This window comes from Drosophila biarmipes, chromosome 3L (assembly GCF_025231255.1).
Source record: "Drosophila biarmipes strain raj3 chromosome 3L, RU_DBia_V1.1, whole genome shotgun sequence".
Taxonomy (NCBI): Eukaryota; Metazoa; Arthropoda; class Insecta; order Diptera; family Drosophilidae; genus Drosophila; species Drosophila biarmipes.
The window spans coordinates 8,779,536-9,326,858 of record NC_066613.1 but is presented as its reverse complement, the minus strand read 5'-3'; the positions used below and the strand labels follow the sequence as shown (position 1 = coordinate 9,326,858).

Here is a 547,323-nt window from a genome sequence, read left to right as displayed (position 1 = left end):
TAAAAGTAAGTGAGTAAACTCAATTTTAGTTTAACATTTTGAAGAAAAAATAGCTCTTAACAATGTCCTATTTACCACTTCATCTTTCATTAATACAATCAGAATCTTCAACTCATTTTACCAATAGCTGAAAAATAAAAATAATAATTTTTATGGAACCCTTAAGTAAAAGTAAAGAGTTATTTATGTAAATATGACTAGGTAAAGCTTGACTAATTGTCTTTACAATTGCAATCATATGTTGATAACTTGTATCTTTTCCAAACCCCGTTTAATTTTCGACCATTTCTAAGTTGCTCCCACTGTCGGAGTCGGGGAGTCGCTCTCTGCCGATGCTGCCCACCGTGCAGTCGCTCGGTTCATTCGCTTCTTTCGCTGCAGTTTCGTTGCTGCTGCGGCGGCTGCAGCGCTGCCTCGGCCGCCGCTCTGCCGGCGTCGCTGGGTTGCAGTTTTCTAATGTTGCCTGGCATGTTGGGAATGGGCATGGCTGCATGGAGCCGGAGGGGAGGAAGCGGAAGCGGGGAGAAGCTGCAGTGGGCCTGTGCTGTTGGCTGGTTTTATGGTGCATCTTCAAATGTTTGGCCTGCACTAGCTGCATCCCGCTCGCTCGCCCGCACCCCTAGCCCCGTCCCTTTCGCGCTATTTGCGTCGCTGCATTCAGTTTCAATGAGAGATGTTTTCTTCTCGTTTTCGTTTCTGTTTTTTCATTCTTCTGCACTCGGATTCGCTTTTGTTTTTTGGTCATGCAAAAATATATACAAAACGTTTTCCTCTCCTTTTTCCGCCGATGAAATGCAGATCAGAATCAATTGCACTTTCGCTTTGGAAAGGATTTTAAGACGCTTGGGCGAACTTTAACCTCAGGGAAGGTGAACTTTTTTTAAATTTAAACTAATATATTTATTTTTTTTTAATATTTTAATTAGGTACTTTTGAGTGCGTTAGAATGGGGAATTTATTTTGGCTTTAAGAAACTCTATTTTCTAACATAACATTTATTTTAATTTTTTTTAAATCACTATTTTAATGGCATTTTTTATTGACAGCTTGATCTAGATTTTCAGCTTAATTTTGCTATGTGAAATATAATATTTAAGTACACAGAGGTTTAAATTAATGAAAGCATTAAAAGTTAACTCCATATATCTTAAAAAGCAAACCAAACATGCCTATAATAGGCATTTTACACTTAATATTTAAAATCACAAAATGAAAAAAAATTAAATTTAAAATAAGGTACCTATGGCAACTTTAGCTTGGTCCAATAATACTTTGATATCCCATGAAAACACAACTTCACCTCATACATTTCGCCTTGTCTTTCCCCTGAACTTTAGCCTTCGATGGCCAATCCTTTTTGGACACCTCGAATTTGCAAGCAACCTCGCCGCCTTCATTCTCCCGAGGTAATCCATAATTTCCAAAAGAAAGACATTACTGCAGTTGGATCTGCGGCCCACCCCCGCCCCTCCCCTGGCCACCTCCATCGGCGGTTGCAACTTTCAAACGAGTTTAGTACTTGCACCCTGCAACGGCGAGGCCAACGCGATGCCTTTTGGCCAGGTCCGCGGCATCTTGGCCAGCCTGGGCATCCTCGCTCGGGCCAAGGAATTTGACCGACACATTTACTCCGGCGGTTTCGATTTTTTCGGCCTCCGACTCGGGTTCGGATTCGGGTTCGGATTCGGGCTTATCTTCTCCACAGGCAGCCCATTGCATTTTTCCATGTTGGGCATTTTTCGATTTCTTCCTAAAATGTTATTTTTGTTTCATGCTTCGGATTTTGGTCTTTTTTCGGCAACGGCAACGGCAACGGCAACGAAATATTTCAATGTCTTAGCGGCCAACTTTCGTTGGCTTTGTGCGCGTATCTTATTTTTATTTACTTCGTTTTTCGCTATCAGTGACAAAACTTGCTTGGGCTGCAGTCGCTGCACCGCGGCCGCAGCGCGGTCTGCGCCGCTGCCGACGTCAGCAGTTTGTGCTGCCGCAAAATGCAAGTGGAACTGTAGTTTTAATTTTGTTTCACTCACCGGATCGATCAAAATCGAAGATGGGAAGCGCAGTCAGGGGGTTTGGTAATACTTATTCAGCCTGCACTATTTTCCTTATTTTACTAACAGTCAAATAAAACATATAAGGATTAAAAGAGCTCCAGTTGGCTTAGGAATGGTAACATATTATTTGCTAATGATGGTCTTGCACTGAATTGAAAATATTAATATTATAACTATCATATGGAAAAATGAATAATGTTACGTATTGAATAAGTTTCCTTTTAACTTTAAGAGCAATCTTTTAAATTATGGGATGATCAATTAGTTTTTCTGGGTGGAAGAAAGAGTACCATTTAAATGTTCCACTAAAGATACTTCTGCGTTAATCCAGAATTGTTCTATATTTGATTTTACTCACGTTAAATGTTTGTTGTCTGATTTTCTATATTTATTTATCTAAACAAGAAGCCACGAAATAGAAAATCCTCTACTATGTTGACAAGCAATTTAATTATTTTTTAATTTTAAAATCACTTTAAGTGTGCTCCACTCTGTTCAGTAAAAATAGATCAGAATAGATGAATACTTAACTGTTTAGGAACACAAGTTTAACACACACTTTCCTCCTCAAGCCGTCACAGTAGATAAAGTGCAAATTTAATTTAACAAATGAATAGCTGAGTCAGAAGAATTTCCCCGTGCTGTACTGTTGGTGTCTTAAAATCAAAAGTGAAATTCCCCATAAAAGTTACTCAATAAAACGAAATCATTTTCGCCGCGCTGCATTTCTTGTGGCAGTTGAATTCCCCTTGCTGCTGCTCTTGATTTTGTGTTTTATAATTTTTTGGGTGCATTAAACGGCAAATTGTTTCGTGGGATCAACACAAAGTGCGTTGATCTCTCGGCTGAAAAGTGAATGAATGCAAACGGTGACGTCGCGCCGCGGCATCGCTGCTGGCGTGGGCGGCGCTGCCTGGTTACGTTGCTGGCTTGTCGGCTTGGCGGCGTGGAAATAGCTCGAATGTGACTAACAATTAATAAATTATTAATCGTGGTGAATCATGTTTTTTCCTCTTTTTTGGGGTGGGAGGGGGGAGTAGTGCTTCTTTTTGGAGCAACTCCCGATCGCCATCTCACTCGCCAGCCCGCTCTCTCACTCACCATTTCACTCCGCTCGACGCGAAAGCAAAAGCAAAACAAAAATTCATCAGCGTATTGCCCTCTTACTCCCCATGCACTGAGAGAGATTACACATATTTATTATACCTGAGGTAATTATTTATGTGAAAAATTAATAATTTCAAATAACTAATTTATATAACTGCATAAATAACAAATTATATATGTACCTTTAACTAATTTCAAATAGTTTCAAGGTACATTTTTTTCAATGCGCGAATTCTTTACCATTACAAAGAGGTTTCTTATATTTTGTGGTCTATAACTAAATATGTACATTTAAATATTGGTAATATCGATCCGTTAACCTATTAAAACCGGGATCCGACATTTTTCTCTCTGCATCTATCCCTCTCTCGCTCGCCCTCTCGCGCCGTCCCTCTCTGTTCGCTTGAACTCTGCTTTTGACCGACGAGGCAATGTTGTTCGTTGACCTTTCCCAAGTGTTGTTGCCATGAAAGGAGTGTAAGTGAGTTGTGGGCGCTGCGCCGCCGCCGCTGCCGCGGCCGACGTCGCCGCCCTCTGCCCGCTGCAGTTACGCAGCAGCGCCTAGTTGTTGTTGCCGCGTCCCGCTTTTGTTTCATATTTCGGCAAAGTTTCCTTGGTCATTAAACTCTTTAATGCAACGACCTTCCAGTGCGATCGAAGCGACAACGCCGCGAATTTCAATTGAAGTCTGGGGCCTGAAAAGCTTTCGGGTTTTGTTTTGCTCTTCCACATTTTATTATATTTTGTTTTATTTATGTCGCGCGAAGGAGCTAAGCGTTGTTGACAGAAGTGTAGTAGTGGCGTTTTTGGCCAGGTTAGTGCCTTGAATCTGAGCAATGAACCTGCGGCGGAGAGTGAAGGTTCCTCGGCGTTTTCGGGGCTTTTGAACGCTTTGCTGAGGTCAGGGATGGGCTTAAAAGCCGAAGGACTTAGCCGACTCTGAATGTGGTGGAAAATTTGCAGCAGTTTTTGGGAAAATTTTCTAGATTCTTCGTATTTATTTGCGTACTTTGCTGACACTGAAGTTGTGTTTTAAGGGAATACAAATGAACTTATTACAAGTATTTTGAATCAATTTTGAATGCAGAGCACGAATGAATTCAGGAAATTGTAAAGTTCTTATTACTTTAGTTCAGCATTGATTTTTTTTTAGAAAAAATTACAATATTTGAACAAAAACGGGTACTCCAAATAACCTTAGGTGTTTCTCTATTACTTAACCCTTATAATTTACAATTTAATTTATTTAATTTACCAATAATTTAATTATCAATAAATAGTAATATTAATAGTTAACGATAAAAATATTATTAAATAAAATATTCTATAAATTTAAGGATTTCAAGAAATTGGATATCGTTCCTTTCCTATTAATTCTAAAACCAAAAAAAATGTATTAAAAAATTTAAAATTTAAAAATGTAAAATATGTATTTAAATGTAAAACATTTTATTTTTTTCTTTTCGTACGCACAACCGTGTGCAGTACATCGACGTTCATATTTGCCCGCCAATTTGCAGTTCCCTGCCCTTTCGCAGCCAGAAATTACCTCACAAATTGTAATATGTTTCTTGTGAGTAATTTCGCACAATGAAAAGTAAAATTTGCGGCTGGAGTGGCAACAACAAAACAACAAAAACAGCAGCAATAACATAAACAAGCAAACTCTCCCACCGTTTTGCGGTATTTGCACTTTTGCGTTAAACAATTTGAATGAAATCAGAGCGGGCGAAAAACAAGAGAATTCCATGAAAGAGTTTTGAACGAAAGAGCAAGTGTCGGGGGAAGAGAGTAAGAGAAAAAAGCTTCGACCAGAGAGTGCACGAGAGCAAATGCACTTGCACATGCATGTGATCTCACAAATTTGCACAGAGTCCGTGCAAGTGTGTGTGCTTTACTGTAAATAAATTGTTGTTGCCGCGTTTTGCATGCATTTTGCCGGGCGGGCTTTTTGTTTTTCGCCTAATGCTGCTCGGTGGCTGAGAGTGTGTGTGCGAGAGAGTGTGCTCGAGCAGCTGCAGCTGTGTGCGTGCAACAGCGACTAACTTGTTTTTGTTGCCGTCGCATTCGACTTTTTCAATGAGTCAATCCTTGAAATGTTGACTTCCTGATACGCATATGACTATTGAACAAGTTTGCTTTGTTAGATTTTTTTGAAGGTTGCGTATTTTATTCACAAACACACTCGCGCACACTCATGCACTGCGCTGGGGCACGTTGAGACGGACGGACGGACAGACAGACATAAAAAAACACATTAATTTTCGTAGTAAGATGGGCCCCTCGCTTTTGTTTCTATTATTTTAGCTTTTGCCTAGTGCTTGACTTCTTGTTCTTCTATTTTAATATTCAATGCACTTTCTGTGGCGTAGAATGCATTTTTGGCAGCTGAACACAAAGCTAATGACTAATATAAACAGCATAATTGGTTCAATTAAGTCATTAAGGCAAGTTATAAGTAAAATAAGGTGGAAACTTTGCTTTATGTACAGAAAAGGTTATACATTTTAATATTTAAACATCTTAATTTTTGAAGAAAAACTTTTATTATATGAACATTAAATATGCAAAATAATACGTTTTTTAAAACCTGATATTTAAAAATGAATACTTTGAAAGTGGTTGTGGAATTTTCCATACCTTTATAAAAAATGTCTCTGATTTTTTGTACAAGATTTTGATCAAATAGTTCTTGAGGGCACAAATTCAAACTTCTTCGATGCATTAGAAAACTCTCAGTTACATAAAAATCTTTTGGATTTTCCCCTGCCTTTGCAGTTCTGAGAGGCCAGGGCAGAACAATGGGATCAGCGAGTGGCACAAATATGTCAGGCGACAGCTTCTGGGGGACCTGACTCAACTTTTCCTTCGCCGCCATCTCCATTATCCACTATCCATTATGCATAATGGCCGCGTCTCGTGTGTCTGCTGTTTCTTGATCGCACTTTTTATGGCAGTGGCAGAATAATTTTTCCATTTAACATTTTTTCTGCTGCCGCTGTTGTTTATGCTTATTTTGTTAATTGAATTAGAATTCATTTTGTGTTGTTGCCGCTTTGTTGGTTAAATTTGGTTTCTTCTTTGTTTGCCAGCCGTCAAGAATTCGGGTATAGGTTTTATAGTGGTGACCCAAGGTCGCTGGTTTCCCATGGTTAAACCCTATGCTTTGCGTTCTGCTGTAACAATGAGGCCAGCAGCAGCCAACATACTAAATATTATGCATACGCACCGTGCGCCAGATGCCAGATGCCAGTAAGATCGCGCCCATAACGATAATGACGATAATAATTTGGTAAATGCTTTTTGAGGGCAAATGCGGTCCAAAAAACAATGCCCAACCAATTAACAAACCTTTACGAATTAAATGTTTCAGTGGGACAACAGGGCGTATGCGCAACGTGGTGTTGGTTCTAAGATTTAGGTGTGATTCTAAGGGTTTTCGGGTGACATATAACTATGGAAAATTCCATTTGCCTTAAGTACCTTTTTTAACGAGAAAGCTATGGAAATATTTTCAATTAAATTGATTTTTCTTGTAATTAGCTACTATCATTTGTCTCGCCCCCCTTATGTTTTTATTTTTAAGTCTCCCTGACCGATTTCGTTAACTTTGTTCCCCTTTTTAGTAGGTGTAGTGCTTCTCCCAATGCAAATTAGTCACACATAATGAGGTGCATTAACCAATTGAGTGTTTTTCTTTCCACATACGTGTTCCGTTCAACGAAACCGAATTTATGGCTAAAAACTACATAAAAGGGAAGGAGACTCGATTACAACAACATTCGCTACGCCCTTGGCCAAAGGGGGCTGCTACCTGTAAGAGCAACAACAGCGCCCTACAGCTCGGCCATTAGTGCGGCATTAGCGACTGTCTACAGACTGTAGTCTACGGTCTGCCGCCTGCCGCCTGCCGCCTGCCGTCTAGACCCCCAAAGCGACGACCTTAAACTTGAATCGGAATAGCAACAAAAACTGAAAAACGGCAGCAAAGAAGAAGAAGCAGGAAAGAAGGTCACCAGAAAAGTACAGAAACAAAAAATAGCAAAAACAATAGCATTGTGGTTACAACAGAAAACGAAACAAAAAGAAGAGCACGAAACTAAGGTTAAAATTTGCCACTTGCTAAATTGTGACTAATAATAATCAAATGACTAAAGCTATCTACTAAATTGATCAAGGAAAGCGCTGGTATCCATAAGATACTTCTTTTGCATGGGTTTGAGATGCGAATTTCTTAAGTAATTTAATACAAGACAGCCACACATTTCGAAAAATATGTAAATTAGTTAAAAAGCTTTAAAATTTTAAACCATTTTTCTCACAGTGACCTTGAAACCGTTATCCAGAAATAAACTAATTAGGCACGAAGCTAACTAAGTTAATGTTTTTTCGATTTCGAGCTTGTCACCAAAGCATAGAAAAACGCAAGCTTTTTTCGCCAAATCGGAAGTGTCTCAAGTCAGTTGGCAAAAACAAAAAACAAAATACAAAACAAATACGAATCCGAACAAAAAACAAATAGCCACGAATGTGGCTAACTTTTGCGAGACTGTTTTTCAACTATCCGCAAGCTACAACAATAAAAGCTGGCAGAAACAGCGATCTTGAGCGGCACGTTAATAATATTTTGTTCAATGAAAAGCCGTGTGGTTGTTGCTGCTGCCCGTTCCTACAGTTGTTCGTTGTTGTTGCGCTCCTAAGTACGACTCGCCTATGTTCTTCACGCACACACACAGCGCAGAAAACACCAGTCGACACGCATTGGGAGCTGCATACAAATTATACAGCCAAAGCTTTTATTTTTATATTATTTTATACGTAGCCATGACAGTGTGAGAAGGTCACCACCACTCACACACACAGGCGCACAGCTACACGCGAAAACGCTCGGAAACTAAACGCACACTGGCACAACAACAATGCAAAAAGCTGAGCGCAACAACAGCCACAACGCACACACATTTACGCAGTAAATAGAAATAGACAAAGTCAAAGAAGCCGGCGCACTTCGCGCTCCTCTCCCGTTCCTCCTCGCCCCTGTTTCCCACCTTTCTGATTCTCTTCCTCGCCACCTGTCTCTGTCTGCGACTGTAGCCCTCTCTGTCTGCCTTCTCTGCATCTAACGCATTTTGCATAGCTTTACTATAGTCTATATAGCAAAAGCTCCTCCATAATTTGCAGGCGTCAAAAGCTTCGATGAGTATCTTTTCGTCTTTTTTCGAAGTGTCGATCGAATTCTATGCAGAAACGGGCGGTGCGCGGTGGGGGGCGTTCTAGGAAAGATCATACAAGATGGGATATGCACTTACTCAGATATATGTTTTTGGGATATTTTTTGGAGACTGTAAAACTGTAGAGTTAACGATTCCCAATACTTTTTTTTTGAGAGAGTTTAAGTTAGATTAAAATTATGCATAGTTATAAAACTGTAGTATACAATATTTTAATGGAAAGGAAAAGCAAAAATATTGACATATATAGTACAATTATCCGGGAGGTCTAATATAACTTGTTGTGATTACATTTCAAAAAATTTACTTTTTGTTTAACAACATTGATAAGGTTAACAAACGATATTATATTAAATATCATTTCCCAATAATATTTAAATCAGCATACTACTTTCAAAATGCAACAAATTTATGAAGCAAATGTACAACGAGCTTTGAAATCTGTGATCTCCCGCCAAAAGTAAAGTTAATGGGAACACCCTCTGCCGAGTTATCTTGGCCTCTGCCTCCGACTGTCGTCAACCGGTTTGTCAATGTCTCGCGCGTTTTTTAAACAATTCAAACCTATGCAGCGAATTTGTGTTTATTTCATATTTATTGATTGGCCACTTGCCGTGTGGTTTCTTCTTGGTTCTACTTGCAGAGGCCGCACTGCGAGCCGACATAGGCGACACTGGGAGCCGCTTCCTCGGGATCCGCTCGTCCTCGGGGCCCCGCCCAGCGCCCCGCCCCCAATGCCCCAGCGCACCTTCAAACACCATAAATGCGTGCCAAAAGCAGCAAACTGGGAACTGATGCAAATTTGGTCAAAGCCATCGAAGTCGACGCTAATGGCAATAAAACTCTATACATCTACCGCATTCGCTGTAAGATAAAATCGCCCAAGTCGGCTAACTCGGAGACAGCTCCCCCGAACTTCCCCGTTTACCTGTGACAAGTGCGGTGGCCACAAAAGCCAAGTTCAAAAATATCAATCAATATTACAAACTAAACCCAATAAAATGCGCCCGAGTGCGCCGCAAAGCAAATACAACAACATCAAGTGGCGCATCGGTCAATGTGCAACAAGTGAGTCGACGCAAGAAATCAATCAACTTTTTGACAACTTTACACTGCCTTACGGTTAATAGCAAGCATATTAACTTACAAATTAATACGTAGTTCAATATACAACAAATATACAAACAGCAAAAACAATCAAAATTATATATTTACACCAACGAACCATTACCGAATAAGTAAATACGCAACCAACATTCAGCAACGTCGAGGATCGTCGAGGGACAACGACAACTAAAAAGCGAAAGGTAAGTAGTAATAAGTTATTGGAAAGAATTTTTTAGTTAGACCATTTTAATATTTAGTCAGTTTATGGTTTGTGAAAGTTAGAGTCGTTTTTAAGCAAGTCAATTGTGCAGCTCTAAATATTTATATTATGCAGTTTAATTAGGCTCTTTTTAGTATTTATAATAAAAAATAATTTTTAGTTAAAATAATATACCTCGGTAAAATAATATCACTTTAAGTTTAACATTATCTTTTAATCGACATTTTGAATATTAAAAATCAGTGAATTTGAAATTATTTTGGTGTTTGCTTTCCCTTTCCTGTACGTGGCTAGTAAGTGAGTAAAACTGATTTTTTAAAGAAATGTGATAACAGCAATGTCAAATTTGTTATTAAATTAACTCAATTTGTTATTTTTAATATTGAAGTATTTTTATATGAATAATAATAGTTAAATGCTTAAAGCAGACAGCTTACCTTAGGATAAAATCTTATAAGAACACAGATTAACAAACATTTCAGTAATTTTCTTTATGTTTTTAAAAATAGAGTACTATTAGTAATATTCCGCAGGGATAGGTTATTCAATATTCTTCATTACTTTATTTCATTTTTTATACTAAGCAATTACCTATCCTAAGTAACTAGTACTAGTAGCTTTTTTCGAGTGGATGTCTTGACTTCCGAATGCAAATTCCAAAGCGCAGTGTCAACTGTGCCAGCTCGGCGGCCTAAGGTCACCACTCCCAGGGAACTGGAAAGCTTTCAACTTTCGCGAGCAGAACCCCATTTGTGGAGAGCTCTCGATCACACGATCACTCGATGGCTGGGCCCGGGGAGTACGAGTACTGGGTGTTGAGCGCCGATCACCTGGTACCGAATACCTCGTACCGCTCACCGGTCAATCGACGATCGCCGATCGGCGGGCGATAGGCCGCACCCAATCGGGAATTCTCATTGCCAGCCACTCGCAGGGGAAACCAGGAAGTGGTGGCGCGCTGCACAGTGTAGATTCTCGGCTAAGTACACAGGCCAGCGGCCAGCGGCCAGCCGCCTTCCCATGCAACCCGGGCTGCCCGCCGATCGCCGCGCTAATCAGAGATTTCGTATACGCACTGTGGCTCTGTGATTACTCGCAAATGGGAAATGGAGGGGAGTGGCGCGGGGCGGCGAGGCAGAGCCAGGGCAACCAATATTTTGCATAAATGTTGAGCAGCTCGGGCCAAATGTCTAATTATAATTCAGCCCGCGGGGAGCGGCGAACAGTAAACGGGCAAATGGCAAACTTGGCGCCAGCCGAAGTTGAAGTTGAAGTGGAAGCTGAAGCTGAAGCTGAGGCTGGGCCTGTGGGTTTTCCATTGGCTTTTCCTTTCGTGCTTCTCGGTCTTGCTGCTGCCTCCAAGTTTTCTTTCGCTTTTTCGCCTGAACTTGCCGTTTGGCTGGAAAGTGAAATAGTTGCGGCGGCTGGCAGCGCTGGTATTGAATAATGAAAAACGAGTTTTCCGCTGCGCATGCGCATCATAATAGCAATGGCAACTAAGCTGTGGAAAACCCGAAGAGGCCGAAAGAAAAGCGGCGATAGGGAGCGGGAAGGAGGACCGACGATGACGCGGGTGCCAGGCAGCGCAGTGCTGTAATGTCTGTGCGGCATGTGGCAGTTGTTGCAGCATGTCGTCGCTGCCGTCGTCGCCGCTTCTATTGTTTTTGTTCTGCTGACTTCTAATGCCGAGATACTGCGAGATATATTGTTCCTTTGAAGACGTTGTTGTTTAATACTTTCTTCTTTTTTATCGTGCATTAGTTACTTGGCATCTATTGCTTGTAATTTTATTTTTCAAGATCTCATGTAGCTGAATCTATTGCAGCTTTTGTTTGCCGTCGTTTCCCCTTCCTTAAATACTCAAGATATTATTGAACAGATCCTCTAACTTCTACTGGAACATCGATTTATTTTATTTAAACTGATAGAATATTACTTAATGCTCTTAGTAATAGGAGAACTAAAAAATGTAATATCCCTTTTATGTAAAATCTTAACAGATTAAATATATTGTTATTAGAGATTCTTTTTAATCTCATTATATATTAAAGAATTTGTGGGTTTAAGATCAGATTAAATTGGTTGCTAATAGAGTGCATCTAATTTATTACAATTTTTAATTTAAATTAATTTCTCAGCTCTGAATATTTAAGAACTATAAATAAGGTCAGTCCTAATGCTTAGCTTAATGTAAAAATACTAGAATGTTAGATATTTTTCTGAAGTCGGATCGCTTCTGCTTATCTGAAGTGTTTGAAACAAGGTTACGAATGTGAAGTATTCCTTTTTACTGCTTTGGGGGCAGAAGATGATGCACTTTCTTGAATCACCGATGTTATAATATACACTTTAAGCCAGCTCCGGCGCTTGGGGCCGCTGTTGTTGTTGCCGAATGCGAGTGCTTTCAAGTTTGCTGCAGTTGTGTTTTCTATGCGCATTTTTCTCTCCGTATTCCGCCTCGTTTGCTTCGTAGTTCAATGTTAACGAACTTTTTGCGCTGCGACTGCATGTTGTTGCAGTTGCTGCTGCAGTTGCTGTTGGTGTGGCAAGCGCGGCGTTGCTGTTGTTTTTGGACTTTCACTTGTAATGAATTTGGCGAGTGCAAAACTCGTTGCCGCTGCGGTTGTTGTTGCTGCCTGCAGTTCAGTAACATGTTATGTAAAAAGCATTTTTCCAGCTCTGCTTCTATTTTCGTTTTTCTCTTTCTTTCTTTTTCATTTATTTATTTTTTCGCGCAGTTTTCAGTTTTAGTTGCCACAAAATTTGTGCTGCACGTCTTTCTCCCTCGGTGGACGTGGATTTGGATGCAGCTTGCCCCGATCGCCGAGTTTTCTTTCCGCTCTGGCTTTTATGTTGTAATTCGCAATTTCTAATGTTATTGAACTTTAAACACAAACACGAAATAACAAAAAGCATGAAATACGAAAGACCGAGGCGGCCGGAGAGCGGGGCGAAAAACTTTGATTCAGAGGAAAATTAGTTATAACCGGAAGCCACAAGGCAAAAATTGAAACAATGCAACGCGGCGACTTTCTATATTTTCATCCTCTTCTTGCCTTTGCGCTGGCGAATACGTATCGTTGCCTGCGGATCGGCTATGTATAAATGTAAATATTTTAATGGATGCCCAATGATGCGGCATTGTTGGGATGCAGATGCAAATTCAGATGGCCTGGAATTTCCCCAAGAAAGTATCTGTGTGCGGTGCCAATGCAATTAAAACGCCTTGATCGCAGATAAGATGACAGTAGGATTAGTGAGGTGTAGGAAGAAAATTAGTCGAATAAAAAACAAGTTACATAGCAGATAGTTAGTATCTTATAGATACATTTATAATAAAAAGCAAAAATGGTTGAGATTTTTAAAATACAATTATACAATTACAAAAATACGCTTTATTAACTTGAATAAAATAATTTTGAAATGTAATATGTTATTATATAAGTTGGGATTAAATACATAAATACATTTTCTAGGCACATTACTACCATCACTTGCTGAATAAAGCATTTTTCTTCCTTTTCAGACTCCAAAACAAAGCCAAAACAATATTAAAATTAAAATTATCTATATACAAGACGAGGGGATTTTGAAATCTTTACAACTTGAAGTGCGTTGATAAACCCGCAACTTTTACACACCGACGAGGAACCTTTTGTCTTCACGTTCTGTGCGGTCTTGCGCCCAGAAGCAACCAAGACTAAAGCCTAGCCAACTCTACAAATTTTGAAACAACCAAACCAAAACCGTCTCATACAAAGTGCCTACAACAAAATTTCCACGCAAATCTTATGAACAATTGTGAAACGAGAAGAAGCCCAAATTTGATACCAAGTGTGATAGGTATACAATATCGAACTGGAATAGGGAGTGCTCGCGGCGCCACTGGCTGACACTTTCCTGGTTTGAGACGCGAGGAGAACCCTGGACCTGGGTGGCTTCAAGATTGAGCAGAACTTTCGCGACTGGCAGGGGTACTCAGGAAACGGCTACACGCTGGCAGTTAACAGTATTTGCAGTGCAGGCTTTGCCCTATCAGCGATGCCCTTTATCGACGATGCGCTGCTCTGGTGTCCGGATAACGATGGTCGTCTTGTTGGAGGTCTAGACTTGGGAACATGCATAGCCGTAAGTACCTCAGGGGTCCCAGAGATGCTCCCTGTATGCCACAGATAGTGTGCGATAAGTGTGGAAGCCCTCGCTCATTTTAAGTACTTCACAAAAATCAGACTCTAAAAGGATATTGAAGTAAGAAATAATACTAAAGTATCGACACAATTTTTCGTATTTTGTAAAATATCATAATCTAAAACTTTTTTACGATCTAGTTTAAATTTATTTATTTATTTAAAGAAGTATTTAAAGCTTTACTCCCCTTCAGAATGCGTGTCACTTTTACCGGTGTAAAGTCAATATTTGAATATTTACAAGCTTTAACGTTGAACATTTTGTGTGCAATTTCAAAAGAATTATTTTACAGAAAAAGTTAAAGATATAGTTTTCAACATATACAAGTTGGGTTGCATAAATAAAATATTTTCAAAATTATTCTGGTTAAAAGCAAGAGGTAGCTCTACTTAAAGCCCTCCCCTACCCCATTTTCACACTCGTCCCTCCTCTTCCAGGATGATTCTACGGTGACTGGAACGGAGAACCTGAACCCCTCGATCCAATCCGCTGGCAACCCGAGCAATCCGCAGCAGAGCGTCGGCGGCGTGGGAGGAGGAGGCCTGGGGTCCGTGGGATCGGCCGGAAGCGAACTGAACGGAGCGGCGGCCCGCAACGTGAACGTGGTGGTGGAGCCCCTCTGCTCCGGCGACTCCTCCGACGAGCTCTTCCGCAGCTTCTCCGAGAGCAACTTCGAGATCGAGAGCCTGCTGTCCGATTTGGCCACCGTCGAGGTGAAAGTCGAAAATGTACATCCGCCAAGAACAGAACAGAGAAGTTTTACAAACGCCCATAATACATGCCATTGCCATACAAACCATGCTTATTTAGATCTGTAAGACGCATTTATATGGATTTTTCATCATTGTTTTGTCTTTCCTCTCTGCTTTCCGCTCATCTCTCCCCTCTCCGCTGCCACAACTCCTGCTCCTCCCGTCGCAACCAAATGCTTCCCAGGAGGAGAACAACAACAACGTCATCACCGAGGATGACTTCGCCAGCGTGGCGGCCGCCGTGGTGGCCAACGATGACCTGCTTGCCAAAGAGAACGCCCAGCTGAGTGCCCAGGGCCTGGTGGACTCGGTGGCCGCCAGCCTGGGCGGCGACTCCGGCGACGCCGGCGGCCAGCAGGCGCTCCTGGCCTTCGGCTCATCCAGTTCGGCCGCCTCGGCGGCCATCGCCGCCGCCGCCGCCGCCCTCTGCGGCGACCTCATCAACAACAACAGCAACAACAATGGCGGAGGAGGAGGTGGAGGCGGAGGAGGCGCCGCTCCCGGCGGCGGAGTGGCTGGCGACTGCGCCACCAAGCTGGAGTACGCCCTCATGGGCGGGCAGGCGCTGGCGGAGGAGCCGCGCTTTGGCACCAGCGCCGCCGCCAACCCCCTGCTCGTCGAGAAGCTCATGTCCAAGTGCCTGAACATCGAGAAGCGACTGGATAAGCTGAGCGGTGAGTCCCCCGTTTTATTTCCTTATTTGAATGATATCGGATAAAAAGTGGATTGGGATAAAATTGAAAATTGTTAGCGAACTTTTCATGTTTTCATACAATTCTAAAGCAGCAGAGTTTGAATCAAACAAATCGACAGCTACTAATTTTGAGGGTATAATGAACTGAAAATTTCCATTTTATTTTTGAATCGAATTTGGAGGCAGCTCAAGCGTTGTCACCTTTTCCGAATACTTGCAACGATGCCATGACCAAGCGTCTACTTGAATTTTACATGCATTTTATACTTCTTCGGTACTCACATAAGTGGCGCCATCTACAGCCAGTCGATGTACAGAGTAACGTATTCTACATGTTTCTTACATCAATCTCACATGTATTTGACACTGGCTAGAGTGGCATCTCTGTTAAAACAGTTTTGGAAGTATTGATAAGAGCTTAAAGTTTTGAAATCATTCACAGTTTATGGTATTGCGTCTCGGCTAAAGAGCTTCTGAAAATGAATTTTTGTTTAATTTTTAAGAAATGGGAATTAAACAGGATATTTATTTAAGTTCCTTAACGAAAGTTAAAACTTGTTTCTTGGATTTCTAAAAAAACCAAAAAACTTTTGTTTTTAGCTGGGCAAACTTCTATTGCAAGTATAAACAACTTTTAAGATGTACACAAAGAATACAAAGGAATTGACGAGCAGGAAATTTATCCTTGAAAATTGTGATCATGAAAATATGTATTTTAACTAATTGAATTTCCCATCTGGCCGAGGAATAATTTTTATTGGAACCCCTCCCTCCGGAGGCCAAACTGTCGGCGAAACAACTGGCAGAAATAAATAAAAAGGCCAGTAACTTGTTTATTAAATCCCGACAGGATGTCCTCCCCGCCAGGCGCCGCCCAACGCCCCCTCAGGCCAGTCAACCACCTAACGACCGAGCCACCGAGCCACTCAACCACTCAGTCTCAGACCGAAATACAAATGTCGACGCTCGGTTGTTGCCTCGTCGTCGTCGACGTCGACTGCCTAAAAAGTATACATATCTAGGGACGACGGGCCGCCCGCTGGGAGGTAGGGATTTTCCAGGGGGGCTCGGGGTTGGGGCTTTCTAGGAGGCAGACAAATAACCGTCTATTGACACGAAAGGCAGACGGAGCCCCGGTTTTGGGAAGCGTCTGAATGCCACGCACACAGACATACCCAGCGAAAACCACCCACAGGCCTTGGGCGCCTCCGCCCTTTTCTGCGGGCACCTACTTCCTTTTCTTGGCAAAAGGAAAGCCGAGAAAAGGCAGCAAAAGAAAGAAAACCCAGACAGGGCCCAGCGAGGAGTCGGGAGCCCCGCCCCGCCCCGCCCCCAGCCCTCGCTGCTCGTTTTTGTTTTCAAAAGTTTCCGAATGGGGCGAAGCCAAGTCAGACAGTCGGGTCAATAAATTTTGCGTGTGGAAATTGTGCGCTCAAGGTCAAAAGGATATTTGCCTCGCTCCGTCTGTGTGTGCGGCTGTGGTTGTGCGTCTGTGTGGGTGGTGCCTGGGTCGCTTGTAGGAAATGTTAGCAGTATATACGCGCATATACACGCATTTAGGCTGCCGTCTGCCCGGCCTGCGCCTGTGTTGGTGCTGCGGGACGCAGACAAAATGGCCGCCCGCACTCCTTCACCGCTCGTCGGCCATTTTGCCGTGCGTGTGCGTGCGGGGTGGGTGTGTGCGTGCGGCAGACAAAGAGCCGACTGGGCGGGTGTGGGTGCGGAGCTGTGCGTCCTGTGTTCTGGGTTTTTGGGTTCGAATCGGGCTTTCCGGCAACCTTGAACTTGAATAATTTGGCTGAAGTTCAGGCCGTAAACGAGGCGCTATCATTTGGGGCCTGCGCCCTGCGGCCACCCACTTATTCTGGGCACAGCGAGAAAAACCTGTGTCGGCGGGGCCACAAGGATGTGTATTAAATAAAATCAAGCAATGCTTTACTCTTGAGAATTTATGGTATACTGCACTATAATTCCCATCCCCAAACATCTCATAACTTATCTAGTAGCTAGCGTTTCATATAAAATACAAATTTACTATACTACTAGGGAGAAAACTTAAAAATAATTGAAATCATAAGAGATTCCTGTGGAATTTACTCATTTAAATGGCTATAAAATTTTCAAATAATCAACTTGGTGTGCAGGAAATAGTTTTTACATAGGAAACAAATTTAAGGTGCCTTCTTTACATTTTAAAAACACTTTTATGGGTAAAAAATTATTTTTTAAAGTCTTTATAAAGCCTTTGAAATTTTTATTATATATGTAAATCCGAAGGATTCCAGTTCATTAACTTTTGTTGCATACTTTTAAGGCTAATATGCGTAAACAAAATCTTAAGATACTTCACTCAAATTTTATATTTTTTAATTAGTATACATTCTAAACAATTATCCTCACCAGTTCTTAACTTAAAGAAACATCGCTTTTGTTAGTGCCTTGTCACTTTGCCAAGTAATAGATATGAAATATGAGCGTTGAAAGCCATTTATTTTGGCACAGTGTCATGAACATTTATTTTGAGGAACTGGAGGACGAGAAGGTCCTGTCGCTGCCCTTTTTGTGGGTGCCACGGCTGGGTTCAAGCGCCGCACGGCCCAAGCATTGAACTCTCGATTTCAAGGATACGCCAGCGATTCGCCTCCGCCTCGGATTCCGACTCTGATTCAGATTCAGATGCTGACTCGGATTGGAACTCGGATCCGCAAGCCAGGCGGTGGCGGTGGCGGTGGCAGTGGCAGGCATTGAAATGCGCTCGAGCCGTTGACATTGCGAGCGGTCGTCAACGCTACCGACGCGACGTACACGACTAAGATTGTTCACTTTGCAGCGAGTTCAGCGTCGGCCCAAGGTTCTTTTGCGGCGGCCACAGGCAGCCCCTTGCCACCGACACCCCTTCCAAATCCCCTGCAGCCATCTCTTGGGCCGCTCTTCGAGTCAGACTCGGCGACTCGCTATTAATGTCAAGGGGTTCCACACGACCAAGCCGCCGTTTTTGTTCTTTCTACTACATATATTTTTGAAAAGTGCGTTAGTTTCTGCGTTAGTCCGCTCACTCGAGGCGAGGGCCGGGTGCTATGGGAAAATCGCTGGCTGGGATCTATTCAATTGACAGCATGATTGGTAGCCAGCGACTCTGGGTACATTTGATTGGTGATAATTTCAGCTATTCATTTGCAAGTGCGCGGCTTGCATGTCTATTTGTGCCTCGATTGTTAGCCACAATTAGAGAATAATTGTAAGTTTTGATGTCAGGATCAAAATAAACCATTATCGCCGGTGGTTTATTTTAAAAATAGTTTTGCTATCGATATGGCAAAACTATATTTACTATAAATATACCTATTTTATCATCCTTTTTCGATTTATTTTAGGATTGTTTATTTTGGTTTCTTTCTTTAGGGATTTGTAATTGTGGGGTGTCAAAAAGTAGGCAGTGCTTTTATTATGCACGCTTCTTCCTGAAGAAAATAATTGTAGTTCTGGGCTTAAAATAAATTGTTGCATACTTTCGGGCACTCAAATTATTTTTAAAAGGGATTTCAAAACTCTATTGTCTTGTGTGAACCCCCCTGTATATTAATAGTTTTATCCAAAAGGATTTTCTACGCAGATTAAGGATTAATATCCTGCATTACAAGTCCCTGGTTTCTAATTAAATTTGGACCTGCATTAAAATGCTATGTTGCATACAACACACATTTTCATGTCTTTCGCTCTGCAATTTCCCAGCCCGAAGAAATTACACGTTTCACTTTCCGTGGCAGTTGCAGTGGCGTTTCCAGCTCGGGCTTCGGTTTCACTTTCGGTTAAAGTCGCCCGTCGCCAGCCCTGGCAGCACTTAGCCAGATTATTTATTTGATTACTCCGGCTGACATTTTCTATTCTACGAATGCGAGTATGTATCGTTTTAGCCACTGCTCATGGCTACAGCTCGGTGCACGCATTTCTTGGCTGCCTTTCGGCTTCAGATTTGGATTGCCAATTTGAATTTCAAATCATGCTGCTGTAGTTGCCGTTTTCTTCTATTTTTTCATTTTTCGCCTCTCAAATGTGCGTTGTTATAACCAAATCAGGATTTCTGCGTGCCCCGGCCAGCAAAGCTGGCAAAGCGTCTAACAACAATTACAACGACAGCGGCAGCGGCAGCGACAACGACAGCAACAACTACAGCGGCAACGACGAACAATTGCAGCGGCAACACAACCCGGGCAACAACAACTAACGATGTCAGGGGCGTTCATTTGTCCATTGCCAGCCAGCAAACGAACTGAACCGAACCGAACCGGGCCGAGCACGTCACTGTCACCAGCAGCAGCCCCTGCCCCCACTTGCCACTGCCCACCCCCAAGCCCCTGAGTCCCCCGGAATGCCCCCCAAAAACACCCCGAAACAACCCCTCGCCGCCTTTAAAAATCTGAGTGCCAAACGTTGCCACTGCAAAATGCACTTTGCAATTTTGTTGATTGCTTTGGCATTTGTTGTTACTGTTGCTTTTGTGTTTTCACATTTAATGCGCCTGCAGAGGGTACTCTGGTTTGGAGGCAAAGTTGGCGGGACTAGAAAGGATATGGTAGGGAGACACGATTGCTTCATATATCCATGTATCTCAGGATAGTTATTTCTAACTAGATTAAAATTTGGGTCATTTTTAAAAATTTATGTTTGTTTAAATTTGAATTTTTTGATCATCGTTTGATTTATACCCCTCTAATAGAGACCAAATTCTACTTACCAATCTTGTTATAAAATAATTGGGATCAGTTTAAAGATTTTTGTATCTCAAAAAACTGCATTTAGTTGACAGTATTTTTAGATACTTTTGATCGGAAATAGATGTCGTTTTAAAGATTTTCCTAATAGGTTTAAAAACGATATTAGGTCGTTTGCATTATTAGATCGTTTTCATCAGAAATTTGTTGAGATGCATAGATTTAAAAATACTTATAGACCTCTTTAGTTTTTAAGAGCATTATATTTAAATATATATATCTAACACAAAAGGTTAGACAAGGACTTGAAGCAAATTGAAGACACTGCTTAATAATTTCCGCTTCAATTTCAAGGGTGTCTGAGCTTCGACTTGGCCAGCTCAACTTCCTTTCTTGTTGCTGCTGTGTTTTCTCGATTGCTGTTTTTATTTTTGTATATTTGTTTTGCGACTTATCTAAATTCGCTGGCCTGTTGTTGCTGCTGCTGTACGCATTGCAGGTTGACCGCCGAGTTCAAGTTTTAACGGATATCGTTTAGTTGCTGCTGCTGCTGCTAATGTCGTTGTTGCTGTTGCTGCCGCGTTCTCGTTTTTTGGCAGGAGCCTCGCCTTAGCCTCGTTATATAAGCAGCATTATGGCTCCGCGCTCTTTTGTGCTGCCAATGAAGTCATTGCGAGCGCCATTTTGTCAAGCTGCAGATTGATTAATGGTCCAGTGGCACTTTTTCAGCTCGCGGATGGAAACGCCTAATTAGTTTTTGGGATGGGCTGAGATACTTCGCGATAATTCCGCTGGGAATGGGGCTGGAAAAGTGAAGGAGCCCGAACTTTGGCCTTGGTAGTAATTATTTTATACATTTATATTATTACTCTTAGTATCCATACTTACTTAAGTAACAAGGAGTTTATTGTTATAGCATGTCAGTATTGTGCAGAAATAATTGGGTGTAGGGTTTCCAGTTTGGTAACCTTTTCCCCTACCCGGTTCATTATTCAATAGAGTCTCCCCTCGTCTGGTTTCCTCCGTGCAACCCAAGCAATCCCTAGTCACAGGACTTCCTCCGCCCTTGCCTTGCAGCCAGCGCTCTCATTACATATTAATCAGATTCAATGTGTATCGAGCACACACAGACCCACTAGCATCCCATTGTCGCCCCTCGGCTGTCCTAATTGCACTGTAACCCATTAACACAGCGGCATCATGCAACCAGTTGGGCAGCGCATTGTCTGTTTTTGTGTCTCTGGGACCCATAGAAAGGGGCCGGCAGCGCAAGCTGTTTTGCACAAGTTTTCACCTTCACCTCATCAGCAACAAAACCAAAACCAAAACAATAACAACAGCAAGAGCAACACAGCCACCGCATCGGAAAAGCGCGAGTGGAGAGAGGAACACAATAAAGCCATAGGATACAGATGGGGGAATCGAGATATCTGCTCGTACATATGTTTGCATTTTCTCTGCGTTTTATGTTCAACGGGCAGTGGCAGAGAAAATATGCAAAATTCAGATTGTTCCTGCTTCAATTTACCAGTTTAAGGTTTTTCATATACTGTAGCAAGATACTATAAAAACTAAAAACTTGATTTTAAAGATATAACAAATAAAGGAAAATGTAAGGTGTTAAAGCAAATGTTTGATTAACCTCGGCTATAAGTGTTTAATATTCCTAGTACCCAAATAAAATATCTCCTACTACCTATTCTATCACATGTTCTAATATTTCCTTACATTTTTGGTACGAAATACTTTCTAAAACTTCTATTAGCAAACCTACATCTTAAAGTAAATATGTAACTGAAAGTGCGAAATATGGTGGTAATAAATATGTTTAAAAAGGTATTGTTCTATCTTAGTAAAAGTGTGACAAGGTTATTTCCCAACCAAAAATGTACATTTAACATATTATTTGTTTTAAATTTATTGTTTTGGTAGTGGCTATCCGGTTTTAGGATTCTTAATCCCGAACTAAACTGGGCTTATGCTCCAGTTTTATCAAATAAGATTGAACAAAAGGAAAACCATATCCACTTTGAGCTACAGAACGGTCGCGGGTTTCTTTTATCTGAAGTTAATTTATTAGTATTAGTATTTAGCTTAGTATTTTGGTAGTGGCTCATCGCCCCTACTTGGGGCCCTTTGGGACCGACCCTGAACTAAACCGGGCTTCGGTTCCAGTTTGCGCTGGGCTTTGATTGCATTAGAGCGTGTGCCGCCCGTCGCATCTCGTTAGAGGCAGAAATGAAAACAAAAGCAAGGCGGCAGAAGCAGCAGAGGCAGCAACAGCAACATCAGCAACAGCAACTGATGATGATACAACCTTACAAAATTCTCAGTCGCAGTCTGCGGTGCGATCCCCCAGCCGCACCACCCCCCAAGAGCCACCCGCCGCCCGCTCTGCCCATCGCAACGACTTTGAATGCTTAGCCGCTGAACTTGTCTTGCACACAGCACGACCACAGATGCAATCCGCGAGATAGAGAGCGAGCCAGCGAGCGAGCGGCGAGAGATAGACACCGAGATAGAGATAGAGAGCGGGCACAGGGCAGCAAAAGTAAAAACACGGAGAGGCCGGGGAGAGAGCGCGACAAACACATTGATAGCTTTATTTTTGCCGTAGCGTGTGTGGTATGCAGCCTTGAATTAGTTCGCTGCACCCGCCGACATACACACAAACAAACAGGCAAACACACACACGGCGCATATAAATACACGCGAAACTCGCAAGCACACTCACACAAGCACACACTCGTATACGAATGCCATATAAGAGTTTCGCGGTGTGCGAGAGCTCTGTTTTGCTCTGCTCCCCTTTTGCAATGCTCGTTGATCCCCTCACCACCCCAACGACCCCTGCCCCCGCCCCTGCGCGCCTGAACCCACCCAGCACATCCCATCCCACCCAACCGAAATGTGGAAGGAAAGAATCTACTGCGGCGCTATAATATATACCAAGAGACACACATACGAACGTCGGGCATCCGAGTTGTCGCTTCTTGTTTGCATATCCCATTTTCCGTCTTTGGCAAACAGAGTGTTTGCTGCACAGCTAAAAATTTGATGATCGACTGGGGGACTTGTTCGGTGGCAGAGATAGTCTTTGCGGAACCACCCTTTACTTTCTTCCTTTCTATGCCTATTTTTAATGATCCTATACTATTAGATGTATCTTACATAATATATCTGTGAAGTATAGAACGACCAGTGTATCTTTTATCTGAACTTATTGCAGTTTTTGTATTGATCAATCAAGATACTGCCTTTCTCTTCTACTGCAATCATTTGATCATTGTAGATACCCAGATTGATTTACCCCAGATAATCACTATTAATGGCTTAAAACATAACAATTTATGATTATTACTGAAGATTTGCAGATAGGTTTATAAAAATTTATTAAATTAAAGCATAATATATAATGTAACACAATCTTGATAGTTTTATAAGTTCTTTAAGTTTTTATACAATCAACTTTGAGTTATAGATAAGAACACATAAATTCATTTATAGGCAACGGAAGAGAATACTTATTAAAAAGTATCTTGAGTGAAAGTCCTATTTTTCAGCTGACTATTCTCATAAAATCCGGAGTTATTAAAATTAGTAGCCTAAAAAAATACAATCCTGAGTATTCCAAAAGCTTTTATTGTCAAATGGTCAAACTATTGTCAAATATTCAAAATATATTAGATTTAAATAGGACCCACATTCTTCGATGTCTTGTCATGGCCTGTGTTATTTTGAGGAATGCAATTTTAAGATGTTCTCCCACACAGGCCCCACTTCCACCTTTCCCCTTCTCCAATTGATCGACGTGTTGCCCCTAATTATTTCCTCCTGTCTGTCCCACGCCCCCACCTTTTGGACACGATCCGTCATCTGCAGCGTCTAGCCTTCTGATCGTGCCGACACACATCTGAATCGAAGCGCTATACCATGTATCTTTTTGTGGCAACGGATATGCACGTCTCTGGGCACTCTCCTTTTCGCTTGTGTGATTGGGAATTAGCGAGTGCCGGGAAATGGGGGAAAATAAGCGGAAAACCGTCTCGCATCGTATGTGTGTCATAAATGCAGAGACTAATTGGCTGTGCTGTGGCGAATTGGAGCCACTTTTGAGCAGGAAAAACTAAAAATACGCTGTAAGCTGGAAAAGGTCGGGAAGTAATCCTGCCAGTGCAAAAGGGTAACCATGGAGAGTAAATATATTGCTACTACTAGCCATTCGCTATGCGGCAACATTGTCTATGGGTAAATATAGTGGCTTTTTGCGACTCTTGCAGTTCGGTATTCAGATCGACACCCAGACACATCGACACATGGGGCTTGTCCTTCAAAGCGAATAAACAGATTCGCGAAAAACGAAAGCGAAACTGCGTGCGTAAGAGGTGCACAAGAACAACATCGCCATCAGAGCCAACTGCAACTGAAAAAGCAATGCCAACGGCCACTGCAAGTGCAGAAAATATTAGGCGGATGTCTGGCTACATTGTGTGCATCTATAATCCGGCCAGGTATAAGTGCATGCCTCCACACATTAATATTTATAGGTTGCAGGAACCGAGAACGAGACTAGTCCAGGTCGGTGAGTAATCACGGATGTGGCTTCGTGGAACCCCCGCATGAACGGGAGTGCATCTAGTATAGCCGATATAATGGGGAAGTCAAGTGCCGGCCCTAAATCCCAAGTGCTGTCACTCGGTTACCTGTTGTCGCTGCTGCCTCTGGAAACCCGGAGCTGGAAACGTCAGCAGCATGGCCCGCTCCCCGGCTGTACGCGATATATACATTTATATACGTACCCAGCTGTGTGCATATTTTAGAATGTAATTGTGCATCTGGCCTAGACCTAGAAAAGGAAATTTTGTTGCTATTATTATGGCTCGTACTCGTGCATTCGCGTTTCGTTCGCTGCAGTTCGCAACTCGCAACTAGCTCGTTCGCTGGCCACGCCGTCTCTTTCGCTCCGTGTGCCATTTGTGTAGCACTCATTATTTGTTCTCCTTCCTCGCAAATTAAAAATATGCCTAAGCAAATAAAATGCATTCAATGTGTTTATTCGTATATATAGTTGTCTATGTGCTGGCACTGGTGTACGAGTCTCTTGGCATGCTTTTTGTGTCTCTGGGTAATTGTGCGTTAGTTCGCACTGTACAGGGTGTTTTGAGCTGGCGATGGCTGGAAGTATTTTAGAGATTTACATCTTAGCTTTCTCAGTGGGTTATAAATATCACTTTTAGAACTCCATTAAGTATGCTACGTAAAACTTATTTCGAAAGTCCCTATAATATTTTAATATTCCTTATTTTGGGTTTTAAAATCGTTTATTAACACTCCCTTAAGTATGCTACGAAAAATGTTAGTTCGAAAGTTGAATCAAAAAGACGAAAGCCAGACCTATTTTTTACAGCATGCTTTTATGCAGCTTTATGAAAGATTTCAAATCCCCTGGGATTTCTATGGCACCACCAATCAATTCGAATATCTAAAACGTTTTAAGCCCCACACAGTTTATTAAGATCCCTGGCATTTCCGTACAAAGACGTTTTAATGAAATACCCATAACCGCATTTCCGATAAAGCACAGTGCTCTCAGCACCCCTTATCGCTACCAATCACCGACTAGCAGAGACATTGGCTTTCAAATACACGCCAAGAAACAACAACAAGCGCGCAAAAACAACTGAAATTGGCTTCAACTGCAGTTGCAACGCAATGAGAATTTCAAATAAAACAAAACTGTGCGAAAACAAAGCCAGCCAAAAGAAGAAAAACGATCGGAAAACAAGCCCGAACAGCAACAACAAACAATTTAAATTGAAAAAATGTTTTTTTGCGCCTGTTTGCGCTACCGTCAGACAAATGGCCATAAACGCCGCCTAACAGAGTCACGCCCCCGCCCCCTTTTGCCGCCGATCGATCTCCGCGCCTCAGCCCGTTGCAACATTGCGGTGGCAGTGTTCGATACGCGCAACATTCTATCAAATAAAATGCGAAATTACAAACAAAAAGTGCACTGGGAAAACGATCATAATAATGGAGATTATGATTGTTAAAAGAATACCTCATTAATTTTTTGGTTGATGGCAAGCTAAATATTTTTTGAGGGGTAATTAGATCCAACTAACAATTGTTTGTAAAAGAGAAAAGATATTCGACTGCTATACAAAATCTTAAGAGTTTTGGAACCTTTTATCTAGCAGTCTGAAAGTATGCTATGAAAACTAGAAGGCTTCTTTATGGCATTTAACGATGGTTGAAATTGGTAAAGAGATCATATTATACTTTCAAAAATATCTTATAAATATCTTTACTGATTATTCAGCTTTGAACATACAAAATATTATTTCGGATTAGTTTGTAATTCTTAGACATATTTTAATGATGTTATTGACAATAATTTGAACATATAAATTAAAATCTATTTTATATTTTAAGATTCTAGTTAATAATTTGTATCTCATCTTTTTTAAACTTTTGTGGTCCCAAATGAATCTTTATAAAAGTATCTAATTCTATCCGAAATAGGTTAGATAGTTTCTCTGCGTGTGCCTGGGATCCGAGAGAATGGCCCCGGCAGGGGGTGATGGCAGGAGAACGGGGCGGCAGGAGGGGCCGGGGCCAGGAGAACCCAGTGAACTGCCCGTGGGGTAATGGCGAAGCTAACGACAATTCATTGCGATTCTCGAGTGGCAGCGGCGAGTGCCGAACTCGTCGTCGGCGACGATGTTGCCGTTGCTGCTGTAGCTGCAATTGCTGCTGCTGTAGTTGTAGTTGCAGTGGCGAGCGGAAGGGGCCGTCGGGGGCCGTCGGGGGCCGAGGGGGCACGCATGTTGTCCATGTCCCCATTCGAGTCAAGTGACGTGTTATCTGTCGCCTTCTCTCAGAACTTTGACTTCTATCAGTTGAATGTCGTTGCAGTCGTCGACGCCGCCGCTGTGCAGTTCGCCATAGCAATTGCTGTTGCAATTGCAAAATTTGACGCTGCTGCTGCGCTGCTGCGCTGCTTTTGTTTCTGTTTCTGTTCGCCTTTTTCAAACGCTGCCACCGCTGGCATGATCGACGATGCCAATCGATCTCACTCGGGCTACCGTGTTGGCAGCAGACAATGTCTGCCCCCGCCCCTGCCCCGCCGCCCTGCCACTCCCACTCCGCCGCGTTTCAATGTCAGTGTGTCTATTATGCGCCATTATGATTGGTATTATTAGCAGCATGCCATGGAAAATGAAAACTGCAGGCTGAACACAGCCGACTGGCAGCGGCAGCACTTTCCCTCTCGTTGCTTTCCATTTGCAGCAGCAACAACTTCATCATCATCGCCATCAGCATCTGGAAACTGCAACGGCCACTTGCAACCGACTGCTATGCAGTAATTATTGCACGATCAACTCGCCGGCCATCCATGTCGGCGAAAACTTTCCTTTGCAACATATTAATAAGACCCGCTTAGCGCAGGCCGGGTGTGGCCAACAAAGTGGTGGCACATACAGAAATTTCCTACGCCTATGGAAAATGTTTTAATTAGCAAAAGTAAGAGGTGGAATAACCGGAGTGCAGATTTATTTTCCTTGACCATTGCATTTTGGGAGTTTCATTCACCCTCCATGTTGTGAAAATCTCTAGAGATTGGGAGTCCTCTAAATATGTAGGAACAACTTATAGACCTTTTTTTATAGAAATTGCTTTATAGTTTCAAGGGCACCCAATTTCATTGTGTCATAACCTACCCCAATTCTATAATGCCTTCTATAATGCCTTTAAATAAAAACAGTTTTATAATTTCTAAGGCCCTATCTTATACATTTTTTGTGACATACTATATAACTTTGTTGCGTTAAAAGTGCCTTAAAATTTCTAAGGCATTCTTCCTTACATTATTATAACCTACCTCAATAATCGATTGCTGATAGACTACTTTATATATTCTAAAAACATTTGTTACGTATTTTCATTGTATTATTTAACCTGGACTGTGCCTTTTTTGAGAGTTATTTGATATAGATTTTTTAGACATGACCTAACTCAATTTTCACTTCATAGTTCAATTAGCTTAAGCCATAGCCAATGCCTTTTCTAGGTGTAATTGAATATCAAAGAATAATTGTTATCAAATAAATGAAAAGGATATGCATAAATATATATGAAAAACTTTTCTCGAATGCGGCATAAAAATGGGATATCAAATAGTATATATTAAACCAAATTACTAGGAATTTATTTAATAATTGATCTAGGTGCTAGGTGCTAAATCTTGTTCAGAATCTTTTAATCTAAGCAATTCTTGGAACATTGTTGCAGTTAGCCCCACCGATAAGATACATTCCCTGCGACCCTCGTGCGATCTTAGTTACTAGCAGCTACTAGCGAGTCGTCTGGCGGATGGGCATTGCAGCGGGCTGCGCTGGCGCCGCAGTAGCCGCAGGCAGCGCTGCTTCCGTCGGCGCTGTCGCCCCTACCACCCCACCCCTCCCCGGCGCGTACCGCGTACCGCCTTACCTCTAACGCCGCTGCCCCAATGGCTGCGGTTGACGGCCGTACAGTTAGACGGACGTTTGCTTCGCTTGCACTTACAGCTCACAGATACACACACTCAGGCCGCGCACACACACACCCAGGCGAAGTGCATTATAATGGCATTGAAAATCGTTTTCAATAAAACACGTAAACAAACAACAAAACCGAAAAGCCAAATGAAAATGAAAACGCACGAAACACACAAATGCAAATGCAAATGCAACAGCAACAACGCGAGTGTGAGGCGAGGCAGAAGAAGCTTTGAGTTTGCACTTTTAGTTAATAGTTTTTATAAACAAGCTCGTTTTCTTCCATCCATTTGAATTCATTTTTTCGTTTTTTCGATGGTAATCACGCCTGATAATGTGTGAGAATTTCGCCTGGAACCTATGTTGCACTTGTTCGGCTGTTTCAGTCTTTTTGCTGCAAATCCCGCTTGGTTGGCTGCTTTCGACTATAAGTATGTTGTTTTGTGTTTCTTTTTGGGAATTTTCCAGTCGAAATGCTCTTTTGAATTTACATTTGTATCTTGCGGACTCACAATAGCTTGAACTTGAAAACGGCCGTTGTAGTTGTTGTTGCCGTTTGTTATTGTGCAGTTTAATCAACTTTTGTCTGTTTGGCGACTGACACTGGGCGAGGCGGCGACTGCGGAGCGACGCGGACGGGGACGGGGACGGGGACGGGAGACTTCGAGAAATGTTTCCATTGAATTTCAATATTCATTAGAAGCCGACGATCTAGGGGGCGGTCTGGGAAGGATATGCGCGCAACGAGCCGGGGTGATGGGGGGTCAACTATTGGACTTGCGCAAATGCGACAATGTCATGAGCAAGCTACGGTATAATCAAGGCCCCATTATGCTAGGTCTAGAACACTGGGGATCTACATAAACGAAAGTGCGAAAATGCAATAAATTATTTTTGTGACGTTTTTTCCATTCCTAATCATTCTTCCGAAATTCCTTTTTACTTCCCTCACACACAATATAATACAAACATTTAATCAACTTTTACGTAGATCACTTTCTTTGCGTATACATATTGGGAATAGATAGGCCACACATTTTAACACATTTGTAATTCAAAAACATTTATTTCAATTTTTTATAAGTAATCTGCATTGAGATTACATTCTTTTAGTGCACGTTTTAGGATTAATCAAATAATATGGTGTGATGTATTCATATACCACTCCAAAATGATAAAAACAATTATTAAAAATAGGTAACAAAATTTGAAATTATACTCTTTTAGTCTGAGATATTCCAAGTACGTTTTTCCCAAGAGCCCTCATGTGACCCACTATTCTAGCAAGTTCGATACGAAACCCTCTGGGGAAACCCTTGCTGGCCAGCTCGAACTGCATTGATATTTCAGATCGAGTGTCGAGTGAGCGAAAGTAAAAATTCAAATTGATGGCTTTCGGAAATCGAAGGAAAAGCGGGCAGCAAAACGGCGAGTGCAAACAACTCTCGGCACTCCAACGCGATTCGTTAATTAAAATTAATACTTTCCGCCACGGACGTGGACGTAGCTGGCAAATGATTGTGCCAAAAAATAAAGCAAAATCAAATAAAATAAAATGTAAATAGCAGAAAAGAAAAGAAATGAAAATCGGCGAATGTGAAACTGGTGGCCATTCCACATGTGGCCAGCGTTTTCTTTTCGCTTTTCCTTCGATTTTCTGCATACGCTGGTTGCATGACCAAGAAGTCAGTTACTCAGTTAGTCAGTCAGTGTAACCCGATCCGATCCGCTGCGATCCCATCGGATCCGAGCGATGCGATGACGATGACGACGCCAAAGCGGCCTACTAAGACACTTTTCCCCGGCCACCACTGCAGACTGCCAACTGGTTTCGGCTTGGCGCGGTCTTGCTCTTGCTCTTGGCCAAAAGACACCGCCGATACGACCCGAGCCATGCCGTGCAGCGTACAGCGCGGAGCATTAGAAATTGGCCAGCAGATCGATGCCTGGCTTCACACAGAGGAAAACCGGCGAGGAAAACTGTGCGAAATTCACTTTCATTATGAATGGCCGAGCGGCCGAATGGCGCTGCATACAAATGCGGCTCGAGATTCGCGCTTGCCGGCCACTGCGACGACCGGGGGACTTGGCTTGGTCATCCAACCTGGCTGGCCAAATCATGGGTTTTCCTTTCTATCTCATCGCCGGTCCTCGGTTTCCAGTCGATGTTGTAGTTGCTGCCGCTAATTGACGGCCTAAACGCTGTCACTCAGTGGGCCAAGTTCGATGCAGGCCATGGTGGTTATTGTGATCGGTTAGGAATTGGACAGTCCGGGGTTGAGGACTAGCTGAAAAATAATTCACTGATAAATTACTTTTTATATTTTGAAATTATTTTGATTTCTGTCTTTTAGTTTCATAAATATTTAGTTTTAAATATTTTATGAAATATCCTTCAAGTATGATTATATAAACATTATGCAATTAATATACTGAAATATATTTCTCAATTTCAACCAATTAACGAAATAGAAGATAAATTCTTTGATTATTAAATTAAAGTGTTAATAATCTTTGAATTCGAGATTTTAGCTCTCTTAAACCTATCTAAGGAAAAAAGGAACGTAACTCATACAGAAAACATACATCCATAAAAATATTCTTACTTTTAAAAGTATAAATTTATTTAATAAACAAATATCGCAATCTTAACTTGCTATCTGTTTTTATACTTCAAATCTTTTTGCTTACCCAAGTTTAAAAATGTTTATTTAGAGATATAAAAAAGTAATATACATTTTATACGATACCTCGGTGGTTTGAAAAGAAGCTAACTTTTGACAGATTTTCCCCCTAAGCTTCCTACTGAGAACCCCGATCAAAAGATACTTCCATCCGCATCTCCAATGTGCCCGGGCTTCAGCGGCTCCATTAGGTTTCATGACGCTGCCCCGAGGGCCTGTCTACATGGACCCGCATGTGGCACTCAGCTGGAGACCATTACGCTTGCCACATCAAATCAAATGGCTAACTGAGCTGCGCATAGATGTTGCAAGTTGCTGCTGTAGTTGTGGCTGCCATTTAGCGCAATTGACGGCAGGTCCCAGGCCAAGACAGACTGCAATTGGAAGTCGCCAACTAACACATTTCAGGTCTTCAGCCACCGCTCCTCCCTCCCGCCCCATCGACTGCCCTGCTTTTTTCCTGCGCGTTTCCATTTCGCATTTTCGCTTTCATTTTCTTTTTCTGAGCAAGCGAAATATTTTTGTGTTTTTTTATAAGCGAGAAAATCGAAAGTTTTTCCCCAGACCATAATGCAAAAAGAAAGTGCAAGTGCAGCAGCTGAGGCTGAAGCTGCAGCTGAGTCGGCGGGGCTTGGGGGGTGGCTCAAAGGAAAGGAAAAGCAAAACAATGCCAATGGGGCGTATGAGCAACTTGTTTTCGGGCCAAAATGTAGGATGAATGCCATTGTTTTGCGCCTGACGACGACGACGACGACGACGAGTTTTTCCAGCTACCACTCGGAGTTTTTCATGGCGATGTTGTTGTGCCATTTTCGTTGTCAAGTGCAAGTGTAGCTGGGTTTGCTGGTCAAATGAGCAGTAAAACAGTTACTGCGATGGCCAGCAGCGGAATAATGTTGCATGCAGCACCTCAGCAATTTCCTTTCGGTCTGCTCCGTCTGGCGCTTTCGATTTCGTTTAATTAAAACGCATAAAAGTTGACTCCAGCGCTCGGATGTCATTGCCTAGGATGGGATCTTAGACGGTGTCCCCCCCGCACAACAATCTCTTGGCTCGTCATTGGCAGTGAGAAGCAGACATGCGGCCAAAAAACACTGGTTTCTTATCATTGACATTGGGGGAAAAAACTTGCCAGCATCAGCGTCAAAAACTTGTCATCATCACAATTCTTAATCATGATGTGAAGTCTGCACTGCACTCCGGTATTTTCTGTGTCTTTTTCTCGTACGTCATCTCAATAACAAGCTAAGAACTCGCGCACCCAAGTCGCGGTCAGGGTTCTGGTCTACGGCTCTTGGCGGCCCGAAAATGTTGACACTTGTAATGGCCGCTTTACATGCTAAGCAAACAAGCGGATTACTCATACGCCGCGTTGGCGCTGCAATTAAAGATGACTTGTGGTTGTTCTTGGCTCTGCGGTCCCTCGTTTTAATTCTTTTTGCTGCTGCTGATGGTCAAGACCAAGCTGCACCCATTTCGGTTTCAGTTTGGCCAATTCGGTGGCTGAAAATGGGGAAACAATTGGAACTTGCTGAAGGCTGCGACAGAGAGCCAGTGAAAATCTGCTGAATTGGGTGCTTTTTTGGCTGTGGCTTTAATTTCCAGCAGCAAAAGGTGAATGCCATTCGAACATGTGTTCGGTGTTTTCACTCTCCCTCTTGAGGGCCGCAGAAACTTCCTGAAGATTCGTAGACAGCTCTTGGAATGTATACAGAATGTATATTTGGTCGCTTTTTATTATTCCCGTAAATACCCATAAATATTAAGCAGAACTGACTCATCGTTTGGGTAGCCCACCTACCGATTCCTTTCCAATCCATCAGAAACCCTCTTTGACAATGTAAAATGCATCAAACCGAGCGTTAAAGCTCCATTCGCCAACAGGTCACGAGTTTGCAGTTGGTATCGGGTATCCATCAGACTGCAGCGTCTTCCTAATCTCGTCAAGCATCAAAGTCGCAATCATCAATTCGACGACATTATAAACGTCGCTCGTTTAACCCACAAGGGTCCTTTTGCCCCCGCAGTCCCCTTCCATTTTACTCGGGAGACAAAGAAACTATACGGACAATTTTTCGACAAGATTACGAGCGATGAACAAAGAGATATCCCCACTTCCCCCATCGAAGCCGTAACAATTACAAAGTCTGCTCTGCTTCTATTTTTGCACTGTCGGAAAAGTATGGAAATGTTATATTTACATGGGTGGAGAAGACATTGATTACCAAGTACAACTTTTTTATTTTGTCTAGGAATTTTCGATGGTATTGCCTGTTCAACCTTCGATAACCTCGGGAAACCTAAAGATGGGAACATAAACTTCTTCAGCTTAGATGTTTTCTAATTAAAAAATTTTAAAATACATTAAATAAAGCTAGTTGAATTCAGAGAAGAAATTCTTGTATAAATTATTTAATTCACCAAGACTTTTAAACTTTTCTTGATACCTATTTTGTATTAGATTAGAATATGCATGTGTAAACAGCAAGATAGCTGCACATTTATAGCGAACAAATCACAACCAAATATACCATTAACAAACATTTATCGGATTAATAATAACCATTTATAATTTGGAAATTTTCTGTGAAATATTTCAAATGAGGCCTCAAGACAGAAAGCGAAAAATAATACCGATCGTGATGGTCTTCCCTCTAATCCCAGTTGTTTTCGGAATATCATTGTGATGTATAAGAAAATAGAAAATTCATGTTAACAAATCCCAACCGATTATAAAATGTTATAATATCAAATATATATCAAACATATTTATGATTTACTATGTTATATCCAGCTTGGTAAACTAAATAAATGATTATGAATTAGGTTGCTAGGTGTAGATCATTTTAGCCAAGACTCCTAAACGGCTGGCGAACAGCCTCACAAATCCTTTAATCCCAGATTGAATTCGAATCGCATTCAGATACGTAGCAAGAAAGATAGCTGCGTGTTCACAGCTAACAAATCCCAACTGATTATAACTTTCGGGTGACATTTTGCCTGGTGTACCTTAACTTCTTGGTGCGAAGGCGAGGAGGAGCAGCAGGTTTTGTCGCCTTGTCGTTTCCACCGTAATCCGGCGATGAGGAGGAGGGCTGGCGGCTCGCGGAGATTGCGATTGTGATTCTGTTTCTGTTTCAGCTCTCAGCTCCAGTCTGCAGGTTAGTCAGTCAAGTCGCTTTGTCAGGCAGTCAGGCGCTGGGTCGTTCGGCATGTCACTCCGGTCGGGGCGACAAATTTCGGAGGGTTTGAGTGCTCGGCGCGTGTATTAGATGATATGAGGTCATTCACTGCTGTTTACACCGAAGACCTCGCCTCCACGTCCGCCGACGCAGCCGACGCTGCTGCGCTGCTTTCCTCGGCTCAGTTGCCGAAATTTCTGGATGACGCTGCGCTCAATATACCATATACAAATACAGCTCGGCTGCCGCGGCTCTGTGTTGGTGGGACCGTGCTGAAAGCTACGCCCGACCCGAACCGAAACCCCAAACTGTTGCCCTGCTTATACGTTTCCGACATCCTCCTTGCCCATCGTCCGCCTGTCTGGCGGTAGGTGGCGCTTTTGTCGTCGTCCAGCCTGGCACAGTGGCGCCAGGATCATTTTATCCCGTCTTCGAAGTGCTGGGGATCATAAATATCGTTTATCGAGAAAAGCGACGAGCTTTGCAGTCTGTCTTTCTTATCAAATCTTTATTGTTGTATAATACACCGTGTTTAAAACGTGTTTTTAATTAAGGGGCTATCTGTTTTAGGCCGATTTACTGTTGTACAGATTATTTAAAGGTATTTTGTCTAATGTATCTTTATTATATTTATGTTTCACTCTGTATAATTCAACAATCAATGTAGCAAAGTATGTCATGGATACGATCCAGGATATCTCAATTAGTATAACTATACATATGCATTTGGAAGTCCTTTTTTTGATTATCTTTGAGACCAATCTACATTTAAATCATTACTCTTCACTGAATATAAACGTTTGTAATAATTTTGTAATCTTAAAAATTGAAACTTATTTGTAATGAAAAAGCTTGTATCAATGTAGTTGACACTTCATTAATTATTGTTCCTAAAACACATTTATCTCAGTCTCATTAATGCGGGCTTAGTGAAATCTCCCAGACGGACTTCCCAGAAATCTCGTAACGGAAATGTATTCCAAGTTCTAGTGTACACCGATACTTTTCTTCAATGCGAGCATTTGCCTATCCTCAGCGTGTTGATTGGTTTTCCAATCGAAGCAACCAGTGTGCAGCATTTGTCGTTAGCTGTTCAATGACTTCTGTTGAAACATGAATCGACTACACAGGCGACACCCAAACCAATCCGAGCCCTCCGATTCCTATTCCGATGCCCAAGGAGTCGAGGAGCCGTGGCCAAAGGAGGAGGCAGGGTGGAAGCTTCCAGCAGGCGGAGCAGAGCCACCTAATGCGCTTCCTCTTCAACAAATTCTTTTACGACTGGCTGTCTGTCTGTCTCAGTCCCCGCTCTTTCGGCTTCTTCTGGAAGAGGAGCCGTCGGCGGCAGTCAAACCCCAAACGCTTCCCCCAGGTCCATTCGCTAGTCCCAAACCCTTGCCTTTGTTGCTAAATCTTACACGGAGAGAAATGTTCAACACAGGAATAAAACAAATGGTTCCAATTTCTTTTAAAAAGAATTCCCATATTTAAAATACCTCCTTTCTTAATATTTGTTCATTGATAAGTGCATTTAATATTATTATTAGTAAATATCAAAATAATAATTATAAACCGTTTTCAAATTGGACTGATAAGCTGATAAAATCAAAACTGAAGAGTATTATTAACCATTTATGGCAGGTGAAAAATATCTTTTAAAAATATTCCCAAATGGCAGCTCTATATATACTAGACAGTATCAAATGTTTGTCCTCGATTTTTTTTTCTAAGTGCATCCTTAGATGTCGGTACATTGGACTCATTTCGCACACACACACTGGCACTTCGACGCCGCACACAGACAAAGCGCTATTGCAAAAGTATGTCTGTGTCGACGTCGCCTCATTTAGCTTCTCCTTCTGCCTGCTGTCCCGCCACCTGCCACCACCCCCTTGCAATCCCTCCCCACACGCCCGGCCCCGCCCCCTGCGTCTACGCCCTCGCTGTTTCTAAAAACAAAACTCTTCCTTCTGCCGCTCCTCCATCGCCTTCTTCTTCTTCGCCGTCTACTTGCTCTGCTTCCTTTATTTGCAACATACATTATATGCCAACCCAGGGAGAGAGGGGGAGAGGGGAGGGGAGAGAGTGCTGCCTGCCCGCTCGCACACTTGCAATCGCAATCGGCAAAGTAAATGGAAAGGCCCCCAACAACACTAAGCAAACGGAAAGTGAAAATTTGCTCCACTGAAACAGACAGCGAAAAGAGAGTGAGAGCGAGAGAGAGGCCCTCTCACAAAGCCAGGGAAAAGCACTTACATACGTACACTTGCATTGAGTCATAATCGTGCCGATTGCAGCAGAGACGTCGGCTCTCTCCCTCTCCTGTCTCTCCTTGCCCACTCAACCTCCTCCCCTCGTCCTTCATCCTTCGTCCCTCGTCCTTCTCGCAGTCCACACGTCGAGCGCCTCTCTTCCGAGACAACATAGACCAGATGATCGCTTAGCCCTTTTGACGTGGCCTGACCCATTTGGCGAGCCACCGATAGCCTTCTCCAGAGAATCGGGGAGAATCGCGAGGAGCGGGCGGAAGAAAGGGGAGCGGAGCCCTGAAAGTGGAGAGTGGAGAGCACTGGGTCTGGGTCGCTGGCTGCGATTGCGATTGTTGTGTTACTTTTATTTTTAATCGCTCCCGATGTGCAGTGATCTTAAAAGGGAAATAATCAGCCTTTGTCGGGGCACCGGGAAAGTGCTGTAACTCATGTAATGAAATTAAGAGCATCGCAAGCTAAAAATAGTCCCTGTGATGTTCGTATCAAAGTGGTTTGTTCACCAGAATCAATGATTTATTTACCACAACTATTTGCCTAACCCTTTTTTGCAGTTGGTTACTAAAGGGATTATTAATAATTATATTAACTAAAAATGATATTATAAATAATGTGTTTGTTTTTTAATAATAGTTTTATGCTTGCAGATTTGTATTCTATTTACCAATCAATATTCTTTATTATGTTAATTAACTATTAGATCTTGTAGGATATGGTATGCTTAGTAAGCAGTATTAAGTGGTTAACTATTACCTTGCAAATGGACTTGGCTTTAAAGCCCTAGTATGCAGAAGCATCTAGAAAAAGTATCTTGGGGTTTTAAGTATTTATCGATATTAAAGAGACTTTAGGGTTCTTTAAGGAAGAACATAGTCTAAAAGCCATGTTTATCGCTCCTGTATCTTGTGTTTTCGAAAGATATTTCTCTCTTAGAAATTACAAACTTAGTTGATCTTCAGTTCCTGAAAATGGCAAGTTGGATTGTTTTTTTCCTGTGCAGCTGAAAGTAATCCTAACTTGACAACATTCTGGAGGGACTTGCTACTGTGGCTGCCCCTTCCCCCTTGCCAATCCCCTCGAGAGTTGCATGCAAATGCGCATGTGGCACACAAATCCCCAAACATGCACACACACTCACTCATACGTGGCTGCAACTGGGAGGGGGTGGGGGCAAAGAGGAAGACGCAGCTCAGAGAGAGCGCCAAACATCTCTCGATTACGTTTGTTTGCCATTTTTGCGCTCTCTGGCAGCGCTTTTTGCAATACCCGCGGCAGAGCAGCGGCGGCGGCAACGTCGTCGTCGGCTCGGTCGTGCAGTCGTTCAGTCGGCGCAAGCGAGTCGAGCGAGCGAGCCCCATTCAGTCCGCCGGATTGCCACCTCTCTCTCCTCGCTCTCCGCCGCTCCATCGCGCCCCTTCGCTCTTTTGCACCTGTGCAAGTGTGTGTTTCTCCCGCGGTGCGTGCTGTGTGCGCGAGCCTGTGTGTGCGTGAGCGGGGCACTGGGTGCACTGGTATTGGGGCATCGGTGAGTGGGGCGCGCGCGCGCTTTTGCCTGCCGCAGCATCGCAGTCGGCATCGCAGCCGGCGTCGGCGCTGGCGTCGCCGTCGACGTTTGTTGTTTGCGCCTAACAAACACTCGCAGCGGTTTTTGTGCTGACTTTAGATTTTAGTTTTGCTGATACCGTAAGAGATAAATGACGTGCCGCCGCGGAGCGACGAAGTAGCGGCCCAAAACAGAAGAAACAGAAGCCCAGCAGCCAAAACACAAACTGTTAAACAGCAAAAAATAAGAGAGAAAAACAGAAGCAACAAGCCAATGTTTGTTCGGCCCACGAGCAAACATAATGTAACAGCTAAGAAATAGCAAAATGTGTCTAAGTTTAAGCCAGCAAGTTAGTCCAAAAACGTCCGCGATTAGTGCAAAAGAGTTCAAAATGTTATGAAAGTTTTCGAAATCAATCAAATACCTCAGCCGCAAAAGGAAGTAGAAACAAACAAGCAACGAACCGAGTGCAAAAACTTAGTGCAATTTCGCCAAAAGAAAGTAAATCCCCCCGAGAGCAGGCATAAGAATCATGTCTAGAGTGTGAAACGCTGCGTATACGCAATATCGCCGAACCTTAGCGCAGACATCACGCATACGCCGCGTCGTGCAAAATGATTATGGTGCAACATTTGGTGGCCGCCTCGGCGCACAACTTCGCCAGCCAGGCGGCGGCGGCCCTCGTCAATGTGTCCGGCTCCAGTTCCAGCTCTAGTTCCAGTTCGAGTTCGAGCTCCTCCTCCTCGCTGTCCCTGTCGTCCTCCTCCTCCAGCTCCTCGCTGTCGTCCGCCACGCCCACGCCGGTGGCCTCGCCCCTGACGCCCACATCGCCACCGCCGGCAGCGGCCGCCCCCGCAGAAGCCTCGCCGCCAGCAGGAGCTGAGTTGCAGGAGGAGCACCAGGAGGATGCAGCGGAAAAGGATCGGGAGGAAAAGAAGCAGGAGGAGGCGGCGGAGGAGCTCCAGGGGGCGGAACCAGGTGCCATAGTTGATACCGAGTCAGTGATGGCGCGGCAAAGTCCAAGTCCAGCTGCGTCCACCAAAGTCCCCGAGTCACTAGAAGAGATTTCCCCGAAGTCGCCGCCACCCAAGAAGGAGCAGGAGCAGGAGGTGGAGGAGGAGGAGTCCGAGTCCGTGGCCTCCGACTGTCGCGAGTTCAAAGTGCTCTACAATCACCTGCGGCAGCAGCAGCATCACCACGCCCCCTCTCCCGCCCCCTCATCGCCAGACAAGACGCGCAGCACCCTGGACGATGTGTCCAAGATCCTCTGGGAGCGCAAGCAGCAGCTGCAGCGCAGCTCGGTGATCACCGCGGCGCCCACCTTGCACCACCAGCAGGCCCAGCAGCAGCCGATGAGCGACATCGAGGACGAGGAGACGCTGGAGGACGTGGACGACGCGGACGCCGACGTGGAGGCGGATGCCGAGGACGAGGAGCTGCTGGAGCAGTACCAGGACGGCTACGACTCGCCGCTGGACCTCTCGCTGGGCAGTGCCACCAGTGTGGCCGCCTCAGCCGCCGCTGCAGCCGCTGCCGCCTCGGCGGCCAGTCGCAGGAGGGGACGCACCTACTCCGGCACGGAGTCCGACGACTCCGCGCAGTGCGAGCGGGCGAGGATGCGCCTCAAGCCGGAGCGCAAGGCGGAGCGATCGGCGGCCTACAAGAAGAGCTTGATGAAGCGATACTGTAAGTGGCCAGATACCTTAAAGAAGTGATTAGATGTCGATTTGCAAAGTTCCTTACTGAAAAACATTTTTATTTTGGGATCTTGAATTTAAATTTAGATCTTAGAAATATCCAAACAATAAATAATTAAATATTTTTATTCGTTAATGGATGTTACTTTAACCAAAAACCATGTTAAAGTTCAATATCTTATTGAAACCACTTCAATGGATAGTATATGTCTAGTAAATTTCAAATTTTTTCAAATTATTTGCTACTGTGTCAGGATTGTATTTACTTTTCAATAATTAATAAGACTCAAAATAGCAGTTTCTTAGAAAATACATAAACAATTTAGTGATTAAAAATATGTTAAATACACAAACATATTTTCATAAACAAAATCAAGTTTATGAGATGCCTCGACAATTTATTCTTATGCAGATCAAGTTCTTTTCCACTCTACCGAAAATAGACCCCATTTAAATTTATGGTCAACCATGGTGACTGTCTGTTGTGTTTTCATACGAATAGCATAGTAATTTGGAGGCAGTGAATCAGCAGTCCGCGGCCCAACTCCCCCATCTTTCACTGGCCAAATTGTGAAATGTCAATTTGGCAAGAGCAAGAAATGTTTATAACGAAAACAATGCAGGGAAAAGAGAGGGGCAGCCAGAGGCGAAATAAACATTATTTAAAATAGCGCAATTTCCGCCGGCGGCGCTGCGTTGAGAAGCGGTAGAAGCGGCAGGGGCGGCCGAGGCGGTAGAAGCAGCGAGTCTACGTAGACGGCTTCGTAACAGTTTCCTAACCCACCTCAACAATTTTATTGATTACTTGCGGCGGCAAACGCCGCGCGGAGAGCACGAAAAGAGAGCGGCCCGTCTATAAACTATTGCGCTCAGCTGGCTGGGCTTCTGTTTCTGTTTCCGTTTCGCTGTATGGGTATCCGTATCTTTGGCTCTCCGCTCGCTGCATTCGCTAGTTTGTAACGCGTGTCTGTGAGTCTGCCTTTTGGCTTCGGCCTGCCTGTGTCTTGGTGTGGAATAGTTTCCCAGTCACTTGCTCTAAAACTGCCACAGCAACTCGCCAACTCGCAGTGTCTGCAGCTGTATCTGTGTCTGTATCTGTAGCTGTGGCTGTGGCTGTGGCTGTAGCTGTGGCTGTGCGTCTTGCACTTGCTACATACCCACATGGCTATACGTTACACACATAGATACGTATATCTGGTAACCCTAGCCAACAACTTGTTTCCTCTATTTGACTTTTACACGGGGCGTCGTCGTCGTCAGCAAAATCCAGCAGCTCCCGGGCTGCTGCTGCTGCTGCTGCTGCCTTCACTTTTGCCGAAGTTTACCCCACTTTAGTTTGGGTTTTCGCTTTGGCTGTGACTTCGATTTGGCCCGACTGGGAGCCCTGGGCTTCGGATACACACCAAACCGCCAGTTGCAGTTCTTGGCCAAGTGGCTGGCGGAAATGCTCCTCTCGCTCACATCTCGCATCTGGCCAAAGTGGTGGCCGCCAACAGATTTATGCTGAGTGGGAATGGGGGAGCTCTGAGGCCCTACTTGGAGGGGGAAAACCGAAAGTGGGAATCTCAATCTTAATCAAGGGGAAGTTAAAGTTAAATTAAGTTGAAGGGCTTCAGCATTCGACTACTAGAACATTCAAATGCCAGTTCTATCTATCTACATAACAATATTTGCAGGTCCCGTAAAAATAACCTTGCTTGAATCTTAATCAAGAGAAAAATTCAGGTACAAGCTATGCAGAGGGTTAGCCAACCTAACGATTTGCTTAGCCAGCAAATCGGCATTTTATCAGGCGTGAATGAAAAGCAAATAGGTTGGATATCTAGAGAAATATTTAACTATGGCGAAACTAAATGTGAGAACTGCAAGCTTTTCACAGGTGGAGGCAATCAACCTAAAGAATTCAGATTAACAACACTTATTTAGGCACATGGAATGGAATTATTAGGATTCATAAGGCTGTTTATATTTACTTAGTTATTATTAGCTGATTAAATATCTTGATAAATGTACGTATTCTGATGTTCCTTCAACTATTTAAACCGTTCGCCAATCGATTTGGCTCGATTCCCCATAAATCGAGTGGCTTGAAATGATTGGTAGCACACGAAATCTGCAAGTGGAACCCCCTTGACCGCCTCGCTCCAAAAACCCGCAGCTTCTGTCGAAACACTCCCGTCGGTCGGTAAATCTCTCGGGCTTCCTTTTCACCAGACTCCATCTCGGACGCATTCATATTATTTGTTTTTCGCACACAAATTGCTCGATGATATATATTTTCCGCTTGCGACACACTAGCATTTTCATCTTTTATTTATATGGGTTTTAACCTTTTCTTGGTGTGTTTTTTCCATTTTTCCCGTCGGCCTGTGTGCGTTCCTCATGACTTCATTTTGTGGGGCTTTGTTTTGGTTTCTGGTCTTACCTTCAACCTTTCGACGGCGGCCGCATTGAACCACCCACACGAAATGAGGCACACGAGTGGAGGCAACTTTCAATTGCGACATGCGGCGGAGAGCGGCGGCTCTCTCTACCGCCGTGCCGCCCCTTGCCGCCCCCTGCCGCAGCGTATCTTTACATGACAAACCAGCTTGAGCGTCTGTGTTTGCTCACTGGCTGGCGAGTGTGTGTGAGTGCGCTGTGGGAAATAGTGGAAAAGAGCGCCCCCTCCGCAGGCCGCCCCCCGCCCACGGCCACCCAACTCAACGCTCTGTTGCTTTTTTTCAGGCCTAACGCAAAACATTTTGAGGTAGGTTGGGAATAGATTGGCAACAACTGCGCACACACACCAGCTCACACACTCACCGACACACACAGAGCGTGCGCGGAAAAACTTAAATTTCTCGTTTCGTGGCAAGAAATTAGCAAATGATTTTCCATTTTTTCTTCTTTTCCTCTTTTTTAACCCAAATACGGCGGCGGCGGCGGCAGCGGCGATTTTTTCGCATTAGAATTATGTAAGCCGCCGCTACCGCTGCCCCATATAAACAGCAGGCCTATGCGCTCGTTCGTATCTTTCTCTGGCTCAGATTTTGCAATCGCTCGGCTCTCCTCATAATTGGCCAACGAGGTTCTGCTCACGGGGCAATGGGGCCTATCTCCTTATCGGTAGACCAGGAGACAATCCTGGTGGCAGGGATTATGTCACTGGCGGGCCACGTAACTCACTTACAAAATCGGATTAGCAAACTCAAGAAATCGCACTGGGCAAATGTCCCCCGCTCGCAGTGCAGCTGATGTGGCCATATGGTCAGCGGACGGCGGACAGCCGAGTGCAATGGGTTGGGTCAAGGCCCAAACTTGTTGCTGGGAAACTCGCGACAACGAGTCGGATACGTAACGCGGCTACCTAGAACTTGCTGCGGTTGCCGAAACTTCCGTTTTCGGAGCTCGCGCTTGCATTCTTGGTAAGCCAGCTGCCAAACGGTTGTACAAGCCCACACACTAAAGTATCTGCTTTTATGCATTCAACTTATACTAAAAGCTGTGCCAAGAAACCACGATTGATGTATTTTCTGCTCAAAATAGAAAAGACAGCGTGCCTGACATGGAAATTCAGTTGCCAAACTCTTTAACTCTTGTTGAAAGTTCTTTAAAATTGAGGTAATAGTTCAACATTTAGAACTAGATCAGTCGTAGTTCAGAGTTAATTTGTTAAATTTTTTAATTGCGCTCATAAAAATAGTTTGCTTTGTCCAACTGCCAAGGTAATCATTTTATTGAGAACTTAAACCTTTTCCTGGGTATCTGGTTAAAACTTAATTAATTTACTTGCCAATACCCGAGCCGAATTATTATATTGACTTTCAATTAGCACTTGTAACCGCATAAAAGCGTGGCGCGTGACCGAAAAATGGTTTTTTGTTTGTCTGAATAGAAAGTGTTAATTTAAACAGAAGCTACCAGAAGTGACACAACATTTTATAATAATAATAAAGAAACAAAAGCAAGCAGGGGCCATTGTTGATGAATTATAATGCTTATGTGAAACATGAATATTATTATAATTAAATTTTGCAATATTAAAAATATTTTTAAAAGATCTGCTCAGCATATGATGTATAAAAAAATATTAATAAAACATATGTCAGCGAGTAAAAAACACGCATTACAAAATCTCACCACAAGCTCGGTAGGCATATAGAATCGTCTCGCCTGGAGGCAAATGCGTCAATCTATATGCACATTATACCACACCATAAAACGAATAAAAGTACTTAATGACAAATTAAAACAAAGATTCGGCCAAAATAAAGTACAAAACATCGGAGAGTATATGGAATTACTTTATATTTCCTTTTGTGCGATGATACGAGGATTTTCGAGTATAGAGAAATAGCGGCCGTAAAAAATGCAAAATAACAAATGAATGCAAAAAATAACAAAACCGGGAGATTGGAGCGGATTCTCGTATCATTTCTTAATGCGGAAATATTGAAGAAGAATTTCTGCTGTCTATATGAGGGCGCGTGTGTGCGGACTGGTATTAAATGCATATGTAGCTAAACAAACATACATTCGAACGACGATGAGAAATTGCCTGATATGCATATGTCTCGCTGCCTGCGAGTGTGTGTGCAAACAATGAGAATCCGGCGTCTGTGTGAGCAGTGTGCCTGCGCTGGTGTGCGTTATCCGCGAGACCTTGAACTTGAGACTGAATTTCCAAAAAGCGTACACTCACACAGATACACGCACACACAAGGCACGAAAAAAGCGAGAGAACAACAACTGGCTTTATTCTGGCCACCAATACACGGGCGCCTGTGAAAGCAGCGACGCCGGCAGCGGCATGAAAGCCAAAATAAGTCGGCAGAACAGGAATTTAGAGAGCCGAAGAGAGCCGGAGCAAGAGAAGGCGAGAAGGCGAGAAGTGGCGAAAAAAGAGGAATCGGGAATGGGAATGGAAATGGAAACGGGAACGGGAATAATGGGGATCGTGCAAACGAGGCAGACGGAACCCGAAAAATATACCTACGTACAAAAAACATTTTGGGGAAGAGACATTCACGCCAACAACAAAAACAACACAATTGCCAAACAAACACATAAATTATAATATTTAAATATAGAACTTTTGCGTTGTTGTCGCCCGTTCCTGTTGAATTCGCTTTCGGCCTTTGTGCATTTTACTTTCGTCTGTCGCCGCTGCATTCGCATCAACTCGAATTCAGCTTTCTTCCACCACACCCATGACTCTATTGTTTTTGCCATTTTTTAGCACCGCCATAAATTGTGTTATTATTATTATTGGTAATAAATAAATAAGCATGTATCCCAGTTGAGGCACATTTTGATTCCGGTTTGGCGCACAATATGCGCCGCACAAGTGAAATTATCGATACCCAACAGTTTCAGTTGCTGTCGCTCTTGGTCCCGGCCATTCGGGGAATTCGTGTGGCATCCATCGCGGGTTTTTGTAATAGGTTTTGTGGTGAGTAGAATTTGAATAGGTGTTTTTCGCTGGTAAGCAAGTAGGGCAAGGCAATGTTATGATGGATTGTGTGGTTTGCAGGGAGTAACCCAATAAAAGTCGGCGAATCTAAATTTGAATCTATATTCTTCTGATAAGATACATAAAATAATTTTAATACAACACAGCTGCAATAAAATGGATATCCTTAATCCAACAAGTATAAACAATTAATAGAAAATTACACCTTTAATACACTCATAAAATACTTAAATAAAATAAAAATGTAAAGGATTTTCGATAGTTTAAACTAAAAACTTGTAGTAATTAACTTCCATTTTTTGTAGAACATATTCCCCAATTTATATTGTTTTATAACTTGATCGGTCAAACCAGAGCCATAATCCACGCCAGCCTCTCTGAATAATACAATTTCATTTGCCTACTTTCCACTGATTAATGTCAGATGAAAACACGCTGTACGAGATAAAAGCCGAGCTCAATAGGCAAATCCCCCTTCAGCCGGGCCCACACAAATTCACTTTCCGTTTCTTGCTGCTTACCAAACCGCCCACAACTCACGGCGTCGGCAGTGGGGCACATCGGAAAATAGGCCAATAACCAAAATGCCATAAACAATTACAAGCTGTTGCCGCCGCTGGCCTGCAGTTGTTGTTGGGCAGACAGGCGGGCGGCTTCTACGGCTTTCGGAAACGCTGCGAAAAGTGTAAACAAACCCGAGCACGCCGACGACGCCTGAGCAAAACTACAGCCAAAGCCCAAGTAAAACAAAAGGCACAGCGGCTCCGCGGGGCGGACTAATCATCGAGGTAACCAGCCACGATGGCCCGTACCTACATTGACCTACTATTGCGGCAAATGCTGCGCTATCCGCCGGAATTGTGATGTAACTGTCCCAAAATGCCGCGCACATATCAACGAGCCAGTTCAAGTCCAAATTCGAATTCGGATTCGGATTCGGCCGCAGAGGAGTAAAAACAAAATAAAAAAACAAAATAAAAAATAGCAAAACCCACCGCTCACATGCACACGCGTTTACCGTTAATTTCTTTGACATGTCCCCGTGTGTGTGCGCTGTTTTTTATTATTTTGATGTTGCTCGCCAATTTTGCTTTGTTTTCTCGTAATATGTTTAATTTTTCCCTCTTGTGTATTTCTCTGTGTGCTTTGTCGGTTGGTTAGTTTCTGCTGGTTTTATTAGACCGCGTTTTTAGAGGTCAGCGCACATTTGGCGCAGCATTGCAATGCCTTGTAGCCTCTATTACCACTGGCTATTTGTCTTTCTTTCCGCCGCGTTCGTGGCTCTGTTTGTTTATGCACCATTAAAGCTGAACCTCCGGCGGCCCGATTGTCCGTCTCGGTTTTCGCCTATTTTTACCACGGGGGCGCCGCAGAGCAGGTACAGTGAAAGCCCGCGCGGAGGGCTGTTGCTCCTCATTCAGGAAGTCCGTGTATATTCTGGCCTTCCTTCCGCCGTACAACGGGGCGTATGCCTAATTTGAGCGGTCGTATATTACTCATACGCCTAGTATGCCGCACAGGAAGTGACCGCTCACGTTCGCTGCGCAGGGACGTAAACTATTTCACCGGGAGTAAACACCATAACTTGCTTTAATGTTTCCAGGAATTCCCTAGTGCCAGTATACAATCCAGGAATTATTTATTAAAAATCATGGGCCAAAAATGGTTTGCATAAATATTTTTTGGAACACATAAAACGGAATATTGTTCTTGGTTTACTTGTCTTTTTCAATAAATTTGTTTAGACACCGCCATGTCAGTGGTCTGTCACTGGAGAACTCTACCCAATCCCACGGATCGGCGGCCACCTGCAACAAATTACGCATACGCCGTGTATGCCGCAGTACAAAACAACACGTGAGCACTTCCCCACGGAAAAACTAAACACCTAAAAAAGAAAAACGCAGACAAGCGCAGAAAATCGAGCCGAGTGACGGGCATTTCCGACATTTCCACTTCGACAAGCGATTAAAGAGCCAAGTAAATAGAGGGAAATTCTCGCAACGTTTTCGTTGGCGAAAATTATATGTATAATTTCCGTTAAAAAGTGGCTGCTGTTGCAGCAGCAGGCTAACTGTGGGTGGCTAGGGGGCGGTGGGTGGTGGCTGGTCGGGGAGGGGAGGGGGGATCTGGGCTGGTTAACCAATGCAACCGCACAGCTGTTTTGTTGCCGCGCGATTTCCGTCACGACTTTGGCTTTTTATTTTTGTGGGTAAATACGCTTTTGTGCCGCTGCTGCTTTTGAATTTCTTACATATCAAGAAAAAATATGGGCTTATATATATTTTTACATGCTTCTCATTCACCCACGACGAGTGGAGCGGCGGGCGGCAATCAAAACGAGACGGCTACGTCGCACAGTGGGGCAAGTAAATGACTAGGGAAATATTACACTTACAAATTTCTAATAATTTTAAATTATTAGAGATTTATGTTAATTTCCAACTAGATATGCTTTTTGTTTTAATTATTTAGTTTTATTATCAAAAACATTTTAGTTCAAATTGTTAGTAGTTACCAATGTAATGAGTGTCAATTATAATAACACACCCTTTAATGGCTACACCAAACAAAAAAAAATAAAATATAAATATTTACATTTAGAGCTTTTTAGTAAAAAAAGTATTAAGAACTTGAAAATGTGGAATGGTAACATATAATTTTAGTCAGGTTTAAGCAAATAAGCTTGCCAATAAGCGCCTAATTGGTTGAAATCAAAAGAGTGCTGAACCCGAGTCAACTTGAATTTCTACCACCCTCCACAGGCCTCTTGGCCCACTGTGCGACTGGGCCGCCGTGTATTTAAAAAGCTGTAAAAAGCACTCGCACACAGCCGCAACATGCAATAATGCAGCCAGCAAAGCATAAATTGTAAACTCGTCGCCGCTGCCGACAAGCCTTGACCTGATTTCTCTTCCTCTCTTGCTGCCACCCGTCTGTGTGTGTGTGTGCTGTGTGTGAGTGCTGGGCGAGGGTGTGTGTGAGTATCTGTGAGAGTGAGTGTGCTTGCAAGCTTCATTGCTCCGCTGGCTTTGACGTTTTCCTGCACACTGCAGTTGCTGCGGTGTGTGTGTTTCTGTGTGTGTGTGTGTGTGTGTGTGTGTGTGTGTGTGTGTGTATGTGTGTGTGTGTGTGTGTGTGTGTGTGTGTGTGTGTGTGTGTGTGTGTGTGTGTGTGTGTGTGTGCGTACCGCTTGACATTCAATGCAATTTTTGCCTCTGCTTATTTTCATGCCGCTGCGGCTGCTGCATGAAATAAGTGAAAATGCACTTTTACTTTTCAGCTGCAGCAACAACAACAGCAGCCGCAGCCAAAGGAAAGTGAGAAGCTAATTTTTTCCGTTTTTTCTGCCTTTCCACTGGCTCGGTTGTTGTTAACGGTTGCGAGTTCATGGCTCGCCAAATTGGGGCATTTCAATTGTTTCGTTTCGTTTGGTTTCGCTGTGTTTCCTTCGTTTTCCCCTCTTTGCATACATATTTCGGCCGACATGACATTTCTATGAAATTATGATGCGAATTTTTGTATTATTAGCCCGTTGGATAGGCATTTTGACAGCCGTGAAGAGGACAGGGGCGTAGCCAAGTGGCTGGTGGGCCAACAAGGCGGGCAAAGGGGCAGCGAGGGCCTGCAAATATTTCGCGCTGAGGCTAGGTATTCGCTTAATTGGAACAGCAGCGGCGACTGGGGATTCGAAAGAGTGGGTACACATTTCTGGCGATTGAAGCACTCGCAAAACTTAATTCAGACTGATGTTGCTGAAGGATGTTCAATTATTCAGCTATTACCTTTGAAGACAGGGGTATTCATAGTGCACATGCTTACTTAGGCTCATTATAGCAGAGGCAATCTTTAATTTTGAGTGATGTAGCCGAAGGATCTATACATATCCAGATAATGTTAAGTAGCTTAACAACACTTAAAAGCCATAAGTATAAGTATAAGTAAGCATTAATAACTGATTATCTTATAAAATATAATCCTCATAACAGTCTACATTATATTTAAATGCTCTCATAAAAGGCGAATGCAATTAGAAAATACTTTATTAAAATATAGACAGCATTTTAAACCATCTTTCCCCCTTTTTTCCCTTTTCAGACACTGAAATTCCTATTGTCAAACAATCGACGAGTCCGGCTCCGCAGCAGCAACACCAGCAACAGCAGCACCTGCAGCAGCACCAGCAGCAGCCGCACAATGCGACATCCTTCTCCGGCGCCACCGCCCTGCTGCACATCAAGACGGAGCAGAACGCGCTGCTCACGCCGCTCCAGCTGCAGCAGCAGCAGCAACAGCAGCAGCAGCAGCACGGCCTGCACGGGGCAGCGGGCAACGGTGGCAGCAACAACGGCAACAGTGCCCACCAGCAGCAACAGCCGCTGGCCATACCGCACCGCCCGCTGCTCCACAACCTGCTCAGCGGCGGTGCCATCCACAATCCGCACCACAGAAACTACACGACGGCCACAACAGGTGAATATACGCAGAAAAGGTTTTGTTAATCTGTAATGCTTAAAAACAACATGGTCTTAAGGGGGTTTTAATAACTATTTCAGTGTTTTACATAAGGAAATTAAACGTTCTTTAACATTTTGATAAATAGTATAAACATTAAATATTGCTATTAAGTAATGAAAAAAATACTTTTTTTTAAGTGTCTACAGAAAATTCCAGTAGATATGCTTTATCAAAAATACTTATATGTAGCAGCCTAAATACACATTCGCAAGGACAGAAATTTTACAATACAGTTTAAATTACGAAAGTATTTTTGATTATGGAGAGAAAAAGAATTATTAAACGTAATTACAGATTAACTTATGTATAATGTTAAGAAACTAATGCTGATTTTAACATGCCAGAAAGGGCAGAAATAGTTGCAACCATATCCATGTAATATCAAAACAGATCACGTTTTTTCGAGTGTAACTGATTGTGAGGCGAGCGTGTCCAGCAGCAAGGTGAACCACTGCACCACTGAGCCGCTGCACACGCCCTCGACTCGCTTCGAGCCATATCGATTGCTAATTGCCCCTCTCCTGGCTCGTCCTCGCTCCGCGCCTCCCCATCCCGTTCGCAGGTTCATTTCCGCCCAGTCCCGCGGACAGCGGCGTCTCCGACGTGGACAGCTCCAGTTCCGGCGGCCAGCCCTGCGCCGACGAGCTGAAGGCGCGTCTCGGGATGCCGGCGGCCACCTCGGCGTCGGCCGCAGCAGCGGCGGCGGCAGCGGCAACGGCAGCGGCACACCTGCACACGGGCACCTTTCTGCATCCGAATTTATACCAGAACAATGCGGCGAATTCGCTGCGGAACATATGGAATCGCAGTGTTGGGGGTGAGTATGCCAGTATGTCTGTGCTAAACGTGGCCAGTTCCAGCTGTGTGCAGGATAACTTTACTGAGAAACAAAGATTAAAGCTATTACGCCTTAGTCGATATCACAATATAAGGTTATTTATAGGGAAAAATAAAAACATAAAATGCCTCAAAATATACGACACATATGTCTACATTTATACCCAAGTAAAGTACTTATCATCAAGTAAAGTATAGCTACATTTTTCAAATTTTTGAAAGTATTTTTAAAAAATCCTTTATTTTCTTAGATACATTAGATTATTAAAAACACAATTTTGCATAGCAGAAAGGAACGACTCTGTTCCGGCCTCAAAGAAGAAGATATTTACTACTATATACCAAAATTCATCAGATAAATCATGCTGGGAAATTGTAAATTATTTAGATATCTTTTCTAAAAAAAAAGACTATATTAAAAAGAAAGTTTTGTTAGCAGGAAAAAAATATACTTTTCTGGTTTCAAAAAGTTGGATACAACACATTATAGAACAGCCTGTAAAAGTTCACAATTAAGGAATCTAACCTTTACTGGTAAATAGCTTTAGCTAACGATTTGATATCAGCCTAGAACCGTTTTATCTCAGCCAATTAATCCTATGACCTAATGGGACATTTGCATTTTGCAATCAATCCGAAGTTGCTATAATCTGTTGCATACATAATGCACTGCTAATCCACATCGCTCTTTTTCACAAAAATGTCAGGCAAACAAGGCGCACACACACACACACACAGGCACTCGCACGGACAGTACAATCAATTGCAATGCGACTGTGTTGCACTCGCTGCTTTTAAGCTCTCGGCCAGCTGAGTGTGTGTGTGAGTGCGCGTTGCCGTATAAAAATCTGTGGTCATCGACACATTGCCTTTGCGCAAATTGTGAAGGTCACAACGACAGCGACAACGAAAGCAACAGCAGCAGCAGAGCAACAACAACAGCAGCCCCAATGTGGCAATAACGCTGCTCTCCCGCTCTCTTCTTCCAGAGAGTGAAAGAGAGGGAGAGCGGGATAGAGAGAGTGCCAACACCAACGCAAATGCAACAGCGACTCGAATCGGACACACGAGCATCACACGAACGTCGCAGCGTGCGTTGCTCTCTGTGCAGAGTGTCGCTGTGTTGGTGAGAGAGTGCTGCTCACTTTTGTTTTTATTCAGCTTCAGCTACGGTCTTCCCCCACCCCACTCCGCTCTCACCATCCCCACCGCACCCCACCCCCTTGCAACACCCCCTTTGAAATGGTCCATCGAGTCCGAAACCGAATCCAAATCCGAAACTGAATCTGAATCCGAATCCACCGACTGCCAACTGGCTGAGCCGCGAAATTGGGCAACGGCAACGCCGGATGTAAAAAAAAAATTTACTAAATAGCACACAAAATTATACCTGTGCCACCACACAGCAACAGAAGCGGTGTGAAATAGGCGCGAGCGATCTGCGATATGGGTACCATGGGACGGATTGGCTTGTCTACAGGCAGATTCTCTAGATAACGCTCTTTAAATTTCAAAAGACCAATTCATACGAGTATATGAAAACTGATATTTCCCTGGTTAAATCACAAATCGAATTTAAGCTCCGAGCCATTTTGATAATAACAAGAAAATCTAGAAAAAATATATTCTTCAATTCAAAAATATTTTAATTTATGTGAGGCTCACCAAATTATATTTTAGAATTTTTGTTCAATAAGCTCGTAGGAAAAACAAAGTTTTCGTAGGGAATAGAAATCACTGGATATTGTGCCTAAAAGTATGCAACGATCTACGTACCAAGCGAGGTTATAACATAAAATAACTTCTTACTCAATATACATATGATAATATAAAACTTGTTTACAAAAAGTGATCGTTAAGAACTAAACATTTTAAGTTATAGAAAAATGCAATTTTTATTTTTAGAAAAATTTACACAGACTTAAGGAATACTAGAACAAAGCACACAGTTGGTATAGTTGTTATAGTTGCTAGCAAGAACAGGGCCATTGGCAGATTTGGTTTTTAAAATGAACTTTCAGATCTGATGACAGATTCAACTTTGGTTAGATGACTTACTTAAAGGGCCTTAGAAAGATACATTATCCTGTGATTTTGAGTGCCACATTCTTCTCTTTTTCTAATCCACATATTAACCTTGCCTTGCAGTGCCCGACAACTACTACGGAAGCAGTGCCGCCGGCAGCGGGGGCGGCCAGCCAGGTGGGCCGGGCAACCCCCAGGCACCGGGCTACCTGCCAACGTCCTACTTCAACGCCCCGTCAGCAGCGGCGGCGGCGGCGTCCCAGCGTGGCACCACCATCAACGGCTATCATTCCCTGCACCAGCAGCAGCAGCAGCAGCAACAGCAGTCGCAGCAATCGCAGCAGCAGCAACTGGCTCACCAGCAACTGTCGCACCAGCAGCAGCAGGCGTTGCACCAGCAACTGTCGCACCAACAGCAGCAGCAGCAGCAACAACAGCAGCAACAGCAGCAGCAGCAACACCCGCACTCGCAGCTGAACGGTCCGCATCCGCACTCCCATCCGCATTCGCATCCGCATCCGCACGCGGGCCAGCACACGCATTCCACAATCGCTGCAGCGGCAGCGGCAGCGGCGGCCTCCGTGGTCAGCAGCAGCAGCAGCGCCGTTGCAGCGGCGGCCATGCTGAGCGCCAGTGCAGCGGCAGCGGCGACGGCAGCGGCGGCGGCGGCGGGCGGATCCCAGAGCGTCATCCAGCCGGCGACGTCCAGCGTCAGCTACGATCTCTCCTACATGCTGGAGCTGGGCGGCTTCCAGCAGCGCAAGGCGAAGAAGCCGCGCAAGCCCAAGCTGGAGATGGGCGTGAAGCGGCGCAGCCGGGAGGGCTCCACCACCTACCTGTGGGAGTTCCTGCTGAAGCTGCTGCAGGACCGCGAGTACTGCCCGCGCTTCATCAAGTGGACGAACCGGGAGAAGGGCGTCTTCAAGCTGGTGGACTCGAAGGCGGTGTCCCGCCTGTGGGGCATGCACAAGAACAAGCCGGACATGAACTACGAGACGATGGGCAGGGCGCTGCGCTACTACTACCAGCGCGGCATCCTGGCCAAGGTGGACGGCCAGCGGCTGGTATACCAGTTCGTGGACGTGCCCAAGGACATCGTGGAGATCGACTGCAACGGCGTGTGAGGTCGGGATAGGAGGATAAGGATGCCTGTCCATATGGGCACGGCAATGGGTTCTGGGTGGGGTAAATCAACCGGCTAGCGGCAATAGTGGCTGAAGGCCACGCGAGTTAGGGGCTTCTTGTACATGCGTTGAGTTTCTCGAGGTTAGCCAGCGATAAGCATAAGATACACCTAGCGGATAGTCCCAATACGCGTACGCATATACTTATAAATATATTCACACCCTGTGTCCTGTACCCTATACATACACCCAGCTAAACCGGCGGAAAATAATGATCTATTCATTGGCGTTAGTGTTGTACTGTAACTGTAGCTCTAATTGTAAACCGTATCTGTAATGAATATTGTTATTATTGGTTATTATTATGATTATACTATTATTATTATTACTGCTATTGCTGCGGCGGAAGAGGGCCGAGTTGATTCATATTGATATTCGATAGATGTGTGTAATATGTAAATGAGTGCGACCCATATAGCTGCAAGAAATTCTCTATCTCTACTGATCTAACTCTAATGTATATGAGTATGTATATGCCTAGCCTAATGCCCTTTCAACTGTCCCCAGCCCGCTGCCCAAGGACAGCACAGTGCAGAGGATGTACCCTTACATTGTACACTCCCTGACATGCGGATCTGGGCGATCCGTGGGTGTCTGTGCTTGGGCTATTGTTTTTGTTGCTTATTTTATAAAGAAGAGAGATGGAAATTTATTATTTCATAGTTTTAGCTACTTGTACGACTACGTTAGGCTATTTATTTAAGTGTTTCTCCAGCTAAACCCATTAACTTCCCCCTACCGCAAGTAAAATCACACGCATCCTAACTGGAGCTAGGACCCAGACAACTGGTGGTCTAAACTTTCTTGTAATTATTATTTGATAAGTTTTGTATATTTACAACACCAACAGCAAAAACTCACAGGATAACCGGAAGTAGAAAGCACTCCCTGAGCCATCGTTTAAGCAGTCCTAGAACACGAACCAACTCCTCTTTCTCCCGTCTGATGTTTATTTATAAAGTTAAACTACCGTATTCTTGTTAACGTCACACTGCCACAAATCGAAACAAGCCCTATGGACCGGAACAGATCCCAACAGACAACCGAACAGAACCGAGATACTGACCGTAGTTTCTACAATACTGCTACCGCAATCCTCAATGCAATAACCACAACTTCTACAATAACTTCCAAACACTGCCCAAAACGTGCAATCTCTTTAAGGGAAACCTTGAATAGGAAAGAGAATAAAACCACTCCTAGTTCTTTAATCTATTTCTTTAATAGTTGCGTTCTCTAAGTACCTTTATCTATTATTATTATTATGTGTACGTGAAGATGAAATCTACAATATATCATTTTGTTTATGATGATTGGTGATTGATGATGCAAATAAACAAAGTGAGTCTTGAGTTCAACTCTGTTCATTGTAAACAATTTTTTATGATTATTTTTTATTTTTTAAATAAAATTATTATTTCAATGTGTGCATGCGTTTTATTTTCGTGAAGCCCAACAGAACAAACACAAAGTAAAAAAAGGAGAATAGCACTTAAGCAAAAGATAAGATACAAATATGGAACCCGCTACAAATTTGGAATCTAGATATACCTCCCATGAAAAGTACATAAAGTTACAGTGCATAAGTTACATTATATTCAAAGTCTATATAGGATAGTCGAACGGAGTGCCGATATTTGAGGCCGAGATCGAGACACATATTTTAGATAAAGTCGCATTGGTGTATTTTGTAGTTCTAAGTCACAGTATGGCATTTGACACCACTTCGCGAGGTCTCAGTTTATGAGGTTTCCCCACAGATCATGGATTTACATGTACGTCTACTTATTAGCGTAGGGCAGCGCATCTACCATTACCTAGCGTAAATCAGTTATTAGTTGTTAGGGTTGAGTATTACGTGTTATAAGGATGCTAGCTGTAAGCACACCCACAAACAGAGGCAGAATCGAACCATATAAGCGAAACGTCACGACTCGAGTACAACGAAACCAGTAAACAAGAATCTGAGCCACAATCCGAAGATACAGCTTTAAATCGAGATAGTACTTCCCGAATGGAATTTCCCGATTCCCAGAAAGACTTTCCTCCACTTCGATAGCCTAAAACAGTTGGAAACCCCAACCCCAAAGCATTTATACATGCTAAGCACGATAATTGTACATAAACAACTTCTGGACCTCATGATTCCACTTGATTATAAACGTATTTTATATGTATACACCAATTATTTGTTGGATTGGACAACCCCGAATGCTGGATAAGACCAACTAAATTAAATATAATGAATACCCATGCCGTTTGGCGGGATTTCTGTACTAGGCTAAGACAACATAACTTTCTATTGGTAACTCAAAACGAAACCAACTACATAGCTTTTAAATCGAATGTGCGATAATTTCAATTCACTCCATGGCTGAGAACACGTATTGGCCCGATTTAGATAAATATGTTGTATGTACTAACATTAGTTACGATTAGTTTTCGGCTAACTAACCTAAGTTAAGTTTTTGCACGTTTTTTTGAATTTTTGTTGGATCTTTGTACATTTGACAGACACATTTTAATAGTCTGCGATGAGAAATCAGCTAAAGCCAGCCACAATATATCTAATATATATACTTTAACGCGTACGTAGTAAGGAAACGCAAGTTGGATCGAGGACATGGTATGTAGGTGAATTTTATGGTTAGAGAAAAGCGCTAGCGGACGGATTAGATTAATTTTTATAAGAATGCATTACAAAAAGGAAGCAAGAGCAGCAGTCACCAGCTAGCATAATTATTTACTGTTATGAAAACATAAGAGTTTTAAGGATTTTAGCTAAATTTTGTATATTTTAATCTACAAACTATAAAATATATATATTATCTGTTTTATAAATAACAATAAACGAAAATGTGTTTCTATGTCAGTTTTATATTGGACTCTGAAAATTAGGTGATAAATAAGAAATCTCGTAAAAAGGTTTGAAAAATAATATTAAAAGGGGAAAACAAATTTTTTTTAACATTTAAAATCCTTTTTATTTAAACTGAACTGGCACAAAACCATGGTTTGAGACACCGCTGTCCTCTTTTTCTATTTAGTATATTTTTGGTATTTGGTATCTATAGGGTAGGTTATAGATGAAATCCACCAACAGATGTTTGAACACATTGTGTGCCCACTTTACACCGACATGTGATTAGCAATGCACCATGTGCACTTTTTTTAATTTTAACTTTTTCAAAATGTAAGGTTACGGATCATGTCAGCGGATGATAGCAACAACGTAACTGCCGATTTTTTTTCGCGCTGAAACATGCAATATAGAATTTCTGCCTTTATAAAAATTTGCAATGTATTGACACATATGTATGTTTACCCATATATATCTGTGTTCTCTTAGTATATTTTATTCAGTGTGAATGACTTTTTATCACATTTAACATTCACATAGTTCTAACACTAGTTACAAATCATATGTCGATCGATCGCAAGGGAAAATATATTCCTTAGCTATATTACATATAGTATTTCTTATAACCATACTTCATATATTCATATGTTTCCAATGAAAACAGTAAAAACTGCAAATAATATTTAGTTTCTGTGAAAATGACTATTATATAAGTCTAACACTACTTATATCGATCGATCGCAAGGGGGAATATTTCCGTTAGCTACATTACGTATAATATTTCTTATAACCATATTTCATATAGTCATACATTTTTAATTTAAAGTTTTTTTTAATATTAATTTTGACACGTAACAGGTCATGAAAGTAAAAACAGACAAAAATATTTAGTTTCTGTGAAACTATCGTCGCTGTCACTTTTCGGAAAATATCGATAGCACCAAACCATCGATACCGACTTGTCACAGTCTGGCAACTCTGCTGACGGCCATACTTGAAAATACATTTTTTTCTGCAAAGTTTGTCATTGTCACTGTGTGAATGGAATCTGTGATGCGTTGTGGAATTAATAACGTGCAGTAAACGACCCGTAATGGTTCAAGTGCCCTACGCGTCGGCGAAAGCAGTGCGAATAACTATGAATTGATACGAAAGTTGCATAACACGTCGCCTGGTGTCGCGGTTAGTGTGTTTTTCGTCTCGTTTCGTTTCCGCCGCAGTCGCAATTTCCAGAAAACCTCACCACACCACACCACCACCACCACCGCGCACGCACACACACACACAGACGCACGCAAGGGCAGAGACGCGGCGGCGGAAAAAGTGTGCGGACCGTGGATATAGCCCCTCGTTCCCAACCCGAATCGGAGTCCCCATCGAGTGTGGCGTAGCCAATGTGCTGTGCGATCCCCGCTGCCCCCTCCGTACCGCCGCCACCCCGCCACTGCAACAACGACGCACACGGACACGGCCACGGACACCAATACCAGCGCACCCCAGCACGGCCGACAAAGAAAGAGCGACCTCTTCTTTGTACAGTTAGTTCCTCAGCGGAACGGCCTGAGAGGGGACTACTTGCCTGTCCCAGGGCGCAGGAGGTTGCATGTGAGCCACGGAGGAGGAGCCGACAGCCCAGACCCTAGACCCACACCCCGAAACCCTCGCCGCGAGAGAAACCACACAACCATGAGTCTCCTGGCCACGCCAATGCCCCCGGCGGCCAACGCCTCATCCTCCTCGTCGTCGGCCGCCTCCGCCAGCGGGATCCCGCCCAGCGCCAACAACAACCTGCCGTTCGAGAAGGACAAGATCTGGTACTTCAGCAACGACCAACTGGTGAACTCGCCCAGCCGCAGATGCGGCATCAAGGGCGACGACGAGCTGCAGTACCGCCAGATGACCGCCTACCTGATCCAGGAGATGGGCCAGCGCCTGCAGGTCTCCCAGCTGTGCATCAACACGGCCATCGTGTACATGCACCGCTTTTACGCCTTCCACTCGTTCACCCACTTTCACCGGAACTCCATGGCGTCGGCGAGTCTCTTCCTGGCCGCCAAGGTGGAGGAGCAGCCGCGGAAGCTGGAGCACGTTATCCGGGCTGCCAACAAGTGCCTGCCGCCGACCACCGAGCAGAACTACGCCGAACTCGCCCAGGAGCTTGTCTTCAACGAGAACGTGCTGCTGCAGACGCTGGGTTTCGATGTGGCCATCGATCATCCGCACACGCATGTGGTGCGCACCTGCCAGTTGGTCAAAGGTAGGCACCCACCATCCGACCCAAGCCATGTTCCCCTCACATGTCAGATGGTACTGATTACTGTGGTATATTTTAGCATGCAAGGATCTGGCGCAGACTTCGTACTTCTTGGCCTCGAACAGGTATGGCTCTATGCTAGCAATGCGCTTCTCTATGGTGTAGTCCCTCCCGGAGATTGACTCCTAACTTGAAAGCGGCAGTGGTATAAGCGGTGTGTGTGTGTGCGGGTGAGGAATGAGCCCAATCCTCTCCAGAAAGTGGTCAGGTGGTAGGGCACCCCTTTCCAGGTTCTGAGCAACAGTGAGGCAGCTTTTCTACCTGCTTCTTTCCTCGCTTGTAGCTAATAGACCCAGGTATCTGGCCGAGACAAAGAAAAGGTGAGGACCCTAAGTCACTGAGCGAACAAGGATAAGCGGGTTCTTTATCGCAGCAGGCAGCCAGGCTGTACAAATCCCGCATCTTAACACAAAGGCAGTGTTTTCCCGGTCCCTTGGGTCAATTATCGCCAGTTGCCTGCAATAACATTGTAATTTGTATCGGGAAATCCGCGAAATATGAACACTTAGGCTGTGATTCCTAGAAAAGGATGATGGTTAGTTGGCATACGCGAAAATACAAGTATTAACCACTGTAACCTTCTTAACATCTGCAAAAAAAGATAACCTTTTCGATTTATAAATCCTTGGAAAATGTTGGTTACCCGCAGAGCGCCGGAAATGTTTTGTTTTTGAAAAACACATATTTCAAAATCTTGAGCTATCTGGGGATAATGGTTTCGAGTTTGTAATCCCCAAAATAGAAAAGAGAAATTCGATAAGGGTTTTGAATCATTCTAAAAAGACGCAATCGGTGGCATAAGTGATGAAATCCCCCTGCACACACTCACAAAACTACACTAAGTTCTAATAGCATAAGAAACGAACCGTCACTAACTTGACCTCACCATCCTGGCACAGCCTGCATCTGACCTCGATGTGCCTGCAATACCGCCCCACCGTGGTGGCCTGCTTCTGCATTTACCTGGCCTGCAAGTGGTCCCGCTGGGAGATCCCCCAGTCGACTGAGGGCAAACACTGGTTCTACTACGTGGACAAGAGCGTCTCGCTTGATCTGCTAAAGCAGCTGACTGATGAGTTCATCGCCATCTACGAGAAGAGCCCCGCCCGCCTCAAGTCCAAGCTGAACTCCATCAAGGCGATTGCCCAGGGAGCCAGCAACCGGACGGCCAACAGCAAGGACAAGCCCAAAGAGGACTGGAAGATCACAGAGATGATGAAGGGCTATCACTCCAACATAACGCCGCCGCCGGAGCTGTTAAACGGCAACGACAATCGGGAACGGGAGCGCGATCGGGAGCGGGAGAGAGATCAGTCGTCGCTGCTGCCGCCGCCGGCGATGGTGCCGCAACAGAGACGCCAGGATGGCAGCCACCCGCGCCCGTCCTCGGTGGGCGGTGTGCAGGGCAGCAGCTCCTCATCGTCTTCCTCCAACCACAAGATGCCAAACTATCCTAGTGGCATGCCCGATGCGCATCCAGGTAAGTGGATCCCCAGTTCGGCAATGAAACCATACGCTAACCTTCCGCATTGCAGACCACAAATCGAAGCAGCCGGGCTACAACAATCGCCTGCCCTCCAGTCACCAGAGTAGCAGAAGCAGCGGACTGGGCTCCTCGGGGAGCAGCAGCAGCCAGCGCAACAGCTCATCCTCGTCGTCGTCGAGCCAGCAGCCCGGTCGACCGTCAATGCCCGTGGACTATCACAAACCCTCGCGTGGCATGCCACCAGTCGGCGTGGCCATGCCGCCGCACGGCAGCCACAAGATGCCTTCGAGCTCTAAGCCTCAGCCGCCGCAGCAGCAGCCGCCGCCCCCTCATCCATCCGCCTCCAACTCATCTGCACCGGGTATGTCCTCCAAGGATAAGTGCCAGAGCAGCAAGATGTATCCGAATGCTCCGCCGCCATACAGTAATAGTGCCCCGCAAAACCCGCTTATGTCACGTGGCGGTTATCCTGGCGCCACCAATGGGTCTCAGCCACCGCCTCCGGCCGGATATGGAGGGCATCGCAGCAAATCCGGCTCCACCGTCCATGGCATGCCGCCCTTCGAGCAGCAAATGCCTTATACCCAGAGCCAGAGCTACGGCCACATGCAGCAGCAAGTGTCGCAGCCCCAGCAGCAACAGATGCCCTCGGAGGCAACGCAGCACTCCTCTCAGTCTAAGAACTCGCTCTTCAGTCCCGAGTGGCCCGATATCAAAAAGGAGCCTCTGGCGCAGTCGCAGCCACAGCCTTTTAACGGACTGCTACCACCTCCGGCCCCACCGGGTCATGACTACAAGCTGAACAGCCATCCGCGCGACAAAGAAAGTCCCAAAAAGGAGCGACTTACGCCCACCAAAAAGGACAAGCACCGTCCTGCCATGCCCATGGGCAGCAGTGGTAGCAGTTCCTCCAGCTCAGGATCATCGAAACCCATGCTTCCGCCTCACAAGAAGCAGCTGCCCCATGGCGGGGATATGCTGGCCAATCCCAGTGAAAGCGGCAGCCTGAAGCGGCCCAACGAAATCTCGGGCAGTCAGTACGGACTGAATAAGCTGGAAGAGTTGGACAGCAGTAGCATGCCGCGCGAGAAGCTGCGCAAGCTGGACAATGCAAGTGGCCTCCCGACTTATCCCAACTACGAGGAAAAACACACGCCTTTGAATATGTCCAATGGGATAGAGACCACGCCGGATCTAGTGCGCAGCCTGCTGAAGGAGAGTTTGTGTCCCTCGAACGCCTCGCTGCTTAAACCAGATGCATTGACCATGCCTGGACTGAAACCACCGGCCGAGCTGCTGGAGCCCATGCCCGCTCTGCCGACGACAATCAAGAAAGAACCGGGAGTCACTCCCCTGACCAACCTGGCCGGAGGCCCCGCTCCTATGGACCTGGAAGTGTCCACCAAGCTGGCCGCGGAGATTAAGGAAGAGAGCAGCGGCAAGTCCGAGAAGAAAAAGAAGAAGGACAAGCACAAACACAAGGAGAAAGACAAGTCCAAGGACAAGACGGAGAAGGAGGAGCGCAAAAAGCACAAGAAGGACAAACAGAAGGATCGCAACAGCAGCGGCGGCAGCAAGGACAGCTCGCTGACCAATGAGCCCCTGAAAATGGTGATCAAGAATCCTAACGGCAGCCTCCAGGCGGGCGCCTCGGCTCCCATCAAGCTCAAGATCAGCAAAAACAAGGTTGAGCCCAGTAACTACTCTGCAGCTGCGGGTTTGCCGGGAGCTGCTGGCTATGGATTGCCCCCGTCTACGGCTACCACGGCGTCCTCCGCCTCGATCGGGGCTGCTGCTCCTCCTGCACTGCCCCCATACGGCGCCGGCGGTGGGGGATACAGCTCCTCGGGAGGCAGTAGTTCCGGTGGCAGCAGCAAGAAGAAGCACAGCGATCGAGACCGCGACAAGGAGAGCAAGAAGAGCAAGAGCCAAGACTATGCGAAATACAATGGAGCTGGTGGCGGCGGCGGCTTCAATCCCCTCGTCGGTGCTGGCGCCGTTCCCAATATGATGGGAGGAATGGGCGCTCCGCTAGCGAGTGCCGCACCACCATCGATGCTGTTGGCGCCCACCAACGCTTTACCGCCCTCCGCCGCCGGGCTGGCACCGCCCCCCATGCCCGTCTACAACAAGAAGTAGTGGTAGCGGTCAGCGGGTTAGTCCTTAAGTCTCACTTTTTGATATATGTATAGAACCTCAGTAAGTCCGATTGTAGGCTAGTTGTTAGGTTTGATGGTGAGGTGCGTTACTGATTTTAGTTATGCGCATAGCTAAAACTCTAAAAACGAGTCGAGTCGAATCGAGAGGAGATGGTAGGAGCGAAGTAGAGGAGAAGGAGGTCGCGACGGGGCTGGCCGTAAACGCAAAACTCAAAACGCGAGAACTTTTGTACAGCATTAATTAATTTATAATTATAATAAATAGAGTACGTTAAGCCCACATACACAAACATAGACTAGTTGTAAGTGAGTTGTTGGCGAACGGAATCCGAGACGCAGGCAGAATATTCACAGAGAGCAGCAATGGCCGTCTAGCATTTAAGTTAGCAAATCAAATACCCGTAACACACAATGTAAGCTGTACATAGCCACTCACAACACACACTCACACAAATCGAGAGGTATATAGAACCGACTTCCGCTTAGCAAATATACTAAATACGGCCCCAACTAATGCAAGCCAGGCAGAGTAAGAATTCAGAGTAACCCACACGGAGCACATGGGCAGGAGCAGGAGGAGCAAGTAGTTGCGCCGGAGGATTGAGCATAGAGGTTAGAGGAAACGAAAGCCAGCGCTTTGATTCTAAATTGAAGACGCCAAACTACATAATAAATTATTTAATTAAATCCTAGTTGCTAATCCGAAAATGAATGAAGAAGTGTATCATTAGTTAGCAAAGTTTTCTATCCTTTTTGAACGATTGCCTGTTTACCAACCGATTCCCAAATTCATTTTCGACACAGCAATAATACGGTAGCGTGTTTTCAGTTTTCAATGAAAATAACTAAGCAGATCTGATTGTTTCAGCGGAGGATATTATGTTACACGATCGCCTGGAACGTTGACGTAGCTTTCATTTGTTTTTAATTTATTTTTAAATAGCATTACGAAACAAATTACCACAAAACAAAAAAACCAAAACAAAACAAAAACAAACAAAAAACCCCAAAACGAAAACATATTATGCAAGCGAAAAAAAAACCGAAAACAAAATTTTGAATAAAATAAAATTGTTGTGCAAGAAAACAAAAAGGTTTAAAAATTATGTAAAAGCAAGCGAAAACGTTGTAAGCAAACTAAGCTAAGCGAACGAAAAACTAACAAAAGCTAAAGGAAGAAAAACAAAAGTTAGGCATATAGAAAACTAAGTGAGCTCTATATATTCGAGGCGAAAATGAGAATGAAATGAAATTTTATGTAATTTTCGACTAAGCAGAGGTTAAGCGAACGTTGCGCGTTTTTCAGAACTATTCGTACTCGTATATTCGTATTCGATTTCTCTACTACTGCATTAAGCTGCAAGCATATATAGCTCTAAACACACCACACACATCTATACACACACCCCACTCACTCGAGATCATTTACTTTAAGTTGGGAACCCGAGAAACCCGTTTCCAATCGATCGATCTCCCACCCTCGATCGAGTGAATGCGTAATTTGTATCTAAGGTTAAAATTTTCTTTTACATACTTATTCTTGGCCCCATACCCCCACCCCATCCCCCGCCCTCGCCCCTCCTAACTTAAGTTTGTACATACTTAGAAAGCAAATGGAAAACCCGCGCTCGGGAGGCGGGCAGGTGTCGGGTTTCATTGGGACTGTTTGGTTGTGCGTTCGAATATGGAGCACTCGACACCTGCCCGACTCCCGAGGGCACGAATAAAAATCTTCAAAACCAGGCAAAAATTCTAAACAAAAAACAATAAAATCCAAAAATAAACAACAAAAAAATCAGGAAAAAATTAAATCAACTGCGTTTCTCTTGGGAATTATTATGGGGATACTCTGTTATATTTAACTGAGTAGGTAGACTTTCTCAAAGATCAAATGGGGCAAACTTTCATTTTTATTAGAATATTTCCACGCCTGTCATAGGCTCGATACTTAGCTAAATAATTTTACTTAAAAGATTAAAACAAGCAAAATTCTTTTATAATTAAGGCGTTGAGTTGGCATGCCACAAGTGCACTAGAAAAATTCCCAATGTAAGATTCAATATCTGTCAGAAAAGTAAAAACGAAGATAGAATTTTTGGAAAGACAAATTCATATCCTCAATGTAACCTTAGTTTATCAAATCTTTACAAGTCGGTTGTCACGCTATTTAGTGACAAAGTCCGATTGAAAAACCTTATAGGGAAGAGTGGACTTAGCAGCTTCCTTGGCCAATCTAACGATCAGATGAAGACTGCAATCTCTGGATAAGAGGACGTCATTTTTTCGAATACCCAGTTTTTTGTTCAAAAATAATTTAAAAAAATTGTTAATCATCCCTGTTAAGTATTCATGTTATCAGTATGGATGATCGACGGTTAAATACATTTATTTGTTATGTTACAAAAAAATATATATATTTAACTCAACGTCAAAAGAGTTTACATAAGAGTATTGCCACCTACTTCTTTAAAGAGGGGCAGTTTAAACATCGATTTTAGAAAGTTCTATTAAGTCTACAAATTTAAAAAATATGGTTCCTTGATATCGAAAATATGTTTATATGTTTGTAGCTTTGTTCTCTATCGATAATATTGAAATGTGAACTTCAGGCATGAGCGATGACGTGCTTGAGGATCCACTCCAAGTAGCTGCTGATGCGCGTGAACACGGCCGGAAATCCCACCTGGCAGCCCATGGAGGTGCCAAAGGAGGTGGAGCCGATGAGGTAGCTGGAGTTGCCCTGCTTGTAGACCAGCGGCCCGCCGGAATCGCCGTGGCAGGTGGACTTGCCGCTGGTGGTGCTCATGCAGATCATGTTCTCCGAGACAGCACCGCTCCAGTACATGCGGCACAGGGCGTACGGCATCACGGGCATCTCCACGTACCGCAGCACGGGCGAGACCACTTCGGAGGCATCGCTGTCGCGTCCCCAGCCGGAGGCAAAGGCTCGCACGGATTCGTAGGTGGGAAACTTGCCGTTCAAACGACGCGGCAAGTTGGCGGCCCTTATGCGATCCGTGAAAGTCACAAAGCTGGGCAGGCGGATGAGCGAGATGTCGTTGACCACCGTGCTGGCCGTGTAGTTGGTGTGCACTATAATGCCCGACTTCTGGACCACGATCCTCTTCTGGCCCTCCTCGGCCTCGTCGTGGATGTTGATGGCGCCCAAGTAGACCGTCACGGACTGGGCTCCATCCATGCAGTGGGCCGCTGTCACTATCCAGTAGTGGGAGATCAGGGTGCCGCCGCACCAGGTGCTCGAATTGCCGTAGGAGACGTTCAGCCCCGCCTGGTAGGGGAACTGACCTACCTCCGCCAGCTCTCCATTGGTGATAAAGGGGTCAACCTCGGAGAGGGAGGGAGCAGCTGAGCAGGAGGCTGCCAACAGGACACAGAGAAAGAGCATCATCATTTTACGTCTATTGGGAATAACTGAGGAAGGGAGACTGCCTCAGGGTTATATAGGAGCGGGCTAAGCCCCCAACTATCACCCCTTATCACTGATAAGGACGCCCTCGAGCATCGAGCACCCTAGACCAGTGGGATTATTGCCATGGTCACACAAAAACAATTGACTTGAATAGCCAGCTAGCAATGAATCACTGCAGCTGAAATCTGCACGTGAGGCTTGATTTTATTTTCGGTCTGAGTAGGGTGTTATAGACCTGGTTTAATCTGGCCTACTTCTTCTTCAGTTAGCACATGGTACAAACCTACAGGCTTACTAAATCGATGGCAAATTCCCCACATTCAATTGTTTGGTAACCGTCAATATATATATTGTACCTTTATGTACATTTCTAATTGATATGGTTATCTTTTCTTGTAATTTCACCACCCACCTTTTATTTTCCAAAGAATTTGTAGCTTACTTTTCTGCATGTATCTTAAAAATAGAAAGCTTTTAATTGAGTCGGTTCCTTAATAGTTTTTATATTCTTTTGACTAGTCCCAAAAATGTGCCAATACTTACTTTCAACCAATGAACTATAAACCTTTTTAAAGATATCAATTGGAGTTTTCGTAATCCGGAACAAGGTCTTCTGGCCAAGTGCTCCTATCGGAGTCCCGTGCTAAACGAAAGCAAAGCATATGTACTTTGAATTATTTCTGTAATCAAGTGGCGTTCAGATCAGTCCGGGAAGATAGTCCATAATCTGGTTATGCCCACTCTTACGTCTTTTAGATTAACCCATTGAGGGGGCCGCAAATATAAATCCTCATCCAGCGCGTCAGTGGTGCGAAAAGTGGAGGCCAGAAAACATGCAAGTCAGAACGGCCTTAGTTTCGCTGCTAATCGCAATTCAGGGAAGGTCGATTGCCTGCCTGGACCTGGGCCATGGCGCCGAAGGGCGAATCGCTGGCGGGGAGCTAGCCGGGGCTAATCAGTTTCCCTACCAAGTGGGCCTGAGTATCGAGGAGCCCAACGACCTGTTTTGCTGGTGCGGAGCTAGCTTGATCTCTGACCGACACTTGCTAACGGCGGCACATTGTGTTGAAAAGTAGGTATTCAACTGACAATCAGTGACTATACTAAGTTGCTTTATTACTATTCCCAGGGCTGTTGCCATCACTTACTACTTGGGAGGAGTGCAGCGACTAGCACCCCGACAACTCATCCGATCGGCTAGGCCTGAAGTGCACTTGCACCCCGCTTGGGATTGCCAAACCCTGGAGAACGACATTGCGGTGCTGCGGTTACCAGAGGAGGCCCTTCTCTGCGATTCCATAAGACCCATCCGGTTGCCAGGAATCTCGTCTAGCGGCACTAACTACGAATACCTCCCCGCAATCGCTTCCGGTTGGGGCCGCATGAACGATGGTAAGAAGTGTTATACGAGTATTTAGTTTTATTTTACTTCCTTCTTCCTTCCTCCTATTAAAATCGATTAGTTTCCTAATTTATCAAAGCGTAATAATTCAAATACTTTTTATAAGGATGCGTATGTTACCTTTATCACAGCAAGCATCTCTTTTGTGAATAGTTTCTTGATAAAGTGCACTGTAAAAATGTTTAAGGTTCTAGAGCTGAAAGTTAATGTTTTCCGTATACACAGAATCCGCTGCCATATCCGACACCCTCCGCTATGTCGCCCGCTTTGTGGAATCCAACGAGGACTGTGGCTACGCCTACGACCACATAAGGTCTACCAACATCTGCATGGACACAACCGGAGGAAGGTCAACTTGCACGGGAGACTCCGGCGGACCGCTGGTCTACAAGGATCCCAATGAAAACATAGATGTTCTGATCGGCATTACCTCCTACGGCAAGAAGTCGGGCTGCACCAAGGGATACCCATCGGTGTTCACACGAGTCACCGCCTATTTGGACTGGATAGGCGAGGTGAGCGGGGTTATCTACTCATAGAGTGGCCCTTGAGGGCTGATCAAACAGTGCTGGGCACTGCAATTAAATTAAATGTTGAGCATTTTAGTTGCGACTGTTGCTTTCATTTCGGGGGATGGGTCCGAGGGAATGACACTCTGAAAGAGACGCAGTTTGTTTTAGAAATTGGCAAAGATAACTAGCTGCTTCCTTTGCCTATGATAAGAGTTATGAACTTGTCGCGTAGCATACTTTTAAGTAACTTGTAAAAATTGCATTCGTCAACAGGTTGGTGAAAGGCCATTAAATATAATTACAAAATTATATATAAATTATTTATTTACCTTAATGAGCAATACTTGTATCTATTACTCGGCAAATTTATTTTATTTAAGGGGTTTGTCACCAAAAGGCTGAAATTAAAGTCTTGTTCTTCAAAATCAATCATATATTTTAGAACGTGTTCTTAAATATTTTTTGTATAAATTTCGAAAGAATATCAAAAGACGAATGTCAATTGAAAATATGTGAATACCTTTTGACAGCATACCAGATAATATGGGAATAACTAACTTTAAAAATAATATATATGATTTTTATACCCCTTAGTCGTAGAGTAAAAGGGTATACTAGATTCGTCGGAAAGTATGTAACAGGTGGAGGAAGCGTTTCCGACCCCATAAAGTATAAATGTTCTTGATCAGGATCACTAGCCGAGTCGATCTAGCCATGTCCGTCCGTCCGTATGAAAGCTGAGATCTCAGAAATTATAAGAGCTAGGATATTTATATTTGGCATGCAAATTCCTACGCAGCGCAAGTTTATTTCATCGGGGTGCCACGCCCACTCTAACGCCCACAAATGACCAAACCGCTTAAATCTGTCTGCCGGTAGGTGGCCGCTTTTCTGCGGGTATCTGATCGTCGAAGCACCTGGACTATAGCGTTCTTCGTTGAGCTTTACTAAAATCAATGAATGGCATATCAACAAATTATAGTTATTGCTATAAGACAGTCAAAATAATATGCGCATAATGAATAGTCATTATTCTTTTCAACCTATTCTAATTTCGCCCATCATGCAGACCTTAAACTCAAACAAATACAAATCACTATAATCTTAACTGATATCGTTATAATTGTTATAAACTCGATTCTATTGGAAAGATCTCAGGTGTTTATATTTTTTTCTTTGTCGATGGATGAAAAAATCCCCAATTTCCAATTGTGTTCCTGTTATACTATCTCACCGCTGGGAAGAATTTTGACGATTCACGGCCCCGTATCTGAGAATTCTCAACGAGCTCTACCGATGAGAGGCGCAGATCAACTCCCATATCGCTCGAAAGGCGTTACACAAGGAGACCTGGCCACTTGAACAGGTGCCCGAAGATCAGATAGCGATGGAGACGTCACTTGATTGGGGACCGTCACGGCTATAAAAGCGGCGGGATGAGTCCGAGTGGGACATACTTTCCATAGGTAGCTCCAACATGAAAGTTCTCGTTGTCTTCGCCTTGGCTTTGGCCTACGCCTCCGGATCGGCCCTGCGCTCCCTGGACGGACCCAACGGTCGCATCACCCACGGCGAGGATGCCCGCACCGACCAGTTCCCCTACCAGGTGGGACTCTCCCTGAAGATCGGCTCCTCCTCGGCCTGGTGCGGTGGTTCCCTCATCGGACACGAGTGGGTTCTGACCGCCGCCCACTGCACTGACGGCGTCGACTCCGTCGAGGTTTACCTGGGCAGCACCGTGCGCTCCAGCCCCAAGGTCAAGCACCACGTGAGCAAGGACAAGATCATCATCCACTCCGACTGGAACAGCCGCACCCTGAGGAACGACATCTCCCTGATCCGCATCCCGCACGTGGACTACAGCAGCGCCATCCACAACGTTGAGCTGCCCAAGGAGGAGTCCCACTACTCCACCTACGACAACGATGAGGTCATCGCCTCCGGCTGGGGCCGCACCTCCGACTCCGCCAGCGCTGTCGCCGCCCACCTGCAGTACGCCCACATGAAGGTCATCTCCAACAGCGAGTGCAAGCGCACCTACTACTCCACCATCCGCGACTCGAACATCTGCGTGTCCACTCCCGCCGGCGTGTCCACCTGCAACGGCGACTCCGGTGGCCCTCTGGTGCTGGCCTCCGACAAGGTCCAGGTCGGTCTCACCTCCTTCGGATCCTCTGCTGGCTGCGAGAAGGAGTACCCCGCCGTCTTCACCCGCGTCACCAGCTACCTGGGCTGGATCAAGGAGCATACCGGCATTTCCCGCTAAGTTGTTGAGGTTTTGATTAAACTATCTGATATTTTCAAGCATACAAATCTGGCATTTTTGGGTTACTAAAAGGGCTGAACAGAAGTCGGGTATAAGGGATATTTTTCAAATATATATAAGCAGAACTATCACCTCTCCGAATTCAAAAAACAACTTTCGGTTTGAATTACTTAACTTTAACCTCTTTTATTGGTATTATTTTCGTAATGTCGCTTTCCTATCTGGCTCTGAATCAGAAGTTCCAGTCCATGCTATCTTTACCACACTGTGACTTTAAAATTTAATTTTGATTGACTTTCGATCGGTCAATAATCATATTATCATATAGGCCTCCTTTTGCAGAGTTTCTCTTCGCAATAAACATTTGGAATGTGTCTGTATATAATTAACATTTACAATATACATTGATTGCATTTTTAAGGTTTTAGTTTATAGGCTTCTTTTTTATATATATTTGATGTTTGTCTTTTTATTAAATAGTAAAGAGCGACTTTTACGGACTAACATTATCATTATTTTGAATACACGTACAATTATACAGAATAGAAAATTTAATTTGTTTAAAAATATGCATCCATCAGATTACAAATATTAACTTGCATTTTTTTTTTAATTTTTCGCCTTTAGGTATTTGCTGTGGGCATGTATAGAGGAATAGCGCATACAAATAACAATTATAAAAAGGTTTCTCTGCATACATACAAGATATACTTTTGACTCTATAGATTAATAGTTAGTTGGATTCCTCTCTCGTCTCTCTTAGTTTGTAAAATGTTCTACACTTTTTACAATTGTCGGCAATGTAATAAATATATTTATATATAATTTGGACTCTTTGTTAGGTTTTTGTGGTTCACCATGCGCAGCTTTATTTGAATCCTTCTCTCATCTGCTTGTATAAGGTGTAAGTGTTGTGTGTGAGTTTTGGCGCCTAGTTAAAATACATACGAAATAACACTAAACTAGCAAAAATGATTATAATACAAAAGCAAACGAACAAATAAGTACACGATCTGCTGGCGGTGCTGCTCCAAGTGGATGCAATGAGGTTGCGGTTGTGCCGCTGATTTCGCCGCTGCTGCTGCTGCTGCTCAAGTCGTTGTTGTTGATCTTGTGGTTCATGTGATGTGTGGAATCGTTGTAACTGCTCCTCCTCCCGGCGCTGCTGAAACTGTTGCTGCACCTCCAGCCAAAGCCATTCGCTTTCACTCCCGTTGCCGGTGTTATTAATCAACTCCAGCGAATCCTTGACTGCCCTCGATGGCCTTGATCAGTTTGTCCTTCAGCTGCAGATAGCCCTCGTAGGGCGGCAGGTCCAGACGGTTGAAACTGTGAAAGAATCTCGTTAGCTAGGAATTTTCAGTACCGTAAGCGGAGGTCTTACCAGGTGTGTGCCCTTGGAAAGTTGTTGGGCGTGCCCCACTTCTCGATGGTAAACATCTGGGGGCCATTGGAGCCGTACAGCTCCTTGAAACCGTTCATGGGCACGCGCGATGTGCCCGTCACAAACTGCAGCAGGCGCGAACGCATCTCGTTGGAGAACGAGAGCACCGCCCGCCAGAACCACTGGATGATTATGTGATTCATGTGGTAGTCGCCCTTGTACAGAGTATTCTCGCGCCAGTCCTTCACATCGATGTTCTGTATGCCGCACATTAGCAGCTCCAGCTCATGCTCATCGAATATTTTAATAAGATTCAGGGGGATAATCGATCCGAAGCCGTCCAGGAAGGACGACATCTGCTCCTTGACACGTGCCACAAAACGCCATTCAATAACCAGTCTGAAGGGAATAGATGGCAGATGCGTTTTAGCCTTTAGAACGACATTTATGCCTTTTCACACTCACTTGATGTATTCGTCCTTGTTGTCATTTGTCACGTCTATGTTGGCGCCGCCCGGCTTCAGTTCGTGCTGGCTCTTCTGGCCGAAAACGTCCTCATCCAGGCAGAAAGTCAGTTCCAAGATGCGCGGATCGTTCTCCTTGATCCACATCAGCGAGTTGTAGTACTCCGTGTCCACGGACTCCATGTCCTTCAGGTCGATGGGCTTCTGCAGCATCATCTTGTAGAATGGACGAATGAAGAAGGCATCAAGCAGCTTTCCGTGATACACAGCCATGCCCGCAATGCGGCCGATAAATCTGTGGAGTAATACAGCTCTTAGCGAGGGGATTTACTTTGAGAATGGTAAATGCTTACTTGAAGTAACTTAAATGCTCCTCGTTACACAAACCGCTGCCATTGTTTATCTGCAGCGTATAGTTGTCCATGGCCGAGTACTCGAAGAGCCCATAGTACGGATTGAACATCTCTTTCGATAGTAGATAGAACCATTCCCTAGCAAGGCCTCCGTAATCTGGAATCCAAAGACAGGCATTTTTGTTTAAATTTAACGATATAAGCGTGTTTTACTCACCTAACCCAGTTTCCCCCTCGAACTCCACCCATAATTTAGTCTTTAGTAAATCGGTTTTGGTTACCGAGCTGATGATTCTGTAAGAATCCTCCAGTATCGATGTACGGCGAATACGTATTTCAAACTTATTAGGTACATTGGTCTGGGGGCAAGAAATAAAGTGAGTATACCTTTTAATTGGAAATCGGTTCTTAGTAATACTTACAGGCTTTCTAATATGACTCTTGAAATACTCGTATTTCTGCTTGTAATCCCGGGAGTAGGGCACAGCCTGTCCGGCAATGTTTGGATTGGACAAGCGGGGATCCTCCCACTGCGTGGTTCGCGTGTCTGCAAAGGGAGTTCAGTTAATGTAATTGCGAGGGATAAGAGCATATGAATATAACCCACTATGATCTATGTAGAAAACGCGTCCGTCGGTGTGCACCCGCTCCTCCCAGCCCTCGGGCAAGGGACCCAGGTCGTCCTCGACGCGGCGCGTCTGATTTGGCATAGGGCTGGCCCTTCCGTTGCGGGGATCAATCCATGTGGTCCGCCGGGAAGCGTGGTCAATGAAGAACGTCCTGCCGTTGGGGGCCACCTGCATGGACCAGCGCGGTGGCAGGGGCTCCTCCTCGCCACCAGCATTCTGCAAGACAAGATCGCCAATAAGCATGAGCCACTTTGCCTCAAAAAGGACTTTGCTGTATCCTTGGCACATGCAGATAGAATAGCTCGAACTCTATTTACGTTTTCGTGTGCATTTAGGATGGGAAAATAGAGGGGATTCGACTTTACTTGTTCCATTGGGGGCACAGCCGCGTTGTCTTCCTCGGAATTGCGTCGGGTGGACGGAGCTGAGATGTCGGAGGGATTGTGGCTGTCTGTGTGATCGGTGTCTTCATTCTAGTCATTGGTGGATGGTGGATTATTTTATTCATAAACGTATACATATGGATGCATTGCATTGCGTAATGTATTTTGGTTTGTCGTTTTTGGAAGAAACAGAAAAGAAGTGTTGATGAAATTAAAATCGAATTCTCAAATGGCAGATCTTCTAAGAACACAAATTAAGCCACACATGCAAACATAGAAGATACTAAAACTAATCGAGTAACTTAGGTTTAAGCTGAAAAACAAGGATACACAAAGCTGCATGGAAGCAAGATGAGGGTAAGTACTAGGAGTCAACTTGGTTAACATGCCACACAGATGTGAGGAGCAATCGGTATGGACTCGGTCTGCTTACCACTCCGCCGGCTGAAAACCCCATACCCCAAAACAAACACAGATATGTGGGATTTTAGCTAACACTGACAGATTTTGAGACGCCAAATAGTTGAGAATTTCCAACAGAAGCAAACGATTGAGAGAAGACAAGCAAGTGTTTAGACTACAAGTGCAATGATACGATGGGTGCTACGTGCTGACCGATGGCTGATGTTGCTGCTGCAACTGAAGTTGCTGGTGTCCTGGCCCCCGATGTTGCAGCTCCGGCTGGCGGTTATCCACATCAAGCTACAAGTGAAATGAGTGAGGTGGGTGGGTTGGAATCGGTTCGAGTACGGGAGGGATGAGTGTGAGTGCTAAGGACTTGCTAACCCATATTCTATTCTGGTGCTGCTGCTGCTGGAGCTGCTGTTGCCGCTGCTGATGCTGCTGGATGTGCAGTTGCATCTGCTGTCGCCGCCGCTGCTGCTGCCGTCCCAGGCCGTCGGCCATGTTGCCCGCGGCCCGCCGCGTCAGCAGATTGGTCATGGCCACATCCGGCACCCCGGGCGCCTCGCGCACCGGCCGCAGGTCGTTCTGCAGGCTGGTCGCCGATATCTCGGGCTGCCTATGGGCGACAGGATGTCGCAGGGAATTGTAAACAAAACTGAGGTCATGAAAGATAGAGCACAACGGATGGCGATTAGGCAGCTGGCTGCGAAGTGAAGGAGCCTTGGGGGATCGGAGGGATCTTTTGGGATCGGACAGAGTACCGACAGAAGGCTGGGTGGGATCGGTTTGGATGGGAGTGGCTAGCGCCAAGGCTTAGCGGATGATATTAACCTGGTATGGTCCACTGTTGGGTCCGTCTGGACGCCCTCTGGGCCGTGCAACATGGCAAACCCATTGTTGTTTGCTGGTGTGTTGGGTTGTGTGGTCGTTGAGGGTGTGGTGGACGCCGTTGATGCTGGGGTCGTTGCTAAGCCAGCAACATTGTTATTGTCCTCTAAACTATTCCGACTGATGGTGTCCTACGTACATACAGGGATCGGTTAATGGTGGGTCACTAGACGGCTAGAAATCTACGGTGCTAACTGGGGTCTAAGCAGAAACCTGATGACATGTGGCACAAAGATCTACTGCAATATGCATCTCGCGATGGGAAACTTAAAAGAAGAGCGTCCAAGTGATACCAAACGACTAACGTCTTATCAAGAAAGTAGCAATACGCGTCAATAAATCTAATCAAACTTTGCCATTACGAATATGCGTCTCAGGTACAAGTTCCTATCGAGTATATCACAGGTGTGCGCGCTTCGGGATGTGGCCGAGGGCTGATCTGGGTCAGGGGTCGGAGGCTGTGGCTCCACACTGTCCTGCTCCTCATCGCCGTCCTCCTCGGACGGCTCATTGTCATGCAGCTCGCCGCAGTGCAGACAATTGGCCTGGTTGTTCTGGAGATCCACCATCTCCGCCGCCCCGTTCACATCCCCATCTTCATCCTCATCCTCGCTGCTCTCCTCGCTGGCCAGGGTCTCCATGTTGGCAGCGTTCCTCGACCTCTGTGGCTTGTGGTTTGGTTGTTATTGGGTTAGGCGGTTCGAGTGCGTTTTGTGTGTGCGTTGTGTAATGGGTTTGTGTTCGATGTTGAAATTTAAGAGATCATGCACAAATATCAATCAAGTCGATTGCTCATCACACATGCATAAGTAGTTATAAATATAAGATTATAAGTATAGAGGAATTTACAAGTTTTCCCTGTGACAAGCCTAGAGTGAGGCCCCCCAGGGGTTCTAGATCGAGGCTTTTCCACTTACCGCCGAACGTCCTGACTCCGTTTCGTCCACGCTGATGTGAAAACGTCTCTGGAAATCCGAGGCCAGCTGGTCAGTGGACTGACTACTGTTGCTCGTTAGGCTGCAGGGAGATTGCTATGATTAGTCAGGGTAAAGTAAGGCAACTTTATCTCATCACATCTGTCTATTACAAAAATAACATACTGTTTTCATACATTTTTGAGTCTACACTTTGATAGACACTGATTTAAAAGAAGTAAATAATACTTTGAACTTTTCCATGGGATACCCTTCAATACTTAAAACAAAATAACCCGAATTAGCAAACATTTCCCTCAAAAATCAATTTTTACGCCACATATTTAAATCATATAATATCCAAACGCAAGCTAACCCAGGGAAACCAGAAATGGTGATGTCTCAGTTCTATTAGTACTCTTAGATTGTGAAATCCAAGAAGAGGTGTATATTTACAGCGTTTCACTGTGTTATTAATGCATACTTTCTATTCAGACAGAAGTGATTTTCCCATAAATCCCCTGTTGAAATCAAGAGAAATTTCCTCCCGATTTAGAGTCATATTGCGCCCTGCCAACTTACACAGTAGGTCGCTCCCATTGCGTCGTCCTTGCCGTGTGGTTCACGTAGTACGTGCGCCCATTGGCATCCTGGCGCTCCTCCCAGCCAGCGGGCAGGGCGTCGTGGCCGCCAGTGGGAAAGGGATGCTGTTGCGGGGGAACACCACACGATTATTATTTGCATTTCAAAGGGGACCACAATAACGACACTCACCGGCTGCGACAAGGTCTCGCCGGCATTGGAGGCCTCCACGTGCTCCCACTCGCCGTCGCTGTTGCCGCTGGACGGCTCGCTCTGCTCCCGCGTCTCCCGGATGAAGGCGTGGTAGATGCGCAGGGTGCCCTTGATGCGGGATTTGGCGCTGCTGGGTGGAGGGCGTGGGGGAGAAGGTAAATATTAATGAGCCAACCAAACAGGTGCACAGACACCGCCACAACCGCCAACACCTGGCCCACACAGAGGACACACATACGCACACGACTTTAAACAATAAGTATCATACTAAGCGGTAACTAAAAATAAACTCAACGGCGAATACACGAATGCATATACAAGTGGGATACTGTGGATGCGACGCGTTTCACAACTTTAAACCGCTTTCCCTTTAACAAATGTCAAACTTGGAGAAATTCAGGCGATAAGAACCAAACTTGTCTAAAACACTCAACGAATTTAATCAAGAAGATGTGCCAGTTTTTATTTCCGGTCTTGGATGAGTCATTTTAGTTAAAAGATTATGACAAACAGATATTGCAATTAGTCAAGTATAAATTGAAGCCAGACCAAAAAGTATGGATAGTCACGTAAGACGTAATTTTCTATAGGCTTAAAGTTGTGAAAAGCATTCAATATTGAGAAGCGGTTCTATTCTAGTCTAAGGGCAAGTGGAGTGTTCTACTACGATGACGACGGGTACGTTTGGAAATTATAATGGCAATTGAAGACTGCACTGGGGCGCAGGGGGCGTGGCGACAAACAATAAACAAGGTGAGGTCTGAAAGCAAAACACGTAACTCTATAGCACTACAACGGAATCTCTATAAGTTGGGGGACTTAAACAAGATCTTAGCTCCGTCACCAATCTCTATTAACAAATCTGCCTTAGTTTTGGTTATGGGAGCAATTCTTTGGGCTTGTCTTTGACTTTTATGTCTTGTTTTGGTACATAACTAGATAGTATGGCTATGTAGTTGTGTGTAAATCAACTGAAATTAAAGAAACAAAATCAAACTGCAAACGATATAAACCTACCCTACTGACCTGCGCGGGCGCAGAGTGTAGCTTTGGTCTCCGATGGTGCGGCCCTCCTGCTCCGTGGGCAGGTTCACCAGGGTCAGCTCCACCATGCCCAGGAAGTCGTCGCGTGTCAGGCGATTCTCGTCAAATACTTGGAACACCAGCTTATGCTCAGACGGTTTAACCTGGTCAAGTGGGGGCGGACAATCAGTTAGCAGGTGGAACAGCTACTTAATCGGTTCGCTGGCTACTTACTCTGAATATGAACTCTTCGTTCCAGATTGGGTTCAGTGTCTGTGGGGAAAAAACAAATGGAAGGGTGGTATAAGTAAGTTTCTCTTGTATTACTCGAATTATAATTACAAATTACTTTCAAGGGTGTAAGATACTTAGGAGAGTGTAATCTTGATTTTTCAACCCATATTTCCCTTCTACTCCACTGAAATCCAAACATATACATTCATTTTCCTTGAGTATAACTGGCAATACATTTTTCTGGACTTTATAACTGTGTTAATGCAACTCACGCTCAACCCAAAGACAGATAAGCAGGGTAATAAATAAAAAATTATCTAAAAGAGCAACGATTTTCATTTTTTCCCCATTATCAAAACGTTTCTTCTATCTATTTAAAGGGTAAAACTGCTAGTTTCTTTAATTTCGCAAGCGATTCTAACTATTAAAGGTCTAATTATTAGTTATCTCAAGAGGTTCGCTGCTCTCCAAAACCTTTCGTATTCAATAAACATGTCTTTGATCCCGAAGGCAGATATCTTAGCATTAGTCACAGAGCCCACATTGATAAGCGCTGTGTAGTTTACATTTCTAATCGCAGAACGAAGGCCAAGAGGTCTTCCCCTAGACACTGTTGCACCTTCCGTTCGGTAGTGTGGCAAGTAGCTCCGAGCATAATCGATAAGATAAACTCCGGCAATGTTGCCTTGTCAGCCAGTTAAGGCGGGTTAATACTTTCAGGGGTTCCATTGTGCTCACCTTCTTTTTGGTCTTCGTCAAAACAGAGTCAATGTTTATATCACCGTTGATTGTGTTCAAATCGATTCTGACATACGGGTCGCTGCGGACGAGAGAACTCGTTTTAATTATCCCCTCCGTAATTGGCTTAATTAGCAGCTGATTCACTCACCTGGCGCCGAATATATCCTTTTTGGCCAGCGACTGGCCGCTGAGCACCACGATTCGCAGGTGACACGAGTCGCCAGAGTCGTTCTGAAAGGGGAAAATAAAAAGAGAAAACAGGAAAATTAGTGAAAACAGTCGACACACAAATGAGACACTTGTGCACGCATCGCTGGGGAAAAACAGCGGACGGCAATTCAGTGCCGCAGAGGAGCCAGCTGGCTGGCATCGAAAATAAATAAGCCACAAGGCATGGCCACGCGGCGTATACTTAATGTCCGCGTTACGCATACGCCGCGTGGTCTTGCCTGGATGAAATTTCAGGCACTCGACGGCCCTCGTAACTGCTCGCTGAAGGATCTGCATTATACATTCGCGTGCATAATTGTTTTTTCGTTCGTGGCTAGATAATTTTCACGGCCTTGACACAAGCACTGCCACGGAGGAAAACGAAAATGGGGCCTGGAAGTTCAAGAGAGTCATCAAGCAATTGTCTAGTGCAGAGAATGCGGCCCACACTTGAGCTAAATTGCGTGTAGTGATTCACTTTGGGCCTCGGGGCTCTGGGGCCCAGAAATGCGGTTGCGGCCCAGTTTGCAGTTGGCATTCCTCGTTGAAATGCGAAACACAATTTTAGGCAGCTCTCTAAAATACATTTTCCCATCCAAATGTACTTTGTGGCCAAATTAAGGTGGCTTAGGGTTCAGAATTGGGTTAATTGAGCGAGAGCTTGATGCCAGACCTCAAAGTTGAAAGGCTTTTCGTGTCATAAATCTGGGGAATTATTACGAGCTTTAAATTAACGTTGAATTATTTATTATGCCAGATTTTAATGAGAGATTTGTGAATAAATTGTGATAAATTAGCTGAAACGCAGTATAAAATTATAGTGAGAAGAATTTAAGAAGAAATTATTCTTGATTAATTTCCGCATACAGATTATTCCTCTTTATTTGGATTTTCCAATTAAGAAATTAGCTTTCAATTGTTTGTAGCTTAACTTTGGTTTATTCATTATGGTATAATTAAAAAAGAATTGTGATAAAATTGGTAATCCAAAAACAGTTCTAAATACGACATTTATAGATAAATAATTCCTGATTATTTTCCACTTGGAGCAATTGTGATAAATTTGTTAAAACATAAATAGTTTGAAATTATACATTTCACGCTTAAGCCGCACTAAAAGAGAGGAATTAATATTAAGAGGAATGTAAGAAGAATTTAATCCAGAATAATCCTCTGTATATGGATTTCCTAATCAATAGAATTGTGATTAATTTGATAAGCTAATAATATAGTTATTGTGTTATTTAAATTAAAATTTGACTTAGCACTTGTAGCAATTATGATAAATTCTTAAAACACAAATAGTTTGGAATTCACGCTTAAGCCGTACTAAAAGATAGCAATTTCTATTAAGAGGAATTTAAGAAGAATTTATTCTTGACTTTTTCCCACAGAGATTACCCCTTAGTATATAGGGATTTACCAATCGCCTTTCCCTTCTTGTAGCCTACCAATCCGATTGGAAATTTCAATTAGCCAGAGCTTAAAGCCATCCCATTTTTGCAGGTTCCTTTATCCTCCCAAGAGGTAACCACACGGCAAATATGGCAACACCTATAGCACCCACCCACTCTGGGGCAAACGTTGAACAACAAACTTTCTGCATTCCTGGAAGTAAGGCCAACCCCATTTCATCTACCCATCTCGGCTGAGAGCCAGCACTTGTATCTATTAAGAGGCTTTCCCATGAAATATTCAATTCGCCGACATTGTTTATAAAGTGAAGAGCAATCCGAGTCCCCCGCCGCCCCTTCCTCGGTGGCTGACCAGACGGCGCCATATCTATATCTCTAACCGACCCCCTGTATCAGATTTCAGAGGCTCGCATGTTGCGGCTGGTTGGCTTGTTGGCTTGCTGGCCGCCCCATGACCCTGGCTGGCTTGGTTTTAGAAACCCATTTTACATGTGCCATTTCGCACACGCTCTGGGGAACTATTCCATTCTGGCTCTGCGCTCGTTCCGTTTTAGCGACGGGCTGTATTTTTATTTATGCGCTGCCAGTTCCGCATTTTCCGTGAACTTGTACTATTGATTTTCACCGCGCGGGGCTGGCTCTTTAAAATAGCTGCGGCTTTTCCCACTTGTGCAATAATTAAACGTGCACTCAAAGAAAGGGGGAGGAGGAAAAATGGACTTTCACATAAATGTAGGGATAAGTAAGATACGAACTGAATTACGAACAAACATTTTTCTAACAGCCTTTAAAAGTATTGATACAAATGGTTAGAATTGGTATATTGACGACTGCTATTAAATATTTACTAAATGAATTTATAGGTTGACTTTAAGTCTAAATAGCAATGCTAGTCACATATTCCATATACAATTATTCATTTAAGTGCCATCTGTTTGAAAATAGATACTATTATTTATTGTGTACAAGTAGCTGTCCCTACATGCTAATACTATATAGCTAATAATACTATAAAGCGCTCATTTTATCGACTGTGAGCGAAGTGAGGCTAACGCGCAATATTAAACGCCAGATGCCCCGTTGTGGGGACTCGATTATGGCCTGGACAAGGGCCCATCAGTCAGCCCAAGCCGGTGACCCTGGAGTCGAGTACCCCTCCAAGGTCTCTCCAGGATCCATTCGCATGCCCTCACAGCGCCTGCAGCTGTCACAGTTCCCTTCCCTGCCCCAAAGACTGACTAAACCACGTCGGGGCTGGCATTAAATTGATTTTTAGCCACTAAATCTGGGACCGGGGAAATTAGCTTAAAACTGTTCTTGCGGTTTAAGCCTGTTTGCCACTGGATTGATAGGGGGTGGGGGATTGTGGGGCATGCCAGGAAAAGCGCTGTCAGTCGTAATGATCCACATTGCGATGCACTGGCATCTCATCTGCCTTTGATTGACTGGGCCGATACAGTGGAACTTCTCTTTATGAAACAATCTAACTGAATTTTAAATTTAAGACAGGCTCTTCCTATCTCAGGGTTAGGTTTGGAAAAATACAAGTCGTTATAAGTAATGGCTCATAATATTTTCAATTATCAAAAGAAAATATTACCCTGCTTAATTTGGTAAATTATTTAATACAAGACAATCACTTTTTACAAAAAGGGAATGGATCTTAAGATATTTAAAAACAGATATATAACACACTAATTGTTTATAACATAATATACAGAAAGCGACATTATTTATAATAATCGACTTAGTGACCCATTTATTTTATATATTAAAAGAAAGGAACCTTGAATATATATCTCTATAAACAATTACACTTAGGCAAGCCAGTCTGTCTGTCGGTGCACTAATCACAAAACGCACCGATACGGTTTCGATTTTCTTGGCTACTGGAAAGCTGAATCGCAGCCGAATTCGGTTATCAATAGGCGCAGAGCCAAACGCTCATTATCGGAGTTGGCAAGGCGTTGACTTTTGCCATTTGGGTGACCATGTGACACACAACCAGCCTGGCGCCCTGCTCCGCCTCCTTGCCACCAATCCAATCGCCCACTTTTCCCCCACACTCCCCCAAGGCATTTCACATTCCCAATAGTTTCCCTCCACTTTTATTTCCGTGCCAAGTGAATGAATAATGAATTATAAAAATATATAAGTGAATAGGCATTCGGTTGTGCGCTGATAAGCAAAACTCAGAGAGAGGAAATGTTGGCAGCAAAAAGAAGTCAAGGCGCTCGACGGAAGCCCGTTGTTGCTCTTAACGCTTCATCTGCTGTTCAAACAGAGGGCTTAAACGGAGATAATAAATACCAGTCAACAGCGAACTTAAACAAGCCCGAATCCCAATTGTTGTCTTAAATGCACACGAAGAGCAGTGGCCTGAATCATCCTTCGAACCAAAAAGCAGTGGGCCCTGTAGCGATGGTCGGTGCCATTAACCTAATTGATTGGTTACTGCCCCCCACTTGTCACCATTGTCCAGGGGTCAATGCAAATTCATTACAGAAATTGACATCCTGCCATGCATCTGGGTTGGATGATGGATACTTCGACAGTTTACAAGATAAAGGCCTGAAGCATCTGAGGGGTTTGTGCGGCCACAAAAACTATCTGATGAATTAATTTTAGAACCAAAACCAGAAGGAACCGACTGCCAAGCGGACAAAGAGAAATTATTCAATTAATAAGGAATAGCGTAGGTATATGTACGGCGAACACCCTTAAGGCTATAAATATATTGTGGAAATGCAACGTGATATATGTCTATGACGCTCGTAAGTACAAAATAGGCTTCTGTTATCGGACAGATAGATTGCGCATTAATTTAATGAAAATTTTGCATTTCCTTTGTTTTTCACGGATTTGGGGAAAATAATTTGGGGAAACAAATTAGGCAATCTGAGGTCAAAACACCATTGATCGAAAATTTTTGTAGTTCAAATATTATTTCAGAATGTTAGTCCTTATATTTTAGCTATAATAAATGTATTAATATTATCTCTGGGGGATTCTGATTCGCTGGCTATTATTATACATAAATATTGAAAAATAATACTTTTTAAAAGTGGATTCGGGTGAAATTGATCAATTATCCATTTAATGGACATTCCTCGAAATTGTATCTTTTAACTACCCTATCTATCGAATTAAAATTCTACGGCAGCTTATGCTCAATAAAAAGTCGTTAGAAACGGCCAGTCAATTCGAAGAAAAAACATAAAATAAATAATTTTCCAGACTACACAAATTTCGCCAAAGGTAATTTCCCTGATTTTGATCAGATTGTCATCCTTCAAGCCGTATCTATTACCAACATAGCTTCTTCGACCTGGAAAAGTCCAACGTGGTTGGGAAACGAGACCTTGAGATTAGCATTACCCGTTTTTCCGATCGAATCTGTTACTTTGCAGTGTTTATCCGTACACTCTCAATGCCGGGCGGCCTTGGCCGGAAAATCTCAAGAGATAGAGCCCTGGGATCGGACGGGACAGGCTGAGCGATGCGGTGGGGTGGGAGGGCGACACGTGGGGCACATCAAAGGCGGCTCAATTAGCGGCCGAAGAAAATGAGCACACTCACACACACACACCTAAAGAGGCTCGAGCATTTGCATATGCACCATTTTCACGGACTGGCGAGAGAGAGCGGAGAGCGGAGAGCGGCGCTGCTCTCGGCAGTTACTTACATCACTGTTATTGCAGCCGTGGATTTGGCCATCTTCGCTCGTCACCGATGGCGATGTGGTTGTTGACTCGGCCATTTTGACTGCGCTGCGGATTTGGATTTGGGTTTCGACTGCCTTTTATACTCTTTTATTCACCCCGACTCCTCTTCCTCTGTTTACGTTTGGGGTTTGTGTTAATTTCGTGCACGCCTCTCGAACTAAATTGAACAATAAATTGCGGGGTTATAAAGGAATTAAGGAGGGAGTTACTGGCCGCTTTTGGCGGTTTTAACTGCACAAAACGGGTTGGCCGAGAGGAATTTCCTCTATTCTTTCAGCCTTCTGCGTTCTTTTTGCTCGGTTTTCACTTTTTGGCGCACACAAGATTTATTTTGGTATCGCGACGAGCTTTTTGCCTTCTGCTGAGCTGCAAGCTGCATACGGCGACAGAAGGGAACAGGTTTCACAACAATCGCCGTTTTGTTTTTGTTATGCTCGTTGCGTATACGTAATGTTGGTTAGGGCCAAGGGGCAGGGCGCAGTCGGGCCTCGCACTCCCGTCCCCAGACGCCCGACATTCCTTTCCTCTTTTCGGCAGGAATGACTAATAGGGGCGTTCGAAAAGGCGAGAGAAATTGGAATCAGTGCTTCTGATTTCGATTTCAAGATTCCCCGATTTGCCGAGCAGAACTGTTGCTTGCCGATACGTACGCCTATTTACTTTTTTATATAATTAGCACATTTCAGGGTAGGGTGCAATAAATTTATCTATGTGTGTAATCCGCCGCCGAGTGTGTGGTTGTGGCCCCTATATTTATAATTCAATTATTCACTTATTTATCTTTTATTAACGGCCCTAAGCGATGGAAACAATAACAACAATAACAAACGTCACACCAACACTATTGCGAAAACATGTTCTGCGTAAATGTCTGCCTCTCTCGCTCGCTCCGCAGCGAGTGTGTGTGCGGTTGTGAGTGCGAGCGGAACAGCAACAGCAACACTGGTCGGCGGCCGCGGCGCGAAACACGGAACTGGGCGCTTTCGCGTTCTAAGCTAAAGTGAAGGCAGCTCCCCGGATGGTGGGACCAGCGCGTTCGCGGCCCCAAAAAGCTTTCAGCGCGCTTAGTGTGACCGTAGGTGTGGCACGGATCTTGAGACTCCACTGGTGTATATGGTAGGTGTACCATGACTACAGTCACTTAATGAAAAGTGTTTATCAAAACTAGATTTACACCTTTTGTTTCATAAAGATAATAGGCAAAATACACCTGTTTAAAACGAAAAAGTTAGAAATATTAAAATTCAGGGTCATGAAAAAATTAAGGAGACTAGAGGTCTGCTGTATTTGAAATTATTAGTATTTGTATTTTCAAAATTAACTTTTATACGCTAAATATTAAGGTCAGTGAAATAAAAAAATTGTTTTGAGGGTATTTTTTAAGTAATACCAATATTTTAATTTTCCTTATTGCAAACTCCGACATAATTAAAGAAAAAAAACAAAGTAATATAAGTGATTAATAAATGTTAGTTCTGTCAGTCATTTACTAAAGTACTACACCTTCATTTCGTAACTTAAAAATATGTATTTTTAACAGTGAAATAATATTTTCTCAACCAAAAATACCGAAATCAAATCTATAAACACGCTTTCCAACACTGATCGGGAAGCTTTCAGCTGGCGGCCAAAAGCTTTTCAAAATGACAGCGCTGCCCACTCTCTCTTCTGCCCCTTACTCTCTCCCATTTTCCGTCTCACTCCCACCGTTGACAGCTGCCATCGAACAAGTGTCCAAAAGCAAAACAAAACAAAAACAGCTGATCGGCCGCGGCGTGCGGTGGTGTGGGTGGGGGCATCTGAGTGTGCGTGAGTATCTGCAGCTTGTATCTGTGTGCATGTAATAAAAATTGGGAATCCCCATTAACATGAACACTGGCCTGCTAAGTAGCGCATAATCAATTATAATTGACATTTGACTGCCGGCGCTGCTGACGCAGCGGATCCAATTGAAACTAACCGCCATCAATTGACCAGCTGTTGACTGATAAGCGGGCCATTAGGCCAATCCGCTAAGCAAGCTGTGACGTTGAGCCACTTGACAGGTGCGCTTGGCGACGTCACCACTTGCCGGTTGACGCGCGAATTGGATTAAATAACCATAATAACCGGCTCAATTAGCGGGGCCATCCAACTTTGGCAGGCCCATCCGAATTAATGAAGACAAACACGAAAAACACCTTCCCCTCTCGTTTGGTCGGGAATTTCTAACCTTTCTGACAACGCCTAAATAGGTAAGCAAACACAATTTGGTCGAATAGACACTCAATGGAAAAAAATTAACTGGGACCAGTGCCTAAAAATAGTATTTTATTTTTCTTAAAATATGACTGAAAATATTAAAATGAATAGAAAAAATTTATCCGATCTAAGTCAATAGTTTTAAATCAAGTTCTTTTTAAAATTAAATGTACCATTACATTTTAATTTCTTTTAAAATAAACTTGAGACGATAGTTTTTTTCTGTGTAGCAAAACGCAGACAGTTCACGCACACAGCACTCGAAAGGCGGCGGCCAAGAACCGAGTTGATATATTAAATTAGCTCAGAATACGCCGATGACTGCTCAAGTGGCTCGCATCTTTTGGCAAATTAAGATAAATAAATTACTTTCCGTTCACTCTGAGATGCCCGGCGAATAATTTGTTTACACAAGTGAGCCAAGCAATAAAAGCAAATTCCAGACACTAAATAAACAACACTTGCTGCCGATTCATGTTCTGACCACTGTTTATCTAGCACTTCTCAGATGCTAGAAATGTGCGGGGGATGCTTAGAGAAATTTACACACTATCTGGGTTGAAAAGTGAACTCTTTTTTCAAGTATGAGCTAACACTAGTAGACTGAAAATGTTGTGGATCACCCCCTTTTTGTATAATTTATATAGGTCTTTTAGAGGTCAAATTATTTCATTAAGTCAAGAAACATCTTAAAGTATTATCGATGTATCTCTTATCTCCCTAATGCAATAGCAAAGGAAAAATGCGGTTATTATTCTTTTTTTTAAGAATTTATAAGTGGAAGAGTAAAATACGACACTCTGTAAAGTTACAATTATTTCAGCTAAGTAATCTCCGACCAATGGATCGAGTAACAGTGGGTAAAGATTTAGGGTTTTCCCATTTAAAGCAATTGTGGATACCCCATTTGATCAAGTGAACGGGGTGGCCCTTGTACACGACTCAGCTGTTTGGCAAGCTACAGATTAGATTATCAGGGAAAACATCGTATAAATAGAAACACCAAATAAAGCAGAGGCGCTGATAAGAACAACCAAATCCCCCAAGCACCACTCCATCACGAATTCTTGTTCTATTTGACACACAGAAAATAATTTTGGATAACGCTTCTTGGACTTTTAAGGGCGATTGCAACCGGAGCCTTCTAAACGGATATAGGAAATTCGCAACATTGTGGGTTAGCTCTGATTAGATTGTAATTGATGAAGTAGTTTTGGGTATTCTTGTATGGTTTCTTAGGATTGCACTAGGAACTCAGATCATCAAAGATGTGGGATTTTAAGAGCCATAGCAAACATTTAACTATAAAAGAGCAGTTAGATTTGATAGTTAGAAAAGGGTTAACAGTTTTATATATTTTGGTTGTAAGGAGCTATAAAATTATATAAACGAACCTAAGAAACTTTCAATTAACCATTAAGAGCACACTGCAAATTATAAACCAAATATCATATTATTTGTTTAGGATTGCGACCCCTTTACATGGTTGTTAATAGTGCAAGGCAGAAGATTTTGAGCATTTTTCGTATCCAGGCGAGGTGGAAGAGCAAGACAAATCATTTTTCCGAGTGCACTCCATTTTGGGAGCCCCTTGCACTTATATAAACTTACCACCGCCGCCAACGATCGACGTGGCGTGTGTCCGTTGCCGAACTCCTGGCGCGATTGCTGTTGTCCAGCAACAGAGGCGGCCCTCCTGCGGGGCGGCGGGCGTGGCACGTCGCCGCCGCCCGCCGTGGCAGAGGAAGACGAGGGGGCGGGAAGGGCCGAGGCGGCCACACAGCCGCTGGAACGTGCCGACATTGTTGTGTTGTTGTTACTTAGGAAGCTTCTGCAAAGAGAGAGGGGAGCATGTGAAAAGCGGAAGTGCAAATTAAGCGAGAAAGACACGAATGGCGAACGAGAAGAAAGAGGCTGCGACAAGGTGACAAGAGGGAGAGGGAGCAGGGAACAGGGAACAGAGGAGAAGAGAAGAAAAGCGAGCAGACAACAAAGACGGCAAACAAAGTGCACAACGGTACTTGTGCTAGATGCCATCTCTGTCTGCCGCCCTGCCCCCGCCAGCGTGTGTGTGTGTGCTCGTGCGCCAGGGTGTGGGTGAGAGAGCACAAAAGCCAAACATTTTCCTTGATAATTAGCCAAGCGCGAAGAGTTCAACGCCATGTCTTCGTGCCCCGTTTATGGTTTATGATTATAAAGTTCCGACCAAGTTTTCCACTTACGTTCACAGACACACACCCGCACGGGGCAATATAATTTGCCCGATTTATGTGTATATTTTGCGCTGGTATGGGTGTGGGTTCGCCTTTATCCACTATTTGCGGAAAATCATCACGTATTTCTCACACGGCCAATTATGCACTGCACTATATCAGCGGTTTATCACTCGGACCGCTGCAGCGGCTCACATGCCCTGGTCGCCGAAGTCGGGCGGCTAAAGCGGCCTATATGTGCGTCGCACGCGAGGTAGAAAATAAAAATTAAACACCGGACAGGAAAAACACAAGACGGCAATAGGTTCTCGCTCTTCCTCTTCGATTTTGGGAGCCGATATCAACCCGTTGATAGTTCCGTCTTCCTCTTCGATATTAGGAGGCGCTATTAATCGATAGGGTAGGATAGAGCAGTTCACAAGAGTTAATCTTTAATTTGCAAGAAATTAAATTACACACGCGCGCTTGCTGTTCATCTCGTATTAAAACACATAAAATTGTAAATTACAAAGTAAACGAAGTCAAAGAATCTGAGAATTGTTTTCTGCTAAAAATGTCGATTCCAACATGGAATAATCGATAGTTGTACACGAGTCTAGAGCGCCAATATATCCCCCTGATATCATCACTAGTGTGGTGACTTATTTCAAGCAAATTAAGCCGCCTTAAAATGAAATGTAAACATTAAATACTTTTGCCGCTCAAATAAATAAGAACATTTTTTAAAACACTTATTTGAGTGTGTAGCTAGTCAAAAAAATACCTCCAAATAATACCAATCCACCTGGCGTCCTTACAGTTAAATGAAGTGCTCTTGAAAGGTTATAAAATAGCTTTTCCAGCTTAATACAACTAACTGCTTAGTCAAACTAAGCTAGTCATGTTGCATTAGTAACATTTTAAGTAAATTTCAGCTTTCACCACTTGTAAATAAATGAATTTGCCACGCAGCGAGTTTGGTATTTGTTTGGTATTTTCCCACCACAGACGAACGGCCATACGCAAGCAGTGAAAAGAGAAAAACCCGAGAAATCTAATAAGTTTTAGCCCAAAAGTGTTGCAGTTGCTGGTGCATTTAGCGATTTAAAGAGACACAATTCACAGACCCCCGACCCCAGAGCCAGAAAACCCAGAACACCCGACATTTAGCCATCCAAACACTGAAATCAACGGCTGTGCAGCAGCAGGAAGAAGAGGAAGAGAGGTGCGTGGTGCGTAGTTAGTGCGAAATTGCGTATTAGGAAAGAAAACAACAACAAGCGGGGCTGCGAGAGCCAGCAAACATTTAGCTTTGAGGAAAACAAACACCGGCCAGCGACGAACAAACCAACAGCAGTGTCGCATCCGCAGCGCGAGTACCGAAAACTGGTTACATGGGTCCGACGGATCAAGACTGGATCGGCTGTGCGGTGTCTATAGCCTGCGACGAGGTCCTGGGCGTCTTTCAGGGCCTGATCAAGCAGATCTCCGCCGAGGAGATTACCATCGTGCGGGCCTTCCGGAATGGCGTGCCGCTGCGCAAGCAGAACGCCGAGGTGGTGCTCAAGTGCACGGACATCCGCAGCATCAATCTCATCGAGCCCGTGAAGCAGGATGTGGACGGGCACACGGCCCCGCCCCCGGTGCTCAACAAGCCCACGCCTGTCAAGCTGCCCCACTTCTCAAACATCCTGGGCAAGCAGCAGCAGCTCCAGCTCCAGCAGCAGCAGCAACAGAAGCAGCAGTACCAGGAGCAGGATGCGGAACAGGATCTGCCGACGACGCCGCGGTCAAGGGCCAACGGTCATGGACGAGCAGCAGCAGTAGGAGCAGCACCAGTTGCATCGGGCTCTTCGGGGTCACGTGGCAACTTCAACTCGGCACTCAGCGACAAGATGCAGCAGCTGAAGCTCATCGAGACCAATGGCTCCAACGGCACCCGAAGGTATTATGGTTCTACAAATGATTGGTGGAAAGGTAGCCCTAAATAAGTCTAAGCTAACATTTAGCTAGATGAATTTGTAAGAAAGTGCACAAGTGACACAGGTTCATCATTAAAGCATTTCGAGATTGTACAGCCCTATCTTAAAAATCAATTCACAAAGTTAGGATCCATTTATGATTATGATGATTTGTTGAAAAGGTTGATTTCCTTGTTTATTTGAAAATGTAGTTTACAGGAAAGAGTTTAAATTATTTACCCACTAATTAAATTAAAATTGAATATTAAAAAAGGATAACACAGAAAATATTTTGTAAGTTGTATTTGTTGCCATTCCATTCAACTCTTATTCTTCTTTGCCGCCTAGAACACCGCAGACATCTCGTGCGCCCAGTGCCCAGCAGCAGCCGCAGATGTCGACGACTCCGAACAGCGTGGCCGCGTTCTTTGGCAACATGATACCGCCAAAGGTGGAGGTGAAGATGGGCGCCTACGTGAGCAACACGCGGGAGAGCTACTGCAGCAGTAGCGGAGACAGCGGCGAGGCGACTGGGCTGTCCTTGGGCAGCAGCAGGCCCATAGATATCGTTAGCAATGGAGACGGTTTCTACAAACAGACGGCAGCCTCCAGCTACGGAAACACAAATGGCAATGGCAGGAGGAACGGCAACGCGAACAACATTGGTAATGGCAACGGAAACGGCTCGTACACCAATGCAAATGGCAACGGTAACGGCAACGGAAAAAACAAGCGGAATAGGGTGCGACGGGAGAGCAGCATGCGGCAGCAGCAGGTGCAGCAGACCTTTGGCAGCGAGGCGGACGATCCACTGATCCACGAGGACTTCGATTTCGAGGGCAATCTGGCGCTGTTCGACAAGCAGGCCATTTGGGACGATATCGAGTCGACGCACCAGAAGCCAGACGTTGTGCGGCACACAGTGAACAATCATCATCAGCCGGAGCAGAAGTATCGGCACGACGAGAACATCCTGGCCAGTAAGCCGCTGCAGCTGCGCCAAATCGAGAGCATGTTCGATGGCAGCAAGGACTTTGTGACGGACGACGGTCTCATTATACCCACGATTCCGGCTTATGTGCGGAATAAAATCGAGTTGAGTGCCGAGAAGGCGGGCCTCTCGCTCCAGAGGCAGATCGACATACTGGCTCGTGGGGCCAGTGACCTGGCCATTACACTGTTGGGCGGTGCCAGACGTTTGACGCCGGCCAACAATCATCAGTGGCCGAAAATAGCCATCATCTGCGATGGCGTAAAGAACATGAGGTTAGCTGGATTTGTCAACGACTTCGAGGCTGAGAATGTAATTAAAAGTTAATCCTTGCAGAACAATTAATGTTGGAGCAGCCACGGGTCGCCAGCTGGCTTCCCATGGCCTCACAGTACTCCTGTATGTGGAGCAGGCCAAACTGTTGGAGCAGAACAGCAGCAGCGCAGAGATTTCCTTGTTCAAGGCAACTGACAATGTCATAGTTCACTCAGTAGATGGTAAGGTGACCAAAAGATATGTAAACAAACTTTTTTAACATGATGTTTAATCTTCTTGAAGCCTTGCCCACGCCAGATCTTGTGATATTATCGACTAACACCGCTAATTTATCGGATTCGATCAGGAAATGGCTCAGTGTAAATCGGTTAGTGGGGAAAGATATTAAAGCTAAGAGCTCCTTAACATTCTCTACTTTATTAGCGCTTCGGTGCTCGCCGTAGATCCGCCGCCGTGTGGCATTAATGAGGTGGCTATCAAGTACTCAATACTACCCATACTACCATTGAATGGCATATCAACAGCATCATCATCCTCTTCGGCTGCCGCCACACCAACGCCCATTGCTAGCACTTCGGCAGCAGCAGCGGCTCACAAGTCAGTCGCAGCAGCATCAACGAACAACTGTGGCAAATTGTATTTATGTAATCTAGGTATACCGGATAAATTCTATCGTGATTGTGGCATTAAGTACAAAAGTCCGTATGGACATAAATATGTGATACCGATTCACTCAAAGGACTGAAACAACGACAACAACAAACAAAACACAAACACCAACATTTACAACAGCAATTAAACTGCAGCATCAGCAAAACCAGCAAGCAAATACCATTAAAACCACAAAAAGCAAGCACACACAAAACAATAACAATGACACATCCGCACACTTGTGATGATCATCAAGTCCAGTTTCCTGTGAATCTAGCTCTTAGTAGTCTTCTCTCATACATTACTCAAGTTAAACACTTTGTTCTACGGCGCGTACACATATAGTTTTTAGGATAGTTCATGCATCAGCCCTTAACATATGCCTAGTTATTATGTCTATTTCTCGGAATTAATTCAAAGCTGCCCCGGCCAAATGCCAAACTACGATTAGTTTTCAAATTGTACCCTATAGACTATTTTTTCATTTTATAACACTTTATTTTTTGTACAGCCCTCGGTTCTGAAAGCTAGTCCGCATTTACAATTTTCAAAAGCTTTATTTTAGGCGCACGTTTTAGCAAATTTTCGAAACATTCAACCCAAATTTGAGAACCCCATCAGAATAATTAAAAGCAGATGCTATGGCCTTAATTTGTTTCGTATGCCCTCTCCTTCCCGCAAGTGGTCTTCATAAACGTAATCAACAAATCAGGCGATAAATTGTTTGTAAATAACTATACAATTCTATGGGGAAGATAAGATCATGTTAATTATTATCAAGTATGCGCAATAAATGCCAAATTCAATGTCTAATTTTAAGCATAAAATCAAGAGCAAAAGCAACAACTATTGTTCGATGTAATACGGAATACAAATCCAAGTTTAAATCAAATCAGATAGTTAAGTTAGTTTCGTAAGCATAAGGTGTTTAAACGTTTAACAAACCATAACAAACAAGGCAACACTGATAAAACGAGGAACACTTTATATTATACATAGACGTATTTAAGATGTGTCTTTAAGCATAACTAAACAAAGTCGAGAGCATAATTTTTTACCCATCGAATACTAAAGAGAAACCACAACACAATACTTATACTCTAAACTGTAGAACGATGAATTTTATATAAGGTTAAATCCAATCTAATAGTGCAAAATTTTAGAAGGTTGCACTCAGCAAGGCAACCAAAAACTCAAAACCAACAGCCCAAACTAAAACTACTTGTTGTATAAATGATAACTATAATTGTAAAGAGATACCAACACACGTAGATTCTAAATTCCAATCATGTTGATGATCATCTGCAAATTCAATTTCCAAAAACCATCAAATTTATTGTAAAAGAGAGTTGAATGCGGACCAATCTGCCGCCAGGCGGGTCCCGCAGTGACTGTTTTGCGTTAGGAGCAGAGAAGATGACCAGACCTCAAAGGGATGTTAGTGGAGAGCGGATGAGAAGGTTTTCCCAATACCACAGTAACAGCAACAGATTTCACAACAAAACGAACACACGCCAACACACGGAGAAACAACAGACATCCCGAGATTTTGGTAACGCTTTAAAATTGCAAAAACATCTATTTTCGGGCCAATGAAATTGTTAATCGAAGAATGAAACCTAATTTTAAATGTATACATAAAAGACAAAATTGTACAGAAAATTCTCTTTTGGAACAAAAATCAAGCAGAAAAAAGAAAGCGGAGCAAAAAGAAATCCTTTCCAAACGAAACAGCAATATTAAAAAATACAAACAACACCGAGAAGCCTTCTCATGGAAGAAAACAAACACCACGGCGTTTTTACTTGGGGTTACTATCTTTTCAAGGAGTTATAGGGTATTTACTCCAAAAACAAGTGGGGTATTTAATTTACATATTTCCTAAAATTTAAAAATCCAATTAAGGAACATGACTTCCAACTTCTGTGTCTCCGAAATGATTAGTCCGATCGATTCGGAGTTTTGGAAATATAATCTAGACAACTTGAAGTAATTTATTGAAACAAAAACCTCCTTTGCTGACCAATTCTGGACGAACTGTACCCATTAAGGGTTTCAATTTAAACGATCCCTTGATCCGTTGTTCGACCCTTACAAACAGAATTTTAGTTATTCCTGATGGGCATAGATAGGATAGGATCTGCCAGGTAACGCGAAGTTGGGAGAGGCTTCTGGTAATTAGATCCACACTCTGGTTTTCTTATCTCGTTGCTATATTTGGCCTTTGAGTTATCTTGTCTCAGGTAATCTTGTTAGGTACTTCATCTGGAACGTATACTCACCGTCATAATTTGCTACCATTTTGAGATCTCCCGCGATAAGGGTTAACTTCAGTTCCAGAACGGCAAACAATTGCAATCAATTTGAAATAACAATTTGACTCGGCTATAATTCAGTGCAATTTTATTACATTGCGCTTAGATCCGTAAATTTTAGTTATAATTTAGATCTAATTTGAGTGTGTTGTGTGGTGTATAACTTAAAAGTGAGTAGAACAGTGTGTTGACTTAGGAGTAGAAAACAATACATTTGTTATAAAGACGTAAGGTAGTTAGAAAATCTGTTGGCGTTTTCGATTGATTCTTACCCACTGTCAGGGCCAAACACAAACAACTCAATTCACTGCTCTCACAACTCCCACTATACCGGCTCGGCTGCCGAAAGAAACGAGCCAAGCACAGGGCGTCAGCCGTCCTCGATGGTTCAATTTGCATTGCCATGTGCCATTTGCCTGGTTGTAATCAGAGATTAGTGCCCCGAATACTCACATAAAGGCATGTCTGTACTGATCTGAGCCCCCGCGGCGGCATCGAGTCTGTGGCTTAAGCACCGTTTGGCAAGATAAACAGAGGTTTGGTTAGAAACGGATTTCGATTGCCTCTAAACGCTACGGGATTAATGTTTTTATTTTATTTTTGGTTGGGGGTTGTGTTTTGATTATTTATTTTCAAGAGAGAGAGAGGAGGAGGAATACGTACGTTGGGGTCTGGATCGCCGAGAACCCTACAAAGCCTGGTCTGCTTACGGGAAATCATATCATACGATAGTCGTTATATGCATACGTACCACAGAGTCGTGATCTTCTAGCATTAATACGTACCCAGAACCGAAAACATAAACGACACTCTCATAGGACGATTCGAAAGGAAAACGTCGGCCGGAATGGATACGTACCCAAGCTATATTATCTGGATTATCTAGCATGTAAACGCAAATCTGCCAAAACAACTAACAGCGGTCTGGTTTAAAGGATATAGTCACCTCGCCATACTCAATACGTACCGAAGCTGTGCGAAAGCGGCTGCGAAAGTGTCGAGCTTCAAGTAGAGAACGCTTTGGGGTTACAAATCAAATCAAATCATATCAAATCAGATCAGAGCAGTGATAGAGTGTCAGAGTTAAATATGCTGGAGGCTTACCCCGAACGGGACGACAGCGATGCCCAGCACACGTTGACTTCGACCGGGAGAATGTGATCGCGAGCTGAGAAGAGTACGTGGTCGAGTGGTCTGGTTTGGTTGGGTCTCAGTCGGTGTAACCAACTTGTAGCTAGCTATACAACACACAAAATATCAAATATTAGAGGTATCTCCTGCTCTCCTGGGCCTAATAATTTAGTCTTCTGAGTCCTAACCGAGTTACTCTAAGCTGAACTACAATCGGCAACACTGCCTTGGGTTCGCTGGGTTCGCTATTTTCGGTTGGGTTTCTCTACTTGTCGAATACTTTGGACTGGACGGGGGCTATCGAATCTCAATCGCATTGCTTCGGGTGCACATAACGCATCTCTTACAATTTTTCGCTTGGGTCAGGGGCTGGGCTGGGTTCGGTTAACACGGGAAAGCAACAGCGTTGTTCAGCTTTATTGGGTATTGGAGATTGGAACGCAAGATCAAAATAGAAATGATTAAAAATTTACAATCGTCTCTGCACATTGGAGCGCCGAATGTGTGGCTCTGGGTTGCTTTATTGATTAGCCTATGAATATTCGTTTGCTGTTGTTTTCAGTAGTTCAATTGTGGTGGCATTGTAGTTGTAGTTCATGTGATTAATGCTACGTACGTGCGCTGGGCGGGATTCTAGCCTAGCGGCGGGAGTAGCGCTCGCGGGAGTAGGAGCGTCTGTGCTGTCCGTTTCCACCGCCGCCGCCGCCATCCCTGAAGTGGTTGAAGTTGCGGCGTTCCCGTGGCGACCGGTCCCTCGAGCGTGAGCGGCGTCTGTCATCCCGGTGATGGCCACCGCCTCCTCCACCGCCGCCCCTGTCGCCGAAGCGTCCTCTGTCGTTGCGGCCGTGGCGCTCCCGATCCCTCCTGCCATCGCGTTCCCGCTCGCGGTGATCTCTTCCATGGTTGTCCCTATCATCGCGCCGTCCTCCGCGTTCCGCGGCTCTTTCGGGTCGCTCTGGGCCATCCGGCGCCTCCTTGGGCCGCTCGCCACCCTTCTCCTCCGCTCCGCGTCCGTTGTTGGGTCGTTCGCGCTCGGCGTCCCGTAACCGCTGGCGTTCCCTGGAGCGGGAACGGTGTACGCGGGAGCGGCGGTCCAGTTCACGGCCACCTACAAAGTAGCGATTGCGGCCACGGCCCTCGTCGTCGCGGTCCGTCATCTTACCCGTCCGCTTGAGTTCCGCCTTGCGCGGCGCCGCCGTCTTCTCCAGCTCGATCAGCTTCTCGCGAATGGTGAGGAAGCCGAGATGCAACTTACCACCAAAGTGGTCCGCCAGCCGGATGTCGTTGTCATGGATGCCCAGGTAGGCGGAGCAGACCTCGCAGACGCGCAGCTTCTGCTGCTGGTAGGTGGAGGCGGGCATGCTCGTGCGGTACTCGTGCTCGGCCTTGATCTTCTTGGCGCGCAGCTCCTCGATCTCCTTCATCAGCTCCATGCTGTCCTCCACTTCGCCGGCCTCGCCGAGCGCCTCGGCCTTGGCCAGCTTCCTGCCGATCTCCTCGGCCAGGCCATGGACGGCGTTGGCCTTCTCGGCCACCTCGGCGGTCAGCTCCTCCTGGGTCTCCTTCAGGCGCTGCTTGGCGGAGTCGGTGCGGCGGTCGCAGTCGGCGATGAAGGCCTGCAGGTGCTCCATGGCCTCGATGTCGTAGTAGTAGTCGCGCGTCTTGGCCGCACTCTCGTAATCTGCGCGGAAAGCCAGGTCATGCACTTTGGGACACTCACCGAGATCCATGCGCGTGGACGCCAGGATGTCGTGCGGGCAGCAGTCGAGCAGGAAGGACTTGCAGACCCTGGTGTCCGAGAACTTCAGCTGGCGCTCGTCGCCATTCCGCGTAGTGCCCATTAGCTGGTCAAGCATTGCTCGCATCTGATCGGTGGCCGACATTTTGTTGCTCGGCGCGCTCATTTCCTTCTGGCCGGTAGCGCGTGAAAAGTGCTGCGGCGGTGGCAGTGACGGCTATCTCGCAGGCTATGTGACCGCTAGCGTGCGATGCGTGTGGAAATCTCGATTTTCACTCACTTTTTTACCACCTAGGAAAAGTCGTGTGTGAGTGTGCGTGCGCTGGACTAAAATGGGGTAGTGCTGCAGAGCAGTGTTGCGAAGCGCCGGCGGGGCGATGTATCGGTGAAGAGTCGCGGTTTCGGTCACGGAAATCACGGTGTTAGTTTGTAGCGGAATTAATAAGAAGAACAGTATTGTATAGTATGTGTTTATATTGTTGTACTTTCTGTATATAATTATGTGTTGCAATATGATAATAATGAATTCTCAATGTAAAAATTTCTTGTAAGGGGTTTTGTAGTTATGATGCCTGAACGTTCCTAACATATTCTCCTTTAAATTCGGGTTCTTATTTATAAACAATTTATCTGTGCAAGCTTTTTCGTAAAATGTTGTACACTTTAACAGAAGCAGCTATAAAAAATAATACAAATATTCAAATTTCGCCTTGCCGTTCTAAAACTATCGATGGGTTCGCCGCTTCTTGTGCTAAATATCGATGGGCAGGCGGTGCCATCGCTGAACCACCCCCCTCGGCGTTGTCCAACACTAGGCAGCAAAACGTTTTCATTGAGGCGATATTTTTTTGTTGTTTCCTTCGTTTTTCGGCGAAATTTTGTTTTTAAATTAATTATACCCCGCTCGCTCGCTGGCGCCCACGATGTCCGATGACGACGATATACAGTACATCAAGCGGCAGCGCACGCTGCACTACGGGTCGCTCGAGGAGTCGGAGCGAAAGCGGCAAAATGCCGCGGCGTCTGGGGCGACGGCAGCAACAACAACAACGGGAACGCCGGCATCGTCTGGTGCAGAAACCAGAACAACAACAAGCACAGGCGGCCAACTGGAGGACATAGATTCCGATGAGGATTACGAGGAGTCCACGAAGAAGACGGGCAACTCGAAGCAGGCAGGAGCCCCGCTGCCCACTGCCGCCACACTGGCCAACAAAATCGACGATGACTACTTCGACTTGGAGATGGAAATGGAGCGCGACAAGGTGGCGCTCCTCGAGGAATTCGAGCGCAAGAAGCGGGCGCGCCAGATCAACGTCTCCACGGACGACACGGAGATCAAGAGCAATCTGCGCCAGCTGAACGAACCCATTTGCTACTTTGGCGAAGGACCAGCAGAGCGGCGGAGGCGTCTCAAGGAACTCCTCGCTGGCCTGGGCGAGCACGCCATCAATAAGAAGCACTACGAGGAGGAGGAGCGCAAGCAGCAGCAGCGCGAGCAGGACCAGGCCACGTGGTACCACGAGGGACCCGACACACTGCGAATTTCCCGCCTCTGGCTGGCGGACTACTCCCTGCCGCGGGCCAAGGATCGCTTGGCACGGGCACGCGAAGCCCTCGAGGTGCCCAGTGCCACGCGGGCTGGTCGGATGGTGGAGATGCAGAAGAAGCTCCAGTCGCTGGCTCCACTCTGCTCGCAGGTGGGCGACACACGGCCCGTGAGCAGTGCCGCCTTCAGCGCAGACTCCACACTCCTGCTGACCGGCTCGTGGTCGGGTCTCTGCAAGCTGTGGAGCGTGCCCGACTGCGAGCTGAAGCAGACGCTACGCGGACACGCCAGCTATGTGGGCGGAGTGGCACTGCGGCCAGGAGTCAAGGCGGACGAGGAGAACGTGGTGGCCATGGCGTCCGGCGGCCACGATGGCGCCGTCAAGCTGTGGGGCTTCAACAACGAGGAGTCTATCGCCGACATAACCGGTCACATGCCGCATCGCGTCTCCAAGGTGGCCTTCCATCCATCCGGCCGTTTCTTGGCCACCGCCTGCTACGACTCCAGCTGGCGGCTTTGGGATCTGGAGCAGAAGACAGAGGTGCTGCATCAGGAGGGACACGCCAAGCCAGTGCACTGCCTAAGCTATCATTCGGATGGCAGTGTCCTGGTCACCGGCGGACTGGACGCCTTTGGGCGGGTGTGGGATCTGCGCACTGGGCGCTGCATCATGTTTCTGGAGGGCCACCTGGGCGCCGTTTTCGGCGTGGACTTTTCGCCAAATGGATTCCACATTGCGACGGGTTCTCAGGACAACACCTGCAAAATCTGGGACCTGCGGCGACGCCAGCCCGTCTACACCATTCCCGCCCACACCAACCTGATTTCGGACGTGAAGTACCAGCAGGAGTGCGGCAGCTTCCTGGTCACCTGCTCCTACGACTCGACCACCAAGATCTGGTCCAACAAGACGTGGCAGCCGCTGAAGACGCTGCAGGGCCACGACAACAAGGTCATTTCGGTGGACATCGCCTCCAACTCGCAGTATATAGCCACCACCTCGTTCGACCGCACGTTCAAGCTGTGGTCGCCGGATAGTTGATTTTGATACCATTACTTTATTGTACTCGCCTGTGAGCGCACGCAGACAATCTCCATTTGCGATCTGCCCGACGGGCACGACCAACTCATCCTCTGTTTTTGTTATTTCAGAGACAATAGCCCAAGACAGTTCTTGCAACCATTTCAAGTTTTCGTTTTGTATAACACAATTTGTTGTTTTTGTTAGGCGAAAGGCAGATGCAGCGATGTTGCATTTCGTAAATTTAAGATTTTTTATTGAAATTGTTAATAAAAAACGCATTTTTGGTAGTAAAGTGAGTTTTAAAGGGTTGTAAACCATAACTTTCACACACGGCTGGGATCTCATCGAAAACGCCTCTCGAATCCCAGTCAAAAACACCTTGGCTTATTACTTGTATATAGTTTTCCGTTTAATTTCTTTTCGTATATTTTTGTTGTATGACAAACTTAGACAATTAGTTTGAATTTTAACTAAAATTTAACTACCACAGATAGGTTGCAATTACATACATACATGTAAATGTATATGTCTAATATATTAATTACAGATATACATACATCGCGATATAGCTGTTACATATAGTTACACATAAGGATTTATCAATTTTCCTGCCCTTCGCACAATTTCGATTTTGGTTCTTCGACGTTCAATTACGCTCTTGCATGAAGGTTGATAATGTCTAGAACTTCATTTCTTCGTTTCGCGCTGAGATTTACACAGAATTTAATCGTATTTCATAGGCTTTATGTAGAATATGGAGCTGGGGTTGGAGCGGGTTCGGGGGCTGGACGAGCGCGTTCTAATGTAGATTTGAGTGAGGTCTCCCGACGCTCGAAGATGCCACTTAACTAAATACATAACTCTTGCACTAGGCTAACAAACTAGACAAAATGATAACTAATTAACAATTAAGGTAAACGTTTATTGGAAATCCTGCAGCAGGTGCAGGGCTCGTCTCCGTCTCGCTCCCCCTAGACCGTCGTGTCCGGCGCCGGGGTGATGGGCTGCTTGGACTCGGACACCTCCAGGGACCTGCCGTTCGGCGTGGGCCCGCCCTCCTGGGGGTCCTCCGGCGCGATGTCGATGCGGTGCGCCTTGCGCCACACCACCAGGTCCATCAGGAATGCCAGGAACATGATGCCAGCCGTGATGCCTGGGTCAAGGGGAGTTATTATTAAATATGTGATCAGATATTCCGTACCCATATCCAGCAATATTAAATAGTTTTAGTAGAAAGTAGAATTTCATTGTACTCTATCCCCTCGGACTCACCTAGGAAGTATTGCCTGAAGGTGTCCGCGTCGTAGAGCGAGCAGGCTCCGTGCTTGCCGCACACCGACTTCCAGATGAGGCAGGCGGAGTCCACCACTGCGCCGTAGATGATCGGGCAAGGAACGTTGCCGAACAAGCCGATGGCCGACTGTATCACCCCCATGGCCATGGCCTTGTCTGCGGTACCAAAGTTTCGATTAGTGTAACATCTGGTTCCGAACCGCAAAAATACTACCTTTGGGGTGTGTGCAGCGCATGACGAGCAGCATGCTGCCCACCTCGGAGGTGGAATGCATAAATACGCAAATGGCAAAGATCAGTATAAAGTAGATGAAGTTCTTGCAGTCATTATCACAGTAACCGTTGACCGCCTCCGGAGCTGTAAGTTAGTTGGGAGTCAAAGTACTGGGACATGCGGTTGCCTGGATTGATCTCACCATCTGGAATGCAAGCACAGTCGGAGTAGAGGGTGCGATTGTCGCTGGGCCGCAGCGAGGAGCTGCTGCACCCGGCGTGGCAGGCCGAGATGTACATCTTGCCGTCGGCGCAGATGGGCGCAAAGTTCTCCTTATCACAGGTACAGTTGAGAGCGGCGCTGCACGTGGGCTCGATTAGAGCGGGACTGAAAGGGGAGAAGAGTTAGTAACTAGAGATTATAGAAATTTTACGTCGGCTTATTTATAACTTATCAAGTGTTTTTCCAATTTAAGATGTTATAAATGAATATTTTAAATACATAAAATCATCATGTGTTTTCTATGTACCATCCGATTTGATTAAAAACTATATTGTTTTACTTTTTAATATATATGAAGTTCTCTATCTTCGGGACTCACCTGTTGCCATCGCTTGGCTTGTAGCCGGCAAAGTCGTTCATGCTGCAGCCGATGAACATCAGGATGATCATGCCCGCCGAGTAAACCAGGGCCGTGAAGGCGATCCACGCGGCCACGCCCCTGGCAGTGGGCTTCCGCTTCAGGATGAACAGGCCCGAGATGACGATGCCGATGCCCATCACCAGGATGCCGCAGAAGGCGGCTATCATGTTGGCGTCGTAGGTGGCCAGCCGGAACTGGGTTTCCAGATACTTGGGCAGGAACGTGTAGAGACCGGCGATGGGCAGCAGGTGGAACACACAGGAGGCGGTGCGGAACATCAGGATGTCGTTGCTCAGCTGGCGGCGCACGGTCTTTGGAAAGTCTGCAGTAAGGTAAAGTTATAATTTATAATGTAAAAACCATAGTCTTACAAAGTAAGATCGCCCAGATTGTGAAAAAAGGGATTTATAAGATAACAAAGGACTTTACCAGAAATATGATATATAATACCAATATAATTTTTAAATAATATTTATGCAATGTTTAAAATTTTGAGAATTGAAAGCGACAAGCAAGTAATGATATCCTTTGAAAGAATTTCTTTCCTCATTCGTGATAGAAATTCATACAAAAGTATTTTGGTCCGACTTTTACTCTGTACAAAAGTCCTTCCCATCCCCCCACGCACCTTTCAGCTTGGGCTTCTCCTCGGGCTCAGCTGGAGCAGCCGGAGCGGCCGCCTGGCCCTGCGCCTGCTGCTTGCCCCTCAGCTGCTTGGGGAACGAGAACATGGCGATGGAGGCCAGCAGCATGAGGCTGCCGATGGCCACCGGTCCCAACCACCAGGCGCCGATCCAGCGCGGATCGGTGGCGTCGAAGCCGGGGTTCGAGAAGTTCACATACCAGCGGGTGCAGAAGCTGCCGAAAATGAAGCCCGAGGCGGGTCCCAGGATCCTCATGCCTATGGTGACGGCCATGTACATGGGCGACTGCTTGCTGCCCACGTTGTCATCGATGTACGGAATGCCCAGGGTGGCCACGGCCGTCTGGCCAATGCCGGAGCTCAGCAGGCTGCCGAAGAAAATGCACAGCACGATGACGGTGATCTTGGAGTGGGAGGCCTGTTCCAGCTGGCGCTCCTCGTTGCACTCGCTGCCCGAGAGGGTTTCGTTGCCGCCCACGGTGCACAGATTGGGATTGGTCTGCCAGAGGGAGGAGGAGGACTGCTGCGGCTGCTGCAGGATCACACTGGAGTGCATCAGCTGCTCGCCGAAGATGAAGTGCGGCAGGGCGCAGGAGAAGGCGGCGATGGAGAAGAGGACCATGCCGCAGGCTATCCACCTGGGGCGATGTCCGCGCCCGGCGAAGTAGGTCAGCAGCATGGCCGTGCATATCTGACCCATCTCACTGGCACTCAACAGGATGCCCGTGGTCTTGGACTTGATCTGGAAGAGCTTCTCGATGGTGGTGATCACCGACACGAAGTAGGTCATGTACATGCCCTGCAGGATGTAGGCCAGCAGGAAGACCACCATGAAGACGTGCGTGGAGGCGAACCTCCGTGCCCACCGGGGTCGGCAGCCAAAGAGACCGCAGCTGGAGCTGGACTCCGCGGAGGAGCTGCCATTGAGGTCGGAGTCGAAGTCGGACTCCTCCGACTCGCTGGACCGAGGGGGCAACTTGTAGTTGCCCGTTAGGGGAGCCTGCTCGTGGGCGTACTTTTCGCTGAGGCTGTGCCCGTTGCCAGTGCCATTGTTGTTGCTGCTCAGCAGGTTGCCGAGTCCGTTCTTCAGCTGGCCCAAATCCTCGGGGGCCTTCCACTCGTTGTTGTTGCTCGGAGTGCTTTCGTACAGCACTGTACTCGGTGGCAGGGTGGTCACCTCCCCGTTGTTGGCGGCAGAGCCGTTGTTGCCATTGTGCTGCGACAGCAGGGGTGTGAAGGCCTGGCTGGAGTCCCGGCGTCCGCCATTCTGGTGATAGCCATTCCCGTTCAGCTGGCCGTGCCCATTGCTGGGCTTCCCTCCCAGCGATTGCACCTGGGTTGCCGCCTCCACATCGCCGTTGCTCTTCGTCATCTTGGCCTTTTCCGGGGGTTTCCAAAAACTGAGTGGGGTCTTGGTCTAACTTGGGGGCTCTATTGATCTCAGCTGTGTAATCTCAACGGTGCGGTTCAGTGGACTTCCTCTATGTCGTCTTGGTCATTGCCCGTTCCATTTTCCTATCGGGGAAATGGGGTTCCGCATTTAATTCAATGTGCGATGGATTGTTGGCCCAGAAAACGAGGTAGATTGGTTGATCTGGTCTCTGATAACAGTTCTATATTCTTTGTTGCAATATGGCAGTGTTGTGTCTGAAAATAAGAGAGGAAGTGGGTGGTAAAAGAAGGCGGGGATAGGCATAACACAAATATTTAGGGGTATTACCGCATAATAAATGAATTATGAAAAATTATTTTAAAATTAATGCATTTTAATAACATTAAGATTTTAAATGCCAGTGTTTTATACATAGGTAATTATTATTTTTAGATTTAAAAAAAATAAGTTAATTAACACGGAATTATAATGGTGTTATTAATAAATATTATCGTATCCAAAAATATTTCAAAGGGTAGGGTAATTCAATATTTACCCAAATAGGCAGTTACAAAATATACAAATATTATTTATTTTATCAATTTTTTAGATGCTAGATTGTGTTCCTCCTCTCAACCATAGAAAGCTTCTTCAAATGACAGAACTCATTAGTTGTATTGTATTGTTACAGTATGTATATTATATTGTAAACCACATTTTAAAATTCAAAGACAAAGGCAAAATATAAAATCTCACTTTCGGTTGCAACAGTTTTCAAGAAATTATAATTTTTTATTGCCTGTATATAAATTAATATATATTTTTTTTTTGAAGCTACACTCCACTTTCCGATTTAAATGGAACTATATCGCTGAAATCCCAGTGAAGACTGGGACCAAATCGGAAAACCACTGAGCACACACACCTTATCAGCGACAAACCCATACAAATGCACTTAAAACGCAGTCGTGTGAACAGCATGCGACAAAATTCTAGCAAAAGCTGCAAATTGTACTGCAATTGCACCATATTTTTGGAAAATTGATAAGAAAATCGTATAAGTTCAAGGTTAAGCTGATAGGAAATATCATTCGCACGAGGCGCTTGGTACACATATTTAGAGGCTATTTAGTTCTCACGGCTATATTTAAAACAGATTTAGAAACTTATACTGTAGGTACTCAAGTGTGAAGCAACCTATATCTCTCGGGTAAAACATACAAAACAAATTTATATATGCAAAACAAATATTAAAACAGTTTGTCCAAATTCCCCTCTACTCGTATCTCATTTTTGGCTCTTTTTATTTTTTTGCACCGCAATTTCAATGTCAAATTTTCGCAAATTTCGTTCTAAATAGTTGTTGTTTTCGTTGTTGTCTCAGTCATTTGCGCTTGTGTGGGCGTATAAAAAGCAATGACTGAATTCAATTTCACTTTCTACAACGACAGCCGCTGGGCTTCATTGCAATCACAATGGACTGGCTGCACTCGCAAATCTTATCATTCTGCCGACCTCGCTGATAAGGAAAGTGAAATTTCTGCTTGGTGTTGAAGGGAGGTTGGGATTGTCAGCCCGCACTCCTAAGTTCACCAAAATATAAGCATTAATATATACATGTTATATTATTATTTCTATCTATTTTTTGCCATTATAATAACATCAATCTGAAAAATAAATCGGAAATAATAATATTTTTTTGGGAAGGTATTTAAAATATTTGGTACCTATTTTTGGATTTCTGCAATAAATATTTCTTTGCATACTTTTTGGAACTATTTCTAAGGATTTAAAATTGCAGAAACTTTTTTCTTACATTTTAAATTCCGATTGACTACTGTTATTTATATTTAAATCAAGGTTTTGAAATCGAACAAAAAATACTGTTTTTCTGGGTGTAATCGAACTACAAGTTGTGCAGCGGAAAAAGGAAATATAAAAGTACTTCTCTCTTTCCTTCTTGGTCCCCAGGCGTCATAAACTTTGCCCTTGAAATTGTTTTTATTTCTGCTGTTGGTTTATTTTTTTTTCTCTGTTTTTTCTTCGATTTTATTTATTGCGCATTTCGCGATTTTGATTTCTGTTTGAAATACTTGGCTGTTGTTCCCTCGGAATGCGTGTGAGTCGAGGGAACATTTATTTATGCATAATTCGAGATGAATGGAAGTAGCACGTGCTCAATTAGCAATTTTGATTTTGTTTTTTTACAGATGTGCAGTGCTAATATATGGTTTATGACCTGAACAAATTAGAAAAAGGCAAGGAAATAAGGTTTCTGAGATGAAAAGCCTTTTGAGCTCAACATTTTTTGAATAGCTGTAATAGTAATTTACCAATGATTATATATTGTTAGACAATTTTAATGAAGTTACTTGGTTTTAGCTGGAGTTTAAGTTAAAAGTTCATGCGTTAGAGAAAGCTCTGGAAACTTATAAGAGAACATTTCAGGGTTTGGCAAATATCCAGACATAGGGTGAAGGCTTTATCCCGCAGGTCGTGTATCTAAGATACAAATATAATACCAATCGCTCAACATCTAATTTGTTTTACACTAATGAGTGGCTAAACCACTGGAGAAGTGTTCCAACATGTGACGTCACAACATCTCACAGAGTAAATTTCCGACTTTATATAGAAAATAGAGCACTTTGCGATAAGCCATTGGCTGTATCTGTATCTTTATTTCGCCGTCTTATCTGCCTCACACTTTCCCACAGTGTTCTGTACTTCTTCGCGAATCCAACTGGTGACGTAGACGGGCCCACAAAGCCAGTACTTTAGTGCTTTAGTACTCGGTTGCCACTTATCGCTGCGTAATCCTCCCCGCTCCTTTGCCCCTTTCCCCCTGACTTGGCAAAGAAGCGTCCTAACCATGGAGCTATTGCGATGCACTTGCTGGGCCCTGGTCTGAACCTGAACTCCTGCAGTTACCTGTTTGGTTAGGGTTTTGGCTTTGGTTTTGGTATGGGTTGGCTTCACCTGGGGTTCTACTGCGGGCAGGGCGCATTGAACCCGGCTGGGAGCAACCGACCAGGTTGCGAACTACCACCAGATGCTTATGTAATCCACCCGACGACCATCTATTGCCTTTAATTTGGCCTGATGGATGGTTAATTGTTCAAATTGCTGCAAGTGTTCGAGTGACAGCCAAAGATTGCCGATTTATCAGTGTCAATCATAATAAATGCAATTAAACCACCCGTTTACGAAACTATCTACGAGGATAGGCCCATCCCGCTGTACTCGAGGTACGGGGCATACTGGTTAGGAGATCGATATGTAGATTGTGGCAGAGGTTTCCATTTCAATTGGGCCCGCAGCTGTCGTCATAAACGCAGTGTGGGAAATCAACTCTTGGGTTCACACCACAGTGCAAGGGGGCATTTTAATTAGTTACAAGAAAACTATTCTATCGATCAGAAAATGTTTAAGATTTCAACAGACAAAATAGTTGATTGCATTTGTAATAACTGGTTGGAATACCAATATATTATAAAATACAAAACATCGTAATATTTATATTTAATTTACATTTTTGATCATTTTAAAATGTTAAAATGTTATTATTATAAAAAAACATACATTCTTTTCATTTTCTTCAATTTGTAAATCTATACAATATTTCTTCTCATTTTAGGCCTTTAAAACATAATATAGTGTTAATTATAATTATTTTTAAGTATATTAGTTGCGTATTTTTTTTCTATCAAAATTTTCATCTTATAAGATGCACTCCCTTGCTGTCTAGTGTAACAAGAATGGCAAAGCTGGCGAGGAAAGGGGAGTTGCACTTTTTCTCCGCTCATAACGTGTGGATTTTCCGGTTTTCCCGGCCACTTGCAACACGTCTTCCCTCTTCCGTCTTTGGTCTGCGCTTTTCCTACTACGTAACCGAGTTATGTGTGTGCACGGGCCGATGGCAGTGTATCGGTGGGCATTTGAATTGCGCAAGCGCAACTATTGCAAATTGCATACCAAGCAGCCAGTGGCTGATGTTGCTGCGGTGGCTGTTGCTGTTGCTGCTGCTGCCGCTGCATGCCAACATGCAACAAAACCAGACACGCGGGCAACGTGCTGACTAGACGCTGACAGCAGCAGCATCGCCGCACAGCAGCAACATGGCAACAAACAAGTGGCCAGCCGCAGCCAAAAGCCAGAGAAGAAAGCCCCAACAATGGCTAGAAGCGGCATTGAAAGTAAATTGCACACTCGACCAGCAACAGATGCCAGTTGCAAGTCCAAGTTGAAGTCGCAGTGGAAGTCGAACCTGCTGGAGGAGCTCGGAAAAGTGGTTTGTCCACATTTCACTTTTAGCACAGAAACGATTTAGAACCCGTGCTATCGGCTGAAATCTTTCGAAGCTGCAAATCGCGGAGAAGAAATCCATTCCATCAATCGCGGGAATTGGCCCTATGTTCGCCCCTCTACAATGTTGCCACCGCAAGACACTTATTTGTTTATTCTTATTTCCCCCAGACATTGAGTCATTTTCCGGGCTCGACTCCCTAGGGTCTCCGATTCGCTGACCAATCAGATATGTCCGTTTATTGTGCTTTGACTTTGACCTTCACATTGAGAGCTGAAATTTGAACCAGAAGCTCGAGTTGTGTAAACAAACTGCTGGGCAGACACAAGCAATAACAAAAAGTTCGGAACGTGGCTGTGACAAACGATTATAATATAAACACGAAGCTGCCCACTTATACACGAAGTGTTGTTATAACTTATAATTTTTCAACCTAATTCGCGACGAAATTATTTCATTTTTGGGCCAGCAACGGCGTGACTCAATTTTTTGGTTATTTCGTTTATTTGTAATTCCTTTAATCCTATTATAAAATGTTAACTTCATTTTTACTCGCCCCACATCAAATAAAATCGTCGTAAAACCTTTCAGGCGGCAAATCTCGGATTATAAAAATTATATTTCAAAGCGATCAAGATACCATAAAAATCCCACTCCTTGGCGGACATTTGAGCATGTGTCTTTCGGTACTTCAAACTGGAACAACCATGTAAGACGTCTGAATTTGGTACGTATATGCACGACCTGAGGAACATGATTCATGGCAACACGAAGAGTGTGGCTTTCTTACCGAAAAACAATGACAGAAAATACTTTAACATATTTTGAGCAGCTAGTAAAAATGGGAAATAAATTTAAAGTTAAAACAATATTATCTCAAAAAAGTTGGTATATTGGTTTGCTTTGAAAGGTATAATCATTTCCCATGCGATATTTTCGAGCTTGCTCATGTGGGTAAATTTATTCGCCTGCAATTGAGTGTGCACAAAATACTTTTTTGGACAGCAGTTTCTTTTCTTTATGCGCGCAATATTTTGGCGAAAAACCAAACTTCCTTTTTGACGGCGCTTGTTAAGAGTCTGAGAAAGGTAAAGACACCAAAGTGAAACAAAAAATAAGCGAAACGAAAAAATGAAGAAAAATTAACAAGCTCAAAATGGCAGCCAAGTGTGCATAAATTTTTAAAATGCCCGCAAAAGTCCAAGCCGAAACAAATTCAAAATAAACAAAATCCGGGCGAAAAAACTTAATGAAATGCAATCAAAAGGCATTCGAAGAGGACTGCATTAAGTGCGAGTTGGACCCGGAGTCCAGTGTTACCTGGTAGCCGCTCTCAATCTGCAATCCTCCAGGTCCCCGAATATCTCGCCCGCAGATCAGTACATGGCGCTGACGTGACGTTCTCGACGCAGCCGAAAAAAGACATTTATTTCCCTTCTGAATACTCCTATATAGGTACGCACAGAGGTACTGAATAAATGCGAGTGGATTGCTTTTTTCTTCGCCAGGGAACAGCTTACATTTGTCATCTCGAGCAACCGTGGAACTACACCCCTTTAAAGTGCTCTCCCCATACATCTGAAATGGTTTATAAATCGTTTTCCTGATCCTTTGCTAGCTGTTATTGATCTCAAGCCTTTCAAATGCCCAAACATTAATTTACTGTCAGGAGTTCGTATATAAAAACTAATAAGCAGTGTTCACTTATAAAAAACGTGGTAAAACCAAAGACTTAAAATTAAATGTTACATATATTATTTATTTATATATGAATAGTATATTTTATTATTTATTATATATTTTAATATGAAATTCCTGTCTATAAATAAATAAAATGTTAAAAACATGTTGTATAATATATATTTTAAGGTGTATTTTAAATTAAATAAATAGTTTTGATATTCAATTGAAATATGTTGTAATAAACTTCGAATTTTTGTGTAGAGATACACTTGAACTTTTTTCAATAATAGCAACGATTTTTTTAAAAATATATTTACCCACTGTACTGACTGGCAGGAGAAAAGAAAGCTTGTTTCAAAAGCACACAAAAAATTCTTAATTTAAAACAGAACAGAACCCTGTGTCTGATTGATTGACCCGCTGATTTAAGCGGCTTTGGGAAATCAGGACTGCAACTGGCGGACCTTCGGGTGAGGTGTTAACTGGTCTTAAATGTCCCGCCGGTCGCGATGTACCGTTACGGGCCTAATTGAACTTTTATAAATTGTTAACTGTCCTTGGCCGATTCACCTCCTCTGCGGGACCGGCTAATTTGGCATAATTTATTGTAGGTTCTGCATTGATTTTTTCCATTAGCGACCAATTATGCGGCTAAGCCCGGTCATGCGCAGAAATTTTGACTAATTTGCATAGTATCTTTAAGATGAATAGTCATTCAATGGTCCGCTCAAGTGTTTTGGCTCTCGGAGTTAGTTCACTCGAAGTGTCAAGTGGCTCCCCGGGCAAAGAAAACGGGCTCACATAGATAGAGAACCATGGCAATTCGCCCAGATACAAAACCCATTCTATTACTCATGAGTATTTGTTTATGAAAGTACTTAGCAAGTTTTTTCGCCCCTCGAGCTCACCCAAAAATCATTTCAATTGTTTAACGTACAAAAATCCCTGCATAATTTTCACTCAGTGCGTGTTTGTAATTTTTATTTATTCAACTTTTTGGCGTTCGTAAATTTCCACTTGCCTTTTTTCGGTGTTTTTTTCTTAGCTCTTTTGGCGCCTGGCTTTTTGTGGCGTTCCATTTTAAATTAGTTGTTTACTTATAAAGAACTTGAATGGGGCTTTTTTTGTTGTCAACTTACGTTTTTGTTAGGCTTGAGTTTCTGTGGTTGGTAACTGAAAGAATAAAGAGGAAGGGGGAACAAGTTAGATTTATTTTTAAGTATGGCTTAAGATTAATGACTTCTATTTGATATTCTTTTCAGCTTTCATGATAGTTATCTATTTATGGTAGACTTTATAAGATGCAAAAATATTCTTTTATTAATTTATTTATATTTTAAGATATTTTTTAATCAACAAATTTTGAGAGTGTTGTTACAAAGTAAAGCTTTAAAGTATGGCCTAACATAACTTATTAAACATGGTGGCTTTCAATTGTTTTAACAATTTGATGTCCATAAAATTGGCGTCGTAAAGTTGTACCCATATACAATCAGGCGTAATTAAAATTACTTGTATAAACGAGCACGGCGTTTAGTTGGGTCATAACAATTACAGCCAGACCGATTAACAACAGTTTGCAATGCGTGTGAAAAAATGCAGCGAACATTACTGTTTATTAACTTGAGCGGTGCGAAGCGAGGGGCGACAGGGAAGCCTATTAAACGGGGGCAAAGTGTACAATAAATGTAAAATGCAAATCTTGTCTGGGGCAAAAATAGATGCTGACGCCTTGGCGAAAAAACAAGAAAAATTGTATAAAAATAAAGATAAATGGGCACAGCGCCTCCGTCTGTGTGTGTGCGTGCAGCGGACAAGCAGAATTGCATTGAGATAGGTCAGTCACACACGCACACACAGGCACAGTCGCCGAGTGCAGCGCACTCTCTTCTGCAATCGAAGCGCAGTATCTGTGTGTGTGCCATAACTGCTCTAATTACGCTACCTAGGGGTGGTATTCCCATTTTCGTACCTCAGTCGTAATCCCCTCCGCGGCAGCAAGAACCTCGAATTGCAGGCCATAAAAAAGAAAACAAGTTTCTTGCATCCGCGCATCCATGTAAAACTTACACAATCGCAGTGCGCTCTCTCGATTCACTTTTCTTTGTGCAATTTCAATAATTTGGCGAGAGACCAGAGAACGGGCTGCACAAAGCTCTTCGCGAAAGAGAGGAAGTGCATCCGAGAGACAAAGAGAGCGGGAGGTCTCTTTGTTTACTTGCACTTTCTGATGCACTTTTTGCAAGAAATGCAAGAAATAGTAGTAGATCAGGAGGATCTTATGTTGACTTTGGGAAGATAACAATATGAAATACAATATCTAAGTCTTTGTATAAGAAATATTTTAACACATTTCCAAGTTACTCATCTTGGGAATGGAATTTGGTTTATGGAGAAATACGCATTTAAAAAAGATATTTTATTTTTTGAGAATGAAATTAGTATCTCGATAATTGGCTCTTTGAAATATCAAAAGACAATCCTTTGTTAGGGATGGAAAATAAATCAGCTTACTCGTTTCGAAATCTAACGTAGATGCTCGTGGATTTCTCTCTCATCCGCTGCTCTCATTTACATCCCCTGTTTTTCTCACTTTCCGGACCTAGGACAACCAGAATATAAATGTCTGAGGCGGGGAAAGCCGGCCAAATAAAAATGCCACCCCAAAAAGCTTCATTTTTTGGCAACCGCTAAGAAAAGCTATCTTGAAAAAAACGGTTGGGAAGCCAAGGAATACAGGCAATATGAAACTTATTGCGCAGTAGTCAAAAAAGATTGGGGCGTCCTTCGTCTAGACAGGCAATTAAGGGAATGGGACAATCTTAAAGATACAAAACTTCCAGCTCTACACAGGCTATTTAAGGAATGTGACAAGCTCTTTACCATGGGAGCGGCCTCATTGCCTTTATGATGACATAATTAGTGAAAGTGAATTTGAAAACAAGCGTACTTCCAGAGTAATAGGGCTTCGCAGGCGAAACGAAATCGAAATTCAAATTCGAAATGAAAACGAAATTATTGCAAAATCTAGACACGCACACAGGCAGCGACTAACGGTGGCTCTCTCCGGCTCTTCCTCTCTGGTTTTCCCGGCGCGTGTGTGTGTGAGTTTGCGAAAAGTGCATTGACTTGTCCGTCTATGGGTGTATGGGTGCTTGATCGCCGCTGTGTGTGTGTGTGTGTGTGAATGGCATGTGGCCAAGATTGCAATGGCCAATTCCGAATTGTATTTCGTCTGATGCAGTTCGCTACTCCCCTCTTTATGGCCAATAAAATGTCATAAAGTGGGGTATTTGCCAAGCTGTTGGGGGTGTTCATATGCCGACCCGCGGGGCGTCTATTTCATTTTAAGTTGGGTGTGTCCTAGGAGTGAATCACGGGTCCAGAAATAGTTTAGTTCAAAGGAAAATATGTTCACAAAATGTGTAAAAGAGTGTAAAACCAACGTATATCCTATCAATATTCAATAGCAATTAACATTTGGTAAAATTTATTAAAGCATTTATTTTAACTACTACTTTAAAAGCAACTAATTCAAATGGTTACTAGACCAATTAATACAAAAGCCATTAAAGTGTTTTTATTAGCGATTAATAACATATGGTTGTTATATTGTTTTAATAAATCAAGAAACTTACTTTATGTATTTATTTATGGATTACTTAAAATAAATGTTATATTAAATCAGGGATCTTACTTTATTTACTTATTTATGGATTACTTAAAATAAACTATATATTTCTGTTTGTTTTAAGCTTTTCTATTCAATTTTAAGCAAGCTAAGCTGAATTTTTTCATTTTTCACTGAGTTGTCAGAAATAAGTTAATCTTCAAACATTACTTAATGGCTGTTTTTTAATTTTCGTATTAAATATTGAACATGGTTAGCTGGATCTAAGATTTAAAATAAACTTAAAGGTTTTGTAGGGTTACTATCGAGCTCCACCACCTTGTCACACACGGCGTATTATCTATTTGAGGAACCCCATCGCGTATACGCCCATTGGCTCACAGTATGCAATCTTAAGAGACGCGTATAATCGAAAGCCATGCCCTCTACTGCCCCTGCCAACATTGCCGCATCCGTCTCATTGTATCCAATGTGCGAAACGCACGAGAATAAGAAACTAGTTTAGTAGGAATCCGCGAGCAGTTGCATTGTGCTCGCAGAGTTACGTGGCGCTTAATTGAATAAGTGCCCTGGCTTGCTGCGGTTGGACCGGGCGAATGTGTGCTAAATTGATTGAGCTGCAACGAGTGCCATAAATTAACGGACAAACATGGAACAAGTCTGCAGCGGGCTGCAAATCGTATAATTTCCACAAAAAATCACAAACGAAAAAGCCGAGCCAAAACGGAGACAGAAAGCGAAAACTGGGTCAACCTGATGCAGAGCGGCCTACGCAGCTCCAGTCAGCCACATTCACATCCACCACCTCGTTGTCTATCCGGCCGCAGACGCTACAAATATGTAACTCAAAAAGATATGCAGCTGTAGATGCATGCCAAAAAACAGAAAATGTAGAAAAAAGATGAAATAAAATAAATAAAGACAGAGGCAAATGGAAAAAAGTGTAAGCCACGTTTCGCTTCATTTGCTCGCACTGGAAAAGCAAAAACGGCAGCCACACGACGCCAAATTTATGTCTGCTGGATTTCACCCACGCAGCTGCCAATAGAAGCAGTAGGAATATCCGCTGCACAGGCAGCCGATTAAGTTTAAGCCATCCTCTTGGGATTAACCACCTTTTATATTCATAATAGCAGAGCAGTTATTAAGCAGCAGGGGTTGCTGATCAAGTCGATCAGAACTGACTTTAAAGTAAGGACCATCTTAGTCGAAAGTACTTGTAAAAGTGCCTACCATGGCAGTTTATTTACTTAATTTAAATGCAAAGTTTAATTGCAAACACCTATTCGCCATACCCCGTGCCCACTGTACTGCTGAGGGAGATGGAGAGATTTGTGCTGCCCACAAAATCGTGATTCCGCCAGTTGCCGCCGCCGCCTGCCACAACGTTCACTTTCAAAATCAGTGAAATGTGACCAAAAAAAGTGAATTGATGTTGCATTGTGTTCAGCTGTCTGTTTGTTAGCTATTCGCATTATTCACTTGGCTTACAAATAGAGGTTAATTTATTGTGACTTGATTGAGTCGAGCATGCGCCTAAAATATGCCGGAGAAACTGCCACTGCGAAATTTATGCAATTATTTGGGGATTTTTTAATGTGCATACGCTATTATAAAATGATTTTATATTTTTAGGGATTATTTTTACCCCTATATCCCTAAAATTTGTTTTAAAAATGTATTTACAATTGTAAGAAAAATTAAATTTGTGTTTTTTAAGCGTATCATTGATACTGGACAACGTGGTTATGAGTAAACAATTTTGATGAGAATTCCTTTCGAAACCAAATAGCAAGAGTTGAAATGACTTCCAGTAAGCCAGCAGTCTTGGTCCCTGATATGTTTTATTTATAGTTTTCCTGCTGTAAGTATGTGTGCTCGGGGTTAGGTTATCGTGGTCCTACCACATTGCGAATTGCTTGTCTCAATGTCAAGTTTTCCATGCTATTTGAATCAATTACACTGGTCCAGAACTCCACTCACACACTGGCACGGGTTGCAGATGCAGATACGGATACTGCTACATATTCATGCTGGCGATGGAGATAAACATCCGAGCGAAGAAACCAGATGAAAACCGCGCGCTGCATCCGACAACGACCTTCGGCGCCGATCTGACATTGAACACTGGCCTTAAATGGAGGCATGTAGGCACGTTGTACAATGTACTTTGTAAGTTGTACATTGTTCGGGCCCGGTACATGCTGTTGACATCGTTTATCCGGAGCATACACCGCAAAAAACATCTATCCACAGTCATTGGTATTTTTCAAAAATAAATACTTCTCTATTTTGTACAGAACTAAAAAGAATTGGATTTTTATAGGTGCACAATGTGCACTACACATAACAAAGTTCCTAAATTATTCAACCATTATACAACTAGCTTTTAATCGAGCAGCTAACAAAGAGAACTTTTGATTTTTAAATCAAAGTCAAGTAAAATAGGTAATATAACCTTTTCATTAAGTCTAGTCAATTATTTAAAAATTAGGAAGTATAAGGCCTCAAGGCATTTAATAATTGTAAATGTTTCAATTACATCCAATAACTATGAATGTTTCAACTACACCCATTCGATTTTTTTTGGTGCATGCAAAGTGTGTGTTTTGCTTAGCGCTTTTCGCATTTAGCCAATTAACCGAACGGTGCCGAATTCACTTGGCTCTGGAAATGGAAATGGAGTTGGAGATAGAGGTGGAGATGGAGATGGAGATGTCGGTGACGCGCGCACATTCCAATCCGCAGCGATACGATCCAATCCGCTCCGCGTTTCAGTCGGCACTTCATGTTGCAACAAGTGCAGTTGCTGCTGCTGCTGCTGCCGTTGCTGCTGCACTTGACTTACTTGCCCGGCGGTGTTGCATCTGGTAACTGCCATCGCCATCGCCATCTGCGCAATGCATTTCACTTTCATTATGATGCAGTCAGTTTTTGCCACTAAAAATGGCGACGGGGCAATGCCAATGTGTGGTTTTTCCAAGCCGAAATGAAAACCAGTCGAGGCTGAGGCTCCATCTCCGTCTCCGTCTCCCCCTTCCCCTCCGCCACCGCCTCCGCCGCCGTCCCGCTCGCACTGATTGGCAACGGCAACAGCTGACAGCTGCACTCACCTGGAAACTCACCTGGACTCGGCTCACCTGGCCTACCTGTGTAGGCGTCGCTTTTCGTCGGCTGGGTTGCTGTGTGTGTCTTTTGTTTCTGCGCGGCCTCGAATGGGTTTCGTTACTTGTTTTTACTTTCTTCTAATAGATCGTTAGCTGTGCCATGAACTTGCAATTGATTGCTTATTGTTAAATGAAAATGGAAAGTCATTTTCCAGGCATTGCTTTTCCTTTTTCGTGGCTTTTCATTAACGACGCCTTTGTTGCCACAACACCGGCGGTGGCAGCGGCAGCGGCGGCGGCAGCGGCTTTCCCGAAAAATGTGCAAGGGGGTCAAGTATTTAACGTATTCTTGACTTGCGTCGGCCGTCTTTATTGATTTGCCAGCTGAGCAAACGGAAAGCGAAAGTAATTACCCTTAGTCATGCCCTCACATAGATACACATACACTTAAAAGATACGTATGTGCCTGGTGCACACCCAAATGCCGGGAGATATAGTCGTGCTACGGGTTCCCATAAGAATTCCCCAAGAAAGCGAGCGATAAATGCAGCAACCCCCAATTGCATTAACAGACCCTCGACTGTACGGTTGTCTGTGTGCCGGCGATTGTGTTGCAGTGTGCGTAACTCGCCGCCCCTTCCTGCCACGCCCTCTGCCCCCGGGCACACACGCAACAGAATCAATTTTTATTGGTTACACAACAACGACGCCAGCAGCGAAGGAAAAGTCCATTGACCCCGGCGACGACTCATGACTTTTAGTACTTCTCGGCATGCACTTCATAAGGAGTATGCCGAATTTACCCGGTCTTCTTGCAACCGAGGGGGAATACTTGTGTATTACATTGGTTAAATAGGTACTTCCAGTAACGGGGGAAGAACTAGATTGGCAAACTTTTTTATTTTTTTATTTTTATTATTATTAAGATATAATATAGATGGATATATTATATTGTCGCATAAATTCGAGACTCATACCCTTGACTTCTTATCAACATTGCATTTTTCATCAATTCAAAATCTTGAATCAATGAAGTATACAAATATTATACAAATCACCTTCAAACTTAATATGAAAAGAGCAAAACAAACTTTCTTTGGAAACCTATTAGTTCTGATAAACTTTTATAAAAATATAATTTTATGTAGATTTATCACGATCGTTTCATATATTATATACTAGATGAAACCTTTCTTATACTGCTTTCTTTAACAATCAAATTATTTTTTAAATAACGACATTCTAAGATTGTAAGCTTTATATTTCGGATAGCTGAAATAGCCTTAAAAACAAGTATTAAAACATCTGAAATCCCATAAAGAGCGTGAGCAGTTCGGCTTAATAAGCCGCTCCAGGCTTCTTAATATTTTCCTCACTCTTGCTGCCCGCTGTTGTGTCTTTTCAGTTGAGTTACTCTGAGTAAATAGCCAATGCATCGGCTACTGTTTGTTTTGGTCAGGGGCACAGATCTCTGGGTTTCGGTGGGACCTCGAACTCCGGAGGAGGATCCCTCGCTAATGGGAAAACAACAAGGGCCGCTGAGTGAAGTGCGCTTTGGTAAATACATTTATTTATTCACATGAATCATTTTGTGACCAATTTAAAACTCGTACTCGCGTTCCCGCTCAGAAACGCCAGGTGCCCTGAATGCCGCCGCCGAAGTTGTTGCGGTTATGGTCGAAATTGCGGCTGGCCTGGGCGTAGGCGTCGATGCTGCCGCGCCCATCGTGGCTGGAGTACAGATTGTGGTTGTACTGGAGACTGGCCTCCCGACCCACCTGGTGGTCCTTGCTGGCGGACAGGACCAGGGAGCCGCCCTCCGGCGATCTAGCGCGGCGAACCAAGGGAGCCTCCTCGGGAAGCTGCTCGGAATTGGTCCAGAACTCCTCGAGATGTGGTTGGGGATAGGAGGCCACCAGAGCCACCAGGCAGCAGGCGACGAAGATCACGATTCCGCTCTTGTTGGAGGACATCTTTGCTGGATAATTGCTTGAGACAAACTGATGAAGAGCTACTGGTGGTTCGCGCTTTTATAGGATCGGAAAACCTCTCGATGGGATTCCCCTAGGCGGGGATTTATTCTTGAAATTGCTTTGCTCTTTATCAGCTTGGGACGGTGGTTTTGTTCCACAGGTTCATCCCAGTCGGGGATCCTTATCAGGGGTATGTGACAATAACAGCGGACTGCAACTTGCAATCTGAGGTGAGCCAGCAATCTTAGAGCAAGACGCTCTGGGTATCATGGTAGGGGAACCACTTAAGTAATATAAACCTATTTTTACATTAAAAACCTAATTTATTTTGGCAAAACTCTGTCAAAATAAATATTTTCTTTTTGTGGATCTCCTACATAGTAATTAAAGGAAATTTTCTTAATTTTGTGGGCTCTTTAATAACCAAGATAGTTAGGCAAATAAAGTATTTAGATGTAAAGGTGCTTAGAAATAGCTTAGATAACGTGTATGACCTTAAAGAAAAACAGCCTGGCTCTAATTATGATATTACCACTTTCTAATGACCCGCGGGATTGCTTAAATCGTGGGAACTAGCTCCCATGAATGTGTTTTATTAATAGATGCATTAAAATATCTCAATATATGTAAATCCCAGCTGATATCACTCGCAATCACCTGGTTTCTAATCGGCCGAAAGAGGGGCGCGCTCTGCCATAACTTTTCTTTTCTAAACGCATTCAAATGGGCCTACGCAACAGGCTTTCTGAGATAACGCCGCACGCACCGGCGTGCCCGAGAGCTTTCAATAAAAAAACACAAGAAATCAGACGAAAAACCGGGGAATCATAAAAGAGAATTTAGTTCAAATGGGTTCGTTGACACAGAAACGAAGAAATCAAAATGTAGTTTTCCCGTGCGTGCGATCCACGCACGATTCACCGCAGAGCCGGTGGATGGTACGCTGCTCGTATTAGTTATCAGGGCGGCGTCACTGATTAGTGCCCCAAACCCGAGTCCCACGCCGGGGCATACATGTGTGAATGCCTAATCGCAATCGATCCGAAACCCTCGCAAACCTCGCCGTGAACTTGAATTTGAACGGCTGTGAAAGTACTATTGCTATGTAGATGTGTAGATACTTCGAAATTCCGCCGAGTGCTGCGGCACTCTCTCGATTCTTTGCGGCGACGAGAACTGATTTCTAATCTATAGTACATTTCGAGTGCGGTAATTAGATGTGCGTACCGCTGGCGAGCGCTCTCAATGCGAAAGTCTTTCTTTCGGTCCATAGATCACTTGCGGGTGAAAGTTTTTGCACTGGTACGCCTCGCCTCTGCGACTCCGTGTTTCTTTCATTTACCTTACTGGACTGCGGCCTTATCTATTGAATATCAAGTTCTGCATTTACATCTTTTGTCACCCGTGGCTATTTATCGCACAAAACTTACCGCGGGCCCACGGGGCGTATACACAACGTGAAGTAGAAACCGAAGTGGGGAAGCAGAAGCGGAAAAAAAGATAGAAAACTTCGGAGACACGTGTCGATATCTGAGACATCTTGCCGAGTCATAATTGTGAATTTTTATAGATCTCCCCGAGAATTCGGCGGCCTCTCGGCTAGAGAAACAATTAAGCCGAAAAATATGAGAATTCATTGAATGAAAGTCTATATGGTGTGCGTATCGGCGTGTTTGCCGTTCGGACGGCCATTTGTCTAGGCCCAAAAAGACGGACGGCACAAAATGCGTGGCGTACGCACGCTTTCAAAATAAATTATATATGCGGCGATGATACGATTTTATATAGACAAATGCGCTTTTACATATGCTGTATATCCGCCCGTCTCTGTAGGTATGTGGCGGTGTTTCGCTTGCTGTTTTTAAAAAGATTTATTTGCCAAAAAATATGACGCCGAGAAGAGCCGTAAAATACTGTGTGCGGCTGCCCCTTTTTGTGTGGTTTTGCTCTTCAACTTTGTCAACAAAGGAGGAGGAAGGAGGGCAGTGCAGATTAAGATGAACAAGAGGAGGGCCAGGGCGGGCGTATCTGTTGGATGTGGGGAACTTTGAAGTCTCTTCCGGATGTAAGGGTCTCTCGAATTTCTATGGAAACCAATTGGTTTAATTTTGGACTTTTTAAAATAATATTCTATATAATAATTCAAAGGTGATCAATCTTCGTTGTCATGAATTTATAAGATACTTTAAGTTTATGTGTACTTATTTTATTATTACTCATTTAAATGGCTTAATATAAATATTTGCATTTATATTATAAATAGGTATAGTTCAACCACTTAAAATTCAAATTTATTATATTTCTCTATAAATGGATTTCGTGACTGCAAACTTGTGGTGTTTAAAATAGAGGTTTGTCAGTATAAATTAATATATAATTCATGTCATCTAAGTGAATAGAAATTTAGGTTGCCAAATTTAAAAAAGCAGGTTTTTATTGGCCTTCCAACTCCACTCACATACAACTATCAGAAAAACTTTCGCTTAGTCATTTAACAAAAAGGGGTTAATAATTTTCAAAACTACATTCGAAATATATAACTTTATTATAAAGTAATATAAATTGGCACATCTGTTACTGATCATTAGTATTATATCTATGATAAGGACAGATACTTTAAGGCCCAAGCATTAAGAATCCATAAAAGTTTAAACTGCGAAAAATCGAATATAATTCGGAAACATTAATATCAATTTGATGGCATCTAAAAGCGAAAGACCCCACGAAGAGCAGAGACTGGGCCCCAAGACCGGGGACTCGCACTGCGGCGAACGGCGAATCGAGAGTGAAGAGATGTGGTTGCCGTAGTGCTGTGCTGTTTTATTATTATTGTTGTTCGTGTTATGCGCTGCGTTTAAGTCAAGTTCAAGGACTGTCAATTAAATTGAAATCACTTGCTAAAGACGCGTCGCAGCGGCAGAGGCGCAAAACAAGCTTCCAGATGAGTAGAGCCCGGATTTCGGGGCGGGTTGGAGACCCGTTTCCCCTGTATCTATGTATCTATGGGGCTCTGTTTTTCGCTCGGCTCTGCACGCAGCCCGTTTACATTATTATTGCCGCCGCTGAGCTGCGGATGCTGCGTAGTTACAGTGCGGTAATTGTCGCTGATGATCATGATTCGTCTTCCCCGGCCGCTTCCATGGGCCGCCTCTTCTAGGCTGCTCTTGAATGGCTCTTTTGTATGTCATCCCGGCTTCGGGCAAGTCAAGTGCGACTTCTGGTTCGTTAATCGCTGGCAAACTGTTGCCATCCAGGCCCCGACATACAAATACCTCTCAAGTGGGGCTTTTGTCTGTCCAAAAGAGAGGGCGTGTCGCCGGAGAATGTGGGAACTCATCTCATATATCCATGATTGGCATGGGGAATCGGGGCTTTTCGAGTGGTCTGGGGAGTGTCAGGCAAGTGAATTTCAAGACAAGTCCAACGTTTGAAAATGTATATCACATGCTCTTGATTAAGTGTTTCCTTATCTGCCGAACTACGCAAGTAAATGGTCCATCTGAGCCGTATTTTGTAATTTATTTATTTGTAGATAAGCTTTTGGAAAAATATATATATAAAATATGATTACATACTTGTATCTTTGAGCACAGTTTTTCATTTTAATATATTTATGTATTAAAAATATGTTAATATATTTAAGGTCCAAAGTAGAATATAAAACAAATGTAAAAGGCAATTAACTTTCCTAATTTCTGCGTTAGTGTAAAGTACAGAAGACGATATTATTTAGGGCAAATGTTTCTTTACTGGCTTCATAATATGTTTCTCTTTGATATATTCAACATCTGGCTGTAGTGCCGACTGAAGTCGGACGACTAAGGCGGTAAGCACGACCCCAACCCAGCCCAACTACAATGCACGGCCAGGGGCAATTCCTAACTGTGTTTTTAGGCCAACTTTCAGTTTCTCGAAATGCGAATCGAGGTTTTCATATCAAATGTGGTCACAGCCAGCGGCCCGAGCCGCTCAAAGTAAATGCATAATTAATGACGATTCGGCTGTACGTATTTGCTTCTCCAGTTGATTAGCATAATGCCAAATACAAACACCACCATATAAAATTATCAGCCCCGACTTGTGAATAAGACTCACTGGTGTACAACTTTACACGTGCTCTAGCGAACGAATAAAGGAACACCGAGCCAGTAAAAATCGATACGAGGTGACTAAAGTTCCTGAACATTTCCTTTGTGTCCATCGATGACTAAATGTTTTTGCTTCGCCTTTTCGGGACCAAGAAATGTACTTTAAACGTCAGGCAGATAAAACAAATGTCAATCCATCAGATACGAAAAGAGTTCAGAGGAAACGGAAGTGCTGAGGCGGGTTACCGGGAGATGTGGGGGTGTTCGATCTATGTGGAAGTGCCAGTCAATATTTGGCCAATAAAAGCCATTTTCGATTCGTTTCGTTAATCCATACACAAAATGTGTTTTTGTTTTTGCTCTTCTTTCGTTGTTGTTATTTTTTTTAGAATATTTTGTATGCCAAGAATTTAAATTAGTAGTAAATCTGGTTTCTGATTTCGGGTTCGTTCTCTCGGTTCCCCCAACTTTTTCTTTTGCTGCGGCTGTCGCTCCTCTCAGGTCTACTCGATTCTTGTTTTTGTCTGCCGCTTCCCATCCGATTTCTTCATTTTTCTGCGACGTTATTACAGGTGAATTTTGTAGTTTTTTCCCTGTTGCTGCCGTGCTTTATTTTCTGGACCTAGGACGCTTGGCAAAAAGAGCGGAATCAGAAAACAAATTAAGTGAGTTTGGCTGAAATCGAAATGCTTTGGGCTATTGATCATTTATTGCCGGCGGAGGCGATGGAGTCGAAAAGAAACAGTGGAAAAATATGGGAATGGCGCGGCGGACAAAGTCGGATCCGAATCTTTGGTTGTGGGAAACACCATATAAGGTAAGAACATATTTGGCGTTTGATTGCATATGTATTCCTTTATTTTTCATTGAAAAAGATATATCACTTTTTATTTTTTATATTAAGTTTTTGTAGGGAATCATTTTGGAATGAACTTTGTACATTTCAAACCGAATTATTGCCAAAAGCACTCTTTCAACATGTTTTTAGCTTGGTAAACTAATAAAATAGAAAAATAATATAGAGCCCTATAAAAATAAAACAAATGAATAATTTAACATTTGTAGTACTCATTTGACTTTCTCTGTGAGCATGAGCAAAATAACTTAACTTCATGAATTTTAAAAGTTTACTTATTTCTTTTTATATTGTTTCCGAAGGAACGTAAGTTAAAAAGTATTTTAATTCGTGAAGCAATTATTTTCTGTCACTTTCATATGGGGTCCGGCGTTTGTTAATACGCTTTTAGGTGTTTAATTTGAGGTCCCAAATTGTTCTGTAAAGTCAATGTGTGCCCATTGAATGGGAGCAACCAAATATATATAAATGGATAATAAAAATCGGTGATAACGAACCCGATGTGGGTCAGACGGAAAAGAGTGTTTCTTTCTGGTTTCTGGGCAGAACAAACACTCTTATGATTGAGGTACAAAAGTGAAACTCGGTGATTCTGAGCCGATCGTTGCGGCATAAACATTTACATTTGATTAAACAGCGTTTATTGACTGTTTTCGTTTTTGCTTTTGTTCGACTTTAATGCATTTCGCCGATTTTCGGCTTTCGTTTTGCGAGGACAAAAAGAGTGCAGGAAAAAACCCAGGCCAACCCAACCCAAACTCTCGTATCTGTATCTGCATCTGTGCATCTTTATCTGTGCGTATTTATTTTGGTTTTACGGCATGTAATTACCGGGGGAAAGAGGAGCCACAAAATACAGAGAATACAGAGTGTGTTTCGTATTCTTTGGCTGGCGTTTTTCTCCTCGCGTCTTATCATTATTTCCCAGTGTGTGCTGTGCGCTTTCTGATTGCTCTGCCCCCTTTTAACCTTCGTATTTAGGAAATTTCTTAACCCATTACGATTTCACTCAATACGGCGTATGATTTTTGTAGGCCGTCCAACAAAAAATTACATGTTTCACTTTCTCTGGCGCCTGAACCGTCCCCCCCTCGAAAAAATAACAAGAACGGCGTTGAAGAACGGAAAGATAAATGCTTAGACATCGTCTGGCCCAGTCTATGGGATTTCGAAATATCTTTTCGGGGTTTCTGTTTTGTTTTTCCCCACATCAATCAGAGAATGTTTCTCTCTTTTCATTTCTTTTGTGGCAGCATTGAAAAGGGAAATTTCTTTAGCCCAATTAAAAGAAAAGAAACAAAATCAGGTTATTCCATGGATTTTGTGTTAATTTCGGGGAGTGCATGTTGGTTTGGCAATGTTCGCCTTCTTTTCACCACAACATTTAATTGCAATGTTTTCAGAAAGTACTGGAAAATAAACAAACCTATTTTAAACACAAAATTACTTTGAGAAAATGAATTGCAAAGTTTATAAATAGCTTACACCAGTAAATTCTTTTAAATGTATTTTAAAATAATTAATTTATCTGTTTTCTGAAGTGAAGGCCAGCTGTTCAAGTTCGGATTCCATCCATAAAACGTGGGTTTTTTGTAAGACCACAAAATGCTTTTATAAAAGCCTTACTTACTCTTATCGCTCCTGATTCGCTTTCTGGTTCTGTTGATTTTTTCATTCAGAATTCGATACGCAATTTACGCGTCTAATTGTTGCTGCCTCCATTCGCCGCACGGTTTTTTGCTTTTCCATACACAGAATTTTTTTTATTTAATTGCACACATAATGGACAAAATTAAATGCTATATTTGTACGTTTGTGCGTTGAAAACACGAATACAGCCAATTGAAAATTGTATTTGTTTGTGTTTCGGTAAAACAATTTTTCGAGCACTCACTGAAAATGGATTTGGCACTTTAATTCGCAATCACGTTGCTTTGTGGTTTTATAAAGATTTTCTTTGTTATCAAATGTTAGACTGTGCTGTCGAAGCCTTTTAATAAAATGGATAAATCTCAAAACAGGAGTATTGTATAACGGTTTTCAGATTGTTAAAATTATTACAATTTGACTGTATTTCGAGAAGGAATCTTACAGTTGCTTTATGGATTTCCTCTTTTAAACGGGGAGCTTAACTCTTAAAAATGTTTTACTTCGATAAGAATAAAAAATGTGTAGATATCTTTCAATTAATCTTTTTAAACTGGATTTTTGGACACAGTATCTTTCAGTTGGTTTTTCATTCGAGTGCGTGTGGGAACTGGAGGTATGGTATTGAAAACCGAAAACGAAACCGATTCGGAACGGAGCCGAAAATACGAACGACGCGTGCACATACAGCGACGTCTGAGCGGCAAAAACTCGAGAATAAGCAAAGTGCGGCTCAATTTATACGACGAGACGAAAAAAACGCAGACAAGAAGATACAGATACAGATACGCGCTCTCTTAGTGTTGGTGTGTCTCGCAGATACTTCTAGCCGCCGCTCTCTTGCGCTCTCTTCGCTGTGGGGGTGGTCTTCGTAAGAGAGCGCTCTTCTCCGCCGCTATCTGCCGCTCTCACGCGCTCTGTGTGTTTTGGTTATAAAAGTGTAGTAGATTTTTGGCATTTATCTGTTGTTATTTTGTATTTGCATACGCTCAATATGCACGACCCACATTGTTGTTGTTGCTTGCCCGCAGGCTATAGAAATAATACGTATACACATGTGTATTTATTTAAGCTGGCATATACGCACCGCACTCGGGATCGAGCAGAGTGGAGTCGAGTTCCCATATAAATAAAAACACAAAATGTACATATTACCGCTCTCGCCCTCTCTGCCTCTCTCTCTGCCTGGCCCGGCCTGGCCCCCACTCAGACTCGCACTCACACTCTCACGCACCCGCACACATACCGTTGCACCGCCTGAGTTCCGCTGCCCGTCGGCACAGTCCGCACACGGTAACAATTCGAATACGAATACGCAAAACGGCGAAACGAACTGAAAACAGCCAAAACTTTGTGCCTCTGCCCCACTCGCTGCCTCGGTCGCAGTCACAGTCGACGCCGGCAGCGCAGCTGTTTGGGGCTGTTGGGGGCTCTGCTAAGGCCGCAGCGCTGTTAGGGCTCTGTTAGCTGAGTGGCTCTCGCTGTTATCAGTGGCGTGGGCTCTGCTTTCAGAGGGAGATCAAGGGACCCACTTTGTTAAGGTAACTCTTGGGATAGATGTTTTTGGGGTGCTAAATACTAGATAGGAGGCAATTTCTGAAAACAATTCCAAAACCTAATTTGAACTTAGTTCTTAGTGATGATGCACACCCTTAGAAGGAGTTTGAATACATCCAAATCTAGAGATTTATAAAAGGTATTACCTTGAAAACAAGCTACCGCACAAAATATGTTTTAAGTAAATTTTACCAATGTGAGGTTGTGAAGTTACTTTAAAAAGATGTGTATTTTGTTGTAGCTTTGCTTACTAACTTGTAGTTGTGAGAGTAACTAAAGGTTGGGCCCATTTCAGTAATGTATCAGTCAATTAGAGAATAACCAATAATTTTTAGTTAATTTCTTCTAAATTAATTTTAATAACAATGTAATGTTACTTATAAGCCACAGAACCTGGTTAACCCTCTAGGAAAGCCACTGAATGAATTGTACCACTTAGGGGGAGTAGCTAAAGCAGAAAGAAAACAAGAGTGAGCTACACTTCCAGTTCGTGACCGGATTGATTAATTGATTTTCCTTGTTATCCGATACAGCTTTTGCTCCTGGCAAGCGTTATCCCTGCATCAATATTATTAAAAAGAGTTTGAGCCTTAGCGGAATTGATGAGAACAAACAAACAACAAACTTGATTGATAATTTACTTCCATCAACGACTTTCTGTTTGCCAAGCGATTTCACGATTAAAGGGTTATCGCTAGGGTCCAGTTACAATGTAGGCAAATGACTAAAAACAATTTTAGCGAGCATTCCATGGACTGCATTCGATGAGCTTATGGTTGCGAAATTCCTCGAGTGACTTTCTGGCCGTCTATTAATATTCGCATGTGCACAGTATCAATAGCGTATTGGGCGCAAGGTCGTCTGGCAGTCGGGCGGATAGGCAAACTGTCAGATACACGCACTCGTGCAAAGTCTATTTGCAGTAATCAAGCGAATTGAGTGCAGCACAGACGCTGGCCAGCCCGTATCTATTGGATATTCTTTGGCGAACTCCAATCGATATTGCCCCGACTCGCAACTAGACGGCTAATTACAACGACATGTTAGACGCGAAAACAAGTCAAACACGCTCGCTCGATTTGAGTAATTAATTAATGCAGACATCAGCCATCGAGCGAGAGCTAAAAAACAAATTCACCTCGAAATGTGCATTGAACTCGGGCGGTTGCTTCTCGCCGGCCGACCGCAGAATGTTGTTTTCCCTTTTTCGTAGCTCGCTTTTTGTAACCAATTCTAGTTGCAATCCGCTGCCGATAACCCGCAGATGAACCCCTGGGTGTGGGTGGGGGTTGGGCTCCGCCTTTCGAGGGGGAAAAGAACCCAGGAACTCAGAGCAGCTGATGCAGACGTGTGTGTTTATGTTGATGTTTCAGCCTGTAAACAAACGGCAAGCAAATAATGACAAAGTCGGAGACGAATTCCAAAAATGTTCGTTATTGTTTGTCGTATTGACTGGGCTTATCGCTAACCGTTGTCAGATCGAATAAACACTCACATCTATATGTGGTGCATACAATGTGGCGTTGTACATGCAGTGGAACTTGCCTAAGGCGAACTCTCATTTGCCGTACCACAAACAATTTCACAGAATATTTAAATTGTGCTATTAAATGTAGAGAACATAGATACATATGTCATTATTTTATTTATCTAAAGTATCTTATACATTGTTACAACAAAAGCTTTAGAGTTCCACAAGTCATTTTTTCGGTTTTCAAACTTTTAGAATAACATTTATTATAAAAACAATATAGGAGTTAATATATATCTACAAAAACCTCTTTAATTTCTTTAAAAAAGAGCACCAATAGGCAGTTTTTCCCTTGGTCTTAAGTGAGTTCTGGGGACTGAATAAACTTAATCTTACTTAAAAAATACGTTCCCAAACTAAATGTAGTTTGTGGCATGATAGAAAAGTGTGTGTTTGGAGTGAGAAACTCCTAATCTTGACTTGGGACAGGAAGCACGCCGATGGATTGCAAAAGCCCGAACCCAACAGAACGGGCCTCCAAAGTGTGTCAGTTGTGATAAGGAACCTCAGGGGGAGGGAAAACTATTGTATGAGATCTGAGCGGACTCAGTGGGTTCGCCATGATTCTGTATACAGTTGCCTTCCTTATAAGAGCACTCATTCCTCCCACTCCGCCTGCCCACTCCACCAAATGTGCCTGCCATGACTAATTAAGTAACCAAAAAATAAGAAAAGAAGGCGAAAAAGCTGCTCAAACTCTCAGCATTAAAACGTGCCGACAACTTTGTAAAGGCTGCCAAAAATGCACATTTTTATTTATATTCTCATATACGATGTTGGGACATGCTTTCGGGAGTTGAGTTCGGCTCGGAGGGGTAGCTTAACTAGCCCATGAAGCTCATAATACTTGGGGGAAATTAAGGTATAGCTCTTGTGTGAATACCATTTTATTTTAATCACCAAGGTGCAAGAGGAACCTGTATACAATAATGGGAGCAACAACTAGCAGGTTACAATTTAAGTAGGCCTGAAAAGTACACAAGTACACATTATAAGTACAAGTTTAACTAGGCCAAAGAAAAACAGTGTATTTGAATAATAGACAGTCATCTCTTTGACTTGACCAACAGATAGCGTTCCTGAGCACTTAAATGACTTATAAAATGCACCCGCATTAAAAACTGTCCCTTCAACCCCGAATAAGTGTATCTACAAGTTTGTTATCAGGAATAAATATTCGTGTCCCTTCCGAGTGTGAGCTGCCATATGCATTTTCGATTCCTGGACTCTCTGCCCGTGTGAATCATGAGCATTAAGCATAAAACCGACATTTAGCTGATTGATCTTAATAAGAATTTGTGCGGCAGGGCGGAGCACTCGGGCGGAGGATTGCTAACGGATCGTTGGGACGGGTCAATAACATGTACGGATACGCACGCTCCTCCTGCCCCAGGTCCACCTCCCAGTCCCATATGGGTATCCGAATCGCAGTCCCTGCCTCTGAGGGCGTTGCTGGGCTGCGCCTGCGCAACATAACAAACTTTGTGTTTGTTTCCCCTACTCGGTGTGTGCAGTTTTTAATAACTCAGAGTCAGAATCGAATTTCGGGTGAGGAGAAGGAGCTTCGGCTGGAGTTCCCTTGTCGGAAATCGGAGTTTGCCTTCGGTAAGTTATGGTTCTGAAGGTTCTTTATCCACATTTCTCGCTGGTATATCTTTGATATCTCGCTTTATAGCTGTTATATCTTCGGTTTGCACTTAGCCCGGCGCAGAACGGATGTCTGTGCTCGATTGTTAATTGAAATTTGTCGCCAAAAAAACCCTTGGAATCTGCAAATCAAATTTCCGACCGCAGTGTCTGGCCTGTTGCATATTTCATATGTTTTCATTCTTGTCTAAAGCCATAGCTCTATGCTGATTGCTCTGCAGATTTATGCGCAAGTGTTTAATCCAGGGGGTAACAAGGAGAACGCGCAGAAAAACTGTGCCAAAAAACAGCAGAACCTTTTGTTCGCAGATTAATTCAAATGGGTTGCTAAAATTCTAGATGCAAAATCACCGAAAGATATTGGAGAGCACTTAGGTATTCACAAAAATTGTTCACAGAGATTAACGATTGGGCGACACCATAAATCAGATCAAAGTCTTTCCTAATAACTACGTATAATTTACGGGAGTGACGGCATATTCTGATGGGTATCCTAAGTATGGCAGACTCACAAACAAAAACACCATAAATCAATTCACTTTTATTTGACTTTCCAGCTGCATTTGATTTTTGCTCTCGGGGTGACCAAGTTGCGCAACATCTCCTTCGCTCTTCGCCGTCTAGCGAGCAAATTAAATCAAGCTGCAAAACCGAAACCCAAATAAACAGAACCTGATTTTTATGTCTGCAATTCAAATTAAGTGCAATTAAACGGAAATTGATAGAACAATTCAAACGAACTCAGTCTGGTCGTCTTCACGCTGCACTTGACAGCGTCTCTGCCTTCCGATTGCCTTCTCGTCGTCCTTTGAGTATCTCAAGTTTCGTCTATCCGAGGTCTACGCCTTTGAGGGAGGGGAACAAGCCTTGGGCTTCTGTTTTGAATTTGGGGTTCGCCCGTCTGCTCCCTGTCTGCCTTCGAGGTCCCTTTGTGTTTTTCGTTAGATCTTAGTCAAGTTCTGACCTTTTTTTATGTTGTTTGGGTTAGTCTGCCGAAATTCTGGGTCTTTGTTTTGATTTCGCATTTTGATATCACTTTTCGGCATGTGCAAGGGGGACGGGGATCGCAGAGGCTTACCCTCTAAGCAGTATGCTGTATATGTAGAACAAGCTGATTTTATAGAGCTGGCAATCAGTAGCTAGTCCTGTATAATTTTATGAACAAAAATAAATAATCTATCGTCTTTTGATAGGTAATAACGATAAGTATACTTATTGAAGATGTTATAAAACTAAAATCATAGTTATAGATATGTACATTTCATAACATATACTTTTTACTCGAGTAAAGGAGAGGGAAATATTTGCTTTTAAAAGTGTGTTAATGGTAAAAGAAAACTTTTCTTAACTATAAGTTTACTGTTGGTACCTTACCTAAATTGGATTGGGTTAATGTTTGTAACTTTTTCTATTTATTTATACACATACAAATCCATTCCGCCGCTTATTTTTTCTATTATTCATTATTTTTCTTCGGTAGTTTTTCTGCCTAGGATCAACTAAGTTTTTATCAAATGCTTTTATTTTCTTCAGAAGTTTATTTATGATATTTATTTTATGTCGCACTCAAAAATGTATTAAAGACATTCGATTCTAGCGAAACAATGAAATGTACATACGGTGCAGCTCTACCAATTTGTGATTTTACAAAATTGTATCTTTTAGCTTTAGGTAGATAGGACAAGCGTTTTACAAATAATTAAAATCACGAACATCTTCCTAAAAACTCTTTATAGGTAATGTAAAATATTTTTTATACCTTCCTCTAAAAAGGCGTGACCAAACTATAACTGTACATTTTATCTCGAGCTTTTCGCGCATCTCTGGCGAAAATCGCTTGGAACTTTGGGAACCACTCGTCTCTTTCACTCCCCGTCTAGCCGCAATCTGTTGGATGCCGAAAAAAGTAGCCAGACGTCTGTCTACGTGTGCTGGTGGGTATATAGTATCTGCTGTCTGGACGTTTATTGTACAGCTGACCTTGAATTTATGGAAATTGCATAAGTGGGAACAGCTTTGTCATATTAAAGATATACTGGCACGAAGAGCCTTAGAAACCCAAAGGCAAGTGACGGTGATGGTGACATGGAAGACCAGTCCCTGGCATTGTGCTGAAGGACTCCGAATCAAACGGGTCGAGGAAGCATCTTGAATTATGCGATACGGGGGTTTTCGAATTTATGGGCATTCAGGATATTAATATTTCTTTCGCAGGGGCAACCATCCATCTTCCACATCCCGAAAGCCATCCGAAATCCGCTTCCTGGGCACACACATTTCGCAAGCGCTGCCAAATGAATTACCACTTGCGAAGGCGAAGCACAGGCCGTGGCCAAGAAAACAAATAATGATCAGCCGCACATAATGCATGCATATCCACGGGCACATCGATAACCCTTATCAAGTGTGCGGCATCGCGGAGCCGAAAATACAAATTATGCTTTACAAACAAAAAAGACTCGGAAACCCCCTGTAGGTTGCCAGAAATTGCACTACTCTACCCTTCAAATACCAGTGAAAAACATTTAAAAAACATTTCCCAAAACCTGTAGATACCCTTTGGTTGCCCAAATAAGCCTCAAAAAGTGTCTTTTAAATAATTAATATTTATCCATACTGTGTTTTTTAAAAATGCTTTTAGAGTGTATATTATGAAGAGAAAATTTAAAGGGTGTATATGTGCCTGTAGGCTCATTTTGTGCGCCTGCGTTGTTCGCTTCCAGCCTCCAATGACGTAGTGGGCGTGGCAGTTTCAGGTCCGGTACAACCCATACAATGTGAAAACTCTCACAGACTTTGGCCAACATTTGCCCACCTTGAACCTGAGTTTATCAAATTGCTGTAATTTTGTCTGTATTTTTAAGTAATTTTTAATATCTGAAATTATTTGGGTAGTACCCGCTTGAAGAAAAGGTAAAAGTTGTTAATTTTTTCACTTTCGAGCGAGCTTTAGGCACTCAGAAAATTTTTTGAATGTTTTAAAATTAATAGGCAATACTAAGCCATAATTCAAATTCACCAGGTCTTTTAAAATTCAAATGTTCAATTATAATATCTTGATTTCTTGAAACAACGTTTGCCTTCACTTAATCGACAAAATTTACGCAAAGTTCTTTGAATAAAATTGGGAATCAAAACGGATCCAAGAGTTACAAAATTATCGTTTAGAATGACCAGGGGCGCGAGGATATCCAACGACGGATTGTCCGGGATGCAGAATGAAGGACCATGTTTTCGAGGAGCACCAGATGCGCGCCAGAAGAGACAAAAATCGAACGTGAAACCGTCCAGAAAACCACTGCAATCACTACAATTGGCCGGTCGAAATTTGAGCCCCACTAGTTTGAAGAACAGAGGAATCCTGAAGTCTGAGGACCTAAGTGCCCTGGTGCCGCGGGACTATAAGTCGGATAAGTACCACACCGATCGCCAGAACCTGGCAGATATAATCCTGATGCAGGCGCGGCGCATCGAGAAGCAGAAGCGGGAAATGCAGCGAATAAAGGTGCACTATGAGCGCCAGGTGTCCACCATCAAGAGCAATGCTTCTTTGCTGGAGACCCACCTGCAAAAGCTGCTGACCAGTGTGCGCCAGGATCGGGCCCAGCGCATCGGCGATCACTACCAGAACATGTCCAGTGCCGTGGAGAAGCTGCAGAGGTGCGACCTCAAGTCCAAGCCACAGTCCGTGTCCAACCAACTGCTCATCAAGTTCCTCAACTCCAAAGCCAGTACGCCCTCCTCCAGAAACCCTAATGAAAAAGTGTGTACCTACAGGAATAGGTTGTGAATTGTATTCCTGTGTGTACATCACCTTTTCATTAGGTTTTCTGGCCAGTTCCTATTCGAAATAAAGGCTAGGAGTAGGAATTATAATATATATAATAAAGTATTCTATTAAAATGTTTGTGAAGGGCGCAGTTAGTTTTTATTAATGAGTAAGGGTCAGGATGGTCAAAAAAAACGTTTTCTAAATTAAAGAATACATTACTTTGCTTGAACAAAAAAACGATTTGAAAAAGATTAAACAATATTTAATAACAAAAACATTCCACTTCAGATGATTTAATTTAGGGTGGGTTTTTCTGCATAAAAAAAATAAAAATAAAAATATAGTCTTTATGCATTTGTTTTTTGAGAATTTACAAATACATATGACTATGTTTATTTTTTTATTAACTTTAAGGACTTTTATATTATTTTACGAGCGAATTTGTATTACCCATTTAACCAAAAGATCACATTTATTTTTTAACTTTGATTGCATGTAGTCAATCACAGTATGCGAATGCGAGTACCTTCAAAATCCCAGTGCCTTAAACCATTCCACAATAGACAAGCCGTGTGTTTCGGACTGCCAAAATTCGAATCATCGCGTAAAAGAGCCTCCAAATTTCCTTTCCCCACCATTCCCACTTCCGTTACCAATGCCGACATACGACAGGGCCAAGGCCCGGCTGGAACACGAGGTGGTCCTGCTGCGCCGCGAGGTGGCCACCCTGCGCTGCAAGCAGAGCCTGAACCGCAAGACCCGCCGGAGCCAGGCGGTGGTGCAGGCGCGTCTGGAGCAGCAGATCCAGGAGCTGCAGAACGAGCTGAACGCCGACCGGGTGGAGCGGGAGCGCGGCGGAGCAGATAAGTGCTGCGAGTTAAGCGAACGGCTGGAGAAGATGGACGAGCATGTGGTGAAGCAGGAGCAGTACATTGCCTTCCTGGAGGAGCAGATCAACGAGACGCGAGCCAAGTACCAGAAGCGCATGCTCGACGTACGCCAGAATGCCGAGCTGGTCGAAAGGGAGCTGAAGAGGGTGCGCCGCGAGATGAAGACCATTGCCGAGCAGGCCGGCGAGCTGGACCGCCTGAAGAAGGAGGCGGGCTTCCTCGGCGACAAGCTGGAGCGCCGGAACACTATTATTGCCAAGTACGAGGCCCAGCAGGAGGAGATGATGGGCGTCATGGCGGGTCTCCAGAAGCTGTTCGATAAGAAGAAGAGCAGCAAGGCGGGCCAGCGCCGCAGGGTCCACTTCAGCGAAGAGGTTGAGTCTGAAGCCACCGCATCGGAGCAGCCACCAGTCCCCAGGGAGAAGCGCAAGTCTTCCAAGCGGGGGCGGGACAGCTTCGACTGCCTATGCTCGGCACTAAAGAAACAATGTAGCATCCAGGAGCCTCCAACTGGCGATCAATGAAAGTGAAGAAGGATCTGATGTCCTGACCCTAAACCAAGCTGATTTCATATCCCAAATTTCAGTTTGGCCAGCAAGGTGCTTCTCCTAGAGCACCTCATCACAACACTTTTTTAGTAATTGAATACCTTTGTAACAGAAATAAAATATCTTATATAAACAGTCGGTGGGTAAGTGAACCAAACGGAACTTCAGTCAGCACTTCGACTTCGATGGGCGGCGGAGTTCCAGGAAACTCCCCGTTGAACAAGTTCATTGACAAGCTTTCGGAATATCCATTCAGCAGTAAAGAACAATCGGGTTAATGATCTGGCTTGGGGGCTGGCTTTATTTTGGTTTATTTTGTGAGCTAAGCAATTGGGTTGGACACTTGGAATAGTGAGCCAGTTGACTAAACCTTATGACGTGATGAATGGGGCTAAGAAATATGCATATCTCTTAAATTTGTTTGGGTTTATTTTGACCGCCTAATGATTGGATAATGGTTGACCTAAGCAGCCAAATCGCCAATGTAAAAAGACGTTTTTGAACAACTACCAAGGAGTATAAACTTAGATTTGCTTCCCAGAGAGGTCTGTACTTAGTACGACCAAGATAGTTCAAGAATAAATTAGAGAGAAGAGTTTAAAAGAATGAATAATACCCTTAAAATGTATTAAGAGACCTTATCAAGACTGGTAGGTGGATGGTTTACCTCTGGGCTCTGAGCTAGTGCCTCGACTTCTAGCCCTGTAAGCCAGTCACGTTTGCTGGGTGTTCTAATGCAATATTTCAGCATAAGAGCACGTACCACTGGATTGCATAAATACTGCCACTGCTGGGCCATGAGTCAATGCGGGATTGCAGAATGAAGCCCGCTGAACTCGCGTGGGGCGTCTATTGAATTCTAATGCTGCACCAGGAAGTGCGTGCAGACATTGGGCAATCAATCGACGGTCAATTGAAATCGTTTGTGGGCAGCAATTGGGACTGATTGGAAATGGCTTCGCCGTACTTCTCCGCGGGCAAGTGGGCCAAAAGTTCAGCGGCTCTTCGGTTGACAAAGCCGGTCCCAAGTAGCACTTACTTCGAGCACTGGCAAGGGCTATCTAATCGCCAGACGGGCTGCCGTGAATCACAGTCGCCTAGTGATGAAATTAACCAATTCTGGGCTGGATCTGTTTTTTGGCATGTTCCGTAGGAGTTTCGGGGCAGTCAAACCAGTTCGCCCGGCCTTCGGAAACAATTTTAATGCGTTGGGCGTGTTTCTGTGCACACACCTCCGAAATAAACCGACGACCCTGAGCGTCGAAAAGTACACAACTGCTAGCACCCAAAGTATTACACATATATCGCACGTGACGTCACTGCTGCGAGGGGTGCTGCGAAAAGAACAGAACTGAAACAAAGGTCAAGGCGGTGGCTGGATGTGTGGGTTGTTATTATTAGTCCTTAGCGTACATTACATTATTGGGTAAATTAAACACTAAACAGGCGCCGTTTACGTGCCAGAGAAGCTGCGGAAGTTGTTTTTCAGCAGCAGGACCACGAAGAAAATGCCCACGGCAATCGACAGCAGCTGCACGTTGACCACCTTCGAGTCCACCAGGGCCTGCAGCATGTTGTAGATGCTCTCGCTGCGCACCTCGTTGCCGCAGCAGTCCATTAAGTAAAGGTTAACAACTTTTATAACGAAACGTTAATATTTTGTTTGGACTGCGATCAGCTGGTTGGGGGAGCTAGAGGTGGGACTTTCTGTTTCGTTGTTCATCGACTATCGATTGCTTATCTACGCAGGTGGCAACGCTCTATGGGCAGGTGGCTTGGCTAAGGGAATGGCGGGTAGCGCTGATTGATCACTGTCGTTAATCTAAATGTTAAAAAATAGTAAATGGTATTTAAAAATAGTATGCAATTTACCATAGTGCATGTGATCGCATAGTTAGGTATGTGCTTGATAAAATCATGCATTTATGGAAAGTTCATGCAAACCGACAGATGCGTAGAGTGTAGAGACCCTTATAATAGAGCATTCTTACTTACTTGTTCCTTGTGAACACCTTACCGTTCATTAATATTTCAGATTTTCTTCCAAAAGCCTTTGTTTCCCCTAATTTTTCATGGTAATTCGAGGTATGGTGCCATGGTATCTTATAAAATAAGACCAGTATTAAATTTGTTTTCCCAGTTTTATACGTACTATTACTACTTGAAAACTACATAAAATGTCCACAGGGGAATCCCCCGCAATAACGCTAACTAGCAGGAGGTCGAGCCAAATTGGAGAGCTTGTAGACTTTAGCTGAGTGCCAAACCAGAAAGCGTTTGGCACAGCTGATTGTTCAAAAACAAATAACTTTTGCAAATAATGAATAAAATATAACTGACAATTTACACAAAATTACGTGTGAACCTCCTGGACCTCCTGAACACAAAGCCATTGCAGTTTAGCCTTCCAGCAACCGAAACACACAACTCTCTTGAACTGTGGGTCTAGTTTTATTAATTAGTTTAACATAACTATTTGCTAGTTGGGGCGCTTATTCGTCGTTCGCGTAGTCAGCGGGGTTCTTGCGCAGCAGGGCGCTGTGCTGGCGCTCGGTCAGATCGTAGATCAGGTAGCCGGCGATGAAGGCTGTGAATAGGGAGGATTATTGTGGGACTTAAGGGAAATACACAGGGGGTACTCACGGGGCGCCACGATGAAGACGTTGGAGCGGAAGCGGCGCACCATGTTGGGCAGGCCCTTGCTGATCGCTCCGGCGAAGGCGCGCTGCTCGAAGGGGGAGAGCTTGTAGGTGACGATGCCGTGCACCTTGGCCAGGTTGCCGAAGTGCTGGCCGTTCAGGATCGAGGATAGACGCATCTTTCGGGGGCTGCGGCGGGGAAGAGAGCAGAGCTTCGATTAGCAACCGCACAGGAAGTGCACCAGGATTTGGATGAAGACACAGATCGTTATTATAAACATTATGGCACTGGGGACCAGAGGTTATGTAATTCTCGCACTGCTCCGCGGCAGAAGGCGGCCGAGTACGTCTGGCGCTGGGCGCGATCGCTGCACTTTTGGCAGCCCATAATTGTGCATATTTTTAGAGCCAGCACCTGTCATTGCACGGATTATGATGCCAAATTTTACCTTGGAATTCGACTTTTACGCTGCAAATTTTTTCCTGCTCTCGACCAGTGTGACCGTAGGTGGACCGCTAGACTACACCAAAGGGAAGGTTTTATTTTTGAAAATTGGCTCTAAATTTGCCACGGTTTGATGGTTGTAAGCCTGGATACTCGCTTAGTGTTGCTGACAGCCGGCATGTGAACTTTTGTAGACTTTTAGCGGGGACATACGCCTGTGTGTTAATTTACTTTTTCTATCGATTAATCGTTTTTCAAATTTAAATATTGTGTGCAACGACTTATTTTTTAGTTAGATAACATGATGTAACATTTTTAATAAGACTTACCGTAGAAGTAGTGGTATTAGGGGAAGAAAACTTGAATTTCGTTAAAAAAGAGAATTGGTTTGCACAATACTTCGGGCTAAACAAGTAAAATTACTGACAAACGTCGTTAAAGTGTAAAATCTGTGGCTACTATTTCTTTTGTTAGTTGATAAACAAGACTGTACAATAAGGGTTCCTCCTTTAATGTTATACACTTCTTTAAAAGGACCCCGAAAACTGCGAGTAGGTGGTCCTCCACATGGAGAAAATAATTTCTGCTGAACAATCAGTTTGTCATTGATATTACTTTTGTAAGAATAAATTTAGGATAAATATTTGTTGGCTTTATTTAAGGTTAACATTTGTACAACTATGAGATGATGCATCTTACAATTTAACAATTATTTGCGCGAGCAGGACTACACAAATAGACAAGATTTCACATAAAGGGCGGCTACCTCCGCTCACAAAACGTAGACAAAGGTCCAGTACAAGGCGTTGAAGGCCAGAAACATGGCTGGGAAGAGGAATCGGGACCGCCGATCGATCCACATGGCGATTTCCTGCGGGGTCATGGTGGTGAAAGTGGGCGGCGTGTCCTTCTTGTCCTTGTCCACATCCACGATGTGGTCGTTGCTCGTCCGGTCACTGCAGATGGAGGCGGTGTCGGCGCACTCGGTCTTGATGATGGGTAAGTTGGGCTGAAATAGATTTTGATTTAAGCATTATAATATCTTGAAAGGGAGATATTTCCTAAATACTTACATGTACTGTTAAGTAGTTGTTGAATGCCGGGTTCACAGTGCCATTGCCGTTGCGAACGCTCTCCGTGCTGGACACAATGTTGTCCAAACTGGAGCAGGACCTTGCCCTGGAATCGTTGCTCAAACTTCCGCCGATCTGACGTCGAGCAGGTCGAGGGGTCAGAGTCGACTTTATGATGTACTTGCTGTTGACCTTCTTCAACTCAATGTTCTCCTTGCGGCGCCAAATCGTGTTGACGAAGGCGAACTCCACCAGGCTGCCGAAGATGAAGAAGGTGCAGCCCAGGAACCACACCTCCGACACCTTTATGTAGCTCACCTTGGGCAGGTTCTTGCTTTGCGTCGAGGAGAGCGTGATGAACGACAACATGGTGCTGGTTCCTAATTGAAAATTTTGAAGTAAGTTAAATGGTACAAAAATTCTTACTGCTAAAATTAAACAAGGTGAGTTGCAAAGTAGAAACCACAACTTACCCAGCATAATGCGCGGCGGAGAGGCATCCGCCTGGAGCCAGAAGGACACCCAGGATATGGCCACGATCATCATGGAGGGCAGATAGTAGTCCAGCAGGTAGAAGCCGATTTCTCGCTTCAGATTGACCGTGAAGCTCAGCGAGCTGTACGTGCCAGCTGCAAGATATCAATATTTAGAGGGGGTCCCTGGGGAACTTCCTTTTCCCAGCCTTACTGAATGCTCCATGGCGCAGGTTAATGCCATCTGCCTCCACCAGCGTGGTGTTGTGATAATAGGCGGCCATGTTGTACTCGGTGATCCTCATGTCGGGGTCGAAGGAGATGGGCTTGTCCTGCTCCCATTCCAGCACCAAGTCGGAGGTGTTGTACATCCCTGAGAGCAAAAGAGGAACTGTATTAATATCTTGAAGTTCCCTACAATTTCAGTCACTTACAGCTCTCGATTATGGTGGAGCAGAACTGCTGGTCAAAGGGGAACTTCTGGAAGTCCATCCAGCAGTACAGGCTGGCCTGCATGCGGGTGGAGATGATCACGTTGCCCTCGGGGGTGAGCGAGGTGAGCACGTCCTTCTCGTCCGTGCCCAGGATACTGGACTCCCGCTCGTTGGCGAAGAAGATGTGCGGCATCCAGAGGCGCTCGCTGAGGTGCTTCTGCCCCATGATGTTTCCCTCGCGGTTGTAGTTCTTGTAGGCCAGCCTCATGTCCTGGAACCGCAGCTGCAGGAGGGCGTGCATTTTGAACTGCAGCAGGTCGGAGTTGAGGTTCTGCAGGAAGTACACGTAGATTCGAGTCTTCACCACGATGGGCAGGCGTTTCGAGGTCACAGGGTCGTATTCTGGGGAGGGGATATAATGAGTTGTATGAGGTTCTTTTCTTCATATGATATATATCCAGAGCATACCGATTGGCCTCTCTAGTCGATCGTAGCGGCAGACATGTGTTAGTCGCTGGATGAGTTGGGTCTGCTGCAGGGTCGTTGCATTCGCCAAGGAAGGACAATCCTCATCTTCGTCCTGGTCACCAGTGGCTCTGAAAAATTACCAAGAATAATGTTACTCATGGTAAAAATGTTATTCATCTTATGAAACGCCTCTTCACTTATTTTTAATTTGAATAAAATATAACTGAAGCCTGCAAGTGAATAAGTCACTTTTAACTTACACTCAAGCAGGTTGTAATATTTCAGGCTTCCTTAAAATACCCAATATATCTAAGCTGCCAATTATTGCTGAACTCGTGGAAAACCCACTAAATTTTAAGTACTATTTCATAACACTGAAGGAAGGCCTTTCAAAACGCAGAAAAAGTGAGACCCTTAAATTAATGACATATATTTTCTACAAAATGTAATCAATTTTGAAATACACCATAAATTATTGAGGTAATGACCTGCATAAACGGCTACTGTACTTAGAATAAGATAAGTAAGGCTGAAGTTCGTAAAAGCCTTATGATGATTTAGAAGCTTACAAAAGGAAGACCGAGAAAGCCTGTAAAGCTGCCCACGTATAAAAACAATCTTCGCCCTCTGACGCAATGATTCATATTTAAATGCAAACCGGCTTTCGTTTGAAATATGGAACAGATCATTAAAGGCTGTTTACTATTTTTGCGTTAATTCCTATTAACTCTTCTGAAATAAATGGGTTTCGGGCCCATTTCCAGATAGCCCTCGAGATGATTTCTGGGCTCACACCCTCCTCCTACGGAGCTTGCCTCACTGAGCACCCGGCAGCTGTGCAAGCTCATTTGCAGCCACCTTAAATGTCGAACCGCAGAGCAAGTGGCTGAATAAAAATAAATAATAGCAAAATATTTGTCTTCTCATACGGCACTCGTTATTTAACCAGCGCCTTACTTCTATTTTCCATATTTTCAGCGTATTTGCTGGCTTGCGCAACAACAAGAAGTGCTTAATTCAATTAATCCAGTTGACCTGGTCCCGGGCGGAAAACCAATTATGGCCTCTTGATAAGGCGGCAGATCTTGAACTTATCCGATAAGAAGTATCCGTTCCGCGACCTTTTTGGCACATCAAAGGCCGAAAGCCGACCGTAAATATTTTTCGGTGCGCTTCCTATTGCGCACTCGGATCTTAATTAAATTCTAATCTGGGGATTTATTCACGCGAGCTGGTGGAGATTTATCAATGGCTCGGGGAAATTCCAAGAGCATAAAATGTATAAAAACCCACTGGGCCCAGGATGAATTTCCCAAGACAGGAAATGTGGCACAACAAAGATACCAAATTCTTTCATGCGTAAGCCCGCTCTTATCAGATTCCATGTAAACACTTTGCCCGAACATCTTTGGGTCGCGTATCAGACAACCCTTTTAGAGTGCCCTTATCGAGGTAATCTGGCTGGGAATTTTCGACCAAGAATTGTTATTCCGTTCCACCATATCTGTCGTGATCTTTTGATGGGAGGGTGGTGTTCAAGTGCCCTTATCAGAGTGTTAGAAAGTTCAACAAAATACTGCTCATTATAGAAAGCGTAGCAAGACAAAGGTCTCCGGTTTGGAAAGTTACTTGCCCCTGCCAATCGCAAGTAGAGTAGCAGCAGTGAGGCTAAGTATAGACTCTTCTGCAAAAATGTGTCTTATCAGGCACTGCTGGTACTCCAGGCAGCAGACATGCTCATTTGAATGATTTATCAGATGTTTGGCCGGGTGCTTCCCGGCCCAATCTGGTTGGAACTCACCCCGTGGAAGCCCGGATGCTGCAGCTGAGGATCAGCGTAATCCACAAGACCTGTCGCAGGCTCTTCATGTTGCAGGTGTGTCACTAGGTGGGGTGGTGGTGGTTCTGCCGGATTCGAGGGAGCTCTGTACTACTGCCTTCGTGGCCGCGAGCGAAATGATTTGGTTTGGCTGGCTTGTCAAATTATATGCTCATGTTTCACACGATCTCCTCGCACATTCACTTCACACATTCACTTTGCAATTAATGCAAATCCACGTCGCCGGCGGTTTTATTTACGAATTTCCCACTGCCTCTCGAGGACGAGTGCCTGTCGCTCCGGTCTCCGGTCGTCGGAGGTGTGCGATCGCGCTGCGTTTGCGCCCCCAGAAATACAGAAATGCCGCAGAACCAGGTGCCGCTCGGCTTTTCTCTGCTCCGCTGCTCCGCTGCTCTCGACGCCGACGCCCGCCGCGCACTGACTTGGGGCGGTGGAGCCCTCGCCTCGGCTTTTTCGGGCCTGATAAGACCAGGTATCAGTGTATCTGCTCTCCACTCTCAACTCCCGAACCACTCGGCGACGGCGGCTGCAGCAGTAGGGATTGTTGGCTGGTCAAGAGCTGGAAGGCAATAGCGCAGGGTCGATGGCGGATCGCCTCACTTATAAGCATTCTATAGACTGTATACTAGACGTGCTCGCCCGCGTGCGTTGCCACTCGGAGAAAAGTATCTCAGAAATGGGTTATTAGATATTTCCTCCTTTACTTGCATGTAGGTTTAGGTATTACATAGGTCTTAATTTTGTAATTACAAATTGTCTTCGAGCTTTAGCATCTAATATTATTTGAAATATATTTTCATAGGGAATATGTTGTTTGGTAGTATGATCTGGCTCTATAAATCATATCTTCCATATTCAACCATTTATAGTCCCTTTTTATTACCATTTATGTATACCTACTTGGACCTAAAGGAGTCTATAATATAAAGAAAAGGAAATAAGTTTTTCCTTACAGAAGTACTATATTAAATATTATTTTATTATGGATACAGCGACCCAAAATTAATCAAAGTACTCAAGCCAAAAATACCATTACAATCTAGAATTATATTTTTTAAAGTAGATTAATAACTCGAAAATCAAATCACTTGGCTAAATGAGCTTTTCCGCGGTGCACACTCGGAAGCATCGTAGTTGCGTCTGTCGCAAACCGGTATCGAAGTCGCTCTGGAAAATGCACCGAGTCAGAATAAATAATCGCAGCATTTGTGAAGGCACTGGCAGCATTTCTTGACTTGGCTCCAGCACGAGCATACATATCTCGGAGGCTGTGGAGTGCAGCGAGTGGAGGAGCAGTAATGGCCCGGCAAATGGCCCGGCTGTTTGCCCAAGTGTCCGACCACAGCACCCGCGCTTCTAATTAAGCCTGTAGTGTTTGCACACGCTCTTGGCCTTATTAGAGTTCCGCTCCGCCGCTAGATGATCGATTCCGAATGCGAATGGGCTTCCGAATCCCACGGGGGGTTCAACAAACGCCTGTGTCCCCAAACAACGAGCTATTCAGGTCTTATCAGACGAGCGCGCGATGCGGTCCTCCTGGTTGAACGATCGGCCCAAGGGATTATGCTCTGAGGTCGGCGCTAACAGGCCCACACCCTAGCGTCACAATATTGTTAACAATAATAATGAGCTGGCGAAGGCAAGACGCTAGCCGCGACGTGACACGGAACGGGGAGCGCGACAATAGTCGCACGGATGACAAATGGCCCATCGCGCAATGAGTTAATATCGTTTTGCCAAACACAATTAGTTGCCCGGCAGACAGTAGTCTGAAACTTGAGTGGATCGTGATGGTGGCTGGTTATGTTTGAATGATCTATTCGCCATTCGCAGCTAGACAAGTGGCTTACGAGGGAGTACAAATTCACTTGATTTTAATTTGCAATATTACTTAATTTGGATGCTGCGGTGCTTGATTTCTCAATGTTACCTTCGGATTCTGCACTGCAATCTATCAGCGAAAGCTATCATAAAAGATATCATTGCTTTCCCAATATGGTATAATATTTTCTAAGGTCCTAATACTTTGTTTTTAAAAGCCTAAGCTGCTTTTTCCCTTTAGTTAACTTTTAGTCGTTGGGAATACAATTTAAGTATGATGTACGTAGGCTAAAAGTTTCCTTTTCCATCTTAAATTTAAAGTTCCTTGAGAAATATATTAATGTATCCCTCGTGAACAATGCAAGTTAAAGCTTTCTTCCTTCCTAAAATAATTCTTATTGCATTTCACTTGCGTCAATTCCCCGCCGGACTTCTCCCAGTTTCTCACCTCTTATCGGGGTTATTTTAGGAACTTTAATTAAATGAAATGCTCGAGGCTGAGCAAATTTGATCTGCGAATATTCAACAAGAAGGCTTATTTAATTAATGTTCGCATTGCCAAGGCAAACAAGCACTTGTGCTCTATTCCGCCAAATTGGCCAAGAAAGAGCAGAGCTTGGCCCCTGCTTATCGGTATCTTCCCTGGCCCATTTGCGCCTGTTTACCGGAGTCATTGCCACGGAATATGTACCCACAACCAGCCCCAGCCGGAGGAGGTGTTGCTTGCTAGGGCCATTTAGAGGTTAAATTGATATTTGCTTCCACTTTATGGGTCGCTGGCAATGGGATTGCGTGTTTGCCCGCAAATATTGGCCGTTTAAGTGCGGCAATGAAGTCCTGGTTAGCACGTGATGGCGTGATTCGGGTTCGATCCTAGGGGTTCCGCGAGATCGCGGATCTCTGGCTTTGTCGCGCCGGCAGATGACTCACCTGGCGAGCCACTGGGGGCTGAGGTGGTGGATTCTTTATCGCAAGACAACATCGGCTCCCTGGCAGGCAGTAGACAGTTGCTTGTGTTTGGGTCGTCACCGCCAATAAACAAGGAGGAAAAGTTTAATTAATTAAGAACATGGTGGGGCTATGCAAATAGGAGCCAGCGTCAGGGGCACTGGGCAAATATCATAAATAGAAAGCCAAATAATCAAACAATCGAAATTAAAACGTGTAGTATTACCGCCGCGATAATCAGGCCCCAGTTGAGGTCTCAAGTGGGTGTCTAAAATTAAGCGATGACAGCCGAAAGAGCCGAGATGGTCAGGCAGGTCTATCTTTTGGTACTCTTCGACGGTTTTTAATAATATTTGGGGGCTCTATCTCCCTCCTGGTAGCCCAATTGAGGCACTAAACTGTTATCACGGGGCGGCGTACGTTCGCCTTCAGTGACGTCTGTGCTTTCTTATTTGCTGCGCGTCCTAAAGTAATGTTTAATATTTGCTCTTGCCACTGGGGCGTATGCGTAGCGCGCTGTCATAGCGGAAGCTGCTGTAAAATGTCAGCCATCCCGCGCTGAGTCAGTTAAAGTCGGAGCGGCTGGCTGGCGGAGCGCCGTATCTCCGATCTGGTGAACACGAGTCGGCCATCTTTCCTATAGTTATTGCCAATCTCGAACATCGCATTGTTTACAGCAATAATTTCATGCTATCAGCCAGGTGACAAGACAAAGAGTGTAAACGAAATCGAAAGCAATTTTCCTTCTTGCCACACTTTATCAGCGGCGTGACATCTGCCATCTGAAAAATAAAGAAAGGCACCTTATTCACGTGCTTCAAAACATCCCAGCACACCATGACAGGCTGCTCAGCTTTGGCTGCCCAAATACAATATCTAAATCTGGGCTGGCACAAAAACCGGAGCGGTAGTGAACCAATAAATCAGTTTCCTTTTTCACTCTGTTTGGGGAGTATGCCTTGACAGACGGCTTACGTGGAGACGAAAAAATCTAAATAAATTAGCAGGGCAAAAAAGCAACTCAGCTGGATATATATAGAAGCTCGTATCACTAAAATCGCAAGGCACTTGCCCAGAAAGTTATCCGACTACACCGAAATAAATCACATTCGGAATATGTTTAGCATTGTGGCAAAAACTAATAAACAAGTTAACATAGAGTACAGTTGAACACTGAAAGAATAAAAGAACAAACTGTCGAATAGTCTTCCTCAAAAAGCATGTCATATCAACAGCCATTAATAGCCAATAGCAATCAATGATGTATGGATAAAAAAGTTTACTTTAACATAACATTCAAAAAGTTATCGAATTCATGTACTAATCAATATTATTAAAGAATTTGGTTAGCTGGTAAGTTCATAATAACAGACCTAGGTAATCGTGTTTTGGACATACTAGACATATTATCGTCTATCAGCATATATAAGAACTATCTTATTATACCTCATAAAAAATAAGCTCTAGAATAACGTAGCTCATCCTAAGTGAACACAGTTCTTACCTGCGGTTGCCGAGTTTAAAACTATTTCTTCCCGTGCACACAAATGAATACATCAACGTTTCAGGGCGATCTTAGTGCTTACCACGTAAATTTGTTTATTTCTAAACTGGAAGTTCCAGTTCGATGCGTTTCAGTACGTCGAGAACAGATCTATAGTCGCGGATCCGCTGGCGAGCGGATCGAGGAATAACGACACATTACAACGACATTATCCAATAGGCTAACTATGAGCTAACACGAAAACAGCCTGCCATTGAAGAGCAGTTGGTTAAGTTACTTCGCCGGACCGGCCTCCTCGCCGCCGGTGATCGCCGGGGACTTGGCGAAGTCCTGGAACGTGTCCTTGACCTTCTTGAGACCCCTGCCCGCGTAGCAGGGCAGCATGTGGACGAAGCGGAAGGAGTTCTTCACGCCCTCGTTGTAGTAGTGCTTGGCCAGGAAGCGCATCTCGCCGGTTCGGGGCAGCTGCGGCACCTCGAAGGGCAGCTGCTTCTGCACCTTCTGGACATACGGGCACAGCTCCGACTTCACCGTGTTGTAGAGCTTGTCCGCCTGCTCCGCGTCGCCCCAGATGCCCACCTGGCGTGTGTAGTAGACGGCTCCGGCCAGCAGACCGCCGCGCAGCAGAAATCTGGAAAAGATCGCCAGAGTATTGCCCATTTAGGCTTACGTAAGCTTCAAACAAACGCACCCGCACTCACCCAACAACCATGTTGATTCGTTTGTTTTGGGGAAGAGAGAGTGACAGTCACTTGGGGGCTTTGCTAGTTTCCAAACACCGGGAGTCTGGTCGTTTTCGTTAAGAATTTGGAAAATTTCCTGTTTCTACTTCATATTATTGTCGGAGTGATGGAGATGGGTAGGCACCCACATAAGTATCGATATATCGGATAAGCAGGTACATGAGAATGGTATGTTAAGCGCGGTCTCAAACCATCAAAGAGCTGACTAGGTACTTAGCTGGATCTCAAACCAAATTTGATTTCAGTGGCGTAGACGGAATTTGGAGCGGGGATCCAGGAAAAATGTAGCATACTTTTTTAAACAATGATTTACACTTGAAAGGGGGTAAGTAAAAATTCTTACTATGCCTTCACTGGCAATCTCCGTTAAAATCAGCAACCGTAAAAACGACTTATTTGTGATACTGCGAAATATTTACTTCAAGCTTTACTTTTTACTCACAAAGAACAAGACAACCAGAAATTTCAAAAATCGAATTAAATTATATTAAATTGGTTAACTTTTATTATGTGAGGCAGTGTTTGTTTTACATATAAATTTCATATTGAACGTAAGTATATACAAGTGTCACAAGTTTTTATTTTTCTATGGGATGATTGAAGAATTTATATTATTATAATATTATTATTATTATCATTTATATTGTTTATCAGTCACGATGTTCTAAGCTGTTATACTCTCTTCCCAACGAAATCCACCCATCATCTACCCATCCGTTGAAAGGATGCTCCGTAAGGTTGTGTCGTTTCGAAAATTAACCAGTTAGTTTCCATGCAAGTTTGACGGACTTGAATGTTAACTTTTATAAGATACTTTGGCAATGCTTTTTCGATGGAACTCTAAATGTTTTTTGACAGTCAAAATTGAAATATTTACTACAAAAATCTAAACAATGATGATACGGAAAATTTGAAAATGAGAGGCGCCGAGCTACAGGTTTGATTTGATTAGCCATAGGTCTTCAGATCGGATGTGATGGGAAGGTAGATATTGGATGTGCTCTGTGGGAAACGTTCCGAACGGCTGAACTGAAGCGAATAACTTACTTCGACGGAAGTGGTTGCCAGTGAACTGAACGTCGACATAGATTAACTGCGTTTCCTCGTTGCGATAAAAGCCCTTTATCGGTAGTTCTAGTTGACATTCAACTAATTAAGACCCCTAAGGGAAATATAATTTTAACACACTTTGGAACAAAAATTTAAAAGATTCTGTTTGAACTATATGTAAATACAATACGATCGGCAGCCGTTGTAAGAAATTTACGATGACACTAGATGCTTTGTTGGAGTTTCAAGTTCGGCTCGGATTTAAGCGCCGACCGAAGTTGGCATTTGCCCGCATTCATATTCGCATTTGCATCTCATTAACAACCAAAGCCGCTAATCGGGTGACAGGCCAAAGCGCTTTTGGCGCCTCCAAAGTGGATACTCTTCTTAAAAGAGATAGTTTGATTCAGCAAAACAGTTTGTTTATTTGCAGGATACGGAGGAAGTCGGGTTACTTAGAAGACAAAATATTGATAAATGTTTTGCAATAACTATTGTGTATTTACCTGCCCCGCGCGCATATCCGCTGGGTAGGAATTAAGAGATTCTAAACAGACAACCTTGTAAAAATATCAATACTTTTAACAATCTTGTATTCATCATAAAGTCCTTGATTACACAAGATTTATATGCTATTAAACAGCGGAAGTGTCTGCATTAGTCGGTTGAATACCTTCTCCACCTCCAATTTCGGCTAACAATTTATATACCTATTATGAATTTAAGTCAAGATTAGATAGGAAGAGAGGCATTGTGGCAGCATCTGTAAGTCGCGATTGTTGATCTGCGATTTCTAGGGCGCAGATAAGGAGAATGCGTCACAGATCCCCGTACAGGTGGTAGAGGTTATAGAGCACACGAGTCGTAAAGCCGTAGTAAAAACAAACAACGGACGAGAAACGCTCGTTAAACTCGGTCAAATTCATATTTTCGGATGAGCGAATTTAATTAATAATTCGGAACTGCGAAGAGACACCTGTTTGGCGGTGTTGTAGGTGTAGGTCAGTGATCGGTAGGAGTATAAAACGGTCTGTCGTCGAACCAAGAGACCAGTTATCAATAGCACCTCCAGCAAAACACCCACTAAAATGTTCAAGAGCGTGAGTCTGATTCGGTAATAGCCATATGAACAGCTAACCAATGAATTTTTTCGCAATCAAGGCCCTAATCATTTCCCTGTTCCTGGTGGCAGTCGCCAGAGCTGCCGATGAGTCCCAATCCGAAACCATCAAGTACCGGAATGAGATCAAGCCCGACGGCACCTACAGCTGGGAGTTCGGGACCTCCAACGGAATCGACGCCCAGGAGAGTGGTCTGGGAGGAGTTCAGGCTGCTGGGTCAGTGAAATATACGGCTCCCGATGGTTCGCCCGTCCAGCTCGAGTACACGGCCGATGAGAACGGATATCGTCCCGCTGGAGCTCATCTGCCCACGCCACCTCCTATCCCGGACTACATTCTCAAGGCTCTGGCTTATATCGAGGCGCATCCCTTCAAACGAATCCAGCTGAAGAAGTAGTCTAAAATATAGGTTTTAGATTAAATAGGTATAGCAACATTTTGTGTACATAATAAAATACATCTAGGAATTACAATTTTATGTTTGCTTCTTTAAATTAAAAGGATTCGGCAAGCCGAAGATGTAGCATAAAAACAAAATATTAAACAGGAAAATGTAATAAAATGTTTTGTAAATATCAACACTTAGCTTACTTTACGGAAATAGTCCCTTAAAACGAAATTTTTCTGCAATCCACCAAGAAAGAACCGAAACTCGCCTTGTGTTTTCTTCTTTATTGGTTGTAAATCATTGTTAAATTGCAACAATTTGTGATATAATTTAGCGTTCCGATAAAAGTTCGTTTGTCGGCTTTAGTTTGCAACTAAAGTTCAATTGATAGATTGACGAAATCATAGATTCAACTGCCAGACTTTGCTTCCATTGAGCTTGAATTAAAATTTTTGTTGCGCGCTTTTGAAGTGCCAAAAATCATCGAAAAAATGTCACATAAAATTGTTCAACTCGTTTGTATGTATCTTGTATCTCTTAAATCACATTGAAAACATGCTCCTCTCCTAGCTTTGTTAATATTATAATCGTAATTGTTGTTAATTTTTTTGTTTCTGAAAAGTACAACGTGCACATATCTTAGTAGTTGAATTAGTTCATAATATGTTGTTTGCTGGCTTCTCTAATTTTTTCGCATTTTGTTTTTTACAATAAGTTAACGTTTATCTTTATACTTCCCCTGCAGTGGGTTTTATCTTCTTGCATAGGCAACTGTTGTTAATAATATTAAGGTTTTCTAATGATTTATTTCCGTCTTCAGTCCGTCCGTCAGCAGTCCGCTTTTTTTTTTTGAAAATGTAGATTCAGAACGAAATCGCTTCGTTAGTCATCGCTTAAATAGTTTTCGTTTTATTGTTTAGGCCGCTTAGCATAGTTAATTAAGATCTCCTTTGCGCTTGTTAAAGCCGATTCCAATTGGTTTGCTTGTTACAATAATCAATTAAGATGCATTTTGAGTAAATTATAAAAAAGAGTAGAAAAATCTAATAGATATCTTTACTTTTGGATTTTCTTGTTAAGTTTTAGTTTAAGTTTCTTTTTAGTGTTTGCAAAAAGTGCTATTCGCTCAAAAATTATTACATGTTGTTCCGTTTTTTGTGTCGTATTATAGTTCTCGAATAATTTAAGTTATAGCTTAGCATTGATCGAGTAGCGTTTTTGTTTTCTTCACCTCCTCTTCACTCGCTCTGGAGTAAACACATAAATTTAGTTCTGATACAATTACTAAACACATAAATGAACGCAGTGACTTAAACTTAAACGCAAATGGGGCTTTGTGGGGGATGCGGGTAACATAGGTATCGCTTAATAAACATAATCTAGAAGACTGCCTGTCTATTTGTAAATTTCCAAAATGTCAAAATGTGTATGGTTCTCGGTATGGGGTTAGAGTTAGTGTTGAATTAGTCTCGGGGTAAGGTGTGGTGTGCATGTGTGGATCCAGTTTTCTGCTTTCTGCTGTCTTTATGCCGTGGTGGGTGATGCGGCTGGGGTGGCGGCATTGGTCAACTTGGGCGGATGCGTGGCGTTCACCACCCGGTTCGTGTTGTCCAGCGTCTTCGAGTGCTGCAGCTGCATCAGATAGTGCTGCTGCGTCGGCTTGTGCAGCGCTAGCTGCGAAAGTGCATCGTCAATGGTAAACCACTGGCGCTTGCGGCCGATGCTCCGCGAATCCTCCCACTCATCCAGTTCCTGGGTCACGTTCATGACGAACACCTCGGTGCGATGCATGTGGTCGTTGTTCTGGAAGAAAGGACAATAGTTTAATTACTTTGGCCGGAAAGAAGCTTATTACATTTAAAGGGTGAAAGGAAAAAGGTAAATCAATTACGATTTCTCCTTTACCAACCTCGAAAACACCCAGACAGCGACCCAAGTCACCAACGACGCCGGCTTCCTCGAGCACTTCGCGGACAGCGGTCACCGACGGCTCCTCCTCGGGTTCTACACCACCTCCTGGAACGATCCACAGCTCCGGACGACGAGAGGAGGTTACCAAGAGTACCTGGATACAAGTGACCATGTTAACAATGATGTTATATGTATATATTTTAGTATATAATTCGATTTCGTAAAAGTGCGAGATTAATAACGGTCTCTTATATAGTCATAATCATTAAATCGGCAGCTGCTTAGCATCAATTTACTGTCATGCCCATAGAAGTTCCATCGTAACATAAGAGTGCTAAAGAAGTCCACTTACCTCCGCCTCATTTTCGGATTTCACGCAAATACAGGCAGCCCGTCGCCTGAATCCATCCTTGTCGTAGATACGAGTAGAGTTGGGCTTCTCCTTGACCATCTGGGAAACAGAGTAACAAAGTAAGAATAGTCGCACTAGCACTTAGTTAAACCTGCCTGATAACTTCCATTACTCTACCCCCTTATGTACACGTTCAAAAATAACAATCGCTGATAAATGCTAAAGCTCTTCATATATCATTTTATAGCTTGACGCCTTTAATTTGAATGTGCGGCACATGAAAATCGTGATTCCAGCCTTATCAGATGTGCGATTGTAGGACCATCGGTAAATTGCACCGCCTGTCCGTCCGGCTTATCACATATCAGCCGGTCTTTCTCCGGCGGATAGCGTGCCGTACTCGCTCGCCGATTGTGTCGGTCATGAATGGTAAGTGGACTATTTTATGGCATTATTTTTACAGCTGAGAGGAGGATAAGCTGGACAGGATTATTTGCAGGCGGATCTTCAAAAGATCATTGATCAAAATGTTTATCCAATAACATGATATTTGCTCAGTCAGACCTTGACAATACCCTATAAATCTACTTTTCTAGTTCATTAATTCGATTAAATAATTGATTTTCTAAAAATTAGCAATCTTTTAATATAAACTGTTTGATGATTAATTTAACTTTTTTATTTATACCAAGCATTTTCTAGAATCAACGTTAATATTTTTTATTTGTAGAGAAAGATATTAAGTCCTAGAAACTTGTACCATTATGTTATGCCGATTGAAGCGTCGTTTAAAGTATAGAATTATTGCCACTCGCCTGCTATATAGGGTGTAAACAGTTGTGCCATTGCTCCTTAATCGCAATTCGGTTGGAATTTGGTAAGAAATTTGAGGGACACATTCACATCTTAGAGGTGTCCAATAGGAATATATTTAGGCCTATTGCCTACTTCTTAATCTGTGGGGGAGATATATCTATGTACCCTATAAATAGCCCCTGCTCTAGGTCTATCATTAGTTGCTAGTTTTAGGGTATCATCTATGTCTATTTCACCCCGTTTTTCATCCGCGAGCTTACGTTTGCAGTGGTATTCGCTGATAGCAGATGCGCGTTGTTGTCTTCCTAGGCACTTGTTCTCCGCCTGCTCCTCGCTCTCCTCTTTGTCCGCACTTCTTATCGCTCTCTGCCCCTTCTCGTCTTCCGCTGCAACAAGTGTTGCGTGTGTGTGTGGGCTGTTGAAGTGTGCCTGTGTGTTCGTGGGGAGCCGGTCGCTTTTGCTTCTTGCGATTTTCTGCTTTTCTGGCGATCTCGTGCCGCTTTTTCGCAGGTGATTCTTGGCCACTCTTCGCCTGCCGCCCCCTCCTCTTCCGCGCTCAACGGAACACAAAGGGAAATGGCGAAAACAAAATCTAAAGACGACAATTTCTGCGCTCGCACGTCACACGAGACGTTGGCTTGTATTGGTGTTCGGTGTTCGTGTGCCGTGCCGTGTGTTTTTGTTGTTTTGAAGTAGTAACGAAAAAATAACTTTGTGATTGTGTGGGTGGGGAAAAGCGAGAAACAGAAACTTGTTGAAATTATACGAAAAATAAAAACGAGAAGAACCGAAATGAAGAAGGAAATAAAGCGCAGACAGGGCAGAATTATTTAACTACTTTGCAAATATTGCATGTTGTTGTTGTATTGGTTTTACACGGGAGAGCGTGTGACGCGTTGAACGTGTGTGTAGTGTGAGAGCAGCTTTTTCCTCGTCTCTTTCTCTTTCTATATTTGTCCTCAAACTTGAGATCCGCTTTTAGATCTCAGCTCAAGTTTTCGCTATTTCACAGCTCCTCTTTCGCCTTTTTTCGCCGTTATCCCAGCGACACACATGCACACATGTTTTTGCTTCCCATTGCCTCGACAATATGCGCGTGTTTTCCGGCTGCTCTGCTTGCAATGGGCGAAGCTGATTGGCACACGGCTGCTGGAAAAGCGGAAAACGCGTGCTTTTCACCGTTACGTCGCGAACGAAGCCGCGCGGCCTTTTTGGTGGGTGGGTGGTTGACCGATTTTATATTATTTGTTTAACTAAGTATTAGTATAAGCTAGTGATGTAAAGAAACATCGAGCACCGATGTTTTTGGCGATATTTCTCGATGTGTCGTCAAAATCGACTTGTCTCGGTATCGACTTTCGAATCGATGTGTTAAAATCGACTTAAGCCCATCTTCAGACGGTTTAACATCTGACTAAGCCGATACATCCTCCAGACATAGCAGAGACACCCTTGCAAGACATTATCATATTTTGATATATCATTGCTTGCCCTATTTAGTTTTAATTTATTTAAAAAAAAAAGCTGACAAATTACAGGGGCTAAAAAAATATTATTTATCTTTAACAACGATGTAAACAAGAAAAGTATTTGAACATTTGTGTACCCGTTACTCGTAGAGGAGTGGTATACTAAATTTGTCGGAAAGAATGTAACCGGTGAAAGGAAGCGGTATATAAATTCTTGATCAGGGTTACTCGCCTAGTCGATCAGGCCATGTCCGTCTGTCCGTATATACTCTGAGATTTGGAAAACTACAAAACGCAGGGCAGTCGTACTTAGCATTCATTCCTGAGCTTGAAAAAGCCCCTCAACGGCGCTTAACCCAGCAATTAAGTATTGCCATTATCTTAAAGATCAATTATGTTGGTCCACACTAGCCCACCTTTGACCCACAAGTGGACATAGCTTACCCAGGAATTAAAGCCTCTTTAAACAGTGAATGGATACGAACGCTACACGTCCATAGTGGAAACGGAGCCTTAGCTGATACATTCTTAGCGGAGACACTCTCCACAAGAAACGGAGTTCGTATTACAGGCACTTGGGGTGCAAAAAAATTTTATAATTTAAAATAATTTAAAACTTTAAAAACTGATTAAATTAAAATGAATAAATAATTAAAACTAATATATGTTAAATTAGGTATTATAACGAGGGTTTAATAAATAATAACGATTCAGTCGATCTTATAAACCCTCTTAAGCGGGTAAAACGAGTGAAGGTTTAATAATTATCAGATACCCATTACTCAAAGACAAATATAGAGAAAGTGAAGGAAAAACAAAATTTTGCTTTCAAAAACCACATATTATTTTATTATCTTGTTATGGAATATTTGTTCTGATTGTGTATTTATTAGTTTTTGATTATTTTACACAAACTATGCCTTTTTTGAAAACGTGTAATTTTCGAGCTATATATCTCCAAACTGTTATGTCTAAGGTGATCTGCAAAAAAAAATTGATAAGACAATCAAATCTGCTGATTTACCATATCAGGGAATGTTCATAGTAAGGTGATGAGCTTAAAAGTGGCTCAATGTTCTCACCAAAAATTTGCTTTAAAGAGAAATGTATGAAATATAAGCCAAATCTTCAAGAACAAAATAACCTTAAGTTCTATTTAAGCATTTGAAACCCGCATACAAATCCGCATGATTTACAAGCTCGAAGCCCCAACGCCGCCCAAATAGTCGCAAATTTTTGAGTTGCTGCCAGGAAAATTCCGTAAGGATACTCCGAGGAGAGCAAGTATGAGGAGTACTGTGGGGCAGGTCGAAGGGGCTGACTTTATGACCCAGGCACAGGCGCAGGGAGCTACCCAAAATTTGTTTCTTGTCCTGTTGTCTGTTGCTGTCGGAGGTATTGCTGTAAGCTTTTAATGCAACTACTTAGCATGGAGGCTTTGGGGCAGGGAAGTCCTTGGTGTCCTTGGCTCGCCTTAACCATTTTCGGGGAAACTCCTCCCCCGACTGGCTCCTTTTCATTTTCCTCCTCCGATCTCCTGGCTCTTTTTGCTGCTGCAGGCGAAGCAAATTGGTTATTTCTTAATGCATTTGCCATTTCCTTTTTTGGCTTTTCTTAGACAATTTTCCCCGGCCGCTTGTCGCATGAGTTATGGCCACTGTATCCATTTTCATTTCCATTTTCTTTTGGGTGACCATGCAGAAGTGTTAAGCAGTTTAACGCGCTTTTTCATGGCAATCCCGGGCTTCTTCTCCGTCTGCACTGGGCGACACTTGTTTAGATGTTAATTCTGCCAAATCGATCGCTCGTTCCTGCCCGACTTCCTCTTCCTGCCCCGCCCACTTCTCCGACGGACAGGCGGCATGCCCTGCTGCACATAGATTCAATGTCATAAATTTGGCAAGAGGCGTCGCTCTGGCTAAAAAACTTTGCCTATTTGATGCGTTCGTGTGACCTCAACCAGATAGGAGCAATGAAATCAAATGTGGACGTGAGGAGATGGTAATGGACCCCCGGGACTTCGGGGGAATGGTGAGCTGGTACTGGAAATTTTAGTGGAGAGTAATTTCAGTGTTTAGGCAGCACAATAAACTTAGCTATGTTAAGGTGTTTATAAATTTAGTGATCAAGCCATCTCAATATAAGAAATGATTTTAATTAAAGGTTGAAGATTGTTCCTTAATGAATTCCTTTCCCATTTTTATAATAACATTGTTTAAATGGTTGCATAAAAATGGTACTTACTTTTGAAAGTATGCCTAGTGGGTATTTGGAAAAGTATGGTTATCAAATAATGGAATATTTTAATATTTATTTTTATTGTTATCAAAAATGTTACTTAGACTATGCATTATATTTATTTTATTATTAGTACTTTTAACTGGTCTTATTGTGCTGGTTGAAAATTATTTTTTTTAATCTGAGCTTAATTTACATTTCTTGTGGGGGCTATACTTCTTAACACTCATTGTCCGACTGAAGCATTTCCCAAAACTAGCTCCAAAATCCATAGACCAAATCAAATTGCACTTACTTCCTTCCTGCCTTCATTTATTTTTGTTTCGCCATTTCACTATTTTTTCGTGTTTTCCCCCATAAAATTGTTTTTCCTTCCCCGCTTTACTATTTTTTCGTACGTTATCCTGCGGCTGTTGTGGTCAACGCTCGTTCGTCCTGTCTACTGTCATTGTCGTTTCTGAGTTTTCCTCTAGCATTTTTTCCTTTTTCCCGGGAAACTCCTGACCACGTGGCGAGGAAACTTCATGAATTCAAATGAACCCGATTCCCTTAAGTTACTGTTAATTGAGCCGGCAAATGGGATTCAATGCGAAGAGACTTTCCAAACTTGCTGACTCCTGGCGCAGGTGTCGCAATCTGTCGTTAATTCCCTAATCCCACTAATGCCACGCCCCTGTCATCGGATGGGTGCCCTCGGCCGCCCCCTTTCCTGGCAGCATATTGTTTCATTTGAACTCGGAAGGAGATGGTCGCAGATAAAGGACATGGAGTCACCTACAAACGCAATTTGGCAACAAATGCAGCAGGAGGCACAGCCAAACAAGCAACAAACCTGCAACAAGAACAACAGCAATGGAGTGCCCAGAATTATACAATTTATGCGATTTACGAGCGGCTCCTTCGCCTGCTTGCATCCAGTGATGCCCCTTCGGCCTTATTCATAATACATTTAATATTTTATTTTAATATCTATTGAATGAATAAAAAAATGCATAATTATTTATATACATACATTTAAATTGGTATCATTGTTTAAACCTTTAAAATAATATGAAAGAATATATAAATATTGAGTTTTGCTATCTTACATGAGATATTTGAAAAAATATTTATTGTCCAGTAACGTTATATTATATAATAAATATATTTTTAAATTATATATTTTCTATAACTATTTAAAACCGCTTAACAAAACAATTATCTTAGTCTTATCTTATTCTTAAAGCTTAATAACTGGGGGCAGTTGATTTATAATTTTTGTAGTTATAGAGAGTATTTTAATTTCATAATATTTTAAAATATATATTTCTTTTCCTGGGGCATCCCTAGCATCACTGCCAGTCGGGAGTCCTTTGTCCTGCTTTTTTAGCAGCGGGCTGGAAACTATTTCTATTGTTGCGGCGCCGACAGCGCCTGGGCAAGGATATGCCGTATTTCCGTTTACATAATAAATTTGCTAACCACGTTCTGTCCTCGTTGGGTCCTCCCCCTTTTCCTCTCGGCTGTCCTCCCGGCCTGCCCACCCGCTTTTCCTGTCGCTCTTCCTCCTCCAAGTGAACTGCGGCATCGCCACCAGCGCCGCCATCGCTTGGCATCAAGTGCCTTGTGGTCTTCTGCATCCGAGGATGGGGTTAAAGTTGAGGTCGGCGCAAAAAAAATTTAGACAGCCACCGCAGAAGGCGAAGACCTCTGCGATTTCAGCGCTTTACAAACTTTAACGTGGTGCACTGACTTTGGCTGCTGTGACAATTGCTTGCCTTCTTCGACGGAAGTCCGACGGCGACAACTACTTTTGCTTGATCACTGGGCGGCCGCTGGTCCGGTGTGGCCTCTAATTAATCTATTAAATCGAAACCACAAACGAGAGTGCAAAGCGCCTACAAAAAACCAGAAAGGAAGGCTATCTAGGCAAAACGAACTTTTAGGTACCCTTGTACAATATTTTACAGACTTTATATTTCTTTTAAATTAGATATATATAATATTCCATTCCAAGGAAATAAATCTTGGTTAGTCGACGGTTTTTATCTGAGATTATCATTTGCCTATTTGTAAGTAAATACATTTTATATTTATATTTCATTAGGAGGTTGATAGTTAAAGATTTTATTATATAAACACGACAGTCGCCTTTGATGAACTCTAACTTCCGCTCAAACTCCACATACCCTCTTCCCAGGGTATGAGTAACTTATATCCATCATTGAGGAAGTTGTCTCCGCTGGGGAGTTGATTTGAATTGGCCCCAACCCGATCCGTCCAGTGCAGCCCAACTGGCCGCTTCCGTTTTCCGCTGGAAGTGAAATCGTTCGCGGCGGATGCCATAAAAATGCCAACTTAGTGGGCAGGTACACATGGGCACTCGATACGGGGCGTGGCAGTCGCTGCTCCCAGTTCCCAGTGCTCAGTGGCCAGATCTCTCCTCTTCCCACACAGATAGCTCCTTCGCGAGACCCCTCTTGCAGAATCCAGAACCCAGACCCGTCAGCTGTCCCGGGGGTTCAACAACCGATCCTGGCTGAGCTGCCGTTCGTTCTACTAATGGCTTGCCACACTTTACATTAGCGTCACAATTTATTGGCCGACTGCTGCGCCGGCGCAGACGCATCACAGACATTGCAGCTGCACAGCGAAAAATGCATAGAACATCAATTCCATTAGATATTATTATAATAGTTATCATTAAAAACGAAAGAAAAAGGGTGTATATATTGCTTTTAATGTAATGTAACTCTTCTGATCAGACACCTTTTTTCTAAATCCAAATTTACTTTACTAATTTTGAGAATAAGTTTTATAAGATTACAAATACATTTTGTTTTAAATTGTAAATGATATAATTAATATTATTTAAGCAAAGAAGTTCATATCATTCTAATATTTAGTTGTATGCTATTTAACAAAGTAGAGAAAATATAAACAAATTTAGAATATTTATTTTGCTCTATGTTACAATAAAAATAATACCTAGCTTTAGATTGTTTTGGTACTTTATTTTAGAGCGCAGATATTGATATTACCTGTATCTATTTTTTGTTATTTTATTGTAGTGCATTAGCATTCTAGCAAAGCCAAAAATGTTATGTTTAATTTATGGAAATACAAATTAACTAAAATATTAAACTTTTAATGACTTTAACTTTTTTCAGTGCCCTGCTCGGCCCACTTGGCCGCCTGCTCCACGCATTGCTTGGTAGCTAAAATGGTCATAATAATAATAAAAATTTTCTGCAGTCGCCAACGCGTCGCAGTTGCAGTTGCAGTGGCTGCTGCAGGGGCCGCTGCAGTTGCAGTCGCTGTCGCTAGCGAGGCGTTTGAGCGCATGTTTGACGCATCAATGATGACGACCACAACTACTCCGATGATGATGATGATGATGGCAACAGGTCCGCCAGGCATTCCCCATTCCCATTCGCAATCCCGATCGAATCCCATTCCAGCTGCCCAGTTGAGCCCCCGACTCCAACTCCAACTCCCCATTCCAGACCCCAACTCCCAACTCAAAACTCCCAACTCCCAACAGTGCGTAAGCTCAGAGGCGACCGGTTTATGTCAAATGTATTGACAGGTGCATGGAGCCGGGCGACGGCTGCTCCAGATCACTGAAACAGGCTCAAACGGTTCGGTTTGCAGCGGCGATGGGATGAAGGTGGCTAAAAGTCGATGCGGGGGCACTGCCTGGCTTCAGTGCATCCATCACTGTCGACGAGGGCTCACTGTGACCGGTGGCTTGGGTATTTGTGGGTAAGGGATCATGTTGTAGGAACGGTTGGAAATATACGTTTTTTATATTGTTTTTAAGTTCAAACAAATGTTTTGACATTTTAATTTGAAAATATTTAGATTATTCAAAGCCTTTGTATTATTTTGTAGGACATAATGCATTAATTTCAAGATTTTTTATTTATGATAGTATAAATCCATTTTTCTAAAGGCTTAGTGTAAGAATATTAAAAACAAAAAATGATGGCTATAGACTATTTATATCAATAAATTGAAAAGTCCTAATTGATTACCATTGATTACCTCTCAGCAAGAGCCTTGACCATTATTTACTAAGCTAATAGACTTAAAAGTATTAAAATTTCCAACTCCATGTCCCTAGACTCATTAGAATTGACAACTCCCCTGTGAACTCTGGGGACTTCTTTGAATTTGACTCGATTTTAAATGCGCAAAAGAAAAGAGCAAAAAATAATGTTAATACAGCCATGAATTTATGTTTAATAAATGCACTGCTCTCGCGATCTTTAGTTTATGTTTATGTTTGTGAGTATTCCGCATTCCAATCGGTAGCCTTCGCCACCCACCTCCCTCCACAAAACCTCTTTAGGAAGGGGGAATAACACCCACAAAAGCCGGCGAGTGTTCATTGTGAGGCCGCAAATAGCTGCGCTGGTCTCCTCAACTCAAGTTTGATTTTGATGGGTTCACTGGGAGAAAAGGGGTATTAAAAGGCTGAAAAAAATAATGAAAGAACTTCAAACTAAAACCTTGTCTTGGTTAGCAATTGGATTTGAAATTAGCAGAACAAATCGTAATTGTTAATAGCAAAAGCAATAAACTTGTTTTTTAGATAAAAACCATTCACAAGTAAAAACTAAAATAAATTAAATTTAATATATAAAAATAAAATGGCCATTTTTTCAAAAACATTTGTATTGTTCTATAAAGTATCTTTATAATAGAAAGATGTGAAGATAAAGTATCCGTATAAAGATAAATAATATGGTAGATATATTCTTTTTATAAAAATATTTTTCCTAGTGTAGTTTTGACTATGTTTGGGTGGGGTTTTGGCTTTGAGCTTGACTTTGGGCCGTGGTCCATCGTTGGCGGCTTCTTTGTGGCTTCGGTCAGTGCGGTGCAGTTTTTAGATTATTTGTTGCTGACAGCTTCATGAAATATTTATTATTATGGTCCCTCGCTCCGGCCGAGATCTCCGCCTCAGTGCCCGCTTCCGCAGGCAGGTGTTGGTGGGTGCGGGTGCTGGAGCTGGTTACCGATTTCCGATGCCCGGAGCTCGACTCCTGGGGCTCGAGCCCCCCGCACATAGGCAAAGCAGTTCTGAGGGGGCTGCGGCTACCAAAATTGAGGTGTTTGCCTCCTTTTGCAACTTGAAAGCCAGAATGCCGAACGAATGCCGATGGATCAAAGAGTCCGGGGAACAATGCTGCGTTAAAGGTAATTGTTTGTCAATTACTCGACTCCCGAGACGCAGCGAAAGCCAACAGCCGAAAGGCAGCAGTAAAGCCCAAAGGAGTCGGATCGAAAGCGCGTGGCCACGTCTCCCGCCCCGCCCCGCCCCTCCAACGGGGACGGAGTCCGCTCCTCTGGGCCAATTATAGGCAGCCAGCTCGTTAGCATATACCAAACCGTATCCGTACGCCAATCGGCATCGGCAATCGCTGCCGATAATCGCGAGGAGTGTAAAATTATTTAATTCCCGCTTATCGCAGCTGCCGATGCCGCTGCGGCGTGCCTGCGTCCCCTCCTTAGTCCAAAATCCGCGAGGAGTGTGTGAAAATGTGTAGCAGTTGGTAAGACAATGATATCTGAACTGGCATTTGGCATGGGCATAGCTTTGAGATTTGCCAGCGGTTCGGGATGAGTGGTCTTGGGCAGGGTATTTTGGGCGGCGTCCTGGGGAATACTCACAAAGGTTGCCAGAAGAGGCATAAAAGTAATATAACCTAAATAAAAGTTCTATAACCCAAATAATTTGATGTCCGTGGTCCTTACTTTTAGACAATTACTCATTTGATAATTTTTTCCATTCTATTCTTATTTCTATCTAAATAAAATTACTTTATAAGGTTGTTTTGATACACATTATTATTCTTGATATACTAGCCACTGATCCTGAAATTATAAAAACCACTGTCATAAAAAAGGTAAGATGGGTGAAGGTAAAGGTAGGATTATCTCTTCACTTATGACACTATTATTGAGAAAGACTGTACTAGAATTTCATTTTCAGGATCGTTTTGTCTAGCTTTTTAATGTTTGCCGAATCTAATGAAGACGTGTTGTACGTTTATAAAAGATTATGATGAAATAAATTTATGAATTATTAAATAGTTTAGATTAGTATTATTGTTCTCAATACTACGCTATAATTTAATTTTAAAAACATTAAAGACTTATACTTAGATACCTTGTTACTCCTTATAAAAAAATGTTGAAGGGTATCCTCAAGTCCTGAATCTCCCACAGCCAAAGCTGAGTTGGGGCATTGTTGGCCCGGCTGTGTGTGCCAGTTTGTACACAGAAAAGTAATTTCGAGCATGTCGCTGCAATCAGAGGACGCCGCCGCCGAAGTGAGAGATGCCAGCTGATATGGCCCACGGTGCACAGTGGCCTCAGCCAGTTGGAGGTGTTGGCCCGGACAGATGCAGTGCGGTTCCTGCTCCTTAATTGCTTGCGATTTTCAAACGCTGGACGCACTCGATTTATCACTCGGACGGGATGCCAGGGACCCGAGTGAAGGTGCTACATATATCGCCAGTGACAGTTTATTGGGCGATAACGATAAATTTACAAAGATTTATGATGTGCAGCCTGGGAATTGCCGCCTCCGTCTCGCTAATTCTAACAAATTAAATGAAAATCCCAAAGTTTATTGATCACTTCGCCTGCCTTTGCGAGTAATGAGCTTGTCCCACTTAATGAGGCCAGATCGCACTGATATCAATTTGTTGTCATTGTTGGCGCAACAGAAAGACATGCGGGTGCAGCAAGGGTTAAGCATGGAAAACCCTGGAAAATTGTGGCTGGTTTTTTGTAGTTCGGCCAACCCTTCAATCGCTGCTGAACTTTGATTTGAATAAATGGTTTTGTAATTTACTTCACTTAGCTTGTAAATTAGGATCAAATCAGTTGAATTTTTATTAATTAATATTTTTAAGAAATACTGTTACCCCTTTGAGTTCAACCCAAGAAATACTGCGATTCGCAGGGTCAATGAGTAACAATCAAGTAACACCAAATTCGATCTGTAGGAATTGGTGGAAAATGGGGGCGTCGTTTAGGAGTCTCCCCGCGGAGGAGGCGTGGGTGTCTTTTCCCCAGACGCAATTCCCAACAAATTATGCAAATTTCCCGGCTCCCCGCCCCCCCAGATCCGGGTTTCCAGTCTGGCCGTCGTCTGCTCTTGTGGGTGGACAATGTGACACGCGTCGTCGTGAAAAACAACAGTTTACTCGCCTGCCAGACTCCCAGTCCCCTCCCAGACCCAGATTCCCATTCCGAGCACCAGCTCCGAAGTGTGACTCCAACTCCTATTGCTGCGGCTGTCTGAGCTGCTCTTTGGGACCCAAAAGCCCAGACGGACGGCCGTGCAGACAGTTTTTACTGTCTTGGCTGCAAAATTTATATTATTTCAAGCAATTTGTCATCGTTTTGCCAGCGTTGTGAAGAAAGATGACTCCGCTGGCGAATCATTTACCTCGGTGGACAACGCGGGTTTTATTTATTTAGTTGCGATGTTATGAGTTATTCTTCAGGCTGCCAGTATCTTACTTCTTGCGGGAAGTTGTTTCCAGGTGGTAAATGATTTCGTGCTTGGTATCTGGCTCAAGCTTCGATTTGAACTATTTTCTTTACCAATTTTCCACTTAAAATCTGATGCCCTGCATAGAGAGTCAAGGGAAACTCAGAGGAATGATACGATAGATCTTGATTGTAGTGATACTTGTAGGAATTCTAAAGTAAAGTTTATGTACCTTCATAAATATTTAATAAAGGTTAGGATCTTCTATAACCAAATAATACATTATTTATATGTATTAAACGGTGTCTTTGCTTATAAGAAATAGTTATCTTTTGATTTATTTTGTAGGGTATTCCGAACTTCGATAATGGCAGTTTGGACCTCCCTCATGTGTGCAGATGCTTACTCCTCTTGATTTTTTGGCGTGGAGCTCTTTATGCGACATTCAAAATATGTGGCACATTATAAGAGCTTTGTTGTTGCTTGTTGCTTTATGCATTTACATGCATTTATGAGTTATTAAATCTTGCGGATTTATGAACTGCTGGTGGGCGTTGAGCGACGACACGCGAGCTGGGGAACTCTGGGGCGTGGGTGCGGCGAGTGACAGGCGGTTAAATCAAATTTAATGAGCGCTTGAGTGTGGATAGGGAAGTACCTTTCCCTTCCCCTTCCCTTTCCCCATCCCCCTCCCTTCCCCTTAATCCCGATGCCCGCTTAATCTCCTCTCTAATTTCCTCCTCCTCGGCGAGTTCTATCAAAACTTTTTCTTGGCAGAGGCGGCGGCGGCGAAATTGAAATTACACTAATTAAAATGCAATAAAATGTCGCTGAAATTGCGGCCAATAAATCATTACGATCCGAGGGGTGGGCGAGGGGGAGAGGTTGAAGCGGGCGTTGGTTTCCACGGACAATGGCCAGGTTAACCCTGTAGTAAATTTGAATTTGGTCCGCGATTTATTATTTGGGTTTCTCATATTTTTGGTCTTACAAAAAATGAAATATATCTTTTTAAGCTTTCTTAATCATGGTATCCTATAATTTTTAAGCGATTTTTATTTTTAGTATTACTAAAATTGTTTTTCTGAAAAGATATAATGAATATTCATATTATAATAATAACAAATAGATATATAAAATACAAATTTTAATAATTTTAATGTATAATTAAGGGCAATAGTTATTTAAAAATTACTTTTATAATACCAAGTTATTAAGGACGTTTCCCGGAAACCCCCTTGATAAGAACGATAATAACTTGTGCCAAGTTCATTCACACCTCATTAGAAGCTGGTCCAAATCAATTGCAATAAGCGGAGGCCCAAGTGGTCCCGAAGTATTTGCCATAATCCCCCGGCATGTTACACATGTGTCACTCGGGTATGCAGAGGGTTAAGACCCCGGTGCAAGACCAGGAACCGAGATCTCGAGGTGCGAGAGCCGACAAAGGAAATGTGACTGCAATTTGCTTGAAAAAGCGATGCGCTCATCATCATTAGAGTGTTCCGACCGCGGCTCACCCTCTCGATTGCCCCGATATGGTCCGACTATTTGCTTTATGATTTTGTTAATTCAGCCATTCAGCCTTAGATCGGCGGCCATGGGGACCGCAGTCTGTGGGAAAGAGCCTCCTCCTCGGGACGCGAAGCTGATTAAAATTGCGCAGAGCTTTGGCCAAATATTTTAGGTGGACTTCTGCTCCTGCCGCCGCTCTGGCAGCTAGCTGAAATTATGCGCAATTTGGCAAACAATGGCGTCTCCATTGGATCGTTTCGGTTAATCGGCAATCAATATATCTCAGGGGCGGGGTGCCCAAAGGGGCGGCCGCAGGGGCGCAGCTGCCAGAGGCGCGCCCATTAAACATAAACAAAATTAAGTGACCATTAAAATGCCATAAACTGGCGGCGTTCATGGCCATGTCGCTGGATTAACTTCGGCTCGAAGCTGCGAGCGCCGAACTGCAAGCTCCAAACTCTCAGCCGCAGAGTGGATCCTTTGCACTCAGAAAAAATATGCTTAATGCGGGCGAATTGGGAATGGAAAGGTAATCGGTCTCAAGTTTAAAACACGCAACAAAAATAATCAAAATAAAATGATTTATTTAATGGTCATATTAATGAACAAGAACAGCCTAGAATTTACCCATAGTTAAAACAGAAGTAATGAAGTAATTTAAGGATTTTTTCGTTTTTCTTTTTTGGCTTTTTGATTAACTTAGTTTCTGGCCTAAGTATTAAAAATTGAACAACTTTTAAAAAATGAGTATTTAACTGTTATACAAAATTAATTGTTAACTAGTTAAGCTGAGTTAATTGATGATTGATACAAAATACATTTTTTGTTAGATGTTAAGCTGAGCTGACAATATTGACAAATAAATTGTTAGCTAAACATACTCATGATATTGTCAACTAAAAAGCTAAAATAAAAGGGCACACTTTCAGTTATTTTTTTGATAAAGTCAAAATCTAAATTGAATTGTCAAAAAATATATTATTTTGACTTTTAGTATTTATTTGAACAATATACATAGAAATCCAAAAAAAAAATTTCCACAAATGATTCAGTTTAAATTGCTGAGCTTTGGCATTTTAAAATGATGATAATGAATTGTCTAGTGTACCCACAATAATATTTAAATTTGCTGGCAGATAAGAGGTAAGATAAGATAAAATAAGATAAGATAAGATCGGTAATTTGCCCAAGTGTATCTGTCCTGGCGTCCGCCCCCTCCTCCACACCACACTTCCCCCAGCCCACTCGGCCCACATAAATCGTGTACTTGCCGCTTGTAGCTTTCAATTTGTGACAAGCCGTGGCAGAGTTGCAGGACAGGAGTCTCCTCTACAAAATGGTGCGTGGGTGAGGTGCCATGTCCCCCTCCTGCGGCATCCCCTTCGTGCGCCTGGCCCACGCCCCTGCCCCCCTTGGAGTTGTCTAACCGCTTACGCAAAAATGTTTCAATTAAGCTGGGATCGGAGTGGGAGTTTTGGCAGGACCGGATGTTAAATGCGATCCTGAGAAATGGCAGCGCGGCACGCAAATCATCAGCGGCCAGTCGCAGCCAGGTGCCAAGCCGCAGGGAATCTGCCCCGCTCACCCGGCCCCCCGGATGACCCACTCTGGTTATCGGCCTGATTGATTTATCGGCCTCAACTCCCAGCTAATTGAGTTATATTAACCCCGGTCGGTCGACTGGCCAAAGCTCTCACACTGTCGTCATCAGGCATCAGGCAGCGTCATCATAAGCATCGTCGTCGTCGGCCTCCGTTTGACGTTTGACGTCGAGATTGGGGCTCAGGCAGGGGCTGGGACTTAGGCCCAGACCTGGATTTATATGGCTAAAACGCGCCATTAATTGCCGGGCCGAGCGGTAGCTGCATACGCGGCCCATGGCGCTCCGGCACTGCCTTTAATATTTATTGTCAATTATTGCTACTTTAATTGTCAATTATTAAAAACCGCTGAACACTGCGAGAAAGTCCAGGCAGATGGTTTCTAAAGCGGAGAGAAGCCTAATTCTTGAGTTTTTATTTGGAACTTAATTATAATGCATTAAGATATTGCTCTTACTTAAAAATAATACAATTGTCAAAACTTAAAGGAATGATATGTATTTCAGATAAATGTTTATGGCCCACCTAAAAATGTAAGTTATAATAATAATAAGTTTTTATCACCTGTCTGGAACTCAGGTCATAAGGAGCCCCTCCCATTTTTTTTGTTCATGCACTGCAAATAATTGTGGAAAAGGTGTTGTCTAAAATCTCAATTACTAAGTTCAGTTTTCATATCATTTTAGGTGAAAATTCAATATAAGTTATACATATAAGATTTAAAATCTCATCAATAAATTTTTAGCTTATTCTACAAAATTGCTTTCCTGTACATGCAATATTTTTTATTGATTGTGGGAAGTACCTACTGTTAAACTTCTTTAAGTGCCCAGTGGGCAGTGTGAGAAATTCGGCGCGTTACACGCTGCGTATGCGCAATCAGTGCGTAACCTCAGGTGCGAGGCTGTCAAGGCTGCGCCCATTCCATCACTTCGTCCTCGTGTTCGCTGGGAACTCTCTGATGCGTCGTCCCCCTTTCGCAGCTCATCAATTATCCGAAAAAATCAGCAGCTGGCGAATTCCCTTCCGCGGGAATGAGGAGTATCTGGGGCAGGCAGCCATTTCGGATATTTCCTCCCATTAGACTGCTCCAATTTCGGGCCGCTTCTCCCCTTTCACTCGCTTTATTGAGTTGTAAAACGAAGTCAGCGTCCCAGTTGGAGGCTGCTGGTCGCAGGTGCCAACGCAATTCGAGAAGCCTGACCGGCACAGTTTGATACTGATATATACGCCATACGTAAGTTGTGTACACACTCATGATCCGGCGATCCGGCGATCCGACGATCGGACCATCTGCAATCAGCAGCTCCCGATTGCGATCGCCCATCACTCACACTCCTCGTGGAGGAGAAAGGGGAGCGGCACCATCCAAGGTGAGTTTGGAGGCCCAGCCTTCTCATTACTTACACAGCTTTTTGGGCGGAGAAAGGGGAGGGTAAGCAGAATTAATAAAGAAAATGGTTGCCAATCTGAGGTTCCAATTTCAAAGGCTATATCTTTAAGTGGAAAGCTTGTTTTAAAACACTTGTATTACAATAAAGCAAGAAAATTGTGTATGATATAAATACTTCAGTTTATGGTTTCCTTACTTATTTCCATTTGTAGAACTTTATGCTTAACTAAATTATTATAGCCATCACTTTTCTGAGTGCACTGCTTGCAAGATCTATGAACCATGGCGAATTGCTGATTTACTGATCGCTGGCGGTATCTAATGTCAGATTTATCGCACAATTAACATAGTTCCAAACATTTGGACAATTGTAAAAAATGCAAAGCCATTTGTCTACCCATTCTCCGGCCTCTTGTTTGCCATTTTTTGTGGGTGCCAGGGCCAGGCCAAAAAGCAATAAGCCAAGGCGTAAATCAACAGGAATGGGGTGCAGGGCTCCCGTTCCTGAAACCGAAACCGAAACCCAAACAGGACTAGTACCAGAGTGCCAGGACAGGCCGCAGCAAGACATGGTTAAGCAGGCGGCTGCTCCGCAAGGCACCTGGCCTTCTAATCAACTCGGAAACAGGACGACCTGGAGCTCCTGGCACATTCATCGCCGCCGGCCGCCTCGGCTCATAAAAACCAAATGAATGGCTGCTCGGCCAGGAGCCGGACCAAGTGGCGAAAAAATGCGAAACAGAAACAACACAAACACTTTACGACAAGCCGCACAAATTGGAAGCTCTTTTTTGGACCAGGACTCTTGGCTTATGATGCGCTGTAGAATAGGGTATGACAGCTAGGTGAGGAGGTTGGTTCGAGAGGATCTATAGGGGCTTCACCTACTATAGGGAGTTGATATATGGTATGTGCACAAACGTCTTGTGGGCTCATTGCAGTAAATGTTCTTATAACAAGGACTAGATTATTGTACTATTCATTTCTTATCCTTCGAGTTTTTTATTCATTCATAAGGTAGTTCAATCCTCTTCTAATATATTATAACCTCTCAGTAAAACTACACTCCTATTTTTTCTCTCTTCCCATATTTTAAACTCTAGTTTTTAACCATCCAGAGATTATTGTACTTCTACTAACAAGCGATATGAAATGACATGATATGAAATGGTGGGGTTGTAATGCTTACTGAAGATAAAGCTTATATTGTTCTTAAATATAGTTTTAAAATATATTCCTATATATTAGCTAGGGTATCTCGCTGTTCGGTGACCTACCCCCACCAGTTTTATGACCCGCATCATGTTTGATGCTGATGACAAAGGCCGGAGCGGAATGGAACCGAGTTGAGCTGAGCAGTTCAGGGAACATGGCATTCTTGACCCGGCATTTGCGTGGCCCCCTCCTCCTAGACGATACGTCTTCTGGGCGGATTGGGGGCCCACATCAATTTGATGTTTCTGCTCGACTCTCTCGACGCAAGTGCAAATGAAATGCAATTTTTGGGAGGCGCTTATCGCTCGTGTTTCATCTGCTTGGCGGCTGCGGCGGCGGCAGAAATTAAATAACGCAAAAATGCACTTGTCAAAGCGCCAGACGAGAAATTGAAAACTTGTAGGAGGCGGTGGTGCTGCACTTGCCCTGCCGATGCCTTCCTTTCCTGCTGCTGTGGTTGCTTTTGACTGCCGATTCCAATCGGTCTGCGGCGGGTGCCGCGCTCCGTTTGGCAGCGCCAAAAGAGCCAAGAAACGCGATAGGAATCGCTCATTTCACCCGCCTGCACTCCCAAAAATTGTGGCAGAGTTATTAAAATACATAAATTAATTGGTTACATTGAAAAATCAATAATATTGATATGGAAGAATTCCTCGTCCCTGCAAAAAATTAGGTAAGGAATGAGTTACAAATCGCTTTTAGTTAATAACAAAGTTTATTAAGATAAAATTTATTAAAAACATTAACTTAAAATAATACTAGAATAAAATAAACTTCTGCCCTTTGAAGTGCGTGCTGAAATATAAGCATGTGAAGGTAATTATTATAAAATAGTAAAATATCTGGTTGCTTATATAACCAAATATTAAGAAGTGTGTATCCACCCAAATTTATCATTAAATATTTATCAATCTTACACATATTATTTTCTGTGTCGTGCACTGGGAGCCCGGTGGGGCATTGGAGGTGCCCACGGCGGTGAACTCGGTGGGGCATTGGAGGTGCCCACGGCGGTGAACTCGGTGGGGCACCGGGGCCCCGATTCCCACACTCACGCACTCGGATCGCGGGGCAGGCGAGCGTTTCTAAATCGATGCCAAATGCATGCCAAAATGACTCAAAGACAAACCGCAAAAGACTATAAAAGATTTCTTTTCTTGTTCGATATGCCAGCCAGAGATAAGCGCTCGTCGGCCGGGGGCAGTGCAGGGTTAAGGGGCGGTGGTGCAGAAGGCAAAGCGCAGCTGCTGCTGCATTAATTACACCGCGTTGCAGCCTCGCAGAGCGGGGGGTGGGCAGGGGCGGTGGTGCGGCTGGCAGGTGAAACCGGCTAGATGGGGTCTCTCGGGGGTTTCTTCTTGGGTTTCGTGGTCGCAGCACCCGCATAGCCCGCTCACCACAGCCCCACTGCACCACTGCTCCACCGGAGCGATCTTCCTCCGTCAGACGCAAATCCACTTCGATTTACCGCAGCTGTGCTTCTCTGCCGCCCATAAAATTTAAAGTTCTCCGAATGTCATTTGTTGTTAACAGCCGCAAAATTGTCGGTGATTGTTTAGGCTTTTAGAGTCCCACTCGAAGAACAAATCAAAGGAATAGCAAGTTACTATAATCCTAGAAGAGTTTCTAAGATTATGGCCTGATCCGTAGACAACTTCTTGCGGGATAATTGATTTTAGACTATACGTATAATAATAAAAGCGTTAAGAGATACAACAAATTAGGCAACTAGTCATCACTTTTCAGGATTTGTGGCGTAGCTTCCTTGGATGAGGTTGTATTGCTTGCTCATCGCATTTTACCTTTACATATGTCCATAGTAAACAACCATATCGATTATGGAAAATATGGTGCCTTGCACCAGAATGAGTACACCGAAAGTGATCATAACGATGTCCTTGACGAGCTTCCACTTATACCGCCCATAGGAATACCCCTCTGGGTAGTTCAGGCAAATCTCCATGAAGGCCGGAAAGACGAGATTCAGCAGCGACAGGGTCAGGGCTCCGACCAGGGCCAGCAGAGGACCCAGATCCGGGAAGGCGACTCCATTGAGGGTTGCGAGCACTACAAAGCCAATCCGAAGAATGATTTCCTTCAGCACGGCCCGCTTCAGGTCCCCACGTTTGTTCCAGAAGTGGGTCATGATGATGTTAATCACTACATATCCGGAGAGCGGAAACGTCAGGAAGATGTCCGTCGCGAGTATTATTTGGATCGCAAGGCTCAATCTGAGAGTGAGAGATTACGTATTTTACTTTCAAAACTAGAAGTTTGTGATTAATTATGATTTGAAATTAAAGATTGAAGCTGTTCTAGTGATCACAAAGGTGTTTAGGGATATCTATTGATAGAACTGAAGCAGCTTATCCATTCAACTCACGGTTCTTCCGGAAGGTTGAGGGTCAACGAAGCTGCTATTCCATCTCCGTACCGCCAGTAGCCGAAAATTCCGAAGATAATGTAAGAGATGACCACGACTATGGCTGCAATATCCAGGACACCGAACCACCCGATGAACTTTTGGGGGTGAGCCATCTTGGACTCGACGGCGATAAACTTTGGAGCAAGGCATGAAGTCGCTTGGAGTTGCGTAGGAGGAATTCCTTCATCTACTTACCACCCCCACTGAAGAAATGGAGAAGAGCACTATTCCGAAGAATTGGGGAAGCCTCATGGGATCGCCGAAGAACGAAAGATCGCTAAAGGGCTGCAGATCTTGAAAGATGTAGTAGAAAATCATGGCGAATCCAATGTAGATGAGGATGTTGGCGATTATATTGAGGGGTACCAGATACTTTAGGTGAATGATACAGAAGAAGGGTACGCTCAGTAGCCCAAATATGGCGATGTAATACCGCAGGTCCCCGATATCGATGTAGCGTTCCAAGACATTTGAAAAGTTGCTGGAGACGAACACCAGGTAGACCACGCAGATGCCGTAGTGCGCAATGCACAGCGTGATGTCCGCCACGTAGCCCGCAGCCGTGGCTATGTACCTGAAGCACTTGGGCCCCTGGGCAAAGGAGTAGGCCATCGAGTCCGGGAAGTTGGTGTACCCAACCTGCGCTCGCCGGGAGCACTCCACCATGCACATGATCTGCAAGGGAGCATCGATTAGGGGCCAGCGCAAGTGTTGATCAGTATTACCAGCATTTGAATGCCGTGGATGAGGACGAATGCAGTGGCTATGAGGAGAAGCGGGCCCAGGATGGTTCCCGCATACTTGAACGCCATGGGCAGGGCCAGGACACCAGTTCCCACGACGCACTTTATCACGGAAACGAAGGCTCCAAAGTTACTGAAAGTATTCAATTCAATTTCGATCCCTACTTCAAATAGGAACTTACGATATTGGCTTGTCCACATTGCGATTTGCATACGGATCGTAGGCACTGCAAGGGGCGAATCAGTCTGGCTCTCCTATAACACCGGCACATACTCACGTGTCCGTCATTAAACGAGGGGAGAAGACTGATAATTTTAACTAAGACGATGATGACCGTTTAAGGGACTAAGCAATTTGGATGTGAACAAGTGGGCACAAAAAATAACCTTTGTGAAGTAGAACAGGGAATATGACATTAAAGTGAATGAAAATGCTACGTCTGATGGTTAGGCCTTGCGGATGGTATGGTGTTTTTCAAAGCCTCGTGAATAAGGTATTTTCTAGCTAGGCAACTCCTCCGACATTTCCGTCCACATTCATTTACGATGCATAATCAGGCTTGAAAGTACTCTTTCTATTTGTTGGGGTCGTCAGTCGGGGCTGACAAACGATTGCCCCCGGCTCCGCAGAATGCCTTTTGCCCCCAGCAACTCGCATTCGTCCGAGACACCCACGACCGGAGGCAGACAAACATTCGCGGAACCTAACCCCCGACTTGGGGAGTTGAGCGACTGATGATGCTGCCGGCTGACCTTAATCACAAATTTGCATGTTGCAGCTGCGGCAGCCACGGCGGCAGGTGCACTTGCCTGGAGTTTTGTTGGAGTTGCAGCCCCCTTCCGTCGCAGTCCGCCGTTTTCTAGGTACACCCACATACGACGACCTTAGGAAAACCAGGGGTTAGGGGGTAGGGGGTAGGGGGAAGGGGCTTGGGGGAGTGGCAGCTCATTGACTTCCATTGATGGCTGGGCAATAAATTGCTGTCGCCGTTGCCGTTGCATATTTTCTAAGGTCGCCTGAGCGGAAAACCCGTTGTGGCAGGCTGGGAAACGACCAACACCCGCAATTCCGATTCGATTCGATTATGTTTTTTTGCCAGGCTTTGTTTTTCTCCCGCGCCGGTGACTTGCAGCTGCAATTGCGGCAACAACTGCAACTGCAACTGCGACTGCAGCTTGATTTATGCGACAAGAACGGCCGCGAAGGCCGTTGCCCATATGGCAAAAATTGTCAACACACAGCGGCCCATAAAAGCAGCGGCGACGAGAGATTCGAACACGATACGTGGCCACCGGACAGATACGGATTCGCGTCTGGGAGAGCACTGCAAAAATGGCAAGCCAATTTCGAAACTAATTTAAATGTGGAGCTCTGTTGAAAAAAATGGATTTCATTCTGGAACTACTAACTAATTTAAATCTTTCCCGAATATCTCCAGCAGATTTATGGGTATTAAACTTTAATTGGAAAGTGTTAGAAATGTACAAGGTATTATTTTATTTATATATTTTAAATATATCCTTGTTGAAGAAACTGCAATTTATTGTATAAAGTTTACACTTTAATTTTCTTATAAAAATGTATACATGGAAGATGGGATTGCTTTTGCATATGAGAATTGTAATATTAGGTGGGACGAGCAACATAGTTATTGTTTTTTGAATAAATATTTTTAACAATATAAATATAAAATATATAAATAATATATAGTTATAAATGTGTTCTTATTTTTTTACAAATTAAAAAAAAGAAAGATTTTATAGCGAAAAAATAAAGTATCCGAACAATCTTATCCTATAAGTAAATATCATATTTTTCAAATCAATACACAATTATAATATTTTAAAATTTGTTCAATATACTTACAAATATGTCAGAAAAGCCTAATTTTTTTTTTTTAGAAAAAAAACTTCCACATTAAAGTATAAGAATATTTTATTGTATGTAGTTATCATTGTCAGAATATATCTGAAAAGTATACTATTTTTGATGATAGAGTACAAAATTAGGGATCCAAACGATCTACTATTTTAAGTTATAATCCCTTGTAAAAATCAATATTTGTAAAATTGCTAAAAAAAATTTATTCAATATTCTTGTAAACCTATCTGAATGGAAAATAGTGCTTTGATCTACTATGACATTGCCTTAATTTTCTATTTCGTCCAACGGAGTGCCCCACGCACCGGTTTCTCCCGGTGTATGTCCAGCAGCAATCAACACATACTGATCATATGCAAGTGGTAAGTGGTCAGCACAATCTGCGACTGAGGCTGTCTATTAATTAAGCGGCGTAGCAGCCACAAAAAATGAAATGCTTGGCCTGCTTGGTTGGCTGCCGTTTTGGTCGCTGCACGTTCACCCGGCTACAAATTGCTCTTGCCACTTTGGTGCGCCAATCGCCCGACGGATCGTTTGACCAATATGCTTATCGTGGTGCCATAATCACTATCCACGGCCCAAGGAGCAGGACCAGGAGAACTGAGGACAATGTCCAGAGAAATGGCCAGTGCAGGCATTCCGGCCTCATCCGCTTAAGTCGCCTCATAATTGTGCGTCAAGATTTCCCTGGAAAAACTCAGCAAGAAATCTATGAAGACTTGACCATGTTTATGCTCTGCGATGCCTAATAGTCTGTGGTTTAATTTTTTATGCACTGCACTGCCTTTTCTTCGGAAACTGTAATAAAAACTTTACTTTAATGTTTCTTTTTTTACTAAACATTTATTAATTAGACGATCGTTGGAATGTCGCTCCGCCAATAGCTTCATTAGTTGCAATTTGTTCAACGCCTTTCCATAAGCAATTTAAATGTGCGTAATTATTTAAATATATAACAAGTTATTTTAAACAACATTTTATTTTGGATCCCCTAATTTCTACCTAGAAATAGTATTAATATTGATTAGATCCAAGCCTAGCATCAATTTCGCTACTATTGAATTATTTCCGTTCCCATGATATACATTCTGTGAACCATCCTCCGCTGACCTCCAGATGCCTGGTTCTCTGGCCGGTCCCCGTCTATTTTTACAACCGTTGCCAAAGCAATTGAGCTCGCCCCTCAACGAGTTTTGGGCTCTTGCGGCTCCCTTCACTCTGCGCCTGTCTAACATTTAAACATTCAATTAACCAGCTCATGACGAATCGATGCGTCGCAAGGCATTAACAAAGCGGCCCAGCGAACTTAAACGAAAATGCAAATTTTCCATTAGCACCTGACTGCCGGACGGGGCAGGGACGGCGGGGCCATCCAGGCGACCACTGATTCAGGTGAGCTTGGCGAGCTTCTGGCCGCAGTCTCACCTTCGTTTTGGCGAAGGACGCTTAATTACCGGGCTTGGGAGCTGTTAATGACTGCCGCTGGCCAGTCTTGAGCCTGGCCTGCCGCTTGGCCAGTCTTCTTGCGGGGAACAGCTTCCGTTCCCAGGCTCTGCACACCCAGTTGGGGGCCCTGGAGCCCCGGTTGTCCCCTCGCCAGCGCCCCGCGGATGTCTCCTCCTGTTTTTCTCCAACGCCACGGGGCAGACTTCCGGCATAAAAATGTGTGTCATAAAAGAGCCCAGGCTGTCGCGTGGAGAGGGGTTTCAGGGATGTTCGCTGGGGTGTCGGCACCCAGAGGCTATTGGCGGTACAGGGTAAAGTGGGTTTTTGGATACCCAGTGAAGGGGCAGGTTGAATTGGAGGAAGTATGTAGAAGTCAGTTAAAGTCCCCAAAGTACGTTCATTACATCCCTTTACATTTTTAATGTCTTAGGTCAACATTAAGTTATGTTATTTCGTTATTTACATATCGTAAAGTTTATTTTAAACTATAAAAATAGTTAAATGAGTAAAAGCCAGTTATATTTAAATATGTCTGCTACATATATTGTCATATTTCATATTTCTATAGTTCCAAGTGCTTACTTCTTAGTATTAACATTTAATTTACATAAAAACAAGTAAGTGGTGGAACCTCTTAGAAGAAGTCCTTATTAAAGGTTACCCTTCAGGAGAATTACAAACTAAGGGGTATAATTTAGTGCGGTCCCCGCACTCCAAAGCCCCTCAATGATGTCAGATTGCTGTGGACTCGAGTTAAGCTCTTTCCTAACACTTAAGTTCGCCTGCCTAACCCCGATGCCTCACATCTGCAATAGCGATATATATATTTATTTAAAATGCTTCGCGCTGCGCTTGAGGTGCTCACCCGCTGACAATAGGTGGCGCTTTAGAGCATTTAATAGTCCATCCAACCTCGAGGCATAAAACTTTCTTTCGCATTTCCTTTCCCGTTGCTCTAAGTGCGATTCTATAATCACCCGATGGTCAGGTGCAGGTGCCTTGGGCTGGAAGCCCCAGCCCCTCACCCCTCTCAACCGCGTCGCCCCCGACTCTTTCGTTTTTACTCCAGCACGCACGCAATCAAGCGGCAAATCAACAATTTTCCATAGCAAAACAGGCAACGGTTTTTATATTCAGTTTTGTGCGGGTGATTGACGCTTGTTGCATGCAACCGTTGCACCAGCCAAGGCAGCAACATCAGGCAGTCGATATTTAAGTGCTTTAAACCGCAGAGTTAGTTGGTCAAGAGGAGTGAAAGGGGGCGTAATGGGTGGAGGGGAAAGTGGCAGAAGAGGGGCCTTTGTGCCTCGTCGGGCGCCACAAACAGGTGAAATGTTTGCCAGATATCAACGGCTTTCGGCTTCGGCTCCGGCCTTTCTAACGCCTCTCTACGTATCCCCACTCGACCGATGCCCCATTATTCCCTTGATGCCACATGCGTGTGTCAACATGCGTGCAACAAGTTCCCACTCCTCCGGTTCCTCGGGCTCCCTCCAGTACTTCCAGTGCTTTTTGGGGCGCGGGTGCGCTACACTTGAAATTTATTACAGCTCGATTGCTTGTATTTACCACATTTTTCTGCACCCGATATCGATCAGGCAGCTACACAGTTAAAAACATGGGTTGGGAAGAGCGATTCTTAAAAAATTATCTTGGCTATTATAAAAAGAGGGAACAACTGATAAGAGGTTGTAATATATATAATAAATAATATTTCGTTATTAAATATATATTTAAAACTAAAAAAACTTACCTTCTTCTTTTCTTATATGTTTAAGCAAAATTTTTTTAAATCTTGGTAAAGATTTTATTTAGTTGTGAGGAAAACCAAATCATTAATGAGAAAATTATTAATTTTGGTTTTAGAAAACATGAATTTAAATATGCTGATATCATTAAAATGATCTTTAATAAGAAAATTAAATATTTTGTTTTAGAAAAATATTGCTTAAAATTTTATTAAATTTCATAAGGAAAAAATAAGTTGGTAAATAGGCCATTTTCAATACATATCTACGTTTTAATAGTAGAAGGCTTTTGATAAATTTTGTCCATATTTTTATAAGTTAGAAAAAGGTTCCAGTCTTACAGAAATTTGTGTTCATAGAGCAAATTTAGTTATTAAAATAAACTTGCTTTAGATTACTTTTTTGAGTGTAAGATCTAGGAACAGTTTTTTTATCTAACAGCTTTTAAATATATCTTTATCCCTAGAGGGATAAAATGACTTAACGCTTAACTCAAGATTCAAAAAGACTTTAACTAATAAAATCAAATATTTATTATGTTAAAAATTTCTAAACATTCTTGCAACCTTTTCTCGCAGTGCCCTTTAAGACCGTTGCGTGGCCATCGTGTCATCGCCCACAACAAGGCAGCGCCATCGCCATCTCCATCTGCAATTCCTCCGCTGCGAGCGTGGCCTCTTGTAAATTAGCATATCGTGCGCGTAATCTGGCCAACAGGAGGCACCGTCTCCGACTCCTTTTCTACCTGCATTGGACTCCACATCCCATATCCCACATCCAACCCCATATCCCACATCCCATATCCATGTCCTGCTGTTGCGTTTGCCTTTGCTGTTTTTCGGTTTTCGGCATGCGAAGGCGTCGTCACGCAATGTGCGAGTACTTTTCTTGACCACTGTGTGGGCAGCTGTTCCTCCTTCCCGACTTCTTAACCCTCCCCGCCCGTTGTTGCACTTTAGCTTAATGACATTTTATCTGCTGCTACGGCGGCTGCCAAAAAAACAAAAAAGAACCGAAAAAGGAGGGAAATCGCGCATACGCAGTGTTGGTTATGCAACATAAAACCTGCCAGAGATTTCGTTTTTATGCAATTGGCAACGGAAATTGTGGCCATTGCTTTTTATGCCATTTTAATATGCAAAAGTTTTCGGCGAGTCTCTAAAACTCAACTCCTGGGAGAGGCGAACTCCTCCGAAAATTCATACTTGTCTATGCATAATGGCTGCCAAAAACTTTGTGTCCAATGGTCAACTTAAAAGGGTTGGTGGTGACACCAAGAAAGTGGATTTAATTTCGTTTTTATTGAGTTCAGCAAATCCAATTAGCCGGCGAACTTAAAGGATTTACCCCAAAACATCCTCTACATTTTATTCATTTCTACGAAAGAGGCAAAGGACTAAAGAGCAAGTTGCAGGTCCTGCGACACGTTGAAGCCGCATTGTTAACTCTTGACTTGCCTTAAACTTTCTGACCCAAGTTTCGAGTCCTTTCGTGTCCCCTGTCTGCCTTTCTCCACCTTTCTCCGTCTTCCTCCTGCGCTGTCTCCTGGCGGGTGTTTCGCATAAAAAATGTATGCGAAATCCCTGCACTGCAGCTGCAGCATTACGTGGTTAGCGAATTTATTATGCAGCAGTCGCCGCCGCCTCGTGTGTGCTGGGGATCCTCCAAAGTTTCCCCTGCTGGGGGAGGATTGTGTGTCAGGCCAGCCCTTATCAACTAATTGCCTTTTAACAAACAAATCGTGCAGCAAATCATATTGAACCCGGGGCATTCATTAGAGCGGGTGCTAACAGATGCACTCGTGGTCGAAATGCTAGTGCTTTATGGTGAGCTACAAAATACCTTTATATCCATTAATTGGTATTACCCAGGATATTGATTCCATTTTAATCGATTTCAAGAAAGTTTTATCTTCTTAATATAAAATATATATATCTCGAAAACATTATAACATTAGAAAGATAAAGTAACAGAAACATAATAACAGAAATGCAACATGCCTTTGATAAACAAGTATTTATGAAGAGGTATGTATAAAGTTGTTATAATGCCTCAAAAATCAATCTGCTTTCACTTCCAATCAAGTCCCATATATACACAATATCCCCGCCATTCTCCGAGTACGAGGTACCGAAATCCTAATCCGCTGAGAACCTTTTCGGGCTCAGCACTTGCTTAAAAATTCTATTTCTTAAACGTGCCCTGCAATCCTTGCGGCAGGCCAAGGCTCCTCGGGTCCTTCCACCGAGGCAGTCAGCAAGGCAGACAGTCAGCAGCCGCCGTCCATATATATTCAGTACGTATATTCGGATGGGAATACGGGCGCACAAGGATATTCCAGTTCTGGGGCTGTGAGAATTTAAGTGTTTTGTACGTGCGCCAACAGCAATTGGCAAATTCAAAGGCGTGTTAGCATGCCATCAGCAGTAGACTCCGGCTACCAGCGACTCCTGGGCCAAAAAGTAGGGGGGCGGGGTCTTGGATAAACTCGCCCAAGGATTCCCACACACCAACACACACATGCGAGCCCAAGAGGGTGTTTGCGGGCGAATTATCCTTTCAATTTGACTTGGCATATGTGTGTGGTGGCTCAGAACTCCCTTCCTATCTCTCGCAAAATCGCATTTTAAATTTGAAATGTCTTGAGATTTCTTTTCTTGGCTTTCCTCTCCTTCCCCAGTTTTCCCGCTGCCCTTGTTGCCAACTTGGCTTGTTCTTTTGGCCATATTGACGTATGTGGCGAGTTCCGTTTTCATGGGGATGTTACTCTTACTTGAGGGAGTACAATATGTCATAATATCATCCTCTAGGCAAAAGTTTCGAACGTTCTAATAGTACGCTAATAAGTAAGGTAGCTTACCGTTAAAAAACATTAATTTAAATGTATTTGCTATATCGTATTTATTTTGAACGCAAACTATTATTCATATTTGTTGCAGCCCTACTAAATATTTTGATATTTAGATTTTAATAATCTAATAGTTGTATCATATTTATATACCTTATACTAAACCACTTTTTTATATTATCTAATTCTAATCGAAGGGCATTAAAAAATTGCCATGATATCCCTCATAGATTGCCCCAACTACCCTTTCAGTCTGTGGGCAAGTATCGAAATTGATTTATATTGAAAAGGGTTCAGACTTTGTCGGGCCACTTCCTGAGGTCGAGAATCCACGGAGCGGAAGTCAAATCAATTGCCCGCCCTTTGCCTCCCAGCCTACCGGCGGAGGAGCAGTCACGTCCCGCCTTCGGAAAAAGCGGCAGCCCATATAGCCACATCCTCATCCAGTCGAAGTCTCTGGCCACATGGATAATGCTGCCGCAAATTGCGGCAAACGAGTTTGCAACATTTAATGATGATTTCATGTAGGTGCCGCCAATAAACTCAATGCTAAATATTCCATTATTAATGTCGTCGCCCCGCTCATTCGATTCCATAATTAGTTGGCCAGGCAACAGGTTGTTCGGGCAGGTTGACACATCCACGGTCTGCTGGCCCCTCCACTGCTCGGTTGGTCTATTGGCCAGTTAGTCATTTTCCGGCTTGGACGATTGGCTAAACGCTTTATGGCACAAAGTACCGTTGACAAAGCGCGATTCCGAATGCGCCCTGCAGGCCGAAACATTGCCAACTTTGTGCAAAATGCAAATGCACTTCGTACTACTCCTCTCACATCTGATGGATGGCAAATGGACGGCGACGCATCTGAAGTTTCGGATGGTTCAGTCGGCGGGGGATGGGGTTCTGCGGCCTGGGGAGGTGCTACATGGCGGTGGGAAGTCTGGGGAATCGCGTCGGGGCTGGGCCCCGAGTCACTGAACCGCGATTAGTCATGGCGATTGGTGTGTGTGCCAAGCCGGGGAGTTCTGTGACCAAACTGCGATCGGTTATGACAGGCTAGAATATGGTAATGTCTTTGGATTGTCTGATATGTTGTTATATTTCCCAGAAACTCCCAGAACTGGTTGTTACATTCTCCTGACCTGGGTATATCTCAAGATTAGATTTGACATGTTTATTTGGTAAGTTCATCTGGTATTGTTGGAGGAGATTTTGTACAAAACATTTTTTTAAAAGTCGCATTAGATTTGTTAGAAAGAAAATGTATCTATAAGATAAATAGCTCACCTTTCAAATTTCATTGATTGATAATTTATTAATCTTGTTACTTACAATGGCTGGGTAAAAATAATTATAATCACAGTTCAAAGTTTTATACAAATAAAATACGATTTTTAATTATAATCAAAAAACCGTTAAAACCGATAAGATAAAAAATGTAAAGCTTTAATTTCAAAATATTTGAATAAAGCTAAATTGTTTTTAAAAAACTACATTAAAATATTAAAAATAAATATTAAAATATTATTTTAGAAATTAAAACAAACAAAACTTATCACTTAGTGACAAACGACTACTAAATCATATCCACGAAGAAATGAAAATATACATTAATCGAATGGTACTCCAAGAATAAGAAAAATGTAATAAGTGTATTAATTAAGTTTATAATATAATACAACTCAAAAGTTGATATCAGAACTTTTGGTTGTTGAAGGTGCAATCGTCACTAGATTTTTACCTCGTCGACAGGAGTTATTGCTTGATCATTTAGACTTGATGATCCTAAGGTATAAAAAACTTTACAAGATTTGTCACGAACTTTATTTTAGTTGGGCTTAATAATACATTTAAATTAATAATTAACATAACTAAACTATATCTTCACCAAATAAATTGCTTTCATATTTATTATCACAACTATAGATGCATTTCTAGAAAGACCCATTTAATTTAGTTTCAAGTTAATACTTTTTCTTTCTAGAGATTGAATTTAATTTCCGCCACCGTATCCTTAAAGGCTTCTTTCGATTCCATAACTTCGCCATAGCAGTGATTTCCCTAATTGAATGCTCTACGGTAGCCCCGATTCCAATGCCCATTGCAAATTGATACCTGCCGGACGATAATGGACGCTCTCTGCGGGTCGAGAAATGGCGGTTCATAATTCATAGGTGGTTGGGTGGTTCTCAAAGTTGGGTGGTTCTCAAAGTTGGGTGGTTGGGTGGCTAATGCCCCGTGCAATTATGCAGGAGGAGTAGAAAAAATAGAAACGCCAAGGAGAGAGCGAGGCAATCGCCTCAGCGCCTCCATAAAAGGCGAGCCCCGAGTCGAGTGGGCATATTATTTTAATTTAATTGAAACATTTTTAGCCCGGGGCACGGAGACGGGGCCAAGTGCGAGAATGAGAGAGACAATCGATTGAAGTGCCGATGTCGATTTCGATTCCAATGCCATTGATTTGCATCCGAAGGGAAGTAAGGGGTGCTATCTGGTGCAGCCAGGGGAATTCTCCATGTTCCTCCGCTTGTCGCTTGTCGCATTGACAGACGTTCCTCCTCCAGCCTCCCGCCGTGCTCCTCCTGCGCCCAGAAGATTGACAAACTACAACGCAGACGCGTCTGCATGTTTGTTTAATTTTTTACTTAATTAAATTTGAATTTGTAATTTGCGCTCAACTATTCGGTGGAAAAAAGCGCTGACTAAATCTGCGGACCACATGAGCAAAGTTGTTCGTGGTTGCTGCTCTTCATGTTGCCTTAGCATTGAAAATGATGTACAAGTTGTTGGCTGCGTTGGTGTGGCAAAGAGGCCTGCAGAACTCAATGGAGGCGGGGGTTAAGAGAGTGGGGGTTAAGGGGCGAGGCCCAGGACGGAGGAGCAGTTGTCTGCCGTCTGAACATTGCACTTTCAGTGGAGCAATGGAGCGGAAAAACCACGATCGCTGAATACAGAGTTTTATCACCTTCAAGGTACCCTGTACATAGGTTCATTAAACTAAAAAAGAGGTTTATGAGCTTAGGAATTTAGTTTTTACCTTTGCCAACAGTAATGAATAGGAGGGGGAAGTTTACAGGAAGCGTATTTAAAAATACCCCAAATCTATTATCAGATTCCGTATTTAAGACTATGTAATCCCATAAGAATGATCAGTTTTCTTAAATATCGAGAGTTCCTAAAACTGAGTTCCTAAAATTTTAAAATTGTAATTGTATAAATTTTAAATAGTGTATTTCAAATCAAACTAAAATCCCACTTTAATATACCCCTATTCCTACTATTACCTCTTATCCCCAAACGAGACGAGAGCCAGGGAAACACTCCCACCCAGAGTCGCTTGCACTTGGCATAGCATAAGATTTATCACATTGTTCCACAGATTGTCTGCAGATCTTTATATATACACCATATATATATTTATATATTTGTACGTGGGACATGCACCCGCACCAACCACAGGCAGGGAAAATCGCAAAGAAGAGATCCATTCCCGGGGACATGTGTGAAAAGTGGCATCCCAGAAGAGCCTCAGTCTGTTGAACTTCAGAGACGAAACTATTCGAGGAAACTGAATCTGCGTCTGCGATTTGCAATGTAATGAGCTTGATATGCATTCTCCAAAAAAATATCTCCCTAAACAGATGTAAGGGGCGTTGAAGCAGAGGGAGTATCTGCAGCCAGGGACAAGTGTCATCCTCCCATCCGTTGGTCCCTAGTCCAGATAAGAAAAGTGCTTACACTGTCATGCTGATTTAAGAAACTAGTAATAAAATAAATGTTATATTATTAAAGAATTATGTCGAAAGAGACCCTGATTTATTAAAATATAATTTATTCCTTTTGTTAAACAAATATAAACAGACTGTGGTCTTTCTCCAAAGCTCCCCAACTCGTAATAATAAATTATTTGATAAAAGATTAGCATATATTTGTGGATGATATACTTATTAAAATAACTAAGGAAAGAGTTATAAATTATTATAAACAAATATTTTTGGATTTAGATTTAGAATTATAGTATTACAAATTATATGTAAGTAAGATATGACTTTGAAATAATTTTAGTGCACTCATGTGGGGGAGTCTGCTGGGGAATACAGAGAAGCCGGAGTCGGTGACTGACTTTGCCTTGTTGCATGTCAAATTGCATTAGATTGGGACAGTTCTGGGAAATATTTCCCCCCTTCTCTCACTAAAAATAGCCGATGGAGAAATCATTTAGAGGCTGGCTGTGACGAATTTTATGTTTCAATCAGGGAGCAACAGAACGGAGGAGCGTCTCCGTCTCTCACTCTGCCGGTGGTCCAATCAAATATTTTAATAGGCCTGCCCGCCAATCGAATCGATTCGGATTGTGTCGGATCAGAGTGGATCAGTCGCTGGCTGATGGCTTTCCCAGAATTAAAATTAATAATCGAAACCATTTGATTTCAATAATTCGAAAGTCTGAGTCGGTGGTCGCTCACCCACTGAGCGCCGAACCACCGAAGCCCCGAATCTCCGAACCGCCTTATCACGGCACCACTGGCCCTCCAATCCCAGTTAATTACTTTTCACTGCACTTGACTTTGGTCACACGCTCAATTTGGCTTTTCTCACCAGGGAAATCTCGGAGCCCCCTTTCTCCATTTCTCCTCGGCAGCCGGGAAACACGCAGAGATAAACCCGCCTGGCGAGGTGAGAGGCGGGTGCAGAACTAAGAGGAGCTGCGAGCCCAGCCGAACCGAACTGAGCCGCATGTTAATTTTCCGCATGCTAAACTTTTAGCACAGTAGCACCTAGAGATGGCCCCCTTTGAAGAGGTAATTAACTTACAGATCCAAAGAATGTGTTTGATATATTAATAACATCATTAGATATTTAGATATTTTAAAAATTGAATTAAACCAATCGTTGTACCTAATATTTAAATAATTTTAGTAATGGTGTATTGATAAACTCTTAAGTTTTATATAGTTTATATATCCAAATGCCTCACAGGTTCGTAACTATGGCTAGAGTGATTTATAACTAAACAGCATAAAATATCCGACCACACCCTTTCTAACAACTCCTAAATATATACAATTACTTATATTTAAAATATCATTTGGGAATCAACAATATCTCTCAAAGTTCTGTAAGGTAAACATTTTTAAGTATAAGCAGTTTTATCAACTTAGGAGGTTTTCCTTAATATAGTGCTTTAATCAAGATATCTGTACAGTGAAACATTGTGTATAACATGTATTATTTAAAATCTTCTTTATGCTATTTTAAATTATTCTAAACATACAATCAGCAATTTTAAAATTTTTTTATATTTTTAAAATATTTGATTCAGTTACGCCCCGAAAAGTTCCCTCACGATCCCATCTCCTGCTGGTCATAACCGCCTTGGCTTCGTAGGCTGTTCGCCGGCTTCGCGGGTGCTGGGCTGTGAGATGTGGGATCTGGCATCTGAAATCTGGCATCTGGGTGTGGGCACTGGCAATGGTCAACGGCAGGACTCCGGCCCCAGCTCCAACTCCGCTGGCAGCTCCATCTCGGACATGCCTAAATCGCAGCTAAATTGTTATCTACGAGTGCAGCGTGTGCGCCGGCATTTCGGTTTGCCATTCGGCCATTTGGCAGTTAACCATTTTACCATTTTGCCACTTTACCATTCTAGCGTTTGGCCGGGCAACGCAGCCGCTTTGGCATCTCCTCGCTGGTAATTAAAAACACATTCAATGTGCGGAAAATCACAGGCAGCGGCCTCCGCTCGGCCAATTTCCATTTGCCAGCCCCAGAGGCCGCCGCGGATGAGGCCATTAACTCTTGTTTGTTGCAGCGCCAATTTGACACATAATTCCATAACTCCATGCTCCGCGGACCACGGACTGCTCCTCCCTCGAATCCTCCGAGCCTGATGCATTTATTTGCTTTTTGGCAGTGCAAACAATTTCGATTTATCGTCAGAGCTCACGCGGAGCATGCGTAGCCTTTAACTGCGGCTAGAACTCGGACATTGGCTCTTTCGGCCATGGTTAAATCTGCGAGGAATGGTAAAAAAGCGAGGTTTGATTTTGCGGATGGGGAAACCTTATAGAGAGCCTGTGTGGCCCGCTGCATTCGGGGAATATTGTGTGTGGGTCGTGCGGTTTCTGATCGTAATTGCATTTCATTACATGACTGGTTGCCTCAAGGTCGTATCGGGCCAAACGACACATACTTAGCCTGCACTAAAAGAAATATGTCAAAAGGCTTTCAAACAATTAAAAATAGTATTATTTATTTAACAAATTAAGCTTCTTGCTTCGGCAGAACATGTATTAAAATTAAAAAAGTATGTCGATCAAGTACTTAGAAAATGTTAATGCTGGAATAAAAAATTGATTAATTCATTTTTATTTAAGAAGATATTGGCACTCTCTATATGAAAAATACTTATTATTCGATTTTAAATAAATATATATCATATTTTGTCACATCATATCATAGCATAAGCTTATTGGACCATGGAGGTTGGGTTGAAAAAATAAGATAGTTGAAATGTACATATTTGTTGAGCTCCTTATCTTTTTTTTTTGGTTTTAAAAATGATTTCTGAAAATTTCCCGAAGTGCACCCATTTTCAAATTCTATGCTTATATACCAGACCATTATCAACTGCATATTTGTTTTATTGACTTCATTGTCTTTGCCCCAGGCGAATGGGCAGTTGACAGCTTGAAATCGAATGGCAATCAAATCGGGAGACAATTGTTGACAACCGGCTGAGCAACGATATGCAATTCTTATTATTCCGCAGCCCGAAGACTCTGAAACTGGAGAGAGGTTTCTCGGTTCCCCTTGCTTTCTTTTACAGCAACGGGGCTTGCATGTCTCTTTGAGGTATTTTTGCAGATATTTGAACTCCATCAACTCTCTCTCTATTTTCTCCTATAATTACCTTCAGTATTTCCCTATTTTTATGGATGTCAGGGATAAGCACAAACTTCAACTGACAGCTTTTCGTGGCATGGCAGACTGTCTACGGCCGGAATGAAGTGTTTTACGACATATTTAAATTTAACTACCATTATGTACATTATCCACTTAGCGCAAATTGCCGCCCCCTGATATATTAGGCAGCCCAGAAAAAGAAATAACAATAAAAAGTTAAAAACAAACCCGAAGAGAAGTCAAGTGGAGTGCACAGACTGGGCGAAAAAAAGAGAGCAGAATTTGTGACAGCTCGTAAATAAAAAATTAATTTCTCTGCTCGTTTTTTCGGCACTTTTTTCGTGCGGCCAGCACGCGATGATGACGCGACAGGCGAAACTCCGCCTCCTCCTCGGACTTCCTCATTTGGGCCTGTAATTATAATGGAGCAGACGGCAAAAATTACCCAAAAATATTTGCAGCAAATGTTTTTTCTTGTTAATATCATATAGAATGCATTGTTCGTCTAGATTGGGGATTTCAAGCAGGGGATAAGCCAAATATTTGACGTTGGGAGCTGCCGACGTCCAAAGCAATTTGCTTGGGACCACACGGCGTATGTGTAATCTATGCAAAAAGAGAAGGGGGAGTGAGTCAGTGGGAATGGTGAAAAGACACATGGAGATGGGGATACTCGGGGATGGACACCTATTGCTAACTTCATTAGGCGCCAAATTAAGCGATAAAACTGTAAGAAATTCATTAAGCAAATTCTCATGACCAAACAAGGCAAACTACAAACGATAGACAGAAGCTGCCGAGCTGGGGAAGAATCTGCTGAGGTGGAGAGGAGGAGCGCCAGATGAGGAAGCCAAAGAAGCAGCCACAGATTAGGCCCTCCAAATTGGGGAAAGGCCAAGGAACCGATCGATCGAATACTCTGGTAATTATATTTGGGGCTGAAATAGTAATAATAAAAATAATACTCTTCGCAATTTATTTTGGATTAAAAACATCAAGATAAATTATTTTATTTAATAAAACAGTGGTTATATTTCTTAGGTCTTTACAAATTTGGTTCAAAAATTCTGCTTTCATGGTAGCAAAATATTAATAATATTTATTTGAATGTCGCCAAAGCTTAATTAATGTTTTTTAATGGTTTCCTGGCATGCAAAACCTGCTGTTTTTACTTGATTTGTTGCTGTGTTACAGAAAAAATTTATTTTCTGAGCATGGTCAAAACCAATTTATCAATATTGAAACGTCGAACGATTAACGGAAATTAAATTTAAGTTTTATATTCATTTTTCCTGTTTTCCTCTTGGACTGCCCAGCTTGCCGACTTGTGGTTAGGGTATTGCAAAATGGAAAGGCAGCGCAAATTTGTTTTTGCCGAAAAAGAGTTGCGCAGGCGCAGATTCGATTGGGCGAATGTTCAGTCGGCCCGGTTCAGGTGGTAGAGGTGGTTTTGCTGGCGGCGTGTGAACGCCGTCTCGGCTCTTTGTATGTAAACTACACGCATGTACAGACGTACTTTCGATAGCAATCTCCGCCGAGCCGGGGCTTTTGGCCGGATTTTGCTCTGCGCCGAGAGTCGGCTCTTTCATGGCAGTTGCCATTAATTAATTGAGCGCAAGCGCGAGCCGCTCACTCGCGATCATCATCGGGTGTGCGTGAATGCACGGGGAGAAATTACGAATCTCAGCTTGAAACGTAAAATTTTTGTGAATAAAATCATTTCATATCATCAAAACGAATGATCTCAACCTGATATCTAGTCAATTTTATTTTTATTTTAAGTCTCCTTCTTCAAGCATTGTCAACAAATGACTTAAATTAGGGCTCACTAGTCTAATCTCAATTATACCAAATGCAAAATTGAATCATTTTGTTGATTGTATTTTTGTATTCAGTATTAAATATTAACTGCTTATTATTGTACTAATATAATAAATGAAAAAATGGAACTAATATTATTGTATTTTTCGCCGTGTGGATCTTATGGCTGCTGCAGATGAGATGAGGCTTCTGTCAGGCCTTCCTTTTGTTTGCATTGCCAATTGCAATCTGGCCGACAGAATCTTGGCCAGAGGCCTTCTCCGTGAGCCGGGCGTCTCCCTCTCTAATGGCCGATATCCGAGCTAATCCATTTAATTATTATTTATATCAAGATTGCGCCGATGAGCTTGGTGAAATTGGCGACGACGACGCCGCCTTGTCTGTTCTGTTCCGGCGACCCAAGGGTGCCACTTCGGCGCACTCCCGAGGTCTCGGGGCCTGGAGACTGGGATCTGGGATCTCCGAGAGCTGAAAAACCGCATTGAGAAATGCAATTAAAGTCATTTGCTGCGGCAATGGCGACATAAAATGCCTTCGCTGCGGCGTCGGCGTCGTCGTCGGCACTTTTTGCATGCCGCGCGGCCTTTTTTTATGCTTGCGCAGCAGCAGAACGAACAGGATGCCAGCCAAGGCAGCAAAAACTGAGCTTTTTGCGGGGGAAGGACGACAAAGGCGATACCCTGCAATCAGCCGGAGGAGTCCAATGCATGTGTGGTAGCTTAGGTTACAACTTGCTTGAGAATTCATGGGATTTAGAACAATTGGTTTGTTATTTTTTTATTTTTATTCAATGCTTCCAGATGCACTCGTACTGTTTTGTATACAGATCTCTTGGTAATGAAATGTTATGTGTTAAACTCAAAAATGTAATAACAACTATCCTAAATTCATTGCATACTTTTAGACACATTGAACACGAAGTTAACATATATTTTTTTTAGGCCCGTTTCATAAACTTTTGATGGGCAGTTAATCTTAAGGATATCAATATCGATCACTATTTAATAAAATTTAGCAAATTGAGAAATGTTGCTAGTTATAAAACGTATATAATGTTTTGTTTTAGAAGTATCTTAAGATCTCCTCACCAATATAGCATCTGATCCCATTATTCTTCCATAAAACTTCACCCAGTCGGGTACACCCCAATCAAACGGCGTAATGGGTGTGCCGGCAGTGGGTAAAAAATGCGACGGCAATCGCCGCCCGGTCGGCAGTCGGTGGCTGTTAAAAACCTCCTACTTTTCCTGCATTTCCGCTCATAATGATCATGATGATTGCATTGCGTGGCTGATGGGATTTGAATGTGGCCGGACTCCTCCCGCTCGCCGGCTGCCCCCTTTCTCTCTGTGTAATTTGCCAGCATCGTGGGAGCGAACTTTTTCCTTTTGAACCCGACTTTTGACTACCAACTGGGCATGGAAATCTTTCGGCGATGGTGACCGACTGCACAGGGCTTAAGCTCCGGCCAGCTGCACCTGTTACCAGGTGCGAAGTGGCCAGAATGACCAGTGGTCCATAAGTTAGCCCGCCGATGGCCAACAGTTGATAAGCACGCGCTGAGACAACAGCTCGTAAACAGTAAACTTTTGTCTAATAAATTCAACTCTTGCACTTAGTAAATTTCCACAGCTCGCATTATATATTTTTGAGCACTTCATCATCAAACGCTGGCTTGACTTGGCCTGTCTTTTTTATGCACAATTTACTTTGGCCAAAAGTCGCATAAATCTCGGCCCCAGAGACTCCAGAGCCGGCGACTGGAGCTGCAAGCCGAAGTTTTGTAGCTCCGACTCTGGAGCTCTGAAGGTAAATGCTACCCACAATCCGCACACACACAAAGCACTTAAGTGCCATAAAAGAGATTTTTATTATGTCTTGTGGCAGCATCCGAAGCGGGCAACCAAAACGGGAGGCAATCTATTCCCCACTCCCTCGCCAGAGATGCTCCAGGATGCCCTGGAGGAGTAAACATTAGCTTAGTGAAGGTTAGCCAAAATAAACGAGGAATAAACTCGGTTCTTGAGTACCCAATAAAATGCTCTACAATTCATTTTGAGTGGGTTCCGGGTTCGCAACATTAATCCTTCATTTGTAAGGTCAATAGTAACATTGTATATAAAGAATATAGAAAGGGATATCCTTTTCCAACATACCACTTCACAGTTAAATAATATATAAAACAGTTTAATTTACCATTAAAATGTTCTCTTTCCCAAATTGGTAGCTAAAAAATATTTAAAATGTTTTAAAGTCCCCATAATTTTGCCCACCATAAGCATTAAATATTTAATAACATAAATTTAATACATTATACATTATAATGGTTAATATTTACGCTTACAATGATTTATATCTCAAACCCCACTTTAAAGCTAGTGAATTCCCTCTTCTGCTTGATTTAATATATTTATTTACTGAAGATGTTGCTGCTGTCTCGATGATTGGCTTGGCTGCCGTCTGTCCCCAGTCGCTGACTTGTTGCTCATCCACCTACAGCCCGCAGACTGAGCAACCTTCTCCAAGCCGAAGCACACCATCCCAACCCATCCAATCCCATCCCATCACATCCATCTCATCTGGAGGCCCGTCCTCCTCGGCTCAAGACCCCGCCAATCTGTCTGCCGGCAGCTTATGCAAATTGCGGCATTGTGGGTGTCAGCTTTGGGCTCTCGCTCCCGAGTGACGTGGCTGATAGACTTGTTGGCATTGTTGACATTTCGTCAGCACTCCGAGTGGCTGAGTGAGTGGGTCTGCCACTGGCATTCGGTACTTGCCACTTGCCACTTGGCACCCGGCGCACTCACCGCTTTTGGCATCGGAAATCGGAGCCCGCAATTGGTGGTCATCATACCGGTCCTCGGCCACTTTGGGTTGTATGTCTTTCTCACCAGATTTGTGGTTTCCAGCCAAGGCAAGGGGCTCACAGGACACACTTCTTTGGCTTCAACCGCAGCTTCTGGGGTGGAAAATGTCGTATTTTTAAGCCAGGATTCTGTGTTCTGGTTTATCCGCCTTTTGATGGCTTAAAATAATCTCTTTTTAACTGATTCTAGATGACAATGTACTGTCTACAATAAGATCTTAAACCATTTGTTCTTTACCTATATCTATAAGATATTTTAAAAGTTCTGCGATAGGCTGCAAAAAAGGTTATATATAAGTAAAAGCACACGTATCTCCGTATCTTTGAGAATCTTCATGGCCATGACTCTTTCTCACACACCTTTCTCCGCCAATAAACTTCAAAGTATGGAGACAAGTTCCCAGAGGTCAAGTCCCATTAGACACCAATAAAAGATAGATAATTTCGGCCTTTGATATTCCCGCAACGCACTGACTGATCTCTCAATCCTTTATCCGTTAGTGCGCTTTTCGGCAACGCTCCTCCCTTCTCCAATAAAGGCAAATGGAAAACTCATTGCGGCTTTTTCATTAGAGTTCATTAGTTGCAATCAAGCTGGCCAAATGGACAAGAAACAATTATCACGGTAACGCCCAGAGCCAGCCGAAATGCACCACCGAGAACTCAAGCCCGAACCCGAGCCCAAAGACAACTGACTCCGGCATCGATGGAGCAGCCCCGCCAGCCTCAGAGTCGCCACCCCACCATGCCACACCATGGTCTCCAGCCACCATACAGAAATCCACTCCGGTCCGGCCCGACATCGACAATCTGTTGACCTTCGCCGACTCTGACGCCCGCCCATAGACAACGGGCCAGAGACAGCCTCGCCGTCTTTTGTGGCCAACAAAGTAACAAGCCCGGGTTTCGGCCTGTCCACGGACTTATATGTAGTTTGGCCGGCGCACTAGCACTAGTCTCCTGCCACACCCGCCGCCCCTTGCCAAGTGCCAAGCTCCAACTGCCAAGTGCCAAGTGCCACCTGCCCCCGCGCCTGCTACCTGCTGCACCTTATCCACCTCCCACTTCTAGTACTCTTGGTCTGATCTGCACCGAGAGAATTGGGTGCCCGATGTGCTATAAACTACAAATATCAATAAACTAAGATTAATGCCATTAATTGATTGACCAGTCAATCTTATATATCTAATTTTAATATTACCAAATTTAATAAGTATCTGTTAACTAATACATTTAGAATTTCAAAATTAAGTAAGGTATACCAACTTTACTTGCCCAATGTTTTAGCAATTTTAATATAAATAAAGCTTATAAAATATTTCGCATACGAAAACATGAGAATGAAATAAGAAATTGATGATTAAATTTGAATAAGTGAGAACTTATTCTTACCTGCATATCTTAAGATAAGTCTAGTTATATGTGAAAAAATTTTAATCAATGATTAAATAATTAGGATAATATAAAACCAAATTTACCAAACTTGAAATTTTAAACCGTAAAATTCAATTCAATTTTAAATGAATCAGAAAGGATCTAAGTAACATGAACATTTCATAATTCCAATTCTTTGAATTTAAGTATGCTATTGTACCCATTTTCTCTCTGTGCACCGTCTGCAGTTTTGGGGTCTGAAGTCTCCAGTCTCGATCTCTCTCAGCTGCGTCTGCGTTGCTTTCAATGGCGTTATTTATGTTTATTACCTCTAAGGTCGTTCGTTACTCGACAGTCTTAGCCGGGCCAACTTGTTGTTGCAGTTGCTGTTGCCGCGGCCGTTGTTGTTGCCGCTGTTGTTGTTGCTGTTGCTGCTGTCGCCGCTGTTGATACTATTTTGTACGCAGATATCAGTAAATTTAGATTTAAAGTGAATGCGCGCGTTGAGTGTCAAATGCGCCAAGTGTCAAAAGACAAGTTGTTGTTGCTGGCGGTGTTGGTGTTGCTGTTGCTGTTGGCATGTTGCTGTTGCCGTTGTTATTGGCGTTGTTGCAGGACGTATTACAAGATCTTCGCGTCCAGTCCCAGTCCGAATCTCAGCCGACAGACCGCCACCCGCTTCCCCTCCCCTCTGGGTGTATTCCAGCTCAAGTATTTATGGCCAACTTTTGCACCTGTTGCTTTTCAGTGGTTTTGTTTTCGGCTTTTCAGCCGCACAGTTATGCTGAAAAGCTGCTCCATATATGGTCCGGGCATAAATTTCCAATTGTTTTGGTGCCGCCCGCTTATGAAGACATTCAATTGAGCACAAAACACAGAAACGCATATTTTATTTACGACCCTCGCGAACAAAACAAACACAAATCCGCGAAAAGCGGCGAGGAACGCACTGAGATTTTCGCTGATGCCGTTGTTGTGTGCTAATTTTATCACTTTGTGTGTCGCTCTGCCGTCACGACTTCTGACAGCACATAAATACTCATAATTTATTAATACGGTAAATGTTGCATGCAATCATTCCACCGGCGACAAACCGACCGGGCTTGGAGTTGGGCGGGCAGGGGGAAAAGCGGGGGAGGGGAGCGGCCAGGGAAGCCGCAACAAGTGGCCCGAATGGGGCAAGCTTTTGCGGTCCAGCTACTGAACCCGCAGGATGGTAGCTTATCGAGGGCTCTCATACCCTAATTGAAGGATGCACAGCATTGTTCAGATAAATCCATCCGTAATATCTCCAAAATGCGGTTTACGTATCTAGATAACAAATAACATAAGTATTATATTTATAAGATGCAATTTCACCCAGTATTTCTCAACTCACATATCTTTTCTTTTGGATTGTTCACGGTTACTAACGATTTTCAATCATAATGTGTAATTATTAAATTAAGTCCCCATGCAAATGTCAATCCTCGTATAGTATATTCTTCCCTTAAAATTAAATAATCCAATCAAAAGTAAATGAAATACCCAAGAAAAACAAAGCTAAATAGTTAAGGGAAATTTGAAGAGCCAAAACTTACTTCTATTTAGCCTGCAGTATTTTCTTTCATAAGAAACCATATCTTGATGAGGCTTACCTTAAGAATATATCTTGATGAGGCTTACCTTAAATTAAAAAGGGTATCTGGAAGACAAAGTTAGTAACTTTAACTGGAGCACGAAGCACGCACAAATAAAACTGCCAGTCAGGAGCAAGGTGAGCGGAAAGGGGAAAGCGGAGCGAGGCCCACTGACTGCATAAATAATAATTTCATCATTGTGCGGCTGGGATGATTTATTTGGCCTGGCCATAAAAGGATTTGCTTTCGAGGCCCGTCACCTCTTACTCGGGCGTCCCTTTCTTCGAGCGCGGAATTTATTTCTCGTTCCGATTTCGATTTCGGAACGGATTGCACTCGATTGCTAATTCAATTTTTTGACTGCTCCGCCACGCTGAAGCTCCCTGAAATCCCAGAAACTGCCTGAGACTCCCTGACACTCACCGACAGTCTGTCACTGGCTTCCTGAGCGCGGAGAAGACGACGACGCCTGGCGGGCAAAAAGCTTTGGCGAAATATTTATAGCAATAATTTATTGTAGTTTGGAATTTATTGTCTACGACACGTTTCGATTGTTCCTCCGTTTGTCTGCCGCTTAGAGCGGAGAAATTTCCAGGGGCGGTGGCCGCGAGGGGGATCAAAGGGGAGCATCGCTGCCAGGCACTTAGCGAGGAGGCGACTGCATCATTTGACACTTGCAAGATTTATAGTCGCTGCCGCAGCCAGCATTTCTAAGATGCCAAAGCCCAGGCAGCGCGCAAAACTAATGGAATCTTAATTTAGCAAAGCCAAAATAAAGGCAACACCAGCAGCAATAGCAGCAGCCGCCACTGAAACAACAGCAATCGAAGCGGCCGACAGCAACATCAGCGAATTCCATTTCCATGCTTGTTTCTTGGCACCCGCGAAAAGGAAAAGGCGAACTTGTAAATTGAATTAAAGTGATTGCCACTGACGAAAGGGTTGCGGCGTGGCAGGTGCCCCTCGAGCCGCAGGAGGCATTTCTCTGGGCCACAAAATTAACGCCGAGTGCAACATAATTACAATATAAATGCGCTTCGTTAACCTGCTCCTTAAAAGGAGTAGCGTCTGAGGAGCCAGAGTTCGAGGTCTCAATGTCAGTGGCCAAGCGGATAATTGGCCGCAGAGGCAGCCGCAGCAGCAACAACTCGCAGCTGGGGGAGATCTCCTCCAATTTGTGCGACTTCTGGCCAAACTACAAGAGCCACCCTCGTCGAGGAGTCGCTGTCTTGCTGCTGCGGCTGTGGCTGCTGCTGCTGCATTATGCATGCTGATTGAGCAACATTTTTGCGCAACCCACTGACAAAACAACGCGCCTATCGACAGACAATCAACAACGGCAGCAGCAGCAGCAGCAGCAGCAGCAGCAGCAGTTGCAACTGCCGCAGCAACCACAACCGGCAACAACCACATCCTTTCCACCTCCGCGTCCGTTATGCGGAGCACTTCCTGTCCAAGCAATCTTTCATTCATGAAATTTGTTGCCGTTGTCATTGTTTGTGTTGCAAATCAAATGCCCGCCAGCAACATGGTCGCATAAATTGCTGTTGCTGCCGTGACTGCTGCTGCTGCTGCTGGGGCAACTGGTGCTCCACTTTGCCACCAGCAGCAGCAGCAGCAGCAGCAAATCTCTGAGGCCGCGTTTTTTCGGCTCAGTTATTTTAACGAATTTATTTGCCGCAGCTTTTCATGGTCAGCGCAAACAATTTAATGTAATTTAAATGACGGGCCCAGGACGCAGGACAGAGGATGGGATCAGATGGGACGGTATGAGATGGTATGAGACGGCCTGGGATGGGTCTCTTCTGGGGACAGGAACCGAGGACGGCAGACAGCAGGTGCAGTTGGGATCGCCGCGTCTGTGGGAGTATGCAGTTCGTTCGCATTTTTCCCTGGCGGCTCCTTTGTGCAGCAGCAACAGCCTCAGAAACAGCAGCAACAGCGACATTGACGACATCAGCGACAGGCGAATGTCGCTATCAAGTTCTGTCTGCTGCCCTCGGTTTATTTTTCTCCTCTTTTTGGAACGACACATTTTAATGATGAGTCGAGTGGAGTCGCCGGGCCGGGTCTTCCTCTCCGAGCTCAGACTTCGAACGCGACTTGCCTCGATTTCCTGAGGCTTTCTGCCCGCAACAAGGAAAATGCTAATTTGTGTGTGTCGCTTTCGATGTTGTCCCTGGGTTTGGCTTTAAATACCTTCATGAACTGAGTAGCAGTCCTAAACGGAGGAGTATTGATTTTAGGCTTCCAAAATTTGAAGCCGATGCTATAAAATATTTTTTACATTTTCTCTTCGAAAAAAAATTGTACTTTCATTGCAACTCCTTTATCTATATTAACATGCTTTCTCTAAAAACATTCTAAATCTGGATTGTTTCAGGGTTTTGTGTAAGTTCACTCTACTAAATGGAATTTATGATATGTTCTAAAAATTTATCTTACGTTATTTTCATGAAATATTAAGGCCGGCACATTATTTAGATAATACCTACATTTTAGGTAATGCTTTAATTTGAAAAGTATTTAATTATAAGATTCCAAAATTTGGATGGATTATAGAAAACTATTATAATTAATAGGGCAAATATTTTAAAAGCTTTCCAACGAACATCCGAAAGCATCGTTAGCGCTTCAGGGTATTCTCAGTTCTTCAGTACCGAGAATAATTTAGCGGCTTTTTTGTTTTGTCCCTCCTTTCCTGGCTTTAATCAGTCATTCAGTCGTTTGCTTAAATTGAGTCGCCGTCGTCGTCTGGTCTCCGCATCTGTATCTGTATCTGTGTATCTTCTTGCACTCTGCCCGCTTTCCAATGCCCCGGAGCTGCTGGCCCAAATTAAAGAAGGTTTCTTCTCCGCCGAGCTTGCGTGGGCCGGGCCTGGGAATCGATCGATGAGAACCGCATGGGGATCGCTGTCGCATGCTTATTAATAACGCGCATTAGTCAGGTGGCTAAGCAGGCGCAAAAAAGGGTTAATTAGTAACTGATTTCGGGTGCTAATCAAGCGGGCCATAACTAATGGGAAATGGAAAAGCTCCAGTTCCCAGCGCCCCGAGGCGTTGCTCCGGCCATCTCAGATTGTCACTAAATTATGCACAATCAATGCATCACCAATTGAGGTTTTTCCGAACCATCGGGGCGGGGAGAAAGGGTGACAATTGATTTCAATTTGCAATCGAATTGAAATGAAATCAGTGACAAAACAAACCTCGATGGAGGCGACCACTTACACCCGCATCTCGCATGGGGGAGGGCCATTTGTGACCGTGGAATTAATTGATGTTGCTGCTGTGCCGCGATGTTGCTGCTGCCAGTCGGCGAAGGGGGTGACCATTGCCGGTTAGAATTGTGGCTGGCCATTTGTTTCACTTTGGAGAAAACACACAAAAAACCTTTGATTGCTGGCGTGCAGGCGGGTGTTGCTGCCGTCGCTGGGTGTTGCTGCTGTCCCTGGCACTGCTGTTGCTGCTGGTGTTGTCGCATTGCCTTTGGGAAACAATAAAATAAAGTGGCAAACAAACTTGGCAGCCCACTAACAGCAGCAACAACAAGCAACAACGAGCAACATCAACACCAGCAACCGTTGTTGCTGCTGGGTGAGAGATTTTTTCTCGCTTTTATTGCTTTCTTTCTTTTTCTCCGCTTTCAATTGACTCATGCGGCAATTGTGTCAATTTGTCAGGCATTGATTTCGATATTGATATTGGAGGCGGAGTGGCGGTCATTAGAGTTTATGATGCGGGTGAGCCGCCTCCCCCTGTAACTCCGTTCCCTTCTCCCCTTTTTGTGGCGACCATGCTCAATTTCCATTTTACGCGTTCGCTGTGCAATTAAGTGATTTATCATTGAAGTCTCCCTCTGATGTTGCTGCTGCTGGGTTGTTGCTGTTGCTGCTGCTGCTGGCTCGGCCAACTTAATTTTAGCGGCAATCAAGCAATAACAAGCTGCAACATGCCGTGTTGCACGATTGCCTTTGACTCCGCTGCTACATCGGCAACACCAACAACAACACAGCAGCAGCAGCAGCTGATATCGATAGCTTTGCCTCGACTTTTGCCTGATTGCATCTGTTGCAGCAACAACAAAAATTACAACCGGCAACAACGCGGCTGCTGCATAAGTTAAATTGAATTTGAGAGGAAAAAAGAGTCTCTGACTGGTTGGCTCACCTGATCGGCCCCCGTTTATTTTTGTTCGGCTTTTCCTTGCAGTTTCGGTTTCAAGTACGTGCTGCAATCAGCAACACCTACAAAGCGCAGGTGGAGCCGAAGGAGGCAGGCGGAGCCAAGGCCCAATGATATCGCTGGCTGCCCATCAATTGACGCAGCCACCCACTGGACCCCCTTCGGAACCCCCGCCCCTGCATACCCCTTGAGCACAGGCATTAAATAATTTTACACTTTGTTTGGCATCGTTGGCCGGAGAGAAATGCAAAAATCGCGCGATAATCGGCAAGCGTTTGGCAGTTAACGAGACGCAAACTCGATGGCTACGTGGATGCGGTTGCGAAGTGCAGATAAAAGCAGGTGGGAGCGGGTGGCTTGCACAGAGAGAAACGGGGACCTTTATATCGGTTATTTTATACCATTTACTATCAAAATCATCGTATTATGCTCCATTCTCTTAGTGTTTTAAGGGCTCGTAGTTTTGGCTATCAATAAAGGGCAATATTTTTGACACTATCACCAAGATTTTGAAACAAAAGAATTTTGAAGCATACTGAATCTTTAAGTTGCATGTTAAGACTTAACTTTTATGATAAACAAAAAAAGGCACATATTGCTGAGGGATACTCAATTTTTAAAGCAACATAGTATCGAAAGTGATTTAAATTTATTGTAACGAATTGTTTACATGAACGGTTATATTTTATTTACCACTTTCAAATGATGCCTTCTTGTAAAAACTGGCACAGTAAACCATGTTAAAATTTGAGATCTTAAAATCATTTTAAACTTTAAAAAGTCAACAGTTACATGAGCAAAGAAAACCTACGTCTGTCTCGCCTTTAAATCCTTTAAGTTTTAACCGCAAGGACATCTGGGAATATGTTGAGTCGTATCTATCTAAATCGGCTACTATTTTCCGTGCGATTTTTCATCTTTTGCGGCTTGTACGGCACGAGCAACAAATTGCCCATTTTGCAGGCCGTGTACGTGCGGCAATTTTCGAATGACATTTTCATTAGCAATTCGTTTCGAAAATTGCAAGAAAAGAGTTTCCCAAATCGTCTGGGAAATGTGTCAAATTGGGGATGGTGCCACGACTTGGGAACATTAACCGGGCGATTTATGAACTCTGAAAGTGTGCAGAACCATATCTTGAATCGGATCTACATCTTGAGATGTGACCTATGGCTATGCTTTCCCGCTTCACTCATTAAACTGCTGCCTCCATTCAACTTTTGGCAGACTCTTTCTTTCCCCAGCGCGCTGCAGAATTTAATTAAAAATATTTATTCAAAAACATTTTGGGTGGAGCATGTGTGTTTCTTGTTTACTTTCGCTTAGCCAGCACAAATGTTCAAATTAGCAGCGACAACGACTACAACAACCACTATTAATAAAAAGTCTAGCAGATGAAATGGCAAACAAAAACGAGAGGGCCAAAATGAGAGCACGCTTTTTTGGCTTTTTTCGCTTGTTTGCCCCGCTTGGCTTTGTTTTCTTCGCTTTTTTTGAGTTGCTGCTGCAGCTGTTGCAAAATCTTTGCCGCTGCTGTGGCAGCCATTTTCCGCTGGCCTGGCCACTTAGGTGAGCGGCAACAAAAGACATCGCGAAATTAATTTTATGCACAGCAGCAACATCAGCAGCAGCGGCAGCAACACAGAAATTGTCATCCGAAATGGCAGGAAAAACTTTGCGCCAACAACGTGACATGGAAAATGTTTTTGCGCGCCTTCAGAGGGTTAAGCGGGGGGTGCCGTTGCCCCAATCTAGTGGGGGTTGGGTCCACCCCTTTTTGGGCCGGGGGTGGGGTGCGTTTTCCACAAATTAGCCTACGTTTTTTTATAGTCGCCGCCGACGACTGACGCTAATTAGCCCGCGCCGCCAACTCAGCAGCTCACCAGCACACTGGGGGAAAAACGTGGTACTATCAGCTCTACGTCTGCTTAATATTTCACTTAGTTCCTTATAAGGACAGTTAATCCAGATTAATGATATTTTATTTTGATTATAATTCAAAAGGTATATGTTCAAACTTGGATCAGTGATCATCAACTAATACAAAATGAAAATCCGTAAAAAACTCCAAGGGGTGTTGACTGAGCAATTTCATTTTACCTTGTCTGTATGCCTTTTAGTAGACCGTTTTTTATATAATAAATAGATTGTTGATGATTGTTGGATGAAGTACAGGCCAGATAGCACTCACAAATGGATCACAATCTGTGCGATTTTTTCCCTCTGCAGCACCACCAGAACCACCATCAGATGGCTGCACCACCGCAGCGCACATTGGCGGGACACTTATTATATCATTTTTGCTCTTGGCAAAAATCGGAGGGAATGCAGACGACATTTTGCGGTTTTGTCACAGTAATTGGACATATTAATCTCTGTTCACCTAAACTTTTCGCTGAGGGATAAAGGGCGGGGGACTGAGGGATCGGGCCTTGTTCTCAGCCTGTTGCCAAGAATTGAAGGCGGCGATGGCGAGACGGAAAAGAGCGTTTGGCTATGCCTATGGGGAATTTATGGGTCTGGGAGATATATCATTTATTTCACGAATGTATTGACTCGCCATTTTAGGAACCCATTGTAGACAATATTTGACAGAAGCAATTAACATTTCGTTGGGGGGAATATTTATACTACAATTTTAATCATTTAATTGCTTTATTTATTACAAACAAAAAATTAGCTATACTTTGAACATAATACTATTCAAGAGCTTTCTGTTGGCCAAGCCTCAACCTCCTCCAAGCAAATAGAGTCCCTCATGCCAACTCCGCTCTAACGTTTTCCCACGCCTCAGCCGAAGTCTGGAGTAATTAGCCGAGGAGACAGCGCCAGCCTAACGATGTCACTTTATCAACGGATTTCGTATTTCTTTTATACTGATCTCACTGTCTTTGCGCCCTCCCCGGGATTTCCGCTCCGGTCCTCGGCTGCAACTTCTGCAAGTTGTACCGCTAATATGGAATACGCCTACTCCCAGAGACCGAGACTCCCAGTCCAAGTCGGACTGAAACCCAGAAGAAACTGCAGTAGAAGATAAAGGCCGACGAGGCAGTGCGTCCTTCCCTTTCCGGCCCCTCGGAACCCTGCTCATATATCTGCCCCTCGCCACACAAAGCGGAGCACTTTGCATTAGCGACATAATTTATCTCGCCAACGAGAAGTCAAATGAGGCGGAGGACGCGGGGTCGGGAGGGGAATTCTTCATGGGAGGAGGGGGTGTGCTTCAACTGGAGGATGACCACGCAGACGCAGCGGTTCCTGCGACTCCATCGTCGGTTGCACCTGCAGCCTTGCCTCGTCATCTTGCCGCTGTCTTGGCGATGTTGCTGCGGTGCTGTTGCTGCTGCTGCTGTTGCGATGTCGCTGCTGCCGTTGCCGTCTTCATCGTCGCCTCGGACTTCCAAGAGCCGGCTTCTCCTTACTCACTCTGCATCTGTCGCGCGGTCTCTTTCACACCGTGCCGAGGCTCCTGTGTCCGTCTCTTTTTGTCTCTTTTTTTGGGGCGCAACAAGTGCAATTATTAAAAATTCCGGAATTTGCTGTTGGCGGGAAGGCGAGCACTGAAAGTAATTTGATTGTGTATTATTTTTAGGAGACTTTTTATTTAAAATGTAAACAGAAATCATCTAGCTAACTTAGAAGGTTATATAACTACGTGCCGATTTCTGAATGCCTGGTTCTTATTTATCAATTCTTAGTAAAAGTTGATTTAAGTTTAAATTGGTGGGAAAGAAAAATTACCTCTTTATCAATTTTCGGAAATTATAATTTATTTAAATAATTTTAAAAAATAACAGATCAGGAAAAAAATAATAATAAAATTAAGAAATCGGAACCAAATTTAAAGGAGTTTCGTATGCTGCGGTAAGAAATAGATATTTTAATAAATGTATTTTAATAAATGAATCATTAGCACAACATTAAATTTCATGTAAATATAATAAAATTTAAAAGCTATTAGCATCTAATTTGGTATACTTTTTAGGCTTCCTATTATCTATTATACAATTTAAAGACTTTTTAGGCAATATTTTATGCTTAAAATATATTTTATTGCAACACATTTTTTTACAGTCTTTTTAAAAAGACAATTCTGCTATAAGTTTTTTCAGTGCATTCTGGTCTGCCTTGAGGTCTGCGTATGCCGCTGCGTTGCGTTGCGTGGGGAGCTGTTTCCAGTTGCTTTCGCAGTAAGCGATCCTTGCGATGTCAATACCGCGGATGCCCCATCCCGATCTGCAGCTCGCACTGCCGCGATTCGGGGCAGTGCGACTCGGAGGAGCAAGTGCAACTGGAAGTCCTCGCCTTGGGTTGGGTTCGGTTCGGTGCGGCCTTCTTACGCATCAAGTGCGTTGGTTTTCGCATTAATTATGCCGCAAGAACGAGGCAGCGGCGGCGGCGGCGATCGAAACCAGAAATTGATGTGGCAGCTTCTGCTGCGGCAGCCCCTTCAGCGCGGGGCCCACGAGCATTTAATAACATTGCCACAAATCAATATATCATTGGCGGCTCTCGACTTACTTTCTTCGACTGCAGCTCCGCCTGGCTGCTGACTTCCCACACTCTGGCTTCTCCACTCGAAAAGAAAATCAATTAAAATATCTTTCTCCTGCGCGCAAATAAATTTGCCATAAAAATTCCACTAAATCATTGGCAACTTTGTCGCTTTTCCTGCCCATGCCAACTCCAGCTCCAGCTCCAGCTCCGACTCCACTCTGTTCCCGGTTTCTCCCGAGGAATTAGCATTAACATAGCAACAAAGACGGGAATTGTCAGCGGAGATTGATGGCGCTGGAGTCCCGTTAGCGAGGTAGCTGGGAAATCTGTCCCGGGTCAATTACTTCCTGCAAAAACTGAGGAAAGTGGGCTTTATACCAGCCAAATAAATTTGACGGTATATAAACAATAAGCAATAAATAATCAAATACATAAAAGTATCTTAAGCGTATATTACTTTACTTTCTGCCTCTACTTGGAGTGATATGTATCTGATACCAGTTCTGCTCAGCAAATATGCAAAAATGTGTGTCCTTCAACTTTCAGATCGATTTAATCTCTCCATTAATCTTCTAGTCAGCTTCTCAAGTCGACAATTACAGGTTATGAGTAATTAATCCGTAATTACTTTCTTTGTGCGATAGAGCCTGATTAACCCGAAGGTATTCTCGGCTGCTGGCTAATTGATTCAACGGCCAAATGTGATAAACGCCAGCCTCTATGAATTAATTGCCATGGCTAAGTTGCAGTTGCTGCTGCTGCTGCTGCTGCAGCTCTTCATGTTGCTGCTGCTGACTATCGGCAACGCCCAGACGGCTCGAAAGCGACAAGCGTAACAACAACTGCCCACGGGCCAGACCAAGTTCAAGAGCAGCCAGCGCAGAGAGTAGAAATAAAATAATAAAAAGCTAAATAGAATCATAATCGGAGGAGGAGAGCTGCCACTTGTCCAGTGGCCCACAGGCTCTGTCCCATTCTGACATGCTGTTGACACACACAGCCCAAGTCGGCTGCCAACCGAGCGGCGGACATCCCACATAACTTGGCCAGACTCTGGGCCATATATTTGTCTGGCTTGTGGGGCATTACTCGGACCACCTCCTCCTTTCGGGACAATCAAATCGCAATCACCCACGACATTAAAGCGAATGCGGGGATCGAGTTCGAAACGAAATCCTCGCCGTTCGCATTAACAGCTCATTGGCACTACTGTAGGGGGTCTTTTGATCCCTTGTTCTCCTGCAAATTGGCGCCGCCAACGCTTAACCCTTTCCCTTTCTCAGCCTCCCGGCCCCCGCCACTCCCCAAGGCGGACGCACATACTCTCGCCTTCCCTTTCTCTCCGCGAAATAAGTTATAAATTTTGCAACCGTTGATGGCGCATATTATGATATCATTTTACAACTTGTGCAGCCAGGCTCCAAAGGGACGGGCTGCCTAGAGGTGGCATGGTGTCACGGTCTGGGGCTCCTTAACCCTGAAAGGTGTTTGATTCCGATATTTAATCTGTACACAAGTGTTTGTATACGGGCATTTTATGGTAGACTTTTAAAACAAATAATATCTCATCAACTTTTCGGCTTCCTCGCTCACAAGTTAACCTAAACGTAGGCTTTAAGATCTAATTTTCTTAACGCTTTCCAGCTTTAATAGCTACTATTATAAGATCTATATTGACATTGTAATTGCATTATAAGGATATTTCATATAATATTATTCTGTTCTTATTTTTTTAATTTTTTAACTACTACATGACAGTGTGAAATGCCATCTCTAAGAGCCTTATGCAAATGTCTCTGCTGCTGCTGCTGTGGCTCTGATGCTGTTGTCGTGCCTGCAAATTAATGTTGCTGCTGAGTTTAAGCGTCTCCACCAGTCTGTCTTCCCCCCGCACACCTCCCCTGCCATCGGGTCTCAGCTGCTGTTCTTGCGACTTCGCCTGTTGTCATTGTGCGCTTGACCTTCCCCCACTTTAAGAATTATTGTTATTATATGCGCTGCGGCGATAAAAATCGCAGATGTCCAGCTGCCCCTTCGCTGCCCTGCGGACTCCTCCTCCTCCGCCGCTGGAGACAACCCATGAAATACGGCCCGGCACCCAGAGAATCCCGGAGATACGTACGTGGTGCCACATGCATCTGCAAATATGCATCTCACTTTCCGTCTCCGTTGCTCCGCCGCTGTATTAAAAATAATTATAATTGCTCCCACGATTTTCTGACTCTGTTCCAAGAATGTTGCTGCTGTTGGCCACAATTGTTGCTGCTGCTGCTGGCCATGTTGCTCCTGCTGCTCTGGAGCTCATGTTGAGGCCATTCCATTTTAACGCATATTAATTTCAGGATTTTATACTCTGTTATTTTTATTGTGACATTTGATTAATTGACGACATTTAATTACAGCGAACTCGGCTTTTTCCCGCCGCCTGTCGCCTTCGCTCCCTGCTTATCGCAACTCATTTATCGCTGGAAAAATTATGACGCTGCTGATTGCCAAGGCCTTTATCTGATCATCATTTCCCTCACGCTCTCCTTATTTTTCAGGCCTTTTCGTTGGCCCTCTGCGAGTGGGTGAGTTTTAAATAAAACTCTTTATGGGCGGCAGCCAAATTGATGACTCATTTGTAGCCGTTGCTGTTGCTGACGCGTCTGCAACAAGTGCACAAATTGCCGCGAATCGATGATTAAATATTACAAGACAATAAATGCTTTATCTTCATAGCGGGTGCTAAGCAAATTGCCAGCTGCCAAGAAGGAGATTATGAGCCAGACACGACCACACAGTGCTTTCGGTGCGACCGGGCGTATACGCAATGTGTGAACGCACTTGGAAATAAGGAACTAGCTCGGCGAATTTTTTTTTTAAATATTGTAAGCAAAAAGTAGTATCACAAATACTATTTTAAACAATTTAACAAACAAAGAACATAAAAGAGAAAATATTTAAACACACTTTTTAAAACATATTACAAAATTCTAAATTAGCAAAAAACATTAGGTTAAATATCACAGAGACTTAACCCTTGGTGTTTTATTTGTGTTTGATTCCTATTGCATTTTGAGTAAATATTACTTTCCAAGTTTTCCCCCAGTGTAGGTGTTTATCCATTATAAAGCAAGACAAATGAGGCCAAGGAGCTGCTTAAATCCCGCGAAATGTTAGTTCTCAATGGAGCAGCCACGGCAACCTCTTCGGCAATTTTAATGGCCCCTCAACGCATTTATTTTGCAGTCACATTAAGATAATGTGCCGCTTGTAAGGAGGCTTGAGGACTCCTCATCATCAAATGCATCGCCGATCAGCTGCCATTGATAAACGACAACAACCGCACGGGCAACATGTTGCTGCCACAGCAGCAGCGGCGGCAGTTGCCCCAACTGACAGCCAAAAAAATGGATTGTGGATTGTGGGGCCTGGAACCTGCAGCCCGCGGACATGTAACATCCACGCGTTCGCGTTCTAGAACATATCACATGATAATCTTCATGCATCACTCCAACGTCAGCAACATTCTGCTGTTGTTGCTGCTGCTGCTGTTGTTGCTGCTGTTGCTGATGTTGCTGTTGCACCGGAAGCATTTTATTGCCCGTTCGCGATTCGCCTGCGCTGATTATTCGCGGGCAATCGTAAATCCCGCTTTTGTGGGGGGCACGCGCGATCTTGCAACAGTTGCTGCCACATCGGGAGCAGGTGGGCTTTTCCCTGCTTTTTTCTTTTCTCTCTTTTCCTTTTTTAGGTAGCTGCAAGTCAAGGAGGTGCGAAATGGCAAAACGCCCGCTGGCATTGAATTACCAGACAAAGTGTGGCCTGCCCCGAACATTAGATGATGTTGCCACAGATCGCGCAGGTCAACAGCAGCAGCAGCAACAGCACGCCAGCAACGCCAAGAGCACGGCAGCAGTCCGAACGTGTTGCTGATACAATTTGCTTGATAGGCGCACATTTTTACGCTTCAGCGCGGCTCAACTCGTGCTATCTGTGCGAAATCTAATACATTTTGTTATGGCCACAGCTCCGATTCGAAAAAAGGGGGAAGGAGCTGGAAAAAATCCAAACAAAGGAGCTGAAGGAAATCAGCTTGCTGAAACAGAAGCGCCGCATTGCAGGGCCAGAGTCGCGTACGTGGTTAGCAAATTTGTGCGGCCAACAAACTGGGGAAAACGCCTGCAAAACCGGGAGGAGCAGGAGAAAAAGGACTTTCCAGGACTTCTCGCCGCAACTGGCGCCAAGTGTGTTTTTTGGTTAACCCTCTGCCCCGCCAGCATCTCATAAATTGCATAATTTTGACTGACTTTTGTTGGCATTGCAGTTTTCTTGGCCCGGTCGTAGGTGCCTTCGTTCAGAGTCAGCCGTCTTTTGGCAGTTTCGCAGAGGAAGCTAAATGGGAAAGCTCAGTGCCAGCCAAAAGCCGAGCCAGATTTGCACAATTTATTCGGGAGTCGGGAGACATATGTGCTATGGGCTTTAAGGATGAACAAGTAAAACATTTTATAAAATTCAGTCAATAGGTTTTAGATTAAATGCACCAAAATCTCAAGTGAAAGGGACTGGTATACAATCCTAGGGGATGCTAATTCAATTTAATGTTCTAGATATATGATTTTTGCTTAAAATTTAATATTTTTAATATAAAAAATGATATAAAATAGTTCAAAATCATTTAGCTTTAATTCACTTTTTACATACTGACATAAATATTATGTGAAACAGGACAAAGCTTTACATAAATGACTTGCCAATTTGTGTAATATACATAATGAATAAAAATAATTTGTCAGATCGTTTATTGTTTTTATGGTCTAGTTAAACAATTTTAAAAATAACCTATTTACCTGTGAATATTAACATTTAATAGATTACTCTTCATGAGTCGGAAATAAATAAGAACCATTTACCATTTAACACCTTGTGGGCCGATACTAAAATGGACTGCAGTCCAAGCGAGCCCCACAGAAGTAGCTTCTTTTATTGCCCCAAGATCGCCAGCTCATCACTAAACCAAACTAAACTCAAGATTACACCTGTTCTTGATTACACATTTAAATGAAACCTCGTGTACAATTAAACGGCAACCTCTAAATCATGGCAAATGGCTTCGCACCTGACAGAAAGTTACGACTGATTCGAGCACCTTGCCATTACTTTTATTTGCCAAAGATTGGCGAACATTTCCGCTCATCTCGCCCCACTCCACTGGCGGTCGTATTATTTTCCCAGGCCTCTGTGGCAGACACTTCCTGAACACAGAACATTGGCCGTTTGGAAAATCGCCAGTGACAGTTTTATGGGTTTTCAAACTGTTTTATGACACGCCAGCGCCGGGCGCGCGAAGCTTTGCCCATAATGAGCGACTGGGACACGTTGGCCGTGCCGCTTGGCCATTGCTCATACGCCATGTGGAACGCGCCAATCAGACACTTGTCCGCCCACGCTCGGCTCGGCATCGGCATCGGCATCTGGCCGTCTGTCTGCTGCTTAGTTTTGCAAGAATAATGCGCCCAAAATTGAAACGAAAATGATAAATGTGCTACAGATACAACAGGCAGCCAGTCGCAGTCGCAGACTCAAGCTCAAACTCGGATTCGGATTCGGATTCGAGTGAGGCACGCACAGAGTCCGCGGTCTCCAGCCCCATTGCGCAGGCGTTTTTGACAGTTTTTTAATAATATCAGCAGTGCAGTGGAGTGGGTCCCCTTTTCCCTGCGGAGCCGACCAGATCGGTCTACCTTTGCTGCCCCGTATCACACATTCTGCTCTGATTATGCAGAGAAAGAAATGATCACCATAGTACTTTAAAAATTGAAAATTAAATTTTAAAGTGTCTCATTATAAGTAAAAAATAAAAAGCCATTAAAAGATTCTATGATAAAAATGTTTGAGCTAGTTATGGCTAGAAAATGTTTGTTAAATAGACTTCCAGGGAATGTATTCTAAACATTCATAAATCACTTATTTTGTTCTAATAATGACTTACGTTTTTAACATTTCATCAAACCTATAAAGAGGGGAAAACCCCTTTAAATTCAGCCCTGTTTCATTAACCAGCATTTTTCTCTGCGTGGCACTCTCCTCACTCTGCCTGTGCTTTTTGTTTAATTTTTATTTGTATCTCATTTTGGCGTAAATGGCTGCAGACACGGGCGGAGCAATGCAATCCGCCTCGGCCGCTGCCCCTTTCCCTGCGTATTGCATGCCGCACGACATTTTTCGCTTGGCGGTGCGATAATGAAATTTTCTGACACTTTAACCAACACTTTTGGGTGCCAGCTCCATGGCGGGGCTCCATGGCTCCCAGCACTACGGCTCAGCCCGGCTCCGCTCCATCCGAACCAGCAGGCGGAGCTGACAGGTGGGCAGTGGCCCGACTTCCAGCGGTTGATAAGTCAGAAAAGTTGTTTCCTCATTATGCTGATAAACGCCCAGCACAAAAAGAGGAATGTCATCCGGCGAATTGAGCCTGGTTCAGCCGAAATGAAGTGACCTGCTGCCATCTGCAAATTGATTCGTAGCTTATGCGCTAAATATGACACATTTCGAAGGGGGAAACTCGGGTGACTCACTATCTTTTGGTCTACATGCTATTAAGCATGGAACAACATAGATGCCTCTGATGAAAGGTGTAGTATTTTTTATAACCGAAGTATTTCTTATAGTTAAATTTCCTTTACAAAATGATGTTCCACTCCCGTAAATACACATATATAATCCTATATTGCGGGAAATAATGAAGCATTACTTAGTTTTTTTATCAGGAACAAATGTAAATTTACTTGTTATTTATATAACAGAAGGCAGTTTTGCCAATGAATAATTTTCTTGCTAAGCTTTATACGTTATAAAAAATCCTCAAGGACCTTATGGCGAGCCACCGTGCCTGTTCTGCGATTCCAGTTCACATTCGGAGTCAGATTTCGGTTGCGGTTACGTGCTTTATTACTTATGAGGTGGTTTCCTCCACCGCCAGGCCTTCCGTGTAATGACATGTAATTAAGCGTTTATTTACAGACAGCTTCGGTTTGTTCCAAGGGGCGTGGCACGGCTGCGATGGGCGTAGCGCGGGGTGGCGGCATTTAAGCAGGCATTTAACGGACGTAGAGCGGCCAAAAATTGACAGTTTAAAAGCGCCCGACCAGATTTCGAAAATAAAACGCTTTATTGAGTTCACAAAATTGACGGGTCTTAACTCAAGGCTGAGGATATTTAAACCTTAAGGATAATAAGGTTTTAAGAACTCTTTCATCCAAAAGGTACTATTGACAAGGAATTTTATTTGGTGCAGGGTGCTGCCCAGTAAATCGACTATACATTTCTAATCCGTGCTTTTAACCCCCCTCGATACGATTTCTGGCAGATCCGAGACAAATTCTACTGGCTGCGCGTGGGCGAAAACCTCCCAGCGTCAGCGCAACGACTTATTTGTTATTACGCTTTAATTTATTTGCCTGCAGTCGCCGATTGCCATGAGTTATAGTATATGCATAAGCAGATCTGAAGTGCATATATTGGTGGTGGAGCAGACATTGGGCGGACGGGCGGCAGCCCAATCGAAACCCTGGTCTGGGATCCACGCGCCGGCTACATTCGAGTGGTGTCGTTGTCGCCGAAGTTGTTGGTGTCGGGTGTCTGTATCTGTATCTCTTCTGTTTCTGTATCCGAATCCGAATCGTGCCCGTATCTGCGTCTATATCCCCACCTCGGACCGGATCGGGGTTCTTTTTGGTAGGCAGACAGCTGGCAGTCATGTGACAGGCGGCAATAAATCAAACGGCAAACGACAAACGGCAATTGGCTTCAAGTGTAAACTAATTTCCATGTCGATTTATAATAACAACTTGTTAGCATTTTGTATTTCCACTGCACGAAACTTCATTAGTCGGGGCGCCAACGCAATCCCACATGGGAACATTTCTAGGCTTACGTACAGATGCGGGGAGAAAAGTAGAGCCAGGGATGGCTCCTTGAATTTGAGGGTTCTCTGTTTTCAAATTGTATTTTTCGATTATTTTAAAAATGTGGAGTTACCTTTATTTAAATTGATAAATATAGGCCAAACATTTTTTAGGTAATAATAAGATAAAATCTTAAGCTCTTTGTACTTTATCCTTAATATAAAGATCTTACATTAAAATACGTTGCTTTAATAATGGAAAGCTCAATCCATATATTGTACCATATATGTAGATTATATCTTTTCTATATCATATGAATATTTATTTCAAAATCAATTCCTTTATTTCTATCTTTACAAAAATCTATTACCCTGTCCGGCACTGTAAGTTATACTCCCAGCAGCTCTTTTTGATAACTTTTTTGGCCTGTTGATTTATGCAAATTTCTTTCCTGGAGCCAAGTGGAAGCTGCGGCCAAGATCGGCGTAGATAAATACCCTTCAATCTAAATGTAAATGGCTCCGCATGTAATTGCCACAAATTGCCACTGCAGTGACCAGTTTGCGTTGGCAGAATGTCGCTCGTTGTTTTCAGCTCGGCTCGCTCTTCTTTTTCTGCCGTTTTTCTATGGCCAAAACGGAGCCCATTGGCCATGGTAGTACGGCAGCGTAGTAGTCTGTGCCATGGTGTTCTTGCGCCTTTTTTAATTACCCGCAGGATGCGCGACAACAGCAAACAAATTGCCTCAATTTCCAATGTTGTTGCTCGTCGTGATTCATGTGACGTAGATGGAGCAGCAGCAGCAGCATCAGTGGCTGCAGCAGCAACATGCAACAGCAGCAGCAGCAGACGTCTAACGGACTGTGGGCCGCTTCCCTCCCCCGACGCAACTGTAAATAACGCGTGAAGTGGCCAAACATGCGTGGCGGCGGTGGCCGCGGCTAACGGGACTCCATTGGCCAGTGGGCGGCAAGTGAGCAGCGCCTGGCAACAAGCGATAAACAAACGCCACGCCAAGTGTTGCCGCCAGACACCAGCAACTAGCAGCAACAGCATCTGCAACAGCAACATGTTGCCGGTACTGGCCGAATGTTGCGTACAAAAGTGTGTTGCAGCCTGCTAATGATGATGATGATGACCGTGTTGCTCTTTCAGGTAGGCGGCTGCCCTGGTTCTGGATGATCACCAGATACATTGCGAAAAACACATTATGCATATATCCTTTTAGAAATTTACATACAAAAAACGGAGAAAAATGGTGGAGATTTTGTCAAAACAAAGCAATTCTTTTTGAAGTACATAATTTCAATTCATTATATTAAAATGACTGTTGCTTAGGACAAGCAATTAGTAATAAACATTTCAGAGACAAACATAATATAAATTTAAGCATACACAAAATATATTATATTTTAACAAAAGTAGATTGAACTTAACATAATAATGTAGATGAAAGGGCCATATTTCGTGTAGTTTTAAGGAATATGATTATAATAGGTATTGTTTATAATATAAAAGGAATTGTAATTACAAGTTAGCATATTCAAAAAACTATTTTAAATATGTATCAGTTTTTAACTTACATTTTTTCATTTATGGAACTATTTTCCAGAACAGAATTAATCATTACGAATGGTTTTCCTTTTTTAAGGTTAACCTTAAGGTGAATTCTAGAAACATTTTAAAATATTTCATCCTTAAAATTACCAAAAAATCTTAGACTTTAAACACATTTTGCCCGCATTTTTAAGTGCATTTAACCAAAACCCGTAAATGAGGGTGCAATTATCTCGTCAGATAAGAGGGAGATGTTTATCGCTCTGAAAACCGATCAAAGATAGCGCGACCAATGAAATGACTGATGACCGTCATTGAAAGCTTAGAAGGCCTTCACCCGCGAGCAACATCACCTGTGCCCCGCAGCAACATCTCGTGTGCACCGCAGCAACATGGCAATATCGCACATGGCCTGCTGACAACTCACATTGTTTGCGGCCCCTTTGAGTGCGGAAAATCGAAAAATCCAGTGCAGACTGCGTTTCCATCGAGAACGGAAAATGGAAAATGTAGTCGAGTCGGAAAGCGATGCGATTCCAGAGCCACCTTGCGAAAGCCAGCCTGCTTAGCGATTTGATTTATGGCGCAAATAGATTAAGTCAGCGTATCTGCTGGATGCTGCTTAATTAATTTGTATCTGCTGCCAAATCGAATGCCTCGAAATGGCGAACTGCACCCTTTTCCCCGCTCCTGGCCCGGACTGCCCCTTCCGATTCGATACAGTCGTTTAACATGTCACAGGACCGGCTTTTTCTCTTCCGTTTGTCCGAGGTTTTGTCCTTTGGCAGCTATAAATTTTACGCCTGCTGCCTGTCAGCCGCACTTATTTATTTATTTATCTGCGCCGTACTGTGCGTGAGATTCATTCGAGTCCATGGCCTGTGTAGGCCAGCGATGTCAAACGAATTTGCCGTTGGCAGGAAATCGTTGTTTTTGCATTCGGGCCAATCACTTAGCCATTGATTGGCCCAGGAGCATATGGCTCATCAATGGGCCCAAAAGCCGACGTTCGACGGCCAATTGCCGAATGCCGAGCTTTTGTTTAGGCGCTGCAACACGCAACGAACGCACGGCATCGAGAGCCAACAATAAGCCAAACAAAACTTAAACAATGCCCGATTTCGAGCAATCAATCAAACAGCTGCAACAGCAGCAACATCGAAACCCTGACGTGCAGCAACTTCCAGCAAGAAGGAGGACTCTTGATGGGGAGTCGAACAAAGGGACACCCTTGAAGGCTTAAGTCCATCTAGTAAGGTGAATATATTTGCAAAATAAAAATAAAAATTTTTAATGAATTCCAGCAAATCAGTGGTATTCATTTTAAAGTAGTCCCCCACCAACGTTTTTTCCAATGCTCTAAGCATACCAAATAATCCTTTTTTGGTATAGCCATAATTATTATTATTTCCTTGCTTTAAGAAACGCATAAATCACTAAAAAAAATATTAGGATCCTTTATGCATACATTTTTATTTTTTACCCACTGTCTTTCAAGTTCAGCATGCCCGATTAATTTATTTATACAGGGTACGACAACAGCAGCAGCAACAGTTGCTTGTGGTGGCAAGCTGTGGCGTCTGCACCTATTGATGTTGCTGCTGTAGCTGTTGCTGCTGCTGCTGCTGCTGCAGCGTGTCTCATGTTGCGCCTAGGTAAGCAAGGTGTTTCGGTTGCCCCAGTCCCAGACGCATTCCCATTCCCATCCCCGTTCCCACAACAGGTCCCACACAATCAATCAAGCCGCCGGCAATTAATCAAATATCTCCAAACATAATTAGAGATGGAAAATCTAATGAGACCGTGGCCCGAAGACGAAGACTCCACTCGGGGCGACTCCTTAACCCTTCGCCGGTTGCGGGGGCAGCGTGTTAAATTATGAAAAATGAATGCGTGGAACGCGCTTTTAATTGTGCTAATGTTGCGTTTCGAGTGCCAGAAGATATAGGCCCCCCACCTGACCGCATCCCATGGCGATCGCTTCCTGCGGCGATCGTGTCTGGAGTTTTGAGTTTGGAGTCGGGAGTCTGCAGCCCGTAGTGTGGAGTCTGCAGTCCGCAGTCCACAGCCTCTGTCTGCGTCTTTGTTCGCCTCGGGTTCACTTGGAAACACTACCTCGGGCCGGGACTCGGCTGCCTGTCCAGCTGCCCCTGTGATGTCCCGCTAATCTCAATTTGTAAGTTAATCGGAGGCGCTGCTTGACTCGGCCGAAAGAAAAACGAGCGGGCGGCCAGAAAGAGACGATTTGTGTTTTTTGGAAATACGAAATACCCTATAGGTGGGAGGCGATGTAAAAATGGAGTGTTTATATTATAGAAATATTTCCTGAAATCTGGAAAGAGGATAAGTGAGTTATATGTGCCAAAGAAACCCATTTCGAATTTGCTACTTTAAGAAACTGACATTTATTTAAGTTCAAAATAACAAAATATTTATAAATATTAAAAAATTATTGAAATAATTTTATTTGTTGATAAACATTAAAAACATTTATTTTAAACAGCACCTCACACTTCGTAATATTCAATTTGGCAATAGTTCATACGATTAGAGGAGATTTAAGCTTCATATCTGATATCCAACTGATTATATTTCATTTTTGTATAATCGATTATTAACTAAATAATATTGTTTTATCTTACATAATGATAATGTATTTATCACATTTTTATTATATTATCTTTAAGAAAAAACCTTCAGTATTTACAGGGTTTTCCCCGGTCGAGACCCCCAATCTCCAGCTCTCCGTTCCCTTTCATTACTTTTATTGTCGTTGGCGCAGAGCGAATGAACTGTTCGATTGTGCGTAGCTTGATTGGGCCCGACTGCTGGGGGAGATCGGGGAAAGGGGCTCGGAATCCCCTTCGAGATGGAGCTGGAGTGTTTGTAGTGGGCGCGTCTTGTAATTAACTCCGCTGGCACATAAACCAGCCGGCCAGACCCGGCCTTTCATACATAATTTTTCATGAAATTGGCCGCGAAAGTGGTTGCAGTCCATTGAGAAATGGCTTTCGGTTGGCTGTTCGACGGCCGTTCGCTGGGAACATCAAACCAAGGCATCGCGGGCAGGTGAACAATGGACAGAATCGCTTTCGCAAGCGGCTGAATTTATTGATACGTAACCTGAGTAGGCATATTATTTTAATTAGGCGACACTAAAGCGTCGCTATCGAGGCCGTCAGATCGCGCCAGATCGCGATTGAGAGATCGTCTGGAAAGGCAGAGTCGCAAAATCTCAGACGGAGACTCACAATCGGTCCGTTTATTGGCAAAAGGTGGAGGAGATCGCGACTAAACTGCAAACAATTAGCATAAGCTCTGCCAAACTTATGAAGATAAATCTTAGTTTAAGCGAAATATATTTAAAATACTTTCATAAATTGTATTTATACGATACGAATAAATTACGAGCTCCCATTGACCAACATTTTCGAAAAGTGGAACATGCCAGCGTTACCAAAAATATGGAGAATAAAAGTAATAAACAAAACATTTCATAGTGCTCAACAATGCTAAATTTATTATTTTCTAAAAGAAGATTCTGCCAGAATGCAATACTAATAAATTCCGATAATAAATTAATTAAATGTGTACAAAAATAATCTTAACCTATGTATAGAGTTTCATCAGACATAATTTAGATTAAGTTCATAAGTAAGTAATAAAGTAGAGCAGTAATGATGTATCTTACGTATCGGATGTATCTTATTTATTATGTTTCTATCTTAAGCCTCTCCCTTTCCGAATATTTTAAAACGAAATGTGCAACTCAAAGGCCAATCTGTGCTATTTGTCTGAGTGCATTCCCCGACAAGTCTTGCCTTCCAGCTGACACTTGACAACATATCCGATTCCGAGTTCGAGTCTGGGGCTCTGAAATTGCGTGGCAAGTGCGATTTGGATGCCGATCGGAGTCCCGATGCGATCCCGATACGATACCCACTCGGAGTCCGAGTCCGAGTCCAATCCGATCCCGTCGGCGATGCTTGTCTTTGTTTGGTTTGTCTCTGGTTTGTCACTCGGATTGATACTGATGGACTGACAGAGGATTTCCGCCGGCCAGCTCAGATCACTCTCTCCTCCACCGGGCGGGGATCCCCGCGCGGCTCTCGGCTGCCAAAATGTCTGGCCTAGCCGGGCTTATATAAATCTCAAGCATTTTATTGTAGCGCGTTTTATTAAAAGGCCGTAAACATTTATTTTATTTCATAAATTAGAATTTTAAGAGGCCGCGAGATTTGCATAAGAGCATGTAAATGTCATTTGATTGGGGCTGGCCTTGCCTTTGTGAGCCCGGCCCTAACGGTAGTCGACGGTCCACGGGTCCGAGGTTCAATGGCGAACCCAGACACTGAAAGGCGCCGTAAACAACACTAACAACATATTTAATTTAATAATATTAACAAAAGCCGATCATCGGCAAGCCTGAGAACAGATCCATAAACATCAAAGCCGTCGAAAGAAAGAGACTCAAACGCGACATTGCCGGCCTGATTATGCGGGAGGAGTGTCTCTGGGGGCATTAATTAGCTCCGATTTAGTCGCGGCACATAATGCCGATATATCTATATATAAATTTATAATATTCCCGGGTGTATCTTTGGCCACGGCGTCTACTTAGATACACATCGCATTTGACTAACGGATTGAAATGAATGAAATTTGATATGCACAACGAGATAGCCCCAATCGAGCGTGGAGAGTTATTCAGGGACAGAGGTCGAAGGGGGAGAACCTAAAAATATATACTCAAACTAGATTTGTATAATCTTATATGTTATAGTCTACATAATATACGGCCCATTGATAGAGGAGTATAAGAAAATCCTTCTCATAAGAAGAAAAACCTTCTCATAAGAAGGCATTCCAATAACTACCCCTTTTAGCCACGCCCCTGCCTGCCTAGTCACTTAATTTATTTATTAAGCAGTCGCAGATAGTCGAGCTTTTGACCAGACTTTTTGGCATTTCTCTCCCCTCGACCGGGCTATAAAAATAAACTTCGATTTTGATAGGGAGTTGGATGTTGAAATCTCGTTGTCACTTGCTTATCAGCGTCAGGCCCTTAAGCCCGGGCGTCTATTATTGATTTTCAAATGCTTTTTGGCGCTATAAATCGGTGAACGCTGCGCAGACCGAAAGTAACAAAACCCAACAAAGCCCGCAGAGACAAAAGAAGCACAACAAACGCCAAACACCGAAACAAATGATGGAGTGACGGGCATTTTTCAGGTTAGTTAGCATAAATAGATGCGCAGTGCAGATACAGATACACAGATACGGCCAGAGATCCCGGCCCGAAGACCTAACTTCTATGCGGTGTTGTGGGTGAAGCTGCCTGCCGCAGGAAACGGGGGCAGCCGGGGCTTAGGCGAGGGAGAGATCTCAACGGGTCTGCATAATTATAGAGGCATGTGTGCATAAAATTTGTAGCATCATTAGGCTGCACCCCCGGCCAAACACATACCAGAAAAAATCCAAAAACGGACCCGAAACCGGCGTTGGGTTTAGCCAAACAAAAGCGAACCCCAAATAACATTTTGGCTTAAAGGCTTTTCAAATGAATCCCTCTCGGTTTCGGGGCTCGGAGTCGGCTAATGACCAGGCTAATCATTATGCCTAAGCTAGATAACGACGGAGTCTGGAGTCAGAAATATTTTGACAGTTTCACGCTCAGCCCGCGAGTGCTATATGATACTTTAATTATAGGCCAACGCTGCCTGCTCCGCTCTGTGCGTTTCGTTTAGGTTTTTTCGACTTCTGAGGCTCTTTCTTGGCCAACATGAAGTATAAATGTATAATAAATAAGAACGGGCAACGGGTCAGCGGCGAGCGGACACAAAAAATTGTGTTTTTCGAAATTCTTTTCAGAAAAAATATTTGAAAGAAATCTTTTTTTCGTCGGCGGCGGCTGCGGCGGCGGGCCCGAGAAATCTTTCAATTAAAATTTGCATAATTGTGGCAGCAAAATAAAATTTTGCATGAATTATGTGACTACTTGGGCATTATTTTCGATCGACAAAAATTGTAGCTCATAAAATAAATTCCGAAAAATTGACAAAATTATAGTATCGACTGTTTACAACGAGTTCCAAACTGGTTGCTGTCTTTGCACAACGTGAAACCGATCCGTAGCCCGAATATATGGCTATGTCTTTATTATTATAAGCAACCCGCCTCCTTTTCAATAAATAAAGCCCATATGCATGCTACGGTCGGTGAGTGCTCACGTCTTATCTATCGAATTAGCAGCTGAATGGTACCATTATATCCGCTATATCTCCCCGATCTCGGCCCGGGCCATTAGAAGATATCATATTTTTATGATTGTAGCTTTCCAAAAGCTAATTTAGAAATAACTGTCAAAATTTCGGTCTTCGTTGGGGGTTTATTTACAGTCTTCGAGGGCTCTTACGATCTCTCTCTCCTCCGGCAGAGATTTATGTCCCCGCCATAACTCTACTCGTCTCATTCGGGGCTCATGTTACGCAGGTTGAGAAAAACAATAAAACCGCAGAAGAAATGTCTCTGAAATTATGATTTCTCGTACTAATTTCCCTTGTTAATAAAAATATTTTAATGCCTTGCATAAATATCGAATGGCGAAGGCGGTTAACCCAAGGCGGACCAAAATGGCATTGAAGACAAGTTGAAAAGAGTGTAAGGTGGGCAAAAACAATACCTAATTTGTTTAATCATTTTAAATGTAATCCAATGTTACTTTTTGTCTTTTTAGTTCGGTTAGATATTTTTCCATTTCATTTCATTTAATTTTTAAAACCCAAAATAACCTGCAGCATGATTTTATTAGTTTTGCTTACTTATAAGATTATTGTGAAGAACCTCATTGCTAAAAATAATATTAAGAAATTCGTCAAAAATAGAGGAAAATATTTAATATATATTTATGTTGTCCTTAACTTTGTAGTTACCTTAACTTTCGTTTAATTGGGAAAAGTTAGTGTGTTGCGAGTGGGCTACTATATTGGTTGAACTATCAAAACACTCAGCAAATAATATATAGAATATTGGGCAATCTTCATTTATTTATTTTTTTAAATAGTTGGTTTTTTGAGTATTTTAGACCTCAAACACCCGCCTTCGGTTGGGCGAGGTTAACGCAATGACAGTGGGTTAATGTGGGCCTGTTGTTAGCCGCTTTCTGCTGCCGCCGGTGGTCCGGCGTTTATGGCCGCCTGCCAGTTGCTGGTTGGCTTAGACGCTGCGACCGGGCCAAAAGCGACCACACCCCGCCTTATGCTAATTGCGGGAGAGACGGCAACAGGCGGGGAAAGAGAGAGGGCAAGTGTGAGGGTGAAAGGGCCGCATAATCAGACCATCAGCAGCTCTTTTCGCTGGCTGTTGATAAACTAATTTGTTTGATGTCTACGCCAAATTGCATATGTGGAGCAAATATTCGTGGTGGCTCTTGGCCAGAGCGGGCACAATGACCACTAAAATATTGTATGAAATTGACCAAAAGTGACAGACAAATTGGCTTTTATCGCTCGGTTTTGTGTGTCGCCCGAATCGGCCATATTAGCCCGTGAATAATTTAACCATCCAAAGTGGAGCTAATGGTGTTAGTTGTCGTGTTTCATGTGTCTATTTATTAACACTGCCTTTGTCTAAACACGAGTGTGGTTGTGCATCAATTTACGATGTGGCATCCCATAAAGAATTGCCTGAATAGCCAAATGAGTTCAATCAGCATCCATTTCAACTGGCCGCTGATAAATTTCATATTTATGCTAATGCACTCGGAGGTGTATCAAAAATCAAAAATCAGCCGAAGCCACACCATGCGACGCACGCCGCACGCCGCACCACTTTGCACCACCCATCGCTCGGGCGCTATTCTGAAATTCAAATATCCGTCTGCAATCCAAATATATTTAATATATTTCGGTGGCCTGCGGTGCAGCATCCGAAGTTCGCTATAAACTCGGATAAGTTATACATCCGTCGCTTATTTGGGGTAATCTCATACCGCACATCCGCCTGGAGAAACTCGGTCTGCGCTGGCTCTAATAAAGTATATCAAAATATATATATGGAACTCATGGTATCCATTTCGGACTTACCAATTTCCTTTTAGTCGGTTCGAGATAATCCGAAACCCTCGACCTAATACAGTCATAACGCTATATGCGATTTTATCAAAATCCTCTATTTGATAGATGAGAAGTGGAGACGAATGAGTGTATTAGTTTAAGTCAGTCGTATGTTTGGGTCAATAAATATCTGGTCTCGATTAAATTATTCATTTTGTAACATTGATATTTGACATTTATAGTGGGTATATTAAAAACTGCTTGTTTTTTGGCACAACAGATTGGTAAAATAGTTTTAAACTACTGCCACAATAGCTTTACTTAAAAACCAAAGAGGTCTTTTGCTATATGAACAAGTAAAGTTTATATTTCGAAACGGTTTGAAGATCCCATCCCAATCAAGTTTCCTTTTTATAGGGCTTATCTCGAAACATTTCCGATGTTTTACAACCGTTTCTGAGCTTTTATGTTTCCGTTGCGCTGATATATAAGGCCAAAATATATAGCCACAAGTCACTCCCGACATGTGTTTCCTAGATTCGGTTCATTAAATGTCATTAATGAGAACGTTTTTATCACTCGCCGGCCCAGAGACTCTTTTGCCACATGCTTAATTGTCGCTCCGATAAAGCCTTTATCCCAATTAACGAATCTCGGATGCAAATGAGGAGGAAAACACCCCACCAATCCAACCCATCCGAACTGAGGCTAAACTGATCCCAGATTTTACTGCGCCATTTTTAATAAGTTTTCAATTTGACTATATATTTTTGTTGTACGCCCAAATTGAGTCATAAAACCGAGCTGGGCCAACGGTTAATTAACTGTATTTGAATTTCGATTCGTATTTATGTTGGCCTGGCCGCTTTGGGGACTTGCTGGGGATTCTAGTTCGCGGACAGCCAACGGCCAACACCCAATTAGCCCGAATTTATTTATACTAAAGTTTTTTTTGGGTTTAATGGCAGTTATCAAATGGTAACTGTTACAAAAGAGACGGGCTACTTAAAAAATATATCAATTTTTCTCCTTTTGTTTTGGCTAGTTTTTCCATCTGAAAATTAATGTTTATGGATTTTGATTTCGATTTTGAGTTTTACGAGGGCCCAGAGTGTGGGAACTCAAGGCGCCGCCTCTGGGTGCAGTTAATAAATATTCATTGCCAGCGATCATCAAAAGGTTAATCAAGTCGATGTCGATGTCGAAAGGATATTAGATGAGACATGTGAAGTGCCCACAAGATCGCCGATCGAGTTCCATGGACTGGGGTGGGGTACGCCGCACATCGAAGTCGGGGCTCTGGAAAAAGAGTTCCCACAATGAAGAAGCGCGCTTGTGGCACTTGTGATTTCTACGAATGTTACAACAACCACCAAGGCTTCCTCTTCGCAATGTTGCCGGTTGGGGCTGTTGTTGTTGTGACATTGAGGGCGAATGCGTTTGGTAAACGACGTCGGCGACGTTGAAATCAGGTAAAAACAAAAGGTTAACACAAAAGAACAAACAACGAAAACAACTGACAACAGCAACAACGATTTCGCTTTGGCCTGGTCCACAAAAAAAGGCAGGAAAGGTGGACTGACTTTTGGAACCACTTCGCGTAATACCCTATTGGATTTATCATAAAAAATTATTTTGTATTTGAAAAAAAATAAAAATTGTGTTTTAGAAAATAGAATAAAATCTTTTGAACATACAAAATGAATGTTATATAAAGTCTGTCCGCTCAAGAGAGATATCGTGAATTCTGTATGGCAAAACCCTGAGGGAACCTTTAAACATTCTTCTTATACCTACAGAACCCTTTTCCAGAGTATATTTATAAGAAAAAGACACAAGACGAGAGAAAAAACTACCGAAAGGCCAAACACTATGCATGGACACCACACGGATTCTCGCAGTCGAAGAAACTCGGCTCAAATCGCCTCAACTTCCCTCGGACTCCGACTCGGACTCGAACTCCTCCAACTCGAGCTGCTCCTCCCCCAAGTCGCCGCGGTACCCCGGTTAACCCGCCAAAGACCCCGCCTCCTACAACTCAAGTGTGTGGAGGAGAACCAACCATCGCATTTTGTAACTCATGTGCGACATTAAGTGCTTTGGTTTTTGACGACGCGACGTCGGCGATGGAGAGCTGAAAAACAAAAGGAAAAACTGACCCGTAAGTCATCATAAATGCAAGTTTATGGCCACAATGAAATGATGACGGGACTCGCGGCTCGGAATCGGAATCGGACTTGGGCTTGGAATAGAGCTTGTCCGCCGGAGGTCGTCGGAGCAGACCGCCTTACCTACCGACCTACCGCTCGCCGGCCAACAACGCCGCTTCTACGAAATCACATCAAGAGTTCCCCGAGTCTCAGAGTCTCAGAGTTCGACTTTGGCGGCCAGGCGGGCGTAACTCTTTATAGACTCACTCGCATTTGTAGATGTATCTATTCCGCGGAAATCACAAAATGCTACAAATACTCGTACCACCAGCCCGTCCGCATTTATTTCGTTTTCGGTTTCCCTTGAATAACGCCAACGCATTTCAGGCTGCGGCTGGGCTCGGTGTATATATTATGTTGTGAATCCATAAGCGATTCCTTGTCAATCATTTGCCATATTAAGGCGCCTGCCCAGTGGCTGATTCGCCGCCCACTTTTCCTATCCTCCATGGCGGAGTTTTGAACGCTCGTTAACCAATTATAGCGCTAGGAGATCGATTTGATGGGCCATCAGTCGGGCTGTGGATGGGTTACAGTGGGCTAGCACGGTAAAAGTTCTGTGGCTATGTGTTTGAAGGTCACTAGACTTGTTGACCCATTCAGAAACAAACCATATTTAAAAAAATATTTTATCATCCTGGAATATAAAGTATCTCTAAATACGGGAATGGTGACCCAAGTAACTATTTTATCTAGCTTTAGCTAAGCTTAATCTCATGCACTTTTATAGTACCTGAGTTATAAACTTAATGCAACTAACGTTTAAAATGCTCTATTTAAAATCGCATTAGCCGGATAGTAAGGTACAAGTAAGGAGTCACTATTTGTAAGCACATTCTTTTCTGCTGCTAATCCCGTGACAATCTAATCCTCGGCCACTGTGGAAGACGGTTTGGGCTTGTTAGTGTCCGAGATCGCGGTCTTGCAGCGGACTCGGTGACTGCAATGATGATGAATTGTGTGAATTTAGCACATTAGTCGCATCATCCGCGCAGAAGGACAAATGCAGCCGGTCTTGCCGACTCTTCGCCGGACTCCCTGGACTCCCCGGACTTCCTGCGATTCCCGGGGAAGGTAATCATATCGTAGAGCCGGCCTGTCGCTCCGCAAAGGTGGGCAGCAACTAGATCGATGGCCAGTCAGGGACTCATACTGCAAGACCTACTCGCAGTCATAGTCGCGGAGTTATGGAGGTAAATGCATTCATTGTGAGTTGTAATTGCAATTGATCTTGATTACGGCCCCTGCGATAATGTTCTTATTGAGGAGAGGCCCGGGCTGAGTTGCTGGTCAGCGGTCAGCGGCGATGTTGCTGCAATGCCGCGATGCTGCTGCTGCGATGCGATTCAATTGTTGCACTTGACGTGGGACAAGCAGCTCGCATGTTGCACAGAGTCGAACGTGCCTCAATGTGTTTTCCTCCATTGATCATTGATCATCCAGCCCAAGTGGGCGTCGCTCACAAAAAGCGAGGGGGGAGGGAGAAAGGGGCCGATCTTGTCGGTCCGTTTAATTGATATACAGTACCTGATCTACTCACCCTTTACTTTCGAAGTTCCATTTTCCATCAGAGAGAGAAATATCTGGCGAATCAACAATCATTTAGGCATTCATTTGAAGGAAATTGCTAATTACTGAATTTTGGTTTTTGAGGTTAATATATTAACCATCAAAATTATTTTAAATACAAATAAGAAGAAGCATTTAAGTGGTTTAAAAAGTACTCGAGATTTTAATGTTGGGGCACTTAAGATTTAAATGTTGAGTCATTTTGTTATATTAAGATAAAAAATCAGTTGAATATGAATAACTTTTGTATATAATGTTCATTTATTTACGATGTTAAAGGCCTTTAGAAGACACAGGCTTATTATAAGTACCTGTGTATATATTTTTAAATTAAATATCTTAAAAACGCTCAACATTTAGGCACATTATTCAGAACCAGGTCAACAATATTAGGAACGAAAAATTTAACGACATATTTATTGGCTCTTAAAAATACTAACGACACTTGATTTGTAAATATAAAAGTGACTGCTTGGGCTAAAAGTATTTTTAGAATGATATACTATACATGTTAAATGAAACGAACGTTTTCTTGTTTTTCGCTGTGCACCCTCTCGGCGAATCGCATTCAGCTAAATTCACACAAGAGTTCATTAGAGTTGACGCTTGCCTTAAAACTGACACACGTTACATTCGAGCCTGACTGGCGATCGTCTTGGAATTGGGTCCCTAGTGCAATTTAGTGCGGCTAATAAGCAGCCGAGATGTCGCTGCAACTCAGTGGCGGCTCAAATGCAGGCACCCGACATTTAAAAGTCGGGCTCAATCTGCTGCCGATCGATGGCGAATCAAACTAATCATTCAAAATTCAACACAGGCCCGACTTTGACTCCGCGGCTCTAAGCCAACTAAACTCCGGGCCACAGCTACAGCTCAAATTGTCATCATTAGGAAAAGGCAATCGCTACCGCTCGGAGCCACCGAGCCACTGAGCCACCGAGCCGCTGGAACCCACCGATCCGCCGAACCCACCGATGAACCACCGCTCCCTGCCTAAATTTGATTTCTTCCTGCTCCTTTGTGCGCGCTTTTGTGCGCCATCAAACGCCGGCGACAGTTTGTCAGATTATTATCAGATTGCACTGGCTCACTTTTGACTTTAGAGCAGCGGCGGTCTAGGAGGAGCTCGTCCGGGACGCAGTGGCGTCGCCCTGAAGGGATCTGCCAATCTGACCCAGTTCAGCTGGAGGATGACGCCCATGTCCACCGCGCACAGTGAGAGAAATTGGCTAAAACAATGGGTCCTCTGGGCAAACTTTAAATAAATATTTAATTCAATAAATAATTCTAAAGTAGAATGAACATTATATAAGAATGTACTTAATAAAACTAAATATTTATATAAAAATATTAATATATAATATTAAATATTTAAATAATCTTATACTAGGTTCTTAATGTTCTTTTAAGTTTTTCCTTTAGTCACAATTATATCACTTATATTTGGATGTATATTTATAGATTAATAGCTCACTGATTTCATCAACCGTCAGTATTTTCGGCCCTTGGTACCGATAGTTTTTCCCAGTGCCTCCAGCTCAGTCCGCCAGAAAGTCGCCGCTGACTGTCAGCGATTGTTTTGCTCCCGCGCATGCGCGCGGCTCTCTTCAAACGAAATCACATCGAATGTCGTCGCATGCGCGTGATCAACGTTGTTGATCTCTACCTGTGTGCCGCCCCCCTCACTGGGTGCCCCTGCCGCCGCCCCTGGTTCGTGGCATGTCGATTTTGGGTTTTGGGTGCACTGAGCACACAAGGCCCTCGCTCCAGGTCGCTTTCGTTTTAGGGCTTTTCAATACATTTTTATGGATCTCTTTGTTGACTCTTGTCAATAATACCCTTCGTAGACATTGGGTGGGTGGGCTCTGCTGGCCTTCTCTGCCGAAAGTTGAAGTGTTTAGAGTGCTGATGGAAAATCAACCTGTTGGAAAAATCCCATGTACAACAGAAATATTCCACAAATGATGGATTTCCATTAGGTAAGTAAAAATCGATTAAAAGTCGATTTCATCTCTGGCTTACAAAACCGAGGAAGTATAAAAAGAAGTTACATATATTTCTTACTTTGCGCTTTATGAAACATTTGATTTGAGAAACTCTGACCTACCACTTGAAAATATGAAACTTCGTAGGCACACTATCTTTATTAAAATCTTACTACATAAATTGAAGTGCGCTCCTTACTTTCGAGAGCATTTCTCATTCGGCCACTCAGCCCAAAGGAATTCCGAAATACCCATTACTGCTCTGTTTTTTCGGCTTTACGAGCTTTTTCAAGTGAATTTCAGCGCCTGATGCGAGGGACAATGGCTTCGGTGTTGTTGGGACTTTGCTTTATGTGGGTGGCTTCTGTCCGGCGGTCCATCTTTCCCGCTCTCTGTGGGTTTTCCAGTTAACTGCCTCGTTTCGAGGCCCTTGGCCCCCTCCCACCGGCGGAGTATGGGAATCGTTAAATTAAATCGCAGTCGTTTATGAGGCTGGTTTTCCTTTCGGGCGCCTCGACCGCCGCCTGATGAGGCTCGACCTCTTTTGGGCCTCAAATTTGTCAACTTGTAGTTAGTATATTTCTCCGCCGGTTTTAGTTGACCCCCTGCCACTGCGGCTGTTGTCGCTGGCCCATAAAATACTTATGTTTTTAAAGAATTTTACGATGCCGCCATCGTCTTGTGTGTTTTCTTGTACTTTACCTTGCCCTTACCTTACCTTTTTTTTAGGTTTTTAGTGAAACCGAAAACTGACCAGACGGCCACCGGTTTTTGGAGAGATTTTTATGCCTACTTGTGACCGATTTTAACTGATATTGCCCGTAGTTGCTTCCGCTCGATTTTCCCTTTTTGTTTTCGCTGCCCGCTTTTAATTAAAATTTCATAAAAATGCCTCGCACTTAGCACTTGTCTAAGCGGCGGACTTTCCAAGTGCCCGCGGCTCCCAGTCGCCTCCTTGAGACCTCCTCCTCCTCCACCCATGCCCCCTGCTCCTGCCCTAATCCCCCCTTCGGAACAATGGCGGTTCCAGGCTTTGATCTTCGTGCCAGGCCTGATCGGTAGCCAGCACCACCAACAACAGCAACAGCACCACCAGCACCACCGCCGCCATCAAGACCAAAATCCACAAAAGGTTTATTATTTATTGTTGGCCCAGAAGGAGAGTGAGCAGGGGCGGTGGCCAGGGGGTCGGCAGGGAGCAGGGCAGGCAGGAGTCAGGCCCAGGAGGAGGGACCGACAAGTGCAGTCCATGGCGCAGCTGCAAGTTGCAGGTCGCAAGTTGCAAGTTGCACGTTGCCAGTTGGCGATTGCACCACGAGCCATGGCTACTGGAAACCACGCACCGGGAGAAAAGGATTTTCGATAATCGGAAGAATAAGGAGCAGTTTTTAATAATTTATTTATTGTTTATTTATATTCTGGTTTTGAAACAATTGCAAATTGCCTCCAACCACTTATTCTAGCTATAGTTACTGGACATTAGGCTACTAGAATTTATTTAAGAAGCGAAAGAGCAAGAAAATCGTATTGTCTTCTATTAAATAAAACAATTAATGAATTTATGATTTTTACTTAGATACCGAAACACTCTGCTATCAACATTTAATTGTATATATGAATATATATTTTCATTTTATTTTTATGACTTTAGGATCATTGATGAATTTTTTCTATATAATGATAGTTAAGTGTTTTATGAATATGAATATGGTTTAAATAAACCCTCTGATCATAGTTTTCCTCAATACTAACATTTTTTATGAATGTTGCTCCAGAATTATCTCCGAGTGCACAAAGCTCGAAGAAAACGGGAGCCAGGCGAGAGAAGCCAGAAAAAATCTCGGCGTGCATTGGATCGTAACGCCAGAGAAGGGGGCTACGGCCATGGAGCTGAAGGGGGGGGGCGTAACCGAAGGGGGATCAGACAAAACGTTTTACAAAACGTTCGCTCTGAGGACGTTCGAATAAATGCACTCAAAAATGCCCAAATGCCTGCAAACAAAATAAATAAAAATGTTATTGATATTTAGCGAGTGGTCTAGCTGGATGCCCCTAGCCCCCAAGCCCCCCTCCGCAGTCGCGGCAGCGCGTGCTGTTGCATCCTGCAGCCACCGATGGTCCCCCTGTTATTTTTCAGCGTTTTTTATGGCGCCCATTGCCGGGGCCGCCTTTTTGTCCATGATTTGCTAGATAAACACGACTGCGAGCGTATGCCGCTTTGTTTTCGGCTTTCCATTTTTATGCGCTTGCGGAATTCAGGTAGTAATTCCCATTTTAATGCACCCCTCTCGCCACAGCGGGCCCAAAGTATTTATACTCCTCTCGGACGTAATCAATTCCTGGCTCACGGAGGGTTGCAGGAAGCCGAAAGTGAGCAAAATGGTTTTACAGCCCCGTTTAGTGGCGAATTTGGGCCAATTATGGCTTCATTAAAGTACGCGGTGAAAGTCTTCTAGCTTTTCATAAAATGGGTCATTTGCTATATTTATGGTCCCTGACTTTTAGTGTTTTTTAATATGGCTCGGAGATTTTGAGCCAAAATGTAGGGTAGTAATAGTGTTAGTTACGCTAACAAACCATCCAAGATATATGATAATGATCCATTTTACTAAAATGTGAGCCAAGGGCAAGACCTGAAATGTATTACAATAAACCTCTTTATGGTGGATCGAGCTGATCCCAAGAGGAAGCCATCAATAAAAAAGATTCCTATATAAAGCACGAACTAGAGTGTAAAGAGCCAGACATAACATCTCAATCCGGGATTTATCTCATCTAAAATGTAAGCCCGGCTTAGGCAATTAATTTGCCTGCCCGCGGAGCTTTTAAGGCTCGGCCAAACACAGAACAGAAGACTTCCTTTGAGCCAGGTTTTATTGCCATATCGGGAGGAACACACGATCTCGTGTCATCTACGGCATTTCCGAGGAACCCAGCCGGCGGAGAGCAGAAGACCTCTTGAGATGCACAACATGCGCAGTCAACAAATTTGCAGCAACATCAACGCCATCTACGGTGGGTGTTGCCGCCTCATAAACATCTATCATCGCACAAAGACCTGGGAATCCGGCAGGGGGACCCGAGATGGGAGGCCGGGGAATGGCTGCTCGACTGCTGCCCGCCCTAACTGTCAACGACGATTAAATATGCATTTGCATAAATTAGCATCAGAAGTATTCTTCGGGCTTCCAGGTCGAGGTGAAAATTAAAGAGCAGCCAGCCGAAAGAAGAGAAATCAAATGGATTGGGTCGGATCCACTCACCTCAAATGCCCTAAGAAACGCTCCCCAACAAACTCGAGGCCCCGAAAGCCCGGCTCCATTGTTGAGCCTCGGCAGCAGCTGTCACATAATTCCGCTATAAATTCTTATTCAGTCGGACTAGCTGTTGATTTCAACACCTTAGATAAGCGGTCGGCGGTGGAGCGCCTCTTGGTCTATTTCTTACCTTTTCCACTCGGCCTATCTCCGTCACCCCCGCGTCGGCGACTCCTACGCCTGCGCATATAAACTGCTTGTAATACGCGGCTATTAATTTAAAATTACAGTTTTACAAGCCCCGCAGCATTCAGAGCCGCGCCGGGGAGGAACGAGGCGAGACGGAGCCAAAATGTATATGGAATGGAAAGAGCTTATAGGGATTTCGGTCCCAGGGTGAACGAAGACCCCATACTCTAAGGCTTAACAGATATAATGGTTTTCCCTGGAATGGATGATCATCATCTATCTGTATATTTTTGATTTAAAAAAATAAACTGTTTTTAAGTTTTACTAATATTAAGATGCAACATATATATGGTCATAAAATATTTTCTATTATGAATGTATAAATCAAATTCAAAAATGCCTTATATCATAACAATTAAAGTAATCTTAAAGTGAAATTTCCATCACCATTACTTTCCACAATCTAGAGCCCGAATCACAGGAATATTTCATGCCTTGACAGATCGAAAGTACCTGCTGAAAGGGTATAAATAAAAAGAATTAATGGCTTACGCACAGATTTACAAGGCCCCGGAATCGATATGCATAAATGCATGGAGCGGAGTGAGTGGCGATTGGACCAGGTCCGCAGACCAAAGGCCGGAGTCCGGAGGGCAGCGAGCGGAGGCTTGAAAGAGCTGCCCGAATCTGAATCTGAATCCGAGTCCGAAGCCGAGTCGGTGTCTCGGCCACTTAGATGTTTGGGCCGCGATAAGAGGCCAAAACGGGAGGGAGTGAGCCGAACAAAACACAGCAAAACATACGCTTAAAAATGCATTTACAGTTAAACTCAATCAATTTTCAATCGGTTTCATTCAACGACTCGGAATTTATGAGCGGACACAAAAGAGGTTCGCCTAGGGATGCGCTGGGCAGGTCTTGCTTTTCGGCTGCGAGAGGAAGGGACAAGTGCGTCCTTATCGATGGCCATTAGGGTCCTTGTGCTTCCTGTGTGTGTGGCATCTGCAGCAGCTACCTGTTGTCACCCGCTGTGCGTGGGAATGCCAATTAGGAGGGGGAAGGGGACGGGTCACCCGGATGAGGTCACCTGGCCAGCTGCGGCTCATCGAGGCAGGGTCAATTAAACGGCCGTGGATCAGATCGCATCTCTTTCACTCAATGCGGATGCCACTGCGACCTGGAACCTGGAACCGCTAACTGTTAGCCAAAGTCAATTGGCCAATTGCCTGATTGGGCGCACTGTACTGCAAATACTTCATTCTTAGTAATAACTTGGATTTTTATTGTTCATTTTCAGATTCTAAATTAATTAAATGTATTATTAAAGATACTCCTAATCTTCATTTGGCAATACAAAATAGAAAGCTAATAAAACTGAGACTAAACTAGAAAACTAGATTAAATTCTATTACTAACAAAACATGGCATATATTTTTTTAGACATTATGTAAAAGATATTAAATAAAAGTATTTTGAAATTGCATTTAAACTTTTCTTAAATAATTAATCGAAACTATGCTGTGAACATAAATAAAATATATGAACTTGAACGATTTCCCATCCATCTCAATGTTAGTTCCGGCTGAGATCAATCATCCGTGGTGGCCAGTGTAATTGGGAGTTGGCTTAGCCACGCACTTGGCGGCTGCTTCAGAAGATCCGAGCGGTCTCTTTCTCCGGCAGACTCTTTTCGAGGCATTTCAATTGGCCGTTCTATGAAATTAGCACCTGTCTCTCCGCTGCACTGCGACTGTGGTCCAATCCATTTGGAATTCCGCAAAATCATTATGCCCCGCCAGATTCGATGCGAAATCGGGATGGGGATGGGGATGGGGATGGGGCTGATTCCGAAAACGCTAATAGAGCAATAGCTGATCCTCGGCCACTAGGCCGGCTCATTGTTCGCGTGTAATAACTCCTCCGATCGATCGCTGGCGATCGCCGCAGATCAATTGCTGCCGCCTATCGACGCCACGGTCATGGCATGAAAATTGCATGCTTTCTATTTCAGATGAAATCAACTGACAATGGGCCAGCGTTCTGCGGACATCAAGAAGTCGGGGAGTCGGGAGTCGGGAATCGGGACTCTAGAATCGAGCACCGGGAACTGGGGCCTCCGTGGCAAACACTTCAATTGAGTGCGCCGGGCCATTGTTCTGCAGTCTCTCACCGAACTGACGAACTTTCGCAAAGCCAGCCTTTCTGCAATATTATTAACAGCAGCCACATCGGCAGCACGGCGGCAACAGCAGCAACTTTGAGCTCTCAATCGAGCGTTACAATTTTCACAATCTCGCAGCGATTGGACATGCAAGTGGGGCCAAGGAGTTGCATAAGCCAGGGGCCAGCGAGGCTCAAGTCGGGCGAGAGACCCGCGTCCCACCACTCCACCAACCCACCTCCTCCTGATATCCTTCTTCGTTTTTGGTATACCCTCTCTGGGCACTAGAATCGTTTAAAGATATATTTGTATCTTTTTTGATTTTTCACTTAAATATTTCGAAGCTTTCGTCAAATAATTGTATTGGTATTTTAAGCACATCATTGTCAAATCAATAATGATTGTTAAGTCCCAAGATGTTCTATTATAGATAATTTTAAAATATACAAAAATAAATTTAGTGCCTGAAAATGGATTTCCAGTAGTAATATATTTGAAATCATAATATAAAATAAACTCAACAAATTCAATCATCGTTAGTAAACTGTTTTGAAAACATTATCAGCAGTTAGTGGTTTTAGTTGTGGTCCTAAGATTTTTAATTATACAATAGACACAATACCAGTTATCCGGGGTCCCAACATTTGTGTAGGGTATTCCGAGTACTCACCAACTTCCCCATACCCTCTTGTTATATGATCATGTATGAGATCCGAATCAGAGTGCAGACTGCAACGGAGACTGCAACTGAGGCTGAGACAATCGCAGCCTGGCTAAAGTTCGCAACTCTCGCCTGAATCTCGAGTCTGATCTTTGCCGCCATTCAAGGTGTCTGCTCCCCCCGATCTCCTTCGATTTGTGAAGCCCCTCTGGATCCACGACCCCTACCTCTGAAGATCTGCATTTGTGTGCGGGCATTAAGACAATTTATAGCCGCTAATGTGCCAAGCGAAACCCACCGCACAATTGGCCAGCGGGATAAGTGCACCGGAAAAAAAATCGATTCGAGTCGACTAATTTATTTGGAGAGGTGGATAAGAAGTCATAAAAGTATCTTTATACATTTCAATATTTCTGAACGATCAAAGATGTCTAAAATTGATTAAATATAAATATTACTTTGATATTCGATATGGGACGGTTTAATATTAATCACATCTCCTGAAATTAGGAAATATATTTACACAATTTTGCCAGTGCTCCGAATGAGAGGTCCGCGGAGGAGTATAGAAAAAGCCAGGAGACCAGATGGAAAAGGAGGAGAGAGGCTGTCTGGAGCAGCTTCCGTTCCGTATCATTTGTCTATTTAGTTGCGGGGCCTGCGCTTTTCCGATTAACTTTTTGTTGAACTTCATTACCTGGCGAAAATGCAATAATCGAGAGGGGGAGCACGGGCTAATGGCAGAGCGGCGCTGGGGGAAACGGAGTGGGCCACCGGCTCCCGGCTAGGCAATTTGTATCGGCAATCGGGGGCCGAGGCCCGGACGCGGACTCATATGAAGATCGCCACCGTAATGATTAAAAATCGTGCACTGGACCCAATCGCAAACAATATTCGCTACAAATTGGAACAGTGCCACGTGAAACACCTGCATGGGCAGCGCCGCGGAGGAAGTGGCCCAGCTACCGAACCCACTCTTGATGAGGCTTCCCAGGAAGGGTAATCAAGGTAGCAGCCATTGGGGCGATTATCCATATTGTTGTCTTCCCTATATCCCCATTGATGATTGCGAAATTAATTCCGTGGGGAGTATGGGAATTCCATTCGGGTGATTGGTATAAATGGGGCATGAGAAAAACGATACGTGATCTAAAAACTGATTAATATTTATTTAACATTCATTTAGCCAGATTATGCGTGTTTGTAAGTTATTTATTTTTGCACTTTTCTTAAGAAACTTAAACAAAACTAATGCGGATTATAATAGAACGCAATCTAAAAGGTTGCCAATTGGCAATTATTTTCTGTTCTTAAATACTTGGAAGGTGGCAGATTTCCCTTTAAACCTGCCCTATTTGGCGTTAATATATTCATATACCCCTGGCAAATATGCGCAGAATGATGGAAGTCCCCTTTGATCTCTTCCCGCGATCCCGACCACTTTGATTGCCATCCCCAGCTGAAGTGCTCCAATTGTCTAAAACACTCTCGTGCATTTTTCCTGCACACATGCATAGTTCTACGTATCTGTGCAGTGTCGCATTGCCATTAATTTCGCTTACAATATTAATTACCATCAAATTTCTCATCCCGCTGATTTGTGGTCGAGGCGAGGCGAATGTGTGGCAAAAATGATTTCAGCCGCAGATTCATAAAATATCTGCCCACAATGGGGTGGGCCGTGGTAGCCAGACATTGGGTATGCAGCCCGTTTCCCCCACTTTCCCCGGCACACATAAATGCGAAAAGTGCCCCCTGCTTTTCATCCCACTCATCCTTGGTCAGGCGTTGCTGTTGACATGTTGCCGTCGCTGTTGTTGCTGATGCTGCTGCCGCTGGCATTAAATTAGTTGTTGGCATCGGCGGCGGCAGCTAATGCAGACCACCGCCCCCTGGGCCCGCTCTCCGCCCCCCGACCCACTGGCCGCTCCATCAACCGCCTAACGATGCACTCAATTACAGCGACCAGCGCGGTGACGTCGCATAAATTATCTTTATTTATTTTTATTTTCATTTTTAATTTCGACGCGGCGCAGCTCCGCTTTTGTTATGCCTCCCGCTCGGTTACCAGCGGCTGTATTATTAATAGCCACGTGATTGCCCCGATTTTGTCCTTAAAACTACTCATTTCGTATTAAACAGTCAATTAAAATTGAAAATGGTGCGGAAAAAATGCAAGATTAATACGTAGAAATTTAGTTTATCAATCTGCTCAATCTGTTTTAATGAAAAACACTTTTAAAGTTAATCGGAATTTTTATAAAATCCTTGGAAGTTGTGGTTGCAACATGCAATGCCTTTTCCTTTCTTATAAATTCCTTATTAATTCACATAAATATTTTTTTGATTTCATATATTACTTAAAATCATTTGTTAAATAAATAGATACAGCAGCTTGTTACAAATTGTTCGGCATACTTTTGCAATTAAAATAAATCCCTATACCCAATATCTTAAGATAAGATTCTTTATTATTTACAAGAAACCTGCTTTCAATAAGTAAGCAATAATTTATTTTATTGGAGCACCAACGCTTTTCTGTTTTTGTGTTGACATTTTTATCGCCTGACAAGATGTATTGGCCAATCGATTGGCCAGTTATGAAAACCTACGTTCTGGCTAGAACGTTTCACTTGATTCTGACTGTTTGTGAGGCGTGCACAAATTGCGATCGCGCTTTTGAACCCCAAACAAATTCGCACCGCCGACTTAATGGGGTACGACACCTGTCTGGCATTTCAAGTCGTTCGCACGTAGCACGTGGGTTCAGTATGTCGTCTCCCCCCAAAACCACCGCCGCGGCCACCCTGCAGCACCACCCCCTGCTCCGCCTGTTGGCCAAGTTCGGCGGAGTTGGCTGTCACCTGCATACAGTGCGGCTCATTACCACGGCTCCGTTTGATTGACCAAATTATTACGTAATTAGCTGCGGGCTGACCCACATCCCAGCAGGTGGTGCGGTGGCTCGGGGATTCGGTGGTGCCGGCTCTTATCAGTCTGATTTATTCATGTTTCTGGGGACTGACTTATGGAACGTGTTTTTTGTCGGCACGTCGGTGACAGGAAGCTAGCAGTCCAGGGACTCGGATTGGGAAAGTCGCTGGTTGGGAAATCTATGTACTAAAAGCGAAATAAAGTGAATTATTCCAGCGGGGTATTGTGAGGTAACTTAGTAACTTCATTTTCGACCGATTAAGATACGTGTGTGCAAAGTACCGTGCATATGTTCAGGCTAATAAACTTCAGCGATTTATTAGTAGATTAATGATGCCTTATATTCACATGTTTTTACTACAAGTTGCATGTTGGCCAATCAAGATAATTTAGATTTAATTGCGGTTTTATGGTTTCTGTTAAGCTTTATTTAAATTTCATAGAGGCCTCAAAAAGGTTTATTGAATATTTATAACGCGAATTCTCGGGTAAGCAAAACATACATAGGCCAAACACAAAGGTTAGGTAAATCTGTATTTTAATAGCTCTTTGCAGCTGTAGATGAAAACTTTAAGCTAATAAAATTATTATAGAGCCTCTTATGCCTTATCACCTTTTCCTAAGTGCTCAATTTGTCATTTTCAATTAATTCCTCATGAATAATGCACATAATATCGCTTCTCTCCGACAGATTTTAATGAGTTCAGTTTGCTGTTACTGTTTGCCCTACAAGTTTGCACCACATCGGCTCTGGGCTAGGAAGCCTCTAATTGGCATCTTGTGGGGGTGATCTATTCAATTAGCGCCCAATTGATTCTTTACGCGTCGCCCACCTCAACGCGTCTGTTGATCCTCCAACAAAGCGGTTCCAGGTATTTCTGGCACCTCCTCTATTTGCGATTGCCACCAGCACCCCCACATCGCGGTCTTCGATCTGCGACTTGCGTCGATCGCATTTTCGCACCTCCATCCGAGATGTTTGCCAAATACTTGGACTGCTCACGTCCCAGTTGATTGAAGCCCGGCAAAAGCGTTGGTCATTCAGCGGGCTTTCACTGCTCGGATTGCCAAATTGCCGGCCAGCGGTGGGAGTAGCCGGCGAGCACTCATTAGCAATTGCACTGGGGCTGTGGGCCATAAAATTATGACACGACCGGTCGGCACCTACTTAGGGTTTGTTGACAGCGCCCCTGCACTCCCCTTACATAATGAGGGAAGCCCTCGCCATTAATTCCCATCACGTCCTCGGCGACGGTTTCGATTTCGTTTGAATTTTCTTTGGGCGAGCCTCCTATAAAACGATAGGCTTCGATTCGACCCAGGCACAGTCAGACGATAACAGTTCAGCAGACAAAGCGCAGGCTAGCAATTGGATAACCCTCAACTCAAGCAAGGAATCTCCCAAAATGAAGGTGAGGACACCAGCATTAACTGTTGGGAAGTGCTAGAAACAAGGAATTACTACATTAATTCCCAAGAATATACCAGAGGAGTGCTAAAAGATACAAGATATATGTGAAAAGTTGAAGATACAAAGATAGAGGATTCTTTCACTTAGAGTTTTTTATTTTAACGAGTACCTTAGGCTAGCTCTTAAATTAATACGAATTTTAAAGTTCAATATCTTCATTTAAAAAGAGTGTTTATATATAAGTACATTGATCCAGTTATTGAATTTTGTCTGTTCACTAGATACAATTATATTTATATCTTGCCAACAATTTCTTTTCTTATCATAGTTCTTCGTGTGCATCTTGGCTTTGGTGGCTGTGGCTCAGGCTGGTCTCCTGCCCCATTTGGATGGCCACCATGGCTACCACCACGAGGAGCTCCCCCACCTGCTGGACGCTGAGATCCATCATTCGGATGGCATCCATCTGGGACACAGTGCCGCTCTCGTCCACGATGACCACCACTTGAGTCATCACCTGGACCACCATCTGGACCACCACTTGGTGGAGTCGCTGCCCACCACTGTGTACCACCACGAGCCCCTCCACTACCACTACGCCCGCCTGCACTCCGCTCCGGTGGTGCATCACCACCACCACGACACCCATGCCGCGGTGGTCCACCACAGTATCCCGGCCCACTTCGACAGCCACACCCACTCGAACCTCCTGTCCTTCGCCAAGCACGCCCTGCACGGAAAGTACGGCAAGGTCAAGATCACCGAGACGCACTATTGAGAGATTCCGAGAACATCCACTGTCCATTAAACCCCCGACTAGCCAAACGCTTTTTCATTACTGTTAATTTATTAAGCGTATACTTAAGGAGCCGAAAAACTCGAATAAACGGGTGACCATTTGAAAAGATAAGCTCAGGACTTTCACAAATAATAAAAAACTAAGTCAAATGAAAGTACATAACTATTTAATATTTTAGAATTTGCAAGACTTTTAAGACAAGTTCAATCAATCAAACGCATTTACCAGTTCATTTTCAAGGACCTCACCCACTTAAATGTAATACATATTTATTACACAACATGAAAAAGGAGTTCGCCCACCAATTTCGCACCTTTTTATTAGGTTTTTTTTATTACATTTTGAATTTATTAGGCGTTAAGCTGGCTCACGAAATGGCTGGGAATCTGTGAGTTCAGTGAGCGAATAATTGGAGGAGCTTGATACTTTCCCATTGGCCCCACGCTCCCCCGACTTGGGCTCATTGCATCCGTCAGAGCCTTCAACGCGGCCCAGACATTTATCATCCTCAGTGCGAGCCGAAAGTAATTTACTTGCAATTTAAAGATAAACAGGCGCGATAATGTCTACAAAGCATAAACGTGAGTTGACGCCTACAATCCGAGAAGGGGCCTCGAGAGGGGCCTTGGGCGAGCAGGAGGGGTCCGGGGCAGCCATGACCATACATCATCGCGATATCGCTGCCAAAGAGAGTGAAGGTGTTGCTGGTGGGGATAGTGTTGCTGCGGTGTCGGTGGTGTTGCTGCGGCAGTGCTGCCGCTGCTGCGCCTGGCTCACGCCATCCACTCGCTGGGGGAAGAACAATTGCAACGGCCGCTGCACGATGCGGCAGTTTCGAGTTGCAACTGGCAACTTGCAACGCAGTCGACCCTGACAAACGAACGCTGAGGGCGTCGTGCTCATGTCCGGAGCTCTCGACTGGGACCCCAGAGCCAGGTAAAGCGCATGCGCAACACGTGGCCGAAACACCGCTGAAAAGTGGCTAAGAGAGTGGCTAAAGAGCTGCGGAGCTGCGGAGGGAACGGCAACCCTCCGACCCAAAACGCTTCTACTTTTCGTAAGTGCAGCCAAGCGGCTTCTGCAATTTTCCAGTCGTGCGCCATGGCAACGCGTGCCGAGCTCATTTTCATTTTCATTGAGCCGCCGGAGAAGGAGGACGGGCAGGCACTTGGCTATGAGGAAATTAGCTTGCTCGCCAGGAGTTGAGCTTCCTGGCCTTTTCCTTTATTACCCCAACCCCATCCGTAGATGGTTTCCACACACAGAGAGCTAAAAGCCAAGTACTTGTCTTATTTGGGTTCTGCATTTATTTATAAAATGTAAATATTTTTAAAGCTTCCTAGTGTGTAGTAAAATAAATATAACAAGTATTTTGTTTATAAACCATGCGTATTACATAGTATTTTTCAAGGCATGTCCTATGAATTAATATTGGACATGTGGCTTATAGTAAATTGTTTGGTCAATTTTTAATTATATTTAGGGAATCGAATGTACTTTCATCCTAGTATTTTATTTTAGGCATAGATCATCCAACTAAATGTTTTTCATTTAAATTATGATTTTATAGTGGATTCATATTTCAACAGGAACCATTTCTTATATATAATGTCCAAAATATGTAATAGCTTATGACTATGTATGTAATAACATACTATTTATAAGATACTAAATGCAGTCGCGCAACCAAATGAGTTACAACATTGATTTGCACATTAAATTTAACAAATTTAGCTATTAATGTCTCGTTTTTAATAAATCGCCATTACATTTAAAAACAAGTTTTTCAAGCAAAACTTTGCATCTAAGCAATCTGCTGTGAATTTCTTACAAAGTTTTTACTTTGTAAAAATCAACATCTCAATCAACTTTAATATTTTGTACACCCCTCCAAAATCAAGTTACCTAGAAACTTGATGCGCCGTCTTCGCAAAAACACGTTGCACTTGAGGTTCGGCAGCAATTTGTTCTCTCAGTGCCGCGTTGACAAATATTGTGGCCCGGCTCTTAGTGCATTTGTACATTGGTGCACATATTCACGGCAATCTGAATGGACTCTGCGAGGCAGGGGCAAAAAGTCGTGCCACACGAAGCCCCGAAACTGAGCCAAATGCGGCACGACTCTTTTTGCAGCTTGTCGTGCGTTGAATGGGGCAACATTGTGCTGAGCGCTGGGCTGCGGACGCGTCCCGGCGGTGTTGCAAGAGCTCAACACCTGCCGAAAGCTTCATAAATTCGATAAATCACGGGGAATCGTAGAAGAGTGCCTGGGCGAAAAAAGCTGTCAAAAAACGGTGATGCGTGAACACCCGCCTGTCTTTGGCTGTGGGTTTCTGGTTTCTGTTGATTTTGAGCCGCGAAGCAGTCGCCTCGCTACGATTAAAGCCAGCCTAGTGTGGCAGCGCTAATGGCAAAGACACACAAGTCGCTGGGTGTTCGCCAGGGGGAAAACAGGCTGCGAGGGGCTCACCGCAGCTCCAGACAATGCCACAGTTTATATTGCAGCCTGTGCCTGGTCATTAGCAGCATTGCAGCTGCAACAGCAGCAATCGTTGCTGCGGTGTAAGTGAGGTAGCAGCAGCAACAGCAGCAGCGGCAGCGCAACTCCAACTCCAGCGTCGTCTCTTTGGCAGCGTAATTGTGTTAAAAATTACTCAGGCATCTTAATCACTTTGGTAAATATTTTGCCAGAGTCGGAGAAGGAGTTTTCGGATTGGGATTGGGACTCGGAGTTGGAGTTGGAGTTGGAGCCCGAGACGCAGTCTTGCAGGCGAACGAGGTTAATGCGCCGCAGCTGCAACAGACGCAGAATGTTGCTAGTTCACAAATCCCATTTCGAGCCCCTTTTCCTTTGCCTCGGAGAGGTGTGTGGGTGTGCGTGTGCATCTCGGACAGCCGAAACATGCGAACTGCACAAACGAGCCAAGTTTTCATTCATGAAATTGCCCGGATTGCCTGCGAGGTGAAGGGGACTCAACTTGATTGCATGTTCGGGCTCAGTTCATTTTCAACAGCATCAAGGATCAAATGCATTAAATACGAGAACGAGACCATCGGATGTTGCTGCAGCAGCATCAGCAACATCAGGGCAACGCCAATAGCAACAGCACATCTACTTACGTGCAGTTCGCCGCTTTATCGGGGCTGCTCATCTGGCGTCCTCCGCCCAGGGTCCCAGGTACATCCCCAATGCCTCAGCCGACTCCACATCCTATATACATCCACATCCAGGGCGGGTGGCGCACCTGCGGCAAACTGCTTTGCAATTATGAGATTTTTTGCGCTTCCTCTGCTCTGCTTCGCTGCCGACGGCCAGGAGTTATGCTAAACAAACCAGGAGCGGATTTCAGGGGAATCGAAACAGGATCGATCATAGCCCCTTTTAAGAAATTAAAAAAATATAACCATAATTAATCATGTTAGATAAACATTATTGACCTTAAACATTTATCCTTGAATATTGGCAATAAAATGAGACCTAAAGTAGTATTTATTTCTGGTTAAGATTGACATTTTTTAATAATATGACATTTTAAAATCTGATTTTTTTGGTAAAACAAAAATGGTAACGCATTTTAATGTTTTGGATTACTAAAATGCGCAATGTTTTACTGCATTAGTTTTTTTGAAACATTTATTTTTGCAGTTTCTTGAAATATGTTTATGATAAAGCAACTTACCTTTTGCACTACTTTAAACCCCCGAAAATTGTAAGGGAACCCCCGCACTCCAGCCCTGGTCGGCGAAGGAAGAGGAGGAGTAGCCTTGCCAGGTCGATGATGTTGCAGGCAGCTTCTGTTGCTGCGGCTGCTGCTGCCGTTGATGCGGCTGATGTTGCTGCTGATGCTGATGCTACACTTTCTCTCTGTACAGCAGCCCGGCATCATAATTTAGACTGCAATCATCATTATCGTTCGGGACCAGCGACCCGAGAGCATTCTTGAGCAAAACGCCCGCACGTAGACGTTTTCGAGGAGCTCAGGGAGCTCGGGAGCTGGAAGCTGGGGGTTCGGAAGTCGGGGAGCCACAGAACGGCCAGGGTTGGGGGCCCAGCCTTGGCAACTGTCAGTCACTGAGGCTCGGACTCAAAAGCCGGACTCCGGAGCAGTCAGTGAGTCTATCATTCAGTCAGTCAGTCAGCGCAAAGTTGCCAGCAATTTGCTCAAATAAAAACGTAAAACGAAATGCAGCAACCCAGGAAGCTGCGCATGCGTCTCTGGCAGCATATAATTGTCTCTTGGGCAGGGACTCGAAAGCGAGGATGAGGATCCGCATCCACATCCCCATCCACTGACGGAGCCACACAGCTGTGCCTGCCACTGTGCAACCCGCTCGGCGGTGCGGCGGTGCTGTGGTGCTGTGGTGCTGTGGTGCGGTGGTGCCGCTTCTGCCGTCCATGTCCGGCGGCAATTGTAATTACCGCAGTTGCGCCTCCCGTCCGTCGGGGCCAACGCCTTCGCCAATTCCACACTGAGACAAAAGTGATGGGGATACTATGGAAATACAGTTGTTGGTTCCCTTTGAGAAAAAGTATTCCGCTATTAAGGCAGAAGAAATAAATAGGAAAGCACCAGTTCCTGGGAATCATTATAAGGAACTCCCAGGGGATCCATTAAAATGTATGCGTCCTGAATTAGGGAGGCTTCCCTATTCGGAATATAAAATCGTACCTGTTTTTTCTTTATTAATATTATATACTGAAAATAACTTTACGCCAATTTTATAATACTGTTTTCCCCTACTTTGATTTAGGATTACTCTTAATTTGTGTTTAGGGAATCGGACTTTCTATTTATTTCTGATATTTTTCTTAGCTCTGGGTATCCTTGATTTTCAATGATATTCTTATTTTAATGAGTGGGGTATTTGTTTTTAAATAGCTTTAAATACAACTTCTTGATTTACCTTCCCGAATTCGCATGAGAACCTACATCATCTCATGGGATGGAGGCATGTCCCTTTCCTTCAATACTCTTAGCTTGAAACCCCCTATTTTCTCAGTGTATGGCCGGACAAATGCGCAGTAGCCTGGCATTTCAGTTACGCCTGCAGTTTGTTATTACGCGCATTATTCCTGCCGCTGCCCTTCGGAGTCCCATCCCATCCTGGCATCCCCACCTAAAGACCCCAGCCCATCCCCTCCTGATTGCATTCGGTTAGGACTGCCGGGCAGAAGACTTTTTACATTAGCTGCGCATTCCAAAAATCCGATCCTCTCCAGTTTTCAGTTTTCGTTTTCGTTTCGTTTATTTATTTTCGTATTTTTGCGATGGAAGAGAAACTAATTAGAGTAGACTTAATGGAAATACTCGTAGTTATTCATAATTTAGTTAAACGTTAGCGTACAACGGCGGAACTGCCAAGAGAGTTCCTAGAGACTTTAGTACAATAATGAGTAATGTTTGGGCAGCTGGGGATTGTCAGAGTGTTGGGGGGTTAATGGAGTTAAGGGAACTTAAACTAACCAAGCGTTCTTCACTGTACATAGCACCGTAAGATAAGACCGAACTAATAGCACCTTAATCAAATTGGAAGATCGGATTGGGTCGGGGTTATGGGCTCGGACTTTGGGCATCCACGAGAGCCCAAAATGATGGCGTAACTAGCAGTTGGAAGTGATTCGATTTTGTTCTCAACTAATATCACAATGTTGCTCGCTGATTCTCTCCACTTCGATGCAATTTCGATAAAATTGTTTTGTTTCATATCATTAATCTTCGATTCTGGAATTCTTAAGGCTAGAAGGCAAATGTAAGCTAAGAGTTGAAAAGTCTTTTGATCGGTTAGCTATCATAGTTATTGCTTTAATTTACATAGTTTGGATCTTTTGATTTAAAATTCGAAAAGCGCTATAAAAATACTTCCGAAAGCGATTCGTAAAATTTACTTGAGTTTAGTTGAGTGAAGGATTTTTGTAATATTAAAAGTTTTTTTTTGTGTTTTTAGGCGTTTTCTTCGAGTCTAGTAAATTGAGTTTTATTAAAAAATACTTGACTGGATGCGTGTAGCATTTAATGCTTAAAATTTTTAACTTCTCAGAAGCGTTAAGTTGAAAAACCTTAAGACTAAGTCCTCCGCTCTTTAAAATATGTTACGTATAACTGGTAAATATACTTTATATATATGCCCTCGCACGGGCTAACCTTTATCCTTTATTGTTTATCATTAGTCAAAAAGTTGATTAGGCCTGGCAAAAGTCGCTCAATGTACAAGGCAAAGTTCTATCTTACAATATCTCAATTTTAGTTGTTGCTTAGTGTTCTTGTTGGGTATCAAAAATGTTGTGTGTTAAGGCACTTCCGTGTGACGGAAATATATAGCTCTATATCTAAGTATAAATCTAGATCTATTTCTCTATTTATGGTGGCCTATATACAATATCTTTTTTGCAGCGGTCCCAGCTTAGTGCCCGTAAATCTCCGCCAGGCGAAACAATCACTTGGAGCTGATCCAAAGCCAAACTGAATTATGTTGATGGAAACAATGCATAAACTGGCGAACGGCGACAACCCTGTCCGCTCCCAATCGCCTCTCGCAGCACCCTGACCACCCTGGCCAAACTTCAAACTCAAACTCAATTTTCGCGCTACAATTACAAATGACGGCGATAAATTTCGCGAGCGGAGACAAAAGGAAAGTTGGATGCCAGCCATCCCCCTGAATCCACATCTCGGCACCACCCCCTCGCGCCACCGCCCCTGGATTTGTGGAGAGGAAGTGATAATAAACGCACGACACGCCACGCGCGCTTGTTTAGAGATTTATGCGTGCCACAGAATAGAACAGAGTGAAAATAGAGGAGGCCGCTTGAAAATGGCATGGCCGCGAAATACCGACCACTAGATGACCACTTGAAAAAATTACGTAGGTATCATAGCAGCCTTGGTCTAGATAGGACATTAAAAACGGTTGATACCAACAAATCAAAATAATAATGCGGAATAGGATAAAAATCAAACGGCAAACAATTTAGATCCTTATAAAATTAAAACGAAAGTTTAGAGCTTGAAAACGGTAATTGAAGACTCAACTAATCCCTTCAGGTTTAACCCATATACCCTCCTGCCTAAAGTAGACGGTATCTTAAAAAGGAGAAAAATCCGCTGCGAGCTGCAAATAATGTCAGGCGATGGCGATGTTGGCCAAAATGATGCACGACCCGAGCGGATTATGCAATGCGGCATCATCACATCTAGGCCCGGCTAATACAGTTTGGGCCATAAGTCACCCTCCACGGCGCCCCCTGCGCCGCCCGTCGCCCGCCCGTGGAAAGTGATAGAGTGCAACATGCGACATAGCTGCAACACGATGGCTACTTAGCCCTCGCCCTGATTTATTGCCCCAGAGATGCGAAACTCCTCCATTTTCCGCAGCCAACACAATGTCTGTCAATTGGGGCATTTTCACTGCTTAATTACCCAGGCAGGGGCGGCGGCGGAAATGCCTGCGGGGGGCGGACAGGGAGTGGGAGTGGGAGCGGCTCGCCAACTGTGCCACGTCTGCAGTTTCGTGTTTGTTCTGCAACCGCACTTATTAAGGAATTAATTTAGTCATTGCAAAACAAGGTCAGACATTAGCCGCAAACTGCAATGCAGCAAGTCGCCCCACACGCCCCCTCTCGAGAGCCCCAAACACCACCCAAGGCACTCCCACGCCCGGTCGGCCTTCTTCGTGTTTCGAGGCCATTAGGCCCCAAGAAAATTTCCATGCGAAGAACAAGGACTTGAATCGGTGCGGAGCGCTCTGCCACCTCCTTAGCGAGACACCCCCGCATCGTCAGCGTGGGAAAAACCAGCCGAAAAGCCAGGAGTGGGTGGGAAGGTGGGGACTGCGTGCCAAAATGCAGTTTCGTGACCGGCGAAAGGAGCTGACTGCGCCTTGTAAGCGATTCCCATTGCCTAAAAGCTTGTAAGCCAGTTTCCGGCTCCGGCTGCGACCACGGCTAAAACTACGACATCGACTCCGGCTCAAGCACGAAAACTGCAGGGAAAGTATAGGTTTTAGGATCCCAAAAAACATATATGTCTGAAAAGTCCACACTGCTAATCAGGAAACCGTTGAAATAATAACCAAATTAGGTGGGCAGCGCCCAAAGGATAGGCTTAAATATCTTAAAGCTCTCAAGGAAAAAATTTATCGAAAGTACGGGTTTTAGGACCGTGAATAAGTATTCTACATTAAAATAATAACCATATTACACGGGCACTTGACGAAAGGATATGCTTAAATATTTTAAAGCTTTCAAGGAAATCAAATCTGAAAAATAAGAGATCTGAAAATAAATGGAAATCAACCAATGGAAATAATAACAAATGCGTGGGCTTTAAGTTCTCTTTTGCATGACATTGTCCATGTGTAGACTTTGTTTTGTTTTATTTTGTGAAAAACGTTTTAACTAAGGCTAATCATAACCAACTAGAATAACATAAGTTAATAATTTATTTAAACGTTTAGCTAAGAACTAATAATCAATAAGCGGGTGTCGGGGCTTTGTTTCATTTTTTATAATAAATAACGAAAAACTTCAACTTGAAACATGGAACGACCCCGAAGGGATTTCCGTCCCCGGGGGACAAACGGGTTAACCTGTCCCCGCCTGGGGGCCGGAGAGGGTGAGGTGCGTCCAATCCAAAGATGGTTTATGAACTAAAGAAAACTTAAAGGTTTTTATTTCATTTCATGAAAACAAAAAGTAGTAAAACATTAGAGAGCGAGCGTAAAATCATTACAAAGGTAAAGTAAATTTAAACGTGTTTTGTTGAACAAAAAAGGAATTGCTTTTTGTTTCAAGCTTGTCTTGTAGGATTTCCATGGAAATGAGTTTTTGTGGTATTTTTTTGTGCCCTAGGGAGAATTCTTTGTCTTTTGTTTGTGTTTTCTGTAGGCTATTAAGCTAAATTAAATAGTTAAATTAAATTAATACAAATCGTTGTGGTATAAGTGTACATGCTGCTGAGTAACATTACCAATAAATTAGGGGTAAATTAAAAGTAAGAGTACGATTCTAGTGCCTTTCTCCAATGCGGCGAGCCTATTAGCCTATGTAGCGAGTCTAGCTTAATAATTTCAACGTTGCTCAAAATGCTGAGAGGTCAGATCGTCGCGGACCTGACCGCCTTTATATCTAGTATAGCCTAAGTGTGGAACATGGAATTGCTAGCTGTATCGAAGATCCTGGCTATCTAAACTCCCGGGGGTTCGATTACGCGAGGGGATCTAGCAACTAGAACTAGTTTAGGTGCTAATACGTTGGGTGGTCTTGAGTGCTGCCCTCTAACTCTCCTCTAAAAATTAGTTGATGGTTCTTTAGCCTATTTAAACTGTAGGTAGTATTAAGGTTCCTCAGTCTTCGCAGAGATTTCCGGTACAAGTACAACTGCTCTAGTTAATGATTTGTTGTGTTTTCGATGGTTGTTGTAGCACTAAGCTGGGCCTGTCAGCGGACGACGGATGGTGCCTAACAGGTCATGAATGGCCTGGATGCCGCTGCATACAGGCACCGTTAGGCGCTCTCCGTCTTGACCACCAGGGGCATGGGTCCTCCGAGGGTCAGGCCCGGCTGGGACTTCTGCAGCAGCTCCTCCTGCAGCAGGCTCATCGGGTTCATGGGCAGGCCCATGTTGAGACCCATTCCCATGCCCATGTTCATGTTCATCTTCATGTCCAGCAGCGGATGGGAACTGGGCGACTTGGGCTCCTCCATTCTCTCGCCGCTCCTGCGCGACTCGCGGCTCTCCCGGCCTTCGCGTCCTTCACGGCCTTCCCTGCCCTCCCGCGATCCACCCCTGGAATCGTATCTCGTGTGGGTCCTCATGTGCCGGGTGATCATGTCCCGGCGACAGGCGGCGTACGGGCACTGCGGACACTTGTAGGGCTTCTCGCCGGTGTGCGTCCTCTGGTGGGTGGACAGGTGGTCCGAGCGCGAGAACACCTGGCCGCACACCTTGCACGTGTACGGCTTGACGCCCGTGTGCAGGCGCATGTGGCGGGTCAGCATGTCGGAGCGGGCGAAGGATCGCCGGCACACGTCGCAGGAATAGGCTTTGGCAATATCGTTAGCGGGATTGCGGGACTTGTGGCGCGAGGCCATGTGCTTGGCCAGGCGGTCGTGCAGCGAGAACATCTGGCCGCAGGTGGGGCAAACGTAGGCCACATCCGAGCCGGGAGGCATCTCCTCCACCACCGGGGAGACGTCCAGGTTGTAGCGCCATGCCACCGTTTCCTTTGTTGTGGGCGAGGCCACATCGCCCTTGATCACCGGCACTCCCACCGTGGTGGTGGGCACCTGGGAGTGGTGCATCTGCTGGTGGTGCAGCGGGTGCAATGGCATCTCCATCTTGATCATCGCTGCAGCCGCCGCCGCAGCCGCTGCATGGGCAGCGTTCATGGCGTTGGCATACGGGGAGTTGGGCGGTGGCTGGTGGTTGGGCGTGGCAGCGGTGGTGATGGGCATGTGGCCGGAGTGGCTACTCGAAGCCGGCGAGAGGGCACTCATGCTCTCCAGACTGCTGGCCGCACTCAGGGCCGGCGGTGGTGGCATCATGACGGCGGAACGCGACTCCTGGGAGGATTTGGATCCGGACTTTTTGTACTTCTTGGGCTCCACCTCGTTGCGCATGCACAGATCCAGAGGACGCTCCTGGGGCGGCGGCATGGGCTTCTTTTCGCCCTTCTTGCCCTTGGGCTTGGGACTAGTGCGCTTCTTGGTGGAGCTGGAGGTGGTTGTGGTGGCCACACTGTTGCTTACCGAGGATTCGCTGCGCGGCGGCGAGGGAAGCGATGGCGGAGGTGAGTTATTGGCCAGCAGAGCGTGGGGCAGCATGTGATTGGAGCTGCTCTTCCGCTCGTTGGAAGTGGGCGAAGTCTCCGTCTCCGATGCGATCGAAGAGGGGGTGTGCTGCAGGGGCGAGGGATAGAGATCAGGACGCCGGCGGAACACCTCATTTAGATACTTGGTGTGCAGGTAGTAGCCGAACAGAGGAGACGGTATCGGGAAATACCTATCGTAGGGGCTGGGGATCTCAGTCTTGATGTCCACATGCAGCGGATTCTCCTTGTTCAGCGCCGGGCTCTGATCCTGGGGCAGATTGCTCTGGGCGGCCTGCAGTTGCAGAGGACTCATGCTGATCCTGGGGCTGTCCTGATCGTTATCATCGCTGTGCGACAGCTCGAGATCCTCGCCGGAAATGTCCTCGTTCTCGTTGTCCATTTCCGGTTCGTTCTCCTCGTCCTCGCTGACGGGCTGCTCGCTCTTAATGTACTTGCCAGCATCCTCCTCCCGCTCCTCCTCCTCTTCGTCGGGTATGGAACCATCGCGATCCTCTTCATCCTGTTCACCGTCTTCGGGCAAATCCTCCTCCATTTCCATGGGTTCCGCCTTACAGGCCACACCATTCGAGTGGGTCTCGTTGTTATTGTTGTTATTATGGTGGTGCAGCTTGTCCAGCACTGCCGAGAGGCGCTTGCGCTTGCGCTGCTTCCACGGCACCACTATGTTGTTGTTGGCCACACTGGCCTGATTGTTGTTGTTGGAGTGGTTGGTGGCCACCGCTGCAGCCACCGCCGCAGCTGCGGCCGCCTGTTGGTGGAGGCTGAGGGCCAGCGGCAGGTGGTGCTGGTGGGGGTGGTGCTGGTGCTGCAGGGCGTGCGGATGCGGATACTGCAAGCCACCGTAGTGGGAGTGAGATTGGGCAGCAGCCGCGGGCGCAGGGTACATGTGGGGCAGATACTGCTGCTGCTGCTGGTGATGATGGGGGTTGAAGTTCAGCAGCTGCGGCGGCGGTGCCGGAGGGGGGTGGGGCAGGGGCATGTGGTGCGGGTGGTGCTGCGGCGGCTGCTGGGGCGGATTGTGCGGATTCGTGTGGTGACCATGCCCCATGGGGTCGGTGCCTTCTGCCATCGTCATGAGGTCAACTTTTTGCGGCTTCAGCGGCGGCTTCTCCTGCGGATTGGAGGCTTCCGGTTGGGTCGGGGATTGGTTCGGGGAAGGGGGGCGGTTCTCCAGTTGCTGTTGTGCTGACCTTGGCAACTCCGGCCACAAGTGATCCAGCCTGCGGGGTCTGGGATTCTTGCGGGCTACCTGGCGAGACTGCAAATAAATGGAGAGGAAAATGCATAAAATTAATTATGGTCATGACAATGAATAGTTTCTGTTAAAAATTAGTTGGTAAAGTATACGAAAATATTAAAAATTAGTGTTGCAGATTCAGGGGAGGCATTGTAGTATTTATAATCACCATAAAACTTACTCAACGATAAAGACATTTTCAGGTTTCTGCAACCCTAACCTAAAAAATCTGCCCTTGATGACTCGACAGATTCGCTGAAAATTTTTTATAACACGCTTACCAAAAATTAAGTTTTCAAATCAATTAAGCATAATTCTTAACAACTAAAACAATTAATTCTTCTGCCCAATTCTTTATTTAAACACCCACCACCATTTTTTAGATCTTTTTCACAAGTGTAAAAGAAAACGTATCACTTGGGTTAGTAAAAGACAATCACAAAAATCTTGTTGTTCAAAGACGGGTTTTGTTTCCGAGGTGCTTTGTAAAATTTTGGATTTCGGAAGCTGAAAATTTAGCTTTCTTCCGGGACGAAGACAAAAACTTTCTGCGAGGAGAAGAACTCCCTCTCGTTTTAGGTCGGCAACGATGCAGATAGTCGTCTCCCTCGCACTCGATACCTTAAACGCTTGTCACGCCTAGCGTTGCCAGATCGCGAAGACTCCTACGCTTACGTAATTGGATTAGAACCGTCAAATTTAGGCGAAATAAAAGGAAAATAAAACTAAAGACATGTTTCTGGGAGCAATCAGTCAAGCATCAAAATGCAGCAATTTCCCCGGCATCCGCTTGTGTTGGCTTTCAGTCAAACAAATAAATAAGATAAATTTTGTGCTGAAGCTGCCAAAAAGAAATAACGTAACGAGAAGACAGATGACAACAACGGCGGCGTTTACGCTGCGTTAGTTTTATGCGTTTATCCGTACGGATGGGAAAGGGACGGAACGGTTAGATGGAACGGCGGTGGAGAGGAGTACAGTATGGCCCATAGAGGACTTCGGGGCGGGAGTTCGGGTACAGTCTCCAGTCTCCAACTCCCGCTGTGGGAATTTTTATGGCGCTGCCAGCAGATTTTATGGCGCTCAAAGTTTATGGGGCCTTTGGATTTTGGCGCTGCCTTCGCCTTGACCGGCGAGCACCCCCTTTTCGCCACCCCCCAACCCCATCCGCCGCCACCTAAGCTTCTGGTCAGCGAAATCAATGAAGGAACGGAGACGGGATGGAACGGGCGACAGTCCTGGGCAGGATCGCATCGCATCGCATCTCGCCGTCTGGCGCCAACATTCGCAAATAATTAAAAGTTACCACACACACCAGGAGCGGGAGCAGGGGCGTAGGAAGGCGGGCTGGTGCTACTGCCACCGAATCCAAAGGCAGTTGGCTCGGGAAAAGGACAAGGCACCACAAACGACAACGACAACAACAACAGCGAGCGGCACGTCTGGAAGGACGTTTGCTGCATTGCGCTTATCCTTGTGATATATGAATATTGTGCACACACGCACGTAGCTGCGATATGGTGGTGTAAAGCAGGGGTGGTGCGGGGGGTGCCAGGGGGTGGAGGTGGTGCAGCAGGAGCAGAACGAAGCTTTGTGCTTGTCTGCCATAAGCCGTCAGTTTACGGTGGGGCTCTCAGCCGTGCACTGGGAAATAACCCTTTGCGAACTAAATTATACAGCAAAAATATCTTAGTATTTAAAAAAGTCCCCAACCTTATTAATAGAGTTTAAGTGGTTTTGTTAGGCTGAAAGTTATAATACACAATTTTTGGTAAGTGCAAATATTTTAATAAGTTAGTGCAAATAAAAATAGATTTTGATAGTTTAAGGTATGCTATTTCTAAACCAAAAATAAAAGATGCTTTCAAAGCAATTCATATTGCGAAACTTTTATATGTGTAAAAAAAATGGTTACAACCACACGATGCTTTAGTTCTAGCTTTATAAAATGTGTTATTATTTAGATATTGTGTGTGGTACGAAAATATACCCTGACAGTCTCCCACTTTCTCACAGTGCACTCGTTGGCGCTGTCCTTCTGTTGGCAATTTGCGCCTACAACCGAGAGGCATGGGCGTGGGGCTCTCGGACTAAGAGCAAGGGGCAGCCGGAGTCCATGTCCTTAACGGTCACGTGTTTGCTTTACGTGTTGAGAAAATGAAAAGAGCCGGCTGCCCGGACCCGTCTGTTTCCGAGCCGTTGCTGTCGTTGGGCTGTTGGGCTGTTGGTTCGCCGGCGAGCCGAGGAAGAGGTGTTGATGGGCCAGCGACAGGACACCTGTGTCCAGCTGCTCGACCCCGGCCTCGCCGCCCCCTTTCACCTTTCACCTCCTGCCAGTTAGTGGCTTGCTATTGCCGTTGTTATTGTTGTCGCATATGTCTGCCCCCTTGGTTTAATGGAGTGCGTGTCCTTTGTGCTGAGCGCCCCCTTTTTTGCCCCCTTTAAAGTTGTCTCAACTTTTTCGATTTCGCAACTTAAATGGAAGCGGTCCGAAAGTTTTTGCATATCATAATTCATGTTCTATTTCCGGGAACAGGGTCACCACCCGTCGCGCCTCCCCCCGCGCTTCATTATCCACCCGAAGGGCAATTAATATTCTTAATTAGGGTAATTAAACAGCGCAATGCTGACAACTATGCGAAAAACTTTACACCAGCAAATGTGGCCAACGGCATTGGCGGCTTTTCCTGCTTTTCCTCCCCGCCCAACTTGTTCCCACTTCTTTTTCGCTGTCCCCCATATATACCCGAGAATAAGTACGTATATTCATAAAATAAAGCGAACAAAAAGCTGAAAAAAACATAAATTTTCACGCCAGTCGTCGAGTTCTGCTGGGTTCTCCAAGGTTCCGCCGCTTTGGGGCCTTGTTAGCACGCGAAATTGGGGATCGGATTCGCGCAGGAGGAGCGGCGGGCGAGTGTCGAGATTTTTGATTTATGGCTGGCGGAGTTTGGATAAACACAGCCCTACGTATATCCGTACAAATGTCCATGCCCTTGCCAAGTGTTAATTAACTCGCAAAAGAAGATGCCACTTGGAATCGATCGGCAAAGTGAACCGAAAGGGGTTACCAATCATGACCCATAAATGGGTCAGGAACCATCGGATCATTTATGGTGTTATATGGTATAGTCATTACCATCATCATCGATATAATAAATGTAGTAGATTATTTTAGAAAGGAGTTTGTATAAAGGGTACCCCCAACTTCGTTGTCAAAACCCCAAGACTTTACTTTAGTTCCCCCTCCATTTGTGGGACTTTTTTGGCAGGGCGAAAGATTACATAATGGGAGACGGGAAAAGACAAAATGGACTTGTCAGGCGATGGTGGAGATGGTGTGAAATTATGCTAAATGGAGTGTTAACTCTTGGCCACGGGGGGAACGGCTTAGTAAGTGGCCGAAAATAAAACGGAAACGAAAACCTTCGAGCAATGGCAGTCGCAGATTTAATTAGGCTTTTTCCAGAGTGTAAACATGGCGCTAACAAGTCGCCAGCTGAAGACCAAAAGAGCGGACAGCGAAACATGCTTGTAAGCAAATGTTTGGCAAAGTGGAACGGCGAATGCCAAGTGCTCGTAAATGATCTGAAAACCGAACGCTGAGCGCGGAAAGCCAAAAGCTGGAAAAGTGCAAGCCAAGTGCAAAGTGGCTGCGACTGAAGACGGAAAAGCGCTGCTTAATTACGCCAAACAACGAACAATAAACAACGAACAACCGCCGAACAACGACGGCAACAACACTAGGAAGCGCATTAAATGGCGCTCATTTGTTGTCAACAATGGAAAAAATGAACAAAACGAGAACCCAGATCTGCCAACTCGGCTTTGTTATATCGCTCTGCAAAACTGCCGAGTGAAAACTGAAAATGTGCAGTGCCATGGAAATATGATTCACGGCCAGTTTTCGAGGCAGTCCAACAACCATATGGGCAACCAAAATAGTTGTTATAATTAACAAAAAGGGGGTGAACTTTCGCGAAAGGGAACCCCAATTCGAAAAGAGGGTTGAATGATGAATACCCAAGCAATAGGACCCCTTCTAATAAAGTAAACCTATCATTATTTTCAGTGTTCATGAAGTTGAAAGTTCCTTGAGTTGGTATTAAAATAAAATTAAATACTTTTAGAAACATAAGAGAACTGACATTATATATAAGATATCTAAGATTTAATATATTTTCATCATATCATCATGAAATACTCGACCATCCCATCCAGGTAGAAGCACCATTTAGGACTCGTTTATTGTATGAACCATTTATCAACGGAGGTATTCCCGCTGAGTGACCACTGTATTTGCCTGGCATTTGTCACGCTTATTACACACAGCGAAACTTGACGAAGTCTTGCAGTAGCACCCGTCAAACACATTTCATGCCCCTCCTTTGGGGGCCGAGAGACGCCGCGATAAGCCTCGTGCCATGTGCCTCCTTTTTAGACCCCCAAAACCCCTTTGAAGGCCCCCGTGCCACAAGAGCGACGACAGTGCGCAGAGCTAAGCAAATAAAATTGCAGAAATTAAAATGTAAACAATTTGTTGGTGCGGCAGCCGTTGCCGCTGCCGATGCCACGCCCCTGTCGGGCTCCCCCGCCCCCACAATCTCCGGGGGACTGTGGCCATTAATCTGGCAAATGTCTCTGACGCCATTTAAGCCACACTTCACTGGAGTTTACTTCACTTGTCTTTGGCCGTAATAAACGACATCATAAACATCAGCATTCAACGTGATATGCATTGATAATGGACGGGCCTTCTGGGCGGAGAAAGGGGCTGGGGGTGCTGGGAAGGGGGCTCGGAGCCCCAACTTCAATCACAAGTGCAAAGACAACACCAGCCAACAGCAACAGCGCGCTGCCCGAAGCAAACAAAGCATGACGGGGCAGAAATATGGCTAATAAAATAAAACGCCATTTGCTTAGCCACGACAACGAACTCAACTGCTCATCAAACGAGAAATAATAAAAAACGAGAAGCAACAACGCGGGGAAAACTCTTTTTACGCCTACAACAATCGCCGCTGTTGCTGCTGCTGCTGCTGGTGGCCAATGACAGCAGCAACATGTTGCTGAGCCCGCCCCCGCGGCAACACGGGCTCGCAACTGGCTGGAAAAGCTCTGGCTCAATTGTTTTCGCTTGTGAAAAACTCGCTGGAGAATCCAGGGAGTTCGGAGAAAAATTAGCGGGAAAAGGCGGCCTTGGAAATGCCATTTACAAGAGCAGTTAAGCCCATACAGCCCATACTACAATAAATATAGTTAACTAAAATTAAATCTCATTATTTCATCATTTGCAGTTAAATATTTTAGAAAGACCAGCTTACTCTTTACGCTGATTGTGTTAGTAAAACAATTTAGTTTCAACCCTTTTCGAATGTCAACAAGTCTCTGATCTCCATTTTGCCATACACATTTCAATATAATTTCTACATGCTGCCTGCTCCCCCGCCTTACATTGCCCATGAGGCCAACTCATTTATTATAACTAGCTTGGCTGCTACTGTTGCTCGTTGGTTTTCAATTGGAGCCCCGACTGAATGTGAATCTGGGCCTCAATGCGAGCTTGGCGCACTGCAATTAAAATGATCACTGTAATTTGAAAACGACTGCGAGTTGGCCCGGACCAAATTTGACGTCAATATGTGAGCTAACGATATGCTAATTAGTTGCCACTGCTACCGCAGCCGTGGACTCGGACTCGGACTCGGATCATTAATTAAGAGGGGCTCTGATCTGGGGATTGACGTGGTTGCAGGTTGCAGGTTGCAGCCTACGCCACCGCTGGCCAAGTGGATAATGCCAGATAATGGCGATTTCCTGCCACCAGGCCAATTGTTGCTGCCGTGCCAAGGAGCAACAGCAGCAGCAGCAGCACAGCAGCAACACCCGAGCAACATGCTGCCCCTGGCTGACCGCAGCTTAAATAAAATTACATTCAAATTCAATTGTAAATGCATTTTATCTGTTGGTTTTGCTGCTGCTGCTGCTGCCGGGGCTGTAAACTGCAATCATGTTGCACATTTTTCTCTGGCAGGCCGAGGTCCGATCTCGAGTCCCCAGCCTAGAGACGCAGACGCTGGCCTTTTACAATCAAATGTAATTATTTTTGCAATATACACCTTCAGCTGCTTTGGCTGCCTTTGCAGCAACAAGTTGCTTAGCATACTTCCGTTTGAGCCACAAAAGGCCGCGCCCCAGAACCCAGAGCCTGCCACTGCAACCTGGAACCATATAACTCGGGCCCGGGCCAAGGGGAATCGGGATCGCGTGATCAAAGTCAATTTAGCTGCGATATACAGACACATTTGTTTTGCTGTTGCTGCTGCTGCTCCCGCAGCCACTTCTGTTGCACGTAGGCCGGCCCAACGATCCTGTCGTCATCTGCTGCTGCCGCTGGTGCAGCTAAATTAAACCATTGCCGCCTTATCGTTGCCGACTAACAGAGGCGCCTAAAAGGGCCAAAGAAATGGGGAAGGGGCTTCAGACGAAATAAAAATAAGTGCAGAACAGGTTTGCACACGAAATTGCATCACCCTGGTCACACTTTTGAAAGTTGCCTTTGTAGGTTTAGTATTCACAGTTTCAAAAATATAAGCTGATCCCTTAATTTCATAGGCACCAAGGAGTTATTTATAATTTAGTTGGTTAGTTAACTGGGCGATCACAAAGTTGCCTTAAACTGTAGATCGGTCACACTATTTAAGTTTTACTCCCACTTTTCATAATTGCTTCCAAAGCGTACTGAATTTCTGCCGCTGGCCACACTCTTTAATGTGGCACTTCCTCTTTCTGTTTTCTATTCTTGGCTTTGGCAAATGTTTATCATAATTAGCCACACGATTTGCTGCTTAATCGCTGCATTAACATAAATAGCAGAAAAGAGCTGAAAACGGAGGAACTAGCAAGAAAAAAACAACCTAAAAAATCGCCACAAGCTAAAAGTCTTCAGAAAAAATGGTTTCTTTGACCAAACTAAAGATCCCTGGCTCATTTCATGCTAATTATATATGGCCGGGCTAAAATGAATGGCTGGAACGCCCGCCATTTTAGCCTAGACTAGAGAAGCGCGCTTTGGCTTCATTTGGAGTCGGAAATTATTTAATTTTAACCTCTGGGGGCCAGCAATCATCATTAAGCACGGGCTCCGAATGCCGCATGTTTGTTTTTTCTCTTTGCCTTTTGTCTTTTACTTAACGTAGGGTTTTTGGGCAAAAGGTTTTGGGTCAGCGCCAAGGGGGCAAACCTCCGAGTCCGCCCACTCCACCTTCTCCACATCCGTTCGGCCCCCTCCAGTTCGTTTATCAGTCAAAAGCTATCTTTGCAATTAGCCTTAAACGCTTTTTGGCTCAACACGAGCCCCTCGAAAAGCAGCCGAATGCCTCGAAAGCCCCCGAAAACCACTGAAAATCCCGAAAACCCTCAACTGGGTCACAGGTCCGGCCTGTCTCATCCTCCGCCCGTCACATTATCAGAACGAAATTATCGTATATCAACCTTCGGCCGTCGAGAACTGCAGCGCCTGCATATTTATTTTTAATCATCTTTGTGAAAGCAGGTGAAATTTTGGCATTTATGAAAGTGCAGCCGCGTGACTCGGTTCGGTTTCGTATAAAAATTAATATAGATTGCAAGTGGGGATACGCAGCGGCAACGGCGGCGGCCACAGCAACAAGTTGAAAGTTTCTGAGCGTTTTGCGGCACATTTTCCCGTTTCCCGTTTCTTCTTCGCTTTGTGTAAAATTTATTATGCCAAAGGCCGATCATTATCGGGTAGCCAAATTATATATGCGCGCGCGCACATGATGCGCATTAAGGGTTCCCAGTTCCCAGCTCGCCGAGTGCAGTTCCCGTTCCCACTGGCCACATCGATCTGCCCGATCTGGCCGATCTGCGCGATCCTCGCAGGGATCTCGGTTAACCGCAGGCTCGCCGGGGCCAAAACTATAAAATGTCGCAGACTATAAATCCACTTGGGGCAATAAATTTCTCAAAATGTCAGCGCAGGCTCCCGCATTAATTACAGACTCGGTGCGAGTGCGAGTGCCAGTTCGATGTTGCTGCTGGGACACTGGAGCAACATATCGCCGTGTTGCAGGCACGCCAGCAACACCCGCATCTGGGCCCCCAGCTCCGGTAATGTGAGCCGTTCCGAAGCATGTAATCAATAGTTGTAACCACCGAAAGTGCACCACCACTGCAGCACCACTCCACCGAACCGCCGAGCCACTGAACCACCAATATCTTGCAGTTCTCTGTTTTCCGAGCGCTGTTTTGTGACCGCAAAGGCAAGTGCAAAGCATTCAATTTTTGCCCCGTTGACTGCAACAAGTTCTTTCAATTTGCGTTGCCAGGTGGAGTCGACAACAACAGCAGCAACAAAAACAAGAACTAAAATAATAATAACAACACGGGGAACAACAACGGCCAGCAACAGCAAGAACAACCCACAATTGCAGACCTGCGCGTGTTTTGGCTCGCATTTTGATTGCCTACAAGCCGTTGCTGTCACTTTGCATTATACCGGAGTCCAAGAGTCCAGAAGGGGCTTTTCAAGAGAGGGTCTAGGGGGTTGCTCCGGGCCCTGGGGGACCCGAGGGTCGGGAGGCCTTTCGACGAGCGTCAGACTTTGAAAAACGCGCGCAAGTCTTGTGTGGAACGCACTTAAAACACAGCAATTGGAATAGAGTTTATGGATCGATATCGAAAGGAAACCAAAAGAGAATGGATAAAGCGTTTTTATCTAGATGGAGATACTGGATTTACTTTTAAGAGTGAGGGAAAAGTGTCAGAAGTGCATAAAAACAAATATAGAACTCCTCGAAGAATCGTATTTTGATCAGATTAAAATATAATATCTATGAAGATAAGCCTTTTCATTTTATGAAACATGTCATATTGTCATATATAAATCCCATTTCTTCAAAACAAAAAGCCTTTGAAAAGCTTAGCTGAACTCAAACTCTTTCCTTGCAAAGTGCAGGCTTTCGAGGGCCATTTAAAACAATCTTTGTTGTCACTGAACACTCCGAACAGAGGAAAACTCGACGTGACAAGGGGTGACCTTAAGCTTCCTTGGCTGTTTCTCTATTCAGCCAGCTCCACGGGGAGGCCCTTGGAGGTCATTAATTTTCAGTGACCGGTCACAGTTTCGGGCTTCGATTTTCCTAGTGGTTTTACATTTGTCTCTTTTCGGGGCCCTGGCGCGATTAAAGCGCAATTATGCTGGGTTTGATATGTTAATTTCGCTGGATCGCTTGAAAGAACACACAATTATGCTGCTGGGACGGCTAATTTATGCAGCTCGTGTGAGAGATCGATTGATCGATGGTGGGACTCATCACCGGCAGGTGTTAATTGATTTCTTTCGCTGGTAATTTGACTCGTTTGTTTATGGGCCCGTGTGTCGTGTGTATTTACCGTTTGCGTACCGTTCCTCGGATCCGAATCCGAATCCGAATCCGAATCCCAATCTCAACTCAATTATGGAGATATTGTGGCGATGGGCCGATGCGATGGCGACAGATTTCGGGCGCACAAACAAGACCAAATCGACAGACTGCGGCGTTGTTCAATGGGCGCTCGAATGAATGGGACTGCGCCTCCGCTGCGTGCTGCTGCGGCTTTTCTCTCGGCTTTTTGTTAATTAAGCTGTATTTCATGCAGCTGACGGATTTATGAATAAAGCGCCACCGCCGACGAGACTTAAAAATCAAAACCGAAAACGCTTCGAAAAAATCGCGGAAAGCGAGCAAAAAACGCGAAAAGTCGGGCGCGCAAAAACATGGAAAAGCGAATGTGATGACACCCGAAAAACAATCCAGCAGAACGCGGGGCGTGTCGAAAGAAATCTCTTCTACTAGCCGCATTCGATGGATCGCACTTGGCCGGCATCGAGAGATCGGAACATTCGGAACATTCGGACATGTGGAACGCTTTTCTGGCCTTAATCGCCACTGGCCGGGCCAAGTCGCAAAGGTCGTCGCGTCTGCTGCCGGCCAATTGAGCTGTTGCCGTGCGCTTGTCGTTGACGTCATGTTAATTTTTTGTGTGTTGCCAACAAATGGCGATTTTTATGGTCAGGCTGCCAGCTTTTGGAGGCAGCATCGAAACCAGCAGTCGCCGCAGCAGCAGCTTCAGTGGGCAGCCTCGCCAAGTCGCAAACTCGCGACTTGCGACTGTCGCGAGCAATTAATCTTCAAAAGTGGCCAGGTCCAGCTGCACTGGCTCGATGCGTTGTATTTATTATTTTACGTTTTCGGTCCAACTCGCATTCGAGACGAAACTTTGCAATCTGTCCGGAGTGCTCAGCTTCACCCGCTTTCAATGGCAGCCGGCGACTCCTTAGGCGGAAGGTCGCCGAGACGACGCCCCCGCCAGTGGTGCACCTGCCCAGCGATACCAGAAACCACTCACGAAAGAGCCGATGGATCTCAGAAGTTTATAGATACTTTGAAGCTCTAAATATCATAAATACAACGCGTTTTCCTCACTCATTGTATGATGCATGTTCTTTTATAAATAATATTTTGGATACTTAAGGTGGATTGCAGGGTGCTTTATATATATATGCTAAAAATATATATTTTTTATAGAATACAGTTTGCTTTTTACGCTGTCTTAAAAATTTTCGAAGAAATTGAAAATTTTAAGATATTTTAGACGCATGATAATGGAATGCAAGGCAGCTAAACGTATTTTTAAAGAAGATACTTTTTTCAAATAACAAAAAATTCGTATATATTAATATTTTGGTAAATATAGTAAATATACTATGCCTCTTCTACTTTTTATTTAAAATATAAAAAACATTATTCATCTTTCTTCACTCTTTTTTTCCTTTCAGACAAGGTAAAGTAACTACATATTGATTTCAAAGATACAGATGCGTTTTGCCACCTCTGATTTTGGCGAAATGCAAGTTCGCCAAGAGACGAGACACCGGCTTGTGGCCAAGTTGGACAGCCCCAGCCGCACATGATCGATCTGAAGGGGATCTGTGGATCCCACCCTCCCCTCCCACAGCCGCCCTGCCTGTCCCCGTCGCACGCATTAAATTCAAAATGCGTTTCAGCTTTTTGTGAAGGTTGCCCGGCCAGGTGGAGTTGCGATCGCGAATAAAGCAGCCAGGCCAGGGTTGTCACTCGGAGCCGAAAACCAAGTGCGGCACAAGCCGCAGCAGCTGTGCGGCGAACTTACCTCTTTGATTTAGATGGTGGCAGAGTCCGAGCGCCGCAGATAGTCAGGCATATCTGGAAAAGGCAGAGCAGAGCGGGGAGAAAGGCGGTTAGAGATTTGAGATTTTTGGCGATGATGCAGCTATGTGCTGCCTTATGACAAATTGTGGCAGCTTGCTGGCGGAGCGGATTTTTCAGCTGCTAATTGCTGCGGTAATTAAAGCAGAACACAGCCGAGCGCGGAGATCATTAATCAAGCTGGAAATAGTTGGCAGGTTGGACAAAACTCTCGGCCCGCGAGCTCATAAATATTTAATGGCCTAGGCAAATACCGATCGATGCCGATGGTTCTCAGACTGCTTGGCGATTTAATGAACATTTTGGCCAACTTTTCGGAGGGGCTACCGATCAGTGGGGCGTGGGTTACGGGGTTACCCCTCCGCCCGAGAGACATTGATTGATTGAAGTGTTTTAATATTAGTTACAAAAGTAGCCCCCGAAAAGAGCGGTTACCACCCACAAACCCGGCCAAATTAAGTGGGCGTGTCGGCCACCGAAAAAAGCTTATGGAAGAGAGATATCAAATAAAAGGGGCTAAAAGCCGCCGCCTGATTGGCAATCGAAGGCAACCCCCACGGCAGCTGATTGATGGGGGAAGCGCTTAGAACTGTCTGCGATAAATTATAATTTATTTATTTTGTTCATTAATACAGTAGCCGCAACAACGGCGATAAAAACAAACAAATGTCAGGCTGCAATTGCGGCTATTGCCTTTTTTGGACCCGACAATTGCGGCTATTATTTGCTAATTATTTGAGCAATTTAAGCCATTTATAACAAGAAATGTCAACATGATTTGCATGGGGGCTTACTCAGTGCGGGTGCTTTGTTTTGGCGGCTAATTGGTGTGTTGCTGGCGTAGCTGCGACATGTTGCTGGCGGGTGCAGCCGGAGCCGAGTCGATTGCCACCTGTTGCAATTAGGCATGCAACACGGCGTGCTGCGGTTGCATGCGGCATATGACCAGCAGCAATGTGACCAGTTTCCAGCCAGCAGCGGCAGCAGCTGGGCGACCTTAGCAAATATGCGGCCCAAAACATAAAAACCAAAGCCAAGAGGCAAACCACAACCAAATCCAAAACGAGTATCTGTATCTGTGCCACAGCTGCGCAACTGGAACCGCTGATAAACTCTGGCTCCGCCTTATCGCACCCCCACAGCAACAGAAGCCACTCTTATCTCACGAACCTTGGCCTCTTCAATCTTCAATCCGAATCTCTGTGCGTGAACTGGACCAAGGCACTCGAAACTATTCGACAACGCCTACTCAAAAACACGGAGGAGAAGAGAAAACCGATCCGACAGCCCCAGATAAACATCGTTTTGTGTGCGTTATTGAAATTCGAATTTCAAATGAGCCTCGCAACAGGGAAAATCTATTTCAGTTTTTTCCCGGCCGCGGTGGGAACCTATTTTTCTTCGGTTATGGCATGCACATATCTGAAAACCGTTTGACTTTTGCAGTTAAACTTTCAAATGCAATTAGTTGCGGGCATAAATTACACAGAACCTCGGACTGACCACCGAAAGAGCTGCTATTAAAATGATTGCCAGCGAGGGTGACCCACCTACTACTCCTACAATCAACGAGGCGTGCATGCAACGTAGAAATTGCTGCCTGGCAGCAACATCGGGAGCTACACAGCAGCAACACACCAGCAGCAACAGCAGCAACAGCAGCAGCAGCGGCAGAAAATTAGCAGCGCGTGCTAAACAATTGCCCCGGGCAACAGTAGCTGCCACACAACACCACGCGGCACAGCAGAAAAACACATACCCACCCACTCTAACACACGGCCGAAGCCAGTTTGCATATATTGTTTTACCAGCAATATGGCGGCGGCACGGCAGCAACATCGCCGGCACAGCAGCAACTAGCAATGGTAATTGCAACAATTTAACGGTCTGTCGCTTGGCTCTGCGCTTAAGTGTACTTTTGGGTGCAGTGTCTCCGGCGAATCTCTGCTTTTTTGGGCAGCCTACAACTTAATCAAAAACTAATTGCATTTGCATACTGGGGAGATGCAAGAGTGGCTGCTGATTTTGCTGCTTCTGCGTAGGCCCCTCCACGGATGTGGTTTTCAACGCTTGGCTGTGTCAACTTTCAATCAAAGTCAACAAAAAAGCTGAGAAAAAAATCAGAAAGGCAACCCACTGTGGTTTACTATAGCCAAGCCCAAAGCCAGCTTCCTGGCCGGCAACCGCAAAAAACACCGGCCACAACTTCTGGCTAGCGGGTGCTGGCCATCTCAGGTGGTCAAGTTCTGCTCTCCGCTCAACCGTGGGAGCCTGGCCATAAAGAGTAAATTAAAAACACACACACATCGCATCGCTCGGATACTGAGATACTCGGACGCACAGATTCCTGGGCATACGCAGCTCACATTCTAATTTATAAGGCGGACGCCCGCGCAGGCTACGCACTTCTTGGGCTCTCTGGAGCTCTGCACTTCTGCGGATCTGGGGATCTGCGGATCTGCATTTCTGCACGAAAGCCAAAGGCTGGACGGGATTGCAGACTCCGCAGACGGCGGACTGCAGCCTGCAGACTGCGACTGATGGATCACCGTAGATAAGCGAATCTTGCAGATAATCGCATCACTCACTGGGAGTCGTCTCCTTCGGAGCCTGCTCCTCTGGCAGGTTGCAGGCTTTCGGCCCGGAGACATGCAATAATTTTCAAACAGCAGACTCCAACTCCCGGTCCAACTCGGAGTTACTCCGCCAAGATGATGATGCATGACAGTGACAGTGCGTTGTTGTTGCTGCTGCCGTTGCTGCTGCCGCTGCTGTTGTGTTGCATGACATTAAGCATGTTGCAAACAGACGCTGCCTCGCCAAACTGACAATGAGTCCTGCTGAAGCGAATTGTGGGTGCCTCGGAAATTAGCCACAAAGGTGGGGAGCAGCGGAAGGGGGCAGGGACAGGAGTACACAGGAAAAAAGAGCCTCTATATACTCGGCAATGATCATCTTGCAAATTTAATAATCCTTAAATGGAACGCTCAAATAAAAAAAGAAAATGTAGGCTCTACTGATAAATTATTTGCTCGTAAATATAATAATATCTATAATAAATATAAATATGACCTAAAAGCAATTAACAATCACCCCCGGTTTCTCTCCCTGCAGCTCGAAACTTATTTTCATGCTTCATCTGCAGAGAGAGGCAAAATAAGTTAAAAGCAAAAAGGGAATCTTTACAAGCGCAACGAAAGCTGAAATGTATTACAACTTCTACGGCATTCCCGGGCTTTGTTTAGAGCGAAAAAAATCAATTAAAATTCATAGCTTTTATGCAGGCCTCCATTCGAATGCTGTTGTTTATTTATTCTCGTTTTGAGGGGTTTTGAGGGCGGGGGAGCGCAGCTTCTTCTGCCCAAAAAGTGAGGCTGGCGCCAGTCGAGTTGAGCTGATAAAAATCACGCCGCAGCAGCAGCAACAAACTGGCCAAGATTTTCTCCCGGCCCTACCTGTTTTTCTTTTTCGAAGAGGATGTCTGGGGAAATGGGGGGCCAGGGGGGCTATGTCTAGCCACCGACGCAGTTGCAGGGCAACGTCAACGGGCCTCATCATTATCATCATTAAAATGTCAGTTAATAATTTCTACCTACCTTAAAACCCCTCAGCCGCTGAACTTTTTGGAGTAGTTTACAGCATTCGAAAGGGTTTCTGGTGTTTTTCTTGGCTACCTGGCGGAGTGAAGACGGCGTCTGTGGGTGGCCATCACCTCCACCCCTTGACCTTATTTGGGGCATTAAGAGAGCGAGAGAGAGAGGTGGATCCTGTCGAGTTCGTTGCTTGAGTCTTTTGTTTTTGGCGGCCGCGGCGGGGGAAATGTGAAAAATGCTCAAATTGCAGTGTGCAATTCGAGTGGCCCAAGCAGGTTGCCGCTGCCACTCCAAGCCGCGAGTTGCAAGTTGCTGTTGCACCTGCAGACAATTGCTAATAATTATTTATGCGGCCCAGGGGCAGCGCGCTGGTCTCCTAGAGAAGAGTGGCTGCCACTTGGCATTGGCTACTGGCTACTGTGCCACACCCCCGGCCCCTTTTTGCTTGGCTCATCAGGCACTTAATGACCAGTCGCCGTGGTCATCGGCCAATCCATAATTATACTGGCTTGTGTTCGAGCGAACTTCGTATGTATACCAGGCTGCAGAGAGCCGCATTGGTGTTTCGCTCGTTTTTTGTGGGTGGAGTTACGCCTCTGCCCTCGCGCCAGCGCTCCCCAGCTTTCAGTTTTTATTTAATAATATTTTGTTTCTTTATAGGCCGGAGCGACAAGCTTGTTTACAAGCTCCAAACATGCAACAACTTTAATGGTGGTCGGCCGAACGGCAGGCAAATCTAAGGAGAAAGAGATAGCCCAGGAGGCCGAGCTCCTTAGTGTGCTAGTGGCAGCACAATGCGGTCGTAAGTTGTGGCATTTTGCGCACTTCCTGTCGCCTGTCGACCGAAGTTCCTTCTGCATCCTACTCAGCTACATGTGGCACAGTCAGTTGGCTCCCCCACTTTCGTGAAAACTTTTTGCCACACGCACGCATTGCAGTTGTTTTGCATAACGCCTTAAACTGCGCCAAGTTCCCTAGTTTCTCTAGCTTTCCCGGCTTTCCCACTTGCCTGCTATTTTCCATTTCTGCCACTCGTACACCCCCAAAAGTAGTCCCCGCCATAGACACATTTAACTTGTTCGCCTTGCATGCGATTAGTTTGGTAATTTGATTGCGCCAGTATCTGTATCTCTGCTTCGAGTTAAGTTGTTAAACTTTGTCCTTGCGCCCGGCTGGGCCTTGCGTGCCGGCTAATTGAAAGGATTTGTGGGAAATAGTTAAGCCCCGCGACTGACACCCCCTTGCGCCCTTCTCCGACACTTCCTGCCCGGCTTTCCCGGGCCTGGGAAAAGACCTTCGGGTGCAATTAGCCGACTGGCAGAAAGGGAAAAGTGCAGCCTCATCTAATCTAATCAAAGGCAACGGCAGCTTGCGTAACAACTTCCGCTTCGGAATCTGCCCTCCGTTCAATTAAATCAATAACTGGCTAATCAGTTGCCTCTTCGATTCGGCCCTCTTTTCATGCTGCATATCCGTTCTGTGTTTGGGCCGCGGCTGAAGTCACGATCATCATCATTGTCATCATATGGGACTGGGCCGGGATCCATCCTTTGCCAAGTCATTATCCCCAGCCTTCCCCGTGCTTTGTTTGGCTCGGTTCTTTTATTTCACTTTTTCGTCTCAACTTGGCCCCTCGCAGTTTGTTCTTTTGGACCAGTTTGACAGGTGTTTTCTTGCCGCTGACTGAAGCCCGATTCTATGCGACGTCTGCGCCTCTGCGGCTGTTTATTTGTTTTGCTTAACCGTCGGTTTTAGCCCGGCTCTTGCTTTTGACCGGGTCTCGAGATTCGGTTTTGGTTAGGGTTTCGGTTTCGGTTTCGGGTCGTGTGGCGGCTTTCTGAATGCAAGCGGTTCTACTCGTATTCGTATTCGTATTCGTATTTTAAATACGCTCTGACATCAGAGCCCCACCAGCCCATGTGTCTTGCGGCGTGTCTTCTCCTTTTCTTCGTCTGCTTTAATTATAATTTATCTGACTTGTGCCTTAGTCGGCATCGACGACATCCAGCGTGAGCGTATCTCAAAGTTTTTGACTTTTATCTGCTGCTGAATTGATGAGTATATAATAAGACTTTATTGGTCGAAAAGCGGCTTTCAGGAATTTCCTTCAGTCAAGTGGAATGGGTGTCTCTCTGGCGATTCCCCGTCTCCATCTCCATCTCCATCTGAATCTCAGTCTCCTGTCGCCTGTCGTGGGTGTCGTTTCTCCGCCAGATCCTGTCCCGTTCCCGTTCTCTGGGCGAGCGTGAGAAACAATTCCTTGTGGTTTCTGTGGCAATGCATTTCTCTTGTTGCCGCTGCCACGAATTCTCCGAGTGAATTCAGCGAGAATTCTTGGAATTTCGAGACTTCAGCCCTTTGCGTTCCTCGGTTTTGCCTTTTTCGTTGTTTTCTCTCGGCTGTCGAATAAATTGCAAGCGGAAATCAGCTCACAGAACTCAACAGGCTTCCCTTTTCCTGTGGTCAGGTGAAGTCACTTAAAAATTCAGCAGGGGAGTGTATACTAGTCTAAGGCACACACGTGCCAGCTAAAAACAAAAAAAAAGAGACCGAGAGACAAATAGAAAACAAATAAACAAACAAGAAACACATTTGTTAGACGAAAGACGAAAGCCGCTGGAAATATGCATAAACATAATAATAACAAGTCATTTGCATATTCATCCGACATCGGATTGAAGCCTAAAACCATAAGTCAGGCATTGAGACCTAAACTTATTGGAATCACTCGCCAGATACTTAATATTTGTAGAAAGGCGAAAACTGTAAAAATAATCGCGCGACAAATTTATGATTAAACGAGTGTTGTGGCCCGCACACTCCCCCTGCATCGCGTCCACCTGCCCGGCTCCACCTGACCCATTGTGAGTGTCATCGATCCGCGCTCATTGTTTCGAGGGAGAAAAATCGGATTTGAAAAATGCCTTAGTGACACTTTTCCCCCGCCGCTTCGAGGCTTTTGGGAGGCATGGTTGTTGCCAGAGACAACAACAAAGCGGCTTACACTTTGTTTACAATGTTGCCCGGCTATTTTACAGATATTTCCCTCCCCGCGCCGGCTGCTGCGTCAATATTGATCCATAAATAACAGATCCCCCGAACCGAGGCTCAAAACTCCAGGGCCCAGGCCGAAAAAGCGGGGCCAGCTCGAACATTAGACGGCCGAAAGAAGAAGATCTGGCCGAGCGGTCACGTCTCAAGTGAAAATGGTTTTTAAGTGGGCAATGTCTAGTGAAAATTAAACTGTCCCCTGGGCACGTCAACGCCATCACCGCCACTAAGCCCCGGCCAAAAACTGACCAGAGCTGACTTGGCCAGAGATGAGCTGGACCAGCGGACATCTTCTGTAGGCCCTTGCAGCGGATCCCAGGGATCCCGAGAAGCCGCTAAAACAAAGGTGGAAAGGGGATGGTTGATGGGAAGAAAGGTACGTGGGTAGTAAGAACGTTCTGACACCCTTTGGTGGGATAAAATCACATAAGTAGAGCTTGCTAAAAAACTTTTATAATTAGCAATTGTTGGAAATGAAAACCAATTATTATTTAAAGATAACTTTTGGCTAGCCATAAATCTATATTTATTTCAGCATATGATAACTCTTTTGTTGGGAGTTTTTAAAAATCCATAAATAATTGTGTTATTTTAGAACAGATGTGTTATGAAGACTCCAAAGCTTGTGGGAGGTTGAGTTAAAATAACTGGTTACGATTATTTCATCATCACAAAAGCGAAATTTAAATTTTAATCCAGATAAGGCAATCTTACTATTTAAAATAGATTGCCCAAGAACATTTTTATATTCTATATTTTATCAAAATCGTGTAGAGCCCCTAATCCCCGCGAGAGACCAGGTAGCTCCCGAGGGAAGGAAGAAAAAGACCGAAAATCCAAAAGTGTCAACTCTAATTGCCTTTTGCTTGGCTTGTGCGCCGGCCTCTGGACCAGGTCCATTTCTTCCCGCCGAGGAGAGTCTGCGGAGCCGGGAGAATGCCGATGCAGATGCCTCCCCCTACCTGCGCCCGCCCCCGCCCCTGGCGAGTCGGGCTCTTTGGTCAACGCTGGTCGTCAAATATTTGAGGTTGACTTTGGCTTGCGCTTGCGCAAATACTAATAAAATTTCGGTTAATTTTTTTAACTCGACACGCACACACACTCGGCGGTCCGTCCGCCGTCCATACATACACACATACTCGTATTTTATTTATTTGCCGTTGCTGTTGTCGCGCACTTGACTGTAATGGATTTGTTGGCATGAAGATATTTCTTTATTATTATTCGGCCCTCTCGCCGCCGCTTACTTAAAACCCTTCGGAGGGACTTTCCTCCGGCCGAGTGAAATGACAAACAGCGGGGGCATTACATAAATTAGGCACTCGCCGCGATCTGGAATTAAAGTGCAATTCATATTTGAGATACTCGGCGGATTTATGGCCGCCATTAGCTCGGGGGTGGTGGCTGCGCTCTGGAAGTCCGGCAAGTGGAGCTCGTAAACAAACATTACAATTAAGTTTTATGCGACAGACATTTGCGCTTATAAACTCCGCGAAAATATTGGACTGGCCGCAGCGAGTTGCAGATTTCCAATTGGAAAACTGGCCCAAACCTGTTGCTGGCCAGCTCGCCGCATTTTCCACTTTATGAGCTGGCCTAATCAAAAGCAGCGACAACAATCGAAAGATCTGCTTCCTTGGCTGTGACTCAGTGGTAATCAGGTGGCTTTATGCAACGCCCGTAAATTTCCTAACTCGATCCGCCACCCACTGACCACTCCAAGTGCTTATCGGCCCCCCAAACTTATCGCCCGGAGCGCCCGAGCCACCCACTCAAAAGTGGGCGTCCGGTAAATAGAATTGTGCTTTCGAGGCGAGAAATTCATGAATTGCGACGCGCGCTGTGACGTAAATCGAAGGACAGATAGCCACGGATCGGGGGGCTATATGTGCGTATATAGCCGATAACAGCCGCTGCCGACCATGTGCGGTGGGTGGCCGCAATCGCAATCGAGCAATCTGCGCTCACGATTTTAACTTTGTTTTCGTTTCTATTTTCTACACCCGTAGCCAGCACTCCGCACTTATTCACATATACTTTTAATGCTCATTCAATCCGTAATCAGCGATCTATGTAGTCCAATGACGTTAATTGAAACTACTCGAGATTAAAAGTTGTTTTCAAGTACGTGCTGCGGCGGTGGCCCCTCCGAAAAATAATTCACTTCATTGAGGACTGCGTGTGGTTGCCTGATATGCCAAAAAATATAAATATAAGCTCGGAAAGGCCGCGGTGGGAACCCGGCTATCTGCGGCAAACCCCAGACTACAAATCTGCCGATAAAATTGCGGTTGGTCTGGGAGTATTTTGGGGCAGGGAAGATAAAGCAAGTGCTTTCTTATAAGCCTAAATCATCCCTTTATTAACATTCAATGAATGTCATTTGTAGGGACGTATATTAAATTTGTTTTCCGTTTCTGTTTATCGCCTTTGCACTTTGGAGGCTTATCAAAAGGAAATAGTTTCGAAATTAATCTTTGAAATTCTTTCACTGACTATAATAACCATACTCCGGGAGCAATAACTTCCTGTTATGAGTGGGTTCCGAAAATAAGTCTTTTTTGTTTGAAAGTGGAAAAAACACATTTTAATTTGGACTCCAGAAATTGTGAATTAATCCACATTTTATGTGGGGCAGAATGGCCATCGAAAATTCCGTCGTACTGGAGCCGAACTCCCCGCTAATTGGAGGGGTGTGATCCGTCTGCGACCGCTTTGATATCTCCTCCTCCGCGGAGGGCTCTAATGAAAAACAAAACGTTTATCAAATGCATGATAACGACGCAAGTCCAGGGCCGCCCTGTGGGCCTATCAGATGTCGAAGATGCCGGCCCCACCGCAGATCCCGAGGTGCTAAGTCCCGCGGCCACTGCGGCAGACATCGCAGTCTTTGTTTTATTGTTTAACGCAGTCCAATTAACATCTCCGGTGATCTGTCTGATTGTGTGTCGCTCTTAACGCACACGTGATGATTGAATTTTAACTTCAGCCCTGGCAACTGCGGGCCAAGAGCCGCAACCCTTTGAGCTGCGGTCCACCTCCACAACCCGGGCAGCTTTTCTGGCCGAACCAGGCACGACTAATCCAAATCAAATGGCTCCTCCAAATCAATTCGTTTCCAATCGTTTAAAGTTAATTAACGCGCCAGAATTTTATTTCACCTTACACATTCCTCTTTCGCTGCTCCCCAATCCTCCTCCTTTGTTCTGTTACACGCTTTTGTTTTGCTGTAAATTTATTTTATGTTTCTCCTTCGGCTTTTTGTTTTCTGTATTGTGTGCATTTTATTTTATTTGTGCTTTCTGTGTTTTTGTATTTTCTGGATTTTTTGTATTTCGCCCGACGTCTCAATTTCAATGCGCGCTCTTTTGTTGTTTGCATTAAAATTGTTAATTTAAGGCTGTGTCAGAAATAAATTAACCACTGAACCAGGGACCTTAAGTCGACCAAAGGGGGTGGGGTGGCTTCGGATTTCATTTTGCTAGGCGGCCAGGCTCCAAGTGCTTTTGTGTGGAAAATGCAAATTGCACTTGACTCCGGGGTCTGTGGTCGGGGCCTGAAAATGGCGTCGTGCGGGTGAGCCTCCGAGCGGCGAACCACCTGAGACACCTTCGCCAGCCCCGGCACCACCAGCCCGACCAGCACCTCTTGCACCGAAGGAGCCCCCGAGTGGCCGCCTGCTTTTTATGCCACATGCAGTGGGACAGCGGCAGACGTCGCCGTTCGTCATATAAGGTGCGGTGCGTATAAGTCAGCCGCGTTGGAGGAGCAGGGAAAATCACTCGACATATTGAGAAATGTGCAATAGCCTAATGCCCATGTAAGGCAGCACTTTTCATGGCAAGTTGCATTTATCGCCGATCGGATCGGAATCGGAATCGGTTTAGAGCGATCGATCAAGCGTTTGGCGTTTGGCGTTCGGCGTTTCGGAGACAGCTCGCAAACAAAGCCTCGAATTCGTGTCCAGCACTACTGACCAGACACAACAGCCTATGCTAATGGACAGGGGTGTAAAACATCCAGGAGCCATCGGAAAAAGGCGTCTTTCAGAACCCCGTTCTCCGGCCATCCCCGTCGACATGCCTTTAAATGGTATAAATTACCAATGAATGACATACGATTTAATTGCCCCGACTAAGTAGCAAGTAGCGACTAGCCACTTGCAGCCTGCCACTGGCAACCAGCAACCAGCAACTCGCAACTTATGCTGCATACAGATCAGTTGCTGCTGCTGCCGCGTCCGAGTTGCTGGAATTAATTAATATTGCACTTTTGAAGCGCGTGCATACAAATTTGTCAGCCGGCCGGCCAGCTCTGCGGCTCAGGTGTAGACAATTGGCATAGTTCACATAGAGAGAGTGGTCTGCTTTTGGCCAGGATGGGCAATTAAGATTCCCCGCTGCCGGCTGAAACTGGAGGTGGAACTGCCACCGGGGCTAAGGGTCCAACCTATCTGTCTATATGTTCCGTATGCTCTGTGTGCGTCAATTTGCCAGGCACACGATCTGCAGATCGGCGATGTCAAGTTGCCGCGGCGATTGACGTCAATATAGATGGAGGGAATCGGAGTGGGATGGCGATAATGACGCCTCTGGAGGGGCCGGTGCTGATACGAACCCATCGGATCGGTCCATCATTCATGGGTGCAATCGATGCATATAGCCGATTGCATGGCCCCCGATCTGATATTTCGCTGAGGCTATGGTAAACCGATCTCTATTCGCCACTGGAGCCGCGCTTCTGACACATTTTGGGCAAGCTGCTGAGGCGGCGTTTCTGCGTTTCTGTGTTTTTTGCCTGCCCTATGACTAAGCCGTCGGCAAATTGAGCGATCTCGCAAACTCACCTCTGTTTTTGTTTGTAGGGGGGATTATCCAAGCATTATCCAATTTTCGGCTTCGCCTGGGGGCAGACACATTTAACAAATATTTTTCGGGCTGCGTTGTGTAAACTCTAATTGCTAATATCAAAATATCACACTTTTCCTATGTATTTCATTTGTGCTTATGCTGCGTTTGCGTGTTTGGCTATTGTGCGTTTTCGGCTACAATTGATTTATATTGCTGATGGCTTGTAAGACACACACTTTTCACTTGGTTGCAACGGATTCGGCCAGTTTAGTGTTGCATTTGCGGGCTAGATACTTTAGGGTTTGCCACTAACTTTCGTGTTGCTGTTGCACGCGCGATCATTATTGCAGTTGCAGTTGCAATCGCTGTTGCTGCTGCCGTTGCCGCTGCTGCTGTCGTGTTTCGCGGTCTCGTCGCGTCAACGTGCGAATAACAAATAACGAAAACGTACGAAAAGATTTTCACTGCAAGAGGTTGGTTTTCCCGACGTGGCGTCGTCGTCGGCGTCGGCAGAGCTTCGGCAGCACCACCAACCGAACCACCGAACCAAACCACCAACCACTGAAACTCTCTTCGGGGAGAGAGCGCGCTGGAGAGGGAGAGAGTCGGGGGTGGGGGAGTCTGGTCTGGAAACGCACTGCGAAGACTTCGATTCGTTTTTGGGCCGAAAAAGACGCGTCTTGCGTCGTGAGCACTGAAGAATTCGCGGCAGCGCGTGCGGAGCGTCGATGAACCTGAACCGACACTGCCCAGCAAGAAACTGACTTCTGAGTAGAACCGCAGCTCGTTCAGCGGCGGCACCACGAGCACCAACACCAGCGCGGCCGCCCGAGACACCCACACCAGGGCAGGCGGGCGCTTGTATCTGTGTGCGTGTGCCCATTGTGCGCCGAGTGTTGGCCTCTCATTCGCCGGATAAAGCCGCGAGAGAGCGAGAGGGAGCAGCACGTGCAGGGATTTCTCTAGTTTTTCTCCTCTCGGCGGGAGCTGCTCGAGAGCCTCCCCTCCCTCCGCCCACTCGCCCCCGCAGCCGTTGTTTATGGCTGCGTGGGCTTCTAATTGCTCAAAACTCTATGCCAATGGGGGCACTCGGCTGCATTTGGCGCTTTTGGGTCGCCAGTTGCGAGCTCAGCTCCGAATAGGCACCTCCCACTTCCACCGACTCGCGTTATGTAACACCGAGCGCGAAGATAAGCCAGCGGAATCCGGCGGGTGTCTTTTGCACTTCTGGCTTCCGAAGGAGCCAAAAGTAAATACTCGGCGGCGAAATCCACAAGGGAGCTACCCTCAACTCTTGGCCGGCTTTCAGCTCACGTTGCCACATCCTTTAAACACAACTTGGCACTGCGTTACTTAAAAATTGTATGAAAATGTAAAGCAGGCATGTTATTTTTTAAGTTTAATTGTATGTCTCATCTAATTGCTATCTCAAATAATTTAGAACTTATAAATCTTGGCTTTTAGCTCATTTTATTCCTTAAATATATGTTAAAGCAGCGTTTTTTAAAGAGGAAGCTTCAAACAACTATTTGCTTATGTTATCTTGTAAATCCAATAAAATCCGATAAAAATCCAAGTATTTTGTATGATTTTAATATTTAGTAATCTAAAGGTGGGTACACTATGTTTTTCTGGGCTTCTAGATATTATTTGTAAACATGATTTTTTTAATAGCTTGAAATATTATTGGGTAAGGTTTTTATAGGCATTTGTTAATAGAAAACAGAAAATAAATGCCCTTATCCTTAATTTTCTAAAAGTAAAAGTACCAGTAGGACAAAAAGTATCTTACTTATTAAACTATAAACTATCAATTTTAAGATAATAAGATGTAACCCATTTTTTAACACACATAATTCTCTAAATTTTTTTAAGTCCAATTGCATTATAAGAAAATCTCAGTCGAACGATTTTGAGCCGCATTGAAAGTCCGGATAAAATCCACGGATAAACTCTCTCGCCTACAATACTCACACAGATACACTTTCCGCTCTCTCTCTCTCTTTCTCCTTGCTCTCGTGAGCAACGAAATGCCGGCAAAACAACTTCACAGATACGGATACGATACCTGAACTTGAAATGCCGATGCATTCAATTCGACGAGAGAGAGAGAGAGCGCTCTCTCTCTGCCCAAGGGGCGTCTGTGTGTGTGGCGCAGCTGCCGAGGTGTCAGTGTATCTGTGTGCGCGCCTCCGTCCAGGTGTGTGCGTGTGTGTGTGTGTGTGTTTACAAAACAAAACCGAATTGGGAAAAAACAAAAAAAAACAGCGAAAGCATGCCAAGGCAGCAACAACACAATTTGTGAATGAACGAATAGTGGCGCACTCACACAGATACTCAACCCACACCAGGAACCCGGCCTGCGTGAGTGTGTGTGATTGTGGGCAGGGAAAAAAACGCGTTTACGCGATTCGTACAAAATTCGTTGGTCTTTCGAGAAGAGAAGCACTGCCAAGAGCCAAAAGCCACCGAACGTAGGTGTTCGGCTATAAGTTATATGCCATATGCTGTGGGTATTATATGTACATGCCGATATGCAGATGTATCTGTGAGCTATTGAAATGAGACGGCGACAAAGGAAACGAAACCAAAATGGTGTAGGCCAAGTGGCCGGAGATCGGCGATCGGAGATCCGCGAGATATATCCGTGGCGAAGGTGTTGCGAGGGGAGGGGATGGTGGCGAGTCGGCAGCCAACACAATCCCCAGACTGACAACTCTGATTTGTTGATTAAGTCGTTCGTCGGGCTGGCGACATTTTTAATACACCCGGTGTTTGGGGGCCAACAGGGCGTATTATTTTCCGAAAACCAATTTAAGCTGTTGTTAGGAGAAATATTATACGTCGGGATAAGCCCCTATTAGCAAACTATAACAAAGTTAATGAGCTTAAGATGCCTATTTATAAACGTAACTTAATAGTTGCTTTATTAATTATGCATCAGTTTTTGAATTTATGAAGCAGTCTTAGTATTGGGGTATGTCCAAAGCTCTATTTAAAATAATTTTAATGGGTTTGTTGTATGCAAGAGTGGTACTACTTCGATTATATTTACTAGGTTACTAGGTTCTCAAATACAATTTTAATCTATAAAAGAAACTTATTTATCGCAAGAAATATTTATTTCGCTCCAAGAAATGTAAAACAATCCAATTTTCAACATTGTCGTTTCGTTCGAACATTTTTTCTAAGGCAACTGTAATGCCTTAGAGTTTTCAACTGTACGAGTACACTTATGTGCCAAAGTACGCTAAGTACATTTCAGTGTCGCAGATGCCTACGCCGAACACGAAATAAAATAAATAAAAACCCCTCAAAACAGCAATCAAGGTAAAAGTTCTCGCCTCGGATCTGTTTTGCGATTTCAATGCGATTCGAGTGCAGCTGCGAGGGAATTTCGCAGCGAGATTCCTCTGCCTTTGTGCTGGAAATCTTCCCACGGTTTGGCCCAGTCATCGTCGCTATTTTCGCCCTCTCAGGCTTCAGCCTCCTTATTGTTGTCCTTGCGCCACCCCAGCAGCACCGCCGCCACCACCAACCCACCACCGCCGACCCACCCGATCGCAACCCACCACCACCGACCGCCCGACCATCCGGGATCTCAAATCCCGTTGTGCAACCCCCGTACGTTTTTTGGCGGGAAATCTCCGTTCAACGTCTTCGCGCACAAAGGCGGCCCAGTCAAGATCTCGGCGAGATCTTGTGTTCTTGTGGCCTGCGGCAGAGGAAACATAGAGGAACCCGAACCACCCCTCGGGCGGAAGTTTTCTTTGGACTCCTGCTGCTCCTTTCTGCCCTTTCGCGCATCCCGCCCCGCCCACCGCCTCTCCCCAGTGAGTCGCATTTGCTTTTTAGGAAATGAGAATTAATGAGAAATTGATCGCAATGGGAGGGCACAAAGGGGGAAAGCTGGAGATCCGAAAGTCGATTTGACAAATTCAATACTCTAATAAAAATGTGCGTCTCAAAAAAGGCAGTCAAATTTGCACAAATTATGATCGATACGGTTATATTTTTGCTATGAGACTAGCTTTTTATACATATTTATGAAAGGTTTCAGAGGCTTATACCTTTTCTTTGGAATTTGAAATCGAAGCCGTCCAATTATAAACACTTCGAAAATATTCGCCTAATCTTATTAATTAAAAATCAAAAACATACTCAACTAGCTTTTTAGCAATTTGCTTAATATCTTTTTCATGTCCGAAACTCGCCAGGGAGCACGAACCTATGTTTTTTGGTAAATGAAATCCTTTGTTTGACCAAGCCAGTCGAAAATACCTTTGAAATTGTATCTCTCAAATGGTACAATATTCATAATAATAGATTTTTACGTTTAGATGGGAGATGGGAATCATCTTATACATTTTTTGCTGTGCATTCCACCGGAGCGTTGTCGTTTTGACTTTCCCATTCATTAGAAGCGCCCAAACACAATTTTCAATTAAGCACGCAAAAACGCCAACATCCCAAGCCGAGCGACCAATGCCAGTCGCGATTTGCATTTGCAGCAGCAACTCGCGATGCAACAGCAGCAGCAGCAACATAATAGTAGCAGCAGCAACAGAATAGTGGCAACAGCAACACAGAGCAAAATGCAGCAGCTGCCGGCGCAATAACCATAAAAGCGAATGACATCTCGGCACCTTGAGGTGACGCCAACGGCAGGAGATCAGAGGCGATCTGTAGGAAAGCCCAGATCGGGCCAGATATTTTAGTTGGGCGTTTTTCTGGGGGTCAGACGGAGATGTCGCCGCTTATGCGCCAATTAAAAAATCTAATTTGCATGCGAGTGCTCGGTTTCTCACCTCTGAGATTCCCACGGATAAGCGCACTCAGGAAAATCTCTCCTGGAAGACAGAAGGCTCGTGATTTACACCGACCAGCTGTTTGTATTTTACCCATAAAACTAAATAATAATTCCGCTGAGAAACGGAGCAAAACAGTTAGAAGAAAACCAACATTATTTAGAGTGAAGATACAAAGATACTACTTTTATCTTCCCAGAGAGAAACTTTTCGTATAAAATCTTATTAGTTCCAGCTCTTTTCAAAACTGGATCAAATCTTCTTAAGGCAAATTTATGCATATAACATTATTGTTTTACTTGCAGGGAATCCCCCTTTTTTGTCCCCGGAATTGTAAGCTTTCTGGGAAAGTTTCTTAACCTCACATGGTGTGATTGATGATGCCACTGATGACCGCGAATTAAACTCAATCAAACGATTATGGACTCAATGGGAGATTTACTGTTTGTTGTGGCTTCATTAATACTCAGGTATCCTACCAGAAATCAATAGAATAGCCTCCTCGCTTCAAACCAAAAGTATGCTGAAAAGCACTTCAACTTCCGCCCCCCTCTATGAGCACGTCTCGCGATCTATCATAACCTGTCCCGTCTGTTCGGTTTTTTTAAGCAATTAAGCCTTTCTTGCTGCTCATTTTTCTAAAGTTTTTTTGGCACAACTCGGAGATCTTATCACGGCACTTTGCACTTCCTCCAACACACAAGTGGCTGTTGTTGGAGTTGTTTTGGATGCTTTTCTGTAGTTTTTTTGGGTTTTGCTACCAACATGAGCTTAAATCACGCGCACGCCCCGAAATCTTGGCCAAGATCTCACTTGGAAGACAAATTTCGGATGATTTACCTACAGCGATGGGACGAGATGAGTTAACCTTTGCTGTTCTGCTGAGGTGAGGGAAGTAGGCGGCTTGCGGGTGCGACTCCATTTCATTCACAAAAGTTTTGTCTTAATGAAAATCTCTTGAGTCTCAAGTCGAGTCTGTGGAAGTGGGAAGGTCGCCTGGGACTAGTCTTGAAAAAAGTTTGAACAAAGTTTAACGACATGGCTGGAAGGCGTAGACAGAAGCCAATTCTGGGTTCTGTGAACATTCGGCCCTTGATATCCCTCGTCTGCGTTTGTTTAATTGATTTTGTTGTTAGCTGGGCTGGCACCGATAAATGTTTAGTGTAGTCATTAAATCATAGTGATTCTACCACTGTTGCCTCTCTCTTCTCCTAGATTCCCACAGTTACACGCAGGAAAAATGAATGTTATCTTATGTATCATATAAAATCAAAAATATAAATTCAATAAATTAACATAAATTTACGATCAATTTTGTTAAGGGTAAAATCTAAGGTTTTTAAGAGGGTTTTCTTGAAAACCAAAATGGTTTCCCAACCCCTTTAGTAATATCATTCTGTTTTTATTTCATTAGGCTACCTACTGCCCGACATTTTTTTACCGGAAAAGGTTTATTTTCTTCAATAAGAGAAATAAAAAAACAATAAAATTTTCCTTACATTCTGGCATGGGTTGATTGGCAATCTCAGTTCTTAAAAACGTACTTCTTGTCCCTAAATATCCGTAGAAATTTACGTTTTTTGATTCTTGAACAGAAGAAAATTCTCCCATTTTTTAAAATAGGGACGTTGATAAAAGCCATTTTTAAGCAAAATCTTCACTGGCTTTACAGTTTTCTAACTTGTAATTGCGGTTAAATTATAAAATCGAGATTTTCCTTTGCGTGTACTTCAACTTAGTTTTTCCAATCGTTGTCAGCATTTTCTCACGTCGCTTAAATGGCTTAATAACCCAATCCGAATGCAACATTTTGTGGCGGAGCTTTAAGTTGTTGGTAATCGCTCGCTCCCCCCGCAGCCCCTGCAGCCCCCCTCGAGGTAGTAACCCGCTTCCGGTCTGCGGTCCTCCGATCATCAATGAACGAGCGAGTGAGCGAGTGAATGAATGAGTGAATGGGGCTATCGTGTGGTTTGTGTGTTAGAAATGCCATAAAAAATGCAACAGCGGCATAAAATTGATTTGATTGCCAAGAAGATGATCAGGCAGAAGAGGCAGGAGCTGCGGAATCTGGCATCTGGCATCTGGCGGGGGAATCTCCGCGAGCCGCAGAGGAGAATCCTACACCCGCCTCGGAGTCTAACTGATTTTGCCCATGGCCGGGCAGGTTGCAGATCGTAAAACCCCGGACCCCAAGTCAGAGTCCCAGATGTAGGCCGAACCACTTTGATGAGCTCGGCTGGAGTGGAGTGGCTTCCTCAGATCGAAGCTGGCGATGAGATAGAGCTGCGGAAAGAGACAGGGACTGGGACTGAGACTGAGACTGCGACTGAGCTCGGCACATTTAGAGATTAACTGGTTTTATTGCCCGATTGGCTATAATATCTTTTATTTACGAGTCTCGGGCTAATTTGAATTTTCAACGTTTTCTTTTTGGGCTCTTTGGCTTTTGGCGCGCTCTCTTATTTCTATGGTTTCCCACACTTTTACAGGTGAATGGGGCCCAAGTATTTTGTGAAAGATTTTTGATCGCATGATTGTTATATTTTATTGATCGGCTTCATACATATATTGAAACGCTTCAGTTTTCGGTTTTGGGGGCCGTCGTGTGTGTTTTTTGTGTGCGCCCCTTGGCCAGCTTCTTGTGTATGTTAATCGTTTAGGCGGCCGAGCACATTCTCCGCTCTCCCATCGCATTTAATAGTTTAATTTTTATTTGAATGAACAGTTAATTTTATGCCAAGTGGCAAATGGTAGCCAGCCTGCTTGTGGGAGTCTTTAAAAGCGTGTGTAATCCTCGGTTTTTCATCGTTCGAGCTCCCAAAATAAACATAATTTATGCTGAGAGCTGCCAAACGAAAGACTTAAGCAGCGAACTTGAATTGAAGTTTATGCCTTGACGATGGTGATGTATCAGTGTTTATGCCGAGATTAAGATAGTTTTGGAGATAGCTCGAAATGGAGGGCAGTGCTGTGGGATAGGCATATTCCCCTCGCTTTTCGATACAATGGAAATTAGTTCCGCTCACTCACAAAGCTCGTCAAAGCTGAGGTCCCGAGCCAGCTGGCGAGTTTTTTACTTCCACCTCTGATTCCCAAACTGCGCAGCAGCAAAGGCTGCAAAGTAACCAAAAGATTGTTAGGTTGTTCATTAGCAGGCGCAGCTGCGTTGTCTGTCTTCCCTCCTTCTAGTTTTTTGCGTCCTTTGCGCCGTGAAGAGTCCCAGGGGACTGTCAAGAGGGAGTTGGGTTCCTTTCGGCCTCGGTTTGGGTGGTATGGGGTGGAACGGAATAGGAGGAGGACCTCTTTATCCGCCGGCAGTGAAAGAAGCAGCCGGTTCTTGTCCCCGTCCCGCCTCACGGGGTGGCGTTGGCGAGCCTCGGGCTAGGTCCTTGGAACGGGATCTCCGACAGCCCCTTAAGTGCGCAATAAGCAATTTCCCCGAAGGGTGGTGGTGGGTCGCCGAGCGCCCTATACTTCTTGCCACACCTTTCCCATCTCGCAACTCGTTTTCCCTAAATGGACAGCTGCCCGCTCGGCTGATCCTCCGCGGCCGGGCTTTCGAGCCGTGACAGATTGATAAATATTTCCAAGGTTTTCTGCAGATGAGCAGCATTTTCTTCCGCAAGGAGGAGGAGGCAGTTGGTTGCCACCCGCCCCAGCTGATGAAATCGGAACACGGAGAAAAATGTATAAGGGCTTATTTCCTTTAAGGTAATATAATAAATGTTCTTAAACATTTTTAATACTTAGTAACTTAGAAAATAAAAGTATCAAAAAACGGTTTTACGCAGTTTATTAACCTAAAATATGAACGAGTAGAAAAGAACAAATTAATATAATGTAAGATATTGCATAGCGAATGCAACTTTAGTATTTTTGGATGACCAAGAAAATGCTCTAAATTTGATAAGCCATTTCTCAAAAGAGTTCTTGGTTACAACATGCATTTTCGATTATAATTGAATTAAATCGAGGTCGTCGTAAGCCGACATTCTAACGAAGTGCAATAACGACTTTTTTCGCCGTGCTAGCCCGCTCCGCGTATATATTTATGTCATTAAATTTAAGCATTTTCGTTTAGGCCATTCAGCTGGCCAACCTGTGATTAAGTTGGTCCCTGACTTGGCTCACTGTCTGTATATCTCCTGGTCCCCGCCCCGGCTCTTTTGGCCAATTGCATGTCCCGACTAATAGTTGCAAGCTCCGCCACGAGAAATTCATATGAAATTATAAACGTTTTAGTTTTATTGTGCGTTCCGAGTCCCACTGGCCATTTGAGTTTCATCCGAGTGAGTTGGCGGCGGTGGCGGTGGCGGAGGTGGAGGCCCCATAGCAGTGATAAATGTTTCCTACGCCGAGGTATTTCACCCGCGGCACTCACAGCGGCAGGAAAAAATCATACAAATGCAAATTTAATTGTAGTTCGCCGCATCCCAGTGGCACATAAACGCACAAATACCTCTCGGGGAGTCTGGCTGCAAATGAATGCTTTCAACGTGGCACGCAATTTAAGTGGGCGGGGGGCCCGAGGGCATGGTCCGGAGTCGGGGAAATACATATATCGTACAGGCCGAAAAACAAAAACCGAACCCAAGCCCCAAAACGAATTCATTTGAATTTCTTTAAATGTTTCTGTATCTGCGATTCGCCTAACGGTTCTCCAAATCAACTCCACCTACTGATTTCTATACCTTTCTCCCGATACTTTTTCAGCGTCTGGCGGCCCATTTTCAGTTGATTATTTCAGTTTTTATAATCTGCGCAGGACCATCCTGCATATGAGTGTTTAATAGGTACTAAACTTTTTACGGGCTAGTTAGCCAAGTTGTTTTAGCCCATCAAAAGGCAATAAATAAATATTTATATTGAAATTGGAAAGGCGGTTATGGCTCTGAACTAGGAAAGATGACATAAAATATACACTTTAATGATGATTGGTGATAGGACATAAAGAATGCAGTTCTCACGCGATATTCGGCGTCTCCCACATGTTACTTCTAGAGGAAACACTTGCTTCTCCCTGAACTCCCCGTAATTGCATTTACAATTAAAACCGAAATTGCCTTCACAGCTGTTTGCTACAATTCCGACACCTTTTCCGCTCTAACCGCAATAGGATCAGATGCGATCCTTTCGTCAATTTAGTGGCCCTGTGGCTCGTGTGTCCCCGTCAGCTGTTCTTCCTCAGATTTTCCTCGGCTCGACTTCTGTTCCGGCGGCTTCCTCAGCCTCTGCTGCATTCTTCTGCCTCTGCGCGCCAACGACTCTTAAGTCGCATTCTGATCCCACCAACAGCTGTCCCGAACTCTGCCGCCGCTCCTGCTGGCCAAACAAAGAAGGCCCTGCAGGATCCGCATGTTTGTCGAGAGGTCAATAATCTCAGACGGGGTGGCTGCAGATTTCGGGAAGGGGTGGGGGATTTCTTGCACAAATCTTAGCTAACTTCAGTTCAATTACATTGCAGAGAAGGGAGCACTAACAAAATAAAAATAAATAATATCACCATCACGCATTTCTTTTTAAAATTGTTGTATTTATTTTATTTATTTATATGCCGATTTCTTAACTTTGAACTACATTTTAAAAAGTTCAAATCTTAAGTTTAAATTTAAATTTAAATATTTATATTTCTAAACCTTGCCAATTATTCATGGTTTCTTAAATTGAAGTCCACAGAAATTCCTTAGCCCTGTCGTCATGCATCAAATCAGAAGATACTTCACCTATTCTATTCATATTTCTAAAACCAAGATCCCTTTGCTAACATATCTTGCATTTCTCCGATTCGATCGCCCCTTTCGGCTGATCTCGCCCTGATGTCATTAGCGCCGAATACAAATATGCAACATTTCCCGGTCGAGGATGTGATGCGGGTGTTCCCCGCCTCCGTCCCCGCCGCTACTTGCAGGGGATGTGTCCTTAAGAAAACTGAAAATCTGAGACAAAGTGTAGGTACGATTTAGGTAGCCCTAGGAGAGGTAGGAAATTAGACGTTATTGTATAAGGACACACCGGGCCGTAGATAATAACAATAATGGGCAGGGCAGTAGCGCGCGCCAACGTGAAAGGAGAACAGCTGATGTTCCAGAGGGAAACCTTGGATGGATCCTCTGCCAGAGGACTCATGAGCGGGGGTGAACTCGTCGAGATTTCGTCTCAGTTCCTTTTCGGTCTTCCTGCTTTCTCCGTTTTTTTCTGTTGGCTCTGCAGCACGTGGCTGTCTCTGGCGCTCTTTTTTAGCTCCCGACAAATTACTCATCAGATTTGAAAGAGTTGAGCTGAAAGCGGAGATCGATCGGGTATTGGGTTTCGAGATCTGGTATACTTTGTTGCGCCCACACCGGAAGCACAGTGGAACCTCCTTGCGGGGCTTCGCAGGAAGGGAAACCCGTCGGTATCTGCATGCAAAGCCTTGCAACATCAACACCGGCAACATGATCGGCAGTCGGCGGATGGGGGCTGGTGGATTGCCAGATTGTCAGATTGCCAGATTGCCAGCCATAAGCTATCTTCTATCGGCTGTAGGCTATCGGCCACGTTCAGCCAGGCCCAAAGACGGTTATAATTGGCCCAAGGCAGCCACAATTTATCAACGCCGATTGCCATTTGTGTTGACAACTAACATACTGGACACTGGACAGTGGATCGGGAAAGGAATGGGGCACTACTGCTACTCCCTGTAGTTGGCATGAAGCGTGTTGATTTCGCACTTTACAGCTTGTAAAACCAGCAAAGGCAGTGGCCGCATACTAGCCGCGCTATGAAATTATTTATTTAATAATCGGACGGCGAGTCATGGAAAATGGTCAGCAATTGTCGTTAGCCGCTGATGGGGCTCCGGTCGAATGTGAGTATGTTGCAGCTGCTAATTGTGCACGAAAAGCCGCAGTGGCAGCAGCAACATCACAGAATTTATTACGTTTCAATTATGTATATGGGCAAATGTTGGCTCGGCCAATTGGCAACGCATAAATCTCGCCGGAGTCACTCTCTCCCTCGCTGAAACTTGGCCCGGCTGTCAAATTAGCACGCCAGCAACTTGGCCATTAGCAATCGCCACTGCTTGGCCTGCAGCTCTGATCTGGCTAATCAGCTTCCTACTCCAAAAGCGGCTGCTCTCCCGGGTGCCTCTTCTCTTCCCACTTCTGGTTGGCACGCCGGCAACACGTTGCAGTGCGGCTGCAATAGGTGCAGCAATAGGTGCTGCCAACTGCAACATTGTGCGATTTATTCCAAGGGGTCCAATCAGTTCTTATCAGCTTCGCTTTTTCTGTGGTATATCTTAGCCTTAGAGCAGGATTCTTGGAGGACTTCAGTACACCAAAGGAGGGTTGCCCAAAGAGCTACTTGGGTTTTGAACCATGGTTAAGTCACCTATTATCAACTTATGACACTTCCCTGATGTTTACACAACTGAGGGGACTTGATTTACGATATCATTGGAAGCTAGACATAATTTCATTTTCTGGGTTGTGGCCATTATTTAACACAGACAACTTCGAAACTAACTCTATCGCATTGCCCCGTGCCGTATTGACTCATTAGCAGCACTGGCAGCTCCAGCGGCAACGTTAGTTGTCAGCAACTCTCTTAGCGATCTATTTGCAGTAGAGGAGAACTCACTTTCCAATCGCTTTTCCTGGGAGTCCAAATTAAGTTGAACAAATGGAGGGTTGCTTTCGGGATTGCGTATTTTATACGCTGCCAGCAGCGGCGGCAGCAGCAGCAACTTAAGCTGCCCCACCGGCAACATGCGATGTGTGTGGTCTGCTGTTGCTCCTGCGGCTTTCGCTGTTGTTGTTGCTGCTGCCGCCGCTGCTGTTGCTGGCTGCCCCTTGCAGTTGCAACTTTTGTCGTTGTCCGTGCATAAATCGTGTGAAATATCGCATTTCGCGCATTTTCGCTTCGTGTTAACGAGTGTCACATACGCACACATGAAAAACAATCGCCTGCAACAAGCATTTATTTGTCTTTTTGCTGGCGAACGTAGTCTTTGCAGTTGTTGCTGCTGTTGTTGCTACTTGGGTTTGCTCTAGGCATTTGCATATTGACAGCGCAGTGTGATAATGCTGTTGACATTGATATAGCTTCAAAAGTCTGGCCTGCAGACTGTGGGACAGTCTGTTGCTGCTGCTGCCCCTACTATTGTTGCTAGTTGCTGGTTGCTGGTTGCTGCTGCAACGCCCACCAAACAATTGACAGTCAACAACATGCTGGCGAGGCAGGCGAAAAAAGTTACAGAAATAATGCTGAAAAGAGCGCAGAATCTGATAAAGTTGCGGCTGTTGCGCATGCGCATGTTGCACGCCTACAAAATCATGTTGCACGTCAGTTGAGCGGGCTTTTTGCCCTCAAAATATTTGTGCCCGAGTGTGTGTTAGTGTGAGCTGCGCTCATTTAAATTCTGCAATGATTTTTGCCAAGTACCTGGGACCCTGCTCCGTTCAAGGCCGCCTTTTCGAGCCGCTTGTGTGGCATCCGGCGGGTCTATAAGCTATGTGCTATATCCCATATGCTGACAGACGGCAGCCGAGAAGGCGGACTCCGCCGAGATCGGATTTCCAGAGTTGCAGTACCACTACTGCTGGGCGGCAATTGATTCTTAAAAAACGTTGACAACTTACATGCGGCAACTATATGCTGCCGCCGCGTTGACAAATTGGCCGCATGTAGATGCAACATTGAGCGGAAATTGGAAATTACTGAAGGAGATTCTCGAAAAGCAGAGCGTACGCCCACCAAAAATGGCCTTGCGGGGTAATCGTAATCCCCGCGAAAGCGAAGATGAAGTAAGAGCACCGAACACCCAACTAATAATCGCATAATACACGTACCAGGCTAATGATTAACCTGCATCATTATCGCTCGAAGATCTCAGATGCTTCCCTCCAGTTTTTGTGTTTTGTGCCCGTCGAAAATTAGCTGCCGTATCTGCAGAAGCTCTTCCGAGTGGAGTTTGGGCTCTGGACAGGGACTGGGATGGGGCTCTGGATGAGATGGGATGGGATGGGATGGGATGGGTCCAGGGGCAGGACAACAAAGCATCCTGCACTTTTACTCTCCCCATTCAAGCCAAAACCAGGAGGATGATGGCCCCGAGGCAGAGACCTGCAATCTGGCTTTATTTTATGCGCGGAGCGCGCTTAAAAATGCAGTCAACGTCTCCTTGGATGGGGCAGACAGGAACCTGCCGCTTAGGCGAATGCCTCACGGGCCCCAAAAAGGCAAACGGCCCGACAACAGCAACAACAGCACAGCACAGCACACCAGCAGCAGCAGCAACATCTACAGCGGCAGCAACAAATGGCATTAAAAAAACCATCACTGCGGGGCGAGGGAAATTCACTGCATCCTCCCACTTTTTGCTGGTACGCGAATGTTGCCTCTAGATGGGCCTATTATGTTGCTGCTGCTGCTGCTCTCGATGTTGCTGCTTGTCGACTGCTGCTGCTGCTGCTGCTGCTGCTGCTGTTCGCCAATCATTAAATGCGTTTTTCATACTGTTGATTTGGGTTCTACTTCTTTTTGTGCGGGAGTTGCCGCTGCGATTTTTGATTTATGAACCAGCAAATGAGTTCGCGAAAGGGGAACGCAGAACGGAGAACACGAATGTATATCAAGTAAGTATACACCCACACTTCCGGCTGTAAATTGAATTGGGGGCGTGGCCCGCGGAATGTTGCACCCCATGTTGCCGGCGGGCATTCAAATAATTATGCGCATGTTGCTGCCGTCTGCCCGAGACTTGGGTTTTTAGCGCAGATCAAAGAGCCAGTGCAGGAAAAAGGAACGACAGCGACAACGACGACAAATCGCTGAAAGTTACAGTTTAAGTTGCTGCCGCAGCAGCAGCAAACGTTGCTGCCAATCACCGCAACAGCAGCAGCCAGTGCAACTGCGGCATCAGCAGTGGATAATCAGAATTCCAGCATTTTCACCTGTTGCTAAAGCTTGTGCAGCCTGACATGTGCCGCACATGCCGCGCTGCCATTTGTCTGCACTTTAATGATGCGCCACATCTAACTGCAACTGCACATCAACGGCAGAGGCTGTGGCAGCAACATCAACCACTCACATGCACGCAGAAAAAAAAATGTTTTCCGACTGTGGCTGCACACAAAAAAATAATATGGGTAAAATTTACTAGTATAGATTGTAAGTCACATTGTTGCATTGGTTCCTTAATAGTTAGGCTAAAATTAAATGTATTAAACTTATCATAAATTACCTTGCTAACAAAAAATAAATTGAGAAGTTTCTCTGTGACAGAAAGGGCTTACAAAAAAAACATAAAAAGCAGTTTGATCGATAGAAATGTAATTAAAACTGTTCCAATTACAGGAAAATTCCTAAAGTCGTGCAAAGTTAATGCAGAAAACGTAATAGTTTTTCCAGCAATTTCCATACTTGTTTTTATTCGTCATGTTTTGTAAAGTGGCATGTACTTGACCATTTCGAAGCATGTGTTGAATTCAAAGGCCTTTCATTATTCATTCGCATAAATATTAAAATTAGTGCCGCAGTCGAAGTATGCCGGATAATCCAGCACTCTACAAATTACGAATGAAGTGCAGTCGATCCTGTAATTTAGGAAGTGCCAGAGTCGAGCCAAGAATTTTAAATTAATTTTACGTGCGGAAGCTTATCAGACATTATCATACTGTCACTATTACGCTTTGCAATTTCGGAAACAATGGAAATTGCGAAAACAATCCGCTTTTCTCTTTTCAAACCATTTCCTCAAAAATTGAAAGGGCATATTTCCGACCCTATAAAGTATATCAGGAGGATAAGCCGTGGGGAACACGATCTAGGAAAACATAGAAGATACAGGGTTGGGCACGTCTTTTTAAAAGATCCATAAAGTTCTTAAGTTCAAAGTAAAGGACTAGCTACACTTCTAAAAGAAAAACTATTTTCCAGGGAATTTATCATTTTTTAATTAATTATTACTTATTTACGTAAAAGTAGCTTACGTTATGAGTCGATACTACAATCGAAGGGTATTCCATTTATATATTTAGACACCTAGTAATCCGTACGTTAACGCATTACGCACTAGTAAACATTTCACGGGTAGGATCCCCAATTCGATAGGTTAAGTTAATTTAGTCTTTATATTGATAACGATTTTATGTCGTATAACGATACGAACGAGTTTTTTAGCGTGTATGCTATAATTTTTGACTAAACTACCAACCTTTTTGCATACAAAAGCCGATAAATAATGCAAAGCATATACCGAAAAGCTGACATTTTGCGTCAGTCTGAGGTGTTGAATTTGAATTGCAGCCCGGAACAGGGGTTCTATATATCTAACATATGTATAAGACTTGGGAGCAGTGCCAGAAGCAGAGTTAGAGCAAAATGCCACCCAACAGCAACGACACCTCCACGGGAGTGCTTTTCGAATCGGACGTGGATGTTGGCTTGACCAAGGACCTGGTCACTCTCAGGACCACCGATGGCAGCAAGCTGGAGCTGGTGTGGTTCAACATAGTGTTGTTCGTGATCCTTCACATATCTTCCTTGTACGGAGTGTGGTTGCTCTTCACGGAAGCCACCTGGACGACCGTCCTGCTCTTTCCGCCCGCCGTGGTGATAACCATCTTGGGAGTTTCCGGTGGCGCCCATCGCTTGTGGGCCCATCGCACCTTCAAGGCAAACACGCCGCTGAAGCTGATCTTCCTGTTCCTGAACACCCTGGCCTTCCAGGATGCGGTCTACTACTGGGCCCGGGACCATCGGGTGCACCACAAGTACACGGAAACGGACGCGGATCCCTACAACTCGCAGCGCGGCTGGTTCTTCGCCCACATTGGATGGCTGTGCTGCCGGAAACACCCCGAGGTGGTGGAGAAGGGCAAGCAGATAGATCTTTCCGACCTAGAGGCCGATCCCCTCGTGATGTTCCAGAAGAAGTACTACCTGTGGCTGATGCCAGTTATCTGCTTCCTCCTGCCCACCGCTCTGCCCATGTACCTGTGGGGCGAGTCCTTGAACACCTCCTGGCATGTGATGGCCTTGCTCCGGTGGTGCGTCAGCCTGAACCTCATTTGGACGGTCAACAGTTCCGCCCACATGTTCGGCATGAAGCCCTACGACAAGAACATATGCCCCGTGGATCAGGGCTTCCTGATCGGCTTCCACGTGGGCGAGGGCTACCACAACTACCATCATGTCTTCCCCTGGGACTACAAGAGTGCGGAGCTGGGACCATGCTCCCAGGATGCGACCACCAAGTTCATCGACTTCTTTGCCTACTTGGGCTGGGCCTACGACCTCAAGAGCGTGTCCTTGGACATGGTGCGCCAGCGAGCTCTCAGGACGGGCGACGGCTCACATCCTGTCTGGGGATGGGGAGACAAGGACCAGAAGTCGGAGGACATCGGCGACACCACCATCACCCACCAGCGAAAAGAGACGTAGACCAAGAGCTTAGGTAAAGAGAGCTGTTGCGAATCAAATGAATTTCAAATGAGGAATTGGTTTTGTTACCGCTGCATTAAATTAAAGTCTTAGAAATTAAAGCAAGCATTCCTCGACCTTGGTGTGCCCTACTTACTGGAACTGTCGAGGTACTTTGTCCGACAAATTATATATTTCTAGGTGACACTTGAGGTAGCTACCAGCGAGTGAAATTGTCTGGCATATTTCAAGCATTCAAATTTTGTTTACCGCTTGTTCTTGTGTTCTAAGTGTCCCACTTATAAATAAACCTCTTAAGTACCAAAAAATCATTAGAAGGTGTTACCATTTATTTTTTTTTACTTTATGGGACAATACGATATAGGAAAGTAATTGCAAATGTAACTCCTTTAAGTTAACTCCTTAAGTACAACGTGAAGCACAGACCAACGAATCGTTTCTAGATACAGAAAAACCCAAAGGAAAGTTAAATAAACAAATCTGCTAGTTGACTTCTGGCCCCTGGAGAATAGAGGTACTTTGTCCGACAAATTATATATTTCTAGGTGACACTTGAGGTAGCTACCAGCGAGTGTAAGTTGTCTGGCATATTTCAAGCATTCAAATTTTGTTTACCGCTTGTTCTTGTGTTCTAAGTGTCCCACTTATAAATAAACCTCTTAAGTACCAAAAAATCATTAGAAGGTGTTACCATTTATTTTTTTTTACTTTATGGGACAATACGATATAGGAAAGTAATTGCAAATGTAACTCCTTTAAGTTAACTCCTTAAGTACAACGTGAAGCACAGACCAACGAATCGTTTCTAGATACAGAAAAACCCAAAGGAAAGTTAAATAAACAAATCTGCTAGTTGACTTCTGGCCCCTGGAGAATAGACTCTTCTCTCTGGGGGGACGGGACATTTGCATTTTCGATTCGGCTCTCCAAAGAATGGAGGAGGTGGCTCCCAGCGGGCCGTCGGCCCCACACAATGATAACGGGAGAGGAGGAGCGGGAAGACTTAACTAGAAACTGTAGATTGTCCGTCCCAAGGCCGGTGGATTTATGGCCAGGTGCCAATTGGGGTGGGGGCCTTGAGAAATGTCCGTGCTGGCCACACTAATTAGTTTGCCCAAGACCCCGGGGCCATTGCATAATTTAGGTAGCGAATTCCTCGGCCTTGGTCAGAGCAACAACGCCCACACATCGGCGGAGAAGAGCTGGATGTTCCTGGAAAGCGAGGCCGCTCAGGGCCATGCTAATACCTCCACCCTTCCTGGAAGCCGGAATCCGAGCGAGCCACTTTATCTCCACGTCGCAGAGATCATGACCCGAGGGATCGGTGATCCACATTTGCATAATTGCAGACCAAAGTCGGCGCTGACTTCGCCGCTGAAAAATAATAATTCCCTTTCGAGTGATTCAATTTCCTTGAGATGGCGCGAAAGCAGAGGAAGTTGGCCAGCCACCGACGCTTAGACCAGGAGCTGTCCTTCCACCAAAGACTCCTGGGCGGTGTGCAAAAGAGTTTCGGGTGAGCCAACTCATGAGTAATGGGCTTTCGTAACGAAGAATCTCCCGCAGATCCCCGCTGGCCTATCAAGCTGGTTCGCCCTTGGCGAAGGACAGTAGAATGTCGTAAGGAGGTATCGACACCCTGTGCTAACCAAACTCATAAGCTTTTCTTGTTCCCAGCGACTTGGAGACCTTCATAAACGTCCTGAAGTGTGGCTTTGGCACAGGTTGTCTGGCAATGCCGAGGGCTTTTCTGTATTCGGGCTGGCTGATTGGTCTTATAAGCACTTTCGCACTGAGCTCCTTCGTGCTCTATGCGATGCATATTCTGGTAGCCCTATATCATATGTTCAAGGAACTTGGAGATTTGATAAACCTTCTTTGCAGCTGCAACATATCAATGCGTTGGGAAGCCAATATAAAATTCCAATGATCAGCTATCGAAAGGCAGTGGAACTGGCTCTCAGCAGTGGTCATCCGAGGTTTCGTTTTCTGAGCAAAACCTGTGGGTTAGTTCAGATTAGTTATAACGTAAACCCTCGATAAAAGAGAACTCTTTAACTTAGATACTTAGTGGATGTTCTGCTGTGTGCCTATCACTTTGGCGTGGACTGCGTCTACGTGGTCTTCATAGCAAAAAGCCTTAAGCATTTGGGGGACATACATTTGTGGCCCATAGATGAGAGGCTGTACATGGCTTTCATTGCCTTGCCATTGATCATAACGTTTTTGGTACGGGATCTTAAAAGTCTTGTGCCATTTGCCCTAACATCCAATATCTTCCTGTTTCTAGGTGAGTTTTCCCCCGATCGTATTAAAAGCTATACTTTTAGTCTTATATTGTTCCATATAAATACAGGGTTTTTCCTTATATTGAGCTACCTCCTTCGGGGCCTTCCCAAGTTTGAAGAACTTCATGCCACTCAGCCACTGGGCCACTTTCCACTATTTTTTGGCACTGTACTTTTTGCCATAGAATCGGTTGGAGTGGTGGGTGTTCGCAATTCAAGTTTTAGTTCGTTTAACAATACCATTATTTCAAGATCCTAGCTCTTGGCCGCAATATGCGAACGCCGGAGGACTTCCTGGGTCCCTGTGGTGTCCTAAATAGAGCCATGATCGTGGTGATAACCTTTTATGCGCTCTTTGGTTTCTTTGGATACTGGCGGTATGGCCAAGATACGGCCAACTCTATTCTGCAGAATCTGCCGGAAAAGGAATTGTGGGTATTCCTAAGCCACTGTTTTACTACCCTAAATAATTTTGTTCATTAGTCTCCCCCAGTTGGTGACTGGAATGTTTGCCCTGGCAATTTTCTTCAGCTATGCCCTCCAGGGTTACGTAACTGTGGACATCATCTGGCGGAACTATCTGGAACCAGCGTTGGAAGAGGGGTCCACCAAGGCGGTGGAGTTCTTGGTGAGAATCGCCTTGGTAATCGCCTCGGTCCTGGTGGCCATTCAGTACCCGGACTTTGGACTTCTGCTCTCCTTCGTGGGGTCCTTTTGTTTGGCCCAGCTGGGTCTAATCCTGCCGGGAATCGTCGATCTCTGCGTTCGCTATGAGGAGGGCTACGGACCTGGAAGGATCCTGCTTTTCCGATCAATGTTATTCATCTTGATGGGCTTGGCCGGTGGAATGACTGGCACAGTGGTTACCCTGCGCACCCTCCATACTCGTTATCCCGTCATTAAGCGCTTTTAGTTAGAGATTTAATGAACTTTGAAATTTAGTTTTTATTTCAAGGGCTTTAGGAATATACTAACAATGCAGAAATTTGTTATTTATTTTTAAATATTCATGCTCTTAGTTAAAGCGCAAGAAAGTACTGAAAATGTAAAATTTTTATTTATTTAGAACAAAGAGCTCACTTTTTTATTTGTTTTAACACCTTGTAACACTCTTTACATTTTTGATTTTCATATTGCAGGTTCTTAGTAAACTCTGCCATGTCCATGTTATATACACTAAAAACTCACTTTTTGTATAGATTAAAATAAAAGTCAAAAATTCGAAATGGCCGATAAAGGGTAAAGAGGCATGCAGTGTTAACAATCGATTACTAACTTTCTGATCCGCAGAGGCTATAACCCTTACGAAAATCGAATTGTGGCTAAGCCGATATCGTAAGTTTCTCACAACCAATCATTGTTCTACGCAGTTAAAATTATTTTTGCAGCGATTTCGGGGCTTTCATTTCGCTGCTCAAGAGCGTGGTGGGAACTGGAGTTTTGTCCCTTCCCTTGGCCTTTTACTACGCAGGCATCATCAACGGCATTGTCCTGCTCATTTTAGCCAGTATAATGCTGGTTCACGGCATTCAGATGTTGGTGAGTCTAGGGAGCCATCCCAAAAGAAAGTTTTTAATCTAGAAATGTTTTTGTAGATTATTTGCATGGTGGAGTGCTCCCGACGGATGCAGGTCGGCTATACCACCTATCCACAGGCGATGGAGTACTCCTTCGGCCAGGGTCCCAAGTGCTTCAGGTACTGCTCCAAGGCGGGAGGATACTTCTGCGATGGAGTGCTGGGAGCTTCGCAATTCGGCGTCTGCGTCGTTTACATCGTCTTTGTGTCAGTCAACTTCAAGCAGCTCATAGACTTTTACTGGGGAGTGGCTGACATAAGGATCTATGTAACCGCTGTCGGACTCCTCGCGATAGGCCCGTTCCTGATACGGTCTCTCAAGTACCTGATACCCTTCAATATAGTGGCCACCATTCTCATTTACACCGGCTTTCTTATGATGATGTACTACCTGTTCGTGGGTCTGCCTCCGATATCGGAACGCAATATAGTGTTTGGCCCCACAGAGAAGCTGCCCTTGTTCTTTGGCATCGCCCTGTTCTCGGTCACCTCCGTGGGAGTGGTGAGTCCTTAAAATGGTTATGTAGGTTTCGAAGTTTTTACAAAAAGTTATAACTCTTTTACAGATGCTGGCCGTCGAATCCCAGATGGCGCATCCACAACATTACCTCGGTTGGTTTGGGGTAATCGTTTGGGCCATTGTAATAGTTTTAATTTCTTATATTTTCTTTGGGATCATGGGCTACTGGCGTTATGGTGATCAAACTGCGGATAGTGTCTCACTCAATATTCCCACAGATGAAGTGTAAGTTTTCCTGTAACTTTATTATTATAAAAGTAATAATTTTATTTGTTAAGTGATAATTTGTTTAATGAGTTTTTATCTAAAAAATGAAAGCTCCAATTCGTTAAAACTAATAACTATTATTTAAAACCCTTGTCATTCCCAGAATCGCCCAGGTTTCCAAGGCCTTTATTGCCATGGCCATTTTCCTGTCGTATCCCTTGGCCGGCTATGTGGTGATCGACATAATAATGAACCACTACTGGAACAAGAGTGGAGAGCTGAAGCACGCGGTCTTGAAAGAGCTCATCCTCCGGGTGGTTATGGTGATACTGACCACCATAACTGGCATTCTTGCCCCGAATCTGGGTCCCCTGCTGTCGCTGGTCGGAGCTCTCACCATATCGCTGTTGAACCTGGTGTTTCCCGCCCTGATCGAGATCTGCCTGTTCTACCCACCAGAGTATAACTACGGCAAGCTGAAGTGGAAGCTGGTAAAGGATATTTTTTATGTAATCATTGGCCTGGTTATTCTGGTGCAAGGCACCGTCTTCTCCATAATGAATATGGTCAAGGAGTGGGGCGGTAAGAGCGAGGCGACAACTGGGGGCACGGATGGAACCACTACAGTGGACACCACAACTACCGGGAATATCACCACCTTGCTGACCACAGCCATTGCAGCTCCCAATGAACCCACTCAGGAACCCGCTTTGAGATTTCTATAAAGGAATGGTAGTCCTTATATCATATATTCAGGTATGTTCTCCGCTGATACGTATTCTTTTCAGCTGCCCAATATCAATGCGTGGGGAAGTGGATATTGGCTTTCTAAGCTTTGAAAATGTGCATCGACTTTCCGTCGAAACACTGTGGAACTAGCTATCAGCAACGGACCTAAAAGTTTCAGTTTTCAAGCAAGTTAGCTAAGATCACTTGTTACTTATGGCCAAGATAAGTGCTCTATTCTGCAGAACTGAAAAAAGGAGTCCTAGGTTACGGAAAACTAATGGGCTTTGCAAGAGGAATAGCAAGCACGGTGGTTACCATGTGGACACCCACTTTCGTTATCCCGTCATTGAGTGATCTATGTTATAGATACTCTGTATTTTCAAAATTATTTTGTATTTCCGACTCAATAAATAATGATATATTATCATGATCAATGATAAACCAATTGGTTTTTTCTGTGCCCTGTAAGGTTGTAGGTGCAATATAGATATCGCAGTTAATGATAAGAATAAAAAGTTTACGCCTTCTGAAATTATCAGATATTCAATATAATAACTTCTCTTCACATTTTAAAAATCGTTTAGACAATGTTTATTTTGTCAAGAACAACCGAAATACTTTTTTTTACTTTTCTGCATTAAATTACATTTTCATAGAAAATTACAGTTTCTTAGTAAATACTGCCATGTAATTTACACCCACAATTTTTTTATTTAAATTTTGAAAAGAAAAAAACATATTTTCTAAATGGCGGATAAAGGGTAAGGACTGAGCCATGTCTTAACAATAGATTACTGAAGTTCTCATCCACAGAGGCTATAATCCTTACGAAAACCGAAATGTGGCTAAGCCGTTGTCGTAAGTGTCCAAATACCAGTCATTATCTACTCGGTTCAGCTGTTTTTTGCAGAGATATTGGTGCTTTTTTCTCCCTACTCAAGAGCGTGGTGGGAACTGGAGTGTTGTCCCTTCCCTTGGCCTTTTACTACGCAGGCATCATCAATGGCATTGTCCTGCTCATTTTGGCCAGTATAATGCTAGTTCACGGCATCCAGATGCTGGTGAGTCTGGGAATCCAGCCCTTAGGGAAGGCTCCGATTTAATACACTACTTTTTAAGATTATTTGCATGGTGGAGTGCTCCCGGCGGATGCAGGTCGGCTATGCCACCTATCCACAGGCCATGGAGTACTCCTTTGGCCAGGGACCCAAGTGCTTCAGGTACTGCTCAAAGGCGGGAGGATACTTCTGCGATGGAGTGCTGGGAGCTTCGCAATTCGGCGTCTGCGTCGTCTACATTCTCTTCGTGGCCGCCAACATAAAACAAGTCTTTGACTTCCACGTGGTAGTGGCCGACTTGAGAATCTATATAGCTGTTATCGGACTCCTCCTGATAGGCCCATTCCTTATACGACGACTGAAGTACCTGGTGCCCTTCAATATAGTGGCCACCATTCTCATTTACACCGGCTTTCTTATGATGATGTACTACCTCTTCGTGGGACTGCCTCCGATATCGGAACGCAATATAGTGTTTGGCCCCATAGAGAAGCTGCCCTTGTTCTTTGGCATCGCCCTGTTCTCGGTCACCTCCGTGGGAGTGGTGAGTCCTTGAAATGATTTAAAGTTTTCACAGTACTTAAAAATAGTTTCAACTCGATTGCAGATGCTGGCCGTCGAATCCCAGATGGTCCATCCACAACATTACCTTGGTTGGTTTGGGGTAATCGTTTGGGCCATTGTGATAGTCTTATTTTCTTATATTTTCTTTGGGATCATGGGCTACTGGCGCTATGGGGACCAAGTTGCTGATAGCATCTCACTCAATATTCCGACAAACGAAGTGTAAGTTGGCCATCTTGTACTTGCTGATATAAGCCGTTCTCGACATATTTAGAAAGCGAATTCTTCAGAATTGTTATCTACTCGTATTTAAGCCTAATCAACTACCACCCACAGACTTGCTCAGGTTTCCAAAACTTTCATAGCCATTGCCATTTTCCTGTCGTATCCCTTGGCCGGCTATGTGGTGATCGACATAATAATGAACCACTACTGGAACAAGAGTGGCGAGCTGAAGCACGCGGTGCTGAAGGAGAATGTCCTCCGGGTTGCGCTTGTGCTGCTCACCACCACAACTGGCATCATTGCCCCGAATCTGGGTCCCCTGCTGTCGCTGGTCGGAGCTCTCACCATATCGCTGTTGAACCTGGTGTTTCCCGCCCTGATAGAGATCTGCTTGTTCTATCCGCCGGAGTATAACTACGGCAAGCTGAAGTGGAAGCTGGTAAAGGACATTTTTTACGTAATCATTGGCCTCGTTATTCTGGTGCAAGGCACCATCTTCTCCATAATGAATATGGTCAAGGAGTGGGGCGGTGGACACGAGGCGACGAATAGCGCCACCGATGGAACCACCACTGGGGACACCACAACTACCGGGAATATCACCACTCTGCTCACCACAGCCATGGCAGTTACAAACGAACCCACCCAGGCACCTGCCTTCAGGTTCCTGTAAGGAGAGTAGAGAAAACCTTTGTATATTATTCATGGAGATACGATTTTGTAGAATTTATTTCGAACCATTTTTAAACAACTTTTTTAATCATTACAAATTTTTGGTGGGCCCAAGCGCCTTTAAATTTTAAGTTATAGTGTAATACTAGCCTAGCGATTTCATCAAAATTGTATTGTAAACCTTCTATTTTGAGTTGCTGGTCAGGTATACCCAAGTCAAGACTTTAATGCAGTGTCTTGGTGATATATGTGCAAAATTAATTGGTATCTATAAGAACCCATGTTTTAAAAATATAATGTACTATGTTTTTATTACTTTTACTGTACGAATGGTTGGCTTTCTTAAAAGTGAATTGTTCCATTATTGATGGCTCTCGATTTGCTGGTACTTTCCTTAGTTTGACTAGCCGGTTAACGAATAATTAAACACTCGAGTTCAATGCCTGGTTGGCGAGTCACTTACAGCCCTCCAGGCCGCAGGCGCCATTCCCAGAGGTCAGGATCGCCGCCCACTGATTTAACCCCCACCTGAGGCCGGGCACCAGCCATTATCGATGGCGATGTGGCATTGGCACGGCGGTTAATTCCCTCATTAGCTGTGGGAGTTGGCGGAGGCAGGGGCGGCATCGGAGGCTGCCTGGCATGTGGCAAGTGCGGAGCCAGCAACCTGCAGCAAGAAACCTGCAACGTGCCGCACGAGGCGGGCAGGCAGCAACCTGCAAGCCTGTTCCTGCGATGCCGGCCACTCGTCAGCCCACTTAACGATGTGCTCCGGAATTTATGCCGATATGGTAATGCATCTACGCTGCGACTGGGACTGGGACTGCGACTCAGACTGGGACTCTGAATCTCGGGACTGCCTCATTATGCCATTGATGGACTGCAGTTGAGCATTTGGATTGCGTAATTTATTGTTTTGGGTCGTTTCGGCCCGATAAACTGGTGTTTGGCCGCTGGCCGCTGACTGCGTCCCGTTGCCACTTCGATTTCAACCAAAAACGGTCAACGGGTCCGCTGTCATTGTGTGGCATTTTTTGCCAACGCCTGGCAATCTCACTTTCCGCCGGGGGATTGCCTGGCTCCCCCATTTAAGGCTCTAATTAGCTACGCAGCCGGCATGCAAAGCGATGCTATCTAGTGGTTTCCGAGGAAAAGCGATCGAGCCACACGTGTTTCTGGTCCTAGCTCTTATTTATATGCGAGCATGTGGACCCTAGCCCATTGGATCCCTCCCAGCGAGCAGGTCACCGGGTTAAGCAGCGGCCCGAAGAGTTCTGCGTATACGCAACTGCGACTCTGTGATTGCGGCCAGAGTGCCACAAATCATTTCCCAGAGCCGTTCTGCAGGAAAACTCAAACCCAGAAAGCGAAAAAAATAATAAGCAGGGAAGAGAGATCTTCGAGGCAGCCAATTTGTGTTCCGTTGCTTTGCCGTTTGTATAAATCAATTGGCAATGAGGCAGTGCCGGGATGATGCTCCTCGGGACTCGCGACTACCCGCTGTGCGGTGTCTATCCTATAAATTGCACCCCCATCCCCATGCCACCACCCAGTCCCGCTGTCCAGGCCTGCTCCTCCGTCGGAGATCGCCTCTAATGCGCTATGTGTGTTTGGACTATGATTTTTTCACTTGTTCGCGGTGCGTGCACTGGGTCCGTGATTGGTCTATAAATTACCGGGTTTATTGCGCTCCGAGGTCCACGCCCCACCCCCGCATGACACTGATCGATTACCCCAAAAAGAACCCTTATCGCCGCTTCGCAAATATTTGCCCATCCAAAACGCCCGTTTCCTTTCGGCTATCTCGGGCCGACCGAGTGATGTATTTGCCCGGCGACTTTACTTTCGATTTCAACTTCATTTTCGGATCCCAGATCGACGGCCACTTCGATTTGTGGTAAAATATTTGCGCAACTCGAGGGTCACTGCTGGGGATCATCGGAACACCGCGGTGATAAAGGCATGGATCGGAGTAAACAAGTAGTATGAGTAAGCGCGGATCCAGAGAAGGCGGAACTGGACAAATTCCCCAAGGTGCCAAGATATCCCAGCGAAATTATAAGACCAATTGCCCAATTCTAACAGTTTTCCTTTTAATCGAAAAGGTAAGTCCTCGAAAATATGGTACTTACCAATTCAAATATTATAAATATTTATAAAGTTAACAAAGTGAGAATAATATTATCATCATGGAAAAGCGCTATTTACTTAATCAGAGTAGGTTGAACTAAATTAGGTTCATGCTAAATTAATAACTATATTTCACATTTCGAATATTTCATCTTCAAATTTTCAATTTTAGATTTATTTCTTGAAATAAAAATGCAATTACTAAAAATAATGTTCGGGTTGTAGAGAAACAATGTCTTATGGTTCCTAGTGAGGTATCAAAAGGATGTCCGTATAGCAGCTTTAAAAACATACAGACATACAAGATTAATACTTCACAAATAGCTTCCTTTCTAAAATCAAACATGACTAGATTACCGAGTTGACCGACCGTTTATTGACCACTTTAACAGGACTGACGGAGTTTGACCCAAAAATCTGTGCCAAAATGCGGCAGTCACTGCTGCGGCACGACAGCAAACCGCAAGAGCGGCGGCCGCATTAATATTAATTAAATAAACGTTAATTCAGCGCATTAATGCGTAATAAATAATGCTCTTTTGAGCAGAAATTAATGCATAAAACGCTACTTATCGCCGCCGCCACGCACTTATCTGTGTCAACACAGAGCGCCACAAGATGGCAGGGGAGTTTGGCGGCGTGTAAGGGGTTCGCGGGGGGTGGAGCGGCCAGTGGGGGAGTGGGACAGGGAGAGGGGGAGGTAGGGTGGGGGGAGTTGCAGCAGCGGCCATCGCGCCTGACAAACGTATTGTCAACAACCTATAGATCCGCCTGCACCATAAAAAATATTATCCAGTATCTGGCAGTTTATTTTAAAGTTTGTAAAATAAAAGGTATTTTCAAATTAAAATAATGAAAAAATTAAATAAAATATTTAAAGTAAGAAAGGATGCCATTTAAGTACATGGTCAAGAAAATTAGAAACACCCTTCTTGTTTAAGTACGAAAATCCCATGATAATTGGATTACATCTGTTAATAATTATATTTTTTAAAATTACAAAAATGTTTTAAGCCAATTATGATATAATGATAATGTGATGTATTTTATTTTTAATAATAATAATCATTTAAAATATCTATTAATTTATATTGTATTAATATATTATAATTTGATTTAAGCTTTTTTTAATACTAATAAAAATAAAAATATAACTTATATATATATATATATAAATAAATAAATTGTAATTGAATATAATTTCAACGAAAACCGAATTTAATCTCATTGGCTCTAAACGGCACCCATTCACCATTTCAGCCGAATGCCTGTATGAGGCCACCCATATATTATTTTTCGCAGTGCCCTTGGGCTGCCCACAGCGATGGAGTCGGATCGAAGTGGAGTCGGAATCGACGATGTCGTTGGCGCGTTGCAATTACATGTCTGTGACAAGAATTTTAAATGAAAATCGCTGCGTTGTGTGCCGGACAAATGATTCAAACTTTCGCGTTACGTGTGGAAAATGTTTAAACCCGAGCCGGGGCCACGGACCTACTGCCGATCGCAATGGAGGCGCCATGCCAGGATTGGAGCTCGGCTCTTTTTGTGCGCTTTGCATGCCCAATGGCCAGGAGCCGAGTCGCTGGCGACGCATGAAATTAGAAAGGCATTATTGCAAATCTCTCGCTTTATTTATCAGCAATTTGTCAGCAAGTGTGCCGCGGCTCAGATTAAAGTGCCAGCCGCCACCTGTCCGCCGATCCCGTCCAGACTTTCTAATGCAATTCGTCTGGCGCACGCACAAATCGCCGCAGGATTGGATTGGGCAGGTGGAGAAGGTCTGATCGGACCCCAATGGGGTCAAGTGCGTCCGCAAACGAATTCCATTACTGGTCACCGCACATCTGAGCGGAGTCAATGTCAAGTTAGACTGCCATTTATGCTTGTCCATGATTTTGCCTCTAGAGTATTTCTGAACCTAATTAAACCCACTTAAGCCTAGAAGCCCATTTGAACCAGAAAACCTTTTAGTTCACATAATTTATGCATTTAAAAAAATATTTATAATGCGATTGATTCTTGGGAAAATGGGTAAAAATAAATTGATTTGGTTGGAATGTTGAGTATTATTACATTATTCAACACTTTCTTCAATTTTAATTTTAACCTAAATCTATTGTAACATTTATAGTGGGTTGCATTTTGATAGATAACACTTTCAGCAGCTTATAAAAATAAAGCATATTTTTAGTAAATAAACAAACTAAACATTTCAGGTTTGGAATTCCAATAACATTTTCCATCAATCCAAAATTTTTAATGCTATATAGCCCGGTTTGCCTAACATCTATTTGGTACCTAAATGAGATGACTATAAAAATAGTTCAATATTCCATCTTCGTAATATTTTTATAACCACTACCCTTTAACTTAAACTCAATTTGTATTAATTGCAGTTCCTTGGGCAAGAGCAGACAAATGAGTTATTGGCACAGGAAGGCCAATCTCCTTTCAGAAGTCCTGTTTTTCTGGGTGTACACCGGCCGGCATTAGACGAAGCTCCGCTGGCCTGGCCACATAACTCAGCTGGGCTCTCGAAGCGCCCTTCGCGCAGTTAACAAATAACATCAACTTATTAAATAAAGTTTCAATTCGGTTTCAGCGAGAGGAGCCGCAGCTACCGTGCTGGGTTCGCCGGGAACACGGGACCCAGGGAGGTGGGCCGAGGGACCCGGGGATCCAGGGATCGGCGATAAATCATCACATCGGAGGGGCACGGGGCGCTTGGCCATGGGTAACAGACGGTAACTGCGGCCAAGTTATGTGGCTTCATTGTGGACAGAATGAGCGCTTTTAAGCAGACAATTGCAGCCTGGGGCGCAGCCACAACAGGTAGGAGGACCTGCAGAGTGGGATGTTCGGGGAAGGAAGCTGGGGGCAGTCTTGAGAGGGGCAAAACACTCTCGCCGGCGCACAGAGCCTCCCACTACCCCTTGCTATTGTGGCAACTCCTGTCCTCCCGCCTTCCTCAGTGCACACTTTCGTAGGCCGCACTGCGGGCATAAATCATTCGCGCCCCTCGAACTCGGGCTGCTCCTGCTCCTCTGCACGGAGAAAAATTAACTTACATTATATGTATACTTAGGACAAGTATTTATGCTAGCAAACGGAAATTGACAGGGACCATACCGATAGGAAGTGTATTTACGGTCTTATGATTACCATATTAAATACTGAACGTTATAAATGCAGTTTATTGTACTGTATCATATTTAAATTAAGAATTTTAGGAAATACATTTATCATAATTTTATATAGGAATTTGTGGTCTGTTTCTATATTTTTCAGCTCTTAAAACACGCAGATTAATTAAAAAATTGATTTAGCTTTATCCTCCTGACTGATGCAGTAATACTAACAATTAAAAAATTTCTAACTATTTTGGTACTATGCAGATCAAAGGTATATCGAGTTTTAGATTTAAGATTTCCACATATTTGTACACTGTAACATATTTTTATTATTGCTCAGGCCTCAGTACCATGCACCTTTCAGTGCAAAATCCCCACTCGTTGCCTCCACCTAAATCACCCAAGCCACCAGCCTGCAATATGAGTTAATTTTTGCAGCCCGGCCTCGGCAAGGAGTTTGCGTATTTGTCAACTGCAAATTACAGCGTTTTTATGCCTATTTCCCACACAAAAAGGCTCCTTCCCTGCCCGCATGTGGGTGGATGTTTGCGATTTATGGCTAGCTGGCATTATAAATTTTCTATTAACCCGAACCAAGCGCACAGAAACCCCGGCCACAGTCAGCCTCCGATTCGTGAGCCCAGAACAGATTTGCATTGAATACCGGCGGGCAGCGTCGCAAAGTGCGTTGATGGGGCATTATCTGTTTAAGGCTTTAATTTTATTTCTGTTGCCAAAAATGTACGCAAAGTGAGTGCCCGAGCAGCGCCTTCTATGGGTTACGGGTCCTCCGGCTAGTGCTACTCGCAGTCCCAAGGAGGAAGCTCTTTGCATCCAATTGACTTGAAAGGCAGCGGGCTGCATCTCATTGAACCCGACAAATTGGTCATAATTTCAGGCAGCTAATCCCAATAAACATGGCCCAAACATTGTGCCCCTGACATTAAGCTGCCAGCCGCCATTGGCGACTTACGTCCCGAGTGAGCCGGGTAAGAAGCCAACTAATAAAGTGCCATTTATCTGGCCATCGATCGGCAGGTGGATTGGCCGGCGAGCTGCGCCCGGAACGCCTGTAAACTTGTCCAGCGCAATGGAAATGCAAGTGCGGCGATTCGATTTGGCCAGCGGCCGGGCGTACTATAAATTGCAAATTAACAGAAGTTCAAATCGAAAACGGGCTGCGATTTATGCGCCGAGTAAATGACGAGACAAAAGGTTAATCAGTTGCTCATCATTACCCCAGTATGCCCAGTTTGCTAATGGAAAAGTGATTAAAATTTATAGGTTGGCAGGGGTGTCAGGGAAAGCATTGATCAGGTACGCCCGATACAAGTTCTCCTTCATTTAAGCTTGAATTTTAAAAAGGAAAACTCGTATTAAAGGTTTGATATTTAATTCAAAGGCTTTATAATGTCTTCTTTATGTTTTACAACTCTAATGTTGAGTACATTTTAAATTAATGTTTATTTGGTTTCCAAAATTTATAAATCATGATAAAATGTATTCATTACAAACAAACCTAATCCTCTGAGCTCATACTTGCGTTGATTTTAAAAGAGCTTTTAAATGTCATTGATTCAATTTCCTATTAATATTCATAAAGATTCATATATATTCTTTTGCTATGGCGCAATTAAATAATCGTTCCTAAAAAGCTTTAAATCTGCTCATATTTATTGTATTGTATTATTTTGTTCTACTTTTTAATATGGCTAACATTCTTAATAGTTAAATGAGTGTTAACTCTATGTTTACAAGTTAAATCCAAAGTAGTCTACAAATTAATATTTTTGGTTCCTGGTTAGTTGTTTAAATTATTATAAAAATTAAAGGTTACGGAAATAAAAATACTTAACAAGTTTTAAAGAAAAATATATATTTTTTAACATTTAACAGTTCCTGGCCCAAAAGTGTTAAGAACTATTTCTTTACACACAGTATTTAAAGGCCAGCAAGTGCCTGCTCCTGGTCTCCATAGAGTACTGGGAAAGTGAGTGGGAAACTCGAGAAACTCAGCCCAAGAGCCAAGATCCGAGAGCCGGGCAGGCACACACGCAGTGTCGTGGGTCATTCTTGGCTCAATCAACGGGTTTCTGATTGGTTTCACACGCTGCCCCTTATCGAGGAGCCGGTGTGTGCGTATCCGAGTGTTCGAGTATCCGCGTATCCGCCAGATACGAGATACGCCGGCCTGGGCACGAACTTTAAACTCTCGCTGGGTAAATAGTAATTTTTCAATTGTGCACACATGTGTGCTGGGCCCTCGCACTCCAACCCGTACTCCTTCGCACTTCGAAGGCGATTGCGTCACAATGCAAAACGCTTATCGCTGCAGTTAAGTGCGAGTATCTTGTGGATACCACCGTCGCCTGGTTATCTGTGGGTGTAATTTTCTCACGGTTCAGTTTCTGTTTCTGTTTCTGATTCAGTTGCTCGGACCTCGACTTGAATTGAATTGCGTTTGCACATTTGCCTTTTCGTGTTCCTACACCTTTTTGCCAACGCTTTTTGTGGGTGATTACGATTACGACGGCCGAGAGGAGGCAGAGTTCCCGGAGCCCAGCACCTGGATAAATATCTTATCTGCCCAAGGGTTAAGTTTCCCTCGCTTCGCAGCGAATCGTTTCTGCTTTCAGCGCCTCATATCACATATTAATTTGATTTCGGCTCTCGCCGCTCAAGTAGCGTGGGAAAGCTCGTGGCTCGGGGCGATTCAAATGCGAATTGTTGTTCTGCCTATCGCCAAAACACCGCTATCAAGTGCTGAATTATTTGCCCCCGCAAAAAATGAACGCAAACATTTAACCACCAACGCCGCAAATCTAGGCGCTGGGAAAAGTCAACAGGGCCCAAGGTTACGACGAGTAAGGCCTTAAATTAGGTCGAAGTATTTAAAGTTCTCAAGAGGTCGAACGATTTCAAAAGCCTTACAAAAAGGGTGAAATGCTTACGTTGCGTTAAGGTGTTGCTTCCTACCAATATTTAATAGTTTTTTTTACTTCTGGAAGAGGGTCTACTTTAATAGGAAAAATTAAAAAAAGAGGAGATATCTTGTATTCCTAAGATTTGTAACTAAATTAGATTCACCGCCTTTCGGAATTAGCCATTTCTAAAAATTAATAATCAATTAATAGAGCATTTTCAAAAACCGATATATATAGAATTATTAAATTAAACAAATAATTTGTAGGAGATCCAAAAGAAAGTCATATTATAAAGGGGCTAAATTTGGCTTTGGACCCATGAAGAAATAAGTAAGATATTCAAAACATAATTGGCTTGGTACATTTTAGGTTCTCATTTTAGAAATAATTAAAAAACAAGTTTTAAAATTCTAAAACACAAATTCTAAAAGAGATTCCTTTAATTTAATGCTGTCTTCAGAGAAAGTGAACCTAAAAATGCAATAAGAGGAACCGATTTAAAATTCCGCAAGTATGATATCCATTCTGCCCAAAAGTATGCAATCTTTTAAAACAACTTATTAGCATTGCAACTGAGCCACTGAACCTTAATCAAATATTACAAAATACACGTCATAAGCCAGCCCCTTCCCACTTATTTTCTTTTTTACTTTAAAAATCGTAATCTAGTAGGTACTTAAAACAATCCCACTTTGGTTGTTTCAAAAGGTTTTATTATTTTTTTAATGCCTTTTTTTGCTGCCCCTGCGCAAGGAGCAGCGGTCTTTGTGTATTGGTAATCGGTAATATGTCATGATTATTGAAATAGGGCGTCGATAATGTACAGAGTAAATCAATGATAAAACAAATAATAGAAGAACGAAAACAAACTTCGGCTGCGTCCGTCTGTCCTGGCTTAGTTCGAGTAGGAACTAATTACGACTAAGTTGTTGTCAAAATCACTACGATACAAAATCACTTCTAAAAGAATTCTCTAAGTAACCTTGATGCCACGCCCCCACCTCCCCAGCTCGCCGAGGGCGTGGCACCGACTAAATCGAAATACTTTTGTTGTTTTGGTAGCTGATACCCCGCTGAGGGGACAATACGGGGATATACAAGTATATCAGGGATCGGATCGCGGAGGGGCAGGACGGGGGAGGGTCGGGAAAGGATAACCAGGGGGCGGGCGGGGTTTCGGATTCCTAGAAAACTTTGGTTAGCCCTAAAATTAGTTAAAAACTTAGCTTAGACATCCCTGTGCTTAGAAGAGTTTCATTAAAGACTACTTTAAATTAGATTAGCAGTATCTCAGTGGCCGCCGCTGAACTCGTCGTGGAACTCGATGATGCTCACGTAGGTTCCGGCCACGAAGCCCACCACGCCGAACAGTATCAGTCCGGAGTTCTTCCACAGCCGCCAGTTGAAGCGCCCGTAGCCGGGGTCCTCGTGGTACACCGCCAGCTCGATCGTCGCCGGCACGATCATGCCCAGCGTGCTGAGGCACACCGCGCCGATCAGCGAGATGAAGGGCCCCAGGTTGGGCAGGGCCACGGCGATGCCTCCGCACAGGAGCTGAAATGGGCGACAGGTTCGGTTAGAAAAATGTTTTAGGTTGGATAGTAAATTAAATGTTAATTCTTATTTTTTGTCTAAACAAGATACTATCCTCAATTTGGTCAGCAAAATAATAAGACATTTACTCCCTCAACAATTACAAATTTAAGTCTTTAAACTAGTGCAACAACTAGTAGCTTTTGGTATCAATTATAATAATTTTTAAATATTTTAAAGCAATATACAGTTCAGTACATAATACATTCTAAGGAGGAAATGTGTCAAAGTCTACTAAATTTTAAGTGGAATTGCAGAATTCCTAATTTCAGTATTTCAAATAAATTATACCCATCCTTGCCCTATAGGAAAAATAATGAAAGAACTCAACTTCGTTGTTTTTTATCAAAATCAATACTCTGCCAAAATTAAATAAAAATTGGACGACTATGTAATATAGCTATTTTTGTACTAATAGGTCGCACATATACTTTTAAATGTCTGACATGATTACTGAACCCCTTCAACTTACCACCAGAAACACGCGAAGTCCGTATTCACTGATGTTCTGCTTCTCCGGCCGGATCTTGTGCTCAAGACCCTTCCACAAGATTGTGACGGGCACGTAGAACTGCAGGGTGAAGGTGAAGAAGATGGCGATGGCAATCATCAGCTTGACGGATTGGGCCAACCTGAAAAATGTAAAGTAGTATGATTAATAATGTGATCTCCATGCGAGGAAATGCAAAACCCACTTGTCCTCCAGGGGCAGATTCAGCGTGATGCTGGCCTGGGTGTCCGGGCCGTACTTCAGGAAACCGAAGAAGCCGACCAGGGTGTACAGGGCAATCACCAGACCCATGCCGAAGTTCAGGACCGAGGGGCAGCCGATGAAGTGGCTGGGGTTCTTCATGTCGTTCTCCAGGGACATCACTACACCGATTCCCTCCAGGGCGAAGATCACGGTGCCGAAGAAGAGCGGCCACTCGGTGACGCTCACAATTCCAGGACGCTCCACGGGAGCGGGAAGATCGGAGAACATGTAGATGAAGGTGATCACAATGCCCACGAACATCAGGATGTTGGCGATCATGGAGAAGGGCGTGAGGAACTTCAGGTTGCGGACCAGGCACATCAGGATCAGCGGGGCCGTGACGATCATGATCCAAACCCGGATGCTCAGCTCCGTTTCCATATACACCCTGACCACCTGCTCCACGTTGGTGGCCACGAAGACCAGGTAGATGCAGCAGCACCCCAGCAGATCGATCACCAGAAACGTGTTGACCATAAACCGGATGAAGCGGGACCAGCGGTTCAGCGAGGGAGGTCCGTCGAGGAAGGCCTGCTCCGCCACGTCGGCGAAGCCCATCATCGGGATCTTGCGCCGCCGGCACAAGATGTGGGCGCACTTGACCAGGATGTGGACGCAGTAGGTGCACAGGGTGCCCACCGCGAAGGTGGCCGCCAAGCCAAACCACAGTCCAGCGTGGGAGAAGGCCATCGGCATGGCCAATATGCCAGAGCCCAGCGATCCCTTCAGCAGGTGCACAAATGTTTCCAGGTCCCTGGGAAAAATTGGTTAAAGTTATTATTAATAAGGTGATCTTTATCAGGTTTTCCAAGATCTTAGGATATTTTTACAATCTAAAGTAAATACCAAGATAGTAATTGTTATCTATTGGATACTCGAGGACACCAGAAATATTATTATCTGAACAATAAATTATTTGGGGAATTCAAAACACCAAGTACTATGCACAGAAACTAAAACACTTAAATATGCTATTTATAAAACAATTCAATTTTGTGTTTTTACAAAGCAGATTAAAATAGCAGTGTTTATAAATACATTACAATACTTTTTTACAGCTTACTTTTTAAATCTTAACTGCATAAAAAACTTTAAATCATCAAATAAATTTTCCATTTACCATCATTTTTAATGCCAATTCAAACTAACAATATACCAGGCTTATATTTTATTTTAATTTTTTAACAAGCCATCAATCCTAGATGACTTTTTGTATCAATTAAAGATAAACCCCCTTTGCGAAATAGAATGTCAATAAATAAATAAAGCTTTATTATCTACGCTAAGTGTTAGAATAGGTAAATAAATAGATATCAGCTGCCAAAAATAGTTTAAATAATTGCTAGGAGTAATGTGGCGTGATGCATGGATGTAGTTGCTGATTTGGGGGGTCTTCCTGCAATCCACATGGTGCAGTGATATATTTATGTACTATCGTGTATGTCTTCAAGATTTTCGGCACTGGCCAACAAATATTTTGGTGAGCTGTTGAAAATTCTCGCCAATTCCTCTCACGCAAGTGCAATGCAAGGTCTGGCGGATGCGTTTTTCCCTCTCAGATGAAAACCCAGAGGGTGGCAGGCAGGCGGATTTTCCTCATTCCACATGCTAAACGAGACGAGCAAAACATTGTCGGCGCTTTCGTTTTATTAGCTCGTTCGCCCGAGATTTTCCTTTGCGATTTTACTTATTTTTAGTTTGGAAAAGTAGTTGCCAAAACGTCCAAGGCCAATGCCAATACAGTTGCATTTCCGTTCTTTCGATTTGGCCCGATGCAAAGTCAAAGTCTGAGATCGGTTAAAGGTCAATGACGCGGGTGGGGGCGTTTAATTAAGGGGATTAGTCATTGAGCGACTAATGACTTGGATCAGCTGCTTTTCCCGGGTGCCAAAAAGTGTAGTGTATAGGGACAAGGTTTAGGGGGGTTTGAATGCTCAGTAAAGGTTGATAGTTACCATATTATATAGTTCCTAAAATACTAGTCAATTGTAGACTTGATTTGTCTTATAAAATGCCTAAAATATTAAATAACCTTCGAAAAAGTCTTTCATAATTGCAGTATTTTCAACATTTATCGGGTTAAAACATAAAATAATATGTATTTGTATGTATATGTAGCAGAATTTATTTTTATATCAAATCTGGCTAGAATCTCTTAATTACTGATATATTTACTACACATATTATAGGGACTTTGCTTGGCTATTACAGCAATTGTTCCAAAAATTGTGCTAGGAATGCCAATTAAGTAAACCTTTTTTCTTGAATCACTTTCCTAATCTACAGCATTTTTCCGCCTTAAACTGAGTACTCACGATGTGGGGTGCTCCACCTTGCGGTGCTCGAACGGGTTGTAGTTGCCATCCTCGGAGTCGTCCCCTTTTTTCCGAGTGATCACCAAGGGAAGCGTGGATCCGGCCGCCTGCTGCACGGGTACGTCGGCCATGTCCGAGCGGATGAACCTGTCCGAGGAGGAGTACATTTCAAACATGGTCGTGGAGGACTCGTTGTCGATGTTCTTGTACATCGCGCTCGAGTTTCTGTGGCCGTAGCGTGGTCAAAACCGAAATGGCAATCGCAACGGGAATCGCAATCGAATTGGGATCGGAGTCGAGGCAAACGCGGCCGCCGCCTGAGGCATCGACTAGACGAATGATTCGACTCCCGGCCGTAGAATCTCGAGGCGTGGGACATACTCTCATCTTTCGTCGGGGATACTCACTTGGGTTGCCCGCCTTTGCCGCCTTTGGGCTTCTCGGTGTCTCCGTAGCCCGCAGCGACCGTCGGGATTTTCTGCAACGAGAGGAAGGCGGCCAAAAGGAAAAGCCAAGATGAGTGCGGATCGGGAAAATCGTACAGAGAGAGAGGGAGAGTGCTGAAAATTCGAATTGCAGCGCTGATAGTTATGTAAAAGCTCTTCGCAGCTGCAGTGCGCAAAAGGAGGAACCGATAAATTGTGGCCAAGAAGCGGAAAGCAACAAAATACGCAAAACAAGATCAATGAACAAGTTCAATGCAGTTTTATGACACAAACTAAATAGATAATTGGCTTTAACTACTGGTCCTCGGGGCAACAAGAGGCGTATGCGTGATATCTAGGCTCTGGTCGACTTGGTCGAGCGACTCGTTTGTCCCTTAGCCACCTGCTGGTCCAGGGAGGTGGTCATCACGCCGGATCCGCTGGTGGCCACCGGCGGGGGGCCGCCCCGCTTCAAGGACATCTTCAGCTTGTGGCGCGCCAAGGCGGCGCCGGAAAGGTGCGGCTTCCGGCCGGCGCCCGAAATGGAGCCCTTGGAGCCCCCGAAGCTGGAGAGGCTCAGGCTCTGTCCCTTCTCCGACTGCTGCTCGCGGCGCGGCGGCAGCGGCGGCTTTCCAGCGGGGGCGTTCAGCTTGAGGTCTTCCAAGGTCAGGCTGGGTGGATCAGGGGCGGCGACGAAGGCGGTGGGTTTCCAGCGGGGCGGCGTGGGCGTAGCTGTGAGTGGGCGTGCTGGACGCGGGACAAATCTCTCGGCGCGTGACTCTTGCAAGCGGCGACAAGCAACTGATTCAAGGCGGAAAGCCAGCGCTGTAATGACGGCGACAAACAAAACACCGCCCCATCGCCACCGCCGAAAAAGCCACCGCCAGCCCCAACCACCCACCTTTCGCCCGGTTCTGCGCTCTACTGTGCTCTTGAGTGGGATCATACGTACGTCTGCGTCGACACCCAGCACAAGTTCACAGTTTTCATTATTTCCTTCGCTTTTTGGGTGCAGTCCCGCATGACGTCACGGCGAAGTGAACCCCTCTCTGCCACACGTGATCGTGAGAAAATCGGGGAAAATTGGGGGAGGGAGTGGGTCGGTTGGGCAGCTAGACTTTATATATATTGTTTTTCCGCGCTTTCTGATTAAAAGGCTGCTGAGCCAGCCGTGCGGCTAATGAGGAAGCTGCGAATTTGCGCCACAAATACGTGCGAAAAGGCACGAAAAGTAGAACAAATCGGGATTTGCGCAAATTGTCCGTTTAATAGAAAAGCTGGTTGACAATGCTTCGTTGTTCTTTATTTTTTCGTTGTTTGGAATTTTAATTGCGAATTTCAAGTGGCGCCGACTATGGGAGGTAAGGGGAAGCATAACATGCACTTATTGCATGCGATAAATTTGCGCAGCATGTTGCGCTACACCTTTTGTAAGCAAAATTTTTACATTTAGTATTTTTATTTGGTATTTAAGTAGAGATAGTAGGCGCCATCTGCAGTACTTTCGAGAAACTACAAGCGGTCGGAGGGTGTATCAGCTATTCAGGTGGTTGCGTTCGCTAATTAAATTTAATAATAATTTCTTATCTAGCGATAAGATATTAATTGAAATAAATTTTAATGAAATTTAATAAAAATAATACACTTTGAATAGTTAGTTGTATTTAAATACGATTCCTTTTAGTGTTCTTAATACTTAAAGATTATCCCGGGTGTTGTTATGCCTAAGGTATTTTAGTAGATGGTAGGCTTATCATAAGAATTTCAATGATCTTCTGATTTGAGTAAATAAACAAATAGTTTTAAATCCTACTCCATTCACAATGGAATATTTTTCATTAAAAGCCCAAAAAAATGAATAAAAAATACCCGGACAAGAAACCCAAAGCCGCAAAACGTAGATATTCAAACCATTTAAAGTTTTAGTGCGCGCGTTCACGCTTGATTGCCCCCCGCCGTGCCAAATTTGCACAAACAAATTTTTGAGAACGATTTGCCCACATTTGCTAAGAATTTACAACCAGCCTCTTTCCGCTTCGGATAACATCAACCCAGCGAGCAGAAAGAGTTCCCCAGTGCGCAAATGCAAGGGCAACAGAAACAGCGCGGTGCTCGGAAAACTGAAAGTTGGAACTTGAAAGTAGATAGAAAATAATTAGACAGCTGCAGGGCCACTAATTGCGACAAAGCGCCACTCAGTCGGTTATTCAATCTGTCAATCGCATGCCATCCATTCCATGTTGCTTTCGAATGAGCTGGCTACAGAGGGAGAAACATCTTGGTCTCATGGCTGTTGTTACTACTAACTTGGCGGATTTTACCTGCAATAGTAAAACCTCTTTAGGTAAAATCCTATATTATTAAATCTGCCTGTTGCATCGTTACCTTAAAAGTAACTTTTGTTTTGGTAATAATATAACGATTGAAGTCACTCTCATTTTCTATCATGTTGTCATTAGACTTACGTCGAGCTCATCTGTGACAATTTCGATTGACATGCTACCAATTTCGCTTCATTTTTCGATCACTCAGAAAAGGTTTAAGTGGAAACAACATATTTGAATGTAACCTTATAAAAAAGTCTTCTGAATCTCCTAGCTATTCCAAATTAACAGAAAAGGGAATAGAAAGTTATCTAATTTATTTAAATAATAACCCTTTAATATTAGCAACTTAAGTGGATATTTTGCTCACTGCATCGCGAGCGGAGCCAAAAATCACTTATTGCGTTGCACTTTTTATGGCATTTCAATATCGTGAGTTTTCGAGGAGGCAAAAACTAAACAGAAACGTGTCGATAACATAGAATGCAAACAGAGTTGGGGATGGGTTTTTCTGGGGGTGGGCGAACAGGTGGGCGGCAGCCGCCCCGGAACGACGACACGTGTCGCTGCATCGACTCAAGTTCGGCGGAATGGAGCCCAGTGTAGTTCGCATTGCAGAGCGTGTGACGAATGGCAAATTAAAGGGGCCGAATTGATAATGAGTGATTGATAAGGGCCAGGTACCAACAACCTATCCTAATTAAGATATCTATAGATATTCAATAATAAATTGCCTTTTTTGGTGAATGGTCGCAGTTTAGCTTTATTTCTTTTAGAATGAGGATAGAAAACACTCCTGTCACACCTAAAAATAAATAGTTACACCTCATCGATTTGCATTGCTTATCTCCCAATTAGCCCAATGCAAATAATACAATCTTGCATGTTCGCCGAATGTCGGGTTACTTAATAATAGATAATAGTGATTTCTGGAACTGCGCAAAACACCTGTCGAAATACCGGGGCAATATCTCAATGGCCGAACCGCATCAGTCAGCGAAGGCGTGTGATTTACGACAGGTGTTTCCCGATTTTCGCGCTTCTCCCAGGCGATTGCGATAGGGAAGCCTATTAATTAGGGGTCTTATCTTGCCAGGAATCTCAGAAGCTTACGGCGCTCGTAAGGCCCGGCCGCCGACATTGTGTGACTAAGCTGGCGAGGCACCGCCTTCTTCCGGAGCCCCTAGCCCCCTTTTGCCAGGAAAAATGCGGCATTCTAAAGTGCACGGCGCTCCGTGTGCTTTTCTAATTAAAACTGTCAATAGGGGGGTATAAAAGCAGTGCAGCCCGAGCGAACTCCCCGGCTCCGAGCTGCCTCAACCTGGCGTGCCATTGAACTTATGTAAGCAAAAAGTGGAAATGGATGTGGATGTGGATGTGGAAACAGAAACAGAAACGGCAAACAGCGAAATAAAAACGGCAAACGACAACAAATTGCAGTGGAAAATTTTGTATATTTGTTGGCAAAATGCGAGCCACAAAAAGTGCAGTTTGCAGTTCGCAGTATGCAGTATGCAAACTGGGAGTGCAAGCCGAGCTAGGCACGGAATTTGACATCGGGGGAATCACGTGGCCGAGGGTTCAGTTCCCCTCCGTCAGTCAGAGATCCACTTATTCCCCCACATTTCCGCGGAATGGCCACCACCCGGGTTGCACCCGTGGCGCCTGCAATTTGCGACAGTCGCAGATAAGATATGGGCCATGTTGGACCGATCACTCCGAACCACGAGTGCCCTGAATTAAGTGGATCAGGCCCATGAGCGTGACGGGGATCCTATTGTCAGTGCTAAATTAAAAGCCTTTCGTTCCATGTCGTTTCCAATTTGCAGTACGCCCGAAAGATTGATTGGACGCCATTATTGACTGATAAATGCAAAGAATTAGGGGTCTTAGATACCTGCCTAAGTACAACATTTTAACATATCTTTAAAGTAGATATATAATTTCACAAAGTTATGCAATCTGCAAACAACGTAATAACTCTTAGATGTATCGATCACCTATCAAATATTTACATTCCTTAAGATTTGTAATTTGCAATAGATTCCGATGAGTTATCAAACTTATTTATTGACCCATTAAAGAAACAATAAAATACCTACATTTTCCTTCCAATTTGCAATATATTTAATAATTTATTAGTACTTAGAGGAGAAAATAATAATGGCTTATGACCTATAACTTATGCAACTTTTATGGAAACGAAATATTGTTTTTTGACATCTGAGTAGCCATAAAATGACTTGCTTTTCTCAACCCTAAAATATGGATACAAAAAAGTTCATTGTGTAGTTATTACACTTATTTCATAACAGCACATAATAAAATCGTTTTACTAGTAGGAGTACACTTCTACAAATTGTCAATTTTCTTTAAAATATTATATAATATTTAATTAAGCATAAAGAACTTGATAAAAAACTTTCAGATGCAGCACAGGGTCAATAATTGGTATCAGTCAACAAAAATTCCCTCTCGAAAGTTCCGAAGTTCCGAAATGGATTCATAAATATTTAGAAGTCTGTGGTCTATTGGCTGCCGCTCCAGTAACATAAGCCCGACGGCATCGAAACCGATCCAGTTGGATCAGGAGTACTACGGCTTGGTCCAAATTGCTCGGAAAGTCGTCATGCCGAAATCGGATCAGATCGGTACGATCTACTCCCTGTTTCCAGAACAAAGCCATCGGTTGTTGTTACCTGTAGTGCTATAACTACAGGGGGGGAGCGCGCTCTGCGTTCGGGTTTCAAGTGCAGGCTGACGCAATGTGCAAGTGGAGTGACACGGAACACCCCCGTAGAGGGAAACAGAGCTACGGCTAAGAGCTGTGGAGCTGTGGAGCCGTAGAGCGTCTCCCATTGGACACACGCTCAGTGGAAAGTTACCGAGTGCGAAACCGAAACCGAAACCAGCGCTCGAATCGGTGCCAGAACATTGCTTTGCCGCCGACTCAGCGAATTCCGCAAGCACTTTTTCCCTTTGGCGCTTGCGCAGCAGCCAGAAAGACGAGGTGTTCCATGAACTCGAAACCCCGAGAACCGCTGACGCAGTAGGTAGACGTACACGCCGCGGCGTAGCCGGTCGCCCGAGTGCCCTTCGCTCCGAGGGTATAGCCGTAGGCCCAGGTCCCGGCAGACGTAGAAGTGCAGCCTGGCGAGTGGAAAATTCCACTGGGTGCCCTGAAAATAGGCAGCAGCAGGGGAACAACGAAGAGCGCGGGCAAGCGGGTGGAAAACTGTTTGGCCTGTTACTCATAACAACAGGCGATAAAGGAGCGGGCGGCCAACGGGAAAAGAAAGACCCCAATCATCCCCGAAATTAGACTTTACTTTGTTATCAACCCAAACAAACGTTAGCCCTCAGATTTGCATAAACAATCATTTACGAACGCGAATGCAAGCCGGCCATCGATCAATAAATAAACAAGGCATTAGAGGGTTAAGCCCGGGTCTTCTGAGCCGGACGCGGAGAGGTGTCACATCACATGTCCGTGGCAAAGGCCCGTGTGCCAAATTAATCAACGGAAAATTTTATCACTCGCCGATGATATGCATAAATCTGAATTTTCAAGAACCGAGGTGATATCATAGGGGGATTTCGGTGGCTCATCGGCTCAAAGGGAGGAGGTGGAAATTTTTGGGGGAGGGAGAAAGAGTCAAGAAGACAACGCAGAGTGGCATATAAATTGGTGATATCAACACAATGAAGTATTAAAAATAGGAAGGAAAGAATAACAAAGGACCTTTTCCTAGCCTTAGTTACTGCCGAAACAGCCGTGGTATGGGGGTGTTTTTTCGAACATTCTAGAACTTGCATTTCAGGCCTGTTCCGAACTTCACTTTGTTGAATTTCATTGTGGCAATGCTAGCATTTAGTTTACTTTTAGTGCAAAGTACTTAAAAGACAACCATATCTCCTAAGGATTTTCAATATAATGTAAAAAACTAATATCTTTCGAGTGCAAATAAGGACCAAAAACCATAAGGCACAAAAACTCAACAATATGTGTTTATCTACGGATACTCAGTGAACTGTTTTGAAGAGGAGTGTAGATTTGAAAACTAGTTTTTGCTAGAGGATGCCGAGTCCCTCCGGCTCAAGGAGACGACTTTACTTACAGTGTACTCGGTGGGCGCCAGCGGCGTCCGCGAGTCGCTCTTATGGAAGCTCATGGCGACGGTAGCGGTGGTGGTAGTCCTTGGTCAGCCGGTGTCCTTGCGGAGGCAGGATCAGGCCGTGGGGGGTAGGGATCCTGGTGCGCGAAACGACGCCACTCGGAAGTCGAGACTGGCCTCCAAGCACTTGTTACAGATACAAAACAGAATTGAAGGGCAGGTTTAATAGCAATGCTCGAGACTCGTCTCAGAGTGGGTTGGAGTTGGGGTGGAGAGTAAGAAATGCAATATTACTAATGCAACTTGCGAGGGAGACCGTGACCGGGCGGGGAATCGAATCAGTGGTTTCGAGGGCGAGTGGTTTTCTTTTCGGAGTTCCGGCAATCAACCGCACGGCTTGACAAACAGAACAAGAATGCCAAACCCTAGAACGGCGAGTGGAACCGAACCCCCGACTTCCAGGCCGCTTTTCCCCGAAGAGAGCGGCGACAGTGGAAAGAGAGTGCGGAGAGTGCGGCTAGCCCGAAGAGAGAGCGGAGCGCGCGTGTGCCGTTACAAGTCGTACCCGATGTCTCTCCGGTGCGCGGGTTCCCTTGAGGATCTGGAAAAGGAAATCATGGCTCACAGGTCGGCTACTGAATCAGTTCCGGTCCGAGATTAGGAGCGGTTTGGGAGAAAGCTGGACGCACAGCAACGTAGCATAAACAGCATTCGCTGACTCACAACTGCACTCCATTCGGTAGATAAAGAAAATAAAGGCAGAGTTTTTAGAGCTAGTAAGAGTCAGCATTAGATTGATATTTACTAAATATTTATAGTCTTTAAAGCCTTCTTATTAATTTGTCACAATTAATCTAGTGTTCTCAGTGTTTCAAGCCCGTCCACATAAGAAGTTCAAAGGATTAAAAACCCGTATAAAATAGTAACACCAATGAGGATAAAGACACATAGGAGATTCCCTAAATTTGTATAAGAATAACCTACAAAACGACGACAAATTTCCATATTTCAATTTTCCTGGTCCCAGTAATCAGGTGAATCAGCTTTCCCCACGCTGGAAAGATAACCAGACCAGATAACGACTGGCTGGGAAAACTGGAATGGCTAATAAGCCAGCGATACCGTCCAGATAGACTGCACGGATGACGGCGAAATGACGATTCAGTTCAGACTGCCTCAATTGGCGGCCAATTGAAGCGTGCGACCCCCACGAGAGTCTCGGAGAGTTGATTGGGTCCGAAGTCGATTGCCAAAAATACCAGCCAAGGGCTCAGTAGGGGACGGACAGAAGTGTGGATCACTCATTTGCTGAAATTAAAATCAATTTGATTTCTGCGTCGCATTTATTTGTGGGTAACTCGAAACGTGCGCCAACTGCACGTCTGATACTCCGTCTACGGTTGCTTCGGCCTGACAGAAACCAGTTCAAAGCGGTTGAATTCCTGGCGAATTATGGTAGTGGAAAATTTTACGATTTTCTGCAATTGTTTCTGCTCGTCGAATTCGCTCAACTTGACCGAGTTCCGGCTGAATTGCATCTGGCGAGGGCTTGGACTTAGATTGGGATCAAGGTGAGCGCTGGCCTTGCAACTGGGATCGAAACATAATTGAAAATGAATTCATCCATGTGCGAAGGCAAATATTTCAATTGGAGGAAAATGGCAGATGATCTAGAGGGGTTGGTGGAATTTTAAATTCCAACCGCCGGGAAACTTGGCAGCAGAAAGTGTTGCCTTCTTTTGGGACTCTTGAAAAGTAGCGCCGCTCTGCGGCTGCCTGCGGAACGTGTCTCCTGCCCAAGCCAACAACAGGTGGCGCTTGCGCTCTCCTGCTGCCCACATTGCTCATACGCCCCGAAACCAACTGAAATTAGCTGAACACTCGGTCTGTTTTTCGCGCGAAAACCGCTCCTTAATTTATGTGACCTCCTCTGCCGATCACGCGGATTTAGCTACTTAACTTATGGATAAACATGAAAACATCCAGTGCAGCTTTCCCAGCAAACCAGAATCAAGTCGTACTTGAGCGCTAATTTAAGGCAATCTGAGTCTCCGACTTCTGACGGGCGTGTTATTTAAGCAATTTGCATATGCAAAAGCCAAAACGCACCCTGAAATTGGATTGCCGAACGGGTTTCGGGCAAGACAAAGAGCTGTTGGCCGCAATTGTTTGCAATAAAGGCACTCAAGATCCGCAAGATGCAAGCGGAACGCACAAATTGGGGATTACCTAAGTATCACACACACTTCAATTGATATGCAAAGCGTATATAATTTAATGTATTCAAAACACACAGTTCATCACTCACAACGCGTAAATCCTTGGGCCATTCACAAAAACACTTGGCGCAAAAACCCCCAAACAAGTCGGTTTATAGTATACATATAACGATCGAGCTCAGGTTGTTGACTTTGAAACCCGCGTCGATCCATTAATTTCAGCGACAGCTGATGAAGATGCATCGCTGTCGCGTTCTCACAGCACTTTGGATGCCAGGTCTATTATTTTTTAGAAGCTCACCTCTGAGGGATACTTGATTCCTTGATCCAAGGAACTCGACTTTAATCGGCACAACCAACGCACTAAGTTCCAGAATTCAAACTAACTGCCTTGGCTAACCGCTGCGACCAAGAAAGCACTTGGCAGTCCGAAACGGATAAGACTACTATCTGGATAGGTGTATCCGCAAAAAGATTGAAGCAGCCCAGGGCCAGGGTACAAAGTATTCATCCACCTGCCGCTCAATGACGCTATGGTTTATCGACTCTAGTCTGCAGATAGAAAGATCTGAGGACCCGCTTCCGACTAAAATTGGTAGCATACTAATTTAATTAAAAATCCATGTATCCCCGCCTGATTAGGCCATGCAAAAATAGCCGATAAGCGGCTCGAACAGTTTTAGATATTTCTATAAACACAGGGCGGGCTTGAATCACCCCCAATGAATCACAAGCCCCGCCTTTTTGTCACGAAACCCTGAAGGCCATTCTAAAGCGGATCAAGCTGGGCATCAGCATATATATACACGATCTATAGCAATCTGGCCGCCGTTCAGCTATCTCCACGCGCCTAAGTAATGAGCACTTATGTCTAATTACACTTGCTGCCACTGTCGATTCCATCGTTCTGCGCTGATCCGCTCCATGGAACAGTCACTCTTAGGTAACAGGCTCTTGATGACTGCCCACCCTCAACTAATGGGGCTTTCCGAAATCCGAAAGCAAACAGGGGGCACCCGATAAGGCCGCCCTAATATCACTCGCCTTGTTTGCACCCGCCTAATTGCAGTCTCAAGTGATATATGTACAGCGGCTGCACATAAAACCAATTACTTTGTTCTTCCCCACCGACCCATTGGGTTGTGTGAGCGCTGACGCGTTATTTTGATTTCCCTTGATTTGTTTATGATTTATTTCGGATTTATCTGCGATTTATCGGTGATTTACAAGCATGTTCCGAAGCCCCGACCGAACTCGGGTCTAATCGATTTCTAATCGGATGGTGGTATCAGTGAAACATATGCATTTCATCACCTTTGACAACAGTCATAAAGGTCTTGAGATTTTTATGCGCTATTGATATCAGCATTGAGCAGTGATATAAAAAGAACACAATTGGGAAATGCTTAGGATAACATAGTTATATATACATTTACAATGTAAATTGTACAATGTAAATATAATACAACTTGATTCCAAACTTTGCTTTAAAGATCCCAGATTTTGTGAAAAGATATAACTTTTCTTGAAGTTTATTAAAGATATAGCCTAGAATTCTTTTCAAAAAGTATTTATTGCTTTGCAATGCTGTCCTTTTGGATTTGATAAGTTAAGAAATATCCATGTATTTGCATACTTTGAGGAGATGTTAAAGGGATTTCCCTAAAAGCTATACATTTTTGATGTATTGTTTATCTCTGAGACTTATATATGACGAAATGCATTTTAAGTTATTGATGTAATAAACACATTTCCACTCCAGGCAACACAATTAAATTCCGATTTATCTGTGATTAACACTCAATTTGTCCCAATTTGGGGACGATTGCAACCGAATGCCGCGCTAATCTCGATCGATTGGGCAATCGGGCAATCAGTCGGGAAGCACTCTCGGATATATAACGCTTACGAGGCACTTACAGTATCACAGGCAGCGCCCGACCCACTAATCACGGCTAGCGTCATTGTTCCAATACAATTGGCACCGAGTACAATTAAATCGAGTATACGCTGCGGTCGGCGCGGAGTTGTTTGTAGAGCGATTGGCGGACACAGAATAAAAGCGCGAATCTGGCCAGACGTTCAATTTAAAACAAAAGTTAGCCGTCGCCGGCGAAGTGAGCCTCTATCTCGATCCCAAAGCTCTCGGAATCTCGGAACCCGCTCGAGTGCCGCCCAAGCCCCTCGAGCCCCTCCGGTCTCGCGGTTGGAGCACTCGCACTTGGCAATGGCACTGGCTAAGCATGAGCATTAACATTGAGTCAGGCACTCGCCCCAGGCCGGGCCGAGTCGGGGTTCACGGGGTGAGTGGGTGGAGTTGTGGTAGCCCCCTGTGTTTAGACGCTTTTATTGCAATTCCACAGTCGCGGCCCAGACAGCAGAACGTGAGAAATAGTCCAAGAACCGGAGACAGCCGACATATGTCGGCCGATAAAGCCGTCAGCGATCTTGTAGGCCAGTGCACACGCAGACCTCAGAGCTCTTATCACCAGATAAGCCCAGCATAAGGGGGAGTTTTCTACGCCTCTAGCTGAGATTACCAAAAAAGCTTGTTGTCCAGTTATTATTTTTAGCCATTTTATAATGCGACGAAAGCCGGACCCGTAGAAAGCCTCATAGTTTTCGAGATACAACTTAAAATACATTTGAGACAGAGGCATTTCTTATCACTACAGCCCTAAAATCTAAAAGAAAATTAGAAAGGTCGAGCACTACACAAATAAGTTTATTTTTCTGGGATGTTTTTAAAGACAGTTAGACAAACAATTTTACTTTTTTCGAAAAACTCTATAATTTGCTCATTAAAAAATGCAGATGGTATAGCTTCCAATTTGGTATTACTTCAAGGTTTTATGGCAAAGAAAAAAATGTTTTTGTATTAATATTCTTAGTATTAACATTATCGGGAAATGTTTTTAAGGCTTTGCTGAACATTTTAGGCCTAAAGCTATTCGAAACTTGAAGCCACTTACGTTCTCTGGCGTCGACATGGCGGAAATCGGGAAGTCGAGGAACCTTTCACCCTGACCAAGCCGGGACCAACTGAACCGAACCCGTCCGCGGATGATCCGATGGTAAGCTCTTTTCACGCAGCACCCAAAACTGTGTCACCCTCAATTCGGACTTCCTTAGGCGATGCAAACGAGCCGAGCCAACCCCAATATAATAATAATAATTCAGCTTTCATCAGCGGCGCAGAGGTGTCCCACATGGGATTCGCTCTTCGGTGCGCCATTCTCCGTGATTAAACCAACGCATAGTGCCTAAAACAGTTTAGAGCCTCAAATTGAGAATAACAAAGCAATTTTTCAATTGAGCTGCCACAAATTTACACGCTTCCATGATATATGGGTGGGCAGAACCCGCTCTACACACAGTATATGTGTGCCGTATTTCAATCTGAAAGTAAAAGTCGGGGAAATTGGCGAGGCCAAAGGGCAGTCGACCACCTGACCCATTCGAGGGAGACATCGGACCAACAGGGAAATGAACGAGTGAATCCGCATGCAGATGGGGACCGGAGGAGATCTCTGGGCCACGGCACGTGTTCTTTGTTTAGTGACACCGAGCAGGGCAGCGCAAGTTCAGGGCGAAATCAATTTTCCCTTGCCCGTATTATGTGAGCTGTGAGTGCTTTGCGCTACACTGCGAATAATATAGTAGAAAATACGTTTAAATAACTTTGTAACTTATTTTTAAAAACTATTGAATTGTGCCAAGTTAGGTTATTATTGCTTTTATTTATTAATTTATTTAACTTAATATAAAAGAAATGATCAATAGCTAGATTTCATCTCCTTAATTTATATACACTACCCAATGCATTTATCAATGTATTCCTTTATGAAAAACTATTTAAAAAAATAATAATATAACAAATTAAAAAATATAATTTCTTAAAGATAATGTTCGATATTTATTTATTTATTCTCAAGTAGAGGGTAACTGAAAATGTCCGAATACCATTCTTTTATTGTAGCTATAGCTACTGTGGCATAAACTACGCTTATTTTATTTTTATTTATTTTTACATTTTTAGTTTTTGTATAAGGTGGTATAAATTGATTGCCTTTAGGAATATAATGTTCGATAAAATACCCCAAACTATAATAAATTAATTTACTATCCCAGAATTAAAAAAATGTTTCTACACTTTGCATTCCCACTGTATGCGTCAATACACACCAAATTAAATATAATTTAAGCAAAACAGAGTGCTTTTGTGTATTTTTACACCTAATCAGATGAATTTCGCATGCAATTATCACAACGCCATCTCTATATTTATCCGCAAATGTGTTTGCCTTGCCTGATCAGATTGGAAGTATGTCATTTTCATAATGACACCTAAATACAATGCTTAAAACTGAAAGCTTTTTTCAGGTGCTCAATCAAATTAGTGTTTTCACCTCGGACCCATCCAAAACATAACGCCATGGGAGTTTTCCTTGGAAGTCTGATTAAACCAGTCAGCTTTATTTCAAGTGTATGCCCAAACAACTCCAATTCGATGGTTATATGCGAATGAAGGTGCGAATTGATGGCCATTTAGGTAAAGAATTAACACAACATGTTTAATTATCGCCATTCAGTGATCGAAATCACTTAACCAACAAGCTGTGAAGCCATTAGAGTGGATTTGCCGACGTCACTGGCAAAAAGAAATGCGCAAATAAAATTGGCGAATTGGGTTCCATATTATCTCTGGCTTACCCCAGCGTCATAGCCAAAGTCAGGACTGGCTACACAGGGAAAAAATTAGCATTACTTATTTGAGTTGGATATTTATTTTGAAATTAATTTGTAAATAATAATATTAATTAACATTAATTTGCTATTTTCAAAGTACAATACAAAATCTCCAAGTTTGTATAAAATAAATACAACAAATATTTAATGTCTGAGTTATATTTAATGGCATTGACTTAAATATAAATACTTACCTAAAATATTTTACTATGAAAATAAAATCAATAAATAATTGTACGACATACAAAATATTTTCCTATTAAAATCAATGTTTTAAATCCTAAAATGTAATTCTACTGCTAAATTGTATAATTTCTTTTTTGAAAAATTTGAAACTGCAATGAAAAAAAACATCGATTAATTTTTAAATAAAAACATTGGACTTACTTCGTTTGTATCAGTGTACTTATAACGCCAGCTCTCTTTCGGTCACGCATAAGAAAGAAGGAAAAGACACCAAAGTGAATCCCAAAATGTTATTTTCTGATGACTAACTACAGTTCGGAAGTATCCAAAATGTTTGCTATGAGACTGCATTATCATATTAAATTGATATTGATCTCATTTCCATGGCGTGCGTAGACGAAAGGCGACGTCAGAGCCGGCCAGATGGCAACCGGTTTCGCGATACCCCATATGCTCGTATCGGGTAACCGATCCGCCGAGGGATAGCCGAGTAGTTCCCAGACACATGCGGCGTATGCGCAATGCAGGCGAACCAATAAAACGCAGGAAGGCACGCGGCCACCGGTCGAAATTTCATTTGGCCAAGTGAACAGCCTGGCGCAGAACGTCCTCCCCTCCCTCCCCTCGGGGCTCCCCCGAAGTCCCCCAAACCAGTTAGCTGGCGCTGAGAAAGTGCATTAAGCCATCGATCCGCAAAAAACATGTTAATTGCCAGTCGATCGAAGTGTCTTGCACTGCCTGCAATGGACGGAGCAGTTGTTACTGGTTACTGGTTCTTTTGCCGCATTGCCGTCTTGCCATAAGCCAGACAATGCCCGGCCAAATATTTGGCAACGTCTCTTGGCCAAGACAGAAAAAGTGGCCCACAGACCATGCAGATGGGCGCTGCGGACGGGAGCGGGGGCGGCAGGCAGGAGCATCTGAAGCGCAGGCCTTGGTGATGGTTACATGAAAACACGTTGAGCGACAGTCATTAAACGATCTCTTACGGTTGACCGATGATGGTTGGGAGCAGGGAAAGCTGCCTAAGGAAGAGATTCCTGCTCCCATCGAGGGAACCTTGCTTGTATCCAAGATTTGGAGAGACTGAACTAGAAAAACTGGTGGGAGAAAGAACAAAAGTAGGCATAGCACAACAGGATTGTGTTTGAGTTCTGTGACTGCCAAAACTATATTTTCAAGTCTAGAACCTACTGGCACCTAGGACCTAAGCACGGGAAGCAAACAAGTCAGTTAGCCCCTGAGCCAAATTGTCAACACTAATGTTATTGTAACTTGTTGAACCAGTAATTAGTGAGCACTTTGAGGAAAAACAGTGTGGAATTCTGGGAACCATATAGAATAAAAGGAAAGTAAATATATTTGAGACCTTCTGCAAACAATGGATACCTAGGATTCCTAAAACTAAAGAAAGTGGTTGAAAATAATGAATAAAACTTTTGAAAACTAGTGATGTAAGACCGACAGGAGGGTAATATTATATATAGCCGCAGGGATCACCTAAGATGGGTCGGGGATTCCCAGTGAGCACTACGATCTATCCCAAGGCACCAGATTGATGCACAAGGTGAACCCAAACCCAACCCGAACCCACCGCCCCCAACCACTTGGAGACCCCCTTCGCCGATCTCGATGGGATTCTGCGACACTCGACAAATGTGCGAGACGGTTCCCTGTGCGCCGGGAGTGTCTGTGTGATCTCCGCTGTGTGAGTGTCGTTCAGCGTTTCGCGCGATGCTTAAAACTGGTGACCCACGCCGGGTCTGATTTAGTCGTTAACGCGCGGCCAACACGATCACATCGCAGATCCGACCAACTATACATCATCGCAGCATAGTATAGCACACAGCCTGGCGAAACAAGTGCGCGGCGGTACGGTCTACGGTCTGCTCGGCGTTGATCTGCCTTGATTTAGATTTATGTTTTGGTTTTTCGCCGCCTCTGTCGACGAGTGCTTCGGTTAATTGCCAGTTGTTCAAAGGCTTTTCAGCAGTAATTTTCGATTATTCAACGATTATTCTGGGAGGAGTTCGGATATTACACAGAGAGAATTGCATTCATTCCGGCTCAACGAAGATAGTGTTTTGCAAGCAGCGGTAAGTGAGAGATCTACGCTTTGTGTTGCGGTTTTACTTTTGGGCTAATTAGCCAGCGGAAGTCGCGACGCTCGACTTTGCAAATTAGTAAGTCGCGCATGAGTGCACAGATCGCCGAGTTCAGCTTAGCTGAGCTGAGTGAACTAACCCCCAATTAATTGCAGCTAAATTCGGGCGGCGACGCGCATCCTGACGCAAATGCCTGACGCAAATGATCAATCGAGGGACCAAAACAGCTCGCCAAAAGTTTAAAGAGCAGACGGCTTTCAAGATATGAACCCCATCTTTCAAATATTTGCAAAGAGCTTAAATTCATTAAACGGCAATAACATTTATTTATATCTCCTGATAAGATCCCGAGTGTCTCAAGATAAGAATCGCTTTCTCAAGTCCTTTCACAACATACTCCTACTACCTGTGGATATAGCAAGACATATTCTTCAGCGGCCAACTCGGAGATATAAATCAGCAGTGAAATAATTTCAAGTCTATGAACAACATTTACAATGCAGTGCTATAAATCAGTGACTATTGTTGGTTTTGCAAGAAACCATGGTGACAAGTAGCATAAGATGTGATAAAGAACATAGCTTTCAGTCCACATCACTCATACGTCGGGTTGGCCAACTGTTGTGTTGCCACACAAGAGCGGTGACTTCTCTGACATTTGCACACTTCTGAGTGGTGGTTAAATAAAAAGGTGGTCCGGCGGGGTATTCTTAAAGATGATTACCAACTCGAAGTTGCCAATTTTACACCACAAAAACTGTAGTTAGCTGTGGTATGTAAGTTCAGATAATTTGATGGCTGGTGGAAACCAATGAGTACTAATGTTTGGCAAGCTCGATCATTATGGCTGTATAAGCTAACACTCTTCACCCTTTAAGTTGATTTATCTTGCAGATACTTAAGTTTTCTTGTAGTACCAGCTATTTTAAATACTTAAGTAAGCTGCAGTAACGAGTCAACCTCTTTACAATTTACTTTAGTCGAATTGAAAAGTTCGAACTACAATTTTCTCTGTAAATCGAATTATTTCAACCTCCCTCGTTTTCCCTCCCCTGCACGTATAATTAATTATCGCTTTGCGTGGAAAATTTCATTAAAACTGGCACTTGCAGTTGCACTACCACATTGCGAGCTCGAAAACAGTTGGACAACCAAGCGTTTCCACCTGCTAGGAATGCTGCGAGTGCCAAGAACTTTTCCACTCCAAATTCACTGCCAGAGGGGCTAGGGCAAGCACAGGGGAAAACTCCAGTTTCGAAAACGAAATGATTAAGCGGGGCAAGGCCGACGGCTTTTATAAGCCAGCCAGCTAGAAGCTGTTTGGGCCAGGCCAAGATTCCACCGCCGCTGACAATTGAAATTCGTATTCCGCGGCGGCGAGTCAAGTGCTGCAAACAGCTAAGGCCAAGCCGAGTGGCTGGCTCATTGAACTTGGCTAACTGCCTAAGCCCACAGCTCCAGTGAGTAAATAGTAACACAATAAAAGCCAAGAGACCAAAACAAAAGCCGGGAGAGTCGCGTGCTGCTTTCAATTGATATTCAACTGGCGTTCACGTGAAGAAAACAAATTCAAGCGATTCATGGGGAATTCTTGGCTCTGCAAAATATTCAAAAATATTTTTAGACAGCTGCAGGGGCAACAAAAACAAAAAGTGGGCAAATAGAAAGGAAAAGGCCTCAAAATCATTCGCGGGCCAGTCAAAACAAATTGGCAAACTGCAAATCGGCAGAGTCAAATAAAATTAATTTATTGGCGTGATGCGAATGGCTACGAGTGTGCCAATCCAGTTAAAACCGCCTGCACTTCATTAGTAAAACAAACTAAAGGGGTTTGTTGGGGTTGACCACGGTTGAAATAAATTATGGAAATTACTTCTGCGAATTCTGTTTTGCGTGGGCTTTGGCCTTTGTCTATTTTTGGTGATGACTTGTCGGGCTTACAGACCAAAAGCCGGAATTAGACTATTAGAAAGTTATGTATATGATACTCAATCATTAAAGAATTTTCCATGAAACGTAACAGATTTATCATAGTTTTTACAATTTGATGCAAATAAAGGGACTACCTTAGAATAAAAGTACTTAAAAGCATTTGAAGACAATTGCCCTAAAAATATATTTTCCTCAAATAAAGCAGTCATCAAGGAAGCCATATAATAATAAAAACTACTTTTATCAAACAAAATTGTATAAAGCTTAGGATTTCCCACAGAACCATTAGATATGCGGCAGCAATTATTCGACTCATAAATAAACAGTTTTGAATAGTTTTTCCAATGTACAGATGTTACTCACGCGTTCCCAAAAGCCAATTCAGTACAATCACTGTCAAGAGCTCCCCGGAGATCGGTTAATGACTTCCGCATATCTCGGACTTTGAAAGTGGTACAGAAAAGCCGCCGTACTTGAGATTATGCAGAGAGTCGTTCAGGTTATAGATCAGGTCTGGCGGCTTGTACGGCAGAAGAACCGCGGCCCGACTTGCATATCGTACCATAGCTCACGAGATCTGCAGATATTATCTCGACGCCAATTGCAAGAGGCACGCTCGTAAAACGAAGAACGAGATCCGGAAAAGTTCGCCGTAATTTGCCAAAATTTCCATATCTCTCGGGCAGATGAGATTATCTTAACTGGAAGCCGTAAAGTCTCGAATTGCCGTTGTCACACGAATACATATTTTCTAATTAAGCTTGGGCTGAGATACGGCGACAACAGGAGGAGGAGCGATTAGGGCGAACAACAAAGTCCGATTCCACAGACAAGTGCACTAAAATTGGCCTTTGTTGTTCGTTTCGTTCTATTTTAGCACGTCTCAAACTCAGAACACCGCACGAAATGCCAGGTACTCGTATACCCTAAAATTCGGGGGGAGTGGGCGCGAGACACTCGCATTTGAATCGGGGCAACGCTTCGCTGGCACTGAACTTGACATTGCCGAGGTCTGCATTCAATTTAGAAATATGTCAGCGGCACAGACTATTTTCAGATCGCCGTGCACATCACGCACTTGTTGCGCCACAGATGCAGATGCAGATACGGATGCAGCAGCAGACGTAGCTATAGGTTGCTAGGAGTGGCTGATGAAGATTGATCTTAGAGGCACTTACTTAATGAGCATTTACGATGGCAAAGATGGGAATGCATTGGAAATAGTTTGTTAATACAATACTAAAAATTAAGCAATTTTACTAGATTCTAATATCTATTATTATTAATTATTAATATCTATTAACTATTAATTCGGACAGCTTGTGTATAGTTTAAAAGGTACATCGTTAGGACTGGCAGACAAATTGATGTTTAATATCCACGTTTATGTTAGAGTATCTTAAAAATATTTAATACTCACGATTTCGAAAATTTGCAGTCCCTACCTTTAATTTAAATAACTAAATTTCCCATTTTTATTACATGGGGGATTTGCGATTTCTATTAGGTCCCTACCATAGACAGACTTATATTAGAAATGTTAATATCTGATTTGCGTTTATTTTAAACGTCTGCATTTCTGTTGACATTTTAATTTCAATACATAACAAGGTACAAAAAGGGGAAAAAACTGTATTAGTCTATTAATGAATAAGAAATTTGAATAAAATCGAATCGTGTACCCATAAATCTAAATGCCTTTATATTTTCCTTTCTAGTCATGACTAAGAATGGGCACAGCAATGCGGCTTATGTCAGTGATCATGCGGACAAATTGGAGCTGGCCGAGAAGGGTCAGAAGAACAAGGCCATCGTGGCCAAGGATCCCGACTACAACCCCTACCATCACCGCGAAGTAGAGCATCCCACCACGTGAGTAGTACTAGAAGATTACCTGTGAAAATACATATTATACATAGGATATTCACCTGCTCAGGAACTCTGAGACTCTGTTCCATTTGCTGAAGGGCTCGCTGGGAACTGGTATTCTGGCCATGCCGAATGCCTTCCGCAACTCCGGCTACATCACGGGATCCATTGGCACCATAGTCATTGGATTTATTTGCACCTTCTGCATCCATCAGCTGGTCAAGGCGCAATATGAACTTTGCAGGAGGAAGAAGGTTGGTTGGAGTAGCTCTTAGGAGAAAATGGTCTAAGTTAATAGAGTTTTTCTCTTCCAGATGCCCAGCATGAACTATCCCATGGTGGCAGAGACAGCCATGGGTGAGGGTCCCAAGTTCTTCCGGTTCTTTGCTCCCTACATCGGCACAGTGGTTAATACTTTCCTGCTGATCTACCAACTGGGCACCTGTTGCGTGTACGTGGTTTTTGTGGCCTCCAACATCAAGGCCATTGTGGATGCAGTGGCGGATACGAACATCGATGTGCGACTCTGCATGATCATCATTCTGCTGCCCTTGATCCTGATCAACTGGGTGCGCAACCTGAAGTACCTGGCTCCGTTCTCCACGCTGGCCAACGCCATCACCATGGTCTCCTTCGGCATCATCTGCTACTACATCTTCCGGGAGCCCGTGACCACGGAGGGCAAGGATGCCTTCGGAAAGCCCTCGAACTTCCCGCTCTTCTTCGGCACTGTCTTGTTCGCCCTGGAGGCCATTGGCGTAATCCTGCCTCTGGAGAACGAGATGAAGACGCCGCAGAAGTTCGGTGGCAGTTGTGGTGTCCTCAACGTGTCCATGGTGCTCATTGTCTTCCTCTACGTGGGCATGGGTCTCTTTGGATACCTCAACTACGGATCCGCGGTGCTGGGATCCATTACTCTGAATATGCCAGAGCACGAAGTGTAAGCTAAATATTTAAGTGATCCCTTGAGTATCCTGTAAGCAAATGAATCCTCTTGCAGCCTCTCCATGTGCGTCAAGGGCATGCTGGCTTTCGCCATCTACATTACCCACGGACTGGCGTGCTATGTAGCCATCGATATCACCTGGAATGACTATGTGGCCAAGCGTCTGGGCGCCCAGCGCAATGCCCTGTTTTGGGAGTATGCCGTGCGAACTGTCCTTGTCCTAATCACTTGTAAGTTTGAGCCTGAAAACATATTTTCAAAATATATGAAGTCTTTACTTTAACATTTTTTTGATGATATCAAAGACTTGCAAAGACATTTAAATACGTTATTATTTAGCACTTCTTCTTAAAAATCTGTAACTTTTGTTTCGTAATCCTTCTAACATTTATTAATTATAAATTTATCTTTCTTTAGTCCTCTTGGCTGTGGCCATTCCCAACCTGGAGCTGTTCATCTCCCTGTTTGGAGCTCTGTGTCTGTCCGCCTTGGGTCTAGCCTTCCCGGCCCTCATCCAGATCTGCACGCACTGGTACCAGACTAAGGGAATCGGCAAGGCCTGGCTAGTCTTGAGTGAGTGTTCACTTAATATCCCCACATAATTCATTACTAAAATTGAATCCTTACAGGCAACTTTGTGCTCATCATTGTGGGCATCCTGGGCCTGGTAATCGGCACGTACACCTCGCTCAAGGAGATCGTGCTGACCTTCTCCGAGTAATCAGCATATCATTAGCATAATCCGCCAGCGGGCATTCCAATTCAAGCGAAAGTATTATGAGCAATCGAAAGATATTGCAATCTGTAGACATTCGCAGCGCAGCACAAATGACAAGATACAGATGCAGATACGACTAGAGATATAGAAGCAGTTGGGCTGAGATCTGCTGTACAGGTGTAAACTTCTACTCTGAACTATTTGTTGTGTATTTGTATAGAATTTATCAGATTTGTGATATTTTTAAGCATCATGCCCAAGAATCTGTACAACAAGTGTTTGTATGTCATATATTTCTTTATGTAGTAGATAACGTCTTGATAAGTAGTTTAGTGCCAAGTCACATTTTTAAGTCATATTTAAAGTACGATAGCAGTTAACCACATTAATAAAAGATATTTTGCCATATTAAGATACGCCGTGGGGGATCTTTTGAGTGGCTATATAATCCCTAAGCGCCTGGCAGAGTCTCTTGGCTCCGTCCACCAGCTTTTCCTTTGGGTAGAATGCGATGGACAGACGGAAGAACTGCTTGCCACTTTGACCATCGACAGAGAAGCGTGTTCCCGCTATAAAGTAAATCCTCTGACTTTCCAGGCAGTACTTGAGGAACTCTCGGGAGTCTAGCTGATCAGGAATTCGCACCCAGATGAAGTAGCCCCCAGTGGGACTGACCAACTTGCAGCCCTCGGGCAGCTCATCTCGAAGCACCTGCGTGGTGGCCAGCATTCGCTCCTTGTACGCCTCATAGAACACGGTTATTTGCGTTTGAGCTAGCTTTAGCTCGAAGAGACTCCCCACGATTCCAGATGTGTAGTTATTAAAGCATCCACCGCTGTTAGCAAAACCACTTCCGTCCAGAATTGGCTTCAGTCGCGGAGGAACCTCCAGCCAGCCCACGCGAACTCCAGGGCCCAGAATCTTGGAGAAACTTCCATTAGAAATAACGTGTCCCGCAAAGTCAGCATCATTTCTATCGTCATAGGACATCAAACGGCAGTTGGTGGGCTTCTCCCCGTAGTGAAGGATATTATATACATCATCGCAGACCACCAGGAAGTCGAACTTGCGGGCCAGTTGCACAATTCCGCGACAGACCTCTACATATATAAAAGTATTTTTTTAAATTCATTATTTTTAAGATCGATTTAAGAAAAGTAAGCCTACCTGGCGAGAATAGAATCCCCGTGGGATTATGATAGGTAGGTATGGTATAGTACATTCCCCAGAACTCCTTTTTCTCCGATCTGAAACGACGTTTGGAAACCTGTTCCTCAAGGTCCTTCAAGTCCACGCCATCATCGTTTAGCTTTACAGGAACTATTGTGAGGCTGCTAAAGTGTTTGATACTATCCAGGGCGATCATATAGGAGTACTCGTCCACGAAGACGAAACCCTGAAAGTCTATCAACGTGGATAGAAGAAGGTGAAGGCCCTGGGTAGCTCCTGTGGTGATCATCAAATCCTCACTAAAACCAAAAGCACAACGTTAATGAGATAAGTAATAAAGCCACAGAAACCGCATGCGATTACCAGTTCACGGGACTCTCAAACATTTCTGTGAAATATGTGGAAATCTCACGGCGCACCTCAAACGTACCACTTGTAGGTCCATACTGAAAGATCAGGGACTGATTTTCCAGCTTTTCACGTTGCTAAAAAGAAACTTGAGAAGGTAATTTTGAAGAGCATATTGCGTAAGAGGAATACCCACCAAACAGTGATCCGTGGCCTTCCTGAAGTTATCGCAGTTGGAGTTAAGGAGATCAGTCCCCGGGGCACCAACTCCTAGGTTTAGGATGTTCGGTTCGTAGACATTCCAGTCGCCACCGTCGAAAAGGTGTTTTAGCTTGCGTTCTTTATTGGTTTTCGACATGTTCAGCGTGCTGTGCCAAGCAAACTAATGCCTTATCTGTGGGATGTGTACGCGCATTTATGGAAAACAATGGAAAAACATCAAACTTTTTGATGGTCTCTGTGTTATACCTATTAGTAGTAAACGCTAGGGGTATAAAGTTTTCTAGGCAGATCGCTTTCCAGGCTTTTAGCTATTTTCTTCATAAGCTATTATGTATGTATAATTATAAATAATATATTATTTCCTGTACAACCCAATAAGTAATTATGGGATTAAGATTTGAAATTTTGTAATACATCTTTACAAAACTCTTACAGAAAACATACATAAAAGAAACAATATTAAAGTTCTATAAATTGAGAAAAGTATGTTTTTTTTTTTAATATTTATTGCCAAACAGTAAATATATTTCCATAAATATTTATTTTATAAATTTTACATCCTTAGAAATTAAATTAATTAAAAGTATTGTTGTTGGAACGATTATAAAATACACACTACTGAAAAATTAACTATTTGTAGAGATTTCCAGCTGTTATTAAAGGGTACCTAACGGTCGGGTTACTTATGTTAATTTATAAATCTGTTTCGTCGCGAATGCCGTCCAATTAAAATTGCCATTACCAGGGCAACGCGTACAACAGCTGATTGAAGCAATCACTTTGTTTTTGGAGAGAAAAACTCGGAAAATCGCGTCCCAACTCCCTTTGAAGAAATGGATAAGCCCACAACCAGCGCTGCTGCTGCTGCTGCCGCGGCACAGGACCCCAATCATCTCCTGGACTCCCCGCAACACGGACCAACTTTGTCTAGTGCCTCCAGCTTCGAGGCTCTGACGCGACATGACCCTAATCTCAGTCGACTGGCAACGAAAATGTTCAACAAAACGGAGGAGTACATCACCCACGAACTCAACGCCCCGCTGGAGGACTACAAGCTGCTGGAGGAGATGAACAAGGCCACGATTGCCAAGTACAAGGACATGCGACAGATTGCCGAGAATCTGAACACCTCGACCACTGAGTTGAGCCTAAAGTTTCAGCAGTTGGCTCCGATGATGCAGCAGATCGACGAGATCTCCGATACGGTGGATAAATTGGAGGCGGCGGCCTACAAGCTAGATGCCTACAGCATAGCCCTAGAAAACCGCGTAAAGTGCGTCCTGCAAAGGAAATCCGGAGGCGGCCAGCTGACCCAATAAGACTATTCATCTACAAAGGCTTTATGGTACATTTAATATAGTAGATTTATGTCAACCAAGTAATAACTTAAATATAATCGCAATTACGTTAAGGAATATCAGGGGAACTGTAAAAGTAAAGAGGGTATCAGGGATGTAGAAACTTGTTTATGACGGTAATCGAATGACTTACTCTTGGCTACTGTGCGTATAGAACGGATGAGATTGAGCACCTGGTCCTTGGCCGTGGGTGCTCCGAAGTCCTGCTGACCAGCCTGTCGTCCCCAGCCAACTGAAAAGGGTGACAAAAGTTGTACATCGTGGCATTGGAGACGGGAATCTCAGCAAGAACTCACACTTGGCCAGGAAACGCTCTTCGTGCAGAATGCACACTGCATTCAGGCACAGCAACGAGGCTTCAATCAGCGTCCACAAAGTAAACATATTTGTGCCTAGTTATTTATATTTTCATCAAAATAAACCCAATTCGCGACTAATTGTTGACGTCAGTGATGCCGACTTGCCATTCACTGCGGGCGACTCACAGCTGACTGACTGCTCAGTGTGAATGGTTGAATGGCAAAATGCGCGCCAAACGGAAATTAAATTTGAAGCCGTTTCTTATATAGTTTGTTTTTATTTAGTAGGTTTAATCAATATAATATATAAATTGTATTTATATTTAGGAAGCCCAAGGTAACACGCCCAAGGCACATTTGGACCAATCGTAGTCTGTAAAAAACAGGAAAAAAAAAGTTTTTAATGTGTGAACTCATAGGTACCAAGTTTTAATAAGTTAAATTTTAAAAGACAACATACCTTTTTCAACTTTCCAAAGGCCCAAGTCTGATGTTACAGAGTTGCTAATAGTGTTGCCCTTGCTTTGAGCTGCTTTTGCCAAAAGCTGTTCCAAATAATCCAGGTTATAATTCTCATCCAAAGAATCGTCATCCTCCATGGGATCTTCCTCTTCGTATTCATGCAATCTAATATCGCAGAGTTTGCTTAGATCCGCCACTTGCGTCTTGCTGAAGGGGGGATCGGCAAGCGGTAGTAGCCTTAGGAGAAACGCAAACATTTATTATTAAAACAGTCAGCTCTGCCGAAACCAAGCTTACCCTTTAAGAATTGGCGCCGAGTATTTGCTGAAAGGGGCAACACGTTGCATAATAAACTCCCGCTCAAACACCAAAGACCTGGACTTTTTGGGGTTATCCCCGAAAATAAGGGTAATCGAGGGATCCACATTGGAATGCACAAGCAGACTGCGCATGGTTTTCGATAGCTTGTCCGTGTTCAGCGAAGAAAACTCCACTGCTTTCAGTTTATCGTTCTGGAAAAGTGTTAATGTTTAGTAAGCATTCAGGACACTTAAAATCCTACAAACCAAATCAAGCTCCTCTTTGTACATGCGCTTCATGCGGAACAGCATTCCGAAGGATTCAACCATCTTCGAGGCCCAGTAGCTGGCTCCCAGTCGTCTATGCTCCGCCTCGTTTTCGTTTTCAGTCAGCTGAACCAAGGCCACAAACACCTTTTCGATGTATCCCTGCATGGCGAGTAGTCTAAAGAGTCCCTGAGTGGCTGCAATCAGGGTATCCTCGTTGTCATCCACTTGCAGGCCAACGCCTAGGAAGTATTCCATTTTAAGCAGGCAACCCGTGTAAATATCCAACAGATCCTTCATGGAGGAAGACTCCTTTTTGACCAGCGCACTGAGATCATTTACCACCGCGTCGAGTATTTCCTTCGATGTTTTAGCTTTCTTGCTGGAGGAGTAAACCCTAATCTTATTAAATTCTGCACTGGACTTCAGTTTGCTGATGGCCTTTAGTTTCTCGGCCCCCTTGAAATGGCATTCCAGGGTCAGATCGTAGATCTCCAGAAGATTGCTTACAGCCTTCTCAAACTTCAGCTTGTCCTTGCGCTTCAGCTTGCCGGCATTCAAATTAGACATGGTTTCCTTGTGGGGCAGCCAGTAGTAGGTTCGCAGCCACTCCAGACAATGCTCCGAAGTGTTTCTTAGCACCTGCACGGGTGGCAGCTCCTGTCCATGGGCGCAGAGGTGCCGCAGATCCACGATGAACGACTGCAGTCCCAGTTCCCTGGCAGTTTCGTACATGCTGGTCATGTTATGGCCCTGGATGATGGAGGACATGAAGTTATAGAATCGCGTGAAGGCACTGGCGTAGGTGTTCTGTATTTTGGAGTTGCCCTCCTGGTCCTCCAGTTGAGCCTGGACGAGCACCGAAGTGGCCATGACCGCCGCCGGGCAGAGATTTCCCCTTCGAAGGCTCCAAATGCGGATTTTACTGAGTGCCTGCCGCCGGTTGGCAGGCGTGGAGGTTTTGCCGAATAAACACTCATACGTCGTTTGGAATTCCAGCCTAGAAATTAGAATTTTAATTAATGAATTTAAGTTGTTTCGTGCGATCTACGCACGTGTCTCGCCATGGAGTCACCACAGTTCTCTGCTTTACAATTGGAGGCGGTGGAGATGGAGCAGTTTTAGTTTTTTGCTGTTTTCCCTTCTCTGGGCTTTGCTTTTTCACATTAGGGATTTCTTTTTTTGCAACATCCATTTCAGTCAATATGTTTTAAAACAAGTTACAAGCAAAACAAACCGCGCATGAAAACGCAACAAATTTGACAGTGCTGACTTTTTTCAACTGAAATCTAGCTATTGAAATTTATACTCTTTTTTTATTTACAATAGGATTTTTTAAGTAAACATAAAAGTAAAATTAGTAAACGTTACTAATTAAAATAGTTACTGAGTATGTAAGTAATTAAATTCAAAATAAAAAATTTTTTTAATGCCCAAGTTTATTGACATATCTCATTTGGCTATTTTTAGCTTCTTTTTCCGTTTTCCAACACGGCCAATGCCCAACAGCTGATCGCGCCAACAAGACGGAGCCGGTTCTGTGTGAATGGTGAAATAAAAATTGGAGCCAAAAATAATATTTTCTTCTTGTTAAATTGTTGAGCCTTTTCCCGTGCCCCCGCTATGACCACCTGCGTTTAGCCAGAGCCCACGAGATTTGCCCCCAAAGACCAATAAGTATTACCGGTGGTCAGTGCAACACATGCATTTCGTCCAACATCCCCTCATTGTCAACAACAACAACGTGGTGGACATACTGCAACCGGAAAATATTGAGTTTGATGGGCCGCCCGCGGCGCGGAAGATGATAATTGGCTCATTTTCGATGTTCGTAATCTTCTCGTACCTGCAGCTGCTCTACATCCTGGTGGCCATCTACCTGGCGCTACACCACGCTCACCATTAGCCCGCCATCACTGAAGGATCATGTATCACTTTGTATCCGAGCAAACGCCGGAGCTGCGGCTCTCGGCGGATGCACTGGTCACAAGCCACGTGACACAATACCTCAAGGCCCACCAGCTGGACGCCGTGCGCTTCCTCTACGATCATCTGGTCAAGCGGGAGTTCTGCATCCTAAACGATGAGAGTGGTCTGGGTAAACTGGCCACGGTGGCGGCACTTCTCAGTGCCCTAGATCCCACCAAGAAAACTCTCATAGTGCTGCAGAACGACGAGCAACTGCTCGCTGGTTGGCGATTCCATCTGGACACACTGACGGACCTGAAGGTGTACACCATTCAAGGGGTCCAAGGTAATGATAACAATGTGTTTCTGTATGGATTTTACTTTAGAGAGCACAATTTTTCTTAACTCCGTTCAACATTCCTTAATAGTTAGCTGTGACAAATGAATCACTCTGCAAGTATGATGATTATATTTTTAAAACCACAATTTATCAGTTATTTTTGACGTACAATTTTGTCATTAAACGAAATTGGCGGGTTCTGTAAAAATTTGGTTTTCAATTTAGTTCCAAACTGATCCACTTATATATTGTTATGATTAAATACTACTGTTACTGTTGAAAAATTTAAAATTTGATAACTGAAAAGAAATTTAATTTTTATAACGAAAAATGCTATTAATCTCCTGATAATTTTATAAAAGAAAATACACCACAATCAAAATATTTCACTTTACCTATGTATAACTCTTTCTTCTCTTTTACAGACACTACAGAGTCCCCGCACAACGTTTATCTGGTGAAATGGAGCCAGTTACGCAGCATTGGAGATCTCAGTCGCCTAAACTTCGACTACGTTCTGGTGGACAACAGGGGCCACTCGTTAAACAACAGCTTCTGCACTTCCATGCTGCTGAAGCATTTTGAGGGAAGGGTAAACATTTTTATCTCCAGTGTTGACATTACGGTAAGGCAGTGCACCCATAAGGGGTTCACATGGAGCTTAAATTAGTTTGTTTCCCTATCTGCAGTCCGACGTAAAGTTGCTGTACAATGTTCTGAGGTTGGGCGGACGCCTGGAGCATCAGTACCGGAGCTTCCAAAGCTTCGATCGCAAGTTCCATTTGCCAGATCCGAAGGAGGTGTTTAGCAAGCGCATAGATCTCGAGGAGTACTACAAGCAGCGCGGATTCCTCAGCGAGTATATCAAGTAGGTGACCCACTAAACAGCTGTAATCTTATCAACACTGATCAGTCTACCTGTTGCCCTAGAGCAGAAAATATTAATTTTCCTTATACAAACCATAATATTACCTGATGCTCACATACTAAATCCAATAAAATCATTTTAGGGACTTCCGTCTGCGTCGTTTTCGCCATCAATTCGACAAAATCCTGCCGCTTGTCGCACCTGAACAATACAAGCACAATCTGAACCTCTGGCTGGCCTCGAAAAACAGCCAGAGCACACTTAGTGGCTCCTCGGAGGTGTGTTCCACAATCGCTTCGGCAGAGAACAATCAGGCTCAGCAAAACGAGTCAGTGTTGGTTGAAGATACGGATAAGGTATCTGATCACAGCGTGGATGATGTTGTGGCTATGTCACCGCTGGTCTTTGAATCCTCCGACTCTGACGTAGAGCCCATTACAGTGGAGCCGGCAGCCGATCACAATCAGGTATTAGTTGTATCTAGCGATGATTGCGAGATAGTGACGCCTCCTCATACTCCTCCGAATCGAACGCCCACCTCAACCGAATCGCCGAGAACAATGGCCAAGAAAAAATATAGCAAAAGGAAGTCGCCGCAGAAAAAAGCTGACCTCTCCGATTCCGAGGAGGATGATGAAGTGATGGAAGTGGCGCCAAAAAAGATAACTCGTGCGGCCACCCTCACGTTTACTCCCAAGACAAGGAAACTCAATGTGCGACTGTTAAGGGTTTCCATGGATACTTTAAGCACACCACCTCCATCGGGAAAGGCTCTTGCATTTGCAACTCCCAAAACAGAGCCCTCAAAAAGAAGGAAAAAGCAGACCAAGCAGCCGGTGAGTCCAATGGAAACAGGTCGTCCTGCTACAAGAGGAATGCAGCGTTTAACACGTTCCGCTGAGTCGAAAATAAATAGTAAGTACCTAAAGCGCCACACACTCGATGATGTCAAGCGTATCACTACAAAAAGAATCAAGGCTGAAGGGCAACAAACGCCGAAGACTAGCAATCCCAGAGTGAAGCAGGAGGTCATTGTAAAACCGGTGGCCAAGCAGGAGAAGGAACAGAAAGCTGCGAGGATGCCTGCGCAGGAAACTCCTAAGCGGAAGGTGGGACGTCCAAGAAAATGCAAACTGCAGCCAGCGGCCCAAAAGAAATCGATCAACAAGCCGGATCCCAAACCCTTGCCCCCTACTCCACAGGTGCTCAGCGGTAGTTCCTTGTCCTCGGAGTTCATGCAATGCGCTCAGCGAATTCCAGACAACTTGGACGCAATGGAGTCTCCCGCTTTTAGGGTGCCTTTTACACCTCAGCAAACTCCAACGCTTCTAACCTTGCCATCTACTTTTAACTTGCTTAACGACTCGGAGGTAGTGGCAATTCCGCTGTCTAAGGAACAAGCTGAAACAGTGGTAATAAATAGCTCCCACGATGAGGGTTCGCCGCAGGATCCATCGCAGAGTCGACGCACCAAAGCTCTAAAACGGAAGCGCAAGCCGGAGACGCCGGTGAGTTCCAGTTTTGGCGGCGGCTTGGGATTGCCACCGGCCAAAAGGAGTGCCAACAAATCACCAGATCTGTTTAGCATCTCTTCGGATCTCTCGCAGATTCCCCTGGCCCAGCCGCGACCATCCTCTCCCTTCGAAGGCTTCAAGATCTTCGGCTCTGAGGTGAAGCAATTCCAGCAGCAGCATGCTAAAACAAATGTTTCAGGGCCGAAGAAGAAGCGTGATCGATCCTGTTTGGATATCCTAGAGCAGATGTTCGAGCCACGAGAGCAACAGGCTAAAACCAGTCCCAAAGTCTTGCCTACCTTGCCACTGACTCAGAAAGACGATGCAGCGCCCACCATTACACAGAGAAGGAGATCCCTGTTGGAAGACGATTTCTTTGAGATCACCAACAACGGTCAGTTTGGCAGTCGAATGAGGTTGAATTCTTCTGGAGAGGTATCACCCGTACAACAGGATCAACAGTCCGCCAGGCCGACGCAGGCCAATAAAATCACCAACTACTTGATAGGTTCTGGAATTACCCAGGAAAAAACGCAGCCCACGAGTGGCAATCGCAACTCCATCGTAGCTGCACTGCGAAAGTCCCCAAAATCCCCGAAACAGAGTGGAAAATCCACTCAGGCAACGAAGCTCACCCGCTGGTTTGGCTCTGTTTTCGGCGGAGGAGCCTCACAGACCAGCTCCGTGGAATCGGTTAGCGCACCAAGCACACCGGTGGCTCCTTCCACGAGTGCAGCAGCTTGTCAAACGCGATCAGCGAGGAGCGGTGGAGCTGCGGGACCCACCAAGAGAAAGCGATTGGAACTGTTCAAATGAGCAGGATAAATACAGCAACCGTTTTAGGGAAAGCACTACAATTAAGTTAACAAAAAGAAAAAGTTTTGGATAGAAGCTACTTTTTCACGAACAGGTTTCTGGGTTTTAAATATAAAATGAATGAAATATCTCAATTAAGAAATCGGATCGTGAAAATGTAGCTTAGTTTATTTTTAATCAAAAGCCAATCAACAGTTAACAGCATCCGATCTTGGACAAAAGACTCTTAGGTTGTAAAATCAATGTGGTACAATGTTAACCGTAGAGAAACAGAGCAATTAACTAGCCAATTTAGTTAAATTTCTATTATTTGTGCACAATTCGAAGATTAATCTACCATACAATTAAAAAGACACTGGACATTATCGGCTATTCATTATTGAAATCACCTCATTTTGGTCATCAATATTGGTCACTTTTTAGAAGAAGTGTATTTTCAAATTAATTTATAAAAGTTAGCGGTGAAAAATCGTTCCTCAATTTTTTATTTTTAATTTGTGCCTGCCATAATACATTTAAAATTTGGCGAGTTTTTAGTTAATTTATTTGTATACGCATCGAATTAACCGATTTTTATGTAACGAAAGTTATCGTTTTTAGAGGAAATATATAAAATCGGTATCTAGAAGATTTTGCCATAGTGAAATAAACAACACTTTTGAGAGGGTTCAGATACAAAACAATATCCTTGTGTTTTATTAAACAGTGTACTAAAAATAAATATAGATCGAAATTTCTCGTCTACCCAACCCTCTTTTGCACTGACATAATGTATTAAAAAATGAAGAAATCCAAAAACAACCTTTAATCAATTTAAGATTCTTGAGAAAACTTGAGGTAGTATTTATCCTTTTCTATTCGTCTATTGTACCAAATCATAGATAGCACGCTTCCTCGAATTATTTCCGAATTGTTTTTAAGTTTAAATTTAAGTTAAGTTAAGTAGTTTCAATCATAAAGGTTAAGGCTTAATTTGAAATGGTTTTCCCATTACTTTTTGCACATATGCCGTTTTTAAGGTCAGGTTTAGATTTTTATACCCCCTGTTTTCCGAATATTATTGTTAGGTTGTGCATTACCGCCTGGCGCTGGAACTCCAGCTCCCGCCGGCACACGGAGCCCAACAGTGGAGGGCATTGGTACTGTACATTTTCCTGGGCATAGGTATCACCATTGGAGTTTCTGAACGTGAATTCACTGAGTGATTGCACTGCAAAACGTATAAAGTTTCATTAGAGGGGATTATATGCGAAGTTTACTGCACCTTACGGCAATAGAATCCGCCAAAAAAGCAGGTCTCATGAGTGGACTTGATGACATAGGCCACGGGAGACACTCCGGGCAAGGACTTTGTGACCACGTATCTGCCCGTTGCCGTATTTTTCCAGTAGGGCCAATGGGAGAGTTTTTCCGTGTACTCCACCGTATAGCGCCAGTCGTGGGCGTGTCCGTGATCGGCAAGGATCTTGAAGCTGATGCTAAAATAAAAATAGCAATTTATGTACAAATTTCGTTTAACTTCTTAAATACCTGAAGCTATTAGCAAGATAAATTCATTTTAAAAGGGGTAAACGCTTAAGGCTGTTTTATGTTTCCATAAAAAACATGTTTTTTCAAATGTAAATTTGTGAATTTCAACACACTACATTAATCGTGTACCGTCATATTAGATGTATACTCACATTGTGGGGTTTAGGAGCCGCATCTTGTTGAAATCGGCAACATACTCCCAGACCTTTTCCGGTTCGCTCCGCTTGATAACGCCCTCGATCTGGTACTTCTGATAGCCGCTGGAGAAGACGAAGACATAGAGCAGCAGGGCGACGCCGAGGAGCACCGATGCCCGAATCCACAGACGGGGAATATGCATAGTTCTCTTCTCGATGGACTTCCGCTGACGACTGGCGATTATTCTGTGTATATGTCGGCTTATTCGAATTTCAAATAAACATGTGCCGGAGAACTCACCACAAAGATTCGGGAGGCAGCCTCAAAGGGGAAGGAGCGGGAGCTCCATGGCGAAAAGAGAAGATAAACAAAAGGGATCTTTGAGTGCAGTGGCGGTTGGAATTTACATGGGTGTCTATGGGTCATTCTTCTTTGGAAGAGAAATTACTTCGTGGGAGTGTTGTAAGTTCCCGAAGCATTTACTCGCTATGAAAGAGGCTATTTATTTTGCGGCTAAATTGCTAATTTACCTGCTGACCTACTACAAAAAATCTCTTCAGATTTTAACTAAACTATGACTACATTTTCTTTAAGAGTCAACTTCAACTTCAACTACTATTAACACATGGAACCCAAATGTGGGTTCTATAGTAAACCCAAATGTGAGTTCTATATTAAACACATAGTATTTTAATCACCATGTTAAAGAGGTAGGATAATTACTATTATTATAAAGACAATTTAAATAAAAACCTCTAAATGAGGTATACAGCACCTAGGCAAAAATAAAATATGCTGCCAAAGCAGAGCCTCATTTTTGCCGCCTCAGGCATTCTAAAAGTTTTCGGGGGTCAAAGCTCTCCCTCATCCTCATAACAGCCCACCCAGCCCCAAAACAAATGCTGGAGCTACCTAACACTGGTGTTAGGAAGCTTTGGCGAATGGCAAGCTCGTCCATATGATCGCCACTCTCCATTCCTTAGTTTATAAACAACTCTCGCCGGGTGCAGTCGGAACTCTCGGAATCGGCGCTGTATACCCACAAGAACCACCGAAGCAGCGTGCCCTGCCGTCAGCATATGTAATTGCTTATCACGGTGGCCTGTCCGAAATCGGTATGCTCCATCGCTCCGGCGACAACAGATCCCTTAACATCTCGTGCCCCCCGCAAAGTGCCGGCCTAGGCTTACGTAAGCCAATTGAATTCGTTTTAAATACGTTTTAAGCGGAGGGAACATCCATCAAAATAAAAAATGCGGCTACTGGCCAGACACGCGATTCGACTGTTGGGTCAGGAGAATCGAGCAGGAGGAGGAGCGGGTGGCGAAATGACAGCAATTTGGAGCGGAGGAATCCGGCTGAAGGCCACAACCGGTTACCTGAAGCTGGCCACGGCAAGTGTTCAGCCCCTGGAGCCGGAGAAACAGGTGCAGAGAAAGGTGGGCACTCCATTTCAGTACTCTATGTATTTCGCTAATCCGATATTCCCCAGAACTCGCCGCTCACGGACTCTTTTGGCCGACACCACACGTATCTGAGAATTTCCCTAACCGAACGCTGCAACCTGCGATGTAAGTACTGGGCCCAAACACCTATGTTTTCGCCCTTATCAGTGCCGCCCTCTTATTGTTCTACCCATTTGATAATACTCGTTATGAAGTGGATCCCAGCCTTGATTGAATAATGTGGCGAAATTCGTGCCCTGCACATTCCACACCTGCGGCCAACATAATAGCTGTGAGCCCCTCCAAAGTTGACCTTTGTGTTGCCAAATTAGAAGCCATGTTCTAATTTGATTTTGGGCTCCATTGTACTCAACTCTTGTGGCGACAGCTTTCGCAGCATTTTCTATTTCAATTACTGAAAGCAAACAACACTTGATGGCTATCTTAATGATCTTTAACTTATTTCTGGAAAGTTCCGTACCATATTGACATATCCCGTCATAATATATACCATAACAAGAGTTTAATTAGACTTCATTACCAAAATTAAGAGTTTCCGATCCTATACTTTATAAACATACATACATCAAACAACGCCTATCCCTTGTTGAACTAATGCTTTATATTATTAGGTGACTACTGCATGCCCGCCGAGGGAGTTCCTCTCCAACCCAAGGGGAATCTCCTTACCACTGAGGAGATCCTCCGTTTGGCCCGCATTTTCGTGGAGCAGGGAGTGCGCAAGATCCGCTTGACGGGAGGAGAGCCCACTGTCCGCAGGGATATAGTGGAAATAGTGGCCCAAATGAAGGCACTACCCGAACTGGAGCAAGTTGGCATTACCACCAATGGCCTGGTGCTAACCCGCCTGCTTCTTCCTCTCCAAAGAGCAGGGTTGGATTCCCTCAACATCAGTTTGGACACGCTGAAAAGGGACCGCTTTGAGAAGATCACCAGGAGAAAGGGGTGGGAGCGAGTGATAGCTGGCATCGATCTTGCCGTGCAGTTGGGCTACCGTCCCAAGGTGAACTGCGTCCTCATGCGGGACTTCAACGAGGATGAAATCTGCGACTTCGTAGAGTTCACCAGGGATCGCCCGGTGGATGTGAGGTTTATAGAGTACATGCCGTTCTCTGGAAACAAGTGGCACACGGAGAGACTTATTTCCTACAAAGATACCCTGCAAACCATCCGCCAAAGGTGGCCTGACTTCGAGCCGCTGCCCAATGGCCCAAACGACACATCCAAAGCCTATGCAGTTCCGGGATTCAAGGGTCAGGTGGGCTTCATCACATCCATGACGGAACACTTTTGCGGAACCTGCAACCGATTGCGCCTCACTGCGGACGGCAACATCAAGGTGTGCTTGTTTGGCAACAAGGAGTTCTCACTGAGGGACGCCATGCGAAACGAGAATATAACAGAGGAGCAGTTGGTGGATCTCATTGGGGCAGCGGTGCAGCGCAAAAAGAAGCAGCATGCAGGTGAGTCGCGATGCCAAATCAAACGTAGAAAGTCCTCAGACCTTGGTCCTCCTTCCCAGGCATGCTCAACCTGTCGCAGATGGAGAACCGGCCCATGATACTCATTGGCGGCTAGTAGACACACCACACTCTCCCCTCTCTCTCCCGTTGCAGATGCTGCGCCACGACTCCGTCATCATAGTCTTTATCATTTGTTTCACCAAGCACATCGTCCTTCGTTACGGCAGCTCCAGATTCGAAACCACAGCCAACTGACCCACGTCAACGCTCAGGGCAAGGCCCAAATGGTGGATGTGGGCGAAAAGCCGTCGACCACAAGAATAGCTCGGGCAGAGGCCACTGTAGAGGTGGGTGAGAAGCTCACTCGACTCATAGCAGCCAACGAGTTGGCCAAGGGAGATGTTCTGACAGTGGCCCAGTTGGCTGGCATCATGGGAGCCAAGCGCACCTCCGATCTGATACCCCTGTGTCACAACATCAGCTTGTCATCCGTGAAGGTGCTGGCTACTCTTATCAAGAGCGAGCACTCAGTCCGGCTGGAGGCATCCGTGCGCTGCTCTGGCCAGACTGGAGTCGAGATGGAGGCCCTTACCGCTGTTTCCGTGGCCGCCTTGACCGTCTACGATATGTGCAAGGCCGTTTCCCACGACATCTGCATCACCAACATCCGCCTGTTGAGTAAATCCGGCGGGAAAAGGCACTTCCAGCGAGAGGAGGCGGCAAAAAGAGCAATGCCAGAGGTCGAATGAAGGGTTCTACTGACTGACTTCATTAGTATACTAATATGATGGCTAAGCCATTCTTAGGGGAAGGGACATTCAACTACTGCTTATTAGATTCAGTTAGGTATTCGTAATCTTTTTGGAAGATTGAAATAAAATAGATTTACATGAATTTGTAATATCAAGACGACACAATTTTGAAGGAAATAAATGTATAAATAAAAGAAACATATTTTAAAAATACATTATTTAATGGTTCCTATGTCACTGTCCCTTTAAAGCGCTTAAAAGGGGAAGATATGCATTTCACCACCCAATCCAGTGAGTGAACCTCAAGTTTCCACATCTCCAATGACTCACAAGACTTGTGTTTCATTTCAACCAGAAGTTTAAGGTTCTCTTTAATTCGTGGCCAGAGTGGATTAAGTTTAAATGAGGGCATTGATGGAAAGTGTTGGTGGTAGGGTGCGATTGGGGGCTTGTCGCGAACTGCGCCTTACAGCTAGAAGTACATACAACATTAGAAGTGTTCGATAAACGCGGATTATCGCTCGCAAATCCTGGCAGAGTTCCCTCTCAATATAGACACAATAAATACGGTGTGGTGAGGTAATCAATCGCTCCTAGTTGGACACCAGGACATTGCGGTTCTCCGCCTTGCTCTCCGCATCCGCGCCCTTGGCCCCATCGGCGCCCAGGTGCTCGCCCCGGATCTTGATGTTGTGCTCCTCCTTGAACTTGTTCAGCTCGCTGCCCTTTTTGCTCAGGTCGTCGGTGACCATGACGATGGTCTTGGCGATGAAGTCCTTGTTCTCCACCAGCTGCGGCAGCACCTCCTTCACGGTTCGCTCGCACAGAACGCCGCCGATCTGACGGAAGCACTTGCGCTCCGGATCCACAGCCTGCAGCGTTTCTATCACAGTTCTGGAGGAGATTGGGGATTATTGCGGTGCATCTCGAATGCTTCTCCCGTTCGCCCAGGGTCCCACCAGATGGCCAACCATCTTTGTGTCCCCGGTGACTCACTTGTGTTCCCTCAAGTCCATTTCGAGCGTATTTAAACTGTTGGCCAAGTTGCGCTGATCATTGCGCAGCTGTTGGAACTGGGCCACAATGGCCTCCTGGCTGGGCGCCGGCTTCGCCGATTCGGTGCTCATCGCAATGCTCGCACTCCAGAAGGACCCCTTCGAAATATAGGCCTGGATAATCGCTGAAAATTCGCGAAAATCTGCGATTTTCTTTCAAAATAAGTCGGCGAACACGAGGGCTATACGAAAGAAGTCCTAAAATATCCCAAACGCCAAAGGGCAGTGTGACCGTGTCAGTGTGAAGCTAAAATATAAAGTAACTATAAAGGTAAATAATGCACGTCTTTCGTTACTTATTTATTTCTTTTAATCTTTTTTGACTTATTTTTATATTTATACGTTATGTGTACATTTTCAAACAGATTGTGTTCTTGTAAATAAAATACAAAGCCCCCAAGTAAGAAGTTGTGGTTATATTTTCGAAGTACTACATTTTGAAACAATTACATATTAAACAAATTAGTTTTATGGGTATTTGTCACCCAAACACATTGTTATACTTTTTTATAACCATAAGTATAAAGAAAAGAAAATAAATATTAAGGAATTCGTCACCTATAAATGAACGTATACCATTCCCAGTGAATGTAACGATAGGCGGTAAACCATATGGGGCTGACGCTTCGCAGTGAATGTCGAATTTGAATACACGTGCAAGTTGTTTCCAACTGAGTTTACTTTTATTAATGCTTTTTATTTGATAAATAGCTGACTAAAAACATGCCGGCAGCAGTGGCCACAGGTGTGCAATTCGGGGGACCGTCGAAGAACAAAAAGATCGTATTTGACGACTCCGGCGAGGCTGTCGTTAAGCAAAACAAAAAGGAGCACCCACAGAAACCAAAGTTCCAAGGAAAGGAACAGGTGAAAAGGCCACAGAAAATCGCTTTTGGAAAGGATGGACAAGCTCAGGGTAAACCCTTCAAAAAAAACCAGCAAAAACATAATGGCCACAAACCTGATCATGGAAATAATCCAGAAAAGAAAAAGTTTGGCGATAATGGTCAACAAGGAGCTCCCAAATCCTTCAATAAAAATCATAAAAATGGCCCACAACCACAGAAAATCAAGTTTGGTGACGACGGAGAAGCTGTATCCCAAAAACCTGATAACAAATTCCACCAAAAACATAATGGTCAGACGTCGGATTTTGCCAATAAGCCACAAAAGATAAAGTTCGCTGATGATGGAGAAGAAGTATCTCAAAATTCGTCAAACAAAAAGCCCGAACCAGGCAAGAAATCCAAAAAGATCACGTTTGGAGATGATGGAGAAGAAGTATCTGAGAATCCTCCGAACAAAAAGCCCCAGACAGGCAAGAAACCCCAGAAGATCAAGTTTGGAGATGATGGAGAGTCCACCTCGGAGAACTCCAAAAAACCCCAACGCATCAAGTTCGATGAGGATGGAGCTGGAAAAGCTGTCTCTGATAGCGATGGGGATAGTGATGAGGAAGAGGGAAAATCCTTCTCCAAGAAGCACAACAAATATCAGTCAAAACTGGATGAAGATGAAGAATCGCAGAAAAAGTGGTATCATGTGGTAAGTTTTTGTTAAAGACCCTCGTTTAAAATGACATTTTATGGTTGCTACTTTTGTATCCTAGCACCCCGACTATCCATCCACAGACGAGGTGTTGGATATGAAGGAGAACGAACAGCTGGAGCTTTACAATCTCTGCAAAAATTCATTCGAGGCGGAGAAGACAACGTTTAATAAGCGTACGTTATGCAGAGCTTTAGATCTGGCAACCCATATTAAATATATTCTCCTATCCTTCAGGCAATCCCTCTGATGCCCGCTGGCTGCAAACCGCTCTTCACAAGGGTACGGCAAAGGATCGAGCCAATGCCGGCGCCCTGCTGGTGACGAGTAATCCGCTGGGCAACCTGGAGGCACTAACCACATTGATTGGCTTTTGCAAGATCTCCAACAAGGCCAGCAACGATGTGATTGCAGTGCTCACGGATCTGTGGCACGAGGTTCTCCTGCCGCCCAACAGAAAACTCTTGGCAGTGCACACCCGCGGAGCTGATTGGAAGAAGTTGAAGAAGGATGAGAGGCTGCGCAACGAACAGAAGCGACGGATCTACGCTTACTGGCACTTTGAGAGCGAACTGAAGGATCAGTACCATGAGTTCCTTAAGAACGTTATGCAGGGGTTGCAGACTGGACAAGAACACAACAAGAACTCGTCCATTGTGTCGGCTGCGAGGCTGCTGGCCTATGCTCCCGAAAAGGAGCAGCTGCTGCTGACCATGTTGGTAAACAAGCTTGGAGATCCCATCGCCAAAATTGCCTCCAAGGCGTTACACCATCTCAGCGAGGTGGCCCAGAAACATCCCAACATGTGCGGCGTCATCGTTTCCGAGACGGAGAAACTTCTTTTCCGTAACAACATTTCCGAGCGAGCCCAGCACTTTGCACTGTGTTTCCTTTCCAGCATCGCACCCTCCGGCCGGCCCGAAGTCTGCACCAAGTTGGTGAACATATGCTTCGCCCTCTTCAAGGTTCTTGTCCAAAAGGGTGCCGTGAATAATAGAACGATGCAGGCAATCCTTCGGTGTCTGCAAAAGGCCATTGTGGAGGCTCAGCCTGGCAAGGACAGCAATGGGGAGCTACTCTCAAAGGAAATGCAGGACACCATCTACCGGTTAGTTCACTTGGCGGACATTAGGGTCGCTGTACAGACTCTGGGATTGCTTCTACAACTGGTTACGGTTAAAACAGAGAAATCTGATCGATTTTATAATGCTCTGTATGTAAAGTTGCTGGATTTAAACCTCATCAATGTGGGCAGCAAGACGGCAGCTCATCTGTTGCATATAGTGCATCGTGCCATCCACATCGACAACCATGTTGCCCGCGCTCAGGCATTTGTCAAGCGGCTGTTGCAGCTTACTCTCTATGCCCCTCCCCACATTGCAGCTGGTTGCTTGATTGTCATCCATAAGTTGCTGCGCATGCGCCGTGAGCTCATCGGCGGCACTGGAGCCTCAGAGGAAGTGGAAGAAAGTTCCAAAGTAATCCTGCCAGTCGATGTGGATCTGGATAAGTTCGGAAGCGATGAGGAGGAGGTCTACAACGACGTTAAAGAGGAGACGGCGGAGGTTAAAGACTCAAATCCATCGGAGGAGAATGCTGAAGATGGTGAAAAGTCAAATGCTTCCTCGTGGCATCATGCCAGTGTGGCTGCGACGAAATCCAAAGTGCGGAATATTGATTCCTGCAAGTACGATCCTTACCACCGGGTGCCCGCTTTTGCTGGAGCTGGCTATGCGCTGCGTCATGAACTGTTGTTGCTGCGCCAGCACTACCATCCCACTGTCCAGGTCTTTGCCGAGCAGATCCTAAACCGTGAGTATTTCCATAGATATCCTTTAGAATCATTATTAAACCCGTTTCTTATCTCAGAATCACGAATTGATTACTATGGAGATCCTCTAAGGGACTTCGGACTGCCACACTTTTTGGAGCGTTTCGCCTTTAAGAACCCTAAAAAACTGGATGCTCCCCAGGCGGCGGAAAGTGCCAGCGTGGCCCACAAACGCTATATGGCACACGGAGCCCGTGGAAGGCCGATAAAATCACTGACCAAGGCAAACTGCACCGAGGATGAGATGTTCATCTTCAACTTCTTGGAGCACAAGCGTCGACAGGCGGAAATTGTGGCGCAAAACAAGAAGCAAAAGGAGGTCAAGGAGGACGAGATCGATGGCGAGGCTGGAGAGGAATATCTGAAGGAAGGCGAAGTAGACGATGATGAGTTTGAGGCCTATTTGGATGGGTACTTCGGCAAGAAGTTCAAGGAGGGCGTCGACGAAGAGCAGGATGAAGAGGAGCTGAACTTCCTGCAGGAGCTTGGCGGCGAGATGAAGAAAGACAAGTCCAAGGACAAGAAAAAGAAGAAGCAGGCTGACAAGGTGGAAGAGGATATGGATGATATAGATGACGACTGGGGTGACGCTGACTTGGGAGATGAGGAAGACGACGAAATGGAGGGTGCTGGTGAAGATCAGTCTGACGATGAGACGGGCTCGATAGATTTGGAGCCCCTGGATGATGATGACGATGATGATGAGGGATCAATTTCCGAGGGTGGCCCTGACGACAGTGACTCAAGCGATGCTCCTGAAAGCCCTGACGAGGACGATGATGACGACGAAGATGCTCCGCCCAAGTCCAAGAAATCCAGGAAGGAAACCGACATGGTGGGAGGACGAAGCTTTGCCAAAACTCTCAAACAAAGTCATGGTAAGTTATCAATAAAGTATTCCAATTTTGAATCGTGTATTGTCATTGGTTTCTTAAACCTCTTTAGATATGTCCTCTCTGTTTGCTGCCGCCGATGACTTCTCTTCGCTGCTGGAGGAGACGGCCAAGGCTAAGGGTCAGGGAACCAGCAATGCCGTCTTCAACAAGGACAAATCCTCTGACAAGCAACTGAAGTGGGAGGAGAACCGGCGGTCAAACACGAAAACATACAAGAGCAAGAAGTTTGCCGGCAAACCAGCGGCCAAAGGTGGCAAGCCTCAGAGAGCGGGCAAGAAGCGGAAACATTAATCTATTTAAATGATTACATGTGTAAATACACAATAGCACGATTAAATTCACTTTTCGATAAGTTATCATTTGAAATGCTTTATTTTAACTGCATTTTGATATTGGTTTTATGTACAGACTTTGGTGACTTAATAGCTAGCAACTTGTTTCAAATTCATCCGTGTACCTCAACTGGTCCGGAAGCCAAACAAACGCGGTCGATTGTTTGGTTAACATAACTATCCGTATCCGTAATCCGTATAACGCTTTGGCCGAACTGTAAAAATCGAGTTCAATACGATTTGATTGCTTGTTACTTATATTCAACTAGTTGTCCCCCATTGGTTGTTACTTATTGGTTGTTTGCGTCCTCTGCGGGTGGATTGGGCAGAATCTGTGGTCTACAATAGTTCCAGTGGTCTTAAACTACGACAAATTGCCAATTATCGCGCCTATAAAAACTCATGCCGAATAGATCCTTATTCTGTCTACCGGTTTGCTTATAAAATGTAGGGTTTGTTTAACTTTTCGTATTGCGACTTCTTGGAGTTTGGGTTTTACATTTGTTTGTGTGTTCTAAGGCAACTTGTTAAAAGGCAACTTTAATATAAATGTTATTTTTTATACTAAAATTTACACCATGATTTGTAACATCCATTTCTATCGACTCGTCGGCAATTTACACAGTTCGATATGTGGTTGGGTTTTGGTTAATGGGGGTGTTCAAAAAAAAATAAAAATAATACAACACATTAAAATTAAGCAAATCAAGCGAGTTTACAATTATGTAATTCTTTAAATTTTATTTAGATTTCATCAATTTCCATTGCTTTAACTTACTTAGTTACAAGTTTTGCGGCAAATTAAATTAATTAAAATAAACAATCAAAAATACTTAACAAAACAATTAAGAGCTGGCTTGCCGTTAGCCACTCTACGACTATTTACGTTTCTTGATCAGATTCGTTTGCAAAAAACGCACTGTTTTCGGCTTGGCCTCGAAGAAGAACTTCGCAGTTTCATGTGAAAATGGCTCTTCGGGCGTTGCTTCTTTTTCCGCTTAGTTTCAACTGAAATGATTTTAAGGTAATTAGGAAACATTGCCCAGCGCAATCGGAATTGCATGGGTTAGCTAATGCCGATGGCGGTGGGCAATACATGCTAGGCAGGATCAGGATATTGAGTTAAAAGGATAGCATGCTGCGTTACGAATAAAAAATATAACTTAACATAAAGCACAACTTAAAGCAAACTTTTATGTAGTGGGGCTTTTACATCTTCCTCACTGTTCGGCTTAAACATAGCTTTGCACTAAACTAATTGCAAATCGTTTTAATGATTTAGTGATTGTGTTCTGTTGTCGATATTTTTGTTATTGTGTCTTAACCGCTCTAAGATCAAAGGAAAAAATTGCATTTGTATTGTTTTGTATTCCGTTTTTGTGTCTGACTTTTTACATTTAGGCTATTCAAATAATTAACTAGCACAACAAATTGCATATAGAATACACTTATAAGGACTTTGCGGTATACAGTCCTTTTATAATGTTAAGTTGGTTTTCAGTGGTTGTAAAGGTAATAAGCAAAATGAGTTCTGAACTTAGGCTAATGCATAACAAACTTGTAAATAATTATTGACAGGATCTTTGGTGCGTCTTGCGGATCCTTCCACGCGGGCTCTCGAATGTTAGTGAGGGTGGTGGTGGTTAGTGGGTGTGTTACTGGGTACGGAGCCCCAAGGGGTCTCCGCCCACTGTTTTGGCCGGGTTCTGGTCGTCGTCGTCGTCGTTGTCCTGGGTGGGCCAATCGGTCAATGTCTGTCGTCAGCTGTACATCCGTGGCCGCCGGAAGTCGCCCTCCCACTGCAGCACCGCTCGCAGTTGCTCCTCCCCATCGTCCAGCGGCTCGTCTTTGATTTCAAACACCTCCAGGACATCGTCGTCATCCTCATGTCATTGGAACTGATATTGTTGCCGCAGCGCCCGCGCCCTCTCCGGCTGCACTCGCGTCGGTGGCCGCGGCACCTTGGGCTCCCTCTTGGCGCGCTTTAGTTGCGCCTTGGGCCGTGGGAACAATAGCGGCTTCTCGTAGGCATGGTCAATCTTCTCCAGTTTTATATTGGGCAAGCAGTAGACGCGCCGCGTTTTCTTGAACCGTCCCTTGAGCACCTGCTGCACACCGTTGATGAGGAGACAGAAGTGCCGCCAGCTGGCACGTGTTTTACGCCACGTGTTCGCCGTCTTGCTGAATCCATAGAAGTTTTCCTCTCGCTTGGTGGTTCCGAACGACGGCGGCAATGTGCGTACGACTCTCTGAGTTCGCTTGGGGATGCGTGCCACGACGATGTCTGCTGGCGGTGGGAGCTGTTGCATCAACAGGCGCAGGGAGGCCTTGCTGTCCTCTGGCTGGGCAGGTTGTAACAGCTGGCTCTCGGTGCGTCTCTGCTGGCGGGTTCTGGGCCGTCGGTTGATCGCTTCCAATTCAATTGGAGCTGGAGGCGGTGGCATCTGCAGCTGATCCTCCTGCGGCAGAGGCAGTTCGACGTAGTACTCCGCGGGAAGTTGCAAGGGCGGCGCATCCTCGTCAAAGCCGTAGAAGTCCGTCTGGACTTCGAAGGCCGGTTCAAATCGTTCGTGCACCAACAAGTCTTCGTCGTCGGAAGGAGGAGCAACTGCCGCAGTTGAAATGGCTGCGTTCGTCCTGGGTTCGCTGAAAGGCACATTCGCCTCCAGGAACTCGCTGACAACGACTACGCCCTCGTCCTCCGCCGATTGGTCGAACCTGGCTTCTGCATGTTTCTGCCCGTCTGACATACCTGGCGTCGGCTGCTCCATGGTGTCTTCACTGAGGTCCACAACCACCTGTTGCTCCGGAGGCACAATGATGTCTACGTCCGGATCATTGGTTCCGTACTGCAGCCACTCGCTGTTGAGAATGTCCGCTAATGTGGGCCTATCGACAGGATCTCGCTGCAGACACCAGCTGACCAGATGCCGGAACTCAGGACTTGCATTCTGCCACCGCCTTGACCGCTGGTTAAATGTCTCCCGACGCATCCGCTTGCGCAGCTCGTGATGAGCGGCGGCGGAGTGCCCCACATCGTCCACGTTCTGCCTGTACGGCTGATGACCCACCAGCATGGTATACAGTGTGGCCCCAAGACCATAGATATCCACTGCTGGCGAATAGGAGACGAGATTCGCGTCCGCAAGCATTTCCGGCGGAGCATAGTCCAGCGTGTAGCGCGGCTTGTCTTTCCAACTCTGGAAATTGCTATTGTAACTATTGGGGAGAATAAGATCAGTACTGGAAAACTTCGATCGAAGTTGATTGACTTACCAGGCATTGCCAAAGTCTACCAGTTTGACGGCCTTATCCTCCCTGCTCACAAACATTACGTTCTCGGGCTTCAGGTCACCGTGTATAAAGCGCTTGGAGTGTATGTGCCGGACGGCCATCACCAACTGCAGGAAGATCTCACGGCATAATTCCTCATCCATGCCGATGCATTCGGTCAGCTCTTTTCCGCACAAGACCTCCGTGATGATCCACGTCTCGCACTTGTCCCTGAACGTTCCATGGTAGCTGACGATGTTCTTGTGGCTGCTCGTGTCCAGAGCGCACGAGATCAGGGCGTCCACCTCGGAGAGGCGGAACTTTGACAGCGGTATCACCTTGGCCATGAACACCATTTCCGAGGAGCTGTCCACCACAAAATGGCAAACGCCATAGGCCCCACTCTCCTTCAGGGTGCCCAAGTCGAGGTCATCCGGTCGTGAGGGTATATTCTGCAACATCAGAGCAAGATATTAGTCACGACCAGTAGATAGTAGTGCAAATGTAGCCTACCTGTAGTCCTGAATTACAGTATTGGATCTGGCAATGGTTATCCCGTCGCATCTGCTCCAAATGCTCCGGCGCCACATACGTATAGCCCCGGAAGAGTCGGATTCGGCTGGGCGGGGCATCGCATTCGGGATCCTCGGGCACCTGGTCGGTGAACTCGGAGCTGAAGTTCTGCACATCGTCCTCGGCGGTGAGGGTGGGCTTGTAGGGCGCCTTGCGGCGCTTGTTGCGCAACTCCTGCCAGTTGATGCCGTGGAAGAAGGGGTGGTCCTTGATTTCGGTGGCGTCGCGATGGTTACCACCCAGCCGTCGCTTCGGGTTCTTCTCCAGCATCTTCAACACAAAGTCACGAGCGTTTGCACTGAACGATGAGGGGATCAGTGGCTGCTCCTTCTGAATGCGTCGCGAAATCTCCGACTGCTGGCTCTGTCCGTCGGACGTGGCGAATGGCGAGGCGCCGGTAAGCAGCTCAAAGGTGAGCACTCCCACAGACCACCAGTCCACGGCACTGTCGTGTCCCGGCGGCCCCGTCCGAATGATCTCCGGCGCCATGTACTCCAGGGTGCCACAGAAGCTGTGCGCTCGATACTCATTCTCAGCGGTGAGAATCTTCGACAGTCCAAAGTCGGAGAGCACAATGTGCCCCTCGCCATCGAGCAGGATGTTCTCCAACTTGATGTCACGATAAATGATACCCAGCTGATGCAGTTGCTCCAGGGCCAGCACCACCTCGGCTATGTACACCCGCACGCGGGACTCTTCAAAGTGCTCCGCATGGTAGAGATGCGTAAACAGCTCTCCGCCATTGGCAAAGTCTGAAAATGCAGGAGTTTTCATTGGTTTTCTTCGTCTTCTTCGTTTTTTTCAGGTATGTTTTAAAATCTCACCTAGCACCAGATAAAGCTTTGAGGATGACTGAAAGGCGTAGTGGAGGCTCACCAGGAAGGGACTACGCTGAACGGCCTCCAGTACCTGAAACCAAATAGATAACTCATTTTATTTTTCGTGTATTACACTAATATATATCTTTAAAAGCTAATTACAGTGTCAGTTTTAATATCCCACATACATGCATAAATCCCCAAATGTAAAATGAAACAATAAGTCCCACTGTATTTACACTATGACTTTCTTTTGTTGCCCTCTTTTTGTCAGTTTCTAAAAAGGTGTTTATGGAAAATTGTGATATCCACATCCATTATAATAATCGCCCCCTATCGATACTTCTAGCCCCTCTTCCTTGCCTCTTATTTCGCTCTTTCGCTTATCACAAATCTTTGTGTTTTTTTATTTCGTTTTGAACTTTGTTTACGCAAATACGGCTTGAATCTATATACATACATTTGAGCAGAGGTATAAAAGTGGACTCGCCAATTAGTTGTTGTTTCTGGCGTTTATAATTGATGTTTCACGGAAGAATAACAAAAAAAGAAACATGCTAGAGGAAAAGTGAAATCAGGTACATGCTTCGAAAATGAATTAATGGAATTTATTCGTCTTTCGGTCTTTTCTTTCAGATAAAAACTTTCACATTTCTTGTTCGTTTACATGAACAGTTGGGGTCAAAATAATAATGTACTACAAAAATTTAATTTATTATGCAAATTAAGAAATTAACAGGTACATACACATATATAATTGTACTTATATGGTGAATGCTTCTAAAATAATGCAGATTTTTTGGACCTTTGAAAGTTAACTTTAAAACGTATTATTATAACGAAAATAAAAAAATCGAATAATGTTTTACTGTGAGGTATATTTATTATTTGAAAAAATTAGACTTTTTTTGTGACCGGCTTTGTATATTCCTTTCTATTTTGGCCACCGCGGGGCGAAATATAGACTTTTCGAATCGCAGATAGCCGGCGATGTTTGATAACTGGGTTAGTAGCTCAGGTAAAGTACCTTGAAAAGGTGGAGTAGGCGGAGGAGGAGGAAAAGGGTAACAGAGACACAAAATAGGGCATGAAAACAACTTGAAAGCAGGGCGCCCAATTGTAAATTTGTTTAAGTTATCTGCCGTTATTGCGCCTACACCTGTTTGCAGTTATTTAACGCATTTTGTTGTTTCTCCCTTTTCCATTTCTATTTTCATTGATTTACTACGAGAGAGTCGCTGCCGAAGAGAGAGGGAGAGAGAAAAATAAACCGAAAAACCGGTTGCACTAGGAGCTGCAACAACAACTTCCACTATTGATCTGAGCAGGAAGCTCTCTCCAGTTCTCCCGGTTCCCTACACAGGAAAAAAATGATAAGAATGTATAATCACGTTGCAGATAACTAAACAGCGGATTATACGAACATACGTACATGTTTGACCAACAGCAACACCTGACCTAGAGTTTAATAAAGCAGTCTGAATTAAAGATTGCTTGAATTGAAAACATACTTTCATATTAAATGCTCTAAACTATACTTGATAAGATACAAGTATCTAAACACAATAAAATACTAAAGCAATATTTATTCGTCGATTGAAAACGAAGCAAAGCTTGGTTTTATATACAAAACTTATGTAAAATGTCTGCGCAACTTCGGAGAAGTTTTCCGCAGTGCACACACGTATCCTCTCTTTGGACTCTCCGTTGGCTTTTTGCCGGTGCAACAAGAACAAGTCGCTATGTGGGTCACAAGAACATTTCTCTCCCTCCTGCCCATTCCTCCCACTGTCCTTATGCTTTTCCGTTTACTGGCTTCTTCTCTTTCTCCTCCTCCGATTCGCTACTGGAAACTGTACGTGCGACTTTGAAGGTTGTCAAATCGCTGGACGGGTTTAATTTCAATAAGCTGCACTTTATTGTCGTCATTAAAGTGAAGAGGAATCCAAAGTAAAAGAAGATGCGATGGCAAAAACATCACGCAGCGGTAAAAGGTAGCGGTAAACGAAAAGCAAAAGAGCTACCAAAAAAAAGTTGATTAAACACGTTTGCTGTAAAATGATTAAAAGGGTTTCTTGGGCTTACAGTGGAGGTCGCAATTGAAGATCCTACTTTTATATCATGACTCTGATGTTTTTATAGTCCTTTTTTTTAAATATTTAGCCACAACCTTTACTTGTACAACTTGATTGGGCAACCAAACATTTAATAATAAGATGGGCATTGTTTGGTTGACTTATCTTACAGATAACGTAAGGTTGTAAAAAAACTTTGAGATTATCGGTTTGTTTTACGTAGAATTTCCATTAAGGCCTAAGGTTTAGTTTTCATTTTCATTACCAAATTTTGTATCATTAAGATCATTATTCCCCAGCTTTACATACTTAAAATGGGTAATCAAAAGGGAAAATCAATATAATTTTGAACCCTGGACATTTGTGTTCCCCACTTACCACGCGCTCCGTCTTGGTGTGCTCGGCGGTCTTTCGCTTCTGGACTACCGTTATCTTGTTGAGAACCTTCATTGCGTACAGTTTTCCGGCATCGTGTCTCGTCAGCTTGCGAACCAGGAAAACCCGCCCATAAGCTAGGGAAATGATATGAAAAGGTCAGTAGTGAACTTTAAATGCAAAAGCCGAGATACTCGCACTTACCACCTGTTCCAAGAACACGTATTATTTTGAAATCATTCAGACTAACGGCCTCGTCGCTGTACAATTTGACTGGGGAAGAGAGAGCACCCATTAGCATTGTAATCAATAATATAATATACGGAGTATCTACAAATTACACTGGGAACTAATCAGTTCGCCCCTGCAGACCGAGTTATTTTCCCCTTCTGGGAAAGGCGATAATGAAAGGAGTGCCAGAATAAGTGTGTAAACTATGGGTGGGGGCGATAAAAATAGTCGTTTGCATTGTTTCACTTGACACATGTGAGACGACGAATTATCACATTTTATTTTTATCGCCAGCGCAGCACGTGCCAGTCACTTGATTCCGTCTTTTTAGGCGAAAGCAAGCAAGTGGAAATTGCGGGTCGAGATATGATGGGCATATGCACATGGGCAGTTGGAAAACCCATCGGGACCTGGCCCAACAGAAACTACACATGTCAACCATAGTGTACATAGAACTTTTCCTATTGCGGAGAAAGGGGGAGTTCCACCTTAGGTGGCGTAGGCCACAGTCCATTCGGTTCACTGGCCCGAATGTCTCGCCACGAGACTGCACAGTTTACGATTATTGCACGACCCTAACAACTTTTGAAGGATTTACAGGAGCCACAGTGAAACTTGGTTGCAATGAATCCACAGAGTGCCTATGATTCTATTTTTTGGAATTAATAAACAACTTACATATCAAAACTTGGGACAATATAGAAAATAGATTCAAACAGATTCCTCGATGTCGTAGTATCTCTCATGGAAACTAAAATTATAGTCAACCTAATACTTTCAATTTAGTTTATTTCACAGCAAGCATTGCAATGTTACCAAAGGCTAATCAACCTTTCTCCTAACAAGCAAACCCAATTGAAAGTTTCACCTTTCCAAGGGGCATTCCATAATCACCATCCTTTCAGACCTTCGCCTGATAAGGAATTCAATTAATAACAGCCTTCGAAAAGGCTATCATTCCGCAGAAACGAAGTGACTAGTTTGGGTGGGCCAACACCATCCTCCGCCTTGGGCCGTGACTCAGTTGAACCCATTTTAGACCGACTTCCTGCCGTCCCAGAAAGTCTGAGCATGTGACGCGTATAAATGTCAAGTTTAGCTGCTACTTTGACAAATTAATCCTAGCCTCGGCAGCTTGTGGAATCGACCTCGAACCCCCAAAGTTCAGTGCAGCAAGATCTAGTGTCTAGAATTTTGCGCTACATTATTTCACCATTGCCCTCTATCCGCGTGCATTCAACTCTCGTGCAGCGGAGCCATCAAAATTTCGGCTTGTTGCGAAATCAAGAAACATTGACTCAAACTCGAGTTGTCGACGGAGGCTGTTGTATTATTTGAAAACACAAGTTGCTAACAGCGAGTAAATGTAATTCACGCGAAGCACCAGCAACGCACGGGTGGCGCGTGCCGAAATTCCTGAGAGGGTGCATCGAACCCAGGACTCCGTGGGTGGCGAATTGTGGAAGGCAACTTTCCGCCGGGATTATTGATTCAACAAGGAAAACTGGAAAGATGGTGAAAACTGGTTACCGGTCGAGGGGACAACCTCTCTTGGGCGGTTGGTGGCAATCTTTTCATTTCAGAAGGTAACTATTGGGTCACTCTGAGTTTAATTCAAGATATCAATAAGCCTTTGATGTTAAAGGAAGCTATTCCGATAGAAACATGTGATCATTTTTATATTTATAAATTGTTTTTATAGTTATGTCATTGTGACTTATAGTGCAGGTTTGGGTTTTGGTAGTTCTATTCTATGCAAACATAATAAAATTTAATGACATTAATACATTTATCAGAAATTAGTTTTAAAATCGACTGCACATAATATTAGGCGTTGATAAGGCAAGAAGTACTGATATTCTAAAAAGTGCTCATTGTTTATTGTTCCATGGCTATTGTTTTCAGTAAGATTCACTGATTAGCTCTTGCTAATTCCAATGAATATGTATTGTGGAAGTTTCCTGCATTAAGTTATCATTAATATTTTTTGTCTACATTATTGAATGTTCAAAGTTTGTGTACTATTTAATAGCACATTTTGGACATTTTAAAAGGCAAGTGCAAATTTGTCCTATGCTTTTTTTAGGTCGACCTGTTTGAGAGCTTGTGACGTGGAGAAATACATTGGCCTTGATATACATTATATTCTCTTGCCAGGTTCTTAAACCGAAAAACCGCACAAAAAATGTATTTCTCACTTGTGACTAGGCAAAGTTTAATGAACGCAACCCGAGAGAACCCGAATATGAATAATACAAGCCGCAACAAGTGGAGAATGTTTTGATAGCAACATTTTCGTTTTTCTTTTTTACTTTTCAGTGTCAAGTGCAATTTGGCAACCGGGAAACATACAACTGACTTCGGTTAGCTTTGCAGATCTGATTCCGAAAGAACAATGTTACAGTTCTAAAAAAATTCAGATATTAAAGGATTTATTTATCAGGAAATTTAATGTAATATGGTAAAAAATGAGTTACCAAAGGTTATTTAATTTTTAAATTTTCAATATTTTTTTAGAACGGAGATATAGTTTTGTAATCGATTACCATACATTTTATCATTGTCTACGACATTTTCCTTGGTGCCCTGTTATTTTCGGAAAGAGAGTGGGTTATGATAACACGTGTGGCACTGTCGAGGTGCCAACAGCAAACACAGCTCACCCATCGATTTGCAGGCAACTATCTCAGAGGCTAACCCGTCTGTGAGCATAGCCATAGAGACACATATCTGTGCTCGATGTTCGGCGAGTTGCATTGTCAAGTTCAAGTAAATAAACTGCCTACAAACAACAACCGACAGTTTATGCAAACAAGTATGTTTGTGAGCACGGCAAACGCGCACAAACAACGACGCACATACACAGGAACGTATAGACATGGTCACGACTGCACGACGATGTCGAACAGCAGTACAGTGGGTCGAAATATATCCTACATATAGGCTAATATGGGAACAAGTTAATGGAATTGACTATATAATCAACTGGTTGTACTGTCTCCTAAATTCTTCCTTAAAAGAACAATCTGCATTACAGATTTAAGTGAAATTACTTAATACACTCACAAATAGCATAAGCTAAACGCAATATATTTAAAAATATATAAAATATTTAAAATAATGCACAATTTATTTTAATTATTTATTTTAAGGAACTACGTTTTATAGCTTGGAAACACATTTCCAGAAAAGATTCTTCGGGTAACAAAAGGAAAATAAGCAATAGAACACTATAAGAAGGTGTTAGACCTAACACCAACCTACCAGTTTGCTCAGTTACAAATTGGTTTTCGTCCACAGTTGGCAAATGAGTCTTTCGGGTGGTGGGTATTGTGCTGCTTTATGTACACGGTGTGGTGAGAGGTGAGTACGCAGGCGGGGAAGTTGGGCGGTTTAGGGGGAGGTCAGTAGTTTTGGATTTGGCCCGCAGAGCGAACAAAGCCGGGTTGAGTTTTCTGGGTAATCGTGTCAAGGTTGAATGCATGTGCTCCACTTTGCAAAGGACGCCAGAGACGGCACTCCATCTGGCATTGACCAAATGCCACCCCCTCTGCCTCCTTTGAATCAAACCTTGAGACATGCCCGGCTGAAGTTATCAATTATTTCCTTCCCTGTTACACCGACTACTATATCTTTGTTTACACGGTATTTTATTATAATAACTACGTTGATTTTTGGACAACACCTAGGTAAAACAAATGTGCTAAGCTCAAGCTCAAGAGTCAGTTTTAAGAAACACCTTTACTCAAACTATTATCTGCCTTAGCAAAACGTTAGACTTATCTAATTATAGAATTATAAATAACAAGTTCTCGTAGTAGCTCTATTACTTATTTAAGCAGCCAAAACAGAGACTAGGGGGTTTTGGTACCTAGTAGTAGTTCAAAAAAGGTTCAATAAAAGAAAAATACAATATATTTTTAACAGAAATGTGTAGTACATTTTAAAAGCCACGCTTTAAAGTCTGATTATCTACCTTTCTTTCTTCTTTATTATCTGGCTTGACTTTGCAGAGGAGTTGGTTTGATCTTTGATTTTAAAGGGAAATCCCTGAGTTTGATGACTCACCATAGGATCGCAGATCGGTGACCGTCTCCAGGTCTCGTTGATGCGCCTCGTTGTCCAGGTCCAGGGGCGTGCTGTTGCTGGTGGGCATGGCGTAGGAGGGCGTGGCCGACGACGTGGCCACCGATGCTGCTGCTGCCGCTGCTGCAGCCGCCGCCGCTGCAGCTGCATTGTTGAACTTGGACTTGGATTTGCTGACGGGGGACTCATCGATACCTATTCCGTTCGGCTCCTCCTCCTCCGTATCGTGGTCGTAGTAGTCCCGCTCCGCATCGCGATCGTCGTCGCTCTCCGCATCCGAGATGCACACGACCTCCGCCACATTTGTGGGCGGCGGAGATGGAGGTGTTGGCGGTGATATGGTCTCCCGGTAATTGTATTCCCTTCCAGATGTCGCTGTGGTCTTACTGTTGCCCTTGTTGTACTGACCATTGGTGGCACTGATGCTGTTGTTGTTGTTATTATTGTTGTTATAGACCAGGGTTTTGCCCGACCCCGAACCAGAACCGTCCTGATTCAGTTTGGACTTCTTGCCATTGGTCAGCGTTTCGGATTTACTATTCTTCCGCTTCTTCCCATTGCCATTGGCCATAGCGTGACCGTTTATATGATTGCGCACCACCTGGTCCTGATCCTCCAAGGATGGCGACCCCAGTTCACGGGGATTGTTCTGATTCTTGCGACGCGACTTGCTTGTGCCGCTGCTCAAGATCTCGTAGTGCTGCTTCTGCAGGCGACTCATGGCTGAATTCCTCTAGTTTTTCTGTCTCCGAGATCCCAAGTCTCTTATTTTCCTCTACGTACAGGGTACGTAGTCAAAACAAAATCGAACAGTTAACAAAAAAAATTAAAAATTTCCAATTGATGATCGTGTCGCATTGTTAAGCTGAAAGTAAGAAGAGAGTTTTAATTGATAGTATTGTAGAAGTAAAGGATTATACTATAGCATAAGAGGAGACCAGGAAAAAGGACAGCAACTGTTTCAGGTACTAACAGATTGTATTGCTTGTGGCTACAAAAATACTTTGCTGACAACTTTTTCAAACAAATGTTATTACAACATATTTTGGTAATACAACAAACTTAACAATTTAATTTTATTAAAGATAAACTTCGACATATCTTTTAAAATCGCGTTTAGAAAGCCTCCGTATTCTGTTGTTGGTAAATACAGTTTAACAACAAAAACGTTTAATTCTTATTGTCAGTCTAAGGCCTATTCTGTTTTTTCTAACATCCAATAAATAATAATTACCTAAAATATAAACAATTACATTCAATCAATTATTTTCACTGCCCTTCTATTGGGATATAACTATTTTTGAAGACAATTTCCCACTTTTTTTTCACAGTGCTTATCTTTTTTTACCTATGCTAACTATCACAAAATTATTTATTTTCAGGTTAGAGGGTAATTAAAAAATACCAAATAACTATCTTGTTAGCTTGGTTACAGGACTAAAAAACATTTATAGAAAAGGAATCAATAACAACGCCATTCATTTAACTCAACATTACATACAAATATTTATAATTATTTTAATTATCAATTTATCCCTTGTTTTCAAATATTCAAGGCCGTTCAGCCACTATTGTTTCGAGCTGGGCTGTGTGTTCTACTTAGGCAGTGTTCCCCGTACCCTCCACATGCCTTTGGACACTTCTATTCCCATTCCCCTTCCCGTGCTTCGTCCACAATATGGTACAGTTTCAGCGCAGGCGGGAGCGTTTTTCCCGCTATTAGCGGCAATTGGATTGGGAAATCCTTCTTCGAGTGGAATAGAAGGCGACTGCGACTCACCTCGCGAGTAAAAATAAGCGCAATATTATAATGCAGACGTAGGAATCCAAGCCCGAGCGTGTGTGTGTGTGGGCGGGGGGAAGTGTTGGATTATGCGTGGGGCGGCAGCGATGTGCAACACTGAATGTTCCGATGATAGTGCGGCCCGATTTTTGCAGCACTGGCGTTGGCTTAAATATTATTCAACCAATTTGGTTTTGCGGTTTCCTTCCCACTTCACTGTATTCTGTGTGATTATCACAATCTTTATCAGCCGCGCATTTTCCACTGCTACAGTTAGTTTTTCTCTCTGTCTCTGTCTTCTTCACCGTTCTCTTTGCCCACAACTACGTACACATATGCACACGCACACGCTGGCACTTTCTGTATCGGCGACTGCGTTTTTAAAGCGTTTTTGTTTTCGTCCGCAGATTCCGCTCCTCGGCGACTGTTGCTCTTGCCTTGCAATGGATTTTCCAATTTCCCTGCGCACTATTTGTGCCTACCTTTCAATAGGTAATATATTATATTTTGATATTGAAATTGGGTGTTTTTTTTGTGGGTTACACGCGAAGGTTTTTACCGCCGCTTTCTACTCGTTCACGACACACACACTGAAGCGCGGGACGCTCTCCGCCATCTGCTTTGCTCTCATTCGCGAACACTTATTAGCTACGGGCCACCTTGAGTGCAATCGCCGCGATTTCCGCTCGGTCGGATATGTAATATGCTTAGATTATATTACAATGTAGTGACCAACGCGGGAGCCTTGCACGGCTAACACCGGAAAGCTGGCTTTTCGGAATTTGAACACACAGCACACGAACCGTAGGCAGAAATTTTCCCTTTGCTTTTGTGTCACTTTTGGTTATCGCTATCGGTAGTGTTAGGCAATGGCACGCGGAATGGTGTTGGCAAACGCTCGACTATCGGTGCTCAGGGATGGCTGAAACTATCGTTATTGGATTTAAAATATGAAATATCAAAATAATAATATTTTTAAGAGGACAAAGCTCTACGTTTAAATAACCTACACATCCAAACTTTTCAAAACTACCAGAAATTCTATTTATCTTTATTGTACTATTTTTAAAAATGCTGAGTCGTAAATGAACCTTAATATCGAACCATGAAGTCCGACAAGTTCTTCCTCTCCAAATCCGGAACTGTGCAGTCTCCTATTGGATACCCAACTGGCAGTAAAATGAGTAGTTTTTCATTAACGGGGCGCTTGAGGAGGGATCTCAGAGCAGGACCGCAGTTCAAGGGAGTTGTGACCAGGGAAGAGATTCCTGCAGCCTGGAGGGCACACAGAAGGATCCCAGCCGAAATCGAAGTGGATATCTCATTGTAGTAGTGCCTCTTCCGCTTTCCGGCCTGCGATAGTCCATAGGTCTGCTTGAAAATCAGTATGAGATACGGGGCATCTGTGAGATACTCCTTGACATGGTTGGTTTTCAGGGGTCGAAGGTCGGTGACCCACTGAAGATGCATCCGCTGGGTGTAGTTGATGAACTCCTCCTGCTCCACAATTTCCCTGACGGCTTGCTTTAGTTCCGCGTTCTCCACTACGCAGTAGGTCCAAGGTTCGGTATGAGCTCCACTGGGAGCTGTTCCCGCTGCCCGGATGCAGTCCTCTATATCGCGGATATCCGGCTTGGGGTGTCTTCTAAAGGAGCGAATGCTGCGACGTCCTTGGATCAGCTTATAGAAGCGTTCTGCTCCATTGGGATTGAGATCCTCGCCGGGAACAAAGGCCACATGGGGCTTCTCCTCCAGAGCAGGCTGCAGTTCATCCTCGTCCTCCCAGTCGTCAACTGCGAAGTGTGATGAATTGAAGGCATTTATTCTATTATAACCTATTGAAAGTTGGATGGCACAACTTACCCTCCTCGACTGGCTCCTTTAAGGTATACCCTCTTGGGCCTCGATTCCTCTTATAAAGCCCCTTTTTAAGCACCCAAATCAGCCCCAAACAGAGGAGGAAAATTGGCCAATGTTTGAGCAGCTTGGAACTGCTGATCAGTTCGTCCACTTCCATGGTGCTCCAATTTGTAACTGCTTTTGCGACTGAGAGAAAGTGTTTATTCTCCCTAGTGGCTTATCTCTTGAACAAGTGGGTCAGAGCTATTGCTGATAGTAAGGTATGGGGTTTCAGTTCAGTTCAGTTGTTCCGGCAGCAGTACGGGCACTTGAGGTGATCGCAAATCCTCGGAGGTCCTTTTTCCTGCGGGTTTCTATCCGATTTGAACTTCTGTTTTTTGGGCTCTCCAGGGACTCGCTTTTGAGGCGGCATCGGTCTTTGGGGACTTTGCTGAGGTATGGCTTTCTGGTGGACCAACTGCCGCTTGTGCACCTCCCTCAAGATCTCTATGATCCGCCACTTGGCATCGAAATATATAAAATCAGGAGCATTGCTCAGTTCGGTTCGTATCATATCGCAAAGCATCTGCACTTGCTGATTATTCCCTGACTGAACAGAGGCCTTAGTTGCGTCCGAGGCACCCGTCTTCGGGCAGGATTCCTTGGAATCTACTTTAGTTTCGGAGGAGGGAGGTGGAGTTTGCGCTTGCCAGGGGCAAGCAATGTACTTCTGGGTGGAACTTGAAACTGCTCCTCGACATTGGGGCACACAAGGCGTGTTTGCCTGTCGCCAGGGGCAGGCAACTGGTTTTTGAGGGGAATCCGATAATGTTTCCGATCGACAGGAGCAGGTCAAGTCGGTGGTTTTCAGACTCTGCTCGTTGACGTAGTACGAAGATTGGGTGGACATGTGGGAGGTGGTTTTATTTTGACTGGATCCTTCCCCACTGTAATTTAAGGATTTCTGCTCTGATGAAGGCGAAAACGTGACCTTCTGCTGCTGATCCTCCTGGTCCTGCCCTTGACTTTCCTGCTCACTGGTTTTTTCCTTCACCTCTTCTTTCTGCTCACTGCGGTTTTCCTTCACCTCATATTCATGCTCACTGGGTTTTTCCTTCTCCAGACTCTCCTGCTCGGTGATCTGCGATTCATTCTGATCCACCTCCTGGGCCTCCCGGGTATCCTCTTGCCTGTTAGTTTTCTTAAGCCTCTTTAGTATAACGTTTCCGGGAAACGTAGCTAGAGGAAAACCTGGGAAATTAGTAAGTTTTTGGCACAACATATCCGTGGTGGCCATCTGGTTTTTTAGATCCGTGGAAGGACGTATTCTGGCGGACAGCAAGCTGGTTCCTCTGAGGGGAATGTCTTTATCAAAATCGTCGCGGATATGGGGCACCAGAAAAAGAAACTCGTTGTAGTATCGAATAGAAGGCGTCAGTACCTCTCCGTACTTCCTCCGGGCTCTCTCAATAATGGTATATTCCCGCTCGAACAGCATCCTTAGCTCTTCAATACAGGATCTCAGTTGCGAGCTGCTTTTCCCCGGAAAAGAGCGCATCATATCATTATAGCAGTCCTCGTCGATGTCCTGGTTACCAAAGTAGAGGTTCATAGGGTTGTACAGGTTGTCATGTTTGCAGTAGAGGCGAATTAGCTTCCGGACATCTTGCTCCTCGAAAGAAGAGTGGTTGCTCTTAAAATCGTCCTCCTTCTTGGACTTACCGACTCGTTTTCCAAACAGAAAGGAAAATAACCCCTTGGACCTTTTCGGTTTCTCCGGGGTATTGGAGCTTGTAGGGGAGGTTATGGGTTCCAGATCCGGTTTAGTGACTCCTGCCGACTGGCTTTCGCTGGAGCTGATCCTGGAGGAGCGGGTACCCATTGGCGTCACTAAGCAACTCGAAGCGGAACGCCTGAAGCAACAGCGCCTGTGTTTTAGTTCCATTCTCGGCTATCTGGCGCTTAAGAAGGGTAACATTCGGGTTCGCGTCGTCTTCGGCGGACTGAGAGTTCTTTAAGGGCAACAGCATTATTACCAAAGTAAATTTTGTTGCATTATTTAAAAGTATATATTTTGTAGTCTAGACTTTTTTGTATTTTGGGGGTTACAACGTTTGAAAAGGCACTGTCAAATGGGCGTGACGCTGATTAAAACTTGCGTTCGCTTTATGAACATTTAACAAGGCTAAGGTTTTGTTGCTGTACATTTTCTTGTTAAATTACTTCCATCTCCTTTCAAATTTAAATTTTAATTTTAAAACTGTTAAGTGTGACCTGAGCTTTTAGCTAAAAAAGTCCTCGTTACGGTCACCTTTAAATTCAATTTTCAAGAACTTCTCAAGCCGGTCAGGTTTTGTAAGGAGTGATTTTCACTTTGTATGTTACTAAAACTATTCAAGTTACATTTCTTTAATTTATTTTTGTAATAACTTTTAAAGAGTAAAGTTTTCAACGGACGGCTGAATCAGCTGTTTGCCTCTGCAAACCTTACAACACTGACCGTAAGAGAGGGGCAGAGCGAGAGAACAAGCCTTGGCCTTACAGCGAAAGAGCGAGCGAGAGACCCAAACAACCAAAATAAGTTACGTGAAATTATAAATAAAAAATAAGGAAATAGGCGTTCGGCGGCCGACTAGCCAGATACAACAAAGCAACCTCCACAAACTGACAACACATTTCAGTTTTCGCTCGTGCCATGTGAGCAACTCCGAACTCAAATCGGATCGGAAATCAGTGTGCGGGTGGTGTGCTAATTAGCGGAAGACGGCAATTTATTGAACGCGAAAAAACGCCACAATCCAACTTCCATTTCGACACGACACACCACAACCCCAAATTAGTCGCCGTCGGACCCCCGTGCATCAAATGAATGTGCGAAAAGTGCAATAAATCAATGTTTTGGGAGCGCCGGAAGAGGCAAAGAGACGGAAGCAGCGCCCGCAACAACAGCAAAGAGAGCAAGACTTAACGGGACACCCGAATCTTTAGGCACTACGAGATTTTCTAGTTCTAGTTCAGCGCTCGAAATGGACGAGGTCTTCAGCCTGCACATGGAAAAGCTGGACGTCTACGACGGTTAGTATGTGCTTTCCCGGAAATTCTACTTAAAACACTCACATTCGTTGAGATGTGCTAGTTCTGATAAGAAAAGATGAGCTATGCTATGAAAGAAAGGCTTGAGGGGCTATTTTGGTGTTGTATTACTTCTTGAGTTCCCATTAACGATCATTTATTAACTGATAAGGGAGAACTACTTATTGTAGGTACTAATAAATAAAAATTGTGTTGATAAGTCTTTGTTATCCAGTGTTTTATCGAGTATAGGCGGAGACTCTTCATAATTTCTTTGTGTATATGTGTAGCTGTCAAAAAATGAAAAAGGAATATAATAAGTTACTGAAAATAAAACTTATTATCATTAAAATTGGTGAATCAAAACCACATATAGTCACGGGCCAAGTTTGGTATTCGTATAAGCATTGCAAAAAGTGAAGACTATTAATTTAAGTAGGAAAAAACTTTATAGTAAACAAATTTGAAAAGATTTATTATAACTACTTTTTTTGAGGTTTTAAAGATTTTAACATGTTTTGTTCTTGTATGGTTTTGGTGAATCAAAACCACATTTAGTCATGGTTTAAATTTGGATGTTCGTATAAACTTTGCAAAAAGTGAAAACATTCTTAACGTAGGAAAAATCTTTAAAGTAAAGAACAGATTGTACACATTACAGCTACTTTATTTTACGTGGTTTTAAAATGTTAACATGGTTTGTTCTTTAAGGTTTGTGGATGTCACTTATCATTTCACCAGTTCCTATGAATTGGTTAGCATGGGAAGTATGAGCAGATCGAAATGTTAATGGAATTCGAGAAGTTACACCGAATTAGTTGAACACTTAAGATTAACATGGTGGTAAATACACCTTAGAAGTAAGTAAATATTATAAAGTAGATCAGGAGCAGCTCCTCGTTAGTCATTGTCATCTGGATCCGGACCGGCGAGAATCTCCTGGATGATGCGGTGGCCGTCCTCCGTTTTCTCGCCCTGAATGATCAGATCCCGCAGAGTGGAAATGTGTTTTTCGCCCTGCTCTATCTGGACTTTTAGGGCGTCGTTTTGCTTTCTCAGCTCGTCGATGCGTTTCTTCCGTTCCTCGGCCGATTTCTTGGTCTTCTCGCGTGTGCGCTGTACAGCCTGTTCCGAGAATAATAATAAATCAATAGTGGGCATCTATTTTTGGGGACTTCTGGGGGCCCCCAGCGCCAGCAACATGTTTCCCGATCTCTATTTATCGGCTATCTGGCCAGCTCTCTGTTTACATCCTAAACTTACATACCTCGTTGTTTTTCTTTCTCTTTTCTTGGTACGCTGGGTCGTCTGACCGTGGACTCAACGGGGAATCGCTGTTCTTGCTGGTCGACGCCGCATTTGCAGTCCTCCTCCTGGCCGGCATCCTCTCCGTGATAATTCTGATCTGTATTTAGTTTAAATTCGACTCGAAACTAACGAAAATGCTGCGGGAAACGCAGCGACGTAGATGTTGTTTTGTTGTGAAATTACACGAAAAACGAACAGCTGTTCCCTTGCCCGCGCAGTGTTGGAAAGCGCGCTGCGTACACTGCGCAGCAAACAACCAGTTCTCGGTATTATTAAGTAGTTTGGAAACTACATTCAAATTCAGTCGAGAATAGCCTTGCAATGTTAATCAAAAAAAAAAAAACTGTCAGCAACAAGACACTTATTTTTCGGTTTGCTCAGACTTTGTTTTATTATTTATCAACTGTTTATACAATTTATTTGTAAAGACTGATTTCTTGTACGTAGATGTAGTCTAATGCAATAAAATTAAATGGAATGTAATACGTATTAGTCAATAAATGTTTTGAATAAGCAGAGTTTAAATCGGAAAAGTGTTACTGAAATTGTGCCCCATAAGCAAACTTCTCTGAAGAATTTGGTACGACCGCTTTACAGCACTTTATTTACACAAGCAGTGTTGAAAATCCCTCCAAAGCAACCGGCTTAATTCGCACAGAAATCTCGGCAAAATGTCTTCGCCAGCGCCCAAATCGCCGGAACTTTCGGATAAAAGCAAGAAATATGATAGGCAAATCAGGTGGGGATTTATAAAGTTAATGAATATTATGACCGTACCTTTACGAGTGCTTTTTAGGCTGTGGGGCGAGCATGGACAGACGCTATTGGAGGGGGCCACAATCTGCTTGGTGAACGTTACGGCCGTGGGCAGTGAAACGCTGAAAGGAGTGGTCCTGCCTGGGATCGGAGGCTTCACCGTGGCCGATGGCAGCACCGTAAAGGAGGAGGATCTGGGCAACAAGTCGGTGGTGTTACCCATAACCCTTGAACTCCATTATAAACCATTTGTCCCACAGTTTCTTTCTGGACTCCAGCTATCTGGGCAAATCCAAAGCTTTGGCCTGCATGCAGCTGCTTCAGGAGCTTAATCCAGATGTAAACGGCGATTATGTGGACGAGAGTGCCGACTACATATTGGCTAACAGGCCCAACTTCTTCGACAGCTTCGACTTGGTCATCGCCTCCAATCTGAACGAGCAGACTTTGCTCCTCTTGTCCGAGCGTTTGTGGGAGGTTAATGTGCCATTCATATACTGCCGTTCCCTGGGGATGCTGGGCACTATTCGTCTGCAAATACATGAGCACTGCATCGTAGAGGCGCATCCGGATAACAGGCAGTTCGATCTGCGCCTGGAACATCCGTTTGATGCTCTGCGGGAGCACCTCGAAGGCACCGAAGTGACCAGCAAGGTGCCCTGGCTTCTGGTGCTCCACAAATACCTGAATGTCTGGCAGAAACAGCAGGCGGACGGGGCCAAAACCCCACGAAATTACAAAGAGAAAAACCAGTTGAGGGAGGTAATCAGAGAGGAGATGAAGGCGGACGAGGAAAACTACGAAGAGGCCATCAAAGCGGTCAATACGGCATTTGGAGCGGGACAGGTTCCCAAGAGCCTCAAAGCTATTTTCGAGGATGATGCCTGTGAACAGCTTAACAAGAAGGTGGACTTATTTTTCCCCTACAAACCTACATATGCTAAGAACTTTTATTGAATTAACAGAGTAGCGCCTTCTGGATCATGGCCAAGGCCCTAAAGCACTTCGTGATACACGAGAACGGGGGCCATCTGCCGCTGCCTGGCGTTCTTCCCGACATGACGGCCAACACGGACTCGTACATCGCCCTGCAGCACGTTTACCGGCAACAGGCGCTGCAGGATGCCGACCAGGTGTACCACAAGTGCCAGGACTACCTCAAGCAGCTGGCCCTGCCTGCCGACAGCATTGATGAGCGAAGTGTTCGTCTGATTTGCCGGGAGGCGGCCGGATTGGCGGTCCTAAGGGGCACTCGCATTGCGGAGGAATACGAGAAGAGTAGTCGCCTGCTGCAACTAGGTTTGGGTTCTTATTTTTATTGGATAAATCCCTATAATAGCCCATTACCACCTTCCAGTTGAGGACAATGAGCTGCAGGGCAACCTAACCGCCTACAATTTCGCGCTTCGTGCCTACGAGCGTTTCCTCAGTGAGTGCGGCAACATTCCCGGCGAGTGCATCGTGGAACAGGACATTGGACGCTTGAAAAGCATTGCCGCCAAGATGCTGGGCGATTTGGGCATGCATGCCACCATCAGCGACGATGTGCTGCACGAGATTTGTCGATACGGCGGAGCCGAGTTGCATGCGGTCTCTGCCTTCATAGGTAAGACAGTGTCAATTTAAGGTCTTATGTGATAATACATTTTGGTAATCCTTTCCAGGTGGCTGTGCTGCCCAGGAGGTGATCAAGATCATTACCAAACAATACAAGCCCATCGATAATACCTTTGTATACAATGCTATAACCACTGAAAGTGTCACGTTGAAGCTATAAACAAATCATATTTTCATATAGACCAAACATTTTTATTTTATCACACTAAAGTCATTCTTCGTCTAAATTCTTTGCTTTTTGAGAATAAAATATCTCATAATGACGAAGAACGTCTTTTGTTAATTTTCGTTAATTTATTCAGTTTTCTTGGCTGCTGTTGATACCTTGTATTTTTGGACATAGAAACTACCGAACATATAAAGGAATGGCACCATATAGGCGGCTCCGATTGGAGCTAGCCAGGTTCCGTACTCGCAGCCCCGGAGAACTAGCTGTGATGCCCACAACAGGACTATGGCGAACTGCAGCAGCTGGAGGCCAGTTAAATAGCGCTTCCACCAGAGGAACTTATGAGTGCGAGGACCCAGTACACTCAGGGCGTAATAGCTGTACATTATGATGTGGACGAAGGAGTTAATCATAGTTGGTACATAAGCTGTTTGGAAAGAAGCGATACATTACAAGGAAACTGGTTGTTAAAGGGCAGGCACCCACTTGAACCCGTCGGCAACCACTTGATGAAGATCCAGCAGAAGAAAAACATGGTGCTGTGGTGGTACACATGCAGGAAGCTCAGCTGCGTCCACTTGTGGCGGAGGATAAAGAAGGCCGTGTCGGCGAACTCCAGTACTTTGGAGATGTAGAACCACCAAAATGCCGCGGCAATCTGTTCAGATGTGTAGTTCATAGCTTCGGTTTATCTATGGCACCGACTTACCCGCATTTCATGTGGGCTATAGCTCACGCGACACGGCTGACAGCTGAAGCTATAGTCGAGGGCCCGCGTTGCCGAGAAGAGTTCCAGGCAAATATAGGCATTTAGGAAGGCCATGGCCAAGCTGTGACAAAACAAGGGCAGCCTCAACTGCAGCGGCTTGAACCTGAGAGTCCGGGTGGCCAGTGGGCATTTGTTATGGCTGGCTGGTTGGGCTGGGAGTTTGACCACGACCTCACCTGGCTGTCCACTTGGGACCGTAGACCACCATCAGCAAATAGAGGGCCAGCAGGGCGGGAACGTTCCAAGGCGACTCGACCAGTGGCCAATTCCGCGTCCGCACATCCGCCAAGTCCGCAAAGGGATACGAATAGCTGCCTATTTTGGTGTTATTGTTATCGTACGCCATCTAAGTATTTCCAGATCCGACTGACTAGGCTGGACCCCAACGTTCGTCTCTTATATACGACTTGCGACCATGATCGCTCCGCTGATGCGTTGATATTTTCCCCCAAATGTAATTACATGTCGCTCGAGCATAAACGTTGGGTAAGGTCTGGGATTTTTACTTAGCATTTTGTGACTGCATCTTAATTGCTGTCTAAAGTCAAGCTTTATTTTCTATGTCACATTTTAATGGGATTGAATACAAAATGAATATGTTAAATTGCTTTATTTTACGGTACACATTAAAATAATTAGTTCTATTAAATGAACATCTCGTTTTAGAATTTGTTGAAAATAATACTTTTTTAGGTATTACAGTTTATCACTTATATGTCTTGTCAATTATAAAAAGAAAATTATGAGATAGATGGTTAGAAATAGGATAACGAGTTTTTGGACTAAGTTCTTGCACCTCAAAATCTAACAAATTGAACTGTGGGAAAAGAATAGAGGTAAAAGTATAATTTCCTTGTTCAAACTTTATTTTTAAACATCGCAATTGGAGAGGTTTTAGTAGCGTCTAAAGCGGCGCTCACGAACGCGGAATCGCCTTGTGATACGACGGACACCTCTGAACTGGCGGCCACTCCCGCGGTTCCGGGTTCGGCGCTCCTCCTCCCTCTTCCAGCGCTCCTCCTCCCTCTTCCTGCGCTCTTCCCTTCTCTTGCGAGCCTCCTCCCTCCGCCTGCGCTCCTCCTTCCTCTTCTTCTCTGAGGACTCGGTGGTCGTGGTGGGGGCGGCCGTGGTTGTGCTGGTCGTGGTAGTGGTGGTCGTTGTCGTGGGGTCAGAGGTCGTGGTCGCGGGCGACGACTGGGCCACCAGGGTGGCCAGGACGACCAGGGGTAGCGCAAGAACAGGACGCATGGCGACTTTTCTTTCGACTGCGCTTGGAACTCTGATTCCTCAGCCGCTGGACCCAGCTATTTATAGTTGGGACTGGAGCTACGCCAGATCCCGCTTGTTTGCAGACCAAATATGTTACGTGCTCTGGACTTTCCCAGCTTTTGCGAAACTGTGAATTTAAAGCTGCAGTTCTTATGTGACTGCTATTATTGTTATAGCTTAGGACTAACAAAAGAGATACCACTGACTATCTCATTATAAGTCATACTCTGTATAATACGTATATTCACCAGTCGGCATTTAGGTAATCAGGACTCATATGAAAATGATAAAACTCAGAAAAAGGGCGGCTAAGACAATTGATAGAAAGATCACATCATCAATCAAGAGAATAGACTCTTGACACTTAAGTCGTAGCTCTACTGAGAGAGCCAGCACCTACATCTGCTGGAATTTTGGAACATCAGGGAAGATTTTCACAATTGTGGCTTTTTAAAGTCATCTGTTCTACATTTGTAAACCCCCATTGTGGCCCAACAAGCTTCAACAATCTTCAATGAAGGAAGAGAAAGCGCTATAGTCGACAGCCTCGACTATCTGATATCCATACGCATCTGAGGGGAGTACGAGGAAGATGAAGATATGTGGCAAATCGGTTGTATCCGAGATTCCACACTTCAGTTGTTTATAGCATGCTATTTTAAATGTCAATGAGCATCAAAAGATTCACTTTTACAAAATGATAATAAAATGTAGGCGTAAGACACGTTTTAGCGTTATGGGCGTTAGAGTGGGCGTGGTACTCCATTTTCTAGCTTTAATATTTTCCGAGATCTGAGCGTTCAAATGGACGGACATGGCTAGTGTCCAGATAAAAAATATGTGAACATACTTATTTATTTATTTACTTTACAAGTACCGGGCATAATAATACATGCAAAATTCGGAATTGCTTCAAAATTTTTAAAAATTTTACAAAATCATCTTTAAAATATCATAAGTACACCTTAAGAGTTTGGAGTACCAATGTGTTTCAGAATGGACCCCTAGTTGAGTTGTTTTATTAGTAGTCATGTGATGTAAAAATTTGTAAATAACATATACAGCAGCCCTTTAAGATATTTCATTTCATGCAGGCACATTTCAAAAATTACGTTTTATTACATACAGAAATGTATTCGTACAAAATCGTCGTTCTGCTTTTGGCTGTTTTTAAGGTAAGACAAAACCAAAGTCTTGAGCACTTCAAAAAATCCTCTTCGTCAGCTCAACTGCATTTGCTTGGGCGATGTTGTGACAGCGGAAACTGTTCTGAAAGAGCACAACGAATACAGGAAAGTGGAGGGTATGCCAAAATTATCCTTGTCTAAAAAGCTGAGTGAAGATTGCGAAGAATATGCGAAAGTAAGCAAAATATTCAATTTTTTGTTACAAACTAAATAGTCTTTTCCTTAAGCATCTAGCTACATTGAAAATCCCAGATCAAAATTTATTCGAGGACATAAAAGAAGTTTCCTTGGGAGAAATTGATGAAGGTGATGATGCTGAGGATCACACAGCTTATCCTTCATCGGATATAAAGAAAGTCAGTTATACAGAAAATATTTGCGAGTTTAAATCTAAATCTTGTGTTGGCTATTGGTATGAAAGGGGACAATACGGCTATCAGTTTGAACACTTTGACTTGGAATCAGAAAAATCATTTATTGACAAATATACTGCAATGGTATGGAGGTCATCAAAAGAAATGGGAGTGGGTATAGCTCCGAAAAACCCCGAGTAAGTGCGCTTTAATGCCCAATGTCTCCGAATCAACTTATTTCATTTGATTTATTTCACAGGACTGCAAATGGAAGAAAAATATTGGTGGTTAGGTATTCTCCACCCGGCAATGTGTACGGCCAGTATAAAGGTAACGTACCACCTAGAGTTAGGCGTACAGCAAGCGAAAGTACTACTACTACGTCAAGGGCTTGCAGGGGGAAGTCTTACACATTTGCTGTATTGCTCTGGTGTTCAGCACTCGCACATTGGTTACCATTACTGTGTAGATTCTAGTGTTATGCCAATAAAATATACTTGCGATGTTCGCTATTAGCAAACTTACCGGTCTGATACTCTTGATTGTGTAATCTGTGCCTTCTACTAGGTAATAATGGTACTCCTAATAACCGTAATCGGAATAAAACACCTTCGAGCCTCTCCACAAATGTAGCTTTAACTTATAAATTGTTTTGCCCTGCTGGCACCTTGTGAAAGCGGGCGGACAAGTGGTCCAGAGACCTATACGCACCCCACAAATCCCGCAAATCGCACGGATTTTCCTTTTCGTAATCCTTAAGCAATCGATTCTTTCGCCACATAAACTTCTAATTATAGGTCGATCCAAAAACAGAAAGTTAGCCAATGTCAAGACTAAATAAGCAGTCTTGTTTTCTGTTTGTTCTTTTATATCGTGTGCATTAGGGTGTGTCGATTTTGGGTGCCTGAAAATCGTGTGGGAAAAAAGTATCTTTAAGAAGTTCTAGGCGATGTTGGCAGACGAAGGATAAGGATAAAACTCCTTTAAAGATTAGGGTCCCCCATAATAATTGACAGTTTTTCGGCCCTCTACAAATCGACCCACCGTATTGTACATATTGCCTAACTGAGACTAAAACATACTGTCTACCGGAGTTTCAAGAAACAAAAGGGTTGAGACAATGTCTTATTTTGCATATATATAAACACAAAGGAAAACTCTTTGAGCAACACTTTGCTCTTAAATTGTCTTCTCGATCAAGGCCCCCGTTCCCGTTTTCACTTTCACATTTTTGTTCGAATTCTACTGTACAACACTTCTTAAATTGTCTAGAACTTTATCTTTCTTTCTCAAGGAGCTCACGAAGTAGACAAAACTACTTAAGAGTAAAAACTAGATTCGGAACTTAAGATGCAAAGACATTAAAGCTCAAGCTTTATTTTCTTCGATTACATTTTTTACACAAGAAGTATCTTATAAAAAGTTTATGCGCCTTTTTCCGAAGCTTAAGATGCAAGGACATTAAAGCTCAAGCTACATTTTCTTCGATTACATTTTTTACACAAGAAGTATCTTATAAATAGTTTATCCGTCTTTTTTCCGAAGCTTAAGATGCAAGGACATTAAAGCTCAAGCTATATTTTCTTCGATTACATTTTTTACACAAAAAGTATCTTATAAATTAGTTTATCTGTCTATTTTCCGAAGCTCCGCATAAGTTTGTACCTCCTGAACTTTCAAACAGGGGCGTCTATGATGTATTCCAATGCATCGTAATTGCTGACATAACACAGCTGAAGCACAAAACTTGCAAGCGCCGCATCTGCATCATGGATGTAGGGATTAGGAAGGGATGCTAACATGTTTGTACATTTTTAGGTGCTTACTATATACCGCGACTACCCAGGCCATGGATAGCCACCACTCATATGAGTCGATCCATTGCGAACCCAAGAAGTCGTACCAAAGGACAGCTCCGTTGGCGTTGAGCAAAAGATACAATGCAATTACGTGAGATGCAGCCAACCAAGCGAAGGTGATCCAACTCAACATTGTCAAATACCGCTGCAACAACATTACTGACTTGCTAGGAATATTTCGATGTTCAAATAGTTACGTCTTTACAGAAAACCAGAACTATTATTACAATGTGAAAAATAGGCCACAGAAGAACAATGATGAATGACACGAAGTAGGCGTGAAACGGACGTCCTTCCGCTAACGGAAATAGCACAAATGAATGTTTTATTAATGAAATGTTTTTGCAAAATTACCTTGCGGTGAACCAAAAAACAAAAGGGAACTGAGTACATAAAAACAATTAATTGTGATGAATAAACACCGAAACATGTTTTTAATTTAAGGGAAACTAAATAATTTTGTATCTAGCAAATTTTAAAATATTTATTTTCTGGTTGTTGCTTTTTTGACACTCATATCAAGGGTTTAATAGTGTTACACTTACTTCTCTGGCTACTGAAATACATGTTAATTTAACTAAAATTGTTGACTCGCACATAGTGCCTCGACTATCAGATACCCGTTACTCTGTTTACCAATTTAAAATTCACTTCTAAAAGTTTTTTTACTATCTAACTAACTACACAATTAAAATAGTATTGCGATTCTCGGCAGACTGATAAATATAATCAAATTCTATACACATTGTAACAAAATCTTCAAAAATGTAAGAGCCTCACAGGTAGATACGATTTTGTAGGTCACTTAATAGATATCCAAAACCGAATTAATTTCTACATTTTCCATAATTGCTTATAAGCGTTGCCTGCACTGAAATAAACTTGCCCTGCGCAAGAATCCCTAGAATCTGCATGCACAACCTGACCAATCATTCAGCTTTAATACTTTTAATGAACATAAGAATCTATTTATATTCCATTGAAAAAGTGAAATGCTTTTATTTGACCGTCGAAATTGGTATGCAAAATGATCATACACTGTACTGTCTGTGCTCTGCCCTTTGTCAAAGTATTAAACCACTTGTTTGGTTTAACCACGGCGACGTCTTCTCTCGCCTTCTCGCCTCCGGATGATTCTCCTGATGATGCGGCGTCTGTGTCGTCGGTGATGAATCCTGTGGGTCTTGGGGGCGGGTGTGGCGGTGGTGGTGGTCGTGGTGGTGGTCGTCGTGGCTGCTTCCTCGCTGGAGCCGCTAGCACTGGAGGTGTCAGATTCATCCGATCCCGAGGATGCGTTGGAAACGTCGGATGAATCGGAGTTGTCGGATGAATCGGAGTCGGAGGAGGCGGAGTGAACGGAGTGCACGGAGGACAGGAAGATGGCCACCACGAGGACCGTAAGTACGAGAAGGAGCCTCATTTTGTAGGTCTTTCGATTCCAGGTACCGGAGGAAGTGTGTTCCGCTCACATAACTCCCGCTCCTTTTATAGGCCTCAGCAGGTGAATTGCCTCAAAAGAGTGGAAAATTTTAAGATTTCTTATTTGACATTAAAAATAACAGGCACGGCACTAACTTTTCCTATTCCAGCACTGGCGTGTTTGACTTTTGGGCCAAGTAAGCGTTTTATTGTTGGATTGTTTAATTAGAAATTTTGTTTTCTTTTCTATCCAGATATTGGCTGGCATTCTATTGTTAAATTTTAACACCAAGCAGTAGCAGTCGGAATGTTAGCTTAGCACTCAGTTATGCAAATATGTACAAGCTTCTACAAAATGTACCACAAGTTATGGCTATTTATTTAGTCTTTACGTTAGGATTATTCTGTTACACTTGAATAAAGCTATAAGTAGTTAAGTTAGTTAGTTAAACTAAGAACATAAAAATGTAACTAATTAAGTTATTCTCAATACAAGTTTAAATATATAAGTCTACAGGATAAAGAGACCTCTTAAGGTGCCAGCATTTTAGTGATCTCGGAAACTATAAGAACTAGAGGGTTCAGACTTAAGTTTAGGATTTCTTGACGCTTTCGATCCGCCCAAAACTATGCTAGAGGAAACTGAAATATACGTTCTCCGTGAATTCCTATTCCACAAACCGCCCACAGTCTTCAAAAAATCATAAGATGGAACGCTGATATATTGAAAACCACCAAAGACAAGGAATTGGGGTTTAAGATTTAGATTCCTTAGGTTTGAGCGCAGCGCCAGGTTGATACGCAAACATGCCACGCCCATACACCGCCCAAAATTATTCATTCCACAATGTTCACGTGGAGAATTACCCCTAATCTCACTTCATACGTGTCGTTAAGAAGATAGAAATGCCATTCTTACAGCGATGTAACTAAAATTCATACCCAAAGCAGTAGCAAGAACTGTGAACAAAATCAAATATTTAAAAATGTTGTTATCCAATTCTAATTTAGTTTTAAACATGGACTAGTAGTTATTAAACGCCCTCGATTCTTATAGTAGATCGCCACAGGTCGCGACTTAAGCTAACGCTTAAGCAACGTCGGATGGTCAATTCTGAGTGGTATCATTACCTTTACTTGAATTACTTTTTTATATATTACAATAATCCCGTGCTTAACTATTTTTGTCGCCAAATGGCGCAGTTGAAGCCTTCGAAAACCATGTCGAGGTTCTCATTCGGAGTAAAAAAAGTGAAAAGGTGTATTGAAATTTCTCTAGAATTCTTCATAAAACAACATTTTTGAAGACAAATATTCACATTGCCTGTTTTTGAAGGATCCTGGACAAATCGACTACAAACTTTTATATTTATAAAAGCTACTATTTAAAGTCGTAATAGAGCCCGGAATACGGCATACCTAAAAGAAAGTACTGAATATGTTTCTGAGGTCACACTTTATTTTTCAGTGAAAATCGTACACATTGGCCAGGATCAGGATCTTTAGTAGCGGGCGAAGCGGCGACCAACTCGGCGCTCACGTACGCGGATGCGCCTCACGACACGGCCGCCATCATCATCGCCACCGCGTTCCCTGCGGCGCCTCCCTGCTCCACCTCGTCGGATGATGATGATCCTCCTCCTGCGGTGCCTGCGCCGATGCTTCTTGGTCGCCTCGGTGGTGGTCGTGGTGGTGGAGGCCGCAGTGGTGGTGGTTGTGGTGGTCGTGGTGGAGCTGGAGGAGGGGCTGCTGGAGGAGGGGTCGCTGCTGGAGGGGCTGCTGGAGCTGGGGTCGCTGCTGGAGGGGCTGCTGGAGCTGGGGTCGCTGCTAGAGGGGCTGCTGGAGCTGGGGTCTGCCTGCGATGACAGGACAACCAGAGTGGCCAGGACGACCAGGGATAGCGCAAGAACAGGACGCATGTCGACTTCTCTTGGGGCTTGGCATTGGCCTATGATTCTACCATCCAATGGACCAACTATATATAGCTGGCGCATCTGGAGTTCATATCACCGCCAGCTATCCCGTTGTTTGCAGACCAAATATGTAACCTGCTCAGGGTTTTTCCAGATCTGGATAGTTTTGTGATCAAAGCTTTCTTTCCTCTGTTGTCGTGGTTATTGTTATAATACAGTAGGCGTAGAATATCTGTTTAAATAGGCTTAGGAGACAAATGACGTCTAAGGGACATTATTTATCTTTTCGTTTCTTTAAAGCTAAGTTAGTTTTGGTATATACATTTTTTTAACTGAACGCCTTACATCGAACCAGACATTTTTGATTGACAATTTTGAAAAGGACTCCACACTTACTATTGTAAATAGTTGATTAAATCGACTATTAGTTAGCCGTTACTAAGCTAAAGCAGTGGAAGACAATCTCATTAAAATATTTCCAAAATATTAAAAAGTGTGCGCGTAAGAAATTTCTGCGTTATATGGTCATGGCTAGATCAACTCGGTTAGTGATCCTGATCAAGAATATTTACACTTTACGGGGAAACGCTTCCTTTTGCCTGTAATATACTTTCCGACGAATCTAGTATACCCTTTTACTATACCAAGTAACAGGGATAAATAGGGGATAAATTAACTTATTCGAATTCACTATAACAAACAATTAAAACAGATAAATTCTTTTACTATCATGAGTAACAATTTTTTTTAATACCCAATTTTAGGCTACTTCGAAAAATATATAATAGGTAGATATATATTTTCTTAATCAGGATCACTAGCCTAGGCGATCTAGCTGTTTCTGTTCGACCGTCCGTCTGAACACTGAAATCTCGCAATTTATTAAAGCTATAAATTTGGGTATTGGCGTGCAGGTTCTTGAGCTCGTGTTAATTCTGGGACAGCGGCAGTTTTTTACAGGGTGTTACTATCTATCTTCATGCTAAAAATCGAAATCAAAGTCGAACTATGCATTAAAAAGTTATATGCAAAAAAATGAATCGACGTTCCTGAGAACAGTCGCTTCGCTGCACATCTCCAAGATGTCCTCGGTAATGGGAGATTTGAATAATTCCAAACGCAATGTAAGTTCTTATTGGTTTTAGCATACTTATGTATAGACTAGAAAAACTAAGAAGCCTTTACAAATTATTTGCAATTCGAAGGAACCCCAAGAAAATAATATAACCTTCTTTCTCCGACTGATGATTTACAAAGAAAGGACAGAAGCTAAGAGCTCGAATTTTTGGGTTTCTTGTGCGTTTACAAAAGGATTGTTAAGTTTTTGGTAATGAAAGGGGAAAATATACATAATTTAAGCTTTTATTTAGGACAAATTAAAGTTCTATTAAATTGATTGGCGCAATATTGGCACAATAGTAAATGTAGGTTTTTTTTCAAAACGGAACGGAATATTTTTGGATTTTTGTTTAGAGTTCTGATTATAAACATACCAAAAACAAGCTTTGATTTCACAAAATGAATTAATGTCTCTTTGTCGTCATTTGTCTCCTAAGCCTATTTAAACAGATATTCTACGCCTACTGTATTATAACAATAACCACGACAACAGAGGAAAGAAAGCTTTGATCACAAAACTATCCAGATCTGGAAAAACCCTGAGCAGGTTACATATTTGGTCTGCAAACAACGGGATAGCTGGCGGTGATATGAACTCCAGATGCGCCAGCTATATATAGTTGGTCCATTGGATGGTAGAATCATAGGCCAAAGCCAAGCCCCAAGAGAAGTCGACATGCGCCCTGTTCTTGCGCTATCCCTGGTCGTCCTGGCCACTCTGGTTGTCCTGTCATCGCAGGCAGACCCCAGCTCCAGCAGCCCCTCTAGCAGCGACCCCAGCTCCAGCAGCCCCTCCAGCAGCGACCCCAGCTCCAGCAGCCCCTCCAGCAGCGACCCCTCCTCCAGCAGCCCCTCCTCCAGCTCCACCACGACCACCACAACCACCACCACTGCGGCCTCCACCACCACGACCACCACCGAGGCGACCAAGAAGCATCGGCGCAGGCACCGCAGGAGGAGGATCATCATCATCCGACGAGGTGGAGCAGGGAGGCGCCGCAGGGAACGCGGTGGCGATGATGATGGCGGCCGTGTCGTGAGGCGCATCCGCGTACGTGAGCGCCGAGTCGGTCGCCGCTTCGCCCGCTACTAAAGATCCTGATCCTGACCAATGTGTACGATTTTCACTGAAAAATAAAGTGTGACCTCAGAAACATATTCAGTACTTTCTTTTAGGGCACCAATGTTCTTAGGTATTCCGTATTCCTAATTGATTTGTCTAAGATCCTCATATCTGCTTTCGATCCTGACAATGTGCGGGTCGCAGAGTATTAGAGTACGAGTCCATCTTGAAAGTCGGTAACCAAATAGTAAAGTCCATACTCGTAATAATGCTTTTTGAAAGCTATTTCACTATTAAAAATAAATTTTACTGCAAAAAACGTTTTTCTCCCTTTGAATTAAAATTTTGTATTAAATTTTGTATTAAATTGATATGGTAATTTTATTATATTATGGTTCCTAATTCTGTTTTCTATATAATCCTACACAAATTTATACATATATGCTCAACTGACTCGGCTCACGTTACCAAATTATGATAGGACTCACACATATTGGGGTCTCTAGAATGGGGGCTTATCGATGCCACACTCGTCGGGTTTCTTAAACACAAGGGCATACGTAAGGACGGGATGGACATTGCCGTCCTCGGAGGCCGTTGAGAGCAGCGAGTGTGTCGAAGGACTCTCCATGAAGAGCATCTCAGCATCAAACTGACTCCAGCGGCCCCGTTGCAGCTGATCCTTAACGTACTTCAACTGGGTGTTTATCTATGCAAACAGACATCGTTAAGTGGGGCTCAAACTTTACTTTTAGTATTTGGTTTTTAGGACTGGCTTGTGATTGTTAATGTTATTTTTATTATGTTATTCGATTTCTTAGTTTAGTTTCTTTAGTGTATGTAGGGCGACTAGGTTTGCCTTACCATAGGCACCAGCAACGGGTTCCTTCCGCAGTTGAATAATTCGGCCACAAACTTTCGGAGATTTTCTGGTTTTGGCTTTGCATTGAGAGCCTGGTGCAGGATTACCCGTATTATAGCACGAATCTGAAGAGCCCAGGGAAGAAGAATGTTAAAATTAGAAACAGGCTCAAATATAGCTACCTCCGGATGTTGGCAGAGATATTCCCAGTTGCCAATGCGAAGCTGCTTTTGGATGCGTGATATGGAGCTGTAGTGCTTAATGTCCCGCGAGTTCCACTTTCCGAGATCCCAGGTCTTGCTGAAGTTTGGCTGATTACCTTTCGACATTTTTTGGTGCTTGATTTTACTGGAATTTTGGAGTAACTCAAAAGTTCGAATTGGAAACTAAAAGCAAAAAAAGGTTGTTAAAAAGTTCTTGAAAAAATGTCAGAGATTCAAAAAGTGCTATTTATATGTTATATTAATATTACAAATGAAATTAAATGTGAAAATTAATTAAAGGTAATTACTTTTTTAAAAAAAATTGCAAAACCTGATCCAACATTTGAATTCCCGCCAATTTGCCTATCGAAAAGTTATCCACACTTTTCTGTGGCGTTCCGCGGAATCCGTCAAACGGTCACACTGCCCACAAAATAAAATTTTTAAAGAAAATGGTTAGAGATTTCCGCTCTTAATTAACAATGATGAATTAATTAGCGCTGGAATTAACACGAGCTGTAACTTCAGAAACTTTCACGGGTCCAAGGCAATAGGAAGCGATGGTGAGTTGAGTGAAGATAAGTGAAAAGAGCTGCCTATAAGAGGGAAAAGCTGTGCAAGCGAACCGGCTTGCCCGGAAAATGAGGAGTCCGTCGTAATAATGGACCAAAAATAGACCGGAGCGCAGGGCCCCAAAAATAGCCACGACATGTGCTGATGTTTGATTTTCTTCCTATCCCCCTGGCAGGCTGTGCTGGGCGCCCAGTTGGTCATCACCCTGGTGATGGTCAGCGTCATCCAAAAGCTGAGTCCGCACTACTCCTTCGCCAAGTGGATCCTCTGCCGCACTGGTCTGCACCGCTACCTGCATCCCACCGACGACGAGCTGCGATTCCGTGGCGGAGTGCCCAAGGAGAAGCCGCCGAAGGGTGGCCGTAACAAGCAGGCCAATGGCTCGGGAACTGGAGGCTCTGGACAGTTCCACATACCGCGCAGCATTGAGGTGGAGCTGCTGACGTCGCCGGTCCTCGAGAGGGATGTGATCCACCTGCGATACTTCACCGAATACCAGTGGCTGCTGGACTTCAGCGTCTACACTGGCATCGTCTACGTGGTCTCTGAGGTAAGCATAGATCTATACAAATATTACGCCCCTGCAGAAGTGTGGTTGTCTTCAGCATCCAGGATGTACCATTTCTCACATAATATAACTATTACCTCCTGTTTTCTCGCCCACAGCTCTTCCACTTCTACTACCCGCTGCGCCAGGAGATCAACCTCAGCATGGTGTGGTGCCTGCTAGTCATCTTCTTTGCCCTAAAGCTGCTCTCCTCGCTCACGGTGCTCTACTTTCAAAGCGAGGAGTCAATCGGCGAGCGATCGATGGTGATTGTAGCCTGCCTGGTCTACTTGCTGGTGGCCATGATCGTGCTGATCGTGGACGAGCGCATTCTGGAGACGGGACTGGAGGATGCTTATGCCAGCTTTAATGCCAGTGCTTCCAAGTTCCTCACCGAGCAGGGTCTGCAATCGTCGTAAGTTTGCCCACCCAATAGCCCTGAGTTGTGTGCTTAGACTTTATTTTATCGTTGCAGTGGTCCCGCCTCCAAGATCGTGGTCAAGTTCTTTTTGGCCATGGGCTGTGGCATTCTCGGCTCGCTGTTCACCTTCCCCGGCCTGCGGATGGCCAAGATGCACTGGGACTCGCTGAAGTACTGCCGCGGTAATAGGCTGCTGCAAATGCTCCTCAATCTCAGCTTCGTGCTGCCCTTCATCCTGGTCATCCTGTGGATACGGCCCATTAGCCGCGACTACTTGACGGTGCGCGTGTTCCAGGGAATGCAACAGCCACTGTAAGCAGCAACTACTGCTCCCTACGTTTCCTTTGAAATTATATCTCGGAGCATTCCCTTTCTTTTCTGCAGATTGAAGCCCCATGCCTTCGAGACCCTTCGCCTGCTGTTGGTGATTCTGGTGGTGGTCGTGCGCTTTGCCCTGATGCCCATATATCTGCAGTCGTACCTGAATCTCGCCCACGACAAGATCCTGGATCTGCGCAAGGAGGCCGGTCGGATCACCAATGTTGAGTTCAAGCAGAAGGTGAGGCAGAACAATTGCAGTGAACTGGTCAAGGAACTCATCCTTCCATTTTCTCCTTTGCAGATATCGTCGATCTTCTACTATCTGTGTGTTGTGACGCTGCAATTTGCTGCCCCATTGATTCTGTGCCTTTATCTCACGCTTATGTACAAGAGTCTGGGCGGCCTTAGTTGGGCGGGAATTTTCCGGGAAAGCGGCATCCTGCAGCACGAGTGTGCGGCCAGCGAAGTGGAGCCAGCTGGAGCTGGTGGTGTCGTGTCCCAGGGAGATGGCGATTTCAATATCCTCGAGTCGGCGCAATCTCTGCAGGCTTCCTTCAGCAGCCTCAAAAACGTAAGGACTCCTCTGCCTGTTACAACCCTTCCTAACCACTGATGTTTTCAGGTATTCTCCACGGAGGTGTACAAGGGCTTTCTGGGCTTCGCCACCTGGTGGAGCTACTTTACGTTGTTCGCCACTTCATCCCTGGGCATTGTCTACCAGTCATACTTCAACCAGACCTAAGGCCATTTAAAGACACACCTGAAATCCTTGTAGTAGTAGAACTTTGTTCTTATGTAGTCTAATTGTGTCGCACATGCAATTAATATTGTTTTCTACTCATCTGGCGAATACCTTGGCTCTCACCATGTTTTGTAAATAATACTACTTTACTCATTGTTTGTGTGTAACAAAGACTTTTAACCAGGCTGCCCTGAGAGTAACCAAAGTAAATAAAAATAATCTAGAACTGATAATTTATGTTATCAAAAACTTAAACAAATAAGTAGCTCATCGTGATTTTTAGTGAGCTACTTTAGTTTTTTGATTCGATAACTAATTTTATTACAAATAGTTTGGCTTAGCATTATGTTTTGAGCCAAATAATCTTCCTAAGCTGACTGACTTTAGAATTTGATTCCTTTGTCAGTTTAATATTTAAATGATTAGTTCAGGAAGCCCCAAGGTCCAACTCTAAGCCTCTGGACTTGATCACTTTTATCAGAAATCGAAGCAACCAGTTCAAAATGAATTCTCTAGACTTTTAAAAAGAAAAACAACTCTTCTTGGTTATAGGCCGATTTGAAAACACCAATTTATTGAACCTCAAAGGTTGCTTATTAACCTAACAGACCACAGGCTATGTGTATTTAGAAGTATATCGTTTGCATATTTCCAGGGGGTAGTGCTAAATAGAGTAGTTCAGCACAGGGGCCGAATTCGGAATAGATTATCGCTTAGGCCTTGGCAATGCCGATGACGCCGCAGCCAATGCGGGCACCTGCGTTTCCCGTGGACTTGCTCAGCTCGTGGCCACCCTGGCCGAGATCATCGGCATCGGCGTGGACCACAACGGTGCGCCCGATGATGCTGTCGGCGCCGAACAGCGTGATCTTCGAGTCGGTGATGTTGACCTTGGTGGGACAGTCGCCGGTGGCCTCGATGTTGCCCAGGTCTCCCAGGTGACGGTTCTCGTCGGCGGGAGCTCCGTGCTCCTTGCCGTAGGGATTGAAGTGCGGTCCGGACGACATGCAGCCGTTGGTGTTGTCCCCGAACTCGTGTACGTGGAATCCGTGCAGGCCCTTGGCCAGACCGCACACCTCACCGGTGACCGTCACGGGCGTCTCGCTGCTCTGTGGGAGGGACAAAGGGAGTGGGTGCAATTAGTCCAACGCACAAGATAAGGCTGGTCCCTGATAACGCCACAAGTTGTGTTAAATCATGACAAGTCCAAACAGAAGCACTCAAATTCTTGTCCTCCAATGATAACTACATTCGATCCAACCTCCAAAGTAACAGTGTTTGGCTGTTCTAGAAACTTCTAAATATTAGTTTGGCAGGCTTAAACACTTAATAACCTTTCTATGTAATACAATACCCCACAGGGGTACACCTAATCCGTAGGCACTCATTTGTAATCCTATTCGTTATCTCTGACACTTGCTTCAAACTGATGTGCTTTTCTCTTGCTTTCTGCGGGTACAATTATTCAGATCTCTGGTTCGAGGTCAAAATATTTTTTGTTTATAATTATTTCATAAATTATTTTAATCAATACACGAGCATTAATGAATGGTAAAATCTATTTCAAGCGTTCCAAGCTAAATATGAATTAATATTGTATGGGAAGCTATGTTATGGTGCTGTGAAACCCTTACAGTATCTCTGATGCTATTTTCTTGACCCTTGCTGTGAGAGCCTGAGCAGTGCTGCATACCGTTACCCGAGCCCGTCCGAGCCCAATTACACCCAATGCTATTTTCTTGAGCCATGCTGTAAGTACTTGAGCGCACGCATGTGCGCGTCGTTGTTGGACTTATATAATTCTGCATTTGTTAGGTGACTGTGCGAAATTCGCAATCTGAGCTAATTGAAATGCTCGAAAGCATTTTAAGCAGTATGTGGAATTGGAAGAGGGGCCCTGCGGGGATGCCGGCAATTCGACCTTTAGAACCACTGTTTTTCCTTCGCGTTCTCGAGGCGAATATCCCAAAATGCAGTCGACTCTTACCTGCTGCTCGAAGAAAACAGTGCCCTTGGCATCGCCATTGATTACGCAGACGGCTTTGACCATTTCGACAATTGATTATTTATCAAGACGACGACGAAAAAAGTTGCAAACTCCTTTAAGGTATCTCGTACAGTGTGACCGTCGCAGGGGGAGGTCGAAAGACCAGGTAACCAGGGCTTCAGTGTGATCACTTACTGTTGCTGTGTTTATGCAAAACGGAACTCAGGAATTATTTCGAAACAGGTTTGTTAAAGCTCTATATCATGCATTTTCATATGCCCCGTTTTCGGTTTATGAATTTATAAAAATTGGGAAGTTTGTCCCATTTCTTTTTCGATTCTTTATCACACACCTTTAGTAGCAAGTAAACGAATAACTTGGAAGAATGGGTTTGTATTTCATATATATTGATTGAATCTTTCATTTAAAAGAGTACTAAACAATATTTGGTGAATTCCAGAACAAACCTGTTCTTCAAGTTTGTTCCATACAATAAAATGATACTAATAGAGTGCAAGCGAGTGAACAGGTGGAATTTTAACAGAAGCGGGACACACTGTTTGGGATTTATAACTTAGTTTTCGAAGGAGCTTGGTTAGTTTTAAATGAGTGGGAAGAGGATATAAGAGAGCGCACACAGCACTGAAAATACTCATGTGATTTCACGTCGTTATTTAAACACCAAAGCACCATGTAGTGTAATCTGCTCTTTACAAGTTCAAAGCTAATCAGCTGCCGGGCGAACCACTGGTTCATTTTGAAGCTTCCTATTCTTGCGGCGGATTTCAATTCGCAGGAAAAGGGGAAACCACGCAATAAAATGTCGTACTCTTAGCTGCAAGGCAACTGTCTTCAAATAAATTAAACTGCTTAACGCGGTCCGTTCGATATTCTCTAAATATTCTATTCTAAGCTGAACAGCACTGCGCACATTAAATCGGAGTTCAGTTTTAATAAACTCTCGATAATGGAACCTTGGTGGGTGATAACCACCACATGACAGTTTTATCGCACTCACTCGTGTCTAAACTTACTTTCCAGGCTGGCCAAATCATTTAAGAAGGTCAGGGAGGAGGAGGACTTTGCCGACTGCAGTGTGATTGTCGGGTCGCGCTCCTTCCGGTGCCACAAAGTAGGTGATGAAACGAGCTGATCGCATGCATGTCCTTATAAATGTAAAACGCTTAGGTGATACTGGGTGTGGCTTCGGATTTCTTCAAGCGCGCCTTCCAGCCGGGCTTCGCTGAGGGCGAAAAAGGAGAGGTGACCATCACCAATGTCACTGGCGACGTTTTCGAAAAGTTCCTGGAGTATGTATACAGCTACGAGGTGAAGGGTTTCGACAGCTACAGCAACCCGGACATCATCAAGCTGAAGGAGTGCGCCAATATGTGGATGGTGGAACCGCTAAAGCAGAAATGCGACGAGATCATCAGGAGGAGGATCCCCAACATGCTGTGCGCGGACTTGCTACTGTACTTTGAGCATGCGCACCACGTCAACGACCCCAAACTAGCCACCGACATTTCCTTTTATCTAAGACAGAAGATTATTGGAACAATCCCTGACACGCTTTACGAACTGGGCTCAGATGTGTTCAGGGAGTTCTTGAACACCATAAAGGGCTGTTTGTCAGAAAGAAGGCGTTACGACATAATAGAGAAGTATGTGGTCATTCACGGGTTTGTGCTCAATCAAAGTGATCTCATGAAATGGCAGTTCCACGGACTCGCCACTCAAGCAGAAAGAACACCAGGCTCTTCATGCCTTAACGACACCAAACCGTTCGACTATGCGAACCCAAATCCGTTCAAGATCGAAAACCTAAACTTTGCTGGCACAAACTCTATACCCTTGGACCCCAGGTCAAAGAAGATCAATAGCGAGTATGTCCACGACGTTTTGAGATTGATAGACTATACAAAAATGACTGCTGTAGAGTTCTTTGAGGGCCCTGGAAAATCCAAAATGATGACGTTTGAGGACAAGTTCAATTTCATGTACAAAATAGCTTGTTCAAAGGGCTCCAGGTAGTAAATTGAAACAAGAAATTGTACATTTGATTTTTGATTTTTAATACACAATTTGTCCAAACACTTAAATGGGAGTTTCTTCATTAATAAGAAATAATGTGCTATCATTTCAATCTTTATATATTGTTATTGTATCCGTAAATTTGTAGATATTACTTATTAATTCATGATTTTTGTTTTTGTTTGTATTTTAATGTTTGTATATATATTCATATATATAGATATATATATATTATATTTAAATCGATATAGGTAAAGGTATGTAGATAGGTAATATTATTCATTCGCCTGTTTGTTTGTTACTTGTGTGGTTGGTTGCTTGTTACTTGATTTTCCCCAATTCTCACGCTTCTCGTACAATTCGGTCACATAGCTATAACATCTTAAACATCATAATCATCAATCATTACAATAATCAATCGCATATATCTAGATAATTTTGCTTTGTTTGCTGCTTTACCTCTGCTTTAAACTTAAATTTTATTATATTACTTAGAGAGTAGCGTCATCGAGCATATTGAATTCGTCAGATCTAGTGGGGATTAAGTCGTAACTTCGAATCGGGTCTCGAATTTCGAAAAGTTTCCATGTAGTTGCCGCCGTTGAACGGTTTTGAATGGCCAACATTTCAAACACAATCTCACAGTTGCTATTTGTAAAATGTCCCATATCAATTTATACAATTTGCTTTCGTGTTGCCTAGCTTTGCGTGCGCTCATGTTGCTTATGCTGTGTTGTGTTTGGATTCGCTTTCTGCTTTGATTTGTTTTGGGGTATGGGTAGGTTTATGATTGGCAAATTCAATATACAAGATGGAGATACTTTTTGTTTTGCTTTCTAATCGTTTCCACCCGTGGGGCGCACTATTTGCCCTTGTTCTGCTGCCGGTGCTTCTGGATACGCACGCATCAGAGCACCTCGGACACGTACTTCGGTCGCTTGGCCACGGTGGCATCGGTGGCAGTGGTGACGCACTCCTCCTCGCTGGCCTCGATGTGACCACTGTAGTCGGTCGGCAACTCCTCGTAGATAATCTCTGAATGCTGCTGCTGCTGTTGAGCCACCGCCTGCTGCTGATGCAGCGAGTGAGATGCCCCGCCGCCCATCACATGGTTCCTCTTCAGCGCAATCAGAGCTCCCACTCCGCCGCCTCCACCTCCACTCGCGCCGCTTCCCTCAACTTGCGATTGTTGCGCGGCCACGCCGGAGTTTTGATTGGTTACGTAGTAAGGACTACCGCTGCTGGAGGCCAAAACACAAGTTATAAGTGAGCTCCAGATAAAGGGCTTCACGTTGCACTCACCTGTACTGATTGGAATTGCTTGACAGTGTTTGCTGCTGTTGCTGCTGGTGTTGCTGTTGCTGGTGTGCATTTTGAGAGTTGTAGATTATTTCTGCACGGTTTGAAAGAGATTAATGCCTTGATACATTTGTTGACATCAATGTGTATAAGGAAACAACTTACCAGCATCAGCGGCTCGCTGTTCTAGGGACATCCCCGGAGACCCCGGAGCAGATTGCAGCACTATGTCCTGCAGCGGTGAACTCTCTCGCGAGTTGTCTGCGAACAATAAGAACAATAAGAGTATAATGATGAGATGTTGGGCCACCACCACTTACCCATGTGACTGGGCGAGACGGGCGCCGAGCGGGGCATCCCGTATGGCGGACGGAAGCCCTGGCTGCTCCGCTGGCGGCGCTTCTTGTAGCTGTGGTCGATCAGCTTGGCGCCGCTGTCCGGATCGATGCGCCAGAAGGAGCCCTTGCCGGGTTCGTCCTGGGAGCGGGCCACCTTGATGAAATACCTGCAAGGATGGGCCGAAGTTTTAGGTCGATTTCGCAAAGGTGATGTGAGGTGAGTGCGCTTGCAATCCTACCTATTCAAACTGAGATTATGACGTATGGAATTCTGCCAGCCCTTGTTCGTCTCCTTGCGGTAGTAGGGGTAGTGCTTGACTATAAACGAATAAATGCCCGAGAGCGTTAGCTGCTTATCCGGTGCGGCAGATATGGCCTGGACGATCAGCTGGGCGTAGCTGTACGGCGGCTTCTCATTGTGATTGTAGCTGGCTGTGGAGGGAGTCTGGAACAGATCCTGCTGCAAATGCGAACGGCTCATTAGTTCGGCAAACTCGGTCCGGGAAAGTGTACTCACTGTATTGTTGTTACTGTAGTTGTTGTAATTGTTGGGCTGGTTCTGGATGAAACCCTGACGTGGACTAGCCGGACAACTGTTGGCAGCGCTAATTGTACCTGCGAGGGCAAACAAATAAGTGTGGTTAATATACGAAAACAGGCTGTCTAATGAGCTCCAAGTTGGAGGATATAATAGCACGAATGTTTGGCTAGTGTATTCAACTCCAACTTTTGCCCTGCAGGTTCTTCATGTGGTATTTAGGATGAAGTTCCACTTGCCAGTTGGTGACAGGTAGGGGCTCTTCTGCTCCTTCTTGGGTATGGATATCTTGAGCGGAGAGTAGATGCCGGGTCCCTCGCCGGCGATTAGGTGGGCAGCTGCCCCAGCTGGAGGGGCCACGACGATGTTGCCACTGCGCTGTTGCTGCTGGTGCAGGGCTGTGTGGTGGAGCGGGTGGTGTGGTGCATGCGGGAGTGGGTGGTGGGCCTGCTGCTGCTGTTGCTGCAACGGCAGGTGGTGCGCTGGCTGGTGGTGCATCTGCTGCAATTGCTGCTGCTGCTGCTGGTGGTGATGCAACTGCTGCTGCTGGTGCAGTTCGTCCCTCGGCGGCGGTGTAATGATGACCTGGGCTCCACCACCGCCTACTCCGCCCCCGCTCACGACCAGCGATGGCGAATGGCCGGCGGCTGCATCCGATGGAGTGGCGGGCACATAACTCTCGAACTCGATGCGAATCTCCGTACTGGGAAAGCGGAAGTAGCAGCTGCGTGGAGAAGGCAAAAACACATCGATTAGAGATAAATATTGAAGTACTAAAGATTTGCCTTTAAGGTATTCCATTTCATTTTCTAATGCTTATTCCCTCTTTCCACGCCTTTCCATAATATCACAAACAACCAGATCCATCAGATAAAGGAGATAAAGCGTGCGGGTGGCGTATTAAGTTCTTACCGAAATATAATTGTTCTTTTTCCCCACTTAGTCCCTCTATCAACTCACCGCTGGGGCAAACGAAGTGGATCCACGTTGCGCCGCTGCAGGAAATCGTCCACGAAGATGCCGTTCTTGCTGAGGCACTGGACAAAGAAGGCGCGCAGCTCCACGTCGTAGAGCACCTGGAAGTGCTTGCGCGAGACCAGGTTGTTCTCCGCCACGTTGAAGTGGACCAGCGATGTGGAGGAGTTGCGGCCGATTACCGTCACGGCGTCCGTGATGGGCAGCACCTCCTGGTTGAAGCGCAGCTCTCCATATGGCGGCGGAGACGACGTCGACGATGAGGCATTGGCGGAGGGGGTGGTGCTGCTGGCGGAGGCGGCGGCGGAGGAGGCGGGGGCGGTGGTGCTACTGGTCGCAGGTGGGTGGTTTGCTGAATTGTTGCTCAGCTGATCGGAGTTGTTGTTGTTGCTCCCCGCGCTGTTGCCGCTGCTGTTGTTGTTGTTGCTGCTGTTGCTGTTGTTGTTGTTGTTCAGCGCCGCTGTCGCTGCTGCTGCCGCTGCCGCGCCATGGTGCAGCTGCAACATGTCCTTGGCGATCGCAACGGTGGCGGCGTCGGCTGCACCACCGCCTGCAATGTTGGTGGGTGGGTTGTTCAGTACGGCGTGCACGGTGACAATGTTGTTGTTGTTGTTGTTGCTGCTGGCGATGCTGTTGTTGTTGTTGCTGGAGCTGCTGCTATTGCCGGTGGTTGTTGCTAGTGTTGTGGTTGTTGTAGTTGTAGTGGCGGCCATTGAAAGGTAAATCCCACTTGTCCTATGCTCGCTTACTGTTGTTGTTTGCCTGGCAGGGGGAAACGGATCGATGGTATTAATGCCTTTGAGTTGCTTATTGTAAAATAATGATGAAATTTAGTGTGTACTTAAGGTAATCACTGGTAAGTAAGATATGCACCGACTGTTTTCACACGCCTACTATTATTATTTTATTAGTTATATATTCGAACCTTAATTCAGGAGTATCCAAGTTACGAATTGCACTTATAATTTATTTGCATAATTTGTTTACGCTACAATGTACAAAAACCTTGCTTCAAAATATACACACATATATGCACGTGTGTTTAAAAAAAAACTCAATTCAAATAAAAATAAGTATTTTTAAGTGTCCTGCAATATACGTTCCAGATTGATTAACTAAGTTGCCTGATGGTCTATTTTTGTGTACAACCATTTTGCATGCAACTGCTCTGTGGTTATGCTGCGAAAGGTCTTTTACCTATTGACTTTGCACATCGAGAACTTTATTTATTTTATTCGCACACTGTTTGTACATTAATGCACTAATTTTACCCTTTTACAGCTCTTCACGCGCTTTCCCCTCTTCGTTTTGGCCCCAAGGTTTCTTCTTTTCGTCAGCCACAAATTATTTTCCAAATATACACACACACACACACGCACTCCGTGGCTGTTTCGGTTTTTGCTTTACTCTGTTTTGCTACCGCAGCCGCACATACACTCGCACCTATGTACACACCTCGGTCGGCAACAAAAACAAGCGCCGATTGGGGCAACAACAATAATAATAATAATAACACAACTACTACTACTACGCGGCGGACACTACGTGAGTAAACACACACACAACTGTGTACGTATGTACATAGCGAAGCAGCCGAGAGAGCGGCAAACTGCAAAGGCTCACGCTTGCGCTCTCCCTCGCTTTCCCGGGAATGGAAAAATCTCCTCTCCACAACTCCACACACAATTCGGTATCCCCTCTCCAAACTGAGCTTGCGGCCAGTGTTGCCAACAGGCGATTACATGCCACAAATAGCGAATAAATCATTCAAGGCGGAAAAAAGCTGCAAGGGTTAAGTCCATGTGACACTTGAAGGGTAATTGTCGCGTAAAAAATAAGAACTTAATTAGTTGCACTCCTATAGCCAGTGACAATACGAAAGCTTTCTTTTTTCGATTACTTATTTTTCCAGGAGCGACTTTGTAGCTATTTATTGTTGTCCGGTGTTATTATTTTTATTATTAATTTTTTCCTTTTTTTAGCGTTTTTTTTTTTATAAAATTAAGAACAATATTCGGTCACATTTTTTGTAAGATGTATTTATGTACATTGTAGATACATACAAGGTACACAAGTTATAAATTGTTTGTAATTAATTGATTGACTTTGATAAGCAAATGCCGACCGAACGTAAACAACGGTTGTGTGACCCTAAGCTATCCAACCACTACTTTGATTCTTGTGAAACACTTTGCCTGTGCACCTGTGCAACAAATGGATAACAATGGAATTCGCCACAAGTTCAACCTACTCGCAGGGATTTGGGGGAAAATAAGCGCAGACGGAGGGACTTCCATGGCAACCGAAACTTTTCGCTGAGCGAAAGGAGTTGGGGGAGGGGGGAGGCGTGAGCCAGGCGACTTTTTGTATGCGGCTATAAACGAGCGTTGGCAACACTGTTCCACTCTCCGACTTGTTTGGCTCCACTTGGCACCAACACACGCACGCACGCTGGAGCTCACACACTCACACACACGCTCGGTCGGGCTGAGAACTCTCGCACTGGCAGGCCCCACATGGCTCCCCCATCAATCGATCGAGCTTGCATGCATAAACATGCAAAACGAAACCAAAATAAAATTAACGAGAACAACAAAAGGCAAACAAACGCCCATACATACGGCCATATAAATAAACACACGAATGCACACAGCCACATCAGATTTGGCGATTACATACATACATATATGCACGGGTGTGTGTGATGGGTCACTCGTAACGGCAAAACGACGGAGGAGAAGGCGAAAGAGAAGCACAATAAATAAATAAAAACACCAAAATACACACAGACTCACACGCACACAGATGGCGTATTGGAAATGCGTAAAAAATGCCGCTCGTTGATTTTTCAGCTAGCAACCGACTCCACCTGCGCATACATACAGACGACGGATGTCTTGTTTGTCTCTTTGTAAACACACCAAAAGCACACTTTTCACGACGTATAGCTAAAGCCTGCTGCTCTTTGGTTTTCGCTCGGCGATTGCGTAAACTTGCCGCCCGCTTTTTTCCCACCTAACATCAAAATATGTACACACACTTGAGGCCACCCATACACACACCTATGCCTGCCCGTGTGTGCGCACGGTGTGTGTGTGCGTTGTGTGAGCGTGTTCCAAAATAAAAACTTAATATTTATTTATATGCCATTTAGCTGCTTGCTTTTCCGCTCACTTGCTATTGATTTTTATTACTACTAATTCTCGCTCTCTCCTTCGCTGTTTATATTTTCGCCGTTGGTTATCAAACTCGAACTGTTTTTGTTGTTTTTTTTTTTCAGTCTTTTTTTCGCACACAACACGTTTTTCGCTGCGTGTTTGTGTGTGTATATTATTTTTTGTTCGCCTTGTTTATTTTTATTTTTTTGCGTACCTTCTTGGAAAAAACCTTTGGCCGTTGCGATTTGTTAAATCTCTCGATATCAACGTAACACTAGTAATTGGTTAATAATTTACAGCCGATTTGTGCACTTTTTCAGCGATTTTAATGCGGTTTTCCCGATTCTTATTGCTTCAGCGCGGTGAAGGAGAAGCAGAAGAGATCGGTCCGAACGACGCGGTGGCAACGCCGGCGGCCGATGCCAGGCATGGCTCGCTGCTGGTCTGGCCACGCTGCCGATCAGCTGTTTTCCGCCGCATTTCGATTTTGTAACAGTTTGGAAATTTTTTAATTTAATTTTTTTGAATCGAACTGGGAAAATGCAGAGTCTAACGCGTTTGCTGAGCACGACCCTTAGCCTGCACACGCTACCTCGCATGGCGGCGGTGGGCGGGGCCCTGCAGCAGCTGCGCGGCAAAACCAAAGTGGTGGAGAAGCCAAAACCAGGTGCCGGACAGCAATTCCGGCGGACTGTCCACTTTCCGGAGGAGTACACGGTGGAGCCGCTGAAGATTACCCACTTGGCTGGCCGAGACCCCGTCTCGGGTCGTCTGGTGGCCAAGGGCATTGGCGGCGGCCTGAAGCAGCAGTACCGTTGGGTCAAATGGGTGAGGGACGGCCCCACGGACGGTGCCCAGGAGGAGCTGGTCCTGGAGGTGATACGCGACGGTTGTCGCACAGCCAAAGTGGCCCTGGTGGCCGTCGGCGATGAGCTCAAGTACATCTTGGCCACCGAGAACATGAAGGCGGGCGACATCCTCAAGACCTCGCGGCTGATTCCTAGGATTCCGGGTGAGTAATCCTACTGGAAGTCATCGGAAGGGACTATCTATTAGACCGAGTCCATTGGTATCTCAGCTATAAAAACCGTTTTCTCATTTTCGGGTGTTTTATTCGGAACTGCTTATAAAAAAAAATCATGAGATATTGATAGATTAGTGAAGATTATTAACTTAGAATCTTAACTAATTTAAATTCGATAAGTCAATCGCTTAAATACTTCTTCACTCTACCAAATCTTGTCAATGGAGTTCTTACAATTTTATGTATATCGAACTCTTCCAAAATATTCAAAAAATGCTACATTTTCTGCCTCCAAAGGTTTCAAGACAACTAAATAACCTTTCCAGTATTTCCCTAGTGCGTCCCAACGAAGGCGATGCTTATCCACTGGGCGCCCTGCCCGTGGGCACCCGCATCCACTGCCTGGAGAAGAATCCCGGCCAGACGTGCCATCTAATCCACGCCGCCGGCACCTTTGGCACCATCTTGCGCAAATTCGACGACAAGGTGGTGGTGCAGCTGCCCTCCAAGCGGGAGTTTGCCTTCCAGCGCACTTGCATGGCCACCGTGGGCCGTCTGTCCAACCCGGACCACAACAAGGAGCACGTGGGCAGTGCCCAGCGGATGCGGGAGTTGGGCAACCGCCCTCGATCCGGTCTCTGGAAGCGCAAGGAGGGCAAGCACGGCCGCAAGATACGCCGCCTGCCGCCCATGACCACAATATCGCCTCCGGCGCCGCCCAAGGAGGAGGCCATCAAGTTGACGCTGCCCCTGTGAGGATCTTCCTTTAATTTCTGTGTGTCACACAATATACAACTAGAACTAGAACTACAGCTCGACCTATTTGCGCGTTTTCTTCATGGAGAATCCGGTGCCTTGGAAGCTCTCTGCCTCGGAACCGTCTGCATTGCCAGCTGCGGCGCCTTCATCGTTGCCCCTATCGCTGATGGGGCGAATGTTGCGGTCAAAGCGAATGAGACCGAACTGAAAGTCGTAGTCGGGCACGCCGCGGGCCAGGACCTTCTTCACGACCGGCGTCTCCAGCTGGCTTTCTTTCTTCTTTTTGCCATCTAGACGGACGCCAGAGCCCTTGAATGTCTCGACGACCTCCTCGAGAATGGCGTTGGTCCCTCCGGAGACCTCACCCCCCGCAGAACCTGAAGCTCCAGGCTGTCCCGAGCTCGAAGCCTGCGTCTCCGTGTGATCCTTGTAGCCCACCGGGGCCTCGAACTCTACATTCATGTCGCACTCGATGATGCTGACAGCATTGCCGGGCTTCGTCTCGAGGACACACAGCTCGTAGACCTTCTTGTTGTACTTAATGGCTATGACATCGCCCTTCGTGAGGCAAGCAAAGTTGCGCAGCGCATTCTCCAGCACCGCCTTGGGATTGGTGATGTCCAGGAAGTCGGTGCTGTGGGGCTGAAACTTGGAGAACGTGGCCACCTGCAGGGAGACACTCTCGATATTGAGGATGTCGCCCTCCTCCAGCAGCAGATTGTCCATCATCCAGTAGGGCAGATAGCACTTGCCCTCGTCGGCCACGAACTCAAGGACGCCGGCGTGCGAGGATCGGGATTTCTTGCCGTTGGTGAGCTTGAACAGCATCGGGTACTCCACATTCAGACGGGTCAGCGTGTCCAGTGCGGATGGGGGCATGATAACTGCGGATTGGAAGGCGTTGGCATGGGCTCTGGCAGGTCTTTCATCTGGGATATCACCCGGGAAACTCACTTTTTCCACCCTTCTCTACGTCGGATCGCTCGTTTCCGGGCAACATGGATACGGAGAAGCACTTGTAGGTGGCATGGAAACTGCGTCCCTCCGGGAACATCATGTTGAAGCCGCTGAAATGGAACATTCTGCTTGCTAGGGTTTCACTGCCTAGTTTCCCCTTTTCTCGGGGAGGGAGGCGATAATTTTGTTTTGTTTTTTTCTTTTGTAATGTCACGCTAAAGGTGGAGAAGCATCGATAGCCGTAAACACCGAGGTTATCGATGTTTTTCAGGAAAAACATCAAGGAAACATCGGTGTTGGAGAAAATTCAAAAATTCAAAAAATGATAAATAACGACGTCGAAAAAGTAAAACATTTTACCATTTAAACGAGAGATTGCCATAGCTTAAGTTTAAACAAAAGTTTTGTTCTGAAAAGCAGATTAGAGTTCAAGAGATCATCATGTTCTGGTGATCAACTAAAAGGGTCTAGCTTATTAAAAACCAAATAAGTGACTGTAGCTTTGTGTCCTGAACACTTTCCAAACATTTAATCTTCGCGCTTTCTTATCGAAGAGAAGAAGAAGAGAGAAATATGTGAGTACAGTTTAAACAAGTCCAATTAAATGTTGACCTTTTCTGATACAAGTTTTAAAATGCTTTGTCAACTCGATTTACCAGTGCTTGTAATGTCTTGCAGTATATAACAGCCTGGCCAATCCACAACTACCTGTTGATAGCGGAATCCCTAAGGATTTCGTATACTTTGCACCGAGTGTATTTTTTGGCGCAACTATAGCTGCCGTAGGAACGATTTTTGAATTCATTCGATTGCAAGGGCTGCCGGGCTTTCTGCTAGCTTTCAGAAACACAAAGTTGTCACTTTTTTATTTAACATGCTGGTTTCCCCATTGAGTTCTGTTAGTGGACGGTTTTAATGCCTTGTGTGTAATATTTATTTGGAAAAGTAAATGGTAGCAAGTGCTGAAAATCTCAGATCTGGGCAAGACCCGATACACACCGCTTATCGATATTTTTCCGGCCAGCCGGGACTTGTTGCCGCTTACGTTGCTGACACTTACGTTACTGCCACCAACGATATGTCAGGTGAAAAATATCACGATAGAAGTATTTATTTTTGCTCAAAAATATCGCTGTGTGATATTTTGATCACTTTTCACATCCCTACCGGTGGTTGCGCGCGACGTCCCGCTTAAATAAATTCGAGAGGCGAGTTATTGATTTGAAAAAGTGCTGCTGATCAAGTGAGTACCTCGCTAAGGACTCGCCCAGGCTCTGGCCCGTCCTGCCAAGGGGTTGTCATCTGGGGGCATCGCGCCGGACCAACTCCTCGCGAGCTTTTCAGTGCGCGTGAGTGTGCGTCTGCAGGACATTTGCACGTATATCCTTGTGTATCCTTGTAGTCTGGCTGGCGCCGCGTGTTTTTCGCGTGGGTGTGCTCCCAGAGTGCGTGAGTGCGTTCGATATTCGCCAGCGTTTTTAATCCCACTAAAGCAGTGCAAAACAAGCAAACAAGCAACGAATGCAGAGTGTTTGAGTAGAAAAATCAATAAGCTGGGCCATCGATTGGCTGTGGGGCAGAGGTGGGGTGGCAGCCAGGAGAAAAGGTGGCTTCTGGCACCCAATTCAGAAGTACATCTCCTCGGAAAGGCATAAAGATGTGGTTTGCCACTGGACCAGAGTACAGTTACTTTTCGGCTGTTCGCAAAACAGTTTGGCAGCCACTGATCGGCTGTGCAGCTGTTCTGAAGTCTCTGTTGTGGTTGTTATTGTTGCCTCGCAGCTGCAGCCTCACCGAAGGCAACAACAACCGCTGCAACAAGGTGGAGCGAAGGATAGAATGGGAATGCTGGGCGAAAGCAGACTTCCCTGCGCACTCTCTTTCTCTCCCTCGTCTCTTCTGGCAGCTTCCAGACACTCCCAACTCCCCCTCTGCCCACTATCTCTCTCTCTGTATCTCTTTGACGTTTCCCTAAAACAACAAAGCCACTAGGATGATTCACAATCGGACCCCCCACCCCCCACCTCTGTGTGCATCATTTCGCGACATCCTCCTCTCTGTTGTGAAATTTCCAATCTTTTGATACTTCATTTTTCCCGTTCCATTAAGAGCTCTTTTCTCATAATGCCGTTACAACTTTAAGAGGAATGCCCCCTACGCCTTGCCTCCCTACAAAATAAGTAGCCTACCCCAAGGCGCCACTGCTTTGACAAGCAGGGAAATTGGATGAATATTTAATTAAGTAATTTTAATTTCCGCCCCAACATTCTTTACCTTCGTGGATTTCATAAAATTACGAAAGTTCCATTGGAGTTCTTGAATGTATTCGAATTTCCGTATTTTACGTAGTTATTCTGTTAGCCGGATTTGGGAATTTCTATCACATTTCCATGTGTTTATCACCCTTTGTCTGTGCTTTCCCCTTAGTAAAGTTAAACCAAGTTCTACTACTTTAGAACTACCTTTTTTAACCTTTAAATTAATTTCCATAGAAAGCAATTTCTAGTTATATTAAACAACATATGAAAGTTAAATAGTTACGTCAAATCTTAAGACCAAAGTTGAAGACGGGTTCCACTGTAAAGAGGAAACATTTAGGGGAGGAGTAGCACCTTAGCATCATTTTATGTACAGTTTTTGCGTCTGGGAACTAAATTTAACTCGAAAAAGAAACCAAATAGAGCAGCCTTCGAAATGCATCTAAAATAGAGCAACGACAAGCGACCACAATGCCAGAATCCGTATCTGTAGCGTGAGGGAAATATTTCGACTGTTCAAAAGTTCGGAATACCAGATCTTTGCGCTTACGTCAAGAGAAGAAATTTTCCATTTTCCTGCTCTAAATGATATCATGGATAAACGGATGGTTCTGGGCATGAATGAGTTGGTTCGGGAGCACAGTGGGCGGTGGGTGGCTGGTGGTGGAGGGGTCTACCAGCAACCCCGCAAGGTCACAGCGTGTACACACTCGCCGCCGGATGGAAAGTGTGTGCGGAGTGGACCGCCTCGGGGCTCTGCCCACTGCAGCTTGCGGTTGGGTGGTCGCTGCCCGAGTGCCTCTCAAACTGGCAAGTACAGTTGGAGCTCCAGGTCCTACTTCAAGGATTGCAATCCGACGACCGAAAGAGTGAACCCTTTACGGGTAAACTTTTTTAGTAAACTTAAAACAAAAAAATAAAAGGAACTACCTTTTGTCTAAAATTGTAGTATAAATCTAAATCGATAAATCTAAGCAAATAAATACGTTTTAAATAAATGAATTATCTATACATTTTACTTCGTACCTAAGGAACCCCTATTATTAGTAATTTTAAAATTTTATTTGATATTTATATAATCAAATTAATATATTATTCATTTCTTGAACTTGAAACTCTTCCCTTTACTCCACATTCGATTGATGTGCGCGTTCTTTTCCTCGTATTGCCTGTTGCCAGGCGCCCAAAACTTATTGAATGGGAATGCTATTTCTATAGCCCCATATGAACGAAAATATACATACACGCACGTACATCTGTGAAATTCAATGAGGCAGCGAAAGAAGCTTTGTTCTTTTCGTTGTGCACACGCTTTAAATGTCAGCCGACAAAACCGTGATTCCATTTTCGGATCTCGTGCGATGGAAAAACCCCAAAAAGCAAAGCAGCTTCGAAGCTAAAACTCCTTATGAATGCCGGGAAGGTGGGAGCGAAGAGCGGAGGAAGGAGGACAATTATGGCGGACGGGCCCGCGTTATTGTACTACAAGCACAGTGGTCCCTCGAAGTAACGAACAAGTTAACATCTATCTTCCCTTGTAAGGAAACGCGAATTCCTCAGGTCCAGGCCTTGCAGCTAGTTCTTATTGGATTTGTTTAGTTCCTACTTGGTTATATTTGTTCAATTTTTGAACTCTACGTTCTATTCACCTTGTGCCGGACGACCTTCGCTCGCGTGTTTGTTGCTTTTGGTTGTGGCAGCTCTTTGTTAATTATCTGTGTGCATCCCCTTCACACTTGAGCGCGTTTCCAATTGGACTGGGCTGGGCCGGGGATGGCTGATTGGAAGGGGAGGGGCTGCGCAGTGGGCGCAGTTTGAGGTCCACTGGACGTGGTGGTGGTAATTTCGGGCAAGTTACCCTGGCCCGTGTGCGGCGGCTCGACCTTGAACTTGCGGCAGCAACCACCCCGAAAGCCAGCCCACCGCCTCGGCAAAACAACAAGTGGGAGTTTCGCCAGCTGAATGAGCGTGCAGCGGCCGCTTTTTGGGCCGGGAAAGTCTGCTGCAGGCCCTTCTACTGCGCCCCTTCCAGCGCTTCTAGCCCTATCCGTCCTTGGGAGAGTGCAGCAAATTAAATCAATATTAAATGCAGACCCCCGTTTGCAGAGCCAGTTGCAATTGCAGTTGGTAGGCAATGTCAAGGCTGCCTGTGACGCGCAAAAAAATTATAACCGGCTGCATGCTTCAAGCAATAGAATTAGGAAACTAACTTCAAATTCCTTAAAAATATATAAAAATATGAATTAAAGTTGGCCTTAATTCAACAATCCCACTTTTGGGATACATATACAGTGAAGGAAAAAATAATAGAAACGAAATTGAAAACTTTGGGTTTAAATACGTATTTTTAAAAAGGAACGTTGTAGTAAGTGGAAGTTTTGATTTTTCTTTAATATATATACATCTATCTTACATACTAGAAAACAAAAATTCATTTAACTTCATTGATTTAGCTAAAAAACTTAACTTAAGTTAAATTTTATGTTTTTGACCTGGAAATAAAAATAGAAACGAAATGACTAATCTTTATCCAAATTGACTAGATTAGAAAAATGTACCTTGAAATGTTTTTAGTTTTAATATTTTGTTGCGTTACCACTATTTTTCAACACTGCAGCACACCTACGAGGCATGGACTCCACCAAATTGGAGCATATTGTTGGCTCAATGGAGTACCACTCTTTCTGAACTTTCTCCCACAAAAGCTCCTTATTTTTTGGTTGAAACCCACTTAAACGTTTTTTTAGAATGCCCCACAAATGCTCAATGGGGTTTAAGTCGGGTGACTGAGCTGGCCAATCCATAACGTGGACTTTATTGTCCTGGAACCACTTTTTCGCCAGCTTCGATGTGTGTTTGGGATCATTATCCTGCATAAATTCCCACTTTAAAGGCATTTCATCTTCGGCATATGGTAACATAACCTCCTTCATTATGTTTACATAGTCTGTAGCACACATATTGCCTTGTATCCAATAAAGTGGACCAACACTTGACGCAGAGAAACATCCCCATAGCATTATATTGCCACCTCCGCGTTTAATAGTCTTTATGGTGTATTTACTATGGTGCAATGTGTTCCACGACCCATTTTGAAGCTTTTAACAATATTAAATGATAAATTAAAAACTGAAGTGCTATAATAACACTCCTTGTAATAAAAATACTGAAAACAATACCTTTTATTTGAATTTAAACGAAGAATAACCACAGATTTCGACAAAATACAACCGAGTTTCTATTATTTTTTCCAACCCAAACACGAGGTCTTCTGACCAATTTCCATGAATAAGAAAAATTGCAAATGAAAAGCGTTCAAAAAGGAGATTGTGATTAAGTACCGTTATCAATGTTACCAACCCAATGGGTTTTGATAAATATTCCTAAAGGTAGAACTTAAAAAAAAGCCTTAAAGTGAAATAGTTATATTCGTTTCTATTATTTGTATGTATTTCTTACTACATTTTTAAACGACAGATTTGAAGTATTCGCCTTAAAAGCAATTTAAAATCCATTAGGATTCCTTTGGCTCCCTTTTAATGTGTAATGAAGATTTGATTCAGCCCTCCTTGCGAAATCAAGCTGTTTCCCTCCGTTGTTCTCAGTGCACACGGCCCTTGGCATCCGTTGTTATTTTGCACTTGCCATTCAGTCCATTTTAATTTTATTTCCATGTCATGCGATGGTGTAGCAATAGCGAAGCCACTCGGTGCACGTTGATTGGGCGGCATCCCAGCCACCCACCACCCACTGCCCGCCCACCTCCGATCTGGTCGGCCTTAACGGTTCATTCCAATTACCAACTGCCCACCTGCCAGGCAATAGCTGTAATTTCTCAATCGACGGTGGGTGGCAATTGATTTATTGCCGCGGGCACTCTGAATTCAAAAGGACCAATTACAGGCAGGGCCTTTGTGATACTCTCCTGAGTTGGGGCCATCGAGGACCTGAAAGTTTGGCGAATAACAACAAACAGGTTTTGAGATCCTTTTCCGATTCGTTACCCATAAAATCGCCATAACTCTTGGCCTCTCCCTGTTGCTCATTCCGATCGATCCCATTCGATTCGCAATAAACAAACATTAAAACTATAATCTCGCGTGTTTGCGTATTTATAGTTCAAAAGTTCAAAATACGACGCCAAATTGGTGGCGATTACCGCAAACCTATGAGTGTTTCCCCTCCACTTTCATTGTGCGGATGGAAATGGGCACCGCTGGGGGCGGTGGGTGGTGGGCGGCAAGGGTGAGAGGCGCGTCCCCCGATGACAAAGCGCGCAAATATGGAAATTTCGCGACCGAGCGTCAGCACAAAGCGCTGCGACCTTGCGGGGCCGCGGTGTCAGCCATTGTCCTGGTTACTGTTCTCAGCCCCCCGACCTCTAGCCCCACCACCGCACACCACCCCTCGCCCCTTGGCGTCATTTGCCTCCCACTTGTTTGGGGCGGGTTTTCTTGGGGTTTTTCTATTTGCGTAGGTCAAACGTGGGGCTTGGTGTTTGCGGCAAGTGCGAAATAGGTGTTGGTTCGGCTTGTTTTGTTCTACGGCCTTTGGGGACACCATAGGTGGTTAAACTGTTTACGATGTGTTTTGTGCTTCCGCATGGTCAGTAAAAGTAACACTTGGCTGACCCTAACAATAGTCCTTTTTTTAGAAAAACATTTAGACATATATATAAAAGAATTTTTGATGGAGCCTATTAAATATATTCCGCATTTTGCATCTATAATCATAATATAATTATAGTTTCCTATGTTTATTGCCCGCTATCATTATGTTACCATTGAAGACTAAGGTTTAATCAAACAACATACTCCATTTATAGTCGTATGAGTTTATATGCTTATAATCCCTATTCCTCAACTCAAAGGTCTATGATGTTTTACCTTACCAAGAGGTACTTTTCTCAGTAAATTACGCAGTCATTGATCTTCACTGTAAACAATGAAAGTCCATTGTTGGCTGCATTTGCACTGATGACAACAATCTGGTCGGTAATAACAATAACAACCAGCGCCAATTACAATACCAATTGCGAGTTTTCAGTTGAATTGTCGCACTCACAAGCCACGTGGGTCCAGCTGGATCCGCAAACTGAAATTAAACAAATTGAAGAAAACTAGAGACAGATCCACCTACAAAACAATTCATGTTCAATTGGAAAACTCATTGAATGGTTGTTTTCCGGTTGTGGCCGGTTTGAAGTTGCTAGAAAGTGACGATCGCACGCAAACGGCACGGAATTGAACATTTTAGTGGGTGTGTTTTATAAAATCGAGTTCAATCTGGCATGGAAAGATTGTGAGCTGAGCTTTTACAAACCAATTTCCAGCTGATTGAACTAGATTTAATTTTGGATTTTTGGTATATTATTGAACTGTGGCTTAGATCACAACGATTTGTGTGCTTAGCCAAAGAGGTTCAGCACTCTGCTTGTGGGAACTAAGGAGAAAGGTTTCCTAAAAGTTGTACTCTTACTGATGGGTGAAATATTTTCAATTTCTTGCAGACATGGTGAATAATTCTCTATGGTTGAGACAACTGTGCTACCCCAAACGTCAGGTAAGTCCCCTTGCCATTTACGAAGTACTTGTTTTATTACCGACTCCTCCTTTTCTTTCAGTTTACCAACTCGACACTTCTTAGCTCCTACTCAACATAACAAGAAACTTATTATACTTAATTATTAACAAGCCAACACAACAACACTTGCCCCTTACTCCACAACATCAAGAACTTCGTTTAATCTCGAAACGTCAACACAACAATTGCCAGGGAGTCGTCCAGGAGTGAAACGATTCGAGTGGAGTGGAATACTTCTCAGCATCGAGCACGGATTCCAGGAGCTTGTTAGTGAAGCAGAATATTTTAATTTGGAGTATTGCTCGTTTCGTTTTGGTGTCTCGTCCAACCCCGGGTTACTTGTAGGATTTTATTTATTTATTGCTGAACTTAGGCAGGGCTGATCATCAGCTTTGAGCAGAGAGAGGCTCCGAACCGAAGGGTTTAGTCAGAGAGACAACATTTCAGGGTAACTAGTCACCTAAGTATCGCACCTTCGCAGTTCCAAGCGGCGAGTTGTTCCCCCATTTTCATTATGAAAATAACGACAATGAAGTTTAAGCGCAAATATGGCTGTTTAGAGAATATTTGAAAAGAATTTCTCACTTATTAACCAATTTGGATTTTTCGTTTCGACCCTCATTTGTTACGTAGTCTTGTATTTTATAAGTTGTCAACAATTGTTTTGCACAATTCAAGCCACCCCCACCCAGTTAAATCCGCACCACCCAAACACACACAGTTCTTGAGTTCAGCTTTCGCGTAGGGAGGAGAGTAATCAGTATTTAGTTAGAGTTGAGAGGACGTTTGGTGGCTTGCACCGAAAAGAGCTTGGAAAAGAGGATTTCCTGCAGCACCGACCCACATTGCCGGCAACATGGAGAGCTTTGCGCCGGAACTACTATGGATGGTGGTCATCGGGTTCCTGATCGCCTTCGTCCTGGCCTTTGGGATCGGTGCCAACGACGTGGCCAACTCCTTTGGCACCAGCGTGGGCTCTGGAGTGCTGACCATCCGCCAGGCATGCATTCTGGCCACCATCTGCGAGATATCGGGTGCCGTTTTGATTGGTAAGCTACGAAACACATAATACATAAACATATATATACATAATTTAAAATTGTGATGATTAAGGGGAAAGAGGAAGTATTATTAATAGTAGTGGTGTCATATTAAATTTAGGTTCCTTTTTAGCACATTTAAAACGATGAAGTATACTGATGATTTCTAAACCCACAGGCTACAAGGTCTCGGACACCATGCGCAAGGGAATCCTGGAAGTTGGTCTGTACGAGGGCTCCGAGGAGGTTCTGATGCTGGGCTGCGTGTCCGCCCTGGCCAGCAGTGCCGTGTGGCTGCTGGTGGCCACTTTCTTGAAGCTGCCGATATCGGGAACGCACAGCATCGTGGGCTCCACCATTGGATTTTCGCTGGTGGCCCGCGGTGTCCAGGGCCTCAAGTGGTCCACGCTGGGCACCATCGTGGGATCGTGGTTCATCTCGCCGGTGATGAGCGGAATTGTGAGCATCCTGCTCTTCCTGGCCATTCGCCGCTTCATCCTACGTGCCCAGGAGCCGCTCAAGGCGGGATTCCGATCGCTGCCGATCTTCTACGGCGTGACGTTCTTCATCAACGTGATCAGCGTGGTGCTGGACGGTCCCAAGCTGCTCTACATGGACAACATCCCCACGTGGATAGCCCTGACCGCCAGTTTGGGTCTGTCTTTGCTGGTGGCCCTGCTCACGCAGTTGGTTATAGTTCCTCTGCAGCGGCGCAAGATTGCCAAGAGACTGCGGGCCGAGAACCCCGTCAAGTTCAACTTTGAGGACTCTGTGGGTGAGTTAATGGCGTTCAATGCTTTGTTGCTTCTTCTATAATAATACGGGGTTTAGTTAAAGCGCAAGTGTTTATCCACGAGGCTTCAGATGAAATTGTAGCCTTGTGAAAGCTTCAGATCATTATTTTTGTTTAAACAACCTAAAACTTTCAAGATGTCACATAATAAAGCGCAAATAAGCAAACACAGAACATGATTCTGTTTTGCTTGAGACATCTTTGAACGGTTTGGGTATAAGTACTCTGACTTTGCTTGGGAGAAAACACATCTGTCTCCGCGCGCGAAGATATTATCCGAGATGCGGTCCCAGCTAGCTCTCTTCCTCGGCCTCGTGGCCCTCGCTTCGACTGCTTTGGCAGCCAGTAATCCTGCCCCGCCCACCGATCCCGCACCGCCCACTGACCCTGCCAGCCGCCATCTCCAGCCTCTCCAACATCGCCCACCGCCAGCCCCCGTCCTCCACTCCAACGTCCTCCAGCCCAACGTCCTCCACCCCAACCTCCTCCGCCACCCCCACCACGGCCACCTCGCCGAGCACCTCGGCAACCCAAAGCAGCACCACAGCACCCACCACTGCACCCACCGCCGCATCTGCCGCCACCGAAGCCATGAAAAAGAAGCACAAGAATACCAATAGGCACAAGATTAAATCAAAGAAACCAGCCAAGAAACACAAGAAAGTCCACAAACGCAAAAAGGGCAAGGGTAACAAGAAGCGATCCCGCCGGAATTAAAGGAGAAACCCCAACTTAAATCCTAAATAATTTGGCTATCAATCAAAGCCTTGAAAGTAAACTATGGATTTATGTAAAATTAAAGCCACATTTTAAATGCGTAGACTCAAATTAATTAACAAAATTGTGTTGTGACTTCTGTTGAAAACAAACGTTCCGCGCGAATAAGTTAAATCAGGGTTCAACTCCAAATAACATATTTTATTTGAAAACCAGAGTGTTTATGTGAAAGCTGAGGTCTTAAAAAATAGAAGAGATAATTCCTTTGCTTTTGATTTGGGTGCCACTCCCATTTTTGCACCTACAAAAGCCTGTTTAGCACGTGCAATTTGAAAATTTTTTTCGAAAAGTCATAATGGGATTTTCTTTTGATTATCAATAACAACCTTTCATCCAAATCAATTTTCAAATCCGATCATTTATAAAAAGCCTATGAGCACCTAAAGTGATGGCCGCTAGATGGCGCTTACAACTTTAAAGCTAGAAAGTTGACATTTGACATGCAGATTTTACTTTTGCGCTTGGAGCCAATGTTCGCTTCAGCCGAAGCCCACTTATCATAAAAGCTTTTTAGCATTTTATTTAAATGGTTTAGAACGATCAGTATTTAACAATTATTAAATGATAGTCGCACTCTATCCCATATTCACCATTTAAAATTGTGTTATACCAGCGCCACGCCAGCTAGCGGGCGGTAGCTGTACTACTGATCATGCCAAATCGTGTTTATCTCAGTTAGCTAAACATGTAAAAACAATTTGATCCCGAAAAAGAATGTGGCTTATAGAATACCTGTTGCCTCTGAGGTGAGAGATTTTTCATGTCAATATAAGTATACTATTATTTATTATAGCCCAAGGGTTAAACGTCTTTTGTTCAAAAAATGATACGACTATTTTCCCATTATAGTTTTATTTATTTCTAATTTAACAAGTTAATGTTGTATGGGATTTATATTTCCATTTTCCCTAGTTATCCTTTTACTCCTGTAACACTCAAAGAATATATATATTCTTGATCAGGATCGTTAGGCAAGTCGATCTAGCCATGTTCGTCCGTCCGTCTGCCTGCCCGTCCGTATGAACGATGAGGTCATAGAAACTATGAAAGCCCGAAATTTGTATTTCTTTGAAATGTATCCACGCCAACAAACCATCCTCTATCGCACACATTTTGTAATTTTTAATTTAAATGAGAATGTGTTCTTATTATCAAAACCGATCTGCATTCCAAAAATTATTTAAATTGGACTATTCATTTAAAAGTTATAACCAAATAATAATCAACTTTTGGCAAATTCAATTAAGATGAGGCCACATGGAGAAAATCAGCCGTTGCTATGTGTAGCTATGTGGCGCTAGGTGGCGCTTTAGGTATGCAAGTGAAAAAAGCAGATTTTATACAAGCATGTCTGCATCCCTCCCGCACTCCTTTTAGCTGAGAAACCGGTTTCTAACAGTCGAGGCCATCGTCTACATATAAGGTTTTTCTGGTTTTAAATTTCTGAGTTGGTTTCAATAAAATGATCATTTAATATCGGAAACATAATAAAACTTAAAACAAAACTAAATAGTAATAGGGTCTACAAAATGCGAGTGGGTTTTTCAAGGAAAACTTTGGGTTCTGCGAAATCAGGACTTTTCCTTAATTACGGCGGGTCCGGTTGCTTCCAAACTTGTGGTGGATCTTGGTGATCTTTTTCGGCCTGTGGATTTTGCGCTTGTAATGGGTGACAACAGCCTTCTTGTGTGGTGACACGGTGGCGGGAGCTATAGTGGTGGCCGATGTGGGTGTCGAGGGTGTCGTTGGGGTGGTGGGCGTTGTGGGATCCGAAGGGATGGTGGGCGTGGTCGGGGAAGTTGGAGTGGTCGGGGATGTTGGAGTCGGAGATGTTGACGGGGTTGGAGATGTTGGCGTGGGCGACGCAGAGGGATCAGCGGGAGTGGCAGGAGCAGAGGCTGCCAGGACAGTCGAAGCGAGGGCCACGAGGGCAAGATAGATAGCTAGCTGGGATCGCATCTTGGGTGATATTTTCGACTGCGGTGACAGATGTGCTTTCTTCTATGCGAAACCACAGTATTTATATCCGAATGGCTCGGAGATGTGTTTAAATTATTTGTCCAAGCGAACTGTTTACTTTTGTGCGTGAAGTCGCGATTCACCATGTGCCATCAAAATTTATTAAGAACTTGGCCGTTTATACAAAGATCGTAACCATCGTTTCTTTGCCTTCTGGTATAATGGTATTAAGTCAATGTAAATATTTAGTTAGACCCATATAGACCTAATTCGACTTTTGAATACAACAAAGCTTTGATCTTTTTGGCCTATAAAAATTAGTAATTCAAAATGTCCTTCCAGAATCTTCACCGTCGGGCAGCCCCAAGAAGCAGCGCCGCCCATTGTCGCTGGTCAGCGAAGGAAAACCACTGCCCGCCATCGCGGAAATCACCGAGCTGGTCTCGTTGAGCGACAACTCGCCCAGGACCTTCAAGCTGGCTCCCTTCGGACTGGCGGCCAAGAACAACAACGCGCCCGGCGAGGAGTACAAGATCGATCCGCAGCTGATCAAGAAGGCCGAGGACCTGCTGGGGAAGGCTAGCCTGGACAACACCGATCTGACGATCACCAGCCTGAACTTCATCGACGAGCAGCAGCAGCAGCAACAGCAGCAGCAGCAGAATGGACGCAAGTTGCAGGAGTGCTTCAAGCGGATGCAGTCGCCCAAGGAGGAACAAAAGGTACTGCCAAAGATAACTTCAGATGTATATACTACAACCATCATTTTCCTTTCATTTGCAGCACAAGTCGAGCCCCATGGGAACGGATTCGGATGCCGGAGCTACCAAGACCACCAACAACAACCTCCAAGTGTTGGAGAGCGCCGGCAGCCTCGATCTTATGATCAGTTCCACTCTCTCGCCCAACTCCAGCAAGGTTCCTCTGATCGAGAGCAAGGAGGCGCTGAACGAGCAGGAGGAGGAATTGAAGCGGGCAGCGGCCGGAGGACGACGAACGAGTGGTGCGGAGGAGACTCCGGAGATTTCAATGCTCTTCTCGTTCCTGCAGATCCTGACGGCCACCTTCGGGAGCTTCGCACACGGCGGCAATGATGTGAGCAACGCCATCGGCCCACTGATTGCCCTCTATATGATCTATCGCGAGGGATCGGTCATGCAGCGGGCGGAAAGCCCCATCTACATTCTCATCTACGGCGGCATCGGCATCTCCGTGGGCCTCTGGCTGTGGGGGCGTCGCGTCATCGAGACCATTGGCAATGACCTCACCAAAATCACTTCATCGACGTGAGTTTTCATGTTCTACTATTAAAAAATATATTAACAAAATTAAACAAAAAAAAATTAAATTTTGCTGGTTACTATAACTTATTCCTATACCAATAAATAACTATTTTTCTTTTTGCCTTTTCAGTGGCTTTACTATTGAAGTCGGAGCTGCCATCACCGTACTGCTGGCCAGCAAGATAGGTCTGCCCATTTCGACCACTCACTGCAAGGTCGGTTCGGTGGTTTTCGTGGGTCATGTGAGTGCGTCGGGTCGCAAGAAGAGTCTGCCCAGCGATCAGGAACATCAGGCAGGAGTCGACAAGGATGCCCCCAGCAATGCTGCGCCCTCGATGGGCGGCAGTGTCGATTGGCACCTCTTCCGGAACATTGCCTACGCCTGGATTGTGACTGTTCCGGTTACGGCTCTCCTCAGCGCCGGAATGATGTACGTGCTGTGTGCCATCGCCGTGGACGATATGGGCGGAGTCTAGAGACGCGCCAGAGATTGCCATTCAATTATTAATTGTAATTGCAAAACCAAAATAACGTTTCGTAATTGTACAAGTTGGAAAACACAAAACTTAATATTAAACACGCAAGGAGAAACTCAAGAAAAAGTGAAAAAATCTAAACTAAATTACTCGCCTAACTACAACATTGTACTTAGCTCATAGAACGTCTCTGAGTCTAACTGATATTAATATTATTTAATATGTGTACGCCAAGCATGTCGTGATTTGATTTTATATTTATACACTCCGATTTATGTTTATATCAGCAATGCACTTAATTTATAATGCATTTGCAATTTTTTTGTAGATTAATCCGAAAGCCCTCGATTTATTTTACACCACTCAATAGAGCAGATCAAAACACTTGAATAAAATACAAACTATGTACAACAGAAAATGTTTATACGATCTGGTCATGACCAACTTTTCGATTTCTACAATTTGTGTGTAACTTTCGGTTTGATTTCCTTCATATTTCGTTTACACGGTACAATTGGTTTAAAGTTCGGTTTAATACTATTTCAAAACCAAACTTATGAGGCTCTCCTGTCCGTTTTTAAATTACATTCCATTGAGAGCCAATTCGTATAGTATTTCACTATGTAGATATACGAAAAATAAATAAAAAGTTATGACATAAAAAATGATGTTTCCTTAGAGAACGGATTTGGATAAAAATAGTTTCAAAATAAGTTTGTTTTTCAAAAATATTGTTTCCAAAAAAATTATTCTTTAGTTTTTGAAACATATAATTGACCTAAATTTGATTAGAGACATCTTACATCCTGTGAAGGAATTAGTTTTAAAATAAATCAATCCTTTAAAACGATTTTCACATGTCAAATTTGGTTCGCAGAATAACCTAAAATCCTTTCTGGCCTTGCTGTTTGAGCATATTGAAACTGATGAACGACCTAAATACTGGTGAACGGCGAAAAAATAAACACATTGTTTGCTTGAGGGAAGCACGATCAAGACACCTTCCAAAAATGTGCCTATAAATACTCTGGGTTCGCTTAGAGGAAAGCACATCTGTCACAGCAGTCGAAAACGTTACCCAAGATGCGATCCCAGCTAGCTATCTGCCTTGGCCTCGTGGCCCTCGCTTCGACTGCCTTGGCAGCCTCTGCTCCTGCCACTCCCGCTGACCCCTCTGCGTCGCCCACGCCTCCAACCCCGTCAACATCTCCGACTCCAACATCCCCGACCACTCCAACTGCCCCGACCACGCCCACCATCCCTTCGGATCCCACAACGCCCACCACCCCAACGACACCCTCGACGCCCACATCGTCCACCACAGCAGCCCCCGCCACCACCGTGTCCCCACACAAGAAGGCTTTTGTCACACATTACAAGCGTAAAATCCACAGGCCGAAGAAGATCACCAAGATCCACCACAAGTTTGGAGGCAACCGGACCCGCCGTAATTAAGGAAAAGTCCTGATTTCGCAGATCCCGAAGAACGACCCACACGCATTTTTTAAACACTACTGTTATTTTAGTTTATTTTTAATTTGTATTATGTTTGCGATATTAAATGATCATTTTATTGAAACCAAACTTTAAAAGGTAGAGGATTGGGACTTGGCATGCGTATTCCTGGGCTTCCTGCGCAGCACAAGTTTGTTTCAGCAGGGTGCCACTCCCACTCTAACATACAATCCGCAAAAAGCTGTAGTGCTAGAAAACAAATTTTAACTGAAATGAATTTGTCTCATCAATACCTATCAAATGATCCAAACAAAGTGATCCATGTTCACTATAACGCCCACAAACCGCCTAAAACTGTGACGGCCACAGTTTTCTTACTAGAGCATACTAAAGCAAGGCCCTAAGGATTTTATTCCTTATGTTGCCTTTTCACTTTTCCTAACTTATTTGGTTTTTAGAGTTGGTCTATTTTTCCAAAAAAATTTACGTTGTAAAAAAGTTGTTTGGAAATCTCAATAAAGAACAAGATTTAGATTTAAAGTAAAGATTTTTGGACCATGTGCATATTTTGACTTATTATTTTTTAACGATTGCCTTGAGCTCATTGAGATTTATACCAGAGAAACATTTTGGTCCAACCCTACAGTTTTTTTTTGCTGGACAGTGTACCTATACCTTACAGTGCCTTGGAATGATATTTTTAAATGAAGGTTATGAAGGTAAGAAAGTGCCATATCTTTTCTCCCAGAGCTACGTTAATACATCAAATGCATAATGTGAGTTCTAATTCAATTTTCACCTTGCTTTGAGTTTCTTGTAACCAATTTCTCTGAACTGTTTTCAATAAAATGATCATTTATTATCGCAAACATAATAAAACTTAAAATAAAACTAAATTAACAGTGGGGTTCATAGGTCCATGTGGGTCGTTCTACGATATCTTCTGGGTCTGCAGGAATCTGGGTTTTAATTGAGGCGCGTCCGGTTGCCTCCAAACTTGTGGTGGATCTTGGTGATCTTCTTTGGCCTGTGGATTTTGCGCTTGTAATGGGTGACAACAGCCTTCTTGTGTGGGGACACGGTGGTGGCGGGGGCTGCTGTGGTGGACGATGTGGGTGTCGAGGGTGTCGTTGGGGTGGTGGGCGTTGTGGGATCCGAAGGGATGGTGGGCGTGGTCGGGGCAGTTGGAGTGGTCGGGGATGATGGAGTCGGAGATGTTGACGGGGTTGGAGGTGTTGGCGTGGGCGACGCAGAGGGGTCAGCGGGAGTGGCAGGAGCAGAGGCTGCCAGGGCAGTCGAAGCGAGGGCCACGAGGGCAAGACAGATAGCTAGCTGGGATCGCATCTTGGGTAACGTTTTCGACTGCTGTGACAGATGTGCTTTCCTCTAAGCGAAACGGAGTATTTATATCTAAATGGCTCGAAGATGCGTTGCAATTGTTTGTCCCAGCAAACATTTAATTTTTGTGCCTAAAGTCGCGCCTCTTCATTATTTGAAAGTAGGTTATTTAAACAAAGATTGTAGGCATATAAAACAATCCAGGCAAGATAAATATTTAATTCTTAAATAGTTAATTTTTTAGGCCTCTGGTATTTGATGTCCCCTAGTTTATACCTTTAAATAAAAAATACAACAAGTTGATAGGAGTAATTGGCGACGATAAATAATGTTGGGCTGTATATTTACCTACCTAATGACAAACTACCAGAGTTGTTTGAATTTACCCTACACAGCGAATACGTTATATTTTTAAAGCCTTTTTGAGTTTATTATCAGAATTCTGCAACGCAGGCACGGAGAACTTCGACCCAATGTATTATATGTATTTTTTGAGAAGAATAAATGTTCGATTGAAATGAAACTCAAATCAATATATGTAAAATTATGCCAGGTACAATAATATAAAAAATATCGAATTTAAAGCAAGCTCCCTTTTTAAGATATTTATTGACAATCGAGAGGTTTTCTACGTTTTAATGTTATGTGCTTAAAATTATTTATGCTAAAAAAAATATTGGAAAATAGTATTTTTTAATCTAAACATTGTAGCCATATAAGTCTCCTAACCTGTTTTGGGACTGTGGGTTGACTAAACGATAAAAGTATCTGGTATCTTTCTAAAGCTAAGAGTCGACTTTTTGGCGGTGCTAGGGTGGCCCAGAAAGCTCAGAAAGCCGTAGCTCCACTGGAAAGCTTCGATGGGATAGCTTTTGAGCGCGTGGCGCTGGCGGAACCGAGAGGCCCCATCTTTGGGCCAGTTGAGTGTTAAGCTTCGATGCGTTCGGTTCGCCATTCCCGATTCCGCGAGATTCTGAGACCCGGTTTGGTGCAATTTAAACTCGCAACGTCTGCGCACTTAGCGACCCCAAAAATACGACATTCGGAGTGCTAGTTGTTCGTGTTTTGGCCAAAACAAAGTGTGAGAACCTAAAAACTTCCTCTGAGTCATATTTGGATTTACGCATTCGGATCTGATCTACACCCAGCACTTTCTGGCGAGTTGAAGGTAGGATATGTACTTCTGTGCCTGGCATCTGTTGGGTGCGGAAATGCGCCGAATATTTCTGGGCGGACCTCTTCCTCTGGGTGTTCGAAGCCCTTTCCATTTCCGGTCTTCTGGGTTCGGCCCAATGGATTTCCACAAGTACGGGTATTACTTAATTTCTCTGCTTAATCCGATTTGCGAGCATTGAACTTTTCATCTTTGGGTACTTTTCGCTGCCGATGCTGTAGTCGCTGTTATTATTTTTTTTGTTGTGTTGGACTTTATTTGCGCCAACTTCTTGTGGTTTATTTTGGTTGTTGTTGTTATTGCTGCTGTTGCGACGGTTGATTGTTTTTGTTTCTCCACCATCTGAGTCTGGCAAACGGCGTGTTCTCATTTTATTTAATGAGTTCCCCGGTATTCGAGCCTTTGTTTTGCATTGTTCGAAGCCCTGTTTGTTCAATGGGTTTAAAACGTTTCAGCGTTCCGAGCGAGGGCAAAATTATTAGCAAGTGGATTTGACTTTAATGGGCCTTTCCGAACCGCCTAAAGCTCTCGCGAATGAAATGTCCGGCTGAGGATGTCTCTATTTTGGGATCTATTATATTAATGATTCTGTTCCATTTTTGAATGGGGATAAACAAAAATAATATTAAGGCAACTAAAACTACATTATATTCAAATAAAAATATATGTATAATTTTGTATTGATATAACATTCTATTGTTTATTAGGACTAAGTCTATTTGCTACACACGTTTTCCCAAGGGTATATGAACTTTAGTTAAATTCAGGTTGTTTCTTACAACATTGTCAGTTTAGTATAATTAAAAATAAAAATACTTTTACCAGTTTTTTCTACACCTAAACTCTTTTCTTGTTTCGCAACATAATTAAGTCTTTATGAATGTTATTCCCTAAGGGTTCAACCAAATTATATTACATTATTTATTAAGCAATAAAAACCATGCCAAAAAACAATTGACTTAATATACCATTCTACAATTTATTGGGGTATAATATATTTGATACTTACAATTTGAAGGTACATGAATTTTGGTTACCACATTTAAATTCCTTGAGTAAGGCATAAAAGCCTCTTTCCAGTTTCTACATACCAAAATAGTAATAGCTTTCTTCCGATGAAACACCTTGCTGGCTTCACAACATAATTAGCTCTTTAGCAAGCCAATAACCAGGCAATCTTGGATCGGTGTCAAAAATCTGCGCCCAGCATGTGCGACCCATTTCGGCTAGAACAGCCACCGGACGGTCCCTCGGGCACCTGCTCGATCTCCCGGACGGTTGACCGGGCTCATTATGGGGCCCAGACTAGCGGTATTCCCCGTCAGAAGTGGAGCCGACACCTGCAGATACCAAAGCCACTGGGAACCCATTTGCGAACCCAAAACCAAACCCAATCGCGAAGCCACAAAGCCAATTCCGCGCAGAACAAAAGCCAAACGATCGCAGCCATTAAGCCGGCCAAGAGCTTCGAGTCGGGGCTTCGAGCCCGGCCAAAAGTCATTAAAGACAAAAATCTATTGAAAACGGCAAACAACACGCCTTAAAAATACTGCGCTGCCGATGTGGCGGCGTAGAAATATTTCTGCTGCACATGGGAGTTTTCGCGCTGGCCAGGTGGATGCGGCTGCCACGGCCTAAGCCCCGCCGCCCCCTCTTGCCACTCCCCCTTTGGGCCATGTTAATTACGCGCTTATCAGTTCGTTGCAAACGCTCTGCAGTTTCTCTTCGCCGGGGAGTCCGCGTACAACCCGCAATTACCTGGACACTCCGCTCGAGACCCCTCGAATTCCAGCGGCGTTCTAATTTCTTCGCTCTCCTTTCGGTCCGATTAATCAAAATTGTATCTATCGGATGCCGGGCTTCCACGATTCATCAGCATACATGTGTGCTGTAATTACTGGATTCTGCCGAGCTGCCTTTGCATATGAGTACATAATGACAACCCTCGGAGCGATCCACTCGCGCTCCGTGCCATTCGGCTCACTTTCTCCTCCTTTTCGCGGAGCTGTGGCCACTCCCCCCGCCCACCGCTACGATTTGACAATCTGCAAAAAATATTGATGATAATATTCAGTTTGTCTGAAAGCCAACGGCAGTTATGAGCGATCCAGGTGGGGATTAGTTTCCCTCCTTTTCACTCAGAGACGAGCTTTCGAGGTGTGGATCGCTTTTAATTAAGAGAACCATTAATAAAATCGATTGCATGGATTCAATAGGATTGGGTTAGTCTTCGCCTTTTTAGATTTTCCTTTATAATTACTTTGATAGTTTGAAAAGCGTACTAGTTCTCGACAAGAGTAATGGAAAATCTAATTTTTGTATTAGGAGCAGACTCCGATTAAATTTATTACATTTTCAGTCCGCAAAATGTTGTATTCTTCACAGTATTTTAGGTCTTAAAACGTTCTACTTTTTTATTAATATCCTTCTTCTTAATTTTAATGAGTTTTTTATATTAAATTCGAATAGAAAAAATTATCTTTGCTGAAATTGTCATTTATTATTATATTTAACATAGGTAAGCACAACTTTTCACAAGAGACCAATGCATAATATGTCTTAGAGTGTCATTGCAATGAAACTTCACCTGCACTAGCATGAAATCAATAAAATTATCACCCAAAAAGGGAAAATTAATGCACATTTTCCGCTTGCGTAATGTCCCGAAGAAGCCACCAAAATTTGCACAAAAAACAGACGAAGGCGATGTCCAAAACGGAGAATTGGCAACCGAAAAAGGTATAGGTAAATGCGAAACTCCCGAATAATGGTTACTTTCTAACGTGGCCAGGCTGCTTCCTGATGTCCCATGGCTTTCCTAGGATTTCCTTTTCTCTGCCTTGCCTTGCCTCGGACATTATCGCCCCGAAAACTCACTTGACAGCCAGACGCCGCCCCGGCGCCCCTTTGGACCATTGTCATGGAAGTCGACGACTCCGCGCGGACCGACTGCATTTCCCACTCAAGACAGCATTTCATAAAGTTTATTAAACTTTAACCAAATTGTTAAAGCGTCGATTTGCCCGCGCCTCGGCCCCCTCGGCGTTCACTTTTTCGCTTTTTGTGCTGCCGTAGGCGCTGCAAACGAGTCCATCAACTTTGGCCAGCCTCGGACCCAAACAAACTGCCACATTGGCAGCCGCAGTTGGCCCGATCGCATTGGTAATGGTAATGGAAGTGGCTCTAACCACGGTCCGGTATTTCGTTTTCCTTGAAGTGGCAGGCATTTTCCTCGCACACCCGAGCACTCGCCCCTCTCGAATCACAATCATTCAGTGCCTCTCGCAGACCCATGGATATGGATTACCTGCATTCGTGTCGCCGCCCGAGAATCGCAAATTAATTTTCATTTTGCGTAAACTGTCAAAAGGAAAATCTATTAAGCGACCACTTCCCCCAGTGGAAAACGCGATGGGGAAATGCGAGAAATCCAATTCACTCTTATGCAACGCAAATCGGCAGCTGAGGTGTCGAACAGCATTTCGGTTATTGCTTGTGGATATAGCATTATCTTGCAGATATTTTGGGTTGGAATGTGGGCTTAGCACTAGTATGGCTCGTGGGAATTTACTGTGCTGATGCTTGAACTAATGGTTATAATTTTTCTGCACTCTTGGTCCAACGACCGGAAAATGCAGGTCTTGGGGAGTGTATTAAATTTGGTTTACTCGCCATATCAAAAACATGCCATTTATTATGCAAAGCTTTATGTGGAGAATGCTTATATTTAGGAATTTTAGGAATTATAATATATAAGATAGAATATAAGATAAACCTTAAAAGCATCTTTAGGCTTTGGGTTTCCAAAACTATGTTTTAGGATATGATATGATATGAATAAAAGTTTCTTTGGGAAATGGGTTTCAATTTATTTCAATAATCCGGGAATGCTTAATTTCTTAATCTATCATACACTATGATGTTTTTTAATAATTATTTAATTTCATTTTATGGCTGAGCCAAAATGAGGATATATCTATTTAAGATTAAGTACCACCTTAGCATTAAATACACTATGGGGTTATATCGCTTTGAAACAACATCAAACTTAAGGTAAACATATTTTTCGTATGTAATTCCAAATTTAATGGAAATGCTTAATTTTTTTCGTTGTAAATAAAGAATTTTAACTTAGGTTCCAGTGACAATAAAGAAAGTGAAACATACAAGTATGATGAAACATAGACATAGTTTTTCGCAAATAAAATCCTATCATCAATATAATTCATCTTATTTTCCAATATTTTCGGCATAACTTGAAGGTTGCACCTCTTACCGCGCTCGAATGGAGTAAGCTGCTGGCTGAACACGAGTATCTTTCACATGTGCGCAGGTAAGGCCGTTCGAACAATAACTAAGCATGGCAGTGCATTTGACTTAATTAGGAAATTGTACAAGTGCGGGCTGAACCTTAGGACTGCCACGGCAGTTGGCATTAACCACATTAACCGCATTTTTCCATCGCGCAGGCAGGCAGGTGAGCCGAGCGATATGTCACTAGCTGACTAGCCGCCTTTTCCTTCACCCACGAGGTGCAGGCTGCCTTAGTGCTGCATTTGCATTGAAAGTTGTTTGGCTCGGCTCCAATGGAAATCGAAAATTCCAGCAGGGAATCGCGTTTCTTCGACGGGCTAATGGCAGCGGATCGCAGGAAAAATACCGATTTGGTATTGAAATTTTACAATCGTCGTGGCAACCGGCTGACATTGAAGATGTTGGCCAAATGTCAGGGGTGAACAATGGGTTTCTGTTAACTTGTAATGAAGTGCTTGGCAGTTCTTGTATACAAAATAAAATCGCCAAACAGATTTTTTGGTTTCCAGGTGAAGTTGAGTCCCCTGATAAGAAAATGAGCACCTAAATATGTGTCATGGTTTCAATTTTTGTCATTAAATGAGCATTTTACTGGTGCTAGAGCGATAGTTAATGTTTCTATCCATAAAATCAATAAAAAAGGGATCCTATCTAGAGCCCTGCAAAAAAACTGAAGTTTATTATATAAATATATTTTCAAATATTATATTGTCCGCTAAAGCCACAAATATTTGTATATTTAAAGGTTGTTATTTAACATTTATTTTTAAGTTAACATGCGGACGAGGAAGCACCTCCTAAACTTTAAAATTGCCCATAATAAAACCCGAAATTTATTTTTATTAACTCGTTAAAAACTGAATCGAAACCATTTTATGCACGGTCATTAACTTGATTACATCAAAATGGATCAAAGCTTGTCTTGCGTTTGCAACCAAGATTAGTCTCCCTGAATCCACAGATAGGGTAATTTATTTTTAATTTTCTATATTTATTTATTACCTCATTTTGGGCCACTTTGCTGCTGGTCGCTCTGTGCCTTCGCAGAACAAGTTTGCTTTGATTGTGAAACCGAAAGCCTTTGCTGAGTTCGTGGCTGGGGAAAAGAATGCGGCTACGATCGCCAGCAGCCAATAAACATAATTGCTCGACGGCTTTGGCAATCATTTCGTGGGCGTGTCTCGTTTCTTTTTCCTGTCAATTTCCTCTGCTGCGATTTGTTTCATAGAAAATCAATTGAATGCGCGAACGGCAGAGACTTTCATTAAAAAATGCCGAAACGTCTGGGACAATTGGACATTGCGCATACGCCCAGTTGGCCACAGCTGGATTATGGAAATGCAATTTTGAACGTTTCCTCATCGCTTATTGTGGGTATATTATTTTATCCCGCCCCTTTTCCAACACGCGAAATAATAGCACGCATGTCGACCCAATTTCGATACTATCTTTTTATTCGATTTGCTCTGCGGTGCAAATCCAAGTGGGACAAGTTTTGGCTTGATCCAATGACCTCAAACCGAATTCAAATCGAGCAGAGCTAAGTAAAAAAGTTCACACCTAAAAGGCTTTGCTGAAAGAGTCCGAAAGGCACCGCCACGATTTATTTGGGCCACTCAAACAACGGGCATTCCAAAATGCAGGTGAATAGCCGGCGAACAAGCTGAGTTTCAGTCTCTGTACTCGGCTCACTCCACCTTAGTTTCTGTTTCAGTTTCGGTTTCTGCTCGGCTTTGCCTTGCCCAGCCCAGCAAATCGACTTTTGTGCCCGTTTCCAATGCAAATCGCATTAGGCAAATGTTGCAAACGGCAGCCAGCCTGTGCACACACACCACGGGTAATTTGTAACAATTTCTTAATGACCAGGGCAGCGCGCAAAAGGCGGACAAACGATACTCAAAACCAGCGAAATGGAATGAAATTAAATGTTATTGATAGCCAAGTCGACATGCAGAGCGAAAATGTGGGGAAAACTGCCAATAAAATAAAGATTTACGGATATATGGGAATATTTCGAAGAAGTAAGGATAATACAGTTGCAAACTTATGACTTTGTAACTCAAATAGGTTAATAGATAGATATTTATTTAGATACATGTATAGATGGAAAAATATTAAGACAGATAAGTAGATGTATGATTGATAGATATGCAGAAGGATAGACACACAGAAAGATAAATAGATAGATAGATGGAAAGAGATAGATAGATAGATTTTTCATATATTTTTAATGATTTTTCAAAAGTGACAATGTCGGAAAAAATTTAGATGGAAGAGAGAAAAATATGGCTAAAATGCGTATTTCTAAATATTTTAAAAAATTATAAAGAATATAAGAAAAATTATTTATGAACAAGTTCAAGTTACGAGTCTACTTAACTTTTGTTTTGTCAAAATACTTATGCCGACTAGTGTAGATAGATAGATAGATATATAGATAGATAGATAACCATATAGATTGATAGATATAAAGATAGATAAATAGACAGGTAGATAGATAGATAGATATAATACAAAACGTAAGCGGACTTGAATGCATACAAACACCTTTTAGCCGAGTTTTATTTATAAATCAAATTTATCTTCTACAATATCTTTGAAAAACTATCCAGGCATTTCCAAACCATAAATTAAAACTAGCATATTTAGGAAACAGCTGCGTTCGCTCATTTAGCCTCCCATTATGCATACTAAATATTATTCAGACTTGCTGCACCACACCATTATTACCTGATTAGTGTGGCATTTATTTCATTTTGTCTGCAGTTTTGCGTCAATACCGTGCCTCAGTCTAAGCAGGCTACTCAGATTTAATTGCCTTCGGTTTTATTAAGTGGCTAATAAGAGAGTCTGTATTGGCAGCACGTATATCTTGTGAAGCTGCTAATGCTTATTGCGGCCAATTTGCGTTGCTAAGCTGCAATCGCCGATGAAGTTTGGACCATCTCCGTTCGTTGGCCTATGGGGATTTCATTTTGCATACTCCCCACAATATCCATTTTCGCATGGCCAAATAAAGCGCAGCGTTTTGAGCGCTTAAAGTAAAAGTGGGTCTGTTTAACTTTTTGGGGTTTATGCGTTTGCAAAAATAATGCCTTTGTTTAGGAATAGTTTAAGAGACTTTGAGATGGGAAATACTTTCCCAGACCTTTCACAGAAAAATGTCACTTAGAGCTCCTCTAATATAAATATTGCAATTTATTTTGAAGAGCTTTCTGCTCCTCAACAACTTGAATTTGGTCATTAATTCAACGCATTTTTTCGGTTCTATTACAGGTTTGTAAATCACTTTTTGGCTGGAATGAGCTGAGCCCACGATATCTCTGCGCAATTTCTATTTTTAATCGAGGCCCAAGTATGTGGGTAGGGATCCAAATATCCAAATGCAAATGAACGTCCACAACAAACAGACAAATCAAAAATGCTAATTACGCAGGTAGAAACCAAAGTTCCCGCCAGCAAATGAGTAAAATACGAAAAAAGGAAAGCCAAAATTGGCCAAATCGTCGACTGCCAATCAATGCGACTGTTTGCCTAATGGACACTGAGATTTCGGCCGTTGCAGGCGGATTCAGATTTATGCCAAATGTCTGTGAGCTTTCAAGTTCAATGCAATGGGAAATTTCAATTAACGAAAGATTTCCAAAATTGAAATAGGCAGGGAAAAATAGAAATTGGCCACTTGAAAGCGACTCACCGCCGTGGGCAGAAAAAACAGAGGAAGCGACAGATGACCAGATACAAAGATACACAGATACAAAGCGACGGGGTACAAAGATACACAGCTACAGCGAACGGTCTTGTCAACCAACCTACGCTTTTTGTGCACTTCACCGGCTAATGGCTTTTTTGCGTTTCATTGAGGCTGTAAGCATCTTGGCTTTTCACAATTTGGCAGCTTGTTGAAAGTGAAATGTGTGAAAATGGCTAATTAAACGCACGACTGCCAACGAACCTCCCCAAGCATCTTCTTCTCGGCCTGGGATAGTGTGATTTCATTTGGCCAGCTCACGTCGCGGGGTTTCTCTGCGGCTAATTATGAAATTTCTGCCGGCCCAAAGCACTTTTTGGTTTTGCCGCCTTCCCAGCTCGGAGAGCAAGTCATTTCCGTCGGTTTATTGAGTGATTTTTACGAGTGCCGATCCCCGAAACCTGAAAGCCCCATTTGTTTACTTCTGTTTCACTTTGTTGTTCTGCCCGCGGATCAACGAAATGTTTAATAACGCTCAGCACGTAGCCGTAATTACGCTCCAAGTTTGTTGCCTGAGTCTTTTGTTTTACGACTAATTTGAGCCACAAATGCTTAACATAAAACTGGTCGGCCATAATGGGGGTTATGGTTTTGATTTAATGCCCTGTTCATTTGGTACACAAACCCAGATTTTTTAGAAATGCGGAAAAAGCCAAAAAATACGAATGTGTGTTAGAGAGGTAAGGTATCTTATGTTACTAGAACTCCGTAACATTTAAACCGTTTCTTCGCGTAATAATAGTTTTTGACACAATATTTAACAAAGGACTCTTCTAAGCAAAGTTAAATAGCGAATTAATTTTGTAATTTATGCAAATCCCTTGAACTCGCTGTTCAACCGTCGAACTCTATCGAAATGAATGAGCTGAATAGAAATCAAGTTCCCTCCCAAAGTCTCGAATAATGAAATTGACAGATTGGCAGTCGCCAAGAAAGGGAGAAATTTGGTGAATACTAAATGCAAATTTCGATTTGCATAATGTAATCTCAGCGAAAATTATAGATTCTGTGACTGGTTATTAGCAGCGTAGGAATGCAGGCACAAACAAAGCTGCAAATACAAAAATAAATTTTAGCACAGATCGCAAACCGGTTTTTCCTAATCAAAACTGTGTCAAATCTTCGAGAATGCGCCGTAGAATTACTCAGATACTTCAAGTTGTACAACAAAAATATTTGTTTTAATCAGGTGGGCATTTGTCTCGAATGGCAAATCGAAGACTTCGGTGGCTTTTCGGTTTTGTCAGAAATTCTCGAACTAATTGGGCCTCCGACTGCATAAATAAGCGCGAAGCGGTCGCTTAGGTTCATTGACTTGGGTTCTAATACGATTTCATGGTTCGGGCTTATAACTGTGCCACCTTTCTGAAGTCGATTAGGCAGCTGGGTAAGCGTTAGAGACGCCGATTTTAAGATATTATCAGCCTGTCAGAGTGGGAAAGTTTCAGGTGAAAGGGCGTTTATTTTACAAATCGTAAAAAATATCTAAAGATGTTTAATTAAAGCCTTGAACTTTGGTGTACCCACCAGCCATAAATAAATGTTTTTGTGTGGGGCCCTCTTCGCTGCCGCAAATTTAGACAAATATTTATTTGGGATTACTTGACATTAAAATATACCACAGAATTAGTCCCCCAAAAGGTAGAAAACTGTTTATATTTATTCAAGTAATGAGCGAATCGCTTGTGGCTTGACGAATTCCCCGGGCTTAGCTACGCGGTTTCTAATGGAATAAATAAATTTAGCCAGCGAATGGCACTGGCAGATACTTTTTATATAAAGCAATTTCTGGCCTGAGATATTATTCTCGTTACTGCTGGCTCTTTGTTCTCGTTCGACTGGAGTTTGATCTTTGTTATTTCGGCTTGTTGTGCCATTGTTGTTGTGGTTAGTGCGGTTGCAGTGCTGAAAACAAAAGTGAGCGCCGTCTTCTCGAGGGGCTTTGGCTGTGGTTGCCTTATACGAGCGTACGTATATCTGACAGATATTCAATCTTCATCTTCGCCATCAAATCGTTCGTCAAACGTGTTTTATTGTACGAGATACTTGCGCTATTTTCTGCGTCTTGTCTTCTCCTCGCAAGTGGGTTCTGATCCCCGCCGCCCCTCGCAACCACCTCGTGGGACTCTCTCGTATTTATGGTGTGCGCCCGGCTGATATTTCTCGTTGTGGTCGCTGCCATTGGGTTTTGCCTGGGTCTGGGCCTGGGCAGTCACGACTTCTGAGCAACCAGCCCCATATAGCCGACGACAGCTCAAGGTCGCATTCCTTGCAGGTGACGCAGTCGTCGGCTGTCGGTCGCTTGGCCATTTGTTTCACTTCGGCAGTCCACGTCGAGCTACGGGTCTTAGGACCCCACGACTCCGAGTATCTCTATGCCGGTGATTGGTGAGTGGGCGGACAAATGAGCTTGGGTTTCGACTACTGATCCGCTGCTCGAACCAAGAAATCCCCCTGACAAGTGCCTGGGAATCCATCAACTTTGGCTGCATTTGTTTGGCGCACGTGGAAGTACTTATCGCGGTTAGTTCCGCTTTTAATACACTTTTGGATGTTCTTTTTTGAATCTAAAAACAAGATTTTTAAAGTTCTAATGGTTAACATTCTCTAAGCATTCTTTTAAAATAACACCAGTTACATAATTAGTTTTCAAAAGCTTATAATTCGGAACCCCTGAATATTCTTATGAATTCCTAATATTACATGTTAGCCTAATGCGTTTATTGATAGTAGCAGTTTTTTCAGTTTTTTATTAGAACATCTTATTAAACAACCGTTATTGTTTCTCAATAGATCATATTTATGAAGCTCTTAATATTTTTATAAAAACAAATGAAAAGTAAGGAGATGATAACTGATATTTGTTAGCTTATAACTTATAAGCTAAGGGGTAACAAATATCAGTTATAATATTAATAATAATATCGGTTATAAGTTATAGCCCGTCATTTTCTCATCTTTTACTTTTTATATTGACCACATCACAATCTTAAGACTTTGCTTGGAATTTTCCTTCATTTACCTAGGTGCGGGTGTAGATCGTACAGAGAGTTCCTGTTCAGAGACACAGGCATGGCCATTAACGCTCCCAGAGAAAAACCAAAGACGACCTAGAGTCGGCACTTTGAGATTCCATCTGCACCTAATTTATGACGGGGAGAGCTTCTTTTTCCCGCCAGCAATGGCAGTAACAGGAGATCCCAGTACGTGAGCAGTGCTGCTAAATGAAGTCACGATCGCCGGCCAAGAAGATCTGCGGGGGATGTGCAGAGGAGGCCCAAGTTGGGTGTGTCCGGCGCTCAGCCTCCAGCCGATGGCATCTCACAGAGACGCGGAGCTCAGTGGGTTAATGGAACGGCAAAGTCAGGCCGAGGAGAAATAATTTCCGCTAAACGAGGATCTTCTAAGGCCAGATAGCTGATGATTAAATTAACTTTTATTGCGGTCTCGGGATTCTAAGACTTTCGTTATGAACTTACTCGAAGGCCTAGCCGTTTCTTAGTTAGCCTCTTTGCTTTAAAAACTAAAGAGTTTTTCTAAATATTACGATGCTGTTATTATAGGAACCCACCATACGCAATCATAGCCTCAAACGTGTTCATTTTTAATACGGTTCCTGCTTTCTTTGGTAGGTAAAATTGGTGAAATATTTAATGGTTAAAAGTTAATTGCAAAGCCAATGGCTTTCGGGTGGGGTGAAGGTAAAGGGTTAGGAGTGGGGGTACTTGGGGTGGCTTGGTTCAGGGCTCGGCGAGACACGGACTTCATCTCTTTATGGCAAGTGTCCGTCGAGTTGACCGCCAGGCGTCAGCCTCTCCTGTGCGTTCGAATCGCTTGGCCACGGTCTCGGATTAGGTACGTTGCCGGTCTTGGTTCGACAGCCCGGAGAGCAGAAATAACTTTAACTTTTACTTTCACTGCCAATTTGACTGAACGACGGGCCTCGTCTCTCGATTTGCATGTCAGCTGAGGGGCAGAAAATGGTACGGAATGGTGTGGTGTGGTATGGTATGGTACGTAGTATGGTATCGTGTGGTATGGCTGAACAATGTTATTGTGTGCTGCGTCTAAGACTCATTTGCAAGTGTATCTGGCGGCAATTTAGCGCTCGGATACGAGTGTGCATCTGCAGGCCCCTTCGCCCAGTGCATTGTCTTGGGCCTTTAGTTTAATTTCATTTTCACAACAGCCCCGGCAGAGCGTCTTCGTTCACCTTTGTCCAAGTGCTCAGCACACGTGTATTCGCATGTGCGGCAATTTGATCGTCACGCCGAGATCTCGGCCGCAGCAGCAAATGCTGATGATGAGCATTTGATAATAGCGCTTCGCGAACCAATCTTCTTCTCCGGCTTAACTGATGTTGGACATGCTGCTTAAAGTTGTTTACCCGATTATTCGCATGTATTCCGGCTGGCAGGAAAATGGTCGTTGACTGCTCATCAGCTCTTCGATTCGGCGAAAGTTTTTCCAAGTGATTTGAGCCATCCGATGGATGGGAGGATGCTCTGGGCTGGGTGAGAGGACTGCCGTTAACCTTGAAAGTTCATGTCGCAATGTCTTATAAAACTTATCGTTGACTTCAGAGTTCAAGTTAAACAACGTTTTTCAAAAAATGTAGTTTCTCATTACCCTGTTAATATTTATCTGAAAACTATTAACCTAAGGTATTCCTCTAGGTAAATTGTTCGGGCGGCAGTTTGCATTTCTCTACTTTTTTCAAGTTTGCCAACGCGAATTTTCAATTGAATCGTCTAACTTATCATTCTAAAATATCCAACTAATTCATACCAACATTCTCGGATGATGTTAAACTAGAAGCTTAACGAGATATTGACCTCAAGTTATGTTTGAGATGTTTTTACATCCCTTCAAACATATGTGTTACTTACCAATTTATTGTTTATCGAACTCATAAATCCAGTCCCACTCTACAAAAAACCAAAGTTAAGGCAGCAATTAAAAGCCAATAATCATAAAGCGGGGTCTAGCTGAGCAATGTTAGTTTTGATTCTGTGGGGTTAAGTTAGGGGCCGGCCACTCTGGCCTTGTTCTTAATAGACAGCGCTGTTTTTGCATACATTTTCATGGCAGATGCATAATTAAGCCGTCGTCCACGCTGCCGTGATATCGGGTTCCCCGGCTGACCGCAGTGACGATGCTAACCTTGCATAAAAGAATGCAGCTGCGAAGTTCGTTGCCTAAGTCTTTCGTAGGCGGGCAGCTCGGACTCGGAATTCTGATGAAGGCCGGGGGCGTGGCCCCGCCAGACGTCACGTAGACGAAAGCCTAACGAAAAATGTAAAAACTAACTTTCTTTCCGCCACTCTCACTCCGGCAGCTTATCTGGAATGTGTTTATCTTGCATCTGCATAAATATATAGCGATGCGACAGCGAGCATTTCGTAAGATTTAAATGCGTTTTGTTTGAGCCGTGTTTTCATTTTCATTCGGCCGTGTTTATGTTGGAAATCTTCCGATCGGTTACACAGATCGCAGTTAAAGACGCGTGTGCCTACGTAATCGACTCGGCACGTCTTTGGCCAGGTGAAAGACCCCGAGATACGAAAGTCACCCGCGGCGAAGTGCTGACATATTGATGCTGCCAGCCTGCTCCACGGCAGTTCAATGGTAGCTCACAATAGCAGAATTCGGCTCGAATGGTGTGTCACACTCGATTCCACAATTAAGTTGGTAAGAGTCAACAATCCGAGCTGATATGCGGAGTGAGATGGGGCATACGAGTGCCTCTGTGGACGGAACAATGGGGAGTGAGATGAGGAAGAGAGATTTAGTTCGAAATTATGACAATTATATCTCGGAAGCCGTAATCACGACCATGCAAAGAAATCTGAAGATGAGATAGGCAAAAAAGATAGAGAAAAAAGGTAAAGCTCAAAAGGCGTAATATTTCTTGACCTCCTAGGGTTTCTGTCAATGTTGCTCTTAAAACACAGAATAATCCGAAATAAGCTAAAAATAATTAAATAATAATGAGTAAACCCTTTTTTTTTCATTTTTAAGAACCTTGAAAATGGAATAAATATACTTTTCGCAATCAATGGCTTTCCTAATCACACTTGGCATACTCCATTTCCCCAGGCAATCTTCAATTAGGCGCCGGCTTCGCTGTAAGAAAATCAAATTCAAATTAAGATTCCGGCCAAAGCTCTGCCTCGGCCCCCGGCTGTGCCGGCAGGCTATAAATTTGATATTCAAAGTAAATTTTCAATTTCTACGCGAATAGATTTTTCCATAAATAAACCGCATAAATCAGAGCTGGGGCCGCGGAGCTGACAGAGCTCAGAAGCGAACTCGGCTCATTAGTAACCAAAAGCTGTGCAGCTCCCCAGACCGAGGAGAATTCGGGGATCGGGGGCCGTGGCAGCGCAGAGCTGGAGAATCGGAGACAGGCTCCGAGACACGGCCATTGAGTTCTGGCCGAGAGCGGAGACTTGCACAAATTGTTGCACAAGCGCGGACCAGTGATTCGTGGGCCGTAAGTGGCTGCTTGCCACTGGAGCGATGTCGCCAACGCATCGCAGTCGCCTCCAGCTCCTTACAGACCACACTGAGAACAATATTGGTGGGATATGACGATCGTTTTGATAAAAATTAAGAATCTTATCTACTACATAGAGTTGCACTTTCGTCCTTCCCAGAGCAATCTCAGGAGTTTTCTTTCTTTCTATATAGTTCCTGATTTGGGCCAAACTTTTATATATAATTACGAACATTTCCTCTGAGTTAATCCAAATATTAATCAAAATCAATTAGTCAAACTTATCGTAGAAGAAACAAACCTTTCCAAGTAAATATTATTGCTGCACAAATAACTCTATTCAATACCCGATTCTCATTGACCATTTGGGGTTCCTATTATCCGGCAATAAAGCTGACGTGTAACGACACATCTTTCTGCTCAGTGTACTCTCTGGGGAACGATGGCCAAGAGTCTCCAGACCACCGAGCACAGAACCCCTGTTACCTTGTTGACTTTGTCTTAATGGCCATTTCGGCTGTGTTGCTCTGAGGCAATTTAAATATTTTAGCCATTTCATTTTGAGTTTCATGCTGCTAGTGCTCGAGTGTCGCTTGTTCAGCGGCAAAAAACCGACAGAAATTTCTACTATTTTGCATTTGAGCAGTGGTCACTACTTTGGTAGTTTACAACATTTTTTCAAGCTTTTTCCCAAGAGTGTTGATGTTAAGTGGAACTGCTTGTGCCGGACAAAGAAACCCCCAAAAAAACATACAACTTACCAAAAAATGTATAAGCATGTTTTAAATATATTAATGCCTTCATTATGTGTTGAATATATGTAGTTTTACATTGGTTTACAATGCTTTCTTAAGATTTATAGGTTAATAATAATTGCTATTAATAATAAAAAATAAATGCCAAAGTTTTAAGGTTTTGTCAGTTTGGTGGTGTTAAAGTCTCGGCTCTTTTCATTTAACACCTTTACTTTACTTTTGTAAAAAAAATAAATATTATTGATTAATTATCAAGTTTATCAAATGCTACACATGACAGAATACGTTAATAAACAAAGCTCCAGTGGCAGTTATGCGAAGCTCTTGAATCGATAGATTCCACTAGTATTTGTTGTATTTTGAGATAAATATGTTAAATATATTTGTGTAGTAGCAAATAAATATTGATACAAAAGCTAGGTAGACTTTATCAATTTAGTTGCTTTTGTTTGAGGACTTTTTGACCTTGATCTTGGTTCCGCCCACCGACGACTTCTTGCGGCCATTTAACTTGGCCTTGTTGGAGGACAACACGGGGGGCTTGGGTTTCACCACCCTGGCCTCCACCCGAATGTAGAGGTCGTAGTTGAAGTCGCCGCAAGTCTTGCCTTGGGAAAAATATTAGACAAGTTGGGACTACAAATATATAGATAAATACTAGGCATATTACCACAGCACATTTCCTCGCCGCAGGACTCGCAGGTCATCAGTCGCGTCTCCACAATGCCCGACTTGTTCTTGATTTTCTTGACACAGTTGTTCAGGGCGAACTCCCTGCGATCCCGGGCCTCCGTCTTCAGCTCCAGCTTGCCCATCTCCACCATCCGGCTGAAGTACTCCTCCTCCTGCTTGTTCTTGGGCCGCAAAGTGGTCAGCATCTTCCAGTCGATGGGCACGGCGCACAGCTCCATCAGCACCACGTCCTTCATCTCGCTGGGCACGGGATCCGCATAGGCGTACATCGCCTCCCGCTCCCCGTTGGCCCTCAGCAGCTTGCGCATCTCCTTCTTGGGCATCTTGAAGGCGTAGTCCTTCTCCCGGATCTTGATCTCCTCGGCGCGCACCTTCACCGGCCGCATCTTGTAGTCGGGCACCTTCTCCAGCAGCCGCTTGAACTCCTCGACGGTCTGGATGTTGCTGCGGCTGAGGTCCAGCACGGGGACCACCGTCTTCTTCTTGCCCAGGAGGTCGTCCAGTTTGCTCATTCTGACGACTGATACCTATTAAAAGAACTATTTTGTGGAGCTAAAAATATCTGTAAAGTTTTTTACATTAATATTGTTTATATTTTGTTGTGTATATTGAAATATTTAAAGCTTACTTACCTTTAACCGATATTATTGAGTGGTAAAAATGTTATTCCTAAATATTTTGCCTAGCCTGCGAGTATCGACTAAACAATGCCGGTTGCCTGGCATTTCTGCTCCTCCGACTCCTGTGTTTTCCCTGCCAGCTGACTGACCGATTCTCTCTTTCCAGGTCCCCGAACAACTCCATCACGTGCCGAAGCCACAAGTTGTTGATAAGTCAGTGGGCAAACAGCAGACGACCCGAAGACCCAAGAAACCCGTCGAGGCACCGAGGCAGAAGCAGAAATAGAAACAAACAAACTCAAAACCCAAACCCAAACCCAAACTCTGGCTGGCACTTCATTTGCCCGGATCGCGTTACGTGGTGCGGTTGGTGTGTCGCATACTCGTCTGCCCGCCAAAAAGAAAGTCACGACAGAAACGAGATTTCCAAGATTCTGCAACGAAAGTCAAAGTTACAAGTCTACTCCAAATTCGAGTCTTTCGGCCGGTTCAACGTATTGCCGCTTTCGGGTCTCCGTCTCCGTCTCCAGTCTTCAGTCTCTTTTGGGTGCCTCAGTGCCCCGTGTGTGCCACTTTAGAAAGTGAAAATCGAGTGCAGGCCGCAACTTTGTCTCAATCGAATCGAACTCCATCGGCGGGCTTTGGGCGCTGCAGTTGAAAGTGAATTTCTTGGGCTGCAAGTGATTTCGGGCTTCGGTTTTCCATTTTCGGGCGCTCAATTCATCATCACCGATCAGTAGCCCGCGGCTTTGGCTACTTGAATCCACTTCACATCCATCGGCAGGAGGGCCCGGCGAATAAGTGCAGCGACCATGGAGGCCGAGGAAGTTACCAAACTCGTCGACGGCGTCTACAGGGTAAGCCTTTTCTGCATTATTACGACATTTTGTATTGGTTTTTAATAATTAAAAAACCATGAGAGTAGGCAATTGACCTAAAAATGGGATGGTGGGGAAAATAAAAGCCTTCTAGGGGTCACTAACATTTCTTACAGATATTACAAAACATTTGTTTAAGTTGTTAATTTGAGTTCTTGGTCAGCATTTTATTTGTTTTATTTATTAAGCCGTTCCAGGAGTTGAAAGTTTCCTATAAAACTGGATGTTACTGAAAGTCTAGACGTTTTAGGGGTCACAAACATTATAATAGAAACTATATTATGAAGTTTTCGATATCATATCTTAAAAAGAAAGCTTTAAGTAAAAACAATCATGAGGAAACTTATTTAATATAAAATATTTCAACTAAAAGAATATTAATTATAATTTAAAACTTTTTCAATCAATTGCATCGTTAGTTGCTTAAATGAAACATCTCGGTTATTACAAACTCAATCGTATCTTAAGAATCTTTAATTCGAACCCCAATTACAAACCTATCATCTTTTAACTTATTTGAGGGTCGAATCAAGGCTTATGCAACCCCACTGACACCTTAGCACTAACGCAACTATTGCATGAAGGCCATTTCTATTAGCCACTTGAGACTAATTCACTGTTGGGCTCATAACGATGTTTACCCTTTGGAAAACAATTTATAACTTTAAACGTTTGCTTTTGTAGACTAAATTTATCGCCACACGCGATCTCCATAAGCGGCTGCAAATGAAAGCAAGCCACATTAATCCATAAATGCAAACAAAAAGCAGTGATTTGAACGTATTCTCCAGATACCCTTGAAATTTGCCGAATTTATATTTATAGATATACAAGTTTTGTGTGGAATGTTCACCATGAAAAGTTTGAAAATGTAAAGTACATAGTGTTTTTTTTTTTTTAATTGGTCAGACTATCTGTTATTTACGCTAGGAGTAAAATGATAACTTGCAAAGTAATGATTGTTATAGACATAAAAGCTGGGAAACAATAATAGCTGGAATGAAAACATTAATTTAAACGCTAAAAGCCTGTTTTTAAAAACGATTTTGTATTTAAATCGTAAATTTCTTGAATATCAGTTGGTGAAAAAAAATACCTAGATAAGTTACCAACCGTAAGCTTAGGCTTTAACTACCATTCGCAAAGGGTGCTTAAATCATAACCAGAAACGGAGAACCATAAATACTTGCAGATAAAAATGGCAAGCAGCATTTGAAAGTGAATTTTTTCTTGTCGGCCGGGCTGCCGTAAGTTCGTAGCCAAATTTGGTCACGACACACGGTGGCTGAGCTGTGTCTCTCGGCATACTTTTGGCCACATGAACAGCGGCTGGCATAAACCCGTATGTCCCAGCCGAGCAAACGGGCTCAATTGGCGGTTTGATTTGTTTGTTTGCGGATCCCCTGGAACTCTGAAGTCCTCCCAAGTCGACGACAGACGCGACGACTCCGCCTCGAGAGTTTGGCAAGTTTCGGCGCCTCTTTTTGGTTTTTGTTTTCGTTTGCGGCGGTTGCATCTGCCCCAAGTTGACGGGTATTGCACATTTCGCGCATCTATTTCATTATGTAACTATCTGTATTTTTTGTTTTGGGAAAACTTGCTGTTGCTGTTTCTGTTGCTGCGCTGCTGCTATTTGTGCTGCGGTTTCTGCCGCTTGAAGTTGCGGAAATTTTGTTTTTGGGCCGCTTCCTTGGTTGTTGCACATGGCTGCATTTTCGCGACCACCATTTGCATTTTCCCGCTGGGTTTTTCTTTTTCTCGCACTGTTTTTGTCGTCGTCGTGCAGCCGTGTAATGTAAATCCAGTAAATAGGTGCTGCCGCACCGGCTGTTTTAATTAGTGAGCTGCCTCCCGGCACTCGACAAGCGCGAGTGGAAACGAAAGACTCAGGAAACGAACTTGCGCGCTGTCAATGGCAGGAAAATCGGAATCCAATTGGAATCTCAGTGCTCGTGCATCAATCAACTGAACTACTTCCCCAACACACCTGATTATGACTTGGTTCCCGGTGATTTATGCGCAGTTTGCTTGACTGCTCTGGCTGAACTGGTCTATCAGTCGATTTATTATATCAGCATTCGATTTTCACATTTTTTATTGTTTTGCTGCATTTATTTGGCCTGGGTTCGCCTAATAGAGTGGCTGCCTTCCCGTCTGGCACTGTGTGAACTGACTTCTGGGTTGGTCCGTGCGGTTCTTGAACGGGCTTTAATTAACTCGATAGTTCGGTTTTCGGCCGGCTATTCTAACTCATTAGCAGACCGCTTTTGCTTATCTTTATGCAGAGTCGCCACTTGTCCTTTCTAAAATTGGCACACTTAAATGTTTTAGCGGTTTCCACATATGCGGGTATGCAAACAGAGCAGGAAGGCTGAATTTTACTGGTCATTAGCTAAGTGATTGATTTCGGCTTATTTAATACATTATTTTTTGTGAAACATCTCGCACATCTTTATACAAAACCTCTGATTTATATGTTTAGCGTTGTGGTCAAATTTATTGTTATTTTCGATGAGTTTTCATGTAAAAAATGATTAATTTAGATCCCTTGTGTGTTTAAATGCTTATATAATTCACCAACTGCACTGCAATTTATGAAAATCGCCGAATTTTTTGCCCGCACCCGTAATAAATCTTGTACTCCATTCAGCCATAAATCTTGAATGGCAAACGAGTAAAGTTGGCTGAGAGATGATGTACTCGAGAGATGAATGCATTACTCGCTTTCACTTTCCCTTTTTTAAATATATTTATATAAAGGCGAAGCGTTTCTTGTGGTTCTCTTAAAGATGCAAATAAAAATGTTAGACAAATAGGAGTTAAGATGTAACTGAGTCATTTTGTTAATTTTTGGACCCCTCGAAATTCCCCGACCAAAACCCGTTCTCGCCTCCCGTGAGTCCATTTTATTTTTTCGAGTGAATAAAACCGCAAGTCGGGCCGTCAAGTCGATGTTAAAAACGCATTTCATTCAAGCAGCTGCCAGCCAAACGGCAGTGGCGATGAATGCCTCCGGATTGTTTGTCACTCGCTTAGATTTATGGCACATTCCCCGCAACATAAATCGAAACCGAAGCCGCCGTGAGAGCCCGATGCCTGATGCCGGTGATCGGATCAGAATGACACCCAGCTGACCACACAAAAGCCAACCTGCTGGGGGCAAAGGCAGAGACGGAGGAGGCAGGCTGGCGAGAAGGAGGTGAAGCCCCTCAAGAGTTTGGCACCAGCACCAGATACATAGATACATAGACAGCCCATGTAGTGGGACGAAGGTGTCCGATGTGCCGAGGCTCCGGCAAGAAAGGCAGAAATGAATTAAAATTGCAGACGGTCCGGGGGCTCGGACTGGAGCTGCGAAAAGAGGCGGCATGTGAGCACCTCGGACCACAGAACTACAAACTGCACACTGGGGAATGGGACTGGGCACTGAGGACTGCAGCTGATTGCCATGTTCGAGAGGCATTTCTAAGGCTGCTGCTGCATTAGAGGGGCCGTCGCCACTCGGAACGATGTCACATCGTCTGGGTAGGATGAGGGGATCGGATCGGGGGCTCGGAGGGTACGGATGGGCATGTGCCGGGGTATGACCATGGCAAACGGAACTGGGTTAACGTCCGACTCGCCGGCGAGAAGCCCTACCAGTCCCGCTGGGTCCATTTCTCGCTTACTCTAACTTAAGGGATTTCTTTGGGTTTTCTAAACTATTAAAATATAATGTTAAAGATAATAATTTTAATGGTTTTTCTGATGGAGAAAAGGTCTTATTCTGATCTTAATAAAAACACTATTGTATGCATTGAACGTTAGTAATAGATTTTTACGCTTCTTGTTTTACTTCTATAGTCCTGTATTTATTATTATTTTATATTTAAACGTTAAAGCTACAAAATATTTTATATAAATATATTTTTTCAACGTTATACAAATTTCTTATTTACAAGAAAAGTGGCATAGCTTAAAAAAAACATTGGAGATGAACTTTATAGGTTTATTGAGCCAAATGTCTTCTAGCACTTTCTATACATCAAATGTAAGACACAACGTTATTAAAATATTAAATTTCTGAAATATTTTTGTCTGTTACATAAAGAGATATTCTCTATAGGATATTGCTATTTTCTTAATGCTTACCTATATAACAAAAAACCACACCGAACACCAAGGAAACCTTAACAGCCTTGTCCACCAAAACGTTGTTGTTAAACCAACCTATGTCAATGTATTATATCTTCACTGTAAACCATTAGTGGGAAGGTAGAGCCCATATTTCGTCCATCATTACAGTCTAACAACTTGCCATGTCCTGCTGCCATACATATCCCTATCACCAAGGACATCTAGTCTTCGCTTAGACAAAATTACCATTTCATTTAAGCTAGTTCTCCCAGTGCCTGGGAAGAAGTCACGCAAGAAATTATTTGTGTTTAGCATTTTTCACGCACTTTGCGTTCATCTGCGGGAGGTTGGGGTCTTTCGAGGGGGCCTCACCACTCCTAGGTCCCCTGAACCCCGCCGTGGTACACAAGGCGTGACTGGTTGCGCCTTGACGCCTTCGCTGAGGTTTTGTCAACAGTTGACTTGGGTTGCCGACTGCGCTGAGTTGTTGCTGGCAAACCTGTTGCGTGTTGCCTTTTGCATTTGTTGGTTTCTAATTGGCATAATTGCGGCTTACTGTTGTGGCCTGGGCCAGCGCTGCATTCTCGCATGCCCGCGGTGGGTGTGTCGCTCGCTGGCGTCGCTGAGTTATGGCCTAACCCGCAAGAGTCTCTCCAAAAGCCGCCTCATTTCCCTGATCCGCACTAGCCATAAGGCACTGAAAAAAATAAACCTTTTTAGGACAATATACTAGGCAGGCAAATATAACTTTTTTTATGTTTTAGCTACCATAATAGTATTTCTCTTGGGATTCTCTTAAAATCACTATTACGATTAAGTCAAGATATAATTGTTATTCAAATCAGCAGTTGACGACCGCCGGCTAAGCGGGCATCTGAACGGCTCTGTTAGTTAGCTGCTGCCACACGTACAGTGTATAAAGGTGAAGATTTTGTTTATAAAAAAACAAAATGTGCCTAATCTAGTTATAAGTGTGGGGTTCAGGAATATAGGTATATTTATCAAAATATCTCTATACAACCAAGTCTCAACCGTATTAGAAAAACCTGCAGATACTTTTGTTTAATGTCTTAGGGATATTAACCTTAATTGTTTTTAAGCAAACTAGAAGAGATATACCCTCTTTTTATGGCAATAAATATTTCTAAATTTAGGACCCAAGTGTTAAGTAATTTTTCTCTCTGTGCACCGCCCAACATTCCGCGTGGTTGGCTTTTTAAAGGGGAGGCCTTCGTGTTATGCTTTGCATTTAGTCTCCGTTTTAATTAAAAGAAAATTATACATGTGTGGCGCTCAGTGCTGGCGATTTATGTTAAGCGACGATTAGAGACCAAGTCAGTCGGGCTTGGGCCTGGGCTTTCAACCGGGGATTGGGATCTCGGTGAGTACTGGATACTGAGCACTGGGCAAGACTACCTCAATTAATTTTGGGTTAAGTGTTGTCGGTGGGTAGCAGATTCGCGGGCGTGATAAGCGATTGCGTCAGCTTTAATACGAGCACCAGAAGTGGGTGAGCAAGGAGTAATGTTAATTGCTGGATCGAACGGGCGGAATTTGCTAAGCAGTTAGGCCAATTACACGAGCAGATAGCCATCGCACTTGAAGGAAACCTGATATGTATGTACTTCGGTTTTCAGTTCGGAGCAAGGCGGGGCTTAAGCCTAGTGAAGTGGGATTTCAAAGTATTCATTAATTACTCAAAAATGGACTTTTCAAGAAGTTACCACATTAAGTTGTTCATGATCGTCTCTGAACTCTTATAACTGATTTGCCCCCCACTGCTTTGTTTTGTTCATTGATTTTATAATCTGTCATCATAATTACTCCCAAGGGTATAATCATTTTACGGACCCTAAGGTAAATCCCAAGTAGATACTCGCGTTCAATCCGAAAACGCTGATTGCATTAACCAAAATGTGCTCACCGCAGAGCGTTGAGTAACGAAACAATTAACATTGATAAACCCATAAACGCGGAGCCCCAAAGGTCTCGAAAACGCACTTGAGTCCACGAAGTCACTTGACTATCCGTACGTGCTATTAAGTATCTGTATCAAATTAAATAATCTGCGCTGAGGTCAGCAGAGTCAAGTGCACTTGGGCAAGATAAACATTAGAAGATACGCCGAAATGCAGCAGATATATCTGTGTCTTTGAGTGAAGTTGCAAGCTAAATCAGCCAGCTAGTAGATCATAAAAGCAAGCACTCGGGCAGGTTAAATCGTTAGGCAGAGACGACCTTCGGGTTGAGTATCCAAGTATCTGAGTATCTAAGTATCTGAGCTCGATTCATTCCCACGCCCGGCTGCCACATTTGAAGCCAATAAATTCAGAGAAGCAAATATGCCGAGGCGTAAACATTTGGCAATAGCCCGTGGCACAAACGAAGCAAACTGTTCGGTACAGAATGCGGTGTTTACATACGGCTTTTTGACATTTTGTTGCTAATTACTTGGGGGCCGAATAATTCGGTAGTGCGACCTGAGAGCCGGCTTTTTGTTAGGGAGGACGGAAGTGATTGGTGCGCATTGCTATTCAGTCCCCAGAACAACAATCAATTATGCTTACCCGAAATATCGGATAGTTCCTAGCGAACATTTAAAAAGAGTGGCTTGGAACAAAGCAAACGCTTTGTGGCCTAGGAGAACTCACCTTTTTCGGGGCTTGTTTTCTTTGGGCTCGCGTGTTAAGTGCTCGGCATTGTCTGGTCGACACTCAACTGTGGGCCAAGCCCAGGACCAAAGTGTTTCTTTGACGTTATTATGGTGTTTTATGGTGTCAACACGGCGGTGATGTCAGCCTCCCTTCCACATGACTATCCGTTCACGTCATCCCGCGGTATTGCACCTCATCTCGAAGCCTGGTCCCGAAGTGCATGCAAATCCGAGCTCATGTGCCAAGTTGCTAATTAATTGTCGCTTTGCCGTTCATCATTGAGATCAATTGAGTGATAATGCGTATGACTCATATCCAGATGGTGTAACTCGAATTTAATTAGATTTGCTAGGGGCGAGTTCTGTGGATGATAAACAACCCAATGCCGAAGAGTTATGACGGAATTAAAGTTTAGCAATGATTGATGATCTAGGAGTTCGATGAAAAATGAAATTTATTTATTTAAATAAATAAATAAATTAAAATAAGACATAAAGTCTTATTTTAATAGACCTCTTATATTAATCGTTCTCCGTGGTAAACTAGATTCGATGCAGACTAATGCAATCAAGTTATCAGCTAGTCTAAAACGGGTTAAGCAATAAACCACAAAACTGAATGGAAGTCTTCCTCATTTTTTGTTGAGTAAAAATTTTACTGCCTGCAGTAAAAAATGCAACCAATAAATTTCAACTTTATTTTTGCGCACTTAGTTAACCGAACAGGTTTAAAATGCTGGGACAGGTGATATAATTGTAAGTGAGCTGGTTGGCTTGGATCACGTTTTGGAATGGGCACAAAATGTCTGCGAGGTTCTTTGCTTAGAAATATGCGATTTTTTCGGCTGTCGAAATAACGAAGGCTGTCGGGTTTCCTGGCACTTACAAGCCATGTTTGCTGGTATGTCGGATAACTTTCGTTTACATTCACCGCCACTAAATCGCAGATGAGAGATTACTAAATGAGCAATTAGCATTACGAGTGTGTTCAGTAGGAAACACGGAACTAATGATGTCGCTGCCTGACCACAACATTGTCTCAAACCAACTTACACAACCCGACTTTTACTGCCCGCGGCCGAGCGGGAAAACCATTACCAACTCTGAGGGGAACGCTTTGTGCCCAATGAAATTGAAATGTTGGTGCATGCTGGCCCGTAAATTACATTTAATTAACCATCTCGTATGATAAGCCACGATATCGTACATGCATATCCGAGCTAACGACTCCATCGATCTCCTCGTTGCAGAACATACTCGATAGATTCAATCCGGGTGCCAGGCAGCTGATCGCGGCGGGCAAAAGCTACCTCAAGGCGTTGCACGGTGAGTTCAGGTGCCAAGTGGTGTGTCTGCAGATACCCCGGTATAGCAACACCTCAATCGACCGCTGCCAGTGAGTACTGTTAACTAATTTGCAATGCATTCCGTGCCGTTTCATGCAACAGGTGCCGCAACCGCCTCGCGTCTATTCAATGAAGCATTGGCCAAGATTGCGATGAACGCCCAGCAGAGCGGAACGGGCGATATTGGTAAGACCCCACCAGAGACCCCAGAGCCCCACCAAACCACATTTGATCCTAACTAACGCTTTACTTTGCCCAGGTTCGGCTTTGATGAGCGTTGTGAATGTCAACAAGGAGATACAGGAGCAGCAGATGAATATTGTAAGTAATCTGAGGGGATATTCAAGAGATCTGGAGGTCCCTTAACTTATATTGCTTTTAAATCTGTTTAGAATAACTAATTTTAAATATTCTAAATTTTGTTTATCAACAAAAATGTACCTACTTACTTAAGTTTAAATTATATAAAAATCATTTTAAAGCATTGTTTCAATCTTAACTGAAATTGCTTAACCATTAAGAGACTCTATAAGAGAGATAGTTATTTTTTATGTTTAAAAGTCATTTTAAAATTTCCAGCTTTCTGGTTGTTACTATTTTCGTATGTTTAATTAGTCTAAAATATTTTACATTTATAAAGTCAAAGCATATGCATATGTTTGGTTACTATATATAAGGTCGCTTTAAAATTAATCTTAAAATTAATCTAAATTCCAGCTGAAAGCCTTCTACGTGGATCTACTGGTGCCATTGGAGACTAACCTGGAGAAGGACACGAAGGTGGTGCAGCACGAGCAGAAGAAGTTCCTGCAGCAGCACAAGGTGCGCATGGAGAGCTACCAGAAGGCCGTCTCCACGATGAAGAAGCAGCGCAAGAAAAAGGCCACGCCCGAGAACACCGAAAAGGAGCTCAGGGTAAGCACATATATAATAAGGCAAACGATCCGAAGAGCCTCCAAAAAACACCACTTTCCCACAGAGCCTCCAATTGCTCGAGGATCAGAAGAAGAAGCTGGATGTGTTCTGCGACCAGAGCTACAAGAATGTAAGTTCATTGGCTGCCAGCCGAAAATTGATCCACGAATTACACAGAAAAAATACTGGGTTGAAAACTCCATTTCTGGGTTTCAAATTCAACTTTTAAAAATACGTTTTTTTAGAAGCTATATTATTAAATAAATGATTATTCTTGTAACGGGGAACTTAATATTATAATAATAATATATTTCTCTTCATTTTAACAAACAAAATTCAAATGATTCGAAAAACTAACAACCATGCGTATTTTCTCCACTTCCGTTCTGGAAAAAGGCCATGACACAGGAGCGCCGACGATATGGATTCGTCTTGGAGCGCCAGTGCTCGATCGCCAAGCACTGGATGGCCTACCACACCACCGGCAAGACGGTAATTGATAATAATTTCGAAAATTGGCAAGAGATTGCCGCTTCTCGTGAGATCATTCCCCCGGCAGCCTATGAAAGTGGCTACAGCAGCAGCAACGGCCACAACAACAACAGCGGCAACATGCGTCGCCTGGTGAGTCACCGCCCCATCTCCCCATCCTCGCCCATTATAATCCCAGCCGATCCCATCCGATTGGGCGCTAACTGCTCTGTTAGCCTCCCGGGTCTTTCATTTTCCGTAGAAACAAGAAACAGAACAACCAGTGTGTTCCCATGTGAATTTTGGTTTCGGTCTTTCAGTGGATTTCAAATACCTTCCAATTTAATTTTAACAAAAGAATAAGGTTTTAGTTCAATAAGTTTCCTCTGTTTTAATTAAAAGAAGCGGCTATAAATTAAATTGTAAACTAAAAAATGATATCTTTATTGTGCAGTTAAATTGCAGTTAAACCTTATTCCATCATCTCAAATAAAGTAACATTTTTTTCATAAGACATCGGACTTTAATAAAATTCTAATACAACAACATACTTCACTCGAACTATTTTTTGAAGCTCACAATAACATTCTTAAAATATCTACTCCCTGTTTCTTCCCCTCAGGAGCGGATTAAGGACGGCGAGGACGAGCACCTCCAGAGTCACGGGGCGCAGCTGAAGAAGTCGCGCAGCATCGACGCCCCCTATGGGGACATGCGCACCCTGCACGAGCGGGAGAACATTTCCGGAATGGGCGGCACTGGGGCCTCGCACTATGCCCAAAACTCGCTGCCTCGGGCCAAGTCCGACTTCAATCTGGCCTTGGTTGGCACTGGCCACAGTTCAGGTGGGAACACCACTTGGTTTAGATAGAAATTCTACTAAAAACAAAATTTAATTGAATTACATAATGTTTAACGATTTTTATGACTGGCAGGCAAACAACACAAGATCATCGAGGAGCAGCTGGCCACGCTGGGCGACGATCAGCGCGGCGATCAGCGTCCCTTGGTGAAGGCCCTTTACGCCTACATGCCCTCCGGGGAGAACCAGCTGTCCTTCGAGGAGGGCGACCGCATCGCCCTGGTGGGCGGCAAGGCCAAGGGCTGGCAGTTCGGCGAGAACCTGCGAACGCAGCACTTCGGCTGGTTCCCGGTGGCCTACACCAACGCGGAAGTCGCGGAGGCGACCACTTCCGGCGGCCGGCGGTACGAGAACATGCTGATGGGCTACGAGCGGAATGGGGGCAGCTCTGGTTCCGGTTCGGGAGGAGGCGGCCTGCGGAGTTACCAGCAGCAGCAGCAGGACTACGAGGCCCAGCTGGAGCTGATGGAGAACCACGAGGCAACGTACCGGCGGCGAAGGAACCACAGTGCCGAGGAGTCGTCGCCCACGAGGATGTTCGGCGACACCATCAAGCAGCAGAAGAAGTACCGCCCCGGATCGGGGGCCAATCCGCGTCCGGGTCCGCCACCCACACTACCGGCTCCGGTGCCGAACGGACCGCAGAGTCAGTCCTCCAGGATGCTGAACAGCTCGCAGAGCTTCTGCGCCTCCAACGGAGGAGTCACGGCGGCGGTGGAAAGACGCAAGCAAAAGCTGCTCAATGGAGTCCAGGTGCGATTTATTTGATCCGTGTTTCACGTGACCCCAACTAATGATCTTTTCCAGAGCTCCAAGAGCCATCCCTCGGGAAAATCGGGAGTGGCGGCCAAGACGTCGCTGCACAGCAGCAATGACAGTGGGTTCGCCAACGAGCCACCACCACAGCCGGAAGTGGACTACTCTGACGAGGAAACAGCCACACAACGAGTGCCCATTCGGTAGGTGGAGAAGTTATTAAGGATTATACTCTAAAGGACGGCAATTGCCATTAAAAAGTATAGCAATCGGTGCCCAATAGGGCCATTTGCAATCTCTTTTCAATGGTATGATCCGTCTTTTAGAGTTTCATCAAATGTTGTAAATATAAGGTACATAAGGGGCTTGGAGAGCGGGAATAATATAACAATATTATAAAAACACCATCCTAGACTGTTCTAATTGATGGATAAAATGTTCCACGGGGTTCTTGCTCTCCAAGCCAAGCCACAAGACCCCGCCCTTGCTCCTTTCCTTGTCACTAATTCTTATCACCACAGCCCATTTAACCTAAGTGCTTGCCGTGCTGTTCCATTACCTTAGAGCCTGATTTGCCTTACTTGATAAAATTGATTTATTTTCATTTGCTTTTCTTCCGTTCTGTTTGATTTCATGTATCGCCATTATGCCCTGTTGTCATCCTCTGTGTTAACCCAAAAATGCACCCAACACACCACACACAAACCCCCACCCACCGATCACACTACGAAACATCCAACGCGAACCCAAAACCAGACGCCGGGCGGACACCAACTCGCATACCAACACGGTGCCCCGGGACGTGGCCTCGTGGACGCTGAACCGGAACTTCCGGAACAGCGTTGACAGCCAGATCGACGACAAGAGCCTCCACCGGCTGAGCCGGCAGAGCGGCGGAGTCGGCAAGATGCGGTACGACCTCATAGCCTCCGATGACGAGATCCTGCAGGCCTCCAGTGCCGGGCTGAAGCGCACCAAGTCCTTCTGGAAATTCGGCGGCGGGCGCAGCGGCGAGGACATCCTGGCCGGCATGTCCCTCTGGCAACACCGCGACCTGGTGGCAGCCCCGAATCTGGAGGAGATGCGCGACCGGGATGATTTGGAGCGGCGCTCGGACGAGGATCGCAACGGCACACTGACCAAGTCGCACAACTCCAGCTCCTCGCAGGAGAAGCGCGATCGCAAGGACAGCCTGACCAGCACGGAACCATACGGAGACGAGGATGAGAATATCTACGGAGTGAGCCCACAGCAACCACCAGCACAGCAGCAGCAGCAGCAACAGCAACAGCAGCAGCAGCAGCAACAGAGGAGCAGCTATACTCCGAAATCCCGGATGAAGATCATGAAGACCATTGAGATTGACATTGAAGAGCCGACGGAGGCGGAGCGACTCAGCACCATGAGGCGCGGTCAGTCGCAGGACCACCAGCAGCAGCAGCACCGGAAGCTGGACAAGCAGGTGTCCGGCTCTGGATCGCAGCACAAATCCCAAACCCTGAGTCGCTCCAAGACCGCCCAGCAGCAGCAGTTTCCCCAGTCCACGGACGAGGGTGAGAGCGACGAGCATGGCACGCTGAAGCTCAGCGATGTGAACAACTTCTTTGACGTGGAGGGCAAGAACAGCAGCCACGGGCATGGGCTGGTCATGAAGACGGTGAAGCGGCAGGACATCCTCAAGCAGTACTACACCAGCGAGGACGAGGAGGAGTCCGACGCGGAGCTCAAGTCCACCAGCTCCGATCCCTACGACTGCATCGTGATCAATGACCACCTGGTGCGCAAGGACGACAAGCTGCGCCGGCATCATCAGCAGCAGCAGCACCAGCAAATGGAGTTCCACACCTTCCGCTCCTCCACATCCACGACGGCGACCAACACGTTGAAGAAGGGCTCCTCGAAGGAGCAGGACAGCACTCTGACCCGCAATTCGACGGCCAGTTCCAACGGAGCTCCGACGGCCACCATCCTGCCGCGGACACGCCTCCTCAAGTCCTCCGCCTCCGCCAGCAACAACGTCAGCAGTGCCACGCTGGAGCGGAATTCAAAGGGCCTGGCCGGAAACAAGAGCTACGGGCCGTGGTACGACTTCTGGGATCAGGAGCAGCACGGCCAGAAGTCGGCGAGTGCCAAGCTGAAGTAGGGGCAAGGGTCAGGATCGGCGCGAGTACGGATTATTTCGAGAGTTTCGCCGTCTTCTTACCGGTTAAGAACATGGGCAGAGAGAGAGTGGAAGGAAGTGCAGCTGGAGAATGCAGGTCCTCGAAGGGATCCCCACACCATGACAACCCCCCGCCCGTTTGCCCTGCCCTCCTTCCCTTGAATTAAGCAATATTTACCCTGTGTAATTCCATAGTTTTAGTCTAAGGCAACTTCTGTTTTGTTTGTTTTATGTACATATCTTATTTTAGTTGTAAAAGCTATTTTAATTTGGTGTTTGCCCACGATGCGGAAGGGCGAAGTGGAAATGTTTACTCATTTTCGAACATGCCAGAGGAAACTTCACAGAACGAGGACCTCTCCATTGAGCACTCTTCCCGCGAGTTTCGGTGCCCGCATGCATATCATTAGATGTATATCTTGTCTAGGATTAAGCTTGCGCCTCACTCGAATAATGCAAATGCAATTGGTTTCCCAGCAGGCGCGGTATCTACCACAACTACTCCATAGACTATTGACCTGTAGCGAGTCCGTGTATCCCAGCTAGCCCCTCCATCCCCGTATCCGAGGTCCGGCGGAGCAGGGACCGCCTGCCTCAACTGGACACGTCCTTGATCTTTTGCAGAGCCTCCCAGTTCGCCACGGTCAAGTTGCGGCACACCAAGACCAACGACCGATCGGCGCCGATGATCTATCGCAGTGTGAACAAGTAGCAACGACAGCGGAAGGTGGAGTTTTCCCTGTGACCAGTCGGTGACCGGATGACCGAAGGCTCCAGCCACGCCACGCCCCACTCCCCTGACTCACACCAAACACAAAGGACGCAATCCACACAAACCACACGTTTTATGAAGCGCATATTCAGTAAAGGCATTATCAGTTAGACCCTCCAGTCGCCTGGATTTTTGGTAGTCATTAAGTCGTACTGTTGTTAAACATTCCGTTTGTATGTACTTCTATGTTAAAGTTCGAAATGTATATTCAAATACCTAATGCTTAATAAACCTTATAAAGTTCACAATTGAAATGGAAACTTAATGGGGTATAATACTACTAGCTCTACCTGTTCGATACGAAAAATATGTTTTATAGTGGGTTGTAGTGCATTTAATTTTTTATGCTTTGTAGAAGCCAGTCTCAATGGCCGGTCAGAAAATCATTTCAAAATACACTGGTGGTTAAAGGTATTTTGAAAAAGCAAAAGTAAAGGAACTCATAATTTTAACTAACTTTATATTCACGTTAGGAGTATTGCAGAGGTCACTTAAACTCCCTTTGAATAATGAGAGTACCACTTAGCACTAATAACTTAGCACTAATAACTGAACTCTCAAGAAAGTATACTTTTTGATCGTTTTTTGGACTTAAACACAAAGATCAAACACCGCGTTGTTGTGGGCTCTTAATACATACTAAATACCTATTTGATGCTACCACTTAGCACTAATATTGCATTTTTAACAGAGTATACTTTTTGAACTTTGGGCTTCAAAACAAAGAGCTTCAATTCGATTACCCCTTGAGATTAGCTTATTTTTGGATTGAACCAGGTTTTAACTTAATGATTCCCCAGTCGTGCGTTGGGCGGCTTGGGTTGCAGCTCCGAAGCCTCAACAGGAGTTTCCCTGGCTCCCCAATCGAGGACGGCACCCACATCCGTGCACGAGACCTTTTGTAAAATTATAGAGGCTCTTGCCGTACTCCCTTAAGAGAGGAAGTTGAAATATTCTTGATTGGCAAATATCTCAATATAACTGCGAGGCAGTCGTCATTCAGATGACGATAAACTCATTTTCTAATTATCTTCAAAAAGTTTCTCAGGAGGAATCACAACAATTGATAAGACGGCGGCAGACCGTATTCCTTTAGGAATTAATGCTCAATTTAAAAGTATTGGAAATACTTTTTTTTTTATTACCACATATAAAAATTTGTTTACGTTGATCAACCAACTTATTGGTTATAAAACGTAGAATATAAAAAAAAAAAGGAAACCATTAACAAGCATAAATGACAGATTGGTGATTAACAATTTTTATAACAATTTGTGCTATAAAGTTTTACCACAAAAGTTGATTTAGAATTTTATGTTGAAGGTGTGTTTAAGCATACTCTGATAAAAAAACGGAAAGTAAAAATGAATAAAAACTTTCTTATTGAATATTTAAACTTAATATAAAAACACAATTTTCAATAAAATACATATTAAATTGCGTGATCAATTTGGAAATAATAAAAGCAAGGTAGAAAAAATGGGTTTTAACGTAAAGAAGACATGACACTACATATAAAGTCTTATTGTTTTTTCTGACTTTTATGTATCCTACCAAAGCCGCAACAACTTCTTGATGGTTTGTCGCATTTGCTTTTGAATTCGTTAATTGACTGTAGGATCTTTTCCGGTTCGGTAACCAAGCCTGTACCTGCCTTCGACGTGGGCATCTTGAACCATCGTGATGTTTTTAGTGAAGGTAGCTTTGCCAGATCCTGGACTATAGCGAGGATGTTTGGTAGCGGTACAGTACACAAAAAATTTAGGGAAGCGTGCTCCAGGTTAGTCAGGCATCCGATTGTTTTTGGAAGCACAGATAAATCTTCGATCCAGTCCCCGTTGAATGTAAAATACAGATGCTTCACCAAATCACCAACACCAACAGCGTGGATAAGGACATACTCCTCTGAGGTTCCGGAAAGCCCCACTCTGTTGAAGAGGCTCTTGACGTTAGATAAAACCACTTTTCGGAATCGGGTGCAGACATGGGCGAAGTGCAAGTGGTCCTTCGTGGGTAGATAGGTCAATATGGAAACCAGACAGTCATCGTTCAGATCAAATAATATAAGCAAACGACTTACCGTTGGTCTGACCGTGCTGTTTTAGGCTCTAAATACTAAATACTAATGTCTGTAGAATTTCCTTGTTGATTCTTATTTTAGTCCTGATGCTACACACATATCTTTCAAGCTGATTCCAACTTTATCCATACTCGGCTATCTGTTGCACCTCCGAAACATTGTTGTGGGAGTCCCCTCGATGTCGATTGTGGTATTTTTGTAGAGTATTTTTTAAGGCCGCACCGTGCTGGGGAGGCGTTAGTGCGTTCTCACGTGTTGCCGGCTGGTTCGATCCAAAAATAAACAAACCCAGTGGCAAACAAATTGAGGGTCTCTTTTCGAAGACGGTGCAGGCACTAAATCCCTGCCATGAATGGGTCCTGGAAACTGGTCTTGCCCGTGGGCTTTGTGCTCTACTCGCTACCGCTGTTCCTGCGGGTGAACGGCACCTCGGACTATGTTATCGACGAGGAGTTCCACATCCCACAGGGATTGGCCTTTTGCCGCAAGGAATTCGATGTGGTAAGAGAGAAAGCACTACGTACTATTTCATGCGGCCAGATGACCAGTTCCATCCGTCTTTCAGTGGGACCCCAAAATAACTACGTTTCCGGGCTTGTACTTGATTGCCCTCGTCCTGAATCCCTTGAATCTGTGCACGGTAACGGGGCTGAGGATGCTTAGCTTGGCCGGTGCCGGGATCAACATCCTCCTGCTCTACAAGATCAGGCGGCGCATCCTGGCCGGTTCAGGGGGCAACTCGTATGCCGCCCATGAGGCGATAACGATGTCCGTTCTCCCGCCGCTCTACTTCTTCACCCACCTTTACTACACAGACACCCTGTCGCTGACCATGGTGCTCCTGTTCTACAACTATTGGCAGCAGGAGGCTCATCTGCCGGCGGCGGTCTTTGGGGCCGCCAGTGTGCTCATGCGCCAGACAAACATCGTGTGGGTTTGCATGGCTACCGGGATGACCGTGCTGGACACGCTAGTCCACCAATGCGTCCGCACTCGGGTCGTTCCTAAGGACAAAGTCCGCTTGATGGGCAAAGAGGTTGGTTTTCTCGTGCTAGCAATTATTCAGTATTTAACCAAAAATGCTGCATACAAATTTAATAAATTTTTCATTTTCCAGATGTGGGTGCAACTTCTCAGCAGTCCCCAACTGCTGTGCAACTGCTTCCTGAGCATTTTGGCCAAATGCTGCTTCTACGCTTCGATCATTCTGCCGTTCGTGGGATTTCTGTTCGTTAATGGGTCCATTGTGGTGGGCGATAAGAGTGCCCACGAGGCCAGCTTGCATGTGCCGCAACTCTTCTACTTTGCCATCTTTGCGGCTGGCTTTGGGATATCCAACACCTTACGGCAGTTTCGTTCGGCAGTTGATCTAATCCGTAGAAACCGCATGTTGTCCTTCTTGGCGATGCTGCTAATTCTGGTTGTGATACATGTCAACACCGAGGTGCATCCTTATCTGCTGGCCGACAATAGACACTATACATTCTACGTTTGGAGCCGACTTTACGGACGGTTCTGGTGGTTTCGGTACGCCATGGCCCCAGTGTACCTGCTCTCCATTTGCGTGCTGTTCTGCGGACTGCGTCACATGCCGGATAGCTTCAAGTTGATGTTCCCGGTCAGTCTTTTCCTGGTGCTGTGCTTCCAGCGACTCTTAGAACTGCGCTACTTCCTGGTGCCCTACATTCTTTTCCGGCTGAACACGCGGCACACTCGCAAGGGCTACGCCGAGTGGCTGGAGCTAGGAGTTCATCTGCTCCTCAATGTGGCCACATTTTATGTGTACTTCACCAAGGAGTTCTACTGGCAAAATTACCGCGCTCCTCAAAGGATCATCTGGTAGTTCCTTCAAAACGCATTCCCTTTGAACTAAAAGCCTAGATGGAAAGGGTGTTTTACGTTTTCGGCATTTAAAAAATAAAACCGCTCCGCATTTTCATTATTGCTTTTTATTCGATGCATTGCTACTTGGATGAGAAATTGCTCTACGTTGTAGTTTAAAAATCGGGGCTGAGTCCTTTGGATAGCTATTAGAGGGGGGTGAATGTAAAATAAATTTGAAATCGTGCGGGTTTATGAGCTGTGTGGGCAATCTGGCCACAGAAAGCTAAGATATCGTTACACTCGCACGATTTCCTTGTTAAAAAATATTTGACCACCTTAAAATGTAAATACATGTATAAAATGTTATTCGTTAAATATATATGTTTAAACTTACGAGCTAGCAAAATGGACTTCAATAGATAATACTGCCGAGGCATACATAAAAAATTCAGTTGATAAAATCGTACACTTTGAGCATGCTGAGAGAAACTAGACAATCTATACGTTAATGATAAGTAATAATGCTGATCGCGTTGTCGAATGCACAGAATGCAAAACTAGGCAAGAAATGCTACTGACTATGGTAATAAAATTAGCACACACTTGGAGCGTTACGGTTGCAGGCCAAAGTGTGATCTCGGTTTGGCACACAACCCCTCAAATATATGACTTTCCAGCGTCCCTCCCTAATCGAAGGCCACCTTGCGGGTAAACGAGGTGAGGGAAGAGATCTCGCTCGGGTTGGAGTCCGATGGCAGGTGGCTGAACTCGATCTCCTCGCTGGCAGCCGAGGCCACGATGTTCTCATTGGACTGAGTGGTCTCGTCGCTGTGGTGCATTGTGGGCCATTGCTTGTGACTGGGGGCGTACAGAATAAGCAGAGCGAAGATGTAGATGTTCCACATGCCGTACACGCCGGTCAGGAAGGCGGATGTCAGCTGAATCTCCACGTTGTCGTTCCAATCCCATTGACCCTCGGCCATTTGGCCCATGATGAAACCGGCCACAGTGAGGGCAGCACACACAAGGGTGGCCAGCATCAAGAATTTAAAGCGATATATAAGTCCTGCAAATGAAAAAAAATATTAATCATAAAACTCATAGTTAATCATTTTATTCAAACATTGACATATGTAGATGCATCTAGTCTATTAGGAATGCTATCGTTAGCTTTCATGTATGTTAAATGATATTTTTACTATTTTATATATGCCGATATATGACAATGAATGTGTAAATGATTTTGCTCTAACAAGTTTTTGACAATTGCGATTACATTTTAAATGAGCTCATAAGTACACTTAGAAAGCATAATTACAATCTTTTGTCGTACCTATGCTTTTTGCAGGTTTTGCAAGAAGTGCTAAAAGTGGATGTACTACAGAAATGCAAAAGAGGGTAAAAGACTTCCAGTAAAATGCTGTTAGGTCGGCCCAATTTGAATCCGGTAAATCTATGCAAACTGATCAAGATTTTAAATTAATCAGTTGCAGAAAATGTTTCCAAACTAAAAAAGGTGATACTATTTGAAATACTGGAAAATGGTAAATTATAACTTGTTATAATCTTTACTCTTAAACAAAGTAAACGAGAAATAGGAGTGGTTAATTACAAAGCAGGCTTTTCAGTTGACTTGACAATCGACAACTTACCCTCGTAGTGTAGTCGGCGTGCCTGGGACATAGAAGGCAGCGAAGTGCGCTTGTCGCCAATGTTCCTGAACACCTTCCAGATCATGTAGCACAGGAACAGGAAGTAAACGGCCGCCGAAACTCCTGCCAACACTATAAAGGTCATAGCCACCTTTGCGCCCAGCGGAGTGGTCCAGATGGAGTAGAATGGGTTGCGCAGCTGCACGCCCCTTTCGCAGATGTCGAAGACAAACAGCGAGATGCAGCCCACTACGACGGCAGAGAGGTGCTTCCAGTAACGCGACCGGATGGTTGACTTATTCGGGGCATCCTGGATGAGCATGTGTTCCCCGGCGAACACAAGCCAGAACGAGAGCAGCATGGCGTAGAAGATTCCCTGACGGATGTCACTCAGCAGAAGCATGTAAGGCATCTCGAAGGCCAGCGACAAGTACTCCAGCGGCAGGTTGAGGAATGTCAGAGCAGCTCCCAGATAGATGAGCATGTACTCCAGCAGGGCCGGCGATCGCTGCAGCAGATGCACCCGCCTCCAGAACCAGATCATGATGCCCACCACAAAGGGAAACAGCACCGTCTTCAGCAACAGCCAGATCTGCGTGAATCCTCCGTTCTGATGGATGGCGGTCAGCGTGAGATCATGCATGTGCCCAAACTGTAGGTTCATCTGGCGGGGCGTGTCCAGCGGGAATCGCAGGTTCAGCAGATAGAAGCTGTGATGCAGGGCGCCCAGTTCAAACAGGGGGATCATGTCGCAGGAGTAGAGTGTCTCAGTGGGTCCCACATGAGCCGTCACGCAGTCCAGGTAGCGGTGTTCCACCCCGTGGGCATACAACTTCCACGCGTTATCCGGGTCCCCCTTATTGCGATAGGCCAGGCGCATGTCGATGGTCAGCTGGAGTTCCCTGGGCGGCTCCCTAAGCTCCGAGGAGGAGTCGTAGCCGAACTCCACCTGCAGAACTCCGATGAGATTCTGCTGCCAGCGGGAGTAGTCCAAGTCGCGCAGATCGCGAGGAAGCGGCATTTGGAACACGTGCACCAACTCGTTGGCCATCTTCATGGAATCCCGCTCCACCTCCTCCCGGGTCACTGGGGTGCAGGCTCCTGCTCCGCGGGAGTACAAGAGAAACCCAGTGTCGTTCTGGCGGGTGTGATCCTCGCGGCACAGCGATCCAAGGACGGTGACATGGCCGGCGGGCAGGGGGGCATAAAGACCACCCAGCAGGAAGCACAGCACCTGGCAGAGCAGCAGACTGGCCACCAATATGGACAGCTTGCGGCCGCTCAGGTTCTCCAGTATGGTGCCCGACATCTTCGATTTTCAGGGGGTGGAGCACACTGGTTCACTGGCCTGCGCTCGATTTGTGTGTACAGATAGAACAAAATAATGTAAACAATCTGCTGCTCTTGAAAATTACACTTCAAACGCGCCGCCGTCGCCGCAAACAGAAAGAATCAGAAAACCAAGAAGCAACAAATCAGGATGACCGTATGCGGACTATTCAAATATACCGGTAGGTAGTCAGCCCTCGCTAGATTTTAGTATATTAGGTTTTTTTGTATACCGCAATGGCGGTAATGCCTTTTTGTATTTTTAAGCAACTTTTTTAATTTGTAAAATGTGTACATAGGTGGTTAAGGTTCTCTCTCGGTTTTAATATCGTTTAAAGTTGATTGATATTTTTATTTTTACCTTTGGATCACGAATATATTCATTAAATCTATTAAAGTTGGTCGTTGAAGCGCCAATGTTGACAAAGTTTTGGGATGGATTTCTCATTTCAAAATCTCTTTTGATATCTTTAAATTTGCTAAACAATCGTTAACTGTTGATTAATTGATAAATTATAAAACAAATATAAAAATAAGAACAAGAATTAGGAACAAAAAATTACGGTATATGAAGGTTGAAACAAATTAAATTTAATCTGTAATAAAAAGGTGATTAGTCAAGGAATTTTTTTACTGATTAAATGCGTTAATGTTAATATCGTCGTGATACCGATATTATCGGTAAAGTAATCACAGGTATGACAGCTCTATCAACGTGAGTACACGAAATGCTGTTGATCGACTGGAAAGCACAAGCTGAATGCCCATGAACGCGGTAGGCCATTTAAAAGGATGTGAATTTGACAGAAGCTAGTCCTAGTCCTTGCCGCCTGGATTTCTCCGCTTATCGCTCTATCGAACACAATTTATTCCCGTTAGTCCTGGGATATAGATCCAGAAGGCATACAGATTCCAGAATCTTGGTCGCTCTCGATTAACCGTTACCCGATTCCTTGAACACCACGATGACTGGCCAAAACGACTTGGAGCGCCAGATCGAGCAACTGCAGCGCTGCGAGCTGCCCTCGGCAGTCGAGATCAAGATCCTGTGCGCAAGGGCCCGCGACCTCCTGGTGGAGGACGCCAATGTGCAGCGCGTGGACTTGCCGGTGATCGTGTGCGGCGACATCCATGGTCAGTTCTACGACCTAAAGGAGCTGCTCAAGGTGACCGGCCGAGTGCCCGATAAGAACTACCTCTTTCTGGGCGACTACGTGGACAGAGGCCACTTCAGCCTGGAGACGTTCCTGCTGCTCCTTGCCCTCAAGGTGCGCTACCCGGACCGCATTGCCCTGATCCGCGGCAACCACGAGTGCCGTCAGATCACCCAGGTGTACGGATTCTACGACGAGTGCATCCGCAAGTTCGGGTCCTCGGACATTTGGCAATGCTGTTCGGATGTTTTCGACTACCTCAGCCTGGCGGCCATCATCGGTGACTCGGTGTTCTGCGTCCACGGCGGACTGTCGCCGGCTATCCACTATCTGGACCAGATTCGTGTCCTCGATCGCAAGCAGGAGGTGCCGCACGACGGGCCCATGTGCGATCTGCTCTGGAGCGATCCGGAGGACCAGGTGGGCTGGGGGGTCTCGCCTCGTGGCGCGGGCTACCTCTTTGGCTCGGATGTGGTCGAGATATTCAACCGCGCCAACGGCCTGGACATTATTTGCCGCGCCCACCAGCTGGTCATGGAGGGATACAAGTGGCACTTCGACAAATCCGTCCTGACTGTGTGGTCGGCTCCCAACTACTGCTATCGGTGAGTGGTCCATTTGAACTTATAAATTTCTTGGTAACAGCTTCGGTATTCCTCTTGTAGCTGCGGCAACGTGGCTGCCGTCGTGGAGCTGGATGAGTTCCTAAGCCGCCAATTTATCATCTTCGATGCCGTTTCAAAGGAGAATCGAAGCTTACCGGTCAAGAAGCCACTGGCGGAGTACTTTCTCTAGAAGAAACTAAAACCGGGGCATACTCCGCCCGGCTACAAACACAACTCATCTATGGATCGTCATAGAAAACTATGAACAATGCGCTTTAAAGAAAAATACCTCCAGAATCATGCCAATTTCCTAGGCTATAAGCTATAAGCAGCTTTAAGTTCCACCCAAGAAGGGATCTACCTATAATAAAAACGTTCTGACGCTCAGTGAAACTCTTTTTGTATTGGTTTTTGTTTAAGCTTTCGTTGCTTCACCGATTCAAGTACTAACATACTAACAAACGATATATATTAAGATGTTAAGAAACTATTATTGTAAGTTAATACATTTTCAAAAAAAACTGTTCCAAGTGTGCCCCGTAAATCACTTTCGATTTACATACGTCGCCTTCTGCCATTTTCCAACCAGTAAATCAAAAAAAGATTTGAATTTCCCAAACCGCCAAATGAGCGGGGCCATTGACGATGTTGCCCCATCATTGCGTTCTTGTTATCATCGCGACGGCTCCACAATCAGCTGTTCGGGCTTCCCAGCTGATATCGCGACAGGTGGCCAAGGGCTAAACTTTGGCTGAACAGTGCAGCGGGCGGACGGAAAATGCGACCTCTCCAGGTGAGTGCTATAACTCAGAAGTCCTCAATCAATCCAGCTCTTACATTTATTACTTCCATTTAGGGTGTGCGGCAACTGCTGAGTGTGGGGAGCCGGATTCGGAACAGAAGACCACTCCATGGCCAGCGAGAAACGCCTGTCCAGAAAAGCGGCCTTCCAGTGGTGCGACTGAGCCTCCTGGTGGCCGGAGCAGGTGCCTTGGCCTACGATGGGACTGTGAATGACTTCACCTACTGCGGCGCCTCCGTGCGATTTGTGCGGTCCTTAAAAACCGCCGGACTAATAGCCGCTGACTATCTCCGGCTGGACGAGAACGACCCGGAGTACGAGGCCAAGGTGAAGGTGCTCCACAAGAAGAGCGCCGAGCGACTGCTGGAGACGTGTCTGCTTAACGGTGGCCTGTACATCAAAGTAGGCCAGGGATTCGCCGCCATCAACCACATCCTGCCCGTGGAGTACACCAGCACGTTGTCCCTGCTGCAGGACCGATGCCTGCCCACCACCCAGGCGGACGTACAGAAGGTCTTTCGCAAGGACTTTGGCCAGCTGCCCGAGGAGATCTACCAGGAGTTCGACTACAAGCCCGTGGCGGCCGCCAGCTTGGCGCAGGTCTTCAAGGCCAAGTTGCCCAGCGGCGAGCAGGTGGCCGTAAAGGTGCAGTACAACGATCTGCAGAAGAGATTCATCAGCGACCTCGGCACCATCATCTTCCTTCAGGACATTGTCGAGTTCTTCTTCAAGGACTACAATTTTGGCTGGATCTTGAATGACCTGCGGAAGAACCTGGTGCTGGAGCTGAACTTTTTGCAGGAGGGCCAGAACGCCGAGCGCTGCGCCAAGGACATGGAGAAGTTCAGCTTCGTCCACGTTCCCAAGGTCCACTGGTCGTTTACCAAAACGGTGAGAGAAATATACATTTGATGTCTTAAGTAAATCTATTCTATTGAACTAATTGAAGGAAATTCAGTTTGAATATAATATCATATTTAACTAAGAAAATTTTGTTTTTTTCAGCGCGTCCTTACTCTTGAGTGGATGGACGGCTGTAAGATCAACGATCTTAAGACGATAGAAAAAGAAAAACTCAGCCTCAGGGACATCGACGTGAAGCTCTTTGAAACCTTTGCTGAACAGATTTTCTACACTGGCTTCGTGCACGCCGATCCCCATCCAGGGAATAGTGGGTCAACTTTAAAGAATGACCTTAATTTTAATTCTATTAAAATTTATTTATTTTATATTCAGTTTTTGTGCGCAAAAATAGTAAAAGCGGCCGAGCGGATATAATCTTGCTGGACCACGGCCTTTACGAAGAACTTCCTCAGAACGTGCGAGGGCCGCTCTGCGAATTCTGGGAGGCCACTGTTCTGCGCGACGAGGCAAAGATGCAAGTGGCCGCTCAGAAGATCGGGATTGCCGACTACATGCGCTTCGCCGAAGTGCTCTTCCAGCAGCCGATTCGGAATCGAGGTGGAAGCATCCGGGGCAAGCTGTCGCAGGAGGACATCGACCACATGCAGGAAATAGCCAGGAACAACTTTGAGCACATCATGGGCACCCTGAAGGAGATGCCCAGGAGCATGTTGTTCGTGGTGAGTCCCTTGCTTAAGGAAACCTTTTGGTGTTGCCATTTGAATGTTAATGTAAAATATGATATATGCCTATTTAATATTAATTAATTTTTACTTGCTCTTAATATCGTGGCTCAACTAGGTCCGCAATCTGAACACGGTGCGAGCCATTAGTCATCAGCATGGAGACGTCGTGAATCGTCCGCGGGTCATGGCGCGATATGCCCAGAAGTGTCTCTACATGCAGCACACCAGACGGTCTCCCGTGCAATTTGTCCGCTGGCTGAGCCGACGCATCTACTTCGAGTATTGTCTGTTTCTGTCGTCCTTCAAGCTGCGCCTCCTCGACTGGTATTTCAATATGCTTTATTTCCTGGGACGCGCCCCTGCCTCGGCGAGGACCGCAATGAGAGACATGATGCAGCCCCCGGAGCCGGTGATGCTGAGATGAGTGCTTACCTGTTTGCTTACCCCTAAATCATAAGTTCAAAATGTATTTTCTAAGATAAATGTTGTACGTATTAATGCTTCTCTGACTTACAATGTGGCAGAAAGTTATTAAGGACCATGACATCTGTATCTCAAAACTTTAAAAAATTAACTAAGACTAAGAACAAGCCGGAAATAGGGTTTTATAAATGGTGTAATGAACAAATATGTAATGTAAATTTATCAGCAATGTATTTATATGACTTTACGATGCTTTACTCTTTTTTGCTATTAAGGTGTAGGACTTTTGAATAAATTGTATTGTATTGTATTGAGAATGGGTTGTTATTGCTCTTTTGTCTGCTTTTAACGACCCTTCAAGTCGGCATCCTTCAGCACTTTGGCTGCACCTCATCACTTCCGACACCCCAGGACATTTTCCATTTCCCCAGGCCTAGAGACTGCGGCATTCACTGCTGTTAAGCTGAGGCGTGCATGACAAGTCCGGGGCTTTAATAAAATTGGCGGCGACTTGTCCAAGGTTAAATCCAGCCAGACAGCCAATCAGCCAGTTATTGGGCCACTTTCACTTCCATTTAGGCCCGCCCAAAAATTCAACAAATCAATCGGGGAGCCCGGAACACGAGTGCTGTCTAAATTTAAAAAGGCCGAGCAATCCTGCGGTGGCCCCTGGAATGCCTTTCCGGGTTTATCATTGGAGCATTAACACCTAACACCCATTAATGCACACACACGCCGTGGGTACAGGTGTTTCTGCCCCGAAACAGGCACAAATGGGCGTCAACTACATATTTCCGGTTGTGTGGGGCGCCTCGACAGGCTGCAGCATGTCAGATTCCACCTATGGCCAGGCCCACGTCCATGTCCCATGTCCCATGTCTCTGCCTCGTCCCGCCGTAACACTTTCACTCCTTGTGCCACATACATCGACTTTCGTGTGCCGCACACAGAACTAAATTCAATTCAATTTCATTTAAAGTTACTTTCGCTGACTGACAGACAGCGAACGACCCTCTCAGCCTGAGCCTAAAACCCAGCACAGTGGGACAGAATCAAGGAAGTTCCTTAATCCTTCTGAGGATTTAAATTGTGTGTGCCCATTTCTGTAAAAGTAAAAAAAGTGAAATATTTCCTTTTAACATACCTTCTAAAATACTCATAACCATAAGCTTACTTTAAAAGTTTAAACTCTCGTTTGCCCTATCCGACCCACTGTAAGTAACTGCCACCTGACTGGCTTCTGTTTAGTTGCGCATACGCCCCGTGCGCCCACGGCTAAATATGAAATTAAAAATCCATGCTGAAGTGTGAAATGCCTAGGAGCTGTCTGCCGTCGTTGCCGTCGCCTCCACCTCCAAGTCCCCAGCTGAGACTCGAGTTGGAGCCCGGAACCGTGCGCGGCGAGAAATCATTCGCCAACGAGTCGCAGAGTGGAGCAAAGGTCTCTAGCGGAAACGGAAATCAGCAGCTAATTAGAAAAATGAACAAAGACTTCATCACGCAGGGCGGCACGCCCATAACCACTGAGCTGGCCACGGTAATTAGAAGACGTCCGGACCCGCAACGCGACCTGATCCTGCAGATTTTGTGTTCTCGTTCAGGATCTGCGCAACCTGGTTTTCGGTACCGCCGCCATTCCCATGCGAGCCGAGTGGCTGCAGACGTCCTTTGTGTTCGGCGCTCCCAAGGAGGAGCTGGCCTACGGCCTCCGCTCGCCCCGGAACGCCACCCGTGGCCTCCTGTCCGTCGTCCAGGGATTCGTCCTGAAGTACCTCCTGTTTGCCCGGAAGACCAGTCGCGTCGCTTCGCTTACCGAGTGCGTTTCCACTTCCGTTGCCATTTCCGTTTCCGGTTTGGCTTGGTGCGCGTTTGAGTATGTTATCCAGAGTGCTGTGTGTGTTTCCCTTTCAGCCCGCTCCTGGCCACCGCCGATATGCAACGAGAGGCCCTGTTCTGCGCCCTGCTGGAGATCCTGCGCACCATCTCGGACAAGGGCAAGGTCACCATCGTGCTGCCGTCGGAGGACGAGGTGTTCGTGGAACACAGCGCCTGCTACTTTCACGATTCCGTCACCGAGAAGGTAGGTGTCATTATATACTAAAGCGGTCTACCTTCCGGAACTCGGAACTTACAAATGCCAGGAAAAAATTGACTTACAAACATTTTAAATTCGAAAAAAAATAGTTGTATATTTTGTAGTGTTTTTTATAGGGGTTCATTTGTTAATTAACTTATATTAATTGGTAAAACAAGACATTTTTGATCTATTAAAAAAAGGGATGAAAAACACTTCGAATTTATTTGGTTTAGGTTATAGAGAAATTTGAGTTACGACAGTTCAACTTACGAAGACAGAAAAATACGCAATATTACTCATTGCTAAATTTAAAATAATTTTAACTCTAAAAAAACCTTTATTGGACTTTTTACCAGATTTCAAAAATTCAACAGTATGCACTGTAACTTTCTATTTTGAAGAAATGTAGGAAAAAGGATCATAGATCAGTATATCAATAAGAAGCTTACGATTTATTATAAATAAAGTATATACTACACGGGTTTTTAAATTCTAGTTAAATTAGTTTAGTTAAGTACACCTTTTTTAGCGATATTAGTCTGTGGGATTCAATTTTGAAAGTGTACTCCAATTCAATTTTTAATATTTAATAATTATTGTTTGTATTTCAATAATTTTGGGAGGAGTGTGTTAACTTAGATGTTAAAAATGACTTAAATATATTTTGTAAATATGTTTGGAACATAAAATCCCCATAAAACCCTAATCCTTTGCAGCTCTATGTTTTCACGCTGTCACCCAACGAGGAGTTGGAGTACTTTATGAAGCGAAATTTCAAATACGTAAGACCTAAAAAGTTAACCCCTTACATGCTCAGCTATTTGATCGAACAGTTTGCACTTAACCCGCCAAAAAGTTTACAGAGGAGGAGACCCCGGGCACCCTGCTGTTTCTTTATAGCGCCGTCCTCACGCGATCCATGGGAAAGTAAGATTGGCCCCAAGTGTCTGTATAGCAAATAAGCTCTGTGTCGGAGACCTCCTATAACCCATTAAAATTTACCTTTCTGCGGTGAATACTTTCGCATATTTTCAGAGTTCGCACGGACCTGGAAGTCCGCGCCCCTGACGTCGAGCAACCACGAGGAGGGCTCCCTGATGATTGTCACCCTGCTGCTGACGGGCCGTGCCACGCCCTATATCCACAATGGGGTTGTAAATGTGGGCGACGAGAGTAGCTATGTGGGTACCACACATCAGAATAACACATCCTCGGGTGGCAATGGATGTTCTTTTGTTTTCCCAGGCGGTTCCACAGTACGGTGTCCTGAAACGCTGTATGATCGGTCTTTTGCTCTGGGATATCGAGTCGGCCAGTGTAAGTCACTTTACTTAATTTGAATTTAATTTCATAGAGTTAAATCCCTTAAAAATGCCTATTTACCTGTCAAAAAAACAAAAAATTTAAAAACTTTTTAATTTTTTTGGAAGTTAAGTCGCCTTTGCATATTTAATATTTAAAAATTATATTACCTGTACAGGTCCTAATATTTTGTGTTCCTGATATTCCACATCTTGTGGTTGTTGATAATAAGATTTTATATTGACTTTCTTGGACAGGCTGCGGTTAATCAGTCCCGCCAGCCGGGCTCCCGCCTCAAGACGCCCAACTACCCCATCTGGATAACCAGCTGCACGGGCCACTTCGGCGTGATCTTCAACAAGAACCCGGACCTGCTGCGCAACTACCACGCGGAGTCGCGCTTCGACGTGAACTACTACAGCTGCTCGGGCCACCAAATCCTGATGACCATCGACAATCGCACTTACAACGAGCAGGCATTGGTCATGTTGGAGCGGCAACCAATCACGCCGGAGAGTACCTCGATGTCCGGAAAGGAGGAGGGCGGGGGCGCTACGTCGCCAACGGCCGCTTCCGGAGGAGGAGGTGCTGCTGCCGGCGGCGGTGTGGGTGGCGCTAGCGGCGGTGTTGGTGGTGCTGCTAGTGGCGCTAGCGGTGGTAACGATGTGGTCGCCAAGGAGGAGTCGACGCTCAACACGCCGTTGCAGCGTCTGATTCGTACCAAGTGGGAAGAGGCAACTATAAGCTTTCACGTGCAGCCATCGATGTTGAGCTATCTTTTTAGTACCACTCAGTAGAACGCAGGCTCTGAGAGGGTTGTAGGAACTCTTGCTAAAGGCAGGCCGATTCACATTCTAGCGCAAGAGATATCTTCAAAGATAGAGATAGTTAGATTCGGAAATCTATTGGTACTAGGTTATTGTTATTTTAGTTGAGATCAGAAGGGTTTTTATAACTTTTTAATATTATTTTCAATTTAATTAAACATTAAAACAGACAGAGAAGTCACAAGGTAATACAAATTTAATAATTCATTTTAATTTTAGGTATCTGACACTTTAATCGACTTCCCCGCAATTCATTTAAGCATGTAAGCTTGTTATGTTGTCTCTTGATCTATGATATAAATCGACTTTCTTGGCGAATGACCAATGCACCAGTGAGTTTAAACGCCATTTATATCCTCTTGTGGATATAAGCTGTTTTAATTCGCATAACAACAAAGTAAGTTCCAAATGCCAGAAGCAGAAAACAGTGAAGGCACTGAAGATTGAATATTTTACCAGATTATTCATATTGTAAGAGATACTTATTGAAAGATATCCATAAACCGTAGAAATTGTGGTTTGAATATCCCCAAACATAGTTTTAAATACTTACCAGACTAGCGCCTTTTAATGTAAGCTTACTAGATGACGCACAAGAGTATAAACTAGTTAGCACACCTTGTAGTAGAGTTCTACTGTTGCTGTCTATCCGATGGACTATCATTATTGGTATTTTAAAAAGATATAAGTGGTCGAAAAGCAAGACAGCGATGGTAAATACACGTAAAATATTCCAAGTATCTGATAAATGCGAACGAGCTAGGGCAGATTTATGAAAAGTGGCACAGCCTTCAGAAATCTGCCTGGATGAGGCCTCTCTTTACGGGAAGAGCGACTACGGGACTCTAAACCAGTTGATTGATGCTGCCGCCTGGAGCCACTAGACGATATATTATCAAATCTTATGTAGATCTCCAACATGCTTCGATTACTCCAACCGCACTTTTCGATATTGTCAAGATCCCTTTCGAAATAAACACTCCTGTACAACCTCTGTGAATCCGAGAAGAGTATTCAGTAGAGTTTCTGGGGGGAGGAATAAAACCACGCACTGAGTACTTTGAAAATGCTTAAGAAAAGTTTATCAATTTATTGAAAGGTATTTGTATTTTGTTAAAAATGATTGAAGTTCCTTGCTATAAGTCATGTCAGGTTTAAACATCGTATGTTGTGGTTTACTTGAATAAGAGAATAGTTTAGACGTATTTCTGTATCTTTAGTATTCATTGAAACATTTGAGATATTCTTGAAAAGGTTTAAGTTGATTTTCCTACGAGCTCATCCGTACTCGCTTGTTATTTATTTTTGTAAGATTTTGTAAGTACCTAACTAATTGCTTGCTTATCGTATTCCATATTCAATTGTATAAATTGTATAAATTTCGTAATACCATTTGTCATAGTTCCTCCCATCCCTGCGCTTCGCCCTGCCTTTGCGGGACGTGTAAAAATTTGGTTACAATATCTGTGATTATTATTTACATGTAGGCGATTTCAGTGCAGTTCATAACTTCAATATAAATTTCTTCGTAAACTTAACTTAGCATACTTATGAGTAAAGACAAAAGGTTTTGCGTTGGAAACCCGTTTCGGAAAGAAAATGCACATCTTAGGCTTACAAAGAGTTCTCGTTCAACAAAATATCGTGCGGCGCTTAGAACGAAATTGATTTTGCCAAACTTTTGAGCCATTCAGTCCCATTAGCAGGACCCATTACAATGTTTAAACTGTGGCCCCCTCCTCCTGCTCGAATCCAATTTCGGTTCGTGCAATTTCGGTGAAGCACGCGATTTGTGCTCTCCGGGAAGGAGGCTCATCCGTGCACGACTTATCTGTGCCACGCGCCCAAACATCCATCCATATGTCGGCATGCATTATTGAAACGCCTGCCCCGGCTTGAGGAGCATTAGGGGAAGCAAGTTCTCGTTGACACCTTGCCCTAATTGATTGCTGATGTGGCTCAGGCCTTGACCTCGCACGAATCCTACGGACGGAGTTGGAGGTCCCGGCTGTCACAGGCGATTTAGTTTCCCCAAGGGAGCGGGCCTTTTCCTTTGGTCTAGGAACATCTTATCCAATTCGTTGCTGAAGCTTGCTTTTCGGGTGGTAATCCGTTTCAACTTAGGGGTAAACAAATTTAGGCTTAAACTAAGCATTGCGATTATATACAAAGTAGTCGTGGACGCTGCGATATGACACAATACGTTACTTAAGGTAAGAATAGGAGTGTGTGTGGTACGATTACGCCTAGGGGTCAAACAAAGCCTACGGTGCATCAATTATCATAGAGGGTGTGCGCTTAGAGCCTAACTACTCGAATGATTATGGTAGTAATGTACACCGACTAATGATCTGATCAAATCTGATTGGGTTCTCCGTGCGCCGGGTTGTACCTGTACAACCCGCCAGAGCCACGGTCAAATTGGCAGCGAGCCACTGCTCCTGCGGGGGGACAGTGGGCCCTCTGGCTTAGCCTAACTAGCTAACTACAGTCAGTATCCCTACGGGCGCACCAGCAGCTGGTCTATGTGCTCCAGGTTCGTGTCCTTGTAGTGCGTCCTGTTCAGCGCCTGGGCGGGCGCGTTCTTCTTCGTCTGCGTGTGCCAGGTGAGAATCTGCGGGGAGGAAAACATTATGTTGCAATTATAAACATTCTTTAATACTATTTTAAATAATGCGGGTTTTGTAAAATAATGTGAGTATTTAATTGAAATAAAACAACATTGTTATGTTGTTTTTGTTTCTTATAAGGTCTTTATGCATCTTTTTGATATTGTTTCTTTGACTATCACTTCAATGTCTTAATGAAATGAGTTTATACCCCAAATATCATACATATTATACAAATATTATACATATTTTATATTATTTTGAATCATACTGAAGCTCTAACTACTTTATAAACGAATTTTATTGATGGTCTACTTTTTGACCCATTAACCTTTGTGAGTTTTCACGATCCCCTTTTTCGTTGCCCTTGAGGCTATTTTCTTTTGACAAATTATCTTTGCAGAAGTGTTTTAAAATGTAGTGCTAATGAATTTCATTAGGAGAACGCAGGTAGGGCGATAACATTGCTATCAGAACGGCGAGACAGAACCAGGCGATTTTTCTTTGTCAAAGTGATTTCTTTGACAAATAGAGTGCCCGAGAAATGATCAGATCTAATTAAAAGAGTACCCCGGTGCAAGTTGGGTAGAATTTCGAACCGGTTCCTGATAGGCCGATAAAAATGTTGGCACTTGCCAAGGGCGCAAGTCATTCTTTCAGTACTTGTTTGTGGGCAAGAAATGTACAACACCAAAAGTAGGTTGTTCCTTTTTCTTATGTCAAAATTATCATTGGCAAATTTTTATGATTGATGAATGAACTCGTTCAGCGAAGTGCTTAAAGTACTCTCATTTTCCGCCTGATAAGGTTGTATTTTTACCCTTTTTGCATTTATTGTAATGTATGACACAAGTGAAAGAAAGCGATTTCTTTATTGGCAATCCGCAGTCTGCCGGCATATTTATTTTGAAATTGGTTAACAGAATAAAAGGTATCTGATGGTCGAGACACACACCTGATTCTTTTCCATTCAACTACTTTATTGCTGCTCTTATCCGATATGTAGCTACTAAAATCCAGATAATTGCTGATACCACTATTAAAACACATCGCTCAATTTGTAGCAGAGTGACATATCTCATAAATGGCATTTCGAGTTAAGCTCATATAAAGTCTTCAAGTGTCGTCTTTAAGAAATCTATTATATCCCTGTGCTTTAGTTGCCATTAGTTTGCCACTTGTAAGTTAACGTGGTAATACACGGGTCTTTATTATTGAAAACAAATATAAGTTCTGGCGAAAAAAAGTGAGCATTGCAGACAAACTTGAAACTAATGAACTCTCCAATGGGTGATACTTTTATCGTATGATGTCACAAAATGAAATATGATGATCCTTGCGAAACACAAAAGTTGTTTACTCGTTGTCAATTGCAATGCCAATATTGTCGTTCTTGTGTGCAAACGAAGTCACTTACACCATGCAGGTTATTACACAACAAACATTTCTGCACCATTAACTCTAGCTTATTATCTATTAAATGAACGACTTGTAGTGCCTGCATGGCCTGACGATTTTGCGACCCGGCAGCCCAAGAGATAGCCGACATGAGTCAGCTTGGCTGGCCTTTATGAATTATTTTCTATTCCATAAAAGCATATGGCCAATATTTTGACATAAAGAAAGGTGATTTAAGGGGAAAACATGGTGTACATATAACCCTTAACATTTGAGACAAATAACTGATTCGATGGGCCCCACAGAACGGATAAGCAATATTCAAAGAAAATCATTTAGTTTTTACTTAGTTTAATAATATTTTGTTGCATTTGTAGTACTGGAGAGCAGTAGCTGACTAATTCACTCACATCTCGGCACTCGTCGGCCAGGAACTCGATTTCCGTACTGTCAAGTGGCGCCAGGCTGCGGAGGAACCCGTCTTCCTCGTACCCCGGCTTGAAGGGCATCTGGGCATCGGGTCGCTCCTTCAGGAACTTGACGCTCACTGCAAATCCGGCCATGTCCACGGGATATTTCCGACCCCCGATCCAGCCATCGTAGTAGCCCACCAATTTGCCATTCTTAATTATGGGGCTGCTCACTCCGGTCTTTGTGACCAAGCCAACGGGCCACATGGCTACCTTGGAAATGTAGCGCATCTGGAGAAGGGAAAGTACCATATTCAATACATAACGACAAAAGATTGTTAAAGAGCTTTAAAATCAATAATAAATAACAGTTATTCCTTTATTAATACGGTTTTGAAATTACTTTTTAAAGAGATTTTTTAAGTGTCCAAAAGAAGCATTTAAATACATTTAAAATTTATTGTTGCATACTTTTAGACACCTTCAATTACTTTTTGTAGTAATTTCAAAACTCTGATGATTTGAGTGGCACATAAGAACTCTTCTAAGATTATTCTGATAGATAGGTATAGATTTCTTTTATTATAACATAAATTTTAATTGATCCCACCCTGATAAATTCAATTCAATTCAATTTAATAAATTACTGAAAAGGTAAAACGATAGCTCTGGAATGGAAGTACGAATTGACATCTTTTAACCCCGTAACTCGTGCAAATTGTGCTTTATGTACTCCTGGGCGGGTCAAGGGCCACTTTGCCCGCCCACCTGCTGCTCCTGCTCCTGCGCCCACTCCCGCCTACCTGCTCGAATATGCTAATGTCGTAGGTGTTGTCGTCGTCGGCAAAGTAGAGCACTCCCTCGGTGGCATGTTGGCGCAGATACTCGAGGCCCCGATTCCGATTGGAGACGCCGCGCGGCTTGGCCCTCTTCGTCTGCTTGTACTTCTCGGGCATGGGTGCTACGGAGCGGAGCGGAATAAGAATCGGAAATGGAGGAGGCAGTGGGTGTGATGTAGCGACTCGTAAATATCACTTGAATGTGTCCCGGACATGACATCGCTCTCGGGGCGGGAACCGATACTCACCCACCATGTACTCGTAGGGCACTCCGATCCGGTCCAGAGTGTGGCCCACCAGCGGGTTCGTCGCGTTGGCGTCCTCGATGACCAGCCAGAGCAGGTTCGCCACGTGCTTGAGGGTATATCCCAGCCGGGTGAGCTCCGCCAGCTGCTCGGGCCGTCGGTAGGTGGGCGTGATTATGTACAGGGGCGGCTGCGGGTCGAGTTGATTTGAGCAGAGTGTCATTAGGTTATCTAACGCTGTGTTCAACGGGGCGTATGTGTGCACTGCACTTGGACTGGCTGGCTGGGTGCTTGGGTTGGGTGGCAGGGTGGCTGGGTGGCAAGGTGGCTGAGTGCCTCGTTAGGTGCCAGTGGGTGGTGCGTAATGCGGCGTGAGCTTCTTTTTATGAGCAATTATGCAAATTAATTTACGGCCCAATGACTTGACTAGGCGAAAGCGAGCCGGCCACATCCGCCCATGGCCGCAAGTCGGTGTCTCTAGGCTCTGGAGCAGCAATATGGGTCGCGTTTCGCTAGTCGCAGGCACTGGGCAAAATTGCACACTGTTTTCCAAGGATCTTGTGTGAGAACTAAGATTGCAAGTGGCCAAGAGCTCATTGTGCTATTACTTGTTTGTAAATGAAAATGTTTTGATATGAAATAAAAATGCATACAATGATATATTTAAATACGGACTGAGTCGCTTCTGAACCACTGTTTCCTTAGGGATTTGTATTGTGTTCTTTTCTTAAATCATACATAGAGTTCTCTTACTGCTTTGTATTCTATGATAATAACTTTGATCGTTAGGCTAAAATCTGTATTTTAAATAAAAAATATTGTTTGGAGTGCACTCTGCGACACACGTATTAAACACCCGTTCTAGATATGCTGTGCCTGTGATCCCGTGGCCCATTGAACGACTGACGTTGAAAATAAATAAACTGGCGCACTCACTTGCAAATTGTCCATTGTTGACGCACATGCACCCACATCCAGGTCCACACTTACACCCACCGCATGCAAGGGGGAGGAAAATGTAATTTGCAAAATAAACTCAGATATTCAAATGTAAAGAGATAAAGGGGTGGGGTGGGCAGGCATGCAAATTAGCTCAGTTTTCACGATATCAGCTGATCTCATTTCATGGATCTCCTCCCCATTGCTAATTTTCCAGACCATCAACTGAAAGATCACCTAACCGAAGCTTACAGTATTGGATCACATATCTTTTGATAATACAATCTAACAGGTTAGTATTCATAGAGTTCAGAGTAGGGGATTATAAATTATAGCATACATATTTGGCTTGTCTTAAGATCCCCGGGGTATCCCAAAAACCCCCTAAGGGTTCGAAAGTCTGTATACCATGTGCAGAACCTTTAAACTAGTGAGATTGACCGTTGACATTGAGTGCAGGGCACTGGAATCGCAGTTGTGGATGCCACCGCTAAACGAGAGAAACCAGCAGATGAGCGTGAATCTTTTCAATTGGCTTGCATTTTGTGTTTTGCATAAATCTGGAATCTAGATCAGTAACCACCCCTTTCTGAGGTCGCTTTCAATGCTACTAGTTTTTCTGTATAGGTATTTTTTCAGTTGCGGCTCTTGGATGCGGTTTCGGTTTTGGCTTTTCGGCTTTGTGTGCGCACTGGAGCAATTTGCAAATTAGGCTCATGCCAAGTGGTGAATGGGAATCTTTTTGTTTGCCACCAGTTGCAGGGGCACGCCCGCAGTTAGTGGGGCTTGTTGGTTAATATAATGCATGTGATTAACCCAGAAATCGTGATACAGATAGCCGGCCGCCAATTTGCACCTGCTGGCCAACAAAAGTTGGTTAGGTAAACAGCGCAATTTGTGTGTTTGCATGGCCAACTTGGTTGGTAATATATTCCCATATTCCCATTTAGGATTTTAATGAGACCATAATTAGCGTGCGAGTGGCAAAGTTGGTTGGGCGAATGTGGAACACATTTGTCAGCGTGTTTGCTCTGGTCTCTGCTTAATTTAAATAAATGCGGTTTAGGCCAGAATAAGTACAAATTAAGATACATCATAACTGCAACAAATACATCAACTAATTTTAAATAGCCCCTTTGGATAACCTTTTAATTTAACTAAACTCGTTTAAATAACAATGCTTTAACACCATAGCTGACACTCATATATTCTAATTAAAATCACTTTTCAAACGAGAAATAAAAACACTTAACAACACCCGTGTTTCTTATGTTAAGTACAGTAGCGACTAGTGTGCAACGCACTTGCGAGTGTCAAATGGCAATTAGGAAAATTAAAAAACGGGGTGAGGAAAAGCGATAAAAGAGCAAGCCAGCAGGTTTTCAGCGAGCATTGATAGGGCAACAAGTGCGACATCCAGTTATCGAACCAGACACACGAACACTGGACAACACAGAAACACTTTGTACAGACATGCACACGACAAGTGAAATAATGAAAATAATATGCAGATAAGCTCAGAATGCACTTCCGAAGATTAAAACAGAGCAAGTGAAATGCGGGAGAAAGGGGAGTGTAATAGGTTCGGTTGGCTGTGGGTGTTCTGAACTTGAGGGCACTGAGAGAAGATGTGTACCTAAAATCAAGAACAATGCTATCGATTTGGTATCTGCACTTTTACATTGCGCTAAAATAAAATTTGATTTTTAAATATATTACAATCAATGGATATTCACACTATAAATAATGTTTTTTAAGATCGTTAAACCTTTTAAGTTAAGACAAGATAAAAGTAGTTTTTAAATGACGGGCTGTTTAAAATACTTAAAAAATTCATTAGTATAAGAAATTAGTTTTCACTTTACTGACGACTTTTGAAGGAGTAATGAACGCTTTAAAAAAAATACTAAAATGTTTCTGTCTTCTTTATATTCAAACTTGAATCCACGGGTTTTAAAGTTCAAACTTTTAAAATCTATATAACCTCTAACACTGTTTTAGAATTTGTGTTGATTGGTATTTCCGAATTTGTAGACTAATTTTTGGGACAACGATTTACTGTAAGGTATTTTCTTGACTTTGATGACGATTTTTCCCAGTGTAATCCAGGTGAGGTGGAAGTGCTCGGCTAGGTTACGATTATATCAAAATATTTACGGGCTCGGATGCGGCAACAAATGTCGTTCGAGTCTTATGGGCGTTCTCCTTGTGGGAGGCAGTGGGCGTGGCCGCCGCGGATGTTTTGGCGCTTGTTTTGGCTGTTGTGGCTGTCGTTGTTGTCGTTTTGGTGGTGGCCAACCCACTGGCCGTGGCCATTGTTGTTGTGGTTGTGGTTGTTGAGGAGCTTGTCTTAGTGCCCGCAGTCTGTCGATGGCCACCCACCGATCCCGATCTCAGTTGCGATGGCGAAGATACGAATGTGGGCGTGGTGGCCGCTAATGAAACCATGCGAATGGAGGCGGAGGATGCACCGAGTTTTTGGCCCACTGTGCCTGCTGTTGTTGTGGTAGTTGGAGCTGTTGGTGTGCTTGTTGTTGTGGACTGGTTAATGGAGTTGGAGGAACTATTGGCCATTAGCAGGGAAAGGTATGAGGCGATATATGACGATGATTTCTCTTGATGCTAGGGTTAGTCGGCAATGATGGGGTTACAAAGGGGTTCGAAGGAAATAGAACAAGAACACATGGAAAACATTACAATAGTATATACTCTAGTTAAATTCTAAGGTTAGAAGGTTAGAAACAACTTTTGCTAGGTGGTTTGGGGATGTTACTCGGCTGAAGTTCTTATTTGGTTTATTTCGTCTCAAGCACGTATTACCCTAATTATCACCCTCATCTTAGCACCATAACTTAGCACCTGCCATATTACTTCGTGCTTCTAGCTGTTTACGTTGCTATCTATTTTTTATTGCAGCCAGAACAAGTAACATATGCTACATAAACTGTCCAGGCGTACTTCTTTATTGTTCCCTGTTTTTGCACATGATTTTCTTAGTATTCCCCGATTTGACAAGGCCATGTTATCTTTATGGATGAGGCTTCGTATGGCTTTCTCGCAGTTCACGTACTTGTGCTACTTTTCAGTAGGGAAAACACTATCTGTTCCCACGCTTTATGCGTGGTCTTCTTTCTAACCAACAGATACCTCTAAAAAGCCTACATTTTCGGAACCGAGATAAGCGATATTAATTAATTATTATTTGGTTAAGGTCAAGGAAGGCGAAAATTCGCAATAATTTTGATTTCATTAGTTGTATTAGAACGACATATTTTTTGGTTATCAACCTGCCCGAGGCTAGATAAGATTATTAAATTAGTGAATTCCCCCTGACCCCGCTACAGTGAAACAGAATTATGGCGCATGTGGTGCAATGTGTTATTCATAGGAATAAAGTGCGTTAGGAACGACTAATAAAAAATATGATTCTAGTATTAGTAAACCAAGTCTAAACTTGAAAAAAGACATACATATGTGATATTCCCATTTTTCTACATTTTGTTCACTATCATTATAGATGTCATGCTATTCTACTAGCCTTATAAATATACATTTTTGTAAGTATATATGGCAGTTTTTTCTAGATTGTTTTTATTATTGTTTGAAATGTCATGCTATAATACCTATCTTTTTCTTATTTAAAACTTATTACAGTTATGGTATTCCCTTTTCTTCAATATTTGTCATTTACCATTAGATGATTTGTCATGCTATGATGACATTTTTATATTTTGTTTTGTATTTGACCTAATTCTCGCAGTGCATTTGTGACTCACCTTGACGACTTCACTGGCGGCGAACGGCTCGCGGGACAAGTGGTACTGATAGAGCGCCATGTAAATGCAGGTGGTCAGAACGAAAATGGTCAGGTACATTTTAATGGATTTGCCCAGCGACATCTTGCCGCCGCCGTGGCCACTGGCACTGCTCCCGCTGTACATGCTGAGATGGGTGTAGGTGCCCTTCATCCTAGTCGCCGGATGCGGATACGGATGCCCCAGAGTGGTCCAACAGCTGTTGCACTTGCAATGTGTGTTGTGATGGTTTCTTTCGTGCTGGCCGCGTTACTCTACGCTGGCTTTTTGATTTCATCCGTTCGCTTTCGAATGTTATATTATTCCGCCCTGGCCTTTTATTTTTGTCAACTCCGCTGTTTCGCTGCCTTTGCGGTTTTGATTTATTTCATTTCATTCCATTTACTGGCTTTCCGATTTCTGATTTGGCCGAGCGGAAGGGGCGGGACGGAGGCGGGCGGGACGGTCGGCGATAGGGCGTCTACTGTATCTCGGTACGCAGCGGGTTCTGAAATTGTATGGTTATTATGTTTTGCTGCTTTTATCGCACTTCGCCGCCATGTATCCATATGAGTTCACATACTAGGCTGCGGTATCAGTTTGGTGAATGGTTGGCTTGCTTTCCACACATAGTTGATAGTACAACTTGGACTTACAATTTATACAACTGTTCGGGGCATCGGAGACCTGAAAGGAGTGCAGAAAATATGTGAGTTTAGTGTGGTGAATAAGCTTCCTAATAAAACTTATAAATAGTCTATCTTTATTGTGAGGAAATCAAATAAAAATGTAGTTGGCTTTTTTGATCATCGATAACTAAATCGATGGCTCTCTTTATAAGGCCAATAAAATACAACATATTCAACGAATTTTACTCTTAGCTTGACGCAGTCGAGTATTTCTTGATAAAATGTATATTTATGATCAAAGAATGATAGATCTTGGGACTCGTTGTGATATGATAATATGCTGTTTTTTGCTGTACTATTTTTTTAATTTTCAGATATTCTCAGTTATTTAGGGTTTGTTTGACGGGTTTGAATTTAGACATTAATTGGTTTCAATGCAATTAGCAAATTATGTCGCATCAATGGGGTTGATAAGAATCTTAAAAAAGCTTATACAGCAACACCTGTAGGCCAATAAAAGCAGGTGTAAGCCCTTGTAAATTATATTGTCGAATGGCCATAAATCTGTAAAGGCTCAAATACAAATCGGTTATCGACCGACCCTTAGCCTAATATAACATTGCTGGCCTTCTGTGATAAGCTTTGAATGAATCAATGTTTAAGAGGAAGGGGCGGTTTTCTTCAAAGGGCTTTAATGCCTTATTTTTCCAGTACTAAAATCTGTACAAGTTAATGTTTTAAAGATATCTGTTTAAAAGGTTGCACTTTCCGCTGCAGCTCGCCTAATCACTCGTGCTTAAAGCAACGACCTCCTAACCGCGTCGACTGCACTTTCCACTCCGCCATTGTAATTTGCGAAAAGTTGTTAACAACTGCCTGGGGAAATGAGAACCGAAGAAGGGGTCTATCAGCTGGTGGCGGAAGTTGTTTTCCCCAGACCCCAGCACATGCATTTGCACATTGGCCACTCGTATATACGGTTTTATAGTTCGTACCCGTGGTACTGGCGATTCTTACAGACTTTTGCAATTATGACGGGGCGCGGCTGTTGGGTCTCGCGTGTTCGAGCGTTTTAAAAACCATTTTCGCCGGTGTTGCCGCTGTTTTGATACGAAAGTTCAATGGCCAATTTGAAATGTGCTGCGCTTTGCATGATTTCAACAAAGTTGGGCGCCGTTTTGTTCTTCGCTTTAGTTCGATTCGGTTTTGTTCTGGGCTCTGTTTTGAATTCACTTCCATCCGCATGCAATTAAAGCGCGCCCGCGGTTACGGAAGCCATTTCTGCACAGTCTAAGTGATTATCTTTCGGATACGGATACGTATCGCCCCTTTTGAAATCGCCCCTTGTTGAATAATATTAATGATCAATTATCAGGCAGTTAGTGCACTTGGTGCTCAACAATTCCCAGAGGGTACCGCAGCAGATAAGATACGCAAGTAATCAAGAACAGTCTGTCAATCTTGACATCTGTTGCCATTATCTTCAGATACTAGTACAACACGTCAATACACGATACAAGATTTTATGGGATGAAGTAAGTGCCCAGACGGTCTTAGTTGTGCATAATAGATGCCAACCAGGTTGCCAACCCAAGATATGGCTGTTTGAGTTTGAGTCGCTGCTAATGCCAACACCTCGAATGTCAAGTGCTAGAATTAGCTGCTTTTGACATTTTAAAAATACATTTTTAAGACTTGTCTGTCTCCTCAATGTTGTGTTGCCTTTCTGTCAACATCCTCGATAGTATAGTGGTTAGTATCCCCGCCTGTCACGCGGGAGACCGGGGTTCAATTCCCCGTCGGGGAGATGTTCTTTTTTCTTTTAACAGGTTTGAATTACCGCAGTAAAGATGTCAAGATGATTTATTTTTATTAATATCGTTGGTTTTCATTGTAATACTTTCAAAGTTTGTTTATTTTTATTAATATCGTTGGTTTTCATTGTAATATTTTACTTTGTCGGGTGAGTTTTTTTTATAGATATCATAGATATATCTACGACTATATCTGACATTAGAAAGATAAAAAACGAGTACAAAAACCGGCATAGGTCCGCAAATATACGGTTTATATTTAAAACGTATGATTTTAGTTGCTGCAAGAGTATATAAACCACCCGTTCTTCCTTTTTTTTTTAAGAAAGAAACCCCGTTCTGTGTATAACCCAATATATCTGTGTATCCTAAGAAATATTCCTATTCAAATTTAATTTAATTACCAGCAACCATTATACGACTTCGAATGCAAGTAGATTGTATTACGCTAGTTTTCAATTCCCTGCCATCTGGCAGGCAATTTTAATAAATTTAAATTCCTCGCTCAAAGGCCTGACCAAAGCAGACCAAAGCCCAAAATGCAATTATCAACAAATACTGCAAATCTCTTATGCCCGTTGGCAGGGTTTTCAGACATTGCTCGGCTTTGGTTTTAATGAATAAACGGGCTAACCGGGCGGAGGAGCGGGATGTGCAGCAGGATCATGAACTGTGGCCGGTCGCCCGGAAATGGGAAATCATTTTGGCCAAACGTCAAAGCAAGTGCACAAATGAAAAATCTGGGCGAGAACAATTTGATGTCAGAACTTAACCCATTTACATGACAATTCCAGCACACCGAGGCCAACAAATACGACCGCAACGAAAAAGGAAGCAACTGGAAATACATGTAGCCCAGGCAGACGGGAGGCCCATCAAATGGGCATGGCTGCGTGCACTGTGCAAAATGACCAGCTTAATATATACAATTTTAAATATTTCTTTAACTTTAAATATTACAAAGAACTTTTGGACTATCAGTAGAGTAGAACCATTACCAAAATTGTGCAACTGGAGATTGTTTTTCGTCTTCGTGTAAAAACTAGCGATCTTCTTTTGTTTGTTAATCAATCTAAAATTTTAAATTATAATGAATTCCTTAACTTTTTCTAGGAATTCAAGTACGGCAAAATGGGTGTGCGAGGAAGATGGAAATATGCATGCACCAAGTCGGCTGTTTCCGAGACGCGCCCCATAGCGTTTCCCTTACTCGCTTATAACTATTAAGTAAATGGTTCGATTTAATGAAGATTATATGATATTATAACCACTAACTTCAAGAGTTCATTATAAATTCTTCCTGTGTAGCGCTGGATGGGTGGTGGAGAATAAAAACAAAATACCGCACAAGTGGGTGCCAAGTGCTGACAGAGGAAAACCCGGAAAACGGAGGCGGGGTGGAGTTACGAGCGGGTCGACGCCAGAGTGGAAATGGAACACTCTGCCATTGCCAGGGTTATGGAGAGCGGCGTCGAGGAGCTGCACCGAGCACCAGGCTCTCGAGCACCCGGATGCCATTCGAGAGCGGTGCCAGGCCATGTCCTTGAATGGACGCAAACACCCGCCCACCATCCATTCATCTACACAGCCCACCCACGCACAGGGCGGCACAGTGGGTGGCGAGGCTCAAACACGGCGGGGCACAAATGTCAGAGTGCAATATCACAATATTTCTCTTTATGTAATGGCTGAATTAAAGATGGTGCCATTTGTCACGTATCGTTGTCAGCTCCTCCTCATCCACCCTGAATTGTGGCAGAAAATGTTGATAAACATGTTCTCAGTCGTTATAAACAGTTCGCCTTATTAAATTCATGAACGGGTTGCTAAAGAGATTCATTAAAGTAAAAGGTATAAAAGATAAAAAGAAAACCCCCGCGATTTAAAAGGAAATGAAAAGATACATTCATGTTTAAATGAGTGTTTAATCAGTAAAGGAATAACAAAAAAAAACAAATAATTTTAAGACATATACTGCTAACCCACTTTTAGGAATAATTTCAGTTTAAAAATACCATTTAGCATCCCTCAAACCATTTTATAATTAAAGTGAAAGCACGCTACGAGCAACCATTAACGAATGTTTGTGGCGTGGCGGAATTCCAAGTGCTTTTTGAATGCCCGGCTACCAGCTCGTTTTGCGGCCAGGACATTTAGGAGTTACTTGGAAATGCCAGAGCCCCTCCTTCAATTCTATTTTCTATCTCGTGCCATTCGACATCGGTTTATTCCGGCCATAAGCGTCAAATGAAATGTCCCACTGTGGCGAGCCATCAAAGTGACGCCGGCATCGCCATTTCTCTTTTTGCCTCATTGTGTTGGTGCTGCGGAGAGCGTGCGGGTGTATCTGTGTGTGTTGGTTGTGGCAAAAACAATTGCATAACACCAGGGGCAAGTGCATCACGGAGCCGTGTTGACTGCCCAGCTGTTCACACCACTTTGTTTGGACGGTGAAATTTAATATATTTCCGGGCACCTTTTTAATAGTTTCTCATTCGCTGGGTGTGTAAAATTTCATTTTGAAGATAAATTCTTGCCATTCTAGGATATATTTTATTTTGGACCCTTTTCACATGCTCCGCCATACCTAACATTTAAAAATTCAGGCAATTTATTAATAGAGTTCATCGCGGAATTTATATATCGTAATTCAGTTTAAAAAGCCGGGCCAAGAACTTTTGCTTCCAGCGTCCTTTCTTTTTGAATTATATATTTGCTTTAATTTGTTAAAATCAATGAAATATAATAAATAAAATTGTATTAAGGAAAAACTTTTGTAATTAATACTTTCCCAATTTATTGAAAGTATATACAAATTATAAAAAAATTTAAAATAATACAAGTAAGTACCTGCTGTATACAAAACTTGTTTTCCCAACATCCGCCTTTGGGAAAACTTATTCTGATTTATTTAAATGAAATATAGCTGTTCGGTTGCTTTTCCGGTCCTAGAACTTATTGCAAAACAGGGGAAAGTTTTCCGAGGGTAGCTTCGAAATGGCAGAAGCGATTTCAAGTTCCTTGCTTTTTGATTTGTGTTAGCAGCTTTCGAGGCGCTTGAACCCGGGGACTTGACACAGTGGCGTTGCCCGGGCGCAGGGAATTTATCTAAATGTGAGCGGGATCCAGGGATTTCCGGGATCCAGCGAGGGACATCCCAGCCAAGCGGCCACCCGCAAAAGCATATTTCAAATTTAATGGATTAGCGAACGTTCTAGGCCAGAGGGAGGTTAGAGCAGGCAGTATCTGAATGCCTTTATGGTCATGTGAGTTATAGTGCACGGAGTCATTTATATCCGGTTTGGTGGCAGCTCTCGAACGCAATCAACGGAAACGTGCCGCACATTCCTAAGAGCCGCGCTCCGGTGCTTCTTTATATTTTTCGGAGTCGCCTGCAGTTCGTGCCTGATGAAGTGGCAAAGTAAGTGCAAGTATGCAATCCATCAATATTGATGTATTGCATGTGCATTTGAATTGAGCACTTTGGCTTTAAGTATTAAGGGAAACCGCCATGGGTAAGACGTGACCAGGTTTCTGGGAATTTGGACACTTCCAAATCAAACGGGTTTTCAGGAACAATTAAAATGCGTTTAAATAAATACCGATGATTTATTTGCCGCCCAAAATTATTTATATTTGCTTATTATTAATTTACTTTTACACGTTGCTTATCCAGTAATTTTTTTCGCTCATTATTTCGCTCTTATATTTTCTTTTTAAACCTTAAAACAAACACGATAAACGGGGTATTTCATTTGTTTATTAACTGGATGTGCCGAAAACACGGATTTGTTTTCCTATTACTACCACACAAAACATTTCACGGGCAATCTATTCAATTAGTTTCGGTTACAATGTGTAGAATGCATTGCTCACGCTGAATATAGCACGAAAATTAACACTTTGCTGGCGAAATTTACTAATACTAGTAATTCTTTCTATATTCAGAGTTGGACTAACCCAAATAGCAAAAAATAGCAGAAGATACTTCAAACTACAGAACTTATGTGTTGGTTCTTTTAGCAACTTCGGTAAACTGAACTGAAAAAGACCCTTTTAGATTAGCTTTGTTTGCAAATAACCCAGCAGATTGGTTAATTCTTTAGCTACATGTCACACGTTATGAAACAGATTTGTAACCATAAAGAGTCCAGCGGAGAGGCATTTGTCATCTCATATCTGCCACCTAACAGAATAGCCTATTCAGATCCGATTCCCCGAATATCGTGCGAATAAAGGGATATTGTGCACCATATAAAATCAACTTTACAGCAGATCCATAAAATTTATGACAGCAAATTAGTGTGCTGCGACTAATGGCTCTACCAGGCATGTTTGGGCTGGGCCCGTTCGATGAGATGGGTTCGCACCGAAAATGGTTAAGCTATTAGGCTAATGCCAACAGGGGACACAGTGGAAAAAAGCAGGGATGTAGTGGAGCTTCTCTTTTCCATTTTTGGGTAATATTAGCATTTTGTAAAGAGCTTGGAACGATGATAAAGATATCCTGGTCAGAAATGTGTTTTACTTTTTGAGGCTACTTTTCCTTTAAATATATATGGCTAACAAATAAGAGAATGTTTATACCTTCTCATACCTTGGCCAAAAATACGATAACTGCTTTAAAAAGTCCTTAAGAACTATAATTTATAACAAATATATATAATAGTTCTGTAGTTTCTATTTAGATCCATAAATATCGAACGCGCATACTGACAGAGTAAATATTTCGCATTAATCTGTTATCATCTATTTGCAATATCAACAACATCTGTTAGTACGGATACATATTTCCGCTCTAATCAAACACATGATAAGGCAATAGAACCCAAGCAAACAGCACGCTTACATCAATTAATTATGCCAATAAAGGTCTATAAATGCTGCCATATAATCAATCTATATATCTACAGCTGTTCATGCTTTGCAAAGCCCTAAGCTTTTGGTCAATTTTTACCGCCCAAGTTGGACTTCATTCCACTGTGAGCACAAGGTTTTGTCTGGCTTAAATGGCATTCCCAAATTCTAGGCCCCCAAGAACCCATGGAGAACCATCAATCGTTAGCGTCATCAATCGAACTCAGTGGGTGGTTAGGGGGAGTTGGGAACTAGGAATTGGGAAAACTGTTGCGTGAATTAGGGTGCGACTTTTTCTTATTTGGGGGCGCAACAGTTTACAAATTAAGTAAAAGTTTGGCTCCAGAGAATTTCTTCGTTTGGGCTGGGCGCCAACGAATAAAGGGGTAGACTAATATAACTTATAATCAGTGGAACTTTTTCCCTGTTTCGCATGTTGAATCACAGTCGGTTTCTTTATCGCTTGACAAAACGCTTTAGGGCACTCATTAGGCCCAAGCTAATTGTTTTTTTAACGGCCAAGAGATTGATTCTCTCGTCAATTAGTAATCAGTTAGTGTTTAGCTTTATTGGGAAATGTCACGAGAGCGGAAATGTTTTATTTAAATATATAAACCAATAAAATATTTAATTAATGAAGTGCAAAGTGGTGACTGCAATCGAACTACGTGCTGTTTTTATATTGTGCAAATAAGATTGATTGCTTTTTGTATTTATACAGTTACTCATTAATAAGAGTTTGCCACATTGATCTACCTTTTTTTGGTTTTTTTTTATCGATGGTTTAAAATGTTTAAATAAATCTTACCTACAGTTGGTATTATTTATTGATTAATGTTCCTTGTCAGTCTCATCGTCATATACTCATAATTCGTTTTGGCCTAGCTCAAAAACTGACCTTGCTTAAATAGAGACTTGGACTCTCTTCCGTAGTTGGTTAAACCTTCCTCAAGCTAAAATGAATACTTTATCCACATAAAAATGTATATTCAAATAAAAATTTTGTTTTTTGGGTGATAACATTCTGGTGAAAAAAATACATTTTTTCCGTGAATGAACAATGTACACTCTTAAAGTATCCAAAAACTTTAGGTTTAGTTTTTTCGAAGTTGAAAATAATCTGAGAATTTAGCTGATAACAATGTATTCAAACTGTCAAACTGAGTTTTAAAAATACATAGCATATCCATTATATTTGTCAGCTTCTGCTTCTGGCATTCCGTTTGTTCTTTTTTCAGGGTAATTTGTTACTTTTTAATGCGTTTGAAGATAAGTTTTCCATTAATCACTGTCCATTAGACGAATTCAAGAAATATGTTTAACGAATATTGAACCTCTGACAATAATTAGAGATAAAACAATCTACCTTTGAGTCACACTTGACCCTGCTTTTAAGGTAAAATTTAGGTCTGTTTTTGAGACAAAAAGAGGAAAAATCAAAAGTTAATGACCTCAACCAAAGATATAAGTATTCTTTATCAGTATCAGCACTTTTAAAAGCATGAAATGGAAAATTGTGTATAACAATGTCCCAACTTTCTGAAGAAATGGTTTGTGAGTCCTATTTATCGTCCAAACAATTTCTTATTTTCAACTCTGTGTTTCTAAGGCCATTTCTGCAAGTCAGAACTGATTTTATTAAATGCAATTTACTCGCACATTTTGCATACGACAGAAGAAACTGCACTAAATCAAACACTCTCGAGTTTTTCTTTCATTACCTGGCCAAAGGAGCCCAGTGCCCGAATCTTCTTTTTGGGATTTTCCCCTTTGAAAGAGGAGCTGGCCAGAGGAAATATGGCTGGCAGTCTGGATGGATGTGTCCAGTGAATAATCAAATTGAGTTTGCCAAAGACTGTGATTCATTCCTGCTCATATCGCTGAGGGGAACGAATAAAAACATTGTTTTCGTTTGCTTTTGGTCAAATTGAGATTGCGCCAGACTTGGACGAAGTTCATGGCTGCTGGCCAAGGGAGGAGGAAAGTGAAAAACTGTCCAAATTGCCAATTAAATTACGGGGAGGGCCAGAAACAAAGTGAGAAACGGCAATGCGGGCACGGGCCCAATAAAACTTCAAACGAGAACGGGTTAAAATTGCATTTTCCAGGGGGTGGCGACAACAGCTGAGCCGCGAAAATGGCAAGCAAAACAGAGGGAAAAGCGCACTTCAGGATGGCAGAGGCGAAGAGGCGGGAAAGGGCAATGGAAAATGGGGGAAATCACATGAGTTGGCTGAAAAGAAAAAGCAGCCGCAGAGGCGCCGGCACTTGGCGCCGGATTTCCCCGATGATGACACACAAAAAAGCACAAACTTTCTTTTCACTTTGTTTCCCTTTTGGGCGATTTTGTAATGGTTGGCCGCCCAAAACTTGCCATTCCTGGCCGCAAATTCAATTTACGTTTCTTTGCGAAAATATCGCTGTCCTTGGTGTCCTGCAGTCACATCCTCCCACCCCAAGGCCCCCTGTTCACGCTCTGTTTTCTATTTTCCAGCAGACGCACGCACAGTTGGCATTTTTAATTTGCACTGCCGTTCGAAATTGCTTTTGAAATGGCATTTTAAAAATTTAATTGCCTCGCCCCCTCAGGAAGATGCCTGCAGCAGCGTCTGAGTGTCCATTAGAGCAACTGCTCGCCAAACAGCCAGTCACCGGAGAGACATGGAGAAAAACTTGTACCAGGTCTGACCCATTTTCCGGCGTCTTTTTGCAGCTACTCAAAGAAGTTTGCCAGTCTCAACAAGCTTCTAAGAGGATCTACTAATGGAAACGCGAAAACCTTGAAGTCGCAATTAAAGAAAATGTAGCTGAAAAATATAAATTATTACAAGTTTCCCTTGAAAAAGGGTTGAAGGAGAAGAATTAAATAAAAAAAACTTTTAATATTTTTATTCCCAAATTTGTAGTATTATTATATTATTTATAAATTATTCCAAATTTGTTTTTGCATTTATTTTTGTTTCCCTCTACAAAGCTGAGCTGTAAAGCCTTTATGTTTTTGTAGCTACCCGGAAAAGTTTTCAAGTCCTAAGAAGCTTTTAAGAGGATTTGCTAATTGAAAAGCGAAAACCTTAAAGCAAAATATAAGCAAAAAATAAGATTTGTTGTGCAGTTCAAATGTTGTTTGCAAACCTTATCATATCTAAAAAAAATAGTATACATTAAAATACTTGTAATTTACCATTCTGAATGTATATAACTATAATTATCATCATTATATCATTAAATCTACTTAAGCCTTATTGTTTCCGTGATATTTGGCTGGTTATGAATTTGTTACATAAAACCATAAGCACATTTTAGTATCGTACAGAATGTAGGCAAATATAGATATTATTTTGTATATGATGTCTAAGGTGAAAAAAACTCAAGTAAATAATGTTTATCTTTTGTACAATAATTTAATCAATTTCTTTCCGTGCAAGGCAGTGGGCCGTGAGGCGTTCTCGTTTTCGTTTCTGTGTCATGTTTGTCAAATCGACTGAAGTGAAGTCCTTTTGCGCCCCTCCGCCTCCCTGCGCCCCCTTGTTAATGTCCTGTCCGCTTCTTGTCGCTCCTGCTCCGTTCTGTTTACGCAGTTGTTGGTTTCCTTCAGGCCTCTGGCAAGGAGCTAGGGACCTGAGTCGAGGGACATGGCAGGGAATCAGGCACGACAGGAGGATAGGAAACTGCAAGCCATGCCTATGACATTTCCGAGGGGTACTCAATAAGGACGGCGGTAACTGGTTAGGAAATACCACTTAGACTCAATTGAATTGATGACTGGGAAAAACATTTTTTGTGATGGAACCTAGAACCTAAATATCTTATGATGAATCCCATACTAAAATCGGTTAAAAAAGAACGAATATCATTTTAGTAAGTTTTAAGAATTTCGAAAAAAAAATCACTATGGCAGGAATAAAAAAATAACCAATTGTAGTAATTTGACTTAAAATTGATTAAAAAATATTAAAATAATTCTCTTTAAATTGACTATATTTTATTTATTTGGCAAAGAACCGTAGGTTTCCCTTTCGCACGGTAGTTTTTGCGATCCGCGCTGGATTTTTTGCCACTTTTAAGCTGCCTGTCAGCTTCCAGAGCAGACGAATACGGCGGACACTGGCAGGACAGGCCATTTGACAATCCTCTGAGGGAAGGATTTTCCTTTCTGAAGTGCGTTTCGGTGGAGGAGCCGAGAAGGAATCTCTGCTAATGACTGCGGACTTTCCCTGACGCATTTCAGCCGACTTTGCGGCGCACTGAGCCAACCACTCGACGTGCAGAGCAAAGAATTAATATTAAAATGGCAATTACGCCCCAAATTGATTGATGTGCAAAGCCATCCAATTACTGCGATGACATATTTTTAAATGTGCTTATCAAAATTGGTTCGGTTCATAAAAAAGTTATCACATCGACGATGGTGCGCCCAATGAATTTTATATCAAAGCATTTTTATTCAATTTATATGAATTTCGAATATCCCAGGCCCGGCGAAAAGCTACTAATTATTCGTACAGGTATGTTAATTTGCACAGCCTTAATGGCTTAATCTTGGCCATTAGTCATAGTTAAATCTACCTAATTGTAATTAATTGTTTTTCTAAAAATGCCCCTAAGCAAACTGGGATTAAATAATTTAATTAATGATTTTATTATAAGTGTTAGAAATGTGATGTTTAGAATCCCCCAACGCATAACACGTACTAATTGAAACTACCATATGGCTTTGCAGCTTTAAAAGTAATCAGATTTAATTCCCAGCTGCAGACTCCCCGGAAAACCCACTTTAATGGGCACAAACATAAGTTGGACAAAAGCTCCCCCGGCGAGGCTTACACAATGAACCTTTTTTAATACGCGAAACAAAATAACCGAGAAGGATTCCAACGCAATCCTAATTGTCATAATCACGAGGGGAGACACTTGAACGTCCTTTGCGGCGTCAAAAATTAAAACGTGACACAAATTACTCGGTCGGCCTGAGTTCCCGCCGGGGACGGGGCCCTCGGCCCGCTCCCCGCTCGAATGTCATTAACCAGGACAGAGGCGCCTAGGGGGATGGAGAGGGGCTTTCCGGACTGGGATGGGCTGGGCCCTGTTTTGACAACCGCACTGCGCCTGTCCCGAGGGGGAGCCCTGTCCCAGGACCTGTCCCAATGCCCCCGTCTCAGTCGGATGGATGTAATTCCTCATGTGGGTGCACCAAGAAAATGGTGGACGTCCTTTACTAAGTTCCGAAGGATATCAAGAGATCAAACATATTATTATTCTCGGGATACCTTTTGTAACACCATACAACATATAGCATCACTTTAGAAACTCTTCAGAATATCTTTAATCATAATTTATTTATATTTAGTTTATATTTCTTATGTTTAAATTAACTTTTAAATTGGACCAGACATGTTGCTTGTTCAAATATCTTGTATCTGTATCAACACGAATCTCTACCTTGCATGATAATTTCTAGTATCTAATAAGTACTTATTAATTTTAAATCCCTGACATGCTGTGCACAATTTTCATTATAAGTGTTTCAGATCCACATATGCAAGTTAAACTTACACACAAAGAACATTCTAAGAGTTTCATTAATGTAGTAAACACAAGCTATTATAGTAATGGGTTTTTAATATTTCTTAATAACTTTAAACATTTTTTTGTAGTGCTCGGCTGGGGTGAACCCCACCCAATCCTGGTACCGCCCTCCTTGTCGCCGCACCTCAGGGGGCCTTTGTTAATCATTTTGCCTCAGCTCGGAGATTTCGCACGCACGCACATGGGAGTGGAGAAAGGGAAAGGAAGAGAAAGGGGATTCGAGAGGGGCACTGGGCCAGCATTTGCATAGGTGGCTGCTAGGAGGGGCGCACTTATCCACCTGCCTCGGGCCACCTCAGCTGCTTTCTTTTATGATGATTGCTGGGATGCGAATTTGATTTAGGACTGGTCCCATGAAGAAGGTCCTCTACCACACCAAAGGCAACGACACTTTGAACGACAGATTCCCGCTTTGGGTCATCAAACTGACGAGAGGCCAGCAGCTGATGTGGTTACTCTAGGGGTTCAAATATATACAAGCGCCAGTAAAGAACTTAATGGAGCTGCTCAAAAAACAAACTATTCAAATATAACAACATATGATTATTTTGCCCTGATAAGTTTCCGTCTAAAAAACTTAAAAGAAACTCAAAAATTCATCTCACACATGTTCCTCGCCACCTGAACATGCTTAAATGCTAAAGAAAAAATAGTTGTATCATATTTTTATTTAATAGAACAAAAATTAAATAAACAAACATAATTTAAATGACCAACCCATGTGTTCGAGAAATTGATGGGCTGGAAAATCAAGTGCGGAAACTTGCTCTCACGAACTTCAAGCGCGGAACTTGCCACCATATGCTTTGCCATTGTGAGGAGGTTTCACACATGCTTAGCCAATTTCCCTATTCCCTAAGAGGCCCCTCCGCCCTCTGAACTCATCCAACTTTCCACCACCTTCTCGCTTACTTTTTCACAAGCCATTAACAGCTGCTCACGGCGACGATGAAGGAAAACCCAGCACCCGCTAATAGAATATAGCAAGCAATCGGCACACATGCGAACTCCCCTCCACGGGGAGAAATCCACTCAGCTAAATATATCATTTTTCATTCAAATGTTCTCAATATTTCGGTGTTAATAAAAAGGAACATTGCCTACAAAGCTTTGTGCACCAAATTAAATAAATCAAGACTACATGTTAGATCTGTGCTTATTGTTTAATAAACTTGGAAAAACTATAAGAATATTTAAATCGTAATAGGTCAATATTAATTCAAGTCGAATATTAATATAAATATACATATTTGAGAAATTATTCGGTACAAGATACATATTTATATCTTTATCAAATAGTTCCCACATATTAAAAAATATAAACATTTTTCTCTTCTCTAGTTATGTTGCCATGAAGGATGAATGGATCATGCACTCCAGTCATATCTTTTGTCCTCGAAATGTATTATTATAATAGTAAAATGACAAATTGTCTGGTCTTTAAGATTGTACTTAAGCCTTTTGGCCTAAACTAGAATCTTTAAAATGGACTAATTATACGTGTTATCTCCTAATCTTCAGCCCACCATAAAGACGAGAGAGCGCAAGAAGAAATGTTCTAGATAATTTGCGAAGGAAACATTTAAGGCCAATCAACTATGCACTTAAAAACTGATTCACTTGTTTGAGTCACTGATAGTGCCTGGAATTCATTTCCTTATGGGAATTCATTTTCATTTTTACTTTCGCTAGGTTGTGTCGCAGATAGTGTTTGGAATTCATTTCCTTATGGGAATTTCTTTTCATTTCAACTTTCGTTTTAGACCCTGATAACATTAAGATAAAAAAAGTTACTTAGCAAATGTGGCTCCCGAAGAAGAAATGTTTTTTGCCGTGTGCTAGATATCAAAACGGGGTGGCAGGTACATAGAAAAAAAAGTATAAAAGTGCATTGTTCTTGAATTGAAAATATTCGTTCCTAAAACAGAGTAAGTGCCTGATAACATTTAGAAAAATACGAAAATTACTTGGCAAATGAGGGTCTCGCAGAGGACATGACAAAAAAAATAAAAGTACATTGTTCTTGAATGGAGTATATTCGTTCTTAAAAACAGACTAAGTGCCGGATAACATTTAGATAAATATGAAAATGACTTAGCCAACGTGGGTCTCGAAGTGGAAATGCTTTTTGGTCCGTGTAAGGTGAGATCAAAACGGAGTGGTAAAGTACATAAAAAATATAAAAGTACATTATTCTCGAAATGAGATTTTTCTTTCTTAAAAACAGTTAAGTGCCTGTCTCGAACAGGAAATGCTTTCTTGGCCCGTTTAAGGTGATATTAAACGGAAAGGTAAAGCACATAAAAAATATAAAAGTACATTATTCTCGAATTGATAATATTCGTTCTTAAGAACAGACTAAGTGCCTGATGACATTTAGATAAATACGAAAATTACTTAGCCAACGTGGGTGATAACAAAACGGAGTGGTAAGGTAGATAGAAAAAATACTAAACTAGGAAGTACACAAAAGTGACATTGCAAATATTCGTTCTTAAAAGCCGAATAATTATTAACAACCTTCAGATAAATAAGAAAATTATGGGCGTTTTATGAGGAAATGTGGTAGGTACATGAACGAAAAAATATAAATGTATTTGAATTGAGAGTATTTGCTCTTAAAAACCGTTTCCATTAATAGAACCAAATTTTAAGAGGAAAAATGTTAAATTGTGTTTTTTTAGTTCCTTTTTAGTTGTTATACCCTACTGAATAATAGTTTAGTTTTTGAGGTATACATTGCAAATACCGCCAATTAAACTAGCTTGAACACATTTTCATCTTAAAAAAAATCTGGTATCATTTTCGAGAACATTTTCATCCCAAATGAGAACGCCAGGTTCTCTCTGTGTAAGTATAGCCCCGTGCAGCACTCACCTGGAGCGCGGAACGCCACCTCGCCATTCGGCTGGATACCGGAAATCTGCGTTGGCTGCTCATCAAAATCGGGGATGCAGCCACTTTCGGTTTTTAGTGCCGGCTGAAATTTGTGCTTCTGTGGATTTTCCAGACTGTCTGGCTGGGCTTTTCCTCTACCTTGTTTATTTCAGTTATAAGAGAGCAGGGGCTTTAAAATGGGAAAAGCCTTTCCCCGGCCCGTTGTTTTTGCTGCTGTTGTTTTTATCGGTTGCCAGGCAACAACAACAAAAACTTGGCCAACAGGAGCGGCCTAAACTTCAGGCGGCAGCAACAAAAACAGCAGGTGCGAGGTGGGCCACACACACAAGCAGGCGGGGAAGGACTCGCCGAGTGTAAATAGAGTAATAAAAAAGTAGGGAAATGAAACAGGAAGAGCAGGCGGAAGAAAAATCGAAGGAAGTTCGTCCTGCGAGCGACAGAGAGGGAGCTAGCGAGAGGGCGGCGCAGGGGAGAGGGAAGGAGAGAGAGCGAGCAAACTTTCGCCTTTTTGTTTCTTGTTTATTTCACAGACACACACGCACACCGCGACACTGACACTTTTCCAGGATGCGGCTTTTTAACTGACCGACCGATAATTTGCATTCTCCTCGCCATTCACCGCGCCTCTCCGCACCTATTTCGGTCTACGTTCCAGCGTGTTTTGCTATTTTTAAACTCGCACTTTGCGCAACTAACTGTAAGTTTCCCGCACTCCCGCACAATAAGGCCGCAATGGTTTAGTGTCCCTTCACCTGTGCCTATTTTTCCAATTTATTTGTTGCTTTTCGAGTATTTTAATGGCCTTAGAGCTACTTCTTGTTGATACTCCTTGTTTTCAAAGGACGCGAGAACGGACCAGCTTCGCCCACGAAAATCGAGCAATAATAACAAAGAGCGCTTTGCAGAGCGCTTAAATACAACTCTCGCGCGGCGAGTGCGGCGAATATCAGCCAAGAAACGAACCCAACTCACAAAGCACTTTGAGTCGTAACCAAGTTCCTGAAAAGTGCGCCAGGTGGCGTTCCATCTTATACGCTAAAGTCGCCCGTCAAACGTAGGGGGTATTCATGACATAGAGTAAAAGTAATCCCAAGGAGATTTCTGCAACTGCACTGCTCGCTCTCATTGTGCATTTTTAGATTAATTTAGATTAATAATTAATTAGAAAGTCCGCGGATTCTATTTTGTAGAAGGAATGAAAGTTAGCATGAGAGATTGTGGACTAATTATTATTCAACATTCAATGAAGACAGACTATAAATTAATGAGCTACCAAAAATAAATTGTATATAATATAATATGAAAATAATAATAACTTAAGTATATTATTTTTTTCCTTTTATTATATAATACATAAATATAATTTCGACTAGTTTTTTTCGGTATTTTAATACTTAAAAAAATCTTGAAATATTTTTAGTATTAATTGGATCACTCTACTTTGGCATAGACTAGGAAACTTCGCTTCTTACTCTAGTTGCAAAAGCAAAAGCAACGAAAGCGGGCGGGGGGCCCTTATTATAAGATGAATTATAGTTTTGAAAATTTAATTACTTATGCTGTAAAATATTTAGTTTTTTTTAAACTTATGACAATTCTCTTCGTGATAGACTTCATCAGAGTTTGTGTCATAGTTTCGCTTTTCAATTAATCTAATCTCTCTGTTGACTCTTGCACCAGGTTTATATTTGGCATCCTATTTTTACACCCTTGCAGAGGGTATAATGATTTCAATCAGAAGTTTGCAACGCAGTGAAGGAGTAAAGTATATATAGTCTTGATCAGCGTCACTAGACGAGTCGATCTAGCCATGTCCGTCTGGCCGTCTTCTTTCTATTGCAGGTAGTATATAAGTCGGAACCAGCCGGATCGAACAATTAATAAAATTTTTTAATTAGTTTTGAATTTCGAATTAAATTTTATCAAAATGGGACGACTATATCATATAGCGGCCATAGGAACGATCGGAAAATTGGTGGGAAAACAACATGACATATTGACATACTTTTTGACATATTATCTTAAAATATTGGGAATATAATTTTTTTATATTTTTAAGAGTTTCGAATTCAATTTTATAAAAATATACATATGTATATGTACATAGATGTAAAAAAAATGATCTGAAAAATAGAATGAAATAATTTTTTTTAATACCACTGAAGTCAGCAACAATCCTCAAAAATTTTACAAGGTGTTACCAAAGAAAATTATTAATATATTTCTTAGATAAGAAATTATATTAAGATACCATCCCCATTAACTGAAACTCCAAAACAATGAATAATCGAATTAATTTATTTAGTCAAAATTGAACACTTTGCACTTGGTAAAAAAGCTTACAGTTAACTTAAGGCTGCAACAGATTCGTCGGGGGAACCTAAAGCTATCGATCTCAAAATAGAGTGTAAAATCATCAGAAACGGAGGGCTGATGCCGCAATTCCATGGGCACAAATCGTTCATTGGGCTTAGTTTGCGTACGCAGTTCTTTGGAGAGGCCAAATGGCAGTTTGATATGGAGTATGTAGTAGCTCCCCTACGGATCGATGAAGGAAATCATGATGTAGCGAGTGCCCTTGGTCACCAGGAGACCCTCGTGGTAGTGCGTAAGTCGGCCCGGGTGCATCAGCATCCAGCCCTTCTTGGTCTCGGTCACGGAGCAGTTGTACCGCAGGAAGCGACAGCCACCGCCCTCGTAGTCGATGCCCGCCCGGTTCATGGCGATGTTGATGGTGTACGTGGAGGCGTCGTGGTGGGGCCGCAGGGAGGGCTGCTCGTCCGGCCGATAGCGCACCATGAAGTTCATCAGCGAGCGGGGAGGCTGCAAAAAATATCATCTTATTAATAATTGTTTTCCTAAAGATATACTCAACTCACATTGTGAACGTAGCCATCGAAGACGCGCTCCTGCAGCGGGCGCACGAACAGCTGGAGGAACTTGAGGTACAGCTGGTCCAGGCCCACCTGCTTCATGTGGATGTCCCTGGTGGGCACCGCCTCGTAGCCGCCCTCCAGCCGGCTGTCCGCGTTGCTGCCGTCGGACCAGCTGTTGTGCGCCTCCATGATGGCCACCAGGTCGTCGCAGAACGCGTCCGTCACGATCTGGAACCAGAAGACATCCGGGCACGGCTGCGGTATCGGGTAGCTGGTGTTCAGCTGCAGCGAGTAGTTCGGGTGAATGTACTTCTCGGTCCAATCGAGCCGGTTGCTGAACAGCGTATGGAAGTCCGGACGTGTCACCGAACTGTTGAAGTTATCGGCGTTGACCAAGTGACCTAATGAGCGCAGATTGCTGATGTACATGAAGATGCCCTGGGGAGAAGTCGAGACAGAAAGTTACTTGCTGGCTAAAATAATTTTTTTTTTTGTGTGTGTATGTTATTTCTTAACTCTGAGACGATTCAAAACCTTACCGGTTAAATCTTCTGACCAGGGATTGTAATCACTATGAGCGATGTTCAAAATATTCTCATTGTTTATGGGTTTGGTTACGAAACTTTTTTGTTGTTTAAAGAAACAGTTAAACTTTGTCTCTAAACATTCCAAAACATCCTTCTAATTCAATAAAATAAGTTATTTCTTAGTACTGAACTGATTTGCAGTTATGACAACGGACTGTAATCATTATAAGCAATATTTAAATAAATAAAATGAAACAATTTTTCGATTTTTCTGTCTTGAAATGACTATCTTATTAAAAGCAAAAAGGTATGATACACTGATTTTCTTGCTATTATAAGTATATGATTTTTGACAATAAAAATCCGAATAAATAATGTTCTAACATACTTTGATCTAGAGCACTTAAAATCTTAAAATTGTAACCATTATCTATCAACTACCGACTCGAAATGGCTTACTATATAACCCTGGCCATGGTTTCACCATATATTTTTCAACACTTACCGCGTTCCGCAGCGACTCACACATGGCCATGTCGGGGTCGAACTCGTTGTGCTTGAAGGACATGGCCTTGAAGGCAGACTTCTTCACCAGATAGATGCTGGTCACATGGGGCACGTTGAACATTCCACTGATGGGGAAAATATAAATGATAAAGAGGCGGTGAGAACAGGGCGACAGATAAAGCAGAAGGCGCAGTGCAATGTGCAACAATGTTGCGAAAATGGAAAGTGACGTCGCACCTTCTGGCGACCCCAACTAGGTCCACTTAATTCAATCAAAGCGCTCGGATTCGCACGGCGTGACTGGCGATCGCTCGGAACCCGGGAGCGCAGTTTGAACACAACATTCACCGCAAGCGATCGGCATCCCGGCTCGACAACAATGCCTCGTGGCATCTGGAATCTCGAGCGCATGGTGCTCCTCTTCCTCTGCATCTTGGTTCTCGGGGACCTCGTCTGCATATCTGCCCAAAGTACGTGGTCAAAGTGCTCTAGAGTATTAGCTAAACATCGGATATTTTCGTAGGAAGTACTGCGGGAAAGACGGAGCGGCGCAACTACACGGGCAAAAAACCCGTGGTCATCCAACATCGTTCCCAGGATGCGGTCAACTACTATGATCACGAGAATGTGAGTAGCCAGGGACAACTGTACATGTTTAACTACTTTATATGGTTATTCAGGGCGCCAAGATCATAAAGTCCTCGCACTTCGAGTTGGATTACACCCTGGGGCGCAAGATCACCTTCTTCTGTATGGCTCAAGGTGGGAATGGGACTCGTATTAGCTAGTTAAGTACTTAGTTCTGTGACTTTTCCTTTTAGGCAACCCAAGACCAACTATCACCTGGTTCAAGGATGGGGCGGAGCTCTACCAGCACCGATTCTTTCAGGTATTCTTAAAGAAGCATTCTTCAATGCACACAGTAACACGTACTTTCCCTGTCCAGGTACACGAATCTCATATAGAGACGAACATCGTGAAGTCTAAGATGGAAATCGATCCCACCACCCAAATGGATGCTGGTAGGTGAATTTATTTATCTACTTGAATGATTTATACCCTGGTAACTTTATATCTCAGGATTCTACGAATGTCAAGCGGACAATATCTACGCCATCGATCGTCGCGGCTTTCGCACGGACTACGTCATGGTTAACTTTTGAGCAAAGCTTACAATTACCATTTTAAATACACAACTACACTCTTTGACCCTGTAAAGCTGAAATGCAACTGTTGAATACTTCAAAGCATACAACTAAATAAAAAATATTTAAAAATACATTTTGCGTCTCGTGTTATGAAAATTTAACATCTATTTGAGGCCGACCTTTCGCCTCTTTCGGATGTATCCGTGTCAGTATCTGTGAGTTCTGAAGTGCACAAGTGTGTGTGCGCACGGAGCCGACAAATTGACTCAATTACCCAATTCAAGTGATTTTTTTGCATTTATTTTATTAAAAAGTGTGAAAGCAAACCAAGCAACCCGAGGCTTTTGGTTCCACAGTGTTGAGTGCTCCACAGCCTTCTGTCCACAGCCATCAAAAGGCTACAGTGGGGTAAAAGTTTTAGGAACGAGTACAAAGAATTCAAGAATTCGGAATATTGAATTACAAAATAGTAATGTATATAGCTATCAAATAAAATTAAATTTTAAAGGCACTCTTTGATACCAACATTATATTTTTGAATTAATGATAGTCGAAACCTTGTGATAATTAAAAATGGAATCGAAAAGTGGAACAAGAATCAACAACTTTCTAATTTATTTACCTTTAAATAATTTCTTTTTAAAAAATTAAGTAAAAATTATAAAGATCCTACGGAGTCTCTGTAATAACTGAGAATAAGTTCCTCGGACTATTGGGACTTCCCCACATACTCAAGGAGCACCATGGTCCCATTGCCACTGTGAACTAGACCAATTCCCAGCAAGACATGCGGAAAGGGGTGCGATATCAGCAAGCGTCCAAATCAAATCAAGCCGGGGAATTGAGTGAAATATGGAAATGCGGCGATGAGAAAGCCAGCCCACAACAAAAAGCCGCGAGCGGCGAATTTCGAGAGCACGCTGAACGGATTTAATCCGCCGGACAATTGTGGCAAATTAGATGGGATGAGCAGCGTGGTTCAGACTCTGGCCGAGCGGATCAGTCGCCGAGCAAACGAGATTCGCACAGCAACGCGATCGCGATCCCCGCCAGCAACGAATCCATCATCCGGAGAGTCATGCAGGTCAAGTGCCTGATCATCTGCCTCGCCCTGGGGCTGCTCATGGTGGCCACGCCCCTCTGCGAGGCTCGTCGAGGGCGTGGCCGTGGACGCACCAAGTCCAGGGTGCAGATCGGGCTGCCAATCACGGGAAAGTATCGAGATCCGGAGTCCGATCAGTACTACAACAACAATAATGTGAGTACTAGCGAGGCACCAAAGGCTGCACCCTTTAACTTTCCCCACTCTTAGGGCGCCAAGATCCTGCAGGCCTCGCACTTCGACCTTGAGTACGTTCTGGGCCACAAGATCGCCTTCCTCTGCGTGGCCAAGGGCAATCCCCGGCCCCACATCACGTGGTACAAGGACGGGGCGGAGATCTACCAGCACCTCTACATGCACGTCCACGAGTGGCGCATCGGCGACGACAAGGTCAAGTCCAAGATCGAAATCGACCCGGCCACCCAGATGGACGCCGGACTCTACGAGTGCACCGCCGACAACATGTACTCCATCGACCGGCGCAGCTTCAAGACGGATTTCTCCATTGCCTTCGACTGATCGGAACCATCCCGTGTCACCGATTTATTCTACACTGTTTGCAGAGATAATTCGGTGCTAGGGGGTGCCAATTATTGTATATTCCTTCGAGAACCTTTTTTCTTGGCAGTTCAAAATCAATTTGAAATATATGCAGAATTGCGTTTGGCTTGTAAAATGGTATAACTTTAAAAGAAATGGTTTTATCTGTTTATAATTATGAACATAAAAGTATTTCAGGATTCAAGACTTGGATTGATTTTTTTAAATAAATTGGTTGGTGTTTTTAAAATGCAAACTCGAAGAGGTTATATGGTCTATTAAAGTAATATCTACACTACCTATATTGTCGTAACTACTTTAGAATAAACGTGTTCTCCGTGAAATATATCAATAATACTTCTTCTTCTTAAAACAAGATCCCCAGTCTTGAGAAAATATGATGTATAAGCCCAGGATATCTTAGTTTTATACTTACACCAGTTGACGCTTCACAATGTCCACGTAGTCGTGCGACCTGGCATAGTAACCACTCTCGGAAAGGGCGCCCCAGAAGTTGCTCCACAGCTCATTGTGCTTGGTGAAGAGCGGCCCAACGAATTGCCTGCAATGGATCATTATGACTTGGGAAATCAGCTTGCGGAAGCCTTGACCTACTTGTTCATCCTGAGCAGCTCCCGGAGCACCTCGCCATCGTCAATGTGCGCATCTGCATCCACGTAGAATATGTAGTCGCTGTTATGAAGGCGAGCCTTGTCCCTGGAAGAATACAACGGATTATTAAACAATAAAAATTAATAAATTAGAAAAACTATACTTTTATAAATTCGAGACTCAAATTAAATTCAAGTTGTCCAGAATTTCATGATATAGATTTACATGCATTGCAACCAATTTCGAATAAATTAAAAGGCCTTCAAACTTATAAGAAGTTTGATTAAAAGAATCACTTGAAATCCCACTTGAATTCATTAAGTCAGATTAAACTGGTATCACAGCACTCTTAAGACTTACAGGGCCAACTGCCTGCCTTGGCGTTCGTCCAACTCGTCCGTGGAAAGAACGTATTTGGCGGTGGCGTACTTCTCGCCGTGCTTGGTCACAAACGACTTGCTGTCGTCGTCGTGGAAGGGGACACTGCTGAAGATGAGCAAGTGCAGCTTTTCCTTGGGATAGTTTATCTGGTCGATGCCTTCGAGGAACTGGTCGAAGAAGGGCACGGGTTGCGTGACAATCAGGGCCAAAGAAATCACAGGCAGATCTGTCTCCTACAAAGCGAAATGAATAATAAACCTTATACAAAAGCGTATCAAAAACCACCTACATCCAATTCCAAGAGGTTTTCCTGGCAGAACAGGCACACGCCGTTGTAGGTCCTGGCCAAATAATTGCCATAAGCATTCAGATCCACCTTGCTCAGTCCGTTGCCGTGGATGATGGCCGGCGTGGTCATGAAATCCACATTCTGCAAAGTACCCTGATTGCTTTCCAGATCCACTTTAAGCTTCACATCGTTCTTGGCACCGTGGAGGTTTTGGAACAGCCGCGATTGGGTGTCCAACTTCAAGCCCAGCTTGGCGCGTCTGGCCTCGTCGAGGAAAATCTTGGTAAAGTAGAGCTGGTCGTCGGCAGTGTCTTCAATAGGATCCTCCAGCAGGCCGTACACTTGCGGCGCATATCCAATAAAAGCGCCGGAGTTGAGGAACCTGGAGGCCCTGCCCTCCACTTCGGGGTAGTCATTGGCCAGACTTTGATCGGGCCAGCAGAACTTCTCGGCCGAGATGAGCAGCTTGGCTCCCGACTCTTGGAACTTGTCGTAAATATCGTCCAGCGTACTCGTGATGATCACATCGTAACTAGGAAATATAATGGATTCCATACATTTTCTTTGCCATACCTTTAAATACAAACCTGTCTGTGAAGAGGATTATGGTTTCTGGATCATTTTTGTAGGGCGCAATGGCTTCGCGCAGGAGATTCAGCTTGAAACCGCCTCCGGGTCTTTGCATATCCCCTCCTTTCCATTCTTCTCCCAGTCCCAGAGTGGTTACCTGTAGGAGAACAAAATATTATTAAAATGTTAATGGAAACGCTGGCCGCTGATCTGAATCTAAAATGGATAACTGGATTATGAAACCAGCATAAATAAAATATCATAACAAGTGGTTTTGAATTTCGTTTCGAAGCGGTTTCTAAGTGATAACAAGATCCGCCTAATGGATTCTATTAGTTCTTTTGATTCTAAATGACTTATAAAAAGGAGCAAAATGTTTAAAACAAATGGAACTAGAAATTCGAAATATTCATATCCCCCCAAATCTCATTCACTTAGCAATTGCTGCGGGGTCGAATAACTTGGTCACACAGTTCTCTATATACAAAAGAAATTCAAAACAAAAGGGGAGAGATCAGCTTTAGCTTATGAAAAAGCCGGGTAAACGGGCTTATCAGCACATTTTGTTGTCCGGTTTTCGAATAAGTATACATTTTGGAACGGCTACACAAAAAGTGTCACATATTCCTGCCTTGATAAGCGGAATCTCGCACCAACTTGGTGTAGAAAGTTCCGAGCTATCAATAGACGGGAACGAAGTCTTAATGGTGGTGCTAATTACCCCCGGCAACTGCACCGAATCCGCCTGGACTACGTGATTTCAACATGTGTGCACTATGTGCTGCCTACATGCCGTCGGTGCCCCACAAGTCCAGCCAATCTCGGTGTTCCACATCAGAGAATCGAACGCCGCCGCCGGATGTTTGGGTAGGGCCTTACATCCACAGATATATGGCTACTATATGCTAACCAGACATCTAAGCACTACAAAGTTGCACAAGTGTGCCACGCCGCGGGACAAGTCTCGGGAGTCATATGCGCCATATTCTCACCCAGTTCTTATCTGTCATACATTTTATGTTCCCATTTATACTAGTTTTTGAGAAGATTCGATTGTCTGCGAGTCGTAAAATTAGAAATTCATCAATAACAATCAAGACAGATTATCATACAACACAGTGGTTGGCAGATGTTCTGGAAACCATGAAAGTGTGCAAATTTTGTCGGGGGAGATCGTAACTGTATTTAACGTGCTGAATTTTACATTTTATTTTAAGAACACTGGGTTCGGACCTAATAAGGTTGCCTATACATTTCTTAATACTTATACATACTGTCTTAAAACTAACTTAAAGAATTTATCAAGTTTTTATATTCTACCGCTACACCTCAGACTTTAGATATCCAGTGTGAATTCAAACGTCATATCACGATCTAAGATGTTCTAATTAATTAGGCTTTTCATTCAATATTGTTCTCACCTCAATGTCGTAGACGCGTGAAGATCGGAGATACCGCAGGTATCCATCGGTGGGTTCAGTGGCCACAGTGAACACTTTTATTTTGTCTGCGGATGAGAAGAGATTTATAGAGGGTAATTATCGGGTGCAGTAGAACATTTAAAAGCGTAATCATAATTTGATCCCATTTCCATATTGCTTTTGTGGCCCCATGAAATACCTCATATAACAAGGTATGGTGTTGATTAACACCAATTTATTTTAGGAATTATCTAGTGTGCATATTAATCTTATCAACTATTAATTATCGTTTAAATACAAAGATTTCTCCTGTATGAGGTATTTCATGGGGCCACAAAAACAATATGAAAATGGGATCAATTAAAATCACAAAAGCTTAAAAATGTATGGGTTTGCCTAGTCATTATTGTATGTGGATCACCAACCGGTCATTTGAATATTAGCTAAGAAGTTGAACAAGTTTTATTTATGAATATGCAAAAGAATTTGCTCTTCCAGAACCGTTTGTATCTTCCATCTTGAAAGCAGACGCATCTGAGTACGAAAACTTGCATCTGCATCTGCTCCGTTTCCATGCAATTCCAGAGTAAACGACCGCAACATCAAAGCGGAATAAAAACAAAAGCAATTTTAAAGGCAAGGGGATGTGAGATGTGCATGGATCACAAACAAATTCTCAGAGATATGTGGTACGTATACACAGGGAAAATTCCGAAATCAACTTGATGTGTTGGAAAAATAAACCCCTTTTTGAATAATTTTGAAATTAATTTTAAATACGTCCTAAGTTTATTGTATTTATAAATTTGTTAAATAAAAAGTGCTCAATCGTAGATAATCTGCCGCATGTATCAAAAAGCCGGGTCGAATACCCAAGGGAATTTGAATATTTTAATACTATGTAAAATCTTCATTTTAAAACAGAAATATGAAGTTTTCGAAATGAAGGAGGCCCCTTATATTATACACATAATTAACATTTATTCCTCCTGTTTCTTTCTGTGTAGTGGGGTCTGCGTGAGTGGGATGCACTTGAAAGCCGCTCAAATGAATGCAGTGCATAATTGTATGTCCGCTGATGAACTCATTCTAGCTAGAATTTAGAAACAAACCATTCCAATTGGACTCCGACGCTGCAGCGGCGTCGGCGTCTGCGCTGACTGCTCCTTGCGACGTCACAGCCAGCAGCAACAAAAACAAGGCGCTTTGTTGTTGCATTCGCATGATGCTGGAATATTCGTTCTCCCTCACTCTCGCACTGACAAGCACTCGCGAGCGGTGGCTGATACTGTCTAGCGGGCGCTTTGCGTTACACTAGTTGCATTTTTTAAAAAAGGTTTAGGGATATCAAATCACTTCGGCTCCTCGAAAAAGTGGGAGTCCCGCCCGCAGAGAATTCAGAAACGCGAATGAGCGAATAACAACAAGAGATGTGAGAAATATCAATATAACGATATTCACGTAAGCCAGACAACGTAAGTGTAGCAAACGTAGAGCCACGTAAGTGTCAGTAAAAAGGAATACCAAAAAGCCAGCAGAGAAACCAAAAACGATTAGGCGAAAAGTGGATGTGAATATAAGCAAATATAAATATAAATGTGTATATTTTTGAATAACAATAAATATTAGATATTTATATCTTGCTAGAACACGTAAACAACAAAAAATACCGCAGAAATCAAAGCAAATCAAAATATATCGTATGGGAAAGAAATACCCTAAATTATCCACAAAATTCCATTGCACAGCTGTTGGGTAATAGACTGTTCCCACTCATTTTTAAAATTTAATGAGATCTTTTAATAAGGTTATTCTAAAACTAAAAATGTTTTTAAGGGAACTTATTCCTTATATTTTTCATTACATTTTTTATAATTTCATATTTTAAAAATTATTTATAATTATTTACAACATTTTAAAATATTTTTTCGAGATTCCAATAATGATGTATAAATCTAGGCGAAGGATTTTTCGTAAGATTAGAGAAAAAACTACAAAAATTTTAAAAATATTAAGAGGTTAGGTGTTTTTAGAAAACATCAAAATCAAAATTGTGTACCGACTTTCAAAAGTTTTGCTATATAGATCAGTTTATGAAAACATTTTGTTAATAATTTTCTTTAAAATAACAATGTGACAACGATTTTAACGCCAAGGGCATCAAACCTATGTAATTGTTTAAATATTACTTGCTATCATAGCATTCTTATAAAAAAATATAGTTAAACAACTTTAAACGCAATCCCTTCGGCGCACAACATTAAATTTATTTAGGAAAATATTCAGCGCGATCCGATTTAAATGTGGGTGTTACAAAGGTGAATGCACATAATGCGGTATGTGGTGTGTATTTACATTTAACTGGGCGACAAAGGAAAACAAAATCGCGTGTCCGTTCGGTCTGCTCGCTAGCCATCGCACCATAAATTGAGCAGATATATTTCGCATGTATATTGTCTCATTGAACAGGTCGTATCAAAAATAAATGGCAGAACCCAAAACGAACTCAAACCCATAAAAATCTTATCCTTCTTCATCCCAGAGAGGTGGGTCAGTTCCGATGACAGACTTGGACTTGGAGTTTGGACTTGGACTTGGTGAGAGAACGCCCGGCCTACAGCATGCCGAACCCCTTCGAGTAGTTGATGGCTTTCATCAGGCGCTCCTCCAACTTCTCTCGGCTACTGTACTCGGGCAGGAGCAGCACGTTGAAGCAGGTGTGCGAGGTAGGCAGCCGGTCGCTATCCGGACCGTGTCTTGTGATCAGCAGCCGCAGGCACTTCAGCCCGCCCACCGGAACACGCGCCGATCCTGTCGTGAATTCGAGCAGCTTTCGTTTTGATTCATGGGGCATCGCATGCACAATGCTCCAGAAATCCTGGATGATCTGAGTCTCATCCGTGTAGCCGCCCTCGTACTCCGTCGAGTTCTCAAGTTCCACGAAGTCGAACTCCTTCAAAGGATTTTGATTAAGACGAGTCATTCAGCTACTAGATGCAGCTCAACTCACCCTGCTGCCGCAGACCAGCATCTCGATCTCCTCGGGTCGGAAGAGCAGCTTCAGGGGCGACTCGTCCGTGACCATTTCGAAGCCCTTGCGGAAGGCATTGAACTGCTGCTGAATATTCGTATTCAGGAGGAAGTCACTGTACAGGTTAACAAACAGCTGCTTGTTGTGCTGCCCCACCAGCACCTCCTTGCCATTCGGCACCAGTTCGTGCTCCACCATTTCGCCGAAGACGTTGCTATAGCTGATTTTGAAGGTCTGGTCGAACACCTCCTCCATGTCCTGGCCCTGGTAGTCCATCATGGACTTCAGACTTTTGTACAGCGTCGGACTCCAGTCGTTGAGATCCGCAAAGGTGCCGCAATAGCCCATTAGCTTGCGGTAGACCACCATGGGGAAGTTAACGGCCAGGATCACGTTGTTATATATCGCCAGGCCAATAATTATCCCTATCAGAGTGAACTGAGCTCCGTTCTCGAAGGGTGTGGCGTTGAACCTGGAAGTGGGGAGAATTATATATTCTTTTCGATAGAGTGTAAACCAGCTTCGGTCCCTACCACATATTGTTGGTTTCCTCCTGCTGTATAAACATTCCAAAAGCGGGATTAAAAATCTCCTCCACGATCAGCTGGAAGAACTCTTTGGATACGCCACCTTCATCGATGCCCTGTTCTCCGACGAACTCCACCACCAACTGCTTCTTGAGATCCTTGGGATTGCTCATGGCCACCAGTTCCAGCTGGAAAACAAGTGATATGTTAGGAATCAATTTACTAAAATGGATATGTAAGTACACACCCCGATGAGCGCATCGTTGATGAGTTGGTCCCTGCGCACAGTCAGCTTAAGATCGGGGCGGGGAGTGCCGTCCTGCCCTTCCTGGCCGAAGTTGTTGAGCATTGAGTAGAGCGAGGTGTAGCGCTCGCTGTACATCCTCATCCGGCTGTCGTAGTACAAGGCATCTACTTTCGTGGCCGGCGTGAGGATAAAGGCGTACAGCATGAAGGAAAAATAGTTGGTTTGTCCGGAGCCTATCTCGCTTTCCATAGCCAGAGTCTTGTAGGAGAGGTAGTCGTGGTGCATCTGGATGTTCTCACTCAGCGCCTCGTTGTAGAACTCCTCCAGTGGCACTAGTGGCCTGCGGCAATCTATAGCCGACACCTGCAGCGCTTTTTCCAACTGATCCTCGGCGAACTTTGGCATGTGCGGCTGGAGCACCGAGTTGTAGGCGAACAGGTCGTCCTCCACTGCTGCACTGCCGGATGCCGAGGTGGCCGCCGTTTCCGTACGATCCTCCAGCGGCACGCGGCAAGACGGTAGCTCCAGTTCGCTTGCCAGGATGTTGGCGTAAAAAACGATCTGCATAAGACGAACGACCAATTAGATGTGCACACTTCCAAGCTGTTTCTTAAAACGTATGTGAATTACCTTCAAAACTTTGGTCACGCTGATAATGGACCCATTTTCGCGCATGGATTCCTCGTCCAGGAGCACCTGTAACGTAATTTGCTGCTGGCAGGCAGCCACCAACGCGTGAAGCTGATCCGAACAATGGGCCGCCCAAATCCTGGCCAGACGCGCCTGTGCCGGCACTGGCATGGACGCTGCCGCATGACACAGCTTCGGGAGCACCCTGTCCAGATAGTCCATGTCTACCACACTGTTGTTGGCTAAGGAAAAGTACATTTGTAAATCAATGAACTTATTCAGATTTACAATAACTCACTATTGGTGGCCAGGTCGAAGCAGATGACCAGGCAATGAATGACCTTCTCCCAATCGGGGCGCATGTAGTGCACCCATTCCGCCATTTGGATAACGCTGCTGGTCAGCTTGTCTGTGATGGCACGCCTTTGGCAGCCGAATAGGAGACGCTGCACACGGCGCAGTCCTGGCAAATCCACCTGCGTGTCGCTGCTTCGGGACAAATCCTCCTCCTCCGTTGTCTCCTCCTCCGTTGTCTGTGGTTGTCTCATCGGCACGTCATCGTCCTCTTCCTCGGGCTCCGCCTCCGTTTCAGCTTCTGGCCCTGCACAAGCGTTAGCTGCTACTTCGTCGGTTGCCTCCCCATCTTCCACCTGCTGTGTACTGTCCTCGTCTTTGTCGTGTTCACCCTCTAAGGTTCGTAGCTGCTCTTTGTTTAAAGCCTCCGGTGGGTTGTCCAGCAGCTCCTGGAGGCTACTGGAAGCCACTGATTCTGCGCTGCGTATGAAGCTCTTGCTCAGTCTATCCACACTGGAGAATACATCGCCGATGGCATGGCAAATCCTGTCGTAACTGTCCGCTGCTCTGCACTGCTCGTAAAGAGCCATCAGGCTGTTGGCATCCAGGCTCTGAACGGGCGGCAGGGTGGGTGTACAAGGTTCCGAGTCGCCGGAAGAGGGATCAACGCCGCCGAGATCCAGCTGCGGCGCACTCTTCGGGCTGGAAACCGCCACTACCGCGGCAGCTGGCACACTCTGCGACTGTCTGCTGGTGGTCGTGGTGGTGCTGGCGGAGGTAATGGTGCTCGTCGAGCTGCCGCTACTGCTGCTACTGCTGTCGTTGGGCGACAGCATGTCCACGTCCTGGGGACTAAATGGAGGGGTTAGTGGATCTGCCTAGGTTCAGTGGGTTGTAGCAAGTCAGGACAGCCAAATTTTAACAAAATTGCATTTAAATCTGCATAGAATTCAGTTTGCGTAGTACATAAATTGATGGTCAACTAGGATGTTAGAACAGCACAAAAACAAAGGACTAGAACCCAGGAAACTATTTTAAATTAGCTTACATCTTCACATTTCGAGACATCAGTGGACACTATACAATATTCATTTAATTTTATGAATCCTATTGGTTTCTCCTGCACTGCCTAACCAAAACTGCTGTATAATCTCGACTTGGCACAACCCACTTGTGGGTGTAGGATTCTCACCTGCTGGCCGCCGATGTGGACGGCTCGCAGAGCTGTGCATCCTGTGAGAAGAGCTGCAGGGCCCGGGCGGCCACCTCGTTGGGCGTCATGGGCGCCACCTTGCCGCTGGAGGCGCAGTTGGCGTTGGTGCAGTGGGCGTTCCCACAGCCGGATTGCAGTTGGTGGAAGTATCGCTGGATCAGGCTGCGCACCGCCGAACGCTTCATTTCGGGCGTGGCACGACCGCCCGCTGTTCCAGCTGCAGATCCCGATGCACTGGTGGGCAGAAAGGGGTCATTGGAATGCCGCAGTTCAGATAAAACAAGTCAATCACCTGGAAACACCTGGCAGATGCTGCTCCTCCTCGCCGCCGCCGCCTCCGCTCATCTTCGCTGAAATCTGCGTAGTTCACGCCCCCACCGCCGCCGCCCCGTTCTTTGTTTGCCGAATCGTATTGTGCCCCACGCGCAAAAAAAAGGGTGCAAAAAAATCGATGTTGATGTCCCTTTTTTGTGTCGCTGTGACCTTAAATTCTCAAGTTGCCGTGCTCTGCCGCTGTCTTTGCCTCTGCCGCTGCCTATGCTGGCCGCGCATCGAGCTCTGAAAGCCGCCTTCCTTACGATACGATATCTATCATAAATAACTCAACGATTCATCACTACAATTTGACAATTTTGACTTAAGAACGCAAGTGTTTTTCAAAAACGCAGGGGCAAAGCAATATTGAAAATCATCAGCGGCCAGTGTGCAAAACGCGCTTTGCGGCAGTGTTGGGCAGCGCTCGGCGCGGTATCGCCGGGTCTATCGATACATTGCGGTTCTTATTTTGAATAACCGAAGGCTGAATTTTATGCAAAAATAAATTTCAAATCAGTGGAAAAATTCATACCAATAAATATTAAAAATAAAACCCCGTTGTATTTTCACTAATTTTCTTAGCGAGCAGCACTTGTAATTTTTTATTGAATTAAATTTTTTATACAATAGGACATCTTTTCTATTGAATCCAAGGGTTAAAATTCATATTTAATACCTTTATTTTCATTTTAAATTAAAGATCTTGATGTAACTATAAATGTGCTAATGCAGTTGCTCGTTTTCAAGATATTCGAAAAAGGCAATCGCCCTCGAAAAAAATATATGTAAAGATTTTTACTATCGGCTCAAGTTTTTGCAATAAAGCGGGATTTATTATTTTAAAGCAGTTCGTTTTGGAATCTTTTTCAATAATAATGCTCGTTACTAGTAGAGTAAATGGCTGTAGTATCGGTTATTTAACAAAATACTAACATAAACAAAAAGAGGTTTTTTTTAAAATTATTATTTTAAATATTGATATTTTCCGCCAAATTATCCCAACTCTACTGAGTTCCAACTCAATATTCAAATTTCGATAGGCTATCTGGCGACCAGTATTACAAAACACCCGCGGTTCTTATCAGCTGTCAACTTAGGAAACAAATAACACCTCCTGCTATCGGACCTATCGTTCTTCGATAACAAGAAAAAAGAAAAATAAAACGCAGGAGGAAAATACTGGATTCCGCAGCCGGAGGCCTTGAAATGAGTTAATCCGCCCAGCAGGAGGACCCCAATCCGATAACCGAGATGACGGAACAAGAGGATTTGGCCAGTGGCGGAGGCAGTGCATCCACGGCGTCCGGGAACAATTGCCAGAACCAGCTGCAGCAATGCGTGCGTGGAAATGTCACCTGGGAATTGTTGCCCGTGCACCTGCGTTCCGTTCTGCACAACAATCAGCGCGACTACGAGAAGTTCGTCTTTAACTACAGTTTGAAGAACCAGCTAAGATTCCGGGGCAACCTGGCCGCCAAGGTGTTTCGCCGGGAGCAACGATACTACGAGCTGTTGGTCCAGAAGAGCATCAATGGCTTGGGTGCATTTCCGTACCACCTGGCCGACATCGTCACCAAGGGCCTGAGGGTCACGCCCTTTAACTATTATCTGGATGTACTGGGCCAGCTTCTCCGAAGCGATAAAAGCTATGACACATTGCCCAACTTCACGGCAGCCGACTGCTTGCGCGTTCTGGGCATTGGTCGCAACGAGTACCTGGCCCTCATCAGCGATCTAAAGACCCACACGCCACGCTCTTTGATCTTCGGCTCGCGGCCCAATCCGCTGGACTTCCTGCCGCGCTTTCCCGTGCGCATCCACATCGAGCCCTGGTGGCGATTGGACATTGGCTATGTCCTGGAAGCGGACATCCGGTATCTAACGCCCGCCGAGAGGGGCCTGCTGGATGACCTCATTGATTTTGGAGCCCAGCCGGCTGGCAAATGCGACCACGAGGTGGTGCACAGCCTGTACAGGAAGGGTCTGATCTATTTGGATGTACCCATCAGCGGGGAGGACAGGATATCCATTCCACCGCTGCGCAACTTCGTGATGAACCGCGTGAGTGGGGATTACTTCGAGAATCTGCTGTACAAGATCTTTGTCAGCGCGGACGAACACATGACCATTTCCGAGCTGGCGCACATGCTGCAACTGGAACTGGACAGCGTTAAGCAGGCCATTTCCTTCATCTGCCGGCTAGGATTCGCCCATCGGAAGCAAGATCATTTGAATCAGTCAAATCATTCCAGCTGGGAGGGATACAACCAGGAGCAGATGCCCGAAACGCCACAGATAACGCCGTTGAATTACAACCTACATGCTAGTAGCAGCTTCGAATTAGACCAGAGCCCCAAGTCTCCGAAAACGCCCAAGGACAAGGATAAGGACAGCAGTTCGATAGGCTATCTGTCCTCGGATGGCAACACCAGTGACTTTAGCTTTGCCAATCTGAATACCACACCCCAGGAAAGGATGAACAACAGCGATGAACAGGAGCTGAGCTCCGAGCTGGAAACAGAAGATCTGACCACCACAAAGCAGGCTGCTACATTGGCTCCGATTGTAGCAACTGCTCTGCCAAAGAGCGGTAAGAGAGTGGGCTTCCTCTTCGACTCCACGCTCACCGCCTTCCTTATGATGGGTAACCTTTCACCGGGCTTGAAAAACCATGCGGTGACCATGTTCGAGGTGGGCAAGTTATGCGAGGAAAGCTTGGACAGCTTTCTGGCCGAACTGGAGCAAGTTTCGCTGCTGGATGCCGAGGGCGAAGGCGACGTCTCGCGCTACTTTGCACATGCCGTCATTCTCCGCTCCACCATTTGCTCACTTCGGCATTTGCTGCCAGGTGGCCTGGATCTGCTGCGACTCGAGTGTCTGGAGGGTTTGGACAGGCAGACAAGAGATCGCGTTCTGGAGAAGAAGTACAAGTTCATCATAGCCGCCTCGCCGTTGACGGCAGCACTAAGTCACACATTTAGCATTCCCTACTTTGGCCAATTCCTGCGTAGCTCCGATGTGGCGCCCATGTGGAGCAAGCTATTCTACAATCATATCACAGGTATGGGTTAATATTATTTGTCATTACAAAAGTTATTTTTCTGAAATATTTCTATACTAAGGCTATGGACCTCCGAGTTTGCTTCTTTGCCGGGGAACTGTTCTGAAAACCTTGCCACGTTTATTCCTGGGCTACGGCAAACTGCTGGTGAACATCTTGCACTCCGACTCGTACGTGCTGAACTCTGAGAATTTCCGCAACCTGAACGATCAGCTCAAAAACGGTTGTGTGCTGCTCCAGGGCTATGGAATCCGCACAGTCGGAGAGCTTCACTACGAATCATTTCCGTTCCAGCCTACGGACACACGCCAAGCTAAGTGGGCTGCCCATCGAGCCGTCCGCAAGCTGGCCAACCTTTTGGACCTACGCCAGCAGTGCGGCTATATTACATTCCTGAATACTGGAGTGCCGGATCTCGGCTGCGAAGATTACGAGCTGCAGGTACGATTAAAGCCGGCTCAGCGCCAGAAACGCTCATCGATCGCAGCGCCCAGCAAACCGAACCATGTGCCAAGTAACGAGGTGACCAGCTTTCAACTCAAGAGCCCCGATGAGAACCACTTTGCGACCACGCCGGAACATGGTCCTGCGAACGAGTTTACCTCTCCGGATTGTAGCCAAGTGCTGGCCAGCGAACTGGCCAAGTGCAGCAGTCGAGCCGATCTGGTGTCGCAGAGTTCGGTGGAGATACCGATGGCACTGGAGGAGATTTCTCCCTCGGTGGAGGAAGAGGAGGATGCCACTGAGGAGTGGACCCTGCTGGACGTTAGTTTTGGCGTACCACTCTTCGATGTGGACACCAACACAAGGATTTGCGAGCAGCTGGTCCAAGGACTATGCAGTGACGCGAATCTGGAGGCATTGCCCGCGGCCGCCAGCCAGGCGCAGATTCTTTTCCTAGACTTTGTGCGGCAGTGCCTGTACTTCGAAGATGATCCTGCAAGGCAGTCAGTGCAGGCAGCCAGGCCACTTCCTCACCCAAGGATCAATCTGGCCTTCGAGAACGGGCACGTGGGCCATTGGAACGGCCGCTAGAGAGCCCCCGCATCGATGCATTCCCAGAGTATTCCGTATATTCTTTACTTTCCCAGTTACTTATCAGTTTGTAAACAGTAGGCGGACCGATATATAAGCTAACAGATCTATATTTATATATACGTATATATAACCGCTACCGCATTCACGTATGCTACCCATCAGCCAAGTCAGCATCGCAGTCTGAAAGTTTGCGTTCGTTTTTTGTTAGTTTTGTAAGCTCCCTGGGGAGACAGAAAGATAAAGATTGGCTTTGTGCCCTCCAAACATATACACATGCATAGCTAACATACCGATACAACTATTATTGTATTTCTGAATAAATGCAATTTTAAAACTTATGTATGTATAACAACCGTACTGCAAAACGACTGTAAAATAATTTGAAAATTTTGATTTTGTGTTAGAAGTAACCCATGTATATCCACAATCGGTTATCAACATGTTGCTTTATGTTATCTATTGATAGCTTCAGCCCCATAAGCAAGCACTATGGTTACTCACTCCTTCCATTGAATACATTTTCCGAACGCGCCCGTTTCCAACATTTTGTGGGTTACGTAGGAATTTTATAAAAATCAAACATTTTATAGCAAAGGGAAATGCTTTGCATGGTTTCAGGAGCATCGGTTTCAAAAATGCATTAATTTTATTTTCTAATATCTTTATTGAATATTCGTGCTTTCGAATTCAACGGTTACCCTCAATATAACAGGATTCAATAAGATCTTTAAAATTACCTTTTTTTATTATAGTTATTTAAAATCAAAATACCATTAAAGCCCACGGTTATAATGCTTTAAAAAAAACTTTTAAATTAAATAAACTTTCATACGAAATAAAATACAGTATATAAATACTGAAAATCCAATCGAAAATCCACTTATGTATACCAAATTATATATACCTTTCAGTATATAAATACCGAAAATCCCAGCAAAAGTGCTTGGCAAAATTGCCTAAAAGCGTAGTATTCAAGCAACAACAACGGCACAACAAACGAAAAAGTTTGCGATTCCAGGCGCTGTTTTTTTTGCTTCGTCCAGCAAGTAAATAATCCACCATAAAACCCATTGATTGTGTGAATATAAAGAACAGCTCATCGAGCCGAAAATAGTGCAATTGAAATGGTGAAAAGTGAAAAATAAGCTGTGAAAAGCGAACGCGAAACAAGTGCACCAATTGAAAGGGGCGAGAAAAAATTGGTGGGGCAGCAAATGCCAATACAATACACGCAGAGAGAGGGAGGAAATGTTCTCTCTCTCTTGTTATCATTTGCGCGGCAATTGTTTTTGTTTCGCCCATTTGACCATCTGACAGTTGTCCAGTCTTCCAAATTCCTCCTTTGGTGAATTAAATTGCCCATTTCAACGGAAACTGAAGTTAGTTCACCTGTTCGCGCGAAAATCGAGAGTGATCGCAAGTGTTCGTTTTAAAAATAGCGCTAAGCGTCGCCATTTGAAGGCCACCTGTCGAGTGCACTGCCTGCGGATATTTGTGCCCAGTGAAGCGTGAATCTGCAGAAAGCGATTCATTCGCTGTATTATCTGATTTGTGTTTGTTTTCTGGTCTGTTCTGTGTTATTCAACGGGTTAATTATCTTCTGGCCAGGCCAAAACAATCAATGGGAGAGCCAAAAAGAGCGAAGAGAGAGATGAGAAAGGAGAGGGCTGCCAGCTCTCTGTAGTTTTGTCTTTGGTTTGAAGACTTTCCACCAATAACCTTGTTTAGCACCTAATTGGGTGCTGAGTCTAACCAAGAAAGCCATCTGTATTTATTTTAGTCTTGGCATTGAATTATGTTTTTTAAAAAGAAAAGTTCACTGTCTAGATTCAAAGCGACAACCCTGAAATGCTCGGCAACTCCCAGCTGTTTGCTTACTCTCCTTTTTTCTCTCTCCAAAAGCAAATACTTTGCTGGAGAGCTTCCTGCCAAGCTATTTTCAAGCCAGGTTTGGCTATTTTCCTACTGGAAAACACCAAGTAAATTAATGTGTTTTTGAAACATCATTAGACATTGGACAGCTAGCATAGCAATTTTTTACTTTTGATAAATTACTTTAAAATATATGTAGACACTTTAGGTCTTCAAATTACTTTTTTCGATTTCTACACCATTTTTGTAATCAAGTTGATATTCCTTCGCTTAAAGCCTGAACATTAATGCATTGGATTTACAAATAACATATCCGCATTTAATCAATTTCTGGCTTTTTAGTAGCCAGCTATGGCCAGTAGATGGCAACACTGCTGTGCGCTCTCCATTGTATTGTTGTCGCGTGCTCGCTCCCTCTCTCTCCGCTCTCGCGTCACTTTTGGCCTGGCCAACAGCTCACGCACACCTGCGACGCTCATTCTTGACTGAATTGCCGTGAGTAAGCGTTGGTCTGAAAGGCGAACGCGTGTCGCGAGTCGGAAAATCGAGACAAAGATAAAGAAAAGTTCATTATCAACTGCAGAAGGAACAACGGAAAATAAAGCCGCCGAGCAAGTGAAAATCGAAAGGAATATGCCAGCGAGAAGTCCAATTGGACCGACCCTGCCCTTGAAAGTGTGTATGTGCTGGCCGCAAACGCCAGAGCCCTTGTGTGCGCGTGTGTGTGCGTGTGCCTCCAAAAGTGTTCAATGTAAAAATAAAATATCCGATTAGGTTCTCGAGCACAACAAAAGCAACCTTGAAAAGGCAGCCAAGAATCTGCCTTTCTGCGTTTCGGCTATTTTTACGCATGTAGAAATGCCCGAACGGTTTTCCAAGTGTCCAATCGGAAAACTCGCGTCGCACAATTGGAAATTCCTTGGTCATTTACCTATTCGACGTGTCGCACTGCTTCCGTTTTCGTTTGGGGCGTGATCTCGCATCCTCAAGCGGAGAACTAAAAGGGTTTTCCGTCCTTTAAAGTACAGCTGCGGTCAAAATAATAGTAGCTCCCTGTCAAAAATCCATAAAAAGCTATAAGTAGATACATTTTCATTAAACTTTTGTATCAAGGAAACTTAGCAATGTTTACAAATTGAATCTTTTAAGAGTTTCCAAGTTAATAACTACATTTTTCTTGCAATCTATCAAAGTTAAATGGAAGTTTTAGCCATTTTCATTAAGGAACTATATTATTCTTTAAATAGCCACCTTATCAGCCACTTGACCACTATTACGGCGACCACAGCTAATGCCCTTTTCACACCTCCGCTCGCCAGGTAAAAAGCAACCCACTGGAATTCACTGCACGCACAAAACGACATTAGAACGCAGCAGGATGTGGAAAGCGTAGTGGCAGCAAGGCAGCGGACAGCAGACAGCACGCAACGAAGGCCGGAAAATCGGGGAAATGCCTAGCTAATTAATTAGCTAAGTAGGCAGAGAACAGCGGCGAAAATAGGCGTACCTCCTGAACCAACAATAAACTCCGATTTGTTGCAAAATTTATACCCAGCCAGGGCTCGAGATGACATCATACGCGAATGACACCACGACTTCGGCGGCAGCGGCGACATCAGCTGGCGCAGTGGAGGCAGCAGCCGCAACAGCAGCCGCCGCCGCCCCCCAGTCAGCTGTGGGGGGCGTGGCGGCCACTGCAGCTGCTGATTCATCCAAAGTCAAGAGCCGCGACAACTTGTCCATCGGCCGCACACACTACGGCGACGAGGATGGCAACAGCAGCGACGGACGCGAAAAGACCGACACAACGCCGGAGAACATCAAGAAAATCGCCGAGATCATGGACAGTCCGGATGGCACGACCTCGGCCCACTCGCCCATCCCCTCGCCCCGCCACGTGCAGCTCAGGAACCCCGTGAATCCCGGCTTCGTGGGCCTCGGCGCCGCCATCGACGAGTCCTGCGGCAAGTTCTGCCTTGGCAAGCCGCCACCATCGCCGGCCGAGAAAGGTGAGATACATGGAAAAGTACAGTTTAAGCTTAAGTATGTAGATCTTTTAAAGGCTGAATTTGTGGCTGGAAGTTAGGAACTACCTTTCAAAAGATACTTCACCGCTCTATCCCTTTAACTTATGCAAAATTCCTACAAACTAACATAATAAATAAGTATTTGCCGCACATGGCATTGGAAATTCCAAGGATAAATTCCTTATTATTATGCAATTCGAAAATAATTTTACATTTTGTTGGGTTTTTTTGTAAATGCCAGTCTTGAGTGGATAATGACAAAGTAAATTCATATGGGGTCTGCTAGCCAAACAAACATTTTTTATCTATGAATAGCTAATTTTCTGAAAAAACGGAAACCTTGAAAAATGTGTTTTAGCTTTCACTTACAACAATTGATAACAAGTTCGTAGGACCAATTGATATTTTTAACCATATAAGGTTTAGTTTTGAACCCTTTGTACAACTTTGTGTTAGCATTTTAGAGAAATTATTTTTATAAAGTAAAAATGTATGAGTTATTAATGTTTATTAAAAATCGGTTTTAAAAATTGTCCAAGTCCCAATAACTAGAACAAATAAATTTTACATTTTTTTTTGGACTTGAAGAACTTTTAACCTTTCAAAAATCGTGAATATCCAAAGAGTTAATCATTGTACAAACTGTTTTTTGAAGTCCTTTTAAAAACAGGGCTGTTTTAGCTTAAATTACCTTATTTGAAATGCTAAATACTCAAGTTACAGAAGTCGGTGCGATAAGGCAGCAACCGCAAACCGGCGACAATTGATGGCTAATTCAACCATGGAGTTGTTGCTCCGGCTTTTGTCGTTCCAGGCTGCGGCCTGTCTTTGCTTTTTCTTTTTCCCCTGTTAATTTGAATTTTTAATGAAGTTATTTTGCCGAGTCTGTGGCCACGACTAAGCGCAAATATTTATTGCAATAGTCATGCCTGGCACTCACAAACACACCGAAACACACACCCGCAAACACACCTCGGCTATGTTGCTGCTCAGATTGGCACAGTGGGCCGAGTGGGCTCGGAAAGCGAGTTCTCGATTCTGGTTCCGAGAAAGTGGAACGAGATCAATAGCCCGCGAAAGCAGTGACATCAGCTTGTGCTGCCTTTTGTATTCATGGCCATATGACACCAAACTAAGAAGTTGCCAATCCTGAAATGCGCAAATAATGTTCTTCTTTTGGAGAGTCCGGAAATACTTCTTTCAAATATTTTGTTGCACTCTTAAAAACAATTTTGTTTAATTTTATTAAGCGATATTTTGCACCGTGACTAGGTATAATCACTTTTAAAAATAAGTAAGAAGTGTTTACTTGAAACATGTGGAGTTTATACATTGCCTTTGTTTAGTTGCATAATGACTTCGACTACAAAGTATTAGGAACAACTAAAAATAGAAGCAAATAAAAATGGATTTATTTTTCTAAAGTCCAATGTTTACAAATCCAAAACATTTATTTCTTTCTTTGTTATGTTGGTTCTCAAGTGTTGCAATTAAACAACTTTAACACCACGTGTTCAATATTTTGAATGAAATTTGTGAATATAAATTTGGCTGTTGCCCAAAATTAAAATTGAAAAAAAGATCAAGCACTTGAAGCTAAAATATCAGCAAGACATTTTAAACCTTTTCGACCTTCATTATAAAGACAAAAGGCGTTATAAATATTATTGCTTTGAATGCAAATTTTCAGACAAGGCACTATTAAAGCTTTTGAGGTAAACAACTTTCGTGGTTCGGATTAAAATTCAACAGCCCAAAACATATTTTAACGAATATTTAAGTTCTGTTTACGTTTTCATTAAGCGATTTGCGCACTCGAGTGCTTGCATTCCTTTGTTTTCTGTTAAGTGATTCTGATTAATATTGGCCAGTCTGGCATTCAGACAAGCGGCCTGGATCGGATCGCAGTAACCTCCGATCGATCAACGCCCCAGCCGGTGGCTGAGTCATCCGCTTCCACATCCAGATACTCGGTCGCAAATCTGTCTCACTGTTGGATTTTTTGGTTGCGTGCAAGGAATGAAAATGAGTGAGATAATGACGGTGACTGTCATAATTGTGTAAGGTTGGCAAGCGTTTCGAAAAGAAACCAAAACTGATAAACCTTGCGAAAGGGGAGATTTATGAAAAACAAATCGTCGCACTTGAACAGGGGTAATCAAGGGAAGAGGGGACCTGGGAACTTATGTTTTCATTCAAGTGGCGTTGACAATGAGAGTCGAAGTGTGAAACCACTCTGCAAATAGGGTATTATGTCATTTCTAAACTGTTTTAATGCACTGCGATGACGAAGGTTTTTGAAAGTAACTTATTTTGAAATGGGGGAGTTTTGAATATAAATGGTTTCCTCCTTCACATTGGTTAAAAGTTATAAATGAATACGTATTATATCAAAACATTGATTGATGTGCATAACGCAATTGGAACATTTCCACTCTGGTCACGTGCTACTTTCTTCATAGAATACATTTTCGCATTACGTGTGTATTTTCATTACGTCTCACTTTTGCACATTCCAATCCAATATAAATTTGAGGCAATAATTCTTGGCAAACACCCAAGAATCAAACAGATTCAGAACAAATCTCTTGGTTCTGGCCTTGTTCCCAAATTGATAATCATTTGGGCATGCTTAATTAGTGGTGTTATTTAATTTGTGGGCTCTTGAACGCATTGTCAAGAAACGTCTTTAAAATATTTAAAAAATGTTGTATCATTATGTTTTTGTCCAAAATATAATTAGTCTAATGTGTCAGCAAATCTAAAATAGGAAATTGGGGTATTTTAATGTCATCTGTGATTTATAGATTTTTAAAAGCGGTTCAACTCAACCACATAGATAAACATTTTCTAGTCGTCGGTCCATATTTATGGTCGAGATCTAATGGACTTCAGATACACATAATTGCTCTCAAGCAAGATTGGAAAATATAAAATATTATTGAACTACTTCCCAACAATTTTCTTCTTCAACTCGAGCACCCCAACATCTCAAGTATATAATATTAAACGCCCCGTAAAAGCCAAACAATCGCCGATAACAAGGCGCAACAAATGGCCGCCAGTCGATGACCTCATTCGCAGATGACAGATGATGATGATCAGCGATGGCTTTCTCTGGTGTCGCGGAGCAGAAAAAATATAAATAAATTGTTATAGCATTTATTTAAATGTGAGAACCTAACCCCCTCGAACGGCAACCAAATCGAAGTGGAACCAAAGACCCCACACCGAAATACATAATTTAGTAGCAGGCCTGATTGATCGCCGATGACGTAAGCCCAAATGCAATTAGCGAAACCAATTGGTAGCGTGAGAGATTTTGTTATCGATTTCCGCTTTGCATTCGCCCGATTACGATTGTCTCGACTGCACATTGGCCAACCGAAATTTGGTTAGTGAAAAGCAAATGATCCCAAATCAGCAGGCGGTCACACAATTTCCTCTGCTCGACTTTCCCAAAACAGCAACAATGGCAGCCAGCTGACCGACAAAAAGAGGAAAAGTAATATATATATTTTGTTTTATTTATTGCGAAAAGTAAAAGCGACTACACAACGGCTCCCAAATAAAGCCGAGCAAAACCCAACAAAAGACTTTTAAACGAGCTCTGGCACTACTACTCGACATACGGTCTGCGGCAACGGCCAGTAGCAATAATAAAGGCAATAATACCCGACATTTGTGTTGTGCCAACAGTTTTCAATTGTTGGCCCATAGAAAACTTGGCGCAAAAAGGCAGGGTACGGAGCCCAGCGATAACTCGATAGAAGACATTTTATGGCCATGCACAGTGGGCAGCGTAATTGCCGCTAGTCAGTCGTTGCCCATTGCGGTCTATTGTCTATCGCCGATTGCTGCGCTCTGCGGAGGGGCCTGTACTTCCTGCCAAATTAGATTGCAAATTTTGTGATCCAACAAGCGGGTAATGTCGTTCTAGTTTCGAGCCAAATTGGAACTTCCTCGGCCTTCTTGCACTCCTCTGGACCGGTTTTTTTTATCATTATCCAGCAAAGTTAACAAGTTCTTACTGTAAAGATCTGTAATCTGGGGAACTTTTGAATGCGTTAGCCAATAATATGAGGTTGGCAACCTGATATGCTCTATTAAATATTAACAGTGGATCCATTTTGCCTTATGACTTAACGACAAAGATATACTAGTCCTACATTTATAAATCTTCTTTTATTGTTTGTAAATTAAGAATAGTATTTAATAAATCATTGGAACATTTAATATTTCAATCTTAAGCTAAATGACAATGACAAAAATAATGCTTTTAAATACCGGAAATAAGAAGAATTGAGAACAAGGAAAATATGCACAACATTTCCCTTTTTGATTCCGACTGAACAGCTACATCTGAGGTTGATATCTGAGACCCTTGCTTGGGGTACAATTACAGTAACAAGTTAATTTGTGCCAATCAAAACGATCTCTAAGCATTAATGTGGAAACTTTTCTGCTGGCTATGAATATAATATTTAAAGATAGGCACTGCAATTTTCTGCAGCAATGAACATGATGCAAAGCACCAATTACAAAGTTTTAAACACAAGCTTTTCATATATTAAGAAGATATGTATCTCTGTATCTAATTTAATTTCACACCTAAGCTAATAACAATACATTATCACCTTGACTCCTTATTTAATTGCACATCAAACTCATAATAATGGCTAGCCAAAAAATACACTTTGGTTCGTGACCGAAAACTTGCTTAAAATAAGGCTGTGAAATCTATGGTAAACGTGGCTGTGGTGTTTGAAACACATCTTCATGGCTAACGAAACGGAAGTTGCACGGCCAGTAAAGTTTGGCGGAGCGTAAAAGCAATGTGGGTCTGCCCCGCGGAACACCCCCATTCTCAGGCAGAGAAAAACCTGCAATTGACCGAAATCACCGAACTCTAACCTTCACTTGCCGGGCGGCTGACCGCCTTATATAGAGTACATACGTGTAGAGCTACCCATCCATAGATCACGATTCTGAGAGGCGGCCCCCTAGATGGTCTCCCACCTCTCTACCGTGTTTGTGAGCTTGTGCTTGTGCCACTTCGCGTGGCAGAGCTGAAAGCAAATTGTTCGATTTTCTTTTTCCCTGCTTCGGGCGCGGAAACGTGTAGAAACTGTCTGCGGAAGCGGTGAGGGATCTCCCCGGGCTGCAGGTGGGCGTTTCGGGGCCCTTGAATAGGGCGAACTTGGTGGAAGCAATACCTCGACTTTGTCATCCGGGATGCAGCTTGATTACCAGCTTCCTTATTTGTCTGGGGCTGGAACATCCAGATCACAGATGTTACTCGGTGGCAGTTTATTATGAACGTGTTCCCCAAATTTGCCAGTCCTATGCTTAAATTAATGGAATCGATCCGTATTTGATCAACAAGTTAATAATCATATTTTTCTTTCTATTTCATATTTTCTAAACGTAATATAATTTTGTGTATTAAGGAGAATGTTTGGTGTAAAATAACTTAATTAGCTTTACAAAAAACATCTCCCTTATTGTCTTGAAGCTCAAACATCTAGACACAGATGTTACTCAGTTCCCTAACATTCTCAATGGAATTAATTTTGTTTCTAAAATTGGGCTTTTTGATTAATTGGTTTGATCCATATTTGGTTAACAAGTTAAACATTTTTGCAAAATTTGGTTAATTCGTAATTAATATTGGTTATTATTTTATGATAAATATATTTTAATTTGTTTAATACAGACTTTTACATGTTTTCTCTAATAGAATTTATAAAATATTTTCTTTTTACCACACCCACTGAGAACCGCTCCTGAGTCGCTACATTTTGTTGCACCTCCTCCAGCTCCTAACTCGACCGCTTGCCACTTCAGTTGCGATCAGTTGAGTTCAGTTTAATTTACGCCAAGAGCTTAGTTTCGTTTTCACCGCTTAAACGCTAATAATAAAAGTAATAATAGGCAATAATAACTGTAAATAAATGCTAATTTAATTGTGTGTCTGTTGCCTCTTCTCTTCTGTTCCATTGCAGCGGCGGCCCAGAGCAGAGCGAACCCGCAACACGGCACTCCACCCGGCAACAGCCACAGCCACAGCCACAGTAGAAGCCACTCCAACCATAAACCGGCTGGCGATGAGGAGGAGAACTCGAGCGAGTCGAATGCCACCACGAAGGCATCGCTGGCCTTCACCATTGATCATTTCGATGCCTCGGAGAACGATTCTGCGGCTCAGGCGGCGCGCTACAAGAACATGATGGAGCGCATCCAGAGTCGCCACAAGCGCGGTGCTTCCATGTCCAAGCTGGAGACGGACAAGGACACCACCACGGCCACCTCGACCAGCGGACGGCAGTCGCAGAGGAGCAGCCTGGATGCGGGCAGCAGCATGGCGGACGACGTCTCCTCCCTCACGGCGGCCACGCCCAGCAGCGAGCAGGCACCTCCGGTGCAGGTGAAGATGCGGGTGCGGGACCGCAGTGCCTCGCGGGTGAGAGACGCCTCCAAGCGGCACAGCTGGTCGCCGCGGAGTTCTGCCAATGCGCCCGAACCAAGTGCGCCTGCCCCGAGGCTCACCAGTCGATCCAAGCTGCCACCTCCGCCAGCGGCGACCAAGGGAACCTCTAATCTGGTGGCCAATCGCACGGCCAATCAGTTCACACCCCGCTCCACCGCCATGCAGCTGGCCCTGCGCCAGGTGGAGATGCTCTGTCCACAGCCGCCTCTAGCGGATTGCAAGCCACTGGCCGAAAACGACGCTGTCAGCGAGGCGGGCACCTACACCCTCGACGGGGATAACTACACGGAGGAGCAGAAGGATCTCATGAACATCGATAGGAACGGAAAGGGGCCGGCTGCCAAGCAGCGACCCAAACAGCTGCCAGTGAAGTCGAGCCGGGGCGGCAATGTGCTGGAGGTGAACTACTACCATGAGACGCCGCTGCAGGAGCAGCTACCTCAGCAACTGCCAGCCCAGAGGAGCTCCACAGGTGAGGAAAGCTACTGATGATTCTTGGCTAACAAATAGTATAAACATATATGGCCTACTTTCTGCAGGTGCCTATCTGGATCAACTCAAGAGTCGCGTGCTGCGTCAGCAGGTGCCCCTGTCGCCTCCCACTCCTCCGTCGCCGGCCGCGGACATGGGCTGCTTCACCAGTGTGACCACCAGCGGAGTGCTGGCCAAGCAGCGGGCCCTGGACACCCATCCCAAGCTCACGCGCCACTCGCACAGCTTGTCCACCTCGCAGATCGACAGCTCCGAGTACGTGAGCAACGAGGCTAAACTGAGGCACACGCAGGCCCTGTCCGGATCGGCCACCGATCGCCAGAAGGCCGAGTACCGCCTGAATGTGTTCACCACCAGCACCAATCAGCAGCACCAGTTGCCGGAGACTCGCACCACGCCCACACAGAGCTCGGAGGCCGCCCTCCTGCAGACGGCGCAGACCAAGCAGGACTGGATCCAGGAGTGGGCGCGCAATGCCCGAGCCAGGAGCTTGGCGCAGGATGTGAGTGGCACCACTGCCAATCGGCGGAAGCAGCAGCAGCAGGCCCAAGCGCAGGCACAGGTGAGATGGTGATGCCGACCGGTTGGCCAACGGTATTTGATAAATGATTTTATGGAAAAACACCAATTGAATATTCAAATCTTGTCCGGCTAGTTTGGCAGTCAGTGAGTCACCATTAGATTCTTTGAGGATCTCATTCAAAGTTAGGCTCCATAACCCAATGTATTTAAATGTCTGGATTTTGAGACTTTGAAGATTTCATTTTATATTCATAATACGAACCCTCATTTGAATTGGATTAAAATTGGGCTAATAAATGCCTCACCAAAGCTCACCAAAGCTCACCAAGCTCAAACTACGAATAGATTTTTTAGCCAGCGTTGTTTACCTCATCCCATTAACGAGTGAAGATTAGATTGCTAATATGATGACTCATCAAAGTCAGTTTGTGATCATTTGGCTTGGCAGACTTGAAGTATGAGATTCTCTTCTTAATTAATGTTATTGTACAATAAGAATTGATTGGTAGAACTGACCCAGTGTTGGCCTTAAAAAAAAACTTGCAGCTCAAACTGGTTGGGTGTGAATTTGTGATTCACAAAAAAAATGTTTTTAGTCCATTTATAAATTTATAATTTTATTTTACTGTAAAAACAACCTTTTTTACAATTTTAATTTGTTGCCTCTTACCAATTTTTACTCAAATTTAAAATATTTTACATATCCTTGACATTTGCCGTAAATGTGTACACAATGTAAACACACATATAGCTCAGACTCAAACCCATGACTAAACGATAACAAAAATAAAGCACACTTTTATGGGCATCTATAAAAAGATTTGTTTAACTATATTTTCACACCACTTTATACAAATTAAAGCACATCTTTAAGAAAATATACATATGTAATCCATTGGTCATCAGTGATTATTCGAATTACCAAGTATTCATGTCATTATAATGATATCTCCTCTCCTTTTAGCAACTGATGACCCGGAGCTACAACTGCTCGGATACGGGTGGCGATTCCCTGACGGATGACAGCCTAAGTCTGTACAACCAGCAGCAGCGCCAGTACGCGGCGGCAGCCAAACTCAATCGCAGTCTGGCGGAGCGGTACCGCCTGCTGGGCGACTGTGACTACGCCAGCGATCCGGCGTTGTGCAGCCACGGCGGCGGAGGCAATGGGGGACAGGTGCTGGAGCCGGGCTACAAGCCGCCCAAGAGTCCCAGCAAGATTCCCTCGCCGCTGCACACGCTGGGACGTGCGCGCAGTGCCAGTCGCTCGCGTCCACCCACGGATGCCTACTTGGAGCACACAGCTGCGGCCATCAACAACCTGCAGCAGTCGCTTTCACGCAGGAGCTCGGTTAAATCGCCGGCCCATAGTAGTCCGCAGCACAGCCTGGAATCGGGAATGGGCGCAGGAGCAGGCGGTGGCTATAGACGATCTCCGCTCCACCGGGCGCTCATGACCAGCAGCATCAACGAGGCGCAGCTGCAGTTGCTCACCAGCGGCGAGTATCTTCTAAAGCAATTGCGTCGCCGCAAGAACTCCCTCGAGTACGATCCTGGCCAGGAAGTAGACCAGGTTGAGCCAGCTGGTGCCCCATTGTCGCCGCTGCGTCGATCGAGTAGCTTCCAGCAGCAGCAGGGACAGCAGCCTGTGCGTCAGGCGCGTCCCAATTTCCAGAACCTCTACACACCGCCCGCTGCCCGCCACGCCCACGCCCTGAGCACCGTTCAGCAGCAGCAGTTGAAGAAGTCCGCCAGCAGCAATAACTTCGAGCAAGCATACAGCGACTACGACAACGAGTTGCAGTACTACATAAACGACGAGGATGAAATGGGCACCACCGGGGCCTACTACTCCAGCAACGAGGAGGAGGAGGCCGAGGAGAACCACGAGAGCCAAGGCTCCGTGCCGCTGAGCAACACGCGCATGAACAAGGCTCTGCTGATGCGGATCGAAAGGAGCAAACAAAGGGTGGCCGGAACACAGGCTCCGGCCAAACCCACCTCAGCACCGGCGGGAAAGCTGAGCCTGGTACAAAGTGGAGCTGGTGTGGTGGCCTGTCCCAATACTCCCGAAATGCCGCGGCGGGGAATCAAGAGTGCTCCGAGGGTAGCTCCCGGGTCCGGCAATCGAAACACCCGGCAGTCTATGCCCAGGGAAACAAGCCTCAGTCGACTGGCGCAACAGGTGCCCAGTTCCTTGGCCAATGCCAAGAAGCAGCTGCTCCAAACCGCAAATGCTGGCGTCAACTCAAATGCTAGGGAACAGCGTGTGCAACCCAAGTACCTGGACATCTCCAAGTACAAGTCGGCGCAGTCCAACAATTTCCTGCGCAAGAACGATGCCAAGAGCACGCTGAAGCCGGCAGATCAAATGAAACGAAGTCCCAGTGCCTCCTCCATGGGTTTGAGCCGCGGCGAGGGCACGAGGGCCAGTAACCGGAGTGTGCGCAGCGCTGCCTCGGCGATGAACACCAGTACTACCTCGCTGGGTGGCGGAAATCCGGGATCACGAAACTCGTCAGCCATGCGTCGCGATGCCTCAGGTGGGAAAACTATTAGTTTGTTTAAAACTTCAAGAAATCTAAAATTCCATGTGCATTCCATCAGTTAACAAGCAGAAGGAGGCTGAAATGGCCATGTGGAAGCGTCGATCCACTTATGATCCCATGAAGGCGGCCGCCGAGGATCGCCGCAAGAAGGAAGAAGCGCGACGTGCACAAAGCGAAGCTCAGAGACAGATCAACGATGAGGTCGATGAAATGCCCTTTGAGAGGTAATTCATTGGTCGTTAGTTTCAATACCCCTTTAATAAAAAGATCTACCTAGGTAACTTTTAATGTGTTTAACCTTGTGTTTATAGATCTAGAAACATTTTTAAAACACAACGTATTGCGTAGGAGCAAAAATGTTTAAGTGATTTATTAGCTTAAAATCTGTACTCAGGTTATCTCTTTCTTCTTGTTATTTTCTAAGCCTATTATATCTTAATCTTTTTGGCAGATTGAGAATCTTGTCCATTGAAGAATTCATTTAGAAGGTATACACTGATAAAATAAAATCTGTACTTTTAGCAACGTATAGCATAATTTAGATCCGGCATAGATATATATATACGAATATTATACGAAACTAGCTTAGCTATTTAGCTCTAAGTCCTGATCTTAGGAACTATATTTAACTTCATAGGTCTCCTTCTTCGATACACTATTCTATAGTTATTTTACACATACTTTTAATGTCTGCCTTTGATTTGTAACCTTTATTTTGGTTCTTTTATTAGCTTAAGGTTGTGGGTAATATCGCGGCTAGAGGTAAAGGTGCGTTCTGGACATAGACAAATACTTTAGCTGTAATCCAACTATCTCTCATGACTCACCCCTAGTTGAAACTTATAATTTCTCATTAAACTTAAGTAGAGCCCAAAAACGAGTTCAGTACTGAATTCGTAACGTAACACCGCTCAGTGTAATCGGATGAGTAGGAACTAAGTCGTAAATGATCCAGCATTCTGTATTTATGATTTCGCTAATTGATTTCTTCTCTTTTAATTTCTGTACACCCCAACACTCAACACCACCACTACCAACCAACACTACGAAAAAATGCCATAAAAATCGGTAGGCCATCGCGCTCCCACTTCCGCCGTGGACAGTTATGACCAACGGATGGTGTGCTAGTAACCGATTTCTGAGCCATCAGTCCGCACGTAAACATTCAGTTGACTATCTTTCCACGAAACCAAATTGAAAAACCACATACTTTCCACTACGAAAACATGCCACACGATCTAACACGGTGCAAGCAGCAGCGGCAGCAGCAGATTGTATCACTAGGATGCGATTCTAGTGCCAAATACAGTCCCCCAATCGAACCGAACAACGATCACTTTGAGAGTGGATCTATCGTGCATAGTATCCGCAGAAAATACGATTTTCCAAAGCAACGACAACTAGAAACCAATATATTATAGTGACAGCCAGCCCGAAGCCGATTGTGCGCTATCATTGCCCATGTAATACAGAATTCTTTAAGAAACAGTCGTAGTTTTACTGTTGAATATTATATGCATTAATATCAATCATTTCGTTGTTGTTCGCCGTTGTGCAATTGTCTCGACCAATTTGTTTGTTCGTCAGTTCGTTAGTTACTTGTCTTGTGCGGCTTCATTTGATTTTGTTTGGCTGAGCAATGAATTCGACCAATAAACTGCTCTCGAAGATTGAAAACTAACCGCATCGATTCTAACTCCGTATAAGAGGGGATTCCCGAGACTGATTTGCCGTTGGTTATTCGATAAAATAATCCAAAAGGCAACAGTCGACGAAATCACTACAATAATCTGCATTAGTAGCTCATTAGGGAAATTGGAAATGTGGATTAACCATTGATTGTGGTGCTTTTTGAAAATATTTTAGGTTTAACTTCGTTATGAAAGCAATTAACTAGCCTAACTGAATTTCTGTTTAAAAGTGACAACCTGTTGACGAGCCCATTTTTTGTGCTTTTTAAATTACTTTTATTTATCTGTAGGAAAGTCCCAACTGCAGCCACTGAGACAATCCATTGTTAAACCACAATTGTCAGTTTCCGGATCTTTCAAAATTTAAAAACCCTACGTTTGCTCTGGCGAAGAATCTTCATTACTTTGTAAATTGCTGCAACCTACTTACCTACTTAACCAACCATATAGTATACATTTTTAGTTAACATTTCTCAAATGGTTTTGCAAAGTGTACAAATGTTTGTTCTGTTTAAAGCCTAACCGACATCACATTTAACATGCCACCCCCTAACCAACCTAACCACGGAACCCGCTAACCTCACATAAGCCAGTCAGTAGACCAAGCTAACACCTAGACAACGATTAAAAGCTTTCTTAGAACTCGCTAGAATAAAACTCACCTGAGATCGAGAAAGAACACATCCATCCAAATTGTTTGCATTTCGATTTGTGCATATAGAAATATTAATATTATTTGTATTCAAAGTTAACTAAAATATTAATAAATGTGTTTTCCGCATACAGTGTGCTGCGCCCAGCCAACAATTTGACCATCACGAGCGGGGCCAACAGCTACAGCCCGCGAAACTCCGTGGAAAACGACGCCTGGACGCTTGGTGAGTCCTCAGAGTTCGGGGAGTACCCCGATGACTACGACGAGAACGATGAGGTGGAAGGCGACGAGGAGGTCGACTACGTGGGCCAGGATTCCGACGACGTTTTTGAGGCGGACTCCGGCGAGGCTGCGATCCAGGGCGCACAGTAGGCCACCTTACACAATACGCAAACCAGCAACAGTGATAAATAATTCGATATATACATAACTATATATATGTATAACATATTGTATTCTTAACGATTGATGATGCGACGTAGGCATACCCCTTACCAGAGTTGATAAAATATCATTAATAGATTAGCTGACATGATTTTCCCCAGGCTTGTTGAACTTATTTGAATGGAGTTTATAATTTGAAAACCGAAAATCATCGAATAATCCAATAAACTGAATATGCTAAAGTTACTCACTGCTGATCTGTCCAATTGCCATAGCAGAAACGTTTTTTAAATGTTCAAACTAGGGAAGTTCTAAACTAAACATTCAAAAATCATCTGCTTGAGCTTCTTTAAAGGCTAAGATTCAAAATTATTTTTCAACTTATGGAATATGTTTCGAATAGATATTCTAACAATGTCGGCTATGGTGCAATGACTTTAAGATAATTGAAAAAATACTCAGATGTATTCTTGGCTGAGAGAAGGGTTAGAAGGAGAACGACTTTAAGCCGAGCCGAAATGACTGCAATCAAGTGCTAAACGAAACAATGTAATTTTAAGAATTGCTGACCCAAAAGATCGGGCAAACTGACCAAGAGGAATTGAATTGTTTGGTAATGTGAGCTAAATTGAATAAGTTCGAAACCAGCCCTTTCTTTGCCCAAATGCGATTACTGGGAGCAGGCCAAGGAATTAAATTGTTTTCGGTACGAATTTGTAGTTACTCATGTACGAACTCATGTCTGTAGGTTTTTATATATACACATTTGCGAACACTCGATGGAAAGTAGGAGGGCACAACAAATTACGATACGGTCTAGTTTTATATTTGCCTACAACACACTAGCTGAGTACGTCTTATACAGACCTAGATTAGTACTATATAAATGGAGCATATGTGGTATTCGCTTTTAAACCAACCAAATTGTAACATATTTATCATTTGCAACAGAATAATGTCAACTATATTGCAGTGGTGGCGGTGTCCATATAGCAACTGCTCCCTGGATATCAGTGGATTTGAGTTACTTTTAACAACCATCTATTGTATCTTTACAGCAGCCGGTATTTTTAATATTAATCCAAATGCCCAAGTCAGCCTAAGCAATAGACAATATACTATAAACAAAGACTTTTTCTGAACAGTTTCAAATGTCCAACAAAAGGTTCCAGGAGCAGTTGCCCGGTTTTAAAAATGATTATTTAATACGAGTATATATTTTAAAATAATTAAATTGTAATGCAAGAACACTAAACATCAGCTGTCTAAAACATTTTTAAAATTTGTATATTTTAAGTATTTAAAGAAAGCATTGTTTTTCGTAGTGTCCTATTTCTTGTTATTTTATTTCTCCAATAATTTTAGATAACCAAAATAAACGATGACAAAAATAAACAAATTTGAAGGAACAGAAGTGTTGTTTGGATTAAAATAATTTTTCGGGTTCAACGTCCGCCAATAAATTTGAATGGGATGATGCGGGTGCTAATGCGAAAATGCTCCTTTCCTTATTCTAGCATATGAAAAACTACCACATTTTGCGCATTGTTACTGGAATCTCAATCTCAACTCAACCTAATTCAGTTCGATAGCTATATGCAACGAACGATTTGGATACATGAATATTTTCCATGAAAGTAAACAAGTTACGAAAGTGGAATTTGTAAAATGCGGACTCTTGGATAAACAATATTTGAATTTTAATTACAAAACAAAAACAAAACAATATTGTTGTATGCGGGAATGTCAGAGTGGTGTGTGGGTGGTTGTTGCTGGTAAAAATTTGTGATGAGAGGGAGGAGCGTTGAGGGGATAAAAAGGAAACGTCAATTAGATTTTGTATCCACTGAAAGCGAAACCAAAGCAAAGAATTCAGCCTGTTGACTTCGAAGTCGAATCAACTCAGAGATACTCAAAGAAATTATATATACATTTTTTATTATATATTATAAATATTTCATTTTTTCAAAAATGTGGATTGAAAATACAAAACAATTTGTAAGTTCTTAACATTGCTTATAATATGGTTTTAACTGATGAATAACTGACATCTAAAACTTGTTGTTCTCCAGGAAACGCTTGCGTTCGCGCTCCCGAAATTCGCGGCGTGCGGCCGGTGGAATTCCCTGCGGGTTGACTATCACCATAGCTTCCTCGCAGTACTTCTTGGGATTGTAGGTCTTAGCAGGCGGTTCCACGTCCCAATCTTCCTCGGTCTCGACCTCAAATTTGTTGGCTCGCGGCTCCGCAGGGGGCAACGAGTCCGGCATCTTATAGCGCTCCAAGGAAGAGCGATCGGGACACTCGATGACGTGATCCTAACAATCGGGAATACCATCCATCACCATTTTCTAGAATACAAAATATAGTTGAAGGCTACTTACCTTCATGGCGGCCGCCGAGAAAACGTGTGTTACATTAAAAGGACACCTAATCAACTTAGGATTCCCGGAGCACTTTATCAAATGTTTAGATATACGGATTGGCAATATACGGTGGGCACTGTCGTACGGGCAAGTAATATATTTATCGTAGTTGACTGGACCAACCGCGTATTTATTATTTGCCATTCTTACTTTGCTCTCTTTTTTCTTGAAAGGTGGAATTTTAAATTATTTTTTATTTCTGTATCGTTTTGTCAGTGTCAAGAACACCCACGTGGCATTTTTTTAAAGGCCTACTTACACCGGCCAATTTTTTTTATGACCTGTTGGTATTTTTTATATTTATTTTCAAATTCAGGCCTGATAGGATAAGTATCTTTTTTGGTTAGGTAGAGTAGGGAAAAAGTACTGTCTTCGGTATTTTTTGTATATTTTTTGCGTATTGTCGGCGATTTATAAAATAAGAACATACTATATAGATACTTATCCTAATTTTTTAAACTTTTTCTCTTCAATTAAACCTTTTTGATATGCATTTTCAGTGAAACTAGAAATTATTTTTCTGAGTGAGGGAATTAAACTGAATTTGAATCCATGTGATCCCTGAATATTCACAAAATAGGAAAAAGTCCGTCACGGCGAGAGCCAACAAAAAGCACAATAAAATGGGGCAAAACTAATTAAATTATATGAAATGGGAATGTAAACAACAAGCTCAAGCTAAAGCATAACAAATAAAACCCCCATAAATATTTATCACAGAGCAAAACAAAACGAAACAATTTCACGGTGGAAAAAATACCAGCTTCGGAATCAGTAAACAAATGTTATCAAATATTTGTGCAATTTGACTAATAAATAAATTACATTTTAAGCTTTTAGCCAAGCGAAAATCGTCGGTCACAGATGGACAGCTAGAAACACCAGCAGAAAATAAGATGTTAAAATAAACTAAATTTAATTTAACAAATACGAGTAAGATTACACATATTACTTTTACCATTGAACAAGGTAAATTAGCTATTGGTAATTTTTTTTATTTCTCCCTCTTCGAAATCTGTTCCTACGAAGCAGAGTAATTTTGTTAACCCGTAACATTTATCTGTCAGTAGGCACATTTTACGAAATGTGGATTGCCTCATCTTCCACATTCTTTATTTTTAAATGAAAAACAAAGAAATATTGAAATCAGTTGAAGATATGGGCAAACAAAAGCTTATTAATTATTATGATTGTTATTAACCTTTGGATTGTTTATTGCATAGCCGTCTGGTTTCTGGCTACCTCATCACAAGAAAATTTGAATTTTAATTCCCATTCCCATTCAAAAGTTCTGAAGTGCCCGTGAGCCCCAATCTTCGCGGTATTCTTGGGGGATTTTCGTTTTTATATAGCACTGTTTTGGGTCTTTTTTCTGTTTGAGTTTAGTCTGGCACTTAAGAATGGTCTTATTTATGGGCTTTTATCAATTCAGCTTTCCCAGGATTTGTGATATGGCCATAAACAAATAAAGTCCAATGTGCATTAACTCATAAACAATGCAAATCAGTATTTACGAAAAGTGATTGAAGGAATCCGGGCTCTTGAGTTTATTCACCACATTGCCACTGGTACTTGAGGCCACTTGGCTCCTCGTGATAAACGGCACTATATTCATCGATCGCATTTACCAAGGCCCCTCCGTCCGACTCTGCATTTGGTGCTTCTAGTGCGTCAATGAAGACTTTTCAGCCACTCCATTGCCATTCAGCCCTGAGTACCAGATACATTTGTCATCTGCTGCCGGCAATTATAAATATTGGGCATGTGTGTGCATATATCATTGCTCTGTGGAATGTTGCGGTGGAATGACAAGTTGCCGTACTTGAGAATATTAACGTTGGGCAATGAACAACTTAATATTTTTAAATTTATGTGCAAAATAAAGTATGGTTTTGTTATTGCAACTGTAAATAGTTAAATAACTATCATACATAGTTATCCTGACGTAAAATCTTAAACACAAAAGTATGCAGCAACGATTTTAAAAATTATATAGGTTATTCACAAACTATTTTTTATGGATTGAGTTACCCTAAAAATATTGGTTTAACTACGATCCATGGCTTGTGTCAATTCTAAATTTTTTAAAGTTACTTAACTTTTTTTTGTAACTTTGTAACTTTGGATAGACAGACCAGACATTTGAGTACAGATTTGCTTTATTGCTCCGGATAAATCCTTTTAAAATTGTAGTACAAGCTTGGGTTGTATACATCATACATTGGATGTCTCATGATAATGTGCTTGAAATGCCAGCGCTCTGCGAGAAGAGTTAGAACGGACATAACGTAGCCAATACCCAAGGCTACAAAGGAACTCCAGAACTTCTGAATATTCATGAGAGCCTCTTGTTGGGCAAGAGCCTCTGCTGGTAGGTGCACTATGGCGTCCCTAAGCCACTTAGATATCAGTCCTGTGGATTAGGGAAAATGAAATGGGGTTTTTCGATAAAGAACCAAGAACTCAATGCCACCTACCGCCCTCTGCCAGATGTTGAATGGAGCTGTCAACCCTGTCTTTCAGCGCCGAGTTCTTCTCCATTGCCAGAACTACGGGCATGTAGACCACACATTCCTTCATGATATGTAGAGCTGATCCTACTCCGGATCCAGAGTCGTCCGCCACTCGTAGGTAGCGGAGATAAAACTCGTTGTCGTAGTATGCGCAGTGACCTTTGGCTATGCGAGCGGTCTGCAAATTAAAAATAATAATAATAATGTATTGTAAACACAACCTTAATTTTATTTATCAATAAAATATCAGTTTTTTTCTATTTACTTATGTTTATTTTCCCTTGAAGCATTAATGTCCATATGTCCATGACCTTTTTTCCGACTCTATATTTCTAAACAAATTAGTCTCTCCTAAAGCGTTTAAGTCACCGGAATACTTTTCATATCACACCAGATTATTTTGCTTTGAAGAATTAATGCCGTTAAATAAAAAATGCGACCAAATACGCTTATCACACAGATAAGATATTTTGTCGTTGGAAACAAGTTAGAACTGGTTTTTGTTTTTCTATCATGTGGTATAAAGTTCATTGCTACAACATTTGATAAACACTGTCAATATAAATCATAAATTTAGTGAAAGAATAGATACCACGTCCATTCTTAAAAAAGTTTCGGGCTTAAAATATAGAAAAAATTATAACAAACATAAAAATCCGTAACTTAAGGAAAAAGACGTGCAAATTTGGTCAGTCCGCAAAAAAATGGAAACTTAAAAATTCCGTAAATGCAAAACTAAATACAGATGGATGATTTCTTCATTAAAATTTATCGAGGATGAGCTTACTAAAAATTGAATACGGACTTTGTTGGGCAACAGTGCACTACAATAATTTTTACAAGTTAGAACCGGTTGGTCCCTTTTAAGTATTTATAAAAATACATGCCACCTTAACTTGTAAAAAATACTTCATAAAATACTGAATGCTGAATAGATGTCCGTGGATTGTCTTAATTGCTTCTGAAGCAAAAAAAAAAGAGCCACATGTGTTTCATACGGAAGGGAAAGTCTCTGAAGCGGAAACTCCCTCTGTGTGAATAGGCCATAACCGATATGAATCGAACATTGAACGTGGTTCTATCGCTGCTCCAATTATTCTAATCTTTTTTCGCTGAAAAAATTGCATTTTGATTTTAAAAATTGAAATACCCTAATGAAAACTAATTTTGGCAAAGCAACTGATTTTTGCTATACGCATAATTTACTTTTTTTTCTTATAAGTTCTTACCAGATCATCGCTCTGTGCGACTACCTCCATCTTATCGCCCACCTTCCGGGCAGTCTCGTCGGAGGCATCCAGGAAAAACTGTCTGTTCTCAGTAGCGCCAGCAGAGGGTGGTATGTGGGAGCTCAGCAGATCCTCCAGGGTGTCTATGGTAACCCTGTAAGCCAAAAATTAAATGTTTTGAGTTTTAAAAAATAAATATCTCCTACCTTGCGGACGGGTTGGCCAAAATGGCTGTGAAGCTGGCCCTATACGTGGCAACCAAGAGGATGCAGTAGATCCAGTACCAACCAGTCAGGACCCTCAGAGGCCAGTTCCTGGGCATTCGGGGTAAGGCCACATAAAGGAGCATGCTATAGGTCAGCAGGATGCAGTTGGCGTAGTCGTCGAATAGATCCCTGGGTCTGCGGGATTCCTTAGAAGGACGATAGCGGCTGATGGCGATGCGAAAGCTAACTCGGCGATATATCTGCGGATCCATGGGGACTCCACGGTTCCGTCGAAGGCAACGAAAGAAGCCCGAGGACACATTGCTGTTGATAATGGCGTTCAGAAAACTAATGGCATAGAACACAGTGCCCACCACGAAGAGGGAGAGTAGGACGCCCGCCCACATGCCGCCGCTGAAGGGCAGGATGAAGGTCTGCCAGGAGTTGTCGGTCGAGGATTCGGGTGTGAGAAAGGTCAGGCACTCGAAATTGTGCGGCGAACTGAGCTCCACCAGTTGCAGGTACACCAGGAACTGATGCAAATCCCCAATGGCAAAGCGCGCACTGTGAGCAGCCTGGGCAGATTAATAGGTTAATAAGTCAACAAGTTGCCAAAGGCATACGTACCAATATCACAATCACATTTTATACAGATTTGTTCTAATGCCCACTTACCACCTCCTCAACAAGCATTGAATCAATGCGGCTTTCGTTCTGTCCATATCCATCGAGATTGCCACTTCCAAAGCCGTTCTCCAGCTCCCAGTCCACATTTTCACTTTGGTTGGGTTTGTAGTAAGCGGGTTTGAAGTTCAACGCCTTGCCCAGGGCATTCATAATCTCCACTTCAACTCCCTGGAAGCTGTTGGTCGTGTTTAACCACAAGACCATGGGCACGTGCTCGGATATGGCCACAGGCATCGTGGCTCCTGTAAAGGGATAGGAATCAAAGGTAAGAGGTAAGGTAAAAAAAATGAATTTATTTCGTTCCTAGCGGTTTTATTTATAAACTCATTATTGGGGGTGCCTTTAAATATAATTTTTATGTCTAAAAGTATGCAAAAAAATATTTTTGAGCTCAGAAGTAAAGTTATTTTATTTATTCACTGCATACTTTTAGACACCTAATGTGAATTGACAAGAGATTTCAAAAAGCGTATGGATTGAGTAGTACCTCCCCTTATTACATTTTTTAAAGATATTTATTTATTTTTAATTTTATAGATAGATATTACTTACTTACTTACTTCCATTACTTACCATACAAATCACTTGTCTTTTCCGCAAATAAAATCTTTCCACTGACGCCTTTTCCCAATTCCCATTGGGCGATGTTCTTTAAAACCAGGACTCCACTCAAAATTCCCGGAAAGGCTACAGTGGAAATGCTGAATCTACTCAAATATTTTCCAGTTACTGAAGCATTTAGTAAAGGGAACACAAATACTACACCCACTTGTTGTCCAACTGTCTTTTGAGGAAAATGGTGCCGACAAAAACGCTCCATAGGTGGACCATGTCCCTCTCGAAAAGTCGTGAATCGTGAAGGAAGATGAACTTTTTCTGCAAATTCAAAGACCTATTTTCGTAGATGTATCTGAGAAATCGCTGCACCTGCCAGCCGTTCAGGATGGTGATCAGATTAAGTTCGCATTCGCTGGATTTGATGGCCCCCAAGAAGAGCTCAACTTGCTTGGGGGGCCTCTGGAGATCCTCGCTGGCGTTGGCCCGCATCACGAAGAAGGGCATTACTTGGCGACCCACCGACTCGAAGAACACCCGATCGTAGATGGGATAATGCAGATCATCCGTGATGACGCTAAAGCATCTCTTCACATTGGCGGTCCACAGGATTCTTTGCAGCAGTACTTTCAGATGCATCTCATACCCCTCGGGGGGGATGAGGGTGTGAATGCTGTGCAGAGAGGCCATCGCAAGGGACACATACGTCCCAGCCAGAACTCCCAGCCATCGCATCCTTTCGCCGCCAAACGCACACTGACTGCCGGCCACTCTCCACTCCGGCGGTTCGTTAACCTGCTTACCGGGAACCCTCGGGTCCTCATTGCATATGCAGATCTAATTAAACTTGTCCGAACTCCGTGAACCTGGAGCCCCGACTGTCGGCCAGTCAGTTAGCCATCAACCTGATTTACTCGCATTTCAACTTTCCACAGAGCGGGGTTATCTAATTAAAGTTTTGCGGCCCAGGGGTTAATTAGTTTAACCGGATAATGTGCTCAAGGTTAGAGGGAGTCCCTTTTTGGTGATGTAACGTAATGGCATATCCTCAAATGAGCTTTCATTGGCCCTAAGTGATGGGAGAAACTAAATAAATGAAAGTTGAAAATAAAAAGAGACTTGCACTTGAAAAGTTGTTCGTTCATTTCATAAGACTTTTGATTGGTCGAATAAACGAAACAATTTTACTATGCTAGTGGGACCCCAATTTACCTAATCAAATAAATTTTCAGTTAGAAGAATGTAATGATACGAGATTTTAGGAGTGTTATTAGAGAGATTCCGTTGTTAGATAGTTTTATATATAAGTAAAATCGGAGAAAAAGGTTATATCAATATTATATCTATCATAATTTGTATGGTATGGGCTTACTATGTAGACGCAAGCATTCAAAATAAGAAATCAAACATGTTTATTTCTTTTTTAAATATTTTAATATTATAGTTTGTAACTGTTATCAAGCATATCTCCCACATGAAGCTTTAATAGGTTTGGTGGCATTCTTGAAGCGTTAAGAAAGTTCCTATGAGTAAACAACCTTTATGTGCAATGGCCACAATCCCAGATTAAACAGATCTTATCCCAATCAATAGTTGAGCCGCCCGGCGATAACCCCTCCTAACCGAAGTGAAGCGATGGCAACCAACTCGCTCGAGAATCACCATATGAGAAGAAACCGAAGTGGCAATCAGGCGTCATTAAATTTCATTCAATCAGTTCGTCCGCCACTGATTGAGATCTATGGCGAAAGTGGTTGTCACTAATTCGATGACTGACCACTGCCCCGCCTTTCCATTTCCATTTCCCCGTGCCTGTGCCCTTTCCCTTCGAGCAGACAATTGGATCAGGCCAATTTATCATAAGGCCATAACTAATCCGTCCGTCTGTCTTCATTAGGGGGAGACACGAGATCGGAGGACCGGCTGACGATACGGAGCCGAGCTCGGCCGCTGATGAGATACTGCAGTCGCGAAATCAGCAAATTGCGATCATCCGCAGTCAAGGCCCGGCACTAACGATATAGTAATGCGGACGACGACGTGTCACTGGCCAGAAGACATCAGTCCCAGAGTCTGGGTGTCCGAGTGGCCGACAGTCACTCAGTCAGCCGATTAAGCGCCCAGAAGCCGCATTCAAATACCCATTAATGTCGGCTCAAGTCAGCTGGAGAGTCCGAGCCAATCAGCCGGCGGATGTGATGTGATGCGATGTGGGCAGGTAACCAGTTACCTACTTACTGTGCCCGTCCCGCACCACCCTGCCATATCCATTGCCGTTCTTCTGCGCTTTATTGTCGTGTAATTAACTTTTTCCGAATCGTCCGGATTTGGAATTGTTTGCACATAATTGCAATTTAATTATTTTCTCTCGCTCGTTTCCCTTTTCATGTTTTTATGGATTTATGTTGGTCGCGCGGTCTGCTGGCCATTAGCTCGGTAACAGGTAACCCCCGGCTCTGAGACCAAAAGACCGATACCAGGCCGGGACCGAGACAGGGACGGAGGCCGAGACCAGAACCACAGCCATCCCATGTCCCATGTCCAACCTGGCCGGCAGGTAGTAGCGCAGAAATCGATTTCAGACGCCCCCGGACCGCTTCCCATGTCCAAGTGTCAGCCGGTGCCGGGTTTGTTCTCTGGACCGACACTGGAAAAAACAACGGCCATTATGGTTTAAAATAACAATTTTTAATTAAATAATATTGATATTTGAAATAAAACAAAACTTTGTTTTTTGTTTTTAAATTATATGTAAAATATATATATAATATATTATTTTTATTTATAAAAAAATTTTAAAAATTTTCTTTTATTCAATTCTGGTTTCAAAACCAAAATGGCAAAATGGATTGAATTTTAGGCTAATCCTCTTCTTCCTAAGAATTCGCGGTTTCGATCAAATTTTAAAATAAAATATAAGAAATAGTGTAGTTTAGTGTGTAGAGACATGAGAATGGTCCAATCAAGGTTAAGGTCCTCCTGTCCCTCAAAAACCGCAATTTCTTAAGAACTTTGAACTTTGTTCGCATTTTCTAACGTCTTTTTCGAACTTATAACACCAACTTGCAGGCCCCAAAGCGAATTATACTGATATGAAAACAATTTTAAAAGAGTAATTTATTCATCAATTATAATTAATAAAAACACCATTACAAAGAAATTTGTTTAATTAAAATGTTGGAAAGTAGAACCAAATATATTTCCATTTCTAAGTTACTATGTTTTTCTCGCACTGTTTTTCCAATTCCGTGCTCCTAACGAGTGCATCGCATGCGATGGGAACGAGAGGGACCTCGGCAGGGTGTGGGAGTGCGGAGGTAGAATCAGGGTCCAGCCGAGTGGAAAACATTTTGCACTTTTATGGCCCAGATTCACTTGGTCCACGATCCGTGGCCAGCAACAATAACAGCCGGAGCGGCCAGAAAAACAACAACGGAGCGAGGGCTGGCCGCTGTTTGCATTGACACATTTTCTATTTTTGTTTTCCTTGGGAGATTTTCTCGGCTGAATTATGGGTTCCTTGAGGCCTCCTCCTCGGCTGATCCCCGTGCACATGAGTCCGGGCATTCGACATGCTCCTGTTTTAATTCCTACAAAATATTTTATGCGAATTTGGCAGTTTATTGTTGTCGGCTTTGGCTTACGGTGTGAAATGTAACAAATTTTCCCCAGCGTGTGCGTGTGCGTGTGCCGGTGTCCTGGGAAATAACTCAACAGTTTTCCCACCTTCTGTTCGGCCGGGCAAGTTTTCCTCTTCGGCAACAATTTTCCCCTGATTTATTGCCCCAGCCGTGGGCCTCCGCCTTTATCTATCTTTTTCGCCAGTTAAGCTCTTCGCTTACTTACAGTTTACAGGGCAACATGAAATATTCTCAAGTCCATCCAAAGCTTCTTCTAGTTCATTGACAAAGTTCGGTTCACACGCTCGGGACTGGAAAATATATTCGTCTTCCCACTTCTGATTAGTGAATCAGTTGCGAACTGGTTGGATATGCAAATCGAATTTTGCCAACTTTATTTATATATTTTTCGCTTATGCATATGCATTTAATCAATTTGCATGCGACGCAGACCAATCTATTCTTTAATTGGAACACGTCGATGACAGTTTATGTAATCCTCTTAAAATATCTCTGCTAATCTGGATTATATTTCGGTCGGAAGTTTTGATTATCGAGTTAATGAGGTTGAGTCGATTTATGTTTCCGATTTTCACCTGATTGGGTTCTAAGTGCAAACCCTAGAGGTAAGACAGCAGTGCTTAGAGGCTACTAGGTCTTAGATTAGAATAAATATTAATCATTATTTAAATTAAATCAGATTTATTGCTTTAAAAATTCTATGAGATACACCTTTTTCTAAATTGGTTAAAAAAATTGTATTTTCTTGCTTTGGAAGTATCTTTAAGCATTTGCCTGTCTGGACACTTGGGTTTCAAATCATAAAAAAACTTCGAAATTAACAGGAAATTATCTGTTTTAGCTACCTTTGTTTTTTCAGTATTACTATTAGGTTTCAACTTAGTGCGACAATATTAGGCCAACGAACTTATTTTAAAACCAACTAAGGATTATTAGGAACTGTTCAAATGTACTTTTGTATTGAAACAACACTTATTTGGAAGCTGGTTCAGATTTTCTTGATATAAAGTATATGAGACACCTTTATAGATCCCTAGTATTTCTTATAGATGGTAACACAATATATACCTCCCGCTGAGTATTGCAATAGAATGGGTATCTGAGAGCCTCGCTCGTATAACCCTGATATGGTCCTCCCATATACGATATGGTCAGTAATCAGTAATCCGTAATAAGTAATGGTGGAATATGGACACCCGAGTATGTATAATGTACCCTGTACATACGTGTTTGTGCACATATGCACCGGAGTCTAATCAATCTGTATGGCAGACAGCCGTATTATCTGACCAAACCGGCGACTATTTGAACTAATTTCATTATCTTAATGAGGACGTTATTAAATTATTTACGTTTACAAAGCGCCGGTCGGTTCGAGTCGAGCACGTTGTCCAATATCAATGACTAATCTACGAATCTATGCACAAACAACGCTCACGGGTCGTATACGTACTCCTGCTCCATTTTACTATATTATATCTCCCCGCCGCCCGTGTTTGTGTGTGCTGGTGTATCTGTGTGCTCCATTGAATAAAACTTAATCAGCGTTTAATTAAATGCACAGAGAACAAGGCGACTGCCGTTTGGGGGGCGGGAGGTGGGCGGAGAAGGGGTGGCTGGGTGGTAAAAAGCGATTTCGTTGATTATGTAAATCAATTGAGCAGCGAGATAAAAACGCGTATTTTTTTCTCCCGTTTCGTTTTTGCTGATAAATCGAAATCGTTCTTTGGCATTATTTTCTGTTTTCTTGTCTCGTTCTTTCCGACCGTTTTTTTTTTTTTCGCCAGCGGCTTTGACGGCTAACAGTTTTTATATAATCACTTTGTTCATCGGCTGTTTGCCTAGCATTTTATTTTATTTTATTTTCCCGATACACTCATTGTTTCCCTGCACATGTGTGCGAAGCGAAAATCATGACAGCGAGCCTCTTTTTATGCCCTTTCCGGAAAAGGGTTACATCTTTTGGGCAAAGGGTTGGGGAAATAGCCATCAAAACATGCCAAAGATACAAAAACTAGATGTGATTTAAAACATTGTATCTAAGTATCAATAACAGATATAATTAAGCCATTTAGGACATGCAAGGCAAAGTTATAGCAGGTTATTATTATTAACACATTAGTTAATCGTCGTTTGTTAAACCAGTTGTGTTTATATATTAAGTGCCCATTAAAAATATTACATTTTAAAATATTTGCTTAGGGTATTTTCCACTTCGTTCGAGCCCCCACTCCACGCCTTTCGTGTTTATACAACAATAATGGAAACTAGAAAAGTGCTTTGATTTGCAAAATCGAGACGGGTAATATTATGCGCTCGGCGGAGTCCAGATAAATGCCCCTGCATACGGACGACATATACATTTAGATTTAGTGCTCCATTGAGCAAATTGTCCACTTTCTATGGGTATCATTTCTGACAATCCATGCAAATGGAACTGCTTAAATGGATCCGCAAATGGATGGTCGTCAATGCGTTTTTTGTTTACGTGTATCAAGTTGTCCATTGGGGCCATTACATAATGGCTTTTTATGGCGAAGTGTCAACTCTTCATTGACGGTTGAAATTTCAGCAGAACTCGTCGTTTTTGCGTTCTCATATTATTTAATCGAGTTGGGGCTTTCTAGAAAGTTCCCTCACGAACTTACAGTCTTAGTTACTTTTTCTACATTAAAAAAACAACCGCCTATTAATGTTGAGGCATTTGAGTAAAAATAGACGGCTTCACTTCTAATAGTTTTTCTAATTATCAGATTAGTTTTCCACACTTTTTAAACATTTTGCCTTGATTTGTTTATTAAAAAATTACATTTTGATATGTATATTTACATTTTAAGGTGAACTCCCCTCGCCGCATAGAAACCACAAGTTGAGTCAGCGTAAGATTTCGAGAACTCATTTTTTTATTATCAAAGACTTTGCATGGCAACACCCACCGAAAAGTGTAGCTACCTATGCGTCGAATTTTCAAAGAAATTGTTTGTGTTATGTTCACAATACATTAAATTAAATGGCTCTGTTTTCGCAATCATTTGTTTTGATTTTCTAATCAGCAATGAGTTGCGTATTTGCCCATCTTTCGCCTCGGTTCAATAGACCACTCACCTTTTTAAAATCCAAATAAATGCAAGTCAGCGATTGTTATACCCATTGCAATTTTCATTATATTACATGCTTTTAGTTTTTCCCAGCTTTTCTAGCTGACGAAATGGCTTAGCAAACGGTAATCTATTCTCGTTCAATACAGCTTTCACCCAGAAAGGCAAGGTACAAACTGCTATTTCTAGAAACATTTTCGCATGGAAACAGAACGTTGAGTCAGCCCCAGATGTTCAATATAAGGAGTCCCGAAGGT

At 43.8% G+C, this 547,323-nt stretch overlaps 74 protein-coding genes, 5 long non-coding RNA genes and 1 other non-coding gene across 130 annotated transcripts; 38 read left to right on the top strand and 42 right to left on the bottom strand.

Annotated features, from left to right (window-relative positions):
• Window positions 1-9,330: 9,330 nt before the first annotated feature.
• LOC108028452 (ecdysone-induced protein 74EF) lies at window positions 9,331-55,425 on the top strand. 2 transcript variants are annotated; one of them, XM_017100296.3, is made up of 7 exons: window positions 9,331-9,702; window positions 13,249-13,850; window positions 14,348-14,638; window positions 14,847-15,336; window positions 49,535-49,909; window positions 50,517-50,771; window positions 52,940-55,425. In XM_017100296.3, the coding sequence occupies exons 2-7, from the start codon at window positions 13,764-13,766 to the stop codon at window positions 53,938-53,940; spliced, it is 2,499 nt and encodes an 832-aa protein (XP_016955785.1). In that variant the 5' UTR covers window positions 9,331-9,702; window positions 13,249-13,763; the 3' UTR covers window positions 53,941-55,425. The 2 variants fall into 2 exon arrangements, with proteins under 2 accessions (XP_016955785.1, XP_016955784.1); XM_017100295.3 differs by lacking the exons at window positions 9,331-9,702; window positions 13,249-13,850; window positions 14,348-14,638; window positions 14,847-15,336 and adding an exon at window positions 38,085-39,970.
• A 2,411-nt stretch (window positions 55,426-57,836) lies between these two features.
• Window positions 57,837-64,630, top strand: LOC108028432 (cyclin-T). Its single transcript, XM_017100261.3, has 4 exons — window positions 57,837-59,117; window positions 59,194-59,239; window positions 60,074-60,654; window positions 60,710-64,630. The coding sequence occupies exons 1-4, from the start codon at window positions 58,547-58,549 to the stop codon at window positions 62,797-62,799; spliced, it is 3,288 nt and encodes a 1,095-aa protein (XP_016955750.1). The 5' UTR covers window positions 57,837-58,546; the 3' UTR covers window positions 62,800-64,630.
• Window positions 64,631-65,178: 548 nt separating this feature from the next.
• Window positions 65,179-66,231, bottom strand: LOC108028433 (brachyurin). Its single transcript, XM_017100262.2, has one exon. It carries the CDS (start codon window positions 66,229-66,231, stop codon window positions 65,425-65,427), a length of 807 nt encoding a protein of 268 aa, XP_016955751.1. The 3' UTR covers window positions 65,179-65,424.
• Window positions 66,232-67,082: 851 nt separating this feature from the next.
• On the top strand, window positions 67,083-70,476 carry LOC108027970 (complement factor I). The gene is made up of 4 exons (XM_050886715.1): window positions 67,083-67,252; window positions 67,337-67,641; window positions 67,877-68,187; window positions 69,593-70,476. The coding sequence occupies exons 1-4, from the start codon at window positions 67,083-67,085 to the stop codon at window positions 70,427-70,429; spliced, it is 1,623 nt and encodes a 540-aa protein (XP_050742672.1). The 3' UTR covers window positions 70,430-70,476.
• A 113-nt stretch (window positions 70,477-70,589) lies between these two features.
• LOC108028359 (E3 ubiquitin-protein ligase Nedd-4) lies at window positions 70,590-88,768 on the bottom strand. Of its 21 annotated transcripts, none has more exons than XM_050886799.1 (20): window positions 88,456-88,768; window positions 87,845-88,064; window positions 78,791-78,873; window positions 78,640-78,721; window positions 77,902-77,940; window positions 77,662-77,831; window positions 76,624-76,774; window positions 76,432-76,556; window positions 75,853-75,952; window positions 74,879-75,066; window positions 74,429-74,702; window positions 74,258-74,344; window positions 73,577-73,732; window positions 73,238-73,475; window positions 73,053-73,177; window positions 72,848-72,989; window positions 72,631-72,787; window positions 72,279-72,572; window positions 71,814-72,212; window positions 70,590-71,758 (listed from the first exon to the last, which is right to left on the bottom strand). In XM_050886799.1, the coding sequence occupies exons 2-20, from the start codon at window positions 88,034-88,036 to the stop codon at window positions 71,656-71,658; spliced, it is 3,105 nt and encodes a 1,034-aa protein (XP_050742756.1). In that variant the 5' UTR covers window positions 88,037-88,064; window positions 88,456-88,768; the 3' UTR covers window positions 70,590-71,655. The 21 variants fall into 21 exon arrangements, with proteins under 21 accessions (XP_050742756.1, XP_050742760.1, XP_050742757.1 ...); XM_050886803.1 differs by having other exon boundaries at window positions 74,429-74,663; XM_050886800.1 differs by having other exon boundaries at window positions 76,624-76,771.
• Window positions 88,769-89,415: 647 nt separating this feature from the next.
• LOC108028634 (enhancer of mRNA-decapping protein 3) lies at window positions 89,416-94,092 on the top strand. Its single transcript, XM_017100557.3, has 5 exons — window positions 89,416-90,370; window positions 90,735-91,652; window positions 91,714-91,874; window positions 91,936-92,020; window positions 92,077-94,092. Exons 1-5 carry the CDS (start codon window positions 89,820-89,822, stop codon window positions 92,396-92,398), a joined length of 2,037 nt encoding a protein of 678 aa, XP_016956046.1. The 5' UTR covers window positions 89,416-89,819; the 3' UTR covers window positions 92,399-94,092.
• A 598-nt stretch (window positions 94,093-94,690) lies between these two features.
• On the bottom strand, window positions 94,691-97,839 carry LOC108028660 (putative RNA-binding protein Luc7-like 1). Its single transcript, XM_017100588.3, has one exon. The coding sequence runs from the start codon at window positions 97,652-97,654 to the stop codon at window positions 96,389-96,391; it is 1,266 nt and encodes a 421-aa protein (XP_016956077.1). The 5' UTR covers window positions 97,655-97,839; the 3' UTR covers window positions 94,691-96,388.
• Window positions 97,840-98,278: 439 nt separating this feature from the next.
• LOC108028778 (U4/U6 small nuclear ribonucleoprotein Prp4) lies at window positions 98,279-100,347 on the top strand. Its single transcript, XM_017100757.3, has one exon. The coding sequence runs from the start codon at window positions 98,412-98,414 to the stop codon at window positions 100,077-100,079; it is 1,668 nt and encodes a 555-aa protein (XP_016956246.1). The 5' UTR covers window positions 98,279-98,411; the 3' UTR covers window positions 100,080-100,347.
• A 98-nt stretch (window positions 100,348-100,445) lies between these two features.
• On the bottom strand, window positions 100,446-126,839 carry LOC108028736 (solute carrier organic anion transporter family member 74D). Of its 4 annotated transcripts, none has more exons than XM_044094820.2 (9): window positions 126,764-126,839; window positions 125,501-125,763; window positions 111,355-111,388; window positions 102,840-104,501; window positions 102,170-102,533; window positions 101,771-101,955; window positions 101,569-101,712; window positions 101,334-101,510; window positions 100,446-101,214 (listed from the first exon to the last, which is right to left on the bottom strand). In XM_044094820.2, the coding sequence occupies exons 4-9, from the start codon at window positions 104,224-104,226 to the stop codon at window positions 101,033-101,035; spliced, it is 2,439 nt and encodes an 812-aa protein (XP_043950755.1). In that variant the 5' UTR covers window positions 104,227-104,501; window positions 111,355-111,388; window positions 125,501-125,763; window positions 126,764-126,839; the 3' UTR covers window positions 100,446-101,032. The 4 variants fall into 4 exon arrangements, with proteins under 4 accessions (XP_043950755.1, XP_043950753.1, XP_016956191.1 ...); XM_044094818.2 differs by having other exon boundaries at window positions 125,501-125,860; window positions 126,764-126,817; XM_017100702.3 differs by lacking the exon at window positions 126,764-126,839 and having other exon boundaries at window positions 125,501-126,629.
• Window positions 118,502-118,973, bottom strand: LOC108028200 (uncharacterized). The gene has a single exon (XM_017099861.3). It carries the CDS (start codon window positions 118,924-118,926, stop codon window positions 118,579-118,581), a length of 348 nt encoding a protein of 115 aa, XP_016955350.1. The 5' UTR covers window positions 118,927-118,973; the 3' UTR covers window positions 118,502-118,578.
• Window positions 126,840-133,309: 6,470 nt separating the features above from the next.
• LOC108028067 (uncharacterized) lies at window positions 133,310-134,165 on the top strand. Its single transcript, XM_017099708.3, has one exon. It carries the CDS (start codon window positions 133,422-133,424, stop codon window positions 134,040-134,042), a length of 621 nt encoding a protein of 206 aa, XP_016955197.1. The 5' UTR covers window positions 133,310-133,421; the 3' UTR covers window positions 134,043-134,165.
• Window positions 134,166-134,547: 382 nt separating this feature from the next.
• Window positions 134,548-135,600, top strand: LOC108028066 (trichohyalin). Its single transcript, XM_017099706.3, has one exon. It carries the CDS (start codon window positions 134,680-134,682, stop codon window positions 135,436-135,438), a length of 759 nt encoding a protein of 252 aa, XP_016955195.1. The 5' UTR covers window positions 134,548-134,679; the 3' UTR covers window positions 135,439-135,600.
• Window positions 135,601-136,838: 1,238 nt separating this feature from the next.
• LOC108028119 (uncharacterized) lies at window positions 136,839-137,171 on the bottom strand. Its single transcript, XM_017099767.3, has one exon. The coding sequence runs from the start codon at window positions 137,078-137,080 to the stop codon at window positions 136,916-136,918; it is 165 nt and encodes a 54-aa protein (XP_016955256.1). The 5' UTR covers window positions 137,081-137,171; the 3' UTR covers window positions 136,839-136,915.
• Window positions 137,172-137,894: 723 nt separating this feature from the next.
• Window positions 137,895-138,946, bottom strand: LOC108028098 (cytochrome b-c1 complex subunit 8). 2 transcript variants are annotated; one of them, XM_050885964.1, is made up of 3 exons: window positions 138,876-138,946; window positions 138,106-138,290; window positions 137,895-138,049 (listed from the first exon to the last, which is right to left on the bottom strand). In XM_050885964.1, exons 2-3 carry the CDS (start codon window positions 138,278-138,280, stop codon window positions 137,955-137,957), a joined length of 270 nt encoding a protein of 89 aa, XP_050741921.1. In that variant the 5' UTR covers window positions 138,281-138,290; window positions 138,876-138,946; the 3' UTR covers window positions 137,895-137,954. The 2 variants fall into 2 exon arrangements, with proteins under 2 accessions (XP_050741921.1, XP_043950816.1); XM_044094881.2 differs by lacking the exon at window positions 138,876-138,946 and adding an exon at window positions 138,551-138,712.
• A 230-nt stretch (window positions 138,947-139,176) lies between these two features.
• LOC108028799 (pH-sensitive chloride channel 2) lies at window positions 139,177-143,392 on the bottom strand. Its single transcript, XM_017100783.3, has 7 exons — window positions 142,796-143,392; window positions 140,995-141,122; window positions 140,527-140,928; window positions 140,307-140,465; window positions 140,093-140,248; window positions 139,620-139,999; window positions 139,177-139,555 (listed from the first exon to the last, which is right to left on the bottom strand). Exons 1-7 carry the CDS (start codon window positions 142,861-142,863, stop codon window positions 139,319-139,321), a joined length of 1,530 nt encoding a protein of 509 aa, XP_016956272.1. The 5' UTR covers window positions 142,864-143,392; the 3' UTR covers window positions 139,177-139,318.
• A 2,274-nt stretch (window positions 143,393-145,666) lies between these two features.
• On the bottom strand, window positions 145,667-146,535 carry LOC122818994 (uncharacterized). The gene is made up of 2 exons (XR_006368452.2): window positions 146,440-146,535; window positions 145,667-146,385 (listed from the first exon to the last, which is right to left on the bottom strand). It is a non-coding gene; the product is annotated as an uncharacterized LOC122818994 (long non-coding RNA).
• Window positions 146,536-147,165: 630 nt separating this feature from the next.
• On the bottom strand, window positions 147,166-147,976 carry LOC108028085 (MICOS complex subunit MIC13 homolog QIL1). Its single transcript, XM_017099726.3, has 2 exons — window positions 147,809-147,976; window positions 147,166-147,738 (listed from the first exon to the last, which is right to left on the bottom strand). Exons 1-2 carry the CDS (start codon window positions 147,817-147,819, stop codon window positions 147,381-147,383), a joined length of 369 nt encoding a protein of 122 aa, XP_016955215.1. The 5' UTR covers window positions 147,820-147,976; the 3' UTR covers window positions 147,166-147,380.
• Window positions 147,977-148,454: 478 nt separating this feature from the next.
• On the bottom strand, window positions 148,455-149,039 carry LOC127010810 (uncharacterized). Its single transcript, XR_007763612.1, has 2 exons — window positions 148,898-149,039; window positions 148,455-148,810 (listed from the first exon to the last, which is right to left on the bottom strand). It is a non-coding gene; the product is annotated as an uncharacterized LOC127010810 (long non-coding RNA).
• Window positions 149,040-149,683: 644 nt separating this feature from the next.
• LOC108028610 (endocuticle structural glycoprotein SgAbd-8) lies at window positions 149,684-150,600 on the top strand. Its single transcript, XM_017100531.2, has 2 exons — window positions 149,684-150,000; window positions 150,062-150,600. Exons 1-2 carry the CDS (start codon window positions 149,989-149,991, stop codon window positions 150,416-150,418), a joined length of 369 nt encoding a protein of 122 aa, XP_016956020.1. The 5' UTR covers window positions 149,684-149,988; the 3' UTR covers window positions 150,419-150,600.
• A 73-nt stretch (window positions 150,601-150,673) lies between these two features.
• Window positions 150,674-154,783, bottom strand: LOC108028609 (diphosphoinositol polyphosphate phosphohydrolase 1). Its single transcript, XM_017100530.3, has 4 exons — window positions 153,749-154,783; window positions 152,673-152,771; window positions 152,319-152,474; window positions 150,674-152,212 (listed from the first exon to the last, which is right to left on the bottom strand). The coding sequence occupies exons 2-4, from the start codon at window positions 152,769-152,771 to the stop codon at window positions 151,934-151,936; spliced, it is 534 nt and encodes a 177-aa protein (XP_016956019.1). The 5' UTR covers window positions 153,749-154,783; the 3' UTR covers window positions 150,674-151,933.
• A 17,297-nt stretch (window positions 154,784-172,080) lies between these two features.
• LOC108028152 (glutamate transporter polyphemus-like) lies at window positions 172,081-174,011 on the bottom strand. The gene is made up of 6 exons (XM_017099809.3): window positions 173,858-174,011; window positions 173,762-173,806; window positions 173,562-173,712; window positions 173,032-173,511; window positions 172,795-172,970; window positions 172,081-172,642 (listed from the first exon to the last, which is right to left on the bottom strand). The coding sequence occupies exons 1-6, from the start codon at window positions 173,866-173,868 to the stop codon at window positions 172,216-172,218; spliced, it is 1,290 nt and encodes a 429-aa protein (XP_016955298.1). The 5' UTR covers window positions 173,869-174,011; the 3' UTR covers window positions 172,081-172,215.
• A 64,532-nt stretch (window positions 174,012-238,543) lies between these two features.
• Window positions 238,544-239,558, top strand: LOC108028191 (histidine-rich glycoprotein). The gene is made up of 2 exons (XM_017099852.3): window positions 238,544-238,649; window positions 238,977-239,558. Exons 1-2 carry the CDS (start codon window positions 238,644-238,646, stop codon window positions 239,424-239,426), a joined length of 456 nt encoding a protein of 151 aa, XP_016955341.1. The 5' UTR covers window positions 238,544-238,643; the 3' UTR covers window positions 239,427-239,558.
• An 8,217-nt stretch (window positions 239,559-247,775) lies between these two features.
• LOC108028535 (zinc finger protein 1) lies at window positions 247,776-274,999 on the bottom strand. 2 transcript variants are annotated; one of them, XM_017100431.3, is made up of 3 exons: window positions 274,257-274,999; window positions 262,711-262,763; window positions 247,776-251,535 (listed from the first exon to the last, which is right to left on the bottom strand). In XM_017100431.3, the coding sequence occupies exon 3, from the start codon at window positions 251,350-251,352 to the stop codon at window positions 248,950-248,952; it is 2,403 nt and encodes an 800-aa protein (XP_016955920.1). In that variant the 5' UTR covers window positions 251,353-251,535; window positions 262,711-262,763; window positions 274,257-274,999; the 3' UTR covers window positions 247,776-248,949. The 2 variants fall into 2 exon arrangements, with proteins under 2 accessions (XP_016955920.1, XP_050741831.1); XM_050885874.1 differs by lacking the exon at window positions 274,257-274,999 and adding an exon at window positions 266,363-266,382.
• Window positions 275,000-290,402: 15,403 nt separating this feature from the next.
• On the top strand, window positions 290,403-292,174 carry LOC108028727 (acyl-CoA Delta-9 desaturase). The gene is made up of 2 exons (XM_050885876.1): window positions 290,403-291,689; window positions 292,055-292,174. Exon 1 carries the CDS (start codon window positions 290,436-290,438, stop codon window positions 291,495-291,497), a length of 1,062 nt encoding a protein of 353 aa, XP_050741833.1. The 5' UTR covers window positions 290,403-290,435; the 3' UTR covers window positions 291,498-291,689; window positions 292,055-292,174.
• A 662-nt stretch (window positions 292,175-292,836) lies between these two features.
• Window positions 292,837-294,849, top strand: LOC108028796 (proton-coupled amino acid transporter-like protein CG1139). Its single transcript, XM_017100779.3, has 8 exons — window positions 292,837-293,013; window positions 293,064-293,117; window positions 293,175-293,325; window positions 293,382-293,503; window positions 293,561-293,787; window positions 293,854-293,984; window positions 294,038-294,216; window positions 294,269-294,849. Exons 1-8 carry the CDS (start codon window positions 292,916-292,918, stop codon window positions 294,696-294,698), a joined length of 1,392 nt encoding a protein of 463 aa, XP_016956268.1. The 5' UTR covers window positions 292,837-292,915; the 3' UTR covers window positions 294,699-294,849.
• Window positions 294,850-294,885: 36 nt separating this feature from the next.
• Window positions 294,886-297,262, top strand: LOC108028794 (glutamate transporter polyphemus-like). The gene is made up of 7 exons (XM_017100775.3): window positions 294,886-295,024; window positions 295,076-295,120; window positions 295,174-295,324; window positions 295,381-295,863; window positions 295,928-296,106; window positions 296,252-296,820; window positions 296,877-297,262. Exons 1-6 carry the CDS (start codon window positions 295,011-295,013, stop codon window positions 296,811-296,813), a joined length of 1,434 nt encoding a protein of 477 aa, XP_016956264.1. The 5' UTR covers window positions 294,886-295,010; the 3' UTR covers window positions 296,814-296,820; window positions 296,877-297,262.
• Window positions 297,263-297,409: 147 nt separating this feature from the next.
• On the top strand, window positions 297,410-299,662 carry LOC108028795 (glutamate transporter polyphemus-like). Its single transcript, XM_017100778.3, has 6 exons — window positions 297,410-297,578; window positions 297,631-297,675; window positions 297,728-297,878; window positions 297,937-298,419; window positions 298,483-298,661; window positions 298,776-299,662. The coding sequence occupies exons 1-6, from the start codon at window positions 297,565-297,567 to the stop codon at window positions 299,335-299,337; spliced, it is 1,434 nt and encodes a 477-aa protein (XP_016956267.1). The 5' UTR covers window positions 297,410-297,564; the 3' UTR covers window positions 299,338-299,662.
• An 8,553-nt stretch (window positions 299,663-308,215) lies between these two features.
• Window positions 308,216-319,475, bottom strand: LOC108028529 (proton-coupled amino acid transporter-like protein CG1139). The gene is made up of 7 exons (XM_044094733.2): window positions 319,345-319,475; window positions 319,054-319,236; window positions 312,594-312,664; window positions 312,187-312,333; window positions 309,813-310,625; window positions 309,590-309,749; window positions 308,216-309,078 (listed from the first exon to the last, which is right to left on the bottom strand). Exons 2-7 carry the CDS (start codon window positions 319,105-319,107, stop codon window positions 308,815-308,817), a joined length of 1,509 nt encoding a protein of 502 aa, XP_043950668.1. The 5' UTR covers window positions 319,108-319,236; window positions 319,345-319,475; the 3' UTR covers window positions 308,216-308,814.
• Window positions 319,476-327,989: 8,514 nt separating this feature from the next.
• LOC108028651 (proton-coupled amino acid transporter-like protein CG1139) lies at window positions 327,990-334,190 on the top strand. Its single transcript, XM_017100575.3, has 7 exons — window positions 327,990-328,300; window positions 331,960-332,113; window positions 332,178-332,364; window positions 332,425-333,050; window positions 333,111-333,286; window positions 333,474-333,629; window positions 333,686-334,190. Exons 2-7 carry the CDS (start codon window positions 331,962-331,964, stop codon window positions 333,775-333,777), a joined length of 1,389 nt encoding a protein of 462 aa, XP_016956064.1. The 5' UTR covers window positions 327,990-328,300; window positions 331,960-331,961; the 3' UTR covers window positions 333,778-334,190.
• Window positions 334,051-335,751, bottom strand: LOC108028652 (2-aminoadipate transaminase). Its single transcript, XM_017100576.3, has 4 exons — window positions 335,489-335,751; window positions 335,308-335,429; window positions 334,942-335,243; window positions 334,051-334,874 (listed from the first exon to the last, which is right to left on the bottom strand). The coding sequence occupies exons 1-4, from the start codon at window positions 335,648-335,650 to the stop codon at window positions 334,183-334,185; spliced, it is 1,278 nt and encodes a 425-aa protein (XP_016956065.1). The 5' UTR covers window positions 335,651-335,751; the 3' UTR covers window positions 334,051-334,182.
• Window positions 335,752-336,258: 507 nt separating this feature from the next.
• LOC108028747 (biogenesis of lysosome-related organelles complex 1 subunit 2) lies at window positions 336,259-336,929 on the top strand. Its single transcript, XM_017100716.3, has one exon. The coding sequence runs from the start codon at window positions 336,348-336,350 to the stop codon at window positions 336,831-336,833; it is 486 nt and encodes a 161-aa protein (XP_016956205.1). The 5' UTR covers window positions 336,259-336,347; the 3' UTR covers window positions 336,834-336,929.
• Window positions 336,845-337,353, bottom strand: LOC108028748 (immediate early response 3-interacting protein 1). Its single transcript, XM_017100717.2, has 3 exons — window positions 337,169-337,353; window positions 337,006-337,104; window positions 336,845-336,940 (listed from the first exon to the last, which is right to left on the bottom strand). Exons 1-3 carry the CDS (start codon window positions 337,254-337,256, stop codon window positions 336,885-336,887), a joined length of 243 nt encoding a protein of 80 aa, XP_016956206.1. The 5' UTR covers window positions 337,257-337,353; the 3' UTR covers window positions 336,845-336,884.
• A 76-nt stretch (window positions 337,354-337,429) lies between these two features.
• On the bottom strand, window positions 337,430-339,463 carry LOC108028746 (uncharacterized). The gene is made up of 5 exons (XM_017100715.2): window positions 339,255-339,463; window positions 338,200-339,199; window positions 337,931-338,145; window positions 337,632-337,870; window positions 337,430-337,544 (listed from the first exon to the last, which is right to left on the bottom strand). The coding sequence occupies exons 1-5, from the start codon at window positions 339,392-339,394 to the stop codon at window positions 337,495-337,497; spliced, it is 1,644 nt and encodes a 547-aa protein (XP_016956204.1). The 5' UTR covers window positions 339,395-339,463; the 3' UTR covers window positions 337,430-337,494.
• Window positions 339,464-339,708: 245 nt separating this feature from the next.
• LOC108028426 (uncharacterized) lies at window positions 339,709-340,105 on the top strand. Its single transcript, XM_017100256.3, has one exon. The coding sequence runs from the start codon at window positions 339,902-339,904 to the stop codon at window positions 340,103-340,105; it is 204 nt and encodes a 67-aa protein (XP_016955745.1). The 5' UTR covers window positions 339,709-339,901.
• Window positions 340,106-340,125: 20 nt separating this feature from the next.
• Window positions 340,126-344,328, top strand: LOC108028422 (protein suppressor of underreplication). 2 transcript variants are annotated; one of them, XM_017100250.3, is made up of 5 exons: window positions 340,126-340,453; window positions 340,873-341,072; window positions 341,137-341,315; window positions 341,458-342,823; window positions 342,923-344,328. In XM_017100250.3, exons 1-5 carry the CDS (start codon window positions 340,126-340,128, stop codon window positions 343,643-343,645), a joined length of 2,796 nt encoding a protein of 931 aa, XP_016955739.1. In that variant the 3' UTR covers window positions 343,646-344,328. The 2 variants fall into 2 exon arrangements, with proteins under 2 accessions (XP_016955739.1, XP_016955738.1); XM_017100249.3 differs by having other exon boundaries at window positions 341,458-344,328.
• Window positions 344,329-344,350: 22 nt separating this feature from the next.
• On the bottom strand, window positions 344,351-345,561 carry LOC108028424 (uncharacterized). The gene is made up of 3 exons (XM_017100254.3): window positions 345,328-345,561; window positions 344,915-345,123; window positions 344,351-344,855 (listed from the first exon to the last, which is right to left on the bottom strand). The coding sequence occupies exons 1-3, from the start codon at window positions 345,513-345,515 to the stop codon at window positions 344,680-344,682; spliced, it is 573 nt and encodes a 190-aa protein (XP_016955743.1). The 5' UTR covers window positions 345,516-345,561; the 3' UTR covers window positions 344,351-344,679.
• Window positions 345,562-346,289: 728 nt separating this feature from the next.
• Window positions 346,290-349,196, top strand: LOC108028423 (molybdenum cofactor biosynthesis protein 1). 2 transcript variants are annotated; one of them, XM_050885875.1, is made up of 4 exons: window positions 346,290-346,752; window positions 346,806-346,884; window positions 347,391-348,242; window positions 348,396-349,196. In XM_050885875.1, exons 1-4 carry the CDS (start codon window positions 346,567-346,569, stop codon window positions 348,989-348,991), a joined length of 1,713 nt encoding a protein of 570 aa, XP_050741832.1. In that variant the 5' UTR covers window positions 346,290-346,566; the 3' UTR covers window positions 348,992-349,196. The 2 variants fall into 2 exon arrangements, with proteins under 2 accessions (XP_050741832.1, XP_016955742.1); XM_017100253.3 differs by having other exon boundaries at window positions 346,291-346,752; window positions 348,302-348,488.
• A 133-nt stretch (window positions 349,197-349,329) lies between these two features.
• LOC108028425 (probable prefoldin subunit 2) lies at window positions 349,330-350,277 on the bottom strand. The gene is made up of 2 exons (XM_017100255.3): window positions 349,991-350,277; window positions 349,330-349,888 (listed from the first exon to the last, which is right to left on the bottom strand). Exons 1-2 carry the CDS (start codon window positions 350,119-350,121, stop codon window positions 349,588-349,590), a joined length of 432 nt encoding a protein of 143 aa, XP_016955744.1. The 5' UTR covers window positions 350,122-350,277; the 3' UTR covers window positions 349,330-349,587.
• Window positions 350,278-350,684: 407 nt separating this feature from the next.
• LOC108028313 (uncharacterized protein F23B12.7) lies at window positions 350,685-354,690 on the top strand. The gene is made up of 5 exons (XM_017100036.2): window positions 350,685-351,594; window positions 351,659-351,773; window positions 351,835-353,409; window positions 353,467-354,306; window positions 354,374-354,690. The coding sequence occupies exons 1-5, from the start codon at window positions 350,773-350,775 to the stop codon at window positions 354,613-354,615; spliced, it is 3,594 nt and encodes a 1,197-aa protein (XP_016955525.1). The 5' UTR covers window positions 350,685-350,772; the 3' UTR covers window positions 354,616-354,690.
• Window positions 354,691-355,370: 680 nt separating this feature from the next.
• Window positions 355,371-368,718, bottom strand: LOC108028311 (chromosomal serine/threonine-protein kinase JIL-1). Of its 2 annotated transcripts, none has more exons than XM_017100034.3 (8): window positions 367,868-368,718; window positions 366,070-366,952; window positions 361,975-362,043; window positions 361,774-361,907; window positions 359,327-359,411; window positions 358,443-359,254; window positions 357,933-358,381; window positions 355,371-357,875 (listed from the first exon to the last, which is right to left on the bottom strand). In XM_017100034.3, the coding sequence occupies exons 2-8, from the start codon at window positions 366,806-366,808 to the stop codon at window positions 356,546-356,548; spliced, it is 3,618 nt and encodes a 1,205-aa protein (XP_016955523.1). In that variant the 5' UTR covers window positions 366,809-366,952; window positions 367,868-368,718; the 3' UTR covers window positions 355,371-356,545. The 2 variants fall into 2 exon arrangements, with proteins under 2 accessions (XP_016955523.1, XP_016955524.1); XM_017100035.3 differs by lacking the exon at window positions 367,868-368,718 and adding an exon at window positions 367,008-367,080.
• LOC122819067 (uncharacterized) lies at window positions 360,892-361,694 on the bottom strand. Its single transcript, XR_006368519.2, has 2 exons — window positions 361,406-361,694; window positions 360,892-361,340 (listed from the first exon to the last, which is right to left on the bottom strand). It is a non-coding gene; the product is annotated as an uncharacterized LOC122819067 (long non-coding RNA).
• A 191-nt stretch (window positions 368,719-368,909) lies between the features above and the next one.
• On the bottom strand, window positions 368,910-371,834 carry LOC108028824 (uncharacterized). The gene is made up of 3 exons (XM_017100810.3): window positions 370,039-371,834; window positions 369,734-369,891; window positions 368,910-369,663 (listed from the first exon to the last, which is right to left on the bottom strand). The coding sequence occupies exons 1-3, from the start codon at window positions 371,652-371,654 to the stop codon at window positions 368,963-368,965; spliced, it is 2,475 nt and encodes an 824-aa protein (XP_016956299.1). The 5' UTR covers window positions 371,655-371,834; the 3' UTR covers window positions 368,910-368,962.
• Window positions 371,835-372,236: 402 nt separating this feature from the next.
• Window positions 372,237-374,578, top strand: LOC108028629 (uncharacterized). Its single transcript, XM_017100549.3, has 2 exons — window positions 372,237-372,784; window positions 374,147-374,578. The coding sequence occupies exons 1-2, from the start codon at window positions 372,736-372,738 to the stop codon at window positions 374,194-374,196; spliced, it is 99 nt and encodes a 32-aa protein (XP_016956038.1). The 5' UTR covers window positions 372,237-372,735; the 3' UTR covers window positions 374,197-374,578.
• Window positions 373,428-374,190, bottom strand: LOC108028628 (CCAAT/enhancer-binding protein homolog 2). The gene is made up of 2 exons (XM_017100548.3): window positions 374,049-374,190; window positions 373,428-373,906 (listed from the first exon to the last, which is right to left on the bottom strand). Exons 1-2 carry the CDS (start codon window positions 374,163-374,165, stop codon window positions 373,682-373,684), a joined length of 342 nt encoding a protein of 113 aa, XP_016956037.1. The 5' UTR covers window positions 374,166-374,190; the 3' UTR covers window positions 373,428-373,681.
• A 105-nt stretch (window positions 374,579-374,683) lies between the features above and the next one.
• Window positions 374,684-376,642, top strand: LOC108028627 (nedd8-activating enzyme E1 regulatory subunit). Its single transcript, XM_017100547.3, has 6 exons — window positions 374,684-374,828; window positions 374,886-375,050; window positions 375,106-375,751; window positions 375,811-376,144; window positions 376,203-376,451; window positions 376,510-376,642. Exons 1-6 carry the CDS (start codon window positions 374,761-374,763, stop codon window positions 376,620-376,622), a joined length of 1,575 nt encoding a protein of 524 aa, XP_016956036.1. The 5' UTR covers window positions 374,684-374,760; the 3' UTR covers window positions 376,623-376,642.
• A 114-nt stretch (window positions 376,643-376,756) lies between these two features.
• On the bottom strand, window positions 376,757-377,746 carry LOC108028630 (elongation of very long chain fatty acids protein 4). The gene is made up of 4 exons (XM_017100551.3): window positions 377,577-377,746; window positions 377,341-377,503; window positions 377,118-377,289; window positions 376,757-377,058 (listed from the first exon to the last, which is right to left on the bottom strand). Exons 1-4 carry the CDS (start codon window positions 377,744-377,746, stop codon window positions 376,757-376,759), a joined length of 807 nt encoding a protein of 268 aa, XP_016956040.1.
• A 548-nt stretch (window positions 377,747-378,294) lies between these two features.
• LOC122818977 (uncharacterized) lies at window positions 378,295-378,648 on the bottom strand. Its single transcript, XM_044094734.1, has one exon. It carries the CDS (start codon window positions 378,646-378,648, stop codon window positions 378,295-378,297), a length of 354 nt encoding a protein of 117 aa, XP_043950669.1.
• Window positions 378,649-379,708: 1,060 nt separating this feature from the next.
• LOC108028238 (Golgi-associated plant pathogenesis-related protein 1-like) lies at window positions 379,709-382,175 on the top strand. Its single transcript, XM_044094922.2, has 5 exons — window positions 379,709-379,844; window positions 379,894-380,031; window positions 380,084-380,406; window positions 380,469-380,539; window positions 382,028-382,175. Exons 1-5 carry the CDS (start codon window positions 379,758-379,760, stop codon window positions 382,135-382,137), a joined length of 729 nt encoding a protein of 242 aa, XP_043950857.1. The 5' UTR covers window positions 379,709-379,757; the 3' UTR covers window positions 382,138-382,175.
• On the bottom strand, window positions 381,762-382,609 carry LOC108028175 (uncharacterized). Its single transcript, XR_001768362.3, has 3 exons — window positions 382,423-382,609; window positions 382,036-382,366; window positions 381,762-381,971 (listed from the first exon to the last, which is right to left on the bottom strand). It is a non-coding gene; the product is annotated as an uncharacterized LOC108028175 (long non-coding RNA).
• Window positions 382,610-383,089: 480 nt separating this feature from the next.
• LOC108027969 (RNA-binding protein with serine-rich domain 1-like) lies at window positions 383,090-383,755 on the bottom strand. Its single transcript, XM_017099594.2, has 2 exons — window positions 383,644-383,755; window positions 383,090-383,578 (listed from the first exon to the last, which is right to left on the bottom strand). Exon 2 carries the CDS (start codon window positions 383,486-383,488, stop codon window positions 383,159-383,161), a length of 330 nt encoding a protein of 109 aa, XP_016955083.1. The 5' UTR covers window positions 383,489-383,578; window positions 383,644-383,755; the 3' UTR covers window positions 383,090-383,158.
• Window positions 383,756-384,980: 1,225 nt separating this feature from the next.
• On the bottom strand, window positions 384,981-385,642 carry LOC108028076 (pinin-like). Its single transcript, XM_017099716.3, has one exon. It carries the CDS (start codon window positions 385,479-385,481, stop codon window positions 384,990-384,992), a length of 492 nt encoding a protein of 163 aa, XP_016955205.1. The 5' UTR covers window positions 385,482-385,642; the 3' UTR covers window positions 384,981-384,989.
• Window positions 385,643-387,120: 1,478 nt separating this feature from the next.
• On the top strand, window positions 387,121-387,640 carry LOC108027968 (pinin). Its single transcript, XM_017099593.3, has one exon. The coding sequence runs from the start codon at window positions 387,121-387,123 to the stop codon at window positions 387,610-387,612; it is 492 nt and encodes a 163-aa protein (XP_016955082.1). The 3' UTR covers window positions 387,613-387,640.
• A 285-nt stretch (window positions 387,641-387,925) lies between these two features.
• Window positions 387,926-388,846, bottom strand: LOC108028077 (uncharacterized). Its single transcript, XM_017099720.3, has 3 exons — window positions 388,627-388,846; window positions 388,447-388,569; window positions 387,926-388,291 (listed from the first exon to the last, which is right to left on the bottom strand). The coding sequence occupies exons 1-3, from the start codon at window positions 388,771-388,773 to the stop codon at window positions 388,085-388,087; spliced, it is 477 nt and encodes a 158-aa protein (XP_016955209.1). The 5' UTR covers window positions 388,774-388,846; the 3' UTR covers window positions 387,926-388,084.
• A 200-nt stretch (window positions 388,847-389,046) lies between these two features.
• Window positions 389,047-391,484, top strand: LOC108028297 (transmembrane protein 161B). The gene is made up of 7 exons (XM_017100019.3): window positions 389,047-389,210; window positions 389,396-389,770; window positions 389,887-390,182; window positions 390,243-390,500; window positions 390,573-390,747; window positions 390,811-391,080; window positions 391,132-391,484. Exons 1-7 carry the CDS (start codon window positions 389,208-389,210, stop codon window positions 391,249-391,251), a joined length of 1,497 nt encoding a protein of 498 aa, XP_016955508.1. The 5' UTR covers window positions 389,047-389,207; the 3' UTR covers window positions 391,252-391,484.
• Window positions 391,485-391,790: 306 nt separating this feature from the next.
• LOC108028301 (superoxide dismutase [Cu-Zn]) lies at window positions 391,791-393,405 on the bottom strand. Its single transcript, XM_017100024.3, has 2 exons — window positions 393,239-393,405; window positions 391,791-392,360 (listed from the first exon to the last, which is right to left on the bottom strand). The coding sequence occupies exons 1-2, from the start codon at window positions 393,299-393,301 to the stop codon at window positions 391,965-391,967; spliced, it is 459 nt and encodes a 152-aa protein (XP_016955513.1). The 5' UTR covers window positions 393,302-393,405; the 3' UTR covers window positions 391,791-391,964.
• Window positions 393,406-393,962: 557 nt separating this feature from the next.
• LOC108028299 (kelch-like protein 40) lies at window positions 393,963-395,384 on the top strand. Its single transcript, XM_017100022.3, has 3 exons — window positions 393,963-394,216; window positions 394,280-394,370; window positions 394,427-395,384. Exons 1-3 carry the CDS (start codon window positions 394,206-394,208, stop codon window positions 395,270-395,272), a joined length of 948 nt encoding a protein of 315 aa, XP_016955511.1. The 5' UTR covers window positions 393,963-394,205; the 3' UTR covers window positions 395,273-395,384.
• LOC108028296 (dual specificity protein kinase splA) lies at window positions 395,290-401,963 on the bottom strand. Of its 9 annotated transcripts, none has more exons than XM_050885796.1 (9): window positions 399,620-399,642; window positions 398,408-399,184; window positions 397,687-398,171; window positions 397,427-397,524; window positions 397,149-397,366; window positions 396,892-397,076; window positions 396,737-396,832; window positions 396,575-396,665; window positions 395,290-396,513 (listed from the first exon to the last, which is right to left on the bottom strand). In XM_050885796.1, exons 1-9 carry the CDS (start codon window positions 399,634-399,636, stop codon window positions 396,180-396,182), a joined length of 2,301 nt encoding a protein of 766 aa, XP_050741753.1. In that variant the 5' UTR covers window positions 399,637-399,642; the 3' UTR covers window positions 395,290-396,179. The 9 variants fall into 9 exon arrangements, with proteins under 9 accessions (XP_050741753.1, XP_016955504.2, XP_043950642.2 ...); XM_017100015.2 differs by having other exon boundaries at window positions 395,290-396,510; window positions 397,149-397,369; window positions 399,620-399,641; XM_044094707.2 differs by having other exon boundaries at window positions 397,149-397,369; window positions 399,620-399,640.
• Window positions 401,964-401,984: 21 nt separating this feature from the next.
• On the top strand, window positions 401,985-403,416 carry LOC108028300 (39S ribosomal protein L2, mitochondrial). The gene is made up of 2 exons (XM_017100023.3): window positions 401,985-402,592; window positions 402,942-403,416. Exons 1-2 carry the CDS (start codon window positions 402,121-402,123, stop codon window positions 403,358-403,360), a joined length of 891 nt encoding a protein of 296 aa, XP_016955512.1. The 5' UTR covers window positions 401,985-402,120; the 3' UTR covers window positions 403,361-403,416.
• LOC108028298 (ubiquitin fusion degradation protein 1 homolog) lies at window positions 403,343-404,557 on the bottom strand. Its single transcript, XM_017100020.3, has 2 exons — window positions 404,318-404,557; window positions 403,343-404,247 (listed from the first exon to the last, which is right to left on the bottom strand). Exons 1-2 carry the CDS (start codon window positions 404,442-404,444, stop codon window positions 403,424-403,426), a joined length of 951 nt encoding a protein of 316 aa, XP_016955509.1. The 5' UTR covers window positions 404,445-404,557; the 3' UTR covers window positions 403,343-403,423.
• An 841-nt stretch (window positions 404,558-405,398) lies between these two features.
• LOC108028589 (sodium-dependent phosphate transporter 2) lies at window positions 405,399-419,154 on the top strand. 2 transcript variants are annotated; one of them, XM_017100502.3, is made up of 7 exons: window positions 405,399-405,563; window positions 412,088-412,140; window positions 412,202-413,210; window positions 413,380-413,976; window positions 417,073-417,452; window positions 417,514-418,016; window positions 418,144-419,154. In XM_017100502.3, the coding sequence occupies exons 3-7, from the start codon at window positions 413,018-413,020 to the stop codon at window positions 418,487-418,489; spliced, it is 2,019 nt and encodes a 672-aa protein (XP_016955991.1). In that variant the 5' UTR covers window positions 405,399-405,563; window positions 412,088-412,140; window positions 412,202-413,017; the 3' UTR covers window positions 418,490-419,154. The 2 variants fall into 2 exon arrangements, with proteins under 2 accessions (XP_016955991.1, XP_043950851.1); XM_044094916.2 differs by lacking the exon at window positions 405,399-405,563 and adding an exon at window positions 405,751-405,769.
• Window positions 419,155-419,572: 418 nt separating this feature from the next.
• Window positions 419,573-419,944, top strand: LOC108027967 (protein new-glue 1-like). Its single transcript, XM_017099592.1, has one exon. It carries the CDS (start codon window positions 419,573-419,575, stop codon window positions 419,942-419,944), a length of 372 nt encoding a protein of 123 aa, XP_016955081.1.
• Window positions 419,945-420,910: 966 nt separating this feature from the next.
• LOC108027966 (platelet glycoprotein Ib alpha chain-like) lies at window positions 420,911-421,288 on the bottom strand. Its single transcript, XM_017099590.1, has one exon. It carries the CDS (start codon window positions 421,286-421,288, stop codon window positions 420,911-420,913), a length of 378 nt encoding a protein of 125 aa, XP_016955079.1.
• Window positions 421,289-422,212: 924 nt separating this feature from the next.
• On the top strand, window positions 422,213-454,266 carry LOC108028530 (brain-specific angiogenesis inhibitor 1-associated protein 2). Of its 3 annotated transcripts, none has more exons than XM_017100427.3 (12): window positions 422,213-422,450; window positions 439,255-439,945; window positions 447,986-448,061; window positions 448,184-448,267; window positions 448,341-448,402; window positions 448,799-448,996; window positions 449,061-449,126; window positions 449,393-449,620; window positions 450,090-450,312; window positions 450,403-451,082; window positions 451,137-451,288; window positions 453,727-454,266. In XM_017100427.3, exons 2-12 carry the CDS (start codon window positions 439,901-439,903, stop codon window positions 453,761-453,763), a joined length of 1,851 nt encoding a protein of 616 aa, XP_016955916.1. In that variant the 5' UTR covers window positions 422,213-422,450; window positions 439,255-439,900; the 3' UTR covers window positions 453,764-454,266. The 3 variants fall into 3 exon arrangements, with proteins under 3 accessions (XP_016955916.1, XP_016955915.1, XP_016955914.1); XM_017100426.3 differs by having other exon boundaries at window positions 453,724-454,266; XM_017100425.3 differs by having other exon boundaries at window positions 451,842-454,266.
• LOC108028531 (uncharacterized) lies at window positions 437,638-439,137 on the bottom strand. The gene is made up of 3 exons (XM_017100428.3): window positions 439,101-439,137; window positions 438,446-439,030; window positions 437,638-438,383 (listed from the first exon to the last, which is right to left on the bottom strand). The coding sequence occupies exons 2-3, from the start codon at window positions 438,978-438,980 to the stop codon at window positions 438,211-438,213; spliced, it is 708 nt and encodes a 235-aa protein (XP_016955917.1). The 5' UTR covers window positions 438,981-439,030; window positions 439,101-439,137; the 3' UTR covers window positions 437,638-438,210.
• A 1,111-nt stretch (window positions 454,267-455,377) lies between the features above and the next one.
• LOC127010805 (uncharacterized) lies at window positions 455,378-456,319 on the bottom strand. Its single transcript, XR_007763603.1, has 2 exons — window positions 456,099-456,319; window positions 455,378-456,023 (listed from the first exon to the last, which is right to left on the bottom strand). It is a non-coding gene; the product is annotated as an uncharacterized LOC127010805 (long non-coding RNA).
• Window positions 456,320-456,330: 11 nt separating this feature from the next.
• Window positions 456,331-458,037, top strand: LOC108028560 (putative Dol-P-Glc:Glc(2)Man(9)GlcNAc(2)-PP-Dol alpha-1,2-glucosyltransferase). The gene is made up of 3 exons (XM_017100466.3): window positions 456,331-456,599; window positions 456,664-457,134; window positions 457,216-458,037. The coding sequence occupies exons 1-3, from the start codon at window positions 456,447-456,449 to the stop codon at window positions 457,939-457,941; spliced, it is 1,350 nt and encodes a 449-aa protein (XP_016955955.1). The 5' UTR covers window positions 456,331-456,446; the 3' UTR covers window positions 457,942-458,037.
• A 229-nt stretch (window positions 458,038-458,266) lies between these two features.
• On the bottom strand, window positions 458,267-461,048 carry LOC108028559 (protein wntless). 2 transcript variants are annotated; one of them, XM_044094902.2, is made up of 3 exons: window positions 459,575-461,048; window positions 459,256-459,384; window positions 458,267-458,988 (listed from the first exon to the last, which is right to left on the bottom strand). In XM_044094902.2, exons 1-3 carry the CDS (start codon window positions 460,881-460,883, stop codon window positions 458,609-458,611), a joined length of 1,818 nt encoding a protein of 605 aa, XP_043950837.1. In that variant the 5' UTR covers window positions 460,884-461,048; the 3' UTR covers window positions 458,267-458,608. The 2 variants fall into 2 exon arrangements, with proteins under 2 accessions (XP_043950837.1, XP_016955952.1); XM_017100463.3 differs by lacking the exon at window positions 459,256-459,384 and having other exon boundaries at window positions 459,575-461,045.
• Window positions 460,981-463,055, top strand: LOC108028561 (serine/threonine-protein phosphatase 4 catalytic subunit-like). The gene is made up of 3 exons (XM_017100467.3): window positions 460,981-461,085; window positions 461,591-462,662; window positions 462,723-463,055. The coding sequence occupies exons 2-3, from the start codon at window positions 461,869-461,871 to the stop codon at window positions 462,850-462,852; spliced, it is 924 nt and encodes a 307-aa protein (XP_016955956.1). The 5' UTR covers window positions 460,981-461,085; window positions 461,591-461,868; the 3' UTR covers window positions 462,853-463,055.
• Window positions 463,056-463,247: 192 nt separating this feature from the next.
• Window positions 463,248-465,793, top strand: LOC108028784 (uncharacterized aarF domain-containing protein kinase 5). Its single transcript, XM_017100764.3, has 5 exons — window positions 463,248-463,455; window positions 463,519-464,355; window positions 464,470-464,635; window positions 464,701-465,047; window positions 465,169-465,793. Exons 1-5 carry the CDS (start codon window positions 463,441-463,443, stop codon window positions 465,475-465,477), a joined length of 1,674 nt encoding a protein of 557 aa, XP_016956253.1. The 5' UTR covers window positions 463,248-463,440; the 3' UTR covers window positions 465,478-465,793.
• A 1,119-nt stretch (window positions 465,794-466,912) lies between these two features.
• On the top strand, window positions 466,913-470,621 carry LOC108028112 (inactive ubiquitin carboxyl-terminal hydrolase MINDY-4B). Its single transcript, XM_017099761.2, is given in 9 exon segments — window positions 466,913-467,013; window positions 467,078-467,292; window positions 467,388-467,556; window positions 468,270-468,335; window positions 468,410-468,480; window positions 468,589-468,603; window positions 468,605-468,734; window positions 468,799-468,870; window positions 469,113-470,621. Coding segments are annotated over 9 exon segments (1,335 nt in total). The 5' UTR covers window positions 466,913-466,956; the 3' UTR covers window positions 469,653-470,621.
• Window positions 470,622-470,738: 117 nt separating this feature from the next.
• Window positions 470,739-496,614, bottom strand: LOC108028491 (galactosylgalactosylxylosylprotein 3-beta-glucuronosyltransferase P). 7 transcript variants are annotated; one of them, XM_017100364.3, is made up of 9 exons: window positions 496,557-496,614; window positions 495,680-495,838; window positions 480,573-480,603; window positions 479,899-480,424; window positions 478,280-478,744; window positions 475,187-475,373; window positions 474,903-475,060; window positions 474,100-474,390; window positions 470,739-472,296 (listed from the first exon to the last, which is right to left on the bottom strand). In XM_017100364.3, exons 4-9 carry the CDS (start codon window positions 480,088-480,090, stop codon window positions 472,183-472,185), a joined length of 1,407 nt encoding a protein of 468 aa, XP_016955853.1. In that variant the 5' UTR covers window positions 480,091-480,424; window positions 480,573-480,603; window positions 495,680-495,838; window positions 496,557-496,614; the 3' UTR covers window positions 470,739-472,182. The 7 variants fall into 7 exon arrangements, with proteins under 7 accessions (XP_016955853.1, XP_050741757.1, XP_016955850.1 ...); XM_050885800.1 differs by having other exon boundaries at window positions 496,453-496,575; XM_017100361.3 differs by having other exon boundaries at window positions 496,287-496,567.
• Window positions 482,281-482,352, top strand: Trnad-guc (transfer RNA aspartic acid (anticodon GUC)). Its single transcript has one exon. It is a non-coding gene; the product is annotated as a tRNA-Asp (tRNA).
• Window positions 496,615-497,980: 1,366 nt separating the features above from the next.
• LOC108028590 (procollagen-lysine,2-oxoglutarate 5-dioxygenase) lies at window positions 497,981-507,089 on the bottom strand. The gene is made up of 10 exons (XM_017100503.3): window positions 506,786-507,089; window positions 505,674-505,759; window positions 504,270-504,409; window positions 503,683-504,214; window positions 503,373-503,626; window positions 503,016-503,117; window positions 502,837-502,962; window positions 499,609-499,735; window positions 498,580-499,014; window positions 497,981-498,523 (listed from the first exon to the last, which is right to left on the bottom strand). The coding sequence occupies exons 1-10, from the start codon at window positions 506,895-506,897 to the stop codon at window positions 498,239-498,241; spliced, it is 2,199 nt and encodes a 732-aa protein (XP_016955992.1). The 5' UTR covers window positions 506,898-507,089; the 3' UTR covers window positions 497,981-498,238.
• LOC108028591 (immunoglobulin domain-containing protein oig-4) lies at window positions 499,953-500,889 on the top strand. Its single transcript, XM_017100505.3, has 6 exons — window positions 499,953-500,080; window positions 500,134-500,237; window positions 500,291-500,372; window positions 500,432-500,499; window positions 500,557-500,632; window positions 500,691-500,889. The coding sequence occupies exons 1-6, from the start codon at window positions 499,990-499,992 to the stop codon at window positions 500,771-500,773; spliced, it is 504 nt and encodes a 167-aa protein (XP_016955994.1). The 5' UTR covers window positions 499,953-499,989; the 3' UTR covers window positions 500,774-500,889.
• On the top strand, window positions 501,118-502,656 carry LOC108028592 (immunoglobulin domain-containing protein oig-4). 2 transcript variants are annotated; one of them, XM_050885803.1, is made up of 3 exons: window positions 501,132-501,227; window positions 501,411-502,016; window positions 502,071-502,656. In XM_050885803.1, the coding sequence occupies exons 2-3, from the start codon at window positions 501,837-501,839 to the stop codon at window positions 502,377-502,379; spliced, it is 489 nt and encodes a 162-aa protein (XP_050741760.1). In that variant the 5' UTR covers window positions 501,132-501,227; window positions 501,411-501,836; the 3' UTR covers window positions 502,380-502,656. The 2 variants fall into 2 exon arrangements, with proteins under 2 accessions (XP_016955995.1, XP_050741760.1); XM_017100506.3 differs by having other exon boundaries at window positions 501,118-502,016.
• Window positions 507,090-507,919: 830 nt separating the features above from the next.
• LOC108028645 (ubiquitin-protein ligase E3A) lies at window positions 507,920-512,326 on the bottom strand. Its single transcript, XM_017100569.3, has 8 exons — window positions 511,908-512,326; window positions 511,595-511,849; window positions 510,407-511,254; window positions 510,109-510,350; window positions 509,479-510,039; window positions 509,238-509,419; window positions 508,684-509,176; window positions 507,920-508,626 (listed from the first exon to the last, which is right to left on the bottom strand). Exons 1-8 carry the CDS (start codon window positions 511,958-511,960, stop codon window positions 508,288-508,290), a joined length of 2,973 nt encoding a protein of 990 aa, XP_016956058.1. The 5' UTR covers window positions 511,961-512,326; the 3' UTR covers window positions 507,920-508,287.
• A 713-nt stretch (window positions 512,327-513,039) lies between these two features.
• LOC108028644 (protein FAM91A1) lies at window positions 513,040-516,367 on the top strand. The gene is made up of 2 exons (XM_017100568.3): window positions 513,040-514,991; window positions 515,053-516,367. Exons 1-2 carry the CDS (start codon window positions 513,182-513,184, stop codon window positions 516,024-516,026), a joined length of 2,784 nt encoding a protein of 927 aa, XP_016956057.1. The 5' UTR covers window positions 513,040-513,181; the 3' UTR covers window positions 516,027-516,367.
• Window positions 516,368-516,993: 626 nt separating this feature from the next.
• On the top strand, window positions 516,994-534,125 carry LOC108028351 (uncharacterized). 3 transcript variants are annotated; one of them, XR_001768385.3, is made up of 8 exons: window positions 516,994-517,075; window positions 519,221-519,910; window positions 525,934-526,890; window positions 526,958-527,472; window positions 528,397-529,975; window positions 530,040-530,205; window positions 531,054-531,444; window positions 532,459-532,607. XR_001768385.3 is itself a non-coding variant. In XM_017100105.3 (7 exons), the coding sequence occupies exons 2-7, from the start codon at window positions 519,469-519,471 to the stop codon at window positions 532,697-532,699; spliced, it is 3,900 nt and encodes a 1,299-aa protein (XP_016955594.1). In that variant the 5' UTR covers window positions 516,994-517,075; window positions 519,221-519,468; the 3' UTR covers window positions 532,700-534,125. The 3 variants fall into 3 exon arrangements, 2 of the variants coding, with proteins under 2 accessions (XP_016955594.1, XP_016955596.1); XM_017100105.3 differs by lacking the exon at window positions 531,054-531,444 and having other exon boundaries at window positions 532,459-534,125; XM_017100107.3 differs by lacking the exons at window positions 516,994-517,075; window positions 531,054-531,444 and adding an exon at window positions 518,375-518,576 and having other exon boundaries at window positions 532,459-534,125.
• Window positions 534,126-534,706: 581 nt separating this feature from the next.
• LOC108028215 (gametocyte-specific factor 1 homolog) lies at window positions 534,707-535,401 on the bottom strand. The gene is made up of 2 exons (XM_017099879.3): window positions 535,096-535,401; window positions 534,707-535,029 (listed from the first exon to the last, which is right to left on the bottom strand). The coding sequence occupies exons 1-2, from the start codon at window positions 535,279-535,281 to the stop codon at window positions 534,763-534,765; spliced, it is 453 nt and encodes a 150-aa protein (XP_016955368.1). The 5' UTR covers window positions 535,282-535,401; the 3' UTR covers window positions 534,707-534,762.
• Window positions 535,402-537,296: 1,895 nt separating this feature from the next.
• On the bottom strand, window positions 537,297-541,062 carry LOC108027965 (uncharacterized). Its single transcript, XM_017099589.1, has 7 exons — window positions 540,542-541,062; window positions 540,346-540,479; window positions 539,761-540,014; window positions 539,086-539,660; window positions 538,880-539,033; window positions 537,615-537,828; window positions 537,297-537,550 (listed from the first exon to the last, which is right to left on the bottom strand). The coding sequence occupies exons 1-7, from the start codon at window positions 541,060-541,062 to the stop codon at window positions 537,297-537,299; spliced, it is 2,106 nt and encodes a 701-aa protein (XP_016955078.1).
• Between the last annotated feature and the right edge of the window lie 6,261 nt (window positions 541,063-547,323).

What these genes read in the sequence shown, in the direction of transcription:
- LOC108028629 (XM_017100549.3), top strand. Translation starts at nt 372,736, where the DNA reads ATGGACGAGGTCTTCAGCCTGCACATGGAAAAGCTGGACGTCTACGAC. An exon ending in AAAGCTGGACGTCTACGACG is followed by an intron (nt 372,785 to 374,146) that starts GTTAGTATGTGC and finishes CCGCATTTGCAG; the next exon opens with TCCTCCTCCTGGCCGGCATC.
- LOC108027965 (XM_017099589.1), bottom strand. Translation starts at nt 541,062, where the DNA reads ATGCGATGGCTGGGAGTTCTGGCTGGGACGTATGTGTCCCTTGCGATG. An exon ending in AAAAGACAGTTGGACAACAA is followed by an intron (nt 540,480 to 540,541) that starts GTGGGTGTAGTA and finishes ATATTTGAGTAG; the next exon opens with ATTCAGCATTTCCACTGTAG. An exon ending in TTGGCCAACCCGTCCGCAAG is followed by an intron (nt 539,034 to 539,085) that starts GTAGGAGATATT and finishes TTTGGCTTACAG; the next exon opens with GGTTACCATAGACACCCTGG.
- LOC108028589 (XM_017100502.3), top strand. Translation starts at nt 413,018, where the DNA reads ATGGAGAGCTTTGCGCCGGAACTACTATGGATGGTGGTCATCGGGTTC. An exon ending in ATCGGGTGCCGTTTTGATTG is followed by an intron (nt 413,211 to 413,379) that starts GTAAGCTACGAA and finishes CTAAACCCACAG; the next exon opens with GCTACAAGGTCTCGGACACC. An exon ending in ACCAAAATCACTTCATCGAC is followed by an intron (nt 418,017 to 418,143) that starts GTGAGTTTTCAT and finishes TTGCCTTTTCAG; the next exon opens with TGGCTTTACTATTGAAGTCG.
- LOC108027968 (XM_017099593.3), top strand. Translation starts at nt 387,121, where the DNA reads ATGCGCCAGCTATATATAGTTGGTCCATTGGATGGTAGAATCATAGGC.
- LOC108028313 (XM_017100036.2), top strand. Translation starts at nt 350,773, where the DNA reads ATGCCGGCAGCAGTGGCCACAGGTGTGCAATTCGGGGGACCGTCGAAG. An exon ending in GAAGACAACGTTTAATAAGC is followed by an intron (nt 351,774 to 351,834) that starts GTACGTTATGCA and finishes CCTATCCTTCAG; the next exon opens with GCAATCCCTCTGATGCCCGC. An exon ending in AACTCTCAAACAAAGTCATG is followed by an intron (nt 354,307 to 354,373) that starts GTAAGTTATCAA and finishes AAACCTCTTTAG; the next exon opens with ATATGTCCTCTCTGTTTGCT.
- LOC108028824 (XM_017100810.3), bottom strand. Translation starts at nt 371,654, where the DNA reads ATGGAACTAAAACACAGGCGCTGTTGCTTCAGGCGTTCCGCTTCGAGT. An exon ending in AGGATTTGCGATCACCTCAA is followed by an intron (nt 369,892 to 370,038) that starts GTGCCCGTACTG and finishes TACAAATTGGAG; the next exon opens with CACCATGGAAGTGGACGAAC. An exon ending in AAAGGAGCCAGTCGAGGAGG is followed by an intron (nt 369,664 to 369,733) that starts GTAAGTTGTGCC and finishes CACACTTCGCAG; the next exon opens with TTGACGACTGGGAGGACGAG.
- LOC108028433 (XM_017100262.2), bottom strand. Translation starts at nt 66,231, where the DNA reads ATGATGATGCTCTTTCTCTGTGTCCTGTTGGCAGCCTCCTGCTCAGCT.
- LOC108028651 (XM_017100575.3), top strand. Translation starts at nt 331,962, where the DNA reads ATGACTAAGAATGGGCACAGCAATGCGGCTTATGTCAGTGATCATGCG. An exon ending in GAAGTAGAGCATCCCACCAC is followed by an intron (nt 332,114 to 332,177) that starts GTGAGTAGTACT and finishes TCACCTGCTCAG; the next exon opens with GAACTCTGAGACTCTGTTCC. An exon ending in AACTTTGCAGGAGGAAGAAG is followed by an intron (nt 332,365 to 332,424) that starts GTTGGTTGGAGT and finishes TTTCTCTTCCAG; the next exon opens with ATGCCCAGCATGAACTATCC.
- LOC108028634 (XM_017100557.3), top strand. Translation starts at nt 89,820, where the DNA reads ATGGGTCCGACGGATCAAGACTGGATCGGCTGTGCGGTGTCTATAGCC. An exon ending in GGCTCCAACGGCACCCGAAG is followed by an intron (nt 90,371 to 90,734) that starts GTATTATGGTTC and finishes TTTGCCGCCTAG; the next exon opens with AACACCGCAGACATCTCGTG. An exon ending in CATAGTTCACTCAGTAGATG is followed by an intron (nt 91,875 to 91,935) that starts GTAAGGTGACCA and finishes ATCTTCTTGAAG; the next exon opens with CCTTGCCCACGCCAGATCTT.
- LOC108028627 (XM_017100547.3), top strand. Translation starts at nt 374,761, where the DNA reads ATGTCTTCGCCAGCGCCCAAATCGCCGGAACTTTCGGATAAAAGCAAG. An exon ending in AAATATGATAGGCAAATCAG is followed by an intron (nt 374,829 to 374,885) that starts GTGGGGATTTAT and finishes AGTGCTTTTTAG; the next exon opens with GCTGTGGGGCGAGCATGGAC. An exon ending in TGCGGTCTCTGCCTTCATAG is followed by an intron (nt 376,452 to 376,509) that starts GTAAGACAGTGT and finishes AATCCTTTCCAG; the next exon opens with GTGGCTGTGCTGCCCAGGAG.
- LOC108028311 (XM_017100034.3), bottom strand. Translation starts at nt 366,808, where the DNA reads ATGAGTCGCCTGCAGAAGCAGCACTACGAGATCTTGAGCAGCGGCACA. An exon ending in CACCGATCTGCGATCCTATG is followed by an intron (nt 362,044 to 366,069) that starts GTGAGTCATCAA and finishes TCTCTTCCCCAG; the next exon opens with TCAAATTGTACAGCGACGAG. An exon ending in ACGTGTTCTTGGAACAGGTG is followed by an intron (nt 361,908 to 361,974) that starts GTAAGTGCGAGT and finishes TCATTTCCCTAG; the next exon opens with CTTATGGGCGGGTTTTCCTG.
- LOC108028152 (XM_017099809.3), bottom strand. An exon ending in CCATTTCTTCAGTGGGGGTG is followed by an intron (nt 172,971 to 173,031) that starts GTAAGTAGATGA and finishes CTTGCTCCAAAG; the next exon opens with TTTATCGCCGTCGAGTCCAA. An exon ending in CTCAACCTTCCGGAAGAACC is followed by an intron (nt 172,643 to 172,794) that starts GTGAGTTGAATG and finishes TCTCACTCTCAG; the next exon opens with ATTGAGCCTTGCGATCCAAA.
- LOC108027966 (XM_017099590.1), bottom strand. Translation starts at nt 421,288, where the DNA reads ATGCGATCCCAGCTAGCTATCTGTCTTGCCCTCGTGGCCCTCGCTTCG.
- LOC108028119 (XM_017099767.3), bottom strand. Translation starts at nt 137,080, where the DNA reads ATGGACTGCTGCGGCAACGAGGTGCGCAGCGAGAGCATCTACAACATG.
- LOC108028351 (XM_017100105.3), top strand. Translation starts at nt 519,469, where the DNA reads ATGACATCATACGCGAATGACACCACGACTTCGGCGGCAGCGGCGACA. An exon ending in ACCATCGCCGGCCGAGAAAG is followed by an intron (nt 519,911 to 525,933) that starts GTGAGATACATG and finishes GTTCCATTGCAG; the next exon opens with CGGCGGCCCAGAGCAGAGCG. An exon ending in AGCCCAGAGGAGCTCCACAG is followed by an intron (nt 526,891 to 526,957) that starts GTGAGGAAAGCT and finishes TACTTTCTGCAG; the next exon opens with GTGCCTATCTGGATCAACTC.
- LOC108028215 (XM_017099879.3), bottom strand. Translation starts at nt 535,281, where the DNA reads ATGGCAAATAATAAATACGCGGTTGGTCCAGTCAACTACGATAAATAT. An exon ending in TCTCGGCGGCCGCCATGAAG is followed by an intron (nt 535,030 to 535,095) that starts GTAAGTAGCCTT and finishes CCCGATTGTTAG; the next exon opens with GATCACGTCATCGAGTGTCC.
- LOC108028736 (XM_044094820.2), bottom strand. Translation starts at nt 104,226, where the DNA reads ATGACGAAGAGCAACGGCGATGTGGAGGCGGCAACCCAGGTGCAATCG. An exon ending in GGAGAAGCCCAAGCTGAAAG is followed by an intron (nt 102,534 to 102,839) that starts GTGCGTGGGGGG and finishes ACCTTACTGCAG; the next exon opens with ACTTTCCAAAGACCGTGCGC. An exon ending in GCGCTGCACACACCCCAAAG is followed by an intron (nt 101,511 to 101,568) that starts GTAGTATTTTTG and finishes TTGGTACCGCAG; the next exon opens with ACAAGGCCATGGCCATGGGG.
- LOC108028529 (XM_044094733.2), bottom strand. Translation starts at nt 319,107, where the DNA reads ATGAGCTTCCATAAGAGCGACTCGCGGACGCCGCTGGCGCCCACCGAG. An exon ending in GGCAAAGGCGGGCAACCCAA is followed by an intron (nt 312,334 to 312,593) that starts GTGAGTATCCCC and finishes CTCCTCGGACAG; the next exon opens with GTTCATCCGCTCGGACATGG. An exon ending in AATCTGCCCCTGGAGGACAA is followed by an intron (nt 309,750 to 309,812) that starts GTGGGTTTTGCA and finishes TACATTTTTCAG; the next exon opens with GTTGGCCCAATCCGTCAAGC.
- LOC108028746 (XM_017100715.2), bottom strand. Translation starts at nt 339,394, where the DNA reads ATGGATGTTGCAAAAAAAGAAATCCCTAATGTGAAAAAGCAAAGCCCA. An exon ending in ACAAAGAGGAGCTTGATTTG is followed by an intron (nt 338,146 to 338,199) that starts GTTTGTAGGATT and finishes ACACTTTTCCAG; the next exon opens with AACGATAAACTGAAAGCAGT. An exon ending in CCTTTGGAAAGTTGAAAAAG is followed by an intron (nt 337,545 to 337,631) that starts GTATGTTGTCTT and finishes TGTTTTTTACAG; the next exon opens with ACTACGATTGGTCCAAATGT.
- LOC108028076 (XM_017099716.3), bottom strand. Translation starts at nt 385,481, where the DNA reads ATGCGCCAGCTATATATAGTTGGTCCATTGGATGGTAGAATCATAGGC.
- LOC108028452 (XM_017100295.3), top strand. Translation starts at nt 38,899, where the DNA reads ATGATTATGGTGCAACATTTGGTGGCCGCCTCGGCGCACAACTTCGCC. An exon ending in GAGCTTGATGAAGCGATACT is followed by an intron (nt 39,971 to 49,534) that starts GTAAGTGGCCAG and finishes TTCCCTTTTCAG; the next exon opens with ACACTGAAATTCCTATTGTC. An exon ending in ATGGAATCGCAGTGTTGGGG is followed by an intron (nt 50,772 to 52,939) that starts GTGAGTATGCCA and finishes CTTGCCTTGCAG; the next exon opens with TGCCCGACAACTACTACGGA.
- LOC108028796 (XM_017100779.3), top strand. Translation starts at nt 292,916, where the DNA reads ATGGCGCGAAAGCAGAGGAAGTTGGCCAGCCACCGACGCTTAGACCAG. An exon ending in TCTATGCGATGCATATTCTG is followed by an intron (nt 293,326 to 293,381) that starts GTAGCCCTATAT and finishes CCTTCTTTGCAG; the next exon opens with CTGCAACATATCAATGCGTT. An exon ending in TTTCTGAGCAAAACCTGTGG is followed by an intron (nt 293,504 to 293,560) that starts GTTAGTTCAGAT and finishes TCTTTAACTTAG; the next exon opens with ATACTTAGTGGATGTTCTGC.
- LOC108028297 (XM_017100019.3), top strand. An exon ending in TCGTCTACGTGGTCTCTGAG is followed by an intron (nt 389,771 to 389,886) that starts GTAAGCATAGAT and finishes TCTCGCCCACAG; the next exon opens with CTCTTCCACTTCTACTACCC. An exon ending in ATGTTGAGTTCAAGCAGAAG is followed by an intron (nt 390,748 to 390,810) that starts GTGAGGCAGAAC and finishes TCTCCTTTGCAG; the next exon opens with ATATCGTCGATCTTCTACTA.
- LOC108028559 (XM_044094902.2), bottom strand. Translation starts at nt 460,883, where the DNA reads ATGTCGGGCACCATACTGGAGAACCTGAGCGGCCGCAAGCTGTCCATA. An exon ending in ACGCCGACTACACTACGAGG is followed by an intron (nt 459,385 to 459,574) that starts GTAAGTTGTCGA and finishes AATCTTGATCAG; the next exon opens with TTTGCATAGATTTACCGGAT. An exon ending in AAAACCTGCAAAAAGCATAG is followed by an intron (nt 458,989 to 459,255) that starts GTACGACAAAAG and finishes TTTCATTTGCAG; the next exon opens with GACTTATATATCGCTTTAAA.
- LOC108028432 (XM_017100261.3), top strand. Translation starts at nt 58,547, where the DNA reads ATGAGTCTCCTGGCCACGCCAATGCCCCCGGCGGCCAACGCCTCATCC. An exon ending in CACCTGCCAGTTGGTCAAAG is followed by an intron (nt 59,118 to 59,193) that starts GTAGGCACCCAC and finishes GGTATATTTTAG; the next exon opens with CATGCAAGGATCTGGCGCAG. An exon ending in CATGCCCGATGCGCATCCAG is followed by an intron (nt 60,655 to 60,709) that starts GTAAGTGGATCC and finishes TCCGCATTGCAG; the next exon opens with ACCACAAATCGAAGCAGCCG.
- LOC108028630 (XM_017100551.3), bottom strand. Translation starts at nt 377,746, where the DNA reads ATGGCGTACGATAACAATAACACCAAAATAGGCAGCTATTCGTATCCC. An exon ending in ATAGCCCACATGAAATGCGG is followed by an intron (nt 377,290 to 377,340) that starts GTAAGTCGGTGC and finishes ACATCTGAACAG; the next exon opens with ATTGCCGCGGCATTTTGGTG. An exon ending in GTGGTTGCCGACGGGTTCAA is followed by an intron (nt 377,059 to 377,117) that starts GTGGGTGCCTGC and finishes CTTTCCAAACAG; the next exon opens with CTTATGTACCAACTATGATT.
- LOC108028799 (XM_017100783.3), bottom strand. Translation starts at nt 142,863, where the DNA reads ATGAAGAGCCTGCGACAGGTCTTGTGGATTACGCTGATCCTCAGCTGC. An exon ending in CTCCACCATAATCGAGAGCT is followed by an intron (nt 140,466 to 140,526) that starts GTAAGTGACTGA and finishes TTTTGCTCTCAG; the next exon opens with GGATGTACAACACCTCCGAC. An exon ending in CCTGCGCCATGGAGCATTCA is followed by an intron (nt 140,249 to 140,306) that starts GTAAGGCTGGGA and finishes GATATCTTGCAG; the next exon opens with CTGGCACGTACAGCTCGCTG.
- LOC108028098 (XM_050885964.1), bottom strand. Translation starts at nt 138,280, where the DNA reads ATGCGTCTATCCTCGATCCTGAACGGCCAGCACTTCGGCAACCTGGCC. An exon ending in CGTCTTCATCGTGGCGCCCC is followed by an intron (nt 138,050 to 138,105) that starts GTGAGTACCCCC and finishes CCCTATTCACAG; the next exon opens with CCTTCATCGCCGGCTACCTG.
- LOC108028296 (XM_050885795.1), bottom strand. An exon ending in CCCCTACCTGTCACCAACTG is followed by an intron (nt 397,525 to 397,686) that starts GCAAGTGGAACT and finishes TTGCCCTCGCAG; the next exon opens with GTACAATTAGCGCTGCCAAC. An exon ending in ACAGCGAGCCGCTGATGCTG is followed by an intron (nt 396,666 to 396,736) that starts GTAAGTTGTTTC and finishes CAAACCGTGCAG; the next exon opens with AAATAATCTACAACTCTCAA.
- LOC108028560 (XM_017100466.3), top strand. Translation starts at nt 456,447, where the DNA reads ATGAATGGGTCCTGGAAACTGGTCTTGCCCGTGGGCTTTGTGCTCTAC. An exon ending in GCCGCAAGGAATTCGATGTG is followed by an intron (nt 456,600 to 456,663) that starts GTAAGAGAGAAA and finishes TCCGTCTTTCAG; the next exon opens with TGGGACCCCAAAATAACTAC. An exon ending in TCCGCTTGATGGGCAAAGAG is followed by an intron (nt 457,135 to 457,215) that starts GTTGGTTTTCTC and finishes TTCATTTTCCAG; the next exon opens with ATGTGGGTGCAACTTCTCAG.
- LOC108028424 (XM_017100254.3), bottom strand. Translation starts at nt 345,515, where the DNA reads ATGCATATTCCCCGTCTGTGGATTCGGGCATCGGTGCTCCTCGGCGTC. An exon ending in CGGCTCCTAAACCCCACAAT is followed by an intron (nt 345,124 to 345,327) that starts GTGAGTATACAT and finishes TTTTTATTTTAG; the next exon opens with CATCAGCTTCAAGATCCTTG. An exon ending in TTTTGGCGGATTCTATTGCC is followed by an intron (nt 344,856 to 344,914) that starts GTAAGGTGCAGT and finishes TACGTTTTGCAG; the next exon opens with TGCAATCACTCAGTGAATTC.
- LOC108028531 (XM_017100428.3), bottom strand. Translation starts at nt 438,980, where the DNA reads ATGAGCAAACTGGACGACCTCCTGGGCAAGAAGAAGACGGTGGTCCCC. An exon ending in CGGCGAGGAAATGTGCTGTG is followed by an intron (nt 438,384 to 438,445) that starts GTAATATGCCTA and finishes ATTTTTCCCAAG; the next exon opens with GCAAGACTTGCGGCGACTTC.
- LOC108028067 (XM_017099708.3), top strand. Translation starts at nt 133,422, where the DNA reads ATGACCAGGGGCGCGAGGATATCCAACGACGGATTGTCCGGGATGCAG.
- LOC108028491 (XM_017100364.3), bottom strand. Translation starts at nt 480,090, where the DNA reads ATGAAGGGCACCTACACCCATCTCAGCATGTACAGCGGGAGCAGTGCC. An exon ending in TTGTTGCCGCATCCGAGCCC is followed by an intron (nt 475,374 to 478,279) that starts GTAAATATTTTG and finishes CTCGACCCGCAG; the next exon opens with CCGCCCCTGTACATAATCAC. An exon ending in GCCCTACGAGTACATGGTGG is followed by an intron (nt 475,061 to 475,186) that starts GTGAGTATCGGT and finishes TCCGCTCCGTAG; the next exon opens with CACCCATGCCCGAGAAGTAC.
- LOC108028298 (XM_017100020.3), bottom strand. Translation starts at nt 404,444, where the DNA reads ATGTTCCATTTCAGCGGCTTCAACATGATGTTCCCGGAGGGACGCAGT. An exon ending in CGTAGAGAAGGGTGGAAAAA is followed by an intron (nt 404,248 to 404,317) that starts GTGAGTTTCCCG and finishes TCCAATCCGCAG; the next exon opens with TTATCATGCCCCCATCCGCA.
- LOC108028300 (XM_017100023.3), top strand. Translation starts at nt 402,121, where the DNA reads ATGCAGAGTCTAACGCGTTTGCTGAGCACGACCCTTAGCCTGCACACG. An exon ending in GCTGATTCCTAGGATTCCGG is followed by an intron (nt 402,593 to 402,941) that starts GTGAGTAATCCT and finishes GTATTTCCCTAG; the next exon opens with TGCGTCCCAACGAAGGCGAT.
- LOC108028426 (XM_017100256.3), top strand. Translation starts at nt 339,902, where the DNA reads ATGCATTTCGTCCAACATCCCCTCATTGTCAACAACAACAACGTGGTG.
- LOC108028778 (XM_017100757.3), top strand. Translation starts at nt 98,412, where the DNA reads ATGTCCGATGACGACGATATACAGTACATCAAGCGGCAGCGCACGCTG.
- LOC108028423 (XM_050885875.1), top strand. Translation starts at nt 346,567, where the DNA reads ATGCGGCTACTGGCCAGACACGCGATTCGACTGTTGGGTCAGGAGAAT. An exon ending in CGAACGCTGCAACCTGCGAT is followed by an intron (nt 346,885 to 347,390) that starts GTAAGTACTGGG and finishes TTATATTATTAG; the next exon opens with GTGACTACTGCATGCCCGCC. An exon ending in CAAAAAGAAGCAGCATGCAG is followed by an intron (nt 348,243 to 348,395) that starts GTGAGTCGCGAT and finishes CTCCCGTTGCAG; the next exon opens with ATGCTGCGCCACGACTCCGT.
- LOC108028727 (XM_050885876.1), top strand. Translation starts at nt 290,436, where the DNA reads ATGCCACCCAACAGCAACGACACCTCCACGGGAGTGCTTTTCGAATCG.
- LOC108027969 (XM_017099594.2), bottom strand. Translation starts at nt 383,488, where the DNA reads ATGAGGCTCCTTCTCGTACTTACGGTCCTCGTGGTGGCCATCTTCCTG.
- LOC108028422 (XM_017100249.3), top strand. Translation starts at nt 340,126, where the DNA reads ATGTATCACTTTGTATCCGAGCAAACGCCGGAGCTGCGGCTCTCGGCG. An exon ending in TCTCCAGTGTTGACATTACG is followed by an intron (nt 341,073 to 341,136) that starts GTAAGGCAGTGC and finishes CCCTATCTGCAG; the next exon opens with TCCGACGTAAAGTTGCTGTA. An exon ending in TTCCTCAGCGAGTATATCAA is followed by an intron (nt 341,316 to 341,457) that starts GTAGGTGACCCA and finishes AAATCATTTTAG; the next exon opens with GGACTTCCGTCTGCGTCGTT.
- LOC122818977 (XM_044094734.1), bottom strand. Translation starts at nt 378,648, where the DNA reads ATGCGTCCTGTTCTTGCGCTACCCCTGGTCGTCCTGGCCACCCTGGTG.
- LOC108028645 (XM_017100569.3), bottom strand. Translation starts at nt 511,960, where the DNA reads ATGAGCGGAGGCGGCGGCGGCGAGGAGGAGCAGCATCTGCCAGGTGTT. An exon ending in CATCTGCCAGGTGTTTCCAG is followed by an intron (nt 511,850 to 511,907) that starts GTGATTGACTTG and finishes TCTGCCCACCAG; the next exon opens with TGCATCGGGATCTGCAGCTG. An exon ending in TCCACATCGGCGGCCAGCAG is followed by an intron (nt 511,255 to 511,594) that starts GTGAGAATCCTA and finishes CCCTCCATTTAG; the next exon opens with TCCCCAGGACGTGGACATGC.
- LOC108028592 (XM_017100506.3), top strand. Translation starts at nt 501,837, where the DNA reads ATGCAGGTCAAGTGCCTGATCATCTGCCTCGCCCTGGGGCTGCTCATG. An exon ending in AGTACTACAACAACAATAAT is followed by an intron (nt 502,017 to 502,070) that starts GTGAGTACTAGC and finishes CCCCACTCTTAG; the next exon opens with GGCGCCAAGATCCTGCAGGC.
- LOC108028591 (XM_017100505.3), top strand. Translation starts at nt 499,990, where the DNA reads ATGCCTCGTGGCATCTGGAATCTCGAGCGCATGGTGCTCCTCTTCCTC. An exon ending in ACTACTATGATCACGAGAAT is followed by an intron (nt 500,238 to 500,290) that starts GTGAGTAGCCAG and finishes ATGGTTATTCAG; the next exon opens with GGCGCCAAGATCATAAAGTC. An exon ending in CACCACCCAAATGGATGCTG is followed by an intron (nt 500,633 to 500,690) that starts GTAGGTGAATTT and finishes TTTATATCTCAG; the next exon opens with GATTCTACGAATGTCAAGCG.
- LOC108028747 (XM_017100716.3), top strand. Translation starts at nt 336,348, where the DNA reads ATGGATAAGCCCACAACCAGCGCTGCTGCTGCTGCTGCCGCGGCACAG.
- LOC108028238 (XM_044094922.2), top strand. Translation starts at nt 379,758, where the DNA reads ATGCAGGCACATTTCAAAAATTACGTTTTATTACATACAGAAATGTAT. An exon ending in TGCTTTTGGCTGTTTTTAAG is followed by an intron (nt 379,845 to 379,893) that starts GTAAGACAAAAC and finishes CCTCTTCGTCAG; the next exon opens with CTCAACTGCATTTGCTTGGG. An exon ending in ATTGCGAAGAATATGCGAAA is followed by an intron (nt 380,032 to 380,083) that starts GTAAGCAAAATA and finishes CTTTTCCTTAAG; the next exon opens with CATCTAGCTACATTGAAAAT.
- LOC108028425 (XM_017100255.3), bottom strand. Translation starts at nt 350,121, where the DNA reads ATGAGCACCGAATCGGCGAAGCCGGCGCCCAGCCAGGAGGCCATTGTG. An exon ending in ATGGACTTGAGGGAACACAA is followed by an intron (nt 349,889 to 349,990) that starts GTGAGTCACCGG and finishes AATCTCCTCCAG; the next exon opens with AACTGTGATAGAAACGCTGC.
- LOC108028609 (XM_017100530.3), bottom strand. Translation starts at nt 152,771, where the DNA reads ATGGTCAAGGAGAAGCCCAACTCTACTCGTATCTACGACAAGGATGGA. An exon ending in AATCCGAAAATGAGGCGGAG is followed by an intron (nt 152,475 to 152,672) that starts GTAAGTGGACTT and finishes ACTTGTATCCAG; the next exon opens with GTACTCTTGGTAACCTCCTC. An exon ending in GCTGTCTGGGTGTTTTCGAG is followed by an intron (nt 152,213 to 152,318) that starts GTTGGTAAAGGA and finishes CCTTTCTTCCAG; the next exon opens with AACAACGACCACATGCATCG.
- LOC108028784 (XM_017100764.3), top strand. An exon ending in ACTGGTCGTTTACCAAAACG is followed by an intron (nt 464,356 to 464,469) that starts GTGAGAGAAATA and finishes TGTTTTTTTCAG; the next exon opens with CGCGTCCTTACTCTTGAGTG. An exon ending in CCAGGAGCATGTTGTTCGTG is followed by an intron (nt 465,048 to 465,168) that starts GTGAGTCCCTTG and finishes TGGCTCAACTAG; the next exon opens with GTCCGCAATCTGAACACGGT.
- LOC108028066 (XM_017099706.3), top strand. Translation starts at nt 134,680, where the DNA reads ATGCCGACATACGACAGGGCCAAGGCCCGGCTGGAACACGAGGTGGTC.
- LOC108028530 (XM_017100425.3), top strand. Translation starts at nt 439,901, where the DNA reads ATGGAGGCCGAGGAAGTTACCAAACTCGTCGACGGCGTCTACAGG. An exon ending in ACACCGAAAAGGAGCTCAGG is followed by an intron (nt 448,997 to 449,060) that starts GTAAGCACATAT and finishes ACTTTCCCACAG; the next exon opens with AGCCTCCAATTGCTCGAGGA. An exon ending in GCGGCAACATGCGTCGCCTG is followed by an intron (nt 449,621 to 450,089) that starts GTGAGTCACCGC and finishes TCTTCCCCTCAG; the next exon opens with GAGCGGATTAAGGACGGCGA.
- LOC108028628 (XM_017100548.3), bottom strand. Translation starts at nt 374,165, where the DNA reads ATGCCGGCCAGGAGGAGGACTGCAAATGCGGCGTCGACCAGCAAGAAC. An exon ending in AGAGAAAGAAAAACAACGAG is followed by an intron (nt 373,907 to 374,048) that starts GTATGTAAGTTT and finishes TTCTCGGAACAG; the next exon opens with GCTGTACAGCGCACACGCGA.
- LOC108028748 (XM_017100717.2), bottom strand. Translation starts at nt 337,256, where the DNA reads ATGTTTACTTTGTGGACGCTGATTGAAGCCTCGTTGCTGTGCCTGAAT. An exon ending in AGAGCGTTTCCTGGCCAAGT is followed by an intron (nt 337,105 to 337,168) that starts GTGAGTTCTTGC and finishes CACCCTTTTCAG; the next exon opens with TTGGCTGGGGACGACAGGCT. An exon ending in TATACGCACAGTAGCCAAGA is followed by an intron (nt 336,941 to 337,005) that starts GTAAGTCATTCG and finishes TTACTTTTACAG; the next exon opens with TTCCCCTGATATTCCTTAAC.
- LOC108028644 (XM_017100568.3), top strand. Translation starts at nt 513,182, where the DNA reads ATGACGGAACAAGAGGATTTGGCCAGTGGCGGAGGCAGTGCATCCACG. An exon ending in ATTCTACAATCATATCACAG is followed by an intron (nt 514,992 to 515,052) that starts GTATGGGTTAAT and finishes TTCTATACTAAG; the next exon opens with GCTATGGACCTCCGAGTTTG.
- LOC108028301 (XM_017100024.3), bottom strand. Translation starts at nt 393,301, where the DNA reads ATGGTCAAAGCCGTCTGCGTAATCAATGGCGATGCCAAGGGCACTGTT. An exon ending in CTGTTTTCTTCGAGCAGCAG is followed by an intron (nt 392,361 to 393,238) that starts GTAAGAGTCGAC and finishes TCCCTCCCACAG; the next exon opens with AGCAGCGAGACGCCCGTGAC.
- LOC108028590 (XM_017100503.3), bottom strand. Translation starts at nt 506,897, where the DNA reads ATGCGAATGCAACAACAAAGCGCCTTGTTTTTGTTGCTGCTGGCTGTG. An exon ending in GTCGGAGTCCAATTGGAATG is followed by an intron (nt 505,760 to 506,785) that starts GTTTGTTTCTAA and finishes TCTCATCCGCAG; the next exon opens with ACAAAATAAAAGTGTTCACT. An exon ending in CACGCGTCTACGACATTGAG is followed by an intron (nt 504,410 to 505,673) that starts GTGAGAACAATA and finishes GTTCTCCTACAG; the next exon opens with GTAACCACTCTGGGACTGGG.
- LOC108028359 (XM_050886799.1), bottom strand. Translation starts at nt 88,036, where the DNA reads ATGTCGGCACGTTCCAGCGGCTGTGTGGCCGCCTCGGCCCTTCCCGCC. An exon ending in CGCCCGCGCAGGTCAGTAGG is followed by an intron (nt 76,775 to 77,661) that starts GTAGGTTTATAT and finishes CCCTCCACCCAG; the next exon opens with CAGCGCCAAATCCCGCATCA. An exon ending in AACAAGGACGAATACATCAA is followed by an intron (nt 72,213 to 72,278) that starts GTGAGTGTGAAA and finishes TATTCCCTTCAG; the next exon opens with ACTGGTTATTGAATGGCGTT.
- LOC108028077 (XM_017099720.3), bottom strand. Translation starts at nt 388,773, where the DNA reads ATGTCGAAAGGTAATCAGCCAAACTTCAGCAAGACCTGGGATCTCGGA. An exon ending in ATCTCTGCCAACATCCGGAG is followed by an intron (nt 388,570 to 388,626) that starts GTAGCTATATTT and finishes TGGGCTCTTCAG; the next exon opens with ATTCGTGCTATAATACGGGT. An exon ending in ACCCGTTGCTGGTGCCTATG is followed by an intron (nt 388,292 to 388,446) that starts GTAAGGCAAACC and finishes CTGTTTGCATAG; the next exon opens with ATAAACACCCAGTTGAAGTA.
- LOC108028795 (XM_017100778.3), top strand. An exon ending in AATGTGGCTAAGCCGTTGTC is followed by an intron (nt 297,676 to 297,727) that starts GTAAGTGTCCAA and finishes TGTTTTTTGCAG; the next exon opens with AGATATTGGTGCTTTTTTCT. An exon ending in TTCACGGCATCCAGATGCTG is followed by an intron (nt 297,879 to 297,936) that starts GTGAGTCTGGGA and finishes CTACTTTTTAAG; the next exon opens with ATTATTTGCATGGTGGAGTG.
- LOC108028535 (XM_017100431.3), bottom strand. Translation starts at nt 251,352, where the DNA reads ATGACGATGGCAGAAGGCACCGACCCCATGGGGCATGGTCACCACACG.
- LOC108028652 (XM_017100576.3), bottom strand. Translation starts at nt 335,650, where the DNA reads ATGTCGAAAACCAATAAAGAACGCAAGCTAAAACACCTTTTCGACGGT. An exon ending in AGGCCACGGATCACTGTTTG is followed by an intron (nt 335,430 to 335,488) that starts GTGGGTATTCCT and finishes GTTTCTTTTTAG; the next exon opens with CAACGTGAAAAGCTGGAAAA. An exon ending in TTTGAGAGTCCCGTGAACTG is followed by an intron (nt 335,244 to 335,307) that starts GTAATCGCATGC and finishes TTTTGGTTTTAG; the next exon opens with TGAGGATTTGATGATCACCA.
- LOC108028660 (XM_017100588.3), bottom strand. Translation starts at nt 97,654, where the DNA reads ATGAGCGCGCCGAGCAACAAAATGTCGGCCACCGATCAGATGCGAGCA.
- LOC108028794 (XM_017100775.3), top strand. An exon ending in TTCACGGCATTCAGATGTTG is followed by an intron (nt 295,325 to 295,380) that starts GTGAGTCTAGGG and finishes ATGTTTTTGTAG; the next exon opens with ATTATTTGCATGGTGGAGTG. An exon ending in CGGTCACCTCCGTGGGAGTG is followed by an intron (nt 295,864 to 295,927) that starts GTGAGTCCTTAA and finishes ACTCTTTTACAG; the next exon opens with ATGCTGGCCGTCGAATCCCA.
- LOC108028200 (XM_017099861.3), bottom strand. Translation starts at nt 118,926, where the DNA reads ATGTCCTCCAACAAGAGCGGAATCGTGATCTTCGTCGCCTGCTGCCTG.
- LOC108028561 (XM_017100467.3), top strand. Translation starts at nt 461,869, where the DNA reads ATGACTGGCCAAAACGACTTGGAGCGCCAGATCGAGCAACTGCAGCGC. An exon ending in GCTCCCAACTACTGCTATCG is followed by an intron (nt 462,663 to 462,722) that starts GTGAGTGGTCCA and finishes TTCCTCTTGTAG; the next exon opens with CTGCGGCAACGTGGCTGCCG.
- LOC108028299 (XM_017100022.3), top strand. An exon ending in GCTCCTTCCGGTGCCACAAA is followed by an intron (nt 394,371 to 394,426) that starts GTAGGTGATGAA and finishes TAAAACGCTTAG; the next exon opens with GTGATACTGGGTGTGGCTTC.
- LOC108027967 (XM_017099592.1), top strand. Translation starts at nt 419,573, where the DNA reads ATGCGATCCCAGCTAGCTATCTGCCTTGGCCTCGTGGCCCTCGCTTCG.
- LOC108027970 (XM_050886715.1), top strand. Translation starts at nt 67,083, where the DNA reads ATGCAAGTCAGAACGGCCTTAGTTTCGCTGCTAATCGCAATTCAGGGA. An exon ending in ATCGAGGAGCCCAACGACCT is followed by an intron (nt 67,253 to 67,336) that starts GTTTTGCTGGTG and finishes GGTATTCAACTG; the next exon opens with ACAATCAGTGACTATACTAA. An exon ending in TTGGGGCCGCATGAACGATG is followed by an intron (nt 67,642 to 67,876) that starts GTAAGAAGTGTT and finishes CCGTATACACAG; the next exon opens with AATCCGCTGCCATATCCGAC.